The 539,745-nt window shown below is 44.7% G+C and overlaps 5 protein-coding genes across 7 annotated transcripts; 3 read left to right on the forward strand and 2 right to left on the reverse strand.

Moving 5' to 3' along the window:
* The first annotated feature begins 29,974 nt into the window (after positions 1 to 29,974).
* PARP14 (poly(ADP-ribose) polymerase family member 14) lies at positions 29,975 to 78,921 on the forward strand. Its single transcript, XM_081235128.1, has 17 exons — positions 29,975 to 30,173; positions 34,547 to 34,671; positions 35,420 to 35,453; positions 38,565 to 38,807; positions 41,601 to 41,837; positions 46,279 to 48,524; positions 50,558 to 50,794; positions 51,332 to 51,553; positions 57,525 to 57,603; positions 59,772 to 59,921; positions 60,238 to 60,300; positions 61,613 to 61,780; positions 65,637 to 65,843; positions 68,724 to 69,323; positions 70,595 to 70,728; positions 75,298 to 75,472; positions 76,137 to 78,921. The coding sequence occupies exons 1-17, from the start codon at positions 29,987 to 29,989 to the stop codon at positions 76,424 to 76,426; spliced, it is 5,397 nt and encodes a 1,798-aa protein (XP_081091254.1). The 5' UTR covers positions 29,975 to 29,986; the 3' UTR covers positions 76,427 to 78,921.
* A 2,723-nt stretch (positions 78,922 to 81,644) lies between these two features.
* HSPBAP1 (HSPB1 associated protein 1) lies at positions 81,645 to 134,528 on the reverse strand. 3 transcript variants are annotated; one of them, XM_081235132.1, is made up of 9 exons: positions 134,012 to 134,082; positions 128,281 to 128,636; positions 121,249 to 121,434; positions 111,222 to 111,403; positions 99,171 to 99,307; positions 95,486 to 95,657; positions 92,386 to 92,469; positions 82,417 to 82,527; positions 81,645 to 82,289 (listed from the first exon to the last, which is right to left on the reverse strand). In XM_081235132.1, the coding sequence occupies exons 2-9, from the start codon at positions 128,291 to 128,293 to the stop codon at positions 81,750 to 81,752; spliced, it is 1,425 nt and encodes a 474-aa protein (XP_081091258.1). In that variant the 5' UTR covers positions 128,294 to 128,636; positions 134,012 to 134,082; the 3' UTR covers positions 81,645 to 81,749. The 3 variants fall into 3 exon arrangements, with proteins under 3 accessions (XP_081091258.1, XP_081091257.1, XP_081091259.1); XM_081235131.1 differs by lacking the exon at positions 128,281 to 128,636 and having other exon boundaries at positions 134,012 to 134,526; XM_081235133.1 differs by lacking the exons at positions 121,249 to 121,434; positions 128,281 to 128,636 and having other exon boundaries at positions 134,012 to 134,528.
* Positions 134,529 to 135,306: 778 nt separating this feature from the next.
* Positions 135,307 to 243,251, forward strand: SLC49A4 (solute carrier family 49 member 4). The gene is made up of 9 exons (XM_081235542.1): positions 135,307 to 135,966; positions 144,728 to 144,821; positions 164,721 to 164,986; positions 176,602 to 176,731; positions 184,180 to 184,288; positions 193,040 to 193,107; positions 196,227 to 196,354; positions 223,761 to 223,943; positions 230,971 to 243,251. Exons 1-9 carry the CDS (start codon positions 135,615 to 135,617, stop codon positions 231,084 to 231,086), a joined length of 1,446 nt encoding a protein of 481 aa, XP_081091668.1. The 5' UTR covers positions 135,307 to 135,614; the 3' UTR covers positions 231,087 to 243,251.
* Positions 243,252 to 254,117: 10,866 nt separating this feature from the next.
* On the reverse strand, positions 254,118 to 375,621 carry SEMA5B (semaphorin 5B). Its single transcript, XM_081234866.1, has 22 exons — positions 375,579 to 375,621; positions 295,802 to 296,004; positions 290,539 to 290,638; positions 285,229 to 285,274; positions 272,917 to 272,979; positions 272,453 to 272,551; positions 271,792 to 272,005; positions 270,839 to 271,124; positions 268,361 to 268,496; positions 266,979 to 267,186; positions 266,662 to 266,869; positions 259,361 to 259,478; positions 259,037 to 259,218; positions 257,771 to 257,914; positions 257,423 to 257,570; positions 257,060 to 257,285; positions 256,654 to 256,872; positions 256,014 to 256,184; positions 255,762 to 255,911; positions 255,386 to 255,430; positions 254,736 to 254,941; positions 254,118 to 254,498 (listed from the first exon to the last, which is right to left on the reverse strand). The coding sequence occupies exons 2-22, from the start codon at positions 295,953 to 295,955 to the stop codon at positions 254,340 to 254,342; spliced, it is 3,282 nt and encodes a 1,093-aa protein (XP_081090992.1). The 5' UTR covers positions 295,956 to 296,004; positions 375,579 to 375,621; the 3' UTR covers positions 254,118 to 254,339.
* Positions 375,622 to 422,721: 47,100 nt separating this feature from the next.
* PDIA5 (protein disulfide isomerase family A member 5) lies at positions 422,722 to 517,141 on the forward strand. The gene is made up of 17 exons (XM_081235640.1): positions 422,722 to 422,901; positions 444,442 to 444,568; positions 447,476 to 447,563; positions 457,887 to 457,970; positions 458,224 to 458,269; positions 462,171 to 462,263; positions 465,446 to 465,506; positions 470,303 to 470,370; positions 477,131 to 477,222; positions 477,316 to 477,387; positions 484,266 to 484,402; positions 501,110 to 501,180; positions 501,716 to 501,876; positions 505,659 to 505,789; positions 510,077 to 510,147; positions 516,240 to 516,374; positions 516,912 to 517,141. The coding sequence occupies exons 1-17, from the start codon at positions 422,854 to 422,856 to the stop codon at positions 516,990 to 516,992; spliced, it is 1,566 nt and encodes a 521-aa protein (XP_081091766.1). The 5' UTR covers positions 422,722 to 422,853; the 3' UTR covers positions 516,993 to 517,141.
* Positions 517,142 to 539,745: the final 22,604 nt, after the last annotated feature.

The raw sequence follows: 539,745 nt of genomic DNA on the forward strand, positions 1-539,745 counted from the left end.
TTTCTTGTTTGTAGGAAAAAGGTTTCAGCCTCCTAGACCTTCCCTGAGTTCCAAAGGGCAGATTCAAACAGTTACTAATTAGAGGAGTGAGGGAATGCAGAAACAAAGGAAAGGCAGTCAAGAAGCAATAATGCAGCAATGGGCAGGCTCCTGGTTCCTCCTCAAGGGGCATACATAACAATCTGATACATATCTCTGTCCACAAAAATAATCAGTAAACAATTTTAATAGGAATAGAAAAGAGTTTTATCTGAGCCAAACTGAGGACTATAGCCCAGAAGACAGCCTCTCAGATAACTCTTGAGACCTGCTCTGGAGAAGCATGGTTTTCAGCACAGTTAGTTGTATGTCTTGTCAGAACAAAGAACATCAAACAAATCAGGGATACATTCCTTCAAGGTTTCAAAAGCAAAAACAAAAAAACCCCACAAAAAACAGATCAGGACGTACACAGCAAGTAGTATGGCCTTCGCACCTGGGAAGGTATTCTCATCATCAAAGGAGTACCAGCATTGGCATCCCAGGAAGGGAGGCATTTAATCTTTATTTTTAACATGGACATTCTTTACTTCTGGTCAATGCACCCTTTTCTTTAATAATTAAAGCAGATGTACAATGTATGTTTGATAGGCCACAAACTGGCTATTCTAGTTAGCATAAAATTCAAGTTAACTCATGTTTACCTCAACATGTGAAAATTTCTTTTATCATCTCTGAGTTCTTCTACAGGAACTAAGCTCCCCACCCAGGTGGAGGATGGTAACTTCAGGCTGAAAACAAGCATGTGGACTTCAGACTGGTTGGAACCAGACAGCTGATGATTGAGATTCCAGGAACACCACCCAGTTACCTCCCCACCAAACCATCAGAGGGAGGTCACACACCCTGCAGCTCTCTCCCCAACCCAATTTTGCCTATAAAAACTCTTCCCCAAAAACCATCAGGGAGTTTGGGTCTTTTGAGCATGAGCTGTCCATTCTCCTTTCTTGGCCCTGCAATAAACCTTTCTCCATTCCAAACTCCAACATTTCAGTTTGTTTGGCCTCACTGTGCATCTGGCACATGAACTTCAGTTGGACAACAGCCACTCTCCCCAAATCTCCAAGTGTATTGAAACCCAGAAGCTCTTCAAACCCCGTCCTTTTGGATTTTTATGTAGGCTTAAAAACATAGACATGACTGATTAAGTCGTTGGTCATTGGTGATTGGACTCAATCTCCAGTCCCTCTCCTCTCCCTGGACTGAAAGTTCCAACCCTCTAATCACGGTTGGTTTCTCTGGCAACCAGCCCCCAACCTTAGGTGCTTCCCAAAAGTCACCTCATTAACATAACAAAAGAACCCTTTTCACTCTCAGCACTATGGAAATTTCAAGGGTTTTAGGAGCTCAGTGCCAGAAATGGGGATGAAGACCAAACATATATTCTTATTATAAATCACAACATCACAGATAGCATCAAAGCAGACATTAGGAGAAAAAACCAAACTTTTGTTGGACTTCCTTACACTTATCTTTTGGTTTAGTACTGTTTCTGCCTTGATTTCCATATGGGAGTTGGGCACTATTTCCTTTTCTATTAATTGGGACTTGCAGCCTCTAAAACAGAGCCCTAGGCAGAGAGTAAGACGCTAACAATCTGTTGGAGAGGTGCACATCAGGTCAGTGAAGGTGAGAACAAACAAACAGGGAAATGAGGCAAACTAAGATAAAATGCTATGCAATACCTTGGGGTCTCACCCCTTACCCCATCCTGTGCCACTGCTTTGCAAGTTAAGATGCATATCAAAGGAATAATTTCAATAAGCCATATACATAGAAAAGCACTAAACTATGCATCTTCACTATCTAGAGCCAGTATCCTGTTTTTCTCCATCCTAAATTCCCCTTGGGGTGCACTGTGGGGGTCAGGGGTGGGGGAAGACAGCTGCAGTGGTTGATGGCTTCAGAGCCAAAACATCCTTTCTTCACTGAAATGGCAGGTGACATTCTTTGTCCACACCCATATCCCACAAATCTATTGTCACCAGTCCTGCCTCTCCCTCATTTCAAAGCTCACTGTCCAGTTGGCATCTTCCTCGTTCCCTCACCAGAATCACTGGAATACCCCCTAAAGACTCTGTCCCCTTCCCCCTTCTTCCTCCCACCTCAAACTATCTTTTGAAAAAACAGCTCCAATTGCATCACTCCTCTGATGAAGTGCCTTTAGTGACTCCCTGATGCCTAGAACAGTGCTTCTCACACTTGATCTTGTGTCAGATCACCTGGAGGGCTCAGTAAAACACAGATTGCTAAGACCCACCCCCAGAGTTTCTGACCCAGTAGATGTGAGGTTGTGCCCCCAAATCTTCATTCCTAACAAGGTCCCAGATGATGCTGATACTGCTGGTCTGGGAACCATATTTTGAGGACACTGACCTAGAAAATAAAGTTCAAACTCCACAGCATGGCCGTCAAGTATTTTTCATTCTACTTTGCTTGCCTCATGTCCCTTCCTCCCCGCCAAGCCACTGATGGTCCACTCACACCAGACTACCAACTCTTCCAAACCACAGTCTATACTTTTATTCTTCTGGCCTTTGCTCTGCGCACAAGGGTGCGCTCTCACTCTCTCTTGCTCTCTCTCCCTCTCATGGCCTAGCACCTCATTCTCCTCTTACAAATCTCTTCCTCATCTCTCAAGTTCTTACTCAAATGCTACTAGTATAGAAACTTTCTTTTTAATTTGTCTCCAAATTATGAACCACCTTTTCTCTGGTTTCCTAATATATTATACATATCTCTATTAATGCAGATGGGATATCAAAATCCACTTACCCATTTTGAGTATACCATCTATATCCTGCCAGGACCTTTCAAGATACAGCAAGTAAATGTGTATTCTTTCTCTTTGCTTTTCTTTCCCCTTACTAATACACTTACCCCAGAGAGGAGGGATCCATGTCTAAATCATCTTTATAATCTGAACACGATGCCAGGGCCTTCACTACATGTTGGCTGAATGACATTAAATAATGTCAGGCCGGAGGGACACCTGATTCTATCCCTGTCTTAGGGGGCATGAAAAGGACCCAGTGTATTTTTCTGAGGATGAGTGTGTAGGGAAAGTAGGGTGGGGTAGAAATGGGTTGCCCAGCAGAAATGGGAACTAATATTGTTTTTTTTTAAATAAAATATGCCAGGCACTCTACAGACATTATCTCATTTAAGCCTCATGACAACAACATCATGAAGTAGTTACAGCTCTGCCCATTGTACAGATGCAGTTGACTGAGTCTACACAACTAATGAATTATAGAGTCCAGGATTTTGACCCCAGAATTTGTCTAACAGCAACGTCTGTCCCAAAAGGGTGACATAATCCTAAAACAGCTATAAGCGATTTTCATAGAAAAGAAACCGAAAGAGGATCAAGGCACAGCCTGCTGGGTGGGGCAGGGCCCGACAGTGGGGGCAGATGAGCAGAGCTGAGGAGGGCTGTGCCTGCGCCCCCACCGCTGCTGGTCTAAGCGTCCTGGGGTGCTGGGGCCCCCGACCCTTTGAAGAACTGACCTCCAAGTTGTACTTCCTCAGCCCAAAGAGACTGAAGGCCATGAGCCAGAGTTCCGCCAGGAGCCGGGGAGCCCGTCCTCTTCCTGGCTCTTTTCCTCAGGTTGGATGGTGAGGGGCGCCGGGGGGGTGGGGGTGGCGGGGCGGCGGGCGGGGAGGAAGGGGAGATCCAGCTGTCCCACCAGGCGTCCTGCGCACGCGCGACGCTCTGCCTCTCAGGGCGCAAAGCGGTGCAGAGACCTCGGTCCTTCTACACCTGTCCTGGCGTAGGTGCTCACCACCCTGGCTTGTCCTGGGAGAGGAGAGTTGTGCGTAGTCTCTTCCATAGTAGTTTTGGTCTCTTTCCCCCCAAATTTTAAACTTCCCTTATAAGTTAGGGATATTAGTCATTTATTGTGATGGATCCTATGAATATTTCCTCTCATTTTGTCATTTGACTTTTGAATTTGCTTATTGTGGCTTTTTTTTTTTTTTTTTTGCCATGCAAACGTTTTTTATTTTTATATAGTAAAATTTACCAATCTTTCATTTTACTGCATCTGGACTTTTAGTCACATTTTAAAAGCTTTCCCCTACATCACATGTAGGTTATAGTCTCCCCATGCTTTTTTTTCTATTCGTAATGCTTTATTTCTTACATTTAGATCTCTGATCCATTTGAAGTTTATTCCTTAATAAACTTCCTGTGTATGTTTCCTGTGTATTCCTGTGTATGTTTTGAGAAATGGATCTAATTGTATCTTTTTTTCTGAATGGGTATCCATATTTTTATCTCTGATAATACTTAAATCCAAACAGCATTTATTAAAAAGATTATCACTGCCTCAGTAACTTGAGATACCACCTTTATTTATCATATACTAGATTTTTAGGTGTAGTTTGGCTATTCTGGAACTTCTGTTTCATTGACTGCTCCATTGACCTGTTTATTCATCCGTTTTAGAGACGCTTTGTATATACGTTAAAGTCAGGGCTAGTCCCCCTACAGAGCTCTTCCATCTCAATGTTTTCTTCCATATTCTTGTGTACTTTTCTTTCCTTATGAACTTTAGGATAGGCTTCTGAGTTATGACCAATGTCAAAAAAAAGCTCGCTGGGATTTTTATTTGAATTGCATTAAACTTGTAAATTAAATTGCAGAGAGCTGACATCTTGAGATGGTGTTGAGGTGTTCTCACCATTTCGTTTGTTCAGATCTACTTTTGTGTCTTTAAAGAGTGTTCATGCTTTTTTACATAGAAATCTCTTAAGTTTGTTTCTATATATTTTATCTTTTTTCTTGCTATTGTAAATGAGCTTTTCTCATTCACTATATCTTTTAACTAATTATTTGTGTATATGAATGCTATTGACTTTTCCTGTATTTCTAAAAATTAAGGTATAATTTACATACAGCAGATTCATACTGTTTAGTATATAGTTCTGTGACTTTTGAGAAGTGTATACAATTGTGTAACAACCACAAGATACAAAGATATAAAAGAACTTCAACACTCCCCCAAATTCCCACCAGTCCCTTTGTAATCAACCTCTTCACTCCAGGTGAGCCCCTGGCAAACACTGGTCAGATTTTGGTCCCTATAGTTTCAGAGTGTCATATAGGTAGAACCACAGTGATCAAATAAGGTTCATTCATGTTGTAGAATGTATCAACTTTGTTACTTTTTATTGCCAAATAATACTCTATTGTATGGATATACCACATTTTATTTATCCATTCATTTATGATGGACATTTGGATTGTTTAATTTTTTTAATTGTTGGGGTATAGTTGTTTTACAATGTTGTGTTAGTTTCTACTGTACAGTGAAGTGGAGTTCCCTGTGCTATACAACAGGTTCTCATTAGTTATCTATTTTATACATATATGTATCTATTTTATACATATATACATATATATGTCAATCCCAATCTCCCAGTTCATCCCACCTCCCCTTTCCCCCCTTGGTGTCCATATGTTTGTTCGCTATGTCTGTGTCTCTACTTCCGCCTTGTAAACAGGTTCATCTGTACCATTTTTCTAGACTCCACATATATGCATTAATATACAATATTTGTTTTTCTCTTTCTGACTTACTTCACTCTGTTTGACACTCTCTAGGCCCATCCATGTCTCTACAAATGACCCAGTTTTGTTCCTTTTTATGTGGAGTAATATTCCATTGTATATATGTACCACATCTTCTTTACCCATTCATTTGTCGATGGGCATTTAGGTTGCTTCTATGACTTGGCTATTGTAAATAGTGCTGCAGTGAACATTGGGGTACATGTGTCTTTTTGAATTATGGTTTTCTCTGGGTATATGCCCAGTAGTGGGATTGCTGGGTCATATAGTAATTCTATTTTTAGTTTTTTAAGGAACCTCCATACTGTTCTCCATAGTGGCTGTATCAATTTACATTCCCACCAACAGTGCAAGAGGGTTCCCTTTTCTCCACACCCTGTCCAGCATTTGTTGTTTGTAGATTTTTTTTTTTTTTTTTTTTTTTGCGGTACGCGGGCCTCTCACTGTTGTGGCCTCTCCCGTTGCAGAGCACAGGCTCCGGACGCGCAGGCCCAGTGGCCATGGCTCACGGGCCCAGCCGCTCTGTGGCATGTGGGATCTTCCCGGACCGGGGCATGAACCCATGTCCCCTGCATCGGCAGGCGGATTCTCAACCACTGCGCCACCAGGGAAGCCCCTGTAGATTTTTTTGATGATGTCCATTCTCACTGGTGTGAGGTGATACCTCATTGTAGTTTTGATTTGCATTTCTCTAATAACCAGTGATGTTGAGCATCATTTCATATGCCTCTTGGCCATCTATATGTCTTCTTTGGAGAAATGTCTATTTAGGTCTTCTGCCCATTTTTTGATTGGGTTGGTTTTTTTTTGATATTAAGCTGCATGAGCTATTTGTATATTTTGGAGATTATGGATTGTTTAATTTTTGACTGTTGTGAATAAAGCTTCTATGAATATTTGTTGTCTCAGTCAGCTTGGGCTGCTAGGACAAATACCATGGACTGAGTGGTTTAAAAAACAAACATTAATTTCTTACAGTTCTGGAGCCTGGAAATCTGAGGTCAGGATGCCAGCATGATTGGGTTCTTCCTGAGGGCCCTTTCCCTGATTTGTAGATGACCCCTTCTTGCTATTTCCTCACATAGTGGAGAGAGAGAAAGAGAGAGACAGAGAGATCTATTCTCTTCATCTTCATATAAGGGCACTAATCCCATCGGGGGCTCTATCCTCATCATGTCATCTAAACCTAATTACCTCCCATCTGACCCCAACTTCAGATACCATCACATTGAAGACTAGGGCTTTATGAATTTTGGAGGGACACAAAGATTTTGTCTATAGCATATGTGTACAAGCTTTTGTGTGGACATATGTTTCACTCTTGAATACGTACCTACTTGGGAGTGAAATTTGTGGATCATGTAGTAAACTCTAACTTTCTGAGGGACTGCAAAACTGTTTTACTAAGTGGTTGTATCATTTAATATCTCATCAGCAAGGTATGAGTGTTGCACTTTCTCCACATCCTAGATAACACTTATTATTGTCTGCCTTTTTTGATTTAATTATCCTGGTAGGTGTGAAGTGGCATGGTGTTTTTTTTTATATATATACCTCAATTAAAAACATTTTTGGTTTTAAAATATAAGAAGATACAGTGAAAATGTTTAAGATGAAATGAACTTATTTCTAACTGAGTTGGATTAGACTGTGACAGACCAGCCCTCATACCTAAAACAGCCAGAAAATTGAAACAAAATAGAGAAATCATCTATTTTCAGGCAGAGGAGAGCTGCTGAGTCAACAGAGAGAGAACCGGAGGGGCTGAGACTCCAGAAAGGGAGAACCTTGGAGAGGGAGGGCTGACTTCTGCAGCCACTTCACCCAGGTGTTAGTTGCTGATTCTGGGTATGGGCCCGAGGCTGATGATCCCAGGGCTTGCACCCAGGGAAGACCAGATCAGCAGAGCGGGGAAACAGATCAACAGAGCTATGGCAGGAGATTTGGGAGGTCCCTTTAGAACATCTGTTAAATTCTGGGGATGCACGAGTCTAGAGTTCTAAAAACAGAAGCAGAAAACTTCTGCAAGCAGAACAGAGCCTTCCAAAATCTTGTGAGACAAGGATTAAAATTCTGGACTCATCAGGGGGATTTCTGCTGAAAATCCTGAAGAGACAGGAGTAAAACTGAGGTAGACTGAGCCTTACCAGGGCTGCAACTCAGCCTCAACCCAGAACAGGACATGACATTATTGGATTCAGGTGACTAGCCACTGATAAGAAATAAAATGCTTCATAGAATTCACGTAATTTTTATTTTATGTGGAAAAATAAATGGGCAAGAACATCAAAGAGTATTCTAGATTCAAAAGGAGTCATGAGAAGAACTTGTCCTAGCAGACACTCTGGCCTGAGTGAGCCAGAGTCCCCAAAGCGGCTGCTCCTTTAACCCTGTCCTGTCTGAGCGAAGAACAGACGCCCTCCGGCGACCTACACGCAGAGGCGGGGCCAAATCCAAAGCTGAGACCCGGGAGCTATGGGAACAAAGAAGAGAAAGGGAAATCTCTCCCAGCAGCCTCAGAAGCAGCGGATTAAAGCTCCACAATCAACTACATGTACCCTGCATCTGTGGAATACATGAATGGACAACAAATCATCCCAAATTGAGGAGCCAGGAGTCAGTGCTGTGCCTCTGAGGTGGGAGAGCCAACTTCAGGACACTGGTCCACAAGAGACCTCCCAGCTCCACATAATATCAAACGGCGAGAATCTTCCAGAGATCTCCATCTCAACACCAGCACCCAGCTTCACTCAACGACCAGCAAGCTACAGTGCTGGACACCCTAGGCCAAACAACTAGCAAGGCAGGAACACAACGCCGCCCATTAGCAGAGAGTCTGCCTAAAATCATAAAAAGTCCACAGACACCCCAAAACACACCACCAGACGTGGACCTGCCCACCTGAAAGACAAGATCCAGCCTCATCCACCAGAACACAGGCACTAGTCCCCTCCACCAGGAAGCCTACACAACCCACTAAACCAACCTTAGCCACTGGGGACAGACACCAAAAACAACGGGAACTACGAACCTGCAGCCTGCAAAAAGGAGACCCCAAACGCAGTAAGATAAGCAAAATGAGAAGACAGAAAAACACACAGCAGGAGAAGGAGCAAGATAAAAACCCACCAGACCTAACAAATGAAGAGGTAATAGGCAGTCTACCTGAAAAAGAATTCAGAATAATGATAGTAAAGATGATCCAAGATTCTATTTCCAAGATCCAAAATCTTGGAAATAGAATAGACAAAATGCAAGAAACAGTTAACAAGGACCTAGAAGCATTAAAGATGAATCAAGCATTGATTAAAAACACAATAAATGAAATGAAAAATACTCTAGATGGGATCAATAGCAGAATAACTGAGGCAGAAGAACGGATAAGTGAGGTGGAAGATAAAATAGTGGAAATAACTGATGCAGAGCAAAATAAAGAAAAAAGAATGAAAAGAACAGAGGACAGTCTCAGAGGCCTCTGGGACAACATTAAACGCACCAACATTCAAATTATAGGGGTTCCAGAAGAAGAAGAGAAAAAGAAAGGGACTGAGAAAATATTTGAAGAGATTATAGTTGAAAACTTCCCTAATATGGGAAAGGAAATAGTTAATCAAGTCCCGGAGGCACAGAGAGTCCCATACAGAATAAATCCAAGGAGAAATACGCCAAGACACATATTAATCAAACTGTCAAAAATTAAAGAAATCATATAAAAAGCAGCAAGGGAAAAACAACAAATAACACACAAGGGAATCCCCATCAGGATAACAGCTGATCTCTCAGCAGAAACTCTACAAGCCAGAAGGGAGTGGCAGGACATAATTAAAGTGATGAAGGAGAAAAACCTGCAAACAAGATTACTCTACCCAGCAAGGATCTCATTCAGATTTGATGGAGAAATTAAAACGTTTACAGACAAGCAAAAGCTGAGAGAGTTCAGCACCACCAAACCAGCTTTACAACAATTGCTAAAGGAACTTCTCTAGGCAAGAAACACAAGAGAAGGAAAAGACCTACAATAACGAACCCAAAACAATTAAGAAAATGGGAATAGGAACATACATATCGATAATTACCTTAAATGTAAATGGACTAAATGCTCCCACCAAAAGACACAGATTGGCTGAATGGATACAAAAACAAGACCCATATATAATGCTGTCTACAAGAGACCCACTTCAGACCTAGAGACACATACAGACTGAAAGTAAGGGGATGGAAAAAGATATTCCATGCAAATGGAAACCAAAAGAAAGCTGGAGTAGCAATTCTCATATCAGACAAAATAGACTTTAAAATAAAGACTATTAGAAGAGACAAAGAAGGACACTACATAATGATCAAGGGATTGATCCAAGAAGAAGATATAACAATTGTAAATATTTATGCACCCAACATAGGAGCACCTCAATACATAAGGCAAATACTAACAGCCATAAAAGGAGACATCGACAGTAACACACTCATAGTAGGGGACTTTAACACCCCACTTTCACCAATGGACAGATCATCCAAAATGAAAATAAATAAGGAAACACAAGCTTTAAATGATACATTAAACAAGATGGACTTAATTGACATTAATAGGACATTCCATCCAAAAACAACTGAATACACATTTTTCTCAAGTGCTCATGGAACATTCTCCAGGATAGATCATATCTTGGGTCACAAATCAAGCCTTGGTAAATTTAAGAAAATTGAAATTGTATCAAGTATCTTTTCCGACCACAATGCTATGAGACTAGATATCAATTACAGGAAAAGAGCTGTAAAAAATACAAACACATGGAGGCTAAACAATACACTACTTAATAACGAAGTGATCACTGAAGAAATCAAAAAGGAAATTAAAAAATACCTAGAAACAAATGACAATTTAGACACGATGACCCAAAACCTATGGGATGCAGCAAAAGCAGTTCTAAGAGGGAAGTTTATAGCAATACAATCCCACCTTAAGAAGCAGGAAACATCTCGAATAAAAAACCTAACCTTGCACCTAAAGAAATTAGAGAAAGAAGAACAAAAACATCCCAAAGTTAGCAGAAGGAAAGAAATCATAAAAATCAGATCAGAAATAAATGAAAAAGAAATGAAGGAAACGATAGCAAATATCAATAAAACTAAAAGTTGGTTCTTTGAGAAGATAAACAAAATTGATAAACCATTAGCCAGACTCATCAAGAAAAGAAGAATTAGAAATGAAAAAGGAGAAGTAACAACTGACACTGCAGAAATACAAAAGATCATGAGAGATTACTACAAGCAACTCTATGCCAATAAAATGGACAACCTGGAAGAAATGGACAGATTCTTAGAAAAGCACAACCTGCCAAGACTGAATCAGGAAGAAATAGAAAATATGAACAGACCAATCACAAGCACAGAAGTTGAAACTGTGATAAAAAATCTTCCAACAAACAAAAGCCCAGGACCAGATGGCTTCACAGGCGAATTCTATCAAGCATTTAGAGAAGAGTTAACACCTATCCTTCTCAAACTCTTCCAAATATAGCAGAGGGAGGAGCACTCCCAAACTCATTCTACGAGGCCACCATCACCTTGATACCAAAACCAGACAAGGATGTCACAAAGAAAGAAAACTACAGGCCAATATCACTGATGAACATAGATGCAAAAATCCTCAACAAAATACTAGCAAACAGAATCCAACAGCACATTAAAAGGATCATACACCATGATCAAGTGGGGTTTATTCCAGGAATGCAAGGATTCTTCAATATACGCAAATCAATCAACGTGATACACCATATTAACAAACTGAAGGAGAAAAACCATATGATCATCTCAATAGATGCAGAGAAAGCTTTTGACAAAATTCAACACCCATTTATGATAAAAATCCTGCAGAAAGTAGGCATAGAGGGAACTTTCCTCAACATAATAAAGGCCATATATGACAAACCCACAGCCAGCATCGTCCTCAATGGTGAAAAACTGAAACCATTTCCACTAAGATCAGGAACAAGACAAGGCTGCCCACTCTCACCACTCTTATTCAACATAGTTTTGGAAGTTTTAGCCACAGCAATCAGAGAAGAAAAGGAAATAAAAGGAATCCAAATCGGAAAAGAAGCAGTAAAGCTGTCACTGTTTACAGATGACATGATACTATATATAGAGAATCCTAAAGATGCTACCAGAAAACTACTAGAGCTAATCAATGAATTTGGTAAAGTAGCAGGATACAAAATTAATGCACAGAAATCTCTGACATTTCTATATACTAATGATGAAAAATCTGAAAGTGAAATCAAGGAAACACTCCCATTTACCACTGCAACAAAAAGAATAAAATACCTAGGAATAAACCTACCTAAGGAGACAAAAGACCTGTATGCAGAAAATTATAAGACACTGATGAAAGAAATTAAAGATGATATAAATAGATGGAGAGATGTACCATGTTCTGGATTGGAAGAATCAACATTGTGAAAATGACTCTACTACCCAAAGCAATCTACAGATTCAATGCAATCCCTATCAAACTACCACTGGCATTTTTCACAGAACTAGAACAAAAAATTTCAAAATTTGTATGGAGACACAAAAGACCCCGAATAGCCAAAGCAATCTTGAGAACGAAAAATGGAGCTGGAGGAATCAGGCTCCCTGACTTCAGACTATACTACAAAGCCACAGTAATCAAGACAGTGTGGTACTGGCACAAAAACAGAAAGATAGATCAATGGAACAGGATAGAAAGCCCAGAGATAAACCCACGCACATATGGTCAACTTATCTTTGATAAAGGAGGCAGGAATGTACAGTGGAGAAAGGACAGTCTCTTCAATAAGTGGTGCTGGGAAAACTGGACAGGGACATGTAAAAGTATGAGATTAGATCACTCCCTAACACCATACACAAAAATAAGCTCAAAATGGATTAAAGACCTCAATGTAAGGCCAGACACTATCAAACTCTTAGAGGAAAACATAGGCAGAACACTCTATGACATAAATCACAGCAAGATCCTTTTTGACCCACCTCCTAGAAAAATGGAAATAAAGACAAAAATAAACACATGGGACCTAATGAAACTTAAAAGCTTTTGCACAGCAAGGAAACCATGAACAAGACCAAAAGACAACCCAACCCTCAGAATGGGAGAAAATATTTGCAAATGAAGCAACTGACAAAGGATTAATCTCCAAAATTTATAAGCAGCTCATGAAGCTCAATAACAAAAAAACAAACAACCCAATCCAAAAATGGGCAGAAGACCTAAATAGACATTTCTCCACAGAAGATATACAGACTGCCAACAAACACATGAAAGGATGCTCAACATCTTTACTCATTAGAGAAATGCAAATCAAAACTACAATGAGATATCATCTCACAGCAGTCAGAATGGCCATCATCAAGAAATCTAGAAACAATAAATGCTGGAGAGGGTGTAGAGAAAAGGAAACACTCTTGCACTGCTGGTGGGAATGTGAATTGGTACAGCTGCTATGGAGAACAGTATGGAGGTTCCTTAAGAAACTACAAATAGAACTATCATATGACCCAGCAATCCCACTACTGGGCATATACCCTGAGAAAACCATAATTCAAAAAGAGTCATGTACCAAAATGTTCATAGCAGCCCTATTTACAATAGCCTGGAGATGGAAGCAAGCTAAGTGTCCATCATTGGATGAATGGATAAAGAAGATGTGGCACATATATACAATGGAATATTACTCAGCCATAAAAAGAAACGAAATTGAGCTATTTGTAATGAGGTGGATGGACCTAGAGTCTGTCATACAGAGTGAAGTAAGTCAGAAAGAGAAAGACAAATACTGTATGCTGACACATATATATGGAATTTAAGAAAAAAAATGTCATGAAGAACATAGGGGTAAGACAGGAATAAAGACACAGACCTACTAGAGAATGGACTTGAGGATATGGGGAGGGGGAAGGGTAAGCTGTGACAAAGCGAAAGAGCGGCATGGACATATATACACTACCAAACGTAAGGTAGATAGCTAGTGGGAAGCAGCCGCATAGCACAGGGAGATCAGCTCGGTGCTTTGTGACTGCCTGGAGGCGTGGGATAGGGAGTGTGGGAGGGAGACGCAAAAGGGAGGGGATATGAGAGCATATGTATATGTATAACTGATTAAATTTGTTATAAAGCAGAAAAATAAAAAATAAATAAAAATAAATAAAAATTAAAAAAATAAATAAATAGAAAAAAAAAAAGAATCACCTGGATCAATGATAGCCAGTGTGTATACTCTGTAGTATTTTCCACACACTCTGCCCAGTTCACTATTATTGCCACTGTAGTGATGGACACCAGTTTTGGCCAGTTTTTGGCATAATGCTCTATTTCAGATTTCTTCAAGGCTGGGCAGTTGGCGAGGATGACCAGTTTCGCTTTGCCTAGTCTGATCATTTTCAAAGTCAGATTGTACCCCAGCACATACTTTCCACTTTTCATAACGAGTTGGAGCCCAGAGTTGATGGACTCCAGTGACTTTTCTTCTTCTTTGCAGCCACCATCATCTCCCTGCCTTAGGTGCGGGACACCCCCAACCAAGAGCAGCCGCCAAGATGGCCGGGGGTCGAGAAAGGTGACATTGAAATATGCTGGTAACGAATTTGAGACCCTTGGTGTATAAGAATATCAATAATGAGAATATGAAAGAGACCCACACCCTCCACCATACTCTCCAAAAAATTCCAGGTGGATTGAAAGTTAAATGCTTAAAAATCAAAACAAATACACTCTCATGTATGTGAACAGACTAGCACTAGAGGAAATCACTTTTTGACTTTTGATGGAATAGAAATGAAAAAAGTTGGACAGGTTCATTACTTAGATAGTTTTAGCTTTGATGGAAAGAACATCAGTAAAGCTAAGATTTTAAAAATTCAGAAGAATGGAGAAATTGCACATAAACACAAAAGTTTAATAACTGAAAAGTATAAAGAGCTTATATAAATGGGCAAAAATACCAACTGTCCCTTAAACAAATGATTAAAAGATAGTCCCACGAGAGAAACATGATTTTAAATCATGATTTTTAAAACATTCAGTCAACCTTGTTGGTAATACTTCACCTATGGTGAAGTTTCATTTTGTACCTAAAAATACAATTAGAAAAACTTTTGAAAAGTGATAAAACACAAAGCCTGCAAGTCTTGAGGAAAGCAGATATCATGCATTAATGATAGCAATGCAAATGGAGCCAGTCTTTCTGAAGGGCAAAATGGTACTTTATTGAAGGAATCATAAATATGCCTAACCCCCCACTAAGTAATAGAATTTATCCTGAGGAAATAATGTTTAATAAAAACCAAAAGTCTACATAAACAATGTTTATTTTATGATACTGAAACACTGAAAGAAAGCTAAGATCCTAACAACGCCAAACTATAGAAGCTAACTGTGATATATAGTTATAAAATATAGGTATAAAATGATATACTCTAGTGATATACTAAAAATATAAATATAAATATGATGCAGAAAATAGAAAACATTTGGTTAAATCACATTACATAAGAAGAAGAATACCAAATTGTGTATACACACCCATTATAATGGTAAAAGAACAATGACTATGTAGAGGTAAAGGAGGCAAAAGGACAGATAGAGGGAATGTTTCTAGTCAGGTTAAGATCAACAGACTTGGAGTGAATCATTCTGTAAAGTTGCTAACATTACATTTCAGAAGAATTTAATATTGCTCTAATGAGAGCAAGATTTTCTTTGCAGGACACTGAACTGGATTTTAGAAGTACAGTTATTTGCTGCCTTCTTGATTGGATAGATGGAAAGATGGTGTTGTTTCCATTTGGTTATGTGAACTTTACTGCAGCTAAAGGTCATAGGTAAATGATGATCGAGTGGCTCACCTTAGTCCAGGGGAAGAGAAATAACTTTCCTTCTACCCTTCTGAGTTCTTGGCTGAGACCCATGTAATAAAAGACAGATTAACAACAGACAGACAAACAGAAGTTTATTGTATGTATACCTCATGTATATGTGGGAGATACCCAGGGAGAATGAATAGCTACCCGAGGTGGTTTAGAATCCAGACTTAAATACCATCTTAATAGGGAAAGAGGAGGGGGATGTAGATCTCTTAGGGGAGAGTAAATGAATTTTAGGAAAAATGAAGGGCCCTTAAAAGGATAGATGAATGGTATCATAGTTTGTGACAAAGTGTGTCTAGGTGAGGTGTTAACTTCCAGTACCCTCTCCTGCAAAAAGAGTTGATCACCCCTGGCTGATGAAACTTCTGGGGGGGAGTGGGGTTGGGTGCGGGCGGATTTATGACAACCGAGTTCCTTTTGGAGGATCTGTCTTTAGGCAGATAAGGGGAATCAGAGAAAGCCTCTCCCTGCATTCGCTGTTTTATATGTGCCTACAGCTCAAAATAATCAAGATACCAAAGCAGGATATTTTAGGGGTGGCACACCTTGAACTCCTACAGTCATATTTTGGGGTGGCATATTCTGCTGCCCTTTAGTTCGACTAAGACTGTTAGCAAAAAAGAAAGTTTTCTAGTAAATGAGCAGAAAGGAACTGTTAGGTCCTAGCCACATGCCACAAAGTAATCTGAGAAGTGGGATGGCAGTGGGTAGAATTTTGTCTCCAAAAGGTATGTTGAAGTCCTAACCCCAACCCCATAATTGTTTTGGACACAGGCAGATGCCAGGAAGGCACTATGTGACAATGGAGCCAGAGAATGGAGTGGTGAGGCTGCCAGCCAGAGAATGCCAAGGACTGGGGGCAACCATGAGAAGCTAGGGGAGAGTCATGAGAAGCCTTCTTCCTCAGAGCCTGCAGTAGGAACCAACCCTGCTGACACTTTTTTTTTTTTTTTTTTTTTGCGGTTCGCGGGCCTCTCACCACTGTGGCCTCTCCCGTTGCGGAGCACAGGCTCCAGATGCATAGGCTCAGCGGCTATGGCTCACGGGCCCAGCCGCTCCAGGGCATGTGGGATCCTCCAGGACCGGGGCACGAACCCGTATCCTCTGCATCAGCAGGCGGGCTCTCAACCACTGCGCCACCAGGGAAGCCCCCTGCTGACACTTTGATTTCAGACTTCTGGCCCTAGAACTGTGAGAGAATAAATTTCTTTCCTTTTAAGCTACCCAGTTTGTGATACTTTGTTACAGTGGCCCTAGAAAATTAATACAGGGACTAAATGTGTACAGTCTAGTAGAAATACTAATTAAAACAGAAAACTGACAGCAGCTGACTACTGGTTTCCAAGGCAGTGGCAAATCCGTGGTTCACTGTTTTTAGGAAAGCACCTTATGTGTAATCCCCATCACTGTCAGAGTCTAGGTCAGGGGTTGGTAAACTATGGTCTGCAGAACAAATCCACCCCACGGCTTGCAAGCCAAGTGTGGTTTTTACATTGTTAAATAGTTTCAGAAAAAAAAAATCAAAAGAGGAGTAATATTTCATGGCATGTGAAAATTAAATGAAATTCAAGTTTCTGTGTCCACAGTAGTTTCATTGAAACACAACCATACTCCTTTGTTTACATACATTCTATGGCTGCATAAGAGCAAAGATGAATTTAAAAATTAAAAATTAACTTGCTCAGGTGTTAAAAAGGGAAGAAATCTCTCCTCCACTTTCCATTTCAGCTTCAGAAAACTTGCAATTGTTAATGCTTTCTCTGTCCCTTTGAGATGTACATAAAACTTTTTGAAAGCTAAAAAAGCCTCTGGTCAGTTTTACAACCTAAGAGTGTTTTCTCAAAGCTATGGGAACCATCTCTTTGAAATGCAGTCATCAAGGAATGTGGAACTCCATCTCCCAATTTCCCTGGGAGGCTGGGATCCTAACTTCACCAGCAACTGGCTCCAAGTTGTAACTACCTACCGGTCATAGAGATGTGAGAAGTTGTATTGTTCTTTTGGATAAAGGCAATTAGCTAACACAGATGGACACCCCCATTACCAGGTGAATTTAGGATGAATTGTGTGTAACAAATGGTGTTGTCAAGGCCTCTTACTTGAGGACTAGTTATTTTTCTTGAGGCCATGCGTGTTAACGGGCTGTATCTGCCTGGCTATATATAAAGGTGAGATTTCTGTCTGTCTTCTAAATTCCTTTAGTGGATTGCCTGTGGTGAGTATCACACTCTGGTTTAATAAACCAGAAAAAAATAAAACTATTTTCTTTCTCTTCTACTTTGTGGAGAGGTCTTCTGGGTTGGCAGAAGATATGTCTTTTAATGATATTTCCCCAACGGTTGCTTTAGGTCCATGACAGAAGAACTGTATAGTTGTAGCAGAGACCACGTGGCCTGCAAAGCCTAAAATATTTACTATCTGGCTCTTAACAGAAAAAGGTTGTTGACCTCTGGTCTAATTGACCAGGTGTATGAGCAAGATAATGAAAAAGCTGAGTTATTTAGTATCATAAATTGAGTGGAATTTTGGGTTTGTGTGGGTTCTAAAGAGGAGCGGTAGGGGCCTGGGAACATGGGGAAGGGGTGGAGGAGGAAGTGGATCTTAGGGCAAGGGGTTGCAAACCCAAAGGTCTAGAGGAGCTGGAGGTTACTGTAATGACTGAAGTGGGCCAAAGGAACTTTCAAGGAACAGAAGCCACGGATCGGACGATACTGGCTACACTTACTTGATTGCTGACATGCGAGGAGGTAAACTTTGGTAACCTGTCCTGCCTTTTCCCGAGAGAAACTGGAAATCTGAGGTTTAATGGAAACTCACACTGTTAACAATGTTAGCATCTAATTCAAATTTCGAAAGCAGGTCTCAGGGCAGGCTTCAGTTGGGTGGCTACCAACATTTAACTGCTGATCTAGAGAGTGGGAGAGGACCTCTCGATGTTAACACTGAGCGAGGAGATGGTTAGATAGGAAATGGCTGATGAATTCCTGGAAATATTTATGAGTGACGTTGACCTGGAAGCTGATTCCTGCACTAAGATGTAATTAGTCCAAACCTTCAGTGAATGTGCTAGTGATGATTTGGGGGAAAAAGAGGGGATGGTGTCTCTAGCACAGGAGCAGTGTGGAAACAGGAGCCAAGAAGCAGATTTCAATGTGGACTTTCTCTGGAAAATGTAGTCCCCTGAAAAGAGCTATACTGGGGAGGGACTGTCCCGCAGTGCAGTGGATGGGGACTTGAGATATTTTATTTGGATACTAAATGAAGAATAATTCAAAACAGGATCGAGAACTTGGGAACTTAGATTACCAGCACAAAATAAGCTCTAAATAAATGTTGGCTCTTGTCATTTTTCTTGTAAGTTTTCTGGAATGTACACTGAAACAGGATCACTTGGCCAGAATGCAACACCAGCTGAGAAAGAAACAAAGGAGCCTCAACTGCTTTTCTGCTCAAAAGGAGAAGGTTTGGCATATGTGGTGGCTTTAAAACATGTCAGCAGGGCTTCCCTGGTGGTGCAGTGGTTGAGAGTCTGCCTGCCGATGCAGGGGACACGGGTTCATGCCCTGGTCCGGGAGGATCCCACATGCTGCGGAGCGGCTGGGCCCGTGAGCCATGGCCGCTGAGCCTGCGCGTCCGGAGCCTGTGCTCCGCAACGGGAGAGGCCACGGAAGTGAGAGGCCCACGTACCCCACACACAAAAAAAATGTCAGCAAATTCTTATAAATACTCCTCCTGTGAGGAAGTGGAGTCTATTTCTCTCTCCTTGAATATGAGCTGGCCTTAGTGACTCACTTCTAATGAACAGAATGCTGAGAAGTGACACTGCATAACTTTTGAGGGCTAAGTCATAAAAAATGATACAGCACTGGTCTCTCTCTTCTCTCTTTCTCTTTCCCTCCCTGTCCCTCTCGACAGGCCTTAGGAGCTGAGCTGCCGTGTTAGAAGTCCAGCTACCCTGAAGCTGCCATGCTGGAGAGGCCATGTGATGAGCCCACATATATATATATTTTTAAATACGTTTTTTTTTTAAGGCTATTTATTCTTTTTTTTTAAGACCATACTTCATTCAGATTTCTTTTGCTTTTTTTAAAAATTTTATTTATTTATTTATGGCTGTGTTGGGCCCTCGTTTCTGTGCGAGGGCTTTCTCTAGTTGTGGCAAGCGGGGGCCACTCCTCATCGCGGTGCGCGAGCCTCTCATTATCGTGGCCTCTCCTGTTGCGGAGCACAGGCTCCAGACGCGCAGGCTCAGTAATTGTGGCTCACGGGGCCAGCTGCTCCGCGGCATGTGGGATCCTCCCAGACCAGGGCTCGAACCCATGTCCCCTGCATTGGCAGGCAGACTCTCAACCACTGCACCACCAGGGAAGCCCGAGCCCACATATTGATGGTGGTACCAGAGGAGCCCCAGCTGCTCCAGCCCCCAGCTGTCTGAGTTGTCCCAGTCTTGGCACCAGACACGTGTGAAGCTAAAACAGCCTTTGAGACGACTCAAGCCTCATGCACAGATTGACCACAGGCACACGAGAGACCTTGAGGGAGATTGCCTATGTGAGCCCAGTATCTGGAGGGATAATAGTAACAAGTGATTGTCATTGTTTTATATCACTATATTTGGGAGAGGGTTGTTAAACAGCAAAAGATAACTGGAATAATGTACTCAGCTCCTGCTGTGTGCCAAGAATTTTTAAAAGTTAGGTTCATTGCCGGATATAGAAAGAGAGTAATTTATACTGAAATTTCTTTACGTTCATGTCTTGATTTCACTGACGGATTATGGCAATTAGGGAAGAAGTTGATATGTAGGATAGATATTTTATTTCTTTTAATTCAGGCATAAGACTGGCCTATGGAAACAGAAAAAATTACCAAACCTCTTCCATAGAACAAAGACCTCTAGAATGTAAGGGCTGTATCCTTCTTGTATGTAGACTAACTCACAAGATTGTACTTTCAGACTGATGATAATATAACATCCAAATACCTTGAATTTGAGACTGCGAGGAGGAAGGACATTGCTGATTTCTTCAGAAGGTGCTCTGACTGGGCTGGGAAAGACACATGGATTGAGCAGATGGCCCTTGTTCCCAGTTGCTGATCTGCCTTCATTCAATGGAATGAAAAGATGCTTTAAAATGTCCTACCTGGCTTCCCTGGTGGCGCAGTGGTTGAGAGTCCGCCTGCTGATGCAGGGGACATGGGTTCGTGCCCCGGTCCGGGAAGATCCCACGTGCCGCGGAGCGGCTGGGCCCGTGAGCCATGGCCGCTGAGCCTGCGCTCCGCAACGGGAGAGGCCACAACAGTGAGAGGCCCGCGTACCAAAAAAAAAAAAAGAAAAATGTCCTACCCGATTATGTCATGGGCTGGCTTCGCCAGGGGTCAGCTGCTGACATGAAATGTAACATACAGGATGTTTACTAGGGAATGCCCTTGGGGTCAGCACCTGTAGAAGGGAGACAGAGAAAGCTGGATTGGGCAAAGAGGTCAAGCTGCAATGCGGGCCTGAAGACAGGCTCAGTTGACCCCAAGGGGTGCTTGAGCATTAAAATGGCCCATCAGAGTTGTCCCAGGTTTGGCTGGGAAGGCTGGGTCATTATACTCCCACTTGAATCAGTCATTGGATGGGGGCTGCCCCAGGAAGGGCATGACCCTGGGCAAGGTAGCTCTGCCGCTGCTGTAATCCCTAATGGGACGAAAGCTGAAGGCTGTTGGCTGAGAGCACTTCCTGCAGCTGAGTCAACAAGTCCCTCCTTAAAGTGGACCCTGGGTGGTGCATCACTGTGACCACCTCAAAAGAGACTAAAACTGTGGCTCAGTATGGATCATCCATTCTGTTTCTGAGTGACTTTGGACTGCAAACCTCAGGGTTCCCACCAAAGCAGTGAGTTTCAAGTGGAACTGACTGAGCTATAAGAGAGGAGACTCAAGAACATGACATAGTCTCCCTGGAGTTTGGGGAATGATTTTTATGAACCTCTGAATTATTCTGAAATTTCTGGCTATGTGACCAAATTGTGGGCAAAGTTGTGTCAACTCAAGTCTGTGAATTGAATATTTTAGTTTCTGGCTGTGAACTGCATTTTTATGACTCTCTTTTTGGCTGAGTTTGGATTTGACCACTGCTCACTGGACTTGTGGAAAATTTTTAAAGTAAAATTAGTAAAGACACTGGATTTAATAAAAACAGATTTGGATAGTGCATTGTTAAAAGTCACTTTTCCTGTGCCCTATGGCTTATTTAGTTATAAAAAGCTTGTAATTCCAGGTGACCACATTATATTTCAAGTTATTGCTTTGAAGAATGTGGTTTAATCCAATTGATTTGACAGGAACATGCTTGTGCAGAAAAGAGTTAATTAACACAGTTATCCTTAGAAAGGCCTGCTTGTAAGGTTGGTCCTGGCTGGCATCTGATCTTTGATTTGGGGAGGGGTCTCCCAATTTCCTAACTGATAAAAAGAGTGGCTCACAGAGTGCCTGTCTATACAAACAGCGGGATTTGTGCTGAATACCTGCTTTCCTTTAAGGAGTCGGGAATTTTGGTATGTGCTAGGTAGAGGCTGCCTGCATGATCAACCCCAAATAAAAACCTTGGGCACTGAGTCTGTAATAGGCCCCCTAGTAGACATTTCACATGCGTGGTCACAGTTCAGTGCTTGAGGAATTCAGTGCATCTTATGTGACCTCACTGGGAGAAGACCATCTCTCCTCCAGAGTCTCCTCATGCTCTGTTCCCCACTGCTAACTTTGCTTTGTACCTTTCAATATAATGAATCGCAACTGTTGAGTGTTTCTGTACTCTGAATCTTTTGAGTCCTCCTAGAGAATTACTGAACCCAAGGGGTGGTATAGGGACCCCCAACACAATGTTATTATCGTACATGTAATTAAATCATATTTTTCTCTCTGATGGTCTACACCTGTAAATTGTAGTTCTCAATTACAATTTTTCCTTAATTAAAGCCAGAAGTAGTCATATTTACTCATAAAGTTAAGTGACTGAAAACTTTGTGGTTTATATAGAAGGCAAAGGATAGATTTTAAGGTCTAAAATCCACTATTAGCCATTTCCATAGAACTGATATGATCTGGGAGCAAGAGCTGGTAACCAAGATTTCCAGTGCAGCATCTTCTTCTTCTTTTCTTTCTTTCTTTTGGTCATGTCTTGCGGCTTGCGGGATCTTAATTCCCTGACCAGGGATCGAACATGGGCCCCTGCGGCCAAAGCGCCGACTCCCAACCACTGGACCACCAGGGGATTCCCGCCTGTGCATTTTCTAAGGAGCCCCAGAAGGAAGCCTTCACCTCATCACTCCTCATCACCCTCTCCCTACCTTCCCCCTCAAACAAAGGATGGGATGCTGCTCAAGAAGTACTTAGTGGAAAAATTATAACATTATAACATTAATGTTTACAAAAAAAAGAGAAAGTTCCCAAGTCAATGGTACAAACTTCTATCTTAAGAAACTAGAAAAAGAAGAGCAAGTTAAACCCAAAACAAACCAAAGAAAGACAACAGTAGAGATAAAAGCAGAAATCAATGCAATCAAAAATAGAGAAAGAGTAGAGGAAAAAAACAGCATAATTGAAACACGTGAAGTCTAACAGTATATGATACTCTTCATATACTTATCTTTTTGTCTTATATAATCCTGAAATAAACTTTTCCTGGTGAGTACTATTAAACTTATTTTTTAAAGTTGAGAAAACCAAGATTTATAGATTTTGGTTAATTTGCCCAAGGTCACATAGCTGGTAAAATCCAGAATAACTCTTGAACCCAGGTCTGTCTGACCCAGACCTTAACCATCTTAATACCTTGAAGAGGATACAAGGGTGTCTATCAGATCCCCATTTTAAGAATGACTAGCGTTTCTCTCAGTTGCTAGAAACATCTGCTGCTGACAGGTCACAGCTTCATCCCTCACTGGAAGTTCATCTGAGCCTGCAGAGAACTGCCTCCCCCAAGACGGGCTGATGTTTTCAGCTGTAGGCAACTGAATATAAAACTAAAGGGGGCTTCAACAACAGGGACGTTTACTGACTCAATAAGAAATCTGGAGGTAGGTGGTTTTAGAGCTGGTTCTGTACCTCAATTATGCCCTCAAAGACCTGGGCTCTTTCTCTCTCTTCAATTTGCCATTCTCAGTGTTTCTGACTGCAGTATCTCTCATCAGCATATCCCACCTGATAACATCCCCCAAAAAGGAGGGAACGGAGATATCTCGTTAAGTGTCTCTATATAAGGAATGGATGGCAGGCTCCCTTTGTATCTCTTTGCCTAGAACTGGATCACAGGTCGTACCTAAACCAATTCCATGAGAAGGGAACCGTGAGTCAAGTGTGTGTCTGAAGGGGCATTTCCTTTACCTCAGCACTTTGCTCCTAACAAGGAAGGAGAGACTGCCTTTGAGTAAGTGGCCAACCTACTCAAGATATCTGTAACACTTAGCAAGGACTAACCAAATTAAAGTGGTTTTAATATAAGACAAAATGGACTTTAAGACAATGAGAATTAATAAAGGAGAAAGAACAGCACTCACTAATGACAAAAAGAAACAATTCGCTTGGATGACATAAAAATCTTGAACCGGGCTTCCCTGGTGGCGCAGTGGTTGAGAGTCCACCTGCCGATGCAGGGGACATGGGTTCGTGCCCCGGTCCGGGAAGATCCCACATGCCACGGAACGGCTGGGCCCGTGAGCCATGGCTGCTGAGCCTGCGCGTCCGGAGCCTGTGCTCTGCAACGGGAGAGGCCACAACAGTGAGAGGCCCGCGTACCGCAAAAAAAAAAAAAAAAAAAAAAAAAAAATCTTGAACCAATATAGCCTTAAATTAAGCAAAAGCAGATAAGCAAAAAGTGGCAAAATTACAAGGGGAAATTAACAAATCACCCACCACATGAGAGACCCCATTTCCCTACACCCTCACTACCACAGCTTTGCTATTTGGGCCACATAAGTATGATATGGTTAACCTAGCCTGCGGGTAAAACTGGACTCAAATGTAGGAGATATAAATATTCTCTGCCATGAGGAAATTGTTGATGGGAGAGATGAAGCAAAGGTAAGGCCAGTGAGAGATCCTGTTGTGAACTGTCAACAGCTGATATGACCAGCAGCTGGAGAGTGGGTTTATTACCCTGTAGAAGGGATCTGAGCAGAATATCACTGTGCAAGGATATCGTAATGTTGAGCTCTAGGGTGAGGTTGCCTGGGTTTGTATCTCAGCTTAACCTTTAACTAGTTGTGTGACATTGGGGCAAGATATTTAACCTTTTTTGTGCCTCTTAGTAAAATGGAGGTATATTAATTTTCTCATAAGTTTGTTTTATTAATTATTACACTTTAATATTTTAAACTACATTTGTCCTTGTTTTGTGATTTTCATTACGCTTTTATTTCTTCCAGGGTAGAATTCTCAAAAGTAATGAACAGATTAATGAATGTCTTGGTGACTAATTGTCCATAGGAATGAAAGGAAGCAATCAGCTTTAAAGCCTATTTGACTAGGAGAATATTAGTATAACAATTGTACTAAGGTGTGTGTGGGAGGAGTTGGGAGGGGGGAGAGCATACCAACTGCTCTATCTGATCATATTACCTCTGATGTGAAAAGAGTAGTATGGGGCTTCCCTGGTGGCGCAGTGGTTGGGAGTCCGCCTGCCGATGCAGGGGACGTGGGTTCGTGCCCCGGTCCTGGGGGATCCCACATGCCGCATAGCGGCTGGGCCCGTGAGCCATGGCCTCTGAGCCTGCGCTCCACGGCGGGAGAGGCCACAGCAGTGAGGGGCCCACGTAACGCAAAAAAAAAAAAAAAAAAAAGAGTAGTACGGTTTTGTGCTGGAGGTAGGTCATACTGGCTCACCAGAACTGATTGTTCAATTTTCAAAAATTTTGTGAGCCAGTTATTAAAAACCATTATTTAGAATTACATTGTATAAACTTATAATAAAATGGATTATATTTTAAAAAGATTCATCACTTTCTAATTATTTCACTACACTTTACTATTATCTGTACTCTTGTGTTATTTATGTCTACTGTATGGTAGAAGTATTATACAATGGTATGCTACTGTTCATCTCTTCCCAACTCTGCATTCAGTGCTATCACACTGGGAGCTTAAAATCAGCCATGGTGAGAATATTTACACCATGGAATTGAAAAACACTACAAATCAGGGCTTAATTTATTGTTTTGTTGATTAAGACTTAAGAAAGTAATGGAGAATATGTTAATAAGGCAGACTAAATTTAAAAGTATGTCATGTCTGTAGCCATAACCTTGTAAAGGAATTATTCTTCTGGTAGCTGAAAACTATTATCCCATTCAGCAAAGAAGGAGCCCATGTCATTGACAAATAACAGAAATTCTGACACATGTCTTCATTGTTTCATCTTCATCTCCCTTTTTAGTGTCAACAAAAGTATCGACCAATGACCAACATTTATATCAGAACTACCCTCGTTCATCAATTGCAACCATAGATTGGCTACAAATATGAGAGTTGGGCAAACATCTTTGAAACGTTCAGTGAGAATCAACTGGCTATTTGAAATTTACAATAAAGAATATTATACATTTTATTATTATTTGTAAACTATGTGCTATACAACCTTTATGTCAGTAAAATTTATAATAACATACACATACATGTAAACTTTTTTTTTTTCCCAGACAGCAAGTTGTTCATTCAATATTTAACAGCGTATCACTGGTGATCATGCATGGTATGGTGTAGGAATAAAATATTGTATGCTTTTCTTTTTTAGTATGATCTAGGTTGTACTCTCTCTGATAGTTAATGCCTGTTTTAAGACACGTGCATGTATGTCTGATTCAGTACCTACTGAATGGCCAAGAAGGATCTTTACTCTGCTTTACTCCTCCTATCACATGAACTTGGAAAGATCAAGTCGGCTCTGGACTCTTCTGCAGAAGTCTCCCTCCACTTCCCAGCCAACTATAGTATTAATGAACCTAAATGACCTTTTTTCACTTGGAAACACCCCTATTTTTTAAAAAATAAATTCATTCATTTATTTGTTTTTATTTTTGGCTCTGTTGGGTCTTTGTTGCTGCGCATGAGCTTTCTCTAGTTGAGGCGAACGGAGGCTACTCTTCATTGCGGTGTGTGGGCTTCTCATTGTCGTGGCTTCTCTTGTTGCACAGCATGGGCTTTAGGCACACGGGCTTCAGTAGTTGTGGCATGCGGGCTCAGTAGTTGTGGCTCACGGGCTTAGTTGCTCTGCAGCATGTGGGATCTTCCCGGGCCAGGGGTCAAACCCGTGTTCCCTGCATTGGCAGGCGGATTCTTAACCACTGCGCCACCAGGGAAGCCCCTAAATGACTCTTATTTGGGAAAATATACCATTAGGGATTACCATACTAGAGAGTGGGGGCATCAGAGACATTCCCTGTGGAAGAGTGAAGAAGATGAAATTCCTAAAAGGGATTGGAGCACAGAGAAGAAGTCCACAAACTGGTGCGTGTCCATCAGGTGACTCCATCTGAGGACTGAACTTGGACTGGTAACGGGCAGGGGAGCTTGCCTCACTTCTGAGGTCACATCCTGTTTTGGGGGACCAGGCCAGCAGTTGCAGGAGCAAAGTGAGGCAGAGAGTCCGGCATGAGGTGCTCACAACTCACTGATTCAGGACAGATGGGAAAGCCAAGCCTTTCCCCAATATATACTTCAGCGGGAGAAATGGGGGTCCTGATGCTGGCTTGTGGAGAACTTGAAAGGAGCCTGATGTTAGGTTATAGAAGTTTGTAGAGAAGCTGAAAGGGCAAATTTAGATGAAGCAGAGAAAGGGAAGTTCAGCACCAAAATGCGGATGTGGGTTGTTCTATTAAGATCAGCCGTGACTTTTTGGTGGAAAGAGAAACAGGGAACAGCCATGTAAACATGGCCACCTCTCTGCTGGAATCTGCTCTCCCCCAGGCCCTGAGAGGATGCTTGCTTCCTTGGAAGGAAATGAGTTTCAGGAGGCAAACGCCCTATGGAGACAGAGAATTGAGAGAGGATAAGCACACTGGGGGAGGGGGAAGGGTATGGGTTCAACAGATGAAAAGGGTCAAAACAACTGAGGAGAGAAGACAAAGTACTTTAGGGGCTAATGATGGTTAACAATTTGCTCCTTCTAGAATTTTTTTTTTCCCTTGGGTTTCAAGACCTGACATCCTGATTCTCTGATAGATTCTGCCCAGTCAACCCAGGAATAATGAGCAGACCATGTGTGACAAAATACACCGTTAATAATTAAATAAATCCTTGAAAGAAATCCAGAAATGGCCTGCCACAACTTCTACTATAGTTTATTTCTCTCTGATTTTATTTTTTGTAAAACGATGGTGTGAGGAAAAAGATAAACTGTTTGTCCAGTTCTGGACTCCCAAACCGGTTAAAGGAGAGTGCCGATTTTAGTTGTGGTTTGAAGGGAAAGGGTGACAATGCCCTGAAGAGAAACAGTCACCACGGTGCCTGAGAGCCCTGGCTGGCCGTTCTGTATCTTCCCCACTTCCCCCTGCAGGGGCCCCGGGTGGTTTGGACTGGATGATGAGCGCCACCTGCAGGAAGAAAGCTGGAGGTAGGAGAAAATACCTGAATATTGTTTAGCATTATTATGTATCAGGAATTAAAGCCCTGTAACCTCTCTTTGGCCCATCTCTGGTTCTCTTCTTCCTGAAATTTTGTTTCATTGTGATTAAGAGACAATACATAAGGTCCAGCCCTGCAGGGGGAAGGAGCTCTAATTCTGGCAGTGTCTAAGAGGCCTCATCACCTTCTTCACAGAGAAAACAGAATCTATCAGGAGAGAATTTACAGATCTTCCCATCGGCAGTCATTCAAAATCACCTACTTCTGTACTCCAGCTCCTCCTTCCCGGTGCAGTGGGAAAAGTGTCCCTTCCTTGGGCCAATGCCCCCAGGATCCCCTCCCACCTTCTCCCACAACCTGTGTCCTCAACCTTCCTTTTACTTTTTAACACTATTTAAACATTTCTAAGCTTCTTCCAGCTTAAACATATTTTAAAAGCCAAAAAACAAAAATAACAACACCTCCCCGATCCTATAACCCCAGAAGCTGCTACCTAACTTCTTCCCTTTCACAGTCACGCTTCTGGAAAGAGCTGACAGCGCTTGCTGCCTCCCTTCCCTTCCTTTCGGATCTCTGTCCACCGCCCTCTACTCCCTCCTCACCAGAAGACAGCGCTTGCCACGTCCTCCGAGTCCAAGAGACATTTCTCTCACCTGATGTATTGGTTGTATTTGAATGATGATCCCTCCTTCTCACTTGAAACACTCCCTTACTATGGTCAAGGATACACACATTCCTAGCCTCTCTCCCACTTTAGTGCTCCCATCGGGTAGATGCCACTTTTATCTAGCCAGCTGCTCAGGCCATGCACGGATGACCATGGAATCACGCTTGAGATGACCATGGAATCACGCTCGAGTGTCTGCTCTCGCTTTCCACATCCTTCCGCAAGTCCAGTGTCAGTTCGGAACCCCACCCCTTCTCTGTCCTCCTAGGCCAGCACCCTGGTCTCAGTCACCCTCATCTCTCCCCTGCGACACTACAGTAGCCACTTGGCTGGCCTCCTGCCTCTATTCTGGCTACTGCCCAGCAGCTCAAGGGATCCCATACAAGTAAATCACACGGAACTCCCCTCTTCCCCACCCGCCAAGGTTATCCCCAATCACCCTTGGCTTCAGGTTCCATGTTGCCTCCCCATAAACCCTCCCTGAGCTCCCACACCTGGGCTAGGAGCCCCTCCTAATTTGTTCCAGGAACACCTGCATATTCCTTCCAAAAGCACTTATTCCACTGTGTCCTAACTGCTCTGCATCCCCACAGCTTCATGAGCGCAGGGAGGGCACAGACGGTGTCTGTTTGTTGAATCCATTCAGCGTGCGTGGCTCCTAGCCAATATTCCATTAAAAGACAGCTGTGAATGTACTGTTTCCCCCACATCTCTAGACACAGAATATTAACAGGTCAGGAGGGAAGCAAGGTAAAATTCTGATAATTAGGTGACTGTTGAAAGAAGTCTGAAAATGGGTCCCAGACATTTTAAAGAATCAGAGTTTGTAAAACGGCGGCCTGCGGCCAAAATTAAGCTTTCTTCGTGTTTCCGCAAGGTCTAGTGACCAGAGCTGCTGATTTCACCTGTGGCTTGGGTGAGTGGCAGATAGTGCCCTGAGCTTAGGGTCCCGCGTATACAGATGCAGGGAGGCCACGAAGGCGATACCACCTTCTGCCGTGGTCCAGAGATGAAGGTGAAGAATTGGGGAGGGGGCGTCGGGAGGACGGTGGTTTCTAGTCCCAGCTTGGGTCAGCTGTTTAAAGCCAAAGGCAGGAACTAAGGGTGGGAGGAGTGTTCTGGGAAACGAAAGCGAAAGAGGCTTAACCACCGGGATTTGGGCGGGACCTGCAGTCGGAGCTGGACCAGCGCAGGGGAGGATGGCTGCGCCCGGCTCCTTCCCGCTGCTGGTCGAAGGGTCCTGGGGTCCCCACCCCCCGAAGAACTTGAGAACCAAGTTGCAGTTGTACTTCCAGAGCCAGAAGAGATCAGGAGGCGGGGAGTGTGAGGTCCGCCAGGCGCCGGGGAGCCCGCCTCGTTTCCTTGTGCTCTTCTACCTCGACGACGGTGAGGGGGGCAAGGGGTGCGGGGGAGAGGGGACAGCGGGGCTCTCCTTCCAGGGCAACCTGGGGCTGGGGCGCGCGGCGGGAGAATTCGTCCGGCTACTGCCGCAGGTGTAGGAAAGAGCGTGGGGGGCGCAGAATAGACAAGGCGCGTCGGGGGCGCTGCGGTTCCCCCTGCGCGGCGCTTCCAGGCGCTCCCGGAGCTGGTGGCAGACAGCCCAGGTGGGTTAAATAAACATTTAGCACCGTGTGACTGAAGGGAGCTGCCTGAGTGCTGGTGCACCCACCTCATTTTACGAGGCAACATCGTGTAGTGGCATCGTGTGTTAGGGGCAGAGTTGCAATGCCATTGCAATTTTTGTCTTCTTCCTATGAAAGCCGCAGTTCTGGAACTCCAGAGGTTTATGGGAACACAATTTGAAGGGAAGAGAAGGTTTCCAGGAAAGTCACATCTGAACTGACTCCTGAGGGTGAATTCAGTTCTTGATAGACGAGATACTGGGGAGGGCTCTTCAGATGGGAGCTGGCTGCAGTGCTGGGGATGGGAGAGCAAAGGCGTCTCCAGGGAAGTGCTGGGCGCCCTTGGGCAGCTTTGGTTTGAGGAATGAGCCCTTTCCTTATCTCTGCTCACAAGCGAGGTCTGGAGACTGGCACTAAAAAGAACAGGTGGGATCTGGGAAATGTTATAAGATTACAAAGGGGGTGCTTGTATTTTAAAAAGTCTTAGGCCTTCTTTTATTAAACTTCCTTTTTAAAAAGAAGTGGGGTGGAAATTAAGGCTAATAGAATATTGGGTTGAGATAAAAGAGGACCTTGCATGACATGCGAAGGAGTACGAACTTTCCCCCACAGGTCGACAGGGGTGAGCCACGTCCAAATATACTTTTGGGAGATAAATTTGGTTGCAGATAAGTACAGTGATTTCTGTTGGGAGAGACCATGGACATCAGACCTTTGAAGAGTGTCATGCAATGTCCAAGTGAGGACCAGTGAGCCCTTGAACAAGGAAAGTCAGCATGGGGATGGAAGATGCATGTTTGCGTACCGTCTGGATTTGGTAACTGATTCTACAGGATGCTCCACTTGAGAGAGAGGGAGAGGGAGAGCCCCTGTGCTTTCTCTTATTTTTTAGATGGGGAAGGATGGAGCTAAGCAATGTGAGGAGTCACAGGGATTTCCCCGTGGGTCATGGAGGTTCCCAGTGATTCTGGGATCACTTGGGAGAGGGGCAGAAGCACTGCCCAGAATCTCATTGTCTGCATGTAAATATAGAGGCTTATTGGAGGGGGAAGGCAGGTACTGTTGATCAGTGCACAGTATCTTTGTCGAGGGTCTGCTGGAACCTCTCCAGTCGGTTTCAGGGTGGTCCTCAGGCTGGGAGCAGGGTTGGCATTCTGAGTTGATTTTGAGGGTTAGGAGTTTTGAGCTGTGAGGGGGAAGTTCCCTCCCCATAGGCAATTGAGCAGCTGAGTTAACCTCTCCTCATGCTGTTGCTATTAGGGAAGCGGGAGGACAAGTACCCACCGGTTATCTGCTTGCTTGAGACACCTACCAGGTCTGCACTGGGAAGCACATGACCTGCTGTTCTCCCAGTGCACAGTTTTTTCCATCAGAATCTCAAAGGCAAGGATGTGGACAGCCACTGACCCTGCCTCCTGTTGCTGGATTTGGAGAAGCATTTGGGTCAGAGGAGAAGCAAGGAGGCTTACGAGGCCATCAGAGCAATTGGAATGCTCTAGGCCAGGGATGCAAAAAGGAAAGAATGAAACCCAGAGAAGAGAGGGGTGCACAGACCAGTGTGAAGGAAGCGAGGTGGGCAGGGGTCAGGAGACCTCCCTGGCTCAGAGCCCTTAGAACAATGTCAAAAAGTTTTCCAAGGGTTAATTTCACCAAGCAATGCTCAAAAGGGCATCTGTGCAATGTAAGCCATTTCCCCTGGGCTTCACTTTTCCTCAAAGGATTTTACCATTTTGATTCCGATTGTCAACATCACCATGGGCCTGGCCCTTGGGGACACTTCTTTCTTCTTTAAAATCCCATTATCCTCAAGAGTAGTCCTCACATTGTGGCAACAGACCCCCTGCGTCCAAATCACAACAGGTTAAACAGGCACATTCCCAGCTCTGTCCTAGAGATTCAGGTACCCTGAGTGTGGGGTGGGTGGGAATCTGCATGTTTAACTACACCCCAGGTGACGCTGATTCGCTAAAGTCTGAGAATCCCTGTTGTTTGTTGATGACCCTGAATGAACAAAAAGGGAAATAATTGTAGAAAATACAAACCTCGTAAAAATACAAACAGCAAAAATATAATTGTGTGATGATAATGTCATTCTGTTCTAGTCCTCGAAGCAGAAGTGATTTCAGTCTCCCTGCCATGTTTCTTCCTTCCCATCTCCCAGCCCACTTCCTCCCTTCACCCACCTCTAGACTGCTCTAATGCCCTTCTTGCAGTAGTACCTGCCCAGCATACGCACTCAAAGCTTAGTGCAGCTCTTTGTATGGTCAAAGTTCTTAGGGATGGAAAGTCCCTGTTCAGTTTTGGTTTCCTCCCAGAGTAATGGCTTTCTCAGAAGCAAGTGGTTAGGGGTTTGCTAACATCAAATTACCTACCCCAGCACTGCCCCTCGGGCAAAGTTCTTCTCCCACAGGAACGCCCTCTGCCCTCCAGGGAAGCAAGTGGCTCCAACAGGTGCAGGCCCATAGTGTAACGCAACTTGATTCTTATTCACATAATAAGAATGAGCCTCAAAGCACTCCTCTGTAGAAATGAGTGGATAGCAAACAGAAACTATATGGAAGCTGTGTACTTCTATATGATCGGCTGAATTTCCGAAAAGTCGAGTGTAAATTGCCTTGTAGATTTTAAATCCTGGGCTTCCCTGGTGGCGCAGTGGTTAAGAATCCGCCTGCCAATGCAGGAGACACGGGTTCAAGCTCTGGTCCGGGAAGATCCCACATGCTGCGAAGCAACTAAGCCCGTGCGCCACAACTACGGAGCCTGAGCTCTGGAGCCTGCGATCCACAACTACTGAAGCCCGCGTGCCACTACTGAAGCCCGCGCACCTAGAGCCCGTGCTCTGCAACAAGAGAAGCCACCGCAATGAGAAACCTGCTCACCGCAATGAAGAGTAGACCCCGCTCGCTGCAACGAAGAGTAGCCCCCACTCGCTGCAACTAGAGAAAGCCCGCACGCAGCAACGAAGACCCAACTCAGCCAAAAATAAATAAAATTAAAAAATAAATAAATTTATAAAAAAAGATTTCTTTTAAAGGGCTTCAAATGCTTGGCTTTTTAAAAATTTATTTGTTTTTATTTATTTATTTATTTATTTATTTTTGGCTGTGTTGGGTCTTCATTTCTGTGCGAGGGCTTTCTCTAGTTGTGGCAAGCGGGGGCCACTCTTCATCGCGGTGCGCGGGCCTCTCACTGTCGCGGCCTCTCTTGTTGCGGAGCACAGGCTCCATACGCACAGGCTCAGTAGTTGTGGCTCACGGGCCTAGTTGCTCTGCGGCACGTGGGATCCTCCCAGACCAGGGCTCGAACCTGTGTCCCTTGCATTAGCAGACAGATTCTCAACCACTGCGCCGCCAGGGAAGCCCTAAAAAAAAGATTTTAAATCCTGTTTCAGATGTGTACATTTATCATCTTTTCTGGTCATAATTTTGCTCTTGATTATTGTCAGCTTCTCCTTAAATAAAATTAAATATGGATGGTCTGAGATTGGTGCAGACTCATGCAGACTCATGTGGACTCATGTCTACTGTTCATTTTTTTCTTTCACTACAGCCTACCTGCCAAATGTGTTAATTTTTTTTTTTTTTGGTAAGAATCTCTCCCATCTTATCATCACAGGTTAAAGAATTGATTGAAATACCTTTTTAATGAAGCTCCTCGCTATTCTGCTCATGTTCACCTGAGTCACTTTCCTAAAACATGACTTTCATGATGTCATGTCCTAGCATCCCTGGCTCACAGTGAGGGATGATTTAATTATTTCCTTTCACTGTAGAATAAATGTTGTTACCTTTCTGAGTGCCTACTGGGCATCACGTACTGTACTAAGTTCTTTATAATGTTTCTTGAATCTAATCCATGTAACACCCACACAAGACAGTCTTCATTAATTAATAGACACGAAGACTGAGATTTTGTAAATAAGGCTTATTAAGGAACATGCTCAGGGTTAAAAAAGTAAGTTTAAAGATAGAATTCAAATCTGTGTCTGCTTGCTAAACTTTCCCCCTTTTCACCACACATAGCCTCTCTTGAGAAACTGACCAAGCTGTTGACTGATGATGATGAAGCCTATGGAAATCATAGAATAATTTTGTGAATAAAGATTGCTTAACAGTTAGCTTTTTAAAAATATTTCAGTTCGGCAGCAAGTTCTGGCGAGAGAGAACCATGAGTTAGTATGGCCAGGAAAAGGAACATTAAAGTTAACTGTCCAGTTGCCCAGAGCCACGGATGAAGTCCAGGAGGGGAAAATTCCAACAGTGGTAAGTAAAGGGGTGATTACAAGGGAAGTAGGGTGTTCTCCCAAGGTGTGTGGGATGGGAGCCACGATGAGGAAATATAGTGGAATGAGAAGTACACCTCAAACTGGGGTGAGGAAAGCAACTTACAGCTGTGGAGGGAGTGAGAGTGGTGATAAGGTAGGTATGAAAGAATGGAAGAAGAAGCACTTTTTGTTTGATTTTTGACACTTTTGAAAATTCAAGATTGGGGGGTTACCATAATGGTGGTTTGAGATGTAAAATCTTGGGTCTGTTTGTCCCAGGTACTTGATATATTTGTTTCATTTTCACATGGTTTAGAGGGGCCAGCGATCTATACTGCATGTACTAAGTATTTCCTCAAGTGTAAAATGGGATAGTAATAGTATTGACCTCTTTGGATTATAGGATTGTTGTGAGGATTAAATGAGACAGCCTTAGTGAAGCACGTGGCCTAGTGCTTGTTAATAGTACACACTCAATAAATGTTAAATGGGACAAAGAACATGAGCTAAATTATTTCTCTGATTTAGGTCTTACCTCAAACACTTGGTGCTCCTTTGGGGTTTCTTTTATTTGTGACTCGTTTTTACCGGTGATTTATGTGCTGTATATTCAACAGCATCATTGCCTGAGCTTTTAGTTATAATTTCTGTAGACCCTACATCTCCAGTCTGGTCCTAGGGACACTTTCTTAATGTAAAGAGATTCTTAGTAATTTATTAATGCTACTTTATTGTTTGGGTTTCAGGAATCCAAGACCAAAGAACGTGTCAAAGAATCAGGTAAGTTCTCATTCACCAGGCAGTTTTGCTTTCAATATTAAACACTTTGTGTTGCGGAGGTCATCCTTCTCTTCTTGACTTCACAAGGCAGGGTTTGTTAGCTGAGAGATGCTTTGGGCTGCATCAGCTCCATCCTCCTAGCCAGCTGTGCAAGGGTTGCCTGTTGAGCCCTAAGGGTTCAGGTCAGAAGGATGGGAACAGCTCTCTCTGTGGGGGCTGGGAGACACCTTGCAGTTGATGGGAGGATAAAGAGGTACCCGGGAGGTGGATGAACTGACCTTTAGAGTCTACCTGTGCCCATCCGGCCATTGTGAAGCAAGGACATGATGTGACAGTGGGTGCTGTGTGTGGCTAAGTCAGTTAGTGCTGCTTTCTGAGCGCTGGGTGCAGGATGTGGGTGTAGCTCTCCAGACCATCGGCAGCTCTTCTCATCCCATCTGCTGTAGAAAACATCCAGCAACCTAGTAGCTATACAGTAGGACCTTGTTGTTCATCCTATATATAATAGTTTGCATCTGCTAATCCCAAACTCCCAATCCTTCCTTCCCTTACCCCTCCTCCCCCTTGCCAACCACCAGTCTGTTCTCTATGTCTGTGAGTCTGTTTCTGTTTTGTAGATATGTTCATTTGTGTTGTATTTTAGATTCCACATAGAAAGACAAATACCATATGATATCACTTATATGTGACCTCATTTCTTACACCTCTGCACAAGTGCTCCTTAAGCTTCATTTGTCAAATTGCCATTTCCTAAATGGTTTTGGTGCAATCTCGGCACTCTGTCTATACTTCTGTTGCTCACAATACATTCTACTCCACTTTTCTCTACCTAAATTCTAGGATAGCCTTCAAGATCTACTCAGGTTCTTCCTCTTCTCTGAAGCCATTCCAAGCCCGCCCAATTCCTTCATCTCTCTTGTTTGGATTCCTGGCTTGATTGTTGACACTCTTTATTTGGCAGTCAACCAAGCCACTCTTGTGATGAAGCTTCCAATAGTCATGGGGTTATAAACTATATTGGTGGAAAGGCTCTTTCCATTCACTTAAGTCCAGTAATCTCATTTTATAATTAAGAGATGTGCCCAAGGTCACATGGCTAAAGAGTGGCAGAGTCAAGGGTCGAACTCATATAGCTCACCCCGACTCCGGTAGTCGTTCCAGTTTGTCATGCCTGTCTCACTGAATGCTAATTTATGTTGTTATTGAATCCTTAAGCTATTTTTTATTTGACATGAGTGTGTTTGTGTGGTGGTGTGTGTTTGTGTGGTGTCACATCCAGCACATAACAGGAGTTTTTGTCAGGGTCATCTAACTGCTATAACAAACAACTCCCCAAATCACAGTTCAGTGTAGTCGGCAGCTAGGGTGGTGGGGGGAGTCTAGACTGCTTCACACAATTATTCAGGAATGCAGGCTCCTTCCATCTTTTTGACATTGTTATCTGTGATATGTGGCCTTCAAGGTCACTGTAAGGGAGAAGGAGATTCACATAAAGGAGATTTGATTGGCCAGGTCTGGAAATGGAATTCGCCAGGTCCACCCATATTCCATTAGCCACATGAAGTCTACTGTAGGAACTCAACTGTAGGAAGTCTGGGAAATGTTGCCTAGGAAGAAAACGATGGATTTGGTGAGCACATAGCGTTTTACTCTGCCATGATAAATATTTACAAATGTCAGTTCCATTTCTTATTTATTTATTTATTTTTGTATACATCCATTAGAAAACTGGTAATTTCCTTTTCTAACATTTTTTGTACGCACCCATCTCCACACAACCAGTGCCTTGAACATAAGGGTGCTAATTGAATAGTTGCTCACAGAATGTCTAAAGATCGTAACATACTCATTATGCTTCATTGCACAATCATAGAGTGAGACTGACCTTCTGTATACAGTTAACCCTTGAACAACACGGGTTTGAACTGTGTGGCTCCACTTATAGGTGGATTTTTTTCAATAAATATATTTGAAAATTTTCTGGAAATTTGTGACAATTTGAAAAAACTCACAGATGAACTGCATAGCTTAGAAATATTGAACAAATTAAGAAAAAATTAGCTATGTCATGAATGCATAAAATATATGTAGATGTACATATAACATACAAAATATGTGTTAATCGACTGTTCATGTTATCAGTAAGCCTTCCGGTCAACAGTGGGTTATTAGTAGTTAAGATTTTGAGAAGTCAAAGTTACACGCAGTTACCTGGCTGTGCAGGGGGTTGATGCTCCTATTCCCTGTGTTGTTCAAGGGTCAACTGTATATGTAACTCACTTACGGCCAATGATGAAGCGGAACAAGCTGGCTTGGGTGGTTGCTATTCTATAAGTTTGAGGTATACCCATAATTCTCTGGGCCATTTTATCTTCCATGTGCATTCCTTAGTCATTCACTGTAAGTATCCTTTCTCTCCCAGTGATAGGAAATTATTGCTTTTCAGAGCATAATGTGTTAGGTGATGCCCAAATATGGGCATGGGATAGTCTTGCTTTTCTCCAGTGACCTGATCAGTAATTCTCCAATTCAGCAAACATTTATTGAACCTCAACTATATACCATATGCCATCAATACAAAGATGAATAAATATGTCCCTTGCTTTGGAGTAGCTTGGTTCAATAACTGTAATTTGGTGCTGTGATAGAAATATATGTCAAGTGCTATGAAAAACAAGGCAGGTTCCTTAGAGAAACAAGGCAGAAAAGAGTGTAATAAAATTGAACATAATCATCATCAACATCGTATTAATAGACAATTAAATACTATTTTTTATTTTAATTAAATTAAGCTAAAAGTCCTCTAAGATCTGTTTTTTAAAAAAAATATTTATTTATTTGGCTGCATTGGGTCTTCACTCTAGTTGCGGCCCCTGCGGCATGTGGGATCTTATTTCCCTGCCCAGGGATCGAACTCACGTCCCCTGCATTGGAAGGGGGATTCTTAATCACTGGATCACCAGGGAAGTCCCCTAAGATCTGTGTTATTTGAGTTAGCCAAGAGACCAGGAAGGGAAGAGGGCAGTGTGATTAGCTTATGATAATTTACTTTGCTAAGAACATGGTAGATAAATATAACATCTTGTACCCTTTTTGTCTCCCTAAAATCAGATGCATCAGAAGAACTAGATGCAAATATCTCTCTCAATAGAAGATCAGAAAAAAAGGAAGACGCCCTAAAAGAATGTGAAAATATTTCCTCTTTGGTTGCATTTGAAAATCTGAAGCCAAATGTGACTGATGTGATGCTAATCTTGTTAGTGGAGAACATAAGTGGCCTGACCAATGATGACTTTAAAGTGGAATTAATACAAGATTTTAATGTTGCTGTAGTTACCTTTCAAAAATATACTGGTAAGATCAAAGGATGCTCCATTTGTCAGCCTACTTTGCACTACACTTTGGGATTTGGGACACCTAGATTATGGAACGTTTCTGAAAGCTTCACTCTTTCTAATAGCTAGTAAGAGAGGACTCCAAGTTAATACAGATGCTTTCTTATTTTGAAAGAGAAGCAAATTCATTCTGAAACCAAATTCTGATTTTTTTAAATAAGTTTATTTATTTTATTTATTTATTTTTGGCTGTGTTGGGTCTTCGTTGCTGTGTGCAGGCTTTCTCTAGTTCTGGTGAGTGGGGGCTACTATTTATTGCCATGCACGGTCTTCTCATTGTGGTGGCTTCTCGTTGCAGAGCATGGGCTGTAGGCGCAGGCTTCAGTAGTTGTGGCACAAGGGCTCGGTAGTTGTGGCTCACAGGCTCTAGAGTGCAGGCTCAGTAGTTGTGGTGCACGGGCTTAGTTGCTCTGTGGCATGTGGGATCTTCCCGGACCAGGGCTCAAACCCGTGTCCCCTGCATTGGCAGGCAGACTCTTAACCACTGCACCACCAGGGAAGTCCCTCTGATATGTTTAATAAATCAAACTTTATTATATGAGTTTGTGTGTGTGTGAGAGACAGACAGACAGAGAGACAGAAATAACACACCGAAACAGAAATCTAAAGTCAGGTTATTAAAGAGATTCCAAGCAAAGGACTCAATGTTTTCCCGTGTGTTATTTCATTGGGAGGAGTAAATATTGATCTGTGTTACTAAACTGGACTTACTGGAGAGTAATAATAACAGAAAATACTCATATAGTGTTACTATAAGTCAGGTACTATGCTAAGTTTGTTCCACGTATTAATTTATTTGTTCCTTTCAACAACCTTTTTTTTTTTTTTTTTTTTTTGTGGTATGCGGGCCTCTCACTGTTGTGGAGCACAGGCTCCGGATGCGCAGGCTCAGCGGCCATGGCTCACGGGCCCAGCCGCTCCGCGGCATGTGGGACCTTCCCGGACCAGGGCACGAACCCGTGTCCCCTGCATCGGCAGGCGGATTCTCAACCACTGCGCCACCAGGGAAGCCCTCAACAACCTTTTGAGATTATTATTATTCCTCATCTTACAGTTGAGGAGACAGAGACACAGATGCTAATCAGAGACACAGAGATGCCAATAACTGGAAGAACTGGATTTGAACTGAAGCAGCCCACCTCTATAGAGCCTGTTCTCTTATCCCTTTACCATATATTTCCTTAGTGGGGTTGGCTAAAAAGTTCGTTTGGGTTTTTTGTAACATTTTATGGAAATACTTTCATGGTTGTCACATATGCAGGGATGAGTAAGTGCATGTGACGCAGAAAATGAGTGCTCTTTAAGGTCTGTGTGAGGAGTCTGTGGACAGTTTCTGAGATTGGAAGAGCCATCTCTGGAAGTCAAGGAAATTCTCCAATTCCAAGCCCTCACTATTCCACGGCCATGGCAGTGGAATGGTTGATCTTAATCAACCAGCACAGGTCATGAAGTCAAAATTCTAGTTCCACCATTTAACTAATTATCTGAGGTTGACCACGTTACTACCCTCTGTGTGCTTTACTTTCCTCATCTATAAAATGGGGACAATAATACTTACCTAATACAGTTTCTGTGAGGATCAAATAAGATGGTGTTTGAAAAGCTCTTAACATAGTACCTGAGACATGATAAGGACTCAATAAAGGGAGTTATTATTACTTCAAATTTATGATTATTTCTTATAAAGGTAAAACTAAGTTGACTTGCTTTTGTTCATTGATCAGAAATCTTGATACCTACTATGTGCCAGGTACTTGTCTTGCTGTAGGTACACAGATGAATAATTTTTGGTTCCTGCTCTTGAGGAACTCGTGTGGAGCAGGGAGGAAATTCATTCATAAGTGAACAATGAAGATGCAAGAGGAGAAGCTGCTTCCCTCTGCTGTGAACAGCAGGCTGTGGGGAATGGGAGGAAAGAGGACACAAGCATGGTGGCTTGGTTTTTCTTTGAAGTTTATACTCCAGCACCAGGCTATCAGGTCTCAGATATGCTGTGTTGCTACACGCCCCTGCTGGTCCCTCTGCCTGAAATGTTTCCTCCCCTTAAATACCTGGTAAACTCTTCTTCTTCCTTCAAAACTCAGATCAGTGACTACTTACTCTGGGAATCCTTGTCTGATTCTCAGTATTAATCTTCCCACCTCATTTGATCCCCAAATAGGCTGAGTCTGGAAGGAGGAACAGGACCAGGGTAAAAAAATTGGAGAAGGGCGCTTTAGACAGAGGAAATTGTATATACAAAGGCAAAAGAGAATGTAGTTTTCCAAATAATCACTGGGTTTTGTGGCAGTGTGGAAAATAAAATGAATGGTCGGTAATAACAAGAGGTGACATTTAGAAATTAGTTTGAAGTCAGATAGCCAAGGGCATTGTAAGCCTAGCCAAGGAGCTTGAACTCATGCCTGCAGGTAATGGGGAGCCATTGCAGGACTTGAGGAAGGAGTGAAATGAGATTTGTACTGTGGAGAGTGCATTCAGGTGGTGATGTCAAGGAGGGGTGGAAGGGGCTGTGACTAGAGGCAGGCACACGACTCAGTGTCAGCAATCCAAGTAAGACATTCCTATGTGCATTGCTGTTCAGAGACTGGAAGCTTTAGGCATGTAGATTCTCATGTGGGAATTAAAATCTTGCATTTAAAAATTGAGTGCTTAGCCTCCCGCCTTTATCTCAATTAATATTCAGTTTCTTCTATATAATATAAAGATATAATCATAATGTTTGATTGATTGATTAATTGATTATGGTTTGTAGATGCCCTGAAATTTGTTGATGAATGTGTCAAGCACCATTCAGTGAAAGCACTTCAGCTTTCTGCAAGACTTCTGGAAGTGACAAAAACAGTCCGAGTTGAAAACCTGCCACCTGGTGTTGATGACCGTGATTTGAAATGTTTATTTGAAAATCCTCTTAATGGAGGGGGAAGAGTGGCCAGCATTGAATGTTTTCCTGACGAGAGTTCAGCACTGATTGAATTTTTTGACAGAAAAGGTAATACCTATTAGCCTAATTTTGTAAACCTTACCTGACATAATTAAAGCCATTTTAATAGATCTTAACAGTTAACAGTTGCATTCTGATATATTTTATTTTTATCTGTATATATTTTTGTTTTTTGTTTTTTAAAATTTATTTATTCATTTATTTATTTTATTTTGGGCTGCATCGGGTCTTAGTTGCAGCACGCGGGACCTTTGTTGCGGTGCGCTGGCTCAGTAGTTGAGGCGTGCAGGCTTCTCTCTGGTTGTGGTGAGTGGGCTCCAGAATGTGTGGGCTCTGTAGTTGCGGCACACAGGCTCTCTAGTTGTGGCTCGTGTGCTCAGTAGTTGCAGTGCCTGGGCTTAGTTGCCCTGTGGCATGTGGGATCTTAGTTCCCCAACCAGGGACCGAACCCATGTCTCCTGCACTGGAAGGCAGATTCTTTTTTTTTTTTTTTTTTTTTAATTTATTTATTTTTGGCTGTGTTGGATCTTCGTTGCTGCGCACGGGCTTTCTCTAGTTGCAGCGAGCAAGGGCTACTCTTTGCTGAGGTGTGTGGGCTTCTCACTGCGGTGGCTTCTCCCGTTGAGAAGCATGGGTTCTAGGCATGCAGGCTTCAGTAGTTGAGGCACACGGGCTTAGTTGCTCCGTGGCACGTGGGATCTTCCCGGGCCAGGGCTCGAACTCAGGTCCCCTGCATTGGCAGGCAGACTCCCAACCACTGCGCCACCAGGGAAGCCCAGGAAGGCAGATTCTTAATCACTGGACCACCAGGGAGGTCCCTCCATATATATTTTTGGAAATCCAAGTAGCAATCCTGTACATCTGGTATATCATGCTAAGTGAATCCAGTGATTCAAACTTTAGAGAAGTAATGTCAAGTTTTTGAAAGATATGAGGAGGTTCTCTCATGGGTCTCTACTTATGACAGACTGAAAAATATATAATTCTTAGAGTCTTTGAGATACCGTATTTAAAGGGGTGATCTGTGTTTTAGCTATACATTTGGTAGAAATTCTCAAGTTAACTTCAACAAGATTAGGTAAAGAAATACTCAGAAACACACAGTTCCTATAAAGTATCTTAACTTCCTACTTCACTTGTCAGTGTCATCATTCAGGAATTAATAAGGGTGGTTTCACATGATCAGTGGATGCCTGCTGGATTGTTCTTTGCAGTGACCCTGTGAAAACCTTGCCCAGCTGAACCTTAGGGAAATGTTTCTAAGGGATTCGTAGACATAGATTGCCAGTTCTCTGAGGCATGTGCAAGGTCAGCTTGGAGATTCCACTGATGTTCAGAGGTCAAGGCTGAGGAGTAGGAATTAGGGAGCCAGACTTCTTAGGGAAAGAAGGAACGTTGTGCTTGGGATCAAGTGAGGGACCATGAGACAGGATCATATGGAATGCCACTCACTTAAAGTAAACTGTTTCATGGGGGTACTTGGAGGAACCTCCTTTCAGCTGTTATGAGTTGGGGAAATTGTGGTGAAGGTATGGTTTGGATTAAAATGGAATGAAAGACCTAGCGTTCCTTGGGCAAAGGGATGAAAGATGAGCATCTGTTGCATGTTCTTTAAATCTCTCTCAGCCTGACCTTGGGCCCAGGGAGAGAGCTACATAGAACTGTTACTCTAGAAGTTAACCTCTCAGCTTATGATGGGAGTTGACAACTATGGGGCTTTTGAACATCTTGAGGGCATGGGGCAGTTGGGTGTGTCCTCAGAATGTCTATGTTACATGTGTACGAATAATAATGGGCACTACTTTATTCAGGTTTATTTTATGCTAGAGCCACACTCATAAGGGCACTCTCAAAAGTTGCTCTTTGCCCTGACCTCTTTGCACCATCTGACTATGTTGACCACACCTTCTCCTCAAAACTCGCTCATTCCCTGTTCTCTGTGTCTGAGATACACTGATTTTCCCTTTCTCTCTCTGGCTGTGTCTTCCTATGAATATGACTTACATTTGCACAGCTCTGCAGGGTGCTACCAAGTGCATTCACAGACACTGCTTTATGGGCGTTGCTATTATTGTAATCCCTATTTTACAAATGAAGAAACTGAGGCACAGGAAGGTCAAATAACTTGACCAAGGTTACACAGCTAGTAAGTGGCAGAGCCAGGATTTGAACCTGGGTAGTCTGGCCCCATAATCTGTGGTCTTAACTTCTCCACTTTCCCCCAATCTCCTGTACATCTATAACATTAATTTTTCTTGTAGGATATTTCACCACTTACAATGAGTTAATAAGGAGGCAAACTGTAGATAAAGCTGAATTAAAAACAGAATTTATTTAGCAATATTGTATTTTATATAAATCATTTGAGAGGAATAAGTTAGGCAATTTACTCTGAAATTATTTTGTTCAACTTCACAGAATCCAATTCACAAAATCTTAAGGAAGGGAACTCATTGAATGCTTGTTGTACATGAGATCTTTTTTAAAAAAAATATTTTATTTATTAATTTGGCTATGCTGGGTCTTAGTTGCGTCATGCGGGATCTTGAGTTGCGGCCTGCGAACTCTTAGTTGCGGCACGCATGTGGGATGTAGTTCCCTGACCAGGGAGCATTGGGAGTGCAGTGTCCTATCCACTAGACCACCAGGGAAGTCCCTATATGAGATCTTTTGCTGTGTTTTCTGCCATGGTATCTCATCACTGAGTCCTCATAAGAACCTGCACAGTTATATAGTTTTGTTTTGTTTTTTTACAGAGGAGGAAAACAGGATGGAGAGCTTAAGCCACTTTAAGGTGATATCTGTGATGGTTCTTGGGTCAGACAGACCTGAGTTCAAATGCCTGGCTTTGGTGCTTACTAGCTTTGTGATCTTGGGGAAGTTACTTTAACCCACCAAAGCCTCTGTTTTCCATCTGTAATAGAGGGCTCACATTACTACTTACCTCAGAGGAATGTTGTGAGGATCAAATTAAATTGTACCTGGAGAGTGCTTGGCACCTGGTGGTACTCACTGGTACTCAGAATCTGTTCCAGGCCATGGTGGGAAGTTGAAGCCATGAGTCTGGGCCTCTGAAGGCCACTTTTTTTTCATTAGGTCTGGCTCCAGGCCTAGGAGCCAATCGTGCACAAGGTGAAGTTATTTTTAACATCTTTTCACAAGATGCTATTTTAATCCAAGTTGTTACTGGAGTTCATTCTAATTCCCTTCTTGCTTAGACCCCTTGTACCTGTCTAATAACTAACACAAAGTGAGGAGGGGTTTGGGGGAGAAGAGTACCCCTACACACACACATACACACAGGGACTGTCTCAGTAAACGTGGCAGGAAGGGGATTAGAGCAGGGACGAGGGGTGTGCAGGACTTACTGAATCAGAGTCTCTGGGGCTGGGCTCTCTGATGACTGTGAGGATGCTCTTTGTTTGGAACCCTTGGAAGAGGGGCAAGAGCATGGGCTTTGGGGTTAGACAGACACTGGCTTGAATCTTAGCTCAGATCTTTACAGTCTGTGTGACCCTATTCGAGTTACCTAACATTTCCTAGCTTCAGTTTTATCAATTGTAAATAGGGATGATAATAATCATGTCTCTACCTCAAAGGTTTGTTTTCACATTCCCACCAGCAGTGCAAAAGTGTTCCCTTTTCTCCACACCCTCTCCAGCATTTATTGTTTGTAGATTTTTTGATGATGGCCATTCTGACTGGTGTGAGATGATATCTCATTGTGGTTTTGATTTGCATTTCTCTAATGATTAATGATGTTGAGCATTCTTTCATGTGTTTGTTGGCAATCTGTATATCTTCTTTGGAGAAATGTCTAAATAAATTTATTTATTTATTTATATTTGGCTGCATTAGGTCTTTGTTGCTGCACGTGGGCTTTCTCTAGTTGCAGCAAGCAGGGGCTACTCTTCGTTGCCGTGTGAGGTCTTCTCATTGCGGTGGCTTCTCTTGTCGTGGAGCGTGGGCTCTAGGCATGTGGGCTTCAGTAGCTGTGGCACAAGGGCTCAGTAGTTGTGGCTCGTGGGCTGTAGAGCGCAGGCTCAGTAGTTGTGGTTCACGGGCTTAGTTGCTCCGCCGCACGTGGGATCTTCCTGGACCAGGGCTCGAACCCGTGTCCCCTGCATTGGCAGGCGGATTCTTAACCACTGCGCAACCAGAGAAGTCCCTCTTCTGTCTTTCTTAACCTGGTGGTGATATATCAGTGTTATCAGAAAAACAGAAAAATAGAATTTACTTAACAGAATTTCAACATAGAGTGTTCTTGGCTGGAAAATAATTATTCCATGAAATAAGGAATACCTGTGCAGTGTTAATACATATCAGTTTATATTTGAGCACTCTGGGAGTAGTGCTGCTTTTTAATAGCATGTAACATCAAAGTTCTACAAACATTAGGATTTTTTTTCTCTAGAATAGGAAAGCTTGTTTGCTTGTTTTTTCATCTGAAACATATTACACTGAGATTACTTAATTTCTTTCCTTTAAGTGTTAGACACCATCATGACCAAGAAACTTGACCTCAATAATATGCCGCTCTCTGTGTTCCCGTACTATACTTCTTTGGGCACAGCCCTGTATGGACAGGAGAAGCCTCTGATCAAGCTTCCAGCACCATTCAGAGAATCACTGGATATTTCCTTATGGAAGTTCTTGCAGAAAAAGAATCACCTGATTGACAAGATAAATGATGAAATGAGACGTTGTCACTGTGAGCTAACATTGTGCCAACCCAGCAGTGAAGTGATCATCAGACCTGCAGCCACCTTATTCAGTCAAGGAAGACCAAGAATCAAGACCTGGCAAAAAGATGCTTCTACAGTATTCTCTGGTATCAGGTCTAAGTATACAGTGACCTCATTTCAAGTGGATTCAATAGTATGGGACATCGTAAAAGACAATTTAGAAGATGATAGGATTTTGATTGAGTTTGATGCACTAACAGGGATTGCAACCTTAGTGGGGAAATCAGAGGATGTACAAAACATTAAGCCACAGATCAAGGACTTAATAGAAGGCACCATTCAAGAAATTAGAAGAGAAAGGCAAAGTCTGAAGCAAAAACTGGCCATTTCTCCAGGAAAGTATTCACTTCTGTTGCACAGTGGTGTACAGGAGCATCTCCACACGGAGTGCCCAGAGGTGGAGATTTTTTATGATGAAGCCTCTCAACACATGTGCTTCAAAGGACTCCCTACAGATGTGTATAAAGTAAAGTGTGAAATCCAGGAAAAGGTATATACCATGGCTCAGAGAAACATTCAGGTTCCCCCAGAGGTTTTTCAGTTTCTGCAACAGGTTGACTGTGCAGAATTCTCTAAGTCTCTTTTTATAGCACAGAACATTCTTGCAGTTTATGAGCTAGAGGGCACAACTGTTCTCTTAACTGGTGCTTTTTCTGAAGTCCTTTTAGAAGCTGAAAAGCAAATGGTCAGTGCCTTAAATTATAAGTGCATTGACATTGAAGACAGGGAAGTTCTTAACAGTAAGAAATGGAAAGGGCTTACTTGCAATTTGCATAAAAAACACAATTCCTCCTCAAAGACTGTAATAATCCATGAAGTAACTTCAGAAACCACAGCCCAGGTCATCATCACAGGCTGTGTGAGAGAAGTAAATGAAATCTATGACTTGCTTTTTGACTTCCTGGAAAAACACACAAAAATAGAGAAATTGATTGAAGTAAAGCCTTCCTTAGTTATTGATTACTTAAGGGCAGAAAAGCTACTGTGGCAAAAGATAAAGAAGATGAATGTTCAGGTAATTTTTAATCCTGAGAACAAGCAAAAAGGCATTTTACTAACTGGCCCAAAGACCAAAGTCCTGGAGGGAATGAACATTGTCACGCAAGCCTGGGATTTGGTCTGTGTTAAAAGCTTCCATATTGATAAGCCAGGAGCCAGTCAGTTCTTCCAGGATAAAGCACGGTATTATAAAAGTGAGGTCAGAAGGTTATTTGGTTGTTTTATTGAACTACAGAAGGATGAAGAAAAGGAGGGAGGCAGCACTGGTGGGCAGAGGTGCTTGTTTCAGACAGATTTAGCCCCTGGAGTCTCGCTGATTGTGCAGCAAGGAGACTTGACACAGTTTCCTGTCGACGTGGTGGTGAATGTGGCCAATGAGGAACTCAAGCTCAAGGGGGGCTTGGCTGCTGCTCTTTTAAAAGCAGCTGGCCCTGAGCTCCAAGAAGACTGTGACCAGATAATGAAGACAAGAAAGTTCAGGCCCTTACCTGCCTGTGCCATCATCTCGAAAGCAGGAAAGCTCCCATATCACCATGTGATCCACACAGTAGGGCCCCAGTGGAAGAGGGATGAGGCCCAGAAATGTGTGTGGCAGTTAAAGACTGCTGTGAAAGGAAGTCTCCATTTGGCTGTAAGACACAAGTACCGATCCATAGCCATCCCTGCTATTGGTTCCAGAGCCTTTGGCTTTCCCCTACCCCAGTGTGTGCAGACCATTATTTTGGCGATCAAGGAATGGTTCCAGTATCAACAGAATGGATGCAGCTTGAAAGAGATTTACCTTGTGGATATAGCTGAGAAGACTGTTGAGGCCTTTGCTGAAAGTGCAAAAATTATATTTAAAGACACCCTGCCTGATGTTGCTTCCCTGCCCAGTTTACCAGCAGCAGTCCAGCCCAACCTGAGAAAGGATCATGGAAAAGGAGCAAGTCTGTTGTCCCCAGAAGGCCTGAGGATCCTGTTGGTGGAAGGAGATGTGCAGAGTGCTACAGTGAGTGCCCCTGTTTTCAGAACACCCACCAGGGTGCTGGGACTCCAGTTAGCCTGTTGCTAAAGGGAGATTAGGATCAAGGGGAGAATCCCATGCCCTCCATCCCTGCCTTGAAACAGGTTTCCTTAGAAAATTGGGCTACTTCACCAAGGCGTTCACTAATTGAGATTGGCTAATTACCTGGGGGAGCTCATAGCATATTCCGATCACTAGTTTCCAGTAAATGTGAAAATCCACAATAATATCTAACATTTACGAGGCTCTCTATACTGTTTCAGTGCTCTTACACCTGTCATATTTTGGCAAATCTAAGGTTAATTTCCTGTCAACTTCACTGATAGCAGATTCAGAAAAATTAGAGCATAATCTAGGGACAGAAGACAGGAATCTTATCAGTGGAACTGAACCAGAGGGTTCTGAGTCTGAGGGACCATCAGCTCCCAACACCAGTAAGAAAACGTAGGGAGGAAGGTAGAAAGTGACCTGCGGAAGGTCTGGGTATTATGTGGGGACAATTCTTATAACTCTGCCAGGGGGTGACATGTTTTTTAAAAATGTACTTAGCAACCTTTTCAACACAGGCTCTAACTAATCCAAACAGTCCTGGAAGCCCCCTGCTGTGCCAGGTGTTAACTTCCTGAGCTGGGCGAATGTGGGCAGTCCTGGGGCAGGGATGCTTAGGGAAGGCCATTTGCATATCTTATTCGGAGAAAAGCCTATTCACATCCTTTCCTCACTTTTAAATTGAGTTACCTTTTTATTATTGAATTTTAAGAGTTTTTTATATATTCTGGATACAGGTCCTTTAACAGATACATGATTTGCAAATATTTTCTCCCATCCTGTGGGTCATCTTCCTGTTTTGTTCAAGTTGTTACTTGGTTTAAAATATTTTTCGTTCAGTTTAAAATATGGAAAGAGGTTGTAAAAAATTAGATCTCTACTTACAGTAAGCTTAAATCATAATTACAAAAATAATAGCTAACACTGACTATTTACTATGAGCCAGGCACTCTACTAAGTGCTTGGCATGCATCTTCTCATTCAGTGCCATGAGGCAGATTCCAGGATTATTATTATTCTCATTTCACAGATGAAGGAATGAGATTTAGAGGGGTTAAATAATTTGCCCAAATCCCACATTTAACAAATGATGGAGCTAGGGTTGGAATATGCATTGCTCTATTTCAAAATATTAAAAATAATTTTGTTTCTCATTGAAAAGAATAAGCAAATAAACAAAAATCTCTTTTGGCCAAGGGTCAGTAATGGGAGTGAGTTCCAATCCTCATTCACCTTGAACGCTGAGTAGTAAGACATTCCTTCCATGCCTTTCCCATAGGTGTGTGCCCTCTGAAGTCAAGACCTGCTCTGCATTACTCCTCAGTGACCCACGTGGGGCAGCTTTGACAATCACTTGGTCACATTCCCTCTCCCGTCTTCTCTTGGTGTCTTAGTCAAGCCTGATTAATCTGCTCACATTAACTGTCCTGCTGAAAAAGCTCCCATGGCTCTTCACTGCTGCTGGGAAGTCCAGTTGGCTTGGCACTCGAGGCCTTTCTGTGGTCTGTGCTCAGCATAACGTTTCTAGCCTGGCTGGCACCATTTTGCTGCAGAAGCTCTCTATCAGGTCAAACTAATCTACTTGCCGCTCACAACCTGCCATGCTTCTGTCCACGCTGTTGCCCCTCCCGAATGACTTCCCCGTCTCTCTCTGCCTGCTGCAACTATTTCCATTTCTCAGACGCCACATCGCTCATAGTGTCTTCACTCGCCTCTGAAGACACTTCCTCTGGACTCCTTTGGTGATCCCATACCATTTATGTATTGCTCTTTGACAGCTCTCTTTTGTCCTAGAGTGTTATTTAAATAAGTGTCTAATAACACTCTCTTTTGGGGTGGTATTTCAATCTCTGAAAACTAAATCATCTTAGTTGTCCCCCATTGTGCCAAGCCTGGGGGCTCAAATACAGTAATCCTTGATGAATGCATTTTCTTACAATTTGAAACAAATTGTTGGTTTTGTCTTTAAGACCGATGTGGTTGTCAACTCCATTTCATCGGATCTTGAGCTCAATAGAGGGCCCCTTTCTAAGGCCCTCTTGGAAAAAGCGGGACAAAAGCTCCAGGAGGAGCTGAAGACAGCTGGACAAGGGGTGGCTGTTGAGGTCGGCACAGTTATCCAAACCAGTGGTTGCAATCTGCACTGCCACCGTGTGCTTCACGTGGTGGCTCCAGACTGGAGAAGTGACAGAACATCTTCACGCAAGGTGGGACCTTGTTTTAAATTCTCCAGGAAATTAAGTAGCCCTTTGGACTCTCCTTTCAGTGGAATGTAGCTTGAACCCTGGCTGTGTCCATTCTGTAATAACAGCACATTCTCATCGCCATTTCATTCAGCTGTAGATGACTTCTCCCGAGGACCAGTTAATAATAGAAATTGATTACAGTTCTCAACCATTGTTGGGACTCGGGGAAGAATTATTGAAGATAGCACTCTTCGGTGAGGAAGGAAAAGTGAGGGCATGAAGAGTGGAAGAGACTGAAGGAACAGAACAGTAGCTGCTTTGCTTCTTTCCTTCATTGCTGAGTGAGTTTGAATCTTTTTGGAGGGTCTCACACATTCTTCTTTCCTTTTCCTTGTTTACTCCTCTGTTTTCCTTTCCCCTTCTGACTGCCCTTAACCTGCCTTTTGTTGAAAGCAAAAAGGAGTAGACAGAGATCACAGAGTTGCTAAATTCTTGTTCTTTTTGTTCGAACTCCAATTTCCAGGCAAAATGTATAAGAATGTGCTTTGTGCTTTTCAGATCATGGAAAACATAATCAGAGAATGTTTGGAAACCACTGAGAGTTTGTCCTTAAACTCAATTGCATTTCCAGCAATAGGAACAGGAAATCTGGGGTTTCCTAAAAACATTTTTGCTGAATTAATTACCTCAGAAGTGTTCAAATTCAGTAGCAAGAATCAACCCACAACTTTACAAGAGGTTTGCTTTCTGTTGCACCCAAGTGATCATGGAAATATTCAGGTACAGTCTTACTCATTACTCGTTATTTTGGCAACTGAGCCCTAACATGTTCAAGTGTCTCCTTGGTCTGATAGGTTGTTACTTTCACGTATTTTCGTACAGGAAAGTAAAAGAGTAGTGTGGACTAGTTGCAGCATGGCAAATTTCAAGCACATTTATGGATATAGAAAAAAATTTGACTTCTTATTAAGAAAAATTTGAAACATATGCAAAAGTAAACCAAATAGTATAATGAAATCCCTTGTACCCATTGTTCATCTTCATAGTTATCAACCTATGCCCAGTATGTTTCATCTCTATCTCCATTTATTTCCCTTCCTCCCATATTGTTTTTGAAGCAGATCCCATATATACCTTTTACCCATAAGCAATTCAGTATTTGTTTTAGATATTAGGATTCTTTTTCAAAAGTAATCTAAGTACAATACTATTTCACACCTAAAAGAAATTGGCAGTCATTCCTTTATTTCATCAGTTATCATGTCAATGTTCACATTTCCAACTGTTTCATAAGTATTTTATTTTGTTTTTATAGCTTGGTGGTTTGAATCAGAATCCAAATAAGGCCCAAATATTGCAATGGAGTTGACATATCCCTTAAGCCTCTTCTAATCTATAGAATTTCCTTCCATATGAACATAGAAATTTTAATACATAATATAAAAGCACAGTTGTGGTCCTACAAATAGGAGAATGTCAGAATAAGATACAACTGAAGGCTCAGCACATCCCCATAGGAGTAAGACGGTTGGGACCAGAAATACCAGAACCATCTTTGGTCATAGAGAGTCCATCAACCAGCTCACATTTGCTGAACACCAGCTGTGAGTAAGCCTCTGGACTCAGCATTATGGGGGAACAAGAGGCATTTAATAAGAGGCCATTATTCCTGCCCTGCAAGTCCTTAGAGTCCAGGAGAGTAGATGATATTAATTGTTTGAAAAGTTCCATGATAATGCAAGAATTAAACAGATTAAGGCTAGCAACCCAAGAGATGTCCATAGCCCATTGGACTAACTGAATTTTTAGGTCATACTTAATTTTTTTTCTGGATCTAGACACTACCTTTAAATACTTTGGAAGCAAACAAATCTAAATTCTAATCAGACAGCTAAACCACCTGGGCAAAATATGTGGTCCACTTAGTTGGCCTGCATAACTACAGTCATTTCTAGTCAATAAATGCTTTGTGAACAACCTCCCTATGACTTGCATTGTACAAAGTGATGTGGATTACAGAATGGGTATGTTGCATGTACTCTCCCTCCTATAAATCATAATTAATTTGGGAGCTAAGATTTATACACATAAAATGAACTAGAGACATGAAGTGCTGAGAGTTTTTGAATGAATGGCTGAGTTCATTGTAGGGAAGTGAGTCCTGTGACATGGATCTGAACCCTCGAATCTCACTCTTTCTGTGCATCCTCAGCCTGTGTTATCTTTTCTAAAGATTCAAATTCTGCAAGTATTTTGTAAAGGGATTAGTCTATACAGACACCTTTATTGCCATTGGAAATAGTATTGATTCTCCATACATGGCTGTGACAATTTTTCTCTTAAGACTTTTTTTTTTCCTTCTATGTCTTTGAATAATATGAGTTAACATATTAATTAACTTGTTTTACTTCTCTTTGGAAGAAAACCTGTATTTTGACACTTGATCTGTCAGTCCACGCACTCTTTTCATTCTTTTATATTGAGAGTTTATTTTTTTATCTTATTTTTTTATTAGTCTCTGCTTTACAACAAAGTGAATCAGTCATACATCTACATCTGTTCCCACATCCCCTCCCTCCTGCGTCTCCCTCCCTCCCACCCTCCCCATCCCACCCCTCCAGGCGGCCACAAAGCACCCAGCCGATCCCCCCGCGCCACGCGGTCACCCCCCACCATCCATCCATCCCACGCCCGGCAGTGTATACACGTCCATGCCTCTCCCCCGCCCCGTCACAGCCCACCCCCCCATATCCCCAAGCCCACCCCCAGTAGGTCTGTGCCTCTATTCCTGTTTTACCCCTAGGTTCTTCATGACCTTTTTTTTCTTAAATTCCATATATATGTGTTAGCATACGGTATTTGTCTTTCTCTTTCTGACTAACTTCACTCTGTATGACAGACTCTAGGTCTATCCACCTCATTACAAATAGCTCAGTTTCATTTCTTTTTATGGCTGAGTAATATTCCATTGTATATATGTGCCACATCTTCTTTATCCATTCATCCGATGATGGACACTTAGGTTGTTTCCATCTCTGGGCTATTGTGAATAGAGCTGCAATGAACATTTTGGTACATGTCTCCTTTTGAATTATGGTTTTCTCAGGGTATATGCCCAGTAGTGGGATTGCTGGGTCATATGGTAGTTCTATTTGTAGTTTTTAAAGGAACCTCCATACTGTTCTCCATAGCGGCTGTACCAATTCACATTCCCACCAGCAGTGCAAGAGTGTTCCCTTTTCTCCACACCCTCTCCAGCATTTATGGTTTCTAGATTTCTTGATGATGGCCATTCTGACTGGTGTGAGATGATATCTCATTGTAGTTTTGATTTGCATTTCTCTAATGATTAATGATGTTGAGCATTCTTTCATGTGTTTGTTGGCAGTCTGTGTATCTTCTTTGGAGAATTGTCTATTTAAGTCTTCTGCCCATTTTTGGATTGGGTTGTTTGGTTTTTTGCTATTGAGCTGCATGAGCTGCTTATAAATTTTGGAGATTAATCCTTTGTCAGTTGCTTCATTTGCAAATATTTTCTCCCATTCTGAGGGTTGTCTTTTGGTCTTGTTTATGGTTTCCTTTGCTGTGCAAAAGCTTTGAAGTTTCATTAGGTCCCATTTGTTTATCTTTGTTTTTATTTCCATTTCTCTAGGAGGTGGGTCCAAAAGGATCTTGCTGTGATTTATGTCATAGAGTGTTCTGCCTATGTTTTCCTCTAAGAGTTTGATAGTGTCTGGCCTTACATTTAGGTCTTTAATCCATTTTGAGCTTATTTTTGTGTATGGTGTTAGGGAGTGATCTAATCTCATACTTTTACATGTCCCTGTCCAGTTTTCCCAGCACCACTTATTGAAGAGGCTGTCCTTTCTCCACTGTACATTCCTGCCTCCTTTATCAAAGATAAGTTGACCATATGGGCGTGGGTTTATCTCTGGGCTTTCTATCCTGTTCCATTGATCTGTCTTTCTGTTTTTGTGCCAGTACCACACTGTCTTGATTACTGTAGCTTTGTAGTATAGTCTGAAGTCAGGGAGCCTGATTCCTCCAGCTCCATTTTTCGTTCTCAAGATTGCTTTGGCTATTGGGGGTCTTTTGTTTTTCCAAACAAATTTTGAAATTTTTTGTTCTAGTTCTGTGAAAAATGCCAGTGGTAGTTTGATAGGGATTGCATTGAATCTGTAGATTGCTTTGGGTAGTAGAGTCATTTTCACAATATTGATTCTTCCAATCCAGGATCATGGTATATCTCTCCATCTATTTGTATCATCTTTAATTTCTTTCATCAGTGTCATAATTTTCTGCATACAGGTCTTTTGTCTCCTTAGGTAGGTTTATTCCTAGATATTTTATTCTTTTTGTTGCAGTGGTAAATGGGAGTGTTTTCTTGATTTCACTTTCAGATTTTTCATCATTAGTGTACAGGAATGCCAGAGATTTCTGTGCATTAATTTTGTATCCTGCTACTTTACCAAATTCATTGATTAGCTCTAGTAGTTTTCTGGTAGCATCTTTAGGGTTCTCTATATATAGTATCATGTCATCTGCAAGCAGTGACAGCTTTACTTCTTCTTTTCTGATTTGGATTCCTTTTATTTCCTTTTCTTCTCTGATTGCTGTGGCTAAAACTTCCAAAACTATGTTGAATAAGAGTGGTGAGAGTGGGCAACCTTGTCTTGTTCCTGATCTTAGTGGAAATGGTTTCAGTTTTTCACCGTTGAGGATGATGTTGGCTGTGGGTTTGTCATATATGGCCTTTATTATGTTGAGGAAAGTTCCCTCTATGCCTACTTTCTGCAGGGTTTTTATCATAAATGGGTGTTGAATTTTGTCAAAAGCTTTCTCTGCATCTATTGAGATGATCATATGGTTTTTCTTCTTCAGTTTGTTAATATGGTGTATCATATTGATTTGTGCATATTGAAGAATCCTTGCATTCCTGGAATAAACCCCACTTGATCATGGTGTATGATCCTTTTAATGTGCTGTTGGATTCTGTTTGCTAGTATTTTTTGAGGATGTTTGCATCTATGTTCATCAGTGATATTGGCCTGTAGTTTTCTTTCTTTGTGACATCCTTGTCTGGTTTTGGTATCAAGGTGATGATGGCCTCATAGAATGAGTTTGGGAGTGCTCCTCCCTCTGCTATATTTTGGAAGAGTTTGAGAAGGATAGGTGTTAGCTCTTCTCTAAGTGTTTGATAGAATTCGCCTGTGAAGCCATCTGGTCCTGGGCTTTTGTTTGTTGGAAGATTTTTAATCACAGTTTCAGTTTCAGTGCTTGTGATTGGTCTATTCATATTTTCTATTTCTTCCTGATTCAGTCTTGGCAGGTTGTGCATTTCTAAGAATCTGTCCATTTCTTCCAGGTTGTCCATTTTATTGGCATAGAGTTTCTTGTAGTAATCTCTCATGATCTTTTGTATTTCTGCAGTGTCAGTTGTTACTTCTCCTTTTTCATTTCTAATTCTATTGATTTGAGTCTTCTCCCTTTTTTTCTTGATGAGTCTGGTCTTAAGACTTTTAAAGACAGTTAAGCTTTGGTCATATTTTCACAAAAATCAGCAAAGCTTATTGAAATATTTATAGGTGGAGACTGTAACAGAGGTTGCACTCAGCAGCCTATGGTCGGAACATAGCCTTTAGATGTGCTTTATTTGGGCTATTTTTAAAAAATTTGAATCAGTTGCTGGCATTTAAGAACCAAACTTGTCACATAAAACTCCAGATGTCCACTGTGACCTAAAAATTCAAAAGTTCTGGCACCTTGGACATGGATTTCTGCCTGAACAGTTCGCTGTGGCCGAATGGCACCTCCTCTCTAGTTCTCCAGAGTCAAACCAGTCCACCTTTACACCTGTCCACCTTCACACCTGTAGATCACGTGCCTGGTGCCTGGAGAACCCTGGCTCTGTAGTCTCTCCTGGTCCTTCTCCCATTATTGTATCAGCCTTTTAGCCAAGATGTTACTTGTTTTTTTTTCCAACAAAATTTCCTGTTGCTTGTTTACAAGGAGGAAGAAAGTGATGATTTTGGGGTGTCACTAACCAGGCAAAGAAATGGAATTCCAGCCTCTTGTTCCCAAAACACTACTCCCCTAGCTGTTTCTCTCCTGGTACAAATAAGAAGTTAAAAACTGAAGTGTTTGGGTCCTTGAGATTGTTTTTATCTTAACACTGTAGTTTTAACAACAACAAAGTATTTGCTTTTACTGATTATGAAAGTAATACATGTTCATTGTAGAACTTTGAACAATAAAAAATGCATAAATTCTTTTAGTTGTATTTCATCTTAGTCTTCTTTTATATTTGTGGACTTTTAAACGTGGTATTATATAATGTAGTTTAGTATCATTCTTTTTTCATTTAATAGTATGAAATAAGCATTTCCCTATTCCATTAACTATTCTTTGAAAACATAATTTTTAATGGCTGATAAATACTCCAACATATGGACATACTAAAATTTATTTAACCATTTTCCTGTTGGATTTTTAAACTGTTTCATTTTTTCTCAATTACAAATAGTATTATAGTTATATTTTTGTTCACATCTTTGATAGTTTTCATAGTTTGTATTTACAGAAATAGAATTTATGAATTTTTCATAACTTAAACATCTATAATGAAAATAAGTGATACTCTGAGAATTGTTCTCTCCTAAATATTTGTGCACGTAGAATCAAAAAGTCTGATGAATCAAATTCATTCATCTATAGAGAATTGTAGTGATTAAAACTGTCTTTGTATTTCTAGGCATTCTCAGATGAATTTGCCAGAAGGGCTAATGGAAATTTCATCAGTGACAAAATTCCCAAGGCTGAAGATACACAAGGTTCAATAAAGCTTTTAAATGAGAAATTATTTTTAGTTGCTAAATAAGTATTCAGTGTTAAGTGAAAAATGATAGGATAATTTTTATGAAAAAAACAATTTGTGATAAAGAAGATAATAAATTATACTCTGTACACCTGAGCATGCAAGACATTGGCCATGTTTATGTGATCTGGGGTGAAAGAGTAGGCAGGCCAGTTTATATAATCTGTACAATGGGTTTTTAAGTGGTGATGAGGCAACTATTTTCTAAGGATGATGTGATAAGTGTTTTCAGAAATAGACACATTTAAAGAGATGATACCAACCAAATGCTTCTCCTCTGTCAAAGTTACTTATATTTGAGTTTATCCTATTTGGAGTTTGCTGAAGCTTCTTAAATCTGAATATGTATGTCTTCAGATCTGGGGATTTTTCAGTCATCTCTTCAGATATGTTTTTCTGTACTGGTCTCTCTCGCCTCTCCTTCTGGTGCTCCAGTAACATGAATGGTAAGCCTTCTGATAATGTCTCTGAGGGTCTGTTCTTTTTTCGGTCTTTTTTCTCTCTGTTCTTCAGATTGGATAATATTTATTAATCTACCTCCAAATTCACTGATTCTTTGTTTACTATACTATTGAGCTAATCCAGTGAATTTTTGATTTCAAATATTGTATTTTTAACTTCCAAAATGTCCATTTGATTCTTATTTTATAGTTTATATTTCTCTGCAGAGACCCCTATTTTTCTATTTATTCCAAATCATTTCCATGCATTCAAGTGTGTTTACTTCGACCTCAGGGAGCGTAGTTATAGTAGATGCTTTGAGTCTTTGTCTGATCATTCCAACATCTGAATCATCTTGGGATTAGCATCTATATTCAGTGTCTTTATCCTTGAGAATTGGTCAAATTTTCCTCGTTCTTTGTATGACAAGCAATTTTGGATTATAGAATGGGCATTTTAAACATTGTGTTGTAAGACTTGGGTCCTGTTAAAATCCTCTGGAAAATGATGATTGTTTTGTTTGTTTGTTTGTTTGAGCAGGTAGCCAATCAGTTAACGTCATTCTACAAGTTCTGCCTCACTTTCTGTGTGGGCAGTGGTTCCAAGGTCAATTCCATTCTCAAGGCCTTTGCTGTGCAGCTTGGGTCTGCCCCACGTGCACAGCTCTGGGGTGAGCTCAGGGTTGACTCCAGTCATACACAGAACAGGGGGTCACCACTCCAGCGTTCCCCTTACATTCTCTGACTTGCAAGAGCCCATTTTCCAGGTCTCCTGGCCAGAAGCACAAGGTTCTCTCAGAGTTGAAGCTGCCTGTTCTGTTGCCTCATTATTCTGTGTGATCAGGGGTGCCCTTGGGCAAAGCAGAGGGGGTGAGGGTGGGGGGAGGGGACCAAATAAACAAAAACACAGGGATTTCCCATACACCACATATACACCTTTCAGACCACAAGGCCCTTTTTCCTGATTCTTCTGGACAGAAATACAGAATGTCTCTCAGAGTTTTAGCTCCCTGCGGTGCCACTGTGGAGTTCTGCAACTGGGGCACCTTGGTACAGGGCCTGGATTTAAAAAGGAAAAATATGGAAAATAATGATGCTCCTCTGCCATACTCTTCAACTCACAGGGACCCATATTCCCAATCCTCTGGCCGCAAAGACAGAGATTCTCTGGGAGTTTTGCTGCCTGTTCTCATTGTGTAGTTCTGTAACTAGGGCCATGCTTGGGTCAAAGCTGGGAGAGAAAAGAGGAAAAATTTCAAAACAAAACAAAATGGGAAGCAGCACAGGCTGCTCCTTCAAGTTTTGACTCCTTTCCCCAGTCTGCCTGCTGTTTTGCGTGTCTCAGTTCTCAGAGTGGCTTTTTGTATTTGTCCCATGTTTTTACTTGTAGTCAGTGGGAAAGAAAGGCTCAGGTGGGCTAATTCACCTCAGCCAGCAGCAGAAGGCCATGTTTGATATGTATTATATTTTATAATCCTTTTCCAGAAACAGACCATCAGGGGCTCAAGGCCAGGGCCAGGTTAAATGCCAGAGATCACAGAAAGAGAGACAGAGAGAGAGAGAGAGAGAGAGAGAGAGAGAGAGAGAGAGAGAGAGATGAGAGGGGCTCAGGTGAGAACCATGAGACCTAAGTCATTCTTGCTGTTGTTGACTTGTTACTGAGTCTATTTTTTTTTCTTGTCAGGTTTATATGGGACTATTTCTAACCCTGATTCAGGAGTGCATGAAATGAAGATTGGGCCCATCATTTTCCAGGTAGCCTCTGGAGATATCACCAAAGAAGAGGCAGATGTGATTGTAAATTCAACATCAAAGACATTTAATCTCAAAGCAGGTACTTGACTTATAGAATTTTGACTAGTGTAATAGTCACAGTAGAGCCTGTGAAGGAGAGTTCCTATAGCCAAACTGGTTTCTACAACTTTGGCTTATTGCTATTAATTAATAATTTAAAAATTATTTTGACATTGTTTCTCATAATTGGGAACAGCTCTTTTATGAGTTCTTCTTCTTTGTTATCAGATATACCCAAGTTATAGGATTCCTTTGATGATGGGGAAAGCATTTAGATAATTAGGCAATCATTCTGATCCAAATGTCCTGTAATTTTTTTTATTCATGTGTGTAAACATCTTGCTTTTCTCATGCAGGAGTCTCCAAAGCAATTTTAGAACATGCCGGGAAAAGTGTGGAAATGGAATGTTCTGATCAAGGTGAGGCACAATGCTATCTTTTTGGTTCTAAGTTTTAAGTGGAAGACTGAATATGGGAAGCTGTGGAGGATGAGGAAAGTCCTGGGATTGGGGAGACAACATATTGATCTTAAAATCATGCCTTTTACTAAAGAATTCCAGTTGTAGAGAATTAGAAGTGAAAAGTAATCTCACAGTTAAAAAGAGAAGCGAGAAAGATTCATCAAAGGTAGTACTTCAGGAGTTTCTTATTCACATAAAATGCTTTATCTGCCAATTCAGACATTTTGTTTTTTAAACAATCAAAGAGTGGGTTCAAAGACTAAATAGACATTTCACCAAAGAATACATGCAGATGGCCAAGAGGCACATGAAAAGATGCTGAACATCACTAATTATTAGTGAAATGCAAATCAAAACTACAATGAGGTATCACCTCACACCGGTCAGAATGGCCATCGTCCCCAAATCTACAAACAATAAATGCTGGAGAGGGTGTGGAAAAAAGGGAACCCTCTTGCACTGTTGGTGGGAATGTAAATTGATACAGCCACTATGGAGAACAGTATGGAGGTTCCTTAAAAAACTAAAAATAGAACTACATACGACCCAGCAATCCCACTACTGGGCATAGACCCTGAGAAAAACATAATTTAAAAAGAGACATGGACCAAAATGTTCATTGCAGCACTATTTACAATAGCCAGGACGTGGAAGCAGTCTAAATGTCCCTTGATAGATGAATGGATAAAGAAGATGTGGCACATATATACAATGGAATATTACTCAGCCATAAAAAGAAACGTAATTGAGTTATTTGTAATGAGGTGGATGGACCTAGAGTCTGTCATACAGAGTGAAGTAAGTCAGAAGGAGAAAAACAAATACCATATGCTAATGCATATATATGGAAGCTAAAAAGAAAAGAAAAGGTACTGATGAACCTAGTGGCAGGGCAGGAATAAAGACACAGACATAGAGAATGGACTTGAGGACACGGGGAGGGGGAGAGGGAAGCTGGGACGAAGTGAGAGAGTGGCATGGACATATATACACTACCAAATGTAAACTAGATAGCTAGTGGGAAGCAGCCGCATAGCACAGGGAGATCAGCTCGGTGCTTTGTGACCACCTAGAGGGGTGGGATAGGGAGGGTGGGAGGGAGTCTCAAGAGGGAGGGGATATGGGGATATATGTATGTATATGGCTGATTCACTTTGTTGTACAACAGAAACTAACACAGCATTGTGAAGCAATTATAGTCCAATAAAGATGTATTAAAAAGAGTGGGTTCAGCATCTAATTTTGCATCTTTTTGTCTTGTGTTTCCCAGCTCAAGGGGGCCACAGAGGTTATATAATTACCAAAGGTGGATTATTGAAGTGCAAGAATATTATTCACGTCATTGGTGGAAATGATGTCAAGAGATCCGTTTCCTGTGTTTTGCAAGAGTGTGAAAAGCGAAATTACTCATCCGTTTGCCTCCCAGCCATCGGGACAGGTTTGTAGCCTCTGGCTGTCAAGGCTAAATCCCAAGGTGACCAGTTTCCCTTGGAATTGGTGCTGATGGCTAATGTACTTACTGCTGAGTCTACATCAGGGCAGCTTCCTCAAGCCAGGGCAGCCCCCGAGGGAAGGAGCAAAGTCTGTGGGTAGTTTAAGTAAAAAAGGGAAAACTGAAGAAAACTGAAGAGAGTATTGGGATAGTAGACATTTGCTTTCTAATATGGAAGGGAAGGGAGAGGAAGGGAGGGGAAAGGGAAGAAAGTCTATCTCTCATATGCTTTCATCAGCTCCTTTCTCTTTTCCATCCTCTACACATCCCCCATTATTTAGTCTTTGACTTCCCCTCCATCCCCTCTCCATGGAAACATCAGTGCATGGACTTCTGCCTCCCCATGGCCGACTCTCAGACAACATGGCTGTCCGTCTTCTCTTGCCTCCTTGACAGTGGGCTGGCCGTGGGGCATTGCGACCTCTCAGTTGCCAGAATCCAGTGGGTTCTAATGGGTCAGAAACTCTCCACCTTCCTCCTTTCAGCTTGCCTGCCTCTTTGAAGTTTCTTGTTTTCCATAAACTACATAATGATTGCATGAGTCTTCATTTATAAGGATGGTGCTTTGGGCTTATCATTTGTAAGGTGATGATGCTCTTTGAGCTCTTTCCCCAGCAATCTGAGTCATGTGCATTAATCAGGGATTCCTGCTTGGTCTCCTTTAAGAGAGCTGCTCAGGGGAGGCAAATACTCTCAGGCTTGGAGTGGAATGGAGCTGACTGGTCCCAGAAAGAGAAGGCTCAGCACTGGATTAATCATTCCACTGCTCAGGAATCTAAGTTTGAGTGTCTCACACTGGCATTCTAGGCCCTCCAAAAGTTTAGCCTTAATAAACCTAACCATCTTTGTCACTTTCTGGGCCTTCTTCTAGTTCTCTTTCCCATACTTTGATTTCTCTAATTTTCCATTCCTCTTAATGTTCCCACATAGAATGTAATGTCTCCTTAGTTCTCTGTTTTCGAAAGTATAATTTATATTCCCTTTATGCTTTCATTCCCCTTGTGGTATCATTCAATCCTAGCAGATTAGCCAATGTATTATCTGCCTGTCTATCATCTATGTATCATCTATCTATCATCTATCATTTTCTATGGACACCCACTAATGATTCCCCAGTCTCTATCTCCATCTGCTTTTTCCTCTGAGCTCTTGTGTTTCCATCTTAACTTTATTTGTGCCAAGAAAGCAGGCAGCCTAAGGGTGGCACAGACCTTCCCAAGGGAGTCCCTGGGTGGAGTCAAAGAAGAAATAAGGAAATGAGGCAGTTTTAGTTTTGTATAATTATTTCTGGGTTACTGCAAACCTGTTGTTTTTTCCACTGACCTGGTTGCATTGCTGGTCTGCACAAATAAATCAAGGTTAGCAAATTCTCCTTCCTCATCTTCTTCACCTGTCTCTATCACCACCTGAGTAGGCCCTTAGACTAACAGATGGGGAGCTTTCTCCCTTAGTGGTGATTATGAGTTGAATTGAGACTGTGATTGAGACAGTTGCTGGCAGTAAAGGAAGCCCTCTCCCTGTTCCTCGCAGGCTTGAGGGGAGAGAATGGGTACTCACTGGTACCTGCAAGTACCACAAGCTCAAAGCAAACTCCAAACTCTAGTTCATTGTCTTCTCCCCCACACCTGCCCTTCCTCTTATATCCCTGAGCATGTTAAAAACATCACTTTCTATCTAGAATCCTTGACTCTACCTTCTTCATCACTCCTAGGTGCATTAGTTTATTAATTAGTTTGATTAAATATTTACTGAGTGTCTGCTATGTGCCAGGCACTGAGCTGAGGCAGCGGGGATAGAAAGATGACTAAGAAAAGGGTCCAGTCCACAAGGGGCACCTGGCCTTCTGTGAGACACAGACATGTCAACAAACAACTGCAGTGCAACGGGACTTACGAAATACACGTGAAGGTTGTGGGTGGCAAAAGACGGGGAACAAAGGGGCAAGTATAAAGCCAGTTGGCCACTTGGTCCTGCTGACTTTACTTTCTAAATATCTCCTCAATCCCTACACCCAGCTCTTCATTCTGGCCTCCTCTCTTTGTTCAGCTCTTGTCCTTTGCCTAAACCTTTATTTAAATTCTCCTGTTTAGACCTGGTTCCCTGCTCCAGTGCCTCCTCCACCTACCCCGCTACCTCCCCCGTTTATCTTTCTCAAAAACAAACCTGTTCCCCTGAACACACCAGGTTCAACATATCACACTTCTTACACAGTTCTGTCTGGTGTAGCCTTTCCCTCAGGTTTCCATACTTCACCTGTTGAACACCTGTTCATCCCCATGTATCACATCCTCTGTGTCCCAAGTGCTTAGATTATTGAGAGTGAATGAATATATCTGAACATTCCCATTTAAATTCTTCCAAATAGCATGGAATAACTATAGCACTGCAATGGAGAAATCCCCTCTTTCCCTGATCATCTAATTAAAAAAAAAACCTGCACAAACCCTCTAGGTTAGTTTTATATGGGGATTGTCTACATTCCTACAGTTGTCTCCACAGCCAAGCCAAAGAGGTCTGCTCTCCTTTCTGCAGTAATAGTGGGCACTGTCAACAGGGATAACCCAAGTAGGCCCTTCGTCTATCACACCAAGTTGGCCAGAGGACTTTCACATTGCCCACTCCCCACCCCCCAATGTGACAGCTGCTATTCATATGGAACTGCTTCCATGGCTTTTCGTGAGCCTTTTCAAGGAACTTTTCATGATCTTACCTAGCCAGTAGGCTTGAGAAACAAGATATGGAGCATGCTTAAAATAGGAAAAGACCTTGCTCAGGTGGCAACCTTGAACCCTGCAAGTCAGCTAAAATCACAGTGACCGTGGGACGAAAAACTTTTGGAGGCTCATGGATAACTTGTATACAAAGAATTATAGATTATAACAAATAGTTTATGGCTCTAGGTATCTTATGAAATTAGCTCAGTTTAAATCAGGTCCCCAAAGACATCTGAGAGAATAAGGATATATACGTAATAGTCAAGAAATGACTGAACAAAAAATAATGCTGTTCTCTTTATTTTTTAAATTAATTAATTAATTAATAATTAGTTCTCTTTTATTTATTTATTTTTTGCCTGCGTTGTGTCGTTGTTGCTGTGTATGGGCTTTCTCTAGTTACGGCAAGTGGGGGCTACTCTTTGTTGCGGTGCGTAGGCTTCTCTTTGTGGTGGCTTCTCTTGTTATGGAGCACGGGCTCTAAGGCACGGGCTTCAATAGTTGTGGCACGCGAGCTCTAGAGCGCATGCTCAGCAGTTGTGGCACATGGGCTTAGTTGCTCCGCAGCATGTGGGATCTTCCTGGACCAGGGCTCGAACCTGTGTCCCCTGCATTGGCAGGCGGATTCTTAACCAACTGTACCGCCAGGGAAGACCTGTTCTCTTTAAAGAGCATGATATTTCAACATACATAAGCATCTTTTGCTTTTTGTGGATCTTTTGAGGACACCAGTGAGCCAGGAAAGGTTAACTGTGCTCTGTAACACAGAGGAACATAGTGAGCTGGGATCAGCTGAATAGAGCAAATAACAGATATCAGACACCAAGTTATGTTTCTGGGTCCTTTGTTCATTGTTGCACTGTTCCTGACATCCTGGAACAAAAACTCTCCATTACATCTAGGACTTCAAGGGTGTCTGCTGATGCATTTTAGAAAAGTCCATGGTGATGAAAGAGTTGAGGAGTGGGAATTTATTCTGAGAATCAGAATCCCTAATTTATTCCTCAGCCTTTTCCAGTTGGGTCTTCTTTTTCAAATCCAGTTGGATCTTTTTTTGTCCCAATCATTTTTATTAATTGCCTTTCTAGGAAGTGCCAAACAAGACCCACATAAGGTTGCAGCAGCCATAATTGATGCCATTGAAGACTTTATTCAGAAAGGATTGGTCCAGTCTATGAAAAAAGTTAAAGTTGTTATCTTTCTGCCTCAAGTACTGGACGTGTTTTATGCCATCATGAAAAAAAGAGAAGGATCTCAGCCTTCTCCCCAGCAGTCTGTGATGTCTAAAATTGCATGTGAGTTGTTCATTTTTATGAAATACATGTTTCTAATATTGATGTCACATGAGAAATAGCTATTTTTTTCCAGCTTTATGGAGATAGAGTTGACATACATCACTGTATAAGTTTGAGGTATACAGCATAATGGCTTGACTTACATATATTGTGAAACGAATACCACAATAAGTTTAGTTAGCATCCATCCTCTCACACAGACACAATAAAAAGAGAAAGTAAAAAAAGAAAAGAAGAATTTTTTTCCTTGTGACAAGAACTCTCTTAACAACTTTCATATCTATCAAATAGTAGTGTTAACTACAGTCATTAAAGAAGGTTTCTGGACCCAGTTCCAATGTGTATGGAGGCTTCCCTGTGCCTACAAGCAATTCTCAGACGCTAGCTGGGTGTCTGAGGATTCAACTCAATTCTGACATCATCTACCCAGAGATGGAATCAGATTCCACAGGTAAAGGGCTCAGTGCCACGAGACTGCCCTCTGCTTCAGATACCAATCACAAGCCAAATACTGTATATATGAGAAAAATATTTGGTCATTCTGACCAAATATATTTTTTCATATATATATATATATATATATATATATTTTTTTTTTTTTTTTTTTTTTTTTTTTTTTGCGGTACGCGGGCCCCTCCCGTTGCAGAGCACAGGCTCCGGACGTGCAGGCTCAGCAGCCATGGCTCACTGGTTCAGCCGCTCTGCGGCATGTGGGATCTTCCCTGGCCGGGGCACGAACCCGTGTCCCCTGCATCGGCAGGCGGACTCTCAACCACTGCGCCACCAGGGAAGCCCTATTTTTTCTTATAAATCACAATATTACAGTCATCATTCTGTACATTACATCCCTAGTGCTTATTTATCTTGTAATTGGAAGTTGTATCTTTTGACCGCCTTTCTCCAATCTCCTCCCACCCTCACCCTGCGACCTCCTAGTAACCATAAATCTGATCTCTTTTTCTATGAGTTTTTTTTTTCAGATTCTGCATATCAGTGAGGTCATACAGTATTTGTCTTTGTCTGACTTGAAATAGCTAATCTTTAATGAACTATCACAGAGAAATTAAGAAAACAATCCCATTTATAATTGCATCAAAAAGAATAAAATACCCAGGAATAAATTTAACCACGGAGGTGAAAGACCTGTATCATGAAAATACACAACATTGATGAAAGAAACTGAAGAAGATACAAATAAATGGAAATATAGTTCATGCTCATGGATTGGAAGGATTAATATTGTTAAAATATCCATACTACTTAAAGCAATCTACAGATTCAATGCGATCCCTATCAGAATTCCAGTGGCACTTCTCACTGAAGTAGAACAGACTTGAAACCATAAAACTCCTATAAGAAAACATATGGGTAAACTCCTCAGCACTGGTCTTAGCAATGATTTTTTAGATTTGACACTAAAATTACAAAAGCAAAATGAATAAGTGGGACTACATCAAACTGAAAAGCTTCTACACAGCAAAGGAAATCATAAACAAAATGAAAAGGGAACCCACTGAATGGGAGAAAATATTTGTAAATCGTATATCTGATAAGGGGTTAAATCCAAAATATATAAAGAACTCATACAACAATAGAAAAAACCCCAAACAATTTGATTTTAAAATAGAGTATCTGAATAGACATTTTTCCAAAAAAAGACATGCAACTGGCCAATAGGTACATGAAAAGGTGCTCAACATCATTAATCATCAGGGAAATGGAAATCAAATCATAATGAGTGATCACCTCACATGATAGAACAGCTATTATCAAAAAGACAAGTGAGGGACTTCCCTGGTGGCACAGTGGTTAAGACTCCGTGCTCCCAATGCAGGGGGCCCAGGTTCGATCCCTGGTCAGGGAACTAGATCCCACATGTGTGCCGCAACTAAGAGCTCACTTTGCCACAACTAAGGAGCAGGTGAGCTGCAGTTAAGGAGCCCGCCTGCTGCAACTAAGACCCAGTGCAACCAAATAAATAAATAAATAAATAAATAAATTAAATATTAAAAAAAAAAAAGACAGGGACTTCCCTGGTGGTCCAGTGGTTAAGACTCCATGCTTCCACTGCAGGGGGCATGGGTTTGATCCCTGGTCAGGGAACTAAAATCCCACATGCCACGTGTCACAGCAAAAAAAAAAAAAAAAAAGTATTAAAGACTGAAATGTTAAGACCTGACCATAAAACTCCTAGAAGAAAAAATAGGGAAAAATAAATGATTAAAAAAAAAAAAGAAATAACAAGTGTTGGTGAGGATGTGGAGAAAAGGGAACCCTCATGCACTGTTGGTGGGAATGTAAACTGGTGCAGCTACTGTGGAAAACAGCATGGAGGTTCCTCAAAAGTCTAGAAATAGAACTACCATAGAATCCAGAAATTCCACTTCTGGGTATTTATCTGAAGGAAATGAAATCACTCTCTGGAATCCACGTTCACTGCAGCATTATTTTCAATAGCCACAACATGGAAACATTGAAAGATGAATTATAAAGAAGATGTGGTGTATATGGAATATTACTCAGGCATAAAAAAGAAGGAAATCCTGCTACATGCACGTGCAAGAACATGTGTGGACCTTGAGGGCATTATGCTCAATGAAATAAGACAGAGAAAGACAAATACTGTATAATAGCACTTATACAGAGGACGGATTGGTGATTGCCGGTGGGTACAAGGCGGGTGGGGGTTGGGTGAAATGCGTGAAGTTGGTCAAAAGGGTAAAAGCATCCAGTTATAAGATAAACAAGTCCTAGGGTTGTAACGTACAGCATGGTGACAAAGAAAGAAAGAGAGGAAGAGAGGAAGGAGGGAGGGAGGGAAGAAGGAGGGAGGAAGGAAGAAGAAAGAAAGAGCTGATCTTCCTTTCTTTTCTTTTTTAGCATTCTTGGGCTTCTCAAGTAAATCTCCCCCAAAACAGACTCCTTTGGTTTTAGAAAAGAAAACAGAATCAGCAATTTTTCAGGTGTGTGGTGAAAATGTAAGAAGTGTAGAAAACGTCCTCTTCTGGATACAGGATCTCATTCAAAAGGAACAGTGTCCCTACACCAGTGAAGATGAATGTATCAAAAACTTTGATGTAAAGGAATATCAGGAATTGAATGAGCTTCAGAAGAAGTTAAATATTTCCATTTCCTTGGACCGTGAAAAACCTTTGATTGAGGTTTCTGGAATTACCAAAGATGTGATACAGGTTAGAAATGCAATTGAGGACATGATCAAGAGAGTTAGATTGTCCAAAGAACAGGAATTCCTGGCAGATCGTACCAGTGATTTTGTGGAATGGCAATATAAGGACGATAACAAGTTTCATAGTTTTGACAAAATTACCAATATGCAACTGGAGGATGCAAAGAAACAAAAGAGAAAGACAATTGATGTTAAAATTAATCATCAGAGCTACACAGTGGACTTGGAAACATACACTGCTACAGATGCAAAGGGAAAGAGTTTACCTGTTTGTCGCCATACAAAATATGAAGGTGAATCAAACTATCATGCTTGTTGTCCATTACTTTATGCCTGTGATGTGTGTTGTACGTACATCAAAATGTTGTTCAAGTAGATAAAATCCAAGTACCCTTATGGAAGAAAATAGAAAACTTGGTCTCAGCTGAAGGAGCTTACACTTCGGCCATGAAAATACAGTACAGGTGCACCCAACAGCTGATCATTATTATCTTAATGGTAACAATAGTCAAATATTGCATTTGTTCTCATCTCTACAGTTTACAAGCTTCCCGGAGCCAGTTTTGCTGGGGAGGTAATGGTTGCTTCTGTCAGGAAAGGGAAAGCCATGGGCTGTAAGTAGCCCAAGGCTTTCTAGAACAAAAGACTGAAGACAGCCTAGTCAGAGAGTGGGCACTCTGTGTCTGTGACTGATGACCCAGAGTGGATGGGGAGCCTGAAGGATCTTCTCCCAGAAGTCACTGCCCTGAGGATAAGATTCTTTGACACACACATCAGGAAGCAGTCTTCAAGATTCCTGAGAAGGGAATGCTTGTCTTGTGTTGTCAGCTATTCCTGCCTTTGAACCACATAAATCCCCCACTGCAAACTACTGAATTAGCTTTCAGTACATTGAGAGATCAATGTGAACGAATTCCTCAGACTCTGAGCAACCCTGGGGAAATGACAAGTCAAATACAGTATTCTGTTTAGCAGACGGGGAGACAGAGCTGCCACCACAACCTGCCATGTAGCAAAACCTCCCACCCACCCAACTCTTAAGGATGCTGTGAAGAATACTGAAAGAATAGATGTGGAGGGCCTGGTGGTTGTGGTGAGTTCTGGCAAAAAGCCATGCATTTGTAAGCAAAACATTAATGACTATTTATTGAAAACATTGTAGGGAAATCATTGATATTATATGTAAAATTATTAAATTATGACAAATTAGAGACTGAACAGAATATGCAGCTGAGTTACACTACACCAACAGTTCTTAAATCTGAGCATGATCAAACTTGTTAAGATGCAGGTACCCAGGTTCCACCCTTAGAGATTTTGATTCGGTAGATCTGTGAGGTTTTTTTAAAGCAGGCGTTATAGTTGGTTCTGAGGCGGGTTATCTGTGGTCCACATTTTGAAAACATTCTTCTAGAAATATAAGGGGCTTCTTGAACACCTTGATTTGGGAGATTGTAAAACAAGAGCACAAATGATACTCAGTTTTTCAAAGCATACCAGGAATGTGGACAACGCGGATGAGCCTTTCTAGGTGCGAGGGAGTTTTCAAATGTCTACTTTGCAGTTGAGATCCCCTTATACTGGAGTGATATGAAGCAGCAGAAAGTCTGTGTGGTTGAGCTACAGCCTGATGATTCAGAATACAAAACTGTGGCAAGCAAGTTTAATGAGACCTGTGCAAACTTCATCATAGAGAAGGTAAGCCTTCCGCTGACATGGAGTTTCTACACGGTGTTAATAGAGGTATCATCGTCCTGGATAAATACATTTTCATTCACTTCCTATCACATTTTTTACCCAGAATTAGAATATTTTAAGGCAATTAGGTTTTAAATTCTAGATTCTACTCATGTCACTATGATTACTGAGACATTGAAATTCTTGTGTTATTACAATATATTAGATTGTAATATATTAGAATAATAAAGATATATATTTACTTTGTGAAGCAAGCTAATAATAACTCCTAGATATGGCTCCAAAGTTGGAGTTGATAACTAGCAAATCAGATCAGGATTATGTGCTTCTGCCCCACTATTCACAGATCAACAGTCCTTGCTTCCTTGATAATCCAGCAGTCCTTTCCCTGTTCATTTCCCTTATTTTGGCATCTTCTGCTTTTAAACATTAGTTTAGAAAGTTTCCTTTTTGAAATTATTTTTCTCCCTTGACTTCTAGGACAGTATTATTTTGATGCTTCTTTAACTAATGTTCCTTTCATTTTCACTGGCATCTTTTCTTCCTCTAAACCCCTAATCCTAGGCAACCCACAGGATTTATAGTTTGGTATTCTGTCTCTGCAGTTCACCAGGGAATGTTTTTACTCTTCTTGGCTGCAGCTATTATTTCAGTGTTGATAGCTCTCAAATCAACATCACCGACCTGGATCTTTAACTCAAGCTCTAGAACTTGAGTTCCCAAGTGGCCTAAAAAAGTCTCCACTTGAAAATCTGTCTGCTAAATCAATTTCCCTAAAATCTAACTCATCTCATCATTTCCCCTTCTTCCTGCTTTCTGTCCTTGGTTCCACCACTTTCTGAGTAAAGCTGGAGATCTTTGAGTACCTTCCCTTCATCTGTAATAACAAGTCTGCCAGTAAGGCCTGCATTGTCTTTCTTTGCAAATTTTCTCTTATTCTCTATTTGCACTGCCACCACACTGTTTATTCATGTACTTAATAATACATATTATTATTACATAATAATTCAAAAAAGATTTGAAGTGTCCTACAAAGATATACCTTCAGATAGCATAAATATGGACAAAAAGAAAAGTAGGGCAGGGAAATTAAGATAATTACAGAGGTATTGTTAGTTCACAAAAATACATAACATGAGGTCCTAGATAGTTACTAGAGGAGGCCTTCAAATTTGTCCTTGATCTTCCTAGTAGACAAAGTAAAGAAGTAAACACTCAGCTATAAGATTCATAATGTCCATAAATCAAAGAGCAAAGCATTTGATCAGGAGACTCAACAGTTTTTCACAGTACTGAGACTGACTCCTGAAAGAGTTCTCCTGTGAATAAGTACTAGAGAATATCTTCAAAATCATCCTCACAGTAAATTCAATATCAAATTTTATACCATTTTTAAAAATCCCTCAATGTAGGAAGGAGAGGAATACGTTAGAGAGATTAAGAGGTACAAACTTACAGTTGCACAGTAGCTGAGTCACAGGTATGAAATGTGCAGTGTGGGTAATACAGCCAATAATTATATCATATCTTTGTATGGTGACTGATCATGGCTGGACTTATCTTGGTGATCATTTTGAAATATATGGAAGTATCGATGGTGATCATTTTGAAATATATGGAAGTATCGAATCGCTATTCTGTGTAACAGGAACTAGCAGTGTTGTAGGTCAGTTATACTTCAAAAATAAACAAACAAACTCATAGAAAAAGAGATCAGATTTGTGGTTACCAGAGACAGGGGGTATAGGGAGAGGGAACTGGATGAAAGATAGGCAAAAGGTACAAACTTGCAGTTATAAGATAAATGAGTACTGGGGATGTAATGTACAACATGATAAATATAATCAGCAGTGCTTTCATACACTATATTATGTGTGAAAGTTGTTGGGAGAGTGGATCCTGGGAGTTATCACAAGGAAAAAATTTTTTTTCTATTTCATTAATTTTGTATCTATATGAGATGATGGATGTTCACTGGACTTATGATGATCTTTTCATAATATATGTAAGTCAAACCACTATGCTGTACATCTTAAACTTATACAGTGCTATATGAATGTAAACTATATCTTAATAAAACTGGAAGAATAAATAACCTTGCCAAATAGACAGATCCCTGTATGTTGAGCAGAACAATTATATGTGGTACCAAGAAAATGTAATTCAAGTACGCAGCTCTTTCACGGTCTGGTTCTGAGACAATACGTTTCATTAAAGGTACCAATTACAGTCCTCTGGGAGTGGCTGACTGGCACATTGTGATGAGATGCCAAGTCCAAATCGAGCAGGACCACCCAGTTGACCAGAAATGTCTGCACTGGGCCTTGGAGTTTTACTATGTGTTGGCAGACCTTCACCAGAGAAATGACTTCACTACCCTTTTGTAGTGGAACCCTTTTTTCAATCTTATGTGAAATCCCAGTCTATGACGCCAGTAAAAGCAGAGCTAGGTTGTACTTAAGGCACCTCTGTGGAGGTGTCTAGTAGTGCAAAAGCGCTAACATGAAAAATGGGTGGTCTGTCATCCTCCATGACTGTCATGTCTTGTGACTAAGATTTTTTAACACACATGAACTTCCACCTAGATTCAACAATTTTGTAACATTTGCTTTTTTTCCTTCACTCTCTGTTTTTCCTGAAACAATTGAAAGTTGCAGATATCATGATACTCCTAAATATTATAGCATATGTATCCTAAGAATAAAAACATTCTCTTAAATAACACAAATATCATTATCCCTTATAATAATATCCAATAGATGGTCAATATTCAAATCACCCCTGTTGCTCAAAACAGCTTTCTTATAACTTCCTCGAAATCCCTGCCCCCCAATCTGGACTCACACATTGCATTTTGTCATTGTGTCTCCTTCATCTCTTCTGATATAGAACAGTACTCCTGCATTTTTAAACATTATTTTTCATGATATTGAAATTTTAGAAGAGTTTAAGCTAGTTGTGTTGTAGAATGTTCCACATTCTGGCTCTCTCTCACCTAGATTTTTTAAGAATCCAAGCAGCTTTCTTATAGATTCTAGATTTGTCTGATTGCCCATGGTGTCATTTAGTTTATTCCTCTATCCGCTTTATTTGTGGTAAACTTGGAGTTAGGTTGAAAGGCTTGGGTAAATTCAGATGAATATTTTTTGCAAGAATATATTTTGTAGGTGAGGCATCAAAGAAGCTTCTATTTATTTATTTACTTTTATTGAAATATTGTTGATTTACAATACTGTGTTAGTTTCTGGTATACAGCAGAGTGACTCAGATGTGTGTGTGTATATATATATAATATGTATATAATTTTATATACATATTTACCCTTTCATCCCACTGCTTTTCAGTCCTTCTTGTATTTCTGTGCCTCATCTGGGGTCACTTTCCTCTGGCTTTAGTATTTCTTCTAGTGCAGGTCTGGTAGTGATGGATTCTCTCAGTTTCTCTGAAAATTCATTTCACCCTCATTCTTTGAAGGATATTTTTGCTGGATACAAAATTCTGAATTGGTAGTTATTTTCTTTTAGCACTTTGAAGAAGTTATTCTGTTATCTTCTGACTTTCACTCTGCACTTCCCTTCTCTCCAGGAACTTGGCTCAGATCCTTGTTGCCTTCAAACACTTTTTTTCCCACTAGCTCTTCTAGTAGTTGTTGGCAAGAAGTTTGGTCTGATACAAGTAGTCTATCATAGCCAGAAGTCTGCTGCTAAAATAAGCCTACTAAGTAAAGCTTAGAATTTATCCTACTAGGAATACAGACTCAGATTACTGTGTTCAAAATTACTTGAAATAATTTTCTTTGTGTGGTTATTAAATTTTAAAAGGATTTGTGCTCACTTCTGCAGCATATATACTAAAAAAGGGTGAGAAACAAGAATAAAAGGACTAAGAAATTAAGAATGGTTTCAAAACTTGGTGTGAATAAAATTTTAAGGCTTTTAAAAATGAGTAAAATAAATAAGATTTAGTAAACAGAAATAAATTGGAAGTAGTTTGAAGATCAGAAACTTAGTTGTAGGTAAAAGGAAAAATAAAATTTAAGATTATAAATTGGATCAACAAAATACATGATAATGCTGAGACCTGGAACTAGACGGCAAACTGTATCTTTTTAAAATTAATTAATTAATTTCATTTTTTATTTTTGGCTGCATTGGGTCTTCATTGCTGCACGTGGGCTTTCTCTAGTTGTGGCAAGCGGGGGCTACTCTTTGTTGCGGAGCATGGGCTTCTCATTGTGGTGGCTTCTCCTGTTGCGGAGCATGGGCTCTAGGTGCCTGGGCTTCAGTAGTTGTGGCACAAGGGCTCGGTAGTTGTGGCTCGCGGGCTCTAGAGCGCAGGCTCAGTAGTTGTGGTGCATGCGGCATGTGGGATCTTCCCTGACCAGGGCTTGAACCCACATCCCCTGAATTGGCAGGTGGATTCTTGACCACTGTGCCACCAGAGAAGCCCGCAAACTGTATCTTAATTAAAAACGGGAAACCCCAAACTGAAAAATGGTCGTGTTTCATCTGTTGTATCTTGCCAAGGGCTCTTGGCACTGACAGCAAATTTTTCCTTATTGATTTGCAGATTGAGAGGATCCAGAATCCAGAGCTCTGGAAACACTACCAGACAAAGAAAAACAACATGGACACCAAAAATGGCCAATTAATAAATGAGAAGCTGCTCTTCCATGGGACAGATGCCGACTCAGTGACACTTGTCAACGGAAAAGGCTTTAACCGCAGTTATGCTGGAAAGAATGGTAAGGACGCAAGTAATCTGGCTGCTTCAAATGGGATGTCAGCCATGAGAACCCAAGCTGGCTGGGGACAGTATGAATGGTGCTGTGTTCTCTCATTGTTGGGGGCCATGTTACAGCCAAAGTTTTAGGTTAGACTCACTATATTTCATCCCGAAGGGACTGACTGGCCCTCCAGGGTGGGGGAATGATTTTTAAGAATAAAAAACCAGAGACTTCCCTGGTGGCACAGTGGTTAAGAATCCGCCTGCCAATGCAGGGGACACGGGTTCGAGCCCTGGTCCAGGAAGATCCCACATGCCGCAGAGCAACTAAGCCCGTGTGCCACAACTACTGAGCCTGCGCTCTAGAGCCCACGTGCCACAACTACTGAAGCCTGTGTGCCTAGAGCCCATGCTCCGCAACAAGAGAAGCCACTGCAATGAGAAGCCCACACACCACAACGAAGAGTAGCCCCCGCTCGCCTCAACTAGAGAAAGCCCGCACACAGCAACGAAGACCCAACGTAACCAAAAGAAAAAAAGAATAAAAAACGCACAAAAATATTTAAAAGAAGCTTTAGAGAGAACTGAACATTATTTTAACATTATTTGACATATTGGGTCAACATTGTCAAATTATAGACTAAACTGAAATCCTTAAAGATGTTTTGTTTTTCTCTTCACAGCTACGGCATATGGAAAGGGAACCTATTTTGCTGTCAGTGCCCTTTATTCTGCCAGTGATGTATACTCCAGACCGGACGTAAATGGGAAGAAGCATATGTATTATGTGCGAGTACTCACTGGATCCTACACAGCTGGAAACAGTACATTAATTGTGCCTCCTCTAAAGGACCCCCAAAATCCTACTGACTCGTATGACACTGTCACAGATTGTGTGCAAAATCCAAATTTATTTGTGGTATTTTATGACTACCAGGCTTACCCAGAGTACCTCATTACTTTTAGACGTTAACATTTTGGTATCCTTTGCAGAAGATATTATTCATCTATACATAGCTAACTGTAAAGCAAGCTGTAGTTTTTTTTTCTCTTAACAGCTTTTTCTAAGATCAGAGGACCCTTGTCACTGAAATCAGACATTCTCCAGCCTCTCTTTCAAAACTGGAATGAACCTATCTTGAGAGCAGTAAATTCGAGAATTTAATTGGATAACTTAGAGTTACAACTGTGTGTCCTCAACCATGGATATCAAATCTGTAGACGTACATGTGTTTATTTCCAGGAAGGAGAGTATAACATTAATCTGTCTTTTTTTAAAAAATTGGGGTATAGTTGCTTTACAATGTTGTGTTCATTTCTGCTGTACAACCAAGTGAATCAGCTATGTGTATACATATATCCCCTCCCTCTTGGATCTCCCCCCGCCCCCCGCCGCCATCCCACCCACCCATCTAGGTCACCACAGAGCGCTGAGCTGAGCTCCCTGTGCTACACAGCAGGTTCCCACTAGCCATCTCTTTTACACTGGTAATGTATACATGTCAGTCTCAATCTTCCAGTTCATCCCCCTCCACGTCCACACGTCCGTTCTTTACATCTTCATCTCTATTCTTGCCCTGCAAATAGGTTCATCTGTACCATTTTTCTAGATTCCACATATAAGAATAACATTAATCTTAAAGGCAGAGGACACAGTGATATAACTTCAGCTGCCACTGAGAGACAGCTGGTATCATGTCAGGACTCCATACTGCTGTGGGGAGCACAGTATTACTAAGTGGGTGGGGCTGCTGTCTTCCCTGGGTGCAGGGATGGTGTCTAATTTTCTTTATCTCTGGGCTGAGGTCTGTGCCTGATGTACAACAGATGCTCCATAAATGTTTCATAAACCACTTAAGAATGAAGAAGCCCTGTCAGACTCCTAACCAAAGTGGGAACCATCTCCTCAACACCCTTGACCTATTGTCACTTTGCCTCAAATCGATGAGATCCCATGGCAGGGAGCTTTTTCACAAAGCAGCCTATGGACATGTGGGACAACTCCGGTCAGGGCTCTGGGACTGCAGTGCAGCTATGTCCTGCACAGTCCAGGGGGCTGTGGTCTAGCTTGAGGACTAGGTGAGCTGTATCCCATGGAGTTGTGTAGTGCAGCAGCCCTGTTTCCAATTGGTCCTTTCTAAAGTTGAACCCAAATCTGCCTTTTTATAACTTTTATTCATGGTCTTAGTTCCGCCCAGTGGAAAAAAGGGATAATGCCTGCTATATTTTCAGTATGAACCCCTTCTACTATGTTAAGATTAAATGAATCTAAGGGTATTAAATAGCACATTTTCCTTGGCAGCCTACCTTTTGATGATTTTAAAGCCATATGCATAAATAAACCAAAGGAATTAAGCAGTCATATTACTAATTTGCTAACTCAGTAGCTATAGGATAGTAATGGAAAGTTTCTTTTTTAACTTCCTCAGGTAAATTTCAGATTCTAACACTGTTTATTGAGTGCCTACATTAACCAGGTACTATAATAGGTGCTTTCACATAACAGTATTTATTTTCTTCCCCCAAACACTCTTGTGAGGTAAGAATTATACCCCCTTTTCAAAGCTGAGGAAACTGATGCTCAGAACACCAGAAGCTTCCTTGCCTTAAGTCACCTGGGTAACAGGCCTCAGAGCCAGCAACTGAATCTGGGTCTCTGTGTCATCAAGCCCCTTGCTCTTCCCACTACAGAACATGGCTTCTAGATTAATGTTACTGATTCAGAAATATCTCAGACAATCTGTGAACTATCCTCATATTTCCTTGGCCTTGTCCCTTCTGGCTTTGGTTTTCATTGTAGATTCTCTTCATCTGAAGCTCTGTAGGCCAAGAGGCCAGAGCTATGCCCATGGGGAGCCAGGACAGATGATGAACTTGATGCTAGGGGTCACCAGGAGGATAAAGGCACTCTTTCTTGGCCCCAGGGAACAATGCCTGCACTTCAAGTAAAGGAGGTTGAGGGGGCCATAGTTGCTGCTTCATTAAACACAGACGTCTTGAAATTTTTCTTGCTGTTGCTGTTTTTTAAGTGGATTGGCAAAGACTTCTTATTGCTTAGGAGTAGCTTCCCAGCCACTGGCATCTGAACTTGGGCTTGACAATGAATGTACGAAATAAAAAAGGAGAGACCTGCTCTCTAATTTGTTCTTGTTCTCCAGTGGTTTGGTTAACTTAGGCAAGGCTGAATATCAGGGTGTATTGCACCAAGTATGATGATTCAGTCTGTAAATGTTATAGTTACCCTCAATCTAAAGAAATATGTCGTACAACACAGGGAACATGGCCAATATTTTATAATAACTATAAATGGAGTATAACCGTTAAAAATTATGAATCACTGTATTGTACACATGCAACACATAATATTGTACATCAACTATACTTCAATAAAAATTTTTTAAAATAAATATTTCCTCCTTTTTGAATAAAATGCTTGGAAGATGTTATTTGGTGGTTAAACATCTTTATCCTTTAGGGCAAGTACAGGAGAGCTTGATGATAAACACAGGCCACTGCTGATAAAAGACCACAACTAAACACGACATGAAAATTACAGAGGGCACAGTACAGCTTTAGTTCAGTAAACCTGAAGGGCGGATTGACCCCAACAAGCAGCCCCTGCTAAAACAAGCCCACTTTGAACCTGTGTTAGGTCTTGGTGGTCTACTCCAGGGCCAGAGATTCTTAAACTTTTTTGCTATGTGAAGCACCTCAGGTGCTTGCTGAGACTGCAAAATCTGGCCCATCCCAAAGGAGGCAAATTCTATAGCTCTAGAGTGGTGCCCAGACATCTGCATCTTCAGCAAGCCCCTCAAATGATGCTGATATCCCTGATACCCAGAGCTGCTTAGGACTTTCATGGGCCCCAGGCAATTTTGCCTTTGTAGGCCCGTTACTCCATGAAAAGTATTAAACATGATACTTCGCTACTGCATTGGTATAAACATGAATGTAATCGAAACTAGATTATATTCTTTTTTTTTATTTTTAAAGAAACAAACACTTCTGTAGACCCTAAAAGCTCAGGGGCCCTAGCTACTTAGCCTACCGGATAGATCATCCTGCTTATACATGGATACTGTAACTTTAGATGTAACACTTCAACCCCTCTAACCTCTGGAGGGTCAAAGTATTAATATTTATTTAATAATTGAGTTCACTCATTTGGGCATGCTCTTCTGAGAAATGCAGGATGAAATGGGACCCTACTTGGTGGCTGACCATCTCCCCCTTTGACTGTCTTTTCTCCTTCCCACACTCCCCAGTTGCAGATAGCCAGGATCTCTTGCCGTGTCATAATCTCTCTCTCTCTAAAATTAGGAAATTATCTCCCAACACCCATTTACATTTCGAATGCATTCATATCAATGTCTTAACTCTCTACCCAGGTCTCTGCATGCCAGAAACTATTACCTCTAACTGAAATCAATACTTTGCCCTCAGAACAGCTTTCAAACCTTTCTGACCCCAACATACACTAAGAAATACATTTTATATCAGGCCCAGTACACACACGGATATAACTGAAAAGATTTATGAAGTATATTTACCCTGAAAAAAATTTTTCTTGGACAGTTTCACAAAATAATACTTATATTTACTATTGAATTCACTGAAATTACATATTCTGCTCCATTAAAAAAAATGCTGGTCTCACCCACTAAATTGATTTTATGACTTGTTAATGGGTCACAATCTACAACTTGAAAAACACTGGTCCAAGTAGTAGCAAATATAATAAAATATCTGGGAGGGAGGGGGGGAGGGAGCCCTGTGGGAGGGAGGGGGGAGGGAATTTTGTGTGAAGGAGGGTATGGGGGAGCTCTCAGTGAGGGCAGGTGTAAAAAAATATATATAGCTGAAGACAAATGTCTATTTCTGCGATAGGGATATACCTACTACAGGTAACAGACATCTCACCCTTAGCCACAACATCCTCTGCCCCAGTGTTTCTGAAGGAGTATCGGCCAACAAGGTCTCCTTTTTAAAAAATCCTCTCAAATATTTAAGGAGCACCTACCATGTGCTGGGCACTGATCAAGACTCTGCAAATATACAATAATCAAAGTCCAAACCTTCATGCAGTGACATTCTCGTTGGGGGAGATAGTAATCAAATAAATAGGCAAATATATAGTGGTCAGATGGTGGTAAGTGCTACAGAAGGGTCCTTTTTCAGACCCTTCTTTTCCTGGGCATGTTCACCTCCCTTCCTCCTTTCTCCCAGAAAGTATGTACTCTCTTGGGATTTACTGATACCGTCAGTTTGACCTGAGAAGGATGGGGCCAGTAGTCAATTCTTCTTAAAAGGTGACTTTGTGTATCTTTTCTGTTTTGAATGGTTACTGAGTTCAATGTTTTTGTAATTTTTAAATTCTTACTTGGACGGTAATGATAATAATTACCCCACATATTGCAAATGTAATGAGAGTGGGATCAAGTTCACTAAGCCAAGCTTTTAGTTAGTTTCAAGAGTTAGTAGCATTTGGTCCTTTTTATTCCAGGGCTGGTGTTCCTGGATGTCCCAGTTCCTTACACAAGGAGGCCTCTTATTGGGCCCCAACCTACTTTTCTCCTGATTGGTATTCTGCTCTGGATTACAGGGGTTAACCAGTGAGAATTCTACAGATGTGAGAAATGTGATCACTTCGCATCAAGGCTAGACTTCAACCTGCATTTGAATTAAGAGATCAAGAACTTAAAACAATCATAAATCTTCCCACACCATCTTATGACAAAGAGTCCACGATATCTACTGAAATTAACAACCACACCCCTACCCCCCAAAAAGCTAGAATTCACCCAATGGATGCATTAGATCAGGAGTTAGCAAACTTTTAAAATATTTTCAGCTTTTCGAGCCATACTGCCTCTGTCACTACTCAACTCTGCCATCGTAACCCTAAAGCCACCACAGACAATATGTAAATGAATGGCTTGGCTGTGTTCCAATACAACCTTATTTACAAAAACAAGCAGCAGGTGACCCCTGCTGATGGAGAGACTATTTCTTGGTGAGAACACTAGGGGCTTACATTTGAGATAAGCTGATGAGATAGGAAAGGAAAGGCAAAGGCACTGAAGAAAGAGGCCTACCAATAACAAAGAGCCAAGTTGTCTAAAGAGCAATGTGTATGCAAGAAGGTGGCAAGAGACTAAAATGTTAATTAGAACATTTTAATTAACAGGACATTTATAAGAACAGGACATTTATAAGCATATGCAAATTGACCTTTCGCCATTTCATCTTTTATTTTAAAAATATTCTTAAAATATTATTGAAAAAGTCATTTTCTATTAGAGTCGCAAACTTCTTCCTTGAATCAAAAGTTGTGCCACTATCTTGGTTACCTGTGGATTCACCAAGCAATCCAGCAAGTCATCTGTAGAAATGAATGTTTGGGAAGGGGCCACAGTACTATTTGAAGCAATTTGTTCCACAACTGCATTCTCACTTTCACTCATCATTCGTTGTCTCTTGGTATAATGCAATTTTCCAAAGCGTTTTCCATTTTTGTCAACAAAGTCTTCACCATCACTTTCAAACATGCCTCCTGTTTCTGAGGGTGGTTCTTGGGAACATGGTATCACAGGAACCAGATCAGGACCAAAGGGACTTGCTGCCTCCTGTTTTACTGTTCCCAAGGTTAAGTTGTGGTTACTAGTTTGTTCTACCTCCACGTGGTTGTGCATACTTAATTCTTCCTTTATCACGTACTCTCCGTTTGTGCTCTGCGCTTGGGTTTCTACTACCTTAGATGTTCCATAATGATCAAAAAAGGCAGAAACGGCTCCATTTAAGTAGCGACAATTGACTTCATGGGATGTTTCCTCAACCTAAGGAAAAAGAAAAACTCTTTAAAATGGTTACATGCACTTATATAAACTGGAAAACAAATGTTCCAGCCGGGATTGGTTTATCACAGGATACTAACTGCCATGATGAAAACCAGAAGGGACCTACCTCAGTTGGGTTTAACCAAGCTCTGGTATCATGTGGATTCTCTGCAGTTTTCAGGGCACACACAAGCATGCGGGTGATTGCCTCTTCTACCCGGGCTTGGTGGTCCTCTTCCTAAATCAAGGTTAAAAAAAGACACATTTTTTCACTTGTCTCTGTGTCTCATTGCTTAAAACAGAGTAGAGTCTCTTAATTGTGTGTTCTGTTCTCTCATTAACATAAGCTTTGTTACTGAAGGAATATGTTGTTGGCAGACCACAATTTTTATGTATTCACTCTCCTCTGCCATCTAGAAGAGTTTTAGAATATTTTACCAACCAAATTTAAGTGTGTATCCTGTCTATAAAACATAGACCTTAAGTATAAACCACCTTATGATTTTTTTCCCAATATTTTCCATTCTCTGACATGTTTAAAGTTAAAAAAACAGAGTATTACATACAAAGGAATAATCCCTGTAGAGCAGTGGTCCCCAACCATTTTGGCACAAGGACCGGTTTCATGGAAGACAGTTTTTCCATGGGCTGTGGGGGGTGGATTGGTTCAGGCAGTACATGAGCAATGGTTCAGGCGGTAATGCAAGCGATGGGGATCAATGGGGAGCGGCAGATGAAGTTTTGCTCGCTTGCCCGCTGCTCACCTTCTGCTGTGTGGCCCGGTTCCTAACAGGCCGTGGACCAGTATCGGTCTGCGGCCTGGGGGTTGGGGACCCCTGCTATAGAGGATCATTTTGATAAGCTATTTTCTTGAGGAACGGGAAATAATTATAATAAACATTCTTGGCCACAAGAATGAGATGACCAAATATCTAAATACGTCTTTTTAAAGAGACAATAATTATAAACTATGGTATTAATGATAAATTACATTATATATATGTGTATATATATGTAAAATTTTCTTTTTTTTGGCAATCTTTTTTTTTTCTTGGCCACGCTGTGTGGCTTGTGGGATATTAGTTCCCCAACCAGGGACTGAACCCAGGCCCTCGGCAATGAAAGCGAAGAGTCCTAACCACTGGACTGCCAGGGAACTTCTAGTGATAAATTACATTAAAATCAATAATTTTGTTCATCAAAAGATACCATAAAGGAAAAGACAAGCCAGATGTCTGTAACATATATAAGTGATAGGAGATGAACAGAATATATAAAGAATCTGCACACATTAATAAGACAAATGACCTAATTTTTTTTAAATGGGCAAAAGACATGAAGACAAACATGTCAAAAAAAGACCAATTATAAGCTTAAAAACACAAGAAAATAGGTTTAGCTTCATTCATAATCAGGGAAATGCAAATCAAGAAACCCATGAAACTGGCAAAAGAGGGTCTGATAATTCCAAATGGTGGAGAAATGTGCTTGACAGAAATCTTGTTGATGGTGGGAAAACATGTAGACATTATTTTATAAACCTGAGTATTGTGTACCCTATAGACCAGCAACTCCACTCCTAGATATAGACATATATACATATTCTCTAGAGAAACTCTTGCACATGTGTACAAGAATATTCTATTTATAAAAGCAAATGGAAACAACCCAATTATCCATCAACAGAAAAATGAATCAAATTGTAGTACATTAACACAAGAGGATATTATATCATGGTGAAAATGAATGACCAGCTATGTGTGACAACACAGATGAATCTTAGAAACATAATATTAAATTAAAAAAAAAAAAAGCAAATCCCCAGGATGAGATACCACTTCACACTAGGAAGACTATAATAAGCCAGATAACGACAAGTGTTGGTGAGGATATGGAGAAATCAGAATCTTCACAAATTGCTGGTGGGAATGTAAATAGTACAGCTGCTTTGGAAAACAGCCTGGCAATTCCCCAAAGGTTAAATGTAGAGTTACAAGACGGTTAATTTTATAAGTCAACTTGGCTAGGCTATGGTGACCAACTGTCTAGTCAAACACTAGTCTAGATGTCGCTGTGAAGATATTTCATAGATGTGATTAACATTTATAATCAGCTGACTTTAGGTAAAAGATCAACCTCAATAACGAGGGTGGACCTCATCCAATCAGTTGAAGGCCATAGGAGTAAAATTTAAGGTTTTCTGGAGAAGAGATTCTGCCTCAAGATTGCAACAGAAATCCTGAGTGAGTTTCCAGCCTGCCAGCCTGTTCTACAGATTTTGGACTCCAGACTGCAACTTTAACTCTTGTCTGAATTACCAGCCTGTTGGCCTGCCTTGGCTGATGTACCATATGACCCAGCAACTCCACTCCTAGGTACATACCAAGAGAAATGAAAGCATACATCCACACAAAAACTTGTACACGAATGTTAACAGTAGCATTATTCATAATAACCAAAAGTAGACACAACCCAAAAGTCCATCAATTGACTAGTGGATAAACAAAATGTGGTATATCTGTACAATAAAAAAATTTTTAGCCATAAAAAAAAGGAATGAAGTACTGATACATGCTACTACATGGATGATTCTTGAAAACATTATGCTGAATGAAAGATGCCAGCCATAAAAGGTGCCCCCTTCAAATAGTTAAAACAGAAAAAAAAAAATTCTGTATAGTTTTATAAGTAATGGGTATGGTTACAAGCAGGCAGATGACATCTCCACGATGGAATGAGCTATCTTGGGAGGCAAAGCATCTGTAAGGCTATTGTAGACGAGACTTTAGCACTGGGAGTGGAAGTGAACTCCTGGGGGTGGAAGTGAACTCCATGCACTCTACCATGATATTTGCTCTGATTCCAATACAGCATGCTGCAAGCAGAATTTCTTTCTTTTTTTTTTTCATGTATGGTATTTTTAAAGGTTTATTTTATACAGCAGTTTCTTATTAGTTATCTATTTGAAACATATTAGTGTATATATGTCAATCCCAATCTCCCAATTCATCCCCCCACTCCCCACCCACCTGCTTTCCCCCCTTGGTGTCCATACGTTTGTTCTCTATATCTGTGTGTCTATTTCTGCCTTGCAAACCGGTTCATCTGTACCAGGTTTCTAGATTTCACATATATGCATTAATATACAATATTTGTTTTTCTCTTTCTGACTTACTTCACTCTGTATGACAGTCTCTAGGTCCATCCACGTCTCTACAAGTGACCCAATTTCATTCTGTTTTATGGCTGAGTAATATTCTATTGTATATATGTACCACATCTTCTTTATCCATTTGTCAGTTGATGGGCATTTAAGTTGCTTCCATGATGTGGCTATTGTAAATAGTGCTGCGATGAACATTGGGATGCATGTGTCTTTTTGAATTATGTTTTTCTCTGGGTATATGCCCTGTAGTGGGATTGCTGGGTCATATGGTAGTTCTATTTTTAGTTTTTTAAGGAACCTCCATACTGTTCTCCATAGTGGCTGTATCAATTTACATTCCCACCAACAGTGCAAGAGGGTTTGCTTTTCTCCACACCCTCTCCAGCATTTGTTGTTTGTAGATTTTCTGATGATGCCCATTCTAACTGGTGTGAGGTGATACCTCACTGTAGTTTTGATTTGCATTTCTCTAATAATTAGTGATGTTGAGCAGCTTTCCATGTGCCTCTTGGCCATCTGTATGTCTTCTTTGGAGAAAAGTCTATTTAGGTCTTCTGCCCATTTTTTTTTTTTTTTTTTTTTTTTTGCGGTACGCGGGCCTCTCACTGTTGTGGCCTCTCCCGTTGCGGAGCACAGGCTCTGAACGCACAGGCTCAGCGGCCATGGCTCACGGGCCCAGCCGCTCCGTGTCATGTGGGATCTTCCCCGACCGGGGCATGAACCCGTGTCCCCTGCATCGGCAGGCGGACTCTCAACCACTGCGCCACCAGGGAAGCCCTGCCCATTTTTTGATTGGGTTGTTTCTTTTTTTACTATTGAGCTGCATGAGCTGTTATATATTTTGGAGATTAATCCTTTGTCTGTTGATTTGTTTGCAAATATTTTCTCCCATCCTGAGGGTTGTCTTTTTGTCTGGTTTATAGTTTCCTTTGCTGTGCAAAGCTTTTAAGTTTCATTAGTTCCCATTTGTTTATTTTTGTTTTTATTTCCATTACTCTAGGAGGTGGGTCAAAAAAGATCTTGCTGTGATTTATGTCAAAGAGTGTTCTGCCTATGTTCTCCTCTAAGAGTTTTATAGTGTCTGGTCTTAAATTAGGTCTTTAATCCATTTGGAGTTTATTTCTGTGTATGGTGTTAGGGAGTATTCTAATTTCATTCTTTTACATGTAGCTGTCCAGTTTTCCCAGTATTACTTATTGAAGAGACTGTCTTTTCTCCATTGTATATCCTTGCCTCCTTTGTCATAGATTAGTTGACCATAGATATGTGGGTTTATCTCTGGGCTTTCTATCTTGTTCCATTGATCTATATTTCTGTTTTTGTGCCAGTACCATATTGTCTTGATTACTGTAGCTTTGTAGTATAGTCTGAAGTCAGGGAGTCTGATTCCTCTGGCTCCACTTTTTTCCCTCAAGACTGCTTTGGCTATTTGGGGTCTTTTGTGTCTCCATACAAATTTTAAGATTTGTTGTTCTAGTTCTATAAAAAATGCCAGTGGTAATTTGATAGGGATTGCATTGAATCTGTAGATTGCTTTGGGTAGTATAGTCATTTTCACAATATTGATTCTTCCAATCCAAGAACATGGTGTATCTCTCCATCTGTTTGTGTCATCTTTGATTTCTTTCATCAGTGTCTTACAGTTTTCTGAGTACAGGTCTTTTACCTCCTTAGGTAGGTTTATTCCTAGGTATTTTATTCTTTTTGTTGCAATGGTGAATGGGATTGTTTCCTTAATTTCTCTTTCTGATCTTTCACTGTTAGTGTATAGGAATGCAAGAGATTTCTGTGCATTAATTTTGCATCCTGCAACTTTACCAAATTCACTGATTAGCTCTAGTAGTTTCCTGGTGGCATCTTTCGGATTCTCTATGTATAGTATAATGTCATCTGCAAACAGTGACAGTTTGACTTCTTCTTTTCCAATTTGTATTCCTTTTATTTCTTTTTCTTCTCTGATTGCCGTGGCTAGGACTTCCAAAACTATGTTGAATAATAGTGGTGAGAGTGGACATCCTTGTCTTGTTCCTGATCTTAGAAGAAATGCTTTCAGTTTTTCACCATTGAGAATGATGTTTGCTGTGGGTTTGTCATATAGGGCCTTTATTATGTTGAGGTAGGTTCCCTCTATGCCCACTTTCTGGAGAGTTTTTATCATAAATGGGTGTTGAATTTTGTCAAAAGCTTTTTTTGCATCTGTTGAGATGATCATATGGTTTTTATTCTTCAGTCTGTTAATATGGTGTATCACATTGATTGATTTGTGTATATTGAAGAATCCTTGCATCCCTGGGATAAATCCCACTTGATCATGGTGTATGATCCTTTTAATGTGCTGTTGGATTCTGTTTGCTAGTATTGTTTTTTCTTTTCTTTTTCTTTTTCTTTTTTTTTTTTTTTTGCGGTATGTGGGCCTCTCACTGTTGTGGCCTCTCCCGTTGCAGAGCACAGGCTCCAGACACGCAGGCTCAGCGTCCATGGCTCACAGGCCTAACCACTCCATGGCATGTGGGATCTTCCTGGACCGGGGCACGAACCCGTGTCCCCTGCATTGGCAGGCAGACTCTCAACCACTGCGCCACCAGGGAAGCCCTGTTTGCTAGTATTTTGTTGAGGATTTTTGCATCTATATTCATCAGTGATACTGGTCTGTAATTTTCTTTTTTTGTAGTATCTTTGTCTGGTTTTGGTATCAGGGTGATGGTGGCCTCATAGAATGAGTTTGGGAGAGCTCCTTCCTCTGCAATTTTTTGGAAGAGTTTGAGAAGGATGGGTGTTAGCTCTTCTCTAAATGTTTGATATAATTCACCTGTGAAGCCGTCTGGTCCTGGACTTTTGTTTGTTGGAAGATTTTTTTTTTTACAATTTTTTAAAATTAATTAATTTTTTTTTGTGGTACACAGGCCTCTCACTGTTGTGGCCTCTCCCGTTGTGGAGCACAGGCTCCGGATGCGCAGGCTCAGCGGCCATGGCTCACGGGCCTAGCTGCTCCGTGGTATGTGGGATCTTCCCAGACCGGGGCACGAACCTGTGTCCCCTGCATTGGCAGGCGGACTCTCAACCACTGCGCCACCAGGGAAGCCCTGTTGGAAGATTTTTAATCACAGTTTCAATTGCATTACTTGTGATTGGTATGTTAATACTTTCTATTTCTTCCTGGTTCATTCCTGGAACGTTACACCTTTCTACGAATTTGTCCGTTTCTTCCAGGTTGTCCATATTATTGGCATAGAGTTGCTGTAGTAGTCTCTTAGGATGCTCTGTATTTCTGCAGTGTCCGTTGTAACTTCCCCTTTCTCATTTCTAATTTTATTGATTTGAGTCCTCTCCCTCTTTCTTGATGAGTCTGGCTAAAGGTTTGTCAATTTTGTTTTTCTTCTCAAAGAACCAGCTTTTAGTTTTATTGATCTTTGCTATTGTTTTCTTTGTTTCTATTTCATTTATTTCTGCTCTGATCTTTATGATTTCTTCCCTTGTACTAACTTTGGGTTTTGTTTGTAGTTCTTTCTCTAGTTCTTTAAGGTGTAAGGTTAGATTGTTTGAGATTTTTCTTGCTTCTTGAGGTAGGATTGTATTGCTATAAACTTCCCTCTTAGAGCTGCTTTTGCTGCATCCCATAGGTTTTGGATTGTCGTGTTTTTATTGTCATTTGTCTCTAGGTATTTTTTGATTTCTTCGGTGATCTCTTGGTTCTTTAGTAATGTATTGTTTAGCCTCCATGTGTTTCTGTTTTTTACATATTTTTCTCTGTAATTTATTTCTAATCTCATAGCGCTGTGATCAGAAAAGATGCTTGATACGATTTCAATTTTCTTAAATTTACTGAGGTTTGATTTGTGACCCAAGATGTGATCTATCTTGGAGAATGTTCCGTGCACACTTGAGAAGAAAGTGTAATCTGCTGTTTTTGGATGGAATGTCCTATAAATATCAATTAAATCTATGTGGTCTATTGTGTCATTTAAAGCTTGTGTTTCCTTATTAATTTTCTGTCTGGATGATCTGTCCATCGCTGTAAGTGAGGTGTTAAAGTCCTCCACTATTATTGTGTTACTGTCGATTTCCTCTTTTATAGCTGTTAGCATTTGCCTTATGTATTGAGGCGCTCCTACGTTGGCTGCATATATATTTATAATTGTTATGTCTTCTTCTTGGACTGACCCCTTGATCATTATGGAGTGTGCTTCCTTGTCTCTTGTAACATTCTTTATTTTAAAGTCTATTTTATCTGATATGAGTATTACTACTCCAGCTTTGTTTTGATTTCCATTTGAATGGAATATCTTTTTCCATCCCCTCACTTTCAGTCTGTATGTGTCCCTAGATCCGAAGTGGGTCTCTTGTAGACAGCATATACACGGGTCTTGCTTTTGTATCCATTCAGCCAGCCTGTGTCTTTTGGTTGGAGCATTTAATCCATTCACATTTAAGGTAATTATCAATATGTATGTTCCTATTACCATTTTCTTAATTGTTTTGGGTTTGTTTTTATAGATTCTTTTCTTCTCTTGTGTTTCCCACTTAGAGAAGTTCCTTTAGCATTCGTTGTAGAGCTGGTTTGGTGGTGCTGAATTCTCTTAGCTTTTGCTTGTCTGCAAAGCTTTTGCTTTCTCTGAGGATCTCTGAATGAGATCCTTGCTGAGTAGAATAATCTACAATATGGTTGTAGCTCCTTTCCTTTCATCACTTTAAATATATCGTGCCACTCCCTTCTGGCTTGTAGAGTTTCTGCTGGGAAATCAGCTGTTAACCTTATGGGAGTTCCCTTATGTGTTGTTAATTTTCCCTTGCTTCTTTCAGTAATTTTTCTATGTCTTTAATTTTTGCCAATTTGATTACTATGTGTCTCGGTGTGTTTCTCCTTTGGTTTATCCTGCCTGGGACTCTCTGCACTTCCTGGATTTGGGTGGCTATTTCCTTTCCCATGTTAGATAAGTTTTTGACTATAATCTCTTCAAATATTTTCTCGGGTCCTTTCTCTCTCTCTTTGCCTTCTGGGACCCCTATAATGCGAATGTTGTTGCGTTTAATGTTGTCCCAGAGGTCTCTTAGACTGTCTTCATTTCTTTTCATTCTTTTTTTCTTTATTCTGTTCCCTGCTGTGAATTCCACCATTCTGTCTTCCAGGTCATTTATCTGTTCTTCTGCCTCAGTTATTCTGCTATTGATCCCTTCTAGTGTATTTTTCATTTCAGTTATTGTATTTTTCATCTGTTTGTTTGTTCTTTAATTCTTCTAGGTCTTTGTTAAACATTTCTTGCATCATCTCAATCTTTGCCTCCATTCTTTTTCCAAGGTACTGGATCATCTTCACTATCATTATTCTGAATTCTTTTTCTGGAAGATTGCCTATCTCCACTTCATTTAGTTGTTTTCCTGGGGTTTTATCTTGTTCCTTCATCTGGTACACAGCCCTCTGCCTTTTCATATTGTCTTTCTGTGAATGTGGTTTTCATTCCACAGGCTGCAGGATTGTAGCTCTTCTTGCTTCTCTATATATGTATTTAACTTTAATTTTGATTCAGTGTTCTGTGGATAATTTCAATTAACACTTGAAGATGATCTTAGGTGTAGCAAATTAAGCCATTCACTTTGATGCTTGGATTTCATGGTTTCCAATCCCTGGAGTGCCTTCAGAGTTGGAGAAGCTGGCCTGCAGTGGCTCTCCTTCTGCGCTGCACCTAGTATTTTTTTATTTAATATGTATAAGACCATGCGCTAAAGAATAGTATGTTGACTACCCTTAGAGACAAAGAAATCTTATCTTAAAAAAAATGTAAACAGTAATAACGTATTTCAGATAATGGGCATAAAAATGATTCAACTGAGATGTCCACTTCTGGCTGTGATAGAGTAACAGTAACTTAATTACTTTCCTACCGTAAACAACTGGAAAACTAGACAAATACATATTATTAAAGGATTTCAGACATTGGACTACAGGCAACATAAAAATGTGATCTCTGAGTAAAAGAAAATAAATGACTTAAGTCCTATAATTGACCAACTTCTTTTCAGAGGGACATTCTGAACACTGGAGCAGAAAGGGGGATACCAAGCAAGGCAATCAGTTAAGCAGAATTTCTAACTGTAAGTCTATTGATCTCCCATTATACTTCTCACCCAAGGGTTACGACTCTTCTAAGCCACACAATAGAGCTTGCTGTTATAGTATTCCTTATGCTCCCCCTGTGCCAAAGCCCTTCCCATTATCTAAGGGTAAGAATAGTCTGAGTGAGGGGACGGTGCGGTGCCAAAGATGCAATCAAGGTTTTGGGTACAGGAGAGCAGAGATGCATTCAAGGCCTCAGGTTAACGAGGGCACAGGCGCAGTCAAAGCCTCTGGTTAAAGCATACAAAGATAAAATGACACCTCAGGTGGAAGAGACAGACTTGAGCCATAAGAGTAGCCATTCTAATTGTCAAGTAGAGCAGGCAACCAGGATTAAGCACAGCATATTGGAGGGGAAAAGCCTTTGGGAGAAATAAAATGATAACACCTAGCACTGAAAGACTGCTCTGAGAAAATGTGTAAGTCAGGACTGAGAATTCTGCAATTATTAATGAGGACCCTGAACCAAGAAGCAAGTATTTCCAGCCCAGATGGTGGGGGATGGGACTGGCAATGTGGGACACACGTGGCAGATCCAGCCAGGCCCAACATGATTCTCCTAACAACACCGGTCAAGGGAGAAGACCCGGCACACCAACATCAGGGCCCATTTTGTGCCCTTAAAAGAAAGAGAATGGTGTGTCACAAAAATCCTCTTTCCAACCTCACTATCCATCAACAGAGAGCAGAATACATAAATTACGGGAGAGCAAAACAAAGTAACACTGGAGTTGGTGAAAATTAATCACCAAGTTCTATAGACAGGCACTGTATATCTTAAAAGCAGGAAGATTACATTTGTTAGAAAAAAAAAATACCAGCTCAATCCATGAGTTTATACTGACAGTGACAGGATCAATGGATTCCACATAATGCCACCAGTGTCTGGGGACAAACAGAACCTGAAAACCAAACAAAAAACGGTTAGCACAAGAACAGAACATTTTATTTTTATGTCAGAATCAGATCTTAAATGAAGCTAAGGAAAAAAAACAAACTCAAATGAATTTATAATAATATTTTAATAGGAAAGGGAAACAAGAAAAAAAACCCCACAATCCTTTTATTCCTTTTCTTAAATTAACAAGTTTGCATGTTCTACAAAGGATATTACTAGCTTCTCCAGTCTCTACTCTCCCTTATCCTGGACCTTCTCTGTCTGCATCCAAATCTTAGTAAAGGATTCTGAGATTGTAACTTTTCCTCCTTTCCATCACATAATAGTTGTATGAGTTCTGAGAAAGGGCAGAGGTAAACACATAGGACATATTTTCTGCCTTCTCACAGTCCAAAATCTAGCCAATGAAAAAATAATATATAGAAAAGTGGTAAATCACTTTTTAACACTTATAACCACTTACATAATTTATAAATTATATAAGTGGTAAATCAGAGGAGTGGACACTGGTGCTAGAGATCTTCAGAGGTGGGAGAAGCAGGCATGCTTCTAGGGACGTTAGGGGCAACCTGGATGGAGGAAGTGTGATTTGAACCAGGATTAAGAGAGAATGAGGACATGCCAGGAGGGAGAAGTGGGCAAGGGAGGTGGGACTGTCGAGGGACAGCAAGTAGGTTAGTCTTACTACTGCAAAGGAGTAAAGGGGAATAAAGTGGTGAATCAGGTTAGGGCCAGTGGAGGGCCCTGAGTTCAGAATAAAGAATCTGGATTTTATCCTGTAGGCATTTTAAGTTGCTGAGAAGTTCTGAGTAGGGGGATGGTTAAGACAGTGACATTGTGGGAGCGTCTGGGAAGGACAGGAGATTCTTGCAATGGTCCAATTATTAAATTAAATGTTAACATTTAAATAGGAAGATATAGCAAACAAAAGCAATGGGCAGAATCAAGAAGGACTGCATTTATCCAGAGTCATTACAAGAGTTTGTGGAAGGCTGAGTACAGCAGATGGAGATGATCTGAAGCTTCGGGGCTTCGGATTTAGGAAAATGGTGGTACTTGCTATGGACAAGATGGAGATGGGAAGAGACCTCCTTTTAAGAGAACTGGGCACTAAAAACGTCCACTTCAGCCACTGGATTTAGTCATTAGGAGGTCATTAATGTCCTATCATAGAGTATACTTTCAAGTAAAGTGGTAAGAGAGAGAGCCAGTTTATGGTGGATTCAGGAAACAGCATGATATAAGGAAAACTGATACAACAGACAGAAATACTCATTCGAATTTGGCATTAAAATAGAAGAAAAAAAGAATTAGCAGCCACTTCACATCCACTAGAATGGCTATAGTTGTAGTAATATAATAATAATAAAGGAAAATAACAAGTGTTGGTGAGGATGTGAAGAAATTAGAACCCTCATAGATTGCTGGTGGGAATGTAAAATGGTGCAGCTGCTGTGGAAAACAGTTTGGCAATTCCCCCAAAAGTTAAAAAACACAGAGTTATCATATGACTCGGCAATTCCACCCTTACGTATATACCTAAGAGAACTGAAAATATATGCTCATACAAAAACTTGTACTCAAATGTTTATAGCAGCATTATTCGTAATAACCAAAAAGTGGAAACAATCCAAATATCTATCAGCTGTTTAATGGATAAATAAAATGTATATCCACACAATGGAATATATTCAGCCATAAAAAAGAATGAAGTGCTAATAACATTCTACAGCCTGGATGAACCTTGAGGATATTATGCGACGTGAAAAACGCCGGACACAGAAGTCCACAGACTGCACAACTGCACTTATGTGAAATGTCCAGAATAGGTAAATCTATACAGAAAGAAAAGAGAGAAGTGGTTGTCAAGGGCTGGGGGGAATAGGTGAATGGGGAATGACTGCTGATGGGTTGAGGAAACTTAGTGAAATCGTTCAAGCTGGAGCACTCGAGTGTAAAGGAAGCAGGAAGAGCCAGTGAGAAGGGAGCAAAAGAAGGAACACAGGCAGGTCAGAGGGATAATCAAGGGAATAAAATCTCCTTAAGAGACTAAGAAAAACTTGCAAATGTTAATAAAATATCAGACAGCAAATGCCAGTGTTGTAAAGGTGATATTCCCCACTGGGTAGCAGCACTAAGTACTAAACCTTTGGAAATGTTTCAGAGACAGTCAGTTACAAAAGTAACATCCATTCTTGCTTAAAAGCAAATCATTCTCAACAAATATTATATGGTATCACTTATATGTGGAATCTAAAAAATGATACAAATGAATCTATATACAGAACAGAAACAGACTCACGGACATAGAAAACAAACTTATAATTATCATGTTTGGTTATGCGGAAAGGGGTAACTTAGGAGTGGGGGATTAACAGACACAAAGTACTATACATAAAATAGATAAGCAACAAGGATTTACGATATAGCACAGGGAACTATATTCAATATCTTGCAATAAATTATAATGGAAAATAATCTGAAAAAAAATATATAATTGAATCACTTTGCTGTACACCAAAAACTAACACAATATTGTAAATCAACTATACTTCAATTAAAACAAACAAAAAACCCTATATCGTTCTTAGTTCATTCTGCCTTTGTTGGCCCACTAACTGGATGCGTTCGAACCTGTGTTTGTGCGTCTGGATTTTATCTTGGTTGAACAGATATTAATTGTGAATAAATGTTCCAGAAATGTTCAAGTACTCATGCCTTGACACCTTCTCTTAACCTGAATAAAAATAACCGAGTTTTTGGATCTTCCTCCACAGGCCATTCTCCTCTTCACCAGCAGGAGGAGCTGTGTTACCTCCTCCCATCTCCCTCCCATGACCTGTGAAGCAGGGATTGTGCGTGAAGCCTACAGCTCGGGTAGCTATGTTCCAATAGCAGGGCAGCAGGGAAGGAACCATTGTCATTTGTATTGATAGGGAGGCACGTGGCATAAAGACTTGAAAGAAGCTATAGCTGGGGTGTCCACTGACAGGTCACCAATGTTTCAAAGCTCCCATTACCTGTCCGGGGCTCAGGGTAACCATATGTCTTCGAGCCTTCCAAAATTGAGGAAAACGTTTTAAATCAGGATTGACAACATTGATTTTACTGAACACGCTAGATTCTTCATAAGGGATTCTAGTTGGATAAAGGAAAGGAGTATCTTCAGGAGGAAAGAGATGCCATCTTTTCCTAGTTAAAAAAATAACATACAAGTTAGTACTCTAAACTTGAGACAAAACATGTAAGAAGGCAGTAGCTAAGTGCTCATTTTCACTCATTTTCATTCAATCCATAAAGGAATACAGGAACCGCAGGGGTCACCTGGCCCATCTCTCATTCAGGGCTGGAATCTCCTCTGCAGACACCTAGTAAAGGAAGGGCAGCAACTAGTGGGTATCTCATGATGCCCTGAGCAGCCTCTTTGCAGGGACAGGAGCTCCTTTGTAAGATCATTCTTTCTTATCCCAAATCAAAGTCAGCCTCCTCATAAACGGTTTCCATCCCTGAGTCTAGAGCTCCCCAGAATAATCTCTACCCTTTGAAATCTCTGGATTCCTCTCTTATGCAGAGTAACCATTCATCCAGAGTAACTACCCACCCAACAGTTTCCAGACTTCTCCCTATTGGGGCTGTAAACTCCTTAACCTAAACATTTGTTAAGTTGATCCATTAAGGAAGAGAAATGCACGAATGATGCCACACAACTAAAAAGTAGTATCATATAGGCATTTTCAAAAAGAAAACTGTAAAATGTTTGTCACTTTAAAATTTTTTGAAAAATGGAAGTGATAAACCTTAACTCACAAAACACTAGACACACCAATACTTTGAGCCAACAGAGGGAGGAAGTCTGAAGCAAAGGAGGGAGAAGTGTGAAAAAGGAAGAGACACAGACAGACAGAAATACACAGATGGGGAAGCAAAGAGAGAGGGAAAAGAACCTAGTTCTGAGACAAGCCCTAAAGCCCTCTAGTGACCCCTGACAGTTACAGAGGGGCTATCATGTCCTTTCAAAACATGGCCTTTCAAAAGAGCTGACTGCTCTTCTCAAACTGGGAAATATAAAGTCTTAGTTTGCCTTAGAGATGATAAAGCTGCTTCTTCCCACTGGACCTATGACTAGTTTGGGAGAATTTTTGGCATTTAGGATGTTTAGAATGTTAGAGCTGGAAGGACCCTTAAGAGATCATCAGTCTAATCTTACATTCAAAGAAGTGGAAGAGGGAGCCAAGGTTTGCTCAGTGTCATTCACTGGGCTTGTTAGTGGTGGACCCAGTACTAGGTCACAGATCTCCAGACCCCTGCACTATAGCTGTGTTTCCCAAAGGAACAGCCATGATGATAACCATCCCATACAATTTGCTTTGCTAAGTTTAAAATGTAATATGTTTCCATCCTTGTGTTCTTAATCAGAAAAGGTAGTCAATCATCATGTCATCCCTGGCTCAAAAACCTCTTGGTTCTGATGCTGAAAGAACAGAGAATAAGCAGTATTTGCCTGGGCATTAAGACCCTCAGGCTCCACCCTGCCTTTCCTACTAATCCCTCTGTCTCTAATGCACAACTTACACGGACAACTCACTGGGCCCTCTATATACCCCACGCTTTCCTGGGACTCTGCTCATGCTGGTCCCTTTGCTCCTCCCACCTGTGTCTTTTGAACATTCACCCACCCTTTGAAACCCATCTCAAATGGCAACTCCCCTCTGAAATCTTCCCTAATCTTTCCAACAGGAACATTTTCTCTTCTACTTTTTAGTTGCATGGCTCTACGAAACCTTTCTCAAGGGCATGTTCATTCTGCCTAGATATATCACAGCAATCCGTGGGCTTCCCTGCACTCTAACCGTACATACACTCTCTTAGGGCAGAGAGGTGTCTTACTTGTTCACCTCTGTTCCTACTGTAACACATGGTATCTGCACGGCAGGATACTCAATAAATATTTACTGAATAGTTAGTTATTTTATTACTCCAGAGCTATATGAGGCCAGAAAATATGGTCTATGACAAAATTAAAGTAAAGCTATATTAATTTTATATCACAGAAAGAACCCAGGTATTTTTCGGTAATGTTTTTCCAACTGAATTTCTTTGGCTTATTTTCCACTCAGAACACACGGAAAGCAGCCACTTAAAATGATGCCTTCTCTAACAAAATTTAAGGTTCAGACTATTAACTCCATAAGGGCAGGGACCAGGCACACTTGATTCACTGCTGTAACCATAGTGCATTAATAATGCACCTAGACGTTCTAGGCTGCTTAATAAAGACCTGAGGAATCCAGGAGGAACTATTTCATACAGTTTTATAGTTTTCAGAGTACTTCACACGTGGGGGGAGCAGTTCAAAGATGGTAGCAGAGGAAGACCCTGAACTTACCTCCTCCCACAGGCACAAAAAATACACATGTACATATAGACCAGTTCCCTCTGAAAAGAACCTGAGAACTAGCTGAACACGTGCTCCACAATAAAGAATAAAAAGGACTAACTACATCAAGATGAGCAGGAGAGGCAGAGAGACGCTCCCGCCAAAACCCCCAGCCCCTGCGTGGTGGCACACAACAGGAAGGGACCTCACCAGAAAAGGGCTTCTCCCGGGAAGTTAGGGGCTGGCACCCCACATTAGGAGCCCCGGCCCCTGGGATCTATACCACAGAGATGAGCCCCTGTAACAGCTGGCTTAGGAAACCAACGGGACAGGTGTCTAAGGGTCCCCGAGTGCTACACGAAACTGAGACGCCCCTCGTAAAGGGTTCACGTACATCTCACTTGTCCCAAAACCTAGCAAAATAACAGCAGTTTGAAAAGTGTTGAGACTACACGTGAAGGAAAGTCATTTAGAATCTGAGAGTATCCACCGAAGGGGTGGGAAATGATGGAAATGCTCCCCCAGGATGGAAGCACTGGCAGACGCCATTGTTGTGTTCCCCACCTAACCTGCGGGCACAGGTGGGCAAGCTCGGATGCAGGGGTGAGCAACTGTGGCTCTACCCTGCCGCAATGCTGAAGCCGAATAGCTCCAGTGACCAGAGCACTTCCCCAGCCCTGGTGCAGGCAGGTGGGCACAAACGGTCCCGGCATTCTCCTGCTCCCTAGCTGAAGTCTGTGAGTGTGGGAGGCTGCAACACAGCCCTGCCCCGTGGCTGGGGCTGGTGCGCATGAGCAGTCACAGCGTTCTCCTGCTCCTGAAAAGCCAACACGCGTGCACGGACGAGGCAATCTCATGCCACACTGCTGAAGCCTGTGGGCACGAGCAGTCATCGTTTTCCCACTGCCCTCCCAAAACAAGAGAGCAAGTCCCACCCCCTATGCTCTACAGCTACTAATGCAGACTCTTACATTATAGAGGTAAGCAGACATCTGTCTAGCTGAACTGGGAGTGTACTCCTAGAGTTCTAGGATCAGCTTTCTGACAGTAATAATCAGCTTTGATTATTACTTGATTGATCAGCTTTCTGACCAATAAACACAGACACCACCATCTATACTGTTCCCCTTATTTCACAAAGGAGGAGACTGAACCAGAGGTTAAGAGATCTGCCCTGGTCATGAGGCAGGCTGATAGGATGGAGCAGGGAGTCCTGCCCCCTACCCGACACTCATTCCTCTTCCTGTGCAACACACAAAAGACACACACACACACTCTCTCTCTCTCTTTCTCTCTCCCTCATGCATGTGCATGCACATGTGCATTACCTTCCTTGTACCTGGAATACTAGGTTGCAACCATAGGAGTCCAGATGACAGGGTGTATGGGCCCCCATGGAGCCGATCCACAATGTACTTTCCTGTCCATTTCTTCCAGGAAACCCAAAGTCAGACCATATCACATCCTGTTTTGAAAATAAAGTCACAGTCCATCAAGAGCCAACTAACTCTGTTGTATAAGAGTGTTACACATTTTCACTAACACATCTGGTTTTGGGCACTTGGAACACTCTCTTACAGAAATCGCTATAGATGGAAGAGGTTAGGTTTCCAGAGCAATTCAAGAAGTCTTTTTAACCAATAACATATCTGAATAACCCCACTAATAGTAGTTATTCAACAAATATTTACTGTCTGCCTAGAACATGCCTGGCAGTCTTCTAGAGCATGTGATGAATCGATGCACAAAATAGACAAAAACGCCCACCCAAATGAAGCTTACATTTCAGAGGTTGGAGACCGACAATAAACACTAGACACAGTTATGCAGATATATGGGGGAAGTGGCTCAGGCAGCAGGAACAGTGACTGCAATGGAAATAGAAGTATTTTTTTAAATCTCTGAAGCTTAACCCAGGAATCCAAAAAGGCACATTCCCTCTAAGCAGTGCAGATATTTTGAGGCATAAGTAATGTACTAACTTTTTGCACTTTCAAAGACCACATGAAAGAAGCCTTCTCCTAGGTTAGTGGAGTTATTTAAAATTATAGATGCTGGAGCATCTATAGTAGTTCATACCTACTAAACTAGAGTCTTCAGGTGGGGGAGACACAGCATATCCTTTGAAATACTTTTGCTGTGCTCCTCAAGGTCATTAACTCTTTAAGTGTAAAGAACTTGAAAAAGAGACAGCACAGTGCTTTCAACTTGGCACTCCTTATGTCTAGTTCTGTGGACAGATCCTGCCCAAGTCAACTACTGATCCATAAATACCATCTGGTCCAGTAGTTCTCAAACCAGGCTCCCTGGCACCCCCTTAGGGCACTGGGGATAGCAGCAAAGGCTCTTTCTTTCAGCAAACTGCTCTGCTTGATTTTATTTAGGTTTGAAGAAAGGGTGTTCCTGCTTTTAAATAAAAGTTAGAAAACTACGAACGTAGTCTGACATAAACTCAAATCCATGCCATTTAAGATATGTATAAGCTGAAAAAGAAAAAGAACACACTAGTGAACCAGGTAGGAAAGTTTTGCTTTATTTTTTATTTTATTTTTTTTGAATCATGAATTTTTCCTTTTGAATTTTAAAAAACAAAACAAAAAACACTTCTATGTGCAGAACATGGTCCTAAATACTGACACTACTTTATCAGTATCTTCAAACTTTTCTCTTTTTGGAAGCAAAGCATTAACACTACTCAAAGAGAAAAAGGATTTTGGAGAGACATTTTTAATGGATGGTTTTAAGGAAGACTAGAAAAAGCTTTTTTATTTTTGTTTTGAGTGATAAAAATAGAATATGTGCATATAACTAATATCTGTTATAAAAAGGGGAGTTTTTGCAAGGTCAGCACTATTGTAAATGCATATGGCTCAAATGCAGCAGCTCCAGGGGGTGGCAAAAATCATGTCCCCTCTGGATATAGCCCATATGCTCCATGAAGGGAGCCTACCTCTGTTTTCCCAATGCCTAACATAATACCTGGCTCAGGTTAAGCGCTTAAAACTTTGGCTGCTTGGGAAGGAAAGAAGAATCTGTTGGCTTATTATGGGTAAATGGTTCAGGTCAAGAACATTTTTGAGCATCTGTTACATACCTGGTATGATGCTGAATGTCTGGAATATGAAAATTAATACAACACAGGCCCTCCCTTCAAATCTCATAATGGAAGATAGTCCTATAAATGGACCCTTCCGATATAATGCAGAAAGTGCTCTCACAGCAGTGAGCAGAGAGTGCTCTAAGATCACAGAAGAAGGGCTCCCAGTCCAAGCAGGGAGCTTAGGGAGGCTTCCAACGAACCTGGTCCTTGTTGAACAATTCACCACACCTCAGTTTGGAATTTAACTAAAGGTAGATGAAAGACACGCAATATAAAAATAAAAAACGGGGATCTGTCTTACCTAAGAGGCTGGTTTAAGTGACTCTTAATCTTCTTACAGATACACGCCTTTGGGAGTCGAATGAATGCTGATATCCCTCTCCTCAGAGAAATGAATGCACACGCACATGTGAGCGTGCGCGCATGTGCGCGCACACACACACACACACACACTTTCACATACACTTTGAGGGAGTCGGTGGACCAAACACAGGTGAGAAACTGTTCTAGAGCACTACTTCAGAAAGAATCACAGAAGGAAAGTTTTTCTACCAGGTCGGGGGTGACTATATGAAAAACTGACGTGAGGCTTCCCTGACCTCTTATCTAACACAGTAATGACTAAAAAAGGAAAAATTATTTTGGAATGATTAGATCAGGGTGACCTAAACTTCAGCTGCAAACTGGCTGGGAAAACTAGAGGGTGAAGGGTTTGGGGGCAAGTGGCAGAGAGAGAGTAAGTCCAAGTAAATTTGTCAGAAAATAGATAGCATTGAGTGTTACCTATTTTGGCTTTCTTTCCCCACAGGCTCTTGAGAGTTGGGACTTTCTTGCCAATTGAATTCAGCTACTTACAGGTAGTCAAATCTCTGAAATGAGTGCAGGCCCAGGAGGAATCTGCGTTGGGTCTTGCTAGAAACAAGTGACCCTGTTAGGCAGCCACATCAGTGAAACTAACACAGGTGACTGGTGGGGTGATCCATCCTGGAGTCTATTCCCACATCCACTTCAAAAGTTGAAAAAGTCTTTAGAAATCATCTCTATCCATGAAATTCTATTCTACATCATCCCTGAAAAGAGCAAGCATCTGGTTGATTGCTTACTACAAAATAAATATTTGCTTTCTTGTAACTTCCAGAAGGTCCTAGATTTGTTTTCCACAAACAACAGGTTTATTTTCTCTTCTGCCAAAAACTGTTGTCTTTAAATTATCTGAAAAATGGTCATGTCTTCTCCTTTATCATTTTTTTCAAATATCTAGACTCAGTAGCATTAAATTTTCCTTCCAGTTTCTCTCCTCTTGACTACCTTTGTCAACAGCCCTCTTAAAGCCTGGCTCCCAAAATGAACCCCAGACAGAGCCTATGTAGTACCTTGCATATGGGTCTCAATATTCCATGATCTGGACATTACACTATTAATACACTGTCAGACGGTGCTTTTTTTTTTTTTTTTTTTTAAGAAAAAGCAGCTGGGACTTCCCTGGTGGCGCAGTGGTTGAGAGTCCGCCTGCCGATGCAGGGGACACGGGTTCGTGTCCCGGTCCGGGAGGATCCCACATGCCATGGAGCGGCTGGGCCTGTGAGCCATGGCCGCCAGGCCTGCGCATCTGCAGCCTGTACTCCGCAACGGGAGAGACCACAACAGTGAGAGGCCCGCATACCGCAAAAAAAAAAAAAAAAAAAAAAAAAAAAGCAGCTGAATTATACCATGGCTAATCTAGGCTTGACTGCCTTTTTCTTATGAACTGTTGCCTAGCCATATCTCTTCATCCTTGACGTTATAGAGTTTAGGAGAAGGCCATGGGACCCTACTTTTATCCCTCTTAAATTGAATGTTAAGTTTCTGCCTGGTGCTTTGTAATGTTTACATGAACCTACATACATGACTCCTAAACCTTCATTTCCAGTCCTAACTTCTCTTCTATTTACGACTAAATCTATATTTTCAACTGCTAAACCTATATTTTCAGCTGCTAACTATCAGGTTATTGAATCCATATGGTGGGACAGGCCCTGATACTAACATTTTCTATGTATCATCTCATTTAATCCTTATGAGATTGAAGGTAGTTATATCTACTGTACAGATGTGGAAACTGAGGGACAGTTCTGTCCTTTTATTAAAAAACATGGAGACATTTTTGGTTGTCATAATAAATAGGAGGGGGGTGCCTTGGTATTCAGTGGATGGGGGTCAGGGATCCAGCTCAACAACAGAAGTTTTGTATCTTGCACAATTTTCATAGCACTGAAAAATTTGATCTTAGTGTTACCTGAGATTAGAGCTCTGACTCTTTTTTTTTTTTTTTTTTGCGGTACGCGGGCTTCTCATTGTTGTGGCCTCTCCCGTTGCAGAGCACAGGCTCCGGACACGCAGGCTCAGCGGCCACGGGATCTTCCCGGACCGGGGCACGAACCCGTGTCCCCTGCATCGGCAGGCGGACTCTCAACCACTGCGCCACCAGGGAAGCGCCAGAGCTCTCTTAATTTCATATATTCTCAAAGGACTTTTGCACGGTTTTAACACATACTGAATTTTCTAGAAACACAATTACTAAGTAAGTCGAGGGAGGACTGTACTTTGTGTTCCCGCAGCTTCATCAAGAGTTGTTCACCATTTTGAAAAACAGTCACCAGCAGCATTGAAGCTCATGATATTTGGTTTAGCAATGTGTACACCAATATCAATCTGTGCTTGTACTCTCTCATCATGGTGACTCTGTGTATAGATACAAACATACTCATTTAGCCTCACTTCAAAATGTTAAATATAATATATTGGAAATATTCTATGGAATTTTATCTTAACTCTTCAAAACTGAACCTTTGGGCTTCGCTGGTGGCGCAGTGGTTGAGAGTCTGCCTGCCGATGCAGGGGACACGGGTTCGTGCCCCAGTTCGGGAAGATCCCACATGCCGCGGAGCGGCTGGGCCCGTGAGCCATGGCCATGGAGCCTGTGCGTCCGGAGCCTGTGCTCCGCAACGGGAGAGGCCACAACAGTGACAGGCCCGTGTACCACAAAAACAAAACAAAACAAAAAACCAAAAACTGAACCTTTTCCTTGTAGGTAGGTACAAGCATCTGATTAATTCATTATGTCTTCTAGTATAGTGACGCTTGAATATTTACACATTAAATCACATACTTCTGCTTAAATTCTCCTGTATTTTATAGCTGGGGTAGTTTAATAGTTAAAAAAAATTATTTGTGGAAGTAATTATATCACCTGCAAACTGCATTTCAGAACAGTAAAGGGGATGCAGGTTCTGGTATGAGACCATTGCTACACTACCTCTCTACTGCTCTCCCATCATGGGCTACACACCTCCCTGCCTTTGCTTCTGCTGCTCCCTCTGCCTGGCTGGTCTCCTTGCTGCCCTTCCCACACCCCAATTCACATTTCTCTTTCAAGACCCAGTATAAATGTCATGTCCTTGAACCCTTCCACACTCCCCACCGCAACCCCTCCCTCCCCTACCGCGTGCAACCCGGTCATTCTCTCTTTTGGTCTGTCTCTCCCAAAGAACTTTGATTCTTTGCCTGTCCGACCCATTCTCCTCAAAGCAGCAAAGAGTGATCTTAAAATATTAAGTCCTGGGGCTTCCCTGGTGGTGCAGTGGTTGAGAATCTGCCTGCTAATGCAGGGGACACGGGTTCGAGCCCTGGGCTGGGAGGATCCCACATGCCGCGGAGCAACTAGGCCCGTGAGCCACAACGACTGAGCCTGCGCGTCTGGAGCCTGTGCTCCGCAACAAGAGAGGCCGCGATAGTGAGAGGCCCGCGCACTGCGATGAAGAGTGGCCCCCGCTTGCCACAACTAGAGAAAGCCCTAGCACAGAAACGAAGACCCAACACAGCAAAAATAAATAAATAAATAAATAAATTAAAAAAAAAAAAAAAAAAAAAAGGCCCCATCCTTGGAAAAAAATTAAAAAAAAAAAAAATATTAAGTCCTGTCTCCCCTTTGCTCTGCACTTAGAATTAGATCCAAATGCCCTCTATCATGGGCCTGCATGACCAGGCCCCTCTCACCTCTCTGACACCTCTAACCCTCTCAGTCTCACTGGCCAGGCTTCAATCACAATGGCTTTCTTTCTTTTTTTCCAAAAAGGCAAACTCTTGTCACATTCAAGGGCTTTGAACTCTGCTTAGAAAGCTCTTGACCCTCCATTCACTTGGCTAGCTTCTCATTTTTTAGCAATCAGCTTAAATATCACCTCCTCAGAGAAAGCTTCCCAACTTACCCTTTTAGAAGTCCCTCTGCGTACTAATTTTGGCCCATTTTTGCTTACTTCATAACAGTTATGACAATCGGTTAGACTCACTTGTCTGATTTCACTATAGAATATGAGCTCCCTGAGGAGAGGAGACCAAGGCTGTCTGTGACTCTCTAGCCCTAGTACAGTAGTTGAAAAACAGGTGTTTGTAGAGTGAATATACAATCATGCACAATTTACAGTTATTTTCTGTCTTTTGAACACATATTCACCTCACAGACCCCAGCAACTGGCAGAGTCCACAGCACACAACAGAGCTTGAATCTAGTTTCTGCATTCATCTACTCTCAGCTTTGGCTTCATGTTTTTTAATCAGCTGGAAGACTTATTACTCTGCTTCGCCTCTGGAATTTTTTTCTTGGGAAAATACAGGTCTGGTGGGTATGGTCCTGGAGCTCCTTGGTCATCCCAGGCCAGTGCCCAAGTCTAAACAATTCTCCCAACACACAGTGGCTGACAACAGCCACCTGCCACAACCTCACAGAGAACTCAGCGAGCTCCCCCAGGGTCTGCAACATCAGAGGAGGCGCATCCCAGACCACAGCGTGCATCAAGGTTGGGCCTGGTTTCTGGAATAAATGGACTATCCATTCAAAATCATTATATGTTGGCTTTGGAGGTCCACTTAATCACACATCTGGACTTGACTATGTTGTTATATCTGCTAGCGTAGTTATTGAGCATTAACACATCAAAATATATGTTGTTTATTATAAAATACTTCCTCGAAAATTCTCCTTTATATTATGGGTAAGGTATTTTAACAATTTAAAAGAATTACATGTGTAGGTAATCGTATTATCTACAAACTGTATAAAGGGAGTGCAAGATCTGGGAGAGTTGAGAATCACTGCTATAGCACAACTATTAGAATCAAAAACTACTGACCGATAATATATGTGATATGCTAATAGGGGATGGAGACTCAAAAAGTGTAAGGCATAAACATCTCTATTATCAAGAACTCTAAAATCTAGTTGAAGACACCAACATGAAATAACAACATAAACAAATCAATTACCCCCTCCCCAATATGCCAGAAGGCAATTCTATCATGATCACACAGCTGTACAATAAATTAAGAGGTCAAGAATGCTTGATATTTGCTTTTGTCTCTCTCTGTCTTGATCCCTCAATAAGTACTAATGCATTAGTACTTAATCGAGAGATATGAACTTTGTTCTTTTCCCTTCCTCTCTTCAGTGAGACGTATAGCAGATTGCTAACCTATCAACTTAACCATTAAATAAAATGACCATCAATCATCCTGCCCCAGGGATCTGGCCATAGGGGCCCCCCCTTGAAACTGCCAGCCCTATGGCTGCCTAAGAAATCCCTCTGGCTTCAAAATCCTCTCTCCCTAGCTGACAAGGGCATTCTTAGCTATGCACTAAGGATGGCTGTACAGACTCATTCTTGGATTCGTCCCTTTAATGCTGCAATTCTCTCTGGTCCCTATACTTGCTGCCTGCAGAGGCCCGGAATAACTGTACTTTTTGTAGAAATTGTAAATCTTGCTTCAATTTTTCATGTCCTTCCATGAACAGAGTGTGCCATAAACTGCCTATTTTTCTTAATATCTCATTCTCAATTTTATTCAGACAGATAACGTGCCCAGCTAAGAGACATCCGTTTTCCAGCCTGCCTTGCAGTTCAGTGGGGCCAGGAAACTAAATTCTAACCATTAAGCAAAAGTTGTTGGATGGGACTTCTGGGAGAGCTCCTTAAAAGAGAGGCAGAGAGCTGGGAGTATACGTTTGTCCTTCCTTCCTCCTTTCTGAAATACAGTGTGATGGCTCTCTTGGAATACAAGATGGCTTTGAGGATGAAAGCCACATGCTAAAGACAGAGTAGAAAGACAGGAAGAAGCTGGGCTCTTTGGGATGACAAAGCCTCCATCCCAGCCCCGGCCAGCGTACCTCCAAACTTTCCTTAGGTGAGGAAAAAATTCACCGTTATGCGTTTAGTTAGGCAACTTCCATTCTGGGATTTCTGTTACAAGCAACTAAGCCTAACCCAAATTGATTCAGGAGGTTAACCCACGGAACCTCGTCTTTCCCCAGTAATCTCATTCTGTCAGAGCCTTTATCTTGGGTTTGCAGTTATGCCAGTCCTAAACCCTATATCAGAGAAACATATCCTTGAAGAAATACGCCTGTAGACACTTCGGGGAGGAAGTAGGGAGAGTTTCATGGTACTATTCTTTGAGTATATTATAAATATAGTAGGCTTCCCCAGGCTAGCCTGGAGAACTAACCGCCAAGATCTGCATTGTTCCTCCAGGAAAAAAAAAAAGTTCTGAGTCCAAACAATTGATATACAAATAAAATGTGTAGAACACAAGCAATGAAAAATACAAAAGACAGCAAAAGAATAAAAAGAACCAAAAGGTCTTGATAATTAACTCTTTAATTAAAAAATAAGACCACAGTTATTATGGAAGTGCTAATGTAGGGCTGCAGTACTATAATTTAGTAGTCCATTAGATACTCTAGTGGTTAGGGGTAATTCTAGAAGACAATATCACATGTTACTCCAGTACTTAAAGGAATTAACCAGGAATTCAGTCCTGCTTTTTCATCCTCCCCCACATCCAACCGCAATGGTTTCCTATCAGCCCCAATTGCTGGCCTCTTCCCAGACATATTCTGGGAAATTTATCTGCAGTTTAAAGACACCTAAGAGAGGGACTTCCTTAGTGGCACAGTGATTAAGACTCCACGCTCTCAATGCAGGGGGCCCGGGTTAAATACCTGGTCAGGGAACTAGATCCCACACGCATGCCACAACTAAGAGTTTGCATGCTACAACTAAGGAGGCAGCGAGCCACAACTAAGGAGCCCTCGAGCTGCAACTAAGGAGATAGCCTGCCACAATTAAGGAGCTTGCCTGCTGCAACTAAGACCCAGCTCAACCAAACTAATTTTTTTAAAACTATTAAAAAAAAAAAGAGAGACACCTAAGAGGGATGGAAATAACGCACTACAGTGTTTCAAGACCAAATATGGCACAGCTTCTGTACAGAATGAGGGTTATAAGCAAAATTCATCATTTACTCATAGTTGAAAACTGGCTGGCCAAAAAAAATGAACTTGGTTTATAACACAAAAGTAGTACAGATACTTTATTCTCCTCTTTCCTTTGGATGGTTCTGCCTTGTCATGATGTCATGAACATAATATGTAATTTATAAATAATAATGGTTTTATTTCTTGTGTACATAGAGTGATCATATTTCCCAATTAAAAAACCAGGACATAAAGGATGACAACGCACTTCTGTGCTACCTGTGAAGATAAGAGTTAGTTGGGGAGAAACTGCTTAAATACCAACATAAGGAAATATTTAGAAACACTATTTTTTCCACTGCCTAGTTTTCCTTTTAAATTAATTTCATTGAGGTAAAATTTATATATAATAAAACGTACCCATTTTAGACTACAGTTCAGCAAGTTTTGACAAATGTATATACTGGAATAATCACCACCATGATCAAAATATAGAATACTTCTACTACCCCAAAAAGTTCCCTCTTACTCCTGTGCTTTCAATCTGCCTGCCTCTACTCTCAGCCCCAAGCAACCACCGATCTACTTTCTGTTATTCCAATATTTTGAAACTGGATTCCTTTAAGTACACATAACAGCAATGAGGATGAGTTTTAAAAATTGCTTAATAAAATTGTCTCCAACATTTTAAATAAGAGAATCTAAAAATCTGGTTGTAATTTTAAAAGTTCAAGAAAATGTATATGCTTCAATCTTCTTGATTATATATAATATTCTAAAACTATTACAATCATTTAAATGATAAAATAGTGTCAGAAAAAGTACTGAAGTCTAATAGCACATTTTACACTTTTGTGTCTTAAGGCTTGGCTCCACATTCAACTTTAAACTCCCACGGGAGCCAAGTCTTTTATTCAAGTTGGCATCCCCGGTACCTAACACAGTACAACAAATGTTCAAAAATTGCTGAGTTACTGATCTAGGTGACTAGATCTAATTTTATGTTGAAACTGAGTCGCTCCTAAACCTGTTCCAATTAACAAGTTAAATAATTGTTGCAGACTCAAACATCATTTAAAAAATGCTGTACAAGCAACCAAATCTTCCATAATTTTACAGGTTTTAAAAAAAATTTATTTTTGGCTGCATTGGATCTTCGTTGCTACATGCAGGCTTTCTCTAGTTGCGGCGAGTGGGGGCTGCTCTTCCTTGAGGTGCACGGGCTTCTCATTGCGGGGGCTTCTCATTTCAGAGCATGGGCTCTAGGCATGTGGGCTTCAGTAGTTGTGGCACATGGGCTCAGTAGTTGTGGCTTGCGGGCTCTAAAGCACAGGCTCAGCAGGTGTAGCGCACGGGCTTAGTTGCTCCATGGCATGTGGGATCTTCCCAGACCAGGGCTCAAACCCATGTCCCATGCATTGGCAGGCAGATTCTTAACCACTGTGCCACCAGGGAAGCCCTCATTTTTCTTAAAATAGGGATAATTATTAAATCATAGTGTTACTGTGGGGATTATAAAGGTAAAGCACTTAGAAAAGCACCAAGTATGAGTACTTGATAAATATTACTATTACAGTGTTTTACCTGAAATATGGAGTAATAAAGTACTAGTCTAATATACAGGGTGGGTTAAGGTATGAGAAATATTAATAAGATACTCCAGAAGTTAACTATGATATCTAAAAGGTCTAGGATTAAAGATCCATAGAGTAATCACAATTAAGGTTATTAAAAAAATTACCTCAAAATTATCATTTAAAAATGAGTAAATAATAGATTTGGTATAGATTTTGGATTCAGAAAACATCTACTGAATGTTTTCAAAACCAATGCATTTCTTTTATTGTTGTGAGAAAAAAAAAGTATCCTCAACTAACAATTATGGGGTAAGTGATGTGTTTTTCCTTTTTTTTTGTTTTTACAAAAACCAAAATTTAAGTAAAACATTAAAAAACTTTAATAAAGATACAAAGTATTGATAGCTGTATGATAATATTATAACTATGAAAGCACCAGCAACTAAACCTTCACTCAAAGTGAAAAAGAAAAAATATAAGCTGAATGGAAAATGACTCAAGAATCCAAGGACAATCAGCCTGTATGAGAGGAAAGTCCAGAGGGAGAGTGGTGGTGACCGGCAGGAGAAGAGCAGGTGGGTGAACAGCCTGCTGTGATGGCAAAATATATCCTGTAGGGGCAGGATGAAGGACTCTAGAACCTTGACCTGATGCTGGGCAAGACAGAGTCATTCAAACAGCTTTCTGGGACTACTCCCATTCCTGGCCGATGCCTAAGACACACAGAAACCAGAGCAGGGAGTTTGCAAAATCACCCCACAAACTGAACTGGTAGTTTGAGGTAGAAAACACTTTGAAAAGAGGATACGGTAGTCTGCAAACCGCCTTCAGTTATGTCAACGTGTGGCAAAGAACTTCCACATTCTTACTTCTGCGAGCACCCCCATCCTTCTGCAGGACTTCTACAGCCAAACACTGGGAGCCCAGTACTCTCTGCTTCAGGCTATAAACCTGTACTAAACACCCCAGAGCAGAGATGGCAGCAGCAGCCGGAAGGCTTCCAGGATTCTAGGAATGCTTGAATGCTTCTTCATGTAATCAGCTTTGTACCTCCATCTGCCTCACTGACAGAACAAGGACTTAGATGTAGGTCAGGAGGAAAGGAAGTTGTACACACAGTCTATGCTTCTGATATACTCCAAATCAGCTCAGGTGCTGTTTAAAGGCAAAGGAGAGAGTGTGCAGGAAGTCTGGTGACTAGGAAAATAATAAGAAGGCTGCTCATCTTTGTAGGCCAAACATTATACTTCCTTTGAACAAATCTTTGGGCTTGAGTAAATAGGATAGTCAAGACTCACGGTGACTACTTTTCAGAGAAAAAGACAGTGAGTAAAAAAGTACCAAGGAGATTCTAATTTGTGATCTTTTCTCAAGAACAAGTTATACTATGATTAAAAGAAATGTACTGACTTACCTGGAAAATATCTGTCTTGTCTTCAAATAAACTGACAAAATATTTATAGTCAGCATAAGCCCAGAATTTGGAATGATCATAGTCTCTAAATGGTCCAGAAACACTAGATCGGTCACAGTTCCAGGTCAGAAACTCTTCAAGTGTAGCTTCTACGTAACTGCATGTGGTTTCAAACTGAGGAGCTGCAATGTAAGAGAACCCAACTTTAAATGTACATTGAATACAGTTTCCAAATATTGTTGTTTTCTTAAATGAGGATAATTTCAACCAGGAAAGATTAACTATTATTTAACATTAATTAGAAATTAATTATGTACTTGCTAAATAATTAGAACCATTTACAACACTTAACAATACTCTTGATTAAATTTAAAAGTAAAAAACACAATTTTAACCTTAAGATTAAAGACTACCGTTTCTATAGCCTGATGCAGTAATCCAGTGGAATACTTTAGTTTATCACTTCTCCAAGACCTTTTCAGGGGTGTGTGAGGTCTAAACTATTTTCATGATAATACTACGACAGTATTTGCCCTTTTCACACTTATTCTCTCACAAGAGTATGGTGTTTTCCAGGGGCTACACAACTTGTGTTGACGTCACTGCTCCGACAGCTAGTGGACTATGTGCTTATGTTCTTATAGTTTTAAATGTCTGTAAACAAAGAAGAACAAGGAGCGTTGCTCACCAAACAGTTCTACAAGGATTAAGTCGTAACCCACTGCAGTCACTGACCAACCAGTGCACTCTCAGAGGAAATTAAGACATAATAGGATGAAGCACTCTGTGCTTCAGATAGAGGAAATTAAGACCATAACAGCATGCTCTGTGCTTTGGACAAGCAAGCCTCTCAGTGAGATGTATATCTCGGGAAGAACTTCAATGACCCCAGATTCTTGCATCTTCCTAAAGAAAAGCACTAAAATCATTAACTGTAGATATTTGTTATTTGTGACTAGCAGTAATCTTTTACCAAGATGTCTGCTTGACTGCACACATTCCCTAGCCAAAAATCATATGTATACAGGCTTCTTCCCTACCCTTCGGAGAAGTTTTCTCAGAGCTCCTGAGAGGCTATCTCCTGTGCTATAGTCCTTTAAGACCCTGAATAAAACTTAAACTCGCAGCTCTTACATTGAGCATTTTTCTTTAAGTAGACATGTCTCGGTTTTAATTTCTAATAATGCTAAGTATCACTAGATATAACCCACATTGACAAAAAAGCTCACTCACTGGGGTACTCAATCGTTTTTAAGTCTAAAGGAATACTGAGACCAAAAAGTTTGAGAACTACTTCTTCAAATAAAAAAAAGGCAACAACAAAAAACTGTCTTTTGAAAATTTTCAACTTTATACTGCACATTTATCACACAGAGCTCCTCAATCATTAAGTAGACAACAGCAATTTAAAGTCTGTTCGGGTTTCCCTGGTGGCGCAGTGGTTGAGAGTCCGCCTGCCGATGCAGGGGACACGGGCTCGTGCCCCGGTCCGGGAAGATCCCACATGCTGTGGAGCGGCTGGGCCGTGAGCCATGGCCGCCGAGCCTGCGCGTCCGGAGCCTGTGCTCCGCGACAGGAGAGGCCACAACAGTGAGAGGCCCGCGAACCCAAAAAAAAAAAAAAAAAAAAGAGTCCTAAAGTCTGTTCAATTATTCATTAATCCATTTATTTCAGAATCATTTATTAAGTACCTAATTTGTAACTAGCATTGTACTCAGGCTTGCAGGAACATAAAAGAAATAGATAATACTCTTGAGTTTAGACTATATTTAGATAAAAAGAGAACTTCAACCAGAATAATAGGGAATTTGAGGCATCATATAACTAGATGCCAAATTTTGTGCCCTAGACACCTAGGAAAAGGCAAAGACCACCGGAGATGAGGGCTGATCAGGAAAGCTTGAAGAAAAGTCTACTGTCTGTCCATAGTGGTTTGTTATTACGGGTAGAACTCATTTATACAAGAATTATTCTTTAAATAGTGATGAAATGAGGGTTTTTTTGCAATTAGCTGAATACTTTAAATGTACATTGGGATGTTAATATTCAAGAAACCTGATTATGATCTATTTTGGAAAACATGAAATCCTTTCAAGAGGAGATGTAGATCTAACACATGTAAATCAGTCAGCACAATGCTAGACACATAGCAGATGCTCAGTAAAAGTTAGACACTATTATTAATATTTTTTATTATTCATTCATATATTTACTTGGGGCACTTTAAAAGTTAGCTGAATTGGTAGTAGGAAGAAAAGGATATTCAAACATCTTTTATCTTTTCCATCCATTTCTGCTCAAACTGTTTAGGATTATCCCAATCACGTTTCTCCCTCCTCTCTTTATCCTAAAACCTTATAATGGCAGAGAAATAATGGAGGGGAGGGTGTGTGTCACCCTTAATTCATTTATTTCATCAACTTGTCACCTGACTTTAAGAAGCAGGAAAACTTTACTAGGTTACATTTATCTAAAAGATAAAACCCTGCAGATTTAAGAACTATTTAAATTTGATAATTTTTGAGAAGCATTTAGCATAGTGGCTGGCACACACTGACCCATCAATATACAAAAGCTCTTAATATTATCAACATCATCATCAAGAATTTACCATAACAGCATTGGAATACACGTTTTTTTTAACAAACAAAAACCCATGTAGCAAGAAAGCTGCTTGGTGCTGGAATCATTTCTAAATCATTTCAGTAAGCTCCAATGTGAGCCTGACCACATTCTACTGTCCTGTAAGTTTTCACTTCACAGAATTCAATCCAACTGATCCAACGGAATACTAAAGCCATTGCTTGAGCCACCTGCCCCTAGGGTAGACTGAGGACTTTTCAGTTCTGACCAGTTTTCACAGGCACATCCGTACTGCACCCTCATCAGCAGACTTCATTTTCTGTCACAGCAAGTTCTGTACTTAAAAGAATGAAAATCTAAAAATGCAAAAAACTATATGTGAGAACTGTTACTGTCAGGGGAAAATTACAATGAATGGAATGAATGAAAATGACAGACTTTTTCATTTACATAGTGATTTCAAAATAGAATCTTTTCACCCGTTCCTGGTAATAATAGCACCAAAGGCACTGTTTTCATTCTGTTATAATGACAATTTCTTTCTGGGTAGTACAGTTGTTTTTCTTAGTTTATTCTATGCAATGGAATTATTCCTTTCTAACTTGATTATTATTGTTCTTTCGTTTAACATTAAAGTAGCCTAGGCAGCTGCAACTTTCATCCTCCTTACTGTCAAAATGTTAGGTAAGAGGAAGCTCAACTGAGTTTAGGATTTGGAAATAGTGTATAAATGGAGTTTGCTTTTGACTCTCATAAAAGGGAGTCCTAAAATATTTTTTGCACAGCAGTGAAACAAATATTTCTCCATTTTGTTAGACTTCATCACTTCACAAGCAAGAAACACTTGGAATGTGGGTACTGAGTATGACTTTTGATTGTTACTCCACTTCCTATCAACAAATGTTTAGGATTATTTCTACATCTGCCAGCTGAGGTATAGTATTGTCACTGAGAATATATGTTGGCAAATGAATCTGATCCAAAATGTTTCAAAGAGCTACTGTGATGTCATTATCTGCTTCCTAAAATAAACTAAGAGACACATTACAGTCAAATATGCTAGTTATTAATACTATTATTTCAAGCATTCTAGAAAAACTCTAACCAAGACCTAAAACAGAAATAAATATGTTCAAAAGAAAGGAAACAAAGTTATCATTGCTTGTAAGATCATATGCCTGTCTTACTAAAAAGCCCACAAGAATAAACTAAAAAACTATGTACATTATTAACTGGATGGATAAAAAATAAACATGCAAAAAACACATGGCTTTTATTTGTATATCAATCACAGTTTGAAAAACAAGAGGCAAAAATATTTCCTAACAGCTATAAAAATTTTATAATATTTTAAGAAATTTGTAGACTTATATGAAAAATCCAAATATTTTTCCCCCTAATCTTTTTACTGAGGTAAAACAAACTAGGTAAGTGAAGATTACACATTCTTGTGTAGTAAGATACAGTATCGTCACAAGGTAGATTCTTTCCAAATTATGTAATTTATAGCACTTCATGAATTTTCATTTAAAATCCTGTTGACTGAAAGAAAAAAAGAAAAACACATGACCTAAAAGTTGCAGGTTATGTTTTATTCGGGTATCTTACTGAGGACTATAATCTGGGAGACGGCCTCTCAGGTGCTCTGAGGAACTGTTCTAAAGAGGTAAGGGAGGGCTTCCCTGGTGGCGCAGTGGTTGAGAGTCCGCCTGCCGATGCAGGGGACGCGGGTTCGTGCCCCGGTCCGGGAAGATCCCACTATGCTGCAGAGCGGCTAGGCCCGTGAACCACGGCCGCTGAGCCTGCGCGTCCGGAGCCTGTTCTCTGCAACGGGAGAGGCCACAACAGTGAGAGGCCCGCGTACCAGAAAAAAAAAAAAAAAAAGGTAAGGGAGGAGCCAGTATATACAGGAGTTTTTGTGGAAAAAAAAAATGTAGCTTTTACAAAAAACCCCAGACATCTCAAGTTAATGATTTTAGTGCTTATCTATGGATGGGAAGGTGCAAAAGTCTCAGCTCATTGATATTATTGCTTTGATATGCATCTTAACTATCTAGGGCCAGGATCCTGTTTTTCTCCATTCCAAAGGCCCCTCAGGGAGCACCATTATGGGGCGGGGGAGGCAGCTGCAGTGGCTGATGGCTTGAGGGCATGCAACATTCATTGTTTGATGTGAGCGCACTGTTTAATTCTAAAATTCATTTAGAGGAATAAAATTCAATTGTATCTAATAAAATACTGAGAAAGAAGAGTGATTAGGGAGGATGAACTGTTCTTTCAAATATTAAAATATACACCAGTTGCTAAAATAGTTTTTAAAAAGTGTTTTACTTGGGGGCTTCCCTGGTGGCGAAGTGGTTGAGGGTCCGCCTGCCGGTGCAGGGGACACGGGTTCATGCCCCGATCCGGGAGGATCCCATATGCCGCAGAGCGGCTGGGCCCGTGAGCCATGGCTGCTGAGCCTGCGCGTCCGGAGCCTGTGCTCCGCAGCGGGAGAGGCCACAACAGTGAGTGCGAGGACCGTGTACCGCAAAAAAAAAAAAAAAGTGTTTTACTGGCCCCAAAACTGATAGCTCAATAAAATGTCCAAAAACAGATGCTGGAATATACAAGAATATAATAATATAATAAAGATGGTTTCAAAGTCAATAGGGGAAAAAAGGATTATTCAGTAAATGGTACTACAATAAAGATGTTATTTCCAATTTAACTATTTGGGAAAAAGTCAGTGAACGCCACATACTAAAATAAATATGGAATGGATAGAGATTAAAATGTAAAAAAGAAATCATTAAGCTATTAGAAGAAAATATTAGAACACTTATCTTGTCAGGATACAGAAGGAATTTCTAAATAAAATAAATAAGAATAAAAATATTAATGAAATATTATTTGACTTTACTATAAAAAATATGAAGCAAAAATCAAAAAGCAAACAATAAACTGGGAAACATTTGTTTAGTACATTAGTACATTAGTAAACAAACACAGTATTCTTAATATTAACATAAGGAATTTATTTAAAAAACGCCCTGAAACCCTTATAAGGATAAGTGAAAGAACAATTACCAGACAAAAATACCAATTATTCACAAACATGAACATATGTTCAACATCACCAGCAAAGAAATGTTAATTAAAGTCATGAGACACCCATCTCTCACCTATCAAGAAGATGGTTTTTTAAAAACATAAATTTCAGTTTGGGCAAAGGAGTGGCCAAACAGGTACCCTTCATGTTCTGAAAGGAAGTAAATGTAAACCAGCCTTCTGCAAAGCACTTGGCCTCATGTATCAAAGGTCTTCCATTCTTTCACTCCATAGACGTCTGACTATCCAGATATTAAGTGCTCAGCCAATAATGAGACATGGCCCTGGCCCTTACAAGGTGGCCCCTCTTGAGGGGAAGAGAGACTTTAAACAGATAATTACTTACACAACTAACCACGTGATTACAGCTGTGCTAAGTGTTACTCAGAAATACAAGGTGTTCTGAGATAAGTTAATAGTAACACCTGATTTGGGGGGTGAGGGAGGGAGATGTGGTCAGAAAGACTACCATGAGGAAATGACTTTTGAGCTAAGATCTGAAGGAAGCAGAGCAATTAACTAGGTAAAGCTGGGGTAAGGGGAAGTGGGAAAAGAGAAGAACGGCTAGACTGTATATGCAAAGGCCCTGAAGTAAGAAAAAGCAAATACAAAAATTGGAAAAAATGCTTTTTTGCCCCAAGTTCAGAAAGAGGAATTAAGCTGAGGAGGCCAACAGAGCTTTCTATACCATAACAAAAATGCTGGTCTTTAGCCTAAGGGTAATGGGAAGCCATCTAAGGGTTTTAAATGGGGAAAGATGAGATTTTTCTTTTTTTTAAACTGTCTCTGGTTTCAGTATGAAGAATGGCTGAGGCGGGAGGGCAGGGAGTGCACAGGGACTAGGGACGAGGCTACTGCAACCACGGAGGTGAGAGAGCAGGGTAACCCCAACTGGTGGATGGCCTCGGACAGAGAAGCAGGTGGATGCTGGATACTTCAGGTGTAAGTCACCAAGTCACCAGACACCACTTAGAGAGGCCATCAGAATGACTCAGAGGTTTCTGGCATAAGAAGCTTCTTGGATAGTGCTGCTCCTGGTGATAATGTTCACACCCTTTGACCCAGTTAGTCTCCTAGGCATCTATCCTAGGGAAACAATCAGAAACTTGGACAAGATTTATTTTCAAACATGTTCAGTATAGTCTTATTTATAAATTTAAAACTGCTAAGCAATCTAAGCAAAATAGGAGAATTTTAAAAATAAATTATGGTACTACCATACAATGGAATATTAGGTAGCCATTTAAAAGTCATATTTAATGTCAAGAGAAGCTGCTCAGAATATGTTAAGTAAAAAAAAAGAGAAAATGCAGGCTGTTTAAATTAACACAATTTTATTTTTAAAATACAGAAAGGCTTGCATGGACATATATCAAAATGTAATTAGTGATTGCCTCTTGGTAATAGGACTGAGTGTTTTTAAATTTCTTTGGGTCTTCCCAGTTTTCCAGTGTTCTCTAAAATGAGAAGGTATATTTTAATTTTTGAAATTATTTCTATTTTTAAATAATATTTTTTGAGCATTTACTATGTGCTAGGCACTGTTCTAAATGTTTAATGAATATGAACCCATTTAATCTTGAAAACATTTCTAAGATACAGAAAAGTTAAGTAACTTGCTCAAAGTCACAGAGTAAGCCAAAATTTGAACCCACTCAAGCTGACTTGAGTCAGCTCTCTTACATCACTACGCTACACTGCTTGTGGAAGTACTGTATTTATACTCAAAGAAATAACTTTAAAAAGAACAAATTATTAAGACAACCCACATAATGGGAGAAAATATTTGCACATCATATATCTGATAAGAGTTAGTATCCAGAATATATGAAGATCTCTTTTACCACTGAACAACAAAAAGACAAAAAAAAAAAAAAAAACCACACATAAAAACAAAAAAATCTCAATTAGAAAACAGGCAAAGGATTTGAATAGACATTTCTCCAAATTAGATATACTAATGGTCAATAAGCCCATAAAAAGATGCTTGACAACATTAGTCATTAGGGAAATGCATCAAAACTATAATGAGATAATACTGCACACCCACTAGGATGGCTAGAATAAAAAATGGAATAAGTATCGGCAAAGATGCAGAGAAACTGGATCCCTCACACGTTGGGGTGGGAATGTGAAATGGTTCAGCTGTTTCGGGCAACAGTTTGGCAGTTCCTCTAAAGGTTAAACATGGTTGCTGCATGACTCGGCAATTACACTTCTAGGTTTAACCCAAGAGAAGTGAAAACATATGTCCATACAAAAACGTGTACCTAAATGTTCATAGTAGCATTATTCATAATAGCCAAAATGTGGAAATAACCCAAACGTCCATCAGCTGATGAATGGATAAACATTTTGTTTATCCATATGATGGAATATTATTCAGCAATAAAAAGAGAATACAGATACATGCTAAAACATGGGTAAATCTTGAAAACATGATACGTGAAAAAAGCTAGACACAAAAGGCCACAACTGTATGATTCCATTTATATATATCCAGAATAGGTAAATCTATAAAAACAGAAGGTAGATTAGTGATTGCCAGGGGCTGGAGAAGGGGGTGAATGGGGAGTGACTGCTAATGGGAACCAGATTTTTCAGTGTGACGAAAATGTTCTGGAATTAGATAGTGGTCATGGTTGCACAACATTGTGAAGATGCTAAAACCACTGAACTGTATACTTTCAAATGGTGAATTCTATGTGAATTTCACCTGAATTTTTAAAAAGAACAAATTATCTTTAGTAAAAACTCAGAGCAGTTTCTCGCAATTGCAGAGACTTTCTACTTCCCTTTTTCTTCTATGCTGGAGTCCTAACTTTAAAATGTCAAATTACTGTATCTCCGCTATAAAACAGGATAATAATAGTACCACTCCAAGTGGGTCTGAAGATTAAGAGAGTTAATATGTATAAAGCCCTGAGAATAGTGCCTGACACAATAGTTCTCAATAGCTCTTAGTAGTAGTATTGTATTTGGAGTCTAACCAGGAGGTGAAAAAAAATTACAATTTTTATTTTTCTTCAAATTACTGTTTAACAGACACTTCAATGAGTGGAAAATTTATCTGACTAAAATCAAGAAGAAAAGAGCACAGGCTGATTTTTACATAGCTGCTGCTGGTCTAGCATTTAATTTAAAAGTACAATAAACATTTTGGTCTGTGACCAGAATGAGATGCCAAAGAGTTTCGGGTCTATTAATCCTGCTCTACCTGTCACTGGAGTACAAAGGGGTTCCAGACACCAAAAACCCAATAATTATATGAGATACACTAGAAGATCAACATGAGAAAACAAAGCTTGGAGAAGCTGGAAGAGAAACTGGGTAATTTTCTAGTTCCTTCTGAGTTATTAATAGATATTCTTAGAGCCACTTCACAGCAATGCTTAAAACACTATGAATTTCTAGACTACCGAATTTACCCATATTTAAAGAGAAGTTAAACACATATTCTGAAGCCAGACAGTGGTCATGGACTTCTTTAGATTAGAAACAGTTTCTAATGTAAACTGTTTCTTTCCTATAAACTAACTGTTTATAGAGTAACAGTAATTGCTTTATCTGGCTTAAGGCAAAAAATCAAACTGTTACAAGTCTTCAGGGAAGAAGAGGGAGCTGGCAAAATCAAATTGCTTAAGAGGATGAAAAAAACAGCTTCGGGCTTCCCTGGTGGCACAGTGGTTGAGAGTCCGCCTGCCGATGCAGGGGACACGGGTTCGTGCTCCGGTCCGGGAAGATCCCACATGCCGCGGAGCAGCTGGGCCCGTGAGCCATGGCCGCTGAGCCTGCGCGTCCGGAGCCTGTGCTCCGCAACGGGAGAGGCCACAACAGTGAGAGGCCCGCGTACCGCACACACACAAAAAAAACAGCTTCACATATGTTTCACATTTATGTAATGCAATAGAGGTCAGGCAGCTGATAAAGCGGAGAGATAAAATTACACCCAGACTGAGCACTATAAATAGTGAGTGAGGTGAGTGAGGCGACAAATAAAAGGACACGCTGTACATGAGTCAAAAGTAGAAGGGACTGTTAGGTTAGTATTGGTCTCTTTCAATCACATAAATAATAGCACATTAACAAATATTTATTAAGTGTCTACTATGATCAATGAACCATGATACATGAACAAATACATTTTATGTGGGGTTATAAATCATAGGTTGTTTAGTCTAAAAAAATTATCTTAAACTGTCCTTTTAAAATTTCTAATGAAGTTTTCCTATCTGAAAATGGTCCAAAGAGGATTCAAATAAAGGATTCTCTAGAGATAAAGAAACCACGGTTGAGAATGTGGGAATGCTATTGAAGAGACATTATGATGATGATTCCTTGTAGTCAGTCCTACCTGTATCTGTGCGTTTCGTTCCCATCCTGAATCGTATCTGCTTGCCCTGAAGGACCTCAGAAAGATGTTTTGCAGTCCAGTGTTGGGCTGGCCAATCAAAAACCATGTTACAGAAGATTGCAGGTTGTTGTAAAGACATTATAATTTCTTTCGCTTTCTCTGGTGTAAAAGGTTTGACATGTTTACCTAGGGAGAGAAATAAATAACTAAAAAGTTATTTCATATAATATGAAGAATAAATAGCTAATATCATTTCTATTATGGCAAATCTGTCTGTGTAATTGCACTTCATTTACTCTTCATTTATTACTGTTTACATAAATATTTGGCCTCAAAGAGCCATAATTCTTCAATGATTTTTCTCAAATATTAAATTGTAAATGTTGGAAAATATTTACAATCTTCAATGTCAAAAGTGTTTTTTTTTAAAAAGGCTTTCCAAGTATTTATGTACATTTAAAAGATGCAATTTTTTGACAATATTATTTCCTAAATAGAGAATAGAGAATTATGTAAGAAATGCTGATGGAACCTACTCTTGAACAACTAGAGTTGCTGGACTCAGCAACAATTCTACTTGATATAGCACATGTTCATGCCAAAAAGACTACTGCATTCACACAGCAGTGGATGGGGAGCGGGAGAGGGGATTATTTTATTGCAAGATTTAAAAAGATAAAATATGTGCTAGCGTGGATATCAGTGTTAATCCTTGATTCTGACTGCATCTATAAACTGTACAAGGGAATATGCACAAACTAACACTGTGACTCACTGAGGATTTCAATAAATTTCTATCATAGAATGTTAATCCCAGATAGGAGGGTAAAGATTAATATTTGTTAAATAAAAGAACAAGTGGGGACTTCCCTGGTGGTACAGTCGTTAAGAATCTGCCTGCCAATGCAGAGGGTACAGGTTCGAGCCCTGGCCTGGGAAGATCCCACATGCCACGGAGCAACTAAGCCCACAACTTAGGGCGCCACAACTACTGAGCCTGTGCGCCTAAAGCCCGAGCTCTGAAACAAGAGAAGCCACCGCAGTGAGAAGCCCGTGCACCAGAACGATGACTAACCCCCTCTAGCCGCAACGAGAGAAAGCCTGCGCGCAGCAACAAAGACCCAACGCAGCCAAAAATAAATAAATACATTTATAAAAATATATATTAAAAAAAATTAAAGAACAAGTAAGTTTCTCTTTAAAGACATCTCAAGATGAAAGTTTGCGGGGAAAGCTGAAAAATGCTTCATACTCTGATCCCCAACACATGAATTTATGATTCTCTAGTATGATCAGCTAAACCCTCTATTTCAGTTACCTAATCTGTAATTACACTTACTCAAAAAATTACGAAAAGCTCATGAATAATCCAAATTCCCCCTTCAACCAACCTTCTTCTAAACTTTCTGACAAAAGGAGGAGGGACGGAGAAGGACTCATCGAAGAACCTGAGTAATTTGTACTTGTCTGAATGTGAGGCTTGTTTTTAAAGAAAATGAAAATTTAGGTCAGTTTGGCCTTCCTTTCTCAGACAAGGGCAAAACCTGGAAACCTCTCTTAAACCAGTGGTGAAAGCAAGCAGGCTCTAAGCCCTCAGCAGCTGACATCTGAGAACACTCTGGCCCCTTTTGGGTAGTCAGGGCTCTCATGTGAGGACATCAGTGAGGGTGCTTCAGGGGACGGGCAGGTGGCAGAGGTGGGGGCTACGTGGAGTAGGGAAGACAGAAGGCACTCTTAGGTCTCTGTGTAAAAGAAGGCCCAAGTTTATCTTTAAGTGACCTTTACCTACTGAAGAGCCCTGTTAAGGAAAACAGGCTGTAACCAGGAATTGTTTAAAAAAGGTCTTAAACCATACCAGCCTATAAATGTAAGCACAGGGTTACCTAGATTGCAATGTACCAAGTCTTCCTGGACTTGGAGTGCCTGGATTCCCTGTGTATGAAAATGGACAAGCCACATTTTTTATTATATATTTTTAAAGTTTTGCTAGACCATGAAAAGCTACAATACATTCATGATAATACCTGTTACTTGTGACATATAAATTAGTACTACCCTTTGGGAAACAACTGGGAAAATGAAGCAAAAGTCTCAAAGAACCACCCATTAACCTAATAACTCATGTTAGAGGAATCTGCTTTTAACAAAATAATCATAAGCCACATACATATTCATTTATACTATATATATGTACACACATATGCATAAAATATCTATTACTATAATAAAAAACCTGAAAATATAAACAACCAAATGTCTCAAAAGTAGAAAAATAATTTACTAAATATTTCTCCCATAGTACAGTCCCCTGGTACATTCAATTCATTAACAATAAAAATGAGGGCTCTGTAGAAATGTGTGGAGCTGTAGGGACTGGAACTGATTCAGAGAGTTATTGCAACAGCCAAGTGAGAAGAGTGGTAATAAGGCCCTGAACAACAAAGGGTGGCAGTGGGAAGGCAGAGATGGTAGAGATGGAGAAATACTAGGAGAACAATGTCAAAGACTATTACGACTGAAGAGATGTAGTGTAGGAGGCAGCTGCAGCTGTAAGGAAGACTGAGGTCTCCAGACTTTGTGACTTGCCACGAGAGAAAGGTTAGGAGTGACATCTCCTTCTGTCGGGAAGATGAGAGCTTGGTTTTGATCATCATCATCATAACAATACCATATATTTACTTGTATAAGGCTCTACTATTTGCCACACACTTTTATATACATTAAAATAAAAGTGCTCATTGGATCCTCTAAGAAGCCTGTAAAACACAGGTACAGAAGTTATTTTATTTCCATTATCCAAATGAAGAAATGGAAGTTCAGATGTCAAAGGTCAAAACACCAGTGATGATAGGACTATAGGTCAGGTTCCCTGATTCCAAGTCCAATGCTCTTTCTACTGCATAATCCTGCTTCCAGAGAATTAAAACTGTAGGACTTACACGAGCACTAAAAACAGAGAGACAGTATAACCCGAAAAGATAAGCTGGTGCAGGGAAGCTTTAGATGTATCTATAGATAATAAATCCACATGTGCTGGTGCACGGAAGCTTTAGATGGATCCACAGATAATAAATCCACATGTGCTGTTGGGGAGAGAGGAATGTTCTGGTTTGTGCACGTTTGTATGTGTGGTGGGGGGAGTAGTTAATACCTATAGTAGAGATTGCTAGTTGCCTACCTTACCCACTACTGCTTCCTTCTTCCTCACTAACAGAACTTTGGGCAATGGGAGCGGCTGAAAAATTACATTTCCCAGACTCCTTTGCAGATAGGGTGGCCAGAGATATATCTGGAAGTTGCTGAGTCAGCCTTTCCCCGTTATCCTCCTCTCCTATATCCTGCCTGGAAAACAGACATCATGTTTAACCATCTCGACAGATAAAAGAGAGGCCCAGGAAATTGCAAACACCGGCTGAAAGAATGCAAAGATGTCCATCTTTGTGCCCCTGAACCAAAGCCAGCAAAATTCTATCCCCTGAACCCTTTCATATAAATACACTAACTCATAGTCAGGACTCTGTTATTAGTTCATAACTGGTATAGCACCTTGCCTTCTGAGGCTATGGTTTTCAAGGACAACCATATTCTCCCTAGCGAGTGCTCTGTGGCTTAGGCTGGATGAATCATGGCTGGTGTGACTCACTGTTACATTCTTTCAGTTCTACGGCTGTAAAATGTTCAAGCTTTGACCATTTTGCTTCTAGAATTTTAAAGGGCAGAGAAAAACAGAAGCACCAGTCCTTTGGGGGTGACGATTTATTTATGCTGCTTATCTTAAATCAGAGCCAATAGATCACATGGCTTTGAATGTCTTCAAAACAGTTCTCATATTTGTACACCTAAGTACATGGGCATTAGTAACACATGAGTAGTGTTTTGACAGAGGAGCTTCAAAGAAGTAAATAAATATTTTTTCCTCTAACATAACATTAAATTTTCTTAAAAAGTATTTAATGATCTGATAAAAAAATGCCAAACATCCCAAAGGTTATTTAATAGGAGACCCTAAAAACTAAAGTTTGCTGAGAAAGTACCAGGCCCAGTGATTGGAATATATTAAATGCTCAAACATTTGCTAAATGAATGAAAAGTGCTATAAAGCGTATGCAGAGTAGATCAGTACGATGCTCACCATAACAGGAAATCAGCATATTTGCAGAATTTCAGGCCTATCAGTGAAATAAAACAATCAGCTGGTTGTGAGATAAAAGTAATTTGGGTTCTGATCGTTTAATCAACAATGAACTGGGCTATTAAATTAACAAATTTAAGTGTTACAATTTTCTTTAAAGAAGAATACAATCTACACTGTATTAATTAAATAGCCTAGGGATGCACCCAGTCATTCCATGCCAGGGATATTTGCAAAGAGCTATAAAAATTCTGAAGCAACCTCACAAGCCTTTAAACAATAAATGTATTTAGGTCTAAACTTGCAGCAAGTAGCAATTTCTAATAAGGTGACTTAGAAACTGCTGGAAAAAATGATTAGTGATCTAGGTGTTGCACAACAGTCTCTTCTCCCTCTAAATTTAGCATGTTATTCAGATGATTTATTACAGCTTTGGTAACAATTCTTTGGAGATGCTGAAACACCATCAAAAAGCAATTTATTTTTTTCTCAGTTAATTTTTCCTTTAATTAATGCAAAGGACAAGATAATTTGAAACCTAATTTCTCTGAATTTGCTAGCAATCTGGCTTCAGTCAATTAATATCTGGCTTGGATTTGTATCTGAGATTTAGAATTTAAGACAAGAAATACCAAGTTTTCAGAATACACTCCTAATATTGATAGAATACAACAAAGATCCTGAAATTGAATTTAACTCGCTTCTCATATCAGGTATAATTTTAATAACTATTAATTTTAAATTTAATAGTTTTATATTTTATTAAAAAATTTTCAGAAGGTGACATCAGAGTACGCCTCAAATTACAATGCAGAGACTCACCACAGTGACACAGTATGAACAAAAAATTGGCTCCTAGCATTGGGAGCTAATTTATTTCTAAATATATACAGGTGAGCCTATGATGGCCTTCATCAATCTGATGACAACTGTATATACACACAAGGGTCATCTACCATCTGGAATGGTAGATATCAGCGTAAAAAATAATGAACATTTTAGACCAGGTCAGAAAAACGCTGATGGAATTATACAAGTACTACTTAACAAAATGACTGTGTTCAGACTGAAGACTGAATGGTAAAACTTACACCAAAGATGATTTTAATTTTATAGTCACTATTTTTTTTTTTTTTTTTTTTTTTTTTTGCGGTATGTGGGCCTCTCACTGTTGTGGCCTCTCCCGTTGCGGAGCACAGGCTCCGGACGCGCAGGCTCAACGGCCATGGCTCACGGGCCCAGCTGCTCCGCGGCATGTGGGATCTTCCCAGACCGGGGCACGAACCTGTGTCCCCTGCATCGGCAGGCGGACTCTCAACCACTGCGCCACCAGGGAAGCCCAATAGTCACTATTTTAAAATGTCAATACGAACTAAGAAAATTCTGCTGCTGATGAACTGTCATAAACCCTTTGAATTTCAAGATCTAGAAGGTGGTGCCGACGAAGAAACCACAAAGTGTTGAGGCTGTGTTGACATGACCTTGCCAATACCAATGCTTGGCGTGGTAGTGAACACCCAACCAGGTTCAGGCTGGGGACCGGAGACAGTTACATGCTGGACATTTACCATCCTCTTCCCATTTTCTTACACTTGTAACTCTTGCCCAGTTAACCCAGAAAATTGTCTTCTCCTCCTCACTTTAATCCATTTATGAACCAGAAAATGACGCATAGTGCTTGTAAGTTCCTAAACCTAAAGCAAGAAAAGTAAATCTATATTTTAAGTGGAGTTAATACTCGAAAGATTCGTGCCTCAAAGACTGGAGCTCTTTAAAATGCTTCGAGGTACCTTCAAAATTTCTACCAAAATGTTTCCATTTCTTCAGCTTCCACTAAGTAAACTTTCTATAATTCAGAATAAACTGGTTATTTCATCTCTTTTCATCAAAAATATTCAACAGAAGAGTCTTGAAGAGGTATGTGGACACTCACATTCATAGTAGCACTATTTATAATAGCTAAAAGGTGGAAGCAACCCAAACATCCATTGACAGATGAAGGGATAAACAAAATGTTTATACATGCAGTGGAATATTATTCAGCCTTTAAATGGATGGAAATACTGTCACATGCTACAACATGGATGAACCTTGAGAACATTTTGCTACGTGTAAAAAGCCAGTTGCAGAAAGACAAATATGGTATTATTCTATTTACATGAGATACTAAAATAGTCAAATTCAAACAGAAAGTAGAATGGCAATTACCTGGGGCTGAGGAGAGAGAGAAAAGGGGAGTTATTTCCTGGGTACAGAGTTTCAGATTTGCAAGACAATAAAGGATCTGGATATCTGTTTCACATTAATATGAATACACTTACTACTGAACAGTACTCTTAAAAATGGTTAGATGATAAATTTTATGTTGTTTTTTTGTCACAATTTAAAAAATACTGAACAGTTCTGTTTTTCTAATATTATTGTTATCAAATATGAAGTACCTTAGCTACATGTGAATTACACATGTGTTCTAGCATGAGAATTTTTTAATTTTTAAGATCACACAGGCTTGTGTTTTTCTTCAAACTTCCCTGCCTCCTCCTGCCCTTTTAAAAAATGAGAACAAGAATGACATGGAGAGTATGGCACCTCTAACTGAAAAGGAATAAATCCAGTTATGAAGGGTCAGCTGTATAGGAAACTCAAGTCCATATAACTCTGGAATCAGATATTTCCTTGGGCAGGACTGGAAGAACAGTTAGAAAGGATGCATCCTTCTCTTCACCAAGACATAAACTTGGCTATAATTGAAACTATGAGATTAGGGGTAGGGGATTAAGAGATACAACTGCTATGTATAAAATAGATAAGCAACAAGGATATACTGTACAGCACAGAGAATTATAGCCATTTTTTGTAATAACTTTTTTAAAAATTAATTTATTTTATTTATTTTTTACTTTTTGGCTGCATTGTGTCTTCATTGCTGCGCGCAGGCTTTCTCTAGTTGTGGTGAGTGGGAACTACTCTTCATTGGGGTGCACGGGCTTCTCACTGCGGTGGCTTCTCTTGTTGCGGAGCACGGCTCTAGGGGCGTGGGCTTCAGTAGTTGTGGCACGTGGGCTCAGTAGTTCTGGCTTGCGGGCTCTAGAACGCAGGCTCAGTAGTTGCAGCGCACGGGCTTAGTCGCTCCGCAGAATGTGGGATCTTCCTGGACCAGGGTTCAAACCCCTATCCTCTGCATTGGCAGGTGGATTCTTAACCACTGCGCCACCAGGGAACCTCTATCTTGTAATAACTTTTAATGGAGTATAATCTGTTAAAATGATGAATCATGTTGTATACCTAAAACTAATATAATATATATCAACTATACTTCAATTTAAAAAATTAATCAGAAAAAAATTTTAAACTATCAGAGCCCAATGGAAACAAATACTGTCTCAGTCTGAAAGACAGATTCAAAGTATTGATTTTTAATTTCACTGAAATGCTTCGACCAATGTATGATCCTAGAGGTAACATCTCACATTCAGAATTCGAGTTGATTCTTAACAGTAAGTAGTTTCATGTTTGTTTAAGTCCATTTTTTTAAGAGTAGTTTTGGGTTTAAAACAAAATTAGGAGGAAGTACAGAAAGTTCCCATACACCTCCTCCCCTCATACATGCATGGCCTCCGCATTATCACCAGAATGGTACATTTTTCACCAAAGATGAACCTAAATTGGCCCATCATAATCACCCAATGTCCACAGTGTATCTTAGGGTCTACTCTTGGTGTTGTGCAGTCTATGGATTTGAAAAGTTTAATGACATATATCCACCACTGCAATATCCTACGAAGTATTTTCACTGTCCCCCAAATCCTCTGTGCTCTGCTTATTCATGTCTGTTTTTAATAATTTCCAAGCTGTTACTTCAGACCAAAAAAATAACACATCCTTGTGGTACACATACATACAATGGAATTTTATTAGGCCATAAAATAAAGGGAAATTTTGCTATTTGCCACAACATGGATGGATCTATTGGGTATTATGCCAAGTCAGACAGAGGAAGATAAATACCATATGATTTTACTTAATGTGGAATCAAAACAAACAAACAAGCAAACAAAACAAAAACAGACTCATAAACACAGAGCACAAACAGGTGGTTTTGCCAGAGGGGAGGAAGGTGTGAGTGGGGGAAAAAAGGTGAAGGAGAGATTAAGAGGTACAAACCTCCAGTTATGAATAAATAAGCCATGACAACGATATAATATACAGCATAAGGAACCTGGTCCATAATATTGTAATAACTTTGTATGGGGCAGATGGTTACTAGTCTTATTGTGCTGATCATTTCATAATGCATGCAAATGTCAAATCACTATGTAATATACACGAAAATAATATATTGTATGTCAACTATACTTCAGTTAAAAAAAAAATCACATCCTTGAAAGCAAACCCGTTACTTTGCTATCCCTAGAGCTTAGCATAGGGCTTGGCATAAACTAACACCAAATAAATGTTTTCTGAATTCACAGCTCATTTTTAACAATGCATAAAACTTTACCAAGATTAACCATTTGTTTTCTCCACCTTTGTAAAATGAACTACTGAGCATGATCACAGCAGTCTCAAAACAAAGGGATCAGTTCCACGATTTCATGCTCACCTCCACTGGTTCCCTCTCCAGCTCCCGATCAAACTATTCACCACTAATTGACTCCTAATCACCCCTGTCCCAACAGCAACTTGACAAAGCTTCTTCACTCTCAAATCCCCAATACCTCTCTCCACTCCCTCACTCAGGGTGGTGCCTTACCCTGTTCTTCTGAGAAAAGTGAAACCCACAACTTCCTTCTTCTTCACTTCAACGTTCTGGTCCACCCTGCTCCTCTCTGGTCTCCAAAGACATAATCTTCCTCCTTTCAGCTGTGTACCCTGCACATTCCACTCCAGTAGCACCAGTCTGTCTCCTCGCTTTTTTCCCCACCCTCTGCCCCCTATGTGCCTTGGGCTTTTCTCCACTCACTTCCACTCCTGGCCTCTCCTCGCCAGAAACAACTTCTTCCATTCATTTCCATATTCAAACTACAGTTGTCCCTCAGCATCCGAGGGGGACCGGTTCCAGGACCCCCGAGGATACCAGAACTCTTGAGCGCTCAAGTCCTTTAGAGTGGGCCTGTGGGACCTGAGGCTGCGTGCAGAGTGAGGACTGTACACCAAACCTTCAAATTACTCGCAGAAGCACAGACCAATCCAATTTGTATTCATTCTTTCTCCTCTCACACCCAAAGCATGTAATGTGTGTAATATTTACAGCCCATCTAACTGCCTCCTGCCGTGCGAATATGTATTATACTACAAGTCTTTTAATCTGTGTTCTTTTCCCCCAAAGTATATTTATAGGCTATTTTACAGCAAGAACTGTCTTCAACCTCACTGTACAAAAGAGTCTCCTGTTCATAGTGTACATTCAAATATTTTTTGATAATGGAGTGGTAATAATTTGCTCAAAAATTAACTTTTCTATGACACCCACAATATTCGTTACTATACTAAACATAGTGAAACTTTCACATGCATTTATTTAATGTATGTATTTTTCTTACCCTTTATTCACATAAGCCTTATCTAATTTAAAGCAAAGTCTTCTCTTCCAGTAGGATTTTGCCCATTTAACTTACTTTGTAATGGTAATAAGCAGTCACCCCAAAGTGGTTTTTCTGGGGAGGATGACAGTTTAAAATAGGGTTGAAAGTTCCACAGATAGGATTTGGAGAATCCTTTAATTCAAAAATTCGAAGTCACCTGCAAAAATGTGTACGCATGCTATATTGTTCAGGGGAGCAAATCCATACTTTCATCAGTCCTCCTTAGGACTTCAAGATTAAGAATCACCAGTTTCCTCAAAAAGTTAAATATGGAATTACCACATAGCCCAACAATTCCACTCTTAGATATATGCCCAAGAGAAGCTGAATACATATGTTCCTACAGAAACTTGTAAACAAATGTCCTTAGCAGCATTATTCACAGCAGCCCCAAAGTGGAAACCCAATGCCCGCTGATGAATAGATAAACAAAATATGGCATATCCGTACTACAGAATATTATTCAGCCACAGAAAGTAGTGAAGCACTGGTACATGTTACAACATAGATGAACCTTGAAAACATTATGCTGTGTGAAAGAAGCCAGACACAAAAAGCCACATATTGTATGATTCCATTCACATGAAATGCCCAGAACAGGCAAATTCATAGAGACAGTAGATCAGTGATGGCCCGGGGATGGAGAGAGGGTGAATGGGGAGTGACTGCTAATGGGAACCAGGTTTCTTTTTGGTGTGATGAAAATGTTCTGGAATTATAGTAGTGATGGCTGCACAACTTTGTGAACATACTAAAAAACATTTTAAAAGGGTGAATTTATGGTATTTGAATAAAGAATAAAAACCTCCTCTTCCCCGGCTACATGCGTAACATCTTCTTTTGCATCATCCTCCCAAAACTAAATGCAATGCATTCACATTAAAACTCAACAGTGCTCCCAACGACCTCCTTCTTTTTCAGGTTCCTAATTTACATGTAGTTTCTCAGGCTGAAAAATTTCAGAGATATTTCCAATTTCTTTTCTCTCAGTTTCAACATCAGTCAGTCACCAATGCCAGCACTTTTTATTAACAATAAAGATGGTTACCATTATTGAATATGTAATTCCTGCCAGACATTTATGCTAGATGATCTACAAGTATCTTTAATTTTCACAATAGTTATGCACTTTAGAGAGGAGGATGCTGTGGCTAAGGGGGTTTAAGTACCTTGTCCTTCAGTCTTTCTCCCTCCAAGCTATCCTCCACCCTTCAGCCGCAGTGATCTTCCTAAAACCAAATCTTATTGTGTTACTCCCCCATTACTCCCCCACCTAAAGCTCCTCAAAGGCTTCACACTGTCAGACTCCTTAACTTGGTATAAGATGCCCTTCAGGATTCCTGTCTCTTACATTCCTTACACCAACTTCTTTCAGTTCCTGGACTATGCCATGCTCTTTCTCCTCCTGCCTCTGGACTTGGCACGGGGTTCTCTTATTCATTCACTCAACAAATATGTATTAAGTGCCCCCTAGGAGCTTGACATTGTATTTGCTGCTTGGGCAAACATTGTGAATAACACAGATATATGTTCTGCCCTCAAGGTACTTAAGGTCTAAGGGAAGAAACGATAATAAACAAGTAATTACAGATTGTGGTAAGTGAAATGAAGGAAGCAGGATGCTGTATTATAAAACATCTAGGGTTAAGGGTCAGGGGAAAACTACGATGACTGTTTTAGATAGGTTAATCTGGTAAGGTCTCAGGTGGTGACATACCTTAAAATCTGAAGACTAAGAAGCCAGTTATGTGAAAAGCAGGTAAGAGCAGAGGGGGTGATGAGTGACAAGAGATGCTCCTGGAGACATCAGCAGAACCCAGACCAAGGATTGTTGTAGGCCGTGGTTAGGAGTTTGGATTTTAACCTAAGTTCTTAGTGCAATGGATTTCACTGAAGAATTTTGAGTAAGAAAGTGTCACTTTTTGCCACTGAATGGAGAAGGGATTGGAGGAGCACAAGAAAGGACACGGGGACACATGGTCTGAAGATACAGTAGTGGTTTAGGTGAGAAATGTGGATGATTTAGACAAAGGTGTGATAAAGAAGGAGGAAAAAAGTAGACAGATTAGATGCAGAGTTGACCTGACGTGCAAAGTCATCAGCTGGAAGTGAGGAAGAGACGAAGAGAGGATGTAAAGAGTTTGGGGAATTGTCATTGGGGAAAGAAAGTAAGGTTACTATAGAAACGGAGGATCAGAAGGATCTCGGGCCCATACTGAGTGAATACTCAAGAGGTTGACCATTTTCATTTTATAATGTCATCAATTTGCCCAGGACTTTTTCAGTGTGCACTACTAATAGTATTCACGTTACCAGGCATTAGTCATTCTTTTTCCTTTCTAGGCCCCTCTATTCAACCGGGAAAAGGCATTGTTATATACAATCAAAAGTCTCTGGATCCCATGGCAGTACCCAGAACAGTGCCAGGCACGGAGCAATCATTCAATAAATGCTAACAGGGATCTCAGGCTCACCGGCCTTCAAACTTCATCCGTTCTCTAAAGAAGAATTCCACTGAAATCATACTCCTGTTCACAAAAGTCCCAGATATCTCCACTTATCTCAAGAGTGGTTCAATCCACTGTAACAGTCACAACACCCTCATGTGTGAAACAGCACTGGCAGAATGGAGGGATACTGGACATATACGATGATCAAAAATCTGGGTGCTAGGGCTTCCCTGGTGGCGCAGTGGTTCAGAGTCCGCCTGCCGATGCAGGGGACACGGGTTCGTGCCCTGGTCCGGGAAGATCCCACATGCCGCGGAGCGGCTGGGCCCGTGAGCCATGGCCGCTGAGCCTGCGCGTCCGGAGCCTGTGCTCCGCAACGGGAGAGGTCACAACAGTGAGAGGCCCGCGTACCGCAAAAAAAAAAAAAAAAAAAAAATCTGGGTGCTACTATTTGAAAAAATCCACGTTCACTAGAAAGCAAATAGTTTTCCTCATAGCTTACTGCAGGGCCGAAGAGCCAAACGGCCACATGAGAAGTGCCAAGAGTCAGTTGGCACAGGGTTGTACTCACGGTCTGAGTTCTGCCTAGCACCTACCTTCTTCCTCTCCAGATTCAGAGTCCTCATTAGTGATCGCACCGGAGTCTGCTGCCATGGAGATCACTACACGGGCCCCACCCGAACCTAAAAGTGAAGTGGAGCGGGAGCCGGGTCAGAGAAAGGCCAAAACCCGGGGTCTGAAACCGCAGCACAGGAAAGAGTCGCAGCGCTTACTACCGGGCTCTTCCGGAAGCGGCACGCGCCTGAAAGTCACGTGACGGGCACTGGGCGGGGCCATGCGGTTTATTTTGATTCTTGAGTGGTGGAAATGTAAGCACGTGGTCGCGGTTGTGGTGCTTTTTACTTTCCTCAGACCGTAATCGTCTTCCGGTGTGGACTTTTCTTGGCTTCTTTTCTGGTTTTCCTCAAGTCCTTTCTTTTCGCCGTGGCGCTTTCTTCCTCCCAACAGTACTGGAGTTTTAGGGAATGGTTTGCTTTTCTGTGGGGCTCGGAGCAGTGGAAAGTGGCTCTGCGTTTGCTTACTCGACAGTCGCTCTTAGCCTTGGACATCAGGAGAGCTCACGCTTCTCTTCCCCTTCTGTTCCCGACTCTCTTGCCCTTCTGGCAGCAAAATGATCCACCTGGTTTTCGTGCCTACCGGGCAATGTGAACCTCAGGCACATGTTCTTTAAATGAGTTGCCTGTGACTCATTTCCCGACCAAAACAAACCAAATCGCTTGACTTAGGTTTTCAAGGACACTAACCGACAGCTGTCAGGCTTTTGGATTTGTATATCAAAATAACCGGTTGCTTGGTCAAGAGATCGACAACTCCACTCTTCTCATTTACTCTTCATGTAGTCAAAATCATAATAACTGGAGATGAATCTAGGTCATTTGGGGGCAAAAATCTTCCAGCTTTAATCAAAATATCTTTATTGCTCTTCTGTTAATAACAGGCAAAAGAGTAGAAAGAGATCTATATCGTATATATACATGAATGAAATTGACTCTTTTAAAATTTCCTCATTGGGTATGTAAAGCACACAAAAAATGGCTGATTAAACAAGGCTGTACTTACTGTACATAAAAAACAAATGATTTTCATGCGGCAATCCTCTGGGTTCCCTACTACGCCTAAATTTTATCCTATCTCCCTCTCTAATTTATGAAGTTATAAAACCAACAGAAATGAGAATAAACCCAATATAGAAGCAAGCAATATATGGCTTAAGTGACTGGAGATCTCCGAGTTGTTTATTAGGCACAGGACGTAAACTTGGACACTTCCCCCAGCAATCCCGGGTTCCTAGCCCAGCCTCCAGTACTACAGCCCCTCCGGGAGTTTCCTTTTCCTGGGGCTCAGCGGCGCTCCTCCCTGCCTTCCCAATTCCTCCCGGTCCCCGCTCTGGGACACCGGCTCCACTCCCTCTTTCGCCGAGGTTTCCTCTCCACCACCCGGCGAGAGGCTAGCCCGGCTCCCTCACCCCAGCCCCCTCCTCGCCCATCGCACCTGCCCCGCCTCTCGGACCGGAGCCGGCTCGCGCGGCGCAGGCGCAGCAACGCGGCCGCGAGGCCGAGGGCGACCAAAGCAACATCGGCCTCCACGTTCTCTGACAGTATCCGCGCTGGGCAGCGGCCCCGCGGGCCGCGCGTCGTAATGGGCTCGGGCTGGAGCAGCGAGGAGGAGCGGCAACCGCTGCTGGGACCCGGGCTCGGGCCTGCGCCGGGGGCTGCTTGGAGAAGCAGGGAGGAGGCGGCGGCGGCGGCGGCGGCGCTGCCCGCGGCAGCCCCGAGTCCCGGGAGGGTGTACGGGCGCCGCTGGCTCGTGCTGCTGCTCTTTTCGCTGCTGGGGTTCGTGCAGGGCCTGGTCTGGAACACCTGGGGCCCCATCCAAAACTCGGCGCGCCAGGCCTACGGCTTCTCTAGCTGGGACATCGCGCTCCTCGTGCTCTGGGGGCCCATCGGCTTCATGCCCTGCTTCGCGTTCATGTGGCTCCTGGACAAGAGAGGTGAGGGGGTCCCGGGAGCGCCGGCCGGCGATGTTACTCCTGGGGAGCCGCCTCCCTCGGCTTCGTTTTAGGGGTTGTGTGAGGTGACCGAATGTTGCTGGCATCCCATTCCTGACTAGGAACACTCTGTCCCCAAAGCGACAAATGAGGGAAGGCTTTTTTGTAGATACTGTGTTTTCATCAAGGCCAATTATGCAACAGCAGGGATTAAGCGATCTCTAAATGTTCAAGTTTTTGCATATTTGGACATCAGAGCATCCCCGTGCACGTGCTATGTGTGTTTTTTACACCTGACAAAAATGACTGATGCTTTGACTTCAAAGGGATTTGGGGATTTTGAGGGTGAAAGGTCAGAAAATACACTGATGATGCTCAGATACAAGGAAGTAATGAGCTGGCTTTGCATAATAGATGACTCAAGCCCAGGGAAGAGCTGTTGGGGAACTCGGATCTGACGCTTTGGTTTCTGGAAAATGGTTCTGGAAAATGGTGCACAGCAGCTTTAAAGTGTGTGTATGTGACTAGGTGCAAGTGTCAGTTGAGATTTTTAACTCTCAGATGAAGCTTGCATATGAATGAAGACTCTCTTTTCACAGAGAATACTCTGGACAGACATCTCACTTTACCACTTGCCAGTATGATTCTGTGAGGAGAAAAAAAGGTCATAGGATTGAATGATTAGGCATTGAATTACACCACACAAGTATGGGTAAATGATTCATGATCAATGTGATGTAGCTGCTAAAAAGTGCAGGACAGTTTTGGGCACAGAAGTGTAGTATCTAAAACAAGAGAAATAGTTTGAAATGCTCTATTCTAGTGTTCAGTTCTGAGCGTTAATTTTTAGAAGGCCATGGGCAAACTGGAGAGCTTTAAAAGTTGTGTGACAAGAATGTAAAGGATGTAAAAATCTTAATGTGTCAGATGAAAGGAATTGGGTGTGCCAAGCTTCAAAAAGAAACTTGAGGCAGAATATAAATATGTGAAGACCAAGTAAATGAGGAATTAGGCTTAATGTGCATAGTTCTAGAAGGAAGAACTAAACTGAGTCAAGTTACAAAGGGCTGTAACTCAAAGGGATACAGGGAAGAACCTTCTAACAATGAAAGTGTCCAGCCCTGGAAGGTGTGGAACTTCCAGGTAGAGCAAGTACTTAGGCAGAGATATGTGCTAGATGCTGAGGAAGGGTTTCTTGTACTGAATGGAAGTTTTCTTTGTTTGGATTTGTTTGTTTTTAAACTAAATTTAGACTTTACTTGGATTTCACCAGTTTTTCCACTAGTGTCTTTTTTTTTTTTCCTGTTCCAAGATTCAGTCGAGGGTCCCAAATTGCATTTAGTTGTTATTTCTTGTTAATCTCCTTCAATCTGTGACAGTTCCTCTGTCATTCCTTACAAGGTTGGATAACTTAAGGGGAAATGCTATTTTACTGTTTCTTTTTATTAACTTTTTATCAGGAGCATTTTTCAATATTATTCCCTAAATTTAGCCAACCTTGTTTTTATGGTACAAAAATGTTAATTTTATCCTTTTTATTATAATTATATCTACTATCCATGGCCAGATAAATTAGGGACTACCTATTCTCTTTATAAAATAAGTTACTTTAGGAGTTCTTTCAGAGTTTCTGTGACTATATGGTGAATTCTATTTTATGTTTTCTGTTGGTTAGAGCAACAAAAAATAAATTTAAAATTCTCTCACTTAGGAAGTGGTTTCCTTTTCAGTAGGAGAAAGCCAGTTTCCTTCCATATGTTGGCTGTCCTGCTGCATATGTCCTGTTTGCATACATAAAAGTAAGTTCCTGGTATCCCTGGGTACTAAAGTATCTTTCTCCCTAGAGGATAGGTCTGGTCTTCCTGCTGCCATGGGTCCACCCAACTTAGTAGAAGACCAGTTATCTTTCTGAAATTGGTTTTGTACCCTCTCAGTCCTTTTCATTTTCCAGCAAGGAGATAAAAGGGGACTACCTAGTGAGATAATAGGAGACCAAAAGTGAGTGTGCCCTAGAAGCTTAGTGAAGAAAATTTCAACAAGGAGATAACACCTAAATTTGTGCCAAGCTCTAGGGAGATAGCCCTCATGGAGCCTACATTCTAGTGAGGAGATCCAGGCAAAAACAACAATAAAATTAAATAGTGTGTCAGATGGTGATAAATGTTTTAGAGAAAAATGAAGCAAGGCAAGGGAGAAAGGGGATGTGATTGGGTGATACTCTTTCTAGACTGTTAGGGAAGGACTTCCTGATAATGTGTGTTTGAGCAGAGACCTGAGGGAAAAAGGAAACCTACCTTGTCAATTCTGGACAGGACTGTTTTGGACAAAGACAAAGGTCTTAAACTTGTTTGGCATATTCGAGAAAGAGCAATGAGGCTTCTGTGGCTGAGTTGAGCCATAAGGGAAACCACAGTAGAAGGTGAGGCCAGAGAGGTGGTGAGAGGCTGAAATCATGCAGGGCCTCCTAGGTCACTGTAAGGATGCTGGCCTGAAGGAGTGAGGAGGGCTCACTCCACTGGAAGGTTTGAGCAGAAGTGTAAAATGATGACTCTGCTATTGTCTTGAGAACAAGAGCCAGAGCAGGGAGACCGGTTGGGAGGCTGTTGGAACAGCTCAGATGGGGCTGATGCTGACTTCCAACTGGGGTGATAGTAGTGAAGGATTTGAGTGTTGTTGATGGATAGGCAGAGGTGGAGTGTGAGAAAAGGGGAAGATTTAAGATGTTTCTCAACTGTTTTAGCATTAGTAATTGGGAGAACCAAGCTGCAGTTTACTGAGATGTAGAAGATTGTGGAAGGAGCATTTGGGGGTAGATGGCATGCAGATCAGGAATTTGAAATGCCTATTAGATGTAGGACAAGCTAAACTGTCAGTTTATTCCCTGAGCAATAAATTTGGGATTTGTCAACCTATAATGGTATTTAGAGTCTTGGAGCTGAGTGAGATCACCTGTGGAGAGGGATCTTGCTTCAGAAGAAGACTGAGCCCAGGGGCACTCCAACATTCAGAGCTTGGGAAGATAAGGAAGAACCAGCTAGTGAGGACTGAGAGTAGAGCCTTGGGTTTAGCAACATGGAAATCTTTGGTATCCTTTAAAAGAATGGTCTCACTGGAGTGGTGGGGGTGAGTTCACGAGTGTAGACATTATGTCAAACACACTGTAAAGGGCAGCAGAGAAATGAGGGAGTAACCAGGGGGAATCTGGCTACTGAGAAAGTATTTTTAAAGATAAGAGAGAAAGAAAAAAAAAAGAGAGAAAAAAAAGATAAGAGATACTAAAGCATATCTCTGGAATGCAGTATCCTAATGGATCCAATAGAAAGGGAGAAATTGACAATGCTGGAGGGAAGGGGAAGAACTGCTGTAGCCATGCCCTTGACTAAGCAAAATGGGATGCAGTCCTCCAGAGTACAAGTAGACAGGTTGGCCTTAGATAGAAGTGTCGACAGCTACTTCTTCAGTAGCAACAGAAGAAAAGGTAGAGTGTATAGACATGGATGCACATGGTGGGTGGTAGGAGCTTGTGGGAGTTATCTTTGTTTACAGTTCACAGAAAATAGAAAGCAAAATTACCACCTGACAGCGAGGATAGGAAAACAATTCTTGGAAGATTGAGGAGACACGATAAGTTGTAGTACTAGTTCCTAGGAAAGGAGAGAACACACAGACAAGAAAATTGTAGTGGGATTGTTGGGCAGCTCAGAGGGCCTCCTTTAAGTGACTGGGCATTAATTTCAAGTGAGACCAATCAGCATGGCCGTTTGTTTTCCTCCAGCCTGTTCTGTTGGGCAAGCACAGGCATGGGCAGAGTTGGCAGAGAGAGAGATCACCAGAGTTGCGGTTTGCCAGGTGTGTAGGACTAAGAAAGTGCAGGCCATGAGTAGAGGATTATGTAGAGAGTGATATAACAATGGATCACGGAATCTAAACTGGGTAAAGAAGAAAAGGAAACACCTGAGGTAGATGAGAAAAAGTAGTAGGCTCCAAAATTGGCAATGGATGAAGAATTTAGAGTACTAGAAGGAATGAGTGGAAGGAGAGGAGGTCATGGTTGAAGAATGGGACGCTTGAAATTGGGATTATGTCGTGGATGCAATTACGGTAAAGATAAGGTCAGAGTATAACAAAGAGAGTGGACAACCGAGGTAGGGTAGAGGGCATGATTGTGGAATAAGAAGTCAGGGGAATGAGAGAGCAGGATATTGAAAGGATCATATCTGGTATTGAAATCACCAGATTCATGAAAGAAGTAGCGTCCCCAGGAGTAATAACGAGCCAAAACAGTTTCAAGCCATGAGGGCGAATGACGTGGAGGCAAGTATGTGGTTGTCTGCAGACAACTGCAGCAGGGAGTGGTGAGTATGACAGTCAGATAGAATTGGATCAAAGGCTGTTCTGGCCATGATGGATTAACAGGAACTGGATTTATCCTTCCATCTTAAACAACTAAAAACAGAAAACAAAATCAAAGTATATGAAACAGTGGTTTTCAGACATTGGACAAAAGGTAGAGCAGGGTCAGTGATCCTTACAGTTACTTCACACAGAGATCTGTAGTTCAAACAGAGCCCCACAGTTTTCCCAAGTCGAGGAGACAGTTGAGAAGTCTTAAGAGGCCACCATAGCTAGAATTCTTAGGATAGAGTACCAGAGAGGAAAAGTGTTCACAGAGAGAGAGTTCTAGATCTGCAGGGAGTTCCTCTTGAGTTTTCAGCTGAGCACTGATTAGCAGTTACACATGAAGAAACTACTTAAGTCTGAGAAAAGGACTATGAAAAAGGAACAGGCAGAAAAATTCTCGAAGTTCACATAGGCTGGGAATTGTTCACATTCCCAATAGCCAGAATGGGAAAACCTCATAATACACAGGAGGTTTGGTTGAATACTCAGAAGGATGTTGCCTCGGCAGTAAAGACAAACAGAGCTCTAAACTAAAGGCTGCTCTGGTTCCACCTAATAAGGCTTAAAAGTACTGCTTGAACAGATTAAAAATAACTGTATCCCAGAATATTGTTCAAAAATATTTAAAGGAGTTGAAAAAAAAACTCCATTACCCAACAAAATTCAGAATTCCTGAAATCTAAATCAGAAATACCAAGCGTGCAAAGGAGGAAAATACAACACATAAAGAGGAGAAAAAGCAATCAGTAGAACAGACCAAGAAATGGCACAGATGATAGAATTAATAGACAGGGACATCAAAGCAGCTACTGTGAAAAATATACTGCATATATTCAAGAAGACAGAACAAAGCATGTTAAGGAGAGACATGGAAGACATAAAAAGTCCAACATTAAATTTCTGGAGATGAAGATGTAATCTGTGTCTGAGACCAAAAAAATACACTGGACAGGATTTAAGAGCAGATTAGACATTGTAGAAGAAAAGATTAGCAAACTTTAACATGTAGTAATAAATACTATCCAAAGTGGAACACAGGAAAGAAAACCAAAAAACCACAGGTATCAGGGAGCTGGACAGTTTTAAGTGGCCTAATACACATATTAGAGTCCCAGTTGAGAAGAGATTGGTAAAGGGAGAGGGCATGGATTGAGATAAAATGGGGAGGAAAAATTGAAGAAATAATGGCAGAAAAATTTCCACATTTGATGATATCCATAAACCCAGAAATCTAAGAAATTCAGGAATCCAGTTTGAGGAAACAGCATGAAGAAAAAAACCACACCAAGCAAATCTCAGCATGTATAACACTAAAACAAGGCACATCATAATCATAGTGCTTAAACCAGAGGAAGTCAAAGCATTGAGAGAAGCCTGGGAGCTTTAGGGGGGAGGGAGTAACAGTGATCTGGAAGGGGCTGGGGAAGCACTGCCCTCAGGGAAGAGGTTTCAGAGTAGTAAAAAGGTGAAGACAGTGAAGAGCTTGAAAATATAGGGATTCTACTGATCCGCTGATTCTGAGTGCTCCAGGAGTCACAGTGGAAAGATCTGGGAAGTTGAGGTGCTGGCAGAGATGAGGTTGGATTTGGGTATGCATGAAGTCCTGTTGGGACGTGGATGACCTGTGAATCTTGGGTCTCTTGTGACCAGTGTGAACAGGAAAAGCAGGCATGATGTGGTTAGTCCTCCTGGTGTCCAAGGCAGATCGGGGTGGCGAGGCCAGGCTGTAGCTGTTGGGGTAGGGACTGGTGGTCTTGCCAGGCACAAGCAGAGCTTCACTCCAGCTGGTGAAAGTGTGGGGCCTGGGCAGGGTGGTTTTACCAGATCAACCTCATTTCCGTGCATCTACTACACATGGTTTGTGTCGTGGGGTGTTTTTTTGCTTTTGGGTTTTTTTTTTTTTTGCCATCGTGTTTTTAGGCACCGATTGTGGAGACTCTCTTCCTGTACCCAGTAGGTTCCTGGCATAAGGAGTTATCTCATCCATTGGAAGGGGGCTTCCTGCAGAGTCTGGATGCCATATTTGAGTAGAATTTATTTTTATTTTCAATCATGTTTGGTTTTCTGAAATTATTCCTGCACCTTTCATCAGATGGTTTTTGCACTCACATCCTAGTACTGTAATCACTTGGGATCTATTTATATGAAGGTCCTAGATGTCTCATAAGCATATTTTCCTGGGGTCCTCATACCTCTCCTTCCCAAAGTCAGTTGTTATCTTTTTGATTACATGGAACTGCAGAGTCCTGCCTTGTCAAGATCCAAATGAGATCAAGGAAGCATTCTATTCAAAACTGAGCAGCAGCTGAGGTGGATTAAGTAATACTTGGCAACAATTAAAAGTAAGCAAGCCACAAGTTGTACCTGCAAGGTTGCTTTATAATAATCAGCTTTTCACAACTTCTTTATTCTTAAAAGTTTATATTAGCTGTTATATTGTCATATGTTTGATAAAAGTCATAATTGAGTAGAAAAGTGTGCTAGCTTTCAGCAGTTGTAATAGGAAACCTAGTTATTTGGACCGTAGGGCCATAAACAGTCCCACTGCCCACTTGGTGGCTGTTTACCTTAATTACAAACCAAATATTAGAAAAAAATAAACATCATGTAGAATGTAAGCCTTATAATCCCAAATCTATAAAATTTTATCTCATAGGGCACCCAGTATAACCTTATAAGAGCAACGTTTTGCAAGTTTAGGATATTTATGACCACGAATGTTCTTTTTATTAATTACACTCTATTTCCTGTGGCTATAATGTGGTTTTAAAATCTGTGTTCTGTTAGTAGACACAGTAAATGAGCAGTATGTATGCATTACTTGTTCCTCAGAAGCACAGTTTTCTACCAGATTACTTCTGCCAAATTATATTAATCATATTCAGATCATATAAAGCTCAGTTCATATCACAAATTACCCTCAGTGTAGCGTGTGTGTGCCTGATCTGAATCTCAAGTTTATTTTCCTTGCTGTGTTTAATCTGCATAATTATAGTTTTGTTGACTTCCAATTTCCTTCAAGCAGAGAAGCCCTTTGAAAACCAAACATTTAACCGTCTCCCCCTGCCAAAAAAAAGAAAGATCTGAAAAACAAAAAAGAGAAAATTTGCATTAAATAGTCTATTCACTGTGAAATGGTTTCAAGGAGGTGCTGAGTTTGGAAAAAATTGTAAGAAATGTTGCCACCTTTGCCACATACTCAGTGTAAGCCACCTCTGTGACTGCTACTAGCAGTAAGGCAGCATTGATTTAGTAATAGAAAAGTGTAGCATTCCAACAGTAGGAAGATGTAGTCCTGTTATATTATTCTGCCATAGATAGACTATTGTGTCTATTTTTGGTTACCTGAGTTTTTTTTCACATTCTATTTTTAATTTTTTAATTTTTTTAAACATCTTTATTGGAGTATAATTGCTTTACAATGGTGTGTTAGTTTCTGCTTTATAACAAAGTGAATCAGCTATACATATATATACATCCCCATATCCCCTCTCTCTTGCGTTCCCTCCCACCCTCCCTGTCCCACCCCGCTAGGTGGACACAAAGCACAGAGCTGATCTCCCTGTGCTATGTGGCTACTTCCCACTAGCTATCTATTTTACATGTGGTTACCTTGTTTTTATATTTTATACTCTCTTTTGCCCTGTTATCCATGTAACCGACCATTGGTGCACATTTTCAAAATAATTGATTGTATTTGGAATACAAAGGGAAAAGCTATCTGATCCGCATTATCTAAAACCCTAAACCATGCTTTTTTTTTAACAGCATCATTCTATAAGTTGAAACCCATCCAATAAATCAAGAAAAATTAAGAGACTATTATTGTATTAATAATCAGAGGGTTCTAATGGACCATCTCCTAAGACCCTATAACAAACTTGTTCTCATTATAAGATAAAAGAAGTAATTGGCCACTTCTCATTTTTTGAGAAAATTTAAAGCATTCTATCCTCTTAAAAAACTTTTTAGGGGCAGTTTAGAATTTTTTTATTAACAGGTTACATTTGAAAATTAGAAATTTTATATTTGAGATATAAAACTAAAATGCCTTGTCTTTTAAAATTATTTTCTATATTTTTTATTGTTATATCTGAACAAAGCATTCTAGCCATTCATTTTGAAAAACCGGAGCTAATTGAACTTTTTCCTCTATCCTCGATGTGATCATTCAAGTTTTCTATTAAAGTTAGAATCATTTCATTTTCAGCATGAGAGTTTTTTCCCCCCATAATGGGAATTATAGAGAAAAGCTGTATTAGAATATAATACCAGTATGACTGAGTAAAAAATCTTTGTTCTTAACATTGACTTACTTGAAAAGAAAATAGAAAATAATCCAGATATTTTTGTTTCCTTTTAGGTCTTCGGATAACTGTGCTTCTGACATCCTTCCTTATGGTTTTGGGAACTGGTCTAAGATGCATACCTATATCAGACTTAATGCTTAAAAGAAGGTAAATCATATAAATAACTTAAAATTTTGTCTCCACATTTTTCTCTTTTGTTATGAGTATATTATATATGTTTGGTTATAAGCTGTTAGTAAACAGTTCCATTATTAAGATCAGTAGAGGGTCATATTTATAGTAGCATTTTTTTTCTGACATGATTAATTTAGTGGGCATTTATTAGTTGGAAGACACTATACTAGTTGTTGTGTAAATAAATAGAGAACAAGTTAATCTTCATGCTATCTGGGAACTATAACCATGGGAAAATAATAGTATAACATAAGGAAGAATAATGTAGTTAATGCCATAGAAGATTTATAAAATTGCCCCAAGAGACTAAGGTAAGTTTTGGCTGAGGATCTCAAAAGGAAGGGCTCATGAAGAATTTGATAATTAAAGTAAGCATTGAAGGATAAGTAGAATTTTGATAACTATAGTTAGGGGAATGATATTCCAGGGTAGAGGAACAACAGAAACAAAGGCACAAAGGCAGGTAAGCACAGGCCTCTTCCAGGATGGGTAGGTAGCTTCATTTCTGTACAGCAGCATTTCTGTACCTGGGGTCCATGGATTTATTGTCAGCGGCTGCAGGGTATATGAAGATATAAAAATTTTTGTTTTCCTTTTGATTATAATATTAAAAGATTTTTTAACCAATAATGATCTGTAATTAAAAGACATTTTTATTAACCAGGATGTCAGTTTCCTAGTGTTTATCAAACTGGGATCCTTGGATTTGACCTTAAGAGCCATTGAGAAAATTTTTCCCCTTAAAAAGGAGCATAAATTACTCAAGTTTGGGAGACACTGGTGTACAGAATAAGACATAAGAATGGAACATAAAGAGATGAGTTTAGAAAAGGGTATCCTGAATGTGAAGGATATTGATGCCATCCTGTAGAACTGCAGTTTCTCACTGGACAGTTGGGAGCCACTTAGGTCCTTAATCTGAGCAGCAATAGGATCAGACATATATAAGGTAAACTATTGATTTGAAGTCTGTAGGATTGATTATAGAGGGTTGAGAGTGCCAGCAGGAGGCCTGGAAAGATGCAGTGAGAGCCCAAGCTGGAGTCATTGTTTTTTTTTATTTCTTTATTCATTTATTAGTTCATTTATTCGACAAAATTCACTGAGCTCCTCCTGTGTGCCAAGCTCTCTTCTGCACAGATGCGAGAGAGAACATGAGAGAAAGATATCAGAGGTGATATGATTGAGGTTGCACTCTGGAGACTCTGAAATTGTTGATTCCATTAACAGAGACATGGGGCACAGGAGGAGGAAGGAATGGATTTTAGGTATAAGATGTTGACTTTCATTTGGAACAGAATTTTTCACTTCAAAATAAAGGCTGTTCCTTTTCAAGCGGCTGGGCTCATGAGCCATGGCCGCTGAGCCTGCGTGTCCGGAGCCTGTGAGAGGTCCGCGTACCGGAAAAAAAAAAAAAAAAAAAACTTAAAAAAAAAAATAAATGCAGTTCCTTTTCAAATTTTCAAAATACGTTATCTTTCCAGAAAATTTAGAGTACATGTGTTTCATATTTTAAAAGGCAGATAGCAAAATCATTTGGGTTCCTGTGGAACATTGGTCTTCATCTCCTATCCTTCTGAGAGAGGTTTTAACAGATGAGTTTCATTGTGTTTGAGATGTTCTTAATTTTTCAAATATCCAGTTTTTTTTAAGCATCTACAGTCTTTAAGTACAGATTTCAGTGTAAGCTTAAATTCAACAATGCATTCTTTAAAAATGCCTACTGGTATTTTTGTTAGCTTTTCTTCTGTTTGGGCCATCCATTCTATTGCTTCTCTCTAATCTTATAACCCTTCATATCCTTTTCAGATATAAAATTATAGGAATAATAAAGAGTTGACTCTGTTGGTAGAGAAAATGGTATGAAAAATAGAGCTCATAAAGAAATGTAAACAAAGATAGGAAAGGAAAGAAAGAGAAATAAAATAAAGAGTTATGAGAGGGCTTCCCTGGTGGCGCAGTGGTTGGGGGTCCGCCTGCCAATGCAGGGGACGCGGGTTCGTGCCCCGGTCTGGGGGATCCCGCATGCCGCGGAGCGGCTGGACCCGTGAGCCATGGCCGCTGAGCCTGCGCGTCCAGAGCCTGTGCCCCGCAACGGGAGAGGCCACAGCAGTGAGAGACCCGCGTACCGCAAAAAAAAAAAAAAGTTACGAGAGATTGAACCTTTCATGAAAAGAAAGTAAAAGTTGAATTTTCCGTCTTTGTGCCTTCACCTGTAAGGAATGTTAGGATATTATCCCCTTGAAATGAGATTTCACTTTATGTCCATACATTATTTCTTTAGAGCAGTATTATTAACAATGCATATGCAGCTATTAAAATGAAAATGCTGCAATTAGAATGCGTATTTTGACTAGTAGGTTCAATAGATCACCACTTTTAAGCTTCAGTCTCCATCTGACACTGAAGAGGAAGGGATAGAGACCTTTAATATGCATTTGGCTAGCACTGAAACAAGTATTTAGCAATCTTTTTCTGTGCCCTGTTCCACTTGGAGCTTTTTGAGCTTCTGAACAGTGTCCCTGCACCCTTTACCTCCTGTATTTTATCTTCTATGAATCTTAAAGACATGAGAGTAGCAGCTTTCTGACAAGCCTTTTCCTCAATACAACTATTATTACCACCTTCCTAACGGTGGTCTACCTTTTCATAGTATCAATATTTCTTTCAACTGCAGAGTACCAATGAAAATTCAAGAAAAATTATTTTGCTACTTTTATTAACATCACAAATAAATAAAGAACTTAGAATAATGAACTATAAAGCATGTTTTCTATGATTGGGAAGCAAATCATACCAAAAAAATTACAGGTGGCATTGCTCTATCGCACCAGATGGCATTACTTTATAGTGTGAAATATGATATAGCATGCCCAGTAAACAATTTACAAACTTCTAGAAGGTGAACTTATAGTAGGTCATATCTGCTTTTAATCATAGGGTGTATCCAGTGATTCTCATAACATACTATCTTTCAATTCTGTGTAATTTTCATAAATATTAACAATAGATTACTAACATGTGTTAGATAGTTAAATAGTATGGTTCTAGTAAACACAGATTTTCTAGAAATACGCCCCATTGTGAAATGCTTTGTAGCTGGCAATATTACATTTAAAATGACCATACCAGAAAAGACTAATTCTTTAGTAAATGGTTTTATGATAGTTGCTCAGCTATCTGAAAAAAAAAATGAAGAGTCCTAAATCTCTGCCTTACCACTTAAGTAAATTCCAATTGGATCAAGCATTTAAATATAAAAAATGAACCATAGAAGTATTAGAAAATGAGACTCATTTTTAATAATCTTAAAATGGGGAAGACCTTCCAACTAAGACACAAATCCCAGAAGCCATAGAAAAGCTTAATACTTTTGACTACATAAAAATATAGAATATCTGCATGATTAAATACACTGTAAAACAAAGTCAAAAGGCAAGTTAAAAACTGTGAAATGTTTGCAACAATAAGACAAATGGATAATGTCCTTAGTTGAAAAGAACTCTGTCAAATCAATAAGAAAAATAGCAAGTCAGTAGGAAAATGGATAATAGATATGAGCAAGTCATTACAGAAATTGAAATACAAATCTTAAGATGCTCAACAACTTCATCATAATTAAAGAAATGAGGGCTTCCCTGGTGGCACAGTGGTTAAGAATCCGCCTGCCAATGCAGGGAACACGGGTTCGAGCCCTGGTCCAGGAAGATCCCCCATGCCGCCAAGCAACTAAGCCCATGCGCCACAACTACTGAGCCTGCGCTCTAGAGCCCGCAAGCTGCAACTACTGAAGCCCGCGCACCTAGAGCCAGTGCTCTGCAACAAGAGAAGCCACCACAGCGCCGCAACTAGAGAAAAGCCCGCGCACAGCAACGAAGACCCAACGCAGCCCATAATAAATAAATTAATTTTTTTAAAAGAAGAGGCAAACCATTTGAAAAAATAATTAAAGAAATGAAGATTAAAAGAGGGATTATATGTCTGCTTATTGGCAAAGATGAAAAAGTATGATAATGTACTGTGTTGCCCGGGGTATAGGGAAAAATAGGCATTGCTGATGTGCAACCAATTTGGGGCATCCTATTTAGAGGGCATTTTTGCAGTATTTATCAAATTCAAAATGCACATGTCCTTTAACCCAATACTTGTCATTCTAGAAAATTAGCCCACATATAAAGCTCTACCAGTTTGTAAGGAAAATCACATTTGTGTGGCTTTGCCTGTAATAGCAAAAGGCTGGGTGCAACCCAAATGTCTTCCACAAAGGACTAGTGATGGTGAAGTATATAGTGGAATAGTATGTAGCTGTGAAAAGGAGGTGAAAGTTCTGTAAGTGCTGATTTGGAAATATCTCCAAGATACATCATTGAGTTTTATAAAAGACAAAGTTTTTAATGTTATGTTTAATATATTCCTACTTAGAAAAAAGTGGGAGGGATGTATTTGGTAAGGACTGTTTCTGAAAGAAACCATTACCATTGGTTGTTTCTGAGGAGGAAGCCTGGGAACCTGGAAGTCTGGGGTGGAAAGGAGGTTTACTTTTTGTTTTATACTCTTTTCTCTGCTTGAGAATATTTTTACCATGTGAATATATCACCTTTTGGACTGAAAACACTAGTTAAGAGAAACTAAAATGAACACATCAGATCTTCAATAATGAGAATAAGAGAAGGAAAGGCAAGGAAGGGTTATATGTAAATTTCCCCAGTATAGAAATATAAACCCTTTGATATAAAAATGAACAATTGGTAGATTTAAGAACAAAGACTTGAGCTTCCCTGGTGGCTCAGTGGTTGAGAGTCTGCCTGCCAATGCAGGGGACACGGGTTCGTGCCCCAGTCCGGGAGGATCCCACATGCCGCAGAGCGGCTGAGCCCGTGAGCCATGGCTGCTGATCCTGCGTGTCCGGAGCCTGTGCTCGCAACGGGAGAGGCCACAGCAGTGAGAGGCCCGCGTACCACAAAAACAAACAAACAAACAAACAAAAAAACCCCAAGAACAAAGACTGTTCTCTGTAAAACACATAGGATTCTGATCAGTGTGTTCTAAAAGTATGGTCCACAGATAAGCTGCTTATTAAAAATACAGATCCCTGGGCCCCACCCCAGTCCTACTCTTTTAGTCTTAACAAGCTCCTTTAGTTAATTTTATACTCATTTTAAGTTTGACAACCTGACTGCCCTAGGTACGTAGCATCCTCACTTTAAATAGTAACTGCATTGTGCCTGCCCATCCTACAGTATAATCACATAATATTTTTAATGTCTTATTTTAAAGCAGATTAAGATTTATCTTCTATGTAATAGTTTTATTTGCAATTTGACTCTTAAAACTCCAGAGGTCAGATTTCATGAATATATTTCTCCATGATGGTCAGATGGGATTCAGCTAAGAAAGATTGGTAGGAGATTAACTCCTCATAATAAGCATTTAACAGGGGAAAAAGCCAATAGAAGATATGTAAAGTGATCTTTAGATTTTTGGAAGATACTTTTTTTCCCCTTTGATTGTCTTTGGAATGTGATTATTTCTGAGACATTTCTTCTAAGGACCTATAATATCATATATGAATTTTTAAATTTACTTTTTTTGTTGTTAAATATAGTATACATATAGAAGAGTACATAAAACATTTATGTACAGTTTAGTGAAATAATCATGAAAAAGACAGCTGTGTACCCATCCCCAGGTTAGAAATCCAGAAATCCCCTGAGACCCCCTCCCTGATTTATAACCCTGTCTCTCCTTACTGTACATAATCATAATCACAAATGTTGATAGGATTTTCAGAGTAAACTGAGTTGAAAGTTATGGAGAATATATTCAAAATCTGTTGCAAATGTCTGTTTATTCCTTTCTTCTGAATAAAGATTTGCCACAGGTTTTTTTTCCTATTAATACGGAAAGGCACAAACAAGTAAAAGATTATTTTATCTGCCACAGAATGATTATAGGAACAAAATAGGCCAGAAGTAGACATTGGTAATAATTTAACATATAATAATAAACACATAAATCAGTAGGGTTACTAAATAAAGCATATTTTATTAAATAGATTTATCTATTATGTGTTTGGGCAAATTGGTTACGTATTAGAAAAAGAAATGTGGATACTTAACCATACAGCGTGCATTAAAATATATTCCTGATGGATTGATTAGCTTCATATTTAAAATGAAACGGTGTAAGGGAAAATTAATCTTATCCCTAAAGAGATTGCTTTTCCAAGTATAAAAACAGTGAAAGAAATCATAAGGGAAGGATTTGTAGATTTGACTACATAAACATTTGAACCCTCATGCTTCCAAAAAAAATTATAAAATTAAAATATAAACTAGGAAAAATATGTGTTGCAAATATGATATCTAACGTATAAAATAATATAAAAATATAAGCACTTTTGAAAAGAGAATGGGAAAATGAACATAATAGACATTCTTAACAAATGTTAAGTTTGCAGATTTCAGATTTCATTATTTAAATTCATAACTCGGCAGTCAACACTTATTGACAGTCTGTGTATTTGTAAAGCATAGGCTAAGCTGTGTAAAGAGATAAAAAATACACAAGCTCAATAAATAGAAGTTTATTTTCCTACCAAGAAACAGTCTAAAAGATAGTGGGCTGCTCCAGGCATGTAGGCAGCTCTGTTCCAGGGACCCAAGTTCCTTTTCTGTTGTTCTGACATCCCCTGGGGTGATATCCTTGTCCAAGTGGTCAAAGCTGGCTCATCATCAGTGCTTTCATTCTAGCCCACAGGAAGGGGAAATAGGACATCCAGGGCAAGTGACTACCTCTTTAGGTGAAGACTAGGAAGCTGTATGTATCAATTCTACTCACATCCCATTGGTACAGACTTAGTACATGGCCACACGTATCTACAAGAGGAGCTGAAAACGTAGCTCAGCAGCCATGTCCCTGGTTAAAATGCAAGGATGCTTAAAAAAAAAAAAGATATAGCTATCACAGCATAAACAGAAATAATGGTACAATGCACTAAATTAAGCAGTACTCCTCTGGGTAGGAAATCTCAGCTAGAAACAAGTACTTCCTGTTAGGAAGATTGTGGAAGTCTCATTTTTGCCATGGAATGTCATATTTGATTTCTTTTTGTAGAAGTGGGAGGATTTGTTCTCTGTCCCAGGTAACAAAGTTGGTTTGAAAATAAATTTAAGAAATGACAACAAAAAATGCATGGATGCTATAACAAAAGAAAGGGAGAATGGATGTAAGGAGACAGTAGTCGCTGCTATCAAATGTCTCCATGTATCCATGTACCCCCTCTTCCCACGCAAAGAACATATTCATCTTCCCTCAAAGGAGAAGACCCACAGTCCTGTCCAGTTATTGCATCCAACTCAAAATCCAGAGTCTCTGGCTTCTATCAGGTCTTTGTGGTTCTCTGGGAGTAACCCCTTTGATTGTTCTTTGTGATTTTGGCTTTGTCCTTGGGAAGGCTCTTTTTTGGTCCATTCTTCTTAGTGAATACACCTGAAGTTGGAGGCTATGTCATTCTTAGGGGCTACACAGCTGTTGTGTTTCACTTTCTGCCTGATACTGATTTGGGGACCTCAGGATTACTTTAGGAATCAAGCAATCTTAAAGCTTCATAGAACCGTTTTGTAGTGTCTTTGGTGATACACTTCCCTCAAATATTTAGTAGGCCTCTCTATATACATCCAGTGGGTTCATGTAAATGTAACCACATCCAAAGATTTTTACTTATGGCTGTGTTTCTTACACCTGCTGAATCTCCTTTCCTTTACTCCTTCTGTGCTCAGCTCATCCCTTTTCCCTCAATTTCGTGGTGGCTACCGGGATGCCATCTGAAAAAAGGCCTGGGTAGGAAAATAACACCTTTAATTTGATCTTTGCTTCTAGACAGGCTCTGAAGGATGTTATTTCCTGCCATTTTAGGATACAGAAGCAACCTGAGGCTTCAAATTCCTGGATTCTCATTAAATTTGCATAGTAGGCCTCGGGCAGAGAGAAACCCTCTTAGCAGAGCTCTTGTCCCTTCCATCTGTGCTTGCAAACCAGAGCTACAACTTGCCTGGCTCCATCTCTCTTGTAGTGCCATCCTAAAAGCAGCAAGGGACAGGAAACAGAGTAGTGTTCTGATTTTTTTCCAGCCAGTTCCAGGTAATCACAAGCAGTGGTTTTGCTGCATCTCACAAGTCACCTGCCTTTTCAGCCTGCAGCCTAACCACTAAGTCAGTGCCAAATATGTTATGCCTTTCTGAATGCAGAATCCTAATTCTGGAGCTAATTTCTCAATCAGGGAACAGTTAAGCTGTTATAGTGAGGAGTCTCAAAATATAATGGATGAAACAATATAGTATTTCTTTCTTATGTGATAGTCCAGAGTTGGCAGGTGGGCCAGGGCCTAGGCAGTTCTGTTCTACAAAGGAACCTAAGTTCCCTCTATCTTGTTGCTTCCCTAGGGAGATGCCTTGGCAGGACAGTCCAGAGTGGATTTATCTACACTGTAGTCACATTTCATCCCACAGGAAGAGGGAGAGGGAGACCAGGAAGAGCATTTTATCCTCAAGGAGGTGACCTTGAAATCCTCCCACTCTCATCATATTGACTCAGACTTGGTAACAAGGCCCCACCTCACTGCAGGGGGAGCTTGGAAATGCAGACTGTAGTTCACCCCAGCACGGACTTAGGGTGCTCTGTAATTAAAAGGAAAATAAAGAGAATGGACACTGGGGGATAGTTTATTGTCTCTACCACAGGCAAACTGGCTATTTAGGAGGAAAAGATCAGTTTAGATCCTTGTTTTATACCATGCATCAAAATAAATTCACATGAATTAAATGGTTAAATATTTAGTTGGAAAACAATATATGGGAATATTTATCTGATCTCTACATAGGAATTTTTTCTAAAGCATGAAAAACAGGAAAATTATAAAGAGAAAAATTGATCTGACCACTTACAAACTGTTGAGTGTACAAATTGTTAAGCTTAAAACAAAATTGACCAACAGGAGAAAATATTTGTCAAAATAAGGGCAAGAACAGGTAAATAATACAAATAAATATATTAAGCACTCATTCAAAATAAGAAAAATTGTAATATACCAATGGGAAAAAAGACCAGTAGTCAAAAAAAGAAATGCAGATTAAAACAAGGAGATGCCTTTTGGCCTTACCAAGTGTGACAGACAGAATAACACCCCCATCCCCCAAAGATGTCCATGTTCTAATATCCAGAACCCGTGAATGTGTTCTGTTACATGGCAAAAGAGAACTACGATTGTAGGTGGAATTAAGTTTGCTAATCATCTGACCCTAAAATAGGGAGATTATCCTGGGTTATCCAGGTGGGCCCAATGTAGTCACAAAAGTCCTAAAAGGAGAGATAGAAGAGGAAGTCAGAGAGATGCAGTGTAAGAAGGACTCAAACCACTGTTGCTGGCTTTGAAGACAGAAGAGGGGGGCCAGGAGCCAAGGACTGCAGGTGGCTGCTAGAAGCTGGGAAAGACGAGGAAGCATATCCTTCTCTAGAGCCTCCAGAAAGGAACATAGCCATTCCACACCTTAATTTTAGCTCAGTGAGACCCATGTTGCACTTTTGATTTACAGAAATTTAAGAGAATAAATGAGTGTTGTCTTAAAGCCACTAAGTTTGTGGTAATTTGTTATAACAGCAATAGAAAACTAACACACCAAATTTGTGTGTAATTTTTATTTTTCTATTAAAAACTTTTTTATTATTTTTTTCTTTATTTTTAGGTGAGTATTTTTATTATTTTTTTTTTTTTTTGATACGCGGGCCTCTCACTGTTGTGGCCTCTCCCGTTGCGGAGCACAGGCTCCGGACGCGCAGGCTCAGCAGCCATGGCTCACGGGCCCAGCCGCTCCGCGGCACGTGGGATCTTCCCAGACCAGGGCACGAACCCGTGTGCCCTGCATTGGCAGGCGGACTCTCAACCACTGCACCACCAGGGAAGCCCTAGGTGAGTATTTTTTAAATAGTGGTATTCAATGCTGGTGAGGCAGGCACTGTTGACCCCTACTGATGGGACTGTAAATTGCTACAGGCTCTTCTGAAATACAACTTTGGAGTATATTTCATAAGATCTAAAATGTTCATACCCTTTGACTTATTGACCCTAAGGAAATAATTTGGAAATGGCAAATATTTTCATACAAAGGTTATCACAACACCATTATTATTATTATTATTTTCAAACTGGTGAAAGCATTTTTAATTAATTAATTTATTTTTGGTCTGTGTTGGGTCTTCGTTTCTGTGCGAGGGCTTCTCTAGTTGCAGCGAGCGGGGGCCACTCTTCGTCGCGGTGCGCGGGCCTCTCACTGTTGCGGCCTCTCTTGTTGCGGAGCACAGGCTCCAGACGCACAGGCTCAGTAGTTGTGGCTCACGGGCCTAGTTGCTTCGCGGCATGTGGGGATCCTCCCAGACCAGAGCTCGAACCTGTGTCCCCTGCATTAGCAGGCAGATTCTCAACCACTGCGCCACCAGGGAAGCCCCAACAACACCATTATTAATATTAACAAATAAGTAACAAACATTAGGAAAATGTTAAATGAGTTTTTGTACATCTGTATGATAGACTATCGGTGGAGCCATTAACAATTATGATATAAAGAATGAAATGAGAAATGCTTATTATAAAGTTAAAATGATTTAGTGCATAAAACTGTATATTCAATTTGATATCTATAATTACCTGTGCCTGTCTTGATTGAGAGATGCATTGAAAAAAAAAACTGAAAGAAAAAAAGACTGAAAAATCAAAATATTAGGAATGGTTATATGAGTTGCTGAATCATTGAATTTATGGATTTTTTCTTCTCTATGCACTTCTTTTCTACTATGAGTATATATATAAAATACTTTTAAACTAAGAGGACAAAATAAAAGTTATGAGACAAAAAAACCATTATGAGACAAAATGGGGGGAGGTAGGTCTCTCTCAGACCAGGACTAAGTCCATTTTTCTCTGTGCTTTGCTGAGAGATTATCGTATTTGGCCTTAATAAAAATCCTGTGAGATAAAGTACCTTTGGGGAAATTGAAATGAAAGAGAATAAGCGATTCACCAAAGATTATACAGTTAATAAATTTAGATAAGTCTAGAAGCTGAGTCTTTTGATATCTAACCCAATATTCTTTTCACTGTATTTTTAATGAACTTTCTGTAACTGTACTTGATATGTTATTATTATAAGCTTCTTTAGGCCAAGACTATAGTTCTCATCTTTATATTCCCTCTAGTGTCTGCTGTAGGTGCCTTGACCATAGTAGATATGCAGTAGATATTTTTAATTGGATCATAATTGGCCAAAATTATTAAAGGGTACAAAAGGGAAATAGATTTTCATAAAAGAAAACTGAGGCTATGGTAAAAATCTTTAGAAAGCTCATTCCTTTTCACCATTTCACTCTGTTTCTCCCTTCCTAACTCCCTTTTTCCTGTAATTAATTCATAGCATCTCTGACCCTTTTTATTGCCTTCTTAGGCTAAATAAAGGAAAACTACTTCTAGCACTTTAGACCATTTTCAATATCCAGGAAATCCTGTAACACATGAGTTTATTCTCATGCAGGATGATTAGGAATGGGGAGTTGGGAGAAAGCTTGTGAACCATTGGCATATTGAGTGTTAGAGGTAAGTATTCTTATGGATTCTAAATCATTTCTCATTAAAAATACATAGAATTTAAGTTAAGAATGCTGGATTTACACTGAGGAAACACCTGCTCAGTTTCTAAAAAGCCAACTCTCTAATGTTATCCCCAGTGCTAGTCATAATAAAGGTTTATAAAGTACATCTCTGCATAGAATAAAAATATGCCAGCTACTGCATGCCTTTGGATCTGAGAACCTTGGGTTATCTCAATAATCAATGATCTTTACCATTAATGTTAGTTACAGAGAACCTTCAGAATGGAGGCCATGTGGAAGAGTAGAAAGATTTGTGGACTGATGTAGAGAACAAATGTATGGACACCAAGGGAGGAAAGCGGGGAGCGGGGGTGGTGGTGGGATGAATTGGGAGATTGGGATTGACATATATACACTAATATGTATGAAATAGATAGCTAGGGCTTCCCTGGTGGTGCAGTGGTTAAGAATCCGCCTGCCAGTGCAGGGGATACGGATTTGAGCCCTGGTCCAGCAAGATCCCACATGCCGCTGAGAAACTAAGCCCATGTGCCACAACTACTGAAGCCCGCCTGCCTAGAGCCTGTGCACTGCCACAAAGAGTAACCCCCGCTCACCACAACTAGAGAAAACCCGCGCGCAGCAACAAAGACCCAATGCAGCCATAAATAAATAAATAAACAAATAAATAAATACATAAATAAATAGCTAATAAGAACCTGCTGTATTAAAAAATTTTTAATTTAATTAAAAAAAAAGATTTGTGGACTGGTGAAATCAGATTTAATTTTGATTTCTAGTCCTGGCTTAGCCATTAGCTAGTTATATGACTTTGGAACTCCCCCCACAAATACTTCTTGAAGAAAAAAAAGTTATAAATAAGTTATAAAATAAGTGTGATTTTAAATGTATTATTAGCTTTTCTGGAACTCAGTTTTTCTATAAAATCAAGAGGGTGGGTTATCTAGCTGAGGTTTGAAGTCTCTTCCAACTATAAAAATTCAAATTCTAAAACATCATATTATTCTAAGTAGAAAATAATTTAAGAATCATGGGTATTTGTTCTAGAATATCAGGAAGCAAAAGGTTGGGATACCAGAATATCATTAAATACAAGCTAAACTGTCAAGTACATGAGAACACATGAACTTACAGGTCTTCAGTTTGAACTTTAGCTATTGGCATTTGTTTGAAAAGCTATAGTATATTGAATAATAAGAAAAGGAATGCAGCTGTGCAGAAATTCCACACTACGTGCCCCTGAGCCCTGGCCTCTCCATGGGCGGGGGCAGCAATTGAGGGCTGAGGTGCCCAGGGCCGGGGCAGATGTGGCCAGGCCATGCTAGGTGTCCTCATGCCTGCTGTGGGCCAGCCAGCCTCAGCAGTACCCACACTGGTGGGCCGCTCCCACTTCCTAGTCTCTACCGTCTGGTTCTGCTGATGCTGGAGAAACTCCCAAAGCTCTGATCTAATCTTCTTCTCAGCCCACAAGGGAAGTTCCCCTATTTTCCACCTGGCCTGTGGGGACAGTGTAAACTAGGCCTCAAAAGTAGGCAGAAGCTACATAAGGAGAAAAAAATGGGACAAAGAAGAAAGACCCAAGGGAGAAGGGAAGAAAAGGAAATTGGGTGGGGAGGGGGAGACAAGGAGAGGGAGTCAATTAAGGGACCAGTGAGAGGAGACTGGGATGAAGGAGAGCAGCACACACCCCTGCGCCTTGGCACGTCTGTCAGGGCTTGACCTGCAAAGGTCAGGACACCTGCAGTCTCCTAACTGTGAATATATGAGTATACCCATCTTCATCAGGCATGAAGTTTCAGGCAAGGAAGCAAGAGTTAGACCCCTTGAATTAACTAGTCAGCTTCCAGAGAGCTCCCTTTCTGCTACAGAGCTTATTGCCCAGGAGACAAAACTACGTCCTCATGCTGCTAACTTCTGCCTGCCCTCCCCGGGTGCACTGTGCTGGAGACAGTGCTAAAGCCTTGGCCTCACTCTAACCACTCTCATTTTCTTTTTCTAAAAGTTTTGTTTCCCAAATATTAATCACCTTGTTTTTTTGTATTGCTGAATATAAGCTTTTTAAAATTTACAAGTGGAACTGATGTGATGTATGTGGTGGAACCTTGTGAGGTTTGTACAACACAGGTGAGTTGTATATTTCGGTGACCCCACTTCCCTATACTTGGATCCTGGAGAGCATCCACTCTGCCTTCGCACCATGGGAGGCACTCTGGGGAGTTTAGAAACCGTGGTCCTTACCCACAAGGAACTTAACTGCTCCTTGCAAAACAAAACTGAAGCATGTAATCATGACACAGAAAAATTAACTTTAAGTTATGTGATCTACTTCACTTAACGGAAGGCTGTGAATCACACCCCTTTTGTTGTTCTGTATTGTTTTTAACAGTCAGCCCAGATCATTTGGTGTGAGTTTCTGAAAGCCAGCTTCTTTCAGGAGTGCTTCGAAAGCATTAGGACGGTCACAACAAGTTGCATTTATCTTTCAGCATGTGAAGTCAGAGAGACTTTTCAGACTGTTCATTTAAGCTGGGTGTTTTTCCTTTTCATACTATCAAGTTCACATACCTAATTTTTGTTCTGGCATCTGTTTTTAACAATTAGAATGAATAGTCTAATTGTAAATTTCCATTTTCTCACATATCCGACTTCCATCCTCAAGTCTCCTGAAACTGCTTCTGCTCAGATCATGCAAGACCTCCTTGTTGCCGAATCCAGTGGTTACATTTCAGTTAAACCCTCTTTCTATTTGATCTGAAATTATTGGTACCTCACTTTCATCTTCTCTAAACCCTTCTCTCCTTAGTTACTATAACACCAGTCTTTCCTGTTTTATTTTTTTTTCTGCCTCTATAATTGCTCCTTCTCAATTGTCTTTCTAGACTCCTCTTCCTCTGTTTAAAAGATGATGGTATTCTCCAGAGTTTGTTCCCCAAACCCAATATATCTCTCTCATCTCAGACCTCTTTCCTTAGCTTGCAACCTGTAGTCAACCACTTATTGGACATTTTTACAGTTATGGGTACCCCCCCTTATATCCAGTCATTCACTTAACTATATCTATTATACCACCTTAACAGCCCTCCAAACCATCCCTCCTCTGTACCTCACTGTTGTTACCAGTAGTGCCACCGGGTCCTTGTCCTGGACTCCATGCCTAAGAGTGTTCCACTCTGGTTTTCCTTCAGTTTTGCCATTCCTTATGGGGTGAGGAGTCTGTAGAGCCAAAGAGATGTGTCTGCCCTGCCCATCACCACTTTCAAGCTACACAAGACCCCAGGAATCCCTGCAACATACCTCTTTCCCAGGTCTGTTCTTCCAAGAATGAACTGCATCCCTGGGGTGTGCTCCCTAGGCCCAAGGGGTAGCTAAGGGGCAGGTGTTTGGAACGGGATAGATGGAGCTTGGATGGAGTTGGACCTTAAGGTTCATGTGCATGTATGCAAAGCCCCTGATGTTGTAGATCAGAACCAGAGGTCAGAGGAGAAAGAGGGTGTGCAGAGACGTCCTCCCGGTACTCTTGTCCCAGGCCCCACAAGCTTAGACCTAATTATTGCCTTGTTTTCCTTTATATTCCTGATACAGTACTGGTAGGTGACTCTTCAACTACTCTACTTAAAGAGCTTTAGCTTTTTAATTTTATATTCCCATGTACCCATTGCTATCACAGTGCCTACCCAATACACAGTGAATACTCAGTACATCTTTGTTAAATGAATTAAATAATACAACTTGTATTGAACCATTTATAATTATTTCCTCTCCTTAACTGTTATTTTAAAGAATTTACGGTAATGTTTATATGATTTTATTATGTCTTAGGGCCAGCACTTTTCCAGAAAAAGAAAAAAACCTCTATGCATTACTATTAAATGGGAAAACAAGACTTCATATATATAACTGAATTATTTTTAAATATATTTTTACAAACAAGTTAATTTCATAAAATAAGGTAAGGTTTTTTTCCCAAGGCTTTTAATTTTTTTAACATCTTTATTGGAGTATAATTGCTTTACAATGGTATGTTAGTTTCTGCTTTATAACAAAGTGAATCAGCTATACATATACACATATCCCCATATCTCCTCCCTCTTGCGTCTCCCTCCCATCCTCCCTATCCCACCCCTCTAGGTGGTCACAAAGCACTGAGCTGATCTCCCTGTGCTATGCGGCTGCTTCCCACTAGCTATCTATTTTACATTTGGTGGTGTATATATGTCCATGCCACTCTCTCACTTCGTCCCAGCTTACCCTTCCCCCTCCCCATGTCCTCAAGTCCATTCTCTACGTCTGCATCTTTATTCCTGTCCTGCCCCTCGGTTCTTCAGAACCATTTTTTTTTTTTTTTAGATTCCATATATATGTGTTAGCATACGGTATTTGTTTTTCTCTTTCTGACTTACTTCACTCTGTATGACAGACTCTAGGTCCATCCACCTCACTACAGATAACTCAATTTCATTTCTTTTTATGGCTGAGTAATATTCCATTGTATATATGTGCCACATCTTCTTTATCCATTCATCTATTGATGGACACTTAGGTTGCTTCCATGTCCTGGCTATTGTCAGTAGAGCTGCAATAAACACTGTGGTACATGACTCTTTTTGAATTATGGTTTTCTCAGGGTATATGCCCAGTAGTGAGATTGCTGGGTCGTATGGTAGTTCTACTTTTAGGGTTTTTTTGTTTTTTGGGTTTTTTTTTTTGCGGTACGCAGACCTCTCATTGCTGTGGCCTCTCCCGTTGCGGAGCACAGGCTCCGGACGCACAGGCTCAGCAGCCATGGCTCACGGGCCTAGTCGCTCCACGGCATGTGGGATCTTCCCAGACCGGGGCACGAACCCGTGTCCCCTGCATCGGCAGGCGGACTCTCAACCACTGCGCCACCATGGAAGCCCTACTTTTAGTTTTTTAAGGAACCTCCATACTGTTCTCCATAGTGGCTGTATCAATTTACATTCCCACCAACAGTGCAAGAGGGTTCCCTTTTCTCCACACCCTCTCCAGCATTTATTGTTTGTAGATTTTTTGATGATGGCCATTCTGACTGGTGTGAGGGGATACCTCACTGTAGTTTTGATTTGCATTTCTCTAATGATTAGTGATGTTGAGCATCCTTTCATGTGTTTGTTGGCAATCTGTATATCTTCTTTGGAGAAATGTCTATTTAGGTCTTCTGCCCATTTTTGCATTGGGTTTTTTTTTTTTTTTGATATTGAGCTGCATGAGCTGCTTGTAAATTTTGGAGATTAATCCTTTGTCAGTTGCTTCACTTGCAAATATTTTCTCCCATTCAGACTATACTACAAAGCTACAGTAATCAAGACAGTATGGTACTGGCACAAAAACAGATATATAGATCAATGGAACAGGATAGAAAGCCCAGAGATAAACCCACACACATATGGTCACCTTATTTTTGATAAAGGAGACAAGAATATACAGTGGAGAAAAGACAGCCTCTTCAATAAGTGGTGCTGTGAAAACTGGACAGCTACATGTAAAAGAATGAAATTAGAACACTCCTTAACACTGTACACAAAAGTAAACTCAAAATGGATTAAAGACCTAAATGTAAGGCCAGACACTATCAAACTCTTAGAGGAAAACATAGGCAGAATACTCTATGACATAAATCACAGCAAGATCCTTTATGACCCACCTCCTAGAGAAATGGAAATAAAAACAAAAATAAATAAATGGGACCTAATGAAACTTAAAAGCTTTTGTACAGCAAAGGAAAATATAAACAAGATGAAAAATAGGGTAAGTTAATGGTAGGTGACGGAAACCAGTGTCAGGCAAACATGAAAATCTTTATATTACAGATTGGTGTTATGCCATGGTTACCAGACGGCAGTGCTTATAACCACCTAGTAAGTGCCAGACCCTGAGGGACTCTAGGATATAGGTGCAAGAAGGAGCAGAACTAAGTTCTGGAAAATTTAAAGATGCTGGGAAAAGCAGGCACTGGATTTCCTGCTAGGTTTCCCATGAATTCAGAGGGTAACCCAAAATCCTGTAGGTCCCAGTTCTCCCACTGAGCTCATTTATGAGGAGTGCATTTATTTATGATGACTGTAATGCAAAAAAGCACTTACTTATTTAAATTAGAATAATTTTTAAACACCAAAACAGTTTTTTTTTCACTATGATTTTTCACTTTGATAATTCATGTTTTAGGTTGGCCTTCCAAGTTCGGTGACCTTTTAGACTTAGTAGCCATCTGAAATGTCCCTAGTGCTATACGTGCTCTGGATACTTACTTTAGCAGGTATACGTGTTATAGTGAGAAATGTTCTGATCTGAGAATTGAGTAAACTGGACTTGGATGATGCTTACATTATCTCAAGCTCACATGTTCTATGACTCTTATGTTTGCTGCTTGGAAAATAGTCTATTCATGATTTCACTGAGAAGTAGCAAAGAGTTAAGCCATGGCAATGATTTGAGTTTTATACCTTAACTTTCAGGATTCATACTGTTTTATCAAGTTTTTTTTTTAATATGTCATTTCTTCCATGTCCTCCTTATACTCAACATTTTTAGGCATAGTAAAACTTACTCATTACAACCCTTCTCCTTCTAGATGAGATGAGTCTTTCAGGAACACCTCATTAAAGGTGTTAAATGTCAAAGCAGTTACCTTTATGAGCCATCATGTGTCGTTTGATTATTGTACCATCACGAGTCATGATTAAAACCACTTAATGACAGTGTTTCAAGAATATTTCTGTGATGAAATTTCTGTGTGACAGCTGGGGACCCTCTGGCATTTGGAGGAGGTATTTGGTTTATAAGCAGCTTAATTGTGTCTGTCATCTAGAAAATAGTTCCCCTTACACAAGCAAAACTTTAAATGTCTTTGGTTTTCTTAATTTAGTAACATTAACGATGCTTGAAGCCATTTTGCCTTCGAATAACTTTTCCAACATATACAAAGATTTGAGCAGATGTAATTCACATATTTCACTTCCCACTCACTTATGCTTCTACATTAGGGCCCTACCTCTCCTCACATGCCTGTTTATTATTTCCTTGTACATTCAAAAAACTTTTTCTAAGTAGCTTAAGGTGGTACTTGTTAAAAAGAGGATCTGGCACCCACATGGTTACTGAAAAGCAAAAGGAACAGAAAGAAAAAGTAGTTAGTATCATGTGTATGACACATACACTGTTCCTTCCCTTTCCTCTACCTCCAAAGCAGAAGAGGTTGACTCACTTCCCATTCTTGTCTGTGCTTTTTGGACTTCTGGCTTCTTTTCTCCTTCAAGGCTACTCTTGAATGTGAATGTATGTTTTGGGGGTGGAGGAAGAAATGTGGGAAAAGGGTTTTCACATTCCGTGTTCAGCAGGGAACAGGATAGAGCACTGAATAGAATAGTGAGGAAGGATGAGAAAGAGAACAACTGGAATGGAAGCAAGAAACTACTTTTCACTAACCCTTACAATTAAAGTCATGGTCAGAGAATTGGGACTGGAAGGGACCTAGTAATCTGTGATTATAGTACCTTAACCTAACAAATGCTCAAGGCATGAGTATTCAATTTAAACTAATCTCATCATTTTAGAGGAGAAGGAATGGAATCGTACAAAGATATTACCCAGGGCCATTCAACTAGTTAGGTGCAGGCTAGATCCTCTGATTCCTCTTCCATTAGAAGATTCTATAATGATTACTTTCTTTTTTGTATTTCCATCACCTGGCACAGAGTAGGTGTGAAATGTTGAGCTCAACTGACTGTGTTATTTGTAGGACTGGTGGCACATACTAGGTCTCTGTGAGTGGCCGTCTAATAGAGTATGGATTTGGGAGTCAGACCTGGGTCTAAATCTTAGCTTGCCTGTTAGCACTTGGGCAAGTTTCTTTATTTTTCCAAGCCAAAGCTTTCACATCTCAATAAATGGGGATAATAATAGCTTCCACATAGTGTTGTGATAACAAATGAAACAAGTTATTGGAAGTATTTAGTTTGGAATGTGACACAAATCAGAGGCTTTGGTAAATATTTGTGAAATGAATAAGGGGTGACTATTGCTGTATTTTATTTCCCTCACAGAGAGTCACCATACTTTACGTTTCAGGTGTGTCATAGTCTTTACAGATATGTATTCTTATTGCCATAGGTAACTGCAGTGTGGCTAACTTCTTTTTGTCTAGAAGATTCCTGTCTCAGCTACCTCACAGCCTTTTAATTTGTTTGATTGCAGACTAATCCATGCAGGACAGCTGTTAAATGGATTGGCAGGTCCGACTGTAATGAACGCAGCTCCATTCCTCTCCACAACGTGGTTCTCTGCAGATGAGCGGGCCACTGCCACAGCTATTGCATCAATGCTCAGTTATCTTGGGGGAGCATGTGCATTTTTAGTTGGACCACTTGTTGTTCCAGCTCCCAATGGGACGGCGCCTCTTCTTGCTTCAGAGAATAGCAGGGCCCACATTAAAGATCGCATAGAGACAGTATTATATGCAGGTATTTTGAAGTTTATTTTCTTCCTGTTATATTTTGTCTTTGATCCCCATCATCTTCACTCTACTTTTTGTATACCAGATCACTTATGAAATGGAGGACTAATCCATACATATTCATATATGTGCTTTCCTTTCATGTAATATGGAGATGCCTATTTAAAACTAACCCTTTCTTGGAAGTTATTAAGTTTAAAATGTATTATTGCTACAGGTAAGGTTATTTCTTAACTTTGCTCTTCTCGTCCATTTACAGTTAAGCACTGTATAACGCATTGTCTGGTGTCTTTTCTAGATATCAGTATAAAAAACTGAACATCATGATCCACGATAAATATTTGTTAAGCATCTGTTAGTAGGTGTTAAGCCCATTTTCTCCCTTGCAGTTTCCCTGTTATTGGCCATGTTCTCTGACCTTATAAACCTATATCACCCATGATTTATCCTTTTCATTTCCTACTCTCTGTATGTTTAGTCTGTTAATAAGGGATGTTGATCTTTTCAAAGTATTCTCCTGGGTCCTTTTTCTTTATTTCTAGAGTCAAGCCCTAGTCCACTCTTAGATCTCCTTAAATATATCCCCTCTCCCCATGTGCCTGCTTATTATTTCCTTCTGCATTCAGAAAACTTTTTATAAGTGTTTACTGTATATCAAGGACCTTGCTAAGCACTGGGATTTGGTAAGATCACTGATGAGATCATTATAATACAAATAAGGATATACAGAGCTTAGAAGGCCTAATTGACCTGGCTTTGGGGAGAAGTTGAGGAGTCAGGGAAGGCTTCACTAGGAATGTGATAATTAAAACTAAGAATTTCATAGGAGTTCACTGAATGTTCAAGCGGGTTAAGGTTCCTTATAGAAGGAACAGCAACTGAGAAGGCAGAGAAGGTATGAGACAGCTCAGTATGTCGAGGGAACTGCACGTAATTTGCTGTGACTAGAGTAGTGTAAATATGTGTTTGGGTGTAGGTAGCAAGTGGCAGAAAATGAGACTGGAAAGATAAAGGACCAGATTATTATGCACTTCATATTAGTTCATGTATTTACTTATTAATTTAACAAATATATTTTGAACTCCTCTGTATCTCAGCGTGCTAGGCACTGAAGTAACATGGTTCCTGACCAGACAGAACTTACAGTGTCCCAAAGGATACAGACAAACAGTTGTAAAACAGGGTTATAAGGGCTATAACCAAAGACCTACAGTTGCTTTGAGAGCTCAGAGGAGAAGCACCTAACCAGATTTTGGTGGTCAAGTAGAGCTTCCTGGAGTTGCAGCATCTAATTTGGAACCTGACGGATGAGAGTTAGCTAACTATAATGGGCAGAAGGAAGAATACATTAGAAAGACAGAGAGAACCATGGAGGAGAAGCCTAGTAACGGCAGGGAGAGCCTGCTGCATTCAAGCAACTGAAAACCCAGAGTAGCTTAGATCTGGTGAGAGTGGTGATAGATGAAGCCAGAGAGGTAAGCCATACCACGCAAGCCTTCTAAGCAGAAGTAAAGGGTTTGAAGTTCATCGTGTTGTAGGCAAAGGCCACATTCTGGAGAATTTTACACTAGAGAGTTCTATAATGGAATTTACATTTCAAAACATTGGCCTGGCCAAAATGTTCGTTCCGGTTTTTCTGGAACATGGAGAAACCCAAATGAACATTTTGGCCAACCCAGTAGGATTTGGAGGGAATAAAAGTGAAATTAGAGGTGGTGGCAGTAAATAAAGCATTTACCCCCCTGTAGACAGCTCACTCCTTTTCTTTTTTTTTTGGGGGGGGGACCCAATGTTATTGATGCACAGGAAATTTGGTATTTTCTGCTTACATTACTCTTCAGTCTCCCACTTTATTATATAGGAAAAGGCATGACCATTTTTTAAAATTTAATTTTATTTATTTTTTTATACAGCAAGTTCTTATTAGTCATCCATTTTATACACATCAGTGTATACATGTCAATCCCAATCTCCCAATTCATCACACCACCACCACCCCCAGTGCTTCCCCCCTTGGTGTCCATACATTTGTTCTCTACTTCTCTATTTCTGCCCTGCAAACCGGTTCATCTGTACCATTTTTCTAGGTTCCACATATATGCATTAATATATGATATTTGTTCTTCTATTTCTGACTTACTTCACTCTGTATGACAGTCTCTAGATCTATCCATGTCTCTACAAATGACCCAATTTCGTTCCTTTTTATGGCTAAGTAATATTCCATTGTATATGTGTACCACATCTTCTTTATCCATTTGTCTGTCAGTGGGCATTTAGGTTGCTTCCATGACCTGGCTATTGTAACTAGTGCTGCAGTGAACATTGGGGTGCATGTGTCTTTTTGAATTATGGTTTTCTTTGGGTATATGCCCAGTAGTGGGATTGCTGGGTCATATGATTTAAAAACTATTTTTAGTTTCTAAGGAACCTCCATCCTGTTCTCCATAGTGGCTGTATCAATTCACATTCCCACCAACAGTGCAAGAGGGTTCCCTTTACCCCACACCCACTCCAGAATTTGTTGTTTGTAGATTTTCTGATGATGCCCATTCTAATCCGTGTGAGGTGATACCTCATTGTAGTTTTGATTTGCATTTCTCTAATAATTAGGATGTTGAGCAGCTTTTCATGTGCTTCTTGGCCATCTGTATGTCTTCTTTGGAGAAATGTCTATTTAGGTCTTCTGCCCATTTTTGGATTGGGTTGTTTGTTTTTCTAATATTGAGCTGCATGAGCTGTTTATAAATTTTGGAGATTAATCCTTTGTCCATTGATTCATTTGCAAATATTTTCTCCCATTCTGAGGGTTGTCTTTTTGTCTTGTTTATGGTTTCCTTTGCTGTGCAAAAGCTTTTAAGTTTCATTAGGTCCCATTTGTTTATTTTTGTTTTTATTTCCATTACTCTAGGAGTTGGATCAAAAAAAATCTTGCTGTGATTTATGTCAAAGAGTGTTCTTCCTCCGTTTTCCTCTAAGAGTTTTATAGTTTCCACTCTTACATTTAGGTCTCTAATCCATTTTGAGTTTATTTTTGTGTATGGTTAGGGAGGGTTCTAATTTCATTCTTTTACATGTAGCTGTCCAGTTTTCCCAGCACCACTTATTGAAGAAGGTGTCTTTTCTCCATTGTATATCATTGCCTCCTTTGTCATAGATTAGGTGACCCTAGGTGCGTGGGTTTATCTCTGGGCTTTCTATCTTGTTCCATTGATCTATATTTCTGTTTTTGTGCCAGTGCCATATTGTCTTGATTACTGTAGCTTTGTAGTATAGTCTGAAGTCAGGGAGTCTGATTCCTCCAGCTCCATTTCTTTCCCTCAAGACTGTTTTGGCTATTCGGGGTCTTTTGTGTCTCCATACACATTTTAAGATTTGTGTTCTAGTTCTGTAAAAAAATGCCATTGGTAATTTGATAGGGATTGCACTGAATATGTAGATTGCTTTGGGTAGTATAGTCATTTTCACAATATTGATTCTTCCAATCCAAGAACATGGTTTATCTCTCCATCTGTTTGTATCACCTTTAATTTCTTTCATCAGTGTCTTACAGTTTTCTGCATATAGGTCTCTTGTCTCCCTAGGTAGGTTTATTCCTAGGTATTTTATTCTTTCTGTTGCAATGGTGAATGGGATTGTTTCCTTAATTTCTCTTTCAGATTTTTCATTATTAGTGTATAGGAATGCAAGAGATTTCTGTGCATTTATTTTGTATCCTGCAACTTTACCAAATTCATTGATTAGCCCTAGTAGTTTTCTGGTGACATCTTGAGGATTCTCTGTGTATAGTATCATGTCATCTGCAAACAGTGACAGTTTGACTTCTCCTTTCCAATTTATATTCCTTTTATTTCTTTTTCATCTCTGATGCTGTGGCTAGGACTTCCAAAACTAAGTTGAATAATAGTGGTGAGAGTGGACATCCTTGTCTTGTTCCTGATCCTAGAGGAAATGCTTTCACTTTTTCACCATTGAGAATGATGTTTGCTGTGGGTTTGTCATATATGGCCTTTACTATGTTGAAGTAGTTACCTCTGTGCCCACTTTCTGGAGAGTTTTTATCATAAATGGGTGTTGAATTTTGTCAGAAGTTTTTTCTGCATCTATTGAGATGATCATATGGTTCTTATTCTTCAATTTGTTAATATGGTGTATCGTATTGATTTGCTTATATTGAAGAATCCTTGCATCGCTGGGATAAATCCCACTTGATCATGGTGTATGATCCTTTTAATGTGTTGTTGAGGATTTTTATTTTATTTTATTTTTTTTGAGGTACGCGGGCCTCTCACTCTTGTGGCCTCTCCCATTGCAGAGCACAGCCTCCGGACACACAGCCTCAGCGGCCATGGCTCACGGGCCTAGCTGCTCTGTGGCATATGGGATCTTCCCAGACTGGGGCATGAACCCATGTCCCCTGCATCGGCAGGCAGACTCTCAACCACTGTGCCACCAGGGAAGCCCCTTGTTGAGAATTTTTGCATCTATATTCATCAGTGATATTGGTCTGTTATTTTCTTTTTTTGTAGTATCTTTGTCTGGTTTTGGTATCAGGGTGATGGTGGCCTCATAGAATGAGTTTGGGAGAGTTCCTTGCTCTGCAATTTTTTGGAAGAATTTGAGAAGGATGGGTGTTAGCTCTTCTCTAAATGTTTGAGAGAATTCACCTGTGCAGCCATCTGGTCCTGGACTTTTGTTTGTTGGAAGATTTTTAATCACAGTTGCAATTTCATTACTTGTGATTGTTCTGTTCATAGTTTCTATTCCTTGTTCAGTCTCGGAAGGTTATACCATTCTAAGAATTTGTCCATTTCATCCAGGTTGTCCATTTTATTGGCATAGAGTTACTTGTAGTAGTCTCTTAGGATGCTTTGTATTTCTGTGGTGTCTGTTGTAACTTCTCCTTCTTCATTTCTAATTTTATTGATTTGAGTCCTCTCCCTCTTTTTCTTGACGAGTCTGGCTAAAGGTTTATCAATTTTGTTTATCTTCTCAAAGAACCAGCTTTTAGTTTTATTGATCTTTGCTATTGTTTTCTTTGTTTCTATTTCATTTATTTCTGCTCTGATCTTTATGATTTCTTTCCTTCTGCTAACTTTGGGTTTTGTTTGTTCTTCTTCCTCTAGTTCCTTTAGGTGTAAGGTTAGATTGTTTATTTGAGATTTTTCTTGTTTCTTGAGGTAAGCTTGTACAGCTATAAACTTCTCTCTTAGAACTGCTTTTGCTGCATCCCATAGGTTTTGGATCTTCGTGTTTTCATTGTCATTTGTCTCTAGGTATTTTTTGATTTCCTCTTTGATTTCTTCAGTGATCTCTTGGTTATTTAGTAACGTATTGTTTAGCCTCCATGTGTTTTGTGTTTTTTACGTTTTTTTCCCTGTAATTCATTTCTAATATCATAGCGTTTTGGTCAGAAAAGATGCTTGATATGATTTCAGTTTTCTTAAATTTACTGAGATTTGATTTGTGACCCAAGATGTGATCTATCCTGGAGAATGTTCCATGCGCACTTGAGAAGAACATGTAATCTGATGTTTTTGGATGGAATGTCGTATAAATGTCAATTAAATCTATGTGGTCTATTGTGTCATTTAAAGCTTGTGTTTCCTTATTAATTTTCTGTTTGGATGATCTGTCCATTGGTGAAAGTGAGGTGTTCAAGTCCCCCACTATTATTGTGTTTCTGTCGATTTCCTCTTTTATAGCTGTTAGCAGTTGCCTTATGTATTGAGGTGCTCCTATGTTGGTTGCACATATATTTATAATAGTTATATCTTCTTCTTGGATTGATCTCTTGATCATTATGGAGCGTCCTTCCTTGTCTCTTGTAACATTCTTTATTTTAAAGTCTATTTTATCTGATATGAGTATTGCTACTCCAGCTTTCTTTTGATTTCCATTTGCATGGAATATCTTTTTCCATCCCCTCACTTTCAGTCTGTATGTGTCCCTAGGTCTGAAGTGGGTCTCTTGTAGACAGCATATACATGGGTCTTGCTTTTGTATCCATTCAGCCAGCCTGTGTCTTTTGGTTGGAGCATTTAATCCTTTTACATTTAAGGTAATTATCTATATGTATGTTCCTGTTACAATTTTCTAAATTGTTTTGGGTTTGTTTTAGTAGGTTCTTTTCTTCTCTTGTGTTTCCCACTTAGAGAAGTTCCTTTAGCATTTGTTGGAGAGCTGGTTTGGTGGTGCTGAAGTCTCTTAGCTTTTGCTTGTCTGTAAAGCTTTTCATTTCTCCATCGAACCTGAATGAGATCCTTGCTGGGTAGAGCAATCTTGGTTGTTGGTTCTTCCCTTTCATCACTTAAAGTATATCATGCCACTCTCTTCTGGTTTGTAGAGTTTCTGCTGAGAAATCAGCTGTTAACCTTATGGGAGTTCCCTAGTCTGTTATTTGTCATTTTTCCCTTGCTGCTTTCAATAATTTTTCTTTAAGTTTTGCCAGTTTGATTACTGTGTGTCTCGGCGTGTATCTCCTTGGGTTTATCCTGTATGGGACTGTCTGCGCTTCCTGGACTTGAGTGGCTATTTCCTTTCCCATGTTAGGGAAGTTTTCAACTATAATCTCTTCAAATATTTTCTCTCTGTCTTCTCCCTCTGGGACCCCTATAAGCTGAATGTTTTTGCGTTTAACGTTGTCCCAGAGGTCTCTTAAGCTGTCTTCATTTCTTTTCATTCTTTTTTCTTTATTCTATTCTGCAGCAGTGAATTCCACCATGCTGTCTTCCAGGTCACTTATCCGTTTTTCTGCCTCAGTTATTCTGCTATTGATTCCTTCTAGTGTAGTTTTCATTTCAGTTATTGTATTGTTCATCTCTGTTTGTTTGTTCTTTAATTCTTCTAAATCTTTGTTAAACATTTCTTGCATCTTCTTGATCTTTGCTTCCATTCTTTTTCCGAGGTCCTGGATCATCTTCACTATTATTATTCTGAATTCTTTTTCTGGAAGGTTGCCTATCTCCGCTTCATTTAGTTGTTTTTCTGAGGTTTTATCTTGTTCCTTCATCTGGTACATGGCCCCTGCCTTTTCATATTGTCTGTCTTTCTGTGAATGTGGTTTTTGTTCCACAGGCTGCAGGATTGTAATTCTTCTTACTTCTACTCGACAGCTCACTCCTTTTAAAGAAAGAAGTTGAAATGTAGAAGTAAATAAGTAAATAAAACTGAAAGTAGGTAAAACATAAATTTTAAAGTTTATTTTTGTTATATCATTCTTTTTATTAAAAGCTTAAGCAATCATTATATCTTTTAAATGACTAGATTTTAGGCATTATTGGGCATGTATTAATGCTCTACATCCTCTGCCTTATGGTTCCCATGCAGTCAAGCAGAAACCCCCACTCGGAGCTTCTAGCTATTGCTTCAGTGCTTTTGTATTTTCCAGTTTGCCTCCCTGAGATAATGTCCCATGACCCTTCATTCCATTAAAAAATATTTTGCTTAGAATCATGATCTTAAGAGATCAATGACTCTTAAACTAAAATTATTTCAGACAAAGACATCATAAGTAAACTTTTGACTAATATATATAGGCCCACAGGTCCTCAAGAAAATACTAGCAAACCAAATCCAGTAACATAATAAGGATTATACACCACCAGCAAATGGGATTTATTCCTGGAATGCAATTTGGTTTAACATTCAAAATTCAGCTAATGTAATATGTTAAATCAATAGAATGAAGGAGACAAACTATGTGATCATCTTAATAGATGAAAAACAAAAGCATTTGGGAAACCCAGCACTCTTTCAACATAAAAACACCCAACAAATTACAAATAGACAGGAACTCCCTCAACCTAATAATATTAGGGCATCTACAAAAAACCCATAGATAAGATCATATTTAATGGTCAAAGACTGAACGCATCCCCTCCTGAGATCTGGAACAAGACAAGGGTGTCCACTCTTGCCGTGTCTACTTAACATGGTGCTGGAGATTCTAACCGGGATGACTGAGTAAGAAAAATAAGTAAAAGGCATCTATATCAGAAAGAAGGAAGTAAAGCTATCTCTTGAAAATGACATGATCTTGAATATAGAAAATCCTCTGTAAGCTTGAAAAAAACTATTAGATCTAAAAAATCAAGTTTTAGGGTGCAAGATTAATATATAAAATTGAACTGTATTTCTACACGTTTGCAATGAACAATCCAAACATGTAATTAGGAAAACAGTGCATTTGCAATAGCCTCAAAAAGAGTAAAATATTTAGGAATAAAATTAACAATATAAGTGTAAAACTTGCACTCTGAAGACTATAGAGCACTATTGAAAGAAACTAAAGAAGACCTAAAGAAATGGAAAGGCATCCTGTTCATGTGTTAGAAGTTTTAATATTGTGAAGGTGATAATACTCCCCACATTTATCTACAAATTCAGTGCAATCTCAATTAATATTCAGCTGCCTTTGTTGCAGAAATTGGCAAGCTGATCTTAAAATCTGTATGGAAATGCAAGGGACTCAGAATAGTCAAAACAACCTTGAAAAGGAACAAAGTTGGAGAACTCACAATTTCCAGTTTCAAAACTTACTACAAAGCTACACTGATCAAGACAGCATGGTACTGGCATAATGATAGACATATAAATCAACAAAAGTGAGATTCCAAAAAATAAACCATTACATTTATAGTCAATTGAATTTTGACAACAGTGACAAGACAATTCAATGGGGAAAGAATAGGCTTTTCAACAAGTGGTATTGTAATAACTGGATATGCACATGCAAAAGAATCAATTTGAATCCCTTCCTTACCCCATACATAAAAATTAATTCAAAATAGGTCATAGGGCTTCCCTGGTGGCACAGTGGTTCAGAGTCCGCCTGCCGATGCAGGGGACACGGGTTCGTGACCCGGTCTGGGAAGATCCCACATGCCGCGGAGCGGCTAGGCCTGTGAGCCATGGCTGCTGAGTCTGCGCGTCCGGAGCTTGTGCTCCGCAACGGGAGAGGCCACAACAGTAAGAGGCCCGTGTACCGCAAAAAAAAAAAAAAAAAAAAAAAATAGGTCATAAACCTAAATGTGAGAACTAAAACTATATCAACTCTTAGAAGAAAACATAGGAGTAAACCTTCATGACCTTGGGTTAGGCAAAGCCTTTTTTTTTTTTTTTTTTTTAATTTATTTATTTTTTTTTATTTTTGGCTGTGTTGGGTCTTCGTTTCTGTGCAAGGACTTTCTCTAGTTGTGGCAAGTGGGGGCTACTCTTCATCATGGTGCGCGGGCCTCTCACTGTCGTGGCCTCTCTTGTTGCGGAGCACAGGCTCCAGACGCGCAGGCTCAGTAGTTGTGGCTCACGGGCCCAGTTGCTCCGTGGCATGTGGGATCTTCCCAGACCAGGGCTCGAACCCGTGCCCCCTGCATTGGCAGGCAGATTCTCAACCACTGCGCCACCAGGGAAGCCCTAGGCAAAGCCTTTTTATAAAGGACACTGAGAGCACAAATGGCAAAAGAAAAAATAGAAAAATAGGATTTCATTAAAATTAAAATCTTGTGCTTCAAAATACACCATCAACAAAATGAAAAGACAACCCACAGAATGGGAGAAAATAATTGAAAATAATGTATCTGGTAAGGAACTTGTATCCAGAATATTTTTTAAAATTCTTACAATTCAACAACGAAAAGACAAACAATTCAATTAAAAGATGGGCAAATGACTCAAATAGAGATTTCTCCAAAGAAGATACACAAATGGCCAAGAAGCACATGAAAAGTTGCTCATTGTCATTAGTCATTAGGGAAATGTAAATCAAAACAATAATGAGTTAAACTTCAACCCAGTAGGGTGACTAGAATCAATAAAATGGAAAATAACAAATGTTGATGAGAAAGTGGAGAAATTGGAACCCTCGTACTTTGCTGGTAGTAATATAAAATGGTACAGCCTCTTTGGAAACAGGTTGGCATTTCCTCAAAATGTTAAACATAGATTACCGTATGACCCACCAATTCCATTTCCAGGTATATGCCTAAGTGAGATGAAAACATACATCCATGCAGAAATTTGCACACAAATATTTGTAGTAGCATTATTCATAATAGCCCCAAAGTAGAAGCAATCTAAGTGTCTATTAACTAAGTGGATTTAAAAATGTGGTGTATCCATTCAGTGGAATATTATTTGGCAGAAAATAAAGTACTGCTCCAACATGGGTGAGTCTTGAAAACAATAAGTGAAAGAAGCCAGTCACAAAAGACTACATATTATATGATTCCATTTATTAGAAATGTCCATAGTACTCAAATCCATAGAGATTGAAAGCAGATTAATGCTTGTCTGGGGCTAGGAAATTTGTGGGGTAATGGATACAGAGTTTCTTTGGGGGATGATGAAAAAGTTTTTTAATTGTGGTGATGGTTGTAAAATTCATTGAATTATGCACTTTAATGTGTGAGTTATATGTCACATGAATTATATCTCAGTGAAGCTGTTTACAAAAATGCCAGTAGTAAGATGGGCAAAGAATACAAACAAGACAATCACAGAAGAAATACAAATGGCCAATAAGCATATGGAAGATGCTCATTCATTGTTACTAATAATTAAAAGGACTATAAGGCAATTCATTTACTACTTGTTCCTCAGATTGTCAAAGAATAAAGACATTATCTGTGGTTAAGTGTCTTATAGAAATATTGTACCTTTTGTTAAGAATATAGCCCTAGAATTAGAATTATCCTACTGAAAGGATCTCTAGAAATCACTTAATCCATTTCCTTTATTGTCCCAGAAAGAGTAAGGGATTCATTCAATTTATAAGTTAATTAATGGCATGGATAGGTCTATACTCCAAGGCTTCCTGACTTTTCTACTAGAGTCATGCTTTTCTACTAAATTGGGCACAGTTAAAAGCTGGAGTTTCCATGTGCCAGAACTCTGGATGGAATGATCAGGACTCCTAGGAACCTTTCCTTCTGTAATGGTGCTAACCTAAGATTGTTCAGATGTTCATTTTACTTCTGATTGTTTAATAGCCTACATTAGCTAGTCTTGCGTTTGTTAAATTTTGCTCTCTGTCTCCTGGTTTCTTTCTTTCTTTTTTTTTTTCTTTTTTGGATGCTTTCCTGTTTTATTCAGATTTCCCATGTAGCCTATAAATTGAGTCTGTCCTACACAGTGCATCAGAATATCCTGTCATTGACCAAACAAACCTTCTCCTATTCTGTTCTTACCAATTTTCTATTATATTCTTTATTTCTTAGGACCATGCTTATTAGACAGTCGTGCTTATTAGACAGTCTTTTGTGGTATGCGGGCCTCTCACTGTTGTGAGAGCACAGGCTCCAGACACGCAGGCTCAGTGGCCATGGCTCACGGGCCTAGCTGCTCTGCAGCATGTGGGATCTTCCTGGACCGGGGCACGAACCCGTGTCCCCTGCATCGGCAGGCGGACTCTCAACCACTGCGCCACCAGGGAAGCCCCTAAAAGTTATATTTTTATGTATCAGTCTTTCTCACAATACTGAGCTATTTTGGCTAGGCAAGTACTATATTTTGCTTATCTTTATATATCTAAAGCTTCATTGATGCGCAATAAATATCTGTTACATAGATACTTGAGATATTGAACTTTTTGTGTTGTTTAACATCTTACTTTTTTTTTTTCAGAGTTTGGAGTTGTCTGCTTACTATTTTCTGCAACTCTAGCTTATTTCCCACCACGACCTCCTCTTCCTCCCAGTGTTGCTGCAGCTAGCCAGAGGCTGAGTTATCGGCGGAGCTTTTGTAGATTATTAAGGTAAATATACTTAAAATCACTTAGTGGTTTTGACTAGCACCTTGAAGATAATTCCACATTTATCTAAGATAATTTAAGATAGTAGTTTTTCAACAACCTACTAATCAGGTTGTAAATAATTGATAAAATATTGGTTAAATATTTTAGAGAGGGCTTCCCTGGTGGCGCAGTAGTTGGGAGTCCACCTGCCGATGCAGGGGACACAGGTTCGTGCCCTGGTCCGGGAGGATCCCACGTGCCGTGGAGAAGCTAGGCCCATGAGTCATGGCCACTGAGCCTGCACGTCCGGAGCCTGTGCTCCGCAACGGGAGAGGCCACAACAGTGAGAGGCCCACGTACCGCAAAAAAAAAAAAAAAAAAAATATATATATATATATATATTTTTTTTTTTTTATTTTTTTTTTTAGAGAGATTTCCCATCAGAAATCTATCTTTAAAAATTGCCCAGGACAGGAATAAAGACGCAGATGTAGAGAATGGACTTGAGCACACGGGGAGGGGGAAGGATAACCTAGGACGAAGTGAGAGAGTGGCACTAACATATATACACTACCAAATGTAAAATAGATAGCTAGTGGGAAGCAGCCGCATAGCACAGGGAGATCAGCTCAGTGCTTTGTGTCCCCCTAGAGGGGTGGGATAGGGAGGGTGGGAGGGAGATGCAAGAAGGAGGAGATATGGGGATATATGTATATGTATAGCTGATTCACTTTGTTATACAGCAGAAACTAACACAGCATTGTAAAGCAATTATACTCCAATAAAGATGTTAAAAAATAAAATAAAATAAAATAAAATAGAAACAAAATTAAATTAAATTAAATTAAAAAATTAAAATTGCCCAAAGCGGGGCTTCCCTAGTAGCACAGTGGTTGAGAGTCCACCTGCCGATTCAGGGGACACGGGTTTGTGCCCTGGTCCTGGAGGATCCCACATGCCGCGGAGCAGCTGGGCCCGTGAGCCATGGCCGCTGAGCCTGCGCATCTGGAGCCTGTGCTCCTCAGCGGGAGGCCACAGCAGTGAGACGCCCGTGTACCGCAAACAAAAAAAGAAAAAAAAATTGCCCAAAGCAAAAACCTCTATAGTTTTTGCCTTCTCTATATACCACCCATATCTTAAAAATCAAACCTTTTGTTTAAATAATTTTCTTTTATAAGGAAACATCATGTAATAGTATCTGTGAAATCACGTGTTTTATGTGTTTATTATATTTTTCCTAATACGCAAATTATTTTTATTCATTATGTATTTCTTGATACAGATTAAAATAGACAATCATCTTGAACCTCCAGTGGGATCATATTTTTAGAAACTTAATTTCTAATTTTACTTTATTTTATTGGTACAACTTAAATGTAATTAGATTAAATTCTACGCTTGAAGGCTTCAAATGCTTGAAGGCCCAGTACTGAATTTGATTCTTTGGATATATAGACCATTTCTGATGATTATGATTTGTAATTGGGCCACTAGAACTTATGTTTTGGATTTTTTTCTCCCGTTAGTTGTGATGAGTTTTTATTGATTCATCAACAACTCTCCCTAGTTAGTTCTTTCTTTTCTAGTCTTCCTCTCCCACCAGATGGTAAGTTCCTTGTGGTCAAGAACTATCTTTGTATCCTATATATTAATAATGTCTGATAGGAATATAATGGGAGCCACATGTGTAATTTTAAATCTTCTAGCAGCCTTATTTAAAAAAAAAGTAGAAAGGGCTTCCCTGGTGGCGCAGTGGTTGAGAGTCCGCCTGCCGTTGCAGGGGACACGGGTTCGTGCCCCTATCCCGGAAGATCCCACATGCCGCGCAGCGGCTGGGCCCGCGAGCCATGGCCGTGGAGCCTGTGTGTCCGGAGCCTGTGCTCCGCAACGGGAGAGGCCACAGCAGTGAGAGGCCCACGTACAGCAAAAAAAAAAAAAAAAAAAAAAAAAAAAAAAAGTAGAAAGAAACAGGTAAAATTAATTTTAATAGCATATTTTATTTAACTCAGTATATCTCAAGTATTATTTCAACATGTAATCAGTATTCAGAATTATTAATGAGATACTTTACATTCTTTTATTCATAGAAAATCTTTGAAATCCAGTGCGTATTTTATACTTACAGCACATCTCAATTTAGATGCTAAATTTGCATTAGAAATACTTGGTCTGCATTTAGATTTCATTAAATTTACAATTAAAACAGTTTTCATTGAGCAGTGTCTCCCATATTGTACTATTTATCTAAAGTTAAAAATAACTACCTGCAATTTTTCAAATTTTGAATCAATACATCTTTGATATTATTTGAAAGGTCTTATATTCTACAGGCAATTGTTTGGGGCTTAATTGAAGATCTTTCACTTCCGTAAAATACATTTTTTTCTCTTCATAATTTTAAACAAAACTTCCATAGCTAAAAGAACAATTTATTTTACCATCTCTCCATCTAAAAATGTTTTTCTTCTTGTGCAGGAATCCAAACCATTTTATAGCTGACCAAAAGTATAAGCTCAGATCTGTTAAAAATTGTTTAAAAATGTTTGTTGAACATTTAATTTAGATTTCAGACAACTAATCTTCTTGATTCTTTTTTGACTTTAAGAAGAAACTTCTTATAAAATTTATTGTGTAATTGTTGAACATGTCCCTTAATATTATCCACTTAATTATCCTAAAAATTTTTTTCCGTAACAGACATCAATTTTACTCTGCTGCAGTAAGTTGCATCTACCATTCATTGTGAAATTTGCGACATACTTCATCTCGTATTTTAATTCCTGCATAAAATATTCATAAGCAAATTACAATATTATATCAGTGTGTAAAAAATAATTAGAACTGAGTTAGTTCATTGACACCAAGAAGATCAGTGACGGGTTATAATACTAGAAACAACATATGCTACCATGTGCACACTACAGTAATATCTTACCCAATGCAGCAGTTAAAGTGAAATGTACTTCTGCCAAAAAAATTAAGTTGTGTTTAATGGAAAAATACTTTTCACTGTTTCTGTTTTTAAACTGGATTTTAATTAATTAAAATGAAGTAAAATTAAAAATTAATTCTTTACTTGCACTAGTCACATTTCAAGTGCTCAGTAGCCACATTTGACTAGTGGCTACCATGTTAGACAGCATAGCTATGTAACATTGTTTTTCAAACTTTGATTCATAGCCAACCAATTTAGAGGGTTGACCACTTTTTTTTGTTTACAAAAGTAGAATGGAATAAAAAAGAATAGAAAATATTATTGCATCTCCTATAGTAATGATACATATTTTTGTGATACTTTTGTATCAGTATTTATGTACTGAATATTGGTAGGTAGGATATTTCTTACTCTGGAGTACAGTAAAAAGTTTTTGAAAACCACATCTCTGTAGCAACTAGTAAATTGCCTTCCACATGATAGGCAAAAAAATAATGTTAGTTCAATTGAATTGTGATCAGTAGAACATATTTGTAAGGTGAGAGTTAAAATGATACTTTTTTTTTACAGATGCTATTTAACTAAATTTTTCTCCATGCAGAGCTAGAGGTTAGAGAGCAATAGGTAAGGCTAGAGAGGTAGGTTAGGGTCAGATTATGCCATACTAATAATTTTGGACTATTCTGTGGGAAATGAGGAGTAACTGTAGGGTTTTAAGGTAAGGAGTTATGTAAAAGATCTGACAAGGAAAAAACAACTTAAAATGATCACTTTGACCACAATATACCCTGTGTTTGCTTCTAATTACCCTAGAGTCAAGATCTTTATTCTCTGTTCAAACTATAGAGTGTAAGATCTTTCTTCTCTATTAAAAACCCTTTACACTAATGCCTAACATTCCTTTGTCTCTTCCCACATTCATTCGTTTACTGTGCAGGATTGCCTGCTTCTACTTTGGGCTTTCCAGGGGAGTTCTTTGGGCCTGCCACGCTCCATTCCCCTAACCTACCTGTGTAATTTTCCCTGGTCCTTCAAAGAACTCCTGATATCATTACTTCCTGGATTAATCAGAAAACTGCTTCTCTAGATTCTAATTCCATTGTCTGGGCAGAAAAAAAAATCAGTGGTTATGCTCCAAAGTTTCCACCACAATTATTTATTTACTGTCCATATGATTCCCATCACTTAATATGCGTTTAACCTGTGTAACCTAATGTAAACATTTTTCTCCCTTTATGTATCAGTTTAATGTTTGAGGATGGTGGTTGTTGTTTTTGCCTTTTAGACTTCAAGAGTGGAGAGTTGAGTTGAACGTGTTCCTTACTTCAGGATACATGAACAGGATACATGAACACATTTATTCATTTATTTATTCATTCATTCTTTTATTTATATTTCTCACTCCCATTCCCTTCTCCCTACCTAGGATACCTCTCAAACGCATTTGATGTGTATCTCTTTGTGCTTTACGACATTTGTATTGTTTTGTATGCCTCTCCGTGTTTAATTTACCTAAATGATGGCACATTATGTATCTCATTCTGTTTGACTTTTTTTCACTAAACACTGCGTGGTTTTTTTAATTACTTTTCATTTTGGAAATACAAAGGTAGAATAGTATAACATCTGTATCCCCGTAACCCAATATCAACAATTACCAATTTATGACCAATATTGTTTCATTTGTACTGTACCCAATTCTCCCCTTCCTGTATCATGAAGCAAATCCCAAATGACAAATCACTTCACCCATAAACATTTCAGTATGTATATGTTAAAAAGATAGGGAGGGCTTCCCTGGTGGCGCAGTGGTTGGGAGTCCGCCTGCCGATGCAGGGGACACAGGATCGTGCCCCGATCCGGGAAGATCCCACATGCCACGGAGCGGCTGGGCACGTGAGCCATGGCCGCTGAGCCTGCGTGTCCGGAGCCTGTGCTCCGCAACGGAAGAGGCCACAACAGTGAGAGGCCCGCGTACCGCAAAAAAAAAAAAAAAAAAAAAAAAAAGATAGGGACACTTTTTAACATAAATATGGTACCATTATTGTCACACTAAAAACGTTTTAGCAGTAGTTTGCTACTGTCAAATCAGTGTTTCAATTTCCAGCTGTCTCATAAATGTCATAAATTTGGTTTTTTTTTAACAATTTGTTTGACTCAGGATCTAGATTAGGTCCACGCATTGCAGTTGGCTCAAATGCCTTATAATTTGTAGGTTTCCTTTCCATCTCTCTCTTTCCCTTGTAATTTATTTGTTGAGGAACCAGCTCTCTTGTCTCCAAGATCTGGATTTTGTTGATTGCCTCTTTGTAGTACTTTGCCAAGTTCCTCTGCCCTTTGTATTTCCTATAAATTGTTAGCTAGAGCTATGTTCTGATTCAGGTTTTGGTTTTGGTTTTGATTTTACAAGACTACTTCATGGGTGATGCTACCTTCTTCCATCAGTAGGCACATGATATCTGGATAGCTCTTATTTTGTGATATTAGTGCTCTGTTTTCAAGATGTATCCCTGTGCTATGTGTACACTTAGTTCTTTGTACTCCATGGTATGAAACCATTGCGTTTTGTATACCCACTTCCATTGTGTACTCAGATTGCCTCCAACTCATTGTCACCACAAATAACACTGCAGTGACATCCTGCACATCACCATAGACCTAAGAATTCTTTGGAAAACAGACCCCACAAGATTGCTGGGTCGTAAGCTATTTTAAGCTTAATTTGCCAAGTATTGCCAAATTGCTCTAAAAAAAATGCCTGCATTTGTCTATACTTCCATCCACAGTGCCCATTTCCCTATATGCTTACCAAACTTGGCATTATCCATCTTTCTAATTTTCACTAGTCTAATGGGTATAAAGAAATATATCTTTTGTTTAATTTGCATTTTCTGGTTATTGATAAATTTGAGACTCATGTGGTTGTTTGCCATTTAGGTTTCCATCTACTGTAAATTCCTCTTCTGCCAATTTCTCAGTGGTAGTTTCTTTTCCTTAATGATTTACATATTCTAGATATAAGTTCCCTGTTGATTTTAAAAAGTCAAATTTCTATTTGCATTCTGTTATCTGTCTACTAATTTTGTCAATTAATTCCTTATTTATCAACTTTCTGGTTTTTTCTTTCACATTTAGGTTTTCATCCCACCTAGAATCCACCTTAGTGTATGGTGTTAACTAATGATACAGGGTTTTCTTTTTTCCCTCCATAAAGTGAACTAGCACCATTCACTAAACAATCCTTAGCCCTTTGATTTTTGTAGTGCTGCCTTTATTGTAGATTGAGTTTCTGTGTCTTAGCTTTCTTTTTTCCTTCATTGCTCTCTCTGTTCTTGGGCTAATACCATACTAATTTTATTACTCTGGATGTGCAGTTTGTCTTCATATCTGTCAGGACAAGGGCTTCCTTCTTCATATTTTTAAAGAATGAGTTCGTTTTCTGAGGACTTTTATTTTCCCATATGAACTTTGGAGCAAATTTCATAAGTTTCTAAAAAAAATTCAACTGGAATTTTAATTGTAATTGCGTTGAATCATGAATTAGTTTGGGGTGAATTGACAGCATAGACTCTGTCTCCATTTATTTAAATCATCTTCTGTGCCCTTATGTGCTTCACCCCCTCCCACCCGTAGAGGTCTTGGGTCTTCCTCGTTTATGCCTAGATACTTTATAGTTCACATTTTTCTAAAAATTGTTAATGGTATCTAATTTTTATTACATTTTTAAATTAAACTTTATTTTGAGACAATTATAGATTCACATGCAGTTGTAAAGAATAATACGAAGAAATAACATGGACCCTTTACCCAGTTTCCTCTAATGATACCATCTTAGAAAACTACAGTGCAATATCACGACCAGAAAATTGACATTGATACAGTAAAGATATAGAACATTTCCATCATCACAAGGCTCCCTCCTGTTACCCTTTTATAGCCACACCTACTTCCCTCCCACTCTACTCCTTAACCCCTGGCAACCACTAATCTCTTTCCAGTTACTATAATGTCACTTCAAGAACTTTATATAAGTTGAGTCATACAGTAAAGAAAATTTTGGAGTTAGCTTTTTTCACCCACCATAATTCTCTGGAGAGTCATCCAGGTTGTTTTGTGTACTGGTAGTTATTCCTTTTTACTGCTCAGTAGTATTCCATGGTATGGATGTACACAGTTTGTTTAACCATTCACCTTTAATCTTTTTTTCCCTCCACCTTGTTCATCAGAAGAAACAGTAATTTATCCTTTCAAATAGGAGCTTTTTTAAAAAAAATTCTGAATCTGCCTACTCATTCTAGGAAATAATGTTAGTAATTCATCTGTATAATAAACATTGAAATTTTTAAACAATATGAACAAAAAGATTATTCTTATAAATATAAAAAATTTAAGGAATTTATTAAGAAACTGACAAATATTTTCTATTTCTGATTCTGGTGTCCCAATTTCAAAATGACTTACTTTTCTATGAGTAAGAGTTTAAACTCTAGATTTTGAATTTGTAATAATGTTTTCTTTTACTCCTCTTTTACAGCAATTTGAGATTTTTGATGATTGCTTTAGCATATGCCATACCACTTGGCGTATTTGCTGGCTGGTCTGGAGTTCTGGACTTAATTTTAACACCAGTGCATGTCAGCCAAGTAAGCATTTTATTTCTTTATATCTTGTAGGTATTTTTAGTTCACTAAAATTATAAATATTGTCTACTTGTTCTTACTTTTAGCTTCAAGGCCTAGGTAAAACGTTATCCTGTGTCATTGCTGCAAAAGGAAGATCCTTACGAAATAGTTATAAATAATATTGATTTTCTTCCTGGATTTTGTTAACCACCATGAATTTCACATTTATTTGGGTATGATGACTGATGCTAATAAACAGAAACATGTAACGGGCAAAGCTACCAGAGACTTATTAGAGAGACTGTTGCGGGGTGGAAAGCAGAACAAATATAGTAGAGGGCAGGCAGTGCAGGACCCTTGGAGTTCTGGCCCAGCCAGAGTGGTTTGACCTCATTAACACCTTGTTAATATCTTAGGCTTCTGCTGAGACACCAGAAAGGACAAACTTTAGAATCAAGGGCCAAACCCTAGGTAGAGTAAGGCCTATTCTACTTAGACCCACCATGAACAAAGCCTAAAACCAAGCCCTGACAAAAATTTGCAGAGGGGATAATTTGGAGATTGAGTCCTGCCAGGTGAAAGGAGCTTGGGAAACAACTTGGTTTCTAATATTCTTCCCTAATAAAGCACAAAATCAAGCTTACACAAGTTCAAGGTAATTGAATGGCCTACTAACACAAAAATGAACTATTTTATAGAAAGATAAAATTATCCAGAATCTCGATATTGTATCACCCACAACGTATAGTATACAGTTTTTAAAAAACTAGACATACAAAGAAACAGGAAAATATGGTTCATATTTTTATTTTATTTATTTATTTATTTATTATTGCCTCTCTTTCGCTTTGTCACAGCTTACCCTTCCCCCTCCCCATATCCTCAAGTCCATTCTCTAGTACGTCTGTGTCTTTATTCCTGTCTTACCCCTATGTTCTTCATGACATTATTTTTCTTAAATTCCATATATATGTGTCAGCATACAGTATTTGTCTTTCTCTTTCTGACTTACTTCACTCTGTATGACAGACTCTAGGTCCCTCCACCTCATTACAAATAGCTCAATTTCGATTCTTTTTATGGCTGAGTAATATTCCATTGTATATATGTGCCACATCTTCTTTATTCATTCATCTGTCAGTGGACATTTAGGTTGCTTCCATGTCCTGGCTATTGTCAGTAGTGCTGCAATGAACATTGTGGTACATGACCCTTTTTGAATTATGGTTTTCTCTGGATATATGCCCAGTAGTGGGATTGCTGGGTCATATGGTAGTTCTACTTTTAGCTTTTTAAGGAACCTCCATACTGTTCTCCATAGTGGCTGTATCAATTTACGTTCCCGCAAACAGTGCAGGAGGTTTCCCTTTTCACCACACCCTTTCCAGCATTTATTGTTTGTAGATTTTTTGATGATGGCCATTCTGACTGGTGTGAGGTGATACCTCATTGTAGTTTTGATTTGCATTTCTCTAATAATTAGTGATGTTGAGCATCTTTACTGCCATTTCAATTTTAGTGTCAAGGTTTTGCTAGTCTCAGAAAGCAACTTCTGAAGTGTTTCCTCTTTTTCTATTATTGGAAGAGTTTATGTAAGTTTAGTGGTTTGGGGCTTTTGTTTTTCCCTAAATATTTGGTAGAATTTGCTGATGAAGCCATCTAGTTTTCTTTGTGATATGAATTCAATTTCTTTAATAGTTATAAAATTATTCAGATTTTCTACTTATTATTGTGTCAGTTTAAGAAATTATACCTTTCTAGAATTTGTCCACTCCAGCTCAGTTTTCAAATTTATGGTAATAAGTTCTTCATTGTATGATTTTATTAGGTCTGCAAGGTAAGTCATTGTATCATTCCAGATATTGATTTTCTGTATCTTCTTTCTCATTTTTTTCCTTGAATAATTTCACCAGTAGCTCTTTAATGAAAGCTTATTTTTTATTTCATCGATTTTTGACTTTATCTTAATTTTTTTCTATTCTGTTTTCTTGAGTGAAGTCACTTTGCTTTCATTTCTCTAACTTTTTAATATGAATGCTTACATCCTTGATTTTTAGCTTTTCTTCCCTAATACATGCATTTTAAGGCTATTTATGTCCTTTTAAACACAGATTTAGCTGCATTCCATACATTCTGTATTTTCATTATTATTGAATTTAAGATATTTTCTAGTTTCCAGAGCTATTTAAAAGGACATTTCTTAATCTACAACCTGTGGAAGATCCTCTAGTTCTTTTTTTTTTAATTCCTAACTAAATTGCATAAATGTGCTCATAAGGATATACTATGATTTAAGTATTTTCAAATTTGTTGACCCAATTTTTGGTGAACTGTTTTCTATAATTCTTGAGTGTAGTGTTTTATATATGTCAACTAGATCAATTCTGTTAATTGTGTGTTTCACATCTTCTATTCCTTACTCATTTTTGTCAGCTTGTTCTGTCAGTTACTGAGAGAGGTGTGTTAAGATCCTACACAATTATTTTAAATTTGTCTATTTCTCCCTTTTATGTCTGTCAATATTTTCTTTATATATTTTAAGACTGTGTAATTAGGTGCACATAAATCTAGAATTGTAGTATCGACTAATGAATTGAACCTTTCATCTGTAGGAAGTTTTTTTTTTTTTTTCTGGTAATGCTTTTTTGCCTTAAAGCCTATTAGTTGCACCAGCTTTTTCTTCATTTGTATTGGCATGGTATATCTTTTTGCATCTTTTTACTTTCAGACTTTCTTTAGGTACACCTCTTATAAGTACCATATCATTTTTTCTTTAATTCAGTCTGATAATCTTTGTGTTTTAATGGGAGTATTTAGTCCATTTGCAGTTAATGTAATTATTGATAAATTTGAGTCTAGATCTACCACCTTACTATTGGTTTTTATTTTTTTCCAGTGCAGTCTATCCTTTTTCTCTTCTTTCTTACCTTCTTCTGGATTAAGGATTTTTTACTACTCTTTTTTCCCCCTTTATTAGCTTGGTAGTTATAGTCTCTTTTACTATTTAGTGGTTACCCTAGAAAGTACAGAATGTACTCTTCACTTATTAACATCTATTATAAATTAGAACTTTTACCTCTTCCAGGACTGTCCAAGGTCCTTAGAACCCTTTCACTCCATTTAAGCCTCTACCATACTTGTGCTATTATTATCATATATTTTAAACTGCCCAAGACACATTTTTATTGTTATTTTACAGTCAATATTCATTTAGATTCACTCTCATATTTCCATTTTGTTGCTATTCATTCTTTCCTTAATCTTCAGTCTTCCATCTGTGATCATTTTTCTTCTGTCTAAAGAGCATCCTTGAGAGAGAGAAAGAGTCAGTGTGTGTGTGGTGTCTGTGTGTGTGTGCGTGTGCGTGTGCGTGTGTGTGTTTTGTGTAGGTTGGCTTACAACAAATTCTCTTGTTTGGGGTTTGTTTTTTTAGCTTGGTCTGAAAATGTCTTCATTTGACCTTTGTTTTTGAAGATTATTTTGTATTGCATATAGAATTCTTGGTTAGCATTTATTTTCTTTTGTTTATTTGAAAATACCATCTTCTTCTGGCCTCCATTGTTTCAACCGAGAAGTCAGCTCTCAAATTTAAAAGCTTGCTGCATTTAAGATTTTCTATCTGTCTCTTTGCCTTTGGTTTCAGCAGCTTAACTAGGTGGCAAGTTTTTAAAATTTTATGCTGAATGGATAAAGAAGATGTGATATATATATATACACTGAGTAATGGGATATTACTCAGCCATAAAAGAAAATGAAATTCTGCCATTTGCAGCAACATGGATAGACCTAGAGAATATTATGCTTAGTGAAATAAGTCAGACAAAGACAAGTACTGTATGATATCACTTATATGTGGAATCTAAAAAATAATACAGGGCTTCCCTGGTGGCGCAGTGGTTGAGAGTCCGCCTGCCGATGCAGGGGACACGGGTTCGTGCCCCTATCCCGGAAGATCCCACATGCCGCGCAGCGGCTGGGCCCGCGAGCCATGGCCGTGGAGCCTGTGTGTCCGGAGCCTGTGCTCCGCAACGGGAGAGGCCACAGCAGTGAGAGGCCCGCGTACAGCAAAAAAAAAAATAATAATAATACAAATGAATGTATATACAAAAGAGAAACAGACTCACAGATATAGAAAACAAACTAGTGGTTACCAGAAGGAAGAGGGAAGTGGAGAGAGGCCAAATTAGGGGTATAGGACTAAGAAATACAAACTACTATGTATAAAATAGATAAGCAACAAGGATATATTTTATAGCACAGGGAATTAGAGCCATTATTTTGTAATAACTTTTAGTGGAATATAATCTGTAAAAATACTGAATCACTATGCTGTATACCTGAAACTCATATAATACTGTAAATCAACTATACTTCAGTTTGAAAAATAAAAATAAATAAAAAGTAATTCAAAATGGAAAAAAAATTTAAAAATGTATTCTGCTTGAGGTTTGTAGGACTTCATGAATCTGTAGCTTGATGTCTCTCATCAGTTTCAGAAAATTCTTAGCCAATATCCCTTCGAAGCTCATTCTCCGTTTTCTCTATTTCTCTCTCCTTCAGTAACTCTAACCGTATATGTTATACTTTCACACTGTCTGTCCTATGTCACTTACTCTCTGTTCTGAATTTTCTATCCTTCTGCCTTTCTCTACTTCAAACTGGATGTTTTACCTAGCCTCTCTTCCAACTCACTATTTCAGTTTTCAGCTCTATCTAATACGCTGTTAAACTCATCTGTGAGTTATTAATTTCAATTACTATATTCTTAAGTTATAAAATTTTTATTTGATGCTTTTTCATAGTTTGCAAATTTCTGTGGAAATGCTTGATCTTGTATTTTATTTTTTTGAACTATTAAAAATAGTTATTTAGGGCTTCCCTGGTGGCGCAGTGGTTGAGAGTCCGCCTGCCGATGCAGGGGACACGGGTTCGTGCCCCGGTCTGGGAAGATCCCACATGCCGCGGAGCGGTTGGGCCTGTGAGCCATGGCCGTTGGGCCTGCGCGTCCGGAGCCTGTGCTCCGCAACGGGAGAGGCCACAACAGTGAGAGGCCCGCATACAGCAAAAAAAAAAAAAAAAAAAAAAAAAAAAAAAAAGTTATTTAAAGTCTGTATCTCCTAACCCCTTTATCTGGATCCCTGTGTCTCTTTATATTTGTGATATTCATTCATGTTTTCTTATTTCCTTATGTGTTCAGTTATTTTTGCCTGACTGCTCAACATAGTATATTAAAAGTTGTAGAGATACTTTAAGCTTCAAATGATGTTCTTTTCCTCCAGAAAGAACTTACGTTTTTTCTTAGGAGTTTAGGGATACTTAATCTAGTTTCAAGAATTGAGATCATTTAAAGCTGGGTTTTAATCCCTCAGAATACAGTTCCATTTCTTCCTTCCTTCCTTCCCTCCTTCCTTCCTTCCTTCCTTCCTTCCTTCCTTCCTTCCTTCCTTCCTCCCTTCCTCCCTCCCTCCCTCCCTCCCTCCCTCCCTTCCTTCCACAGTTCCATTTCTAATTTACACTGCTCTTAGGTATAACTCTCAGAGTTCCCAGCTAAAGTCTGGGGTTTTCTACAAGGCCAACCACCTTAGAGCAGGCCTCGAACTCATATTTTTTTCTTCCTAGATTCATGAGGCTGTCAGTAACTTTTTAGTCCCTTAGCTACCTTTTCTGAAATCAGCAGACATACCCCTAAGGAAAAGTGTCCCCACATATCAGGCTTGCTCCTCTGGGCTTCCTCCTCATCCTATATCATGGTTCCAGAATTCTGGATTACCTTCTTGGCTCTCTGCCGCCTTCAGATAGATTTTCCACCCCAGATTTTCTGCTTTTTCAACCAGAATATTAATCCAAATTACCTAGTGTACCTTTACTATAAGAAGAAAGCCTTCTTTTAGTTTCCTAACCTGTTTTTCTGGATGGCAGGTATTCCAAGCATGCTCAGTTTCAAGAAGGAAAGTGTAGCACCCATTTAGATGATGCTGATTTTGCACATCTTATGATTCACGTTATAAACCCTGAGAAGCCCTTCCAAGTACATCTCTTTGTACAAACTCTGAGAGATACAGAGACCGTGAATTAAATAAATTAATTAAATTAATTAAATAAAATGGAATTTAAAATTAAAAGCAGAGCTTCTGGGTTGGTGGACAAATGAAGGTGCTGCCCCCCAATTAATTAATTAAATTCAAGCAAAGAAAAAATTTAATTAATTATTGGGTAGAATGTTATTAACTAAAGCAAATGTCATGAACAGGGGAAGGAGAAAAGCACAAAATGGCCTGAAAGGACCAGGGCTAGTACAGTCAGATACACAGTGGTTCTTCACCTGATGCAGGACCCCACTGACCTAGGGGATAGATGAGAATGTTTGTGGGGGCCTCATAGTATTAATGGACCTTAATCCATAGTATTAATGGATGCTAAATGCAAGGAGAGGGGCATTCTGAAGAACAGAGAATTCTCTTGCCCTTCATGTCAGTAGTATGAAAAAAATGTAGAGATAATTTAAGTTTCTGGTGTTATCTTTTTCCAGAGAGCATTTATCTTTGCTTCTGCAACCAGACACTGGTAGAGCAAGAAGATTTGTAAAGTTATTGTATTACTTAGAGTAGACTAAGAATCCCAAAATTCTGAGACTTAAGAAGAAATTCGTTTCTCATTGACATTGCAATCTAGGACAATTTGCATAATAATCTAGGACAGTTGTTCACAGTTGGGACTGCTCTTTTCCTCACACTGATTTAAGACCTAGGTTGCTTCCACTTTGCAGGTCTTCTGTCTCCTAGGACCTTTTCATTATATGCATGGGTGAAGCGGGATGACCATCCAGATTCCAGCTGGCAGAAAGGGAAAGAAAGCATGGAGGGGGTATATAGCTGTCTTCCAGGTTCTAGCCTAGAGGTGGCACACCTCACTTTTTCCCCTTCCATTAATGAGAACTTAGTCATATGGTTACATGTAACTGTGAATAGGGGCTAGGACATGTAATCTAGCTAAGTGCCCTGGTAGAATAAGATATAACATATCTTGATGGATAGCTGACAAGCTCTATCACAGCTGTAATGAAAAATATGAGTAGAAAAATAATAAAAGGTAGAATTTAGTTTGGGCAGCTCTCAAGTGCCAGGTCAGGTTTGGACTTTGCCCTATAACTACAAGGAAAGCCAGTAACTGTTTCTGAGCAAGGAAGTGGAATGATTGGGATAATTATTCTGGCAATAGTGGGCAAAAATATTGCTATTACAAGAGTCAAGAAGTAAGAAATAAGATAATAAGCAAGTGTGATGGCTGGGGGAAGGGGAAAGAGGAGACAAAATGCACTGATATTATTAGAGACACACGGAATGTCAGGTATTGACAGCTAACAGGTCTTGAGCACTTTGCATTTATTAACTTATTTAATTCTCAGAAAAATCCTTACTATCCCCATTCTACTAATGAGGAAACTGAGACTTGGGGTGTATTTGAGATAGAAGCCAAGTCATAGTAAGGGTTAAAGAAAAAGACTGACAAGTACAGGTTTCTGGTAACTGACTATACTGCTGAACTGAATGAATAAGCATTTTCAGAACTCTAATGGAAAACTGATGAATTCATAAAAGTGCTAACAAAAGATCAAGATAAAAAAAAATTAATTACATGGGACTGAGTGAACTGATGAGGATGATTATAATTTTTGTGACTTTCTGTTTGAATAAAAAAAAAAGAATTAGAGATACATGAGTGATTAGGAAATATAGGCAGTATTTGTAGATTGCTCTGAATAAGTTTGTCCCTGAAGGTAGGAAAGAGACAAGACATTAGATGATAGAGAAACATCAAGTAACAATAACAGCTCTAACCTTTATTGTGCACTTCCTGTATGTCAACTGCTGATCTAAGTTCTATATACAGATTCTCTCATTTAGTCCATTTTATAGGTAAGACGACATAATTTGCCTAAAGTCACAAAGCTACTAAATGGCAGGGCTGGAAATGTTTTCTTCAAGAGTGGAGCGAGCTATCCATTTGAAATCCAGCTCAAATTCTTTCTCTGTCTAGTTTCACCAGGTGCTCCACCCATACTCTCTCTCTCCCCACCCCAACCCTCTCTTTCCCAATACTCTTCTGTGTTTCTCTTAATACATCTTTACTTGTGCCAGACATTTTAGCACTTAATTATTGCCTAGTAGTTTCCTATATCTTGGCTGTATTTAAGCTTTTTAGGTCAGTGACCATCTTTTCTCCTTTGCCTGTTTTCTTAAGAGTTCGTGGTACAATGCCTGGCATGTAGAACACATTTGAAAAATATCTGTTTGTGACACTGAGTATTTTGTTGATATAAATATTCTAATAAGGGCTTACCTGGTGGCGCAGTGGTTGAGAGTCCGCCTGCCGATGCAGGGGACACGGGCTCGTGCCCCGGTCCGGGAAGATCCCACATGCCGCGGAGCGGCTGGGCCCGTGAGCCATGGCCGCTGAGCCTGCGCATCCGGAGCCTGTGCTCCGCAACCGGAGAGGCCACAACAGTGAGATGCCCGCGTACCGCAAAATAAATAAATAAATAAATAATAAAATAAAATTCCAATAAAAAGTTAATCAATGATGTATTTATTTAGGTAAGTTTGTATTAATTAGTCACACATGAATCCTTTTATTTGATTCATTTTCTTAGTGTTTCCTAGATTTGCTGCCATTTAGCTATTAACATACTGATTATAGAGGATTTTTTTTCCATGCCTTCTAAACTTCAATATGATAATCTTGTATTAAATATGTCTTCCACTTTCTTAACAGGTAGATGCTGGCTGGATTGGATTTTGGTCCATAGTTGGAGGCTGTGTTGTTGGAATAGCTATGGCAAGGTGAGAATATTTTATGTTAAACATGTGAGTGGGCAGAACCAAAAAAAGCCGAAGGGGAGACTCCACTCCCCTAGATAAACATTAAAATCGAAGGAAAAGTAAAACAGGTAAAAGTCAGATAAGGGCACTTGTTCAGGCTATAAGAAAATTCACATGCAGTAGGTAGAATTTGCTGCTACAAGAAACCTTCAGAGGAGTAGTCCATCCTAAAATGTTTTTGGAGGCTAGAGATGTATTTCCAGTATAATTAAGCTGACTTTCTCCATATTATTAGAGAACAACATCTACAAATGGGACCCAAGGAAAGAGTATACAATAATAAAGGCAAATTGATAGTTTTTGAGATTAGAAAAGAATTGAAAGGAATCATTCATAAGAGCATCTCTAGAACTTTCCGTGAAAAGTCAGTATCCTGATTAGCAGATATTTATTTCTGGTCACTTTTGGCAGGTGTGACGCTATAGTTACCACATTTTGACGAAAAATGTCCATAAAGACTTAGAGTTTCATCAAACTCCCTCTGATCTTAACCATTATGACAACACATTTTTAGAATGAGACAGAAGAAGGAAAAAGCCTCATTTATTCTGAAGAAAGAAAAGAATGAAAATGTCATTCATGTAGGTAACTACCTATAAAACTACTCTTGGTGTTTCCAGTGAGATAATATTCTTTCACTTTCCAAATCATTTTACCCTGTTTAATCAAAAACAAAATTGGACAGTCAACTTTAGCAGGAATGGGAGAATCTAATTACATATTTGAGGAGATCAAATAAGATATGTGAAGCACCTTGCTATCTAAATATTTAAACACAATTAACACAGGATAATATTATATCTAAACCTTACAGTTTGCCTAGTGTTTCTGGACTAATGAAAGAATAAATTGTCACTGTAATTTCTAAATCACTTTATCTGAGGTTTTTATAAGTTAGAAAAATATGAGGATAAAATCGAAAAGCTAAAGAAGAATAGGAGCATAGCTGTTTGTAGGAAATCACTACACTGATACTAGAATACATTGACCTATCACATTTGATAAGAATCATATCTAATTTTTCTAATTAAATCTCCAAGCCAACGATAGCGAGTCATCATTTACCAAATCCTTTTCTGAGCACCACATACGTCAAAGAGGGACACATTATGTATCAGAAATGACATCTCATATGCTCCTTTCTCTTCATTTTGTTCTACAAACCCTTAATTTTAACTATATGGAAGAGTTAGAATGAGGACGCTTCTGTTTTTAAATTGTTGAAATGGAAGTTCTAAAAAGTACTGCCCTTACTCTGGGATCCAAAATCAATTGTAGGTATCTCCTAAGCCTAAAATCAATTTTTAGATTATATTCAAAACAGCCTTTTTGGGATCCCTAGAACAGAATCTCCTTATAGATAAGAGTGCTTTGGGCGTTTTTTTTGTGATTATATTACTAAAGGTTACTACTAAATGTAATACTTTGGTCCTAACAGTACACTTTGATGGTATAAGCCCATTTGAAAGGACTAGGTATCTAAAACTGGTAGACCAGAGTAGTCAGTTTATTCTTGTGTGATCAGGCCCTGGAAAACTTACTCACTGTTCAACTTCACTCAATTCTGATTGTACCAGAAAACTGTTTTATTCTCTCATACCTGGCCATCTGCCCATCTGACAAGTTCATGCAGCATAGCAAAATATAAATCAGAAAAGTGGTGAGCATGGAATTATAACAAAGCATTTGGATTTTCTTGAGGGGCATTTCCATCAAGCTGTGGAACCTTTTTCAGAGTACATAAGAATTTTCTGTTTGTGAACTTTCATCGTAGAGAACTAACCAAAGTCACTAGGCAAAGGTGCATCCATTTTTCCCACCAAAAGATGGCATCAGCTCTCATAGGAAGTCATTTTAGTCTAGATAACACTTTACAAACATGATTAACCACATCACATCAAATAAGTGCAAAATGAAAGATAGTATTGCAAGTCATATAATTACAGTAGAAACTAAAATCAATTTAAAAAACAGAAAACATGGTAAATGTTATATTTGGGATGGGATCAGTTTTTCTACAATAGGAACAGTTCTGAATGACAGAGTAAGCTGTGTACAGGCACAGCAAGAGGATTGTGCTTATATAATCAATGGTTCATCAGTAGATGAGGAAAAACAGTTGGCAAATGGAAAACTTTTTGGTCATGACTAAACGATAAGCATCTCAACCAGGAGTTTCATGTTAATTCAAGACAAAGCAGGATTTTTGAGAACTTAAAATGCTGTGAAACATTATACACAAATTTTGTAGAATAAATTCACTATTCTAGAGCTACGTTCTTGCTCTTACAAAGCTTATAGTCTGATAGGGAAGACAAACAATAAATGCAAAAACAAGAGAAATTCCAATAGAGTTAAATGCTATAGAGAAAATAGAGTGTGGAGTTGGGATGGGGAGGGCTTCCTCCACAAGCATGGAGAGCCTTCCTGAACTGAGACCCAAATGACCTGAAGGATAAGTAAGTCATATGACGATCTGGGGGTACCAGCATTCCAGGACAGGTGCAGAAGCTACCGTTGCTGTGGGAAACAACCTTAACATGTAGGAGAAACAGAAACAGGGCTGTGCAGCTGGAGAATAATAAGGCAAAGGGAAAGTGGAGGCAGAGACCAGATCATACAGGACTCCAAAGGCTCTGTTGTAACCATTTATATTTGTTCTCTAAGTGAGTTTGAATTTTGGGAGAGCCATCTTTGCAAGTTTACATCAACAAGTTAGCCTATTTTCTAAAACTAGGTCAATATGTGCTCATTATACGATGTTTGGAAATTATAGAAAAATATATAAAGAAAGTAAAGTGGCAATTAAAAACTCAGAATCCATCCTGTAACTTACAGATCCAGAACAGAGATCCCATTTTATGTGTTTTGTAAGAGAAAAAAGAACGCATTTATCACGAAGCAACATTTATCACACACACACAAACCCATAAAATGTATCGGTTTAAAAACATCAAAAAACTTGCTTTTAAAAGCATTGAAATTTTTTCAAGAAATTATTGTTTAATGAAAATGTGTCATTGATGTAAATGTTATTTTAAAAATCCAGCTAGCATTAATAGAACATTGTTTCTTTTCAGGTTTGCAGATTTTATCAGGGGTATGCTGAAACTAATTCTTCTCCTCCTGTTTTCTGGGGCTACACTATCATCCACGTGGTTCACCCTGACCTGTTTGAACAGCATCACACACCTGCCTTTAACCACAGGTGAACACAGACTGTTTTGAACTTTCAATAAATAGTTTCAGTTTATAGAAGTGTATACACAATGACAGTAGGACTTTTTCCATGAGTAATTATTAAATATACAAAAAGGTCTCCCTTGTCTAGCCATCAGACCATCATCCCATCTAAAAAGAGCTCAAGAAATAACTAAAAACATTTCCATTGGATTTTGCATATGGAAATGTATAATCTTTAGCCTAAGCTTATATAGCATGGAAAAGCTCATATTCTTTTAAAAATCATATTAGAGCATAATACAAGTATTTTTTATCTGGTTTATAGCCATTACATGACTGTTAAACAGGAAGGAAAATGAACATGAACAAAGGCAAAAAGCTATGATGTTTCAAATACACACCAGTAAAATTCTTTGAATGAGCACCTATAGGTTTATTTTATATTTAGCCTTTTAAAAAAATTTTTATTCAGTTTATTTAAACTAAAAACAAAAACCAAACAGTCCACCATTTCTCCTACCGCCCCCCACCTCTTGCAACCACCAGTCTGTTCTCTGTTTCTGTCAGCTTGGTTTGTTGGGTTTTTTTGTTTGTTTGTTTTTGATTCCATATATAAGAGAGATCATACAATATTTGTCTTTCTCTGTCTGACTTACTTCACTTAGCATAATATCCTCAAGATCTAAACATGTCACAAATAGCAAGATTTCATTCTTTATGGCTGAGTAATATTCTATTGCATATATATTCCACAATTTCTTTATCCATTCATCAATTGATGGACACTTAGGTTGTTTCCATATCTTGGCTATTGTAAATAATGCTGCAGTGAACAAGGGGGGTGTATAGATACCTTTTTGAGATAGTGATTTCAATGCCTTCAGATAAGAAATGGAATTGCTGGATCATATGGTAGTTCTATTTTTAGTTTTTTGAGGAACCTTCATACTGTTTTCCATAGTGGGCTGTATCAATTTACATTCCCACCAACAGTGTAGGAGGGTTCCCTTTTCTCCACATCCGTGCCAACACTTGTTATTTCTTGTCTTATTGATAATAGCCATTCTGACAGGTGTGAGGTAATATCTCGTTGTGATTTTGATTTGTGTTTCCCTGATGATTAATGATATTGAACTTCTTTTATGTGTCTGTTGGCCATCTGTATGTCTTCTTTGGAAAAATGAGTATTCAGATCTTCTGCCCATTTTTTAATTGCATTGTTTGCTTTTTGGTACTGAATTGTATGAATTCTTTGTATATTTTGGATATTAACCCCTTATCAGATATATGGTTTGCAATTTTCTCCCATTCAGTATGTTGCATTTTCATTTGTTGATGGTTTCCTTTGCTGTGCAGAAGCTCTTTAGTTTGATGTAGTCCCAGTTGTTCATTTTCACTTTTGTTCTTTCGCTTTTGGTGTCAGAGTCAAAAAATTATTGCCAAGACCTATGTCAAGGAACTTACTGCCTATATTTTATTCTAGGAGTTTTATGGTTTCAGGTCTTACATTCAAGTCTCTGATCAATTTTGTGTTAATTTTTGCATATGGTGTAAGATAGTGGTCCAAGTTCATTCTTTTGCATGTGGTTGTCCAGTTTTCCTAGTATCATATATTGAAGAGTCTGTCCTTTCCCCATTGCATAGTCCTGGCTTTTTTGTTGTAAATTAATTGACCATAAGTGTGTAGGTTTATTTCTGGGCTCTCTGTTCTGTTCCATTGATCTATGTCTCAGTTTTTATGCCAATACTATACTGTGTTAATTACTATAGCTTTGTAATATTGTTTGAAATCAGGGCATGTGATGCCTCCGCCTTTGTTCTTCTTTCTCAAGGTTGCTTTAGCTATCCAGGGTCTTTTGTGGTTCCACACAAATTTGGGGATTGTTTGTTCTATTTCTGTGAAAAATGCCATTGGAATTTTGATAGGAATTGCTTTGAATCTGTAGATTGCTTTGGGTAGTATGGACATTTTAACAATAGTAATTCTTCCAATCTATGAGCACAGAATATCTTTCCATTTATTTTTGTCTTCTTCAGTTTCTTTAATTAATGTCTTTAAGTTTTCAATATACAGATCTTTCACCTCTTTGGTTAATTTTATTCCTAGGTATTTTATTATTTTGATATAATTGTAAATGGGATTTTTTCCTTCATTTCTCTTTCAGATAGTTCATTACTAGTGTAGAGAAATGCAAGATTTTTCTGTTGATTTTGTAGCCTACAATTTTACTGAATTTATTAGTTCCAACATTTTTTTAAAGGATAACAAATGGCCTTTAAACGTTTTTTTTTTTTAAAGACTAGTCCTTTGTTTCATTAATTAATTTATTTTTTTTTGCTGTGTTGGGTCTTCGTTTCTGTGCGAGGGCTTTCTCTAGTTCTGGCAAGCGGGGGCCATTCTTCATCGCGGTGTGCGGGCCTCTCACTATCGTGGCCTCTCTTGTTGCGGAGCACAGGCTCCAGACACGCAGGCTCAGTAGTTGTGGCTCACGGGCCTAGTTGCTCCACGGCATGTGGAATCCTCCCAGACCAGGGCTCGAACCTGTGTCCCCTGCATTAGCAGGCAGATTCTCAACCACTGTGCCACCAGGGAAGCCCCCAACAGTTTTTTGATGGAGTCTTTAGGATTTTCTGTATATAATATGTCATCTGCAAATAGTGTCAGTTTTGCTTCTTCCTTCCCAGTTTGGATACCTTTTCTTTTCTTGCCGAATTGCTGTGACTAGGACTTCCGAATATCACGTTGAATAAAAGTGGGGAGAGTGGTTATCCTTGTCTTGTTCCTGATCTTAAAGGAAAAGCTTTCAGCTTTTTACCATTGAGTATAATGTTAACTGTGATCTTGTCATATATGTCCTTTATTACCTTGAGATACATTCCCTTTATACCTGCTGTGTTGAGCATTTTTATCATAAATGGGTGTTGAATTTTGTCAAATGCTTTTTCTCTATTGGGATGATCACATGATTTTTATCCCTTCACTTTGTTAATGTGGTGTATCACATTGACTGATTTGCAGATGTTGAACCAACCTTGCATCCCTGGAATGCACTTGATCATGGTGTATGATCCTTTTAATGTATTGTTGAATTTGGTTTGCTATTTTGTTAAGGATTTTTGCATCTGTATTCATCAGGGATATTGGCCTGTAATTTTCTTTTTTTGTGGCATCCTTATCTGGTTTTGGTATCAGCTTAATGCTGGCCTTATAAAATGTATTTGGAAGTTTCCCCCTCTTCTGTTTTCTGGAAGAGTTTGAAAAGGACTGGTATTAGTTCACCTCTGAAAGTTTGATAGAATTCACCAGTGGAGGCTTTTGATCACGGACCTTTGTTTGTTGAGAGGTTTTTGATTACTCATCCAATCTCCTCCTAGTAACTGATCTGTTCAAGTTTTCTATTTCATTGCAATTCAGGCTTTGTAGGTTGTATATTTCTAGAAATTTATACATTTCTTCTAGGTTGTCTGTTTTGTTGGAATATAATTATATCATAGTCGTCTCTTGTCCTTTGTGTTTCTGTGGTTATCAGTTGTAACATCTGTTTCATTTCTGATTTTATTTATTTGAGTCTGCTCTCTTTTTTTCTTGGTGAGTCTAGCCAAGGAGTACAATATAGGCAGTTTACTTATTATTAGCTCATCTAATTGACCTGAAACATTTATAGCTGCAGTTGTTTTTAATTGTTATTAGTATCATTTGGGGGTCTATATTAGTCTTTCTATGGCTGCTGTTAATAAGTTACCACAAACATAGTGGCTTAAAAAAACACCAATTTATTATCATATATTTCTGTAAGTTAGAAGTCCAACTCGAGTCTCCCAAAGCTAAAATCAAAATGTGGGCAGACACTAGGGAAGAATTTGTTTCCTTGCCTTCTCTAACTTCTAGAGGCCGTCCACATCCCTTGGCTCATGGCTCCCTTCATCCATCTGTAAAGCTGGCAACAGCAGGTCAAGTCCTTCTCATATTGCATCTCATATTGCATTGTTCCTTCCTTCCAAGATAACATCTTCCTCTGAACTTCATATTCTGCCTCCTTCTTCTACTTTTAAGGATCCTTGTGATTACATTGGGTCTACCCAGGTAATCCAGGATAGTCTCCCAATTTTAAAATCAGCTGATTAGCAACCTTAATTCCATCTGCAGCCTTAATCCTTTTTGCCATGTATGGAAACATATTCACAGTTTCCAGGAATTCACACATGAATATCTTTTGGGGGAAGGAGGAGACATCATTCTGCACAGTAATAAGTGTGGAACAGGAAATGAGGGTGGCAGTGTCATTCTGATTACAAGATTTGAGAAGTTGTGTAGTGCCTGTCAGATGTATACATCCCATTAGTAAGTAAATGTGGTTGTTTAAGTAAAAATCTATTTCTTTCAATATATGAGTATTTTTTAATGGCCACTAAATTATTAGGACATATATATATTTATTAAACTGTTTGGACCTAACCATGTAATTGACAGAATTGTTAGCTATTTCCTTTGGCCTCGAGGCACCACTAAAAAATTACTGAGATACAAAGGGTGCTGAGAAGGAAGGTTTGGAAACCTCTGCTCTGTACCATCCTGCTGGGATTCCCTCTTTTCAGTGTTTATTGCTTTGCCTATAAATCCCAGTTGTCCAGAGTAATCTTTCTTTGGATACTTCACACTTTTAATATACTAACATTCCTTCATTAGGGTTCTGAGCAATTTTGGCGAGTGTACTGAGCCAGAATTTTTTATTACTCTGGTATAGTTTCAACTTTAGCAGCTGTACAACATTCTGGTGGAACAGTTTTAGTTTACAACTCTTCTTGTTCATAGCATTACACTGAAATTTTTTTTTGTGATACTGTATGTCATGTACGCATCTGTTAGATTTCACAAGAATATAGTCGTGAGTACCTGATGAACAGATTTGTTCCCTTGAATTAAGTGCAGAATATTCATTATAAGATACTACGTTCATTAAATTTCATGTATTTTCCATGTATTTTCTATTTAACCTGATAAAATTAACAGTTTTGTCTCTGGATGGAGGAGATTTAGTTTTTTACCGCCTTTTTTGTCTGGATTTGTAACACTGAATTTGTTTTACTTTTATAATCAGAAAACATATATATATATATATTTGAAAACTATGCATCTTTTTTAAAATTTTTTTAACATCTTTATTGGAATATAATTGCTTTACAATGGTGTGTTAGGGGCTTCCCTGGTGGCGCAGTGGTTGAGAGTCCGCCTGCCGATGCAGGGGACATGGGTTCGTGCCCCGGTCTGGGAAGATCCCACATGCCGCGGAGCGGCTGGGCCCGTGAGCCATGGCTGGTGAGCCTGCGCGTCCGGAGCCTGTGCTTCGCAACGGGAGAGGCCACAACAATGAGAGGCCCACATACCGCAAAAAAAAAAAAAAAACCAAACAATGGTGTGTTAGTTTCTGCTTTATAACAAAGTGAATCAGCTATACATATACACATATCCCCATATCTCCTCCCTCTTGCGTCTCCCTCCCACCCTCCCTATCCCACCCCTGTAGGTGGTCACAAAGCACTGAGCTGATCTCCCTGTGCTATGCGGCTGCTTCCCACTAGCTATCTATTTTACATTTGGTGGTGTATATATGTCCATGCCACTCTCTCACTTCGTCCCAGCTTACCCTTCCCCCTCCCCGTGTCCTCAAGTCCATTCTCTACATCTGCGTCTTTATTCCTATCCTGCCCCTCGGTTCTTCAGAACCTTTTTTTTTTTTTTAGATTCCATATATATGTGTTAGCATATGGTATTTGTTTTTCTCTTTCTGACTTACTTCACTCTGTATGACAGTCTCTAGGTCCATCCACGTCTCTACAAATGACCCAATTTCATTTCTTTTTATGGCTGAGTAATATTCCATTGTATATATGTACCACATCTTCTTTATCCATTTGTCTGTCGATGGGCATTTAGGTTGCTTCCATGTCCTGGCTATTGTAAGTAGTGCTGCAGTGAACACTGGGGTGCATGTGTCTTTTTGAAATATGATTTTCTCTGGGTATATGCCCAGTAGTGGGATTGCTGGGTCATATGGTAATTCTGTTTTTAGTATTTTAAGGACCCTCCATGCTGTTCTCCATAGTGGCTGTATCAATTTACATTCCCACCAACAGTGCAAGAGGGTTCCCTTTTCTCCACACCCTCTCCAGCATTTATTGTGAAAACTATGCATCTTTTAAAATCTTTAAAGAAAATTGATGTAATTGACCCCAGTCAAGACTGTTTTCCCATTCTGTCCTTAAAAATAATTATGTTGGACAGAAAGGAAAGCAGAATTCTAAATTAAATCAAGGCTAGAATTGAGAGGGTGAGTTTGAGGTAGACATCTTAACCATTGAATTTATAAATTCTACTGTTTTTGAATGTAAGTCTGTTTATTAATGTCACTTAGAAACTCCTGAAAGAAGCATTTTTTAATACCTTTATTGGAGTATAATTGCTTTACATTGTTGTATTAGTTTCTGCTCTACAAAGATGCATTTTTAACTTACAAATACACTGGGTTAAGGACTAAATTTGTTCTCATACCTTCTCTGAATTATCATAGTATTTTTTTTCTCTTTCCTGATACCACTTAATAGTTACTTGAGTATATGTCTTATCTCCCTACCAGTCTGAAAATCTGGAGCATGGACTTTTGCCTTTTAAATTCTGGCCCCCAACTCCCACCCCAGTACCTAGCATAAGCCCTGAATAATGAATGAATGAGTGATTGAATGAAGTATATTTTGTCTCCATTTTGAACCTCAGTAGATATGACTTATTGCCAATAATAGTCAGGAAGCTTAGCCGCTCTGTTATTCAGCACTAGCTGTAAGAAGGCAAAAGGGCATATTTTAATGGAACAATGGAGAATTTGAATAAATCTGTCATAGATACTCTTACTGCCTTTGTAAAAATCTGACCTAATTCCTTTTAAGTAAAAAAAGGTTTCATGAAAGGGAACTTACTACAAAATCTAATTATAGACACATCTAGACCTTTAGGCTGATATTTAAAGTCAGTAATGGAAAATTCATGTTTCTTTTTCTACCAGAGTCATTCTTTTTTTAATCAGGAAAATGTCTAGTCTTTTTCCAGTTTCTAGCAAACTTAGTGTTTCTATTATTACTTTTTATAAATCAGAAGAATTTACATGAATAGTGTTTGAAAATATACACATTAATTATAACTGTTGACATAATAAATTAAAAGCTATTAATTTTGTTCAACTCTTGTGTTATAAGTGCTACTACTGCTAGAACCTTATAATGCAATCTTTCTTTAGTCCACTGATCTTGATATTACTGTTGCCATCTCTATAGAAGAAAAACTGGATCATTCCATTCTATCTAAAGGTGTACTATTTTGGTATATGTACTTGCTTACATACCTCCTCTTGGAGGCTCTCAGTGGTATGCTTTTATTATTTCTTTAGGGAAACTCAATATTTAATATTGTATTATATTTTCATTAATTGAATTAGCTATAATAGGGCAATAAATAAACTCATGACTAGATAATATGAGTTTCAAAATCTTGAAGCTTATGCTGTAAACAAAATTATGAAAATACATTATTCACCTTATCTGAGAACTAGATGTCTAGCCATGCTAGCCACAATTCACATGTCATTTTTCACCGAATAGATGAATACTTTGAAAATGGCATTTTGAAAAATGTTAGCACTTTGGTGTTGAGTTTGCTGAAACAGTGTAATTTGACTGTTTAACAGAAGATGCTTTGGGAGAGGTTCTTCATCGAATGCAAGTTACTAAGATGCCATGATGGTGATGTCGGAAACAGATAATGGGTAGGGAGAATAAGGGGAGGTGATTAGCTAGATAGAAGCCCCTTGAGGATGATAGCCGACTACAAGCTGGCTTTAAGTGATAATTGAAGAAAGGAAATATATTTGGTTGTATTGAAAGGCATGTGACATGTATAGGCTAGAGAGTAATCCTCTTAATATATTTTCATGCATTTTGCCTTTGTTAAGATAATTATGTCCCATTTTAATAGCATGCAAAGAAATAAAAACATATACTTGCCCAAAAATGGGGAGAAGTGAGAAAATTCAGAAAAGGATGAGCATGATTAAAGAAATGTACATTATTAAGGAAATTAGGGATTTTAAGCTTTAAAGAAAGAAGGCTAAGGAGTGAATTATTATTTTCAGTTTTATGAACTAAAAGTGAATAACTCATGTTCATGACTGATTAAGAGGCAGAAATAGAATATGGATTAAAAGACGAGAATGGATTTGTGAAATGCTCAGATAAACGCTTCTTACTGAGGTCATGTAATGTTTATCCATGGAGATTTTCAAGAAGAGAAATAAGTCTTCAAGTAGAATTTGTGTTTCTTGAAGGTAGAGGGTTTGACCAGGTGATCAGTCAGTGTTCCATGATTTAATAGTACATTGCCTTCTGTAGAACCATATGTCATTCTTTAGGAGCTTAAAGGTTACTGATAAACCTATACTACTTAGGATATCTGATTTCCCAACCAATCTCTGCTCTGGGCCCACTGTTTCAAAGAATTATTAGTTGTGCTTCATTTCTGTAAGATAATAACTCTGCCTTCCAGCCATAAGGGACTCTAAACATAACTGTCAGTCTTTATAGGACTAAACTTTGCCACCAAAGGGGCTAGACAAGGGACACCCACAAAGTAATAACACGTGGAAAGAAAACCATCACCGTTAATGAATATTGCAGCAAAATATGCCCCCTCCTCTTTTGGAACCCCAGTTTCATTACTGCATATTTTATTTTACTTTTTATTTTATTTATTTATTTATTTATTTTTATGGCTGCGTCAGGTCTTAGTTGGGCACGCAGGATCTTTCATTGCGGTGCGCAGACTTCTCTCCAGTTGTGGCACGCGGGTTTTCTCTTCTCTAGTTGAGGCACACGAGCTCAGTAGTTGTGGCGTGCGGGATTAGTTTACCTGCATCATGTGGGATCCCAGTTCCCCAATCAGGGATTGAACCCACGTCCCCTGCACTGGAAGGCAGACTCTTCACCACTGTGAAGAGTTCACATCAGTGAACTCCCGTACTGCGTATTTTAATTAGTGATAGACCATGAAGGCCACAGTAATCATTTTTAGGAAGAAAATGTGAGGCTGAGAAGAAAAGCACAGCTCAGAGATATAGAAATGTATATCAGTGTATGTGTGTATACATACTTATGTATTCTATATATTCAACATGCCCAAAACATATGAAAAACTCTGTAGTAGGCAAACTTTTGAATGTTTACCGTTTGCCTTTACGTGTATATCTTTATTTCCAAAAGGAGTATTTTCACTTGCATTATCAAGTTTAATTTAGTTTTTATAAATATTTTTAATAAATGTCTAATCTAATAATCCCCAGTTAACTTTCCTAACTTTTATCATGAAATAAAAATTCAGTCAGTGTACACAATAATAAAAATTTATCTAATAAAGTGTATTAATGTTATAAACCTACTATTTAGGGAAATTTCTTGATTCTAATCATTAAAATAATTTATGATAAAAATGTATTGTTATTTTATAATCCTTATTTCATATTTATAATGCTTCTTAATAAAACTAAAAAAATTTGCTATTATTCTTACCCACTAAGAAGCACCTTTGGGGCTTCCCTGGTGGCGCGGTGGTTGAGAGTGCGCCTGCCGGTGCAGGGGACACGGGTTCGTGCCCCGGTCCGGGAAGATCCCACATGCCGCGGAGCAGCTGGGCCCGTGAGCCATGGCTGCTGAGCCTGCGCAAAAAAAAGTAAATAAATAATAATAAAAAAAAATAACCTTAAGAAGCACCTTTTAGGTTTTTGTTTTTAATATCCTAGTTAAGCTCTTTACTTACATGTATCTAAATTTGTTATTGATCTACTTAAATGAACCTTAGTCATCATCTGATATAACTTACTCAATAAATGAGTCTCTTCCATTACAATCCAGATATATGTTCATATGACCACAACTTGATTAATCAGCTCTGGGTCCTGGGAAATTCTTCCTCCTATCAAGCTATTACTTTTTGGAGCAACACAACTCCCACAGAGCAAGTCGGCCACCTCCCTCTTCTGTTGACAGCCCTCAGAACATTTAAATATGTCAGTCATGTCTGGACTTAGCCATTAATCTAAACATCCCCCAATTCTCATAACCTTTCCTCATCAGACATAGATTCCACACCACTGACAAGCATAGTCACTGTCTTCTAAACCTACCATAGCTTGGTCAGGCTCCTCCTTAAACAGTATTACTAGAATTTGGCACACTTTCCCTGCTGCACTTGGCACCTAATGCTAGGAGGCTATGGCTTCTCATAGCTTTTTTTGGTTTCTTTTAAAGAGAATGAAGTATAATTATCTTAACACTGTGCATATAAATGGCTGCTGAGCCCATTGGTGTCCATCATATTCCTTTAGATTAGGAATGATTTGAGGATAAAGTATCCTATTTACTGTTACAGTGTAGCTGCTTTCATATAAGAGGCACTTGATAAATGTTTTTGTGTTTTTTTAATGGTTTTGAAGAAAGGCTTAAGCTAACTTTTCCCTATTATATACCTAAGCAATAATTTTTGGACCCATTTTACATTTATCATGATTAAATTTCATCTTTTTTGTCTGTAACCTTTTGGTGCTCTGTTTTTTATTTTGTCATCTGTCTTATGAGCAGTCACTTCCAGCTTCTGTGTGGAATACAGATTTGAGAAGCATTCCTTTTGTGTCAATACCACTGAATAAAAGAATTTTTTTTTCAATCTGATACAGTGGCTTGGTGGAAAGCACGCTAGATTCTGTAGCCTTAATTATACTATTGTTATTAGCACTGGTAATTTACATTGTTTCTATATAAGTCATTTTGACTTTCAGAATTTCAGGCACTTCATCTTACGTTACCTGCCTCAAAGAGTTGATAGGATAGTCAAATATGATAATATTTTTAAAGCAGTTTTAAAAATTGTTTAAAAAATTATATAAATTTAAGATTTGAAGTTGTGATTGTTTTTGATATCTTGAGAATCTCATTCAGTGCTGAGTGGAAATACATCTTCACTGAAATTTTGTGATTTGTTTTATAACTACCGATCACCTAAGGTTTGAGTGACTTGATTAATAAAAATGTAGTCATACATAGTTTTACTTCCCTAAAGTTTAGTAATTTGGTTTGTCACTGGAAGCAGGGGTGGAGAGAAGAGTTCTTTCAGGGTTATGATCCAAGTCATATTCTTGAAATACAGCCTTTCTTACTATATTTTGTGGTACAGAGGACTTTTTTTTTGCAATTGAAATTATGAGCCTATGAAATTTTATCAGCTTCTTTGAAAAAAAAATCTGTGTCAGCATTGTGTTTGTTCTGCTAAATTACCTTGACTTTTTAATTGAAAGGCAGTTTATTTTAATTTTAGTATCAGTACTATAGAAAGTCATGGAAACATTTAATGATCATGTATTGAACCTTCTCTGATGAGCAGGAAATTATTTTGTCTGCCTGACTTTTAATAGATGACATTCCCCCACTGGATCTGCCAAACCAGTGTATAAAGATACTGTATCAGACTCTTAACTGAAAATTCAAATGGAAGTCAAATTCAGGCTCATAATAATCAGGTTTTACTTTATGCATGTCCCAGAACACTGGGGAATATATTAAATCAATCCTGACACAGCTACCTTTCCCCCATTCTGATTATGAAGATCTTAATTTAACCCTTTCCTGTGTAAATTTTTTTAAAATGTTATTTATTTTTTTATACAGCAGGTCCTTATTAGTCATCCGTTTTATACACATCAGTGTATACATGTCAATCCCAATCTCCCAATTCATCACACCACCACCCCCACCCCACCCCTGCCGCTTTCCCCCCTTGGTGTCCGTACGTTTGTTCTCTACATCTGTGTCTCAATTTCTGCCCTGCAAACTGGTTCATCTCTACCATTTTTCTAGGTTCCATATATAAGCGTTAATATATGATATTTGTTTTTCTTTTTCTGGCTTACTTCACTCTGTATGACAGTCTGTAGATCCATCCACGTCTCTACAAATGACCCAGTTTCGTTCCTTTTTATGGCTGAGTAATATTCCATTGTATATATGTATCACATCGTCTTTATCCATTCGTCTGTCGATGGGCATTTAGGTTGCTTCCATGACCTGGCTATTGTAAATAGTGCTGCAATGAACATTGGGGTGCATGTGTCTTTTTTTTTTTTTTTTTGGCAGTATGTGGGCCTGTCACTGTTGTGGCCTCTCCCATTGCGGAGCACAGGCTCTGGATGCATAGGTTCAGTGGCCATGGCTCACGGGCCTAGCCACTCCGCAGCACGTGGGATCTTCCCGGACCGGGGCACGAACCCGTGTCCCCTCCATCGGCAGGCGGACTCTCAACCACTGCGCCACCAGGGCAGCCCTGCATGTGTCTTTTTGAATTATGGTTTTCTTTGGGTATATGCCCAGTAGTGGGATTGCTGGGTCAAATGGTAATTCTATTCTTAGTTTTTTAAGGAACCTCCATCCTGTTCTCCATAGCAGCTGTATCAATTTACCTTTCCACCACAGTGCAAGAGGGTTCCCTTTTCTCCACACACTCTCCAGCATTTGTTGTTTGTAGTTTTCTGATGATGCCCCTTCTAACTGGTGTGAGGTGATACCTCATTGTAGTTTTGATTTGCATTTCTCTAATAATTAGCAATATTGAGAAGCTTTTCATGTGCTTCTTGGCCATCTGTATGTCTTCTTTGGAGAAATGTCTATTTAGGTCTTCTGCCCGTTTTTGGATTGGGTTGTTTGTTTTTTTAATATTGAGCTGCATGAGCTGTTTATAAATTTTGGAGATCAATCCTTTGTCCATTGATTCATTTGCAAATATTTTCTCCCATTCCGAGGGTTGTCTTTTCGTCTTTTTTATGGTTTCCTTTGCTGTGTAAAAGCTTTTAAGTTTCATTAGGTCCCATTTGTTTATTTTTGTTTTTATTTCCATTACTCTAGGAGGTAGATCAAAAAAGATGTTGCTGTGATTTATGTCAAAGAGTGTTCTTCCTATGTTTTTCTCTAAGAGTTTTTTTTTTTTTTTTTTTTGCAGTACGCCTCTCACTGTTGTGGCCTCTCACTGTTGTGGCCTCTCCTGCTGCGGAGCACAGGCTCCGGACGCGCAGGCTCAGCAGCCATGGCTCACGGGCCTAGCCGCTCCGCGGCATGTTGGATCTTCCCAGACCGGGGCACAAACCTGTGTCCCCTGCATCGGCAGGTAGACTCTCAACCACTGCGCCACCAGGGAAGCCCAAGAATTTTATTCTTTTACATGTAGCTGTCCAGTTTTCCCAGCACCACTTATTGAAGAGACTGTCTTTCCTCCATTGTATATCCTTGCCTCCTTTGTCATAGATTAGTTGACCATAGGTGTGTGGGTTTATCTCTGGGCTTTCTATCTTGTTCCATTGATCTATATTTCTGTTTTTGTGCCAGTACCATATTTTCTTGATTACTGAAGCTTTGTAGTATAGTCTGAAGTCAGGGAGACTGATTCCTCCAGCTCTGCTTTTTTCCCTCAAGACTGTTTTGGCTATTTGGGGCCTTTTGTGTCTCCATACAAATTTTAAGATTTTTTGTTCTAGTTCTATAAAAAATGCCATTGCTAATTTGATAGGGATTGCATTGAATCTGTAGATTGCTTTGGGTAGTATAGTCATTTTCACATATATTGATTCTTCCAATCCAAGAACATGATATATCTCTCCATCTGTTGGTATCATCTTTAATATCTCTCATCAGTGTCTTATGGTTTCCTGTATACAGGTCTTTTGTCTCCCTAGATAGGTTTATTCCTAGGTATTTTATTCTTGTTGTTGTTATGGTAAATGGGAGTGTTTTCTTAATTTCTCTTTCAGATTTTTCATCATTAGTGTATAGGAATGCAAGAGATTTCTGTGCGTTAATTTTGTATCCTGCAACTTTACCACATTCATTGATTAGCCCTAGTAGTTTTCTGGTGGCATCTTTCGGACTCTCTATGTATAGTATCATGTCATCTGCAAACAGTGACAGTTTGACTTCTTCTTTTCCAATTTGTATCCCTTTTATTTCCTTTTCTTCTCTGATTGCCGTGGCTAGGACTTCCAAAACTATGTTGAATAATAGTGGTGGGAGTGGACATCCTTGTCTTGTTCCTGATCTTAGAGGAAATGCTTTCAGGTTTTCACCATTGAGAATGCTGTTTGCTGTGGGTTTGTCATATATGGCCTTTATTAAGTTGAGGTAGGTTCCCGCTATGCCCACTTTCTGGAGAGTTTTTATCATAAATGGGTGTTGAATTTTGTCAAAAGCTTTTTCTGCATCTATTGCGATGATCATATGGTTTTTATCCTTCAGTTTGTTAATATGGTGTATCACGTTGATTGATTTGCATATATTGAAGAATCTTTGCATCCCTGGGATAAATCCCACTTGATCATAGTGTATGATCCTTTTAATGTATTGTTGGATTCTGTTTGCTAGTATTTTGTTGAGGATTTTTGCATCTGTATTCATCAGTGATATTGGTCTGTCATTTTCTTTTTTTGTAGTATCTTTTTTTTTTTTTTTTTTTGCGGTATGCGGGCCTCTCACTGTTGTGGCCTCTCCCGTTGCAGAGCACAGGCTCCAGACGCGCAGGCTCCGCGGCATGTGGGATCTTCCTGGACCGGGGCACAAACCCGTGTCCCCTGCATCGGCAGGCGGACTCTCAACCACTGCGCCACCAGGGAAGCCCTTTTTTTTGTAGTATCTTTGTCTGGTTTTGGTATCAGGGTGATGGTGGCCTCATAGAATGAGTTTGGAAGTGTTTCTTCCTCTGCAATTGTTTGGAAGAATTTGAGAAGGATGGATGTTAGCTCTTATCTAAATGTTTGAGAGAATTCACCTGTGAAGCCATCTGGTCCTGGACTTTTGTTTGTTGGAAGATTTTTAATCACAGTTGCAATTTCATTACTAATGATTGGTCCGTTCATAGTTTCTGTTTCTTCCTTGTTCAGTCTTGTAAGGTTATACCTTTCTAAGAATTTGTCCAGGGCTTCCCTGGTGGCGCAGTGGTTGAGAGTCTGCCTGCCGATGCAGGGGACATGGGTTCATGCCCCGGGCCGGGAAGATCCCACATGCTGCGGAGTGGCTAGGCCCATGAGCCATGGCCTCTGAGCCTGCATGTCCGGAGCCTGTGCTCCGCAACGGGAGAGGCCACAACAGTGAGTGGCCCGTGTACCACAAAAAAAAAAAAAAAGAATTTGTCCATTTCTTCCAGGTTGTCCATTTTATTGGCATAGAGTTGCGTGTAGTAGTCTCTTAGGATGCTTTGTATTTCTGTGGTGTCTGTTGTAACTTCTCCTTTTTCATTTCTAATTTTATTGATTTGAGTCCTCTCCCTCTTCTTGATGAGTCTGGCTAATGGTTTATCAATTTTGTTTTTCTACTCAAAGAACCAGCTTTTAGTTTTATTGATCTTTGCTATTGTTTTCTTTGTTTCTGTTTCATTTATTTCTGCTCTGATCTTTATGATTTCTTTCCTTCTGCTAACTTTGGGTTTTGTTTGATCTTCTTTCTCTAGTTCCTTTAGGTGTAAGGTTAGATTGTTTATTTGAGATTTTACTTGTTTCTTGTTTCTTGAGTATAGCTATAAACTTCCCTCTTAGAACTGCTTTTGCTGCATCCCATAGGTTTTGGATCTTCGTGTTTTCATTGTCATTTGTCTCTAGGTATTTTTTGATTTCCTCTGATTTCTTCAGTGATCTCTTGGTTATTTAGTAACATTGTTTAGCCTCCATGTGTTTGTGTTTTTTATGCTTTTTTTCCCTGTAATTCATTTCTAATATCATAGCGTTGTGGTCAGAAAACATGCTTGATATGATTTCAATTTTCTTAAATTTACTGAGGTTTGACTTGTGACCCAAGATGTGATCTATCCTGGAGAATGTTCCGTGTGCACTTGAGAAGGAAGTGTAATCTGCTGTTTTTGGATGGAATGTCCTGTAAATATCAATTAAATCTATGTGGCCTATTGTGTCATTTAAAGCTTGTGTTTCCTTATTAATTTTCTGTTTGGATGATCTGTCCATTGGTGTAAGTGAGGTGTTAAAGTCCCCCACTATTATTGTGTTATTGTTGATTTCCTCTTTTATAGCTGTTAGCAGTTGCCTTCTATATTGAGATACTCCTATGTTGGGTGCATATATATTTATAATAGTTATATCTTCTTCTTGGATTGATCTCTTGATCATTATGGAGCGTCCTTCCTTGTCTCTTGTAACATTCTTTATTTTAAAGTCTATTTTATCTGATATGAGTATTGCTACTCCAGCTTTCTTTTGATTTCCATTTGCATGGAATATCTTTTTCCATCCCCTCACTTTCAGTCTGTATGTGTCCCTAGGTCTGAAGTGGGTCTCTTGTAGGCAGCATATACATGGGTCTTGTTTTTGTATCCATTCAGCCAGCCTGTGTCTTTTGGTTGGAGCATTTAATCCTTTCACGTTTAAGGTAATTATCAATATGTATGTTCCTATTACCATTTTCTTAGTTGTTTTGGGTTTGTTTTAGTAGGTCCTTTTCTTCTCTTGTGTTTCCCACTTAGAGAAGTTCCTTTAGCATTTGTTGTAGAGCTGGTTTGGTGGTGCTGAAGTTTCTTAGCTTTTGCTTGTCTGTAAAGCTTTTCATTTCTCCATCAAATCAGAATGAGATCCTTGCTGGGTAGAGTAATCTTGGTTGTAGGTTCTTCCCTTTCATCACTTTAAGTATATCATGCCACCCCCTTCTGGTTTGTAGAGTTTCTGCTGAGAAATCAGCTGTTAACCTTATGGGAGTTCCCTTGTATGTTATTTGTCATTTTTCCCTTGCTGCTTTCAATAATTTTTCTTTGTCTTTAATTTTTGCCAGTTTGCTTACTTTGTGTCTCAGCATGTTTCTCCTTGGGTTTATCCTGTATGGGACTCTCTGTGCTTCCTGGACTTGGGTGGCTATTTTCTTTCCCATGTTAGGGAAGTTTTTGACTATAATCTCTTCAAATATTTTCTTGGGTCCGTTCCCTCTCTCTTCTCCTTCTGGGACCCCTATAATGCAAATGTTGTTGCATTTATGTTGTCCCAGAGGTCTCTTAGGCTGTCTTCATTTCGTTTCATTCTTTTTTCTTTATTCTGTTCCACAGCAGTGAATTCCACCATGCTGTATTCCAGGTCACTTATCCGTTCTTCTGCCTTAGTTATTCTGTTGATTCCTTCTAGTGTAATTTTCATTTCAGTGATTGTATTGTTCATCTCTGTTTGTTTGTTCTTTAATTCTTCTCGGTCTTTTTTAAACATTTCTTGCATCTTCTTGATCTTTGCCTCCATTCTTTTTCCGAGGTCCTGGATCATCTTCACTATCATTATTCTGAATTCTTTTTCTGGAAGTTTACCTATCTCCACTTCATTTAGTTGTTTTTCTGGGGTTTTATCTTGTTCCTTCATCTGGTACATAGCCCTCTGCCTTTTCATCTTGTCTATCTTTCTTTGAATGTGGTTTTTGTTCCACAGGCTGCAGGACTGTTCTTTTTGCTTCTGCTGTCTGCCCTCTAGTGGATGAGGCTATCTAAGAGGCTTGTGCAAGTTTCCTGATGGGAGGGACTGGTGGTGGGTAGAGCTGGGTGTTGCTCTGGTGGGCAGAACTCAGTAAAACTTTAATCCGCTTGACTGCTGATGGGTGGGGCTGGGTTCCCTCCCTGTTGGTTGTTTGGCCTGAGGCGACCCAACACTGGAGCCTCCCCGGGCTCTTTGTTGGGGCCAATGGAGGACTCTGGGAGGGCTCACGCCAAGGAGTAGTTCCCAGAACTTCTGCTGCCAGTGTCCTTGTCTTCACAGTGAGGCAGAGCCACCCCCCGCCTCTGCAGGAGACCCTCCAACACTAGCAGGTAGATCTGGTTCAGTCTCCCCCGGGGTCACTGCTCCTTCCCCTGGGTCCCGATGCGCACACTACTTTGTGTGTGCCCTCCAAGAGTGAAGTCTCTGTTTTCCCCAGTCCTGTTGAAGTCCTGCAGTCAAATCTCGCTAGCCTTCAAAGTCTGATTCTCCAGGAATTCCTCCTCCCATTGCCGGACCCCCAGGTTCAGAAGCCTGACGTGAGGCTCAGAACCTTCACTCCAGTGGGTGGACTTCTGTGGTATAAGTGTTCTCCAGTCTGTGAGTCACCCACCCACCAGTTATGGGATTTGATTTTATTGTGATTGCGCCCCTCGTCCCATCTCATTGTGACTTCTCCTTTGCCTTTGGATGTGTGTTATCTTTTTTGGTGAGTTGCAGTGTCTTCCTGTCGATGACTGTTCAGCAGTTAGTGTGATTCTGGTGCTCTCTCAAGAGGGAGTGAGAGCACGTCCTTCTACTCCACCATCTTGAACCAATCCCCTATGTGTAAATTATTTTGATTCTTTAGTTTCTACAGTAACAAGTGATTTCAGCATATATATCCAGCCAGTGTGAAACAACCTTGTGGTCATCATTTTTATAGTAATACAAGAAACAAATACTGAGAATGAGAGAATTGAATGAAAATGCTTGGTTTTTACATTTCTGGCCTCTGAAGTTATATCAGCAGTCTCAGCCTACTTATCTTACATATAATAGGAATTCTAATAAATAAGGTGGGAATATTTATGTCGAGGATCCTGGACCAAGGCTGGGTTATATGGCTTCTGGGTGTAGATATCTGGTGTGTGGGGCAGCTCACCCAGTGATAACCATTTCTGAGTCAGGGAGCTAACAAACCTGCATGAAGTAGAGTTGGATTAGCTGCCAATTCATTAGTTTACAGTGACATTTCTCTTTTCTTATTTTGTTAAGTAGGTAAGATATGCACATAGTAAAAACTAAATTCAAAAAGTAGGAAAAGGGTATACAATGAAAAATGTCTACCGTCCCATGGCCCCCAATTTCCCTCTCTAGAGGCAACCTTGAATGTCAGTTTCTTGAGTTTTCCCAGAGAACTCTATACATTTATAAACAAGTGTATATGTGCGTGTGTGTGTGTTTGTATCCCTTAACACACTTTTCTGTACCTTTTTCACTTATATATCTTTTATTTCAAAGTGTTTCTCTTTATTTTATTAACATTAAAAACCTAGTGTGGGGCTTCCCTGGTGGCGCAGTGGTTGAGGGTCCACCTGCCGATGCAGGGGACACGGGTTCGTGCCCCGGTCCGGGAGGATCCCACATGCCGTGGAGTGGCTGGGCCCGTGAGCCATGGCCACTGAGCCTGCGCGTCCGGAGCCTGTGCTCCGCAACGGGAGAGGCCACAACAGTGAGAGGCCCGCATACTGCAAAAAACAAACAAACAAACAAACAAAAACCTAGTGTGTTTTGTGTTTTGGGATAAATGCTGGGTGTATAATGACTAATAAGTTCTTAAAATTAATTAATAACTTTTATTAATTAATAATAATTTTAATTGGAGTATAGTTGGTTTACATTGTGTTAATTTCTGCTGTACAGCAAAGTGATTCAGTTACATATATATATATTCTTTTTTTTAATCTTCTTTTCCATTATGGCTTATCATAGGACACTGAATATAGTTCTCTGTGCTATATTCAGTGTTTTATCATCTTAAACTTCTAGGCTCATCTGTTTTGGAGTCAGTAGTGGTCTCTGCTCTGGTTACCATGACTGACCGTAAATTAGTATAAAGTGTTTTGTAGATAGACTACTCTATAAAGCTACCAGTGATATTCCATCCCTAGATTTCCTAATGTACCACTAATGAGTCATGTGTAAGAAGTGTTGATTGATTGGCATGATCTATGTCCAGCAAATGTACAGTGAGCATGAGGTGTGGGGTTTTTAAGAAACTCTTGAAAAGTGCTTCATGTTTTACATGTGTTTATATCCATCAGATGCTTCTCATTTAATCCTGTGAATAGCCTGGTCACTGCTTTAGCCAGCAATGCGTTCTTTATTCACCATCATCCTTTTGTTCTCTATTTCCATGTATCTTCTAATCAAAGAAACTCAAAGTAATCACCAGCTACTTGTGGTACTAGAATGTGTTAAATATTTTGTAATCCTGAAAGGCTAGTGTAATTGGAGGAGGAAGTGTGAGTTGAGATTAATTAGAGAAATGCTGTTAGAAAACAGTAGATACAGTTTTTGTTTTTACCTCTTCAACAATGTTAGGGATTGTTAATGATTACAATCGGCTGTGGTAAATTCTGGTAATTTCATATGTTCTATGAATAATACATAACAGATTTAGGGTAATTCCCTCACTTTCTGCAGTTCCTGCACAGAAATTTTTTTACTTAACAAATATGTTTATTAAAAATATTTTCCTGGGCTTCCCTGGTGGCGCAGTGGTTGAGAGTCTGCCTGCCGATGCGGGGGACACGGGTTCGTGCCCCGGTCCGGGAAGATCCCACATGCCGCGGAGCGGCTAGGCCCGTGGGCCATGGCTGCTGGGCCTGTGCGTCCAGAGCCTGTGCTCCGCAACGGGAGAGGCCACGGCAGTGAGAAGCCCACGTAATGCAAAAATATATATATATATTTTTTTTTTCCTGGTAACTTTGAGGTTAGAATAATTGCTACTCATTATCATCAGTGGGCATGATATACTTATTAGTCTAAGGGGAGATGTTTTAGGTTTCTAAATAGGAGATCATTTTTTCCTCATTGATTCTGTTTTCACCTTCAAATTAAAATTATTGAAGGTTTGTATACAAACAGCATTAATAAAATTATTTGGAGTGGGGTGCATTTCTCTAAACATTCTTCTAAGAATAAGAATAGTGTCCTTATTCAAAGATTTCACTATAGATTGGGTTAATAGGCTATTTATTGGCTAATCTGGGATCCTAGCCAGTATTAACGATACACTTCTTTTTTTTCTGCTTTATAACAAATTTAAACAGTTATACATATACATATGTTCCCATATCCCCTCCCTCTTGCGTCTCCCTCCCACCCTCCCTATCCCACCCCTCCAGGCAGTCACAAAGCACCGAGCTGATCTCCCTGTGCTATGCGGCTGCTTCGCACTAGCTATCTACCTTACGTTTGGTAGTGGATATATGTCCATGCCTCTCTTTCACTTTGTCACAGCTTACCCTTCCCCCTCCCCATATCCTCAAGTCCATTCTCTAGTAGGTCTGTGTCTTTATTCCTGTCTTACCCCTATGTTCTTCATGACATTATTTTCTTAAATTCCATATATATGTGTCAGCATACAGTATTTGTCTTTCTCTTTCTGACTTACTTCACTCTGTATGACAGACTCTAGGTCCATCCACCTCATTACAAATAGCTCAATTTCGATTCTTTTTATGGCTGAGTAATATTCCATTGTATATATGTGCCACATCTTCTTTATCCATTCATTTGATGATGGACACTTAGGTTCTTTCCATCTCCGGGCTATTGTAAATAGGGCTGCTGTGAACATTTTGGTACATGACTCTTTTTGAATTATGGTTTTCTCAGGGTATATGCCCAGTAGTGGGATTGCTGGGTCATATGGTAGTTCTATTTGTAGTTTTTTAAGGAACCTCCATACTGTTCTCCATAGCGGCTGTACCAATTCACATTCCCACCAGCAGTGCAAGAGTGTTCGCTTTTTACCACACCTTCTCCAGCATTTATTATTTCTAGATTTTTTGATGATGGCCATTCTGAGTGGTGTGAGATGGTATCTCACTGTAGTTTTGATTTGCATTTCTCTAATGAGTAAAGATGTTGAGCATCCTTTCATATGTTTGTTGGCAGTCTGTATATCTTCTGTGGAGAAATGTCTGTTTAGGTCTTTTGCCCATTTTTGGATTGGGTTGTTTGTTTTTTTGTTATTGAGCTTCATGAGCTGCTTATAAATTTTGGAGATTAATCCTTTGTCAGTTGCTTCATTTGCAAATATTTTCTCCCATTCTGAGGGTTGTCTTTTGGTCTTGTTTATGGTTTCCTTTGCTGTGCAAAAGCTTTGAAGTTTCATTAGGTCCCATGTGTTTATTTTTGTCTTTATTTCCATTTCTCTAGGAGGTGGGTCAGAAAGGATCTTGCTGTGATTTATGTCATAGAGTGTTCTGCCTATGTTTTCCTCTAAGAGTTTGATAGTGTTTGGCCTTATATTTAGGTCTTTAATCCACTTTGGGCTTATTTTTGTGTATGGTGTTAGGAGTGATCTAATCTCATACTTTTACATGTCCCTGTCCAGTTTTCCCAGCACCACTTATTGAAGAGACTGTCCTTTCTCCACTGTACATTCCTGCCTCCTTTATCAAAGATAAGGTGACCATATGTGTGTGGGTTTATCTCTGGGCTTTCTATCCTGTTCCATTGATCTATCTTTCTGTTTTTGTGCCAGCACCATACTGTCTTGATTACTGTAGCTTTGTAGTATAGTCTGAAGTCAGGGAGCTTGATTCCTCCAGCTCCGTTTTTCGTTCTCAAGATTGCTTTGGCTATTCGGGGTCTTTTGTGTTTCCATACAAATTGTGAAATTTTTTGTTCTAGCTCTGTGAAAAATGCCACTGGTAGTTTGATAGGGATTGCATTGAATCTGTAGATTGCTTTGGGTAGTAGAGTCATTTTCACAGTGTTGATTCTTCCAATCCAAGAACATGATATATCTCTCCATCTATTTGTATCATCTTTAATTTCTTTCATCAGTGTCTTATAATTTTCTGCATACAGGTCTTTTGTCTCCTTAGGTAGGTTTATTCCTAGATATTTTATTCTTTTTGTTGCAATGGTAAATGGGAGTGTTTCCTTGATTTCACTTTCAGATTTTTCATCATTAGTATATAGGAATGCCAGAGACTTCTGTGCATTAATTTTGTATCCTGCTACTTTACCAAATTCATTGATTAGCTCTAGTAGTTTTCTGGTAGCATCTTTAGGATTCTCTATGTATAGTATCGTGTCATCTGCAAACAGTGACAGCTTTACTTCTTCTTTTCCGATTTGGATTCCTTTTACTTCCTTTTCTTCTCTGATTGCTGTGGCTAAAACTTCCAAAATTATGTTGAATAAGAGTGGTGAGAGTGGGCAACCTTGTCTTGTTCCTGATCTTAGTGGAAATGGTTTCAGTTTTTCACCATTGAGGACGATGCTGGCTGTGGGTTTGTCATATATGGCCTTTATTATGTTGAGGAAAGTTCCCTCTATGCCTACTTTCTGCAGGGTTTTTATCATAAATGGGTGTTGAATTTTGTCGAAAGCGTTCTCTGCATCTACTGAGATTATCATATGGTTTTTCTCCTTCAATTTGTTAATATGGTGTATCACACTGATTGATTTGCGTATATTGAAGAATCCTTGCATTCCTGGAATAAACCTCACTTGATCATGGTGTATGATCCTTTTTTTATTATTATTTTTTTAAATTTTTATTTATTTATTTATTTTTGTGGTACGCGGGCCTCTCACTGCTGTGGCCGCTCCCGTTGCGGAGCACAGGCTCCGGACGCGCATGCTCAGCGGCCATGGCTCACGGGCCCAGCTGCTCCACGGCATGTGGGATCCTTCCGGACCGGGGCATGAACCCCTGTCCCCTGCATCGGCAGGCGGACTCTCAGCCACTGCGCCACCAGGGAAGCCCCTGTATGATCCTTTTAATGTGCTGTTGAATTCTGTTTGCTAGTATTTTTTGAGGATTTTTGCATCTATGTTCATCAGTGATATTGGCCTGTAGTTTTCTTTCTTTGTGACAAGTTTTCTGGTTTTGGTATCAAGGTGATGGTGGCCTCGTAGAATGAGTTTGGGAGTGTTCCTCCCTCTGCTATATTTTGGAAGAGTTTGAGAAGGATAGGTGTTAGCTCTTCTCTAAATGTTTGATAGAATTCGCCTGTGAAGCCATCTGGTCCTGGGCTTTTGTTTGTTGGAAGATTTTTTATCACAGTTTCAATTTCAGTGCTTGTGTTTGGTCTGTTCATATTTTCTATTTCTTCCTGATTCAGTCTTGGCAGGTTGTGCATTTCTAAGAATCTGTCCATTTCTTCCAGGTTGTCCATTTTATTGGCATAGAGTTGCTTGTAGTAATCTCTCATGATCTTTTGTATTTCTGCAATGTCAGCTGTTACTTCTCCTTTTTCATTTCTAATTCTATTGATTTGAGTCATCTCCCTTTTTTTCTTGATGAGTCTGGCTAATGGTTTATCAATTTTGTTTATCTTCTCAAAGAACCAACTTTTAGTTTTATTGATCTTTGCTATCGTTTCCTTCATTTCTTTTTCATTTATTTCTGATCTGATTTTAATGATTTCTTTCCTTCTGCTAACTTTGGGATGTTTTTGTTCTTCTTTCTCTAATTGCTTTAGGTGCAAGGTTAGGTTGTTTATTCGAGATGTTTCCTGTTTCTTAAGGTGGGATTGTATTGCTATAAACTTCCCTCTTAGAACTGCTTTTGCTGCATCCCATAGGTTTTGGGTCGTCGTGTCTCCATTGTCATTTGTTTCTAGGTATTTTTTAATTTCCTCTTTGATTTCTTCAGTGATCACTTCGTTATTAAGTAGTGTATTGTTTAGCCTCCATGTGTTTGTATTTTTTACAGATCTTTTCCTGTAATTGGTATCTAGTCTCATAGCATTGTGGTTGGAAAAGATACTTGATACAATTTCAATTTTCTTAAATTTACCAAGGCTTGATTTGTGACCCAGGATATGATCTATCCTGGAGAATGTTCCATGAGCACTTGAGAAAAATGTGTATTCGGTTGTTTTTGGATGGAATGTCCTATAAATGTCAATTAAGTCCATCTTGTTTAATGTATCATTTAAAGCTTGTGTTTCCTTATTTATTTTCATTTTGCATGATCTGTCCATTGGTGAAAGTGGGGTGTTAAAGTCCCCTACTATGAATGTGTTACTGTCAATTTTCCCATTTAGGGCTGTTAGTATTTGCCTTATGTATTGAGGTGCTCCTATGTTGGGTGCATAAATATTTACAATTGTTATATCTTCTTCTTGGATCGATCCCTTGATCATTATGTAGTGTCCTTCTTTGTCTCTTCTAGTAGTCTTTATTTTAAAGTCTATTTTGTCTGATATGAGAAGTGCTACTCCAGCTTTCTTTTGGTTTCCATTTGCATGGAATATCTTTTTCCATCCCCTTACTTTCAGTCTGTATGTGTCTCTAGGTCTGAAGTGGGTCTCTTGTAGACAGCATATATATGGGTCTTGTTTTTGTATCCATTCAGCCAATCTGTGTCTTTTGGTGGGAGCATTTAGTCCATTTACATTTAAGGTAATTATCGATATGTATGTTCCTATTCCCATTTTCTTAATTGTTTTGGGTTCGTTATTGTAGGTCTTTTCCTTCTCTTGTGTTTCTTGCCTAGAGAAGTTCCTGTAGCATTTGTTGTAAAGCTGGTTTGGTGGTGCTGAACTCTCTCAGCTTTTGCTTGTCTGTAAACGTTTTAATTTCTCCATCATATCTGAATGAGATCCTTGCTGGGTAGAGTAATCTTGGTTGCAGGTTTTTCTCCTTCATCACTTTAAATATGTCCTGCCAGTCCCTTCTGGCTTGCAGAGTTTCTGCTGAAAGATCAGCTGTTAACCTTATGGGGATTCCCTTGTGTGTTATTTGTTGTTTTTCCCTTGCTGCTTTTAATATGTTTTCTTTGTATTTAATTTTTGACAGTTGGATTAATATGTGTCTTGGTGTATTTCTCCTTGGATTTGTCCTGTATGGGGCTGTCTGTGCCTCCTGGACTTGACTGACTATTTCCTTTCCCATATTAGGGAAGTTTTCAAGTATAATCTCTTCAAATATTTTCTTAGTTCCTTTCTTTTTCTCTTCTTCTTCTGGAACCCCTATAATTCGAATGTTGTTGTGTTTAATGTTGTCCCAGAGGTCTCTGAGACTGTCCTCAGTTCTTTTCATTCTTTTTTCTTTCTTTTGCTCTGCAGTAGTTATTTCCACTATTTTATCTTCCACATCACTTATCCGTTCTTCTGCCTCAGTTATTCTGCTATTGATCCCATCTAGAGTATTTTTCACTTCACTTATTGTGTTTTTAATCATTGCTTGATTCATCTTTAGTTCTTCTAGTTCCTTGTTAACTGTTTCTTGCATTTTGTCTATTCTATTTCCAAGATTTTGGATCATCTTTACTATCATTATTCTGAATTCTTTTTCAGGTAGACTGCCTATTTCGTCTTCATTTGTTAGGTCTGGTGGGTTTTTATCTTGCTCCTTCATCTGCTGTGTGTTTTTCTCTCTTCTCATTTTGCTTATGTTACTGTGTTTGGGGTCTCCTTTTCACAGGCTGCAGGTTCGTAGTTCCCGTTGTTTTTGGTGTCTGTCCCCAGTGGCTAAGGTTGGTTCAGTGGGTTGTGTAGGCTTCCTGGTGGAGGGGACTAGTGCCTGTGTTCTGGTGGATGAGGCTGGATCTTGTCTTTCTGGTGGGCAGGTCCACGTCTGGTGGTGTGTTTTGGGGTGTCTGTGGACTTATTATGATTTTAGGCAGCCTCTCTGCTAATGGGTGGGGTTGTGTTCCTGTCTTGCTAGTTGTTTGGCCTAGGGTGTCCAGCACTGTAGCTTGCTGGTCGTTGAATGAAGCTGGGTGCTGGTGTTGAGATGGAGATCTCTGGAAGATTTTCACCGTTTGATATAACTTGGACCTGGGAGGTCTCTTGTGGACCAGTGTCCTGAAGTTGGCTCTCCCACCTCAGAGGCACAGCACTGACTCCTGGCTCCTCAATTTGGGATGATTTGTTGTCTATTCAGGTATTCCACAGATGCAGGGTACATCAAGTTGATTGTGGAGCTTTAATCCGCTGCTTCCGAGGCTGCTGGGAGAGATTTCCCTTTCTCTTCTTTGTTCTCAAACGATATACTTCTAGGTGAAATTTTTTTTTCTGTTCCAAAAAAGTCATGTATTTTTTAAAAAAAACTCTTGACATGAAACTCATTCTAAAATTGCGGACTATTTCTATTTTATGTGTTTCTCCAGGAATTACATAGCAGATAATTTTTATTTTATGCTTGAGGGCTGTCATTAACCAGTCTTAAAATATGTAATTTTTAGTTACACTTAATGTTTCTTACATTTTTTTCTTAGATTTTAACTTCTCTTTAAAATTATAGAATGAGTCTAGATTTTGTGTTAATTTGCTATATTTTACCTATCCCTCAATATGCCAGGAGTGTGACTCAGGCGAAAGAATCCTTTAAATTATAGTGGTAAAAATTGTTTCTGTGCTTTGGAGTAATCCACCAAAAAGATACAGCAAATAAACTTGTAATCATCCAGCAAGAGAACCTTTTCCTATCTACTCCACAAAACCTGTGTGAAGAGCTGACAGATGTGTGAAGCTTTACTGAAGTTCATCAACTACCACTGAGAAGAGATGAAATTCCAGAGTTGATACTCATGAAAGAGAACACCCAGAATATCCATTTGATATGACTCACTGCTGCTGTTATGAAACTAAAATGTTTGTGTTTTTATTTCAGTGACATTGTATGCCTCCTGTATTCTCCTGGGAGTGTTCCTGAATAGCAGTATACCTATATTTTTTGAGCTTTTTGTGGAAACTGTCTACCCAGTTCCAGAAGGAATTACTTGTGGAGTTGTCACTTTTTTAAGTAATATGTTCATGGGAGTACTTTTGTTTTTTCTCACATTTTATCACACAGGTAAGAAATTTGACTTTTTATTTACTATCTAAATGTGTTAGGAGAGAGGTCTGTGGCACTGATGTATAGGGAATTTATATGGAGAATTTCCACTAAGGCAAATTACTTTATTTGAGCTTTCACATGAGAAGAAAAAGAAAATATCTTCTGTTGCTTTTCTTGAAAGGCATCCAGCCTGATGGAATGCATCCTCACTGCCCCCCCGACCAAAGTTTCTGATTTAAATAACTTGGAGGGGGTGGCAGCATTTCTACTTTTAAAAGCCCACCAGCTTATTCTAATATGCTGGTTCTCCTTGAGAACCACTGATATCTTGCTTTTTAAAAAAAATACTTCAACTCTACTGTCTTAACATTAGGTAGAAGTTAAGGTCAGGGGTATATATGTAGTTTAAAGCTTTGCAGATGAATGAGAGATCACCCAAAGAGTGGATCACCTGTATAGGACAGCTCTGTCCAAGGGAACATTTTATGATAACAGAGGTGCTCTTTATCTGTGCTGTCCAGCACAGTAGCCACTAACCCATGCAGCTAATGCAGCTAGGGAACTGGATTTTTCATTTTATTTCATTTTGATTCATTTGTTTACATTTAAATTGGTACATGTGGCTACCAAATTGGTCAGTGCAGGTATAGAGTGAAAAGAAGGTTGCAGTTAGAACCCAGGGGTACACCTTTAAAGAAGGGAGACGTCCTTACAAAGGAAGAAGGGGTTGGGTTCCTGAACCCAAGTAGAGGAGTTAGCCTTGGTCGGAAGGAGGTGGAGAGAAGGCAGTGTGTGTGGCATAGAAGCAGAGGCCTGTGCTGAGCACATTGTTGAGGGAGCTCCTTCTTGATGGCACCAACTTTCGGCTTAGAAGCCAGTTCATCTATGAAGAGTTGGTGGGAAGGTAGTGGAGAAGGGGCTTAAGGAGGGAATGAAACTTTAAAATAGCTTTTGAGGGTGGGGGAGGAGATGCTGCAGGGACAGCTGGAAAGCTTGCTGGGCATATTGAAGGCAGGCCCCACTGGTGTTGAGGTCTGTGGGTTTGTAGTGGCTCTGTTTTGCAGTTGTTTGGTTTTCTCTGATATTCTCTTTTCCATGGTCCAAATTCTGTCTCACTATTTTAGAAAATTGGGGCACAATTATCTAGACTTCTTTTTTGCATGTTAAAATAAGGATTTATACTTATTTTATACATCTAGACTTTTTAAATTTTATACTTGTGAGTCTTAAATATAAATCTTTTATTAATTTCTACTAGGTTTATATCCCATTTTGTTTCCTTGTCTTAAATAATTGAATATTACTACTTTTTTTTCTGGTTGCTGTTTTCTTAACTACTCATCAGATACAGTAAATTTGGATAATTTGTACATGGAAGAATCTAATCTATAAGACTTAAATGTAAGAAATGCTCTAAAATGTGACACTCCAAGAGACCTAATTGTCTCTAGGAATTCTGACAGGCTTATAATTGAAATAGTAGCCATGATAACCTCCTTGACTGGAAAAAAAATTTTTGAAACATTCAAAGCTGATGAAACAGAATCTCCCTGGGTTTTGGACAGCTTTTGACATAGCACTTTCACCTAACAGCAAAGAGCATCCAAATGATATATTAATTTCGTAATATAATTAACAACAAACTAGATCATTTCTGTCCATCAGTAATACAGGTAAAGAAGGTTTCATCTTTGCTAAACCTGATATACGTTTGGTTTATCCTATGAAAGAGAGTGACATTTTCGAAGGCAAGTGATATTAATAAAGTCAGACCACTCTTCACTGTTCTTCTGGAAACGTGTTTCCATTAGGGAAAATGCCATCACCAGGTATAGGGTCTTTGCCTTCAATTAGTTTTCTAAACAGAATCACCTAACAGTTATTACATTATCAGCTTTAACCCACTTCAGCTGTGTCATAGTTGAAACTAGGAGGCTCAGTGCCTCTCTTTTTTTGTCTGGTAAAGTATCAGAGATGGCTGTTGCCCTTAGAGTGGTAGAAACGGTTTTCCAGCTCATGGACACAGGTGGGCTGAATGGTCCTTGCAGCCCGGCTGAGCATGGTTTCTCCTCTTGGATGGAAATTGTTTTGTCTTCCCAGCATTTAAAAACAACAACAGTAGATGCCAGATCATGTTATCCCCTAGTAGACCTCTTGCACGTGGTCTATAGAATATAAGAAACATGTATTTATTGGTCAGTTTAAAGCAGGAACTACCCCTGTGCTGTCTGACTGTGGAGGAGCCCAGTGCACTCCTACCATTGTGCTTGGCAACTAGAGCGTCTCTATCACTCTCCTGGGTCTTGAGTGTGCAGCTTCCAATTTGTTCAACAGAGACTGGTGTCTGTACATCAGTCAGTGCTCACTCCTCATTTTGCAGATTTATAGTGACCAGATACAAGCAGACATGTTTGGTTCTTTGGCACAGGCAGTGGAAGAAACAACACCATTTCTGCTAATTTCTATCTCACTGATACAATCAAGGATTTATCTATCTGGGGGGAAAAAGCTTCCCTCTTCTGGGTTGGTTTCTGATCATATGTTCTTATACATATCTATGTAGATGTTAAAGGTTTCTGCCTAAACTCCGTGAGTATTGTGAAAAATAAAACTTTAAATAAAAATTAATCTTAATCGAACAGGATGGTTTTCAGGACAAAAAAAAAAACCTCAGTGTGTTTTGACATTTTAGAGTTAATGAGAAGATGAATGTGAAAGAGCTTAGACCAGGGCACAGCTGGCACTCACCAAATGTTTTGTTTCCTTCTGGATAATTAGCTGGTGATGATAGGAATTTAAACATCTAGTCTTCTATTTTAAAGAAATGCTTTTATGTGCTTATTTGTCAGTGCGTATAATGAATACACACAAACATACCCCACAACTCTCTAAGGCTAAAAAGTTCCTAGAACTATGAAAACTCCGTTGAGATTCTTTCACTTATAATTAGTTGATCTCGCCCCAAAAGTCCCACAGCAAAAGTCCACATGCCTTATAGCTGAGGTGTGATGATACATAAATTACAAATCTGAAAACTGTATAAAATTATTTCCTAAATTTTTAGTTCCGCAGCCCGGTCTGCTAAACATTTTATATAATGAATTCCCTTCCATTAGAGCCAGTGTTTGAATGTCATAATTCAGTCACTTTAAACTTGAAAAACTCACCCAGAAGTTAGTTATATGTCAGAATTCAACTATTAGTTACATGATTGGAGGGCTTGATTTTTAATCATCATAAAGATCAGTGGTTTTTTAGGTCACTTCTCAAGGAAGTACTAAACTTCCTGACTAGAGTTTTTGGTTTCCCACCATGTGCTATCTGGTAGATGACTACATCAGATGTGGCTTTTCAGGGTTGTACAGACTAACCCCAAAATGACCACATTAGAGTGCCTTGCCTGGCAAGATAGGCTCCACTGGTGATTTGCTTGTTGATTATGGCCATTGCCATCATTGATGGCGAATGTCACACAGGCTTCTATACCAACGCCACTGGCCTATTTAGAGCCCTGGGTCACAGAGTTTCTCATGTCCTGTGTTGACTCTGCTTTGGGAACCTGGACCATGTCAAAGATTTCTTGGAGTTTTTCTGACTTGGGTTTTTTAAGGTCACTTTCAAGAAAAGTTACTTGCTCCTTAATATAAGCATATTTGCAAAACTGAGTTGCTTCCTATAATGTTTGCTTTGTGAATCTCAGCGAGTATTTCAGACAGCACAGTGATGTTTTATTCTAATAACTTCACATACAAAATCAATTTGGAAATGCCGTTGTATGCTTTATATGCTCTGAAATGTATTCTAATGTTCTATTTTACAGTTTGTAGCTTGTTTTGTAGTTTGTATTGTCTGTTATTTTTTTTGTTGTTGTTTTTCTAGAAGGTTTGCAGCAAGTTTTGGCTAAAAATATTAAAGGTTTTACCTCAGTCCTTTCATTTTGAAGTAGCCAGCCATGAATTTGAGGCTGCACTGTGTGCAGAGGAGGGAGGTATTGTCTAGTGGTTACCAGGAGAACAGGTTCAACAGATGTGGACTAGTGAGAAGTAATTTTGTATCTAAGAAGTAAAATAATGCAATGTGCTGCTCAAAGCTATCGGATAATTAACCTGGAGTGAAGGGAGCAGGGCATCACACTGTGAAATTGTGGTGTCAGCTGGCTTCTCTTGAGAGAGAATGGAGACAGTTTTGTTAATTACCATAATTTTGGTTAAATCACCAAAGAAACTAGAAGGTTGGTTCTGGAAGATAGTGTCTGGAACCAGACAAGTACTTGAAGCCAAAAGTGTGGCATCACTGCAGGGAAAGATGAGGTGAAAAGTAGAATGGTACCTCATCCTAATTAGTTCAGCCCCAGCAGAGCCTCACCATTTGGTGCAGAGCCCTGAGTAAACTATAGCACCTGCCTCACTGTAAATTGGCAGAGTCCTTAGGCTGCAGCACAGGAGATGACAGAGAGCCAGCAGAAATGTAGAGGCAAGTCATGGGGGCTTGCAGTATGGATTTATAGTTCCTCTAGTGAAAGGCAAAGGGAAGGAATGTTGGAAAACTGTGCTCACTTTAAAAGATACAAAAGAAATTTTTGATGGGTAAGGACTTTGTTGGTTTGATTATGTCATGGCACTGGGCTCCAAAGGACCACAGCCAACTTTGCTCTGACAAGTCAGACTGAACTTTTTTTTTTTTTTTTTTTTTTTCGGTACGCGGGCCTCTCACTGTTGTGGCTTCTCCCGTTGCGGAGCACAAGCTCCGGACGTGCAGGCTTAGAGGCCGTGGCTCACAGGCTCAGCCGTTCCGTGGCATGTGGGATCTTCCTGGACCGGGGCACGAACCCCTGTCCCCTGCATCGGCAGGCGGACTCTCAACCACTGCGCCACCAGGGAAGCCCCCAGACTGAACTTTTAAGCAAGCCATTTCCTGCACATTAGAGCCCCTTAGATGTGGTTTATGTGAATGGTTTTCAGTGGGGACATGCAGAGATTTCCATCCCTGACCTTTTTCTCTGTAAAAAGGCAAAAATTTCAAAGAACACTGGTAGTTGGTTAAGCCAGGTGAACTTAGTGAAGGGTGGATTTGACTTCTCAGAGAGAGGCACAATAGTGAAAAACAACCAACCAACAAACCATGACACTAAAGAGCAATTTTGAGTTATTTTTAGAGATTTCATCTGAACCCAGGTAGAAGGAATCGTTTTACAATTCTGATGAGATATAAAGGTCTGCTTTGGCAATATTTGACTAATTTCTAGGTTTAAGGAGAACTAGGACAAGTTGATTGTTGCTGCATGTGTGTTGCTCTAGCTCCCTGTGAAATAGTCTCTAAAGTTTAGGAAACATCTTTGTTGTAGACTTCAAGTGCCATACTTTCTTTTAGCTATTGCTTAAAATGCGACCTTAAAGTAAAAAACTCTCACTTTTAGTATAAACAGTATGCTGTTATCTCTTTTCGTATTTTTTTCTTTTCGTATTTTTTCACTGCTTCTTTTTGCTTGTTAAAATTATCATCAGAAATCCAGAGGCTATATGGTTAATATAAAAGCAGAAAATGCTTGGTGCGTCATTTCAGGGAATATTAGAATAAAGACAAGATCCCAGAGATCACAGCGTTTCTGAGTGTTTAGATTCTAGTCAATCCAAGTAAAGGACAGAAAACAGCTTTGCATGAAAATACCATTGAAATATACATCTTTGTTCTGTGCTATAGAATAGCATGTCTGACTTTGAAAATGTAGAAATTGAGAGGTTAGGGAGGCTGCTTTTGTGAACATCTTATAGGAAAAAAAGGTACGTCAGCACCTTTTCTTACTGGTTGGTTTTCTGATTTCCATTCCTGAGCATAAATTGCTCTTTTAGCCATATGAATTATGGATTAATCTAAAGCAGCAGCATAGGAATCTTTAGGATGATTTTTGAAGATTAAGGCAGTATTAGGATTCTGTAGAAGCACAGAGGGAAAATATAAACTTACAGCAGTGCCCAAAGGAAAAAATGTACCAGGGAATGTGTTTCCTTCATTTTTTGTTGTGTTTTTATTTTTTCATTGAAATTGCTAAATGGATATTAAACTAGAGAAGTTATCCCCCCCGCCAGCCCCTTTATGCCAAGAAGCTGCCCGCTTCTGCCCGGAAGCCTCAAGCCTGACTGACAGAGGGGGTTGGGATAGAAGGAAGCTGAACAGATTCCCGGCTCCAAGGCCCCCGGAGCCAGAGGAAGCGGCTAGAGATAGCACAGTCGGCAGGGCAAGCACGTGTGTTTGGGTAGCAAGAGGCCCAGGATTGGCCTGTTGGAGAGTCCTGAATTTGTGAGTGAGCATTTTTGAAGAAGCACGTTCTCAATTCCATTAAATCAAAAAACAACATTATTTGAATTGCCTGTTTAGATGATTCCTGTAAATCTTCTGGTAATTGGCATCATACATAACCATTATGTTAGTAGGAAAAAAAGACTAGAAAGAAACCAAAGTATTCACAGTAGTTTCTCAGAGTAGAATTTAGGATTCATTTTTTACATTTTACTTATTTTATATATATATATATGTATTTTCTACTCTGTTTTACAGTGATTACTACTTGATTTTTTGCCGAGAATTAGGTATTTCTTTCCAAAAAAATTTAAAAGTGTTATCTCAAAATTCAGGTGATTTTCTTGTTTGTCTTTCTAATCCATCAGATATTTCTAAACAAGGACAAGAGTGATGGTGATAGGGGGCACTTTAAAAACAATTAAACTAACATTTAAAGGTGATTGATTGATTTTTCTTTCTTTGAAGTAATAGTGTTTTTTTTGGCCACCAAAGTCAAGTTGGGCTAAATTGATGAAAAGTCATTAATACTGATTAAAAATATTCCACAGGAAAGCCCTGTAACATATTACATGCATCACTTAGACTCCACATTTGTCACTGTTTATTGAAAGCCGGTTTTCAGGCCTCCCAGGGCGCATTTATTGTAAGTGCTTTTGAATGCAAAGCAGGTTGCTCCCAGCATACAGGTGGTGTTCTGCTGGTGACACATGAATGCTTACAACTGCATGTTTTTGTCTTACAGAGTTGTCTTGGTTCAACTGGTGCCTTCCCGGGTCGTGTTTGCTCAGTCTCCTCCTTATTCTGTGCTTCAGGGAATCCTATGACAGACTCTATCTTGATGTGGTTGTCTCAGTTTAATAGCACAGACTTGAAGGAGTTTTTAAAAAGAGACTGGAAATCAATACTGCATACTGCACATTTGCTTGGAATTGCACATCTAACAGGAAAAAAAAAGGAGAAGAGAGAAACTTCATTCAGAGGTTTTGTTAGGTTACAGATGATCACATTAATTTAATTACTGCTAGGTAATAATAATGTGGAACTTGAGTGATAATAGTGTATTTAAAAACTGTATCAATGGCATATGTGTGCCTGAGTCTGGGGTTAGAAGTGTGATGTCTTACACAGAAAGCACTACCTAGGTAATTCCCTCTATGTTTTGTGCCAGTGCTCAACTACTGATTAATCGTAACTATGAAAAAAAATAAAGGGTGTCTATTACATGAAGATAACTCCTTCCCTAAGCCACATATCAGAATAGGAAGAGATGCCACTAACTTCTAAAGAAGTTTAAACCCTATATCAGATTTTAATTATAAAATAGCCAAGAGGTGTATCAATGATAGATATTAGCCACCTGTACACTACATTTTTTTCTAATAAAGCCATTTCTTATATGACTCCTTATTTTTAATTAGATCGGAAACCTTTGGCCACCTTAATTATGGTGATCAAGTGCTTTCCAGTGACCGCAGAGCACATCCTTTGTGTCTCGATCTTAACTAATCCTTGTTTCAGTGAAATACAATTTCATCTGCTAGGCTCTTAAATGATTATATTAAATGTGACTAAATGTTTAATATAGTCTCATTAAATGCTGTATGAAAAATGTAATTTTGTTCCGATTTAGCACTTTGTTAAAAGTGAAATGACAAATCCCATAGAACATCCTGTGTCTTCTGGCAGATATATATGTGGTGGCATGGGATGGAAAATCCAGCACCAGCTGTTATTTACCAGGGTTGCATTTTATTAAATGCCCCTTGTTTGAAAATAACAATTTATAGCATTGAAACTTTCAGATCTGTTGAGTGATTTCTGAATTACTTTCTTGTATCTCAATTCAGGTTATAAAATATTCAGTTCTATATAGAGTGTATATTTGAGAGGGCAGTATTTTGCCGGTACCTGCCTTCCTTCTGTGGATGACAGCTTTTACAAAAATAATACCCAGTGGACAGCTCTCAGACGTGTATTTCACTATGACATAAAATATGCTCTGGTGGGGTTATGATATTACCACTATTCAGATTTACATAATTCCCCTCATGCTGGAAAATCAAACACTTTCTCAAAAAGTCAAGAATGATGTTTTGTCTTCATTGTTCTCAGCTTCCTCCAACCCCCTCTCCTTTTTTACTCACTTGAAATTGTATCTTCATTGTCAGCTAAATATATGTTTTATTTGTCTTCTTCCGAACAGCAGAGTGTAAGGCAGCTCCTTCTATTAGCCAAGGTGGTGAAGTATAGTTAAGGGGACCTGGTCAGCACGTAATTGACTCATCTCCACACATTTGCACACACCGTCACACATAGTCCCAGATACCCCTCCTTTCCCCCTTGGTAAGTTGAAGGCTATGCTTTTACTAACCTCGGTCCTAGAGGAGGATGCTATTACCGTCAGGCCTTCTAAGATCCGAAATTGTGCAACCTGGAAAGTAAGAAAACCCTCAAATTTAACATCTGTCTTCAGTCACCTTTAGACCATCCCCCTTTATAACCACCCTGCTAATAACTTAGCAGCCAGAACTGAAAGAACTGAGGAACTTGCTAAAGAGATGTGAAAGCTAGGCTTAGTTCCTGTTAACTCTGTTATTCTTCTCAAATAAAAATAAAAGGAAAGCAAAGCAGAATTCTTAAGGATAATTGAAAGCCAGCCAGTCCAGGTGTCAATAGTCCATGATCCCGGTGCTAAAATAACCACCACCCCTTCCTGTTTTAGAATGAATCTAGAAAGGTGAGGGAAGAATTATGATGCATTTGGTTTTAGTTAGAACTGTTGTGTTTGAGGACACTCCTATATAAAACTTTGCTATAAGACTTCTCATACAGAGCATTTTAATTATGGTTAATTCTACTTTTAACACATAGTGAAAAATAACATTAAAAAATATTACCTAAATGACTGATTAGTTCAAAGATAGACCAAATGGGTAGTGATTTTAAATTCTTGCATTGTACCAGGCACCAACCACTGTTTTTAGCATACGTGAGATGAGATGTGTCCCTTTGTCTCATTTACATCCGCTTAACCCCTCCAGCAGATAATTGTTCTAGTCACAAGCTACAGCTGTTTTAAATGATCAAGATTTCATATACCAAACCTGATAGAAAGAGAACCAAAATCTTCTAGGGGTAGGGGGAGGATTACACATTTATTTACCTGTATATTTCACAATTTTTTTTTTTACTTTTGTATTTCTCACACCTATCAAAAGACCAGCCATAATCTTTGCACTTTATAAACAAACATTAAAGAGTCCTAATGAATTTTATAATTGAAAAAAATCTTAGCCCTCTACTAATCCAAGCAGTCATTTTAGAATTTATAGGAACAGCCCCAGAGAGGTAAAAGGTCACAATCCTAGTTAAAGACAAAAGTAAAACTAACTAAAGCCCACATCTTCTGACTCCCAAAGCAGTCTTTTTTTCTCTACCTCAGAGAATTGCAGCTTAATTTGGACATTTTGGGGGGTTCGTGAATACTCCTTCATGTTCAAAAACGATGGGGCTTAAGAGTAAGATACTGTTAAAATTAGGTGATTGCTTGATTTCTAAGTAAAATCCGTCTTTTTTTCTTCATTGCTATCCCGTTGGTCTAACATCTCTAAGTCGTAGCTTGCAGAGAGTGACGCGATCTGAAAAGTTTCTGATGAATAATTCAATCCTCATAAACCAAGTCAACAGCATTAGTAATTGGTAAGGACATGTTATAGTGTAAGTTCCCTGTGGCTTATCAGTGAATATTTCACAGTTTATGGGAAGAAGCATTTTTTAACATGGTCCCTGGTGGAGATATAGAACAGATAATTACATACACAAATGCATTTCGCTGGAGGGTAAAGCTAATAAAATAGCAAGAGGGAGTCAAGAACCATTTTGTATATTTAAGCATATATGGCCTAAGGGCCACGTTTTATCATAGATCAGACATTCATGTTTAATTATTGAGAATGTTTACAGCTTGCCTTTCTAATGAGGGATTCAAGCGAAGAGATTTTAAATTGAGGAGATTAAATTCTCATCTACTCATCTTTTAATTCTTTTTTTTTTTTTTACTATTTTTACTAAAATCTAGGCATTCATCTTGCTGTTTGCATAAGTACAAGCTTCACTTTAAACTCAAGATCAAATGCAAGTGCATAGTAGATGTTTTAACTTAATGTTAAAAATCACATTAATTCCACATTTGTCCCAGAAACAATAAGTACAGGAATTACTGTGATTATACCATATTATCAAGCAAGTGCAAAAGCTGTGACATGAAGAAAGTGTCCTATTAAAAAATAAATATATAGAAAACTATGAGGAAATTTCATCAGACCTATTTCATAAATGTAGGAAAAATAGAATTCCACTTTAATTTGTATGATTATAATCATATAGAATAGAACGAGATAAAGCTTATTTCCATACTGTCAACAGTTTGCTAATCTGTTGGGAAATAAAAACAATACTGATGGGGGAGAGTGTTGGACCATCCCAGAAGAACAAAACTTGACAGGGAAAGTTTTAGGTGCTCTTTTAACAGCATCCATTGGGTAGTTTGTGCTCAACAGTGGTGAGTGTCTGCTCAGTAAGCAGACATCTTGGCCATCCTGAGCACTCATGTCCTTTCAGGTGTCTTCCCGGTTCAGTTGGAACCTCAAACTTAGGAGATGACCTCTAGGAACTAATACCAAGGCCCTTAAGAGACTCTTGAGGGTGTCACCTCTGGCCAGGGGATGGGAATGATAGAGGCTGTGGGCAGAGAGTACAGGCAATGACATGCCCTAAATCTCTCCCCTGAACCACTTCTCTTTTTATAAATAATTTTAGTTTGCTCTTGGTCAGGACTGAAACATCAGCCCCTTGTTTCACCTGACAGTTTCCTGAGGCTCTTCGCTTGTCCTTACTGCCCTGTACCTCAGCTTTCTGAACACTGGCATGAATCTGCCCTCTGTTCCATCCTGGTCTCCGCTTCCTTGAGCTGACTTCCTGGCATAGGCTTCTTTACCCTCAACCCCTCCCTAAGCTCCAGGGCCGAAAACACAGTCTCCTTCCTGCCTAGTAGTAAAGCCATACACCCAGGCTGCCCTCTCATGAACAGGTTGCTAGCATGAGCAGAACATAAACAAATCCAGGCACTCCAGAAAGATTTAACAGTTATTCTCACAGCCAAGTCGTATAAGTTAGAATATTCCCCTGAAATGGGAAGGGAATTACAAAAGTCTCTAACAAGTGTCTCGTGTTATTATTTCTTGTACTTTTATTTTTTATTTTTTTAAATTCCTTTTGTTTGTTTGTTTGTTTATTTACTTATTTTTTTTTGGCCAGGTGGCATACGGGATCTTAGTTCCCCGACCAGGGATCAAACCCGTGCCCCGTGCACGTTGGAAGTGCGGAATCTTAAACACTGGACCACCGGGGAAGTCCCTATTTGTTGTACTTTTAGAATGTGGACTAACTTGCCTTGTGTAGTCTTTCTCTTGTGTCTTGGAACCTGGTAGGCTTCAGACAATAGCCTTCCATCTCAGCCAACACTCAAAAAGAGAGCCAAAAGCTGCCCCACCCTAGCTGTTCTGTTCATTCAACAAGGGAGAATTAATTTTTTAAAAACAGCTAAAAAATGAAACAAAACATGAAATTCATTTCAGCAACCTTGGAAAAATGATAAAAACACATCAAACCATTTTAGCTCTAAACATGCTACATTTGGTACATTGCGAGGCTTGGGGCTCCAGAAGGGATGCCAGAAGATCAGCCCTACAGCACAGTGCTCTTGGGGTTCCACCAGGCTCTTCTAGTTTACAAGCGAGGCTTCTGCAGTCTTGATCAAAATGGCAAGAATGACTTGGAGGCACTTTTGATTTACCTTAATGTCAGAAAATGATACTTTTTTAAACTACAATTTAATTTAGACTTCCTCTAGTTCAGATTGGCTTTCTTCCCATTTACCTGAAAGAACTGTAGAATCAGAGATGAGGATTTAGTCCAACACCCCATTTTACAAATAAGTAAATAGAGACGATTTCGGGTTAAATGACAGCTCAGTTTTAGCAGATCACTCGACTCCTACACCAGCATTCCTTCCATGAGTGATCAGTGGGTTAACCAGAAATAATTTAAGCAAAATTTCTTTCAGATTTTTGAAAATTAAAACACGTGAGTATATACCCATTATAAAATACCAGTACAGAAATATAAAGTTAAGTCTACCTCCAAACATATGCTGGTTGATCCATTCTCGTTTTCAGAGATAATCCCTATGCATCCTTTCAGAAAATTTTCTATGCATTTACATACATCAAGTATAAAAACATAGAGAGGATTTAAAATCAAGTCATCTCAGGAACTATTTCTTAAGACCGTGTTGGCATTAACACTTGGGCAGGAGTTTCTGAGCACCTTGTTTTTCTCCAAGACAAATCTGTATCAAACGTAGCAGTGGTTAATGGAGACATTTTACAGACCTGGTTATGTGCCATCAAGCTCTATCATATTCTGAAGTTTAAAGGTGAACTTCAATATGCAATATTGGTTTTCTTATTGGAAATATAGTCAGTTTTTAATGCTGCCAACTAAAGTCTGTGCCCCGTGAGAGAAGAAAATGAATGATCCACACCCAAAATCCAAACGGATTTTCTTGACAGGGTGTTCTTGGCTGTCCATCTCAGCAGAGGCACGCCATACTGTAGAAAGCAGAAAGTCGAGAAGACAGCTTATGCCATCCCATTTAAAAAAACAAAAAAGCTAATGAAGATTCTGGTAATCCTTAACTATTTTCCTGGTCACCTTCTTTAGCTCTTCTAACTTTCAAGCCACCAGTAAAATTGATGAACTGTAGTAGGACAAGAACTTGGCTTTGTTTGGTCACTTCTTTCTTTCCTGCCATCTTTCCCATCAGGCTTTCCCCTTTCTGGTTGTATCTTCCTATTTATTTCTGACTATGCTTGGAAGCAAGCTTTGTGTGAAACCCACATTGTCTGAGTTGCCCATATTATTGAAGAGAGCTGGCCAATTTCTTCATGAACTAGACTAGAGAAGACAGAAAAAGCCCTAGCCTAGGAGCCCCAGGGCCCAGCGCATGGCCAGGCCTGGTGTCTTCAGCTGTTTGACACTGACCAAGTCCCTTCATTCCTCATTGACCCACATTCTAAGATGAAGGAGTGAACAAAGATGTTCCCTAAGGTCTCTTCCAGTTCAGAAATTCAGGTCCATTCTATTTAAATATTAGGAAATGACTGACGTACATGCACCTGTTTGTGCAGTAGCCCTCCTCCTGTGAGTCCCTACACGTGAACACAGACTCTTCCACCACACACACATTCAGCAACAGGAAGAACTGGCTTCTTCATTGCCTGTGCTAGAAGATAAGCTATAGGTACTGTTTATTTCCCCAAAGGACCTTATATATGAAATACAGCATTTATTAAATTTATCAAATGTGATACGAGAAAATCTGTCATCTGCTGTTGAGATAGCATCCTGGGAGCCAGGTCAGAGTACTGCATTTGCTCACTGGAATCAGGACAAACCAGAAACCCATCCTTCGGTTTGGTTTGATTCATTGTGAGTCAGCAGTGACTTGGCACCTGTAGAAATCAAACTGTTGGATCAGATGGTAAAGCTGATCCTTGAACTGATATTTCTAGAGTTACAGCACGGAACTGATATTTCTAGAGTTACAGCACCGAAGAATTGTAAGTTGCTCTGCAACAATGTCGTCTCTAATGGCCAGATTCTGCCAGTAGAGCTGTGCATATATCTTTTATAGAGTGAGAACAGAGGTTTAGTAGGTCATATCTGATCTGTACCCAGGTGTTAGGAAACAAGGCTTCACTGAAATTGTAACATGGGCACAAAAGCTGTCAGAGAAATGAACCAAAAGTCCAGCCTGAGAGTCAGGAGGCCTGGGTTTCAGTTTCTCTCTCCGGGGCAGCTGCTGAGCACCTTGGGGCTTTGGAAAAGTCACCTGTTCTCTCTGGACCCTGGCTTCCTCTAAAATACAAGGGTCAAGTGAATGTTCCTTTTTGCTGAAGAGTTTTATAGCATCTGATATACACTTATTTGGTCACACACACACCAGACAGAAAGTAGAAAACAACATAAGTGCAACACCTTTCCACTGGTCCTTCCAGTTACACATTATCTTTTCAAACAAGCAAGGAGCTTCTACAAGGAAGGCCCCATTAGTCATGCACTATAGGTGCCAGGCAGTTATGGAAACTCTCAGGCCATCGACATATCCATTATTCCTTCATTCATGCTTTTATTCATTCTATATACAGACTAATTACATGTGTGCCGTGTGTGCCTGTGAAGGAGAATCAGAAAAACAAAAGATGTTTCTACCCTTCAGGACATTTTAGACAGATTTTTTAAAAAACAAATACTCTCCTGAACTAGCTATAAAAAGGAATAATGAGAGTTTCCCAAATAATTATGCATAGCAGGAACCCAATTTTTTTTTCTTGTACCATCATTAACCATAACTGATTTCAAGGGAAGGTATTCTGTTCCATTGGAATTTCCACCATAGGCAGAACCTGTGTCTGTCTGGGAGCACTGAATCAATTTTCACATGAGGAATCCCAAGCCTTCCCATCGTCCCATGGCTGGGGAGTGGGTTACTATTCCTTTAGGAAGCTGGGAAGATTGTTGGCACCTCCAGCTTCCTCTGAAGACAAGACTTAATTACAAACACACCAAGATACACATAAGGCCTTGTGCGTTTCCTTTCTAAAAGGAATTTGAATTTTAACAGAGAACAAAGACTAAACACCAAAAGAAAGGGTTTCTAGTGATAGAACTTGGGACATCAGCCCATCCGAGAGAGAAGGGCTGCTTTGGGGGCAGGAGACTCTATGGGAGCCCTTCAGGTGTGTCCACCTGCGAGTAAATCTAAGCCACACTTGAGGCATCGCTATTGCAGTCCTGGCCTTCTAAGCCTTTGCAGAAACCCAAAGATGCTCAAAAGGGCAGGTTTTAGTTCTGCAGATGGGTTTATTTACTGCCAATGTCCCCACCTCCAAATTTACTTCCCTCTTCACCGGAAATAAATCTTTTGGAGGCTTATGAAAATTACGTATTAGGAAAATTCTGCCCCCATCCTACTAGATTGTATCTACAAGTCCCAAACAAAATTTCTTCCTTGACTTACATGCATATAAGGTCAAGGAAGGTCTGTGACTCCGAGGAGCGGCCTGGAAGAAGTCAGGGCAGGTGCCTGATCCCACCCCTCCTGCTATAGGCAGAACGGGGCTGCCCACTGGAATCCTGCTAAAATGGAGGGCTGTGCTGGGGTGGTCCTTTTCCTCTCAGTCCTTCCCTGAACTCACTAATTCACATTGCACTGCTCTTCCTGATCAATAACTTATTGCGGAGAAAATCAGTAAATGACGTAAATGTCTCCAGTGGAGCCGTCCCCCTCCATGACCCCACTGTCCTTTTAGTCTGCGCCCCAGAACCCTTGTTCTGTGTCCCATAGAAACACAGTTACCCTTGTCCTTTTCAGCGAAAAAGACATTGAGTGAGAGCTTAGCCCTGACATCTCACCCTCTTTTATCTCAGAACGCAGAAGCCCCTTCACGTTTGTTGTCTTTTTTACGCAATATAGATCCCCAAGGCACTGGCAACTCCATGCTGCATTCTGTTGCCTATAATTGTCCTTCCATCTAATTGGGCGAAAGCCTACTCTAATGAACCAGCTACTGATTCCCTTACCTATTCACTCTTTTATTAGTATTCCTTTGCTAGTAAATTCTTTGTTATCTAGGTCCTGAAATTTATTTCATGTTTTTTCAAACTTTAAATTTTTTCTTACAAAATTGCTTCTTTTATCTTAGCAGACTGTGATCTTTTTGCTTCTGAGTACTTTATAATACAATTCGAATATAATAGAACATTCTAAAATGAAGCCAGGCAGGGACTTCATCCTAACCACTATTAAATGCTGGGAGAGGCAGATCATTTTTTTTTTTTTTTTTTTTTTTTGCGGTACACGGGCGTCTCCCTGTTGTGGCGTCTCCCGTGGCGGAGCACAGGCTCCGGACACGCAGGCTCAGCGGCCATGGTTCACGGGCCCAGCCGCTCCGCGGCATGTGGGATCCTCCCAGACTGGGGCACGAACCCGTGTCCCCTGCATCGGCAGGCGGACTCTCAACCACTGCGCCACCAGGGAAGCCCCGGCAGATCATATTTTTTTAAAAAGAGAGGAGAGCTGGGATGGAGGAAGCTGGATCTCATAATTCAACCAGTATATTTCGGGCTCCTGCTGCATGCTGAGCACAGGGCTAGGCTCTGAAGATGCAGAAACAAATAAGACAGCATCCTGGCCCTCAGAGAGATTCATATTCTGATGAGTCCATTCATAACAACTGTAATTCAAACCTAGCAACACCCCCAAAAGCTGTTGGAAGCTTTGTAGCCTATTTCTATGACTGTCTATGGGATCGTACTCTGTTTGGAAAAATACGCTCTAAATCCTGCTTTCTTGGGCTGTTAGAAATCCATGCTTGTCCCTAATCAGTTTTTATAGTTACATGTAACCTTCATAGAGTAAAAAATGCGTCTGGACAGCTTTTGAAGTGTCAGGAAGAGAAATCTGTTTTGATGGCTTGAAAAGAAGTGGAAAAGTTTTAGGGAAAGCTGACAAGCTTCCAAAGAGTTCGGATCTGCTAGTGTTCAGACATGGGATTAGGCAGAGGGAAAAGCCTTCTAGCAAGAGGGAGCTGGGGCCATGTAAGCATGGAGACCCCACTGAAGGAGTCAGCGAGATAGAAGCCAGGCTACAGGCGTTTGTTGATATGTCTGCTGAGTGAAAGTGGAGAAGGAGGTTTGGAGGCGGGGAGTTGTGGTGGAAGCAGATTCTGGAAAACAGAACCCCAAAACTGGCTTGTTCTCGGAGTCATCTGGCCCAGCCTCCCGCCTCCAAGCACATCCTGCCTGCGCTGTGTCTGGCCAACTGCTTTTTCAGCTCTCGAGGGATGGAGATTCTACAACCTACCCTGTCATCTGTTCCAGAGCCACCCCCGCTCTGCACTTAGAAGTTCCTGCTTTTAAAGAATGGAGGCAGGAGAGAGGTGGTCCAAAAATGGGGAGACAGCAAATCAGGGCAGAGGAACTGTCATGGAGCTTGGAGATGGGGACCTCACACCCCAGGGCGGGTGGGGACTAGAAGGGGAGCCAGCCATCTGGGAACCGCCCTCGCGGAAGCCCTGTCTGGCAGAGCAGAGGTTCCCGTTCTGCTCCACGAAAGCAGTGGGAATCTAGACATCCGCCGCCTCTTATGCCTTCAGTACCCTATTGCATTTCATACACTCTGCTTGAGTAATTTCTTTTCATACCAATTCTTGGATGCAAAGAAATCTTGGGTAGTCCAAGTGGATTTTAGAGCCAAGTAAAGTCACCATGTCTTACTCCATTCAGACTTTTCCATCTGCCTTCACCCTCTCAGTCACACTCCTAGAAGAAAAACTGGAAACTCCTTGCAACCAAGATCACTATCTGAAAGCCCAAGAGCTTTTCTGTTCTCCCTCTGTTCTCAAGCCACAGTGTGTTGGTCTGATTTTACTCCATTTATAGTTCTCTGGCTTTCATGGCTCTGCACCACATGACAGAGCAGGAAAGCAAGCAGAGGCCGGGGGATCAGGTGGAAGGAAGTAGAGGCAGGATGGCTGCAGAAGCAGAGCAGAGGTGGGAGCCTGCAACAGTCCCGTGGCTGCCGTGATCCACGCTGGGGCCCTAGTGTGCCATACAGGCTCTCGCATTCCCTGGGTTTCCTGGAGGCGGCCCTTCCCTCAGCCTTGGGCCTCCCCTTGGCGGTGAGTCTCATTGCAATTCATGCCCTCCCTGTCCCCTCCTCCCAGTCCCAGGCTACACTGAAGCCCCTGACTCCTTTTCAGTCTGCAGAAGAACAGAGTCCCTGCCTGTTGGGATCTGGTCCACTCTGGGGATGGTTTTTAGCTGAAACTGCTGCAGTTGAGCACAAGAAGTTCTGACTGCCAGAGTGAAAGAGTACTCCAGCAGGCTGCAGCAGGTTCCCTGCCTCTGGGGCTGTAAATAAGAGAACGTTCCAGGACCGTCCCAGAGGACTAAGGATAGACCAGATGATCTCTTGAGATTCCTCCCAGCTCCAGAACCTGACTTTTAAATAGCAACACTAAGATCCAGGTGACATACAGGCTCACTGACAGCAGGTGCTCCTCCTCCCATGACACCCCATGTACCTGGGCAGACATTCTTCTCCCAGCTGGAGACATGGTGCAAAAATAGGTGCAGGGAGGGGGCTTAAAATCTGCCCACACTGAGCCTTGATGCCGGGGGATGTGCATATCTGCTGGCCCAGCTCTGTGACCTGGTGGGTCTATGCAACTGTCAAAACATGAGTGTGTGTGATAAATTCCCCTCCGATGCTCATGACAACTTCTGAGTGTTCTGTGCATTTTTAAATAATTCTTACCATGTAAATATTATATTACATTTTAATAAAAAGATTTTTTTTTGCATTTTACTTTTGTAATATTTGGGGTTTTATAGATTTTTATTTTATGGCCAAGCATACTTTTGTAAGGAAATGTTGAAGTCTTGAGTATTTTTATTCTTTTCAAACTACAGTTAATGTCAACTGTAAGCACTGATAAATATTATTCATATGCAGTTTTCCTTCCTTTCCATCGGGTCTTTTTAAGGAAATGTGTTTTGGCATAGCATTTTATTTAAAACTCTGCTTCATTTTACACGTTGTGAATACTGAAGATTCTGAAAAATTAAGATGCATTTAAAATCTCTGTGCTGTTACATTTTAGAAATGGTAATGTGCATTGCTTTGCCAAAGTGGTAATTAAATGTTTAATGGTTTAGAACTCCTAGTTCAGAATGGGGCTTCTAGTCATTATTCACAGTATGGAGCCTCCATGTCAGCCCCCGCTTCTTGGGAGACTGCACATGAGAATGGTGATTTCCTGCTCAGTTTGGAAATATGGTTATGTTGACATTATAGTTACTGTGCTGTGGTTTTGCAATAAATGTGTATCGAAAGCACTTGTGATGACGTGGTCCACATTTTGTTTTTAATCAAACTCCAAATGGCAGTGGGAGTGGAGCCAAAGCTCCTTGAGCATTTGGGCAGCGAGATGTGGTGGGAAAAAAAACATGAGTTTGGGAGCAGGACAGGCTGGGCCAAATCTTGCTCCTCCACCGACAAGCCCTGAGACTTGGGAATTCTTTCAGCACTTCTGGAGATCCTGTGTTCTCATCCATTAAAAAATAGAGCTACTAGAGAATGGACTTGAGGATATGGGGAGGGGGAAGTGTAAGCTGTGACAAAGCGAGAGAGTGGCATGGACATATATACATTACCAAACGTAAAATAGATAGCTAGTGGGAAGCAGCCGCATAGCACAGGGAGATCAGCTCGGTGCTTTGTGACCACCTAGAGGGGTGCGATAGGGAGGGTGGGAGGGAGGGAGACGCAAGAGATATGGGAACATATGTATATGTATAACTGATTCACTTCGTTATAAAGCAGAAACCATCGTAAAGCAATTATACTCCAATAAAGATGTAAAAAAAAAAAAGCTAAAATAAAGGAGGGGGATACTTATACATTTTGTGATGATGGGATAAAGTTATGAACCTAACAGAACTGGCATATTTTGGTTGCCTGATAAGTGTTATTGGCCTTCTTCCTTTTCTTCCCTTTTCTTCCTTTTCATCCCTCCCAAAGTCTTCATTTAAAAACAATTAATATTCAAGTTAAAAACGTATTGACCTTCTGAGTAAGGCGATAGTATTAAATATGTAAGGATTAATAACTGTTTCTAATTTATCTTAGAAGTTAGTTCCCAAAAATGTTGATCACAGCTGGATTGAGACAGTATTTGGGAAACATGGCAATGTTTATATAAGCACACCACATTGTAAGTCTACTGGCGATCCAAAGGGATTTGCCTTTGTGGCATTTAAAACAAAAGAACAAGCAGCAAAAGCTCTGAAGGTAGGCCCAAAGTCATCACAAAAATGTGAAAGCACTTATTTTTGTAGTTTCAAAGGAAGCGCATCCCAGGTTAAGTAGTGGGGAGCCCGTTCTTGGAAAAACTTGGAATCATGAACATCCGTTAACCTTTTGGAGGAAAGTTTTTCTTAACCTTCCTGGACTAGTTATCAAATAGTCCTGTTCTCTTCTTGAAGTTTCCAAAAGTCTTCATTTTTGAAATACAGAAAACTATAATGCTTTCTTTACGTCTTGCTATAAGTGTTTTTAGTATAGAACAGATCAAAACTGTATTTTTGTTTTATATCCTTAACATATCACAGACATTTCCCCATGACAAGGGAAACTTTTATAATTTGAAGTATTTAATTTTATTGTTGGACATTAAGGCTGTTTCTATGGAATACATTGTTGTATATTTATCCTCCTTCTACTCTCTGATTATTTTCTTAGAAAAGATACCTAGAAGGAGAATTACTCGGCTCAGGTATGAAGACTTTTAGCTCCTAACAAGTATCCCCATATTAATTTAATTATTTATCCAGCCTCAATGGAAAAACCTGTTTCTTCTCTACACTCAGTACTCACTTCTGACCCCAAATATGTGGGTTTCTCCACACCAAGCAATTCTCCAATTCTCAGCAGACACCAACAGTTGAACTCAGCGCTGATACTAACTGCTTGGAACAGGGTAGACCCCACAGGTTAAGGGCTCAGTCCCACAGGAGTACCCCTCACCTCCCTCCTCTTTAGACTCCAATTGCAAGTCCAAGTTGTCACCTCTGCTGCTTCTGACCAGTGAAAGGCTATAAATCATGGTTCCTTCATCAAAAAATGGGCAGAAGACCTAAATAGACATTTCTCCAAAGAAGACATACAGATGGCCAACAGGCACATGAAAAGATGCTCAATATCGCTAATTATTAGAGAAACACAAATCAAAACTGCCATGAGGTATCAACTCACACGGGTCAGAATGGCCATCATCAAAACGTCTACAAATGATAAATGCTGGAAAAGATGTAGAGATATGGGAACCCTCCTACACTGTTGGTAGAAATCAGTGCAGCCACTATGGAAAACAGTATGGAGTTTCCTTTAAAAAAACTACAAATAGAGTTACCATAAGATTCAGCAATCCCACTCCTGGGCGTATATCTGGAAAAGATTAAAACTCTTATTTGAAAAGATACATGCACCCCAATGTTCATAGCAGCACTATTTACAATAACCAAGACATGGAAACAACCTTAATGTCCGTCAACAAATGATTGGTTTAAGATGTGGGGTGTGTGTGTGTGTGTGTGTGTGTGTGTGTGTGTGTACACACGCACATACATAATGGAATATTATTGAGCCGTAAAAAAGAATGAAATATTGCCATTTGCAGCAACGTGGATGGACGTAAAGATTATCATCCTAAGTGAAGTAATCAGAGAAAGATAAATATTATATGATAACACTTATATGTGGAATCTAAAAAATAATACAATGAACTTATCTACAAAACAGAAACAGACTCACAGACGTAAAAAACAAACTGGTTACCAAAGGGGAAGGGGGGGCAGGGATAAATTAGGAGTTTGGGATTGACAGATACACACTATCTATAAAATAGCTAAACAACAAGGATTTCCTGTATAGCACAAGGAACTATATTCAATATCTTGTAATAACCTATAATGGAAAATAATCTGAAAAAGATTATATATAGATAATATAAAATATTATATATAATATATATATAAATAAAACTGAATCGCTTTGCTGTACACCTGAAACTAACACAATATTGTAAATCAACTATAGTTCAATAAAAAGAGAAAGTGAGGGGTTCCCATGACGCCCTCCTTGAGGTTGATAATTTGCTAGAACGGCTCACAGAACTCAGGAACACAGTTTCTATACTAGATTACTACTTTGTTATAAAAGGATACAACTCAGGAACAGCCAATGGAAGAGATGAATGGGCCAGGGTATGGGGGAAAGGGGCATAGAGCTTCCATGACCTCTCCAGGCACGCCATCCTCCCAGCACCTCCGCGTGTTCACCAACCCGGAAGCATGGCTCCTCAAAGCCCTTCAGTTAGAGTTGTTTATGGAGGCTTCACTACAGGCACAACCGATTATATCATTAGCCCTTACTGATTAACTCAACCTCCAGTCCCTCTACCCTCCCAGGAGGTTGGAGGTTGGGGCTGGAGTGCCAACCCTCTAATCACCTGGTTGGTTCCCCTGGCAACCAGCCCCCATCCAGAGGCTATCCAAGAGCCCCCAGCCCCTAGCCACCATTACCATACAAAAGACATGTCCTTCAGAGATCCCAAGGGTTTTGGGACCTGTGTGCCAGGAAGTGGGGGCAGAGACCAAAAGTCTATTTCTCATTGTGTCACAAGTTCCATTAGTTTCCACCAGCAAATGAGTTATTGATAATTTCAGGGATTCTGCTCAGGTGGAAAAAATAACAAGGAGAGGTGACAGAAGGGCGGATCATACTGGCCGCTCCTCCTTCCTGTTCTTTTCTTCACTTCTTATAAACCACACACCTTGGCATGGGCCCTGATACAACCTATTAGTTTTTTCTTCCATTAAAACACTGGACCTGGCTTCCCTGGTGGCACAGTGGTTAAGAATCCGCCTACCAATGCAGGGGACACGGGTTCGAGCCCTGGTCCGGGAAGATCCCACATGCAGTGGAGCAACTAAGCCCGTGCACCATAGCTACTGAGCCTGTGCTCTGGAGCCTGTGAGCCACAGCTACTGAAGCCCGTGCTCCGCAACAAAAGAAGCCACCGCAATAAGAAGCCCCCGCTCGCCTCAACTAGAAAAAGCCTGTGTGCAGCAACAAAGACCCAACGCAGCCAATAAATTAATTAAAAAAAAAACAAAACACTGGACCCGATGATCTTTAAAAGCCTGATCAATTCTGAATTCCAGCAAGTAAGAGGCAGAAAGGAGGCAATGCAGGAAGATGGGCTGTACCCCGCTGGCTTACAAACCCAAGCTGTACTTGCCCAGCTTCAAGACCAAAGAAAGAGCCCAGAGTCAGCAACAGAGACGTTAGTGGTTTAATGGATGGGGGAGCTTACATGTCTGAAGCAAGGTCCTGGAGCAACACCCCACGGTGCGTGGCAGACAGCAGGCAGGACCTGGAGGCAGGCTTTCTTCCTGGGGCAGTGGGAGATTACTAGTTGAAGGGGAATTGACGTCAGGTGGGCTCATTGGTTACCTGGGAAACCAGCAGAGGAGCATGCTCCCTCACTGACCCTTTGATAAGCTATCAGGTGGAGACATTCTGATCTAAAGATTAGAACAGCCAGTTAGCTGGGCCCAGGGGGCAAGTATGTAGGAAGGTCAGTCATGTGAGTAGGGTGTAGGTGAAGTAGGTGCTGGTCGAGCAGGGAATGTATGGAGAGCAAGAGAACAGCCATCTTGGGTGTCCTGATCGTACAGAAGGGATGAAGGGAAGGAGGGAAATTCTCAAGTTCAGATAAATGAAAATGGAAAGGGGCTTCCCTGGTGGTGCAGTGGTTAAGGGTCCGCCTGCCGATGCAGGGGACATGGGTTCGTGCCCTGGTCCGGGAGGATCCCGCATGCTGTGGAGCGGCTGGGCCTGTGGGCCGTGGCCGCTGAGCCTGCATATCCGGAGCCTGTGTTCCGCAGCGGGAGGGACCGCGGTGGTGAGAGGCCCGCGTACCGCCAAAAAAAAAAAAAAAGAAGAAGAAGAAATGCAAATGGCCAGTATGTATATGGTCACTCAGTAAATATTTTAAAAAGTTAAACAATTATGCTTTAAAAAATTATCAAGTTGATAACAGCAGTTGGGTTGAGGCGTCACTGACTAGCTGTGTGACTTTAGGCAAGTTATTTAAATTTATTAAACCTCAGTTTCCTCATCTGTAAAGTGGGCATGGCAATACTACTTTCCTCTTAGGATTGTTGTGAGAACTGAATAAGATAAATGACCAGCACTTGCTATGGTGCTTGGAGGTGACTGCACTTATCAGAGTTAGCTACTAGGCTTAGAAATACTGCAGTGAGAATGTGCTGCTGGTGGGTGTGTACTCCCGTCAGCAAGAGATTTGGCCACAGAGGTTAAGGGCAATCGCTTCTGGGAATTTATCCTAAGGACATAGAGATACGGATAAGAAGGTCCATAATAGCATTCTTTGGTAAAGAAAAATTTGAAACAAATCATAGTGGTTTAAATAAATTATGATTAATTCATGTAACGGACTGATTGACACATTTATGTAATAGAGTAGAATAAATTATGTAATAGAAGAGATACATCTGTGTAATAGAAAGAGAGTTTAAATAATGGATGTTTTAGGTCAGGATTTGTCAACCATTGTTCAAACATTTTCAAAGTAAATCTTCCTCAGTGGTATAAACAATGAAATACATAAAAATTGAACTTTCTCTTATTGAAGGGGTGGGGGTGGGAATGTTGTTACCTGTGGAGCTCTGCAAACAAGGCCCTTCTCCCAGCCCTGCCCCACTCTTGGACAGGAGCTGAAAGAGGTCCTATGGCTCACAGAACAATTTTTAACAATACAGGGAAATAGTGATAGAATATTGTGTTAAAATCAGAATAAAAAACACACACATAGTATGTCTTAATTTTGCATTTTACAAAGCCATATAAAAATGCCTGGAAGAGAACACACTAAAAGAATGATGGCCATCTCCTGGTTGGATTTTAGAGCATTTGTATTTTTTTTTATTAATTAATTAATTAATTATACTTTTGGCTGCGTTGGGTCTTCGTTGCTGCACGTGGGCTTTCTCTAGTTGCAGCGATCAGGGGCTACTCTTCATTGCAGTACACAGGCTTCTCATTGCAGTGGCTTCTCTTGTTGTGGAGCACAGGCTCTAGGCACGTGGGCTTCAGTAGTTGTGGCTCGTGGGCTCAGTAGTTGTGGCTCGCAGGCTCTAGAGCGCAGGCTCCATAGTTGTGGCGCACGGGCTTAGTTGCTCCAGGGCACGTGGGATCTTCCTGGACCAGGGCTCGAACCCATGTCCCCTGCACTGGCATGGGGATTCCTAACCACTGTGCCACCAGGGAAGTCCTATATTTTCTTTTTATAACTTTTTGGGTTTTATTTTCCAAAATTTCTTTAATTAATATATACCATAGTTATAATCAGGAAATATATCGTTTAAAAAAAGCTTTTATTCCTTTCTTTCCCACTTTTCACCCCAACATTCAGTTGGCACCAAAAGCTCAAAGCCCTGTCCCTCTGATGTTGTCTCTCCCATGATAAAAAGTTGTAATATATCTGTATTGGAAGTAATGCTTAAGTCTACACACAGTGTTTTAATTATTATGATTATACAAATATCATGGTTGCACACTTTCCTTTCTTGTATGTTCTTTTGCTTTTCTTAGTGTTAATCATTATCTCATTTTTGGAGGGTGGAGAGGTGGTTGTGACAGGGATGGGACAGAAGATAGGGATTCAGAGTGTTTGTCAAAGTTCTATTTTGTCACCTGGGTGGTCATTGCAGAGGTGTTTGCTCTTTATTCATTAAGCTATACTTTTGTGTGGTTTTTCTGTTCCTGTGTTATATTAAGAAAGAAAAAGTTAAAAAAAGAAAAAAAGAAAGAAAAAGTTTAAATAAATCATGCAATAAGAACGAAAGTAGCTTTTTTTTTTTTTGTCTTATTTTTCTTTGAACACAAATTTAAGTCTTTCCCCACGGCTCCAACAGTTTTCTAAAATAAAATTTCATATAATTTTCCATACCAAGGTTGGTATGGAAACCAACCAACAGGTAGCCAGATAATCTACCTGTTTCAGTCAGTCTTCCCTGGGTCACTCTGGGTGCATGCTCTCCTCCTAGGGTAATCTGGACTGTTGCTCTCCAGGCCTGTTGCACTGCTGTCAGCCTGATATCTCTCCTCACGCCCTTCCTCTGTTAGATCCCCTTTTTCTTGGATCCATGTTTTTGTTCTTTGTTTACTCTCTTGTTTTAGTGAAAGAATAGCATGTGTGAGATATATTTTTTGAGACCCTGCATGTTTGAAAATGTCTTTATTCTATTCTCAAATGATAATAGTTTGGCTGGGTATAAAATTCACAACCAAACATTTTTACTTCAGAATTTTGAGGATAATTTCCACTGCATTCTAGCTTTAAATCTTGTACGAGGTTTTATACCATGCATATTCCTAATCGTTTTGTCTGTTGTTGGAGTCTTCTCTTCAAGGCTGAAATTTTAAAATGTCATGTTTATGTGCCTCAGGGTAAATCTTTTTCATCAAGGTGCTAGTTACTGTGTGGGTCCTTTGATCTGGAGACCTCGTTCTTTGCTTCTGTCAAAATTTCCTGTATTCCTTCTTAGGTAAGGTCCTCCTCTGAATTTTTTTTTATTGGCTGTTAGAACTCCTGGATTGATTCTCTAATTCTTTTAACTTTTCTCTCCTATTTTCCATCTCTTTGTATTTTTGTTCAACTTTCTGGGAAATTTCCATTATCTTTAAACCCTTTTACTGTTTTTGCTTTCTGCTGTCATACTCTTTAATTTCTAAGAGCTTTAATTTATCGTTTTTATTGCATCTTGTTCTTGTTTCCTGAATGCAATACCTTCACTTATTTCTGAAGAATTGTCATTTCTTTGAAATGTTCTTCTTTCTGTTTTGAGTTTTCTCTGATTTCATTGGGTTTCTCTGTATCTGTGTACTTGTTTTGGTCTTTCTTTTAGCATTGGGGCTTTTTCTCTTATGTCTGTGCTCCTATTATGCCCCTTCTTTTTTTTTTTGCCACACCACGCAGCATGTGGGATCTTAGTTTCCTGACCAGGGATGGAACCTGTGGCCCCTGCAGTGGAAGCACAGAGTCTTAACTGCTGGACTGCCAGGGAAGTCCCTGCCCCCTTCTTATTTAAGAGCGAGCTACTAGAAACTGACTGCAAGCTCTGTGTACTTGGGCACTGCTTGCTAATGAGTGTATTTCGCTGTAGGACCTGCTACACAAATGACCAGCTGACTTATTCTTTTAGAATCTTTGGTTTGATTTGTTCCTTCAAAGAATCCTCTTCTAATTTTCTGTCTGGGAGAAGAGGAGGGGGAGAAACCTGGGTACCAGATTCTTGGATTAGCTGGAAAAGGCAACTGCTGAATTCCATTGATAATCATAGTCTGTTTCTTAACCCCCCAGTTGTCCAAAGAGCCCCTCACAACACACCCACCTCTGTGCCTGGTATTCTCACGTTCAGGGCCTCTCTGGTTCAGTATCTCAAGGGAACGTATTGTTCTTAGCATCCTCTGTGGAGAGGGAGGAGTGGTGACCTAGCTTAAGAGTGAAGACAACTTGAGGTCTAGCTGAAGCTTACACACAGATTTTCAACCAACCCTTCTCTTTTTAGGCTCCTACCTTAACCCCACCTTCCCCAATACTTTGTTCCTCCAATTTCTGATTCTTTCTGAAATTGTTTGGGTGCTCAGGTTTGACCCACATCCACTCTTTTAGATGATTGCTATTCCTTCATCTACTTTCTGTCTTCATGTATTATGACTTGGGATTACAGATACATCCTAGTGTTATTGAAAATAGTGACAGAGCTTTTATTGTTCTCTTTGCTTTTGGAGTGATGCTGAGACACCACCATTTAAAATCCCCAAGTCTCTGCCTTGGTTTTCAGTATAACTGTTATTGTATTTTTTGGCTTCCTGAATTCTCTAAATTTTCTGCAAGGAACACGTAATATTTTAAGAAGAAAATGCACTACCTCCACACACAGGTATTTCAAGACAAGAGGGCTCAAGAAGGCCTGGAGCAACAATCTGGCATTTTCCTGCCTCTTGCTGAAGGTTCTTGCTGAGACGGCAGGGCCTATGAAGCCCCTTTATCTTTCACACTTCAGCTTCCTGACACCATGCAGCCATCCATGTGGCCTCAAGCACCTGCCAGAGAGCATCACACCCTCCTTGTCAGGGAGCACATTCCTGGCTTATTCACCTCTGGGCCAGGACTGGCTATGAAGTAGCCTTTGCCAACCATGCAAGCTAATCTGCATGCAGTGTGGATCCTTTCCTGAGTTATGGTCATGCCTCCAAAAACACAACAATTTTTATAAACAGAGAATTCAGGGTGTGTGTGTGCGCATGCACACACGTGCGGTGTGTATTTTGCCATGACACACATGGGTTTCCACTCCACTGTTGCCATTCCAGTCAATAGTGGCTGGGCATGACCCGGGAATTCTCCATGACTGCTTGCTACAGACCTGACCAGTGCCTGACATATATGAGTGGCCCCTGTGAAGCAGGCACCCTGGGCCCCGGAACACTCTTGAACTTCATTGGCTCTACCAGGTTCAAGGGAATCCAAAACCCCAAGATCTAACACAGGCCCCTACAGGCTCTGGATTCATGGGGTGAATAGAAACTCAGTGAGGAATCCCCAAACTGCAGAAATAGTCATTATGTCCCCTGAGCTCTCACTGACTGGGCTCCACCTTGGCCTGAGGACATGGCTATTGCAGTTGAGCCAGTAAGCACAAGGGAGTCCAAGACGAGGTCCAGGAGTGCTCTTTTCTTCCTCCTCCTCCCCTCCCCAAGATCCTCTACTTCCTCTACCACCGGAATCTCACACTTTACAGCCTGACCTACAAACAGACTTTGCTGCAAATCCTGTAAGAATTGATCCAGCCAATTAAGTCAGGAAATTCCTCTCTAAATTTAACATGTCCATCAATCTCATCCAAAATGGTAGCACTGATTTGGTGGGCTGAGGCTTTGAGGCTATTTTGATTTAATCCAGCAAAAACAACAGAGGGCTTCCCCCACCTCACAGATTTACTCATTTCTCAGTCAATTCTGGTTTTATTAAACTCAGCAATGTACGCACCTCATAAAATAATCTTCATCAATACTCCCCTGCTGGACTCACACATTTCCACTGCGGAAGGTTGCTGATTAGAGCTGCTAAGGCAATGGGCAGAAATCTCCTGTTGTATTGCCTTTGGTGTACTTGTGTCCCTACTTGTGAATCTGTGATTATCGCTTTTCCAACAAGGGTTTAGGGCAACGTGTGTATGTGGAGATTTACTCACAAATGGAAAGTTATCCTCTATTAAAGTCAAACGCTACTGGGGTCATCTCCCCCACCCTGAGAAGACCATCTGTCACCCCAGTGCATTGCTCTAATTGACCAGACCAGGCCAAGAGGAGCCCACACACATATGCACGAAGACAACGTTACATTTGGAGACTGGATATCACCTTTAATTAATAATGCCACAGTCCAACATCCTTTTTGTTGCTGTGGCAGATTGTGATTGTGTGTGTACATGTGTGCGTTCCTGAACAGATGGGCCAGCAGAGACTCCCACGCAGGTCTCAGCCAACAGCTCTGTTGAGCAGCAACTGGAAAGCAGTCTCCAGAGCAGCATGGAGACTGGACTCCTGCCTCCCGTCCTCCTGGGTCACCTTTCGTGCACTCTGAGGGAAAGGCTGAGGAATGTGCCAGCGCAGATGAAAGGACTTCTCAGCAAAGATCAGTCTCCAGCCCCCAGTCCTCACTGCCTCTGACCAGAGGGATGTCGCTGGGTAAAGCACAGACTGCTAGGCAAAGGTGGACAACCTGGGCCAGCCTTGGTCCCCATGTCACACTGGGGCAGCACCACAATGACCCAGCCCTGGGCAGAGAATCCATAACTACTGGGGCCATTTGACTAGTTTCTTTCAGAGATAATCAGGATGTAGCCCAGGCCCTTCCTGGGGCCAGCCAAAGAGGGGCAGACTCAGCCCGATAGCTACACGGGCCGTCATTTCCAACCCAAACCTAAAAGCCTGCCCTCCTGCCATCTCCACTCTCCAATTCCCTCACACGCCTAGTAGGTCCACAGCCCAGACATGGCAGGGGAGATCAGCATGACGGTGGGTTCCAAGGAGGCCATGAGAGACCCGGGCTGAGCTGGAACTGCAGCCGTGTGCCAGCCTGAAGCCAGCCCTCTCCCCCATGGTCACAGCCAGCCAGAGCTCTTTGAAGCCAGATGGGACCCCACAAGGCAAGGCAGCAAGTTCTTGGCCTAGTGCAGAGGGAGAAAACCAAACTGGCTCCACCGTCCCACCTCCACCTGCTCTGTGCCTTAGGAAGGCAAGGAGCCCAAGTCCCCAGGACAGTGGTATCAGCTGTTGGGGAAGCACCGTTGTCCAGGTGAGGCCTCAGGCCGGAAGCTGTGTTTGTTCAGTGGACTCGGGTAGTAGGTGGTTGTGTACACATTGGTCTGCTGCAATGGGTAGAAGTTGGCTCTGTCATCGGGGATCAGGTTATTCTTATTCAGGGTCTGTGGGAGAAGGAAAAAACAAGAGAGGAAGAGGTGAAGGGAGAGACGGGGAAAGAGGACAGGCCAGAGCAAGGAAATCAGGAGCCAGTCAATGAGAGACCGTTCTGGCTGCTGACACAGTGTTCTGTTCACCACACCACTGCTCTCTCCCAAGTGCCCAGCCTAGTTATGTCCAGCCTAGGGCCAGGACCACTGCACCCTTCACCCTGCCCTCTGCTTCTCCGAGAGGACTCCCACCTTGAATTCCATGGGTGTGTACTTCTCATTCTTGGGGGCACCCCCGCCCTTGTAATGCAGGTGGTTGGGGGTGGCGGGATGGACGAGCGTGGACTCCTGGGACTGGTGCCGGCAGTGCTGGCAGGACAGGTACACCGCCAAGGTCAGCAGCCCAGAGCCCAGGAAGCAGGAGATGCCTGTGGCCACCAAGTGGAGGAGACTGAACCCTGGGAGAGGGAAGAGACAAGAGGTAAGGAAAGGGCCGCTGTGAAGACCCCCAACTGCCTCCCAATAGGAGGCCCTGAGACATAAAGGGAAGGGCTTTGTAGCCAGAGTCATGAGAAACAGGAAGGCTGCGTGGCCTGTCACCAGGGGCCTGTCTCACAGGACCACCTGTGGCTTGGGTCAGAGGAGGCAGCCAGTGGTGTGGAGTTGGGTGACTCTTCTTGAATACAGACTTGACCACCACTTCTTAGCTGAGGGGCATGGATGGAATTGCCCAGACTCTCCTACACATGGTCTAAAGCAGTGCGGGACCTCAACAACGTTTGTGGGTCTGGAGTGAGAAGTGGAGAGACTCCAGGTTTCGGAGTAGGTGGGTCTCCTCCTTGGGGAGGGTGGGGGGCGTGGATCGACAGGCAGCATCATGAGGTGGGGCAGGTTCCTTTTACCTCCACAGCCAGTGGCCTCGTCCACACTGGAGGCAGGCAGGATCACTGCAGGAAGACAAGCAGAGGGGGTGTAAGAGGCAGGGAGGAGAGGACATGGGTCCCACCAGGGCTTGGTGTGTGTCTTGGAGGACCCCTGGGTCAGCGCTGACCTGTGGGACTGAACCTGGGGACCTTCATTTCCCTTGGTCTCCCCCCAGGCCCCACCTCTAAGAAAGGTCGGCCCGTCCATTAAATGAGGAAGCACAAAGGCCCAAAGTGTGTGAACCTCCCGCCCCGGCATTTCATCCTGCACCCCCCAGGATACTTCAGAAGGGGACGGAAGCTGGGGGCTCAGGGCAGGAAGGGTTGGTGTGAAGGTGCTGGCTCGAAGACCTACCGGGCATCTCTTTGTAGGGGCAGGGGCGGCTCTGGCTGCCGTTTCCAGCACAAGTGCTGGGCCCGGGGACCAGCTCCTCGCAGTGGCGGCCACGGCTTTGGACTCCATCCTCCGTGCATGCACTCCACTCAGACCATGGCGACCAGCCTTCTGTGGGTTGTGGGTTGGGATGAGGTTAACCACCCAGACTCCCTTAGTGGGGACGCGCAGGCTCCGCATTGCTCCCCAGGCCCTGCCAGATGCACTCAGTACCTGGGCAGGCCTGTGTGGCGCACAGCGCCTCCTCCGTGTGCAGCCCGAGACAGATGTCCTCGCCTGGGGAGGGGGCGGGGCTGCTGCAGGAACGGGTGCGTTGATAGTGGCCGCCACCGCAGGAGGCTGAGCATGGGGACCAAGAGGTCCAGCAGGACCAGGTACCCCGCACTGCAAGGTGATGGGGTGGGTGAAAAGGGGCTGCAGGTGCAGGCATGGCGCAAGACAGTCTTCTACCCCGTCCCAGGCTAGGCCTCTCAGGGCCACACGGCCCTCAACATCCGCCCCGCCCCAGCCCTACAGTCCACTGCTAGGGAGTCCCCCTCCCCTCAGGGGTGGCAGGGGAAATGCAGGCTGCAGACAGGACACCAAAAACCAACTCCGCCTCAAATCAAGCTCCTTGTCTAGCTAACCCATTAAAGGAGAGAAAACAGCGACACGGAGGGTGAGGAAATGCCCTGGTCCCTGCCGTGTCCATGTTCAGGGCAGAAACTTGCTCTGGGGCCCCTGTACAGAGTTGGCAGGGAAGAGAGGTCTCCAGGCAGGAGTTAGTTGTAGCCTGGGGAGGCCTGAGAGTTTCCCCGTGGGGGTTCCCTGGGCGAGGGTTTCCCTGGGCCGAGATTCCTTAGTGGAGGGTTACCTGGACAAGCTTGGGGGTTGCAGTCCTGGTACTCGTTAGCGTCACCCACACACGGCAGGCCCCCATTGCGGGGCTCCGGGTTCGTGCATGTCCTCTTGCGGACGCGGAAGCCCAGCTCACAGTCCCGGGAGCAGGAGGACCAGGGGCCCCAGGCGGCCCAGCCCCCGCTCACCGTGTGCGGGGAGGTGCCCCCGCTGCGCAGGAGCTCCTCCACCAAGGCTGGGGGGATACAGAGGGGCTGGCCTCAGCCACAGAGGGCTCCCACGGCAGCCCAAAGGCCTCCCGCCTGCTTCCAAACCGCACGTCCCCTCCCCGCCCCCTCCCCCGCCAGCTCTCACTCCCGGCCCCGCCCCATCGCTCTGGGCCTGGGAGGGAGGGTGGCGGGTGGGGAGGCGCAGGGCTGTACCGTCCGTGTCGCAGGCTCCAGAGCCGTCCGCGGGGCAGGTTCGGGTCTCCGTCCTCCTCCTGCCAAACTGCAGCCCGTGGGGGTCGGCCAGCGGCGCGCGGCACGTGAAGCGGAAGCGCTGCTCCTGCCGCGCCCCGCCCTGGGTCACGTTCACCGGTAGCCAGGGCGTCCAAGGCGTGTTGCGCCGCACTTCGGGGCAGCCTTCATGGTTGCAAGTCTTGAACTCCTTCGGCGTGAGGACTGGTGCTGTTGCACAGCCTCGCAGCCCCAGGCCTGCCCCGCGCTCCGCCCCCCGCCCCGTCTCTGCCCTCCCCTTGGCTCGAGGTCCAGGCATCCCGCGCCCGCCCCCGGCCCGGCCCTCACCACGCCGCAGCCCGGGCAGGAGTTGCCGTTCTCACAGGCCCGACGCCGCGATTGCACACCGCTCCCACAGTGGCTGCTGCACTTGCTCCAGGAGCCCCAGGATGCCCAGAAGATGGGCACCGGGCAAGGCGTGTTTTCATTACAGAACCTGACGGGGAGAGGGGGAGGAGTCGTACTCTAAGGAACGGGCACCCCTTTCCCTATGAGAGGTCACTGGGATTGCGAGACTGGGAAAACGAGGGTCCACTGGACCACCTGGAGAATCCAGGCCACCTTCTAGGGGGCCCGGGAAGTCGGGGACCTCGGGGCTGGCTTGTCGCAGAAACCAATAGCCACGCCCTAGCTCACCGTTCCTCCCGGCTCTTGCCCACGCAGATGCGGCCCCCGTGGCGCGGAGCAGGGTTGCTGCAACTTCGCTGACGGACCTGGAATCCAATCCCACAGGAGGTGCTGCATAGGGCCCACGATGACCACGGTGTCCACGCCCCGTTCCTGGTGGGGCCGGAGGGGATAGAGACAAATGACCCTCTGAGCTCTAGCTTCTCAGATCTAATCACATCTGCATAGATGGATTTTGTATTGTTGTCAGGAAGTGCCATTGACAGGAGATAGCTCCTAACCAGGCCTTCTCAGGAATGACTTATTCATTCATTTGTTCACTCCTCGAACATGCATTGAGAGCCTTCTTCCATATATCAGGCTGTGCTTAGGGTTAGAGCACAAAGATATACCCACATGGCCCCTACTCGCAGGGGAAAAGGACATATTCTCTAGAGAAGGCCTTTGCCATCTGCAGCCTTTGTTTCAGCCTTGTTGGTTGGCAGACCCTGGTATTCAAACCCATGCTCTCTCCCCCATTCTACTACTGCACATGCTTTGCTCCAACCTCAAGACACCACCCACTCTTGTCTCCTTTGCCCCTAATTTTCAAATTTTGGCTCTACCACTTAACGGGCTGTTTAAGGCTGGGCAAGTTACCGAAACCTTCTGTGCCTCATCATACTCTTATCTTTAAAGTAAGGATAATGATTGTATGCCTACCCCATGAGGTTGTTGTGATGGTTAAATTAATAAATGTAGTGTATATAAAATTATTTTAAGAGTGTCAAGAATTATGGGTTATTTATTTTAACCACTTTAGGGAGTCCTCAGGTAGTAGGCAGTGTGCAAGCTCTCTCTCTCTCTCTCTCTCTCTCTCTGCCTCTCTCTCTATATATAATATGATCTCATTTAACCCTCCCAACAACCTTCAGGCTGGGCACTGTAACCCTCATTTAGAGAAGCTCAGAGTGGTTAGGTAGCTACCACCATCCCATGCTGTCCCTCCTGTTTGGGACTGCAAGGCTTATTGAGGATATGATCTGGCTAGGGATAACTCCCATGCCTCTTTGTATTAAGAGCACTGCAAGGCAGAAAGTTCTCTCCCACTGGAGTGGAAACTCTCCCAGGGCTCATGTTTCCTGCCTCAGACATCAGCCACCTGTCCAGTGCCCTGCACAGCCCTGAAGTGTTTTCTGTCCTTTAGTGCAAACAGCTGGCTGGCGATGCCCCGTTCCCTCCATCCCCCTCTCCCATTCCAAGGCCACCGCCAGCAAGCCCTGCGTCCTCACATACCTGGAGCAGTTGGCAACGTGGATGGCTGGCCCCAGGCAGTCATAGCCCCCACAGCGGGGTCGAGGGGAGTCACAGGCCCGGGCCCGACACAGGCAAGAACCTGAGTTGTCCCCATCTAAGTGCTCACACGGTTGCCATGGTGACCATGGGCCGAAGCCCCCATCCCGGGTCACATTTTGCACCTGCAGACACACACCAGGAGCAGGACCCTGTCACACAAGGCAGGGACAGGGAAGGTCCCAGGGCTGTGGGGACACTGATGGAGAGTCATGGCCTGAATTCGGGGGAAGAGGTCCCTGGTGGGGGGCACAAAAGGGTTCTCACAGGACATGCTGTGATGTTCTGGGTCCAGAGGCTCATGTTGGAGCTGTCCTCGAGTGTGCTGCAACGTTGCTGCTTCCCGTCCCAGCCGCAGTACGGGTCCCGTGCCCCCAGGCATGCCCTGCCAGACAGAGGTCCAGAGACTCAAGCCCACTGGACTCCCACCATCACCTGCATCCCAAGAATACACATGGACACTCTCCCCTGGGCACTTCTTTTTTTTTTTTTGCGGTACGCAGGCCTCTCACTGTTGTGGCCTCTCCCGTTGCGGACCACAGGCTTCGGACACAGGCTCAGCGGCCATGGCTCACGGGCCCAGCCGCTCCGTGGCATGTGGGATCTTCCTGGACCGGGGCACGAACCCCTGTGCCCTGCATCGGCAGGCGGACTCTCAACCACTGCGCCACCAGGGAAGCCCTGGGCACTTCTTTCATTCAGTTGTCCTCCACAATAATAACGAAGTTCATTGAGTACTTACTGTGTGCCAGGCATCGTTTTAAGCACTTTAGAAGCATGAATTAACTCAATACAACAACTCAATGAGGAAGGTACTGTTATTATCTTCATGTTACATGGAGGAAACCCAGAGCCGACCATGGACTCACACTATGGTGCTCCAGAACCCACACACTTAGCCAAGAGATTACTGCCTTCCCTGAGTCTGGGTGCCCCACAGTCCTCATCTAGGGCCACAGGTGAAGATGTGGTGAACAGAAATCCAAAGAGGTAGTTAGACACCTGCTAGACACTATGATTATAGTGATGGAAAGGACCTTACAGATGACCTGGCCCAGTGGTTCTCAACCCTGGCTGCACGTTAGAATCACTAAAGGAGCTTTTAACAAACAATTTCCTTCATTAAAAAAAAATAGTAGTTATTTATTTGGCTGAACCGGGTCTTAGTTGCGGCCTGCAGGATCTTTGTTATTGCGTGAGAGATCTCTGTTGCGGAATGCGGGCTCTTAGTTGAGGCATGTGGGATCTAGTTCCCTGTCCAGGGATTGAACCCAGGCCCCCTGCATTGGGAGTGCAGAGTCTTAACCACTGGACCACCAGGGAGATCCCTAAAGGATTTTTTTTAAAAATACTGATACCTGGGCCCAACCCAGACAAGAATTTCTGGGTGGGTGGGCTGGGGATTTAAAAGCTTGAGGGTGGGGCTTCCCTGGTGGCGCAGTGGTTGAGAATCCGCCTGCCGATGCAGGGGATGCGGGTTCGTGCCCCTATCTGGGAAGATCCCACATGCCGCGGAGCGGCTGGGCCTGTGGGCCATGGCCACTGAGCCTGAGCGTCCAGAGCCTGTGCTCCGTGACAGGAGGGGCCACAGCAGTGAGAGGCCCGCATACCGCAAAAAAAAAAAAAAAAAAGCTTGAGGGTGATTCTAATGGGAGCGAGACTGAGAATCACTGGGATCCATAAAACAACCTTTTCATTGTACAAAGGAAGAAACAGTCACAGAGAAGGGAACAGGCGTTTCCTCAAGATCACGCAAACTGTACTTGGCAGAGCTGGGGCTAGAACCTAGACTTCCCCTCATGCACTCCCCACTCTTCCCCTCATGCACCTGCCTCCCAGCTGGAGGCTGTGTCTTACTTCACACACTGAGTGAACGTGAGCCAATGCCTCAAAACACAGGTGCAGGGTCAGGGGACACCTGGGCATAGTCCAGGGTCACCTGGGCATCCACGTTTGTGCTGCTCAGTGGCAGGACCCAGAGTCCAATGCATTGGCATCATAAGAATGAGCTCAGGCTGGGATGAGCCAGGGGTCACATCCCAGGTCCCCATTATTCCTAGGCAGGTCTATCTCAAATGAGCCAGGAGAGGTAACAGTTCACATGCTGATGCATGTCCCAAAGCCCCCACTTCTCATAACCTAGGCTCCTCTCTTCCCTTTTTACTTCTGACTCAGTCATTGTATCCTCTACAATTTTCAACAACAACAAAAGTTAAATCTCTACTGGTAAGACTCCAAGGAGGGGAAAAACAATATGGGAGTTGTGGAATCAGGATTTGCTGTCCATTGCTAAGTAAACAGAATATCAGATTCTGGAGCCAGAAGGAAGTTCCCTCCAATACCCAGAGAGCCCACTGCCAACCTCAGGGGATTCGCTGGGCCCCTTCTGCCTCCTTTCGCCAACTTCCACCCTCTCTGGCCAGGCCTGGCTGCTCCACAGCAGTGGGCCTGCTGCAGAGGGTCTAGGAGAGCACTGAGAGTGAGGGTGAGGAAGTATTTGGAGGTTAGAAAGCAGAAGAGGTTTGGGGTTAAGGAGGTGCTGGATGACAAAGAGGGTGGGGGAGCCCATGCGATGACATGAGTCTGCAAAGGGATTTTCCTTTGGCCAAAGGGGCCAAGGCTGCCCAGGGCTAAAGGGGTACACAAAGGAGTCAAGGGGCTGCCCATTTTGGTGTCTTCAGGATAGAATCTTTCTTTTCTCTTGAAACTTCAGGGAAAGTCACCTGTCAGGTGAGTTCTTTATTTTCAGTGAGTTCAACAGACCAAAGAGAAAAGAGTTTATACAGAGAGCTTATAAAGAAGAAGGTGGGGCTTCCCTGGTGGCGCAGTGGTTGAGAGTCTGCCTGCCGATGCAGGGGACGTGGGTTCGAGCCCTGGTCCGGGAAGATCCCACATGCTGCAGAGCAACTAAGCCCGTGCGCTACAACTACTGAGCCTGCACTCTACAGCCCGTGAGCCACAACTACTGAGCCCACGTGCCACAACTACTGAAGCCTGTGTGCGTACAGCCCATGCTCCGCAACAAGAGAAGCCACCACAATGAGAAGCCTGTGCACTGCAGTGAAGAGTAGCCCCCGCTCATGACCTCCGATAAAGGAGGTGATGCGTGGGGTTTCAGTGAGTGACAGCTTTGCTGGACCCCAGTAAACATACCCCAGCCCACCTGGGAATCCAGAACACTCATCTGTTTCTCAAGACTATGTTTCCATTTTATTCTCTCAAGGACAATTTGTGTGAATTATACAATGTACGGGTGCTCATATTTTCATTTGGGATCAATGGTTTGATTTAGGTGTGTTTCGCCAGCAAATACATCAAACTAGACATCATAGGACTGAATACAATACATGTGCAAAAGTAGTCTCAGCATCCTGTGGTTTTGAGGTTTTGCTTACTGGCTGACATTTGGGTCAAATTTGCTGCTAGCAGATTCAGCCAATCAGAACTCAGTAAAGCCCACTCCTGAGTGTATTTCCCTCAGTTCTCAGAAATGGGCATCAAACTCTAGAAGCACTGATATGGCACTTTATAAGCAACATAGATTAAATAGTTTTAAAAAAACTAGCCATGACGAGTGATTAATAATAATAATACATACATACATACATACATATATACGATTCTATCCATCAAAAACAAATGTCTGCCAGTAGAGAGAATGGATGAGAGCAGGTAATTTGAATTGATTTACACAAGATAAAAACAGAAGATTCTGGAGGAATGCAATTTTTTTTTTTTTTTCTTTTTTTCTTTTTGCGGTATGCGGGCCTCTCACTGTTGCGGCCTCTCCCATTGCGGAGCACAGGCTCCGGATGCGCAGGCCCAGCGGCTATGGCTCACGGGCCCAGCTGCTCCGCGGCATATGGGATCCTCCCAGACCGGGGCACGAACCCGCATCCCCTGCATCGGCAGGCGGACTTTCAACCACTGCGCCACCAGGGAGGCCCTGGAGGAATGCAATTTGCCTCATGCTACTTCTTTCATCTAGGGCCTAACCAGTTCTAGAACAGTTGTTCCCAGTCTTGACAACAAATTAGAATCTCCTGGGGATCTTTTAAAAAGCTTAAGCAAACAAAACAAAAACCCCTCCTATTTCTGGGCCTGCTGGACTGGAGTAAGCCCAGGCACGAGAGTCTTTGAAACACTCCTCAGGTGATTGCAATGAACAGCGTTAGAACTGCTGTTCTAGGGCCACTTTTGTCAGGGTTCTCAAGCCAAGAGATGAAGTGCCTCGTCTTTCCAATCCATGACAGGATAAGAAAAGAGTGAAGAAAAACACAGAGTGGATGCTGGCCCCAGCCCCTCACTCAGGATCCCTTGCCCTCAGCCTCTCCTGCTCTCAATTCTCGCAGAGAAGAAAGAGGAGACCAGATTCTCCATGGACACGCCTGCCCTGCCCTGCCCCAGTCCTGGCCGCCTGAGGGGACTGGCGAGACTCCCCTGGCACCAGCGCCTGAGCTCTTTTCTTGTCCACATTTGCTGCTTTTGGCCAAAGACCACTCCAGAGCTTCCAGAGCAGAGAATGTTCTTAAGAAAATTAAAGCTCCAAGCAGAGGAGAGTGAAAGTGTGTCTCTGACTATAGGAGTGGGTGGCAGCTTAGAGGTCCTTTCATAAAAGCAGCCAATAGACCAATAATATATCATCATGTCTTTTTTACTGCAGTGTCTCAAGCAGCCATTACAAAAGGCAACAGGTTCATTTCATGGGCTCCAAAGCAGGACAGAGATGGATGGTGGAATGTGCAAGCAGGCGGATTCCAGCACCGCGTAGCAAGAGTTTCACAATGGGAGCTGTCCAGGGTGGAGCTTGGGAGCAAGTGACCATTACTTAAGATGGTAGTGGAACAGGGCAAAGACCCCCTGCCAGGGAGGGAGGTTGGGATAAGCTGGCAATAAGGGGCCCCTCCCTCCAGGACAGCATGAAAGGCGTGCTGGAAGGAGGAAGGGGGCAGTTCTTCATGCATAAAACACCTGCTTTGTAGAGCCAGTCAGCCATTCACTCACTCTGCTCGTCCTCCTATGAGCACCAGTCTCTCTGGCCAGGCCGGGGTCCTGGTCGTGCCCCATGGGGCTGAGGTTTGCCTGAGTGAAAGGTGGGTGCTGGAGACAAGCCCCTGGATTCTGGACAGAGGAGGGCTTACCCACCCTCAGCTTCCTGCCAGCTTTGGAAGGAATGAGGAAAGAAGCAGGAAATGTCTCTCATGGGACACAGTAAAACCCCGTGACAAACTGCCTCACAACAGCATAAATTCTGATATAGTGTGATGGGCAGTTGGCTCCCAGACTCCTGGAGCGCACAGCTTGCTGGCAGCATGGGCTTACTCTGGTCATTTTATAACTTTGCAGTAATGAGACTGCACGTTTTAGATCCACCTATAGCTTTATGGCAGGGTTTCCACTGTACATATCAAGGTCTCTTTTCCCAAACTCAGGAAACCAAAAGTATCAGAAGCCGAACTGACCTCTGTCTACCTTGCTGTTCCACCTGGCTCTCGTTCCACTGCAGACCCCTTCACGTCATGTCTGGCCTAGAGCCACAGCAGCTCACGCTGGCCAACCATCTGCCCCGAGACAATGCTGCTCGCCACTGTCTGATAGATCTTTGTAAGACACCTATTCACACTGCCCATCACACCACTCCCCCCTTCAAAGACCACTTCAGTGCCCCCAGTCACAGGATTCAAGTCAAAATGCTCCCTTGGCATTCTCAGCTGGCCTCAATCCACTTTCCAGTCCCATTCCCCACTCCTCTCCTGCACCAGCCTGCTCTCAGGCCAAGCAATCAATCAACTGCAGGATCAGTCATGTGTAGAAGGCCACTTTGTGCCTGGGGCTGGGCATGGCCCCCTGGTGGAGTATAAAAAACACTGGGACACTGGACTTGCCTTCAAGGATTTACAACCTCTTAAAGAACATGGTACGTGTGAAAAGCTTAATAATGACACAGCAGTTAAAGAAGAACATAAGAGGGAAATGCCATGATTCATTGCCAAGCAGCGCTGTCTGTATTCAGCGTCACAAATTCTGAGACTCCAGAGAGCCCAGGAGACTGGAGGGCCCCTAAATGCATTTGCGGAGATAAAAAAGGAATAAGGACACTAGCTACCAATGATGACTCGCTGGACTAGGCACTTCGTGAGCATTATTCCCAATCCTTACAACTCCTCTGCCAAAAGTAAATACCATCTGCTTCATCACATTCCCCCTATCTTACCCAGGAGAAAGCCAAAGCTCAAAAGGTTAAGTAAGTAACTTGCTCAAGATCATGTAGCTGGCAGATGATGAAGCTGAGATGGAGTCCCAGGTATATCCAATTCCACCATGCATGTCTCTCCCATTATACCCCATTCTCTCCCCACATGTCAGATTCAGGCCAAGGGCTCTCTCCCCAACCAGACATCTAGAGCCCTGAGGGAAATGAGAGTGTTCCAGACCTACTTCATCTTGCCTCCCTCTTCTCACACCGACAGCCCCGTGAAGTGCTCTGAGCATGGCGGGGCTTCGCAAATGTTTGGTGCTTTGCTGATGGAGCCCTGTGCTGGGGCTGAGGGAAGCTTGGGTATCTGCCCACTGCACTCGCCTCCCCCTCCAAACTCCCTGCTGTCACACCATGACCTTCTAGCCTCCTCCCTGGCCCTCCAGGCCTCTGCTCAGATCCCAGCACACTCCACCGGGGCTGGAAAACAACCCTTGGCAACCTGGATGCCATTTGTCTCCCAAATCTTGAGGACAGATGGGCACAGCCAGGAGGTCCCTGTGTTGCAAAGGCCACAGAAGCCCACATGGCTGTGGCTATGCCAGCTAAAGGCAATTTTTGAATTATCTCCAAAATGAACGGGTGCAGCTCAGGGTAGCCTCACATGCTTAGGAGTCTGAGATACATTTGCATTTGGCTTTGGAATAGGCTTTTGTTTCCCCCTTAAACGTCAATGTCATTATTGCCAAATTTGTGAATCCACCTGAAGCTAAGGTATGGAAACTGATTGCAGAAGCTGTTGGGAAGCCAAAGTCCTATCTCCCCATGTTTCCTCACCTCCAACCCACCCATGCCAGGCCTTTCTGCCTCTTCTAAGTGGGGAAGTTAGGAACAAACGTGGGGCTGACTCAAAGTATCATCTCCTATCTGCCCTCACATCTGCATAGCAAGTGCTGTGGTTTCAAAGATAAAGACCACTCTCTGAACTGAAGGGACTGAGAGTAAATCAAGTGGTCTAGAGATGGCCACCAGGCCCTAACTGTGGGCTTGACAACAGGGATAACGACAGCCACCACCGTTTGCTCAACACATATATCCCCCAGGTGAGTGATAAGTGGTTTCGGCAGATTATCCCACTTATCCTTCACAAAAACCCTGCAGAGATTTTATGAGGAGGAAACCAAGGTTCAGAGAGGTTAAATGACTTGTCCAAAGGCACACAACTGGAGATTGCACCAGGATGCCACACCAGGACGGCCTGACTCCGAAGCTCCACCTCTTAAGCCCCAGCTCCCAGCGCGATCGGCAGGGATCTGCGTCTGGAGGTGCACCCGCCCGGCCGCCCGGCCGCCTTCCCGCAGCGCCCGCTTACCCCTGGCTGCGGTAGGCGGCGCACCTCTCCAGCGGCACCCGCAGCACGCCGTCGCTCAAGCCCACGAAGAGCGCGCGGGCGCTGTGCAGGATGCGCAGGCTGCGCAGCGGCTCCTGGCGCCCGGGGGGCAGCACGTGCAGCTCCTCCAGGTAGCAGCCGCGGAGGCTGCGGCTCGTCGTGGACAGCGCCTTCAGGATGGTGCCGGACTCTGGAGGGGCCAGATCAGGGTGGCCTTAAAGGCCCCGGAACCTCGCGGCCCAGCCCCTGCCGTTCAACCTCCTCCCACCCCGAGCGCCGGCGGGGCGGGGCGGCCTCACCCGTGCCGATGTAGAGCACGTGGTAGAGCGTATCCTTGGCCTGCACAAGGTCCACCACGAGGTGTGAGAAGCGCACGCTGTCCTGGGTGACACAGGGCTCGGGTGTCACCGGCTGCACGGCCTCGCTCATCAGGAACAGGCGCTGTGCATCCTGCAGGCTTCGCTCCGTCAGGTTCTCGTTGGGGCCCACCTCGGGCAGGGTGCCGCACTGCGGCAGGGAACCGGGTCACGCATGCCCAGCCGCCGGCCTGCCGCGATCCCGTATCCCTCCTTCCTCGCAACCCAGACTCTGATTCTCCAATCCCTTCTCCCCGCCCCCCAAAATCCCCCGCTAAGTGCCCTGCACCCTCTTCCAGGAAGATGCCTCATCTTTGGGAACTGAGGGAAAATGAGGCTGGGAAGACAGAGGATGAGGGACCTACCAGGGATGGAGAAGAGGACAAGCAAGATGAAAGGGGGGCTGGATTATCTAGAAACTGATCATATGACTGTGGATAACAAGTGTCCTGTTATTTCATGCTGTCGCTGTAGGTGCCCCTCCCCCATGTTGGGCCAAGCCCTGCCTTCCTTCTCCCGTGTCCCTATCAGCTCAAGGTTCTTACGCCTTCTAAACCAAAGCTGGAAGGCAACTACCATTTATTGAGCACCTACTACATTCTACAGACCACCTCAGGTGCATATCAACCCTCCAACGTATCTATGAGGTCGATGGTATTATCCCCATGTGCCAGATAAGGGTAAAGAGGCTCAAGGAGGTTGAGTGACTTGCCCAAGGTGACACAGAGAGGGCTAGATCTGGGTCAGGATTGTACTACTGAAAAGCCTGAGGTCTTTCCCTGCTCCATTCTGCCTCCTGGTCAGGAAGTTGGATGGATATGCAAATCAACCATCTGCAGTTTTCTCTGTCCCATGGCTACTTCCCCTTCTCCACACTGGGGATGCTCACACCACCCATGGCTGGGCTCTGACCACTCCTGGCACTCAGAGATCCTCCAGGCATTAGTACCCATACTGGGTAGACTGCAAGCAAACTCCAGCTAAAAATCCCTGAATTCTGGCCAGATAGCTTGTGACTGCTCTCCTGGTTCCCTACACTGAGTAGAGCTGAGGTGCCCCCTCCCTGCCTCTCTGGAGGTGAGGGATCACATTTAGAGATGGCTCAGAGCAGGCTCCCTTGCTCTGCATCCCACCCACTCTCCCCTTCTTGCTCCACAGTCTTGAGGTTACCACCCTCTTAGGGAACCTTCGCAGACCCCACAGATGGGCATAGATCGGCAGGGACACATTTGGTGGTTGCACTAAGTAGTTGGGAATCAGCTTGCGGCTGGTAGTCTGGGGGAGGGTGGTATGTGAGGAGAGGGAAAGGGGAGGAGAAGCTGTACCTGGAAATTGGGGATGGGGTTGGCGATGGGGAGCCAGGCAGCCCTGGGGTTCTCCTGGTAGCGAAACGGGCCATTGAAAGCCTGAGAGATGGCACTGAGGTTGAAGGCGCAGACAGCAGAGGCGGCAATGCTGTTTCTGAAAGGCAAGAGATGGAGGCGTGCTGCCTTCCCCGGAGGCCTCGGCACCTTCCCCTTAAATCCCATGGCCAGCTGTCAAATCACAGCATGGCACAGCTCCAAGGCTTCCTAGGCACCTGTGATGACTCTGGTGCCTTCCGCACCACAGGGGTATCACAGAAGGAGGAAACATGGTTTTCACACCGTGGAAAGCCTCCGGGAAAGAAAGACCCACTGATGAGAAGCACCGGTGGATCCTTCTGTGCTACCTCCTCATCCCCTTCGTTTATTCAGTGGGAGGGTCAAATAAAGTCAATGGTTTTCAAACATTTTAGTCCCTGGCCCACTGTAAGAAATATATTTGATATTACAGCTCAGTAGGACACACACATACATGCACATATACACATTTGCAATGAATTTTCATGAAGCAATATGTACCCTTACTAAATACATTATACTCTGATATTTTTATTCCAATCGATTCTGCTTTATTTATTTTATTTAAAAAAAAAAAGAAAAACCAACAACAACTTTGTTGCCAAACCAGTAATCTATGCTGCAGCCCACCACCCGCAGCCAGATGACCTCTCAGATCCCTTTCAGTCATGGATTCAGACGTTTCTATGAGTCTGATGTGGGCAGTTCGGAGAGAGGATACCACTAGACCAAGTGTTTCCAGGGCTGTTCTCTGCACTCAGTCCCTCTCCCAAATGTGTGCATTTCGCTCCCCTCCGCCTGGTCGCAGTCCCCACTGTCTCCTCCAGGATGCTGCACTGTCCCTGCAGCCCATCCGGTCTCCTCTGATCCATTATCCACACAGCAGCCAGAGTGAGTGTTACAAAATGCACATCTGAGCTAGTCCCTGTCCTCCTTCAAACCCTCCAATAACGTCTCCTTACTCTTAGGATAAAGATCAAAACCCTTAAAGGCCCTTCTGGGCATAATCCTCCCACGCCCATCCCTCGGCTGACTCTCCCGTCTTTCGCCTCCTCACCCTCCAGGTTCCTGCCACACGGGTCACCCCTCAGTTCCTCAAACATTTTTTCCCACCCCGAGCTTTGTACATGTTGTTCCCTCGGGCTGCAATGCTCCTCTCCCCTATCTAAAGGATGATTCCCAGTCATCCTGTAGATGTCACTTTCTACAGGAAGCCTTCCCTGATCATCGACCCTCCACCCTGATCACAGCTTCTCTGCACACTGCCCTTTCCCTCTGTAGAATCTATTACAGTTAAAACTGGCCATTCTCGAGAATGTAAGGTCCTTATGGGCAGAGTCAGGTCTGCTCTTGCTCACTGGTGTGTCCCCCATCCCCCTGACCTCCACCATGACAAGAATCTGGGGCATGGTGAAGGTGCACAATACATAAACAATTTGCAGTCTACACTAATGCTGCTATTTTCCCTTGATGCCTCTGCAGTGACTCCTGCCCTTTGCTCACGGCTGTCCCCACCTTCTGCTGCTGATAGCGGGCTGGTCACTAAGTCCCCGCTGTCAGCTCATGGCCTGTGTGGGCTGTGCTGCATGTCTGTCCCCTGGCTTGGATGGCTTCTCTGCTCCAGCTTCCCTGCTATACTCTCCTCCCTGTCCATCCCCTTAGACTTTCCTTCCTGTAGCTAACCTGGCCCTCATCCAATGCCTGCTATCTGGGGCCCTAGGTAAGCAAACTCCACTCTATGCTTCATATGTTTCTGTCCTTACAAAGAACCCAGCACAGCATGCTGTACAACAAATGTGTTTCTTGGTCTGTGCCGCCCATTCAGCATTCTCTATAAAAAAAATCACCTGAATGGGTCAGCCTTTACACAGAAGAGGCTGTGGAAGGAGGGTCTCATGATCTCCATGGGGGTTACCCTTCCTCACACCTAGGAAACAAAAAGGGTTCTAATCCCCAGCCTGGGTTTTCCAGGGCAGTCGGGATTGCCAGAAGACTCTGATAGTTAGATTTAGCAGGATCATGGAGTCCTGAGGTTGGGAGGGTAAAGAGTCCCCTCTGAGCCTCCCCGAGGGGCAGCTGCTGGACCCTCCTGAGGCTGCCATCCCCTCATTGAAGGCAGCCTATTTCACTTTCATCACCAGCAAGTTGTTCCTTCCTGGAGCCACAATCCAGCTCCTTTTACTTTCTTCATATCTGGCCTAGGCCTGCCCGTCACAGCAACCCAGAACAAGGGCTCACCTCTCAGGAGGCAGCGAGTCACAAAATCCTCAGAGGACCCAGTGCAGAAGGCACAGCAATCCCCATTTTACAGAAAGAGAAACAAGGGCTCAGAGAGGGACTTGCCCAAAGCCATCAGGCTTCGAAGCAGTTCAGAGCGCATTCCTGACATCCAGGGGAGGGTGGGGGAGGGCAGGGACTCACACATTGGTGGTGAAGACCCCGTAGATGAGGTCCTGCTCCGGCAGGTGGAAGGCACTCTGCAGCTCGTTGTAGTAGAAGGGGACCTCACCCGGGCGGGAGCAGTTGAGCCGGGCCTTCATGAACGTGGTCCAAGTGTCCTCCAGCAGGAACCGGCCCCCCATGTCATTCTTGCACACGCGGGCCACCCGAGAGTACACGGTGCGTCCACAGTCATGCTCCACCGCGTTCTCCCGCAGCAAGAAGTATGCGAACAGCCCGATATCATAGGCTGCTACAAAGTTTGGCTCTGGGGGCAGAAGAGGAACAAGGGGTGGGTCAGGCCAGGAGGGAGGAAGGGGGCAGAGTTGGGAGTACTCGACTACTTCCATTGCCTCAGATGGGCATCCTGACAACCCCCCACCAGCTTGGTGACCTGGGGGCCCTAACCCTGTTCCCACCTCCAACGCAAAGTGCAGTTACAATAATAGTTAACACGGATGACTGAGCACTCACTCTGTACCAGACACTGTTATAAGTACTTTATATGGATTAACCCGTTTGATCCTCTTAACAAGCTATGAGGTATATACTATGATCATCCCCATATTACAGATGAGACCATTGTGGCACAGAGAGGTCAAGTACTTGCTCAAGGCCACACAGCTCGTTAGTGGAGAAGCAGGGATTCAACTCCAAGGGGCAAGAAACTCAAATCACCCTCCTCCAATCTCTTCTTTCCCATAACCTTTCCTCCTCATCAATTCCTAACTCTTTCTTTCCCTTCGTAGCCTGCCCTCTACCTGCTCTGGGTCCTCAGGACATCTGCGGTTTCATCCACAGTCCCTCTCCAACATGCTGTGGTCCTTGGGTGACCATCTGCCCTACTCTGGTTGGGCAGGAAGGAAACTGATGGGGGTCAGGGTGGGCTGGCTGGCTTAGGACCAGGGGAGCCCCCCGGGGCTGGATCTCCTTACCATTGAGCCACTTGGAGTTATACTGGGCGGTACGAAGCGGTGGCCTGCTGCCCAGGCTGCGGTAGATGGCAGGGTCCCGACCTGAGAAGTCGATGACCGTGGCTGCGTAGAGCTCCCCCTGGGAGGAGATGACGGCTGTGGAGTTGTGGCGCGGGTCGTAGGGGCAGCGGGCCACACCGTTGATCTTCTCCACGGTCCGGCTGAGGTTCCCCACCTGGGGATAATGGGGAGATGGGGCGCTTTTCCCCAAGACCCTGGGGCTGCCTGTTCTTTCCACCCCAGAGTTTTGTTTCCTGCTGGGTCCCTGGTCTCTCTAGGCCTCTGCTTCCCTCCCCCTCCTCCTCAATGCCCACCCCACAGTCCCTCTGAGGGAGCAGCCGTCATGGAGGGGAAGGTGTGCCAAGAGTCAGGGCCCTCCAAGGTGAGGTTGAATTTTGATAAACAACGAATAATTTTTTAGTGTAAGGATTCCCCCAATCTTGCCTGGGACATACTGATACTAACATACTGTCTGTTTTTTACCTGAAATTCAAATCTAACTGGGCATCCTTTTCGTTTTGGTCTTTGTGTTGAACTGACAGCCCCATCCCAAGGCTGTGTGCCTGAGTGAGAGAACCTCTTGGTGTCCCCCTCTGTCTGCCTGATGCTGCACAGCCCTCACCTGTCTGCTGGAGCACACTGGGGAAAAGGCATTGGTCCCACACATGAACACTTTCCGGCCAGTGACAATCAGGACTCGCACGTAGTTCTGACACTCCTCCTGAAGCAAGAAAGGGGAAGCAATAGAGGGACAAGCTCTCCAGCTGCAGAGCTGGGTGTCTTTCCCTCACTCCACTGCACCGCAAATATTCGAAAGCACTCTGCTCTAGATCCACCGCACTCTGAAGCTGAGGTTGCACCTGTGGATGTCTCCCCTCCCCACCACCTCCCTCCCAGGCCGGCTCCCTGCCTCACCGCCCACTCAGATGCTCAGGCTGCATCCTCACCTGCACCAGGAGCCCCTGGTTCCTCCAGGCTGGGCCTCTCATGCAGGTGGCCTCGTGCCCACACGGTGCCCCTCCATCCCTACAACCACAAGCCTCCCGCCGGCTCTAAGCCAGGCCCCTGGCTGCCAAGGCCACGTACCTCGGTCTTCCCTTTGCTTTGGCAGGAGCGACGCGTGTCCTCGTTGGAGGCCCACTCTGTGGCCTGTGGGAGGAGCACACAGACATCACACGGCTGTGCCACTCACAGCCAGAGCAGGCAGCAGCCGTGGCTGGAGACGACAGAGAGCTGGGAAAGGGCCAGCCACGACCTGCAGGGTAAGGTTCCTCTCACAGTATCCACGTGGACCCGGCAGGGCTGCCAGACTCCTTACCCCTAGACACCCCCTCAGCCCAAAACCCTCCACACCTGCTCGGGTCGGGGAAGCCTGGAGTAAAAACCGCCTTATCCCACATCGTCCCCACGCGGCTCCAGCCTGGGACCTCCCCAGCCCTTCCTTCCCCAGGTTAGCCAAGGAACTTTGAGTGGCCAAGGACCTTCATTCCCACCCCAGGCCCTGAGTGGGAGATCGGAATTGTGCCTCCAGTATGTGCCAGATGTCCCTCGAGGGAGGAAAGTCTAGATCGGCCAATCTTAGATACGGGAGATCGATTTCACCTGCCCACTACAACCCTGCAAAGTTCTGCATGACTTGCCGCTGGTATGTGGTAGAGCAGAGATTGGAACCCACGTCCCTGGTTCAAAGGCTACGTGTTTTTCTCCTCTTCATCCCACTGTCTCAAGGACCTAGGACTTCCCCTTTCTTACTTGCTACCCTCGCCCCACCTTTGTACAGGCTGCTTCCTTGTTTCCCTGTAGTATCACTCATGCTCTATCGTGGGGTCATGTTTTGGGGACACATCTTCCACTCAGGGACTCAGAGGACATTGCATGTTCTCCAGTGCCCAGGGCTTTAGGAGAGGGCTGTCCCCACCCAGAAAACCCCGTTCCCCTTCATCTGTTCTGCATATACTCTCTGAGAGCCCTCCCAGTCACTGAAGAGCAGCTGGAGGGAGGAGTGATACCCTTCATGTCCAGGCAGTGTCAGCCCTGGAGTGTGGCTCATTATATACTTCTGGGTCACATGTATAAACATGAACTGCCTACCTGTCCTGGGAGAGGGAGCCCTGAGCAAGCAGCTCCTCTATCCAAATGGGCGAACAAAAAAAAACAAAAAAAAAAACAAAAAGAAAGAAAGAAAAACAATCCACCTGCTTTTAATTTCTAACAAAGCTCCTTCTAGGCGTGCAGTCACTGGCTGCCGAGGTCCAGGACCCAGGATATGGGAGGTGCTGGGAGCCAGAGCGGCTGGGCTGTTCTCTGCAGTCCAGGCTGCAGCTCACCCACAGCCCCAGGGCGCCTGCCTGGTGGGGCAGTGGGAAGGCTGACTTCTGCAGATCCTGGATTCGGGAGCTGGGTGGTGAGTTTGGTCATGCCTCCATCAGACCAATGACCAGGCTGGGCTCATCCTGCCATGCCAGGCCTGGAGCTCAGGTCTCTGCTCCCAGACCTTGGAGAAGGGCAAATGACCCCTGGGATCTGGCCACAGAGCCATGAGCTTCTGGCCAGGAACAATGGAGCCACTGTCATACTCAGTACCACATCAGCTCCAAGACTGAGCCTGATGCGAGAAGAAAGAGGGACACGAACAAGCAAACTCAGGGCCTCTGGGGGCAGAAAAGGGTAATGACCCACATATACTGCAGATGTCCAGGCCTAAAGCTCTGGACAGTGGGTGGCTGCAGGGGGACTGTGTGGACAAAAGGGCCTTGCTGGGGCCTTGGGGTCCCTGAGCACCGGGGCACTTTAAAGGGGTCAGCCTTATTTCTAAGGGGTGGGAATCCCATTGTGAGGGTTGGGGGCTCATGGGGGACAGCTGTGTACAATCAAAAGGTGTTAGACAGAGTCACATGGAGCTGAGCACCAGGACAGGCACTTGACACACCCCTCTCTTCATTTTACAGGTGAGGAAAATGAAGCTCAGAGAAGTTGAGCAATTTTCCCAAGGTCACAAAGCTAGTAAGCAACAAACCCAAGATGCAAACCCAGACAGCTGACACTAGAGCTAAGCTCTCTCTGTTACATCCTGCAGCCTCTCACAGTGAGTAGATTTCTCAAATCAAAAGTTAGAACATATGGCCTGAAAAGAATATGTATATTTATAATGATAACAGCACAGAACAGGCTTGAGTCATTTTATTTATTTTTGTTTTAAAAATTATTTTTATCAAAATAATGATGAGCAGAGTTGAAAAAGTTAAATAGTATGAAAAAGTAATTTAAGAAGCCCCCAGCAACCGACTCTTCTCACACCCCAACTCCATTTCCCAAGGAAACTACTTTAGACTCCTTTAGCTATTTTTCTGTATGTGTTTTTTTTAAATCCAATTTCTCAAAAACATGTGTCATGGGCTTCCCTGGTGGCGCAGTGGTTGAGAGTCCGCCTGCCGATGCAGGGGACATAGGTTTGTGCCCCGGTCCGGGAAGATCCCACATGCCGCAGAGAGGCTGGGCCCGTGAGCCATGGCCGCTGAGCCTGCGTGTCCAGAGCCTGTGCTCTGCAACGGGAGAGGCCGCAACAGTGAGAGGCCCGCGTACCGCAAAAAAAAAAAAAAAAAAAAAAAAAGTGTCAATCTCAGACTTCATCTTCTGACTTCCTGTTACGGAGGTGAAGATTTTTTTCCACTTACCCATCCCCATTCTCCCCCACCCCAAAGCACACATACATTTCCCCTCTCCCTGTCCTCCCATTATAATTATGTAATATTAATTATTTAATATTTTAATATAATCATTTAATACTTTAAAATCAACACCGGTATTTACTTTATTGTGAATGTGTGAAAATTGTTCACTGCTACCAGCTAGAACCCCAGATTTCACTGAATGTAAGACACCATCTATCATAATAGGAACCATGAAGAAAGAAAACATACTGCCGAACTCCTTTATTACTTAAATTTTTAAAGTAAGCTTATTGGAAGTGCTCTTATTTAGATATATATTTAATCATATATTAATCTTGTGCACACAAAAAAGAAAAATGTAAGCAAAATTAATTAAATATTCTTAAACTTTCTCTGAATTCAGAGTTCATCACTTCTGAATCACTTTTCTATTGTCATCAGTGCTCATTTTCTGTTGTTTTGTTTGTTTGCTTATTTTAGACTATCATTTTTTGAACCACCCAGGAAGCCAGTGATGCAGCAATTCTTCAAGAGTATTCCCTCTGGTTTCCAGAATTTTCTTCCAAGTCATTGCCCCCATTCTGCAGGTTGGATGCTGGCACCTTCTTGATCTTACCAGCAGGTGTCCACAGAAGGTTTTCTGACAAACCAGGACTCCTAGTCCCTCCTCATATGATCCTAAAATGGTTTGTGGGCTGAGATATCAATGGGTGGCTGTTGCTGGGTGGGAACACCAGGAATAATGACCAAGTTCACACCTTCACAGGTAGAGACATCTCCATCAGGACTGTGGTCTGGCCAATGGTGACTGTAAGATGCCTTCGACAGAAAGACATGGCCTGACTTCAGACTCAGTAAAATGTGAAAACATATGCCTCTGAGAATCAATGAAATATGCCTATTCTGATGAGGTATCCTTTCTTGACCAACTTTTTGTTTTTCCTGGACTGAATAATTGTCTTGATTTTCTTCATTGGCTTGTTTTACAACATACCTATCACTGATTTTTCCCTAATGCCCAACAGTCCCTCTCATATCATCTGCTAACTGTATACACAAATGGTTCAGATAACCTATTAATTCCCATTCTCTTCCTCCTGCCAGCCTCCTGCCAGTATGACCTGGTTGCTCTTGAGGTCTCCTGTTTGGCTGTTAACCTGGGACTTACCTCCACTCCTCTCCTGTTTGCTGAATCCTGTGTTTCCCCTTTCTTGAATTACTTGCTTATTTTGGTAGAACACATCTCCAGTATCTTCCTATGAAAAGGAACATGGTAGATCAATTTTTTAAAATTCTTGCATGTCTGATTCATTCTATCTTCATACTTGATTGATCATTTTGGTATAGAATTCTAAGTTGAAAATAATTTTCACTCAGAATTGTAAAGGCATTTATTCCTCCATTGTCTTCTAGATTCCAGTGTTGCTACTGAGAAGTCTGGTGTAATTCTTATTCCCAATCTTTTGTAGTGATCGTTTTCTTTTTCTTTCTCTCTTTAGGAAAAAAAGCTAGAAGCTTTTAGAATCACCTTTGATAACAGTATCCTGAAATTCACACTGATGTGCCTTAGTGCAGGGTCTCTTTTGGGAACTCAGTCAGCCCTTTCAATGTGAAGACTCATCCTCTATTTTGGCAAATTTTCTTATGTTATTTCATCCATAATTTCTTCCTCATTTTTTTCTCTGTTCTCTTTTTTGTAACTCTTATTAATCCAATCCACTGTTGGCCCTTGTGTATTGATCCTCTAGTTTTCTGTTATTTCTCTCCTGTTTTTCATTTCTTTTTTTTGCCGTTGTTCTAATTTCTGAGAGATATTTCTTCAACTTTATCTTCTAATCCTTCCATTCAATATTTATTTCCCCAATCACTTTTTAAATCTTCATTTTTAATTTAATGTTTTATAAACAAAATATATTCTTATATCTCAGAAGATTCTAATTAGTTTTTAAAATTAATTTACAAAGTGTTTTCTTGTATGTCTTGCATTGTCCCTGTTTCTTACAGCTTCCTTCATTCTGTTTGCTTGTTTGTTTTGATCTTTCTCTTTCACTGTAGAGGCTTTCCTCAAATGTCTGGTGATTTTGGGCTATTTATATTTAAAAATAAATCACTAACCATTTCCCACTGAAAGGAGCCAAGGTTTCTTGGAGAAACGACTAATTCTAGGTCTGGGGCAGGAAATGTACAAGGTGAGCCTAGAATATCTCCTCACACCAAATAGTAAGGAAGCAAAGACCACTAGGGTCATAGTGTCACAGGCCCAGGAGCCAATTTGAAGAGGCCCCTTACTGGAGAAAGATGGGATAGTCGTGAGAGATAACTGCAATGGGTTGCAACACCCACGATGTTTAAAGCCATGAGTCTGTAATAATAATAATAATAATAATAATAATAAAATAAAATTAAATGATCATCATTGACAGATACATCCAAGCCAGTTCATTATTTGAAAACTGGTGAATAAAGACAGAGTATCAAATATTTATCCTGCCTTTTCTATATGACTGTATCATTGGGTAATCAAATAGGAGATGAGGAGAAGTTTCTCCTTGTAGAAGTAGTCCGGCTAATATACTGTAACACCTAAAGAATTAATGGATGTGGGAAACAATCATCAATGGCTGCTAACATTAAAAAAAAAAAAACAGAGAAAATCAGATACTATGTACCACCTAAAAAAGTACACAATAACACCTCTGAAGTAATCTTGTCAGAATCTAAACTAAATAAAGTTTTTAAATCTAACAATCAGTTCACAGATGATACAGGGAACAGAGGAATACATTAAATTGTACCATTTGGATTACAATCAGCAAAGTCAGGATTGTGGGAAACACTATAGGACAAATGACCAGTTTTCTTCAATAAATAAATTGCACAAAGAGAGAAAAAGAAATATTGTTCTAGCCCCGTACCCCATCAGTGCGATTTCACCTTTCATGGAGTCTCCAAATTTGGAGGCTCACCAGTTGGGTCTTTAATGAAAGGGTCTTAAAGCAGGAGGCATAACCCTCCCAGACTTCAGACAATACTACAAAGCTACAGTAATCAAAACAATGTGGTATTGGCACAAAAACAGACAGATGGATAAGTGGAACAGAATAGAGAGGCCAGAAAAAAACCCACACCATAAGGTCAACTAATCTTTGACAAAGGAGGCAAGAATATAAAATGGGAAAAAAGTCTCTTCAGCAAGTCGTGCTGGGGAAGTTGGACAGCTGCATGCAAATCAATGAAGTTAGAAGACACCCTTACACCATGCACAAAAATAAACTCAAAACAGCTTAAAGACTTAAACATAAGATATGACACCATAAAATTCCTAGAAGAGAGCATAGGCAAAACATTCTCTGACATAAACTGTACCAATGTTTTCTTAGGTCAGTCTCCAAAGGCAATAGAAGTAAAAACAAAAATAAACAAATGGGACCTACTCTAACTTACAAGCTCTTGCACAGCAAAGGAAACCACAAACAAAATGAAAAGACAACCTACGGGGCTTCCCTGGTGGCGCAGTGGTTGAGAATCTGCCTGCCAATGCAGGGGACACGGGTTCGAGCCCTGGTCTGGGAAGATCCCACATGCCGCGGAGCAAGTAGGCCCGTGAGCCACAACTACTGAGCCTGCGCGTCTGGAGCCTGTGCTCCGCAACAAGAGAGGCCGCGATGGTGAGAGGCCCGCGCACCGTGATGAAGAGTGGCCCCCGCTTGCCACAACTAGAGAAAGCCCTCACACAGAAACGAAGACCCAACACAGCCCTAAATAAATAAATAAATAAATAAATTTAAAAGACAACCTACGGACTGGGAGAAAATATTTGCAAATGATGTGACCAACGAGGGCTTAATTTCCAAAATATACAAACAGCTCATGCAACTCAACAACAAAAAAACCCCAAACAACCCAATCAAAAAATGGGCAGAAGACCTAAATAGACATTTCTCCAAAGAAGACATACAGATGGCCAATAGGCACATCAAAAGATGCTCAGTATTGCTAATTATTAGAGAAATGCAAATCAAAACTACAACAAGGTACCAGCTCACACCTGTCAGAATGGCCATCATTAAAAAGTTTATAAATAACAAACGCTGGAGAGGGTGTGGAGAATAGGGAATACTCTTACACTGTTGGTGGGAATGTAAACTGGTGCAACAGCTATGGAAAATGTATGGAGGTTCCTCAGAAAACTAAAACTAGAGTTGCCATATGATCCAGCAATTCCACTCCTGGGTGTATACCCAGACAAAAGTATAATTCAAGAAGATACATGCACCCCTATGTTCACAGCAGCACTATTTACAATAGCCAAGACATGGAAACAACCTAAATGTCCAACAACAGACGAATGAATAAAGAAGATGTGGCATATGTAGACGATGGAACGTTACTCAGCCATCAAAAAGAATGAAATAATGCCATTTGCAGCAACATGGATGAACCTAGAGATTAGCATAATGAGCAAAGTAAGTCAGAAAGAGAAAGACAAATACCATATGATATCACTTATATGTGGAATCTAAAATACGGCACAAATGAACATATCTACAATACAGAACGACTCACAGACATAAGAGAATAGAGTTGTGGTTGCCAAGGGGGAGGGGGGGGAGGGGAGGGAAGGAATGGGAGTTTGGGATTAGCAGAGGCAAACTATTATATACAGGATGGATAAACAACAAGGTCCTACTGTATAGCACAGGGAACTGTATTCAATATCCTGTGACAAAACAAAATGGAAAGGAATATGAAAAAGTATGTATATATGTATAACTGAGTCACTTTGCTGCACAGAAGAAATTAGCACAACTTTGCAAATCAACTACACTTCAATAAAAATTTTTTTAAATGAAAAAAAGGGTCTTAATCTCCCTTTATTGGGGGAGGGGTAAATGGAGGAAGGGATTACTGTGTGGGATGGGACAGGAGATCTGGGTTCTGACCTCTCAATTTAGATAATTTCAACCATTTCCCCCTTTTAGCCTTGTACCTCATCCTCACATTCCACAATATCCAACACCCCAATTTCTGAGGCCTTCTGGGGAGTCATCATGCTTCTCTGCCATATCTCCCTCTGTAAACTGTTCTGCTCTACTAAATTGGTTATGATTTGCTCCCTCCATTTTCCACCTTCCTAGAATACATTTAATCTCTTCTCTACTGACATCTCTTTTGTTCTCTCTGTCATTGCAGATGTGTACCTTTTAAAATTTCTCACTGTCCTTTTAGTGAATTTTGTGAAGGAGTGGAGATAAGATGTGTACGATCAATCGGCCATGCAGAATGCCTTAAACTAGGACTGTCCCAGAAATTCCAGGATGGCAATCTCTAGTAAAGAGAAACTGCATGGTTTTCTGGTATGGGGAAAGCAGTTGAGACAGCCAGGAATTGGATAATCTCCTTATAGACTCAGCAGCTCCCCTGGACACCAGAGACGATGGCTGAACATTAAAACAGCCGAGCATTAAGTCCACCACTCATCAGAGTTTAGATTTCAAAAAACTATGGAGCTGCCAGCTTAGTTTGGACAATGTGGAGACAACTAGAAAAGTGCTCAGGATCAGCCTCACCATCTGCCCAGGCGCAAACAAAGCCCCATGTGCATCCTGATGCATATGTGCAGAACAGTCCCCATGTCTGCACATGCAGGACATGTGGCAGCCCAAGATCATAAATCCATTGCAATTAGGCCTCCAGCCATGTCATCCTCTGGAACTGCTGTGGCACAGGTGGCTCATGAGCTCCTGATTGACTAATCCAAGTAAGCTTATCATTCAGCAGCCCCCTGACACTGTCAACCACTCGCCACCTTTTCTTTCCCACACCAGTTTATTAAGTTACAGTGATAAATAACAATCACTGGTGAGCTGATTTGGTTTCCCCTTCCCTTCCGCAAGCACGGGCGTGTGCACACACACGCAGGCACGCACGCACTCTGCCCCCTCTGCTGCTACTTGCATCTCTCCTCCCTTGTTGTTTAGAGACTTGAGAAGGAAGCTGGGTTTTTCTATTTTCCTTAAGGAAGAGTAGTTTACACAAATTGTTTAACAGGGGTTAGGTACTTAGAAGTCCTTTTAATGGACACTGGTTTGCATAAACTGTTTGCATTTAGATTTTTCTTTAAGGGATGTTAATTATTTAAACTATCAATAAAGCACTGAGGTTTAAGTTTGGTTAAATCATACCCTGGGGCCACATGGGAGGATGAGTTGTCTGTAATGGAGATTTATAACTGCGTGTGTGCACCAGGCAAGACGGAGAGTAAAGGAAGCTGGGCTGGGGAGCGGGGAGGCCTTGACCCTGTCTCCTCTTTTCAGCAAAGGGGTGCAGTTCATTTTTAGCACTTAGTTGCTGTGAGCCAATTGTGATAGCAGATGCTGTGGACTGCAAACTTATAAACAGGAACCCAAAGCCCCAGACAGGGCAATGGAGGAGCGCTAAATGAAGTCCAGCTTTCATGGTCAAAAGGCAGGGCTTTCTCATCAGAGGACAAACCAGGAGACCAGAGGCTGAGGTCGGCCTCCTGCCTGGTCGAGGGGATGCTGGACAGCCCGCTCTAACTTCTCTGTCGTTCCCTCCTCTTTGTGGCTAGGTGGTTCCCCCTATGGTGGAGAGGTGGGGATGTGAACATGAATTGTATTTATTTAGCTCCTTAGTTCTGTTACAAAGAATCCAATCTGAACTCCTGGAGTCAGGCCCTAAGAGACACCATGGGAAGGTGGTAAAACCAATTCCTGGTGCAGTTGTGGCTGGTCTGCAAGCCTTCAGAAAAGCCCCAGAGGCCCATCCCCTGCCTCAATCATGAGTGATAGGGCTGGCAGAAGATACCTTCCCATGGCTGAGACCAGATCCACACAGAGCAGAATGAACCAAACGCCAGGCCTCAGCATCAAGCCGGAGGGTCCTAACATCTGGTAAGGTACGGGACCCAGGACCTTGCAGATCAACTGTCAAGGACACCTGGGGAAGCCGAACCAGTTGGGCAGCATTTACAAAAAAGGCCTTAACATCCTAGAGCAGTGGTTCCTATATCTGGTTGCACAAAGGAATCACCTGGGAGCCTTTAAAAATCCCAGTGCCCGGCTGTACCCTAGAAGAGAACCTCTTAGGCATCAGTGCTTTTTTTTTTTTTTTTTTTTTGCGGTACGCGGGCCTCTCACTGATGTGGCCTCTCCCATCGCGGAGCACAGGCTCCGGACGCGCAGGCTCAGCGGCCATGGCTCACAGGCCCAGCCGCTCCGCAGCATGTGGGATCTTCCCGGACCGGGGCACGAACCCGTATCCCCCTGCATCGGCAGGCGGACTCTCAACCACTGCGCCACCAGAGAAGCCCCCATCAGTGCTTTTTAAAGCTCCTCTGGTGATTCTAGTGGGCAACCAAGGGAGAACCAGTGTCTAGTGTCAGGCTAGCTCCAGTCCCATCTTGATTTATGCTACCCAGCTCTGCAAGCCAGAAACCTAGATGGCACCACTGTAGTCCAAGCCTTCGCTAAGCCCTCCAGGGCTGTCACCTTCCCAACTCTAGGGGTCACCTTCACACAGAAGACAATGTGCTTGGTGCTCTGTGGAGCCATGTGATGCTGTGACGCTGTATGATTCTGCCACCTGAAGATCATTTCCCTTCTTCTCTCCATCCCCACTCTGCTGCCTTAGTTCAATTCTCCCCATCAATCATCTGGATTATTGCCGTTTCTCCTAACCAGTTCCTCTGTTAATCCATTCTCTGCATTGGGCTAGGTGATCTGAACACCAAATCTGTTCATGCCACTTCTTGGCTTATACCTCTTTGCCTTCAAAATAAAATATGGACCCCTCTGCTCAGCCATGAAGACCCTCTGTGATGTAGCCTCTTTCTCTTCCTGGGCCTCATCTCCTACCTTTATCCCACTACCACCCCATGATCCTGCCACACTGCCCCACTCAGTGCTCCATGCTATTTCACACCTTGTCTCCTCCTTAGTTGCCTGGCCAACCCCCATCCTTCAAACTGCTGCCCAAGGGCAGCTCTCTGGGAAGACTTTTCAGATGCTGGGGGTTCCTCATGCCTCTGGGCACCTGGCACAGGGCATGCACCCCTTCTTACATGCTTCCCACAGCACTGCCATTATTTCTGTGCATCTGTCTCTCTTTCCCCACTTTGGCCACTTTACTGTTCCCAGAAGACTTTTATTTGCAGACCATGGGAACTTAATAAAAAGCCAACTGCCTCCTGAGCATAAGGCAGGACCCTTGGATCCACTTCCTCCCACCCACTTTGGACCATCTTTGCACTGGCTGCCCCCAGGCCCTGACCTGCAGGGTTTGGCATCTTGGTTTCATTTCCCATGGAAGTCACTTGGAAACTAGGCTCTGGCTGGGCTGCTTGTGACCGACCAAGCTGGCAGGACATGAGATGCTGCCTCTGGGAATTTACTCCACCTTGCTGCAGCCTAGGCCCCAGGAACATGTCCCATCCAGGAAAGGGAATCATTTATGATCTCTTATGTGCTTGCTCCTTCAGGCAAGGGACAGAGCCCGATTCACCTTGGGATCTCAAATGCCTAGTACCATGCCTGGGACTGGACCCAGCATATAGTAGGTATTCCATAAATGTTTGTTAATGTTTATTAATGTTTATTAAAAATGGATGAATGGAATTTCTTTTCAATTTCCCTTAGTTCTTCCTGGCTCCTCCTTTCGGATGGTCACACCTTTTCTGCTCCCTGTGGAGCACCTCCTCTGTGGCCACCAGCTGCAATGGCCCCTGGGGGTCTAGACCCAGGTGCAGCTAGAAGAAACTAGACCAGAGGGTCACACTAGCTCACCAAGGAGGTCTCCCCTTTCCCAAATGCCCTTTGTAGTGAAACACTATACCAAATAGCCCAGGCCCTGACTAACTCCTTGTACCATTCTCTAATTAGGTTCTGTGTATCACTCATCATCTTTTCCTGGCTGTGCTGTGAGCCCTAGCGGCCAGAGACTCTGCTTGTCTTATAGCTCCTCCTCCCCCAGCTCACTTTTGATACACAGCAAGTGCTCAAGGAACACTTGAACACTGGAGACCAGCAAGCCTCCCCTGGACACGGGAACTGAGGCCCTCCCCTCATTGACAAAGAGATGGCCTTTCTTTCTCTAGAATGTCCAGCCTCTGCAGAGATGATATGGCATCTGTTTCTCAATCTGGGATAAATGTTCTGGATCAAGGAGTCCCATCAAAGTGCCTCCCAAAGCACTTAGGGAATTATGCTGGGGGAGTCCTTCTTGGCAGCAGATAACAAATCAGTCGCAGCTCAGTGAAAATGCTGAGCTACAATGGGATCACTCAGGCCAGGCTAAGAAAGGAACCGGGGTCAGCCTTTCCCTTGAGGCCCAAACCCAGAGACCCTCCTGTGGATTTAGCAGCTGGACTTAGCATGACCAGCCGTTCCAGTTTGCCCAGTACTGTACTGGTTCTAGTGAAAATCCTGCGTCCTGGGACCCCTCAGTCCAGGCAAACAGGAGCACCTAGCTCCTGTCCTCACAACACAGGAGCCCTGCGTGTGCCCCCATGTTTCTGTGGCCACGCCCCCACTTCCAAATATCTTCCCAGCCATTACCCCGACCGCCGGTGTGAGTCCACAGCCAGTGAAAAGAACACAGGGCTCCTGTTTTCAACGCTGGGGGTTGAATTCTGAATCTCACTCCTTGTGCTGCCCTGGCCCCAGCCCCCAAATACCAGGGAAATTACAGGGAAGGGAAGCAAATGTACCTGAAGGAGGGAGACATTGGCAAGGCTGAGTCTGAAGAGGTAGTTCCTGTGAAAACAGAAACAGAGATGGTAAGTCAGGCTGGTTCTGCAGGTAGGTCTCCAGGGACAGTCAGGCTGGTTCTGCAGGTAGGTCTCCCTCATGGGGAGCCAGGACTGGGTGCCGACTGCAGACGGCTGACGGTGGGCCGACCCCAGGGAGAGCTTCACCTCCATTTGCTCATTTAATCTGCACTGCCACGCAGGGAGTAGAGAGAAAACTCCATTTTATAGATGAGGAAGCAGTTTGGGTAAATGGCCCAAATCACAGAGATAGTAAGTGCAGGAGGTGGGATTGAAACCCAGATGCATCTGCTCCCAAAGCCCACGCTGTCTCTGTTCCCCGCCATCCCAGCAGGCCCAGGGCAGAGCCTCCCACACCCCTTTCCCAACCATGGAAACTGTTTCTGTTCAACATAAAGCCTCATGGAGCTCTTGTGGGGACTCAGGCAGGTCATCTTCCTCCTTCCCTCGACTACCTCCCTGACCCACTTCCCCTCCTCAGACAGGCCAGCCATCTGTCCTGGCTCCACGCCCTGGGCCCCTGGAGTCCTGTCTGCTTCCTCATCTCCCGCACTCCCTCCTGCGGTCAGTGCCTCTGGGCCTGACCTTTCCACGGCCAGCTCCCTGGCCCAGCCTCTCTCCTCTTGCCCAAACGGCCCCTCTGCCACCTCGTGCTTCCTCTCCTCCACATCGCCACCTGCACGGGGCTGCCAGATTCCTCCTCCTCAAACACTGCTTTCATCATATCAGCCGGCTGCTCGAAAACCTTAAATAAGGAAACTTATATCCACACAAAAACCTGCACACGGATGTTTATAACAGCTTTATTCATAATTGCCAGAACTTGGAAGCAACCAAAATGTCCTTCAGTAGCTGCGTGGGTAAACTGTGGTGCATCCAGACAATGGAATATTATTCAGTGTTAAAAAGAGATGAGCTATCAAGCCATGGAAAGACGTAGGGGAAGCTTAAATACATATTACTAAGTGAAAAAAGCCAATTTGGAAAGGTTATATGCTGTATGATTTCATTATATGATATTCTGGGAAAAGGCAGAACTATGGAGACATTAAAACGATCAGCGGTTGCCAGGGGGTGGGGTGGCGGCGGGGATGAACAGGCAGAGCACAGGGGATTTTTAGGGCAGTGAAACTACTAGGTATGTTACCCTAATGATGCATACATGATATTGTACATTTGTCCAGACCCACAGAATGTACACCACCAAGAGTGAACCTTAAGGTCAACTCTGGGCTTTGGGTGATGATGATGCATCAGTGTAGGTTCATCAATGGTAACAAATGCACCTGAGGTGGAGGCTACTGGTGGTGAGGGAAGCTGGACCTGTGTGGGGCGGGGGTGTCTATGGGAACTCTCTGTACCTTTCTGTCAAGTTTGCTGCCAACCTAAAACTGCTCTAAAAAAATAAAGTCCTGGGCTTCCCTGGTGGCGCAGTGGTTGAGAGTCCACCTGCCGATGCAGGGGAGGGGACACGGGTTCGTGCCCCAGTCCGGGAAGATCCCACATGCCGCGGAGTGGCTGGACCCGTGAGCCATGGCCACTGAGCCTGCGCGTCCGGAGCCTGTGCTCCGCAATGGGAGAAGCCACAGCAGTGAGAGGCCCGCGTACCGCAAAAAATATATATATAATAAATAAAATCTTAATTAAAAAAAAAAAACCTTAAATAATAATAATGATGATACCATAACTACTATGACTATCGCCCACTTACTGAGCGCTTATGGTGTCAGGCGCTGCTGAAACTGCTTTGCACGGACTCTGGAGCCACAAGGCCCTATGCATGGACTCAGAGCGTGGCAGGACCCCCAGGTCAGAGAGCCACATGAAAGTGATTGCAGGTTCAGAGTAGCCCCTGTGGCAGAGGCAGGGAGAATTCCAGCTCAGCCACTTGCTGGGGGCCTTCTGAGGGGCTCACTGTCCGCATCTGTAAAATGGAGAAACTAATGCCTGTCATTCTTATTTCATAGGGCCGTGGAGACAGAGGAATGGTGTGACGCATGTTGAAAGGCTTTAGTAATGTCAAACAGATGTAAAGTTTGGGTTTTCCCTAAGAATTTTCTTTCCTTCTTACATCTTCTTCTGGCCATTCCTCTTGGTTCCTGAAGTTTTCAGGAATGATTGCTTTAGAAAGTTCTGGCCTACCTTAGCTGTGCTGAGAAATGAGGGGAAAGGTTGTAGAGTGGGCCAGAAAGAGAGGGAGAGGCCCTGCTGAATGAATCCAGGGGCCTGAGGAGACACCTCTGGCTCTGGGTCCAGGACCCACTCGGCTGCTTTTCTGTCCTGGGGGGCCTCACTAGGGGACTTTGGCTCCAGGCCTCTGAGGTCCCTCCCCAGGCCCCTCCTCTGCCCCCACCCTCCCAGCCTGGGGACGGATGGGCTCCAGCTTAAGGCTCTGCCCCAGCTGTCTGCCCAGGTAACACAGGTATCTGCTCACAGCTTTAAAAAATTAGGGGAAACATTGCATCACTTTATTCATTTTTATCTCACCAAAAATCATTCATCACAACATCGAAGTCTGCTTCTCTGGGAGATAAGAACAGAGAGAAATCTCTGAAGCCTGACCCATCCTAAACCCCTTACGCAACAAGGCGGGGTATAAATGAATAAAAAATTTCCCTAGCCTGAATTTCAGAGGCCCAGGGGGTCACAGAGAAGGGGGAACATGTCAGGGAGAAGAGAAGGAGGAAGGAAAGAAGCTCCAAGAGAAAGGGGGAGAAGGAAGAAGCTGAGGACCCACTTCATTTTCTGTAAGGAGTACAAGGGACCCAGTCCAGGTTTTCCCCTGGTTCTCTGTGGGCTCAGCCAGGCTCAAGGACCCAGGCAAAGGTATGGCTCCCCTCACCCCATGTGGGGGAAGAAGAGTATCAGGAAGAGCAGTGTGCATGCAGGCAGGTGACTTAACCCTCCTGCTTTCAGTTTCCTGGTCCATACAATGGGGATAATCATAGAACCTGCTGCCTGGGGTTACTGTGAAGATTACACAACTTATTGCGTGCCTGATTTACTACACGTTTTAGATGTTTTACTACACATTTGGTACATAAAATAGTGCCTGGCACATGGCAGGTGCAGAATGAATGGCAGCTTTCAAAATGCTTCCATAAGGTTCAGAGCAAAGGCACCAGGAGCTTTGTTTTTTTAATTATTTATTTATTTATTTATTTATTTATTGTCTAGTTGATTTACAATATTACAGTAGTTTCAGGTGTACAACATAGTGATTCAGTATTTTTATAGCTTATACTCCATTTAAAGTTATTATAAAATATTGGCTTTATTTCCCTGTGCTGCACAGTTTATTCTTGTGGCCTATTTATTCTATAGATAATAGTTTCTCTTAATCCCCTACTCCTATCTCACCCCCCTCCTTTGCTCTCCCCACTGGTAACCAGTAGTTTGTTCTCTTTATCTGTGAGTATGTTTCTGTTTTGCTCTATTAATTCGTTTGTTTTATTTTTTAGATTCCACATATAAATGATAACATTCGGTGTTTGTCTTTCTCTGTCTTACTTATTTCAAAGGCATCAGGAGTCTAAAAACTACATATGTAAAGCTGGTGGACTCTGAATCAGGCGGAAGGATGGCATTAATGTCAGCTTCCTGACTGCAGTGTTGTGTTATGGTTATGCAAGATGTTACCACTGTGTGGGGGGAATGGGGTGAAGGATATAAGGATGAGAGCTCTGTATTGTTTCTTACAACTGCACGTAAATCTACCATTATCTCAACATAAAAAGTAAAACAATGATTCTCTTTGCTTGGAAATAAGGTCCACACTCTTGTATACTTGCATATGTAGAGGTTACTCTTGAGAGGACATGCAAACTCACCACAGGGCACGCCTCCAGTGAGGGGTCCTGCTTGGTGTATAGCGGGCTGGCCCTGCATTTCACTTTTGTACCTTCTGAATGTTATCCCATAACACATATCACTGATGCAAAGTAATAAGTTAATTTCAAAATTAAAAAAATAAAATGCATTCAGCCCCAGCTTCTTAATAGTCCTGTGATGTTGGCGGCATCACATAACCCGGACTTTACAGATGAGGAAACTGAGGCTCACAGGTCAAGATCACCCAGGACAAGAATGCAGCTCATCTGGTCCAGAGCTCTGTCCTCCACTTGCCTCCTTTTCACGTGGCAAATGAAGGGGTGGGGCCACTCAGGAAAGCCCAGAAGTCAAGGATGGTCAGCTACACAGTGGAGCCTGGAGGCGTCCAACCCAGTGGCCATCCTCCCTCACCCCAGACCTGCTGAATCAGAACCCCTGGGGCGGAGAGCTTCTGAAAAACAGCAGTGCAGTTGGAGGTGGTAACGTGGGTTGGCAGAAAAAACTCTAGCCCTGAAGTTAGGGGACCTGGGTTCTCGTCCCCAGACTCTGTTGTCATCTTGCTTACATGGTCTTGGGAAGGTCAACTTCCCCACTCCAGCCTCTGCTTCCTCATGTTTAAATCGAGGACAGTTGGATTAGGCCAGTGATTCTGAAACTCCAGTGTGCATCAGGCTTACCTGGAGCGCTTGTTAAAACACAGGTTGCTGGGCCCCACCTCCAGAGTTTCTGACTCATCAGGTCTGGGGTAGGGCCCAAGAATTTGATTTCTAACAAGTTTCCCAATGCTGCTGATGCTTCTGGTCCCACTGGAACAGACCATCTCTAAGCTCCCTTCCCTACCAGAGCTGACGGTCTATGATTTTGTGAGGACTCTCTCCTCCTACTCCGCTCTGTAAAGTCTCTACAAGTCCTCCCTAGAGTGTATTACCCCTTGAATACCAGACCTAGGCAGTGGGGCTAACTGATATCAGGCAACAGGGAGGTGAGGTCCTTCATAAAAGAAGCACATGGCCTGTGTCCCATGTCCCAGGTGCAGGCAGCCAGCCAGCCAGCAGGGGGCTCCTGGGCACCTTCTCTGCATGGGGAGGACACCAGTTAGGTAGGTCCTGGCAGGATGGCAGGGACAGGGGCTAGGAGGTTGCCAGCGGGCATTCCTGCCCTTAATAACTGCCAGACCCTGAGGAATGTGGCTTGCTGAGATCTGAAGGTCACTTCCTTCCCATCTCCCCCCACCCACCCATCCACTGCTTCCTTTTCTGGGGGGCTGATATTCAGACACAGAGAGGGCCTGGTAGGGTGGAACAGGAGCCCAGGGTGAGGGTCTGCCCACAGAGGGTCATGCCAAATAATATTCCCTCCACTCAATTCGCTTAGAATTGATCCCCCAGTCCTGGCCCCAACCCTCCTGTACCTCATTACCTGGCTCCCACGATGAGCTGGTTTCTGGAAGGATCCAGAGCGAGCTGGGAGAAATCTTGGGCTCCAGGGTAGGTGAAGTTAGAGACCCATGGCTTCAGATCTGGGGGAGGGAGAAGCAGCCATTCGGTTACTGTTGGCTCAGGGGCTCCCAGCTGTACCAGCATCGGACCCAAGAACGGAAGGGCTGCAGTGAGGCAGGGGCACCCCGGAGACCTGGGTTCTGCCTGCCCACCTCTGTGAGCAGCCGGCTGGGGAACAGGGAGTGGGGGTGGTGTCACTGCTCCTGCTTTGTTCCCTAGCTCAGAGAAGGGCTCCACCCACCCCCTAGCTGCGCAAAGGGACACCTGTAATCATCCTTGACCCCCCGAGACCCTCACCAGCCACACCAAACACACTGGCAAATCCTGTCCGTTCTCTGAAATCCATCCATCTCGCCCTCTGCACCCTATCCCCCAGCCAAGCCACCATCATCTCTTGCCTGGACTGGTGCCAACAGCATCCTAACTGGCATGGCTTCCACTCTTGCCCCTCCAGCCCATTTCCCACAAGGCAACAAAGTGATCTCTCTAAAATGCAAATCTGGTTATGTCACTCTCTGGCTTAGAACTCTTTAATAGCTCCCAGTTTCCTCCAGGAAAAGTCCCAACTCCTTTGGGTCCTGGCCCCACTGTCCTCCCAAGTAGAATGAATGCCTGGCACATTAGTGATATAGTGATCCACTGATCCACTGAAAGAATGATGCTTCTGCTTATACATTCCCCCTTAAACCCTCCACTGCAGCCACACTCAACCAGAACACAGTGCACATCTCCAGATCTATCCCACAAGAGCCTGCAAACCTTTGCAATTCTATTCTTCCTTAATGGAACAGTTCCTGTTTGTCCCTGTCCCCACCCCACCTCCTCCAAGAAGCCTTCCCTGACTCCCCCACGCAAGGTAACGGGCTCCCATAGACCTCTTCTTGACTGCCATCAAAGCTCCTATCTCACTGGGTGTCTAATCTGGTAGTTTGCCCTGGGGGACAAGGAAAATATTGCTTCTGGGATCTCTAGCCTCCGCCCAGCACCTGGAAGTATTTGAATGAATGTATGAATAATTGTCAACTCCCTTTTGTACAAGAAGCCTCAGGTTTTCAGACAAGACTCCACAGAGGTGGAAGGAATGGAGGGTGGGTGGGCAGTGCCCATCTCTGTCTCCAAGAAGGATCTTCCCAGCCAAGGCCAAAGTCTTTCATGGGGACCAGGTGGGCAGAGGAGACCTCGAAGCCCTCTGGATGGATGGGGCAGTGGTCTGGAGAGGGTACACCTGGGGAAGCGTGCCCAGCTGACTTTCCCTCCAAATGGAGAACCACTTGCCCCATCTTGGCTCACAGCCCCTTAATAGCTCTCCTTCAGCCCCTTCCTCATGGATGTGAGGGAACTGACCAGTAAAGAGAGAAAGCTGTGAGGCAGAGGAACTTTCACGCCGATAGGGTAAAGATGAGGGGAATGTGAGGAGGCCCTGACATTTCTTCCTCACAGTGTATTAGTAACTGGCTCCCAGAAGGCCCAGAGTAGTGTGTGTGTGTGTGTGTGTGTGTGTGTGTGTGATCCAAGGGAAATAAATCAGTGCTCATTATCCCTCCACTACAGAGTAAAAGCAGCGCTTCATTTCTGCATGGCAGGCAAACACTTAATCGCTCCCTGGAGAACTGAAGGTTTTGCGAGTTGGATGTTTTTCAGAAAACCGTGATATGCACGATTAAAAAAAAGAAGAAAGAAAAACTGCAGCAAAATGAAGCAAATCCTTTGTGTCTGCCTCTGCCCTCAGCAGGTGACTATAGGTTGGCAAGAACCATCACGAAGTTGCAATGGCATTTGGGTGATCACAGTATAAGGAGTGGATCTGGAGTCGGGTAGGCTGGGTTTTTAGCTGACCTCAGGGCTGCTCTCAGAAATCCTGATAGGATATCATGGTACCTTAGAGACTAAACCAAGGGTCCTCCTTCTCCAGGAAGCCTTCCTGGATTATAACCTCTCCATCCTGATCTTATTTTGTTCCATATTCTCTCCACCCTTCGTGTTCCATTCATACTGCACGTTTTTGTCACTCTGAATGTGCTCATCTGTTTTCCGGGTGGGGTGTGTTTGTGTGTGTGTGTGAGGGGTTGCCATCCCCAGCATACTGGGTGCTCTCCAATAGTAGCAACTGGCTTGCACTTTAATCCCCTTCTTCCATTCTGACAGGGGTATTCCAGATGTGGGCAGCTGAACAGGGGAAGACGTGGCATGACCGGTCTGCGGCAAACCAGGAGAAACTCCATCTGGAGATAGCTCAGTTCAGCCTTCATTCCAGCCCTTTCTTGGGGTGAAGGGAGAGGAAGAGGAAACAGGGCAGGAGCCAGGATGACAGTGGGAGGTGGGGGTGGAGGGGGGGAGGTCCCTTCCAGTTTCTGTCCCTCTTCCTTACCCCGAAGTGACTGACAAGGGCAAGGGGGAAGGGGCAAGGGGGGAGATGCAGCGGGCACAGCACGGTGATCCTGGGGGAGCTGTCTTTGGAAGGGAGCCAGCTTCCTCTTATTACACAGGCAAAGAGGACCAGAGGGGAAGGCTGTTGTTAAAACACCGAGCACGTTCTGAGCTCCGTGTGCAGTGAACGCTTTGGACAGTGACTTTAAGAGAAAAATGACATTCTCCATGACGTGCCTGTGATTTTAATTATAGTCAATTCAATTACCCACTTTGTGGATTAACCACTGCCAGTGTTAACTCCATACTGGCTTCTCCCCGCCACCTAGAAAGACCAAGCTGTGGCAAAAGGAATAACATGCAGGCCGGAGAGAAACACAGGTGGATCCCCTTAAAAGAAACCCATAGGAGAAAATTTAACCTTACAAAACAGAAAAATGTCTGTCAGATTCTGCAATTGGCAGCTCCTCTGGGGTATTTAGGGGTTATTCACAGATCAGCCAGGTGTCAGGGGAGAGGGAAACTCACAGCTACAGGGTTAGAAGCCTACTCAACTGTCAGAAGTAAAATGTAACATCTGGAAGCTGGGGGTTGGTGCAGGGCTGGATTATGGCAGCTTCTCTGGAACACGGCATCACCCAGAACACAGTCACCCAACATGAATGGAGTCCCTAGTCTGTGCCCAGCAGAACTAAAGGATGTGAGGAGACAAGAGGACCAGCCCTCATCCAGGACTAACTGCATTGGGGGACCAAAGGGAGCGACATTTAAGGAACAACAGGGACATGAGTACTCAAAGGAAACTTCTTCACCTCTGAGGCCCCGCAGCGTCCAGCTCCGTGCCTGGGGTCAGGTATTAGGTCAGGGGCCCAAGAAAAATTTGGCCAATAGACAGGAAAACCCAAAGCCAACAGAAAGAGGGAACGGGGGAATTTGGGGGAGGCCAGGAGGCCTGAGGAGGAAAAACAGAGATGACGCCCGTCTCCAGGGCTGTCAGTCTATGACGGACCATCTCTGCTCACCTGGGGCTCAGGGGATTTCTTAGTCACTCTGTGTCAACTGCCTATGTCACTCTGAGCCTCATTCCTTCCTTCTGAAAGGGGGCGGGGTGGGAAGTCAGTTTCATTCAAGTAATTTACAGCTGAAGATCAGAAATGGTGTCAAGGAAGCCAGGCTTTCAAGGAACACATCTTCCACCTCTCCACCCTCCTCCCATCACCAGCCAGTTTGTTCCAGTACAGATCAGCCTGGCTGCGTGACAGGGATTTCCCTGCTCTCCTTCCATTGTCCATGGCCCCAGGATCAGCCAGGCCAACCGTGCCCCAGCAAAGCCCCTGAGAAGAAAGGGCTCATTAGGAACTGCCACAGGTGGCCCCGGCATGAGGAGGACACCCTCAGAATTCTGCTCCTTGGTCCCTCCCTTCAGTGACAGCCTCCGGGAGCCATCAGAAGTTGGGTGCGTTTTGTAGATTTAAGGACATTACTAATTTGCTTTAATCCACTTAAGCCTTCGAAGACAGATCCCGGCTCAAACAAGAGCACGGAGAAGACAGCTGGAAACCCTCCTCCCCGAGACAGGAGCCAGCCCACAGCTGGAAATCCCACACATCTGAAACGCCTCCAGCCTCCCCACCTCGCTGCCCCAACTCCTATCCATACTGCCTTCCCCACCCCCCGAATACCATGCCCACTTCGGTCTTATGGATTCATTTCTCCACTCTGGTTTCCATCTTGCCCCTCTCAGCTGGCTGTGTGGAATCACAGAGGATGGGCTGCCGCGCATCTGACGGTGGAGCACCCGGTCCCTTTGCGGCGGGGAATGGGGAGAGCCCGGGACGGAGTCAGGAGGCAGACATGGAAACCTGGCTCTGACAAGTCGCTCCAACCGTCTACACCTCAGCCCTCCCCACTTGTAAACAGACGTGACAGCCCTTGCCCTGCCTCGCTGCCAGCGTTATTGTGAAGAGGAAATAGGATGGGTGTTTATCACTTAAGAACCTGGGGACCCCTGAGACCACATCTGCAGATCCCAGTGTGAGCTCCATCATGGAGGTGATGGATCCTGAGGTATCGATGTGGTCCTAACACCCCCAGTGACCACCAAACTGGCTAACAGGTTGAGGGAGAATGTGCAGGGTGCTCCAGGATTTGTGTTTTGTTATGTTTTTAGATTATCAGCAAATGTATATACTAATTTTAGAAACTTATTGAGAACTTATGGACCCCTCAGAATATGTCCAGCGATTCACAAACTCCAGTCTGGGAAAGACTATGATAAGACACTCTCATGCCCTCCCTTGACGGAAGGAGTTATTTGTCATCAAGGCCCCTTTCCCTGGGGGCTCCCAAGGCGCCAAATACGGGCATCCCTGCAGCCATCTTAGAGCACAGGGAAACTATCCAGAGATCTTCAGGCACTTCCTAATGTGTGAGTCAGCTTCATTCTTTCCCAGGGTAGCCAAGAAATAGAGCTTGTGCTTCCAGAAGAGCTGGAAGCACAAGATGACCAACCAACCCTTGGCTACAGCACCCCGGGCGTCCATAACCTCATTCTCCAGCAAAGGAATTCCAGACAAAGACCACCTCCTCCCCCGGGGAAAAATGGATGAAGGGCCTGAACAAATTGTCTGGAGACTAAAATCAGATCCCTCCAGCCCATGGCTGCCCATCCTTCTTACATCTATCCCCAGAGGAAGAGTCTCCCGTACCCTACAGGAGATGACTTTCAACAGCCAAAGAGACCCTGCGGAGGTTCCACCTAAGTCCTTCAGGACACAGTCATTGCAAAAAAGGACCGAGAGGGAAGTGGCTCTCACCTGCAAAGGCCACGATGGGGTGTTCCCTCAGGGAGCACAGCTGCTGCTCACTGCTGGGTTCACTGGCGACATCCTGGGAGCTGGCGAGGTGCACCACCAGCAGTGTGAGGCTGGGCGGCAGCAGGGTGATAGCCAGGGGTCCCGGGAACACCATGGTGGGCCCCTCTGTACTCCCAGCTCCTGGAGGCGGGCTGGGGGGAGACCTGAAATGCAAACACTCACTCTCACCACACGCTCCCTTGGCAGTGCCCACCTCTCCCGATCTCCTCCGTGCCTGTCGGTAGCCCCACGGGATCTGTTTGTTTGTCTGTTTAAATAGATTTAAATTTTTTTACAATACATAAGAGTTTGCTCTGCTCTAGTAATGTAAAGTTATAGATCATATCTTGAAAGCTAATTTCCCTTGTAATGGTATTCTGGACAAAACTGACAAATTATAGAGTTTTTCTATTATGATCCCAAATGGTTTAAAATTTATTTTAATGATAAAGGTGGTATCTTAGGGATTTTAATAAATGGAGTTAGGACAAGTGGGTAGTCATTTGTAAAAAGATAAAGTTAGATCCGTAACTCACACCAACTAGGAAAAATTCCACTGGATGAAAGATTTAAATGTTAAGGATAAAACCAGAAAAACACTAGAAGAAAATGTGGGCAGAATTCTTTATAACCTTGGAGTGGAGAACCATGACTCCAAATCCAGAAGCTATTAAAGAAAAGATTGACAAATTTAACTACATAAAAACAACAAACTTCTGCATGCTCCCTCTCTCCCCAAAACAAACATCAAACAAAATCAAAAGGCAAATGACAAGAAAGGGAAAAAGATTTGCTGTTCATGTCAGAGACAAGGGGCTAATATTCCTAATATACAAAGAATTCCTGAGAATTAAGAGGAGAAAGACCAACAATCCAAGAAAAATGGCAAAGAATATAAATACAAACAGGACTTAAAAACATGAATGACGCTATTCTCACTCATAATAAGAGCAACACAAATGAAAACTTGGACTGAGATATCGTTGTTCACTTGTCAGTTTAGCACGTACCCAAGTAAGATGACAGCTCTTGGTGAGGCAGTGGAAAAAGGGGCGCTCTTATATACTGCTGGTGGGTGGGCAAAATTGTACAAGCTGATGGAGAGGGATTTGGCAACATCTGGCAAAACAACAGAGGCATTTACCCTTTGACCTAATTCCTGGGAGTAAAGCGGTCGCCTGATCCACAAGCTGTGACCAGTCTGAGATAAGATAAATGAATTTGGAGAGTGGTTTTTAAAACCTTTATAGTAATTTGACAGAGCAATATTTTTATTTTTTGCCGTACGTGGGCCTCTCACTGTTGTGGCCTCTCCCGTTGCAGAGCACAGGCTCCGGAGGAACTGGCTCAGCGGCCATGGCTCACGGGCCCAGCCGCTCCGCGGCACGTGGGATCTTCCTGGACCGGGGCACGAACCCATGTCCCCTGCATTGGCAGGCGGACTCTCAACCACTGTGCCACCAGGGAAGCCCGACAGAGCAATTTTTATGTCTATTGGATGTAATAACAAAACATGTGGACTTGTATTTTGCCTAGATTTTTTTTTTCAATTCACTCCTCAAGGAATTCGCTTTTATTGAATTTTACATAAGTATCCATCAGTGACAGATTGTAAATTGAAAGGTAAAATCTGCTCCTTCACCAGTTAGTTAAGAAACCAGAAATAGACTATAAGGGCACCTGCACAAAGGCAAAGTGACTTATGCACAAGATTTTTCCTTGTGGTATTTTTTGAAATAACAAAAGACAGGAAACAACCAAATATCCAGCAACTGGAGACTGCTTAAATAAGCCACGCTATGTCTTTGGAAGGGAATATGATGCAGCTCCAGAAAAGAATGGGGGTTTGCTCCAGATTTTGCTATGGAGGAATCTCCAGGTATATTAAGTGAAAAAAGAAAGGTGCAAAACAGTGTAATAGCACCTTTTGTGTAAAAAAAGAGGGTAGAGGTCTTCCCTGGTGGTGCAGTGGTTAAGAATCCACCTGCCAATGCAGGGGACACGGGTTCGAGCCCTGGTCCGGAAAGACCCCACATGCTGCAGAGCAACTAAGCCTGTAGGCCACAACTACTGAGCCGGTGCTCTAGAGCCCATGAGCCACAACTGCTGAGCCCGCATGCCCAGAGCCCGTGCTCCGCAATAAGAGCAGCCCCCGCTCGCCGCAACTAGAGAAAAACCCGTGCGCAGCAACGAAGACCCAACGCAGCCAAGAATAAAAATAAATTAATAATAAATTAATTTTTAAAAAAGAGGGTAGAAATAAGAATATATATTTATATTTGCTGTATTAGCATTACGATACAGTGGAAAAATACACCAAAACTAATTCTTTAAAAAAAAGTTACTTAAAAGTAGCAAAATGGTGATCCAGTCTTCTCAATATATACCTTTTTATTTTATTTTCATTTTTGAATATTAAATATGTTTAATAATACCTATTCAATAAAAAATTTAAAAACCTTTTAAAAATTAGTGTTGGTTCCCTGAAACTTCTAATATGGAGCTGCCCAACGGTTCCTCTGGAGCCTGACTCAGACCCTCTGAATCAGTTCCCACCTCTTTCCTTCCCCGGCCCATCCAATGTGTCACCAAGCCCTGTTGATCCCACATCCCTCACATGTCCTTAACCCACTCAGTGACCTCTTTGATGTCACTTTCATAATTTGTGAAGTGAAAGGTTGAACTAGATCAGGGATTCCCCGTTGGGATAGGAGCAAATCAGAATCACTTCCACTGGAGGCGGAGTCCTGGGGCCAGCAGGTAAGTGATCCCAAAGGTAATTGTGATGAGCCTCCCCAAGCCCTAGAGGCCCCTGGGTTTCCTTCATGCTCTTTTTGCTCCTAACCCCTCCTCTCTCTTCCCTCCCTACTGCCACTACTTACTCAAGGTCTGGAAAGCTACAGCAGGATGATTTTCTTCTTAAGTTTCCTCACCTGTGTGTGAAATTGTATTAAAACCTATCACTGCATTGCTGCAAGGCTTCCAGAAGTACCCCAGTGACTACACCGTCCATGCACCCTTACCCTACCCCATCCTGCACCCCACAGGTCATTAGTCCCCAGAGCACCTCTTTCATTCCTTCATTCTCAGGCTCAACTCTGTCCCTCCCCAGGAGAGCCTGGCCATCTCTCTGAGCAGAGACCCTCTGCTCAGGGAGGGAGGTTTGGCTCAAACTTACTCCCTGAAGCGATGTTTCACACACTTGCTCACTAGAACTTATTCCTCAGCGCTAAGCTGGGTCCTTCCTGCTGCAAAGGGCTTGGCACTGCTGTCCTGTCCTGGGTGCCCATCATCTCCTTTCCTTGACTCTGATTCCTGGCCTTGGGGGAGTGAGGAATCAACAGGCAAGGCCAACCCTCTGGAGCCAGTCAACCTGAGTTTAAATCCCAGCCTTCTCCTTACCAGTTATGCGACTCTAGGAAAAAATACTTAACCTCTCCCTGCCTTAGTTTCCCCGAATTGGGAGTGAGCATAACAATATCAACTCCCTCAGCAGTTGTAAAAGTTAAGGGAGTTACAGGTGGCTGTATCTGTGGGTTCTGCCTCTAATCAACCATGGATCGAAAATATTTGGGGAAAAAAGTTCCAGAAAGTTCCAAAAAGCAAAACTTGAACTTGCCATGCTCCCAGCAACTATTTACATAGCATTTGCATTGCGTTAGGTATTATAAGTAATCTAGAGATGATTTAAAGTATATGAGAGGATGTGCATAGGTTATATGCAAATACTACACCATTTTATATAAGGTAGTTGAGCATCTGAGGGTTTTGGTATGGGGGTGCTGTTTTTGGAACCAATCCCCCATGGATACTGGAGTGTATTACCTTTTTTTTTTTTTTTAAACATCTTTATTGGAGTATAATTGCTTTACAATGGTGTGTTAATTTCTGATGTATAACAAAGTGAATCAGCTATACATATACATATATCCCCATATCTCCTCCCTCTTGCGTCTCCCTCCCTACCTTTTAAAGGCCTAGAACAGTGCCTGGCAGAGAGTGAGCATCAATTAGAGCTATTCTGGTGCCCTGAAAGAAGAGGAGCTGGGAGGACTGGGGAAATCCCCTTGTGCCCTTGCGGTGGATGCCTTCTATTCTTTCCTCCACTCTCCCTCCCCCTCCCTGTTCTGTGTCTGGACTGCATGGGGCCTCCTTCCCTCTGGTCAATGGGGGGAACTGGCAGAAGATGGGGAGGGGGAGGGAGGGAGGAAGGAGGCAGCAGAGTGGGCCGCTGCATCTCTCCACAGAAGGTCAGAGCTCATTCCTGCAGCTTCTCGGCCTCCAGGTTTCCACAATCGCTCCCCACTTCCTCCCTTCAGGCCTGGGGGTGTACTGCCCCCTGGTTATCAGCCCCAGGGTATTGCACAGTGAGCCTTCCCATATGGTTCCCCAAACCCTTCCCACACCTCTGTCAACAGTTCCTTTATTAAACTGCCCTCACATTTCCCAATTTGCGTGTGCCATCTTTTTCCTGTGGGGACCCTGACTGATATTAACACCTAATTGTCAATGTTCAATGCATATGCAAGCATACTCTTTTTAGACCTTAGCTGGGGCTTTTCTTCCTTTGGCCTCTCAGGACATGGAAGGTGGTAAGGCAACTGCCCTCGCCCCATTATTCCCAACCCTCCCCCTGCCCTACGCTTCTTTCCCAGGCCTCCCTGCCAACCCCAGAGTCCGCAGGCCTGGCCCTCTGCGTGGCCAGATTCTGAGTCCCCCCAGCCTGAATTAGGAGCACATCCTAGGCCTCTTCCTCTCCCCCAGACCCCAGGCCTAAAAATACCTAATTTCCACAGCAGAAGTTCTGCTCACATTATGGTTTTCATGTAAATATGTCCTCCAAGTCCCTCCTGAATCAATAATTGCTAGATTAATATCACTCTGCCCACCTGGCCCCAGCACAGCACATCTGCTGCTTGAGGAGAAGGGAAGGGTACACGGCACAGGAATGAGGGCGGGAAGGACTGAGGGCAGAATCTGGATTCCGATCTCCTCTGCTCAGGCAAGGGAGGAGAAAAGAGGGAGAGAGAGCCCGAGCAGTCGATGGACACGTAAGCGGCACGCAGACCAGAGTCACCCAGAGACAGGCAGACTCTGATTAGGGAGCAGACAGGAAGAGCCTTTGTTCTGGTGAGGGTTCTGGTCCTGAGGATGCGGGGTGGCGGAGGTGCTGACTTCAGCAATGCCACAGGGGCCCTGCCCAGCCTATGTGACCACCACCTTCAAGGGCCTCCTCTGCCCTTGGCAAGGAAGCCAGGAGACCCTAAGAGGGGTACAGAGGAGGGACAGAAGGAACAGGGTGGCAAGGGATGGGGCCAGAGCATGGGGTGCAGATGGCCAGGGATCCGTGAACCAGGGCCTGCAGATGCCAGCAGAGCAGGGGCTGCCATAGTGAAAAAAGGAGGCAGTAAACCTCCACATCACTGAGAGGGTTACAGGGTCTGACTTCTTGAACCCTTTCTAGATTCTTGGGGTGGGGCCTGACTTCCCAACTCCCAAGAATTCCCCATCTTTGGAAATGATCTCCGCCCCATCCACGCGTTAAAGGGGTGGACCCTCAGCAGCCTTACACACCTTATCCCCCACCCACCATAGCTGCCTGCACCCAGGGAAGTCATGTGGTCAAAACAGACCAATCAGATGCTCTCCCTGGCCATTTGGGTGTATGCTTCCCACCTCCAACCCCAGGGTCAAGTCAGTCTTTTCAGAGAAACCTGGAACACTAATGGCCCCATGGGGGCGCTGTCTTCCACCTCTCCTGTGGGCTGAGGAGAGGAGCAGAAGTCAGAGACCAGTGGCAGGAGAGAGCAGTCTCCCTGGGACGCTGCCAGCCTTCCAGTTCCCAGTTCTAGCCCTTTCCTGAGGTCTGACTACGTTCTACTTCCGTGAGCCACCCGCTCCCAGATCCTTGTAATCAAAGAAGTCCCTGTTTTTGCCTAAGCTTGTTGGAGTTGTGTCAGACCAGGAGTCGCCTACACGCTATTGCCTCTTGGGTGTCCATTCTTGCCCTCTTTCTTCCTAGAGGCACCTGTGCATCACTGGGGGTGAGGTGGGGGCAGCTTGCCCTGCTCAGGGCCTGTCCTGGCCTTCAGACCAGTGGCCAGTGAGACGCGCAAGGAAGTTGCTTGGGGCCTGCGGGGACGTATCTGAGAAGGCTCCTTTCCCGTCTGGCCTGCAGATAGGATAGCCTTGCATCTTTAGGTGACCTCTAGCCACATGATAAGGATCGTGGTGCAGAAAGACGGGTGAAACCTGGGCTGTTGATGACAGAATCAGCTCTGCTCTGCCTACCACCAGGCGTCTTTCTCATGTTTGACCATCACGCTTCTGTGTCTGTTCCTTGTTTGTAAAATGGGGAGAATAATAATACCTCCCTCACAGAGCTGCTGCAAACATTGAATGAGTTATTTTGTCTAATAGGCTTAGATCAACACCTGCCACAAAGCAGACGCTATATAAGGGTTGGCTATTATTATTATTGTTATTATTATTGAATAATTCACTCCTAATTTAAGCCCTTTTTTCAGGCCTCAGATATCATTAGCCAAGCACGATTCCTATTCCACACAGTTTGGTTTCTCATACCTACAACCAACACGCCTAAGACAAACAGAAATTTCTAATTCTAATATGTTTGTCTAGTCTGACATGAAAATAATCACAGAATTTCTCCACTAGCAGTGCATAGCAGAGGTCATCCCACCTTCTTGAGGCTTGTAGAGTACCACGGAAAGTCTGGAGCTTGGGAGGCTGCCGGACCTGAGTGCAAATCTTAGTTTTGTCACCTGTAAAATACGGCTAATATGTCCTTGTCTTGGATAGAATGCTTGTCACACTCCCAGAACTAAGTCTAGCACAGAGTAGGTCTTTTATGAAATGCATGTGTATGGAAGTTTCATGTACATAAAACATTCAACTAGTCACCTAAATGCCTTCCCAGGTTCACCCATGCATTTGTTAATACAATACTTTACTGAGCATTTGCTAATACCTACTATGTGCAGGTTTCTATATAGATAAAGGATATGAGGGAGGTGGAACGTCACAGGATAAAAGTTTGGCCCCTACCTTCAAGGAGCTTATGGTTCACTAGAGGAGCAGAGACCGTCGCCCATGGCATGAGAAGTCACTAGGCAGAGACAGTGACCTGGGCCTGGGGTCTGGATGGTAAGGGGTCACTGAAAGCCTGTGCTTCGCCTTGTCTCCAAGCGCTTGTCACTGGCACTGGGGCGGGGTGCTCTAGGAGAGGGGGAGGGAGAGCAGCACGAGCTGACTCTTGCTATTTTGGGAAACCCTCAGTGACAAGGAAAGCATTTTCCCAAAGCCTTGGCCAGAGCTTCTGTTGCCTTCTCTCCCGCTGCTGCCCCAATTCCCTGTGGTCCTCAATATGGGGTCACTGTAATGGTGCCTGGAGCCGTGTGAATGTGTGTGTGTGTGTGTGTGTGAGAGAGAGAGAGAGAGAGACAGAGAGAGAGAGAATGCACACCCACGCGGACCGCCCCTTGAGACTCCTCGCCTTCTATGGGACTTGTCCAGGGCTCATTTTCCCAGCTCAGATAGTGGGAGGAGGATTAGCTGCAACCGTGGGAGGGGATGAAATTGCTGACAGAGAGTGAAGGAGAGAGAAAGAAGGGCAGAGGGCCAGGTCTGGGGCTGTTGGAAGGCCCGCAGTCCTAGAGCAACCTTTGCTCCTGTCTGGCTCTCTGGGGCGAAGGATGAGGGAGACAGGGGTGGAGAGTATGTGTGTGTGTGTGTGAGCCGAACCCCACAGAGCCCACGCTGGCCTCCCAGCACGTTCCCTGCACAACTGGGCCCTCCCTGCTTGCCAGAGCCCACTGCCCACACCTGCCTCTGGCAGGAGACGCTGAAAGGCCGCACTGAGGACCATCGGGTCATCCGCCATTCCATTCAGTATAAGGATGAACGAAGGGGTGTCCCATTTTCTCCTGCAGGTTATGGTCCCACAAGAGATTGAAGCATGAGGAGAGGATGGGCAGGAAGCAGATTCCAAGGTGCCCTGGGAAAGGGAAGTGAGAGGATGCCAGTGGGATGGAGGCCTAGATCCTCATGTAGAAGGTAGAACTCGAATAGGGCCTTGAGGAAAGAAGAGGCGCTCGACCAGCCGTCAGGGCAAAGCGCATTCCAGACTGTTGGAATGGTGAGGGCACAGGCAGAGACTTGGCCCTTGTCCATCCTCGCATAATCTAGTGAGGCTGGAGAAATGGGCAGCAGGAGATGAGTCTGGAAAGGAAGACCAAGGCCAAATCATGGAGACTTTAGCATGAACCTGAAGCATCAGGAGGTTTTCTTCTGCTGAAAAGGAGGACATGTCGATGGTTTGGGGCAGGGGAAGGATGTGGCTGGATCTGTGCTTTGGAAAGTTAGGTGGCAGCGGGCAGAGGGTGGGATGGGTTACGGCAGGCCACCTGTCTGCAGGACAACTCTGAGAAGTTGAATTAGGTGCACCCAGAGCGCAGGTGGATCTCAGCCCCCACTGGCACCCAGTGGAGAACACAACAGCCCAACTGCAGTGGGTGGCCCTGCATAGAAGCCGGGAGGGTCTGGAGGACCAGATAGGAGGGGCATGGGTCACAGAGCTGAACCAAGGCAGCAGTGGAGACCACTCAAATTACTGCTGCAAGGGGGTTGTCTCCAGAGCAGCCAGGGATCTCTTTTCATTTGACTGATAAAAAAAGGTATAATGAGAAAGGAAAAGACAACCTATGACCTCGAATAAACGTGGCTGCTGTCTGTTGAGATTGTGCCAGGCACTGTGCTAAGCTCTTTCCCTGCAAGATCTCATAGCAGTTTGGCAAGAAAGCTGAAAGCTGCCAAGAGATCACCATTCTCAGCTGATGAGAGGAAACAGAGGTGAGCAAAACTGAGGAGCATGCCCAAGCTCCCAGCACCAGTTGATAACAGAGTGGGGATTTGAACCCGGGACTGTGTGCTGCAGAAGCCCACTTCTGGGCCACTCCACACACCGCCCTCCCACGAGGAGGACTGGCCCCAGCCCTCCTGGCACCTGCCGAGCCCTGGCTGCGTACACTCTCTAAGCAGCCTTTGGAGTTTCATTTGGTTTCCTGAGTCGGCTTCCAGATCAGGGAGAGTGCTTTCCGGCGATTAAGCTGACTTCCTGCCGCAAATCAGTCTCCTGTGGGTTTGGCTGTGGAGGCCAGTTTTTCCAGGTCCTGAGGGGCTCTGGAGAAAGACATTCCAGAGGTTGGACGGTCAGGGCAGGGTCCAGAGCCCCACACCCAGGACACTGACAGTCGCTTGGCAGCCCTGGGCTCCAGCCTAGACTGGACAGCCAGGGGCCAAGGTGGGTGGGAGAGAGTGAGATGCTCCTTTCTGTCCCCACCTCAGCTCAGCCCTCGAGCCCTTGGGGACCCTCAGGGAAGGGGGCTCAGCTGGTCCTCCTTCCCGGGCCCCTCCCTCCTTGCTTCGATTCAAAGTCTCCACTTGGCTGCCTGCCTGGGAAAGGAGAAAAAGAGAAGGAAAAGAAAAGAAAAGGAAATAGGGGGAACGAAGAGCAGGAAAGAATGCAATCTGCCTGCGGTCTGGTGGGGAGGGGAAGGTGTGGGGAGGGGGGCGCTCCTCCCTCCCCCTCCTCCTGCCCCTGCCCAGGACCAGGAATGCCATCTTCCCACCCACCCATCACTCACCACATGGGGGGCAAAGCTTAGCCAAGCTCAGCACAAAGATAAAATTGAGATGCAGATTCCTTCCCATTGCTCTGAATAGAGCAGATTGGATACGGATTTCTCTCTTTTCTTCCCATTTAGACCATCTGGTCGACGGGGGCCCCAGAGAAGGTTGGGACCAGGTGGGGGAGGGGCAGAGGCTCGGAAAGACTTCCCAGCACTTTTCAGCTCTGGAACCTGAGGGTGAGGGTATGGGATGCCACTCCCACCCCGACCCCCTTTCCCAGGGGCAAGTTCATTCCCTGTCTTTGCACTCTGCTGTCTGGGCTGGGCCGGGCTAGGCTGGCGTCTCCTCTCCTCTGTCTATTCCTAGCAAACTCCAAGTCATGCATTTGTCCCATCAGTGTTTGACATGCTTCCTGCAGTCCCACCCGCATCCCCCTAACTGCAAGTAAACCTATGGGGAAGATAAAAGGAAAAGTGTGATCACAGAAAGTTTAATAGGAAGGGCTCTTAAAGATCATTTGGTTCAACCCTGTATTTTATAGATGAGGAAAGTGAAGCTTGAGATTGGGCAGGGAGCTGGTGGGAAAACCAAGACTAAATAATAACAACAAAGACCATGTTATTATGTATCAGGCAGTGCTCTGTGCTCTTTATATTATGCCATTTAATCCACACAATAATCTTATGGAGCAGGTACTATTCTCATCCCCATTTCATTGGGAAACTGAGGCATAGACCAGCTAAGTAACTCACATAAGGTCAAACAGGTAGAAGTCAGACCCAAACCCAGGCAGCCGAGCTCCAGAGCCTGCGCCTTGCACCGTCTCAGTGTACCGCACAGGAAAATGGCATTATTGGACAAAGCCTTGTGAGCAGAGTCCAGGCCTGGAGGGCTTCTTCCCGGAGCTCAGGCTGCTCCGGCAAACATTTGCAGATGGGAAAAGCTTAAAAGTGCAGTCCACAGCCATTCTGCATTTATCATCAGTCTGGACTTGCTCCTATGCACAGAGTATGTCAACACAAGGTCAGGACTGAAAACAAGAGTAGAAAGGGAATATTTACGTCACTTTGCACAACAAGCAAGTGTGAACCTCGTGAGGGCAACTCTGTAGGGGACGGTATGTGGGTGGAGGCGGGCGGACCAGACACAGGAGGAGAGAACCTGGCATTCAGGGACACGCCATGGATTGGAACCAGGGCCGTGCCTCACGGTTGCAGCGCAGCTTAAATGAAATAAGGTGAGCAGCATATTTGGTTCATACCTTGTCGGACAAATACTGTGAATGGTGGTGGCGGTGCTCACCCTAAGGTGGTATGTCCATGAGTAGGAATTTTTTTCTGTTTTCCAAACATTCTGTAATATTTAATTGTTTTGGCAAGGAGAAGGAAACAAAGGAGACTTGCCTACTTTAATTGCTGGAATTAAATCCTAAGGATGTTGCCAAACGCAAATCAAGCTTATCTATTCATTAGAGCAGCCTCCTTTTTCTCTTCCCCGTGGGCAAGCTCTCCATGGAAATATTTTGCTATCAGATATTCAGTTGCTGTATAAAATGAAAACTGCATTTGAAAACATGCCTACAGCTCAAAAACAGCCCACGAATCCAGCTAAAGGCCTGGGCTTCCTTGGAGTTTCAATGACAGATCCACTTGCTCAAAAGAAACCTTTGTGGGGAGGGTCCATTTCTATTCACTCACCAGAGCATGGTTCTCAACACCTGGAGAGGCAGTTCTATAACCCAAAGAACCCCTACAGGAAGGTATGGTGCTGCTGGTTACCCACAGTGTGAATGTTCCTAATCCCACTGACTTTAAAATGGTTAAAATAGGTTGGTGGGACTGTAAAACAGTGCAGCTGCCATGGAAAAGAGCATGGCAGTGCCTCAAAAAATATATAAATAGAATTACCATGTGATCCAGCAATTTCACTTCTGGGTACAGGCATACCTCATTGTATAGTGCTTTGCTTTATTGTGCCTAGCAGATACTGTTTTGTTTTTGCTTGTTTGTTTGTTTGTTTGAACAAATTGAAGGTTTGTGGCAACCCTACCTTGAACGAATCTATCGGTGCCATTTTCCAACAGCATTTGCTCACTTCATTTCCTCTGCTCTCTGTCACATTTTGGTAATTCTTGCAATATTTCAAACTTTTGCAGCATTATTATTATATTTGTTATGGTGATCTGTGATCAGTGCCCTTTGATGTTACTACTGTCATTGTTTTGGCTTTTTTTTTTTTTACAACTTTATTGGAGTATAATTGCTTCACATGGTGTATTAGTTTCTGCTTTATAACAAAGTGAATCAGTTATACATATACATCTGTTCCCATATTCCTTCCCTCTTGCGTCTCCCTCCCTCCCACCCTCCCAATCCCACCCCTCCAGGCGGTCACAAAGCACCGAGCTGATCTCCCTGTGCTATGTGGCTGCTTCCCACTAGCTATCTACCTTACATATGGTAGTGCATATATGCGGCTTGTGGGCTGTTAGTTTCCCACCAGGGATTGAACCCGGGCCCTGGCAGTGAAAGCACTGAGTCCTAACCACTGGATCACCAGGGAACTTCCTGTTTTGGCATTTTTTAGCAATAAAGTATTTTAAATCAAGGTATGTACAATTTTTTAGACATAATGCTGTTGCACACAATAGACTACAGTATAGTGTAAGCATAACTCTCATACCCACTGGGAAACCAAAAAATTCATGTGACTTGCTTTATTGAGATATTCACCTTATTCCTGTGATCTGGAACTGAACCCACAACATCTCCAAGCTATGCCTGTATATACCCCCAAAAATTGAAAGCAGGGACTCGAAAAGATATTTGTACACCCATGTTCATAACAGCATTATTCTCAATAGCCAAAAGGGGAAGCAACCCAAGCGTCTATCAAAAGATGAATGAATAAACAAAATGTGGTATAAACATACAATGGAATATTATTCAGCCTTATAAAGGAAGAAACTTTTATACACGCTACAACATGACAAACCTTGAAGACATTGAGGCGAATGAAATAAGCCAGACACAAAAGGACAAATATTGTATGATTCTACTCATATGAAGGGTAGTCAGATTCACAGAGACAGAAAATAGAATGGTGGTTGCCAGGGGCTGGGGAGAGGGGAGAATGGAGAGATGCTATTTACTGGGTACAGGGTTTCAGTTTGCAGGATGAAAAGAGTTCTGCAGATGGGTGATGGTGATGGTTGCACAGCAATGTAAATGTTCATAATACTACTGAACTGTACCCAAAAATGGTTAAGATGGTAAGGTTTTTTTTTTTTTTTTTTTTTTTTGTGGTACGCGGGCCTCTCACTGTTGTGGCCTCTCCCGTTGTGGAGCACAGGCTCCGGACGCTCAGGCTCAGCAGCCATGGCTCACGGGCCCAGCCGCTCTGCAGCATGTGGGATCTTCCCGGACCGGGGCACGAACCCGTGTCCCCTGCATCGGCAGGCGGACTCTCAACCACTGCGCCACCAGGGAAGCCCAAGGTGGTAAGTTTTATGTTGTGTGTATGCTACCACAATTTTTTTTAAAAGAGCTCCTGAAATCCACAGGATTGAGGAGGACCAGGAGATCCCAGGGGGTGTGCGGCTGACCCCCCAGCCCCACCCCACAGGATCGGGCCTTCTCCCACTCTCCCCGCAGTGTGGCACCCACTGCCAGACCCTCGCTCCCCCCCAGGGCGTGCTTGCTACTGATCAGTGAGTGAAGTGAGCCCCCTACTGTCCATCGCACCTTGGCTACCTGGCTGGGGCATCACGCAGCCCAGGCCGAGGTGTGGGAAACAGGAGTTAGATGCAGACCCAGGACTAGCTGAAACCACAGGGGGCAATCCTGGGTGAGTCCCTGGATATCCAGTGAACAAGGCAAAAGAGACAGGTTAGGTGTGAGGCCTGACGTCCAGGCGAACCGTGTGCTGGCCGCTGTCTTCGTTTCCTGTTCCTGCTGTGACCAATTACCATGGACCTGGTGGCTTCAAAGAACACACATTTATTCTCTTCCAGTCTGTAGGTTAGAAGTCTGCCATGGGTCTCACTGGACTGAAATCACGGTGTAGGCAGAGCTGCATTCCTTTCTGGAGGCTCTAGGGGAGGATCCATTTCCTTGCTTTTTCCAGCTTCTAGAGGCCGCCCACATTCCACCTTCAGAACCAGCAAAACTGCCTCTCTCTAACCCTTCTTTGGTAGTTACATGGCCCTCTATCACAGCTGGGAAAGCTTCTCTACTTGTAAGGACCCTTGTGATCACAATGGGACAACCTGGATAGTCCAGGATGCTCTCCCATCTCAAGATCCTTAACTGAATCGCAGCTGCAAAGCCCTTTTGCTACATAAGGTAACACATTCACAGGTTCCAGGGATAAGGACAGGGATGTCTTGGGTGGGCCATTATTCTGCCTACTACACCCACCATACGTACTCCCACCCGGTCATTCACACGCAGCAAACATTTCTGGCATCTGGAGACTCGTCTGTGCCTGAATTTCTTTTTTTTTTTTTTTTTTTTTTTTTGTGGTACGCGGGCCTCTCACTGCTGTGGCCTCTCCCGTTGCGGAGCACAGGCTCCGGACGCGCAGGCTCAGCGGCCACGGCTCACGGGCTCAGCCGCTCCGCGGCACGTGAGATCTTCCCAGACCGGGGCATGAACCCATGTCCCCTGCATCGGCAGGCGGACTCTCAACCACTGCGCCACCAGGGAAGCCCTGTGCCTGAATTTCTAAAGAAGGAAGAGCAGTAGCAGGTAAAAGATCACCATCAAGTCATGGCCACAGTCTTGGGGAGGAAGAAAGAAGCTACTGCTGAGGGGACGGTCAGGGAGCTCAGAGCCTGAGGGGGTGGGGAGAGAGGACCAGAGATGGGAAATGACAACGCAGGGAAGGGGAGCAGTGTGTCCCGTGGGAAAGAAGGAGGTCACAAAATGCAAAGGGAAGACCGCGGGAAAGACCTTACAGGTGAACTGCACTCCAGACAAAGAAATTCATGAACATTGGCACAAAAGTTTTACCAAAGGGTGATTATTATTCACTTCCCAAAAGCATTTTCTAAAGCATTCTTCAAGTAATGAGTTCCACTGTGTTCTTAAAATAGGATTTACACCCAATTTTTCAGTAACACATAAAGGGATGCTTGTAAATCTATGGAAATGAAGTGAGACCAGTAACATCTGCTGCCTTCTGTGCCGGTGGTGTCTGAGGGAGCGGGAAGGAACTGCCGGTGGGAGGGACGGGCTCAGACTCCAGTCTCCACTTAATCCTCAGGCAACCTTCCCTCATTTCACACATGCACGACCCAAGGGTAGAGGTGAGGGAAGGAAAGCCACAGGTCAGGCTCTCTGACTCCAGAGCCTGGTTCCTTCTGCCTTTCCTTAGAGAGATTTTTTTGGAGCAGTGGAGCTGTGTGTCTGTGTCAGCAGCAGAAGCTACATCCTTCCTATGTGCACACAACCTGCTTCCCCATTTCTGGGATGATACTGAAATTTCCAGTTAGGGACAAAGCCTTTCATTCTAAAGTTATTAGACAGAAGGCTCCAAATGGCCTGAAAGGGGTAAAACTGCCATGATGTAAATGGCTGATTTCCTGTCTCTTTGGGGAGTCAGCAAACAGGCCACACCAGCAGGAACAAGGGCTTTGGCCATAGAGCCTGCTGGAAACACTCCTTGGGCTGCAGAGCGGATAATATAGATGACAGTGCCATAAAAATCTTGGACCCTGGGCTTCCCTGGTGGCGCAGTGGTTGAGAGTCCGCCTGCCGATGCAGGGGACACTGGTTCGTGCCCCAGTCCAGGAAGATCCCACATGCCGCGGAGCGGCTGGGCCCGTGAACCATGGCCGCTGAGCCTGCGCGTCCAGAGCCTGTGCTCCGCAACGGGAGAGGCCACAGTAGTGAGAGGCCCGCGTACCGCAAAAAAAAAAAAAAAAAAATCTTGGACCCTGTACCTACTTTTCTGTCACGACACTGTCCAGGTTTCCCGCAACCTCTCACTTGGCCCTAACTCTCATTTCTAGTTCTTTCTCCCAGATCTGTGATTCTCCAAGGTTCTCCTCTCAATCCCCTCTTCTCTCACTCTGACTGCTCTGGGAGGTCCCTGCTCCTTCCTCTCCAGGGTTTCCATTTCCACCCCAGCTCCATCACCTCCCCAGGTCGCCAGCCCTACTCTTCTGGACTCCAGACCACAAGGCCATCTTCATCTCAGTGGCACCCAGACATTTCTACTGCAGCCTGCCCGAAATGAAACCGTCACCTTTCTCCCTTAACCTGCTCCTCCCACATCCCCCATTTCTGTCAATGGGACCACCCCCAGCCCCACCCCCTGCCCCTCAGGTATCCTGACTCACATCTCAGCATTCCCAGATCCCCTCTCCCTCATCTCCCATGTCCAATCCATTATCAAGTCCTGGCACTTGTACTTCAACACTGGATCCCAAACCCAGGGATGGCGGGCAACACATGAGCTAAGTGCACGGGGCGGGGGGTGGGGAGGGACAGGGGCAGGGGAGATGGGACAGGACATCCCCATCTGGACAGGACAGCTGGGACTCAGCTCTCCTCTTCTCCAGACTGTTGCCTTCCCAGGACAGGGGCCCAGATCCACCCATTTGTAAAGAAAGTCTGTGCTTCTGGATTTATGTGAAATTCCTTTATTTTTAAGTGCAAGCAATTACTTGCATTTTCGGAAATCCCAATGTGTGCCAAACAAAACTTGTCTGCCTGTGACCTCAGGGCTCTTTCCCCTTCAGTCTCTCCCCCACTCTTCCTTCTGTCCGTCCGCAGTGCCAGCATGCCAATATGTCCTCACTCCCTCCTGGCCAAGGGGACCACCTCCTCAAGGTCTCCCTGGGCCATTTTCTCCATCTTCCCTCTGCTGATCTCAGGCCCCACTGAACCAACGTTGGGCTTTTCAGCCTTAGGGTCAGGCCCTCCAGAGGCAGGGAGAATGGTGAGGGTGAAAGAGACAGAGAAGAGAAGGCTGATGCCACTCAGGGTGACAGAGCCATTAGTTAGCAAAGTTAAACATCTGGTGTTTAATTAACACCTTCCCTCCTCTTTCATCCTCCCTCCCGTCTTCCTTTCCCAGGGACTCCCTGGTGGGTGAAACTGAAGCAGAAACCTGGAGGGCAGACTTGGGAAATGGGATGGGAGGTCCTGGCTGGAGGCAGGGCAGGGGAGGGGAGGGGAGGGGAGTGATGGTCCCCGTGTGCTGAAGGGGAAGAGGACAGGCTGGGAAGAAGCAGGTTTGTGCTTCATCAGGAGTCACTCCGATTCATCCAGAAGTTTCTTTCTTTCTTTTCTTAAATTTATTTATTTATTTTTGGCTGTTTTCGGTCTTTGTTGCTGCGTGTGGGCTTTCTCTAGCTGCATTGAGCGGGGGCTACTCTTCGTTGCAGTGCGTGGGCTTCTCATTGCGGTGGCTTCTCCTGTTGCGGAGCGCGGGCTCTATCTAGGTGCGTGGGCTTCAGTAGTTGTGGCATGTGGGCTCTAGAGCGCAGGCTCAGTAGTTGTGGTGCACGGGCTTACTTGCTCCGCAGCATGTGGGATCTTCCTGGACCAGGGCTAGAACCCGTGTCCCCTGCGTTAGCAGGCGGATTCTTAACCACTGTGCCACCAGGGAAGCCCCATCCAGAAGTTCCTTGAGCAGAAGCTCAGTGCCTAGGATTGCACAAGGAAGTCCACAGCTCTCCTGCAGCAACGCTGCTGGTTGCCTCCCTGCTATTCATTCCCCCATCGTCCTCGGTAACGAACCCCATGTTGCACAGAGTGGCAACGTTCCCAGTGCCAGGTGAGATGCTTCCCAACCTCTCCTGCAGTTAGGGGTGGCCATGTGCATAGTTCTGGCCAATGAGAACTAAGCAGGCAACTACGGATTCTGGAAAAGTGCTGCTTTCTTTACAAGAGAATAGACTCAGCTGTCTCTAACCCCTTCTTTCCTGCCATGCAGAAAACTGTGATGTCCTGAGCTATAGCAGCCATTTTGATACTATGAGAGACAGACCAGGAGGACAAAAGGCTCTCCTGATGCTGCTGAGTCAGTGAGCAAAGACCAGCAGCTGCTGCCCCCTCCAAACCTCTTGTTAAGTGATTAAATAAGTCCTTATGTCTAAAGTTATTTTAAGCAGTGTTTTCTGTTTCTTGCAGCCAAAAACATTCCTAAGTGATACACTCCCTCCTGTAGAACCTCTGCTTTCCAGGGAGATATCAAACCGACCCCTTGTTTAATTAGAGTTGAGTGAAGTCAAGAGCAGACACTGGTGCTCAGAGCATTTGCCAGCCTGAACTGCCCAGGACCTGGGACGAGGGACTGGACAATTGACAGCAGTGTGGGCCATGTCTGCATTAGACTGTGAGCTCTGAGGGGAGCCCTCTCATCACTGCCTCCCCAGAGCCAAGCACAGAGCTTGCCAGGTAGTGGGAGCTCAGCTGACATGTGTTTGTGAATGAATACATAAATGGATGGATGTGCCACTTCCTGGCACAGGTGTCCCAGTGACAACCAGCTGGCAGGAAGGCACTGTCTAGCAGCTAGCTTGAATCTAACTGATTCAAGACCCATTCTTCTCCGAAAGCCAGCCTGGAATCCCTCTCCCCTTCAGAAGCTCCCCCATACCCTGTTCCTACTATGCCCACCTACCGTCTTATTTGGCCATAGATCAAACCTCCCCATTTGTTACATATCTGGCTCTTGATTAGACTGAAAGCCTCTTATGCAGACGCCGCAACCCTTTTAAAGCTCCCACAAAATACCAGTGTCTTGAACACAGAAGATTGTTGATAAATATTTTCATTTGAGGTTGATGCTTTGGAAGGGTGCTAAGACGTTGATGATTTAAAGAGTTGCTCAGAAGAGTTCCCCTAAGAGGAATAGTTCCCTGATATCTGTAGTACACCTGAAATTTTACTATTAGAAATGGACTACTTTGACTAGCTAAGTCACCATAAAGTAAAACCCTTAACCACCTTAGCAGCAGTTTGTATAATGGGAATAATAATAACAAAATGGGTTCTTAGTGCCCTCGTGAGAATCCAATTAACATGAAAATTCATTTTAAGAATGCTTATTAAAATAAGCATTTAATAGTCAAGGAAGAATTATCCCAGCAATGAATCACTTTTATTAAAATAAATTTATTTATTTATTTATTTTTGGCCGTGTTGGGTCTTCGTTGCTGCACGTGGCTTTTTCTAGTTGCGGCGAGCGGGGGCTACTCTTTGTTGTGGTGTGTGGGCTTCTCATTGCGGTGGCTTCTCTTTGTTACAGAGAACGGGCTCTAGGTACTCGGGCTTCAGTAGTTGTGGCACATGGGCTCAGTAGTTGTGGCGTATGGGCTTTGTTGCTCTGCTGCATGTGGGATCTTCCTGGACCAGGGCTCGAAACCATATCCCCTGCATTGGCAGGTGGATTCTTAACTGCTGCGCCACCAGGGAAGTCCCTATGAGGAACTTCTTGAGTTTAATTAATGTGATGTTTCATGGAGAGAAAGAGGAGAGGAAAAATGTGGGAGTGGAAGAGCTCTGTAGCAGGTGCTGTTGGTGCCCTGCCAGACCCCCATTTCTGGGCCAGCATACCCATTCTCTATCTCCTAGCAAACTTCTCCAGAGCCCAGCCCTTAGCCTAGGACAGTCTCCTCACGGAGACAAGCCTGGGAGACAAGTGGGCAATCACTGACTGATGTAGGAGTATAAAAGCCCAGCCCCAGGGCTTTCCTGGTGGTGCAGTGGTTGAGAGTCCGCCTGCCGATGCAGGGGACACGGGTTCGTGCTCCGGTCCAGGAAGATCCCACTTGCCGCGGAGCGGCTGGGCCCGTGGGCCATGGCCGCTGAGCCTGCGTTCCGCAACGGGAGAGGCCACAACAGTGAGAGGCCCGCGTACCGCAAAAAAAAAAAAAAAAAGGCCCAGCTCATCTCAGTGTAGCAACTTCTGTGGTGCAGCTCTCACTTCAGGGCTCCCAGTCGGATCAGGCAGTCTTCCTTGATAGCGCGTTTTCCCCTGGCTTTGTCCTCTGCTCTGTACTGCTTCCCTCACGCCCTCTCAGATGCTTCACAAACACACTCCTAGCCAACCACTTACATGAGAATCTCACTCAGGCTCTGCTTCTAGGGAACCTGCCCGAAGACAAGCCCTTAGGAGGCCTTCGCAGAGCAAGGCCGACAAGGAGGTAGGGGAAGAGGTGAACCAGGGTCAGGACCGAACTGCACACTTGTTTGGCCCAGGGCTCTGCCCCTTCACCATGAATGCAAAGCACAGTGTGGGCCGGGCCAGCCCTCAACAGCCCCCCCCGCCAGGGCTGGAGCCTTGAGCAGAGCTGCCGTCTGCACCTTCATTGCCCCACACTCTCCTGATCTCCAAGGCCCCACGAAGTTTTCCTGGAAAGCTGTAAATCCAAAAATCAACTGGTCTCCACATCACCAGATTATCAGGATGGGTCCCCAGGCACGTTTAGCCGCATAGACCCACACAGGATTAGCACAAAAAGGGCCTTGGGAGACAGTGTAACTCCTCTTCATACTTTAATCTGGATTATACGTCTGCATCCGTGTTCTCCCCTCTCATTATAATTGTGATAATTATGGTCTGCTTTATCCTGCTCTAAACCGTTTACACAGCTGGACAGATTTAGAAATGCACGGATGCTAATCCCCCTCCCTTGGCCCTTTTCTCAGGGCTGATCTCCCCAGAAGCAATGAACCTGAGTTAGAAGGGATGGTGGTCCTGGGGGTGACTTGCAGTACAGTGGGGTGCGGGTTGAAAGGGCCCAGGTGCTCTGCCTCTTAGCTTGGAGCCAGGGAAGGTGGCTGTCTGCATCCCAACCTCCCCTCCAACACAACTGGAAATACCAAGTTTTGTAAGAGAGGGCAGAGGGAAATCAGGTAAATTTGGAGCTTCCTGAGGTTCGTAATGCCTCGTGAAGACCTCTGAGGTCATCCTGTCCATTCCCCCAGGCTCCAGGTAGGACAGCTCCTGCCCACCACGGGGCAGCTGGATTTGGGGATGGGAGGGGTCACTTCACATCAACCATACCTCTTACTGACCACATCAGTGTCTGGCACTCATCAGTGTCAGGACATTCTTGTGTCTTTTCTGCACCAGGAACCAACGCTTATCAAGGGCCCTATTAAATGCCAAGGGCCTCAAGAATTGGTGGAGGACACTCTCTGTCTCTTTGGGGACAGATAATTCCATGGTCTTCTGCTCACTGGTTAATACTTACATCTGAATCCATTTTCCTCACCAATGACCCGCAACCTGCCAAATCCCAGATATCAGGTCTTCTGGGGATAATACCTGATTTCTGCTCTCTAATAATTATAATTATATCTAAGCTTTATTGTTTTCTTTATTCTATGACAGTGTGCTAATTGTTTTACAAATGTTATCTTATTTGATCCTCACCATATGCCTATAAAATAGGCTTTATTAAATAGACCTTTCTCCAAAGAAGACATACAGATTGCCAACAGACACATGAAAGAATGCTCAACATCATTAATCATTAGAGAAATGCAAATCAAAACTACAGTGAGATATCATCTCACACCGGTCAGAATGGCCATCATCAAAAAATCTACAAACAATAAATGCTGGAGAGGGTGTGGAGAAAAGGGAACCCTCTTGCAGTGTTGGTGGGAATGTAAATTGATACAACCACTATGGAGAATAGTACAGAGGTTCCTTAAAAAACTAAAAATAGAACTACCATACGACCCAGCAATCTCACTACTGGGCATATACCCTGAGAAAACCATAATTCAAAAAGAGTCATGTACCAGAATGTTCATTGCAGCTCTATTTACAATAGCCAGGAGATGGAAACAACCTAAGTGTCCATCATCGGATGAATGGATAAAGAAGATGTGGCACATATATACAATGGAATATTACTCAGCCATAAAAAGGAACGAAACTGAGTTATTTGTAGTGAGGTGGATGGACCTAGAGTGTGTCATACAGCGTGAAGTAAGTCAGAAAGAGAAAAAGGTCATGAAGAACCTAGGGGCAAGACAGGAATAAAGATACAGACCTACTAGAGAATGGACTTGAGGATACGGGGAGGGGGAAGGGTAAGCTGTGACAAAGCGAGAGAGAGGCATGGACATATATGCACTACCAAACGTAAAATAGATAACTAGTGGGAAGCAGCCGCATAGCACAGGGAGATCAGCTCGGTGCTTTGTGACCACCTAGAGGGGTGGGATAGGAAGGGTGGGAGGGAGGGAGACGCAAGAGGGAAGGGATATGGGAACAGATGTATATGTATAACTGATTCACTTTGTTATAAAGCAGAAACTAACACACCATTGTGAAGCAATTATACTCCAGTAAAGAAGTAAAAAAAAAAAAAAAAAAAAAAGACTTTATTGTCTTTTGACAAGTGAGAAAGCTGAGAGAGTTGCTTGCCCAGAGTCACACAGTAAGTGACCCAGCCAGGATCTGGCCTCAGGTCCATTCAAGGCTAAAGCCCATGTGCATAGCCAGCCTGTTTCCCATCTCCTTACAGGGCTACTGGAGAGACAATTCCCCCAGGAAGGAAGGAGGGGGGCTTGGTGCTCTGTCCAGCTGTGGAGGTGCAGAGCTGGGAAGCTTCCCGGGCCTCCTGCTCACCTCTGTCCCCAAGGCTGCACCCAGCTCAGCTTCTCTCCCACTGCCCAGGGCTTCTTCCCTACATCCCATCCCTGCTGGGCTCTGGATCCATTTTCTTTAGCTCTCCTGGCTGGGAATGCCTGCTGCTGTCAGGGCAATTGATCATTATTTTCTGTTCCAACCTCTGCAGTGAGAGCTCCCAGCTGCACTCCCATCTTGCTCCACCCCCAGACATCACAGCCCCTGGGTCCTCCCAGCCCTCCCGGAGCCCACCCGTATTTATACTTGTGGGGTAAGTACAGTCCTCCATGGCCTCCTGAGCTGCTTACTGCTGCAGGACCTGATGCCACCGACCGCTTCTGCTCCTCCACGTAAGCCATCCCTTTCCAGTCCCTGCTCATCAGCCAGGCCAACAGCGGGGGTGGCAGAGAGCAGCGAGGCAGATAATCCAAGGTAGCAGGGAATGTAAAAAATCATCTCTATTTGGCTGTGGAGGGTATTTTTGGACCTACAGTTAAATGTGGGTGTGTGTGATGTGCTGGGAATTCACAACACTTCAAACCAAATCCTGAAGTGAAACCAGCAGGACCTGACTGCTGGTGTTAGGAATTAGAAAATCATCTACCCTGTTCCTATTTCCTGCTGGGCTGGGTAGCTCAGTGTCTCAGCTGACCTTCAGGATCAGCTGAAGCAGAGCTGCTGACTCTCTGGAAGACAGACCCACACCGTCCCCTGACCTGGAGCCACGCCGCAAACTTGGATGCCGATAGGGGCTGGGCAGCCACGTGAGTGAGGCCAGCTGGGGTAACACAGGAGGGCGTGGCCAAGTGAGAACTGGAGCCCCTCAGAAGGGCACGGCCACTCCTCAGGGACCTGCTACTCATCTCCAGCTGATGACAGGAGCCCAACAAAACACATCTGTGAAAGCATTTGGCCCACTGACAACCGGTTTGCAATCTCTAGTCCCATGGTTCTCACACTTTAGCATGCATCAGAATCTCCTGGGGGGCTCGTTAAAGTCGATTGCTGGGCCTTGTCCCCAGTTTCTGATCTGGTAGTTCTGAGGTGGAGCCCAAGAATTTGCATTTCTAACAAGTTCCCAGGTGATGCTGAGTCCAGGACCACACTGTGGGAATAACTGTTCTAGCCTAGTAGTTATACAACAGGGGAATCTTACACTTCCTTACCTTTAATATTTAATATCCCTCCTGTGTGAACTCAACAGGTGACCATGTCCTTAAGAAGTTGAAAGTCAGATGTACACTGAGGAAGGATGGGCATATCTTTATGAAATGTCAGCTATGCCTCAGAAGCGTTCTTGAACAATATCTTATTTAATCACTGCAGCATTCCTGCAAGGGAAGTGTTACTGCCCCAATTCCCTGCTGAGGATCTAAGGCGTAGAGACATTCATGACTTACCCAAGTCACACAGTTAGTAAGTGACAGTTCTGGGACTAGAATCCACATAAGCCTAACTCCAGTGCCCATGCTTTTGCCAAGCCATCAAACAGAGAAACAAGTCCCCTCTTCAGAACATGCCTTCTTTCTGGGGATGGAGCAGAATAGCCTCCTCTTTAGGGGTCTTCTAAGTCTGTCCACTGGGGCAACTCTCACAGGAAGGGCTGGAACAAGAGGCAGAAGACACTATAGGTATCCTCTGCCTCCTTCTAAAGGGAAGGATCAACCAAGACCTGCTCCTTGGGCACAGCCCAGTGGCTATGATTCCCAGAAGACAGAATGGGCCAACTCTGGGGCAGCAATGGCCCTAGGAATGCCGTGCCTGAGGAAGCCACTCTTCAACAAAGCACCTTAGTCCTTGGCAATACAGCAGAGCAAGATGGGGGAAGTGTCTGGTTAACGTCTGTAAACTCATAAGGAAAGGAACTTTGTTTTGCTCAGCCTATATCCCTAGCTTCTAACACATCACCTGATGTGTAGTTGACACTGAATTATTTGTTGAATGAGAGAATGACTGAATGGTGGAACAAAGGGTAGGAAATCTTTGCTCTTAGCCAAAGGGACTTTGGATAATGTGCCCACTCATGGCTGAAAGTCTAGACACTCATAAAGCAGCCAGCCTTGAGAAAGAAGATGTGGCAGGTGATAATTCTGTTCCAAGTAATGGACTGGAAATATTTTCCAAATCCAGTGCAGGCTGAGAAGCAAAGACATTAACAGGTCCGCCAAGAGCTGACAAGAATAATGTCATGTTCACCTTTGGATCCCCAGCCCCTATGCGTGTTAAATGAATGAGTGAGAGTCTCCCATCCTGAATGCCCCAATGGGGAAAGTTCATGCAGTGCTGCAAGAAGGCGGCATGCCTCTGCGGAGGAAGCTTCCCCGAGGCTTTCGGGAAGGCAAATAGGGTGGGGTGAGAAGGGCGTGGACTTGAGTGGAAAGCCCTGGCTCTCCCTGAACTAGTCAACAGTCACCTCCAGCGGGAGCAGTGCCTGGCACTGTGCTCTTAATCACCGGGAGGTTGCCTCCCTTCTCTTTAAAAGAGGGATAATAGGGACTTCCCTGGCGGCGCAGTGGTTAAGAATCCGCCTGCCAATGCAGGGGACACAGGTTCAAGCCCTGGTCCGGGAAGATCCCACATGCCGCAGAGCAACTAAGCCTGTGCGCCACAACTACTGAGACTGTGCTCTAGAGCCCACAAACCACAACTACTGAGCCCACGTGCTACAACTACTGAAGCCTGCGCACCTAGAGCCTCTGATCCGCAACAAGAGAAGCCATCCAGTGAGAAGCCCACGCACCTCAAAGAAGAGTAGCCCCTGCTCACCACAACTAGAGAAAGCCTGTGCACAGCAACGAAGACCCAACGCAGGCAAATAAATAAATAAATATTTTTTAAAAGAGGGATAATAATAACAGTGACAACGACAACAATAGCACCAATAACAACTACTTCATAGACTTGTGGTAAAGATGAAAAGCTTGTTGATTGCATGAATTCACTGAGGGTCAGGCCATGTCTGGGTCACTTCCCAGTCTGCGTAGGTTTGAGAAGAGTCCCTACCCACTCCAGGCAGAAAGTTCTTCCACTATCTATCTTGCCTTCCTCTTACAGCAACTTCAACCCTTTTACTCCTCTGTCCATGGTGACAGGGGCTGGGATGGCAGTTGGTGGGACCTTTCTACAATGCTGGCTCTCCAGCACTTCCAGAAAACCAGCAGTAACAGCCTGGTTGGAGTCATGCATTAATATTGTGTGTGCGCTGACTTAACGTATGATTTGTGCAAATCAATGCAACTCTAAACTACATGGTAACATATGGGTTCGTTGCCCAGTGTGCAGCATGCCAGCCCTTTTCCATGCCATCCAGCACACTCCTGATCAATCCCCTCATTGTGTGCACACAACTCAGCCTGGACCAGTCATCCCCAGAACTGGAATCAAAGAAAAGTTGTTCTTGGACTATACACTATTTGGCATGATCTGTGCTATGGTTTGACTTTATTCAGCTCTTCGTTTAATCCACTAGTTCCAAATGATCCCATTGAAGCTCTTGGGCAAAGAGGTCCAGCACTGGGGAGAGAGGAGTCAGTGAGAGTGGTTGGGATGCTGGGTTGGGTGCAGTTGAAATGTCTCAGCAGAAAGGAGAGCGTTAGGGATCACGCATATTCCCTTCCCTTGATGGGCTCTGGCCGGTCTTCACAACAATGACCCCATCAGGTCCCCTGTAAATTCTGCAGGCAGGTTGCCATCGCTTCCATTTAACAGATGAGAATTTGGAGGCCCTGAGAGGGGCCACAGATCCAAAGGTTCAGAGTGGGAAGTTGACCCAGATGTGCCCTCCCCACTGCATCCAGCTCCTGGATGCAGCAGCCTTTTCCCCAAGTCAAGCACTGATGGCTCACGCTGGCTTCGAGCAACTTGGGGCTCGAGCAACTTGGGGCTGGGAGCCTGAAATTAAGAGAGCCCCTACTGACCGATGACAGGTAATTCAGAGTGTCTAGATACACTGTTTCAGAAATCTGAGAGCTAGAAGGGACTGAATCCCAAGGTCCCCAGAAAAACCACTCTTAATACCCTCTTTGGGGAGTGAGCAGCATTGAGACTAGGGCAGGAACAAGAAGCGAAGGCTACTCACTCCAGTCTGGGTCCCTGGCCTCCCTGACTCCAGCCTGTGTTCAGGTTACATTTTGTCCTTCTCTCCCCTCCCACCCCCGGCTTCCCAGTCAGGGGTGCCAAGCGGGCCTGGGCCTCCAGACCCCTGAGAGAGCCAGCCAATGAGCTTCCAAGTCCAGGGTGCATGAGCTGGTCCAGCTCAGCTTCTGAGATGCAGCCAGCTGAGGACAGGACCCCAAACCTCTGTGCTGCAGGTGTGTCTCCTCCCCTATCCCAAGGTGAGGAGGGCAGAGAAGGCTGGCTATAGAAGGTGCTGGAGTCTGCCCCTTTCTTCTTGCAGAGAGGAAGAATGAAAAGGAGTGGGAGCGGTGGAGGGGGAAGGAGGGAGGGGTGAATAAGGACAGGGACTAGAAGAGAACAAGGAAAGCTGAACTGTTCATCTGTTAAGGAGCTTTTTTTCCTTTTGGTTTATGTTATTGTTCTTATTATGGTGTTTGGGCAACAAATGAAACAGTGAAGCGATAAGAGGCTAGAGTCTGTGTTGGAATTGTGTGATGCTGCAGACCTGGTGGGCTGCAGACCTGGTGGGCTGCAGATTCCCAGGGTGGGCAGACAGCTTGGAGTCCCGTGTGGGGATGAAGGCAAGGAGGCAGGGAGTGATCTCAGGATTCCTCAGGTCCCTCTAGGGTGTCCTACTGGTAGCCTGAGAGTTTTCATCACCAGGCTCAGTGTCTGGTGATCTGGGTCCTGCCAGCTCAGATTCCTGAATTTCCAAAACATAGTTGTGTCCCATCTCCTCGGGATAAGGTCAGGGGCTATCTGAGAGACAACTGCCATTCCCCGAGCGCACTACATCAGCGCCCAGATCCACCTGGCAGCAAACGCTGGCTGAGGGAAGCCGGGAGAAAGGGCTCGGGCACACCATCTCCCTTCTGTTCGCCACACATGGCTCCTGCTGCAGCCCAGGGAGGGAGAAGGCTCACAGGTGGTTGAGTGATGGGGCGGGGCAGCTGCCACAGAGACCAGGGTCCCACAGCCCCACTGTCCAGCTCCAGCAAGAAGCCTTTCTGGGAACTAGCCCCCCTTTGCCAGCCGAGCCTCATCTCTCCTGCACAGACCCGTGAAAGATGGGTCTGAATAAAGACCAGACGTGAGGCTGCATCCCCACCACTGCCCCAAACACACCCTCAACCTGCAAGTGTGTATGTGCTGACCTGTGCCCATGCACACCCGCTTAGAGGCCTGAGGTTCAGCTTCATTCCCACGCGGCTTCTCCTGCAGGTGCAATAACAGAGCCTCACTGCTGCCTCAGCCCTTGGCACCTACGAAGCAGGTGACTGGTCCTTCTAGTTTGGGGTGGGGGGGGTAGGGTATGTGCTCGGGGACCTTTTAGGTGGACAGACCGTGGGGCCTGGTGAGGGGCAGAACAGAGCTTTCGCCTTGGGCCAGTGGATGAGAGGAGAGGAGGGGGTTCTTTAAGAGAAGTACAGTGAGCTCTTTCTGACCCAGTATGAAAGCAGCCCTTCTTAGAGACAGAAAGATGGTCAAGCTCTGACAAAGCCCTTCTGGTGCTTAATGAATGTCTCTCTTTAAACCTGGTCATTGGTGCCAAAACCCCTTAAGCTCCACATTCATGGAGCCCAGTTATAATAAGAATAACAGCTCACAGGCTTACTATTTGCAGGCATTTTTCTATAAGGACTTCATTACTCACCCTACAGGTCTTGCCCCTCCCAAACCCCCATCTCCCTTTCCATAATGGAACTGCCTGGGCATAGACTGGCCATGGTCGGGGCCAGTTGGAGGAGCATCTGAAATGCAGGAATTTGGGGGAGGTGCCTGGAAGTATCCTCTGCTCAGGCCCAAGGACAGCAGGGACATAGAAGGGAGCAGGAAGCAATGCCATTTTTCTCCTGGAAGCTTTAGTCAAGTGCCTGCAGGTGTGGTCTGCAGGCAGCTGTGGCGAGCAGAGCACTGGACGGGGAGGGACAGAGAGTGGGCGCTGGGAGGGGGCAGGGGTAGGTGGTGTGGAGGGAGGCACAGCTGAGGCCCTGCCTGCCAGGAAAGCAGCCTCTGCCGGCTGGTGGGGAAGGAAAGTGGTGAATGCTCCCTCGTCCAGCTGCTCCTCTCCTGGCTCAGGCCTCGGCCCGGCAGGGGAAGTGCCGGGAACACTGATGCCTACCCAAAGAGGTGGGGACCAAGGCAAGGACCTGCTGGCCTCCTCCTCCAGGCCACCCTCCCTGCCTTTGTGTGCGCGCTCACACAAAACGCACAGCCCTGCGTTCACATCCCAACCTGGGCACTCCTTAACCTCTCCAGTCAGTTTCCTCATCTGTAAGACCACGCAGGGCAGTGTGAAGATTAAAAAGATAATGTTTGCAAAAGCACACGGCACCGGCTGGCACCTAGAAAGCACTCGATAAATGTCTGCCATTACTTTATCATCATTATTAGTGCTGTGATTATGTGGACCCTCAACACTGCTCACTCCAGGCGCTCACAATAGCCTCCCAAGTACGCTCTCTATCTTTCATCTCTCCTCTCCAATCCATCCCACACAGAGCTGTCAGAACAACAGTCAACAGCGATGATTTGGTCCCATTATTCTGCTGCTAACAAGCCTCCACCAGCTCCCCACTGCCTACATGATCCAAACCAAATGCTCTTTCCATCTGGCACGAACTACCCTTCCTGGCTCCTCTCTGGCCATTTCCTCTCTATCCCCACCTCCTCAGCTCATCCCCAAACTAGCTATCCCTCATGCACCTGCCCACCCCTGTGCCTGTGCTTCTACGATTCCCTCCACACAGAATGCCTTCTCCTCCAATGAAAACCTCCCATCCTTCAAGGCTCACACAAATACACACTCTCCTGCGAAGCCTATTCTGACCCTGGCACAGCTAACCAACGGCTTCCTCTGCTGACAGACGTGGCACATGGTTTATACTACTCTCAGCACTTACCCACCCTGTGTTTGGCTGTGTATGCGAGGGCAGTGCTTCTAAAAGTGTGGTCCCTGGACCAGCTACATCTGCATCCCCTGGAAACTTGTCAGAAATGCAAATTCTCATGCCCCACCCTAGACCTACTGGATTAGAAAGTCTGGGGGGAGGCCCAGTAACCCAGACTCTGATGAACTCAGTTGGGGAACCATTGGTGTAGGGTACCCATACCCCACAGGTGGTGGCTGGTACACAGAGAGAAGTGATGGGTTAGATCAGATCACCTGCGTAGCTTTGAAAAGATACTGCTGCCTGCAGAGATCCTGATTTAATTGGTCTGTGGTGGGACCTATGTATCCACGGTTTTTGCCTCCCAAACTTTTATAAGTATTTTCAAATATATAAAGCGGTTAAAAGATTGTACAGTGAACACCTGTATACCCACCACCTAGATTCTATCATTAACATTTTGCTGTATTTGCTTTCTCACATATCTATCCATCAACCCTCTACCCATTTTATTTTTTGATACATTTCAAAGTTGGAGACATCATACACATCATCCAAATACATGTAAGTGATTTAAAAGCCCTCCAGGTGTTTCCACTGTGCAGCCAGGGCTGCTCTGACCTTGGCTGGCAACATCTGCCAGCCTCCTAGCCTCAGCTGCCACTGTGAGATGAAGATGATGATGGGTCATGATGATGCCTGCTCTGCCTTCCCATCGTTCCAAGGATAGAAAGAGATCACACCTGAGAAAGCCCTTTGCAAAGGGCTTTGTAATTAACAGGAAACAACTGCTGACTCCAGGCTGGAAAGAGCTGTCATGGGTTGTCAAATAAAATACAGGATGTCCAGTGAAATTTGAATTGCAGATAAATGACAAAGAACTTTTTTTTAGTATAAGTATATCCCAAATATTGCATGAGAGATACTTATGCTAACACATGTTTCATTGCTTATCTGAATTTTAAATTTTACTGGGCATCCTGTATTTTTACTTGCTAAGTCTGGCAACAGGAGCTAAACCCTGTCCTGTGGGGGGCAGTAGGGTTGGGACCCTCCACCCAGAGCAGAGTCAGGTCTAGGCAATGGCACCTACTGGTCTGCCCAGTCAGCCTCTCTGGGCCTTGGAGCATGTGACTGCAGAGCCAGGGCTGGTGGGCAGGGCCAGGCAGGGGTCTGCTCTAAGCTGTCATCTGCCCACATGTGACTGTGGTAGCCAGAGCCTTGCGTACAGCAAACCAGTGTATTAGCCAGGATTCTCTAGACAAACAAAAGTAGTAGGATCTATACAGTTGGCTATCTATATCTATAAAGAGGGAGGAAGAGAGAGAGGTTGATTGATTGATTTTAAGGAATCGGCTTTTGTGATTATAGAGGCTGGCAAGTCCAAAATCTGCAGGGTGGGCTGGCAGGCTAAAGGCTCAGGGAAAAGCAGATGTTGCAGTTCAGATCTGAAGGCCGTCTCCTGGTGGAATTCCCTCTTGCTCGAGGGGAGGTCAGTCTTTGTTCTATTCAGGCCTTCAACTGATTGGATGAGGCCCACTCACGTGATAGAGGGCAATTTGCTTTATTCAAAGTCCACCAATTTAACAGTTTTAAATTAAAACTGGATGTTTTAGTTTCATCCAAAAACATCCTCACAGAAACATCCAGAATAATGTCTGACCAAATATCTGGGCACTGTGGCCCAGTCAAGTTGACACAAAATTAACCATCATAGTCAGCAAGTCTCAAACATTAGGGCACCAAAGTATCACTTGGGGGGAACTCATTAAAATGCAGATCCCCAGGCTCCACCCAGAGATTCTGACGCATTAGGTCTGGCACAGTGCCCAGGAGGCAGCATTTTAACCATCATTCCAGATGGTTCCAATCCAAAAGCTCCATGGGCCCACCTTGGGAAGTACTGCAGTTGGACTCAATAAGTATTTGCCAAATACAGGAATGCTGAAGGCGATAGTGTGGGTGGGAAGGTGTCCAAGCCCGGGCTGGGCCACCCCTGCAAGACTGTCCTGGGGGACAGTGCAGGTGCAGTGATGGCAGATGGGGAGTCTGTCAGCTAGTGCTGCCCCTGAAGGGGATCCACAGCAGGGTCTGCAGACAGACACGGCAGAAGTAGGGCAACACTTGTGCCTACACCAGCCCTGGCGCTGACCCAAGAGGCAAACCCCTGAACCTCTCCTGAGCCCACTCGGACCCTGAAGTGCCCCTCTCTCTCCCATGTGAGTGGACTTAGTGGACGTGCTCAGCCTCTCACAAGCCGATGAGGTCATGGCTCAGGAATCTGTGTGCAGTCGGTTGCCCCTGAAAAGAACCGCTCACTCAGCTGGGGAAAGAAGCAGCTGAATGTTCACAGGCCCACGGGGGAGGCAAGGCACGGGCTGCGGGGGACCCACAGCATCCCAGACACCAGCGAGTTAGCACCCTTCCTTTCCTGCAGAAAGAGGAAAATCGATCCGGGACAGAAATTTATATGACATAGCGTATTTGTTAATGGACTCCCATAGACCATGGGTCAAAATTATGTCCTTGAAAACCTTAAGAGCTAAATGGTACCAGGCTGGGAGTGGAGGGAGTTAGGCAGAAAGAGAAACTCAGTAGTTGATTTGGCTTATTTCCCAGCCCTGGCATCTCCCCATAACACAGGGTTAGCAGGATGGAGGCCTCCGCCAGGTGGCCCAGAGTGAAGCTCTGCAGGGGTAGAGAGGAAGGACAGGGCTTCATGCTGGAGGACTTATTCATCCTCAGCACTGTGCACGTGCCTGATGCAGAGAATGTATGTGTTCCACAAATGCATGTTTAGCTCAACTGGGCACAGGGCAGGAGAGGAGGCTGATGGCTATTCCTGCTTCCAGACCCTTGCCCCCTGATACTGTGTCCTGCAGCTTGGGCTGCTCTGTTTCAGCCACATCAGTGTGATCACAAGGCTACCATGCTCCCTTCACGCCCGTCATCCTGACCAGGTCCTGCTGACCTTCTTCAGCCAGCCCTGCAATTGATTGCACAGTGGCTGGATGGGGGTTCAGAGGGAGATGTGGGATGTAAAGAACATCTTGAAAAGAAAGGATGAAGGACGGGGACCCTGCAGCCTGGGAAAAGAACAAGAATATCAGTGGGATGGGGGAGGCGGGGCGTGGGGTGGGGACTGGTGTCAAAATCCTCAAGACTCTGAAGGTCAGTCACCTAGAGGGGATGACCAGAGATGCCCATCACTCTACAGACAAAGCAAGCAGAGAGCGTGAGACAAATCAGAACCGAAGTCAAGGGCAGGCCCGGGTCCTCCATCTCTTTTCTCCATCGGGCTGCCTCCAGGAGAAAACAGAAGCCTGCCCACAGCCCAGCATCCCCTGAACACCCATTGTGGCTTGTCATCCATGAACATTTCCACACTCTCCCTGAGTCTACTCCTCTATTTAGCTTATGCCACCTCCGGGGGTTATGAGTTCCATATAAGTTTACTACCTGCTGTGTAAATAGCACTTACTTTCATTTGTGCTAAAGCTGCCTTTTGCCAGCTTCAAGGGCTGCCTGCCACCTCGTTCAGATTTCAGGGACTTTGGAGATCAAGTCCATATGTCACTTCAGCCACAGCCTTAATAGGCAGAGGAGATTCACAATCGGGATGGCCCCCACCTCACACTTCCTTCCTGCTGGAGTCCTGGTAGACTTTCAATCTCACCTCAGACAGACGATCTCTTAAAGAAGGAATACGGACCACATGTCCCATTTTGCTCAGGTCAGAACCAAATGCCAGGCTGTTTCCAACACCCTCAACCATAACCCTGGCTGTTTGGCTGGTCTTTCTGTCCAAACCAGCACACGGGGACAGAGCCGTTAGGGGAGGGTTTCTAAAAGCTCCTGAGATCTGCTGGGCTGTGTCACAGCATTGGTAACTCCCAACTTGTGGACATGACTTCATGTATTTTCCCTGAAATGTGCAGCCTTACACACAAGGGTAAAGCGAAAGTGACCCTTTGTTGGGCCCTACGCACCAGCTGACCTGATACTGCATCAGTTGGAAGTTTTTGATGTCATCTACCTTTTCTAGTGGATTCTGCCATCAACTCTCCCACCCCAACCCCCAAGCAAAAAAGTATCATTTCCTTTCTGTTTTGTTCTTAAGCCAGCCTCTGACTCACGACACAAACCCCTGTGGTCCCAGGATGAGTTACTGAGGCACGGATCCAAGGGGCCCCGGAAGGTCTCCCTGTCCTGGGCGGGGACGCTGGCAGGGCAGCGGTGAGTGCACGCTCACCTTCCCTGGAGCTCCGAGGCCAGGACAAGACGAGCCTTCTGGCTAACAAGGCTCCTCCTGGAGGAGGGGCAGTGGCTCAGATTATTATAATTTTTAAATTGTGATGAAATGTACATAACATGAATTTACTATTTAAACCATTTTTAAGTGTACAGTGGCATTAAGTACATTCACACTGCTACCATCACCACCAGCCATCACCAGAACTTTCATCTTCAACTGAAACTCTATACACGTTCCACACGAACTCCCCGTTCCCCCTCCCCCCGGCCCCTGGTGACTACTATTCTACTTTCCATCTCTACGAATCTGGCTACTCTAGGTACCTCGTATAAGTGGAATCACTCATTTCTTTGTCCTTTTGTGACTGACTTACTTCACTTAGCATAATGTCCTCAAGGTTCATCCATGCTGTAGCATGTGTCACCAAATTATTTTTTAAGGCATGCCACCAGGTAGCATTTTGGGGGCCTGGTGAATTAGGAATGGACACAGTTTCAGGAGTGGCCCCATAAATGTGGGCACATGCACACACTTGGCTCCTGCAAGTCCAGGCATGTAAATGCCCACGTGCTTGCACACTCCCCTCCACATGACCTCCACGAAGCTCAGAGGGCTGCCCTCCCACCCTTTAGGAGCAGATCTCAGACCTCCTTGTGCAGTAGAGACACCTGAAGATCTGGTCACACTGTGGAGACTCCCATTGGGCAGGGCACAGCAGGCGATGCTGGGCCAGGGGATGGGGCACCTCACAGGGCTGCTGCATGTGCAGCAAGGGAAGGACCTGATGCCAGCCCGAGCTCCTGTGCAGCCAGCCTGCCTTGGACCACTTCTTGTGGAAACCAACAGGGGAAGGCTCTGTGGGGAAATTGGGTCACCATGACCCCGAGGGTACACCTGTCCTGTGAGAGTCAACTCTAATCCCTACCCCCTGCCCATCCTCTCCACCTGACTGACCCCTGGACAGTATACGCCAAGGGCAAGACAGTGTGCTGGGGGTCTGCTTGGAGGAGAGGCAGCCAAGCAAGGAGTTCTGGGGAACAAAGACAAGAACTCCAAGACTGTCACACAGGCAGAGCCTAACATCGGCCACTGGGTTTCTGAGCAGAGACAGAGAGCACTTCTGGAGCAGGGAAGGCTCCTCAGAGGAGGTGGCACTTGATCTCAACAGAATTCTGACAGTAGATACAGAAGAGGAAGGAAAGAGAGGTGTGACTTTGCAAGTCAGCCAAGATGCAGTGTGACATGCAGGGATGGAGAGACTCTGAGTCAGGATTCTGGGTACGATGCCAAGTGCTTTGCATTTAGCCATGTGACTGGCAAGTCACCAGGCCCTGCAGGCGGTTGTTCCTCATGTCAGGAGCAGGGCTGGAGTGATGGGAGAGGAGGTTGGGACTATGCTATGGAAGGCCTTGAATGCATTTAATTCAGGGACAAGCTGGGAGTCATGCATGGCTCTGTAGAGACTTGTACTCCTTTTAGCCACAGGCTTGTGGGGGGCAGGGGTCTCTCTTGACCTGTGCCTCTCCCATGAGTCTGGCCTGGTTAGCCTGACACCTCCAAGCTCCTCCTCATTTCACACTTTGGGAATTCCCTCCAATGAGTATATAACCCCCAGAAGAGTGTTTCCTCTGGCTCCTGGAAGGACTTATAGCACCCTCCCAGCACCGATTCACAAAATCAGGAACTGTGAACTCTAAATAATTTATGAACATGTTAAATAAGACCAGTTGTAGCTTTGATCCCTGGGGGGCTCACTGTTAATACTTCCCTCATTTACCATCAGCCTGAGCCAGACATCATTAGGAAGGGAAATCTCCGTCTCTCTCTTTTAAAAAATCATGTAGCTTAAATGGTTCGGGATTATTTGTGGCTTTGAATCATTCCTGCCACTGCTCCTTCCCATCACGGGGATAATTAAGAATTGACTATGGTCGGCAAAAAGCATTCGACAGCCAACTTTTTATTTGGTTTTTCAAGTGCCCCAGCCCTCCCTGCCCACCCGCTGCCCCCCCCCCAGTCTTCCCTTTCTTGTCCCTGCAGCCTTGCAGCCCAGGTCCCCAGGGGCTACCCCCATGCAGACCTGCTGCCTGTAAACACACTGGGGGCCCCATGGAAACCACACACTGAATGGAGGGAAAGCAGGGACACCATTCACTTTCCTCTTATTCCACTGCCCCATTTCCTCCAGGCACCTTGCCTGGTGTCCCTTGGGCCCAGGGCCAGAGTGTGTTTGTTCGGCTGCCCTGGTCACCCGGGAATGGGGTGGGCTCACAGCCCAGGCCTGTCCCCCAGCTGGTCATTCTTTCTTTCGAGAGTCACTCTCTCTGACCGGCTCAGGCAGGATTAGAGGCTTCAGGAAGAAGAGTGTGCCTCTGATGGCAGAAGGAGGGGTCCCCGACACTGGGTGACCTCCAAGGCTGGCCAGTCAGGGCGCTGTAGGATGAGGGGTCACCTGTCTCCATCCCCCCAACCACAGAGGCCCCTCAATCTCCTGCTGATCAGAGAAGGTCAGGGGCATCCCGCCAGCCTAATTCTTTGAAGGCAGCGCTAGGACTGGGGTCATCTTCATTTCCCTGCCTCCAGTCAGAACTGCGTCTAAGTAGAGAATCCTAGAAATGCTTTCTGCAGCCTGACTTAAACCTCTTCTGCTGCAGGTTCCATGATTCATAGTTTGTTTTGGGTTCAGAAAGCTGAGGCCCCACCTCTTTTGTACAATAAATCACCATGGAGGGACTTCCCTGGTGGCGCAGTAGTTAAGAATCCGCCTGCCAAGGCAGGGGACACGGGTTCGAGCCCTGGTCCGGGAAGATCCCACAGGCTGCGGAACAACTAAGCCTGTGCGCCACAACTACTGAGCCTGCGCTCTAGAGCCTGCAAGCCACAACTACTGAGCCCGTGTGCCACAATTACTGAAGCCCGCATGCCTAGAGCCCGTGCTCTGCAACAAGAGAAGCCACCACAATGAGAAGCCTACGCACCACAACGAAGAGTAGCTCCCATTCCGTGCAACTAGAGAAAGCCCGCGCGCAGCAACGAAGACCCAACGTGGCCAAAAAATAAATAAAGTTATAAAATCAATCAATCAATCAATCAATCATGGAAACAAATGCACACCATAAAGATGCACAGGAAGTCAAGCTACCTTTAGGGGGAGATTGAGATTAGAACACAAAGAAGCTTCTAGAGCAGCTGCCAAAGTTCTCTTTCCCGACCTGGGTGGTGGTATAAGGCACTAACCTTAATATAACCCATTACTAAAACATCTATTTTGTGGTTTTTCTATATTAGTTTTATAATATCTCAATTAAAATTAGAAGGAAAAAATACATCAACAGAGTGTCAAAACCTGTCAGCTGTGACATCATTCAGGGTCCCCTCCCCTGAGCCCATCTTTGGGGTGAACAACCCCACCTCCTTCGACATCTCCTTCAAGGTTCAGGATGCCTGTACCAGATGGTTAGTCAAATCCTGTGACATTTGTCTCAAGGGAACCTTTCAGGCCAGGTGCTGCTGGGCCACTTAAAAGGGCAGAGGGCTGGGACTGCCTTGAGCTTCCAGAACAGGCTGCACAACTGTTTTCTGCTGGCTTACTAATAAAGTCTATACAGAGAGAGAATTTGGCCTGAGACTGCCTTTCATGGTAACCTGTAGTGAGGTGGGAGAAGGCCCATAGCCCTTACCTACCCCTGATGGTTGCAGGTACTGACGTTTACCAAAAAGAACCTAAGAATCTGGTAGGACCTGGTTGGCCAGGGTCAGATCATCTCAGCCAGGCACCAAGTAACTGCTCAATAAATGTTAGCTTCTGTGATTCCCTTTATTACCACTGCTGTGAAGGGGAGACAGGGGTGGTAGGGAACATGGTGTATGAAGGGAACAGAGGAAGGAGGAGAGAGAGACAAGGGTGGGTCACCCTCTGGTTTGGTCTTTAGTGAGACATTCATTCATCAGCCTCACAACTGGTCCTGCTGTGAAGAGGGATATAAATTAACAGCTGGCAAGGCTGATAGAAGCCACCCTTACCATCCTACAGTGTTTTGCTATAGAGGGGTTGCCCATAATTCTCCAATAACTCCCCCCCCTTCTCATTGGCTGCCTCCCCCATGGGGCCCCCATAGGTTCTTTCAACACAGGGCCACCCCCAGGTATCGAAAGCTGCAGAGATGGGCCCAAAGCCTCAGAGTGGGCCCTCCCCTTGGGTCTGCTTGTCCAACTGCCCCACGCCCACAGTTAGTGAGATGCCTGACAAAGTGCTTGGACATCCCCTAACAACTCCATTATGGCCAGGGGACGGACTCATTATTAGGAGGGTGTCTGGGTTTGCCATTAAAGTCCTCTTTCTTTGTCACTTGTCAGTTGGGGACTGCCAATCTGTCCCTGTCTCTTTATGTCCATCTGTAGTCTTCAGTTTGGACCCATGTCTTTATTGCTTTGTTCTCTCTCTCTCTGACGCTCTTGGGCTCCCCTGATCCAACCAAAAGCCATGGTGGAATTCTGGGCACATCATACATGTTTTTCTTTGAGAATAATGACAAGGGAAGCTACATAGGAGAAAAGAGAAAGGTAGATTTTATTCTAGATTTGTTCAGTACAGGGACAAGACTGAAAACGTGAAGGCCCTAAAAACACATATAAGGGAAAAGAATAATTTTCTCCTCTGTTTGGTCCCAAGGACTTCTTTGAAATATATTATTTCAAATATATCTCTATATTCTGAAACTTTTTCAGAATGAATAACGTGTTTAGGATGGGGTGTTTGTACGTTCCCAAACTGTTTCTAAAAATTATGCAATAAGATTTTATGTTAAAGTGACATCAATCTTCTTGTCTGCATATAATGATGCATCTTGTTTGACAGTCCTTTCTAAATGACCTACAGAAAAATCAATTGTTCCTAGGAATCCAAGTACATTTCCACTTATAAGTGCAGAGGAAAGTAAAATAAATCACTTCAGTCAAATATGGGAAAAATTTTGTCCTCAGCAACTCAAGTTGTTAAAGTATTGGGTCCAGGATTCGGAGGCAGATGTGTGGAGCGGTGAGAGCGTCACAGCATTTAACAGAGCTACTAAAACACACACAAAACATGGCCCAGAGGCTCAATGCTGCAGACAGCAGGCATCTTTGGGGTTTGGGTCTAGAGGATGTGGGGGGGTCTCCCAAGCAAATCCCCCCCGCCATAATGGCCATGCCATTGTATGGCTCCAATCTGTTCCCTAAGTCTCCTCCTGCATATGAAAGAAACAGACCGTATTTGGGAAAACAGGGTGCAAATCAAGAGACAAATTAACATGTGAAAAAGGAGAGAAGCTTGTCTCAATCTAGGCAAATCTTCAGTTTTTAGGTCTCTGGAAAGACGATAAAAATGAAGTGTTAGAAGAATCAAAAATGGCTCAAGGTGATGGCTCAGAGAATGGAGCTGATTAGATAAAGTTCTTCAGAGCAAATTGTGTTCAATGAGATTTAAAGATCTCCCTCTCCTTTCTTTCCAGGATTCCTTTTCTGAAAATAAGTGCTTTTCTGTTTCTCGCCAACACCAAGTCCAGAAAACATAATACTGTCCTTTGTCTTACTCTAAGTGTATTGTAGATGGATTCTGTTGTTCAAGGTTCTGCCTACTTCTTAAAAACTGTCTGAAGAGAAGAGATGCTAGACTTCTGAAAGAGCGGGCACTTTTATAAGGGGAAACTTGGAATTATTAGCAGAATACACTGTAACATACACTTTGATATACTCAACAAGCTACTTTCTTTTTTTTTTAAATCAATTACTTACAACTATTTTGATGTTTCGAAACAAAGGGACATCAGGCCTTGTGAAAATCACCAAAAAGAGAAAAAGTTTTATACCTACGTTCATTTTCTTTCTAATATTTGAAAAATCAATCTCTTTTCGCCGTGCCTCTAAGTTTCTGAGAATGTTTAAATCCAAGATAAGACACTCCTGGTGTTCTGCAGAAGGCAGGAGGGGTAGGATGGGGCAGGCTTCAGACACGTGTGCATGTATGGATCCAGCTGTGTGTCTGTGTGTGTTGGCCCTCCCCCTCCGTCCTGCAGTGCAAATGGTGGGTAGAAGGGAAACAAGGAACACACACACACGCACACACACACACACACACACGAAGGGGCATCCACTCAACCAAGAAAAAAACACTCAGCTGAGGTTAACCCCATAACCCTGCATTTACTCCACCCTCTTCAAAAGAGATTTGAAATACTTTCCCAAACTTTGCTGCGCTTTCCATGAGAATGGGGATGTTCCTGCATAAAACATGAGTTTGGGAGGGCACGGAGCAAGCAGGCTTGGGAGAGCCTTGGGGAGTTGGGGGGAGCGGGCAAGGAGAACAGAGCAGTGGGGGAAGGGAAGGCAGGCTGTTTTCTCAGGCTGCATTTCTTGCAGGCTCCTTGGAGACCAGAGAAAGGCCGGGAAAGGTCTCAGCTGGGGCCGGGCCACTCACAGAACCAGTGGAAAGCGGGATGCTGAACCTGACCCGATGGAGCTGGAGCGGAGATTTGAGGACCTCCAGGAAACTGATGCAACCATCTGCACCAAGGAAGGAGAGAGGGTTTGGGTGAGGGGAAGGCCTAGAGGGGAGAAAAGCAGGAGAAAGGAGGAAGGGAGGTCCTCTTTGCTTAATAAAGCTTTCTTAATAAGGGAGAATGCCCTTATTAAGCACTGAGCATCGTGGCACTCTCCCCCACTCTGGACCGCTGGTTCACGGAGGGCAGGGACAAAGGTTCTGTTTCTTTTGGTGTCATCACACAATCCAATCCAGCGCTGGGCCTTTGCCATGCTGTTTTGTGAATGACTGCAGGTGGCCAGACAGGATTCTTAGTCTGTTATCAGCACCCCAGCGAGCAGGATTTAGGGGTCTGCAAGAGGTCTTCTCACTGGCAAACCAGTTATTAGTATTGCTTGAATTAACTCAGCGATGGGCTAAATGCCAGCAGCGGGAGCGAGATGTTAGGGCATTCTGCTCCTCTGGGGGGAGAGGCGTTGTTAAAGGCACTGGGCAGTGCTCTCTCCAGAGGCTCTGAAAGGGCAGGCCCGTTCACGCTGCTGAGGGAGCACGTGGGGAGGATCAGAGCAGGCATTCTGTGAGGCGGCTCATTCTCAGGTCCGTGGTGATGCCCTGTACAGGTCACTAGATTGCCGGCCCACCTCTGCGGGCTCCTCCCTACGGGGACTGGGGTGGAAGCCACCTTGAGTCCCTTTCCGGAAAAAGCCAGGGTATACATAGTACATTTGTTTTTATTTTGTATTGTTTTTGTAATTTTGAGAATTTAATGATGCCTTCAAGGTAACTCGGCTGTGCTCCAGAATGTGGCTACTACATCTTGGCAAGTCACTAGTTAGTGCAAGGTAGGTAAGGATGAAATCAGCCATAAAGCTGCAGTTGGAAGGGGGCCTCCTTGAGATATTCTAGAGCCGTGGTCCTCAAACCTGAGCTGCATCGGCATCACCCAGATGATATGGTAAACACAGGTTGCCAGGCCCCAACCCCGGAGTTTTTGATTTTGTGGTCTGGCGGGAGGTCTGAGGATCTGCATTTCTAACAGGTTCTCAGGTGATGCTACTGCTGCTGGCCTGAGGACCACACTGTGGTTCCCCTGTTCTAGAACACCCCCTCATTTTATATATGTGGAACAGGCATCGGGGCTTTAATCGTAGAGCCAAGTACAGTCGTCCTTCAGGTTGTATATAAGTCAAACACACCTCTCTCCATCCCCCATCTGTCCAGGTAGGGTCTACAGAAACACCAGCCACCTGGGTCCCACTGGATCATCCAAATCGGCAACTGGGAGGAAGTGACCAGTCCCACAGAAGGACAGGCAGACTGCAGAGGAGGAGGAGAAGTAGGGAGCAAACGGACTGTGGAAACAACCCAGAGCAGAGACTTGGGGCACTGGGGAGCCTCCTGCCAGCCCTGGGGGACAGAGATTAACGAGACCCTCCAGGACTTGGCAGTTTGGGAGCAGCCCTGCTGCTTCCAGCTGTGACTTGACCCCCCCACATCTCAGTCATCTCCTGAAGCCTTGGGGTGAGGCCTGGAAAGCTCTGCTGGGAGAACAGCCAGAAAGCCAATTAATGTGGACCTGGACTGCGCTCCCACAGCTGTGTGAGGGCCACCGCGTCTCAATCAGCCTCCCCTAGACTGGAGCTCCTCGGAGTCGGAGGTGGTGTCATCTAGCGCAGGGCTCGCAAGAACTCGGTAAAAGGTGGATAAAGAACTGAATGCAGCCCTCCTGCTCCTGCAAAAGTGGGCTCTGCCTTCAGTATACACCTCTACAGAAGTAACATCTGCTTACACTTTCAGCATGAGTCTCCCAGGCTGGGAATGGCCTGTTACTAATTGGCACAGTATGGGCAGGGGTCCCCTTCTCCAAATGCCCTCTCCACCTCTCTCTCCTCGCCCCACTAGGGAAAAAGTCTTTTCTGACCAGCACATGTTCTGACAAACTCAATACCCCTACTTGGGGGCCTGGGCTGGGAGCCCCCAGCCCTATCAGAAGTTCTCTTGCCCACCCATCCGGTTCCCAGGCTCAGAGCCCCCCGTTTCCCGGCAGCCACACAGGCTGCTGGCGGGCCAGAGAGAGCTGTGAGTTAGCCTTGCTGCCTGATGCTGCCCAGGTTCAGGTGGTGGGGAGAAAGGCCCCTGGTGCAGAGCTGCACTTGGCTTCTCCCTGTAAGCTGACCTTGAACCGGCCCAACAAGGCCCCTCAAGGGCTTCCTGGTCTGTGCCTGGTCTCACGTACACAGATTTGCACCCTCTGTGGGAACACACGAGGGCCTCTGGCCCACTGAGTGACCTCTCTGTCCCTGTTCCACGCTAGGTGAGTCTCATGTCAGTCCCGGAATTTATATAAACCCAGGCCTGGCTCTGTGGGCCCTGTGCTTCTATATGACCAGCCAGCGCAGAACAGAATAGACATATAGTAGGTGGGGACCCAGCTCTGTCCGGGGACCATGAAACTGCAAACCTCAGAGCATTATCACAACACTCTAGGTTCAAAAGCTGCAAATCACAGAGCTGTTTATTGCCCCAAAGCTGCCCGGATCATGAGATTTCTCTCCCCTTCTCGAATGCCCTTCCAGCTTTTCAGAGAAAACTGGCTGCTTGAGGGAGACAGAACGAGGAAAAGTGGGGAAGGTCAAAGGTTCCTAAACATTTGCTGGGGGAAGCAGATTCTATGTAGTTAGATGAGACCATAGAGACTCAGGGCCTAAAGACAATATCCTGGGGCTTCCTGGGGGCGACTCTAGATCCTGGAAGCACTATGCAGCCACCTCCCCATCCCTGCTCTTTAGAGGCCATTCATTTGGGATTGTAAATTGACTCACCGGAATCAAGCATCATTAGGAGATAAAAATTGCTGCAAATGGATCCCAGAAGGCATTTCAAAGCCCAGCAGGCTGATTAGGAGATGATTTGCTGCTTTGTGCCACCTGAAGCACCTCTCCGCTCTATTCCACAAATCAGAATTTGGCCATAATTTCTCTGCATCATGAGGCTTCCTGTAAGTCCCTCCTCTGTGCTGGGGAGGGGGGGCAGGGGAGCCTGACTTCTAGCTCTGAAGACAAGCTTCTGCCGAGTAGAGGGGAGGCATGGGGGTGGAGGGCTGGCCCTGCCTACTCAAGGAGAAAGGAAGGGCACTCCTTAGCCAACTTCTTCACCTGCCCCCGAGACTCACTGTCAGACAAAGGGATCCGAGGGTCTTTCTCTCTCTCCTCACTCTGGCTCCCATCTACACATATCAGGTCCTGAAACATCTCTCTGTGAAGCTCTCCTGGATCGGTGACGAACAAAGTCACCACCCCCACACAGAGATTCTGGTAAATAAGAAACTCAAGAGGCTGCTTCTTCTCTTGTTTGCTCTTCCTCATTGCGTTGGCCAAAAAGTTCATTCGGTTAGTGAGTACATTGTTCAATAAAATTCTTGGTGAAAATGAAAAAATGTCATTTATTTTTGCTGAAAACCGAACGAACTTTTTGGCCAACCCAATATTTTTGCCTAAAAGGATGAGACTTAATCCAAGCGAGGTACAGAATCCTCCTGATTGGCTTATTTCTTTACTGGTGCCTAACAGCATGTCTGTCTCACTCTGCATGCTCCCCAAGTCCAGGCTCATCTCATTCACTTGGTATGGGATCCAGAAAGCTACAAGCAAGTGCACGTGCATCACACACACCTGTGGGTGCTGAACCCGCCCTGGCCTTGGGGGCAAACGTCAGGAGGGAAGAGCAGTTCCCTGCAGTGGGATTTTCCTTCCCAGACCTCATCCCCCACAGGTGGAGGCCTAATCCAGCACCCTTGAGCTTCACCACCACATGTGAACCTGGAAGAGCTGGAAGTTGGTGGAGGCTGGAGAGGACTAGACCTGATCCTCAGCCTAAATTGGATGGGAACATGAGTGAGAGCACGGAACCCAGAGCTCAGGTGTCTGCACTCCCAGGCCAAGGATGGGTACACTTCAGTTGGCCATGATGAGATCCAGTCCCAGGAGGCCAAAGGAGAGATGGCAGCAGCAGCAGCATTAATGGGAACTAACATTCTCAACCTGGGGAATTTTGCCCCCGTCTAAAGTTTTTTTTTTTTTTTTTTTTTTTTTTTTGCGGTACGCGGGCCTCTCACTGCTGTGGCCTCTCCCGTTGTGGAGCACAGGCTCTGGACGCGCAGGCTCAGCGGCCATGGCTCACGGGCCCAGCCGCTCCGCGGCATGTGGGATCCCCCCCAGACCGGGGCACGAACCCGTGTCCCCTGCATCGGCAGGCGGACTCCCAGCCACTGCGCCACCAGGGAAGCCCTAAAGATATTTTTGGTTGTCGCAAATGAAGGTGCTACTGGTAGGTAGAGGCCAGGGATCCTGATAAACATCCTACAAGGTACGGGACAGCCCCCCCAGTAATTATCCAGCTCCAAATGTCAGTGGTGCCACTGTTGAGAAACCCTGACCTAAACCCTGCTGCTCCCCAGCCCCCCATGCCATAATTTCAGAATAATAAGATCAGAATCTCAAATGAGTCAAAATCACCGTCCTCCATTCCTGCCTTAGACTTTGGCAAGCTCCAAAGGATCAGGATATATTGGAAAAGTGGGGTGCACAGTTGTCCCCTATACGAACCTCTGTAAAGTTGGAGATATTCCCCAAAGGGAACTCAGAAGTCATCATGTTGAAACATACTCATTGTATGAAACGTATGGAGATTAAGCAAAGACTGTACAATCACAAGGGAGCAGAAAACATCCCAGACACGTTTGGGATGCTACAAAGATGGGCATCCCTGTGAGTCAGAGGGAGAGTTAAGGGCCCCGACGGGAATACAGGAAGCATGACTTCAGCTCAGCGTGCAGCAGCCTCACAGCCCTCCTTATTTCCACAGGAGCCCAAACTGAAAACATAGCCCTAACCACTGAGGAGGACGGCTTAGATGGGGACACAGGGGACAAAGCTATGAGAGTGTCCCTGAGTCCCACGGACTGCATCTCCCCAGCCTCATCGTGTTTCATTTTGCACATTCGAGGTGGGGACCTGCCACTGTTCCAGTGCCCTTTCCTGGCAGTGCTGGCAGCAACCTGACCCTCAGGAGCCCAGCAGCCCATGGGTCCAAGTAGAAGGACTGAAGGGCCCTTTTCAGTGGCCCCAGGATGGTGATGTCAGAGTGGGAGGAGGTGACAAGCCACATGGAGGGGAAAGAAAACCAGTAGGGCTTTGGCAGCAAGAGTGCAGGTTGGCCCCAAAGCCGGAAACACCTGTGCGTAGCGGGCATGTTGGAGCCACCACCCCACCACATGCTCTAAGGCACATCTCCCAACCAGGAGAGGGGAGCCATGAAGAAGCTTCTCCTTCCAGGGTGTGCTTACTCCTGAGAAAAACACCTGTGGTGCCAGTTCCCTGATGCCCCACCTCCTCCTCCAGGCAGGCCCTGCTCCCGAGATCTTCCACCCCACTCAGCCGGCATGGGGTGGGGCAAATTAATGTCTAGTCTCTGAAAATAAAGCCGAAGAGCTGGTCCACTCTGGCTCATGTGGGCACGGCCAGCGAACACGTAAAGGGACATCTGTCCAAGTACTCACCACTACCAGCTCCGCCACAGGCTCCCGGAGCCCCAGACGTGGTATGGGGAAATCAGACAGCGGCAGGAGAAGCAATCCTGGGGAAGCCAGCACCGGCAGCCCAGCAGTCCGGCAGAGCCCAGGGGAGCAGCGGGCTCTCCCACACCTCACCCCCAGCGCCAGCCTGAGGACCCAGCCCCTGCCTGGGATCAAGACTAGGGCTACAGGCACACCCGGCTCCCAGGTCTCAGAAAGGGGCTGGGGGCTTCCTTGGGCTGATGAGTCCCCGTTAGTGTTTCTCAGTCCAGGGGACCAGGACTGCTGTTACTGCGTTCAGAGAGAAAGCACTTCCCTGTAAAATCAACCCAGGCTGCTGCGTTCAGTTTAGCAAGAAAACATCTCTGTCCTGCCTGGCGGCTGCAGCGGCTTGATCCGACTGCAGGGAAAGCAGGACACAGCACAGCAGCCCACCCAAACGGCTCTGACCGTCTCTCGCACTGCCAAGCCTCACTCCCAGCACCAGACAAAAGCACTGGAAACAGCTCGTAGCCCCAGCCGTGACACACCAATCAGCAGCGCCCAGGCTGTCCTCCGGCCAAGCCCCGGTCACCCCACTGAAGGCTGGCTTCCTCTCCCCAGTTTCCTCAAAGGCACCTGAGGATGCTTTAGGAGGCTATATCCTCATGGAATGGATTGCCCATTCCAGAAATACTCCAACTTTGGCTGGACCAGAGAGCAGTGGTGTAACGCTAAAGCCTGGCTTAGGGAGACAGAGAGACCTTCCAGAGTTTGTGTGTGTGGGTGAGCAAGAGGGGGAATGTAAGAGGATTGTGTGTGTGTCAGAGTGTGAGAAGCTGTGTGTGCATGCATGCATGTGAGTGAGAGAGGAGCATGAGAGGTCTGGAGAGAGAGAGAGAGAGAGAGAGAGAGAGAGAGAGAGAGAGAGAGTGTGTGTGTGTGTGTGTGCAGGAGGCGGGTATGTGCATCTTCCCAGGGTGTCTGTCCCTCTCTCTCCTCCTGGGTTTTGAGACGGAAGGGGTGGGGGGATGGGTGGTGAGAGACTCAGATTCCAGAACAGGCAGGAGGCACCATCCCTTCCTCCCACCCTGAGGGTGATAATGCCACCCCTCGCTCCTGCCGCCTCCACAGCTGCTGCTGTCAGCAGTCGGCTTCCTCTGTCGAACAGTCTCGGGTAACAACTTTGGAAGAAGCAGCATTTCACAAGAGTCGGCGGCACGATCCCTCCTTTTTCCAGTCCAGGTCCTTTCCTGTCCCCATTTTGGTCATTGTCCTCCCTGCCATGCTGTCCCAAGGCACATTCTCCAGAACGTGGACAGCCCAGAAGCCTCCCCTACCTGCTCCCCTCTGAGCCACCTTCCTGGAAGTCCTAGCTATGGGAGGAGAAGGAGGAAGACAGGAACCAGGGCGAAGGATCAGGTAGAGGGATGAGTGTTTTGGAGAAAGATCACCACCAGGCTCTGCCATCCCAGACCAAAAAGTCATCAGCTTGACCACACAAGGTAACCACCTGGGCAGCTCAGTGTTGTGGGTAACGCCCAGGCTCAGGGTTTAGGCAGAACCAAGACTTTAAAACCTATTAATTGTGTGATCTTGAGCAAACTGCTAAACCTCTGAGATTGTGTCCTCAAATGAAAACTGGGAATATTAATGTCTACTTCATAGGATGGCTGAGGGGATCAAATGAGGAATGAGCAGAGAAAGCAGAACATAAAACAGGGAGAGCCAGGCTGGAGAACAGGACCCCAGCAGGGGCTGCAGGAATCATAGGGGAGAACAGGGCACAGAGCCTTGCTGGTGGACAGAGCTCAGAACCCCAGAATGTCAGTCTGGGGTTTTCTGAAATGGAATTCAGGCACCACTGCAGAATGGCTGGATCAGCACCAACAATCAGAAGCCAAAGTGAGGCCTAAATAGAAGAGAGCCGAGTTTCTCCAGAGACCAAGAGGGAAGTAAAGTCATGGCCACACTCCACCAGAAAATCCTACACAACCACCAATGCCCATGGAGATGATGGGTGGTGGGCAGGGTGGAGGGCACAGCCCAAGGATCTGGGCCTGGAGTCAGCCCTGGGGCAGGAGAGGCTTAATCACAGGTTGCCCTGAAATGGGCTTGCCTGGGGTGCACACAGTTTACATCCTGAAGCCCCCTCTGGCAGAGGAAAAGCTAAGAGGGCGTGGCACCCAAGCTTAAGAGGTAGGCCTGGCTCTGCTGGACAGCAAGGGGGAAGGGGGAGCACTGGAGGGGTAGAGAAGAGGTGATGGTCATGAATGCTCAGGCCAGAACCTCAAAAGAGGCAGCCCAGTACCATGGAGAGATCCTGGCTGCGGGAGCAAGGAGGCTTGCGTTCTAATCCCCATTCTGCCCACAACTGGCTGGGCTGCTGGCCCTCTGTGTCTTCCTCTTTGTGGAAGAGCATATTTGTGGTCTTCAAACTTTTTTTTTTCAGCAGCAGAACCCATTTTTCAAATGAAATCTATCCAGAACATCTACAACTAGATCGGATAGAAGCAGAAGTACACGGGTGGGCAGGGAACTGGACCCTGGATGCTCAGCCTCTCTCAGCAGCTCTCATGGTAGCTGGGAGGAAACCCAGTGCTCCCCCAGAGCACAGCAGGAAACCATAGTACTAGCCGTCTCTGAGGGCCTTTCACCTCTCTAATGTCAAGGCTTTTTATCCTCAGGGGAAGTTAAATAGACACCAGCTTGGATGGGCACCAGCTGGAGGGCAGAGCACAAGAGGGTCCCAAGGGAAGGAGCAAGCTACTTCCCCCCACTTAGCGCACCTGTTGGGCCTGCAGGCCCTGCAGCAGAGGCTGCGGCTACAGATGGCAGAAGGGAGGCCAGCCGGGGCCCGGGCTCCAGGGTGACAAATGTATAACACGGCAAGGCCAGATGGATGCCCCTGGCTTTGGCACTGTGGCTCTTCGAGGAAACACTGGGCTGCTTTTCATAACGTGTATCGTTGCAGGCTCCCTCTCTCCCCAGCTCAGCCAAATCATAAATCTAGCCTGCCAGGGGCACTGACTGCCCTGACCCCGGCCCTGTGCATCCTCCGTCTTGGCCTCGCCTCATGCCAAGCTGGAGATCCAGGCACGAGCAGCAGAAGGAGGGGCCGTATGTGGAGCTGGGCCCATGTGGGTTGAGGGTCCTGTCTTGGTTTGGTTTTCCAGAATGTTCTCCATCCAGATTTTTCTTTTTCCCTCTGAATCCTTTCCTCCTGTCCAGGATTCTGCCAGGGGCTTTGCTCACGCCGCCCCCCACCCCAACTCCAGCTCCTCAGCCCTTCAAGAGTTTTAAGTCTGACAGAAATTGGGAAGCTCTGTGAGAACTTGAAGTCCGAGACTGCCTTCTCCCTGCGCCCAGCCTCCTGAAAGGAAGCGGGTGGGGCAGTCCGCCTGCACCAGCCCCCATGCGCTGTTCTCACCAAGGCAAAGGCTCCTCAGCTAGAGATGCAGACACAGCCGGCCATGGGCAGCCCCCGGATTCTATCTCCCATCTCCCAGAGGGAACGCAAGCAGCCTCACGGCGGGAGGGCTTTATTTCTTCCTTGGTCCATCTTCAGTCATTTCTTTCCCACTGCCACCCACTGTTCTCTATCCACATCCCCAGGAGAGGGAAGGCTCAGAAAAGGCGCTCGCTGGCTCCCCACCCCCAGACTTCCCTGCTGCCTTCCCCGCTTCTTCTCCGTGCTTTTCTTATGAATTCAGCACATTACTGTGTGTGGTCCTTTATGGCTTGTAACCCGCTTGTTTACCCTTCACACCCGGGGGGTGGGGGTGGGTGTCCCCAGCTCCCTTTTTCAGGGGTGGAGGCCAAGGCTCAGAGGGTCTGACTTGTTGGCGGTGGGTGGAGACTAGACCTCCAAGCTCCGTTTCTCACTTTATCATGGCTCTCTTCTCGCTTCTCTTCCACTCTCTCAATTTTCTCTCTTCTCTATCTCTACCCTCCTCTCTTCTCCCCTTTATTTCTGGCATCTCTTCTCAACCACTTCTCTGCACCCCCAAAAGATCTCCTCCAGACCTACCTGAGGTCGGAGCAGAGGGGACCTCAAGACCACCTCGCCCCATCACCTGGTTTACAGGTGAGGAGACTGAGGCCACATTATTTGGCTGGGTCCCCAGGCCTCTCCCCCATCTCCATCAGGGCACAGGGGCAGCTGTGGGAGGCCAAGAGAGGTAATGGATTTCTTAAGTCATCCTGATTTTATTACTTGGAGCATTTCTAGGGCAGAACCCAGACAAATGCTCGCTGGCGTGCTCCCTCCCTTCCTCTGCAGCAAAGATGCTGCATCTCTGCATAATGCTTGTGCCCTATTTCTTAGAAGGAAAGGTCAAGGTCGTGTGTCTCTGCAGCCAAAGTTACCAGCAGGCAGAGTCTCTGAGAAGTTCATCTGCTCCCGGCTTTCACTCCCAGGCCGGGAGGCCCTGTTTCTCTCCTTGCTGGGTCTCATTGTCACCTGGGGACAGAGATCCCCCAGGCTCGACGATCACTCTTTCTCATCCTCACACTCCCGCTTTAGGGCATCCCCCCCTTAGATGCAACCCTAAGCGGTCAGCACACACTGTCTGGGCGCCGCCGTGCTGGGCACAGTGACAAGCTTGGCTGTGCCCAGCTGTCAGAAGCAGGGCCATGATCTGTCAGGAAGGCTCCTCACAGGAGCCCTCCTGGGGCCCTTCATCCCTGACCACACAGCTGCCTGATCTCTCTCTCTCCCAGGGCCCGGCCCCACAAAGCCACGCGCCAGGGTGGCTTTGCAAACCCTCTTGGAGTGCTCTGAACTGAGAGTCCCGTTTCACCTCAGGGTCACTCAGAGCAGCCAGCAGAGGGGGCCCGCGAGGCAGGGGGCCTAGCCGGGGAACGCGGAAAGGACACGGGCTTTGGCATCAAAAGGCATGGGCTGAGTCCTGATCTATCGCTCCTGGACCTCAGCTCAAGCGAGTCATTCCTCTGAGCCTCCATTTCTCATCTGTTGAATGGGGGAGAGAAAAGTTCCGGGCTTATCTATTTCACCAGGTATGAGAGGATTAAACAAGAGCGTGCAGGTGAACATGCTCTGGAAATGGATGTTAAGTCAGGAGTACGATTCCCCAGGTCTGCAGAGCTGCCAACATTCCACCCCATCCACAGGGCACCAAGCCTACCCCGCAAGGTGACTCATTTTGTTTTAGGACAGTGCCGCCCAGCTTCCTCTATGTGTAGCTTTGTTCTTGACTCCTGGCCTCCTTGGGTCCCCAGGTAGGAGCCTGTGGGTGTATGCTCCCTCTTCCCAGGGGCTCCAATAGGTGAGAACACACTCCAACTCTCATCCGCTCAACTCACTGCAAAGAAGTGGAGAGATTTACTCCCGAGGCCTTCATTATCACCTAATTGTGTTCCCACTGAAAACTCATTAATTAGCCATTCTAAAGCTGTCAGCACATTTAAATAGGTTCATAGTATTAGAGATGTTTAGGGCTGGAAGAGAACTTTGGCAAGTCCAACCTGTTTAACCCTCTCGTGTTAGAAGTAAGGAGAGTAAGGTCCAGAGAGGTTAACTGACTCAACCAAGGTCACACAGCAGGCTAGTAACGAAACTGAGGCTAGAAATCCATGTCACTGAGTTCCAGCCCAGAGACCCTCCTTCCCACTACAGCACTTTCTGAAAAGAAAGCAATGCCACCCTTCACCTTTCATCATCTATCCTTCTCCCAAAGGAGCAATTCTAGATTGAGGTATGACCCCAGTTGGAAGAAAATATAAATGTGGAATTTCAAGTAGACTTAAAAAAATAATGATACATGTACCCGAGCCAGATGATAATCAGCTGTAACATGGGCACTGTGCCTCCTGGGGGTGAGGACAGCAATGACCCTCCCCTTCCTGGGGAGAAGCAGGCATATGAACTGGACCAGGAGAGCTAGAGGCTGGCTCTGTGGAGACCAGCAGCATCAGGTTAATGCAGGTTCTTGGCCCCCACCTGGACATCCTGGCCCAGAATCTCTGGAGTGGGACACAAAAATCTGCATTTTGAGTACCACAGGCTAAAAGAGCTTCTAAAAAAAGAAACAACAACAAACATATACAACTATGGAAACTTGGAGAGGAAAGGAGAAAGTGTGGTCGAAGTAGACTGCTGATAGAAGGAGCAGGGGAGCAGCCCTCCGGAAGGACCTGACGGAGCAAGGGCAGGAGCTGGGCTGAGAGCAGCGTGAAGGAAGCGCAGGCACCCAGGGAGGCTCAGGCCGGGGAACAGGGTGAGTGCCTACCCTGGGGCCAAGGTTCTCAGGCACGGTGGCCGCCGGCCCAGTGGTCATGAGATAAGTATTTTCCAGGACAACGGTTTCAACCTGAGGCCCAGGCAGGAATGGCGAATGGCTCCACAGCCCTCAGTGTGCAGCGGGCACTGTCCCGAGTCCTCGTGTATGTTAACAAATCCAATCCTCTTTAAACTCTGTGAAGTGGGGGCACTGTTACTACCCCATGCCACAGTGAGGAAACAGGCTAGGAAACTGGTCCCAGGGCCAGTAAGTGGCAGAGCAGGGACTCGGCCCTCCTCTGACTCCCCCATGCTGCCTCCTGCCTCCGGAAAAGATCAGAAGCTCGCCGTGTGGCCTGAGGTGCACAAAATTTCCCGACAGGGAGTTTATGGCATGTTTTGAGGGATGCACTTTCTCTGTGCACTGCATCCCTGGCCTCTGCCACCAAATGACAATAGGGTTCCCAAGTCACCTGTGTGTGTGGCAGTGGGTCTGACCCAGGAGCACCACCTGGGTGGGAGTCAAGGATGGCGTGGGAAGATGCCCTGAATCTCACAGGCTTGCTCTGCGAGGGACTGCGCTGAGAAAGGAGCCGGCTGGACCACAGAAGGGAGTGCCTGGGAGAAACAGGGTGGATTTTTGTATCCAAGACCCCCTCAAAGCTTAGGCAACTGGGCTGCTGCCGGAGGGGTGAGGAAGGGTGATGTTGAAGCAAGAAGGAAAGGAGTGAGAAGAAGCCATAAACTCAGACACCCAGGGTGTGAAAGGGAAAGCCCAGGTGAGTCTGAGTGTGGGATTCACCTCACTGCCTTCAGCTGCCCTCACCGTCTCCGCATTCTCTCGCATGGTGGCAAAGACTGGCCATGACTCTCAGAATTTTGGAGGGTGAGTTTTTCTGCAGAGGCCTGGGTAGCAGTAGGAGTATCATGGAGAAACAAAAGAAATGAGTCTGAGAACCAAGCCACAGACTTTGGACAAGAAACAAGAAAGTATCTGACCTCTCCCCATCACCATTTCTTTAAAGCCCTGGATGGTGACAGCAGAGAACTCACAAAGAGCTGCAGCCGTCCTGAATGGGCTGGGAGAGCCCTCTGTCCCATTTCGTAGGGACCCCCCCACCCCACCTCCTCATCAGACGTGGCGTCAGGGCGGTGTGGGGAATCTTCAACCCTCTCTCTCATAATATTCAATACACCACTGCAGCCAACTCTTCTTTTCCCACCTCTCTCTCCTGCAAAATTCCCAAGGACCAAAAATCCAGAATGTATTTGTAATGTACTGAAGAAAGTGTTCACACAATATAAGTTAAGTTCCCACCCACTCATCCCCTTAGGAGCCCAGGCCTGACACTCCTGCTTTCAGCCACACAGTGAGTGTCCAGGAAACGTACTGAAGAGGCAGGAGTGAGCACAGATAATCCATAGAGCAGAACACTAAGAGGTGATGACATTCCTCAGGTATTTATTGGGTAACACACTCCTTTGAAAAGTCTGAAATTCTACCCCGTGAGGTAAATGCTAGATGTTGTGCCTCATACAAGAACAATGTAAAACATACTCCTTGCCCTCCGGAAACGAGATATACACACAATGTCATTTTCAAAACAACATCAAAGTAAGTGTCCTACACAATAATTTCTATTGATGTTTGGAAGTGAAGGAGAGATCAGCTCAGGAACAGAAGGCAGAGGAGAGGGAACGGGCTGTGCATCCCAGCGTGTCAGGTGTCGTTAGCGAGGCTCTGGTGGGAGAAATCCAAGTGCAGAAAACGAAACGCACAAAAATGGGTTAGGTCCATGGGGCAATGGGGAGCGAGAAGGGAAGAGCAATTAGAGAGCATCATTCTGGGGCTCTGCACTGGGTTCAGGCAGACGGGCTTCACAGATGGGGGCATCTGGTGGAGCTAACTTTTTAACTATTCTATGAAACCAGTGCTTTGTATACTGAAGGAGTCCTTCACATTTTTGATATGCGTGTTTTTTTAATATTTACGAGGGGAACGCATTCGCTCGGAAGCAGACCTCCCAAATGCCTGTATGTGGATAACCATCGTGTGGCAGGTCCCAGGCAAGGAACACCCAAGTTTCACACTCCATTTTTAGCTGCAAAACTGGCAAGGCCAGGCAGACAGAGGCAAATGCCTGCTGCTCCTCCACTGGAAGCTCAAGCTGTGAATCCTGAAGAGCTTTAACCTGATGGCAAATCATAAACCTTGGGGCAGCAGTGGGAGGTAAAGGCAGTCCCATCCTGAGACCTGACCCCCAGGCTCTGATCGTTATGTTACTTATGGCTCTGAGTGACCATCAGAACACCCGTTTAGAAGTCTTATAAGAGAGGTTCCTTTCTGAGCACTTATTTCAAAAGAAAGTGCTTTGGATGCCATCTCAAAATTAAATTCGTTAAGAATTAATTATAAACTTCAGCTTCATGTAAATTCACTGACTTTGGCTTTATTATCTGTACAATGATGATGATCCTGGCCCCACTTATTTCCTGAGGTTAGGATGAGGTGACGTTTTATAAACTGGGGGGAAGCACCCCTAAAAAATGACTCGTGTTGAGAGCGTGTGGTAAGTCTTTAACAGCCCAACAAACCTGATAGGCACGTATACTTGCCAACAGGAAGGAGAAAGCACCTGCCGATGCGTACAGACTGCTGAGCTTTAGTCGTTTTAACAATTTTTTGAATGTCCAGTAAGGCACTGTGAAAAGTACTGGGGACACAAAGGTAAATGAGAAGCAGTCACTATCCACCTGGAAACTCTCAGGAAGAAATAAGGCCCCACATCAAAATCACAACCAAACTTCTGAGAAACCGAAACAGGGTAACAGAGTACGAGTACCAAAACCTTCAGGCTTCAGCCAGAACCCACTCACTGCGATTTCCTACATTCGATATTTATCCCCTGGTATGCTTTTATTTCCAAGTATCCCAGAACCCAACTCAATTCAAAGGGGCTTAAACCCAAAAAAATATAATAATTCATGAGAGGAAGTTTAGAGGTTCAAAGAAACCATCCAGTTCACGGTTCCTTCCATCTCTCCACTCTGCTAGCCTCTGTAATTCTACATCTCTCTCTGCCATCCCCAGTAGGCTTTTTCCCAAAGAAAGTTCTGGAAGTTATAATTCAGCTGCCGAGCAATCAGCTGTGTGTCTTCTCATTTATACCCAGGAGGAGAATGGCTTCTTGTGAGGCTCTGTTGCTCGTGAGGAAGAACTTTCCCAGAAATCAGCTGAGAACCTCTCTTCAAATCCCATTAGTCAAAATTCGGTTGTTTCCATTTATGACTCAACCACTGACAAGGGAAGAGAGCGTCGCCTTAAACATACCAGGCTACTTCCTTGGGCTGAGGTCAATCCCAAACTTCATTGCTGCTACTGAGGGAGGGTTAACCACGAATTAACCACAAGGTGCCCTACTTGGTTATAAGGACTTTAGTTTTCATTTTCCGTTTTCCAAGCCTATATAATGAATGCAAATTAAAAGTGAAATTTGCTTTAGGCAGGTACCTTTTGTCTAGCAAAATTGGGTATCAGTCAGCAAGAAGCACAGCTGGAAAAACTAAAAAGCAGGCACAAAACCACAAAACCTCAGGGGGCCATTTGGTATAAGCAAATCGTCCCGTAAGCCTCACTGAATTATAGCCCAGTACATTAATTAAGGTTCCTAACATACCCCTGGGACATCAAGAAAAGGTTACATTTATGCTTGCGTGACTCTATTTAAAAAGGCAGAGACGCACATAATACATTTTATAGAGAATCGCGAACCCAGTGGCTGACCATTTTTAAGTGCTGCTGCTTAAAGGGACAAACCTTACACTAACTCTGAAATTTGGAATGACCCACCCCAGCTTCTCTGAAGAGCAGAAACTGAGCATGTAGATTGCAAATATGACACACCGCATGCAGCGAGGTGTCACGGCTGGCCTCCCCGCCATCCCCCCCAGGCTCCTACACGCTGATGGAAATTGATTGCCCCTCATCTCGGGACTGAGTGGCTGATTGCCAGTGCCACACAAATGCCGTAGCAGGTATTTGCGTTAGGATGGTGCTCTCCTAGAACAAATATTCAGATTCCCAGCCCCACCTAGACCTATCAAATCAGAATCTCACAGGCGTGGCCCAAATTCTTTCCATAATGTTCCCCTAGAAAATCTGATGATCAGTCAGACCAAACCTCTCACTCCCTCTCTGAGAATCCAGCCATGTCCTGCAAGAAAAGCCCTCCGAATGCGAGAGCCAGGCCTCTTGCACCTTTCAGAGGGCGTTTCTTGTACATTTGCCTGCCTTCAGGAAGACCAGCATGGAACACCAGAAACAGCGGAAGCTCTGGGCGCTCACCCCTGCCGGGGACAAGCACCATCCTGCCTGCCACCTCCCCAGCAACAAAGAACAGGTCACGTGCCGCCCAGCAAGACCATAACCAATCCGCCTCTCAGACCCAACTGCTCGCTACTCAACCTCTTCCTGCCCAGAGCCTTCTACCCCTACCCCAGACGACAGCATCAGGGTCGGGGTTGCGGAGGGGGCAATAATGGCTTGACAGACACAGACCCTCCCCAGCCAGGAAGGACTTTCTCTGTCACCTATTAAACGACACCACTGCCAGCTTCTACTTCACACGTTCTTTTTGTGATTGACTCCCCATTCCATCCTGTCTCTCTCCTAGACGTTCTTCATGTTACGTCTGACCCCAGACTGTCTCACTGCAACTGGCTGAAGGTGGAGGATGGGAGGCAGAATAGAGACTCAGGACTCCTTGGTCACTGGAATTGACGCTTCTCACCTTCTTCCGGACAAGGGAGAGAGCAGTGTCCTGACTTGAAACACTCCAGCCAGGGAGACCTTGGTCCCGGGAGCCTGCCCTGCCCCGCAGAGGTCACCACCTCCTGTAAGCTGGCCTTAGCTTCTTTGACACTCTGTCTCCACCTCCTCAACTCTGTGACCCTCAGTTACCAGCCCCTGTGTGGCCAGAGGTGATGGGCTTGACCATTTCCCAAAAGGCTCTTCCGGTCCTGGCTCCACCCAGCACCGTCTGTGTGACCTTGGAGATGGCCTGCAACCTCTCTGAGCCTCAGCTCCCTCTTCTGGGATGGAAAAGGCTTGTCTCGGCTCAGTCTCCCCAGTTCTTGTAAGGCTTTTTTCTTTCTCTTTTTTTTTTTTTGCGGTACGCGGGCCTCTCACTGTTGTGGCCTCTCCCGTTGTGGAGCACAGGATCCGGACACGAAGGCTCAGTGGCTATGGCTCACGGGCCCAGCTGCTCCACGGCATGTGGGATCTTCCCGGACCGGGGCACGAACCCGCGTCCCCTGCATTGGCAGGCGAACTCTCAACCACTGCACCACCAGGGAAGCCCTCTTGTGGGGCTTTGAACATAGAACAAAATGTGAATGTGCTCCGTCGATCAGAACGCACCATTCACTCATGAAGGATCCACTTCTTGGATCCACAGTTCACAGTCCACTGGGCTCGGAGCATCTCCAGCTGGGAAAAGTGTCCCATTCATCTTTGTGTCCCCAGTGTCTGGTGCTGGCAAATGTCTCCTGAGGAATGGCAGGGGGTGCTACACAAACTGAATGAGGAGGGGGAAACAAAGGAGGATGGGAAAATGAAGAAAGTCAGGGATAGAAGAAATGCCCCCCTTTCCTGCCACCCTCCGGTCTCCAGGGACTAACGATGCCCCTCCACCCCTGATTAGACAGGTCACTCTTAAACATTACTCTGGCTCCAAATAGAAAAGGATGTTATTAAAGCTTTTCTGCACCAGTTTAAATAAAATATTGAACACATCCAACCTTTAAACTGAACCGAAAATCCCTTTTTGTTAACAACCCTCTAAGGTGCTCCCTTGTCCTGGCTGGTGCCACACTGAATGCTGAGACTGGGAGATTTGGAAGATTGGAGTAGGGCCTTGGAGGGCAAGGCCTTCCTCTAACTCCTCGTTGCTTTGGTTTCCTGGAGGAACAGGCACTTAGGAGGCTGAGAGAGCCAGGATGGCAACTGAGTATTTTTAATTGAAGCAAGGACTTGTTCTTCCACACTGAGCAGCCATCCTGGGAACCCACAGAACAATCCTACCCTCCCACCCATCAGCTCTGTTCCATGCACAAATCCTACCACCACCACCCCCGTTCTCAGACAGAAACACAGCCTCTCAGAAGATGAAAACGGAGCTGCTTTTCCCCACACAAGAGCCCTGCCACTACAGTCCCAGCTGCATTTTCAGGTATTCCTCCCTTTGCATCCCAAGCCTAAACTGTTATAGAATAATTCGGATGAGATATAAAGGAGAACTCCCCACCCAGAAGAGCATGAAGAATCAGAGGGTGGTAATTTTTAGACATAAAAGAACACTCCCACAATGTTACCCTTGCCCTCTGAGCATGGGGGCAAGTTGGCAAGCCAGCATACCCTCTTGGGCACATACATCCCCAGCACGCACGCACACGCACACACACACACACACACACAGAGGTCTTGCTCTCGCCCCTTCCTTCCTTCCCACTCAGTGTTAGGGCTGGAGCGGGGCTTTGCTCCCAGGAGCAGAGGGCAGACAGGTGCTCTCTGGATGGTCCCACATCCACAGACTCTGACCCTCGCCTTACTCTCCAGGGGCACCAGCCTTGAGCACCTTCACCCTCACTCCAGAACTCCGTGATATCTGCTAAGCACTTCTCAACTTAAAACCTTGATTCTTCCCCTTATAACAAGATACCAAGTCAAGTGTCGATCTAATTTCACAAACGTCTAGTCTGTGCCAGGCAGTGGACTAAACTAAGGAAAGATAAAGAAAATGTACAGGCTACTGTCAAAGTGTAGTTTTCAAAATGCTCCCATTACATAACTTAATTCATTAATGAGGTATGGTAAACCTAGCTCCAAAAAGATTTTGAAGAACAGGGGTTTATATAATCAGTAAGAAAGGCATGCAGAAATGAGTTTGTGAAGTAGAAACAAAACTGGCTAATGTCCTACGGGGCAAGAAACCATAACTTTTGCAGTCATCTGCTCTACTGGACAGAAATCATTTGCATCTCTTCAACTGGTTAAAGATCTGTGTTATCAATCTATATGTTAACATCTAACATCATAAAATCTGGCCCCTAATCAATAATAAACTGAAAGTCAAGCAAAAGTACATCCCCCCTAGAGAGTTAAATAACCTCTGGGGGGACCTGTTAGGCTGCAGTAGGAGGTCACCAGGACATGTGGTCATCATTTTGCCTTGTTCCCAAGCTTTGGGTGCTTTTTCTTATCATCATGATCCTTGCACCTGGTGAGGCAAGACTGCCCCACACAATAGAGTTAAACAGTCCCAGAAGAATTACTGTTCATTTGCTTAGGCTTGACAATAGCACTGTGTTTATATACAATGTAAATACATCTTAATCAGCTGAGATGCACGCTGAAGTATCTATAGATAAAATTGCATGATGTCTGGGATTTATTTAAAAATATGCCAGGATAAACAAAAGTTGGGGGGAGAACAGATGAAACAAGACGGGCAAAATATTGATGACTGTTGAAGTGAAGTAAGGGATACGTGGGAATTCGGGTACTGTTCTCTCTGTTTGGGGATATATTCAAATTGCTGTCCTGCTAATAGTAAAACAACAACCTACCACATGTTTATTAGCTTCTCACACATTATAAGATCTACTCTGTTCACTGTTTTTCCTCTGTCTCCCCTGCTTAGAAAATAAACTCCATGGGGGCAGGTCTTGCCAGTTCGTCCCCAAGCACTGGAAGAGCATTCAGCCCCTGTAGGCACACAGTAGGTATCTGTTAAAGCAGCGGTCCCCAACCTTTTTGGCACCAGAGGACCGGTATCGTGGAAGACAATTTTTCTACGGATGGGGCGTGGGGCAGAGGTGGGGGATGCTTCAGGCGGTAATGCGAGCGATGGGGAGCCGCAGGTGAAGCTTCGCTCGATGGCCCGCCACTCGCCTCCTGCTGTGCGGCCCAGATCCTGACAGGCCATGGACTGGTACCCGTTAAAAGATTGTTTGAGGTCTTCCTCAAGGATTGTTAAAGGATTGTTTGAGGTCTTGCACCGCTCAGGGCCCAGGAGAAGGGGCCGCGTGCATCAGGCGGGCTCGTCCTGGCCCTGATGGCGGAATGGGATCAGAATGGGAGGGGACAGGGTTGAGGGAGAGCAGAGCACGAGGAGGAGGGGGAGGCGGCAGGATGGAAGCCAGGGAAGGGCAGAGTGTGAGAAATGGCCACTGGACTGAGTCGCCAGAAGCCCGCAGAGAAAGCCACTCGGGAAAAGTGATGGGGGCAACCAGAGTGTAAGAGACTACGGTGGGAACTGGGCAGGGAGGTTACACAGAGGCCCCAGGCAGAGACCACACATTCGAAAACCCAGCAAATGAGAGAAAAAGCAGAGAGTAGCCAACCTGGTTGCAGTATTTTGGAGAAGGGCCAAACTGGGCCTGTTTAGAGACTGGGGAAGAGAGGTGTGGCCATCGCAGCGGCAGGTGGGATGTAGACCCACTGGGCGGGGGTCTCCCTGGGCCCTGGGTTCAGGAGTCGTGGTACGGGCTGAGACCTCCAGCTGGAGCGGGCGGCCTGCCACCGCCCAGGATTTCGGGTGGGGACAGCCTGTGGGGAAGCTCTCTGCCCCCAACCGCAGGAGTGACTTTGATGTGGCTCAAGCCTCAGGGCAGAGGACACCTGAGCTTCCCACAGCTGCCCACTGCATCACTGCCACCCAGTTTTCAAGGAGGCTGCAGGAGATGTGGGCCGGTGGCCGGGCAATCACTCTATGGACAGAGTGGCTGGCAGGAAATCAAGGTGCAGCATTTCAGCCCTAGATGAAATGGAGTTTTCACCTGGACGCCTATCAACGCGCCCACACTCCGTTCTCCACTCTCTGGGAGGGGCTCCCAGTGTGGGGAGCAGGCTTACAGACTTCTCTGACTTTCTTTCCCATTTCCTCACTTCCCCAAGGTAAAGAACACACAGCGGGGATGTCTGTAAGAGCGGGACTGTGGGCTAAGGGAAGGGTCCATGTTATCTCTGCAGGTTCCAATTATCCAAGCTTCTTCTGCAGGACCAGGGTCCTGTGAACAGATGAGGTATGAACACAGAGCCCAACATTTGTTCCCTCAACCCTTATACATCACACCCCACCCCACCCCTGTATCTAGAGATTTACCACCTCCATTCACACTTAAAATCATATGTGAGAGAGAGAGAGAGAAAATAAGAGAGAATGCAGGGGCTTCCCTGGTGGCGCAGTGGTTGAGAGTCCACCTGCCGATGCAGGGGACGCAGGTTCATGCCCCGGTCCGGGAAGATCCCACGTGCCACGGAGTGGCTGGGCCTGTGAGCTATGGCCGCTGAGCCTGTGTGTCCGGAGCCTGTGCTCTGCAACGGGAGAGGCCGCAAGAGAGAGGCCCACGTACCACCAAAAAAAAAAAAAAAAAAAAAAAGAGAGAGGGGCTTCCCTGGTGGCACGGTGGTTGAGAGTCTGCCTGCCGATGCAGGGGACACGGGTTCATGCCCCGGTCCGGGAGGATCCCACATGCCGCGGAGCGGCTGGGCCCATGAGCCATGGCCACTGAGCCTGCGCGTCTGGAGCCTGTGCTCCGCAACGGGAGAGGCCGCAACAGTGAGAGGCCCGCGTACCGCAAAATAAAAAGAGAGAGAATGCAGACCCACAAAGACTCTGCCCACGTCCCCTGCTCCATTTCCAGCCACTGAGACTCACCAGTGACCTTGAACTCCTGCAGGGGGTCAGGACCCTGCTCCTAGCCCCACACTGGGAATAGAAAATCAAGGACCCTTTTTTGAGAACATGCAGCATCCATGCTTTGAAAGAGAAATCACAGGAGGGGGAAACCAGGATGTTTTCCGACTTCAGTTCCCTTATTAACAACTGAACACACGTGGACTGAGGCCTGGGTGTCAGGCACTGGGCTGGGCAAAGGACACAAAGACTAACTGGGCTCTCTCCCCACCCTGGGAGTGGAGCTCACAGCAGGGAGGCATCATGGGACTGAAGAGACACAGGCAGCACCAAGTGCTGAAGGTCAAGGCAGAGAGGTGCCCCTGGGCTCTCTCCCTGCTGTCCCCGAGAGTCACCTTGGGTGTCCTAAAATACATGTATTCCCAGGCCCCACCTGGACAGATGGAACTGCTCTTTGATGGTGGGGTCTGGGCTTCAGGAGTTTTAAAAGTATCCCCAGGTGTTTCTAATGTGCTGCCAGGGAGGAGAACCGTTAAACCATACATCCCCTTTCAAAATGGGCACAACGAAGGAAAATAGGGGTCAGGGCCCCAGGGGAGTGCTACCCGCTCCAATTTGTGCCTTCCCACAAAAGCGCGGCACAGCAGGTATTCGGGCAGTAATAGCCTCCCCCAGTGGCCACCCCGGCCAGTGCCAGGACAACCCAGAGCGAGAAGGGAATGGCTTGGGCTCCTTTCCCTGTAACCTTGACCTCAAGGCTGGAGAGGACCAAGAAGTTTTGCTGACATGGAGCCCTGGAGCACCCTGTCCCTCTCTTTCTGAAACTCCTTCTGAGTTCTATTCTTGCCTTTTTTTTTTTTTTTTTTTTTTTTTTTTTGCGGTACGTGGGCCTCTTACTGTTGTAGCCTCTCCTGCTGTGGAACACAGGCTCCGGACGTGCAGGCCCAGCGGCCATGGCTCACGGGCCCAGCCACTCCGTGGCATGGGGGATCTTCCCGGACCGGGGCACGAACCCACGTCCCCTGCATCGGCAGGTGGACTCTCAACCACTGCGCCACCAGGGAAGCCCTATTCTTGCCTTTTTAAAAACACCCCAGTATGTTGGAGGAATGGGAAGGGACAGCACCCCCACTGAGTGCCCAAATATCCAGGGAAGGGAGAGGCCACAGCTGCTGATGGTGGGCACTCTGGGTGGGCATCTTCAAGCGCAACCCCAAAGAGGTCTGGAGAGGAAAGTCAGAGCTCACCCTGGAGGAATGAGGGAAGTGCCCAAGGTGGCTAGCTCTGCTGGATGTGGGGCAGGGAGCACTCAGCAAGTCCAGAATTCCAGGGCTCAAGGCCAAGGTATGACGGCCAGAGTCTCCCAGGACACCCACACTGATAGCAGGTGCTGTGCAGTGTGATGGGACAGAGCACAGACTTTGGAACTGGACACAAGGGTTTGAAACTGCCTCTTAGTAGATGTGTGGCCTTGGACATCTTCTTTTTGGAGAATTTCTTCATCTCTAAAATGGGTATAACAGTACCAAATTCCGAAGTTTTATTGGTGTAAGAATTAAATATGATAATGTACAAAAAGCAAGTAGAACAGCATCTGGCATAGAGTTCAGTAAAAAAAAGTCACAGTGGGCTTCCCTGGTGGCACAGTGGTTGAGAGTCCACTTGCCGATGCAGGGGACACGGGTTCGTGCCCCGGTCCGGGAAGATCCCACATGCCGCGGAGCGGCTGGGCCCATGAGCCATGGCTGCTGAGCCTGCGCATCCGGAGCCTGTGCTCCGCAACGGGAGAGGCCACAACAGTGAGAGGCCCGCGTATCGCAAAAAAAAAAAAAAAGTCACAGTTGCTGGGGTAAGAAAATAAAGATGTGAATGTTCTTTAATAACAGTGAAGGACTCCATTAAAAAATGGGTTTTGTCAGTATTATCATCATCATTTAGCCCAGAGCAGGTGAAGATGAATCACCGAGACTATAAAGAGCTGGTGAGCGGCCCAGCCTGTTCCTAGGGAATGGCCCCTGCAGGCATGGCAGGCAGAGCTGTGGGCAATGCTGGGAGCTCCTAGACTACGCGGGACTAACCAGCATCTTGCCTCCCCCAGGGTCTGTTACCTCCTTGAAGGCAAGGGCTGTGCGTTATACACCCCTATCTCTCCAGCATCCAGCACAGTCCTGGTACATGGAGGGTGCTCAAGTCAATATTTGTCCTTACTGGACAGTCAGTCAGTCCAAGGAAGAATTAGAGAGGCTGATAGGGCAGGTCAAGGGGTCGAGTCTGTGAACTCGAAGAAGGTCCCTGTGTCCCACTACGGTGAGAGCTGTTAGAGCCCAGAGGACCGAGCAGGCAATACTGCAGACCAGCTCGATCTTGGGCACCACCGCCAGCCTCTGCTCTCTCGTTTCCACCCAGGCTCTTCCCTGTTGCACATGGACACACACGTGGGGTGGATCGTAACACAGAGATGCTGCCATTTCCTCACCTCTCAGCATCCCCACCTGATCAAGGCCGGGTATCCCTGGTTTCTCACCTCTCACTTGGAAGTGTAAATACTATCACCAGATAATGAGAATACTAGAAGCCTGTCTCTTCAAAATCCTGAGAATGACTGTGACCTCCCCACACCCAGAGGAGTCCATCTTCCATCAATGTCCATTGTCACTCAATGAGGAGGACCAGCTTGGCCATGAAGCCAAATTCACAGTCTGGCACGGCTGAAACTTCAGAACTGCTGCAGCTCCCGCTGCCTGCACTAAATGCCAGGTCCTTCTAAGCCCTGTGAGTCTCCAGTTCACTGCAAACATCTCCACTCACAACGTAAAAAAGGTTTTAAATTTAGGACCAGGAAGAATTCTGGCACAGTCCTATCAGAGCAAGCCCAACAGGAGAAAAGTTGGTCTCTCTGATGCTTCGAAGGATGGACCATCCACACATGCAGGTCACCCTGCAGTCTAAAGTCCAGCCTCCCTCCCATCGACCTTCACACCTTCATGAAGGGTGCCCGGTTGTGTCAGAACCATGAAATGGGTCTCCTGAACACAGATAAAATAATCTGAGACCTGCGGTGAGTAGAGCTTGATTTCTATCAGAGCTTCTGAGATGCGAGCCTCTCCAAATCCCCTCACCAGCCTCACTACTCCAAACCTCTAAGACAAATAAGGGGTGTGACTTGGGCTGAACATCTGGGCTGTGCAGCCATGGGGCTGTCACTGAGGGGACTCCCTTGAAGATCGGGGGCAGGGGCACCATTCACACGGACAACCTGTCCTGGGAGCCTACCCTCAAGTGCACAGGCCCAAGGGCCATTGTTGAAAGCACAGAAGTGGGGTGAGGGGGCAGTTAGTAAGCCCCTTGACTGAGCTGCTGAGCCCCTTCCTCCTGAAAGCCCTCACCTGTCAGGGCTGCAAGGGAACTGAGAGAGCCAGTGAGATAGAGTGTGACCTGGGGCCAGTTACTTAACTACCAGAGCCTCAGTTTCCCCAGCCATAACATGAGGGAACAAGTCTTGGGCTGGTCCTCTGGGGATTAGGCAACATGTGTTTAGACAGCAGAATGCCAGGCACACTGAGCATCCAAGATGTGGTTGCCCCAGTCCAGCCTCCTTGCCACACATGAGCAAGCACAGTGTTGTATGGGTCCAACATGGGGGACTGTGGGACATCTGGGGCTCACCCTGGGCATTGATTTACCCAGATGCCCTGTGCACATGGGAAGATAGGAGATGAAGTCTGGAGTTTGGGCAAGAACAGTGAGACTCTGATTTCACACTGGCATGGGAGGTGGGGCCTCCATAGCGTGGCAGACTCCGCCTCAGGCCTCTGTGAAATGAACCCTTCCCCACCACCAATACACACATGCACACACAGCCTGTGACCGAAAGTTCCATCCTGGAGTCTCAGAAAGTACCCAGGACACAGGCTTCTGACAGAAGTGCAGGCCAGGGAGCAGTCACTAGAGGGCTCAGGAAGACATCGAGGCTGCTGCCCTACGGAGGTCACAGGAGAGGGCCAGCCTGGGAAGGAAGGGAGGGAGGAAAGGAGGGAGGGAGGGACAGAGAGAGAGAGAGAGAAAGAGAGAGAGAGAAAGCACTGGGGAGGAGGGGAGAGAGACCACGGCCATGCTATGGAAGGGTAGGACGGCTTCCCATAAAAGCTTCACCATCACCTCCGCAGGATGCAGAATGACCCAAAGAAACCCAGAGCCCTGGGCCTCCCAGGGGTGATAGCACTTATGGACAACGTTCTAGTAGAAGAACACTGCATACCCCAAACGCTTGAACCCCCTAGTTTCCAACCTCCCCTCTACCACCAAACGCATTTCCCTGGTTCTGTCTGGCACTCCTAATACACAGGAGCCAGTAGGCAGGTACCAAGCTACTGGGAGAAGGCCATGATCAGGTGGAAAGAGAATGTGATTTGGGTTCACTGTGGCCTGGTTACCTCACCTCTATGAGTTGTGCGGTATTAGGTAAGCTTCGTAACCTCTCTGAGGTCTTTTCCTCGTGTGTAAATTGTGCGCTAACCTCTCCCTTATAGGCCTCCAGGAGTACTGAAATGAGAGACTCGTTCATGGTGGGGCGTCACACGTGGTAGTTGCATTTGAGAACACAAAGCAGATCCCCCCAGAATTAATCCCTGGGGCTGGAGGCATTTATCCACCCCTAGGGCTACCTGTGCTTTCTCCCCTGTGTGCCTTTCTGCCCCCCCCACCTCCTTTTCCCTCTATCAGAGCCCCTGCATGAGGCCACAGCACCAGACTGCCAGCAGAAGACTTAATTCACAGTCACGAAGGTTTCCCCAGACAAGTGACCAGGGCAGAAAAGAGCAGGGGACAGTCACAGGCATGCCCGTCCCCCCAGTTCCTATCCCACCCAGGTCCCAGACCTGGGCGGAGCCTCCCTGGCCCTGCCCTCTCAAGGAGAGGAGTTTCTGAAGCGGAAAGCGCTTCAGACATTTAGCCCAGTAGGACAATCTCAGAGCAATCCTCTCTCCCAGCAGGACCAGGCTGTGAAGTGTAATTAAAGCCATGGGTTACTGAGGAGGGTCAGCCATCTTGCCAGGAGGAGCACCCCATCGCCGCTCATCCTGCATCTGGAGCCGTGGGTCTCAGAGGTCCAGGACACAGCAGCCACACCACCTCCCTGCATCCTCTTCCTCCTCCATCCCTCCACCCTAGCCCTGAAGATCTCCAGCTAAGTCATGCCACAGTCACCTTCAATCAGCTGTTGTAACCTCTCCTGCAGTTCATATTTGAGCAGCTTTCCCTGTATCTAATGTAAATCCTTCCTTCTACAGATTGATGGTGGGAATGGGGAGAACGGACATGGATGTGTGTTAGAACCTCATGGAAGGTGCCCTGAGAAGTGTCCTTAGAGAAGGGCAGAGGCTTGAGCCCCACCCCCTCAATCGTGAGGAGGAGATGCTGTGAGCATCCTGCAGGATAGAACCGGGGATGGGGTCATCATGATGGATGAAAGGAAAGGGGGAATAGCAAAGCATGTGCATCAGACGGAGGAGAGTACGGGCTGGGAGACAGCAGCCTGCCTGGGTTGGAAGCCTGGGGATTGGCTTACTAGTTACCTAATATTGCCGTGTCTCAGTCACCCCATCTGTAAACGGGGGTGATAAAGTCATAAATACTCTTAGGGCTTTCATGAGCTAAGATACATACCAGAACATTTTAAACGGCCTGGCACAACGTAAGCTCTCAGTAAACTCTAGGAAATCCTCACAACCCTCCATCCTCTCTGCAAATTGCTCAGTCCTGGGGCTTCTTCCTCCCCCATTTCTCTCAGGCTCACTCCTTCTTCTCCATTCCAATGGCCTCTCTGCATCCTGGCCCCCATCCCCACGTGCAGGGCCCAGGCTGTGACCCCACCTCCCTCCCAGCCTCCACATCAGGCTCCAGCTGGCCAGTCTGCTCTGCAAAAGGACCGGTTTGTTTGGTACTCTCAGGCCCAAGATACTATACCAGGTGACCTGCTTTAGTAAAAGGAACTCATTTAATTCAATCCCCACGACCGCACTCTGAAGTAGGTATGATAGCCATTTCACAGATGAGGAAACTGAGCCTCAGAGAGGAGAAATACTTTGCCCACAGTCACCCTACGAGTAAATGGGAGAGCCAGCACCTAGCACCCCTCCCCTGCCCCCAGCCAGTCAGCCCCTTGGTCACACACCTCACCTTCGCCCATGCACTCACCCCCACGGAGTCACAGAGCAACAGAGAGGAGAGGAGCTGGAAGGGGGAAGAACGCTGCAAGGGAACTAACGTGGTGTCCAGACTGGGGGACTTCTCTGGCAGGCCCTGCACTTCTGTCTTCAGCTCATGTCTTCTCCATCTTCACCATCAGGCTGGGGGGTTCCACGGAAGGGCGCCTCAGGCACAGGAGGCTCCCAAGCCTCAGGCTGGTGAAAGGCCTGTGAAAGCTCCAGCTGCTCCGAATGAGTTCAGGCCACTTGGCCCAGCCTCGCATCCCAGGGAACATGCAGATGAGGCTCGGAGCAGCTGTGGATCTTGCGGGCATCTTGCCAGGATCCTGGCAGGCACTAGAGGGGTTCACTTCCAGAAAGGGGTCTGAGGTGGCTTTTGCAAACCTCAGAGAGGGGAAGTCCAGGTGCCGCCTGAGAAAATTCCTGAAGAGATGATAAAGGCAGGGTGGTGGACACTGGGGAAAGGCAGCTGAGACCACGGGCAGACAATGCGTGTTCAGAAAAGAAGTCCTGTCAGGCAGAGCTCAGCTCCTCCGCTGACAGGGCCACCAAGCTGGCAGGCGAGGGAAACGGGGTTCACCTGTGTAGCTGATCTTGAAAACATGTGATAAGCTCTCTGTGAAATTGTTGCAAGCAAGCAGAAGGTGGCAGAACTAGTGAGACATGTAGCTGGTTGCACAATCGTAAGTACTCAAGGGTACTTACCAATGGTTCAAGACCTCTTGGAGGGAAGGGTCCAGGTGCATGCTGTAGGGCTCTGACCTATCCCACCCCATTCCACATCTCATCAAGTCCTTGGATCAATATACAAAAAGCATTTGAAGCTGGGAGCAACAGCAGATATACTGGATGTCAGAATTCAAAACGTCTTTATCAGCTGGAGCAGTGGACTGAATTCAGACATAAAATAAATTAGGGGGAAATGTAGAGTCCCAAACATAAGAGCAAAAAAGCTACAGCACTGTCGTGGGTTGAACCATGCCCCCCACCCGCCCAGAAAACCTCGTATCTTCAACCCCCAGTACCTCATGTTACCTTATTTGGAAACAGGGTTGTTGCAGATGTAATTAGTTAAGATGCAGTCATATTGCAGTAGAGTGGGCCCCTAATCCAGTATGACTGGTGTCCTTACAAAAGGGGAAAGTTTGAGACGGACAGGCACACAGGGACAAGGCCATGTGAAGATGAAGGCAGAGATTAAAATGATGCTTCTATAAACCAAGGAATACCAAAGACTACCGGGAAACCACCAGAAGCTAGGAGAGGGGTATGGAACAGATTCTCCCTCATAGCCCTCAGAAGGAATCAATACTGCCAACACCTTGATCTCGGACTTCCAGTCTCCAGGACTATGAGACAATTCACTTCTGTTGCTTAAGCCACCCAGTTTTAGTACTTTGTTATGGCAGCCGTTGCTAATGAATGCAAGTGCAAAGACAAAATTGGGAGATGGGGCTGAGTCACAGACTATGGTATAGAAACCTGGGGGTATTGACTGGCTGTAAAGTTTAACAAAAGTCAGCAGGGCCATGTGGCTTCTAAAAGCAGCCAGGGCAGATATGAGGCTGCGTTAATGGAAGGTATGGTATCTCGACCCATGAGGGTGTGCTCACCCAGAGGACCAGACTTGGTTCTGGTGACCTCAACTTAAGACAAGTCAGAGGATGTTCAGAGTCCCATGCCCAGAGATGAAGAGACAAGTCAGAGGAGGACTAATGGAAGCAAGGGAGAGGTAGAAGGCAACTGGTCTCCAGTGTTTGAAAAGCTGTGCAATGGGAGTGACTGGGTTTGCCTGGAATAGCCACATGTGGAAGAGATGGAGCCCATGGGGAGAGACACAGACTGCAGAGAAATAGAAGAACTTTCTATCAGACTTGTTGACCAAAAGTCAACTAGGCCACCCTGTGGGGAGATGAGCTTTGTCTTTGAGGAACTGAAGACTCCACCAGCTGGTCACCGGAAAGGGACTTGTAGAGGTGACGCCAGCATCTCCCAGCTCCAAGAAGGGCCCCCACTCATGTTCCCTGCCTGTCTGACACCAGCAACTCAGGCTTCTTACCTCCTTAAAGTTAGAGGCTGCCATGAGATGTTTTGGCCCAAAGACCTTTCATTGATGGCTTTAGTAGATAAAGTTGCATGCTGAAGGCAGAGAGTCTAGACTAGCAGACCTCATAAGATCAAGTATGGTAACACCTAGGTCCACTGGAAGGATGCACCCACACATGCTCTCAAGCATAGGGGTCTCGCAAAAAAAAAGGGGGGCTTCCCTGGTGGCGCAGTGGTTGAGAGACCGCCTGCCGATTCAGGGGACACGGGTTCGTGCCCTGGTCCGGGAAGATTCCACATGCCGCGAGCGGCTGGGCCCGTGAGCCATGGCCGCTGAGCCTGCGCGTCTGGAGCCTGTGCTCCACAACGGGAGAGGCCACAGCAGTGAGAGGCCCGCGTACTGCAAAAAAAAAAAAAAAAAAGCATAGGGGTCTTGGATAGGGGTGGGAAGGAGAGTGGCCCTGGCTCTCCATTGTCCAGGAGGGACGGAACTGGCAGCCCAAGAGTTAACTGACCCCTCACTTGAGGGAGACCCATGCTGGTGGGCGTTGTGAGGGGATACAGAGGAGCCCACACACAGGCTTCTCTTTGAGGGGCTCAAGGTAAGCTGACTGGGAAGACGGACTTCTGTAAGAAAGGCAACTGATGCTGATGAGACCTTTCCGAAGATGACCTGGCACTAATAGCCAGCATCTACATGAGCTATGCCACTTCCTTTAATCCTTTTTTTTTTTTTTTTTTTTTTGCGGTATGCGGGCCTCTCACTGTTGCGGTCTCTCCCGTTGCGGAGCACAGGCTCCGGACGCGCAGGCTCAGTGGCCATGGCTCACGGGTCCAGCCGCTCCGCGGCATGTGGGATCTTCGCGGACCGGGGCACGAACCCATGTCCCCTGCATCGGCAGGCAGACTCTCAACCACTGCGCCACCAGGGAAGCCCTCCTTTAATCCTTTTTTAAACTAGCCTTCCCTCGTTTTCCAGCACAAAAAGGAGGCTCAGAGAGGGAAAGGAACTTATGTAAAACCCACAACACAAAACCAGTCAAGATGGGTTTGAACCCTAGTCTGTCTCATCCCCAAGCCCACACTCCTTCCAAGGTTCCACACTGCTTCCCCAGCTGAGGACTGCAGGCTGTAGTGCCACAAGCCTCCAGCGACAGAAAGAACCACCCAGGGTGATCTAAAGCAGTGTCCCAAACTTCAGCACGCATCAGAACAGCCTGGAGGGCTTGTTGAAGGGCAGGCTGTTGGGCCCTACCGGGGAGTTGCCACATTAGTAGGTTGGCCCCAGAACTGTTGCATCCCTAACAGGGTCCGGGTGCTGTGGATGCTGCTGGCCAGGGACTTCACATTGGGAACCACTGCTCTGCAGTATTCAGGAAAGGAAGTGGGTATCCTCCAGCCGCAGAGCCGCAGGGAGACGGAGGTATGCTGCCAGTCGATCATCTGTCTCTGGGCCAGAAGTTCCCCAACAGCGTTCGAAGCAGGACTGCCAGCTGGTGCTGCTTCACTAGAACCCATCTGGTTGGGAAGATGCAGACTGTGAACAAATGCAGCTTCCTGTACTTTCCACTCTGGAGTCTTCTGGTTCTTCCAGGCTGATGAACTGTGTTCTCTTCTACAGGAAGTCCTATTATTCTGCAGTCAGCCACCATGACCCCCAGGATTTTCACCCTCTCTAAACAGACAGGGTCCCTTCACTGAGCCTTTTGTGGCTAGGTTTCCCAATCCCCTCCTGACCCTGGATGCCCTCCACCGATCACGCCTGAGTTGGCCAGGGTCCTCTCTAAAACCCATGTGCAGAAATGAGGGCATAATGACCAGGGAGAAGACAATTTGGACCCTGCCCGTCTCTTAGTGTCAATTAAGATGGTACTGTTTTGAGCAATCCCATCACCCTGTCAGCTCCTATGCAGCCTGTGTACAGTTAAACCCCTCAGATGTTTTTCTCAGGATCTGCAGCCAAATCAAGTTGGCCCCTACCACCCCCCATCATGAACTTGAGTAATTAATTTCTGCTATCTAAATGCAACTTTCCATCTGCCCCTGTTAAATTTCGTCCTGTTGGTTTAAACCCAGCATTCCAGTCTGTCAGGATCATTTTGAATATTTATTCCGTCTTTTATAGGAGGTGCCCATCACAGCCTTGTCATCAACAAATCTGATAAGCTCGCTTACTCCAGTTTCACCCAAGTCATGGATAAACATGTGAAGCTTCATTTTTCAGAATCTCACCTGTCACAAACCGTCATCCCTTTTGGAATCCCTAACCATGCAATCATACTCCCCAAACCAGATTTCTTACAGACTAGGGAAGGTCTGTGGGCACATGTCGTTTCTTTCCTTGGGCATCATTAACGCCAGAATGATGTGGTGCCTGTCATCTAGGCACTGTCACATCACCACCTACTTCTTGGTCATGGTCCGAATCAAATCAGAAGGACAGTTTTGGCTGCTATTTCTCTACCTTCGGGGCAATGACAAGGTTACAGAGGCAAGAATGCTAAAGTGAATCCAATCCTCCACGTTAAGCAGTACTTGACATCCAACAGAAGTCAGGCTGCCTCTCCCCCTCTCATTACTATAGCATGCCTGCCTCCCTGACAGCTTTGTAAGTCATACTGCGAAAGTAGCATCCAAATTCTTCCAAATGGGTGGGGAAGCTGTAACAGGGGTATGGTATAACTTGGCCCTGCTCAGCTGTAAGACACGCTGGGATATCGGCAACTGGTCGGTGAGGAGACAAGAAATGTTTTCTGGAGTGGGGTACTTGGAGAGAGGGGCGAGGACAGAATCAAGGAGGTCAAAAGGAAAAGGGAGACTTGATGAATAGCAACCCCACTCTTCTGCGATTTGTATGTGAGAACTGCCCTTCTTCTTCTGGAGAAAGTCACAGTATATGTACACAGGACGCTGATGGAGCATTTGTGAACAACTTGTTGACACCATAAGCCAAGAATGGAGAAAAGTATATGTAGCAGTTAAGTCTGTAGGGTCTGAAGTCGGACAGTCTAGGTTTAAATCCTAGTTCTACTACTTATTAGCTGTGTGACCTTGGGCAAATTGTTTTCTCTCCCAAGTTTTTTGTTTCCTCAGGTGGAAAGTGGAGACAAAAATAATATGTGCCCATAAGACACATGAGGATTAATAGAGATAAAGCATATACAAAGTTGAGCAGACTGTCTGGTACATAATAATAGCTCAGTGATAATAGCCGTTATGGAACAGTAGCTTGAAGGCAGTGCTGAGTGCTGATAGTTCCTGGGCTGGAGGTGTGAAGAAGAAAAGGCTAAGAGGGTTTAAGAAGAAACTAAAGACGCTGTGGGTTAGGGGCAGGAGAGACTTGGAGCTCACCTGAATTGTGAGGCAGCCATCTGTGGAACTGACCTGGAGGTGGAGCCCAGGCACAAGGCTAGGTCAAGGATTCTGACCTTCAGCCCAGATAAGGGTGAATAAGCCAGGCTGATGCTTCAGAAAAGTTCAGTAAAAATAGTTTGTTTTTCCAGCTCTGAATATGAATATTTTTTATTGCTCTAGGAAGTCAGTCAAAAGTTTTCTAAATGGTCCATGTTAAAAAGGAGCATAAATATTCCACTTCTAGAAATCTGCTCTGAGGAAATAATCATCAATAGGCACAAAGATTTATAGACAAGGATGTTCACTGCAGCATTATTTATAACAGTAAAAAGTGGTTTACAATCTAGATGTCCAACCCACACAGGTTTCGTTAAATAAATTATGGCACATCCATGAGATGAAATACCGGGCAGCCAGTAAAAAGCCCATTTAAGAAGAATACTTAAGACATGGGGAAATTATCACAACATGTGATTAAATGAAAAGGGTTGGCTACAAAACAACACAGTACAATCACAATTTTGTTACATATCTAGAAGGAAATACCCCAAAATGCTGAATGCATTACTTTTATAAATGCTTTTTAGGAAAAAAATGATCGCAAAGGAGTTACACTAGAAGGAAGCTCCCACAATCAGCTTATAATAAAAAGTCATTAAATTCAGAACACAGGAACACAAACAGTAGCTATGATCTGAATGTCAGGAGCTCTAGCTGGTACCTGGCTGTTGTGAAGGGCTGAGGGCAAAGAGGATCTCCATGCCATTGGCGTGAGGCCAGGTAGAACCTAGGAAAGATTTAGGTCAGTGGCTCTCAACCATGGTTGCATTTTAGGAGCTCAAAAAAAAAAAAAAAAAAATCAATGCCCAGGCTCCAATCTCAGGGATTCTGACTTAATTACGGGCTGGTCGTCTATATTTTTTCAAAGCGTTCCAGGTGATTCTGAAGGAGCCAGTGAATTAGAGCTGAGTGGGACCAAGCTATTGTTACCTGTATACAGAGTTCACTTGAGCCTTGCTCTCTAGACTGAGCCCAGCATGTGAAGAGAGACCCACTCTGGAAGCTAGAGAGATGCTAAAAGGGAGCAGACGGCCCCAAGGCACCTGGTCTATGCAGGAAAATGACCCTCAGCCTTGGGGGACATTCACAGAAGTGTTCCTTTGAGCTGACCTGTTTGGGAGCTTTTACCACAAGGACACTGCTCTTGGCTAAGACTCCTCTTCGCTCAGACTCTTGATGGGGCCCAGGTTACTAGCTGACTCCATAAAATCAAGTGCAGGTGGCTCTACAAAAGGGAGAGGGAAGAAAATCAAGATGCTGGGAAATCTACAAGGGATCTGACTCTGCAGAAGCCGGAGCTAGTGGTATTTTCCTCTCTCCTGCTTTTGGGCAGAAACACAGCCCAGCCAACAGAGCAAGGTGTGAACCTTAAAGGCAGTCTGCTTTGGGTGGATGAGGTCTCTCGGAGGGCTCCTAGTTTCCCTCAGGTGCCTTGAGGGAAGAGGAGCAGAGGGAAGAGGCTGCTAGAAACAAAAGTTTGTATTAAATGATAAGATCTCCCCAGCTTCTCACTACAGGTATAAAGTTACTCAAGCCACCAAAAGAAGGGAAATAAGAATCCTGGGTCAGGTGCTTTACCCACTGGATCCACCTATCCCTGAATAATTAAGAGCCAACTGAGGCTCTTTTGTACTCCTTAAAGCAGGGCTCCTTGGGGGGCCTTCAGGACAATGACTAGGGCAGTAAGGAGGGAGTTTTGGCTCAGGTGGACCAGTGGGGATGGCAAGTAGGGATGGATCTAAATTGCTACCCTACCGGACATTTCCCTGAAGCTGCCTCCCTAGAGGCAGCCTCCTGTCAATTCTGGCAGAACAGAGCCGCAGGTAACTCAAAATACTGGATGATCAAACTGTAACATAGCTTTGCAATGCACTGTATCTGTGTTTATATGTGAATGTATATGAGTATATTTACATACACACATATACCTGATATATGGCGGATTTACCTTTCTAATGATGTTTGGCTCAGGTGGAGGCTAAAAGGACAATGCACTTTCTGAAGATACTGGCAATCGGGTGGGTTTCCAACAGTGGGGCTGGCTGTAACTAGAAACTGGCCTGAGACTAAATATTCCCCACAAATAATTCACAAAAAAAGAAATGAAGCACTCCTGGAAAATCAAGAAGTGACGGTAATCTCCATTCAAGATGGAGAAGCCTCCCTTGTTTCTAACCCAGCTTCCTCCTTGGGGAATTTAAACCTATCTCCTCTAATTTGATCCTCAGGGGATAGCAGAACAGATGGTCACCAGTCATCCTCCAGTACCAGCCCTTCCTATCACAGAACAGGCCAGAGGCGTTCTTGGTTCAAATGCAAAGACATTTTGATGATACAGACAAGGCTTCAAATTCAAACGAGTTCCAGGTGCAAGTCTGATTAAGTCATCCGTATTAATCGCAGATCAATGAGGGAAGTGTCACGGTGGGACTCAGCACACAGCATTGCCTTTAAAGCTCAGGGAAAGCCTAACGGAATCCTTGTTCTCCTGTTTCAAGTCAGAGTGGAGGAGGATGCGAAGCCCAACTGTTGGGAAGTGTGCTCAAGGTCAAACTCTCCCATGCCCAGTCACCATCCCTCCCAAGTCCCTCATCCTGCTTTCCCCACTGTTCCCAGCTGCAAACTGGATAGGAAGCCATCTTTTTTTCCTTTTCCCACTCTGGAGGTACCAAGTGTAGTCATTGCTCATTGGTGAGTCCCTGACTAATGTCAGGATTAAAGAGTGAATTCTGCAAGGTTTGGTTTTCATCCCTCATGCTCACTAAAGCAGAGGGAGGGAAGCAGACATGGCAGAACCACAGAATGTTTGGCACCCTCCTTCCCTTTCAGAACTCTGCTCCCAGCTGGTACTTTCTAGCATTTAAGCAGGTTACAGGGGAATTTTTTTCAGAAAGAAAATCTTGGAGGAGATTCCTCCATCTGAGATAGAAAGTGACATACACAAAGATCCCCTTCCAGACTATCCATCAGAGAGCCATCTCCTCAGCTGAGGCAGATGTCATCAAACCAAAAGTCAGAGAGAGGGAGGTCCACAAAAATACAGCAGTATGCCAGTGAAATCCACGTGTTGCCCACATAAGCTCTAAAAGAAGAGCTCAGTTCAGTCAATTCAATGAAACTCCATTAGTCAAGACACTTGCTTTGGCTTCTAGTCATACACTTAAGACAAGTTAGTTAAGCTTTGTCATAAATTTAAGACCAACTTAGTGATGGCTAAACTCAAATGCAAAGATCTGAATGTGAAGAAAACTCATTCATTATTTCCAACACACACATACATACACACACACACACACACACAAACACACAGAGTCACCAGGTGATGAAGACAGGCTAGTGATCAAGGTGACTGGATGAGGCAAAGGATGATCCCAAGACTCACTGGCGTTCAGACAATGATGTATAAATAACCAAATACTCCCCTCCCACTAGTTCTCTTCCTCAGATCTTCAGGTACCTGGCTTTGCCTCTGTCCACACCACAGGTACAAGGTAGGTGTTCAGCCCCACTTGATGAGTGAGGAATCTGAGGCACGGAGAGGGGACCTTGGTGCTGAGGGAAGAGCTAAGGTAGTGGAATCCTAGCCCTCTCAGCCTTCCCCCAAACCCTAGACCCCAAGTCCTTTGGACAACTCCATATTAGCTGTCAGGTCACCTGAACAAACCCACAGGGAAAAAAAACCCCACAATAAATTCTATCACAGCAGTGGAGGCAATGCTAGCAATTGTGTTTTCCTAGTCATGCTGATTCACCTCCAACCTGGAGATCAGAGACATGTCTTATCTACTGCTGCATCCATAGCTTCTAGTACCTGGCACATAATAGGTGCTCAATAAATAGTGAACATGTGAGTTTAGTCCCACTGTTGGTCTTATTTATCTTGTATCCACTCAGTAACAGAGCCAACACTTGAGGACCATGGGGAACATCTAGCTGCTGGGGGTGTGGGTGGTGGGGCACTGAAGCTCAGCCCTGGGTCCTTTAAGGTTATATAACAAGGATACATGCACTTCTAATCAGGGATCTTGTCCTTCGCCTTCTGTGTCCATTCTACCACCTGAATCCTCAATGAAAGTAGTGAATTTGTTGACTGTACGGTATTGACCTGAATTGATATCTTCTTGGCTTTCCCTGTGGGATAGAGGAGGGTGGCCAAGATTAAGAACAGGAGTATCATGATCAATGTTCAAAAGAATTGGACCCGAGAGTATCTTCTTCCCAAGTGTACTCACTCCATCCACCAATCTACAGCCTTGCCAGGCTGATCCTCCCTAAATGTCTGCTAGTCCTCTGCCCCCTTGCTGGGGCTCCCCTTCCCCTTTTCAGACCCACACTCAGGGATCAGGGCTTTCTGGATATTCCTTGGGATTCCTGAACATCCTATGTGAGCTTCCAGTTTTTTCTCATCCAATCCCTGCATAAGGCTTTACTACATCTGGGGAAGCAAAAAGTCATGGTTGGATTTTTTCCCTTTTTTTGTAAAGAATAAAACTAGTTTATACCCACTGGGCTGGGTGGGGAGGGGCAGGAGATCTGAGTTCCAGTCCTGCCTCTGAGTCTGGCACCTTGTACCAATGTAAAGTGCTAGATTTGTATAAGATAAGATTGCCCCCTGACCTCAAGGAACTCATCATCTCACAGTAGAATCCTAGTGGGCCCTGAGAGTCAGGGTGAGTAGGGGGCCAGCAGGTGACAGGTAGGACCAGGCTGTGGGATGTTCCAATCAATCCCCAAAGTACAGGATAACATGCACACATAGAGATAGATCACTTAAAACTGTAATTTCTAGATGTGTAGTCTGTAGAGTGATCAAGTGGCAAACTCCCTCTCTCTCTTTGATATTTTATTCCCCTTCCTCCTCGGTTGGTAATCTAGATTTGGGGCAGGACTGGCGGGTTTTTCCAAGCTGCTTCTTAATCTGCTCCCCTTTTCCTAGTTGTGAGGTCCAGTTCTCAGGCTTAAGTTCCCCTCTTCCCCTTCCTCAAGGTCATCTATCCTGGTTCAGAAAAGGTGACAGCCCACTTTTGAAGGTCAGGAAGAACTGGGGTGGGGGGGGCGGTGCGGTAAATGAGAAGGAATGGAAGAGAACAGGCTAAAAGATGAGGGAAAGTAGAGGCGGGGAGGAGAGAGAGGCGGGCCAGAATGGCCTGGAGGGAGACGCAGCTGACGCTGCCGAAGGAGCCGAATGAGGCCGAAGTGGTGGGGATGGGAGGGGGAGTGGAGGTGCCTGAAAAATGTGGAAGGAGATTGGACTCAGAGAAGGTAGGATCGTGGTGGGGTCTAGACACAGGCGAGCTTCCAACCTCCCAATCCCAGTTCCGCTCAGTCAAGGGGACGGGAAAGAGCGTATCCCGAGGGTGCGCAGCCCTTCCCCGCTCCGGCTGCTCTCATCACCACCGCGGAATACCTGGAGAGGATCGCAGGGGTGAGGGCAGAGCAAGGCAGTTACCTTTCCTCCTCCCAACTCGGGGCCCACTGCAGCCCGGCGCGGCGGGGCAGGCGGAATAACCCGAGGACTGGGCACCGAGGGAAGGGGAGGAGGCAAGGAGGGCGCTTCAGGTGGCTCCTCCTGGTTGTTTAAACTTTGCGCTGGAGAAGGGACCGGCTCTGTCCTCCCTCCGCCGCCCGCCCGCGGCTCTGCTCGTCCGGGTGTCCTCAGCCTCGCCTCCATCCTCTGCGGGTCCTACGCCCACTTCCCTCTCGGCTCCCGCCCGGCTCGGATCCCCATCCCCTCTCCGGTCTCCATCTCTCCCTGTGCCGGAGCGCCCCCCGCTCCCTCCCTCCTCGCTGGATCTCCCGCAAGACGTGAGCGGAAAGTGAATGGGCAGCCCAACCACAAAGGCAAATTACCATGAGAAAAATAAATCAGGAAAGCGCCGTTCGCATCCCGCGTTCCCGCCGCCGCGCCCCTCTCCGCCCGCCGAGGCGGGAGCGCCGGGCTCCGGGACGGCTGCATCTGGGGCCTGGCGGGGCAGAGTTTGGGCTCCGCAGGGCCCTGCCAGGGCAGGGGGTCTGGGAAGAATCCGGTGGGGACCCCCGCAGGAGGCGGCGGAGCAGGGACGTCCCCGAGCGCGAGATTTCACACTCCGGGCGGGCCACGCGTTCCCACGCGCCTCGCCGCCTGCGCTCTGCCTCCACCGGGTTTACTCGTCCGCCCTCTCGGAGCCTCCGTCTCGGCGCTACCCTCGGCGCCTCATCTCTCCCAGCCTTTCAACCGTCCGTCCCCTCCTCCAGGCCCAGCCCTGGGTCCCCTTCGCGGCGTGCAGCCCAGACGCACCGACAGCGGCCGGGCCAGGGCCCCGTGCAGCCCGGACCCGGAGCCGGCTGACGGCAGGAACGCGGCAGCACGGAGGGAGCCCAAGCTGAGGTGGCAGAGGGCGGCGTGGAAGCCCGGGGACTCCCTCCTCTCTGCCCGCAGCCTCCACCACCTGGTTCCAACTTGCCAGCGGCCCCGGGCCCCTACCCCTCTACCCACCCGAGTTGCTGAAGTTTGCAACTTGCAGCCCAGCCCGCGCAGGGGAAGCGTACTGGGCTCCCGGGACTCACCTCCGGGCTGCGGGCGCAGGTGCCCGGTTCCGGGCGGCTCCCGGCTCTCAGCTCCCGGCGGCGGGGAGCGACGAAGGCGAACCAGGAGGGCTGGCGGCCGGTCTGGGAATAGGGCGGCCGCGCAAGAACGGCCCCCGGCCCTCACTCGCCGCTCCAGTGCAGCCGCGACCCGGGCCCGCGCCCGCCACCCTCGAGTTCCGCCAGCAGCCGCCGGACGCGCCGCCGACCCGCCCGGCTCAGCGGAGCTGGGCTCAGGCTGCAGCCCTCGCGCTCCAACTAGCTCCCGACCAGGCGCGCGGCTGAGAGCGGAGAGGAGGAGACGAGGGGGCTGAAGGAGGGAGGGAGAAGAGGTGGGGGAGGAGTTGGGAGCGAGCGGAGAAGGGAGCGGGAGAGCAAAGGAGGAGGGTGCTGGAGAGGACTTGCCGCGGCTGACGCGCCACCCGCCAACTCGTGGCGCGCGGAGGAGCGCGAGGGGGCGCCCTGCACCTCCGCGTCCCCGGGCTCGGTCCGAATCCCGCCCTTGGCTTGCCAAGAGTGTTTACACTGAGGGACAGAAGTCCCGCCCCGCAGCCGGCGTTCGAGCGGCGAGACCCAGGTCCCTCGAGCACTTGCTGCCTTTTTGCCACGTCCTGCCTTACCGTCCTCGGCAAGCCCCGTCTCGAACCCGGCTTTCTGCCGGGGCGTCAGCGCACCAGAACCCTGCCCACCCAACCGCTGGGGCCCGAGGAAATTCTCCCTTCCCCTCGGCTCCCCAGTGCCCCAGCCCTATCAGCTAGGGACGATCTTCCTGCCTGTGGATTTGAAGGGGGAAAGAATTGCGTACAAAACAAGGGAAATCTGATATAAATTGCAGTCGAAGGGAATGAGATGAGGCTGCTGGGCTGGACTGGAAGACCAGAATCGGCCGGATAAGGGTTAACTTTACAAGCTGCACGACCTTGAGTGAACCTCTCCAAGCCTCAGTTTCTTCAGCCGTAAACTAGGGTTGGTGATAACCTACCCTACTGAGCGATTGGAGTAGGGGCTACAGTAAATAACGTCAGGAACATTGGGAGGGCATCCAATAGATTAGCGAGCGGGGGAGCCGGTGGAGGGCTCTCCGCTGAGGAGGGAAGGTTTAGCGCGACCACACCGAACAAGGCTGAATTGTTTACAAGTTTAAGTATCTAATGTTTCTGATGGCTAGAAAACCTGAGGGAAAGACAACGGGGCAAGCTGCTTCAAATCCTATCTGCCCGGCTGCAAGAGGGATGGGAAGAGAGCCCTCTGCTGAACAAAGAATGGTATTTAAAAAAAATTTTTTAAGGTGACCTAGGAAAAGAAAACGAAAGAATGAAGGATACAGACAAAGGATCTGAAATATTAAACCAGGAGAAGTGTGATTATAAGAGACAGCTAAAGAGAACTGTGAAATAAAAATAGGTAAGTTGGAAGAAGGAAAACATTAAACGACTTTCTAGACTATGCCAGAAATTGAAGAATTAGAGTGAATCATTTTATGTAACAAAATTCTGGATAAAGGAAATCCTAGATAAAACAGAGGAATGGGGCTTCCCTGGTGGCGCAGTGGTTGAGAGTCCGCCTGCCAATGCAGGGGACACGGGTTCGTGCCCCGGTCCGGGAAGATCCCACATGCCGTGGAGCGGCTGGGCCCGTGGGCCATGGCTGCTGAGCCTGCACGTCTGGAGCCTGTGCTCCGCAATGGGAGAGGCCACAACAGTGAGAGGCCCGCATACCGCAAAAAAAACAAAACAAAACAAAACAAAAAAAAAAAACAGAGGAATGGAGACGGTAAGAAACCTAGAGCAGCACCCTCCTACACACACACACACACACACACACACACACACACCTCTGAACCAAGGTGAGAAGTAGTTTGGCCAGAATAATGGGAAAGAAAAAAAAGAAAGAATCCAAGAAAGGAGTTTATGAGATGCTGTAAAAAGGGCAACAGTGCACAATCTCAGAAGTAATGCCTTTCTAGGGCAACAGGAATGCTGAGATTCATAATGTGCAGAATGGAGAGGAACTTGCAAAGGGAAAACACTCTGAACAAGAGGAGAGAGTTGCAGACAAGAGGGAAAAAGGAAGGAAATGGGTATGTCGGGCATACCAGTCTGGTAGACCATCCATTTAATAAGGGGGTAGAAATCAAGTTGGAAGAGGTAGTGCAGGGCATCGAGTCCAAACCTATCATTTTACAGATGAGGACAATGAGATCCAGAGGGGAAGCATTTGTCTCAGAGTTGCAGGCTGGGGTGGGAGCAGGTCTCCCGATCCCCAGTCTGGGACCCTTCCACTGCTGTGAGTGTTGCCCTCCCCCCTCCCCCATTCCCATTCCCTACAGAACCGTGGGGACTGTTTTGTTATTGCAAAAATAAAATGTGTATGAAATATAGACACCTTTTAGTTAATACAAAAATATGAAAATATTCTATATATATAGCAGGGAAAGGTATGAGTGGGAGAGTTTCCCATTTGTTTGGTTGGGACAGTAGACAAAGTGCCTCTGAGTGGTTGTCGGCAGCAGCTCTCTCTTGAAAGGCTATAAAAATCTTTTCCGTCCTTCACCATATTCTCTCACCCTCCCTCTCTTTTCCACTATGTTTTGATTGTTTTTTCCTTCTCTTTCCACCATCACTTCATGCCCCTTCCTGGCTCTCCCCCTCCACATTATGAATGAGTGTGGGAGAGAGCTCAGTGCAGGAAGAGAAGAGGGGAGACCCCAGTCTGGGGACACAGCCCAGGAATGCTTCCTTTTCAGGGGAAGCAGGAGCCAAGAAGGAGAGACACCCAAAGAGACACAGACAGAGGAGCAGGCATGCTTGGATGCTAGACTAATTCAACCTAATTGCATCCTACAGTATTCTATTGACTAACAGTGATTACTCAAGAGCTCTCAATACAAGAGAGCTTCAGAAGTCCAAACCTCAGGAAGGGACAGTTATTGTACTAGCCTGGCTTATCACCTGCTTCAGGCGTCCCCAGAGTTTGGCAAACCCTGAATCGTTTACTAGGAACAAAACCTGGAGCGTTGACCCCATCACCACAGTGTCACCACCACCTTCTGTCACTTTCCTTAAACCTCTGCAATAACCTGTGCAATAATTACTTCTATTAGGAGCAATTCTTCACCTACCAGAACAGTGTTAATTAAGCAGAATGTAAATACAGTAATTAATACAGAATTATCCAAAACAAACATGCTAAAGAGCAGCAAACCAAGAGGATGGGAAGAAGTTCTTGGAATTTACTCTTGATCTAGAAATTCCAAACTTACCTTCAGCTAAGGTACCAAGAGATTAAGAAGTCCAAATTCTCATGCTCAAAGGTGACAAACCTGGGAGCCCACCTGAGGGCATTTTCTGGGAGATCTAGCTGCCTCTGAAAAACAAGAGTGCAGCCTCTCCCAGGAGTTTATGTAGGGGTGTGTGTGTGTGTGTGTGTGTGTGTGTATACCCACCTGTGCATAGCCCAGGCACAAACACAAATCCAGCCTTGCAGCAAAAGGCAAACAAGCCACAGCCACTCATATATCAACAAGAGAGAGAGAATTGAAAAAATGAAGGCAGCAATCACTTATAATGTCCAAATAGTTTTCTATTTGGTCCCGGAATCACCTGCTCATTGTGCCTGGGGATGGAAAAGAAAAAGGAAAATTCCCACCCTAGAAGTCATTGTCAGTTTGTGAACCAAAAGCGCACTTAGGTTAGAGGAACTGAAGTGTCACTAAATGACAGCTTTGCCATTGTCCTGAGCTGATGTGAGAGAAGAGGCCTTCCTTCCTTCCTTCCTTCCTCCCCAAACACTTAAGTGCCACTCAGTGCGCTCGTTGGAGAGGTCATAAGAGGAGAGAGCCAGAGCCTCACAGTCAGCCAGAGAGGCAGCCCTAGTCACAGCAAATACAGGACCAGAGCTCTGCGGGCAAGTGGAAAGCCAACAACCAGCTCCACCCAGCAGGGCAAGGAGGGATTCACAGCAAAGGGCCCTTCTAGCTGGGAATGGAGACGGGGCAGGAACTTGCCAGACAGAGAAGCGGGAGGAAGCAGAGTATTCCAGGCAGAGGGAATAGCATGTATGAAAGCATAAGGCGATATAATTAGATTTCTGTTTTGGAAGAATTACTTGGCCCTGCTTAACAGATTCAGAGAGAGCTGAAGCAGTAAATGTGAGCAGGTGCACTGTTGGAGGAAAGAGCACCGCACCCGCAGTTAGGGCTCCTCAGTTCTGAGAACTGCTGGCCACTAATGAGCTGGGTGTCCTTGCACAAGCCTCTTAAGTTCTCCAACCTCAGTTCCGCGTGGCTAAAATGAGAGGGGTCGATTGGCTGCTTTCTAAGGTCCTCCTGGTCCAACATTCTATGATTCTAACTCTCCCTGCAGACACTTCTTTAAACTATGTCCTTTACTATGTTGATGCACTGAGTCTTTTCCATGTGTTTAGCACTTCACAGTTTACAAAAGTCTTTTCCATGCAATAGCTTTTGGCCTTCACGCCATGTGAAGGAGATAGTCACACTGCCGCCTGCGATGGTCTTGTCCAGCCCCGGGGCTGTAAACACCATCTCTCTGCTGATGACATCTAAGTTCCCATTAGCAGCTCTGACCTTTCTCCTGAAACCCAGATGCAGAGAACCAACTGCCTGCTGCCCTCCTCCGCGTGAACATCTAATAGGCATCTCGGACTTAACTTCTGATTTTCTTTCCCCAAACCAGCTCCTCCCTTAGACCCTTCCAACCTAGTAAATTAAACCTCCAGTCTTTGAATTCCTCAAGGCCAAAATCTTGAGTTCATCCCACACTCCACCTGTAAACCGTCAATAAATCCCATTGAAATATTTTCAGAATCTGGCTACTTCTCACCACTTCCTCCTCTAGTACCCCAATTCAAACCACTCTCTTCTCTCACCTGGATGTCTGCTCTGCCTGCTTCCACCTTTGTGCCTACAGTCTGTTCTCCACGCAGTAACCATCCGCAGTCAGATCCTCGCCCTCCTCTGCCAAAAAAAACCCCTTCCATGGCTCACCAGCTCCCTAGAGGAAAAGCCACATCCTCTCCAAGCCCACGAGGCCCTTTCTGACGTCATCTCCTACTGCTCTCCCCTCCTTCACTTCTCGTCAGCCTCCCCAGCCTCTCCACTGTTTCTGGAACACCCGAAGCTCCCACCTCCAGGCCTTCTCACTTGTTGTTCTCTCCGCCTGGAAAGCTCTTCTGTCAATGTCCACATGGTCGTTCCCTCTCTTCCTTCAGAGTCTGCTCAAATATCAGTTCATTAGCAATGCATTACTATCCTTTCAAAAATGACAAACTCCTATCACCCTTTATCATCACCTGACATTGTACATATTTATTATCCATCTGCCCTAACCAGAACATAAATTCCACGACAGCGGAGGCATTGCCCACTTTGTTCATTGCTGCAATCCTAGCCCACAGAATGGTACTAGGTAAAAACAAGTGCACAATAATGATTTAAGAGTGAATCATTATTATTATCCCCATTTTACAGATAAGGAAACTGAGGCGCAATGTTACAGTTTTCAGAGCCGAGGTTTGAACTTAGATTTCTCCGTATCAGTGTTCTCTCCAATTGATTATCAGTTAACATCTGTATTTGCACTTAAAAACTTGCAGTAGGGGCTTCCCTGGTGGCGCAGTGGTTGAGAGTCCGCTTGCCGATGCAGGGGACACGGGTTCGTGCCCCGGTCTGGGAGGATCCCACATGCCGCTCCGCGGCTGGGCCCGTGAGCCATGGCCGCTGAGCCTGCGCGTCCGGAGCCTGTGCTCCGCAACTGGAGAGGCCGCAACATTGAGAGGCCCGCGTACCGCAAAAAAAAAAAAAAAAAAAAAACTTACAATAGAAGATGCATATTAGAGTAAAACATATACTAATTGTTTTCCACCCAGTTCACCACATGTGTCCATTGACCCACACAGCAGCTCTCCAAGTCACAACACAGTGGAGCGTGAACTCTGAAAACCCAAACCTCTAAACGGTCACCAACCTGACATGAGCACATTCATTCTGGCGTCATTTTTGTTTCTTGTGTTATAGTGCTAATTTTTCTTCTCATTTCCTGAGAAAATAAATTCCCTTCCAGGCCTTCACATATTTACTCTCACACATTCTCTCAGGCAGCATGAAGATCAGTGTGTACATGCACACACACGCACACATACACCATTTTCACATCTCCTAAGTCAGGGGTGTGGTGAGAGAAAGCAGGCTGACTTTGTAGTTTGCCCTTGGGATGACACCCAGGGGTGATCACATCTGGCTCCCCAGGTGGTCAAGAGCACCTCTTCACCTTCCTCTTTCCTGCTTTTCTGACAAACATGTCAGACTGGGGCTGAGGATGAGTCAGGAGGAAGTGAGGTATGGGAGTGGTGTGAAGATCAGAAGGAAGGACAGAGGCGCGGCTGGTCCCCCGGATGACACCAGGCTTCCTGGTAGATGCTCCAGATAAAGGGCTAAGTCAAGTGCTCAACCCCAGGCAGGGGGCAGGGGTCACTCTCCGGACATTTGGACACAAGGAAGAACACAAGGTGTGGCCACCCTTCTTGAAGACATTTGAAACAAGAGATCTGTGTCTGTGATTATGTCTGAGGACCATGGTGAGGTCACAAAAGTCCCAGATGGATCAGAAAGGATGGGTGTTGGCCAAGAAAACCTACACCAATGTCCCCAGAAGGGGATCTGAATCTTGTTAAGAAGAGAATCCCAGGTTGTAACCAAGAAGAGGCCCAAGCCTGGCACTTAGAGGACCCCAGCAGGGCCAGACCTCTAGACAGGATGTAGGGAGGCATCTGAAGGAGGACCTGCTGCCTGAGTTGGGGTAGAAAACCACTAACATGGTTGAGAGGTCCAAAAAGACTCCTTTACTCTGGCCAAAATGTCTCTCCTCTGGGGTTCCACGGCCTGTGAAATCCATGGTGGGGAAAAACTAGGTTGGCATAATGCCGTAAGCTGACCTATAAATTAACAACCCCTTAGCAGGAATGGGCGGTAAACAGTAATTCCCTCCAAATTACCTACCAAGCATACCACCGTGCTGGCACCATACAATGCATCCAGAATCCTGGCCCATGGAGAGCAGTCATTCAATACTTTATTATTGATTGAAAGTATGGAGGGATAATGGGAGATGATGCTGAACTGTGAGCAGAGCCAGATTAGGGAGGCCTTGAATGCCATGGAAGGGGTTTGGATTTAATCCTACAGGCCAGGGACTTCCCTGGTGGTCCAGTGGGTAAGACTCTGCGCTTCCAATGCAGGGGGCCCGGGTTCGATCCCTGGTCGGGGATCTAGATCCCGCATGCATGCCACATCTGAAGATCCCGCATGCTGCAACGAAGATCCCGCATACTGCAGCTAAGACCTAGCGCAGCCAAAAAAAAAAAAAAAAAATCCTACAGGCCAGGCAAAGAGAATCATCTGAGGTTTGGAGCAGGAGCCTGACATGGTGAGATGGGAGACAGTGGGTGGGCTTGAGTGAGGGAGGCCAGTAAGAGACCATTACAACAGTCCCTGCAACTCCCTGAGACCTTCATTAGGGCAGACATGACAAAAATAATGAAAACCCTTAGGTAGGAATCTAAGGGATTGGAATACAGAATAGGGGGCTGAGATGGAGAGAAGTAAAAAAAATAATAATAAGAGCAGGGATATGGATGCCCAGAAAAGTTGGGGCTGTGAGCCAAGTGAATAATAAGGGAAGACATGATGAAGAGAACTTTGTCCCTGTCAATACGGCTTAGTGCTGGCTCTGCCCCAAGTCTGAGAAATGAAGGGTGTTGGGATGTGTCCTTAACACATCCTGGTGATGCTTCAGGCAGCTCAGATCTCAGATGTTAGGTGAGAAGCACCACCAATTCCCAGGAAGAGGCAGTATGCTCCTTCATTTCAATTAAATACTAATTTTCCCACCTCTGGTATTGGCTCTGTTCTGCCCTGAAGCTGGAGAGGACACAGAGGATGAGCAATGCTTAAGGGATGGTCATCATATTAGGAATGCGAGGTGCATGTAAGAAGTAAATATCAGGTAAATGCCAGATTGGCCGCTTCAGGCAATAAACACCAGAAAAGTTCTGGGGAAAGAGAGAGCCCACTGGAGCTGGGTCCAGGAAGGTTTCTCGCAGGAGGTGGGAATTGCCCTGGACCACACAGAAAAGGTAGGTGTGGAAAGGCACAGGGGAAGGAAGAGACCCACAGTGGAGTTCTTTGTGAAAGTAAAAAAGTAGATAAGGGAGAAACAGCTATAATCCACCTAGGCTTTTTAAGTCTTTTGACAAATTTCTTTAAGGAGCGCTTTTTTAAAAGGTTAAGTCACCATGGGGCTAAAGGAGGGAATGATGTCTCTTTTATCAAGATTAACAAATGGTTTAGATACAGAATAAGAAAGGTAGGAGCAAATTTTGACTTCCCTAGATGGTGCACATTTAAAACTCCCTCCTAAAGAATCTGTGCAAGGAGTGGGTAAACAAAATGTGGTGTAGACATACAGCAGAATATTATTCAACCTTAAAAAGGAAGGAAATTCCGACACATGCTACAATATGGATGAACCTCGAAGACATTATGCGAAGTGAAATAAATCAGACACAAAAGGACAAATACTGTATGATTCCACTTACATGAGGTGCCTGGAATGGTCAAATTCATAGAGATAGAGAGGAGAATGGTAGTTGTCAGGGACTAGGGTGATGAGGAAATGGGGAGTTAGTGTTTAATACGTATAGAGTTTCAGTTTGGAATGATGGAAAGTTCTGGAGTTGGGTGGTGGTGATGGCTGCACACAATGTGAATGTAATCAATGCCACTGTACACTTAAAAAGATCGTGAAGATGGAAAATGTTATGTATATGTATTTCACCACAAAGAAAAAAAACCAATATATGTAGAAAGATCCATTTTATATATTAAAAAGTAATATTAAAAATAGTTAACATGCAAAATGTTCTATTATGTATACTTTACCACCACCACAACAAAAGGATCTACTTCAAGAACTGATCAGATTTAACATCTTTTGAAATGTTCTGGAGGGGAAAATCCCCTGACAAGCCTCCACATTGCAGATGACCAAATGTATTCCGGGTTACAGTAGAAATAAACTGACAGGCTTTGACAGTAGGAGACATCAGAGCTGTGGTCCTCAATCCTGGGTGGATAATAGACTTGCCTGGGGGAGCTTTGAAAGCTATCTGTATCTGGACCCCAGCCCCCAGAGCATCATATTTAGCTGCCCTGGGGTGGAGTCTGGGGAACTGGTGTTTTTCCCAAGCTCCCAGGTGATTCTAATCGACAGCCAGGGTTAACTGCAGAGAACAGTAAGGTTGAAAATCTCAGCCTCCCTGGGCTTGAGTCTAGGGTCTGCCATCTGTGTGATGATCAAGTGACTTAGTCTCCCTATTTCTTAATATTCTTGTCTTCAAAACTGGGTAATAGTAGCCCCAACCTCAGAGGGTTGCAGAGAGGATTAAGAAAGACACTGCACACTTAGCACAGTGCCTGGGGCCTTTTAAGAGCTCACTAAATGTTAATTATCATTGTTATCAACTGAGTTTGTTTAAATTGGCAGAAAAGGAGCAGATGGGTTTAACGTGACGTATGCAGATATGCTTAAAAATAAACAAATCCAAACTCTGGCCTCTCTGTCAAAAACCAGGAAAGGGCCTGTATCTTTGGAGGCATTTTTGACTTCCAGTGCATGAGTTTGTAGTACTGCTTCGCTCCAGAGGCCAAGAAAACACATACCGGGCATCAGCAAGGGGTGGGGAGAGACTGAAAATAACTGAACCCATGCCTTTGCATTTCTCTCAACACCGTACATCCTCCCCTCCTTGATTTGTGGAGAGTTCTAGTCCCTGAACCTCTGAAGGACTGTTCTGACTGACAGTGAAGAAGGAACGGAGACAGAAAAATCAAGGGCTACAGAGGGAAGACAGGCCATAGAGGTTGGGATTCTCCAGCCTGGAAAAGGACACGATGGAAAGCAGTAAACTCATCAATAACCAGGAGAAGGTGAACAAGGACTCATTCAACCCAAACACTTGCTGGAGGGGGAGATGAGTGAGGAACACTTAGAACAAATAAAAGAAATGGGTAATAAACTCACGAAACACATTATGCCAAGATGTAGTACATGAAGGAAATATAAATGAATCCACAGAAGGTCTGGACAAATTAATGTCAGAAATGTAAATGGATGCCCAGGGGAGCTGATATATACCCACCTTGAAGGTCGGCCTCAGAGAAGGCAGTGGGCGTGTCCTTTCCAACAGCCGACTGGAGAGATCATGGTCTGACCAGCATGTGCATTCATTCCAATTTTCTTAGTGCCGTTAGGGAGGGATTTGGCAGAGGGTCAGGAATGAATATGAGTGTGCTGTGTTCAGGGACATTAAAAAAAAAAAAAAAACTGGCTTGGCTGAAGTAAATGAGCCGTGTTAGGAAGTGAGAGAGCTTTGTCTGGATATGTAAGGCTGGGTTAGATTGTCAAGGGTACCCAGAACCAGTGCTGAGGGGCTGAAACTAGTCCAAAAATCACAGAATGGGGACTTCCCTGGTGGCACAGTGGTTAAGAATCTACCTGCCAATGCAGGGGACATGGCTTCGAGCCCTGGTCCGGGAAGATCCCACATGCCGCGGAGCAACTAAGCCCGTGCGCCACAACTACTGAGCCCATGTGCGTGCAGCCCGTGCTCCGCAACAAGAGAAGCCACCGCAATGAGAAGCTCACGCACCGTGGTGAAGAGTAGCCCCTGCTCGCCGCAACTAGAGAAAGCCCGTGCGCAGCAACAAAGACCCAACGCAGCCAATGAATAAATAAATAAATAAATAAATTTATAAAAAAGGCAAAATCACAGAATGTTGTAGCTTTTCTAGTCCAAGCCCTTCTTTTAAAAGATGATAAACTCCCACTCAGGGAAGTAAGTTAACTCTTCCAATATCCTATAATGAATACATTAACAACAGAGCCGAGGTGGAATCCTGAGGTTTTCCACTAACCATGTGGGGGACTAGGTCTGGGAAGGACTTTGCAGAAAGACCATTCCTAAATCAATAACCTTGAGCAAGTGTCTTAACTCATTGGAGCTGCTGTGGAACAACTCCTCTCCAGGCCACATTAGCCTGGGTGTAGAAGTAGAGACTTGGCAGAAGTCAAGCTGTAATTCTCGAGCTCCACGTCCATTAGTTCTGTGGGAATTTAGTTTTCTCCAAATTCCTCCCAGTTAATCCTTACAAGCCCCAGCATAGATCTCAGTCGAGTCCTAGACCCAAGTTCTGTCGGCTGCCCTTGCTTCATCCTTCCTCCTTGCTTCAATTGTTTGGGGATAATGTTCCCCGCCTCTCCTGTTGTCCCATTTGAGTGCCCTTCTGGTGTCCAACAATGTCTCCAAGTCAAGTGTTCTGGTGTTTGTGTAGAAGGCATGGGCTCCCATGGTGCAGAAACCACGGGCCTTGGTTTTCCTCTCACTGTTCTTTTCTATCGTTCCTTGAACACGGAACTGAAGCAACATTTGGTGTTTGCTTTGTACTGCAGCCATCATGCCTTAGGACCGAGGTGAGGGACAGAGGATGGTCTGAGTGGCACACTTGCTGTTGCCCTGAGAGCTGGCCCTCACTCCTAAAACTGGTTCATTGCCCTTGGGTTTTTCATAGCTGTATCCCTGGCGCCTAGCACAGTGTTGGATACATTGCAGGTGCTTGATAAAGGTTTGTTGAATGAAGAGTGGACAGATTTCTCTCTTCCAGTGGATGCTTTCTTCAGACTTAGAAGATTATTTTTTTCCCAGGAGGCTCAAACCAGTCCTTGCATCCTTGTCCGTCTCATTCTCCCGGAAGCTTCTGGATGGTTTTGTCTGAATGATAGGGTAAACATGGCTTAGGCTCCAGCTAGGATCCTATAAATCTAGGATGCATGCAATGAGACAATGTAGATAAACGTGTCCAGCATAGAGCCTGTGATATCATAGATTACTCAACACCATTTTGTCTTTTCTTTCTTTTGCTTAACTAGGATCACTGGCTCAGAAGGAGGGAAAACATCAAAGGCTTCACACAAAGAAACTGATTCAAAATGAAAGTAATTTGGAGTCAGGAAGATTACGGTGTAACCACATCTGGCATGATGTGGGTTGTTCTACTCACTGAACATTAAAAGGACTACGAGGATTTTATTTATTACAGTTTTACTTTAAACCTCATCTATTTCCAAAGAGGATTGAAGGCAGGTAAAAAAGAGTTAGAAAACAAACACATATAAGAAAAAGAAAGATTAGAAAAATCAATATATCAACCAGCTGCTCGGGTACCTGTGATAAAAGAATGGACAGTGAAAAGTGAAGATGGGTGGAGGCTGCAACTGTCCATATGAGCAGAGTGACAGGTCCCAGGGGCAGGAACCAGTGGCTGGGGAGGGCAGAGATGGTTGTCAGTGGATCAACGTGCACAGGTTTGTGTGTTTGGGTTGGAAACCAAAGAGGTACATCTGTGGGAGTTTCTGGGTGAGGGGGAAGTGATTGGTGTTTCTTTAATCATTCAAAGAAGTAGAAACCTGATTAAAAGAGATATATTGGTAGATTTTAACCTGGAAATGAAAAATAGTAGTGCTTTGAAGGAGGCAGCTTGTACAGATGCGACAGAATGATATTTGACATGTTAACGACTCTTCTTTTCTTCTCCTCTTTTTCCTCCATCTCATTCTGGCCCAAGGCAAAGGAAGAGAAAGGCTCCTGTATTTTCTAGACCTTGGGAATGGCATGAGAGGGCACGTCTAGGTCCTATGAGTGGGGCAAGTTAGCTGAGAAAGAGCACCAGACCTAGCCTCAGCACTGGAAGTGGTGTCTCTGTAGGCTGAGGGGACATACATCAAAGGGATGTGGCCTGCACTGTTCCCAAAGCAAATCTGATGGGCATGTGACCACAACTCAGGGAGCCCCAGCACCTGCACCATGCAGTCTCCATTCAGAGGAGAACTAAACATTACCCTAGCCAACCCAACTCTGAGGCCTGTAGAAGATGCAGACACTGACTTCCACCTCACCACCCCACTGTCGGGGGAACATTTGCAGGATCCCATCTTCCTCCAGGAACTCAACACCATCCCCAAATGGAAAGGAAAAATCATGTTGAATTAACTAAGTATTAAATAAAAAATGGCTAAGAAATACTGAGTCTTATTGAATTTACTTGAAAGTGACTAGAATACATTTCTTGTATCGAGCAGAATAGGGGCCTGAGGTCAGAAATGAACTTGAGTTATAAGAAAATGTAGTTACATGTTTGCACACCCTAATCTGTGGATGTGAAATTTGTACCTGCTATTCTGGTTTTTATTGGCACTGTTGCTATAGTAACATATCAATTAACCAGAGAGCATCGTTCCAGGAGATGTAAGCTTCAGGAATAACCTCTACATGGAGATGAACGCTATTTCTAATGACAAATGGTCCCTGGACATGGAATGACAATGACAACCTTAAAAGTAGAAAAGGTCTACAGAGCTCACACAGAGACTGGTTGATTTGTATGCCAGAAACCCTTATATTTTCTTCTCTCTTCCATCACTTCTGAGTTGTATGAGCTTGGGCAAGTCATTTAACCTCTTTGAGACCAAGAACTGTGGAGAGAGAGTGGTGAATGTGCTTGGAAACCATGATGAGCTGCACATATACAACACGTGATTCCCTTATTAGATGATTACTTCTGGTCATGCTGGGTTGTATTTGCCTCTCAGTCCCTAAGACAGTGTTCAGCATGTGCTAACTGTTCGTTCTATGTGTGTTGATCTGAACTGAATGGGTTGACAACAGCTGGAAAGGTCAAAATGCTCCCTAGAAAAATGACTGGAAGAAGAGGGACAAGGAGAGAAAGGAGAATAGAAAGGTCAGGATCCAGAGCAGAACAAACAGAGCAGGGAAAAGGGGGAAAGCCAGGCAGAAGCACTCCAGAGCCAGACCCACTGGCTGTGTGACCTTGGGAAAGTTAACCCTTCGTTCTGGACCTCATCTGCCAAGTGGGGATAATAATAGCACCTACTGCATAGGGTCCATGTGAGGATTAAATGAGTTAGCATAAGTGATGTAGCTGGTGCATGGGAAGAGCTTCATGTTAATTATTTCTATTATTCAATGTGTCATAGGGAATAAGAAAAATGGGTACTCTCACTAATGCAAATGAAGACAAGGTACCATTATCACCTGTTGGCAAAGCATTTTTTTAAAAATTATTTGCAGGGCTTCCCTGGTGGTGCAGTGGTTGAGAGTCCACCTGCCGATGCGGGGGACACGGGTTCGTGCCCCGGTCCGGGAAGATCCCACATGCCGCGCAGCGGCTAGGCCCGTGAGCCATGGCCGCTGGGCCTGTGCATCTGGAGCCTGTGGTCCACAACGGGAGACGCCACAACAGTGAGAGGCCCGCGTACCGCAAAAAACAAACAAACAAACAAACAAAAAAATTATTTGCAGTTCTTGAACTCTTCACATTCTATGAAGATATAAAAGAAATTGGGGGATGGCGACTGGGGAGGAAAGATTAAGAGGATTTCTTGGGAGAGAACTGTGCTGAGAATCACACACACACACACACACACGCACGTGCACACTCACACACATCATCAAGGGTAGAATGCCAGTGCCTATTCCTCAACTCAAGCCTGGTGAAGGGGCATACCACAGGACTGATCTCAGGGGGCCTTGACCTGCAGCAGCTTAAAGCAGGATTTTAGTTCCCAGCCAGAGATTGAAGTCAGGTCGTGGCAGTGAGAGCGCTGAATCCTAGCCACCAGACCAGTGGCCAGTGACAAGGCCCTGGCCCATCAGCTGTGTAGAAATGAATTTCCACAGAGAGGTGGAAAGTAATGAAACAAGTAAAGTGTTTATTTGGAGGAAAAGTGTACGTGTGGATAGACACACGGGTGAGCTCAGAGAGAGAGTCTTGCCCTCGTGGTAGTTTGAATCGCTATTATATGGGACATTTCTTCTGGGTTTCTTTTGGCCAATCATCTTGCTTCGCCTGGTTCTGAGTTCATATTTGGTTTATCTCAGGGTCCTCTTGTGTGTGCACGTGCATCTCTTAGCCAAGGTGGATTCTAGTGAGAAGGCCTGTGGGTAGGTTCACATCACTCCCTTTCTGACCTCCTAGGAGTCTTTCTGCACATGTGTAGTCAGGAAGGTCTCCTTGACTTCGAGAATGAGGACTATGTGGTCTTTTTTCTCTTATCTGGGCAGAGCTCAGCTCCTCCTCTTCTTCATCTTGGAGTATCTGTCCACAGGGGACAAACTCCAGCTGTTCAGCCAAGGGCCCATCTGTCTCCTGCCTCAGGACCACACAGAAAACTAAATATGGGACCCCTACAGTTGGAGGAGGGGAGCACGGGAGACTGGTATCTGCTCCCATGAACCTAGAGGGCAAGAGATGGGGGTTGGCTGCTTGGGAGGCTGAGAGCAGGAGAGTTGCAAAGCGACCCAGCAGGGAAGTCTCAAAGAGTACATGGAAGTGCCCACAAGAGAGTCAGTTTTAAATACGTGCTGTGCTATGAGAGCACAAAGCCATCTTATGACAGTACCCGTTAAAGAAAAACTTTCTTTTCCTCCTTCGCACTCCTTGCTCTGCTGCGACCACGAAAGGATGAGAAGCAGCAGGTAGTGAGAAGAGAAAATAGGCTGACCACTCTCATTGCCAAAGACAGGCAGCTTGCTTGCAACTGATCCCAGCTGGGGGAATGGGGGGAAGTCTTATCTTTGAATGAAGATGAAAGTGCTAAGAGAATTAACATTCCATTACTGACTTTAAGGTTGTGTTTGCATCTTAAAGTGATCAGAGGCTGTTTTATTATTTAAAAGTGAGTAGAGTTTGTACATTCAGACATGGGGAATAGATTTCCTCTACTAAGCAAGTTTAATGAGACATGCAGAGCAGGAAAAAAAATTGTTTTCTCATTACATCCAATGAGTCCTGTTTACTGATTGTGCATTGTTTTCCGGCAGCGCTCAGGTGGTGCTGTGGATGGCTGCACTGGCCTGCCCACTATCCAGCTCCCTCTGGTAGCAGCACCCTGATTTCCCTGTAGGGAGTGACTTTGCTCCCTTGCTGCAGTTTTGGTAGACATGTTAATCAAGGTGCCCACTCCCCCCGGCTAAGAGAAGGGCATGTATCCGAGCTAAGCCAAGTAGACTTTCTCTCCAGACTCATGGACCTTGAGGACAGAACTGGCATGATGGAGTTAATTCATCCCAGCAGCTGTGATTAGTTCCTCTACCCAGATCTCTGGAACTTCCCTTGACTGTTTGAGCTTCCCCATGTCTGTCAGATAAATTCCTTTCCGCATAAATTAGCCATTGCCAGCTTCTGCTGCTTGCAATGGAAAAATCCTAAGTGTCAAACTGGAGGGAAACCACATGTGCCAGAACAGAGCTGGCGATGTGACAAGTGTCATCCTATGAAGGATTCCCAAGTTCCTCTAATGAAAATGTCACAGAGCACATCTCAGCTTTTGTGGAATGTGGAGAGTTTAAAAGGTGGCAGGTAGGTAGATAGCCAGGCATACAGGTAGATATGGATAAACTTTTTATTTTATGTATCATATAGTCATCCTGTCTCTGGCCCAGTGCTAACTGAAACAGCAAATGGATTTGAATGAGCTAGTGTTGTTGATGGAGTCATGTATTTTTTGAGAGGCTGCTTTAGCATTTCAAAATGAGACACAGAATTAGAAGGTTATACCACGTTAGTGAAAAGTAACCACTGTCCTGAAGCTATAGACCAATTTTGTGGCTTTTTCAAGGAACTCTTTTCTGAATACTGTCTCTCTTGAGCAGTTTTATAGTGTTTCTGAAACCAGTTTATTGTGTGAGGCTTAATGATCTCCCTCCCAGTACATGACAGTGAATCAAATGTCCTGGGGTTTAAGAGAATAAAATAGATTAAAATCAAGAAACATGTATTGAGCCCTGTAGTAGACACTGTTGGTGCCCTCCCCAATAGCCATCCCCCCACCCCCACTTCAGTTTGGATATCAGGCAGTCATGTATTTTTAGGGATAGGTCACCCCAACCCCAATCCAACAAGCAGCTTTAGTCATTCAAAATGATTCTATTTATTTTGTTAGTGATTGGTCTTGTAAAGGACATGTGATTGAATTTCTGTCCAGTGAGATATTAGTATCCATTTGCTGAGGAGAATATTCCAAGAGAAGTTTCTTAGTCTTAAACAGAGGCACAAGAAAGAGATTTCCCCTTTTCTACCTCTAAATGATGATATGTGAGGATGTGATGCCTGGAGAGAGTGGAGCTATCTTGTGACCATGAGGAAAGCTCATGGCAAAAAGGAAAGATAGAAGTTGGATCATTGATAATTTAAGCTAATTAACTGACCAACCCTAAAACTGCCTTACCTCTAGCCTTCTTGTTAAATCTCTTTATTGTTTCAATCATTTTGAGTTGTTTTCTGTTATTTGAAAGCCTATTACCTTGGGGAGTTTGCAATCTCTTTTAAAAATGTCACAGACTGGATCTTTAAAATATATGGCAACAGTTGCTCTCAAAGATATTTTTCCTAACTGGTACTGTTAAAAAACTAAATTCAACTAAGTAAATTTTTTCTAATTGGCTTTATTCAATGATTCATGAAGCAGGCAGCATCCCATCTAGCAAATAGAAAGCTCTGAAGAGTTGCAGAAAAGGAAAAGTTTTTAACATCAGAGAGGGGGTGGGATAAGGAAGTCATAAATGAAAAAAGGATTATTTTGCGCAAGGTCACCTTCCTTGGGGGTACAAAAGGATCTATTAAGCAGAGTACCTCACTCACTGGTGCTGACTGGGAAATTTCTGACTGACGGGTTAAGATTACATTCCCGGGGAAAGTAGGGACTGCAGTTAGGTTAGGTATTAAGCTTTGGTGTAGTGACATGAGCTTAGCACAAGGGATTCCATTTTGGGACCTGTTGTTTCTTTCTTTCTTTCTTTCTTTCTTTTAACAATTCCCCCTTTGCAATCAAACTCTCACCTTAAGTGAGAGATGTGAACAAAATTTAAGCTATTGGCATCACTCCCAGCTACTAGTCACAGCTTTTGTTGATCCTTTGTGTGTTATCTATAGGTCATGACGTCTTTGCTTAATCTCTGTGACATTCACAGGTCATGGCTCTGGGTTTACAATCCTTAAGTAGGTCATTCTCTTGGCTTCTTTTCTAAAGTTCTAGTCTTAGGGAGATCATTTCCTGGGTGGTCAGTGGTTGCAAACATGCATTCAAAGCCTTTGAGAGAATACAAAGCGCCAGAGAGAATCCTATGATTATTTATTATAAGCAGGATAATAACCAATGTTTAGAGTGTTCTTTGGAGACAAAATCCCCATCACCCAAACCAATCAAAATTAAATAAGTCAAAGAAAGTCCCCACTGAAGGAGTCACCTTTTACAGCCAAGTGGCTTGGTCAGTGCTTTTATGTATCTGAGCCTTAACTTCCCCAGAAGAGTTAACCCAGGTACAGCAGGTGGTGGTGGCCACAGCACAGATACCTCCTTGCTCAGCTCAAAGATAATCAAGGGCTATTCTATTATCAGGAACAGCTTGGCCACAGAGTCTAAGGATTTGGGATGGTGGGGAGGCAGCTATTGCTTTAACAGTGGATTCTGCAATATCTTTAAGAATTAAGGAGATGTTTCCGATCACAGCCTCATGTGTAGTCATTCCTAAACAGGGAAGTAGGGACCTGTCAAAGGAAGTGAATTCTGAATTATAGAAGTCTCCTAGTAGGTCCTTTCTAATCTGATGATGTAAATTCAGGGGAGTTGACCAATGATGTGTCTCTGTGTAAACAGGGGCATAATTAGATAACCTAAGAGGCATTGCCTGGTTATGCACCAGCCATTGAGGCATTCATAGACCCAAGGAGAATGATAACCACCACAGACAAGGATAAATCCTGTCAGGGTACAAACCACTTTCACTAAGATGGCACTGTTAATAGATTCATTTGCAGAGACTGTTATATTTGCCTATTCAAACCAAAGGTCAGTTAGGTTTTTCCTAACCTGAAATAAAAAGTTGTTCTAAATTCCATAGGTTATCCCCCATTATTGTTATTATTATTATTATTGCTAAAGTGGGTAACCTATGGAATTTAGAGCAACTTTTTATTTCAGGTTAGGAAAAACCTAACTGACCCATATCCCCTTAGATATGGATGATGGCATTATTTTTCCAGGCCAATACCAGAGTAAAGGAAAGAAAGGGAAGAAAAAATGATTTCATGTTTAGTTTAGGTATGAAGTCTTGATCTGGCATCTTGGGAGGAAGCAGTCTACCTCGGTTATTTCTCTTCCTAGTTGATTTGATATGGATGTCTCTTAACATTTGTGCAGGACGAGATGACAGGGAGAGCCTTCTTCAGCTGTGAGATGTACATCCAAGGTTCAAGTCCCTGAAGTCTAGCTGCCATCTGAGAAGTGAGGATAATCTGGCTTAGACCCTTCCAAGAAAATTCAAGGGCAGTCTTTGTTTTTACTGATTACAAATCAGAAGGGTGGGAGAAAATTGGAATCATTAGTTTGGAGAGTCATAGCCTGATATTTGAGGAAACTGGATGTCAGAATCCAGTCCAATTTATAGATATATAACAAAACCTCAAAGACAATTAACAGGACTAAAATCTAATATAGACAAAGATGCAAACACAATTTTTCTCTCTACAATTATCCCCATTTCTTTTTTCCAAGGACAATAATAATAAAACAATTTGTATGCATTAAATTCGACTTGATTATTTACATAAATACAGCAAGAATATTTATTGACCATATAGGTTATTTTTAAGACGGCTTTGCTGGAACCTTGTAAGCAAGGTACCAGGTTGGTTTTCCAAGAGACTTTATTGGCGCCAAAAAGTCAACTTTAATTCCTTAAAGCTGAATTGACCATATCTGAGTCTATGCATGTCTCTGTCAAATATCACAATCCAGTCAAAGCCTTGGTAATATAGCCAATGTTTCAAATTGTGTTCTGTTACAAGGAGAATAGATTTTTATTGAACTTATGCAAATGACTGTTTTGCCATGAAAAAAAATATGTAAGAGTTTCCAAATTTTGGCAAGATCAGGTAGGGGAAAATAGTAAATGTTTCATCATTGTTCACAGAGGTATGTCTTATCAAATTGTTGCTAAGCTTTAAGAGAAAATAGAAAAAGGTTTTGTTAAACCTGGAAAAATAAAATGTAAAAGAATCAGCAATGTTTCAAACAAAAAGTCATTAAAGGGCTTCCCTGGTGGCGCAGTGGTTTAGAGTCCGCCTGCCGGTGAAGGGGACACGGGTTCGTGCCCCGGTTTGGGAAGATCCCACATGCCACGGAGCGGCTGGGCCCGTGAGCCATGGCCGCCGAGCCTGCGCGTCCGGAGCCTGTGCTCCGCAGGGGGAGGGGCCCCAACAGTGAGAGGCCCGCGTACCGCAAAAAAAAAAAAAAAAAAAAGTCTTAAAAAATTATGATAATCCTCCTCAGTTTATTCAGTCCATGCTATTAATTCTAGTTCTGCTTGAATCCATTTTTCCCATTAGTTCTGGAAATTTTTACCCAGCTCTGTTTTATGATCTTAAATTTATCATAAACTTGTACTTGTCAAAAATCCTTTCCTTAAATTTCCATGAAGATGAAGTATTTTTGTAGGAATACTTTTGTAAAGGCATCAGAGTAAAACAATAAATGTCTGTAATTGACAAAAGATTTTTTTAAAATGCCCATTGTTAAAGATCTGATGAGAGTTAATTATAATGGAATTGATGAGGAAATTTGTTGTTTCTGTGACACACAACACTTTAAAATGATAACTGGAATTATGTTGATAACATCATACCAGGTCATATCAGACTTTTGGAGTTTTACACAATGTCTGGAACACTCATAGCATATACCTATACAAATACAACATAAAGAAAGCTTAGTATTACATCTTATTTGGCAATGCTTCCCATGTAATTTTAGATAACAAATAAGCTGAATTCAAATTATCAAGTAAGTTTAACATCTCCTTTCCTATAAGGAGAGAACAAATCTTTTGAGATGTTCTGGAACCCTCTGGAAAATCCCAAAGTCAGTTCAAGGTCAAAAAGATTTCACCTGGAATTTGATTTTGGGAAGTTTGTCAAAAATATCAAAAGTTTTAAAATACTTGCCCAGGACTTCCGTGGTGGCGCAGTGGTTAAGAATCCGCCTGCCAATGCAAGGGACATGGGTTTGAGCCCTGGTCTGGGAAGATCCCACATGCCACAGAGCAACTAAGCCCATGCTCCACAACTACTGAGCCTGCACTCTAGAGCCTGTGAGCCACAACTACTGAAGCCCGTGCGCCTAGAGCCCATGCTCCACAACAAGAGAAGCCATCGCAATGAGAAGCCCGCGCCCTGCAACGAAGAGTAGCCTGCGCGCTGCGACGAAGACCCAACGCAGCCAAAAATAAATAAATAAATTTATATTAAAAAAAGGATAAATAGGGGAGGTTTGGGGACTGGTAAAAATGAACTTTGAATTGCTTCTAGAGTTGCATTTCTATTTTTGTAAAGATTTGTAAGGTAAGGACAGTTGCTTTTAATTCCTCAAGGAATTAGGTTGTAACTTAAATGAGATCATAGGGGATTCCATTCATAAATCCTTTTACAAGGGCTTTAAAATTTTTTGGTTTCCCTACAGGTACATAGTTTCATTTTACCTTAGTGGAGGAGGCCTTAAAAAAATAATCTTATCAGACTCAATATCAGCTTCCAATATCCAGCTAATTTCTGACTGCAGAGCTACTTAAAAATCCTTTTAAGTATAATCTTGTCAGTTTTCAACCAGGATAAACAGTAAATATTTCTGGCAGTATTGAATAACCCCTTGGATTAAAGAGGGGTCCCCAAAGAGGGTGCAAAAGAGATTTTATTTTTCTCTTTATCGGGTACTACAGACAGTGTTTCAGGAGAGCTGACTCTGCTAAGAATTCTTATCCTTAGCCAGCTTCTGCCAGTTCTTGCAGGATCCCATCTACACATTCTGAGTGGGGTTTAAGTGGAGTGTGCAACTCTGATGTTTACCAGAATTTGGAAAGGTTTTTTATTAATTTTAATTTTAGTTTCCCCTTGGCTGTTTAAAGGGAATATCATAGTAATTTATCAGCAAAATCCCTCAGAGTCTTGTGAACTCTGGGAGAGGCCGATACAAGGGCCCTCCATTAAAGGAAGATATGAGGATATCTGTAAGACCATTAACTTGGCTGACTTTTGTTTATGGTCTTGTAGTCTCTTCAGCGAGGAAAGACAATCCGGACAGAGATTGCTAGAATGAATACTCAAGTAAAAGATGATAGAGGGGAGCAGTAGGAGTTGCAACAATCTTATAGTCTTTTACTTTAGGTACTTCTTGTATCTTTAATTTTGTATTAGCCTTTTGCAACAAATCTTTCAATGAAGCTATTTTGAAATTTTGAAGCCTTTTGGAGCCTTCTGTATACAAATTAAAACATGGATCTCATTCTGTTAGTTTGATTTGTAGGCCCTTGCTTTAAAATGTACTTCTTAAATGATCTTACCTACTTGGAACATTCCTCATAATAGTCACTGTAGTTCTAGGTTGTAATTCCCCTGAGGGCTGGCAGCAATTTGGTAGGACCCTTAGCCACAAATGAAGGTCAACCCACATTTCTGTCAGCCATATCTAGCTGCAAATGGGGTGCAGCCCACATTTCTTTTTTTTTTTTTAATATTTATTTATTTGGTCGTGCTGGGTCTTAGTTGCAGCAGGCGGGCTCCTTAGTTGTGGCATGCAAACTCTTAGTTGCGGCATGCATGTGGGATCTAGTTCCCTGACCAAGGATCGAACCCAGGTCCCCTGCATTGGGAGTGCAGAGTCTTATCCACTGCGCTACCAGGAAAGTCCCCACAGCCCACATTTCTGCCAGCCATATTTTGGGGCCCCCAACCTGATGGTTACCAAGCCAAGTTCTTAGGACACAAAATTCTAGCTTGTCTTTAGTAAGATTTTAGCCATTTTCTGTAGTTATTTATAGATTCCAGGACTGCAGCTCTTAGACATAAAATAAGCAGGTGTGCTGAAAGGTGGCTCACTTAGCTCTTTGGATTTAAAGGTTCCATTTCTTAAATTTATTTATTTATTTATTTATTTATTTATTTATTTATTTAAGCTAAGCCTTTGCATCTCTTGATCCAAACTTATACCTAAGAGGGGTGTGCTGAGGGGTTGGGGATTATGTTGTGTTTTACAGTGTACTTCTTGCAGGGACATTTTTTTGAGATTGGCAGGTGACTTAGTGTCAATCTAACCTGTTCCATGACCACTTATCCTAACACAGGAGTCTTTGGGCAAGGTGGCAAGTGCCCTAACAGCTCTTAAATGCTTGACCTGTGCCCATGAGTTTTTGCAGCTTCTTTGACTTCTGAGATTCCCATTAGCAATTAGCCTTTACCTACGTAAAACGACAAACAAACGTGTGCACCTTAATATACTGGCAGTAACCGAGAGATGTTACTACATCCTGGTCAAGAAAAGGACCTGCGGGTACCACTACCAATTCCCCCCCTTGGAACCTTGGACTGGGGAAAGGACTGAACCAGCGGATTTCAACAAATGGGAACTGCAGACTAGAAGCGCCGCATAAATGGGGAGCTGTGCACTGTCATTAACAGTTCTTATGTGGATCTTGGGGCAGAATTAAGGGCTGGGGTTTCTACTCAGAAACCTGGGAACTGTGGTCCGAAATAAAGGGTAGGGTCTGAGCTCCAGGTAGAACTGTCTACCAGCTCAAGCTGACATGCTCTACAAAGGAAAACCAGTTAGTTAGATCAGGAGCTCAGTGCAAAGACAGTGGAGCTCAGAACCGAGAGGAACTTACCCCTGGCTCTCAGAAATGTCAAGAAAGACAGGGACCTCAAAAAGAGGTTTGAGGGTATCACACCTGTGTTTCTCAGTATCTCTGAACACCGTGAGATGTTCACTTTGCTGCCACCAAATTTTTGCTAAAAAACAAAATTCAACAGAGTACATTTTAAAAATCTAATTGTCTTTATTCAGTGATTCATGGATCAGGCAGCAACCCATCTAGCAACAAAAAGGAGCTCCAAAGAGCTACAGAAAAGGAAAAGCTTTTAAAGGCAGAGAGGGGGTGGGACAAGGAAGTCACAAAGAAAAAAAAAGAATTATTTCAGGCAATGTCACCCCTCTTTGGGGGACAAAAGGATCTATTAGGTGCATTGCCTCACTGGTGCTGACAGGGAAATTCCAGGCTGAGCAGTTAAGATTACATTCCTGGAAAAGGTTGAAACTGTGATTAGATTAAGTATTGTCCTGATCTGGTGACATGGGCTTAGCACAGGTGCCTCCATTTTTGACCTGTTTCTTTTTTTTTTTTAAACAGTACTAATATCCTTCTGAACCTTATATGAAAGATTACTTGAGAACCACAGAGCTCTCTAGGTAAGCAAAACTATCTTATTACTAGATAATTATAAAATGCTCTCTGAGGTTATTGTCTGATGATATTTTTACCAGCTTCCTGCCCTCTCTGTCACCCCCTCCATGTTACTTCCCTGATCTAACCTATGGACCAGGGGAATATTCTGAATATGAAGTATTATTACAAAACAAATGTCATGAGCAAGCTGTTCTAACAAGTAGACACTATAGAGGATTTCTTCAGCCTTGTGACAATATTAAAGTTATGGCTTTCATATTGCTTGTGCCTAAGAGTCTGTTGAAAGTCAAACATTAAAAAGAACTTGAGGAGGGCTTCCCTGGTAGTGCAGTGGTTAAGAATCCTCCTGCCAATGCAGGGAACATGGTTCGATCCCTGGTCCGAGAAGAGCCCACCTGCTGTGGAGCAACTAAGCCCATGCGCCACAACTACTGAGCCTACGCTCTAGACCCCGAGAGCCACAACTACTGAGGCTGCGTGCCACAAATACTGAAGCCTGTGTGCCTAGAGCCTGTGCTCCGCAACAAGAGAAGCTGCCGCAATGAGAAGCCCGCGCACCACAATGAAGAGTAGCCCCCGCTCACAACTGGAGAAAGCCCGCGTGCAGCAATGAAGACCCAACGTAACCAAAAATAAATAAATAAAAATAAATAAATAAAGGTACTTTAGCAAAAATAGTATATTAAAAAAAGTACTTTAGCAGTATTTAAAAGAAAAAAGAACTTGAGGAAATTGTGAGCAATGGCATATCTGGAGAAAAGTGACATCCGATGAAGAGGAGGATGATAATAGTGATGTTTTGAATAAATTTGTGTCAAAACACTTCTGCACATTTCTTGGCAATGGTGAAAGATAATCTTCCTTCACATCCAAACACAAACCTCCTACACGTGAAGGCACAGTGGGTCCCAATCTAGTTCACGATGGTAGAGATGCAGAAATAACTGATATGGTTTCCACAGCTGCTGAAGGGTTAAAAGACATGGATGGCCACAGTAAAGAGGAAAAAGCTATCCTGGAGGCCAGAGCAACCACTGGGGAGAAGGCAGCTCTGACCTTTGATTTGTTAATTAATTTTGCAGAAAGGCAACTTGCAGTACATTGCCCCCAAGAGCAGGCAGGATACAACCTTCACCTAGCTTTATGAGAGAGAAACAAATAGTCAAAAAGCAAGCTGACACTGGGGCTTTTCCAAGAGAGCAATTTACAGGGCGTTTCCTGGGGTCAGTGATCATTCACCCCTATGGGCCATCCCGTCTGCCACATTTACCGCAGTGCAGGGTGATGGCCACAGTTTGGGTGGCTGACCAGAGACTGCACGGCATGGAGAGACGCCCAGGCTTTGAAGGCACCTAGCTCCTACCACCCTGCCTCCAGTCTCCTCCACCTTTACCTAGTTGTGTGACCTTGGGCAAATATTGTATCTTTTTTCAACCTTAGGTTTTTCACTTAAAAAGTGCAGATAGGGCTTCCCCTGGTGGCACAGTGGTTAAGAATCCACCTGCCAATGCAGAGGACACGGGTTCAAGCCCTGGTCTGGGAAGATTCCACATGCCACAGATCAACAAAGCCCGTGCGCCACAACTACTGAGTCTGTGCTCTAGAGCCCGTGCTCCGCAACAAGAGAAGCCACCTCAATGAGAAGCCTGCACATCACAACAAAAAGTAGCTCCCGCTCGCCCCAACTAAAGAAAGCCCACGCACAGCAATGGAGACCCAACGCAGCCAAAAATAAATAAAAGTAAAAATAAATAAATTTATTTTTTTAAAAAGTGCAGGGCTTCCCTGGTGGCGCAGTGGTTGAGAGTCCGCCTGCCAATGCAGGGGACACGGGTTCGTGCCCCGGTCTGGGAAGATCCCACATGCCGCAGAGCGGCTGGGCCTGTGAGCCATGGCCGCTGAGCCTGCGCGTCTGGAGCCTGTGCTCCACAACGGGAGAGGCCCGCGTACCGGAAAAAAAAAAAAAAAAAAAAAAGAACCTCTATAGAAAAAAAAAAAAAAGTGCAGATAACAGGCTCACCCACGTTAAAGGTTATTGTAAAGATCAATGGAGATAATGTGAATGTTGTCAGTGCCTACTGTTTTGTGAATCCATACTCCTTTATCTGGGAATCCCTCCAACTCCACCTATAAAGTTTCCAGGGTGGTCATCCTATTGTTCTGAGATACACACCAACCAAACTGGGCCAAATGGAGTCCTATCTCCGGAAGTTTAGGAACTGAAACAACCGAAAAGAAGGGCTAGTCTCTTTCTGAAACTGAGGACCTATAAACTTGAAGATGAAAGTAGCTCTGTTCTGCAGAGCAGAAAAAGATGGTCAACAATGAGAGAGGATATGAAAGGAGGAGCCCAAAGATAAGCAAAGAGAAGAAGGAACTTTCCTTGGGTACCCCCCAGCCCCCAGGACTCCAGCCTAGTCCCAGTGAATGCTTAGTGCTCAGACTCCAGTTAGAGACCCCATAAATCCCTGTGACTATCTCCATTTTTGCCTAGCTTAGCATGAGTCCTTTTCTGATACTTATGACCAACAGAGTTCTTCGTAATACAGCGTATTATACAACAAGGGTTCTCTCTCATTCAACAAGTATGTCTTGAGTGCCTGCTCTGGGCCAGACATGTCCTAGACAGTCCAGTGGGGGAATACAGGCATTCACAAATAATCACCCCCCAAATATATAACTCCTGGTTCCATTCCCTGTGTTATTAGAAAAAGTCTAAATTATGTTCCATACAGACACTTAAGAAGATCGAGAAGCATTCTAATGGGGTTAAGGGTCAAGTCCCGGCACTTGGACAGTTAAACTTCAGTCATGTGGAAAATGTACTAATCCCAGCAGCATATTCCTTCCTACCAGATGAGTCAAGCCTCACTGTGTATTCCTGGGCCTCACATTTCCCATCATCACCTTTATTGCTCTCTTTAAATCCTAGGATTTCAATTTCTCTTCCCCTCAGAACTATTCTGCTTTTAACAACTCCAGACCTTTCTCCCTGTTATTCTGTAGCCCCAGGCTGGTGCATCCGCATCATATAAGAGAGACACCTCTCCCGAGCAGAGGGCTGCGCAGCCCCAGTGAGCTGTGTTGTCACTGATTTATGGCTCCCCGTCCTCTGCTTGTTGAGGAAAATCACTTTATCAGGATGAAAAGTCCCGGGGCGGGTGTGGAACAGGGCTTCCTGTTTGGCTTCATGCACTCTCCTGCATATTCCAGAGGCACTTACATTTACAAGTCATCAGGACTACATGTGAGTGATGTGGAGAGAAATTACCAAATATTGAAGAGAGGTGTGTGATTTGCCTTACATTTATTCAGTTATGCTTTTCAGGATTTAAATGTGGGGCAGGGAAGGGGAGTGATTCTGAATGTGGAAATAAGGAACAGAGGTAGCCTGCCTGCAGACGTTTTAGGGGAGATACTTTTCTGCCTCTTAGTCTGCCATTTAATGCTGCTGAATGCACTTAGGATTCATTAACATCGTCTTCATTGTCATCAATATCATGCTCACCATGTTTCAGAACTGGAAGGTTCTGAGCATCCTTCTAGTTGAATCTGTTGTTTCACAGATAAAGGAACGGAGGTAAAGAAAGGAGGAATGATTTGCTCAAGATCAAACTGTGAAACTGGGGCAGGGGCTAAAAATCAGATCTTCTGACTTCTTATCCACTACTATCAGGCTTTTGTGTTGGGTGAAGTGCTGGGTGAAGCCTGAAGCACTAAATTTTGGCCTCAGGATGGTAGGTGAAGACCTGAACATTAGGATGCCCCAAGTCTCAGACAGACATGAACAAATACACAAGGCAGAATTTTCTTACAATTTGTTTCCATCTAAGTAGCAATGTAAAAACTTCGAAAGTAGGGAAGTTGTCACCCTAACACAATCTATGCTAGCATTTTGTTCTTTTCCTTTATAATTTTTTCCTTTACATTCAGTTTTCTCTTCATGCAGTTATGATCAAAGTGTATCCACAAACTTGTATCTTCTGTTTTCATTTAACCTTATGGCACAAGCAGTTTCCATATTATTTCTTTGTCTTCATAGCAATAATTTTAATGATTACTTAATATTCTAGCAAATAGTTGTACCACAGTTTACTCACCCATACCTGTATCACTGGACATTTAGGTTTTTCCAGTTTTCCATTAATATAAATAAAGCTTCAATGAACATCTTATGCATATAGCCTTTCCCCCATATTTATGTTACTTCTCTAGGATGGATTCTGAAAGTGGAATAAGTAGGCCAAGGATTTTGAACAGCTTTATGGCTCTTGATACATATTACCAAATTGCCTGCTAAAAGATTCTTACCAGTTTACATAAATAATTTTGAATGAGTCAAAACAGTGACCAAATAAATACTTAGCAAGGAATGAATAAGAACCACTTCCTGTATGCATCATGCATGCATGCTGGGTAAATGAATTCTAGGTTGTTTGCTGTGGGATAATCCTACCTCTCTCATAGGGTTAAAACAAGAGGAAGAAAGTAAAGGCCCTCAGGTTTGTCATGCCATTCTTATCTCCAGGCTTCTGGGCTGTAGTTTTTGTGACTGCACAGTGGAATCACTTGAAATAATTATCATGCTGGATGTCCTGGGCCAGATCGCAGAGATTTTGGTTTAATTGACCTGGGGTGTGGTCCAGCTCTGAGATTGTAAAGTTACCTAGGTGATTCTAATAGGAGAGTGAGCTTCCCCGCATAGACCCAGAGACAGGCAGGGAGGCTGAGGAGGTCAACAGAGGCAATGACCCTGAGAGATGTCCCCAGACCTACTTCCTTCTCTGCTTCCTGTGCCCTAGGGAGACCTCAACCCAAGCCACTGCTCCTCCCATCCTGAGGGCGGATGTGCCTGGCTGCATTCAGCTCCCACAAGCTCTGGCTTTGGAGGCCCAGGAATTCCGGTGAGGAGGGAACTCAGAAGAACACAATGTTAGGGACAATTGTAGAGTCTCCAATCTGCCAGCCTGAAGGGCCTTAAATGGATGGGAATCTCGAATGTCTAACTTTAAGGGATTGGTAAACGTGTCATAGTACATTCACAGCGTGGAGTATCACACAGCCATTAAAGAGTAGATTTGTGCTAAATGCAAAGATCTTCAAAATACTAAAGGAAAAAAGCCAGGTACAGAAGAGATGTACAGTATGTTCTGATTTGGAGATAAAAAGAAACTATTGCATGCATATTCACTTGCATGAACACAGAAGGTGTCTAAGATAGATAAGAAATGAACAGGAGTGGTGGTCTTAGGAGGATGGGATTGGGGCATTGGGAGAGGGAGAATGAAGGGGAATTGAACTGTTCACCTTAGGCCCTTCTCTACTGCTTGGATTGTGTGCTTCAAGCATGTATCACTTTTAATTTTATATTTTAAAAATATTACAAGGCTTTTGAATAGCAAGGTGACAAGAAAGAGAGACAATAGTAAAGAATAATAATCTCATACATTCCTCATAGCAAAGCACACCTTTAAAAGTGCTACCACTAACCCTTTTGAGATGAGTTGGGTCAGTATTATTCCCATTTTATAGACAAGGAAACTAAAGCTCAAAGAAGTAAAGAAATAGCAAAATCATCAGGGCCTGTCAAGAAGTGGACTGATGTCCAGGGCTCTGGACTTCCAGTCTCTGAACCCCCAGCATCCTTTTTACATTTCCATACTTCAGAAATAAATCCCAGAGGAGCAGGATTCTGCTGTCCCAGAAACCATTAATTTCCATTGGCCATGGTTTTTCCTGCTCCCACCCTATACATAGTGAAGCCCAGAGTAGGTATCTAAGTGTGCCTGAGGACCCATCTCCCAGAGGAGATGGGAAGTCAAGAAGAGCTGGGGAGCTCACCTTCCAGGAGGCCAATGGCAGAGATGAGGTCAAGAGGCAAGCAGGGCTCTGCCCTGGAGGTTTTATCGTGACAGCTCCTCTACTTCCAAGGGTGTGGGTTGAACAGAGGAGAGAGGCAGTCTGAAGGTGAACTGGCTGGAAGTGCACGCGGGGAAAGGAGGAAATACAATCATTGAGAACTGAAACACGAACCATGAAGCTTACTGGTAGCACTTCAGGGAACCACGACCCAGCTTCCAGCACAACCCCATCCAAGAACCACCTGAGTCTGGGCCTGGATTCCCTTAGGCCAGGGGTAGAGCCCTTCAGAGCAGGGGAGAGAGACAGAGATACAGAGAGAGAAAATAGGTCACAAATTCCATCAGAGTCCCATAAAACACCACACCTAAGAGAGAATCTTCTAAGGATCATCTGTGTACCTGGCTTCCACACTGTACCTTCTTCACCTCTCCCCACTATATCTGGAGTGCTTGGGGAGGTGGGAGAGATGCATCTTCCTAACCTCTGTGTCCTCTGCGGCACCTTGTCAGCTGGTTGTATAAAACTCCTCTATAGGGACTTTCCTGGTGGTGCAGTGGTTAAGAATCCGCCTGCCAATGCAGGGGACACTGGTTCGAGCCCTGGTTCAGGAAGATCCCACATGCCGTGGAGCAACTAAGCCCGTGCGCCACAACTACTGAGCCTGCACTCTAGAGCCTGCGAGCCACAACTACTGAGCCCACATGCCACAACTACGGAAGCCCGCATGCCCTAGAGCCTGTGCTCTGCAACAAGAGAAGCCACCACAATGAGAAGCCTGTGTACCAAAATGAAGAGTAGCCCCTGCTCACCGCAACTAGAGAAAGCCCGCGTGCAGCAACAAAGACCCAACGCAGCCAAAAAAATAAATAAATAAAATATAAATAAATATAAAAAATAATAAAACTCCTCTAAAAATGTATATCAAAGTAAAATGGAATGGACACCAACAAAGATGGTGATGGCCAATATTTACTCCATTTTATTAATCAATTTATTAATTTTATACATTGTATAAATTAGATATATATAATAATGTTATATTGTACAATTTTATAAATTTCTATAAATTATAGAAGTTCTAGAAATTATGAAAGAAGCTAACCATTATTGACTCCATTTTACAGATGAAGACTCTCAGCCCAACAGAGGTAAGGGAACTTGCCTGAAGCCACACCAAGAGTAAGGGGAGCCAGGCCCAGGTGGACAGGGTGACTCAGAGTCCTCCAGCTCTGCCACTGCCCATACCACTTTCCAAGAGCAGCACAATTCTTAGAGATTTCCTACTGCAGGATGGGGTAGTTAGAGTGATGGTTTCAGAGGTGGCTTTGATAGGGAAGGATGCAGGCTCATTATGTGAAGAATGAACCTAAGGGGTGTGTTCATCTGATGAAAAATCAATCAAGCCACACTTATGAGTTGTGCACTTTTTTGTATGTAGGTTATGCTTCGATAAAAATTAAATTGAAACGAATGAGCCAGCAAACAGTCCCTGGTGCTCCTGGTGCTGTCTTATACAGAAGGATGACTGGTTAATTCTTCTCCCCCGTGGGGTGGGAGATGGCAGGTGTTGGCTTTTCTGGAACCTCTCCCTGCTTCTCAGCATCCTCCACACTGTCATCGAGCTGTCATCCTGAAATAAAGGTCCAATCAGGTCCTCCTCTGCCTACAGTTCCTCATTAGCTTCTTGTGTCCTCCAGAATAAACCTCAGATTCCTTGGCAAAACTGGCCGTGTTCTGTGCCTAACCAACTTTCCAATCTAATCTTTCAGAGGAGACAAGGCATAAGACCCTGGGTTTTACCATCTCCTGGCTATGTGACTTGGGCAAGTCACTGAACCTTATCTGTAAAACAAGAGTTATGGTAGTGTACAGAGATCATGGTGAAGATAGCAGAGATTATGCACGTGGAATGCATAAAACAGTGTCGGGCTCCCAATTACTACTCGGTGAACGTTTGCTATCGCTTCTCATTTTTCACTGGACTACCCAGACACAGTAGGTTATTTCCCCACTATTCTCTGATTCCTTATTCCTCTCTCACCACCCCTAAATTTTCTTTACTTATCCCAGTTCTCCTCTCTGAAGAATAGCTCAGCTGTCACTCCTCCAGTGGGGCTCCTTCTGGCCCCCTCCATCCTACTTCCAATGGGGGACTTCTCAATCCTCTCTCACACTCTCATGATGCTTTGTCTGTGCTTCCACTAGAGCACTAATTCTGTGGCACCTGCCATCAGTGTTTTCATAGGGGACCTTCTCCCTTGCTCTAGTGCAAACATCTTCTTGCTCATCTCCAGGAACCTCCCAGCGACTGGCACTCTGAGTGCTGGAGTGGACAATGTCTGAGATGTTTGTCCAGCAGGTGAGCCAACATCCCAGCCCTTTCTCTGAGGCATGCCCACTGTCCCCAGCAGTTATTTTGGGCAGTGTGACTCCTTGTCCCCACTGTCCCCTCCAGCAGCTGTTGATAGGACCAGGGATGAGCAACTGACCCAAGCTGGGCTGATCAGAATGTTTGGTCCTAGGAGTTAGAAATGGAGGGGACATTTACTGTTGGTCTGCCCCAGTACTGCCCCAAATCTGTTATGAGTTGAATTGTGTGTTCCCACCCCACCCCTACTAAAAAGTAATGTCGAAGACCCAATCCCCAGTACCTGTGAAAGTGACCTTATTTGAAAGTAGAGTCTATGCAGATGATTAAGATGAGGTCATTGGTGTGGACCCTAATCTAAAACACTGGTGTCCTGGGACTTTGCTGGCAGTCCAGTGGTTAAGACTGCACGCTTCCAGTGCAGGGGGTGCGGGTTCAATCCCTGGTCAGGGAACTAAGATCCCACATGCTGCGTGGCCAATAAAATAACTAACTAAATAAAGGGAAATTGAATAAAAAAACAACTGCTGGCCTTATAAGAAGAGGAAATCAAGACACAGAGACAGATACATACAAAGGAAAGATGTGAAGACACAGGAGAACCTGCATCTACAAGCCAAGGAATGCCTAAGGCTACCAAAAGTGAGGAGGGAAGCGTGGAACAGATTCTCCCTTGCAGCCCACAGGAGAAGCCACCCTGCCTACATCTTGACTTCAGACTTCTACACTCCAGAGCTGAGACAATTAACTTCTGTTCGAAGTCACCCAGTCTGCGGGACTTCGTTAAGGCAGCCCTAGAAAACTAACATACACTCCTTTGGTTGAACTTCTGCTCCTGTCTCAAGCATATGGTTCAAGAAGAGTGAATCTCCTCTCATCCTCCCTTGCTGTGGTTGTCATCATCATCATCATCATCATCATCATCATCATCATCATTACTGCTGACACAAGCCTACTTTGCGTCGGCACTATTCTAAGCACACTAAATTTAATCTTAATAACAATCTCTGAGATGGGTCCTATTGTTATCCTTATTTTACAGACAAAGAAACTGAGGCACAGAGAGGTTAAGTGCCAAGAGTCACACAGCTAATATGTAACAGAGCCAGGATTTAAGCCCAGGCAGTCTTTTTTTTTTTTTACAACTTTATTGGAGTATAATTGCTTCACAATAGTGTGTTAGTTTCTGCTTTATAACAAAGTGAATCAGTTATACATATACATCTGTTCCCATATCCCTTCCCTCTTGCGTCTCCCTCCCTCCCACCCTCCCTATCCCACCCCTCCAGTTGGTCACAAAGCACCGAGCTGATCTTCCTGTGCTATGTGGCTGCTTCCCACTAGCTATCTACCTTACGTTTGGTAGTGTATATATATCCATGCCACTCTCTCAGTTTGTCACAGCTTACCCTTCTCCCTCCCCATATCCTCAAGTCCATTCTCAAGTAGGTCTGTGTCTTTATTCCTGTTTTACCCCTAGGTTCTTCATGACATTTTTTTAAAATTCCATATATATGTGTTAGCATACGGTATGTCTATGCTTTCTCCTCTATCCTTATCTAGTGCCCCTCCCACCGAACCCACGGATGGAGACATGCCCCAAGCTGGATCAGTTAGAGCCCACTCTAAGAACTTTTCTTAAATTAGAATTTGTGGAGAAGAGCCAACCTTCTCAGGTGGCAAGATTAATCAGGTGTCGTTAGTGTCCTTTAACATGTGGAAGGAGTGGGTCTACCTTAAGCAAAGAACACTCACAGGCAGACATGGGAAATGGAGAGATAAATGACATTCAGTCCCTGTAACCTTCTGTCCAGAAGGCCTTGCCCCAGCCTGCCCTTTCCAAGGCTTGTTTATCAGAGCCCATAAATTACACTTTTGCCCAAGCTAGTTGTGTTGGGTGTCCATTATCTGCAAGCAGACGATTCCTGACTGGCACACCGGCAAACTGGAAACCGGGACTGAAAGACTCCATTTCCACTGGGGAGTGGTCTCTTTAGTGCCTTGGCTCCTGTGAGGCAGGCATCTTCTGCAAGGGGCTGAGTACCCGGGAGAGCTGGGGTCTGCAGGGGAGATGGAGGAGCAGATGCTGAGAAAGGCAGAGTGGGGATGGAGAGAGAGCACCATGGAGTCCTAAGAGTTTTTCAGGTCTGAGGCTTGGCTGCATTCCTGCCTGTGGGTTCTGTGAGATCTCCCCGTAGTCCTGTCATCAGCTCCCATTTTCAGTTTAAACCGACACATGTTGGTTTCAGTAGGTTGTATGCAAAGACTCATAAATAATTCACATGCAGCTGGTACTTAATACTGTTGAATATAATAGAAGGTTTCTAAGTGAGATGATAGATAGGATAAGGACTATTCCTTAGGAATATTGCTCTGCAGGCTGTATGTAGGAACAATTCCTTTTGGGGAACATGGATGGGAAGCAGAGATAATAATAGAGAGGTGCCCACAGAGGCCAGTCTGAGAGGTGAGTAGAGCCTGAGTGACTGGAGAGAGATGTGGGGAATACCAAGGGAAGGGATGTGGTGGACTCAGCCTCTGAGGGGATGGGGCAGTAAAGGAGAAGGACCTGTCAAAGAGGATGGGAGTTTAAGCCTGGTTTCCAGAAGGAAGGATGGTACCATTAATAGAAGGAGGGCAGTCAGGAGAGAAGATGAGTGGATCTCAAACATTGACATTGAGCTGAGGTGCCAGTGACAGAAATAATAATTAGGTTTAGGAGAGGAGCCAGCTGTAGAAGCAGAGACTGGGGGTGGATCACTCTCAGCTGAAGGCTGGAGCCGCCAGAGATGCCAAAGCAGCTGAAGGAGAGCACAGAGGAAGAAAAGGTAGCAGGCTCCTTACTCAGGAAGTGAGAGAATGAAAACCAGAGAAAGAGCAGTCAGGAGGTAGGGCAGAAACACAGCACGGGCAAAGTTGAGGAAACTGAGGAAGGAGATGGTTTCCAGAAAGGAGGACGAGATCACAGGAAACCTGTAAGGGAGCAGGGAGTGGATGATGAGGGGAGAAGGCGGACGGCAAGGCTTTCAGGAGAGGTGGACTGGAAGTAATTTAGTGCCACTGCAGTCTGCAGCTGCGTTCGCCTTCTCAGGGATTGGTGAGGCTGATTTTGCAGCTAGGAAGATGTTTGGACAGCCTGCTTGAGTGAGGAAGGTGGAAGCTCCAGGAAATAACCTGGGTAGGCTGGTGAGATCATGAGAAACCCAAATCTGAACTACCCTGCCTGATAAAGGGGGAGGGTGAGAGGCTGGGGCTGTGGATTGGGGTTGAGGGCGAAGATGTGAAGAAGTGGTTCCAGTCATGGCTCTTGGTTGTAAACAACAGAAACTGGCTAATTTATGTAGAAATAGAAATTGCTGGAAGGCTTTTCGGTGGCTCACAGAATCTGGAAGTATAATAGCTATTTATGCTCCATAACAAATTATGCCCCCAGAAATCAATGCATATTTATTATCTCCTAGTTTCTATGGATCAGGCATTTGGGAGCAGCTCAGGTGGGGCTTCCATTAGCTGAAGTTTGACTGGGGCTGGGGAGCTGCTTTCAAGATGGCCCACTTGCTTGGATGTTGGCAGGAAAACTCAGTACTTCATTGGCTATTAGTAGGAAGCTTTTTTTCCTTATATATGGGCTTTTCCATGAGACTGCCTGAATGACCTTATGGCATTGGAGCTGGCCTCCCCCAGAGTGAGGGATCCAAGCAAGAGTGTAAGGAGGAAGCTGCGATGCCTTTCATGACCTAGTCTTGCAAATCACACATTGTCACTTCTACCATATTCTATTCATGAGAAGAGAGTCACTAAGTCTAGCCCATCCTCAGGGGAAGGGGAATTAAGTCCCAGCTCTTGAAGAGCGGAGTATCCAAAAATTTGTGGACGTATTTTTTTTTTTTTTTTGGTACATGGACCTCTCACTGTTGTGGCCTCTCCCGTTGTGGAGCACAGGCTCCGGACACGCAGGCTCAGTGGCCATGGCTCATGGGCCCAGCTGCTCCGCATGTGGGATCCTCCCGGATTGGGGCACGAACCCGTGTCCCCTGCATCGGCAGGCAGACTCTCAACCACTGTGCCACCAGGGAAGCCCTGTGGACAGTTGGAGGATTAGACTTGAAAAACAGGCTGGAAGCTGGATATCCAGGACCCCAGCCAAGGTCACACCAAGGAACAACTGGTTAGGGGTGGATACTGTGGGACCTGCTGCCCAAGCACGGGTCCTCCTCTTATAAATATTCCTTGCTTTTTTGTAGCACTTGCTCCAAAGACAAAGTCACTGGCTTAAGCAGCTGGTTGGCTGATTTGGATCACAGAGACCACACCCTGCCTGCAATACAGCCTTTGGGGCTTCTGTAATATGATGCAGGACCTGACTCTCACCAAGACCTACGTAGTTGCAGATCCCCCAAACACACACACCCCATAAGAGCAATGCCCATCACAGAAAGACTCCTGTCTGATTCTCTGATAGGGGTCTAATAATTCAATTCTGACACCAGCTCTCAGAGTTAGCATAAACCCCATAGGTTAAGGGTTCAGTCTCATAAGACTGCCCCCATTTCAGATGCCAGCCAAAATTGGAGTCCCCAGGAGACCCACAATTCTGCCTGGCTGACTAAAAATTTGGGGGTTCCCACAATCACCCCCAGGTTTGCTAATTCACTGGAATGCAGGAAAACACTGTACTTACATTTACTAGCTTATTATAAAGGATACCACTCTGGCACAGCCTAATGGGCAAGGTATTTATGGGGAGGGCACAGAGCTTCCATGTCCTCTCCAGGTACACCAACCTCCCAGCACATCCATGTGTTTGCCAATTCGGAAATCTCATTGTTCAAGAGTTTTTATATCTCAGTCTCCATCTCGCTACCCCTCCCTGGAGCTAATCAGGTGTTTGGTCTTTCTAGGGACAGGTCCTATTCAGAAGCTTTCTAAGGGCTCCACCCTGAGTCACTCATTAGCATAAACTCAGGTGTAGTCCAAAGAGGCTCTTTGGGAATAACAAAATGCACTCCTGTCACCACTTAGGAAATTCCAAGAGTTTCAGGAGCTCTGTGCCAGAAACCCAAGACAGGTGATGCAACAGATTGGTGAGGTGGTGGGATGGGGGTGGGGTGGGGGTGGGTGGGCAGGGACTCTGAGGGGAAGCCTTAGCCAGAGGAGTTCCCTGGGAAGGAGTGCTGCGGGCTTTTAGCATTTATTCCATGTAGGTCATTTGCCATCTGTGGTGTTGCCTAGTAGTTGCGTGGTGATGTAACTCTCCTCTGTAATCAATAAACCCTTCAATAAAACTCTGCTATGTCCTTGTGTTTGTGCTTGCCTTGGAGAATCAAAGGTAAGGGGGCTGCATCATGCTCGTGTCAGCACAGCGTGGAAAGAAACCAAAGTGCCAGTGAGATTCAGATGCTTCAGTGGAAACCAGATATTGGAGCTCTTATCCCTGACACTTCCCAGAATCCCATCCTGGATTGTTCCAGGGGCTCTTCAGAGGTATTTGGAGGAGGAAGGTGTTGGGTTTCCCATCACATGTGGGACAAGGTTTTGAGTCATTTACGTGTGACTATCAACAGAAGGGTGAGCCCACAAGGTAGAGGATGAGAGGGCATCCTGGCTTTTGACACTTGGCTTTAAATACAAACTTGAAGTCGTTAGTAATGTGAATACTATTGTTAAGGGAGAAAATGGTATTATCTAAGGTCAACTCTGGATTTAGTTTTAGCAAGCCAAAATTTTTTTTAATGAGCTTGAGCCTGGGGCCCTGTAGTTGAAGCCATTTAGAGAGCTAAATCCTGAGAAAAAAAGAGAAGATGAAAAACATACAGAGACATCAGGGATATGGCCCTCTAGGAGACCTGACCAGAACAAAGAAATGAAAAGCACAACTTCAGGCTGCCATGGTCTCACCCCAGGGGTCCAGGCCAGGGGGACATGGCTAAGTAGAGTGCAGGAGGCTTAGGGGGAACACAGTCACATGGGGAAGATGACTGTTCTAAGTGAGGGCCAAGGGGTTGGCTTGGGGGGCCTCAGGTTTAAGCATCCTGCTAGCTGGAGCCAGGACAGACAGGTGGAAAGGGGGGGGTGTGAGACAGGTGGAAGAGCTAAGGATCAATGCCTGAGAGGATAAGCAGGAAGTGCTCTTACTGAGTTGAGGACTGGGCTTTTTAACGTGATGTTTTCTTAATGAAATGTCAGAGGGAGGCCCTGAAATGAGTCTATGATGAATGTTCAATAAATGCTCAATAATGAGTTATTAATTATTATTCAATAACCAAGCATACTCTTTCCAGGCCTGCCATAGAAACAAGGGGTGGACAGAGACACCCTTAAGCTGTCTATTCTATACCCCTGTTTTTATTTTCATTTATTTGTTTATTTTTAATAAATTTTATTTATTTATTTATTTTTGGCTGCGTTGGATCTTCGTTGCTGTGCGCGGGCTTTCACTAGTTGCTGCGAGCAGGGGCTACTCTTGGTTGTGGTGCGCAGGCTTCTCATTGCAGTGACTTCTCTTGTTGCGGGGCACAGGCTCTAGGCGCGCGGGCTTCAGTAGCTGTGGCATGTGTACTCAGTAGTTGTGGTGCACGGGCTTAGTTGCTCTGTGGCATGTGGGATCTTCCCAGACCAGGGCTCGAACCCATGTCCCCTGCATTGGCAGGTGGATTCTTAACCACTGCGCCACCAGGGAAGCCCTATACCCCTGTTTTTAGAAGGATGTACTCTAACCCAGGTCTCTGAGGATTCTTTCTTTGGTCTTAAAATGACTTGGCCTGTTCTGCTGTTTGTCCATACTAATGTTGAGAAGGTTTCCCTTCTGCCTTGTCAAGCCCTCTTGTTAAAGTTTATTTTAAACATTTAAGGAGCTCCTACTATGTGCTGGGCACTGGCCTGACCACTGGGGGACACAAAGACAAACAAGGTAAACCAGATGCAGTCTTTGTTCTTAAGAGTTCATATCTAGGAATCTAAAAAAATGGTACAAATGAACTTATTTACAGAACAGAAATAGAGTCACATGTAGAAAACAAACTTACAGTTACCAGAGGGGGAAGGGAGGGGGATAAACTGGGAGATTCGGACTGACATATACACACTACTATATATAAAATAGATAACTAATAAGGACCTACTGTATAGCACAGGGAACTCTACTCAGTACTGTATATGGGAAAAGAATCTAAAGAAAGAGTGGATATATGTGTAACTGATTCACTTTGTTGTACAGCAGAAAATAACACAACATTGTAAATCAACTATACTCCAGTAAAAATTAATTAAAAATTAAAAAGAGTTCACATCTAGTGTGTGTGTGTTGAGATGCAGGGGTTAGGGTGGTTGAGGAACTAGACACTAGAGGAAATTATATTATGAACAGGGCTATCAAAGAAGAGAGACATATTTATCCAGTACAAATGCTAGCTAGATATTTTGCATATATAATCTCATTTAATCCTCAATATAGCCGAATGGGGAAAGTACTATTATTATCCCCATTTTACAGAATGGGGATCTGAAGTCATGTGACTTCTCTAAGGCCACACAGCTAGTAAGTGGCAGAGACAGGACTCAAACCCACACCTTCCTAAGGTCACAGCTCATATTCTTTTGTGTGTGTGTGTGTGTGTGTGTGGTAAAATATATACAACATAAAATTTACCATTTTAACCATCTTTTTTTTAAACTGAAGTCTTTTTTTTACTTTATTTTGAAATTTTCATTTTCTTTTTGATAATTTAAAATTTTTAAAAATTGTGGTAAAATATACATAACAAAATTTACCATCTTAACTATTTTTAAATGTACATTCTAGAGTGTTAAGTACATTTTCAACCAATTGATTGATTGTTGTGCAATCAATCTCTACAACTCTTTTCATCTTTTAAAACTGAAACTCTGTATCCATTAAATAACAACTCCCCATCCCCGCCCTGCAGCCGGACTCCTGGCAACTATCACTCTGCTTTCTGTTTCCATGAATTTGACTACTCTAGGTATCTCATATAAGAGGTCTCATACAGTATTTGTCATCTTGGAGACTGGTTTATTTCACTTATTATAATGTTCTCAAGATTCATCTATATTGTAGCACGTGTCAGAATTTCCTTATTGTTTAAGGTCGAATGTATGTATATACTGCATTTTATTTATCCATTCATCTGTTGAGAGACACTTGGGTGGCTTCCACCTTTGGCTACTGTGCTGCTCTGAACATGAGCATACAAATATCTCTTTGAGACCCTACTTTCAATTCTTTCGGGTATATACCCAGAAGTGGTATTGCTGGTTCATATGGTAGTTTTATTTTTAATTTTTTGAGGAATCATTATACTGTTTTCCACAGCTGATGAACCATTTTGCATTCCCACCAAGTGTGCGTAAGTGTTCAAGCTTCTCCACATCCTCGCCAACACTTGATTTTTTCTGGGTTTGTTTGTTTGTTTTTTTATAGTAGCCACCCTAATGGGTGTGAGGCAGTAACTCATTGTGGTTTTGATTTGCATTTCCCTGATGATTAGTAATGTTGAACATCTTTTCATATGCCTTTTGGCCATTTGCATATCTTCTTTGGAGAAATGTGTATCGAAGTTCTTTGCCCATTTTTAAAAAAGATTGGTTTTTGTTGTTGCTGAGTTGTAGGAGTTCTTTTTATATTCTGGATATTTACCCCTGTCAAAAAAATCCAGAAAGCTTTACTTGATATGAATATTTTTTTGAGGGAGAAATAAACTGATCAGGAACAGGGAGACTTTAGAAGCTTGCTTTCAGCAGTTATGGCTCAGTTTGTAAAGCATGAATGAGGGATACGTTGTTTTCTGTTTTTGACTGGTTCCTAGAAACTCATGTTCCTTTTCATTGCATTAGCTTTTTATTTGCAACTAATTGGCTAGGAAGCCATAAGATCACACTGACATGAAGAAAGTTTAAGCTTTGTTTTGGGGAAAATCAGGACAGTCTTAAGTTTTGGTTATGTGACTATGAGTGTTGTGTCTCTGAGTATATTCAAACTGTGGTCTCTGTTTTGGTTTTCTTCAGTGCCTCTTATTGGATATATGATTTGCAAATACTTTCTCCTATTGTGTGGGCTGCCTTTTCACTCTGTTAATTGTGTCCTTTGATGCATAAAAGTTTTTAATTTTGATATAGTCCAGTTAATCTATTTTTACTTTTGTTGCCTGTGCTTTTGGTTTCATATCCAAGACATCATTGCCAAATCCAATGTCATGAAGCTTTCCCTCTATGTTTTCTTCTAAGAGTTTTATAGTTTGGGCTCTTACATTTAGGTCTGTGACCGATTTGAGTTAATTTTTGTGTATGGTGTGAGGTAAGGGTCCAACTTCAATCTTTTGTGTGTGGATATCTGATTTTCTCAGCACCATTTGTTGAGAAGATTATCCTCCATCTTAAAACATTTTAAAGTCCGCAGTTCAGTGGTACTAAGTACATTCATATGGTAGGGCAACTACCCCACTATCCATCTCCAGAACTTTTTCATCATCCTACTGAAATTCTATAACTATTAAACACAAACTCCTCATTTCCCTCTCCCCTCAAGCCCTGGAAACCACTGTTTTACTTTCTGTCTCTATGAATTTGTCACGGTCCATGATCTTAAGGACCACATTCCACACAGGAAAATGTGGGAGCACAGAGAAGGTACACTTAGCCCTGGACTGCTGGGGGTGTTGGTGGGAAAATGATGAGTATCAGAAGAAGCTTTTGGAGGAGGGGGTGCCCAAGCCGGGTGGGTATCAGCCAAGTGGGAGTACAGGTGTAGCGGCATGCCAGCAGACTTGATGAACAGAGGCAGAGGCTTGTGAGCAGCATGGGGTGTTCTGGTGGGACTAGTTGCTCGCCCAGGTGTAGGGATTACTAATGATTTCCCAGCTGTCTCTTCTTTAGAATTCCCCTCTCCTTCCACCTTCCCTACTCAGAGCTGACTTCTCTTTCTTTCCATCTCATTCCTCCTATTTTTTTTAAAAAACTGTGAACTTCTTATTCAAATATAAGTTACAGACAGCATAACCCATGAATGTGTGTGATGAATTTTTACAGAGTTAACATACCCAGGTACCCTGTACTCAGGTGGAGGAGAAGAACCTCAGCACCACAAGAGACCCCTTCCTGTGAGTACCTACACCCTTCCCTCAGAGGTAACCACGATCCTGACTTCTAACAAAACAGAGACTTTTTGCCCTTTTTGTAGCTTATATAAGTGGAATTATACAGAATATATTCTTTTGTGTTTGGACATAACATTCCTTCCATTTTGTTCTGGCCAATTCTCCTCCATGCTTGAATGTCAGAAAACGGTCATTGTGCTAGTCCTCATCTCAGCTCAGATGATGGAGAGGAACTGGCTACACAAATCTAAGGTGGCGTCACAATTCACAATAAACCGCAGGACGAGAAGTTTCTCTGACTGGGCCCCGTGGGGCTGCTGCTGGAGAATGGATGGTTCCCATTGAGGGCTGTAATGGAGGAGGGACAGCACTTGCCCTGTGCTATTCTCCTAATATTTCAAAGAGAGTAAAGCTTAGAATTGTTAAACATTCCCAGAAGGGCCATAAATCTCATTTTAGCTAGTTTCAATTGCAGGATGAAATGGCTTGTTTTCTTGGCAATTTTTATTTTTCCCTCTCAGTCCCCTGCCCTCTGGTTCTCTGGCTCATAGACGCATGGCTTCCTTCCTTCCTTCCTCTCCTGGACTCCTTCCCTTTTGGCAGTTAATTTCTGCAGAGCTCAGCCCTCGTCTGGACCCAGGAGCTTTTAGCCAGTCTTGGACTCAGGAGATACATACAAGAGTTACAAGTGATCCTGAAGATTAGCTGATTCACTCTACCCTTCATTTTTTGAACTTTTAAAAAATCAAGATATGATTTACATACAGTAAAGTGTACAAATCTTAGCATACAGCTCAACTAATTCAGCTCAATTAATAAATTAATTTTCATACATGTAGACTCATGTAACCATCATTTAATCAAGATCTAGAACATTTCTCGTACCCAGAGGTTTGCTCATATTTTTTTCCCAGTTGATCTCTCCTCCTCCCCGCCCCCAACATGGGAACCCCTATTTTCCTTCTATCACCATAGATTACGCTTACCTGTTCTTGAACTTCAGGTAAATGGAATCATACAGTATGTGCTTTTTTGTGTCTGGCTACTTTTGTTCAACATCAGGGTTTTGAGATTCATCCATGTTCTTGTATATATCTGTAGTTTGTTCTTTTTTGTTGCAGAATAGGATATCATTTACTTATCTACTTTTTCAAGGACATTTGGATTGTTTTCAGTTTAGCCACTGTATTAGTTTGCTAGGACTGTCATCACAAAGTACCATAGAAGGAGTGGTTTAGACAACAGAAATTTACTTTCTCACAATTCTGGAGGCTAGAAGTCCAAGATCAAAGTATCAGCAGTGTAGAAGGGTAACTGAGGACATGGGAAAAGACGTGACCCAAGAATCGGCTCACCTAACAAGCTGGGTGCGTGAGAATGTTTCAGGACTGCAAGCAGTACTGATTGCTCTGGGCACTGATCCACGCATGTCCTTGGTATAATTGGGAACATAAGAAAGTAAGGAGGTGCATTGCTTAGATGTTCAAGGACGACACAGCCTGTGCTAAAAAGAACCTTTTTGTATTAGATAAAGCTTAAATAAATATGCCATAGGACTGAGGGCTTTGCTGTTTTGCCTGAGCGAGCAACAGCCCTCTACCACTGTGCTTTAACACATACATCTCGTGTGTTGGACTCATTTTTGTCCCTGACTGAACAACTGCAACAAGCAGGGTTGATTTCTTCTGAGGACCTCTCTCCTTGACTTGTAGCTGGCCATCTTCTCTTTGTGTCTTCACACAGTCTTTCCTTTTCTTTGTGTGTCCTAATGTCCTCTTTTTATAAGGACACTAGTCATATTGGATTAGGGCTCATCCCAACGGCTTCATTCAACTTAATTACTTCTTAAGGCCTTATCTCCAAATATAGTCACATTCTAAGGTACTGGGGGTTAGGACATCAATATATGAACTTGTGGGGGAGTAGGCACAATTCAGCCCTACTATGAATAAAGCTGCTATGAACATTTTGGTACATATTTTATACATATACTGTTGTCCAAAGTGGACGAACCAATTTACACTCCCATCGTCAATGCATGGGAGTACAGGTGCTCTATATCCTCACCAGCCACTTCATTTTACAGATGAGAAACAGAGACCAGGAATTCCCTGGCGGTCCAATGGTTGGGACTCTGCGCTTTCACTGCCGAGGGCTGGGGTTCCATTCCTGGCCTGGCGCAGTCACCAAAAAAAACAGAGGAGGAGCTGAAAGGCCCACTTTCCCATATGCAGATCATGAGCTTGAGGATGCAGAGCATGCAGAGGAAGCCCTGTCTCCCGCCTGATTCAGGAATTTCTGAAACTCTCCAACACATTACTTCATTCAATCAGTTATTTATCAAAAAGAGCTCTGAGAACCACCTGAGGCTCAGGTCCTATGCTAGGCTCTGCAGTTAGGTGGCTAACAAGAGAGACATTAACCTATGTTCCACTTGTAGCAAGAGACCATGAACACACCAACTAAATGAGTAGTGGCAGACTGTGGCAAGTGCTGGCAAGGAATGAGCAGAACCTGAGCTAGAGGATAAGGGGCTTGGGGGTGGAGATCCTTTAGATGGGTTGCTCCAAGGGCGTTTCTGAGGATGTACATGTAGGAGAGTCCTGAAGGGATTAGAAGGTGGTAGTCAGACCAAGGACCAGGGAGAGTGTTAAGGCAGAGAGAATAGGAAAAGTACTAGCCCTGAAGTAGGAACAGCTCTGATGGTGGGGGATGGGCAGGAAATGATGGTTTGTGTAACTGGAGCCAAGTGGACAGCATAGGGGAGAGGCAGGAGATGAAGTCTAGAGGCCAGGCCCAGACCATGCATGGCTCACAGGTCATGGGGAAGTGTTTGGATTTCATTTTATGGGCAATGGGAAACCATTGGAGGGTTTCAAGGAAATGGCTAACAAAATCCGACTGACATTAACAACTGCATTGTAGGGGGTACAAGGAGGAAGCACCAGGCAAATGGAAGGAGCAGTCTTGCCCTTGAGTGGGTGAGACATGTCAGTGACTTAGACTTGGGAGGTGGCAGAAGAGTTATATTTTGGAGGTAGAACTGACAGGATGTGGTAATGGGTTGGATGGGCCTGTTGAGAAGTGAGGATGAATCAAGGATGACTTCTAGGTTTTGAGCTTGGAACCTCCAGACAGTGAGCAAAGATCTTTCAGCTATAACCTATCAATCCTAGACTGTGCACTTCCTTGTCCATCTCACTACTATATATCTTGAGCCTCAGGATATAGTAGGTATTTAATAAAAATTCTTGAATGAATAACTGATTCCACACATGAATGTTTAGCACAAGGAATGGATTCAATGAAGGTTTTTTTTTCTTTAAAAATTTTTTTATTGCGATAAAATTCACATAACATAAAAGTAACCATTTTAAAGTGTACAATTCAGTGGCACTTGGTATATTCACAATGTTGTGCAATCATCGTTTCTGTCTTTTTCCAAAATATTTGCATCCTCCCCAAGGAGATCTTGTACCCACTAAGCAGTCACTCCCCAATTCCTCCTCCCCCCAGCCCCAGGCAATCACTAATCTGCTTTCTGTCACTATGAATTTTCCTATTTCTGGATGGTTCATATAAATGTAATCATACAATATGCATACTTTTGTGTCTGGCTCCGTTCTTAGCATAATATTTTCGAGTTTCATCCACATTGTTGCATATATCAGTAGTTCATTCCTTTTAATGACTGAATAATATCTCACTGTATGAATATATCACATTTTGTTTATCCATTTATCCCTCAATAGACACTTGGGTTGTTTCTACCTCTTGGCTATTGTGAATAATGCTGCTATGAACATTTGTGTACAAGTATTTGTTTGAATACCTGTTTTCAAGTCTTTTGGGTACATGCCCAGGAATGGAATTGTTGGGTTATAAGGTAATCTCTGTTCAACTTTTTGAGGAAATGTCAAACTGTTTTCCAATAGCTCAATAAAGTTTTCTGAATGAAAAAAAGAAACAGTAGGAGGGAGGCAGGGACGACGGCTTTTCCTATCCTCTACAAGCAGCACTGGACTCTGCCATTTCCAGGCTGTGTGATCTGGGTCATATTAAGTTCTCTGGGCCGCCACCTCATCCTCAAAGTGGGGAAAATAAAACTTACCTGAGCTGAAGGAGATCTTGTTTCTAAAGCTCTAGGCACAGAGCAAGCCCCCCACATTAACTGCTTTCCCTTACTCTTTGACCCTGACCATGTCGCACTCCACTCAGGCTTCTACCTGGCCTGGGGGACAAGTTCACACCCGCGGACCCCTGCTCAGCCATGCTGCAAACTACAACTCCCAGCACGCACTTCTCCCCTGCAGGCTCTGCCAGCGCGGTGCGCATGCTTTGGCAGACGTGGCACCGGGAACTCGGAGGCGGGGAGCGGCTGGAAAGTGGCGGCGGTGGCTGCCCCCGGCGGAGCTGCGGTCGCGGGAGCCCGAGTGGGGACCAGAGCCGGCCGTGGGCAGCTGCGGCGGGGATGGCGCGGGTCGTGCCGGCGTGGCTGCTGCTGCTGCTGGCGGTCTGGGTGAGGCTGTGGCGCCGGGGTCCGGGCCAGGACGGCACGTGCGCCCGGCGAGGGTCCGAGTTCCCTGCTCCCGGCCCTCCCGGGATGTGCGGGGAGATAGATGCCTCCGGGCGCCTGGGTGGGGGGCGTGCGTGCCGAGCAGGCGGGGACTCGGTGGCTGCGGGGGAGGCAGCGGGGCGGTCGCCGTGCACTCCCAGCAGGGTGCTCCGGGGCTCAAAGGTCGAAAGGAGCCCGGGGTGGGGGACCCCGGGGGCGCTGAGCGATCCCTCGCGGGGGTGGGGGGCTTGCGCCGCGGACACAACTTTGCAGGGGCGCAGGTCAGGGGGCGGCCGCGGGCTAGGGCCGGACGCCGGCGGCTTGCGGGGGTGCTGCACCCCAGACTCCGGGCCCTGCACCTGTGTGAGTACGGGGTAAGAAGCGGGTGCTTGCCACCAGCACTGCCGGAAACCTTGTTTTAGAGCCAGCCACCTAGTTCTTGGTTTCGGCTCTGAGCAGCCGCGAACCTCCAGTCACCACGTGGATCTCCGCCCGCCGGCCAGGCTTGGCGGGGCCGGGTGGGGGTCACCGCGGGGGAGTTCAGCTCCTTCACCCAACTGAGGCTGGCTGGAACCTCAGCCACTTTCTGGCTTGTGATGCGGCCTATCATTTAATGCACCTGACTTAATCTCCTCATCCGTGAAATGGGGACACTTTAAATACCACTCTAACAAGGTTGCCAGGAGGGTCGGATGAGAAATCAGAGGACATAGCTCTAAACTGCAAAACCGTACAGGAGTGGAGAAGGGGTGGGCCAAGGTGATGGGAGTGCAGGCTCTCTGGAGGAGTTTGCTACCCTTGTGGGATGGGGGAGGAATGCCGCAGGGCATCCCTGAGAGGGGTTGGAATGGGTGTTTCCACAGCACCCAGGGCCCCTGGTTTGGCCTTGGTGTTGCTGTGGGTGTGTGATAGGATAATACGGCCTCCTTCCACACCTCTAGTATAACTTCTGGTATGCCTTATTTTAGGACAATTTGGCTCCTTTTTTTCCTGAAGTTCCTGAAGGGAACCTCCTGCTGCTGGTACTCTCTCCAACCCAGATTTTCCAGTTTTTTTCTTTTGGGTGTGGCAAGGATGCCGGACGAAACGTGAGGAGAAAAAATGGAGTGTGGCTTGAGTTGCTTTAAATACTTCCATCTCTCAATACCCTGCCCTTCTGGGTTCACCAGTGAGGAGTGGCCCTGTATTTTCTAGTTGTATGAAAATGGGTGGGAAAGGAAGGTCCTTGCCCCTCTAGATCTGACCATTTTCTTGGAGAGAAACGAGGCTGGAGTGGGGCAGTGTCACTTCCCCAAATCTAGGTGTCTTTGATCTGTTTGTATTCTGTTCCTGCTGCCGGTTGGTCTGGGCTGGTTTCTAGGCCAGGCAGGACTGCTGGACTGTGTCGAGGGGGCCATCTCCAGTGCCACCCCCTATCAGGTCTTTGCACTTGGGCTGTTTTAGGAGGTCCTACTTTCCTCTCTTCTTCCCCTTTCCTCTCCCTCCTGTGAAAATAAAAGGCTTGAGACTCAGACCAGAAAGAAGTTTCATTCAGCAAACATTTATTTATCAACCCCATTGTTTGGCTGGCACTGGGTTGGATTTTGGGCAGGGAGCAAAACACACATTGTTCCTGCCCTCTGGTGTTGCCCTGTCGGGCAGGGGAGTCAGTCCTGTGAGCAGATAAAGACAGAACAGTGAGTGCTGATACTTGAAGTTCTGGGAGCACCCCTGAAGGGGAGCCATACATTAATTTAGAGGGAGGTCAGCCATGACTTTCCTGAGGGGTGGGTTGAGCCCTCAGGAGGGGGCGCGGGAGTCCTCTAGACAATTGAGGTCTGCTGATGCCTTCCACCTGGAAGTGTGGAGAGTGGGTAGGTTTGCTGAGAGCCCTAGAACCTGGGAGGCCTCAACAAGGAATTGACATTTTCTCCTTTCCCCAAGCCCAAGATTGACTTAGCAGGTGTGAACCTGAGGTGTAGGGTCAGTGATGAGTGGCGGGTGGACACCAGGGTGGGCCTCTGTAAATATAAACTCTACGTCCATCTGATAAGGGTTCTGCAGCTCCTGGGAATGGATTGGGTTTCTTTGTCCACTCAGTATTTACTGGGGGCAGATATGCACAGAGCACTGGGCTGTGACCCAGGAGATACAGAGAAGTGTAAAGGGGTCTACAGAGATTCATGGACAGGGGTGTACACCCACCACGTTTTTTACAATAGCAAAAATATGGAAGTGGCTTAAATGCTTAACAATAGCAGCATGTTTAAATGATTTCTGGCCCTATCCATGCCATGGAAAGTAATGTTTATAAAGAATATTGGTATTTACTAGAATGCTGGGTTTATTATCAAAATATGTTATGATGCTTATGAAGAATATCTAAGGACATGGAAAAGTATTTGAGTGTGATAATTAGGGGAAAAGCAGGATACAAAACTGAATCCCAGGGTGGCTGAAGATAGCTACAAAAGTGTTTGAGGGATTAGCAGTGCATCAACATGTTTACAGTGATTGTTCTGGAAGGTGGAGTTGTGGGTGACTTTTGCTTACTTCTTATGCTTTTTTGGTACTTCCCAAGTTTTCTATATCAATGTGCATTAGTTTTGGATCAGAAAAAGTTAGTAAAGGAACTTTTAAAAAAGTTTCTTTGGGGACTCCCAGCCTTCCACACACTGGGGTGGAGAGAGCGGCAGTCAACACTTGGGACAGGTTAGTTCCAGCCCTCCCAGGCTGGTGTCTCGAACCTGGGCCTGCAGCTGGGGAGGCCAGGCTGTCCTGTCCCTACCCCTGCAGCCGGCTGCCCTTTCCTGCTTTCCCACTCAGCTCCTTCCTGCAGCTGACCCTTCTCCAGGGCCATCCATGCTGATTGTTGTATAGTCTCCATCCAGAGCTCGCTCAGAGTGGAGTAATGTCAGAGCTGGAGAGGACTCAGCCTCACCCAGCTCAAGGGTTCCATCATCAGGCTGAGGCCTGGAGCTGGGCTGTGATGAAGTTTCCACTGGTTCACAGACAAATTGGAAAAATAACAATGGTGAACGGCTTTTTTTTTTTCACGATTCCAAATATTTCCGGTTTAAAAACTTCATTTCTCTGACACGGTGTCCATATTGAGGGAGTGCATGTTGGCGGGGTGGAGGGGTGGTTTATAGTGTCCTTTTGAAAAAAATGAAAGCAGTGATAGTATATTGTGATTTTTTAAAAAAGCCTTTAATTTATAAAATTTATTTTAAAATATATATGTAATACACACTATATATTTTTAAACATATACTTTAAATACATGTTTAAAAATATATCCTGCCAATCTGTGAGCTTCAGAGGTCTGAGAGCTACTGACCTAACTCAGCTCCCTGATTTTAAAAGAGAAAAGTGAGGCTTTGAGAGGGAAGGGACTCACCCACTTGAGGACGCCAGTTTGTAAAGACAGAGTGGAGATGGGAGCCAGGCCCCTGAATTACACATCAGCGTTCTTCCCCCTCCATCTCTGTCGTGCCAGCTCCCACCTGCTTCCCTCCTCCCAAGCCACTGCTCAGGCCTCTGCCCCAGAGGGTGGCGTGAAGCTCAGAACTTGAGGGCATAGTGGGTAGGGGTGCAGGAAGCAGCAAACGTTTGCCCTGGTCTCTCCTGCAGAGCTTTTAATGTACATGTATTTAGGTTCTACACCTCTATACATTTAATAGGCTTTTGTGGGCTGGCCTGAGAGCCTAATTGCCATTGATAATGCTGCTTGGAACCTGGAGTGCACTTTTCCCACAGAAGTAAACACATTACAGAGGAAGTTTTAAAACAGAACTGGCACACGAGTTGGGGGAATGGCTGAGTGCCGTAGGAGTGGCAAACAAACAGTGTTGTGGATTCGGACCAGGGTCACGCTCTGGGGCATCAAGGGACCAGAGAAGGGCTGCAGCTCATGCCTCACAAGGAAGGCAGACTCTGAGCTCTGTGACAGCAGGGATCCTCCCTCTCCCAGCACCTCGCCCAGACCTGGCATGCAGTCACCCGCAGTCTGTGTTTGGTTGAAGGAATTAGTGTTGCAGGCAGGGAATCCAAGACAGAAACGTGGGCAATGAGGAGTGATGGGCCGGGCTGGATGGAAGCGAGGATTTGAGTGTGGGGTTGGGGAAATGAGGCTGGAAAAGTGAATTGGAAAGAATCTTAAATGCCTGACAAAGCTTTTGGGACTTGATTCTTTAGGCAATGGAGAGACATGATGAAACCGGCCCTTTTAATAACAAGAGCAGTTATGCCACAGTGGAGGGTTGGGTTGGAGCGGGAGAGACTGGATTAGTTTTCCCAAAACAACACTTTCTTCCTCTTACTTTCTTCTCTGTTATCTACAAGATGTAGTCCAGTGTGATGTTATAGAAAGAACATGGGCTTTTAGCCAGCTAGACACTCAGGAGCTATGTGACCTTGGGCCCTGCCTATTTTCTTGTTGTCAGTGGTGGTAATGATATCCATCTTGCAAAGCTGAAAGGATCAGAAATAATACAGGAAGCACCCAGCACACTGTGTGGCACGTGGACGTGCCCAATAAATAGGAGCCACAGCAGTCACCTCAGATCGTTGGAGAAGGGGCGCCCGGAAGCCAGTGGAGGGCCAGAGCGGGTGTGAGCGGAGGCTGCGAGACATGGCTGGGGGGCCTGTACAGCCAGGACTCTCCCCGTCACAGTCCCCTGGAGCTGAGCTCCTGATGGCTCCTTGCCCCTCTGCACTGGGCCGCTGCAGAGCCTCTGGATGGGGGGAGGGGGTGTGTGTGCGCACGCGGGCACGCGTGCACGTGGACAGAAGAACTGAGGATTTCAGTGCTCTGTGTTTCCCCTTTCTTCTGAAAGTGGATCCTCTCTTGAGAATGGAGATACCAACCACACCGCCTCCCTGGAAGGTACGCCTAACTTTGTGGTTTTGTTCTTTGGGGCTCTTGTGTCTCCCTTGGTGATTGTGGTAGGTTTTGGAGGCTAAATGACAGTGGACCACAGAGTGCGCATGGGGTGTAGGAGAGCCTAAGTTCTCCTACGTTGCCAGACTTCCATGGTTTACTTGCCCCCCACTTCCTTTTCCCCCACACCTGGTGTCCTAGGTCTCAGTGGGAGAGGGAAGAAGCACTGTCCTCACTGGGCTGCTCTGTTCCTCCTGCCTGGCCCATCCTGCGTCCCTGACCCAGGCCTCTGGCTACCACCCATTTGACCTGGCAACGAGAATTAGAAGACACCTGGTACATTTGTAGAGGGCTTTAGAGTTTGCAAAGCATTTCCACATATTTCACACCTGTGTAGTTTTGAGTCCCCCATGAGCTGGGTGAGGCAAGCTGGTTGACTACTGTTACCCCGAAAGAGGGATGAGTAGGTTGACAGAGCAGGAAGAGAGAGACCATTGATGGTCATGGCCTGGAAGGGGAGGACATACACAGATGAGTGGGTCATCTGAATGTTTGAGCAGCCTCCTTGGCAGGTGCTATTTTCTGAAATCGCAGCACCAGCCATTTACCTGGGGAGTCCGTGAACCTTGCTCTTTAGCTCCCTGATGGCCTGAGTAGGGGCCATAGCCAGGCCCTCACTGACCATCCTTCCTGCCCTTCTCATCACCCTCCTGCATGGCTCTAGATAGCTGTCCCCTCTGACCACCTACGTCCAACAGGGCCTCTTTCCACACACCAGTTTATGACCACTTCTAAATAATTAGCTTTGCAGTCATGCAGTGTGTGTGGGGGGGGAGTCGGGGTTAAACACTCAGAAGGAGTATGGGATTAGAATAGCCTTTTTGCGCCTTTTTATCCCCCAGGGTCATACTGAGCCCCCAGGTGGATGTGCGCTCTGTTCCCAGATGGCCTGATGGTGAGCCTGTGCCCCGCTTCAGAGTTCCCCACTCCTCACAGCTGGCTGGGGCAGGGGTAGAGAATCCATCGCCCCAAAGAATCCCACCATTTCTCTAACCCCTTGGCTTGAGCAGATGTCTTTAATTCGTGAGCAGATCCTTTAATCCTTGCAGTGGAAGGTATTAATGGAGATCTAGGTCGAGGGCCTTACATTGGGGCTTAAAACATTAGGGTGATCCAGCTTCTGAGCCAAGATGTGGGCTTGGCTGGAAAGCTCTGTTATAGGGCCAAGTAGGGCAGGCTCCCGAGGAACAAGCAGGTTTGCTGTCATCAAAGGGTCTGACCAGCTGGGTCCTGGGTAGAGTGTTGTACACGCTCCTCATTTCAAAGAAACATGGACCACCGTCTGCATGTTACACATGTCACAGATGTTCATTTATTCAACAGGTCTTTCTTTTTTGTTGGTGTTTTGTTTGTAATTAATTAATTAATTAATTAATTTATTTTTGGCTGCGTTGGGTCCTTGTTGCTACGTGCGGGCTTTCTCTAGTTGTGGCGAGCGGGGGCTACTCTTCCTTGTGGTGCGCAGGCTTCTCATTGCACTGGCTTTTCTTATCGCAGAGCACGGGTTCTAGGTGTGCTGGCTTCAGTACTTGTGGCATGTGGGCTCAGTAGTTGTGGCTCACGGGCTCAAGAGCGCAGGCTCAGTAGCTGTGGTGCACGGGCTTAGTTGCTCCACTGCATGTGGGATCCTCCCGGACCAGGGCTCCAACCTGTGTCCCCTGCATTGGCAGACGGATTCTTAACCACTGTGCCAACAGGGACCCCCCCTTTTTTTTTTTTTAACAGATACTTCTTGAGAGTATTTTATGAGCCAGACATACTATGCCAAGGCATTGGGGACAAAATATAACTAAGATGGACACCATCCCTTCCTCCCATTGCCTAGTGAGAGAGCCCCTAATTTATTATTTAATTCAGGTAGTAAGTGCTAGAAGGAGGAAGATAAGGTGGTAAGAGAATGTGTAACAGGGGTCCCTATCCTACTGCAGGGAGTCAGGAAAGGCCTCTCTGAAGACTTATGGACCCTTTCTTAGAAAAATGTTTTTAAATGTATAAAACAGAATGCATAGGATTACAAAAGAAACCAGTGATATTGAAATATAGTTATTAAAATATAATAAATTGTGACAAAATAGTATGTATTTTTTTAATGCGTCATATAAGAAGATCTAGTGGCAAGTTTGATAATTTCTGTAATTTTAAGTGGTGATAAGCATAGACAGTGTTTCAGGATATCTGCAGCAATCCTCTTGTGATGAGAAAATGTGATTTCTGTTGGTGGCAAAGTCACAAAGTCACAGACACTGTAAGTGCTACTGTAATTAGTTGCCTACATTCATAATAAAGGGAAGGCTAAATTTCAGTGAAATTAGTGAAAATAAAGATGTGATATTTCCCCATCCAAATTCATAGACCCCAGTGTAAGAAAAATTATCGCCAAACTTGGAAATAAAAGATGATCTAGTGACTTTCTAATGTCACATTGGAGCATTGTCTAGGAAGCCCACCTAGCGGCATCCAGTACTTTAGGGAATGTCACTTTGTTTATTATTCCTTAGGACCCATACTCTGTAAAGTTAGAAAGGATGCAAATGATTTCTGTTTGGTAGAGAAGAGAGATCCTTCAGGACATTAACCGGCTTGGTATCTCATTTAGCAATCATATCATACCTTTTTTTCATCGACCACTTGTAAGTTTCTTATAACTACTTTTTTTTTTTTGGCCGTGCTGCACGGCTTGCGGGATCTTAGTTTCCCAACTAGGGATTGAACCCAGGCCCCCCGGCAGTGGAAGCATGGAGTCTTAACCACTGGACCGCCAGGGAATTCCCTATAACCTCTTTTAAAAATCTTTTTATTAACCTTTTTTTCTTATATCCCCTTTTGACCAAGCTTTGTCATTTTAGTGGGTCCCTTATTAATGAGTTAATAACCCTTTGAAATATGCTCAGTCTTTGTTTGTATGAGAATTGGGTTTTTAACATTTGAGAATTATACTCGACCCCGGTTTAAGAGCCGCTGAGTGAGCAGGATGTGAGGGTGTGGTGCTCAGAAAGGAGGTCTGGGCTGAGGATGTTAATTTAGGGGTGCTGCTCAGGTGGGGGACCCCAGGGGAGGGTGTGGGACAGGAAGAGAAGATGGGCTGAGTGCGCCCCGAGGAACTCCCGCATTTGCAGGATGGTGGAGGTGGATTTACAAAGAAGATAAGAAGGGTGGCTGGAGAGGTAGAAGGGAGACCAAGCGAGTTCTGCCTGGGTTCAAGAGGCTGAGCAAAATGAGGAATGGAGGTGCCCGTTGGGTTATCCATGTGGAGGTCATTGCTGAACCTCCACCAAGAGCCTCTTTGATGGTGGGAGGACAGCTCTGACAATGCTGAGGAGTGGGTAGAAGGCGGGGAGGGAGATGGAACCTTCTGGCTGTGAGGGAGAGGGGAGTGGTATGGGGTCCAGGGAGGGGGTTTTTAAAAGATGGAATAATGGCCTTCCAACCTGGCTGTGAATCCAACCACCTTAGGGAGGTATGCGTAAAAATGGATTCCTGGGCTCTCCAGATCCACGAGATGATTTTCTTCAAGGGGAAGGCCCAGGAATCTGTATTTCCAAAAAGCTTATACTTATTGCTGTTGTGCAACTACAAACCGGAGGCCTTTACAAGTTAACATTAATTTTTTTTTTTTTTTTTTTTTTTTTTTTTTTTTTTTTGCTGTATGCGGGCCTCTCACTGTTGTGGCCTCTCCCGTTGCGGAGCACAGGCTCCGGACGCGCAGGCCCAACGGCCATGGCTCACGGGCCCAACCGCTCCGCGGCATGTGGGATCTTCCCAGACCGGGGCACGAACCCGTGTCCCCTGCATCGGCAGGCGGACTCTCAACCACTGCGCCACCAGGGAAGCCCAGTTAACATTAATTTTACGTGGTGGACAGTATTTTGCCAGCCAAGGTTGCAGCTTTGGGCCGAGTAACTTCTGCCCATGTTACAAGCCACATACACTAGTGACACTGTGAGGCGTCACTTGGCTGGAGCATGTGCCGTTTTTGCGTTTCTCTGCAGGCGTTTAGGGAAGTGTGCACAAGCAGGTAGCAGAGAAGATGGCTCAGGCAGTCATCGAAGCTCTTTCTCGTTGGTTGTGCTCAGTAGCTAGATTGGAAGGGAAAGCAGACTTGCTGGGCTTTTGGGTCTTGTTCTGGGTGGAGCTCTGGGGAGTGGAGAGACCTCGAGGGATACCAGTGGGAAGTGTGCACATTGATGGGCAAAGAGAAGAGCTTCTAATCTGTGCCCAGAAGACCTCTGAGTCCCGGCTCTGCCGTTTTAGGCTTCACCCAAGTTGAATTCCTTAAGTTCTTTGAACGTCAGTTTTCACATCTCTTAAGTGGGGATGGTACCACCTCCCACACAGATTGTTTATAGCAGTTTTTCAAACATTTTTACTGCAACTCCTGGAAGAACAATTTTGCATTTTACATTATAACCAAGTACATGTATGTCTATATGAACATAACAGATGCAGATTTTTCACCAAAAACAGTCTTGCTGCTTATGGTACAGACTGATGTTTCCTTTTTTCTTTAATTTAAAAAAATTAGTTAATTAATTTTTGGCTGCGTTGGGTCTTCATTGCTGCACGCGGGCTTTCTCTAGTTGCGGCGAGCAGGGGCTACTCTTCGTTGTGGTGCGTGGGCTTCTCATTGCGGTGGCTTCTCTTGTTGCGGAGCATGGGCTCTAGGCACGCGGGCTTCAGTAGTTGTGGCTCGCGGGCTCTAGAGCGCAGGCTCAGTATTTGTGGCGCCCGGGCTTAGTTGCTCCGTGGCATGTGGGATCTTCCCAGGCCAGGGCTCAAACCCATGTCCCTTGCATTCTTAGCTACTGTGCCACCAGGGAAGCATGGATGTTTCCTTTTTAATGTTATTTTAGAAAATGCTGGTGGTAACCCACTGAAGTGATTTTATGACTTGGCTCTTGGGTTAAGGCCAGAGGGGTAGAAAATGCCGGTTTAGACCCTCAGCTTTAGGGGATTGAATGAGATACGGTATGTCAAAGCACAGATGTGCCTCATGAGTCATGAGCACTTGAATTGTTATTTTCTTTTCAATTAATGGAGCTTTGAGGCAGGGCTGGGTTTCCGGAGTGGGAATTCACCTGCTCTTCTGTCGTCCCTGCTACCTCATTCTCTGCCCCCTTCACCAGCTCTTCCTTGTTAGCAGGCCTGGCACACCAGGCTGGCAGCAACCCAGAGCCCTCTTGGCTCTAGAAGAGGTTTTCCACAACATTAATAGCTTTAGGACTTAAGTCCTGGTTAAATGCACTGCAGTTGCAATTTCAGGATAAGAAAACCTGTTTTCATAAGCTCTCAGATCAGTTGTCCTGCCTTGAACTGTCCCTTGTTGACAGCCACGTTTGTGCTGTGGAAACAGGTGGGAAAACCGTGTAGCCCATGTGTAAGGTGTGGCTTTTAAAGGAAGCAAAATATAAGACGTGCAGCTGGCTGTGCATTTAGAGGAGCAAGCGGTGAGACGTGTGTGGCTCTAGGAATCGGTCTCTCCACTTTGTCTTGAGTCTGAGTCACAGCTCTCTTACCTACTTGCCAGTGACGTTGAGCAAGTTTCTAACTGTTCTTTGTCTCGGCTTCTTTATCTATAGAATAGGTATAATGAAAGTACCTACTTAATTCACTTGCCAAGATGATGAACTAGATAGTCATATGAGCAGCTTAGTTGGCTCCTGGTCACGCAGGAAGCACTCTGTACTTGCAGCTCTTATCATTATCATGGCCGCATCCCTAGGCCCTCGATGTAGGGATTAAAGAATCCTCTCTTGGGTTCTGTGCCAGCCAGGCGCTTTTCCTACTTCTCTCTCTTTCTTAAGCACATTTAGCTCCTCAGCTGTAGCTAGTCAGGGGTCCACATCCCAGGGCCAGGCTTCTGTCTTTCTCTCTCTCTCTCTCTCTCTCTCTCTCTCTCTCTCTCTCACACACACACACACACACACACACACACACACACAGGGCCAGGCTTCTGTCTTTCTCTCTCTCTCTCTCTCTCTCTCTCTCTCTCTCTCTCTCTCTCACACACACACACACACACACACACACACACACACACACACACACACACACACACACACACACACACACACACACACACACACACACACACACACACACACACACACACACACACACACACTTGCCATCCAGGCGGTACTCGTTTTTATTTCAAAGCCTGCTGGGTGGTGGACATTTATTTGAACATTGGGAAATATCAGTGGTGAAATCTTCAAACTAGGTTTGAGGTTAGGCCTTAGCTCCTTGTGAAGAGGGTATTTAGCCGTAGTGCTCGGTGACAGACGCTTAAAATTTGCCCATTTAAGGGGCATAAATTACCTATATTTAAAAATTAGCATTTCTCCCACACACACACACACATCAAAGCCATTCTAGGTATGTGTTGCATGCAAAGTTCTTTGCAGATTCTGTATAATAGTTCTTATTAAAAAACTACACAACGTCAGGTGAGCAGAGGAGGGAGCAGTCAGCTGGAAGTGAAGAAGGGCAGGTAAGCACTGCTCTTGCGTGGGAAAGTGCCAGTGACACTGGATAGATGGCCGAGGATTTCAGGCAGCCTGTGGAAGAGGTGGGGGCAGTATTTGGTTGTATTCTAGGCATCTCTTTTTTTTCTGACTTATTTTAGGTGTTTTCCCCCTAACTCTAAGTTTGAAATAGCCTTAGAGAAGAGCTGCAAGAATATAAAAGATTTACATCTGCCCTTCGGCCAGATTCCACAAATATTAACATTTTATCACACTTGTTTTATCATATTCTCCCTCTGCGTATATAAACTTTACAGACATGACTCTCCTTTGCCCCATAAACACTTCAGTGTTCCCATTCTCTTACATAACCAGAGTACAATGATCAAAGTCAGGAATGTAGCGCTTGGCTCGGGACTTAATCCAGAATCACATGTTGAATTTAATTGCCATATCTCTTTAGTCTCCTTTAATCTGGGCCAGTTTCTCAGTCTTTGTCTTTCGGGACCTTGACATTTTTGAAGAATGTCCCTCAATTTGGTTTTGGATGATGTTTCCCTTCAGTGCATTGTATCAGGAGACATAAGTTGATTTGACCCATTACTGATGGTGTTATTGTTGGTCCCTTAGTTGAGGAGGTTTCTGCCAGGTTTCTCAACTGTAAAGTTATACTTTCTTGTGGTGGGGAAATACTTTGAGATTGTTAATTATTTCCATGATGGTAGTCAAATGATGGTAAATTTTTTTCTTTAAATATTTCTATTGGACATGCCTATTACGGTAAGTTAGAAAGATACGTACAAGGACGAAGCCTTACTTTGGTGCATTTTTTCTTCCAGTTATTTTCTGAGCATAATTTTGTGTATAGTTGTAATCATACCATGTACATTTTGAATTCTTTTTTTAAAAACTTAACATTAAAAAAATATCTTTTCATTGCACAATCTTTGAAAACATCGTTTAAATGCACGTTTTATTCTGTTGAGTGGTTTACTCTAAGTAACCATTCCCCCGTTGTTGAATATTTAGGTTGTTTACAATTTTTGACTCTTATGAGTAGGACCGAGCAAATCATGTATGTGTCAGAATCTCTGCTAATTTCCTCGGGACACATTCCCAGAAGTGGAGTTACCAAGTCGAGGAGCGTAAATACTTTTAAGATACTTGATTAATTGTGCCAAATAGCTTTCCAAAAGAATTGTACTGGTTTAGGCTTTTGCCAGCACTGTATGACAGTTGGGTGCCATATTTTAAGAGATTCACTAATGGTGTTTCTCAATTTTTTAAAAAAAACCATGATCCAAAAATCAAGATTTGTGTTGAGATTAATTTCCTGTATTTTGAATTATGAAAGCATAGGTATTTATTTCCAAAAGTAAATTATAGTGTGATATGGCACGTTACCCTCTTCAGGCTCTGCCACCGTGCTCCCAGCCTTGGGGTCGGTCACTCTGGGAACCAGGAACATGGCGGTGTCTAGGGCAGATCATTCAGGACAGTGAGGGGCTTGGGGGCACATGAGGAATCGGGGAATTTCACCTACAGAATCCTAAGAGGGAATGTGTTTGCTGTCTTCAGAGTGTGATAGGCTGGCAGAATGGCTTGGGAGGGGGAGGGATTTGACTTTGTAATGACTGGAGCCATCCAAAATGAAATGGTAGGACATGGATTTCTATGTATTAACATGTTTAGTTTCCACAGCCTTCCGGGCTCCTCTGTACTGTGCAGCCTCAGGAGATTTTGAGGCCTTGGCTCTGGAGGGCTACCTGGAGGCTGGAGATGGCACGTGAGGAATGTTGAGAGGAGTCTTGTATCTGGGAAACCAACCAGCCCAGCTCAAGCCTGTGAACTACAAGGAATGTCCTGGCCTTCTGGTGGCCTGCAGTGGTCCCCTTACTAGTAAAGGGCTGAGGTTGTGGGGAAACTGGAGAGTTACTAGCTAATTTTCCTTTCATTTGTGGGTAGCTGTCACCAGGTGACCAAGATACTGTTAGGAACAGGCATAGTGCAACTCGGGTAATTAGGAGGAACACAGTAAATCAGATCTTTGATAGTCTCGCTGTCTCCTTCTTTGTAACAGTTTATCTGAAGTATAATGCATGATTCAATGATTTGAAATATCCCAACTGGAGCAGATGTTAGCATTTCTTTCTAGTTAAAGCTTTTGTTTCAATAGGCACACAAGATCTATTTGCATGTGTGCCAGAAAACCCAGAATGATAGTGCTTTAAAGCAACTGTTTATTTCACTCACATAGAAGCTGGAAAGGGGTGTTCTAGGGCCAGTATATCCCTCTGTGTTATCAGGGTCCCAGGTACCTTCTATCTTGATGACTCCACATTTTTAGCAAGTCCTTCTACCTCATTGTCTCAAGGTGGCTGCTTGAGTTCCAGCCATCTTTCCAAATTCTAGCAAGCAGGAAGGGGGAAGAGGCTAAGAAGACTCATACCAGGTGTCTATGAGGGACAGTTCCTAAAAGTTGCCACATAACACTTCTGTTTACATGCCAGGGGCACTTGCTGCAAGGAAGACTGAGAGGTTTGACTTTTAATGTGGGTGGCCACATGCCCAGGGCAACTCAGCAGTTCCTTCATGAGGTGTAATTACCTCACCGTACTTCTCTGCTAGTGGTCATGAAGCTAGGTCTGCAGAATATCACAATTGGAAGGGACTTTGGAAATCACTTTCAACCCCTTCATTTTACAGAAAAAGGAGCAGAGAAGGAGACATGGCTTGTCCAAGGTCACATAGTCAGTAAATATCAAAGCCAGCACAAAACTTGGGTCTCTGACTCTTTCTACCAAACCTCTAGCTCTCAAATACTTAGCCAGCTGGAGTTCTCTGACCTTGGGTTCAAGTCATCTGTTTTTAACCTTATTCCTGGATCCCTTTACCACTAGCTTCCTAAGAGTCTAGACTTAGATTCTGACATTTCAAAACTATTTTGAGCAAAATGTGGGCTACACTAAATTAAACCGGTTTCTTCACAGCTCCCAACGTAAGGGTATCTTTTTTCAGGTGACAGAGCAAAAAAGGTCAAGTCCCACCTCCACCCTTTTTCCTTAATGTTAACTTTCTGTCTTCAGCTCTTCTTCCTTTAGCAAGTTGCTTTTACATAATAGAATACCTCTGGCTTCATGATCTGCATTGAATAGTGAATCTATAACGACAGACAGCCTCCCGGGCTATAGAGAATGTGAGGGTGCTGGCATGCGCCCCAGAGATCTGGAGCTTTTTAAAGCTGAGGGTGTAATGTGGCAAGGACTGTTCTCCCTGTTATTTTCCAGAATTGTATGACTCTTTTTTTTTTTTTTTTTTTTTTTTTTTTTTGCGGTACGCGGGCTTCTCACTGTTGTGGCCTCTCCCATCGCGGAGCACAGGCTCCGGATGCGCAGGCCCAGCGGCCATGGCTCACAGGCCCAGCCGCTCCGCGGCACATGGGATCCTCCCGGACCAGGGCACGAACCCACGTCCCCTGCATCGGCAGGCAGACTCTCAACCACTGCGCCACCAGGGAAGCCCTGTATGACTCTTTATGTCTAGGCTGCTGGTGATGCTGGGTGAGGTTAAGTGAAGAGAGGAGCTTGTGAGTGTGGTGTGTTAGAGGGACAGCGAGGCAGAAGGGAGCCCGGACCCCTGTACACACCTCTGATTAATGGTAGATCTGGGCTGACTGCCCCAGGGTCCCGAGAAGGGTGGTCAACAACCGGGTGCTCTAGGCTTGCGGGAAGCAGAGGGTTAGTGTAAATCCCTGCTGGGACTCTCCTTGCCAGGGGATTCTGGAAGATTTGGGCTTTTCCTGGCTGCTTTGATGGGCCTGGCTGGGGAAGGAGGTGCTCCTGGGAAGGAGGTACTTGTGGGAAGGTGGTCCACTTGGGTCGCTGCGAGTCCAGGGAGCTTGTGGGGTGGAGGGAAGCAAACACCTCTGGCCAGGACCTGAGAGGCCCGAGCTCTAGTCCGAGCTCTGCAACTTGACCTACTGTGTGTGACCTTGGTAAGTAAGGTAACTTCTCTGAGCCTCAGTTTCCTCATCTGTAGGATGAGGCTAGTGCCCACTCATCAGGTTATTGTGAGGGGCAAATGGGCACAAAACCCGGAAGGACCGTCCTCCGTGTGCTGTGTGGCCCGTTGGTTGCTGTGCTGATGGGTGATCATTCGAGGTTTTGATGCTGGATGTGTGTACGTGTACATTTCTTCCTGCCTGCATGTGCTGTTTTGCCTGATTGCCGGCAGGGCACTGGAGAGGAAGAGGTGGTGCCGTTTCTTCTGTTGCCCTTGCTCTGCGATTTGTCTCACTAATGGTGCTAATACAGATAATTATCATGATTGTGTACTGTGTGCCAAGCATTATGTTAGGTTCTCTATGTACTTTTCTCCCCCTCCTTTAATCCTCAGCCAGCCCCGCAAGGCGGATATCAGTATTATCTTCTCCACTTTATAGGCAGGGAAATGACACTCGTAACATCTGAGATCATTTAGCTATAAGTGATAGTGCCTGGCTTTGACCCCAGGTCTGTCTGACTCCAGAAGCAGTGCTCTTTCTGTGGTGTCAGAGGGGTGTGGGGAAACCACAAAGGGAGGAGAGGAGCACGAGCCTCCAGGCTGCAGGGCCATTTATCTGGTGGGCCCTGAACAGGGCAGACACCTGTTAGGAGAGCACTGCAGGGAGTCTGGCAGGTGAGGGGGAGAAACCAGTGCCCTCGACCTCATTGCCCGCAACCGTGGTGGAGGGTGGAGGTGAGGACTTCCGTGCCAGGCACCCTGAGTGGGCTCTGCAGAGCGCCTTGCACTCTGATGGGGGAAGGGGCTCGGGGTGGAGGGGGCTGCTTCTCTGATGGAGGGCCCAGTGTTCTGAGGCGGGTGTAGTACTATGACAGGGGCTGGAGGCTGGGGGGACCGGTACTTTGATGGCAGAGGGGGGCACTGACTCTGACGCAGGCAGGACCTGGCTTTGGGGGCCTGTATTCCCCAGCAGTAGAGGAAGGGAGCCGTCCTTCCTGGCAGTGTTCTGCCCTGCACCCAGGCAAAGGTTTTATGGATCTCAGCCCAGCCCATGGGGTAGCTCAGCCCTGATGTAAATGCTGTTAAGGCTGGGGCAGAAGGAAAACAATTATTGGGGGAAAGTCAGAAGGAGTTTGCATAGGGCACAAAGGGGATTTTTTTTCTCTCCTCTACCTCCAAAGGGAAAGCCTTAGAATATAAAGAGCCTGCGGAACCCGGGAACAGTTCCATGGCTGGCTCCGAAGGTGGCTGGCTTCCTTCTCAAACATTGCCCTATCCCCCTTGAGGGCTTGACAAAGCAGAGAGTTTGTGCATTATTAACGTTGTTATAGTTGCCTTAGTTATTGTTGTTATCAACGTTTGTGGGTTGTGCCTTATGAAGTCTGCAGGAAGGCTCTTGGCAAGGAGACCCAAGGCTTACTGGAGCTGTATCTTAAGGAAAGGAAGGGAGCGCGCACACTGGAAAGGTTAAAATCGACTGAAGTGGAGGAGAAAGGAGAATGTTAAGTGGCTGGAGGAGAGTCCCCTTGGGGTTAGGGGAGGGAGGAAAGGGCCTCGCTCCCTTTGCCCCTGTGGTTGCTTGCTAAGGTGAGGGTCTGTCTAAGGCCAGACACAAGGGCCTTTCCCCCTCCTCTCTCAGGGATCTTACACTGAGCATTGTAGCTCTTTGCACACCAAAGTCCCCTGGTTCCCCCTGGATCTACCTATCCTATTTTCCTCTTGTTCCCAAAGTTTCAAATCCTCTCCCTGCAAATCCTGCCTCTCCAGTGCCCACAAATATCCATGCAGCTCCCCATCTTAGGTGGAGACAGCCCATCCTTCTCCCGACCCTGTGGCCGCCTGTGCTGCCCCCTGCGTGGGGTGTGCTTCTTTCTGCAGCCTGGCTTCCGGCCGCCCTCCCATCACCAGAATGCTCTCGGAACATCCCTGGGGACTTGGCCCTGACCTTTGCCTGCAAATCACACCTGATTTCCTGTGTGTCTCCTCCCTGGTCTGTGTTGACCAGGTACCAGGTCTGTGGTACCTCCTACCTTCTTCCCACTGTTCTCCTGGTCCTTCCTCCTCCTCCTCAGCTGAGGGGTTTCCTGCCTTCTCCCTCTGGACCCCGACCCCTGAGACTTCATTGACATCGAGGCTCACTCTCCAGCCTGGAGGACACCTGCATTGGGGCGTCTTGTCCACATGTCTGCACCTAAGCTTATCACCTTCCTCAACATAAGACAGAAGCCTCTTCTGCTGCTGCTGCTTCCCAGTTCTTCCAGTTTTGGTTCTTGTTCCATTTCTGAGCACAGAATCCTTGGGTCACTTTAGCCTCTACTCTCTTCCTTCCTTGCTTACATATGAATAGTCATTGAGTTCTGTTGTTTTTCCCTTGAGGCTCTTGGATTGACCCATTTCTCTCCACTTGGGCAGCCACCCAGCAGGTCCCTTCACCTCCAGCCTTCTGATGACTGTCCAGTCTGAGATGGGGCCAGAAGGGGCTCTTGAGCCAGGCTTTCAAGACCCCACCCTCCACCCCAGCCTGGCCCCATCTGCCCTCTCCCACCACTCTCCAGCCCAGACCCTCTCTGCCTGCCCTGGGTCTGTCTGGTTTCTGTGGTCCCTCTGGGTCTCCTGAGAGCTGTCATGGACTCACCTTGTAACATGCTCCCAGCAGGGTACCTCTGCAAAGCTCAAGAGTGTGGCAGCCAGTGTGTTTGTCATGTTTATTATGCTGGACAGACATCTCCTAAGGGCTTTCAAGGGGCCAGGTGCTCCTAGTCTAGGGGGTGGAATAGGGATGAGACGAGATGAGGAGGAGATGGACCCTCCATAAAGGGTTCTTAACCAGGCCGGCTGCAGACCGTGAGTTTAAGCCCCAGCATCATTGTATTTCTGAGAGCTGAAGTTCTCTGCTGTGTGAGGGTAAACACTGGCTCAGAGGCTTTGGTGGCTGGCTGAAAAGTGGTTTGTTTACTCTGAGAGTGGCTGTTGGTTAGATGACCTGAGGGATTTGCCGGGCTTTCTAGGAAGGAAGCTGTGGATAAGCCTTGAAACTTGGTGCTCTTGTGGTTTTTGCTGTAGACACTTTGCTGTCTTTGTCGCTTGGCCCAGCTGCACCCTGCTGTGCTACCCAGGCAGGTGGGCACTGGGCCTGCCCTCCCTTTCCCTTTCCCGCTCCCCAGTCCAGAAGTGCAGGTGCCGGCCAGTCTCAGGAGAGCTGGTTTTCGGGTCAGAGTCCTGAGGCACTGGGCAAGGGTAATTGTTTTTCTTGACTGGCCAGGCTATTTGAGGATTTAAAACAGCAGTGTCAACATGTTTTTCCAACAGATTCTTTTGTTTTTTTCCTTTAACCATGTGCACTGTGTTATGGACCTTTTAGTCTGAAGTGCATTAGCTCCCTGGGAGCAATGGAATAACGTGATAATAAGGTGGAATGAACTTTTTGGTGAGCTCTCAAGGTCGCCGCATGAGGGCAGGGGGTCCTCAGGCATCGTGCGCTGCCCTGCTGGGGCAGAATAAGGGAGAAATCATTCCTGGACAACTCCTCCTGATGGTTTTACCCTGGGGAGAAGAGTAAAGTTGCATCCAATGGCAGATTATATTTAGAAACACTAAAATATGGCCACATTTCCATCTTCTACTCTGCTGAGATGGAAATTTGTATTATATATTATGGTAACTGATCCTATTAGAGTGCTTTATGATTTATAAAGCATTTTCGATAAGTTACCCCATTTCATCCTCACAGCTGTCCCATGAGGGAGGTATCATTTTCTCCACGTCAGATGCGAAGCACTAAGCGTCTAAAAGATTGAGTGATGTTGCCTGGGCATCTTAGCTATTGAGTGGTAGAGCTCAGACTCAATGCGAGACTTCTGGCTACAAAGAGGCAGTGGCATGAGAGGGCCTGGGGTCAAACAGAGAGACTGGGGTTCAGATGCTGGACCTGCTTCTTATTAGCTGTGTGACTTCCGTCAGATTATTTAACTGATCTATAAGATCAAGCATATAGGATAATCTGTAGTTGCCTCTTCTTATTGACCATGTTCCTCTGTCCTCTGTCCTTGTTCCATTCTGGGCTGGTTGCTCCGTGGGGTCAGGACATTTGTTCTGGGACCTCTCTTCACCATCAACATGGTACTTCTTGCCTCTCTCCTCTGTTGGATCCTTTGTTTCCTAGGTTCCATGTCTTTCTCATTTTTTATTTATTTCTTGTTTTGGTAGAGCATGAGTTCCAGTCACTTCCTGAGAATAGGGAATTTGGTGGTAAATTTTTCACGTCTGAGACCTTAAGTCTGTCTGAGTCAATCTCTACTCACAATTGACAGGTAGTTTGGCTGGTTATAGAATTCCAGTTGGAAATCATGTTACTTGGGAATTGTGGAGGCAATGCTTCATTGTCTTTTGGTGTGCTGATGAAATGTCCTATGCCAGTTCTGACCCCTGATCTTTTGTGTGTGGTGGTTTTCTTGTTTTGTTTTTTTTGTTTCCCTTTGGAACTTTCAGAATCTCCTCTTTGTCAGCAGAGTTCTGAAAATTTTCAGTGATGTACTTGGTGAGAGTCTTTTTTTTATTGGTGATGTTGGGCTCTCTCCCCTGGAAACTCAACATCCTTCAGTTCTGGGATATTTTCTTGAATTATTTTCCATGATAATTTCTTTTCCTCTGTTTTCTTCTTTTTCTTTAGTTCCTTTAATTTGGCTCTTGCATGTAGTGAATACCTATTATTTGTCTTATCTTGTTCTTCTGCTTTTTATTTCTTGATCTTTTTGTTTTATTTCATAGGAGTTTTTTCAGTTCTACCTTCAGCCCTATTGAACTTTTTTATTTCTGAGAGGATTTTATTTTCTAAGAGGTTTTCATCATTCTCTTTGACTATTCCTTTTTCATAACATTCTATTCTTGTCTTATGGATGCACCATTTTATTTCTCTGAGAATAACAATTTTAGTTGTTTTCTTCTGTTCTTTTTAGGTTTCATCTTTCCATTGTTTTGTTCTCATCTCTGTCTTTGTGTTGAGGGCCTCCCTCAGACGTCTGGTGAATCTTGGTTATCTGTGTGTAATGAAGATCAAGATATAGGCTGTGGGTTGCAGACTCTTGAGTGTGGGGAGGGGGTGGAGGGCACTTGTTTACTGGGAGGGCCTCACAGTGGGTATTTGAATGGGAATTCAGCTGTTTCATTGGAAGAGTCTCCAAATCACTATCTTTTGGTTGTTTTTCTTATGCTCCTCAGTTAACCTAGAGAAAAATTCTCTAACCTGCTTGGGGGGATCAGATTGGCAACATTCTGGAAAAGGGAAGGGAGATGCTGGTGGGTAGGGGCTTAGGGGAGATGGGTGATCTCAAGTTTCAGTTTGTCCATACTCCCTCCCACCTTTGCCTGGTGTCTCCTGGCAGAGCTTTTCCTATTCAATCTTTGTTTTCTGCTGGCTAGGCAGGGGGCTGTTTGGTCTGGGTGAGGGGATCTGCTGTGTGACAGCTCTTTGTTCAAACATGTAACAACCTCCCCTTCCCCTGCTTTCAGCCCACCTCTCTTCATGCCTGCGGAGGTGCCTGGTACTTCTAGGGCCCAAGGTTTTTAGGGTTTTCTCTGGGAGAATTGGCTTGTTTCTTGTTGGCTGATCTCCTGAGATCATTGGCTAAGTGGGGAAAGTGGAAAACCCCTCACCCATCCATTCCCATCCTAAATGGGATCACATTAAGAGGTGATCGTACTTCTCTGTGGACTTGGGGCTTTGGTGCTTCTAGGTGGGATGGAGTTTTCACATTGCTCCAGTGTGTGGTGTTTGGGTGCAGTGTAGGGTACAGACATTGACCTCCCAGAGAGGTCTTGATTGAAAGGGTGGCAAGAATGTCCATGCAGCATGCTTATGTACCTGTGCAGTCCATATGGCTTCATAAAAAAGATGAAGGGTGAGCTGGCGACTGGGAGTGGTCCGGAAGAGTCCCTGTGGGAGGGGGGCAATTTGGAGAGGGGATGAGGCAAAAGGCAGGTGTAGAGTTGAGAGAAGGAGGGGTGAGCCTTATCCCTCCCAAGGCAACTGTGCCTAGAGGCAGCACATCTGGGGCACCCCTTCTTGCTCAGGCCCAGCCGGGACCTGAGACTCACGGTCCTTGGCTCCTTGATCCCCAGGTGGTCCTGCCGACGTGGCTGTCCTCTACAAAGTTCTCCTCACTCGTCGAGAGAATCTCTGACCCCAAGGACTTGAAAAAACTTCTCAGGACCCGGAATAACGTACTGGTGCTTTACTCCAAATCTGGTGAGTGCCCCTCCTGGCCTTGGGGCCATCGTCAGGGATGCGGCGGGATAGAAAGGAAGGAGTGGGGACAGAAGTGGAAGGCAGAGACCCCGGGACTAAAAACCGCTCAGGGAAGGTCCGTCAGAAGATTCAGGGGTGTTAGTTCTGCTGCTTTTGGATCCCTAAGAGGGCGTTTCAGTTCCCTTTTACCAGTGTTTCTTAGGAAAAGCCCTCTGGAGTCCCTCAGTACCTCAGGAGGGAGAGGACGTGTGTGTGAAGGAGACAGAGGACAGTGACCACCCGGCATGGACGCTCTGGCTCTCTGGACAGCACGGCCAGCCCTGCCAGGGCGTGCTTCTCCAGAGCTGTTGATTAATTGACTGGGCCAACCTGTCGCCAGCTGAATTGGTCCCAGGCTTGGGGGCACACACCCAGGCTGGCAACCCTGGCCCTGCCTGGCCCCAGTCTGTCCCGCTCTGGGGTCAGAACGAGAGACTGAGTTTGGAGTGGGCTCCACGCTCCGGACAGGGTGGCTTCAGTGGGGGTAGGACTAGTGGTTTGCCTCTTCTGACCTTGAAGCTGGCGAGGGCATCACAGATGGAGAGAGGTTTGCTCAGTTCTTGGCCGCGACTTTGAATGTCTGACTGTTGATGCTGTTCCAGCAGAGTTAAGTGTTTTCGCTGCTCCTAAGGATGCCAAGTATTCTGTGCCCTGAAGAAATAGTAGCCAGTGGCTGGGCTGGTTCCGGGCAGAGCTCTCCCTGGCAGCTCATCCTCGACTCCCATTGGCATGGGGGACTGATGGATGTTTTGGACATGTCCCTCCTGAAGCCTGCATCCTCCAAGCACCCGGGCACATGCTGCTCTTTGCCCTTCTGAGGGCCTGGCACACACTCCCTGGGGTGGTTGTTGGGAGCCCAGCGTGTGACTAGCATTCCTTCTGAGGCAGGGGAAAAGCAGAGTTGCTCCTGAGGCCTGGGGTCTAGGGCCCTGGACAAGCATGGCTCAGCCCCCTTGGCTGCTCCCGAGCTGGGGGGTCGTCAGTGCCCTCCAGGGACTCACTCACTTCCTTCCCTGGGTAGGTCCTCTCACATAAGCTCATCTTCTTAGAAGGACTGACAGGAACTTGTGTGACACGCTCTCATTTGCTGCTTTGCTGTGAGGTTGCGGGTAATGTCCAGTCGAGGGAGGAATTGGAGTTGAGGGAGAATAGCTGCCTGATCTGAGGTCTACCAGCCAGTGGGCGGTAGAGCTGGTCCCGCTGCTGCCTCCGCCTCGCTTCCTATGCTGGAGCGCGTGGAGAAATGTTCTGAGTCTGCAGCGACAGGAGGCTCGCCACCAGGAAAGGATTCGGAAAGGAGAGAGTGGGAAGGCGAGGGGTCCAGACCAGGGCTTGCAGGGGCCGGAGGCAGGGCTGGGGGCACTCTTGTTTTCTCCTGGGCCCTCACCCAGCCTCTGTCTCTGCCTCTTGGTGGTGGAACTCTCAGTGCTGCCCGTGTGCCCGGCTCCTCCCTGCTTTGGACCGCTGGTCGCAGGCCGGGTGATTTTGCCTCCCTCTGGTCGCAGGCCGGGTGATTTTGCCTCCCTGCCTCTTGCCCAGCCCTGCCCCTGAGACTGGGGACCTCCAGGGGCTTTGGGAGCAGCGCCAGTAACTGGCTTCTCTCCCCCCGCCACCCCTTCCAACCAGTGCCTCCCCTTCCAAGGCTGAAAGGCAGGGTTGGGAGGGCCTTCACATGGCTCTACATTCCCTCCCCTGCCTCCCAGAGCCCAGCTGGAAGGGTGGGGGGCGGCTTTTCCCACCTCGGCTGTGCCCCCTCCTCCTGTGGGCCTGGGGGGGTTCCTGGGAGGGCCTCCTGCAGGTGGCTCCGTGCACGGCTCTTGCAGCATGCTTTCTGTTGGCTGCATGAAAGGCTCAGCATGCTTTGTGTTCACAAACAGCTTCCGTTAGCCACACTAGAAAAGGAGATCTGAGGAAGCAGATAGTTCACATATCATTTCTGCTTGGCTTTGGAACGTCTCCTGTGGTTTCTGGGGGAAGGCGGCAGGCAGCCTGCGCTCTCCATAGTGTCTGCGTGGAGGACCTTTCCAGGGAGCTCACAGGGGTGATGGGGCAAGGGGACAGCCTGGCCACAGCCACCCAGCAGTGGACCACTGCAGGCTGGCAGCATGGAAATCCTGGCCACAGAGGCTCCGTTTCTAAGCGCCCGCCCTCCTAGTTTCCAGGGGCTTTGCCCAAAGCCTCTTCCTTTCTCATGTTCATCCGCCCGGCCCCAAGGCATAGTCCACGGTCCTGCAGTTGTCCCCCAAGGTACTGCCAGTGCTGGGAAAGAGGGCCGTGAAAGTGACTTGGGTACATTTAGTATCGGTCCATCAGAGACTAGTGTCACACGTAAACCTCATTAAATCACCACGTTGTACCAAGTCCCTAGGTGAGTGTGTGACGCACAAGTGAAGGAAGGGTCTGGTCCCTCCCTTGTCAGCTCCCAGGTTGGGCACCAGGGCAGACCAGCGTGGAATCAGCAGACTCAGTCCCCGCTTAGTTATAGAATTGTAATTGTTCAGTTATAGAATTTTTAAAATGTGTCCCAGAATGGTAATGAGTCAGAGATTCTACTGGAAGTTGAGGGCCGAGAGATTCTTGGAAGAGTGAGATGTGAGGTGTGGCTAGAAGGCGGGTTAGGGTTAGGGTTAGGGTTAGAGTTAGAGTTAGAGTTAGAGTTCTGCATCTGTGAGGATTCCGGGAGCAGAACTTTCTGAGAAGAGCTGGGCTGTTCTTACAGAACCGTTGCCACAGGGACAGCGTTCTAACTGGTGCTCAGGACCTCACCTCTAGGACTGGTCTCCGTCCTTCCCTGCCCCTGAGGGGAAGATGGCAGGGGAGGCCATGGTGCACTTGGGTACAGATGTTTAATTTTTTGTTTTTTCACAGAGGCTGCAGCTGAAAGTCATCTCAGGTTATTGTCTACTGTGGCCCAGGCAGTGAAAGGACAAGGCACCATCTGCTGGGTGGACTGTGGGTATGTCCTGGGGACGTGGGGTATGGTGGCTGGAGGGCCGAGTGTGGGCTTTGGTGGGTGGGGTGGGAACTGTTCCTGATTGATACTCTGGGAGAGGGGATGTGATGGAGAGATGGCTGCAGAAGGACCCCCACTGGCCCAGCAATGCTGCAGGACCGCTGTGGGCTGGAGGAGGGGCAGGTGTGGCTCCCGCTTCTGTCTTTCCATCCCCACCCCTCTTCTTCCCTCTTCCGTAGTGCTTTTACCTTTTACTTTGTTGTCATGTGTCACTTGATTTTGCCTTCTCAGTGGGTGGCAGAGGGGGCCTTGGTGCCCAAAGAGCCAAGATGATTTTCAGGGCCACTCGGGGGGCTTGCTTATTGGGTGGGGGGTCTGCAGCAAGAACTGCGGGCTTTGCCTGTAGCCCAGGTCTTAATAGAGGTCTCCAGTGCCCACGGTGCAAAAGCGGTGGAGCCAGCTGATGACCTGTCTGTTGCCTTGGCTCCCAAGGTGGCTCCATTAGATGTGTCAGTCCTGGACAGGTGGCTCAGTCCTTCCGGCTCTCTCCTCTGGCCTGCGTCCCTACCCCCACGTGTCCTGATGATGATGCTGTGAGCTACTTCTCCTCCTGCCTCGCCTGCCCCTCCCAGAGACTTCCTTGTCGGTGTTGCGGTGGCAGAATCAAGCGCCGGCCCGCAGGAGGGAGAGCTGCTTCTGAGTGTGGCGAAGGGGGCTCTTGCTCGAATTCCTCTGATGCTTTTGAGTTTGGGAGTTTTGAGTCCACGGTGTGCTCAGCTTCCCTTTCCTTTCAGTCATTAGGAGTAATTGCTACATCTCCCTGTGTTCAGTGCTTTTGCTGCTGGGATTTCTATACACACACCTTTTGTCACATAATTAGCTCCCAGTTGGGCATAGATCGGCAAAAACAGAGCAAAGACACATAGACAGTGAAACATACGGAAAAGGTCGAGAAGAACAGGTTTATTCTTTGCGCGTTTGTTGAGCACTGGCTGCACGCGAGGCACTGTGCGGCACTTGGTGGATGCCAGTATTTACATGTCCTTTTGACCAAGGACAGGAGGTGTTTCCAGAGCTGCTGAGTGCAGCCACTCCTCACCTGGACTTGGGGTTTATCGGGAGTTTGGGCTTGGGAAGAGGAGAGGAGAGGAGCATAGGCGGTATTTCAGTCTTGTTAGTACGGGGATGAGGTGGGCTCTCCTGGGAAAAGAGGCAGTTCTTTTCCTGCATGGCCCATAAAGGTCTTTGTAACCTTTACTGTCTCTGTCCTTGCCCGAGTCACAAGCCCTGCTACTACCCTGTGGGTTCAGTGAGCTTTTATGGGCTCCACTCCAGTGCAGTCTTCTTCCTCTTCATTCTGAGTTCTAAGTGGCTATTTTGCAAATGAACTTCTGGGACACACAGTTTTATAAGTTGATAGCCTCAAGCTGGTCCTGCCCATCGTTGGAGAGAATTGAAGGAGATTCATATTTTGACAAAGCACTGAATGAGACCAGGAGAAGAAGTCTTAGCCAGTCGGTGTTTGCTGTAGGGTGTGTGTGTGTGTGTGTGTGTTTGTGTTTGTGTATGTGCACGCATGTACACACACACGTGCCTGTCTGGCCTCACGCCTCCCAACTGATTCAAACACCAGCGAAATGGAACAGACGGCTCACTAGACAGTTGGCGAGATTGTGGCTGTTGGTTACTTCTAGTTCATAGTTGGTCTAGAAGTGTTCTTATCTTCCAGCTGTGTCTCTGTCTCCCGTATTTTACCAGGCGTGATCTGTGTGACTGGCAAAGTACTAAAGCCTATCAGAGGGGACAGGGTGCTTTGGAATCTCCATACCCGAAGACGACATCAGTCCTGCCAAGCTGACAGAGCCTCATCACAGGGAGTTCTCATCAGGCTTGTAGGTGGCAGAAGTGGGCAGAAGAGCTTCGTTTAGCTGCGCCATCCATCTGGGTCCGTTCAGCAGACATTCCCGAGCACTCACTCTGTGCTTTATAAATTTATTTATTTTATTTATTTTTGGCTGTTGCAGCACACGGGCTCAGTAGTTGTGGCTCGCCAGCTCTAGAGCACAAGCTCAGCAGTTGTGGCACACGGGCTTAGCTGCTCCGTGGCATGTGGGATCTTCCGGGACCAGGGCTCGAACCCCTGTCCCCTGCATTGGCAGGCAGACTCTCAACCACTGCGCCACCAGGGAAGCCCCTCACTCTGTGCTTTGAGGTACACACATGGCTAAGTGTCCTCGAGGAGCGCAGTGTGCAAGGAGGAGAGGAAGCAGACACCTAGCCAGGTGATTACAGTCACTTCGTTCTGCCTGGAAAGGTTGAGGAAAACTTCACAGAGGAGGTCGAATTCAAATCTGGGGCAAAGACCTCAGAGTAGCAGGTCTTTAAAGTGCCCTGGCTTTCCCTGCAGGCAGTTCCCTGTGGTGTGGGCCCCTCGGGTCATCTGGCCGATGGGTATGGAGATGATAGTCCCGTTCTGCTCCCTGGACAGGCAGGACTTTATGGGGCCGGGGTTAGTATGTGAAGACAGACCAAGAAGAATAGAATTCAGGACTCACTTGGAGACATGCTATCTGGAATCAATAAAAGTGCAAATGGGAGAAATAACCCTGTGACTTTTTTTTTTTTTTTTTTTTGCGGTACGCTGGCTTCTCATTGTTGTTGCCTCTCCCGCCGTGGAGCACAGGCTCCGGACGCTCAGGCTCAGCGGCCATGGCTCACAGGCCCAGCCGCTCCGTGGCATGTGGGATCTTCCCGGACCGGGGCATGAACCCGTGTCCCCTGCATCGGCAGGCGGACTCTAAACCACTGCACCACCAGGGAAGCCCCAATCCTGTGACTTTTGATGTTCTAAAATGAAAATCTAGGGGGGCACCTTAGAGCTTAAAAGCGGCAATCTTAAGACAAAAGGATTGACTGTTCACATAATTGCTACTCAATTTATGCCTCTAAGAGGAAGTATAAACTGCAATATTAAATAGCTTTTAAAAGTTTAGATGGGTAGGTGGATTATGGAGCTATCATGGATGATGTTGGAAGCAGGAATACCTGGGTTCAAGTTTGAAGTCAGAGGCAGGATACAGCTAAATCTTCCCAGAACAGCCAAAGGGATAGAACTTGGAGCTCTGGTCCATGCAGGCCACCCTGGGTGGCAGTTCACGGATCACCGTTGCACAGAGAGATCCCCAAGGACGTGAGCTGGTTCTGCCCGTCTGCTCAGCCACTCCTGCTCTGAGACTTCTGAATGTGCCCCGTTAATTAAGGGAACCCACCGTGTGCACTCCGGGCCCTGTGATGACAGCCCTCAGCTGTTGTCCTAAACGCGCTCAGTCTGTGTTTATGAGTCTGAATGAGACGCCCTGGGATGGGCAGAAGTGCTCTGGTGGGTGCTCTCTGCGGGAGAGTGAGCAGGGAAACGGCAGGTGGGCGGCCAGAGCACAGCTGCCCTCGAGTAGGCCCTGCTGTGTATGGTTCCCCACTTCTGCTTCCTGCCCTGCCAGTGAAGGGTCAGAGGTGGGAATGGGCATGCCAGGGCTTGGGGTGGGTGATGGCCCCTCTGCTTTCCCCCCTTAAAAGGCAGGTGAAGGGGGCAGAGGGCATCCTAGGGGGAGAGAAGACCGTGCTCCGGGGTGAGGCGTCTGTAGAGGTGTGTGCAGTAAACACAGGCCCCAGTTGAGGGGTCAGCTCCACTACTTACTAGCCCCATGACCCTGGACAGGTCGGTTACCCTGAGTCTGTTTCCTCATCTGTGAAATGGAACAATAATACATATTCTGCCTTCTTACCAGGTCTGTGTTGAAGATCTTTGTAGAATAGAATTTAATGTGAGATCCCATTCTACTCTTGTTGTTTTTCATCTGGGCCAGATTGTCAGGACATTCCAAGAAGCTGGAGGGAGGGAAATGGTGTGTTTGTCTTCAAGAGCTTTTCCTTGTGTGAGGACCCCTTGGTCATTGTGAGGATGCTCCTGAAGAAACTTCTGGGTGTGAGAGTCAGCCCCAGTGCACAGGGTGTTTTGCTTTGGCCCTTAAGAACTATGCAGTGCTGTGGAACTTGTAGGACTGCAGGTCAGGAGGCCTGGCTCTGAGTCCAGGCTCTGACAGCAAATAGCTGTGGGGCCTTTGGCAAGTCACTGCCCCTCTCTGGGCTTCAGTTTGCTGTTGTGTGAAATATGGAGTTGAATCTTCCAAGTTGCTCTCACCCCTGCGTAGCCTGGTTCAGAGTGTTCCAGAAGCTGCCAGGCTCATACGTGTGTACACATACGTGCTCGTGTGTATGCATGTGTATACAGACCCATGTATTCATGTAAATGTGTGGGAGGGGTGTGTCTTCCAGTCTTTGTGTCTCTCCCCACCCTGGGTGTCTGCCTCATACGTCTCTCCGGTCCCTCCCTCTCAGCATCTCTCCTCTCTCCCCCTTTGCTCCCTCTCCCTTAATAGTTTCTGTTGCTCCTTCCCTTCTCGGGTCCCTGCCTCCCCCATTCTTTTGGTCTTTTTCCTCCTCTCTTCTGTGTGTAGATATTTCTTCTCTTTTTCTTGCTTTTCTGGCGCTTTCCTCCCAGCTCCTGCCTGCGTGCCGGCAGGCACACACACCCCTCTCTGTTGGGCCCCAGGCCTCCGTAACCTGTTGCTCTGAAGTGTCCGTAGGGTTTTTGGCTTCTGTCCCGGGATTTGTCAGCTCTCCCTTCCCCTCACTCCACCTCCTGGCTCAGATCTCAGCAGCCATGCTTGGGTTGGCTGGTGGTAGTTGTCCAGCTCTTAAGTGGGTTGAGTGTGAGGGAGTTGGTATTCCCCACGTGCCCTGCAGCCTGGCATCGGGGCTCGGCCTTGGCATGGAGGGCTGCTTTCTGGGCGGCGGAGCTGGAGCCAGCAGGCGGGAGCCGTGCCCGGGGTGCTAATTCCTGGGGCTGGTTCTCACGGGGCTGAGGCTGCCTGATGGGGCGCCTGCTGCCTTCTTTCCCTGAGGGTTTAAGGTCATTACCTTACCACCTGCTCTCATTCTCCCATCTGCTTTCTTTCCCCTGGAGCAGTGCTGGCTTCCCAGATCCAAGATGTGGGGCCTGCCAGGGCAGGCATAACATATTTTGAAGCCCATGTTTTTTTTTTTTTTTTTTTTTGCGGTATGTGGGGCTTGCGCTGTTGTGGCCTCTCCTGTTGCAGAGCACAGGCTCTGGACGCGCAGGCTCAACGGCCATGGCTCACGGGCCCAGCCGCTCCGCGGCATGTGGGATCTTCCCGGACCGGGGCACGAACCCGTGTCCCCTGCATCGGCAGGCGGGCTCTCAACCACTGCGCCACCAGGGAAGCCCGAAGCCCATGTTTTTTTCCAAAAATTATTCGAACTTAGCATTTGCTCCTTTACATGTAAGCGTGTTGAAATTACCATGGGATAAAGCAGGCTTCCAGAAGAGGCGCCATGTTTTGTGTCGTGGCTTCAGACACCTTGTGGCACACTGCTGTGCCCTCGTGGGGGTGACGTGTCCCCCTAGAATTGCTGGGCTGGAGAGGCAGGTGGAGGATGAGAAGGCACGCTCTTCTTTCTCGTATTCCCATCACTTTCATGAACTCTGCTACATAATTCATGATTGATCATGTGCCTTCTTGAGGTTGGCACCAAGAAGACAGCCAGACTCCTGTTGTGGGAGTCCCTTCATCATCAGGGCTGTGACCAGCCATCCAGGTCTGGGCAAGTTGAAGGCCCAGCTGTTCTAGGCTGTTCTCTGTCTCCTGCCTTTGTCCTCCAGCTACCTCCTTCCACATTGTCCTCTGCATGGGGCACCTTGCAGGCATGCTGACGGTGTTGTTTTGCTCACTCGCTCCTTATCTTGCATTTCCTTCATGTCTCTGAAGTGGGGGCACGTCCCAACTCTCCTCTGCTACCCACCCTCTGGGGTCACAGGTCATCTACTCAGAATCCTGTATTAGACCCGAGCAGATGGAAGAAAGGGATTTACCCCTTCTTTGATGGGGAAAGGGACCCCAGGAAGGCTGAGTTGGCCAAGGCACACAGTGTCCAAGACAGGCTGGGGGCCTTGCCTCTGGTCCTCAGTGTAGTCTGCTTTTTACCCGCTGCCGGAGGCGGCCCAGTCTCCACCATCTGTCCTGGCTTCTGGCTCCTGGTCCATCCGTCAGGATACAGGCAGCCTGCCTTGATATTTTAGAAAGACTTGACCCTGTAGGGGAATAGAAAGCTCCATCCAGCTCATACGGACAACTCCCGCATTTTGCAGCTCGGGGAACCAAGGGCCCTGCCAGAGGTCACAGGTTGGCTAGCGGCAGAGCCAGATCTAGAAGCCATCAGTCACTCCAGTTGACAGCGACTCCAGGGAGGGTTTGATACTTAGGCTGCGACTTCTCAAAGTCGAGTACCTCCCCTTCCCGAGCCTCTAGCACCTTATTTCTTCTCTTCTTCCTACTCTCACCCCCCACCTTCCATCCCTGGGTCTGACTTCCAGGAGCGTGAGTTGCCAGTCTCTTGAATGCACGTGTACATATAGTAAACACAGCACCACGTACCTGCAGCCACTCTGCACTGCTGGCCAGCAACCCACAACGAAGTCAAACGAAAACGCCCATGTGTATGTGTCTGTCTGGGCCAGGGATGGGGAGGGAAGTGTGAAAAGGCCTCAGTGACCTTTCACATTCTCTGTAGAGGAGAGCCCAGGGAGGTGGGGGAGGAGGGGATGTAGCAGGTCATGGGTGAGTAAACGGGCAGAGGGTGTTGAGGCTCCAGCCTCCCCAGCAGAGAAGGCTGGTTCCTGCAGGACAGTCGGGGGTGGCAGACGAGGGCCTCTGCATGGCCAGTCCACTCTCTGTGGTTGTCCCCTCCCTCCATCCCCGGCAGAGCAGCTCATTTTCCTGCCCACTGCCTTTGTCTTCTCCCCCCAGAGCCTCGGTCACTGGCTAGGGAAGGGCGGCAGCACAATTAATTGTGCAGAATCTATCAACCCAAATCCTTTTAAGTCCCTGAGCTTGGGTAATTTCTCCCCTTCCTGAACTCATGACTTTTATTGTCCTGTGCAATTAGTGCGCTCTCTCGCCCTCCCCTCCCCCTCCCCTCCCCCTCCCCCTCCCTCCCTCCCTCCCTCTCTCTCTCTCTGACAGAATCGTAGGAGGGAGAGCCAATCTGAGAGCGCACTGTCAGGAATTTTCACCTGGCAGGACTCCTGGAGCTCAATAGGCAGAGCCCAGAGAGCCAGCAGTGAGCGCCTCATCCCAGCGCAACAGCCGGCATCATTCACTCACTCACTCAGGCTATTTATAGAGCGCCTGCTATGTGCCGGCAGCTGTTGTAACCCTGGGGAACTAGCTATGAACAAAACAAAGCCCTCGGCTTGGTGGAGCAAACCTTTCTGATGGGGGATGACAGTGGACATGCTGGTCAGGTGTGGAGACAGCGGGGAAGGGCGTGTGACTGTGCTGGATGAGGGGGGCTGAGGCTCTGGGGTCTGTGCCAGAGATGCTCGGAGAGGACGGGAAGCTGGCTCCCCACCTACCCCTCTGAGGGTGTGTGCGTGTGCGTGTGCATGTGTGTGCGTGTGTGTGTGTGTGTAGGGGGCAGGGAAGAGGAGAGAATCCTCGGAGAGTGTCCTATAACTTAAGGAGGGGAGAGGGTTGCACAGAGTCTGCCACAAGGAATCCTGTGGCAGAGACAAGAGATGTGGTCACTGGACAGCCGTGGGGGCCGTAGGCTGCGGGCTGGATGTGCTCTCGGGGAGCCTCCGTGCCCCTCCAGCTTCACCCAGTCTCTTTGGAATGTTGCTCCTAATCCTGGCCTGGGCTCACCGGGATAGTGAGACTTTTCCATGGAGTGGGTTCCCGCACAGCCGGCAGGGATTGGGGTTGCAATGATGGGCCCCATCGCTCCTCTCTCTGCTTTGTAAAGTCATAGGCAGAGGCTGCCAGCCAGGCTCAACGGAGGAGAGAGCTGGCATGGGGCTGCCTTGCAGTCTGGGTGCCCCTGCTGGATGCTAGCATGGGGCGAGGGGGACCGTGGGCACCTGGACCTGGTTCCTGCTGCAGCCACTATTTGTTTTCACATTTGGGTGGATGGTGGGTGGTCACAGAAACAGTTGCACGCAGCAGAACAAAGCCGGACAGGGAAAGTGCCAAGGGAACAGTTATAAACATCCAAGTCGAGCCCTCCTGTCTCCCCTGGGGCAGGGAAACGGCGCCTCAGATGCAGTTGTCACACACAGACCCTCTGCCTGTCAGTGTGGCTTCTCCACAGAGTGCCCTCAGGACAGGGCAGACCGAACTGTAATCGCCACCGTCAGTGGAGGTGAGCCCGGCAACCTCACAGGGCTCTAGGGTAAGAGTTCAGCCACTGGCTGCGTGGGCTGCCCTTATAGGGCCTCCTGATGCACGCTCTCAGCCCTTCTGGGTCCCCTCCGCAGCCCAGCTTATCCCTTCTCTCTGGACTCCCTATCTCAGAAGGCCCTTTCCAGCCTGAGGGAGAGGTCACAGCCTTTCCTTTCTAAGTTCTTCGTGTGTTTCTTTTTCTTTTTCTTTTTTTTTTTTTGTGGTATGCGGGCCTCTCACTGCTACGGCCTCTCCCGTTGCGGAGCACAGGCTCTGGACGCGCAGGCCCAGTGGCCATGGCTCAAGGGCCCAGCCGCTCCGCGGCATGTGGGATCTTCCCGGACCGGGGCACGAACCTGCGCCCCCTGCATTGGCAGGCGGACTCTCAACCACTGCGCCACCAAGGAAGCCCTTTTGTGTGTTTCTTTAGTCCCCTGTTTGCTGGGGGTGCCGATGGGGGTGCTGGAAGCTGCAGCGGCTGCAGTGATGGCCACCACAGGTAGGGCTACGCAGGGAGGGAAGGCTCTGGGCCTGGGCTGGGCTGGGGGGCCCCTGGGAGTGGCTGACACTCTCCCTCTCCGACCCACACACCTGTCCCGCAAGACATGCTTCTTGAACTGCAAATTGCACATTTACACTTAAAATGAGGTCCCATCATTTTGCTTGTCCATCGATGAGTGTGGCTTTTAGAATTGAGCTGAATGGTGTAATTAGTCCATCTGCTGTGGGGCTGGTGCTCAGCTGTGTGAAGCTGGTGGCTGTCGAAGGTGCTGAGGTAGGTAAACAGGTGGGAGCCGACAGGACTTCCCTCAGGTGGCTGTCATCCCTGGCAGAACAAGGTTTCTCATGTGGTGTAGTCACCGGGGACCAGTGGGGGTGGGTGTGGGCTGAGATGCCCTCGCTGAGTCCATTGAGATGTGGGGAAGGCTCCTGCAGTGAGGAGCAGGGCCCTGCGGGCACGGTAGCTGCTGCCTCTGGCTGGCTGTTGGGCAGACCTGGCTGAATGTGGTGAGGTGTGGTGGGGAGGCCGTGAGAGCAGGTGAGGTCTCTGGGGCGCCAGCATAGGGCACAGGGGAAGCCGAACCTCGTGGAGGGTGCAGAGATGTCGGGGAGAGGAGGAGGGCGGGGCAGGGGCAGATGTCAGAATCACCTGGGAGGCTCCTTAAAACACAGTCGCTCGAGGACCCGCCGGGAGTTTGGACTGAGCAGGTGTGGGATGGGGCTGAGAATTTGCACTTCTGACAGGTTCCTGGGTGGTGGTGATGCTGCTGGTCTAGGGACCACACCTTGAGATCCATGGTCTAACGGAAAGGGAGCCAAGATTAGAGGAAGTCGTGATTGAGCACTCGGTAAATGGTGAATGGCGCCCGGCAGACTCTTCTTACGAGAAGAGTTGCAGGAGTGTGATATTGCAGACGTTAGCACTTCACCAAACCTTTGCCCTTTCTCTTTTCGGCTTTTGTCATACCTGGTCAGATTTCATAACTCCTTCAACATCGTAGAACATTTCCCTCCTACTCTGGTTTGATGGTATATAGAAGGTGGCATATGGCACACATCAGAGGTTTAAAAACAAAAACTTGCTGGGGCTGCAGGTAGAGCTTCTGAAGTCGTGATCTGCGGGAGGGTCAGGGAATCAGTATGCTGAAAAACTTCCCCAGGTGATTCTAATGAGCATCCAGGACTGGGAACCACTATCCTGAGCTTATTTTCCTTCTTAGAATGGGCCATCTGCCTTCTAAGCTTTTGGGGCACTTCCTTTATCTGGATCCATCACGTTGCCTCTTACAAGTAGTGATGTGTCCTCCCCATCTGCTTGCCCCTGTCTTTCCAAATCAGTCCAGATCCTGTTGGTTTCTCTATTTCTTCCTGTTCTCTGAGAACCCGTGGGTAGTGAGGGCCTCACTTGCTACTGAGAATTCCAAGCTACCTGCCTTATTCTTGGGCCACCAGCAAATTTTACTCCGTTAGCACCTTCGTGAGGGCTTCAGGTAACAAGTGTCTTTTTCCTGACATTTGTGTCTTTCAGTGACGCAGAGAGTAGAAAATTGTGCAAGAAGATGAAAGTTGACCTAAGCTCAAAGGACAAAAAGGTCGAATTATTCCATTACCAGTAAGTACATGTGGGCATTTCCAATTTCCAAGTAAATGCTGAAAGCTTCCATTGGTATTCTCAGCAAACTGCGATTTTTAGTGAGATTAATTTTATTTCAGAATGATTTTTTTTCTGTGTTTACAATTATTTCTTAAAAAAAAAATTGACCTGTGTTCAATAACTGAATCTTATTAAGATGCTGCAGGAAACCAGAGGTAAGTGTCTTCACAACCATTCCTAAAGTTAACACGTTTTTCTCCTTATTTGACAGGGATGGTGCATTTCATACTGAATATAACCGAGCTGTGACATTTAAGGTAAATTTCCCTCCCTCATTCTCAGCAGAGGAGGAAGGGCAGAGTGTACAAATACCCTTCTGAATGATCTGAGGGATTCTCATCTCTAGAACATAGATCAGCAGAATGCCTGGAAAAGTTTGTAACTGTTAAACGAGTGGGGATAACCGACCTTGTAGACAGTTTGTGACTCTATCAGCAGTTGTCCAGTGATACGTATGACATCATGCCCTCCCCTGCAAAGGCCTGAGTCTCCCTTCGCTGTGGCTTCAGAGCCCTCTCTCACCTCTGCAGTGGTGTCCATGGGGGCCGCCCACAGGCTGGAGGGGGCCAGCTGTGCCCAGGTGAGCACAGTGTTGTAGACTCGGGCAAAGCAGCACCTTTGGGGCTGCTGCAGCTCATTGCAGATGAGATGCCCATGTCAGTGAGATCGTTCCCTGCTACAAATGCAATTCAGAAGGAGATGGAAATGCATCAGTGAAAATAAATATGGAGATCCTCTGACCTGCAGGTGCTGTCCTGTTAGTCACAAAGTAGCTCCCCCAGCCCTGAGTCCTTCCACTGCCCTTAGAGTCTCCTCCTTCAACATGTGCATTCCCTTCCTCAAATCAGTCTTCTTTTGCCTCTGGTCCAGGCAGCATCCCCGTGCCCTGGCTGGGGCCATGTGTTTCTTCTGTTCCAGCATATGCTATATCCACCCTCTCTGACTCTCCTGCTTCTCAGACTGTGTTAGACCCTGGGCTCCTCTCTCATTGTCTCTCTCTTTCCATCTGTTTCCTTCCATTCTTTTCTGTCTGTCCATCTGTCTGTGCAGCTGTGCCCCTCTCCCTCTCTCCCCCCTACCTCCCTGGTCATTTCTTGTTTATCCACTAATGCTTGTTCTTTTTTAAGTTGCTGCAGCTTTTACCTTACACAGGCTCAGCCTGATTACTCATCATCTTAACACCCACTTAGCCACTTAGAGAAAATTCTCCCAACTAGAGTTACTTAACCCCTCTTATTCTGTGTTAAGACGTCAGCTGAAGTCCTTGGAGGGAACACGTACTCCGCAGGAATCAGACTTCGCTGGGTGGGGTGAGGGAGGTGCTGATGGAGAGAGGGGGCGGAGGCTTTTCGTTTTGTTTTTGGAGGTTGTGTTCAGTTTATATTTAGCTGTCTGTCTGTCCTGGGCTTGTGGAGCAGAGAACGGCAGCTGCTCAGAACTGCAGTAGCAGGAGAGGAGCCCGGGTGGTCTGGACTTGCCTGGGTGAGGGAGGCCAAGCCCTGGCCTCTGTCTACCTCCTTACAAAGACCAGGTGTGTGGGACCTGCTTGCTCCCATCCTTCCTGTGATTTCAGCATCAAGAAGCTGGAGAAGTGGGCTGAGCATTGTATGGGGTCAGGGTCTTGGGCAGAGAGAGGGCATCCTTGGTCCCAGGGTCCCCTAAGCGCGTGGGACCATCAAGGACTGGAGTAGAGTCCCTGGGGTTCTCCAGGGTGGGGGGCAATGGCGGAGCTCCCCGTGACTGCCTGATGGCTCCTGCTTCTTACAGGGAGCAGCCACGAACAAAGCCCTCCTTGGTTACGGATCAGTTTTCCTTTCAGGGTTTCTCCTGAGCCTCTAACTCCGGAAAGATGAAGGAGACCCCCAGCAGGGTGGGTGCACAGGCTCAGGCTCATGGTCTGGCTGTTGTTGCTGTCACCCTGTATGGTTCTGCGGGGGCCAGGTCACAGGGACTAGGCCAGGGTCCCTAGAGTCCAGAGGCCAGATAAGTGAGAGTGTAAAGAGCGGGGAACTCAAAGAGGGGGCCTTCCTGTATAAGCGGCCTTTTGCTTGTCAGCTGACTGTCCAGCAAGATCCTTACTGTATATGAGTGGTGAGGAGCAGAGGTGCCTGGAAGGTGAAATTCGGGGGGCCCTCGGGTGACCTTCTCCCAAGGCCTGTGGCCGTGGGTGTGGTTTCCCAGCCATGCAGACCAAGATGCAGGGTGTTGGGCAATTTCCCTGGGATTCAGAGCACCCAGAATAGGACAGCTGACGGCAGTGTCCCAGGCGCCCCTCCCTGCAGACCTTTCTACCCAAGGTCTTGTTGGTTAGACTGATTTGGAGACTAAGAACCTATGGATGGAATTATTCAACTTCAATTAAAGAAGAATAATCACCTGAAAAGCAAAAGATTGGTAGTATGAATGTTTCAATTATTACATTAAAAGAAGTGATTTTTTTTCCTTTTTCCATCCACATTCGTCTTTTTTCCTTGATGCTGAGGCAGGGGTGGGGGTGGTAGCCCTTTAACTTAGCTCGTGCTGGAATGGGACAGGAGCCTCCCAGAGCAGTAGGTCCTACCTGTTTGGGGTTCCTAATCCCACTGAGAATATCCTGAAAGCCGTGGGCCTTCTCCCTAGAAACAGTGTGTGTGCATACATTGAAGGAAGTGTTTTCCTGTGAGTCTGGGGCTTCACAGACTCCTAAAGTCCACTGTGTACCCCAAATTGAGACACCAGCACTGGATCTTCTGGAACAGCAGGCGGGTGGGCACTTACAAGCATCTTTCTCACATGGCTCGTGGCTGTGAGTATGGGTTTCGGGACGGCCCTGCTGCTTCCACTTTGGCTTGTATTGTCACGGAGAAGCTCTCACTAGGGACTGAGAGAAGGCCGATCTGCCTCTGCCTAGTGGAAATGGCCCACTTCTCTTGCCAGCAGGCATTTCACAGCTCTGTTTGGACAGACAGACAGCATTACCTGAATGAAATTCTGCGAAGTCCTGGCTGTCTCCCACTCTCCCATAGTGCTCTTTCCAAATAGGAATTTCCAGAAATAACAAGCCTCCCAGGTCCTCTGTGTGTGACCGGTGGGTGGGCTGCATGCACAGGCTCACTACGGGGGTGTTTCCTTTCTCACCGCAGACCTCCCTCCCTCCTCCACCCCAGCATACCCGGTTCCTCATCTGCTCCCTGGAGCTTGGTCAGAGTGGGCAGAAGTAGCAGAATCTTGCATCAAACTGGGGGACACTGAGGGCTCATCTGTTGACATGGACGGCCAGCAATCCCTTCCAGGGTTGGAGGGATGGAGCCTCGGCTGGTTTCTGTTACCCGTTTCTGGCTCTCACAGGCTTTGAGCAGCATTTCCCACATGACTGTCTGAGAGGGAAGGGAATGCAGCTTCTGTCCTGGATCAGTGAACTGTGGCAAGTGGGGAGGGGAGCAGAGGGATGTGCCCCCTGTTCCTGCTGCAAGTGTGTCCTGCCCGAGGGGAGCAGAGATTTGAATTTGCTCACTTGTCCACATGACAAAGGCTAAGTAAGCCCTTTATCCTGAAGGTCTTGGTCCATCTAGAAGGGGGTCCTTAAGGAGAGAAATCCGGCAACCAGGGGGCCACAGCGATGAGCACCCTGCCCTGGGGGCTTCCCACCTGAGCCTCACAGGATGATCAGGATTTAACACACTCCCAAACCAGTTTAGATCATGGAATACCAAGCCGGTTACAAGCAGCTGTGATTACTTGCTTATGCGATTGACAGTTTTAGTGGCTGCCTGATGTGTAAGTATCTTACTTTGCACAGGATTGAAGACCTTTATTCAAATTGATCAGGGAGACTTTCTGGAGGAGGTGAGATTTATTAGAAGCATGTGCCTTTGTTTTGAATAAGCCAACTAATTGTCTCAAATTTCCTCTCTTGTCCATGAAGAAGCATCATAGGTGTCAGTGGACCAGAGTTAGGTGTTATGTTGCTGAAGAATCCTGGTGGGGTGCATTTTTAGGGCCCTTAGTAAGCTGTCAGTGGGTGATAGTATGGCACACCCCCAGTCGTTTGCCCATAGGGCACAAGGCATCCCGTTCCAGGCACTTGGGTCTCCAGGTAGGGAATAGGGCAGGTTCCTGATTCCCCCACCTCCCTCTTTTCCTGGCTAAAACGAGTTTTCCCTTCTCTCTTTTCGTCAGTCCGTAGTGGCATTTCTGAAGGATCCAAAAGGGCCCCCACTGTGGGAAGAAGATCCTGGAGCGAAGGATGTTGTCCACATTGACAATGAAAAGGTAATTTTTCCGTATCAGTTCTGATGGGCTCTGGAAGCTTCCCCCCTAACCAGGGTCTCCCAGGAGAGATGCCCAAGGAACTGAGAAGTGGGAGTATTTTGAGACCTCCAAGGGAGCTGGGCCAGGGCCCTAACATTTGGTTCCCCTTCCCAGCTCTGTGACAGAACTAACAGGAGATTACAGGCTGACTGCCTGAGCCCTTCCCCTGTTCTTTGCTGCCTTATATAATGTATTTTAACGTGTTTAGATTTTCCTTATAGGAATATTGTTTAAATGTTTTCTCCTCATTAGGTTATTCAGTTGTTGGGTCTGCCTTTGTGTTTTTTGGGTTTTATTTTAAAGTGGGTTTTGCTTTTTTGTTTGTTTTAAGAATAATCTGTGAGGTTTGGGTTGGATTGCCAGAGATTTGGGTCAGGTCTTCATAATTCTGGGTCACTGTGTTAACTCTGAACAAGTTATTTACTTCAGTTTCTGGATTTGGCTGGTGTGGGGGGCTGGGGTCAGAAGGGTGGTTCTGATGTAAAGTCTCCATACAACCCTGACCCTTCTCCTTTCAAAGCCTGCCCCGGGGCTTCCCTGGTGGCGCAGTGGTTGAGAGTCCGCCTGCGGATGCAGGGGACACGGGTTCATGCCCCGGTCCGGGAAGATCCCACATGCCGCGGAGCGGCTGCGCCCTTGAGCCATGGCCGCTGAGCCTGCGCGTCCGGAGCCTGTGCTCCGCAATGGGAGAGGCCACAACAGTGAGAGGCCCGCGTACCACCAAAAAAAAAAAAAAAAAAAGCCTGCCCCGCCTGACCTGCATGTGCCTCTTTATCCATGTGTACCTGTGTTTGTATCATGCACACATGTGTGCCTTACTTGCTTGGCTGTGCCTTTACACTAGGATGGGCAAGAACTTCTTTGTCACATTTCAAATGGCCTGTGAGACAAGCAGTGCTTTTCTGTAGATGGAAGGAGAATGTTCGTTTTTCTCTTGATAACATAAAATGTGCCTTTTATCTTCCTCTGCCTCCCCTTTTCATTTAAAATTACTGACTCTTGACGCTTGTTAGCTCAGAAGAAAATGATGCCATTTGTACTTTCTGCAGGAGAGATCATGTGTGATCATCGTGGGCTAACCAAGTGGGCCTTTCATTTGAGGGGTGATTCGATTTAGGGGATGGGCATCAACGTTGCTGGGATAGAAAGTGCCAGTGTCCTCAGCTTGAAGATAAAGCCTTTTTAATAGGCATGTTGGGGGAAAGGAGGAGGGGCAGGTGTCAGGAGGTGGCGGCACCTGTGCCTATAGCCAAGAAAAGACAAACAGCCTAAACTGATGGTTTCTCCCGGGTAGATTTTGTGGTAATACGTGTTTTTCAACCTCTCTGGAAAGTGATTGCCTCCCTCCCACAAAATGTTCATGTCCTGAAACTCCTGAAATTGTTCTTCTGTAACTAGAAATATTAAGCAGAAATATTTTTTCCACACCTGTAGGCAATCCTGTTGTTACACTGCATGCTGCTGCTTTTCTGCTAATAGAATCCCCACATAAAATAACAAGTTCCAAATTCAAGTTTGAATTGCCGATTTCTCTTTGTAAGCTTAGAGTTCCACACTTAATTTGAAGGTAATTAAGGATCTATGAATGTAATGTGATATTGTTACCGTTCAGGGTGTGAAACCAAATTGCTACAGGCTCAGAAAAACCTTTTCTTCTGGGATCTTTTACCGGTTTTAGCTCCAGGGATTTCAGAAGATCATTTTCAAAGCATCCTCCACCCCTAGTCAGGGTCACAGATCTTTGTTACTAATTCTGTCTTAAAATGAGTGCCTTAACCCTCTAGTTATGTAAATAAGAGTAAACATTTTCAGAATTTGTTATACAGTGTTATAAATTCCCACAAAATATTTGTAACCTTTTTTATCTAACTGAAAAATTATAAGTACTATATGTTCATTGTTGAAAATTTAGAAAATTCAGCTTAAGCATAGAAGAAAAGCAAAGAAATCATCCCATCCCTCCCCACTGAGAGATACCCACTGCCAGTATTTTCTGTAGCCTTCCAGGCTTTCTGCTTAATGCATACATAAATACTGTTACTCACAAAAGTGTCATCACATTTTATATGCTGTTTTGTAACTTGCTTTTCACCCTTACTTAATGTAACATGCACATCTTATTATGACATTAAATATTCCTCTTCATCATTTATAATAATGCAGTCGTATTCCATTGTGCGGGATGTACCATCATCTATTTACCTAATGCCTTGTTGCTGCCAGAAAGCTGCATTTTGAAATTTCCTCTTATTTTCCTTATTATTCAAGAGAGAAAAACCTCTAATTTTCTTCCATGGAAACTGGTTAGAGGAGCTTATTTTAATCAAAATATGCTCTGTCATGGTGCTACTCTGCAGTCCTTGACAGATTTGCTTTTTCCCAACCATCATTGACTCTGGTTGGAAGAAAAGTCTCCTGCCCTGCTTTACACTGAAGTATCTCCATTAGCACTGTTGTGACCATTTGTCTTTTTACATTTATTATATTCATTTAACAAATGGTTATATATTGGTCTGATAACGAGCCAGGTGCTGTTCTAAGGGTTTTACAAACACAAATGATCCATTTAGCTTGTAGCCTCCTGGGGATGGGGGCGCATCTCATCCTTACGCTCCTGTGTGCACCATGGTCTCCTCGGGCCGTGGATGGTGGCTGTAGGGCTGGGCTGGGGAAGATTCATAGCGGTGGGTTAACCCCGTGTTATGTGATGAGCAGACCCGCACCTGGCCAAGTTGGGCCTCCATGAGTACAAGCACCACCACAACAGAGCCACTTCATAGATCGCATAAGAAGAGACAGCCTCATGGGACCCAGTTAGCTCCTTGCCGTCTTCATTGTTCAGTGGGAGCTGAAAGTAACGCTGGTAACCTGGTATCGACTACTTCGTCCCACCAGGTGGCCTTTGGAAAGCCATCTGTCCCCTCGGGCGCTCAGTTTCCCCATCCGTAACATGGCTAGAATAGATGGTCTCTGAGGGTCTTTCAGCCCCTCACGTGCCAGGACTCTGCACTGCACCCCCAGCTCCCAAGTCAGACCATGGGATTTCCAAACCCCCGCCGCACTCCACCCGCCGCTGTGGTTCCCCGGGAATGTCGTCTCCATTCCTGCGTTGTCTGTAACCTGCAGTGTTCTCTGTGCCTCAGGACTTCCGACGGCTCCTGAAGAAGGAAGAGAAGCCGATCTTGATGATGTTTTATGCTTCCTGTGAGTGACTTTCTCCTTCGGGTTCAAGTCAGACATTCAGACTCTGGGTGGGGCCGCTGGGGGCGCGAGGGGGACCGGGAACTAGCCCCGGGCCTCCACTTAGAACGCCCAGTCACGGTGCTCACACCGTCTCTGCCTGCACCTCTTTTCCTTTGTCTTTGCCTTTTCGTCTGGCTCCGCCTCTCCTGTGGTCCACATCAGTTTTTCTCTCACTAGCTTCCGCATCCTTCTGCCCTCTTCCCCCAGCAGCAACATGGGTCTCTGCTCCAGGTCCCTCCGCCTTCCCTGCCCTTTGCCTCCTGTGGGCCTGTAGCCCTTTGCTGGCAGCCGTGTGCCCGGTGGAGCCGTACCTCGGCTCTGGCTCGCTCTCCTTGGCTGCTGCTGCTGACCGCCCGGAGCCTGGCCGGCCTCGGGGCGGCTGCACGTCCAACTCTGGCTCCTGCAGAGCCACCTGGGAGGACCGAGGGATCAGGACCAGGGAGAAAGGGGCCCACTATTGGGGTTCAGTCTCTATATGAGGCAAGAGGTGGGAACAGCAGTAGGATCATTGAGATGACGACCAGAAGACCTGAGTTCTAATTCCAGCTGTGCGTGCCACCAGCAGGCTGGGTGACCTTGGTCGAGTCCTTCACCACTCTGTGCCTCAGTTCCCATTTCTGTAAGGGAAGGAAGGGGTTGGATCAGTGCAAGTTGACTGTACTTGTAGTATTAAACATATTTTACATTGCAGCCCAGTACTATAGGTACATAAAGTGTATATAAGTAAGCTGAAAAGTTTCACTAAACCATATTACCCTTACTACTTGCCATCCACTCCACCAGATGTAGAGCACGTTGATATTTTCTTTTTCATTGTTTTATTTAAACATTAATTGGTTTTTCCTACTACTTCGTAACCCTCTAATAAACGGTCAGCAAATCATGGCCTGTGGGCCAGCTGCCTTTTCTGTAAATTAATTTTTGTTGGAACACAACCACCTCTGTTCATTTGCATGTTATCTGTGGCTGCTTTCAAGCTACAACTGTGGAGTAGAGTAGTTGACAGTATGTCCTCAAAGCCACAGGTGTTCCCCCATCTGGGCCACCTCTGAAGTCTAACTGGTCCCCCCCGACAGACTGAAAAACCTCGGTTTAGAGCCTGTGTGCAGCCTTAGAGCTCTATCTCTGTGAGCTACACGTGCCTTCAGGAAGCCAAAGGACTAAAGGCCGGAGCGAGGGGGGGTTGTGTGTGATGAGAGGTGGGTGTGCCCAGGCATGTCTGTGGCTCGAGTGGGTACCACAGGCTGTGGCACAGGGTTCTGTTTCCTCTTAAAAGCCTGCCTCCAGTCCCCCTTCCTGAGAAGTTCTCCCAGCACAGGTTCCTCCCACCTCAACCCTGCTGACCATGCCTCCCCAGGCTGGATGCCCTTCTGTGGGTTCTGCCTGACTTGGGCCTGTGGCTTGTTCACTATGACAGCAGCCTCTCCCCAGCCCATGTTGATGGCTGGGTGACCCCCATCCAGCCTCCCCCACCACTCCCTGCCCCAGGGGTGTGCCTGCCCATGGAAAGAGGCCCTGGAGTCCCACTTCCTATTAGAGCCGGCTCTGCCCAGGCGGTCTGCTCTGTAACCCCGGGTCAGTCTCTCTATTAATATTCACTTGTCGGTTTCACCCCTTTTTGTTTCTCCTTGGAGGGATCTTACTACCTGCCCAGCTGTGAATTGCTTCAGGAATTATCCTGCCTGCGTAGTCCCTTAAGGACGGGCCTCCCTTCGTTTATCTTAGAACCCTTCAGGTCTCAACACATTGGTTAAATGAGACTAAAACAGTGATGTCAGTATACAGTACGTGTCACAAGGCAGGGTCATGGTATAACCGTGCAGGTTTCAGCGTAATGTCAGTAGGTAATCACAGGGAGAGGTCCACTAGCAATGTGTACCGAAGTGTGTGTGCCTTTCCCCCTGCCTCACCCCGACTCCCCAGGCTGTCTGGAAGGGCAACCATCCTCCTCATCACAGCAGGCAGAGCTGCGAGCAGGATCCTTGTAGGTGTCAATGAGTAGTGGAGAGGGAGGGAGAAAACTCGGGGCTGTTAAGTTTACACTTGTGTGGGATCAGATTGGTTGGCCTCCTGGGTCCCAGGTGTCCCCAGATTGTGTTGTTGCTGTTGTTTTTAATGAAACAAGCTTGTGCTTTTATTATACTAGTCCAACCAAGCAGTCATGGCCTCGTAATTCAGCTTATTCCTGGGAAACACCAATTCCCTAACTGGGAAGTCCTTTAGGATTCTTTGATCTTAAAGGATCAAAGATTGGGATGAAGGAACCTAAAGGCAGTGGAAGCCTTTAGTTGTGACAAGTCTGGGTCCCGAGGACCTACTGATTATTCAGTGAATGTTTGTTGACTGAATTAATGAGAAAATAAAAGGGCTGGTGCTCTAACTTTTGGGGTTTGAGAGTGATAATTAGTCTTCTCTCTTCCCCTTCCTCCCGAATGAATCAGTTGAAAGATAAACTCAAATAGGGATCACAGTACCAGCTCTATTTTTGGTAAAGCTCAAGTGGCAACTGGCTTGGCCCAGAGCTTCCTGTTACTCTTCCATCTCTTCTTCGCCTCAATAACTTCTTCAACCGGTACTCCACCCATGGGGACAGCTGGCTGACTGACACTTGTTTAGGAGTCACGGGGGATAATGTTGTTGCAGGCTGTAGACCGGCAGAGCTGGGGGAGAGAGGCCACACCTGTGAGGACAGGCAGTAAACTCCTGAGTGTGACCCAGTGGGTGTCCAACTTCCCCCATCTCATGAAGTCACTGACTAAAGCGGGGGTGGTGAAGGGCTTCATGTGTGCCCCCTTCATCCTCTCTCCTGGGGAGTGGAGTGACATCCCCATTCCCGGTGGAAGTGTCACCCCACCATGGACGGGGAGGCAGGCTCTCAGGCCTTGTGCTGGTAGAGGCCCCCCTGCTGGTGCCTAGTTCTGCCTGCCCTCCCAGGTGTTGGCTCTACCCTCAGCCTGCAGGGCAGGTGTTGTCTCCACCTTACAGATGGGGAGGCTGAGGCTCAGACCGCTTACATTGCTAGCCCGGGGTCACACAGGCAGCAGTGGTCAAGGGGTGATGCACACCTGGGTCTCATTCTCCCCAGAGCTGAGCTCCCTCCTCTGCCTCTGCCGTGCGGCCTCCCACCCCTACCCCGTGGCATCCACCTGGCGGAGCTTGGGCACCCCCAGGGAGTTGGCATTGCTGTCTCTGTTTCCATTCTCCTCTCCGAATCCCCACAGAGGGAACAAGGCCCCCTGACAAGTGTCATATTCCTCCCTTCCAGTGCTTGTGGGGACCAGGCTGTGGTGGCAGCTGCTGGGGAGAGGTGCCTCTTGTCTTCTGAGGGCAGATGCTATGGGATTGCGCTGCAGGCTGACCTCACAGCAGCTCCTGTGTCTCCTTGAGTCTGAGCCTGAACTAATGGCATGTACTTAAGCCCAGGCGTAATGCGCTGATGTGTGTGTGTGTGTGTCCATCTGTTTGCCAGGCAGGAACGTCAAGGAGGGGGCTGTGGGCATTTTGAGAGTTTTATGTCAAAATATCCTACATTGCATCTTGTCTAGTAGACTTGGTGCTGGGGAGGTTCAGGTGGTCTCCGGGGAGTTTTGACCTGCTCACGGTTCTCCAGTGTCTATATCTGGCCCAGTGGCTGAGAGCAGCTCTCTACCTGCGTTACTCTGCCCACGGCCTGCCAAGGCATTAGCTAAACGTGGATTAGAGCTTGTTCGTCTGCCACTGCATGGCCCTGTCCCCACTGTGCCCTGTCAAGATGACATCCAGACTGACGTGGGTTCCAGGCAGCTTTGGTGTCTGTGCCCTTCAGAAGCATCTCAGAGCCTGTTTTGAGCAGAGCGGTTGTCAGAAAGAGTAACAGCCTTGTGTGTCAGAATTCCTCCTGTCTGAGGAAACTGGGGCTCGTGTCCTGCGGGGTCAATGCCTATGTGTGGCTTGTTCTGGTTGAAGGGAAGGGGTGGGTTTAAATCAAGAGTCTCTCTGAAGTAGTAGTGGGTGTTTGGGGCCTGGCTGTCTGGGCCCTGAGCCCCCCAGATTTGGAGGTTTCACCACCCAGGAGAGGAGTGTGACCGTGGTGGACCAGAGAGGGTTGAGTCAAAGACATCACAGAGTTCCCCAGTGTCAGTGCTGGAAGGGGCCTGAGGCCATCTGGTCCAACACCCCTCATTTGCTGGAAGGGGCAGCAGCCCAAAGAGGTGACCTGTCGGGGCCATCCAGCAGGTCGAGGGAAGATAAGAACTTGAGTGTCTGATCCTGGCCAGCGCTTGGCTGCCTCTAGCCATGGTGTGATTCATTGTTAATGAAGGAAAAGAGGCAGAAAATCCTCAAAGCCATTATATGTATGGTTGCACAGTTTTCCTCCTAATAGCATTTGATTCAGGTTCATCTGCAGCCCCTGGCTGGGCAGCGAGGGGAGGCTTTTAGTTGCGCACACAGTGGGTGCTTTCCTGGCACCTGCTCTGGCTCCCTGAATTCCCGTTGAACTCATCCTCAGCTCTAAGTTATTCAGTGCTTTGCCCTCCCCCAGCTGCGTCACACTTGCTTGTCAGTCCCGCGTTTATTGAGTGACTGCTGGGCTGGGGTTTGTCAGCTCTTGGGGTTCTGGGGCCTCTGCCTCTGTCCCCATGTGCTCCCAGAGCCTGGGGCAGTCCTGGCTTCTGGAGGTGGGATAAATGCTCGTTGGTGGAGGTTGGCCTGAGGGGAGAGAGGGCGGAGCATGGGGCCAATTGTAACCGTTTGGTTTTTCTCCTGCCGGTGACTAGGGTGCAGCGTTTGCAAGAGGATAATGCCGCATTTCCAGAAGGCTGCGACCCAGCTGCGGGGCCAGTTCGTAAGTGAGGCGCCATGGGCCAGGCGGGGCTGCCTGCCAGCTCCCTACTTCTCCCTCTCTCCCTGGGAGATGGCGGAGGATGGGTACAGGGCGAGGGGAGAGGGCAGGTTTTGAAATCACGGGAAGGACTTATTCTATTACTGCACCCCTGCCGCCCCAGGCGTGTGGTTCAGAGACCTGTTCTCAGTGGATGCTGAGAACTCACCAGAATTGCTGGGACCAGGAGAATTTGGCGCCTGTCAAAGACCAGTAACGACAGAGCCAGGAAACCAGCGAAACACCCAGGGGCCAACAACAGACCGTCAGGGGTCTAGAAGGATGGGGGCTGGGCTCCAAAGCAGGCCGAGGCTCTCTCGGTGCCGGGGAGCCCAGTGGCAAAGAAAGGGGGTCACGGTGACACCAAGGGTGGGCCCAAAGCACGAGAGGGTCCATGAGGCAGCCTCCTGCCCGGGCTTGCAGGGCTCTGTGGTTCCTGTGGGGCAGGAAGAACGTTGGAACCACAGCAGGGAGAGGCAGTGGGGAGCTGGAAACCTGAGCCCACGGGTTCTCGGAAGGAGAGTGTGCCGGGGAGCAGGCGGAAGACAGGGTTGTCTCAGGGATGCCTGCCTTTAGGAACAGGAGGGGAAGGGGAGCCACTGAGGAAACGGGCCTTCAGAGAAGTAGGAGCAACCAGGATGGTCAGTGAGGCAGGAGGGGAGGCCGGGGCAGTCAGACCTCACCCAGGGCGGAGCATCAGTCACTGACGGGCCTGGTCGTCTCTGTGTGTCCTTCGCCTTGCCAGGCTTGTCTCTTCTGTGCCATAGGTCTGTCCATTTTTGCACTTACCCCGAGCCACAGAGGTTTGGGGGTTTTTGTTTTGTTAGTTTTGGGTGTTTGTTCTTTTTTTTTTTCTTTTTGGTAGCAACAGAAAAATAACTGCTAGCTCCTCTGAGAGCATGGCAAAATCCATATTCCTTTCATGAAAGGTCATCAGGTGCCATCTCAGTGGGGTGGGCCAGAGTCCCACCAAGGGAGTCCTGAGATCTTAAAACTGCATCATGATTTTTATGGATCAAATTAAGTTGCTGATTAGTTCAGAGTCAATTAAAAAAAGTTTAAATGGCAGCCCCTGAGCATGGTGACAGCCCTGCTAGCTGGCCCCAGGATTGAGTTGCAAAGAACCAGGTGCTTTCTCTTTTGACTTCATTTCTGGGGAGACACCAATGTCCTGCTTGTTTCTCACTAATAAACTTTTAGCAACTTGCCTAGAGACATTTGGCCCTGGGGCACACATATATCACTCTGGGGAAGTTCCACTTCACATTTTGGGGCCTCAGTAGATACCATATTTTAAGATTTTTTTGCCTGGAGAAGAGACTTAATTACCCACAGAGTTCTTTCTGCTGCACCCATATACACTTAGACAACCGTTCAGCTCACCCTCCAAGCTCTGTAGTGCAGTGGAGGGTAAAGAACTCCAGCCCCAATCAGATGACAAATAAGCTGGCCAGCTCCGTCAAAGCAGGTGAGGTCTTGGTGCCAGTCTCGTGCACTTTCTGGAAGATTCTCAGCCAGTGCTGCCTCTACCTGCCAAACTCAGCATTCCTCCAGGCCCCTCCTGTGCTCCCCCAGAGCCTGTCCCTGCCTTGCATGGTTGTGTCTGCTCATCTTTGCTTTTGTTCTGGATCGCTTTGTCCACCAGTTGATACTAATTATAATAAGGTTTTCTCACTGAGATGTGAGTTCTTGAGTATATCTTCAGCACAGAGCACAGGCTAAGCTCAGAGTAGGTGCCCAACACATGCTGATGAATGAATGAATGAGCATGTGGCTTACTGGGTACATTTTATTTTAAGCTCTATATTTACATTAAAAGCGATTTCTCCTTTTTGAAAGGAATTCAGAGCATCAGTTCCTAAGGACAAAGGCAAAGTGGGAGGACGTTTGTGGGACAAGGGCCCTGGGTTCTTTTCTGGCCCTGGGTTCACAATAGGTTCACTTGCAAGGTTAGCCCTGAAGATTACTTGTTAAGGGTACCTGCTTCCAAAAATGGAAAAAGAAAACAAAACAAAACCCAGTGCCTGCTTCTCCTGCTTGGGCCAAGGTCAAGAAATAGAAAAAGGTGACCCTCCCAGTTCCCTAGACAACGTTATAGAAAAGTCAGTGGGATTGTTCAGGTACCCAATGAGGCTGGCCAGTCAAGCCCAGCTTTGGCCAGGTGTTAGTTACCTCTGTGTTATGTGAACTCATCCATTACTTTGCTTCTGTATTTTCTTACTTGGGGTTTGTTTTTTTCTGCTTTCCCCTTAGTTTCTTAGGAAAGCACCTTTTGAAAAGTTCTCACCCTTTCCCAGCTCCATAAAGGAGGAAGGGTCCGAGCCACCGGGGACATCACCTACTTCAGGAGGCCTCTAGAGGCCAGGGCTCATGGTGCAGCCACAGCTTCCCAGGAACGGGGCAGCCAGAGGTGTGGATTCCTTTTCGTCCTTGCACACGGGGCAGAGATGGGCTGCTGGTCCCCTGAAATCAAAAGCTTGCTCCCCACCGCGCTGCTGAAATCCAGCTGGGTTAGCACCTCCTGTTTCCTCTTCATCTCTGTCATCTTTGGGCCCTTTTTGGCTGGCCGTGTCTGTGGCAGGGGTTAGAAACCTTCCTCCTCTACAGGTTTCTTGGGAGGTGTCCAACCTAATGATGTCATTAAGTTGGAAGCGAGGCTGGGTCAGGGATGCACAGCCTTTGCCATTTTCCAGACTCAGATCTGCCTCTTTTTTTTGCTGTCACTGACATCTGGTGAGTCATCGGCATCTGTCCCACCTACTCCTACTAACTGACATCCTCATCAGCAGCCACTCCCCGTCTCAGAGCAGAGCCCATCCTCCTCTGTCTCCTCTTCCCAGCCTTGCCAGTTATTGACGTTCACACTGAGTCTTTTGTTAACCTTGGCCATGATGGGCCATCTGGGTGTAAACAGTGAAATGTGTCGGTCTTGGTGCCAGATTTGTGCAGATCTGACTGTGGTGCTGGCTGTTACTAACCGACCGGGAGATCTTGGGCAAGTTGCCTTGGAGCCTTCACTTCCCCCATCCGTAAAATGGGGATGATAACACCAACCCTGCCCACTTCACTGGGCTGTTGGAAGAGCGAATGGGCTGGTGCGTGGAGACTGCTCTATAACCTGCAGACACTTCACAGGTACAGATGACTGACACCTCCACGCGGCTCCCACTGCTCTGTGCTTACTGTTCCTTCCACTCACCGAACGGGGTGCTGCCAAGGGTCTGCTTTTCACCCTCTTTGCTTTCTTATTAACACACTGGAAGAAGGGCCTGGCACTGTACTCTCCTTGTCTCTTATGGACTGTCCCTCAGTGATTTTTTTTTTTTTTTTTGCGGTATGTGGGCCTCTCACTGTGTGGCCTCTCCCATTGCGGAGCACAGGCTCCGGACGCGCAGGCTCAGCGGCCATGGCTCACGGGCCCAGCCGCTCCGTGGCATGTGGGATCCTCCCGGACCGGGGCATAAACCCGCGTCCCCTGCATTGGCAGGCGGATTCTCAACCACTGCACCACCAGGGAAGCCCTCCCTCAGTGATTTTTATCTACATCTATAGCTCAACAAAATGTAGCTCCATGGAGCCTGAGTCTCTAAGCTCCAGTACCACATGTCAGACTGCTTGCTTCCCATCTTGGTCTGGATTCTTCTCCCTGGGTCCCAGACGCAGGATGTCTAAAATAAAATTCAGTGTCTTTCCATCTGGCAGGTGGCCAGCTTTCCTTCACGACTCCTCCCGAGCACCGCAGGCTCTTCTGTCAGTGTGCCCTTTTGCCAAGCCATTGTCATCCATCTCTCCCCCTCACATCCTGCATCCTCTCCCTGCCCACCAGCCCAGGTCAGACCCTGGTTAGCCCATACAGGGTGGTTGCCAAAGACTGCTGACTTGTTTCCCTGACCTGTGACTTTCCCCTCACAACAGCCGATAGCTCTCTGGCACCTCCTGAATAAAGTCCTGGTTTCTTAGACATTAAAGCCTGGTCCACAGCGACCTCGGTGAACTCGCCCAGCCTTCTCTCCCTACTCCCTTCTGTGTGTCCTACAGTTAAACCAACATGGTCTCGGTTCTTGGGCCACACCTTGTTTTGTCTTGTCTCCATTTTCTCTTCCTGGAATGTCTGTGGAAATCTTACCCTCCTTGACCACTAGCTCACACGCTCCTGCTCTGTGGAGTTTCCTTGATGGTTCCTGTCACAATATGGGCTGGACATGGGAAGATCATGTTGTGTCAGCCGACTGGCCCCCCAAGCACACGTGGCTCGGTGTCAGGCACGGTGACCCTAACTTCTCCTTAGGTTGAGACCAGTTTTGCCTCATTTGGATTCACAAACCCCAAAAAGTGTGTGTAAGTAGTTGTTCAAAAAGCAGTTATCTCATTAACTAATAAATGACCCCAAAGTAGTCAGGAGTGCTATAGAAACTCAGAGAATTAAGAGTTCATCACAAGCAAAGGTGGTTTAGAAAGGCCACCTAGGGGAGTGGGATTTGATTTGCCTTAAAAGATGGATGAGTCTTCGGTGGTAGCCGAGAGAGGGGGAGTGGGCAACATGAGCAAAGGGGGTAGAATACTCGAAGTCAGGGCCAGGAGAATACAGCATGGGTTCTGGGAGTGTGAGCAGATCTGCAGAGCTTCTTAGTGGTATTAGTGAAGACGGCTAACAGATTTTGAGTGTTGTAGATACTTTACTTGTACCATCTCATTTAGTCTTCACAGCAGCCAGAGGAGGGGGCTGCAGATGAGGAGACTGAGGCACAGAGGTAACTGTGACTTGCTCAAGGAAAACATCTACTGAGAGAGGAGTTAGGATTTAGACCTAGCATCCTAACTCCTGAGCCCAGGCTCGTAGCCACTGTGGTATATTCCCATCTGCAAGGGGCCCCAGACGGCAAACAGTCCAACTTCCTCCCTGTGCAGAAATCTCAGACTGTCTCATTCCTGGGAGAATTAAAAACCTAGACCCTAGCAGGTGCACAATTAAGGGTTTTGTAGGAAAGAAGAATTAAAAAACGAGACAGGGACCACATGGTCTTTGAGTGTGGAGTTAGACTTTAGCCTGCATTCAGTGGAATTGAAAGGTTTTGCACCGGGAAGTGATGTAATGAAAGAGGAGGATGTGGAAGATTAATCTTGTGGTGAATGTGCACTGACACTGGGGAGATCAATTAGACATTAAAAAAGAACTCTAAAGTAGACAATTATTACTGGAACAGGCTGCTGAATCAGTCTGGGGAAGTGAGCAGACGGGCTTTTAGAGTGTTCCAGGGCTTCTAGTAAGTTCTGTCTCAGGCTTATTTTCCCTGTATTCCTTGTAGCATCCCACAAGGGGGTGGGAGAAAAAAAAACAGATTTAACAAGCATTTGTTGTGTGTCCGCTGTATGCCAGGCACTGTGCTAGGTACTTAAAATGGTTCATAAGATATGTTTAGACGCCTCTAGGGATGGAGCTGCCAGAGGCACAGGTAGCTCCCATCACCCAGGATTTGGTAGGAAATAAAAGAACTTGAGTACCAGTTTTGTGCTAAAACCTCTGACTTGGGTCATCCCATTCAGTTCTCTTAAGAGCCCTGTGATAGTCTCCTCACCCACATCTTCCAAACAGGGAACCTCAGGGAAGGTGAGTGACTTGTCCAAGGTCACGCAACTGCCAAGTAGAAACAGTCCTCTGGATCAAGTTCATTGTCCACTGAGACTGCTCTTTCCCGTTTTCTCTCCCTATGCCTCCTTACATATTATTCAGCAAAATTCCGCTTCCTGGTTTCTTCTTTCTGCTTCTGTAACTGCTGCTGGCTTTTTTGAACTTCCTCTCCCTGTCCCTCTATGCCACCCGGCGTTGTGGAACAGTCTTCTTGCATCTGGCCACACTGTTCTCTCGTGAGAACAGATTCAAAGTCCTTTTTCCGGGCACCTGATCCTGCCATATAGAAAAAAGTTCCTGCTTCAGGAAAGGAGTTCTAGGGGACCCATTCTGGGTTGTTCTTAGTACATAGGCTTGTCATCAGTAATACAGCTACTACAGTTTTCCTTTCCCATTCAGCGGTGTTGGATATGTGGACCCCTGCAACCAGAACATGTTCAGACTCCAGAGATGATGGTCAAATGATGCTGTAGGTGATGGTCACCCACAGGAGGCCTAACAGGGTTTGGAGGGAGGAGAGTTAGGCAGGCGGATGGTCATGAGAACCATGCAACCTCCTTGGCCACATTAACTGAGATCTGAGAATGTTGCACATGAAGCTGGGGCGGACAGACTGAGGTATCCAGGAAGGTGTCCAGGGGTGCCTTAGAGTGGTAGAGTGGCTCAGTGGTGATTCCATAACTTGGGAGAAGAGTACAACTTTAGTTGACATGGGCAGAGAAAAGGCATAATATGTACTTGGGTGGCAGTGAACCCACTCTAGGACCTGGTTGACCTTGGTAACAAGGCCAGGTTTCTTCTTCAACCCTCAGAACTTTGTTTTGCTCTGGGATGGTTTTTCCCACAGGGCAGGCAGGAGGGAATGCCTGTATGGGGGGCAGCCCTTGGGCCCAGATGACTGCTTCTTCCAGAGCACTCGGGCATCGTTCCCAGCTGGCTTGGCTAGCCTTGCTCCCCCGCTGCCCTGGGCTGTGCGTCAGACTGTGAGCCTTCGTCCCCATCATCTGTTTCTGGTGGGACAGCTGGGCAGGCATGGACAAGGTGAGGGCGTCTGTGGGCGGAGAGTGTACAGGTCTGTTCTCCCTTTGCTCCCAGGTGCTGGCCGGGATGAACGTCTACTCCTCGGAATTTGAAAACATCAAGGAGGAGTACAGCGTGCGCGGCTACCCCACCATCTGCTATTTCGAGTAAGTCCCCTGCTTCTCTGCTGACGCTCGCTCCCCTCCATGACGGTGTTTGCCTCCCTGGCTGAGCCCACGTTGTCTCCTCATGTTTCACAGGAAAGGACGGTTTCTGTTCCAGTACGACAGCTATGGGTCCACAGCTGATGACATTGTGGAGTGGCTGAAGAAGTAAGTTGGCATTTGCCTTGGTGGAGGGGGGGTGGGGGGGAGGGTACCCAGAGGGGGAGGGGCATCTGCCGGGCCTCAGGGTGTCCCTGGTCACAGGGCTCCGGCTGGTGGTTGGGAAGAGAATGAGGAAAGAAAGGACCATTTTGTGCTGCCCACGCAACTGTCTGTGGGCTGCATCTAGGTGAGGGTGGGGATCTGTGCGTGCAGAACGTGCAAGTCGGGAGGATTTCGTGTGACTGGCCGTGATGACTGCATTTCAGATAGGTTTTTTCCCCTCAGTCTACCCGATGGCTAGAAGTATTTCTCACCCAGGACGGCAGGTGTGAGAGAGGTTCCGCTGCAAGTCTCTCTGAAAATAGAGTTGTCACTCGAACACTCATTTCAAACGTAACACTTTGTATTATGTGCCATGAAGCTAAGAAGTGTCCTCATGCCTTAGATTTGCAGACTGCTTTGTCGTTCACCGTGCAGCCCCGCGGAGCTGCTTCATAGCAATCTGTGGTCCTGTTTATAATGTGATTAGATCCTTATAACCCAAACCGCCCATGCACCTGGAGTCCCCCGCCCCCCATGCTAGGTGTGTGACTTTTGCATGATGCTTGGACCCTTACTGGTGTGTTGGATGGGGAGTCTGTCTCCCCAACACCTTCTCCGTGGCCGGAGCTCTCCTGAAGCCCGCCCCGGAACACTCGCCTGCTCTGGGCTCTGCCTGTCACCGGCCTGGCACTTGCCAGTCACTGCCAGTGTGTGGTTATTTGTACACAGTGCTTAGAATAAGAACAGCATTTTGGAGCATTTTGGGAGCTCCACTTTGTGGCTGACCCTGTTCTAAGCACTTCATGTCTCATGGAATCCTCAGGACAGCCCCGTAAGGAAGATATTATTATTACCCTTATTTCGTGAAGGAGGTAACTAAGCAGAGTGATGAAGTAGCTCATCCAAGCTCCTGCAGCTGACAAACAGAAGGGCTAGGGTTGGCCCCTGGCAGCAGCTCCCCCGAGTTCTGGCTGGAGCCTCTGCCCTTTCCCCAGCTGCCAGCACGGTGGATATTTATTGACATCATTACCGCAGGGGCACAGGGTTAAAGAATTAGTTATCCAAAGCAATGAGGTTGAAAATGTGTATTTTCAGAATGGGAAAGGAAGATAAATTTTGTACCAAAAAAAAAAAAAAAAAACCCCAAAACCCACAACAAACTATTTGATTCTAAAGGTTGAAACTCTCAATCTTCCGTTCCATGGGTTCCCGGGGGCCCAGGAGATAAAACACCGTGGCAGAACCATGTTTGCATGGTGTCCTTTATTTCTTGGAAGCATTTTCACATCTCTGTCTCCATCTATTACCTTATTTCCAGCCCCTGCCCAGGAAGGCAGCTCCCCATTATCCTGTCCTCATTGTCTTAACTTGGGCCTTCGCACCCCTGTTTTCATTTTTCACTTGATAATAAGCATGTCCTCTCCTCCAGCCAGACATATCTCGCTCTGCTTTGGGAGAAGGTTTCAACAAATGGCAGTCTCATTTGTCACCAGAGCATAAAATCTGTTTCCCTCCCCCTTCTCTAACCTTTTCTGGCTTCAAAATACACTCGTATCTTCTTGGAAGGATAAGGTTTATTATTTTTTTTAGAAAGTGTTCAGAATTGCTTGCTAGCCCTGGACCAGGGGAACACGTCAGGGGCTTTTCTGAGACGGGTTATTATCTCCCCGCTGGACTCCGCCACTCCGTCCCCCACCCCACCCAGGCCCACCGCAGCTCCTCCACCAGACCCTGTCCCGGGCCCCACTCCTACCCCCAGGGCTGCCTCCTGATCCCTGTCCTGGGCTGGCCCTCCCCACTTCCCACCTCCGCCTTCCTCCCTCTCCTCACCCCCATGGTCAGGAGACCTTGTTAGCAGCTTTTGGTTCACCCTGGGTCTCCAGTCTCCAGGCAGCTGAGGTTGGTGGGGTAACGCCGGGGAAGGGAAGACAGCATCTGGGTCCCCCTGGGCAGCACCTCCGGAGCCACCCAACCACCTGTGGTCCCTATGCTGGAGGTGCACACATGGGGGCAGCTCCTCCAAAGGCATGACCATAACCCACTCCCCCAGCACAGCCGGGGGCAGGGAGGCGACTTCCTTAAGGACCCCCAGTGAGCTGCCTCATCTCATGCCTCAGCAAGATCTAGCAATGTGGGCTTCCCTGGTGGCGCAGTGGTTGAGAGTCTGCCTGCCAATGCAGGGGACGCGGGTTTGTGCCCCGGGCCGGGAGGATCCCACATGCCGCGGAGCGGCTGGGCCCGTGAGCCAAGGCCGCTGAGCCTGCGCGTCTGGAGCCTGTGCTCCGCTAAGGGAGAGGCCACAACAGTGAGAGGCCCGCGTACCGCAAAAAAAAAAAAAAAGATCTAGCAATGTTACTGTGCGAAGTTTTTAAAAAGTCTTTTCTGATTTTAAGGCTATTCAGTGAGCTATATCATTATTGAAAAACCTAAATATTTAGTTAAACAAGGGGAGAAGTGGCCCCCTTACTCCACTACCCAAAGATAATGTGTGGTGATATTTGGCAAATTTCCTTCTAGGTTCCCCCCAACATATACCCAGGTGTGTGTGTGTGTGTGTGTGTGTGTGTGTGTGTGTGTGTGTGTGTGTGTGTGTGTGTGTGTGTGTGTGTGTGTGTGTGTGTGTGTGTGTGTGTGTGTGTGTGTGTGTGTGTGTGTGTGTGTGTGTGTGTGTGTGTGTGTGTGTGTGTGTGTGTGTGTGTGTGTGTTCCTGGTGCCAGGTGTTTTAAGTCTTCACCAGGTTTACACCAAATCCTGGTGGGTGGGTAGCAGTGATCCTACCTTTCCTGCTGCCCTGCACCTCTTCCTTGGGCCTCTCCATTGGCTGCTCATGGCTTATGGTCACCAAATGTAGAAGGATGAGGGTGGATCCAGCCTTGCTAATTCTCTAGATCAGGGGTCCCCAATCCCCGGGCCATGGATCGGTAGTGGTCCATGGCCTGTTAGGAACCGGGCCGCACAGCAGGAGGTGAGTGGCGGGCCAGCGAGCGAAGCTTCATCTGCGGCTCCCCATCGCTTGCGTTACTGCCTGAACCATCCCCCACCCCCACCCCCATCGTGGAAAAATTGTCTTCCACAAAACCACTCCCTGGTGCCAAAAAGGTTGGGGCCGATGCTCTAGATGACTTTCAGAAGCCCAGGAGAGAAGAGCCAAATCCTGCCCTCTGACATGTGACTGACGAGTGGGCCAGGCAGGGCATCCCTGGTGTCGGAGTGCCCCAGGGCTCTGGGGTAGATGCGATGATCCTGGCAGTGTGCCCTTTTGTGCTTCTGGCAGCTGCGTTTCTCATTCCACTCTCTGCAGATTTCCTGCTACTCACTTGGGCTTGGCTGGTAGAGGGTGCAGAAGTGGCAATCCATTTTGACCTAGCTACCCATTTCTGCCTGTGTATTTTTATACTAACCAGAAGTGGACTGAAAACAAAAACAAAGCGTTCTTGACTTGTCATGTTTTGAGTTGCATCTTCTTATCAATGGCATGTGCACCTGCCTCAGGCAAGGACGTGCTTTGTATGAACTTCCCAGTCCTGGAGAACCTGGGAAGTCAGAGTTCCAGGATTGGAAGGGAATGTGAAAGTCAGTGAATCTGCCCCCAGCAATTCCCTTTCAGTGTTGTGTTACCTCTAGGACAGATGTAGTTACTCCATCCCGCTTAAACACCTCAGAGGACAGGGCCTCGACTCGTTTTGAGGGTGTCCACTTATGTTTGAATGATTCTTATTGAGGTTATGAATGATATCTAGAAACATTTGGGTAGTACTTCATACATTCACGTCCATTATCTGTCTAGATGTACCTGCAAGGCAGATGAAGAAGGGCCTACAAATATACTGCCTTGTAGATGTTTTAAGTCAGGCTGGTTGCCTAAGCCCCTAGAGCTGGAAAGTGGAGGAAACAGGACGCAAAGCCAGGTCTTCTGACTCCCAGTCCAGCTTTGTCTCTCTTTTCTGTTGTAGATAGAACATTCTTAGTTCTGTTGAGCTAAAGTTTCTTTCTCTGGAGCTTCCACTTGGTGTTCGTTCTCCTTTATGGAGCCATAGAAAATAAATCTTAGTTTCTCTTCCCAGCGCAGTCTGAAATGTTTGAAGACAACTGTTGTGTTCCCCATGTCTCCTCTTCTCCTGGTTAGACACCTCCAGTTCCTTCAACTATTCTTGTCTCATTCCCTTGTTGATTCAGAAAGAGTTTATTGGGTATCTGCTTTGTGTTAGGCGTAGGAGGTAGAGAGATAATCTAGAGGGAGCCCCATTCTTTAAGGAGAGAGACAGTAAAAAGCATAGTTCATAGTGCCGTCTTACTGCTGTGCCCAGCTCTGCAGGCCTCTCCAGAAAGCAAACTTCCTGCTGTCCACTGAGTGGGAGAGGGGCACCCACCTGGCTGCTGGGGAGATGGACAGGATCTGAGGGCCTCCCATTCAGCCCCAGGCCACAGCCCTGCTTTAAGGGCGTCCTTCTGGTCCTTCAGAGCCTTTGCATATTGGGGTGGTTCTTGGGCCCCTGCCCCCTCTGAACACCCAGCACCTCAAGTTTCCACCCTCTAAGAAAGGCAGAAGTTTTTTGCTAAGTCGGTTTTCTAGCTTCTAAATTTGCACTGACCTCTTTTTCTCTCTTTGCTGTTGTCTTCCCTGTTCTTTTTGCTCTGGTGGGTTCATCCTTTTTTTTTTAAAACTCTTGTACTGTTATTTTAGTGGTTTTGGAGTATGTCCTCCGTGTTTAACTAGAAATTTCTCAGGCACTTTCATATGCTTGTACTGCTGCTGAGGCATGGCTTCTCCATTCTGTGTGTATAGTCTTGCTGGATTTTTAAAAATTATTTTAATTTTAGAATAGATTCCCTTCACATAATTAAAATAATTTTTTAAAAGATACTTAAAAATTATACATTGAAGTTTTCCTTTTATCTGGTTCCTCCATCCTATTCTCCCTCCTACCCCTTAGAGGTAACAACTTTAATCAGTCCTTATGCAGATAACACGCAAACATGAATAAGTATTTTTTATCTCTCTCTATTTTATGCAGAAGTTAGCACATTATGGCCTGTTGTGTATATCCCAGCAGTCCACCCACATCAGAGTGTAGGGGAGCTTCCTTGTCCTTCTTTACCACGCTCAGCCCTCCATCGTGCAGAAGGACTGCAGTTTACCTACCAAGGGACACTGGGTTCTTCTAGTCTTTGCTATGACAAGTCATCTACAATGAATACCTTGGAATGTACGTAATTTTGCATGTGTCCGGGTGTACTGGAAAGATAGATTCCCCGAAGTGGAGTTGGTGATGTTTTCAGGGATTGGTGTTTTGAGTCCAGGTTTTGGAACCTAGGTTTCTTGGTGTTTGTCTGGGACCGTTGTCTGGCTGGTGACTCATTCTAAAGCTTGATTTTGCCATCAGCGCTACCTGACATTGGATGTGCATGGGCTCAGAGTGGTTTGCCCTCTCCCTGCCACTTCCCATTGCTTCAGACCAGGGTGGCTGAAGCCGCCAGTGGGGCCTTGTCCAAAGCACCAGAGAGGGCTGCTTCTTTTTTTAATTAATTAATTAATTAATTAATTAATTAATTTTTTTTGCTTTATAACAAATTTAATCAGTTATATATATACATATGTTCCCATATCCCCTCCCTTTTGCGTCTCCCTCCCACCCTCCCTATCCCACCCCTCCAGGCGGTCACAAAGCACCGAGCCAAAGCACCAGAGAGGGCTTCTGAAGGTGCCGTCAGACCCAGGCTCTGCCGTAGGGTGGGGCTGGCAAGTTCCACTGTGTCAGCTGCATGGGAGGGCTGCAGATTCCATTGCGTGGGCAACATTGGTCTCATGAATTCTCAGCCCTGGCTGCTGGAACTTTACACTTTTTTTCTACTGTAAGCTCTCAAAGGCAGGAAACAATGGTTGTCTTTTCACATTTGTCATCCTAAAGCGTTTTTCCAAAGTAGCGATTAAGGTGCTCTGGCAAAGGTATTCATAAAGCATCAGGGAGTTTTTGTCACTAGCAGCCTTATTATCCTCAACTTTGGAGCAAGAGAGGGCAGCTATGAGCCTCCCCCATCACAACAGCTGGTGACATAGATGTCAGCACATGGCTGTCCCAGGTGGAGGCAGGCTCCAGGGAGGTTAAGCACCAGCCTGAGGTTTTGCAGCTCGTGGTGGCAGAGCGCGGATTTGGACTGACCTCTGAGCCTGGCCCTTTCTTCTCCAGCATACTGCCTCTGGAGAACCAGATAGCTTTGTTCCAGTCTCTAGGAAGGGTTTGTGATGTAGCCTGGATGCTGTCATAGTTAGGGTGCCTTGTTCCCCTGGGCCCCACTCTTTCTCATTACGACCTTCCTCCCACCCTGGTTGGTGAACGCCCTGCACCCGCCTCCCCAGCCCCCAGCCCTTCCCAGGTATTTGGTCTTTCTCAGACACTCTGCCTTTCCTCCTCTGCCTTTCCTCCTCACCACCCCACCTCCCCTCTAACTCCCTCTCCCCGCTCCCCGCCCTGTGGGCACCACGCAGCACAACAGTTAACTTTGCCAAAGGTCACTCTTTGCTGTTGCTGTTTATTCTTGCCAGTTGGCTGAAAGTTTGAAAGACCTTGAGATGCTAACAAACGCCCCCGGTTCTAGGGAGGAAGTGAGGTTTCTTGATCTGCCCAGAGGGCTGCAGCTGAAGCGACTGTTTGCCACAGGCTATCAGCTGAGCACCTCTGGGCTCTGAGGGGACGGTGGAGGTGGGCAGGGCCGAGGAGTCCTGCTCCGCTCCTCCGGGGGGTCGCGGTGCGCCCCTGAAGCAGGCCGTGCGAGCCTCTGGGGGTAAGGGCTGTGTGGGCCCCGGCGCGTGCTCTGAGCTCTGCCTGTTTTTGGTCTTCCAGTCCACAGCCGCCACAGCCCCAGGTCCCCGAGACTCCCTGGGCAGATGAGGGCGGCTCCGTTTATCACCTGACCGATGAAGACTTTGACCAGTTTGTGAAGGAACACTCCTCTGTGCTCGTCCTGTTCCACGCCCCATGTGAGTGGAACCTTGCTCCTCTCTGCCACCGCCTCCCTCCCTCGGGCGCTGCAGGGCGGGCGCCGCTCTGAGCCTTTAGTTATTACCTAGGACGGCAGTCATCCCTCAGCTTACAGGTGGGGAAACTGAGGCCCCAAGAGGGCCCGAATCTTGCCCAGTAGTTGCAAGGGCACAGTGAGGCCAGGGCTGGAGCCTCAGACCCCACAGCATCTAGAACAGCTTCTTTCTGCTTCAGCTGACATCCGTCACAGCCTGAAGCAGCCTTTGTGGATCAAGGAAGGAAAACATGTGAATGCTGTAAAATGTGTTTGCCGTATTGGCTGAAAAGCCCTGTGGCTCAGGAGTTTTCTAGGCCAGTGTCCTCCCCATTCCCGTGGAGAATGGAAAATTGATTGTAATCCGTTTCTGAGAGGGAGAAGGCTGCTTCTGGAAAGGTGAGCAAGGGAGTGACAGCCCCTGGGCGCAGAGTTCCAGGGAGCAGCTCCTGGGAGAGGTGGGCCCATCCTGATGGGTGAAGAAGGTGGGTCCCCAGCACCCTGGGACAGAGTGCATGTGTGTGGGGTGCTCCTCTCATAGCTTCTTGCCAGCTCTTGGACCCAGTGATGGTGGGTAAGAGGAAAAAAAAGCAAAAAGAACTACTTCATGGATCAGTGTCATAATTGCCCAGTCCACAGAGGCATCTTTAGTGAGAGAATACTTCATTAATCATCTTTGTCATAGAGATCCTTACGCTATTCATTGTGTATTTCCTTAAGGTGGCCAAGTGGCTGCCTGCAGGGTCATCTCCTTTTATCTTACCCACAGTGCTGCAAAGCGAATATGATTAACCCCACTTTACAGACAAGGAGACTATTGCGCGGAGAAATGGCACTGCTCTGTGAGTCCTGTACTGCTGAGCCCTGGACTTCCTGTCTTCCGCTTCCCCTGTAGTATCACATGGGTTTGGTTAATCAGGAATTGTTCATATACAGACAACTACTGGGGATTTCCCCAAGTCCTCCTTTCTTATAAGTGCCAAATTCTTAAGAGAATCCAAAGGAAAATTATTTTTGGCCTTTCTTCTTCTGAATTTCTAGAAAAATGACCACAAAAAACCTTAAAAAAACCCCAAAACACGAAGTTTCAAAGGGCCTCCTAATTAGGGGCAATGACAGAGAGGGCCTTAGGAGCACTTCACGCCCAGCCCTGCAAGGGCTCAGTGCGGGCATCCCTGTGGTTGAAGGTACCTGATGAATGCCCGCCAGGCAGCACTGCAGTGCTCTCCCTGCTGAGGTGTGCTGGCCAGTCTCAGAGTTGCTGATAGAAGCAAGTCTCGCAGGGAGTCATGCTGCATCCAGAGCTGAACTCACCCTGCCTGCGTCCCTGTCCCAGCAGTAGAAGCAGATACCAGCTCACTGTTTTCAGTTCCCCCCTGGGAACTTCCCCCCGTGTGTCAGTGCTTCCAGTCTGTGTTGAGAGAGCCGTCTGGCTCCTGGAAGAGCGCAGAGTGGTTTGAGCAGTGCTTTGTGGTTTATGCATCACAGCATGAAGAGTACGTATCCCCTTTGATGAATCCTAACAACATGTACCTGATAGATTGGAATTGTTTAATAATTGTTTATTAAGCCCTTTCTTTATAGAACCCTGGTTGCAGACCCGCAAAAATTTTGGTCTGTGTTCTTTCTTGTGCTCTTAGGTTGTTAGCAATCCATTGTAGTACCTGATGCTTGCAGGGTCTGGGCCCCAGAGCCTGGCTATAGAGTTCTTCCCCGCCCCCTCCCCTTATAATGCACCCTCCTCGTTCTCTGAACCGGAATGATCGTCACTCCCCCAATCCAAGTCACCTATGGGTATAGAGTAAGGGCTTAATGAATGAGAAAACGAACAAATGAGGTTGTTGAGAGTTAAATTAGAGAATGAGAACTAGAAACCAGATGGCAGCTTTTGTTTTCCCCATTAGTCATTATTAGTGAGTACACTACCCTTGTTGAGAGGGTTCCGATTCAAATTTAGGAAATGGAAATATCTGAGGCTTCTATTGGTGGGTGTCTGCCTGTTAGGGACCCTACATTCTCTGATGAGGTGTCTGTCAGCCCCCTGGCTGTGTGTGTGTGTGTGTGTGTGTGTGTGTGTGTGTGTGTGTGTGTATTTCTGCTGGACTGGCAGAGTGAGAGGGATCAGGGCAAAAGCCCGAGGTGTCTGTCAGCCGTGTGTGTGTGTGTGTGTGTGTGTGTGTGTGTTTCTGCTGGACTGGCAGAGTGAGAGGGATCAGGGCAAAAGCCCGAGGTGAAGCTCCCTGAAGAACTGCCTGTTTAAATTCCCACCCGATGGGAGTGGCTTTGCATTAAATAATCTCTCGACACAGTCCTCCTCCTTTATCTAGGAGTGTGGGCTTTAGAAGGGATGGACTGTACGTGGTTTAGAGAGGAGTCTGAGCCCAGGAGGGGTGAACTGACAACAGGGCCCTCTTAGCTGCCTAGCCGGGCATCTCGTGCCGGAGTGTCCCCAGAGCCCACAGTGATCAGAAAACCACTTTTGTGGTGTTTGAGGGACCTAGAGAAAAGGACAAATGTCAGGAGGCCAGAGATCGGCAGTGCTGGCTCATGTTTCCCAAGCTAATCAAATGTGAATTCCGGAAATTACAGTGTTACAGGTGCCCATCCCAGACCAAATAGGGAGTGGTTAAGAAACAGACCATTTTGGAGACCTAGGAAAACAAGTTGGGATCTATCAACATAGAAGACCATAGATTCTACTAAGGATTGCCAATTATGTCTTATTCCCGTGGATTCTACTAAGGATGTGCTTGGTTTGTTTCTTGGGATGGGATTGCTAAGTTGATGAATTAGTGTGCCTTTCTTTTATCAAAAATGAGTTGTTGTTTTCCTAAGTGCAGTAGGGAGAACCGGGCAGTATGAGGCCACCATGAAGGGACCATCCCCTTGGTGCTCTGTGACTGTCAGTCTGGCCTGGTTCTGTCTAGAGGGTGGTACTTGTTTTTTTATAAGCAGTTTTGTTGAAACTGTAAAAAGCAAGGCAAGCTTTCAAATCTGCAAGGGTTAGAGTTGGGAAAAGGGAGCTAGTTAAAATATCGAACAATTGTATTAAGATTTTAAAAGATCCCCACAGACTGAAATAGTGGAGCTCAAACTAAAAAGCTGAATTTATCTTGATGACTTCTGATAATTAAAAAGGAGTGTGTGTATGTTTTATAAAGGGATAATATAGGAAAATATAGAGAAGAGGATTAACATTATTCCTGATACAGACTCCCAGAAAGAGCCATGGTCTCTCTTTGCAGTGTTATTTCTGTACAGAGGAAGTGCTCAGTGTTCATTTCTTTCCGGGTCCCACTTGCCTGGAACCTTCTTTGGGTGCCTTCGGAGGAGCCGTACTCCTCGGTTCTTGGCAGGAAAGGCACCTGGGCCGCTGGTTGTTGCATATTAGTAAACATCTCCATTGGCTCCCTGCTTCTTTACCCTCTTTTCCAGCTTTCCTGCCACTTTAATTCCCATCTCAGCCTTTCCTCCCTTCCCCTCCCAGCTGGAGTCCCTTAGAAACCCCACACAGATTCTTCTGCAGCCTGTACTCCTGGTGCCTGAGTTGTCATTGAACAGATAAGCTCAGCCCCCCAGCACAGTGCGGGGCCCTCCACGTACGTGAGCTCCAGTCCCGGCCCCGCTCACACCAAGGGAGCAGGGAGAGCCAAGATTCGCAGGCAGGTGTGCCCTCCAGAGCCCACTGTCCAGGATCCTGGGCCTCCTGGGAAGGACAGTGTGATGTGAGCAGTGACCTCCTAGAGGGGTGTGGGCACCATGCGGTGCGAGGACAGAGCCCGGGCCCCTCTGCCGTCCATCTGGCCCTTGGCGCGGGGCCCTGAGTGGATGGGGGAGGCCGCGGCACCAGGCCTGGCCCCCTGACCCCACAGAGCACTAAGTGGTGTCCGAAGAGGGCGAGGCAGCAGGACACCAGCAGCCACCGCCCCGCGGTGACTTTTGGTTCTTTCCGCAGCGTTCTGAACGAGAAGAGTCACCGTACATTGTTACTCGTCTTCTCTTGTCACTGTACATTTTGCTGCAGTAATGTCTACCTGCTTCTCCCTCTCCGTGTACCTGCAGCCCTGCATTAGGCCCGGAAGGACATAGTGCTGTAATGACCCCCCCCGCCCCACCGAGTGAGTGTCAACTCACATGGGGAGGTAGAAGGGACACAGTGGGGCTCCCAGGAAGGGGTGCCCTGAGGAGCAGCCTGTCTCTCCCATGCGGGTGCTGACGGGGCAGACAGGGGCCTGAGAAGAGGCTGCTGGGGCACCAGGGCACCCCTGCTGCCCCTTCCCCAGCGCTACGGCGACCCGTCCACAGCTCTGCCCCTTTCCTTGGCAATGGGCCGCCTGGGATGAGATGTTTCCTTTGCCATAACTCCCAGCAGCAGGTGTGTGCTGGAGGCCACAGGGCCTGGCCTGCCTTCCAGGGCTGGGCTGCCTCTCTGGATTCAGCAGCAGGTCCCTGTCAGACTCCAGAATTTCTGCTTCTTACTTCATTTATGTCTTATTCCCAAGTAATATGTGATCTCTGTAGAAAATGTAGACAGTACAGAGAAATATAAATGATTAAGGAAAAAAACTACCTATAATCCCATAGGTAGGAACCACTTTCCATTTTTTGTCATCATTCTTCCTAGTTGCATTTTCTTTTATTATTCCCTCGTTTTTAACTTTTATTTTTTTAAATTACCATAAAGTTAAATTGATTTGTTTTCCTAACACATGTAGATCTGTGTAACCATCTTGCTATAGAACTCCTTTGTGCTACCACTTTTATTTTTTAATTACGCAAATAATTTAAGAACAATATTAACAACATTCCTGTTATTGGCAGTGCAAGGTTCAAGGGATGCATAAGAATATGGTGTAAACAGTGAAAGGCCCCTCCGCACCCGGTCTCCCTTCCCAGGTTTGACCGGTGCTGACAGTTGGTTATCCTTCTCCTCATGTGCTTCTACCTAAACAACAGGGATCATTTCTTATCCATTTTTCTGTGATTTGCATTTTTTTTGCACTTACCAGTAAGTCTTAAAGATAATTTTGTGTAAATATAGATGTTAGCATATAAATCTACCTCAATCTTTTAAACTAACAAATAGTATTTTATAATTTACATATGCCATAGATTTTAAACCATCCTCATCATAGACATCTATTTCCAGCCTTTGTTCAAACAATGCAGTGAACATTTGTAAACATATGTATTTGGGAGCGTGTCTAAACGTTTAGGCATGTTAGCCTCCCAGAAGGGAAGGTGCTGGGCCCTGGGGCAAGTGTGCTTGAGCCTCGATAGATACCTGCCGACTTCCCTCCAGAAAGGGCTCACCACACCTGGCAGTGCATGGCAGAGCCTGCATCCCCGCCAGTCGTGGATGCTATCAGCTGTCTACATTCCTGCTAAAAAGGGCAAAGGGGCAACTTGTGCACAGCTCCCTGGCTTCCAGGGGAGGTGAGCATCTCTTCGTGTGGTAATCAACCTTCCATGTTTCTTCTGTGAACCACCTGTTCATTCCCTTTGCCCATTTTTCTACTGGGTTGTCTTTTTCTTCTTGACCTAGAGCTCCATACTTATGGATATTAATCTTTTTCTATTTTCTGTGTTCCAGATGTTCTCTGTTAGTCTGTTGCTTACTTTAACTTTCTTTATGCTGCCTTTCAGTGTACAAAAGCATTACATTTTTGGGACTTCCCTGGCGGTCCAGTGGTTGAGACCTCACCTTCCAACGCAGGGGTGTGTGGGTTTGAGCCCTAGTCAGGGAGCTAAGATCCCGTGTGCCTCATGGCCAAAACACCAAAAACATAAAACCGAAACAATATTGTAACAAATTCAATAAAGACTTTAAAAATGGTCACATCAAAAAAAAAAAACTTAAAAAAAAGCACTACATTTTGGCAGTCAAATAAAAGCTAGAATGTTTAATGAGCACTTACTGTGGATCAGGCATTGTTTGAAGCACTTTCCATATATTAACTCGTTTAATCTTCAGAACAAATCCTGTGAAGTGGATATCGTGATTATCCCCATTTTACAGGTTAGGAAAGGGAGGCACCAAGAGGTTGAGAAGGTTGCAAAAGGTCACATAGCCAAAAAAATAGAGCCAGGATTAAAACCCAAGTTCTAGAGGCCACAGCCTCATCATCAAGCCCTCTGCGAGCCTGCCTTTTCCCATCCTGACATCCGGGATTTAAAAATAGTGCCCTGCATTTTGTGATAATATTTTTGTTTTTCTCGTTTTGTTTAATTCGTCTGGATTTTTCTTTTTTTTTTTTTTGCGGTACGCAGGCCTCTCACTGTTGTGGCCTCTCCCGTTGCGGAGCACAGGCTCCGGATGCGCAGGCTCAGCGGCCACAGCTCATGGGCCCAGCCGCTCTGTGGCATGTGGGATCTTCCCGGACCGGGGCACGAACCCGTGTCCCCTGCATCAGCAGGTGGACTCTCAACCACTGTGCCACCAGGGAAGCACCAATTCATCTGGATTTTTCATTTGTTTGTTGTGCCACGTGGGAGGAAGGGATTTCATTTCATTCGTTAAGTTCTTTTTTCCTTGTTTTTTCCTTTACATTTTTCTTAACATTATTTTGTAAGTATTTTCTTATGTTATTAAAAATGCTTATTTGTACATACTTTTTGTGGTCACATAATATTCCATTATATAATGGCACCATAAATTACCTAACCAGCACCATAACGTTGAAGGTTTGAGTTGTTTACTGTATTTCCCCACTATAAATCAGGCTGCAGAGAGCATTTTCATGCATAAATATTTGTCCACATGTCAGATTACTTCCTTAGGGTAGAAGCCTGGAAGAAAAAATTTCAAAGCTTGTTATCTACATTTTACACTAATGTAAAGGAAGAAAAAAAATCCCAACTTTCTCTTTGTGCTAGAAGAGGGCTGCGTGGTAGATGAGGCATTCATCAGTGTGTGTCTGCCCCAGAGTGTCTGAGTGTCTACAAGTCAGCTTTGGTGCGTATACAGTGGGAAACCTCGAAAGAGCCCAGAGGTTTCTGGGGGGCCATCACAATGTTACAGCATCATTGTTTCTGCTAGCATCTGTAGGAGCCCCACCTCCCTGGCACGCCCAAGCCAAGGTCCAGGCAAGGCAGTAGGAATGTGGGTAGGAAAATCCAGGCTCCTCTTGAGAACCAGGTACTAGGGAGCTTTCCAAAATAATCTGGTCTCTGGGCTTCCCTGGTGGCGCAGTGGTTGAGAGTCCGCCTGCCGATGCAGGGGACACGGGTTCGTGCCCCGGTAGGGGAAGATCCCACATGCCGTGGAGCAGCTGGGCCCGTGAGCCATGACCGCTGAGCCTGCGCGTCCGGAGCCTGTGCTCCGCAACGGGAGAGGCCACAATGGTGAGAGGCCCGCGTACCACACACACACACAAAAAAAGTAATCTGGTCTCCTGGAAAATTCTGGTTCCAGGAGCCAGGAGAGTCTCCATAGCTGACCTGCAATAAAATCATAGGTGTAACTGAAGTTAACGGAATCCAGAGGGATCTGGAGGTTTGGGATTGACGGGAAGCCAACATTCCCACAGCCAGAAAAGAGTGTGGTCAAGGAACTGACGGGCAGCCTCTCTGCCAGGTCATGAAAGTCAGTGTAAGTGTACTTACACAGCTGATAAAAACCCAACAAGGAAGTTTGGCAGTAAAACTTAATGGCCCATCAAATCGCAATCAGGACAGTAAAACGCAGTGGGCTGGAGTCCTGCTCCTGCTTCTGACCATCCTCCTCTGGCTCTCCTGAAGCCCACACTGCCAGGACAGCCTGAAGGCCAGGCCCGGAGGCTGGGGTCAAGGCAGTCACTGCTCATGACCCACAGTTCCCCAGGCCAGGCAGGTGCCAGCGAGGGGGACGTTTGCTCTGCCAGACCTCTCTCCTCCTTGGGGCCTGGCTGGTCTCCTCGTCACAAACTCTGTTTACAGAGGTTTATTGCTTAGCCTTAGTATCTTGTCTAGGGAGCAGAGGGAATTGATGTTAGTAGTGAAAACCATAACGCTATCAAGAGAACTCTTGGGAATGTATGGTAACTTCAGGACAACATCCAGAGATGTTGGAGATTTCCAAAGATGTTTTCCAGACCTAGTAAGGATCAGGGGAAGTGTATAAATGGTGGTGTGGAGAGGAGGGTATGCACATAGTAACTGGCTTGGCTGCTAGTTTCACTAAGTAGAGGTGTTTAGTTAAACTAGCAACTTTTGTTGCTAGTGTGTGACTTTTGCCCCAAAAGGATTTAGTTCAGTTAAACCTTGTGTGCACAGGTATAACCTGAACAACACAGCCATGAGGTTCATTCATTCACAAAGTGTGTGGGATGCCATCCTCAGTGGTGAGTGAGACGGACATCCAAGCCTTTAGAGAGCTTACATCCACTTGGGGGATTGGAAGTTTCAAGTAAGCAGATTACTCCAGCTGTTTTGAGTACAGTCAAGAAAATAAGCAGGCTATTGGAAGTGAGTGTGATGGGTTGAGGCTTCTTGGGGTTAGGTGGTCAGGTGGTCAGGGAATTTCTCTGAAGAAGTGAAATTTGAACTAAAGCCTGTGTGATGTGAAGTGATCAGCCACACAGAGACCTGAGGGGAGATCGTGTTCCAGGCGAACAGCCCGATAAGAGCCATGGGGGTAGAAATGAGCTTGGTGAGATAGGAAAGCAGAAAGAGGCCACAGGCTGCAGAGTAGAGGACAGGAGGAAGATGGCCTGAGTTGAGGTTGGAGGGTAGGAAAGTCCGATGGTGTGAGACTTGTGGCTGTGAGAATGAGTTTGGATTTCGATCCACTTGTGATGGGAGCCATTGGAAAGGTTTTTTTTTTTTAATTTTTATTTATTTATTTATTTTTGGCTGTGTTGGGTCTTTGTTGCTGCACGCCGGCTTTCTCTAGTTGCGGCGAGCGGGAGCTACTCTTCGTTGCGGTGGCTTCTCTCATTGTGGAGCACGGGCTCTAGGCGTGCGGGCTTCAGTAGTTGCGGCATGCGGGCTCAATAGTTGTGGCTCACGGGCTCTAGAGCACAGGCTCAGTAGTTGTGGCACGCGAGCTTAGTTGCTCCGCGGCATGTGGGATCTTCCCGGGCCAGGGATCGAACCCGTGTCCCCTGCATTGGCAGGCAGATTCTCAACCACTGCGCCACCGGGGAAGCCCCATTGGAAAGTTTTGACCAAGGGAATTTGATATGATTTATGATTTGAAAAGATGCCCTGGCCGCCCCTAAATACCAAGAGACAGCAATATAGTCACAGGGCCCTACAAAATGAAATGCCATAGGAGGATATGAATAAGATGTGTTTTGTGAGTAGAAGAGAAATAGGTGGTTCGGTGGGGCTTGAGTGAACTGGAGACTCAAAGTAGGGGGCAGAGCCCAGGTGGACACTCTGCATGGAGAGGTCTCATCCATCAGGGCAGGGGCTGTGATGAAGTGAGCTGGGTGCTGGGGGACAGAACTTCAGGGAAAAGGTCAGCTCATGTGGTCACAGCTCCAGCCAGAAGATCCACCTTCTAATCCCATCTTGTTTAATGGTGGCCCTGGGATCCCCAGTTTATCACTATCTCCCAGAGCCGTCATTTCTGATGATCCCTGCCCTGTGTCTCGTGGGGCTGCTGAGATAGTGTGTGGAAGGCCAGTGCAGAGAGCGAGCGCTTTTATTACTTGGCAGAGTCCTGGGAGATGGGGCCAGAGGTTCAGGAGAGAGCTGTGAGTACAAGCCAAAGAATCTGGCGCCTCCTGGCATGTCCTCCAGCCACCCCTCCTGTGTCCAGTGCAGAGATCATGGGTCAGTCACAGCTCTTCTTCCCAGTGAGCCAATTCTCTGTCTTAAGAGTCCCTCTCCGGCCCGCCACTGATAGAAGCTGGCAGGCGATGTGGAGTCTATTTGCTTCCCCAGTGGCCAGTGGCATCAAAGGGCTGAGCCTGGCAGAGGTATGAAGGTGAACTCTCTCATCTTCAGGGGTCCTGCCTCATTGACTGGGACATTTTGGAAAGAAACAGTGGTTTTCTATGCGTGGGTTTGTCTTTTTTTGTCTTCTTTCCCCCCACTCCCACCCAGTCCCACCACCCACCTTGACCGTGGGGCCTGCTAGCACTGGCCTGACAGCACCAATCATAACGTGGTAGAGGGGAGGGTGGTCAGGGGAGCATCCCCTTCCTGCCCCTCCCGCCTGCCATGGACACCACTTGGAGCCTGAAGCCCGGGTCTCCTGAGGCCTGCCCCGGTGTCCTCCCTTGTGCTCTGCTGGGCTGAGTGGCTCTCACTCAGGCCGCTCACTTCCTACTCTCCAGGGGAGACCGAACTCTTGGGTGACAGACCCTCCATCAGCAGGAGAGCCTCTGAGCTTCCTTTTCTCCGTGTCTCTTCATGCAGGGTGAGCTCCTTCTGCCCCTGTCAGGGGAGGTCACCTCGGGGCAGGGTGCAGCAAGCGGTCAGCCTGGAGGCAGGCCTGGGGGTTCCTTTGAGAGTTGTAGAGCCTCCTGACTGTAAGCCCCAAAGAGTGATTTATTCTTTTTATTTTAGTGAGAATCAAAAAAAACCCAAAGTTTAAGTCTTAATATATGTCATGTTAAGTCAGTAGAATCCTCCTTAGGATATCTGATTTACTCCAGACATGCGGATCTTTGTGGAAGGATACCTGAGCCTGGACACCTGTGGGGACAACTCGTTGTTCTTCTACGGCCCCCACGCCGGGAAAATGACTGTCTTGTAGTCAGCCCTTCGTTGCCTTGGCCTCTTAACCTGGGGACTATGAGCCGGTCAGGGCATTCGGAGCCCTCTGAAGTTATTCATAAGTATGGAACATATATGCATCAGTACGGGAGAAGTTGGGGAGAAGCTTAAATTCTCAACAATGTCAGTGACCCAGAAAAGCCCAGAGTCTGCCCTGAGCTGAGGAGGATGCTCTCCCTTTTGCTGTTGTGGGCGGCTGCTGCCTGCAGGGAGAGAGGCCCGCTGGGAGTCCCGAGCTGGACCATGGTCTGTGTGCTTTCCATCTGGGGCACGGCTCAGTGAAATAAAAATAGCACTGTGTGCTCTACATGCTTCAGGTACATCCTGTTAAATGGGCTTTTGTGGTCACTCTCGAGACTCTGCATAGAATCTGTGTATAAGGTTGGTTCTGTGGGGAAATCACATTTTCAGTTCCAAACAAACAATTTACCAAAACAAAACAAAAAATGCTTTTGTAACTCAGTTGTTTAGAAAGTGCAAATGGGTTGTGATAACACTAAGTGTTCATTTCTGGAAAATAATGTTCTTACATTTTAATATCATGATGACTTTGATACCTGTATGGTTCATGGGGGTCCCAAGTGGGCTCTAGTCAGACCATGAGCCCACAGGTGTCCCTCCCCCTTGCTTGGGCCCATTTGAGAAGAACCAACATGTTGGTACGGCTGAGAATTGTAGCCACTCCCTGGGCTGGATTCCATCAGTGAGTTTCCTCCACCGAGTCATCTCATGGCTCCCCCAGAGCACTCTGTCCAGAGGAGGGCTTGATAACACTGGCCTGGGTTTTCTGTTATCAGCGTGTGTGTGTGTGTTGAGCGGGGCAGTTAGGGTAGCCACTGTGGGGCCCCCTGTCCCTGGGAGGAACAAGTTGAGAATGGACTAAGGAAGTTGGAACAGGCAGGAATGGAACGGACCTGTTTGTGTCTCAGTACCATGTGGAGCTGAGCTCTGCAGGAATGACCTTGGAGGAGAGAGGAACTTTTGTCCCAGCCAAGTGCTCAGATGGAGGCAGGAAAGCTGTTCACGTGGCTCAGTGGCTCCTGGAGGGTGTGGGAGGTGTTCTCTGATAATACTGGTATGTGTCTGTCTGCCTTCCTTTGTTTCTTTCTCTTTTTGGTCCAGATTCTTTTTTTTAAAAGTAAAGTAGAGTTGATTTACAATATTATATTAGTTTCAGGTATACAACATAGTGATTCAATATTTTTATAGATTGTACTCCATTTAAAGCTATTACAAAACAATGGCTATATTTCCCTGTGCTGTATCCTTTTTGTTTATTTATTATATACATAGTAGTTTGTATCTCTTCATCCCATACCCCTGTCTGGCTCCTTCCCCCTTCACTCTCCCCACTGGTAACCACCAGTTTGTGCTCTATATCTGTGAGTCTGTTACTGTTTTGTTATATACATTTGCTTGTTTTACTCTTTTAGATTCCATATGTAAGTGATAATGTAGAGTATTTGTCTGTCTCTGTCTGACTTATTTCACTAAGCTTAATACCCTCTAGGTCCATCCACATTGTTACAAATGGCAGAATTTTATTATTTTTTATGGCGGGGTAATATACCATTGTATATGTGTATCTGTCTTCTTTATCCATTCATCTGTTCATGGACACTTAGGTTGCTTCTGTATCTTGGCAATTGTAAATAATGCTTCTGTGAACATTGGGGTGCATGTATCCTTTCAAATTAGTGGTTTTGTTTCTTTCAAATATATACCCAGGAGTGGAATTTCTGGGTCATATGGTAATTCTATTTTTAGTTTTTTGAGGAACCTCCATACTGTTTTCCATAGTGGCTGCACCAATTTACATTCCCACCAACAGTGTACCAGGTTTCCCTTTTCTCCACATCCTTGTCAACATTTGTTATTTGCAGACTTTGATGAGAGCCATTCTGAAAGGTGTGAGGTGATAACTCATTGTGGTTTTGATTTGCATTTCTCTGATGATTAGCGATGTCTTTGGGAAAATGTCTGTTCAGGTCTTTTGCCCATTTTTTAATCAGGTTGTTTTTTTGTTAGGGTTTTTTTTATGGGTTTTTTGTTTTTGTTTTTGTTTTTTTGGGGGGGTTGATATTGAGTTTTATGAACTGTTTATATATTTTTTATATTAACCCCTTACCAGTCATATCATTTGCAAATATTTTCTCCCATTCAGTAGGATGTCTTTTCATTTTGTCAGTGGTTTCCTTTACTGTACAAAAGCTTTTAAGTTCACTTAGGTCCCATTTGATTATTTTTGCTTTTGTTTCTTTTGCCTTAGGAGACAGATCCAAACAAATTTTGCTACAATTTGTCAGTGTTCTGCTTGTGTTCACTTCTAGGAGTTTTACAGTTTCAGGTTTTACATTTAGGTCTTGAATCTGTTTTGAGTTTATTTTCATATATGGTGTCAGAAAATGTAATTTAATTTCATTCTTTTACATTTAGCTGTTCAGTTTTCCCTGCACCACTGCTTGAAGAGACTATCTTTTCTTCTTTGTATATTTTGCCTCCTTTGTCATAGATTAATTGACCATAAGTGTGTGGGTTTATTTCTGGGATCTCTATTCTGTTCCATTGATCCATTGTGTCTGTTTTTGTGCCAGTACCATGCTGTTTTGATTACTGTAGCTTTGTAGTATAGTCTGAAGTCAGAGAGGGTGATACCTCCAGCTGCTTTGTTCTTTTTTCTCAAGATTACTTTGGCAATTCAGGGTCTTTTGTGGTTCCATATAAATTTTATGATTATTTATTCTAGCTCTGTGAAAAATGTCATGGGTATTTTGATAGGGATTGTATTAAATCTGTGTAGATTGCTTTGGGTAGTATGGACTTTTTAAAAATTTTTATTTATTTATTTATCTTTGGCTGTGTTGGGTCTTCGTTGTTACATGCAGGCTTTCTCTAGTTGCGGTGAGTGGGGGCTACTCTTCATTGCGGTGAGGAGGGCTTCTCATTGCGGTGGCTTCTCTTGTTCTGAAGCACGGGCTCTAGGTGCACAGGCTTCAGTAGTTGTGGCACGCAGGCTCAGTAGTTGTGGCTCGCAGGCTCTAGAGTGTAGGCTCAGTAGTTGTGGCGCATGGGCTTAGTTGCTCCACGGCATGTGGGATCTTCCCGGACCAGGGCTCGAACCCTTGTCCCCTGCATTGGCAGGCAGATTCTTAACCTCTGCACCACCAGGGAAGTCCCAGTATGGACATTTTAACAATATTAATTCTTCTAATCCATGAGCACAGGTTATCTTTCCATTTCTCTGTATCATCTTCAGTTTCCTTTATCATTGTTTTATAGTTTTCAGAATATAGGTCTTTAACCTCCTTTGTTAAGTTTATTCCTAGGTATTTTTTCCTTTTTGATGCAGTTTTTAAACAGGATTGTTTTCTTGCTTTCTTTTTCTAAGAGTTCATTATTAGTGTAAAGAAAACAACAGATTTCTGTATATTAAGCTTCTATCCTGCAACTTTACTGAATTCATTTATTCTAATAGTTTTTTGATGGAGGTGTTAGTGTTTTCTATATATAGTATCATGTCATCTGAAAATAGTGACAATTTTATTTCCTTTCCAATTTAGATGTGATGCCTTTTATTTCTTGTCTGATTGCTGTGGATAGGACTATCAATACTATGTTGAATGAAAAGGGCAAGAGTGGGCATCCTTGTCTTGTTCCTGATTTTAGAAGAAAGGCTTTCAGGGCTTCCCTGGTGGTGCAGTGGTTAAGAATCCGCCTGCCAATGCAGGGGACACGGGTTCAAGCCCTGGCCCAGGAAGATCCCACATACCGTGGAGCAGCTAAGCCCGTGCGCCACAACTACTGAGCCTGAGCTCTAGAGCCCTCAATCCACAACTACTGAGCCCGCGTGCCACAACTACTAAGCACCTAGAGCCCATGTTCCACAACAAGAGAATCCGCCACAATGAGAAGCCCGTGTACCGCAACGAAGAGTAGCCCCTGCTCACCACAACTAGAGAAAGCCCGCGCACAGCAACGAAGACCCAACACAGCCAAAAATAAATAAAAAAATAAATAAATTTATAAAAGAAAGGCTTTCAGCATTTCACCATTGAGTATGATGTTAGCTGTGAGTTTGTCATGAATGGCCTTTATTATGTTGAGCTGTGTTCCCTCTATACCAACTTTGATGAGAGTTTTTGTCATGAATATATGTTGAATTTTGTCAAATGCTTTTTCTACATCTATTGAGATGATCATGTGATTTTTATCCTTCCTTCTGTTAATGTGTTATATCATGTTGATTGATTGGCAGATACTGAACCATCCTTGCATCCCTGGAATAAATTCCACTTGATCATGGTGTATAATTCTATTACAAATTCAACTTCACTACTAGTGATCAGTCTGTTCAGATTGCCTATGTCTTCCTGATTCAGTCTTGGAAGGTTGTATGTTTCTAGAAATTTGTCCATTTCTTGTAGGTTGTCCAATTTGTTGGTATATGACTATAGTATTCTCTTATGATTTTTTGTATCTCTGATATCGGTTGTTATTTCTCCTCTTTCATTTATTTGGGTCCTCTTTTTTCCTGATGAGCCTGGCTAAAGGTTTATCAATTCTGTTTATCTTTGCAAAAAACCAGCTCTTGGTTTCATTGATCTTTTGTATTGTTTTCTTGGTCTCTGTTTTATTTATTTCCTCTCTGATCTTTATTATTTCCTTCATTCTGCTGATCTTGGGGTTTGCTTGTTCTTCTTTTTCTCACTCCTTTAGATGGTAGATTAGGTTGTTCATTTGAGATTTTTCTTATTTCTTGAAGAAGACCTGTATCACTATAAACCTACCTCTTAGCTGCATCCCATAGATTTTGGAAAGTTGTGTTTCCATTGTCATTTGTCTCGAGGTATTTTCTGACATCCTTTTTGATTTCTTCATTGACCTGTTGGTTTTTTAGTAGCATGTTGCTTTGGTCTCCACGTGTCTTCCTTTCTTGTCTTTCTTTTCCCCAATAATCAGTAGTAAAACTGTGATGCTCTAAGCTCCCAAGCAGTAGCACACCCCATGAGAAGGCCAAGTCACATGTCTGCCATCCATTTAACCTTGTCTGTGCCCCCCTACCCCACACTCCCAGCCAGGTTTCCCTTTAGAGTCATCTCCAGCCTGAGCCAGTCTGGTCCTACTCGCCTCACAGCCCCTTCAGCGTAGATGCCAGAGAGTACTCTTTCTACTAAAATGAAAGCAATTTACAAATGTCCTGTCATCACTGACACAAAGTGCTTGCTTCCTTTTTAATGTATCAAATGTCATTATTCATAACATACTACTGCATTCAAGTGTTGTAAGGAGAGGAGGGCAAAGCAGTCTTTATCCCAAGAAAATACCATTTATTTGGGAAAGACAAGTCAGATCACTGTGCCTGTCATGTCATACCTCTTCCCTTATTGGGACAATTGGAACTTGATGTTTTCCCATACTCTTGCTTATGCGAATTCTTATTCCCAGTTCAAGGCCCTGAATCCCTTCTGCCCTGGAGAAGACGATAGTGGTGACAGTAGCATGGTGCCGGGAAGCACACGCTGCCGGTGGCTGTGGCCTCCAACCAGATTGCTTGGGTTTTCAGCCCAGCTCTGTGACCTGTGGCTGTGTATGTAGCCTTGGGCAGTCATCCACCCTCTCAGTGCCTCAGTTTTCTCATCTGTAAAATGGAGATAATGTAGTTCATACCTTGTAGGGCTGTCGTGAGGGTATAAAGCACTTAGAGCCATGCCTGGCACACAGGACCTGTATGCATATCACCAGTGTTGTTGATGTAATTATTTCATTTTTGCCTCTTGTGCCCCTCCCACACCCCCACCCCCAGTGGATCAGGCAAAAGATTTCTTTTTTCTGAGCTGGTGCTGTTCTTCTTTTCTCCTGGGTACCCCTGGTATCTGGGACTAGGACCCAGCTCTCTTACGGAGGCAGGGGACATCCCTGGAGCCTCTATGCCATGGACATGGTTTCTCTTGATTTCTTCCTGCAGGGTGTGGACACTGTAAGAAAATGAAACCAGAGTTTGAGAATGCAGCAGAAGTCCTCCACGGAGAAGCAGACGTAAGCTTCCTTTCCTTAACTCCTGCACCACTCTCTCCTAAAGAGTCAGTGATAAGAATCATTACAGTGACTTTCCCCTGCAAGCTCTGTAGCGGCTCTCCTGGTCCTGGAGGCCTGCGGGACTTCTGTGTCCCTGAGTAGATGTGTCTTAGTCAGATAGGTGAGGTGTCTACCAGGGATGGAGGGGTGCAGAGAGATTAGGGTCACATTCCCATACCCTTGCAGGTGACCTCTGCCAGGTCATGGCTCTGGGGTGAAGCCCCAAGTTTCTCCCTCTTTTCTGTGGGAGCCTGCCAATTGGGCACAGCCACAGTCTACACAGCCTGGTTGGTGGGGGAGATTAAAAGGCTTCATCTCAGCCCACAAATGAGAATGATGGACATGCCCGTGTCCAGTTGTTCCCGTGATGTATGAAGTTCCCGCCCTGTGAGGTTTCGGCAGGCCCTCGGTGGGTTGGCGGCTGGCGTCCGGGCTCCTCTTCCGCCAGCACCACATCTGAGGCTGTCATGCATGGTTGGCCTCTCCCCCGTCCCAGAGCTCTGGTGTCCTTGCAGCTGTTGATGCCACAGTCAACAAGGCCCTGGCAGAAAGATTCCACATCTCCGAGTTTCCTACACTCAAGTATTTTAAGAATGGAGAGAAGTATGCAGTGCCCGCGCTCAGAACAAAGAAGAGCTTTATTGAGTGGATGCAAAAGTAAGTCTGCTGGTCTTGATAGCACATCTTGGTCCCTGGCTGTCGGCCACTGGGGAAGGCCTTGAGGAGATGAAGTAAACCTTAGGAGCCGCTGACCTTGGCTCAGGGCCTAAGAGCCAAGACAGCTATGACTTCCCAATCCTGACGCCACCTCTGGTGTGCTGATCACGTGTACTCGTCCAGCAGGTCATGGGTAGCCTTTCTGGGTGTGGTTTCATCAGCTCCAGTAAACCATGTATTTCTATTTTTAGGACTCCTTCCCCAGTGTCCTGGCCCCAGATTTCATCATCTACATTTTATTCCATTCCCTTTGAGTGAACGAAGGAAACACACAGCTCTTCACATCCAGAGCTGGACTCACAGTTGCCCAAGTCTGGGCCTTCAGTAGTGTCCACAGTGCAGCCTGTGGTGGTTTGGGGTTGAAAATAAAGGTTTGAAGAGCTCCCTCAGCCTAGGTATTAGTTTGCTAGGGCTGCCACAAATGGGAACACAGAGCCGGTGGCTTAACAGCAGAAGTTTATTTTTTTTCACAATTCTGGAGACCAGAAGTCCAAGATAAGATGTCAGGAGGGTTGCTTTCTCTGAGGCCTCTCCATGTCCATCTTCTCCCTGTGTTTTCACACGGTCTTCCCTCAGTGTCTGTGTCCTAATCTCCTCTTCTAAAAAGGACACCAGTGTGAGGTTGGGTTAGAGTCTACCCTAATGACCTAATTTTAACTTAATTACCTCTCTAAAGACCCTATCTCCAAATACAGTCACATTCTAGGGTAGTTGGCATTGGAACTTCAACATATGAATTTGGGGCGGGGGACACAGTTCAGCCCACGACAGCCTACAAGTCCAGAGAACACAAGGAGCCTTGCAATTGCTCATCCAAGGACCGTGGAACCCGCAGTTCTTAGCATTTCCCCCTCCTGTGAGGGGACTAACTGGGCCACCACATAGGTCCTTTCTCCTGTCCACACCCCTCCCCCGAGACACACACACACACACACGCATCCACACATAACTTGAATATTTGAGAATACTACCTTACTTCAGCACTGGGGGTAACATGAAGTAAAAGAAGACATACTCCAGCCTTTGCAGAGGCCCCTGGTACATGGCATAATGATGTCCACGTGAGAACCAAGACTTTAGGGTCACAAAGTGACGCGAGAACTGTGCAAAATAGCAGCATCCAGAAGGAGTTACTTTGTTAGGACATCGGTCCTCAAACCTGGGTGGACGTAAGCATTACAGGTGTTGAGGTGCTTCTTAAAGTGCACATGCTAGGGCTGCTGTCCCTGAAGCTTTGATTCAGGAGGTGTGAATGAAACCCTCAGCCATGGGGTTTTGAGAAACGCCAGCTTATGGAATGGGATGAACCGCTAGGTTCAGGAGAGGCCCTGGCAGGAGGTGAGCGGGCTGGCCAGGTCCAGGTCTCAGCTTCCTACTGATCACTGGGGGTAGATTCTAAGAGTAGCCAGGCCTTGTCTTAGGGACCAGAATGGAGCAGTGGTTCATCTCCAAGAGGGACGAGGTGTTCTCTCCTCCGGGCCTTTGGTGCAGGAGGCAGGTTGCTCTTCACACCCGCCTCTCTGGCCTCGCTCTGGTGCCAGTGCTGGTTTACTGGGAAGGACTGAGCAGGGTGGGGCCTCAGGTGAGGTCCCTAGTGCTTGCACTGTGGTTAGAGAGCTGGGGAACCAGAGCATTAATCGTTGCTAATCCCCGCTCCAGAAGCCTGGACACAAATAGCGAGCATGGAGGGTCTCTGTCCTTCCTGTCCATAGTCACCACTGCTGAGTGCCTGAAAAGCACTAGGGTAAGAGCATGGACTTTGGAGTCTAAGAGCCCTGCACTCAGATCATGACCCCAAGCCATTTACTTGACCCTGCTAAGCCCCAGTTTCCCATTTGTGAAGTGGAGACAATATTTTTCCCATAGACTTGTCCAGAGAATTACATTGGATTATTGTGCTTTAGCACAGTGCATGGTGTGTGGAAATACTCAAAGGAAGCTGTGTTTATTATTGACTGCAGCTCTCATGCAGCACTGTAACTGACAGCACCACCCCCTAAGTGCTAGAACCTTCCCAGCCTTTGCAGAGGCTTTGATAGCTGTTGTCCCATTGCATACTCAGATCCTACTGAGGCCAGAGTTTTTATTCCTATTTCCTTGGTGAAGAAACTTAGGTTCAGAGAGGCGAAGGGCCTTGCCTAGGGACAAATAGTGGTTCTTTGGGGAGCTTGGAAGGAATCCTCCAGGCAGAGCATAAACAGCAGATGCTCTGAGATGAAGGGTTGAGGTCACCAGCAGGAGGGCAAGCAGACAGTGTCGGGGGAGGCTGATGGCACTTCCAGGCTTGTGCACAAGTGGCCGCGCTTGGGTGACTGAGATGTGCCCACCAGCAGGCCAGCCCGGGGAGGCAGGATGCAGGGACAGGGCAGAGCAGAAGGTTGGTGTCAGCCGAAGAGTCCAGGGTGTTTGACAGGGCACCTGGAGGGCAAAGAAGTGGGGAAGACGGGAAGGGTGGGAGGGGCTGGTCTTGGTCACGAGAGCAGGGGTGCCATTAACCAAAACGAAGAAGTTGGGGAAGAAAGCTGTTTGGGGAAGTGTGGACGAGAGGGAAGAGTTCTAAGTCTTGTTGGGATTGGGGTGACAGTGGGACCTCCAGGTGGAAATACCTGAAGAACACCTGGAAATAGGGGGCTTGGGTGAGAGGCCAGGGCTCGAGTCATCCTCAGCCTAGGGGATTATGGAAGCCACGCAGATGGATGAGATCTGATGAGAATTGCAGGGGCACGGAGATAGAACCAGAAGAAGAGAGAAGGCTGTCGGGAAGGTAGGGAAGGGGTCTCTGGTAGGAGGGCTTCTGAAAGGTGAGAGAGGCCGTGGGGTGCCTGGTGCTGCACTCATGCTGCCCTCGCTGGGTACAAGGCCTGGTGGTCAGAAGCCAGGTGGTGCTGGCGGGAAGGAGGGAGTGCAGGGGGTGCGTGTGGCAGCACGGGGTCTGGACCACTCCCCAGAGACACTTCTCAGAGAAGGGAGAGAGAAGTGTGGTTGTAGGGAGGGGGACAAGGGCAGCAAAGGCTTTAAAAGACCCTGGAGATCTATACTTTTGTGAGGCAGAGTAGAGGGAACCAGTGAACAGAAGGAGACTGAAAAATTATAAACCCTTATCGAATGCCTGTCATTTATGAGAGCATATAAGCTCTTAGCAACTGTTAGTTGCTTGACCGACTAGGTGCTTTATATACACTGTCTCTGCTCTTCATAAGGAGCCCAGGAAGTAGGTCTCAATTGTACTCATTTAGCAGAAAAGAAAATGGAAGCCCAGAGGGGTTTGGTAACCTAAGGTCACACAGGTGGTCAGTAATCTGGATTTGAACCCAGACCCACCTCACTCCGTGACGCATGCTCTGTCCACCAGAACAAAGGCTCAGGAGCAGAAGATAATGGAGGGTGCTTCAGGGTCCCAGAAGAGGCAGGAGGGAGGGGAAGGGAACCCAGGTGCAGGGGCTTCTCCCCATGGCAAGGAGACGACTGGAGAGGTCCTAAAAGCGACTCAGGTCTTCCACACCTTCACAAAATGGCTTCTTAATAGGCTCCTTAGAGGGAATCTTTGTGGATGGTTCACACTTCTTCATGTTTAAACTGAGGTTTTAAATTCAGTTTTAGAAAGGATGCAAAGTGATTTTTTTCCTCATGTGCTCCCCTGAGCAGTTGGGGGCGGCGGAAGCGCTTGCCTGTACACGAGCTTCTCCTAATGACTGTCTCCCCTCCACCCCCGGTTCTTGCAGTCCTGAGTCCCCTCCACCCCCGGAGCCTGCCTGGGCAGAGCAGCAGACCAGCGTGGTGCATCTGGCTGGGGACAACTTCCGGGAGACCCTGAAGAGGAAGAAGCACGCCTTGGTCATGTTCTACGCCCCTTGTAAGTAGCTGGGGTGCTCGCTGAGGGGCGAGGGAGAGGGGTGGGCCTGACGGAACTGAGATTTCCCCAGGGACCAGGGCAGCTGCAGGCCGACTCTGGGCTGTCTGCTGTGAGCAGGTTTCATTCCAGGCTGAGGTCCTTCAGAATCCAGGTCCAGCTCTGTCAGGTTCTGTCCTCACATCAGTCCTGAAGCCCTCTGCTTCGGTCTGTGCCAGGGGCTTGCCTTGTGATTATTAAGTCCCCTCAACTGCCTGGAAACTCCCACCCGGCCGCTTCCTCCCTCCATCCCTGCAGGCACTGACTTCACCTTTGAACCCTGGAACTTAGCAGCTGGGCATTCAGCCAGCCCGGTTAGGCCTCTGCTTCCCTCATCTTGCTGAGCACTCCCAGCCCAGCCTCCTTTCCCTGACCTTCCCAAGTGGCTCTGAAGCCATGGATTTGAAACTGTGGTAAAAGTACCGTCATAGTCACTCCGAGCTCCTCACCGTGATCCCCACTTTAATCCAAGCCTAAGTGGAGGGAACGACACGTCTGCTAATGTTGGTGTTTGTGATCTCATGTTTTGTGTATTCCCATTTTAAAGTTGTTCATTGATACATAAAGGAAAGGCTCTTGAATTTCTCACTCTTCTGTTGCCCTCTCTCTCCCCCAGGTTACAGCTTCGTGTAATGGAATGGGGATAATAAAGCTGGGCTCCACAGAGAAGCAGGCAGCTCAGTCGAGTCCTAACCTCCTGCCCCTACCTCTCCAGTGTCAATAATCTGTAAAGTCTCTCCTCAGTTCTCACTGTCTGGGCAGGTCGCCTCCTGGCCCAGCCTCAGACCCCGCCCTCAGGCCGCTGACACTTCCTCTGTTTTTGCCTTTTCTTCCGCAAGTGGGCCTTGTGCCCTGTCGGTTCCTTATAGAGCTTCTTGCTGTCCTCCTTTGTCCTTAGAGTAAGCCTGGAAGACTGAGTGGATTTTAAGAAGTTGTCTTCCTTCTGGGCAGAGTTGGGGGTGCAGGACTGAGACTCAGGGGATGCCTGACTTGCCCAAGGCATGGCAGCAAGTCAGTGACAGAGCCCTTCCTGCAGCCTGGGCTGGTGCTCTCTTTTAGTGACAGTTCCGATTCAGAGGGTGATTACTTTCCCTGCGGGAACCTGGCCAGAGAAGTAGGAGTCCTTGACCAGCCGCTGGGTGGATTTGAGAAAGTCCAGACTAAATACTTTCCCTAGAAATGCTCCCCCCTCCCCGCCAGACCTCAGGGGATGCCTACCCTGCTGGGGTGCTAATGACCTGCCTCAAGTAACCACTGTGTGCTGGATGTTTTCAGGGACCCAGGATACAAGGGAAGGAGGCCTGGTCCCTGCTTCAAGGGCCTCACAGACTGCCCTGACAAAAATAACTAAACACAGTCCACATGGGGCCCCGTCACTGAGCGACTCAGCTGTTAGCAGAGGGCTTGGTGCCTGGAGCCTCCCATCTCCCCTGCTGCACTTTCCTGTCCTGAGCTCTGCTCCAGGCTCCTGAGACGTGTGTGTTCATCAGTGGACAGAGGCAGGGAAAGAGGGAACTAGCTAAAGACAGAAAAAATCTTTAAAATGTTTTCAATGATAAAAATAATATATCCTGATTTATAATTTATGTAGTATATAACATATACTTATATATAAAGAACCTAAATCCTACAGAAAGGTCACACACCAGATAAAGGTAGGTATAAAGTAAAAAAGCAAACACCAACCCCCATTTCTCCTCTCCCCCCACTTCCTACCTGCCCCGTTTCTACACAGCTCTTCCTCCTGCTGTTTCACTGTTCTCTTCTGTTCCAGCACCCCCCCCCGCCCCCCCATTGCTCTGAATCATGGTCTGGTCATGGTGACTGCCCTTCTTAGGCCAGCTTGGCTGAGTCTCTAGAATTGGAATTTTCTGTCCTGTCCTTGGTCTTTGTTCCTCTTTCCCCACTCTGGGAGGCTGCTTTCGTTTCCAGTTACACAGAGGTGGTACTTTTTTAAAGAGCCCAAATTAACAAATCATGCCTCTTCTGGCCCAACTGACACGTCTGGGAAACATCTTCATGCCCTTTCTAAAACAGCCTCCCCTCTAGTTATTCATCTGCCATGCTCTTTCTTTTGGATAATGAGAAAATGAGATGTACCAGAAGGCCATTAGTCTGAGACCTAGGTGCTTTAAATTGATGGCAGCAGGAATTTGCACTAGGCTGACAGTGACCTTTATACTTTCAGTAAGCAGAGAGGTTAGAAAGGAGAAATGAGTAGTGACACCAGATTTGGGGGAAGGGAGTAGCTTATTTCCCGCCAGCCTGATGTCTTAATGAGAGTCCATGTGCCGCTCACAGGGGACCTCTAGGTGCCACAGGGCACACTTTGACACGCTCTTAACCAGCACGTTGTGCTCTTTACACGTTTTTTTTTTTTTTTTTTGCGGTACGCGGGCTTCTCACTGTTGTGGCCTCTCCCGTTGCGGCGCACAGGCTCCGGACGCGCAGGCTCAGCGGCCATGGCTCACGGGCGCAGCTGCTCCGCGGCATGTGGGATCCTCCCAAACTGGGGCACGAACCCGTGTCCCCTGCATCGGCAGGCAGACTCTCAACCACTTGCGCCACCAGGGAGGCCCTCTTTACACGTTTTGAAAGCTATATACCATCATTCCTTTGTAGTATGATGTTTTCGTGAATTTGAGCCGTTCTTCCCTCTGTTGGGTCAAATTAATACAGTGTTCTTGTAATTGCCATTAGCACCTGCCATGAGTTCGGCTCTGCTAGGTACTTTATCTCAGTTCTGGTGTAACACGTAACCAGCCTAGCTTTCTTCTCTACTCCTGTGATGGGTGCTGGGAAAATCCCCTTAAGCCACCTCCCCATCACCATCCACACTGCTCTGGGGCCAGCTGGCCACTCTGCCAGCCAGGCCACATGGGTGGTCCCACCCATCTCAGGAACCGGCTCAAGTGCTAAATTCACATGTGGCTCAGCCTTAATTTGGATTCACCAAGCCCTTTGAAATGCCAGTCATTATTATCTTACTTTAGAAAGGGAAAGAGCAGATGAGCCAAGGTGTCTCAGTCCCCTCCCCGCCGTGGGAGGGCTGTTTGTCTGGAAGCTGGCTGGAGCCAGGTCTGCGCATGGGGCATCTGGCCTCTCCCACCTGTGTTTTGATCAGAATTAATCACCACAGTCAGGAAACTCCTTCCCTCAAAGCGGTTCTGTTCTCTTGGCAGTTGCGTTCAGTGTCTGGAGAGTGGTTGGGAGGGGTGGGCTTGGGTTTTAATTGGCGAACACTGAGGGAAGGGCCAGGAAAGCGGGTCTGGGACAGAGTGGCCTGCAGCTTCCTGGGCTTTCTGCTCAGTGGATGCTGCCCCAGGCTTGCTGAAACAGGAGGAGAAAGTGGTCCCACACAGGTCCCAGCCCCGGGCCTGAGACCTGTCACTGGAGCTGGAGGGGCTCAGGGCACCACATACACCACTGTCCCATCCAGGGCCTCCAAAACTACGGATCCTCATCCCTGGGTTGGGAACCCAGGCCCTGAGAAACGGCAGGGACTCCTGGCAGCTTATCCTCCTCTTAGCCTGACCTTGAGTCTCCCTTTCCTGGATCTGGGGTTCGGGTGGATTGTGGAGCAGGGAGGAAGGACAGCCTGAGGACCAGGGACCTGGTTTGGCTGCTCAGTCTCGGGTGAGGGCTGCTGGAATGTGGGAATCAGTGGCAAAGCATGAGCTACCGGGGTCAGGCAGAGGGGCTGCTCCCAGCCCCCTACTTCCCCAGCCCCACTTTCTCAGTCATGACGTGGAGAGATTTGCTACTGTCACTGGGGCGAGAGAAGGGACCTTGTGACAGGCTCAGAGAATCTCGAGCATGCGTCCTCCTTTCTAAGCCCAAAGCTCCCGCTGCACCCTGGATCAGGCTCTTCTGGACCCTGAGGGCAGCACTGTGTGGAAGGAGCTTGCGGAGAAAGACCACAGTGTCTGTCTCCCCGACCCCCAGCTTCGTGGGTGGGTGTGTGATGGGAGAGTGTGGGGTGGGAGGTCCTGGGCAGGAATGGACCTGACGCTGGCACAGGCCTTCTGCAGAGCCCTCTTGCCAATGGCAGACGCGCAGTGGAGGGTCTGAGTGGTGGGGTTGATACGTGAACCCTCACAGTGGGGTGTGCAGGGGGTGGGAATCAGATGAACCCCAAAGTCTGTTGGGTGGAGAGAAACTCCTGGAAAGGCTTCTCTGGAGGTTCCAGGCAGGGCCCCTGGCTCTGCAGCCTCCCTCACATGTGTAACTCTCTCCTCCCCTCTAACGCAGGGTGCCCGCACTGTAAGAAGGTCATTCCACACTTTACTGCCACTGCTGATGCCTTCAAAGATGACCGAAAGGTAAGGACCCCTTTCCTCTTCACCTCTCGCCCTGCCTCCAGCTTCCCCCTGCCACCAGTGCCCACACCTTCCTCCCTTCTGTTCAGGTGCCCTCCCTCCCCAGACAGGTTCTGCTGAGACCCGGGGATTCCTGGCAACCAGGACATCCTTTTCACAAGGCAGGATAGAGCAGGCTGCATTTACGCTGCAAAATCAACTAAAAGGGATACACTGAACTGTTACAGCCCTTCCTTGGAGGAGGGGGTGGTAAAGGGGTCATTTTGTTTATTCTTCTTTAGTGTTCAGATCTTTTTACGGTAGGGTTTGTAGTCATGCATTACTTGTATAATTAAAAGTACAAATTTAAAAAATCCAACAAAAGTCAACTGGAGGCGGCCATGGTGGAGGAGAGCACGGCCGCGTGTGCAGAGCCTCATCCCGCCTAAGTGAAAGGCTCCTGCAGCTGCTGACTGATGAAGCATAAAATTAACAAGCTAGAGCTGCAGATTGGATTAGAGAGCGGGGAGGGGGCCCCAGGCACATTCCCCCAGGCCACTCCAGCAGCCAGGGCAGCCTCCAAGGCTGAGGGAGTGTATGGCAGGGAGAAGACCCCGGAACTCAGACTGGTGCATCTGGGCTGCTGCTAAACTACGTGAGCTGGAAGACTCTCCAGGCCTCGAGTTCCCCTCTTCTAAAGTCAGGGTGCTGGTCTAGATGGTCTCAAAGGCTCTTCTCAGCCTGGGGCTCCATCATAGGAACCTGTCCCCTGAAAGGCCCCCAAAATGCGCTCAAGCACACCCAAGGCCAAAGTCCGATGCATCTCTGCCTGCTGCCTTATTTTCCCGGGTGGAATTGTCAGGTGCAGCCAGGGCAGGTGGGATAGAGATGCTGAGATCACCTTGCATCAGCCCTACGGTGGTGGAGATGGGATGATGAGAGCTGTACAGGGACAGCGAGTCAGAGGAAGCCAGGATAGGCCACAGGCACGTATGTGAAGACTTAGACTCCAAGCCCCTTCCCTGAACTCGGGGAGTCCCGTTGTCACCCAGAAGTCCTGCCTGTGCCCTTGAGGCACCCTTCACCATCAGGAGGGAATACAAGGACCAGAAAAATTTTTCTCCTCTCCCTGCCACTTGGCCTGCATTGAGAGGGGCACACAAGAAGGGACTTCCTGTCTTCTGTCTCCCTCACCATTCCACCCGACTCTGCCACCTGGGGCCTGAGTAGAGTGGCTGCCTCCGGTCTGGGAGCTCCGGCACAGCCCAGGCTGCTCGTCCCTGCGGGGCTGGGTGTTGGTTGGTGTGGGGAGGCCTTTACTCCCCGGGGCCAGGACTAGACTGGCAGTCTCTCCATATCAACTCCCATCATTCTTTACCCAGAACACTTGGTGCTCTGGACACACAGGAGAGTGACAGGTGTGGGGGCTCCCTGCCCCACCAGATGCTCAGGTCTCTGCGCTTCAGGGTCTGTGAAGGGATCACATCAGTCCCAACGAGGCCAGGCTGGCCATGCCCACGGTAGGCAGCTGCGGGCCATTCCTCCTCTTCCCTGTCCCCTCTGCTGATGCAGAGGGGTCCCATTTCCATGGTGACCCCCTCCTTCTCTGAGATACTGATATGCCTTTGCTTAATTGTCTTAACTTGGGCCAGTAATGTTGCTGACCTTTTCCTGGAGTCGTTCCCCCTGTTATTCCCTCTGTCCCTCCTTCCAACTTCCTTTATTCCAAGCCAGGCATCAGTCGCACTCATTTTCAGAAACACACTTAACTTCTCGGTCCCAGGCAGCAGGCAGGCCTGGGGTTCCTAGAGGCGGCTCTCAGTAATAGCAGGGAAGCATTCTGTCTCTGGTCTGGGGTACTGGTGCCATGACGGCTGGGTGCTATCCTAGAACTATCAGCTCGGAGCTTCTGGGGGATGGTTCCAGGAATGTGTGATTTTTAAGAGCTGGCTCTTCTGCTGGCCACAGGCTGCTGTTTGGGGACCACTGGCCTGTCCAGCCCTCTCCTCCTCCTCAAGCAGATCAAGGCCCAGAGAGGAGCTGCGTCTCTTGCCCAGGGACGCGCAGTGGGTCACTGACAGCCAGAACTGGGTCTCCTGACTCCTTCCTGACACCCCATGCTGCTGCCTCTGAGCCAGAACTGCATTTTTTTTTTCCCACCCAGAAGCTGGTCCCTGTTCCTTCCCCAATCAATATGCGGTTGGTTATTCACTTCCATTTTCATAGCCAAAGTCAATATTAGCTCCTGCAGAGATTTATTTTACTGAATCAATAAAGCCGCATGAGGCAGCTCATATTTTAACTGGGGAGCCTCCCCCTCCCAGGAGGTTACTGGGGACTTTAGCAGTTGACATGCTCGGGGGGAGAAAGGGCTGCACACTGTTAGTGTTGGAACAGAAGCTTTCTGGACGTGGCCATGGAGGACAAGGGTCTCAGGTGGAAGGCTGGTGGGTGCAGGTGGGGGTCAGGGGATCACCGGGCTGGCAAAGTGGGGCCTGTCTCTCCCTGTACCTCAGGGAGTCCCAGCCTGGGGGTAGGGGCTGAGGGAACAGCAGTGCAGCACAGCTCCCGGCCAGGTGCAAGGTCGTCCCAGGAGTGGGCTCTGGGGCAGCAGGAGCCCCTCTGTGATTGGCTGATGAGGCTCTGGCCGTGTTGCGTGTGCTGTGTATGGTCCCCCGAGTGCCATCAGAAGGGAAAGCTCCCTGAGGGCAGGGACCTCGTTTGTCCCCCCCCAGTCTTGACGCCTGAAACCTCTGTAAACGTTGACTGGATGAAGGAACCAGATGACATGTTTGATGTTTCCTGCGAGCGCCTCTTCTGCTAGTACTCTTAAAGCCTTCTGTTGTGTTGTCCTCACAGTCATTTAGTCAGCTAGGTATTATTACTCATTTTACAGATGAGGAGATTGACTCTCAGAGAGGTTAAATGATTAGCCCAAAGTTACCCAGCTGGAAAGGGGCAGCATCAGAACTGAAAGAATAGGCATCGTCAGAGGTCTCCCAGATGTGGACTCAGGGCCTGGGACTCTCATGCAGGGGATTTTGAGGGAGGTGGTCTCAGGAAGCAGTTGAGGGGATGGAGGAAGGGAAGCCAGAGCAGGTGCGTTAATGAGCAAATTACCGCATGGGTAACTAGGCTCAGTCCCTGGAGACCTCAGCAGGGACAGAGCCATCCCCCTCAGAGGCGAGAAAGCCAGGGGACGTGTCCGCAAGCCCCATCCATTGTGGGCCTTCTAGCTCCCTTCAGCCAAGAGTTGCAGGTGCCAGTGGCAAGTGCTGGGCGGAGGGCACATTGCAGGGCACAACAGCCACCTACCATGGAACAAATCTAGAAGTCAGTGTACGTTTGGTGCTGTAGGTGAGTCATTGCAGATCTTGAGTGGGTCTAAGGGGGGCAGGCGCTTAGACAGGTGAAATTGGGATAGATGCGAAGAGGTTTTTTTGCTGCCTTCTTTCCAAAGAGTCTCAGTCACTTCCTGTAGAGGGGCCTGTGCTTGTCTCCCCTCTTCCTACAGAGACTGAGAGCAAAGGAGCCTTTGCAGCCAGAAGTAGCATTTTGTATATGTGGCTGGCAGCTATTTGAGGGGATTCAGAATAAGGACCCATTTTTATTTTAGTCGATTTGTAAAACTATACACGACATTTCCCACTGCTCCGGGGCATGTATACAAATTAAATTCATAATTTAAACTGGATGCAGGGAGAGCAGCGGCCTGGAGCAGTGCTCATCAAACACTTCCACAGCCTAGCAGGGGAGTGACAGCCCCTAGCCGAGGGCCGGACACAGAGGCTGCCCCATGTGCATGGTCCCCCCGGGCCGGCCACTCAGCACCTGCCCCGAGAAATGGAACCCTGAGGACGGCCAGGGGAGGCTCTGCCTCACATTTCTGAATAATTCAGGAGGGGCTTTGGAGGGCAAGCTGGGGTTCTCAGAAGCCTGCAGGGGCTAGCCTGCTGGTGTGCATGGACACAGGCACACAGCAAGTGGACCCTGCCTGAAGGAGACAGCCGCCCTTCTTTCCCAGCCACATGTTGCCTATGGGAAGGCAGGGTAAGTGCCCTCAGATTTGGCTTTTAAAGAGAAGCTGGAGAGCCAAACTTTACATAAAATCTTCTGGCTCTTTTTCTAGGTTGGCAGCTAATTCAGATTTATGTTTTTAAAATATTCTGCGTGGGCTAAATAGAACAGGACTGAGAGCCAGATAGGGACTGTGTGCAGAGTTTGCAGACTCTGCTCTAAGAAGTCTCATCATGTAGAACGTAACGTAGCCGAAGCGGTAGAAGCGGGGGCGTGAGGGCGGGTGAGGGAGGACGAGTGACTGGTAACCAGAGGGCAGGCCACAACTCACTCCTCACTGCCTGTCAGCGCTGCTGCCTGTGGAACGGTAGCCCCGCTCACCTGGGCACAGGTAAGAGACCGGTAAGCGTTGACTGTTGGCGGCCTGCAGGGCTCTCCTACCTGGAAAGGGGGCCTCCATCCAAATGGAAATAACCAGCAGCCAGAGAACTCTGTGAGACACGGCTGTTCAGTAGTTTTAAACCTCCAGCATGGCAGTAGTTCTGCCAGGGCTCCTGCATGGGTTCCAGCCCTCGGAGGCACCGCGCCCATTCCTCTCCCAGGCAGGTCCCAGCATGGGCTGGTCCTAGCTGGGTGCTCTTCCCTCGGGCCTTCACGCAGCTGGCTGCCTCCTCATCACTCAGGTCTCAGATCAAATGTTATCTCCTTGGAAAGGCCTCCTTGGCCATAGTGGCGAAAGCAACCCCTCTGGCCATGGTCTTATCCAAGCACCCTCTTTTGATTTCTTCAGAGCGTCCCTTGGACTTTGCAGTGATCTCGCTTGTTATGTGTCTGTTAACTGCCTTCCTGCAGTAAGAATGTCAGTCGCTTGAGGATGGACTTTGTCAAGGTCACCACTGTCCTCGTAGCATCTAGAACAGGCTTGGCCCATAGCAGGACTTCCATCAAAGCCTCTTCTCATGAGAAGCTGCCGGCCCCTCTTCTGTAATGCCTGTGGATTGCTGTTGCCATTAATTGACCCTCTCCCCTCCTTCCCTGCTCTGTGACCCTCAACAGGAGAAAAGTTTCCCATGTCTGCTTTTTACCCTCTTATTGGGAAAGAACAATAAATAAGGAAAAACTACCCTGCATGTGGAATTTGTTCAATGGGCAAGAATAGGCCAACGGCCAGTTAACCTCCTTCTGACCAAAAACTTTGCTTTAGTCATGCTGAACTCTGTCCCGGTTTCTGGAATGTGTTCCCCTGGCTGGAACCTGCTTCTCCTCCGCCATCAGGCCTTGGCCCAGGTGGCAAACTTTGCAGAGCGCCTCTGTGCCACTCCCTGGGCCGTCTTGGCACCCTGGACCACCTCCACACACCTCCTGTCATGCCTTGGATTCACCTCTTTATCCAACTCCCTGACCAGCTGCTGAGCTCCTACTGGGGACAGAGCTTGTGTCCGGGGCCAGTAGGAGCCATTATAACAGCAGCTCACATGTACTGACCATTAACCATGTGCCAGGGCCTGTGCCCTTTCACCTCACCTGACTTCTCTCACTTAGTCTCCATAATGTCCTGATAGTCTAGGTACTGTTATCTCCATTTTATAGACGAGACATTGAGGCACCAAGAGGCTAGGTAATTTTCCTTAAGTCTTAATATGCAGCCAAGCCAAGAGTTGCACATGGGAAACTTGACTTTAAAGCTCTTATTCTTAACCTTGGTACTACCCCGTCTCCCCCAAAAGATGTTCAGGAAATATTAGTTGATGAACGAATGAGTCCCACAGTGCCTCACAGAAAGCATCACAAAACTTGTGTTTACAGATGCTTTCAAGTCATAATTTCCTTTACAGTCATTATACTCTTGATTTTAAAGGGTAGTCTGAGGGCATTCCAAGCTAAGTCCCCTAACCTTACCTGTCTGCCTGGGGAATTGAAAACAGGCACTCTCAGTCTCAGTGGAGCTCTGGGCTGGGGATGCTTTGCTTCAGCGTATCCCTGCTTTTGGGGAGGAGATCAAAAAGCAAATGATGTGGGCCTCAAGTACAGCCTGGTCCAGGCCTCAGCTCTCAGACTGGAGACCCCAGGGCTGACCCTCCCTTTCTTCGGCCCCGCAGATTGCCTGTGCCGCTGTTGACTGCATCAAAGAGAAGAACCAGGACCTGTGTCAGCAGGAGGCCATCAAGGCCTACCCCACTTTCCACTACTACCACTACGGGAAGTTTGCAGAAAAGTACGACACCAATCCGACGGTGAGTTGCAGGGAGGCACCTGCCCCAAGCTCTGTCTGCTGACGGGCGGGGAAACAGCCGCTGAGGAGGCTTCCCGGACAGCACAGAGGTCAGCTGCAATGCTCAGAGCTGAGAAGGCAAGGCTCTGGCCGGGCTGAAAGAAAATCCCAATGGATTTTCACACAAGTCCTGGCCCCAGAACCAGGGGGTGCGGGGCTGCTGTGCGTATTCCAGGGTGCGGGACAGTTTCCTCACCCACTTTTCAGGGCTTCTCTGTAGCCAAGCAGACCCTCCCCACATGGCCAGCCGCCGCCAACCCCCCACCGGCTCCCCCCCGACCCCACCTCCACCCGCTCCCCCGCCGCCCCCCTACCCGCTCCCCCGTGCCCCCACCTCCGCCCTCTCCCCCCCCGCCCTGCTCCCCCACCCCCTGGCCGCCTCTCTGTGTCCGGAGGAGTGAGCAGGAGGCGGCGGGTCAGGGAAGGGGAGTAAGGAGGCGGGGCGCACACATCCGCATCAGGTTAAAGTTCCTTTTTTTTCTCTTTCCCTCCCCTACAGGAGTTGGGATTTACTAGTTTTATTCGAACACTCCGGGAGGGAGACCATGAGAGACTAGGAAAGAAGAAGGAGGAGTTGTAATTTCTGCCTCAGAGAAAGCTTTTCCATTACACTGTGAAGGACACCTGTTTTGTTGTTGTTTCTGATTTCCACGTGTTCTGAAGATGAAGTTTTTTATAGCCGCTTACGGCCGTTTTGTACAATTTTGAAATAAAACTAAACCAATTGTTCGGTGGTGGGGGTTATTTCCAGGGAGCCTGTTCTAACAGATAGATACCCGTGTTCTCCCTCCTTCCACGTCCTCTCCTGGGAGGTGGAGAGCCCCATGCCATAGTCACGTCTGCCCGGAAGGGACTGGGGGGCAGGTGGGTGAGGAGGGAGGCATGGGATACGGGCCCCTATCAGCCACTGGAGAGCAGAACAGGGGAATCGGACCACAAAATATCCTGTTGGAAAATGACTGATTTTGAGGGGAAATATGTTAAGATGATCAGGGAAAATGGGATTGTGAAGCTGACGGGAACCAAGCATTAGCTTTTTCTGGATCATTGCGGTTTCACTTTTGGTGTGTTTTCCTGGAATGCATTTACATATTTCTCTTTCTCCGGCTATTTCTGTCTTCTCTTGCTCTCTCCATTCCCTCCCAGCTCTCCCTTTAAAGAAAAGTAAGTCTCCACTTAGGGATGAGTGCAGCTGTCAAGCCCAGGCTGGAAGGAGCAGCTCAGGTGGACTTGGGGAGGGGCCTCTGTGCAGCTGCTTGCTCGGCACACTGGCTGGAAGGGACGGTGTGTGGGACGTGGTGGCCTGTTCTCTGTGTGCAGATGCCGGTCTGTAAACCAGCTCCCCTCGCCCCACCACAGGAACCTCCACATCTTCGCACTGCGTTCTCATGGATGGGCGCCACCCAGGCCTCACTCTATCTCTGTCACGTCTCTCTCCTGACTGTCTTTCCCACTAGGTCTGCTTTCTGCATCCCTGCATGACTAACACCAGGCCTGTGCCCAGTGCTGCTGCCAGAGCCGTGGTCCTTCTTCATGGGGAGAAGAAGGGAATAGAACAGCTTCACTCCCCTGTCTTGACTTCATGGTAAGCGGCAGTCCTAGCCTTGGGCTCCTCGGGGTAGTTCAGAGGTAACATTGCCAGAGCTGCAGCACTGGGCAGCACACTTTGGTGGCCTTACAGGGGAGTTGGCCTGTGGGCACAGCCCTATTTCCTGGACCAGCCCGTCCCTTGCAGCCCCTGCCTTCTTTCTGATGTGTCCCCCAGAGGGGGTGCGAGCCGCAGAGTTTCCCATAGCGCCCCTGATGAAGTGCCACTGCACACAGCTCTGTTAAGTGAGATCAAAGGTTTTGAAAGCCCTTGTTCTGGTGCCCTGTCCCAGCTTCCCTAAGGTCAGCCTTTTCTTTTCCCTAAGCACCCACTTTTTTAAGTGGCCCCTGGTCTCCCCCCAGGTGCATGGGTTTGAAAGAATCACGCGTTTAAATGTCTCATTTACTGAGCTCAGCTGGTGCCGTACGCTGTCAGACAGAGCCATTTAATCCTGACACTGAATATCATGTATCCTCTCCTGCAAGGGGCTCATGAGGGAGTGTGTGTGCACATGGGCACACTTAATGGACACTTGGAGTATTTGTGGAGGAACATATTTATTTGTGCCTCCAAAAACGTTGCTGTTTTTTAACTGCATCTTTATTTAATACCTGACAAAATCCACTTCCTGGCAGAGGACCATGGGCGCTCACATTCAAGGCACAGGGCTTTCTTTCCATCTGTTCCATAGCCTGGGTTGGCTTCTGTGTGAGGACTTCAAAGCATCAGGAAATGGCATCCTTTTCACTGTTTATATGCAGGATTTGTTAATTATGGGGCCTTTGTCAGAAGGTCTAGTGTTTACCATGACTTTGGGCATGACCTGAGCAAGTTCATCCCAGCTCTGGGCAGCTGCCTCTGCAGACAGAGCTCCACTCCCCCCGACCCCCACCCCTCAACCCCGTGCCCCAATTCTGGAGCTCTGCAGATTGGTTAGATCATGGCCCTTGGTTAGTTCCATTCCCAGTGGCCTCGCTTGTTTCATTTGGGGTTCACTGATCTTCAGTGCAGACCCCTCCCTAGCCCTCACTCGAGGACCTGCCAATATCCTCTCGGTTCCCCTAGGTCTTACCTCTGCAGGCTGATTTCTCTGTAAGAAGCAAGTGTAAAGTTAGGAGAGAACTGATTCCCAGTCTTCGTTCTGGTGGCTTTGGCATAACCTCAATTTCCCCGCTTTGGGTCATTGATTCTGTTTCCATTCCCCATGGGTCTGCCTTACTCTGCGTCCCGCATGCCTCTCGCCCACCAGTGATTCCCCATCACCGCTAACCAGAGCTGGCCCCCCAACCCTTCTCCTCTTCCCCACATGGTGCCCTCCCTTTTTAGAGATGTTCGGCTTCCAGAAACTGTTCTGTGCCAGGCACAGAAAGGTGATGCTCTGGGTTCAGGAACTGATTTGCTCCACCAATGTAAAAAGATGTGGAATCTCATCTGGAAAGCACTGGGCCCTCTTATGTATCAGAGGTGGAGCCTGTGGCTCACGTGACTTGCCCAAATCACACAGAATGGAGGAGGGGCCAGTCCTGTTCCCAAGAGGCTCCCAGTTAGAGTGACTGGGCATTGCTGGTCAGAACTGAGCTCCCTGCCGGTATGCTCTTACTGTTTACCATTATTTTATTATGTTAAGGCTGGAAAGATGAAACTGATATCCTTGAGCTACATGTGAAAATCAAATTACTGTTATGAGCCCACCAAATATATGCCTCCCCCCAAATCCTTTATTTTAGGCCTAGAATATCCAGCACAGTGGCCATTAGCCACATGTGGCTATTAAGTATTTGAAATGTAACTACTACAACTGAAGAGTGTGTGTGTGTGTGTGTGCACACCTTTTTGTGTTGTAAAATACACATAACATAAAATTTACCATTTTCAAGTATACAGTTCAGTGGCACTAAGTACATTCATATTGTTATACAACCATCATTAATATCCACCTCCAGGACTTTTTCATCATCCCAAATTGAAACTCTGTATGCATTAAACAACAACTCCCCATACCCCCTTCCTCCCTGCCTCTGGTAACCACCATTCTACTTTCTGTCTCTATAAATGTGCCTATTCTAGGTACCTCATATAAGTGAAAGCATGTATTTACCCTTTTGTGTCTGGTTTATTTCACTTAGCATGATGAACAAGGTTCATCATGTTATAGAATGTGTCAGAATTTCCTTCCTTTTAAGACTGAATAATATTCCATTGTTTGGATACACCACATTTTGTTTATCCTTTCATCTGTCAATGGACATTTGGGCTGTTTGTGCCTTTTGGCTATTGTGAATAATGCAGCTGTGAACAAAATTGTGCAAATCATCTGTTCAAGTCCCTGCTTTCAATTCTTTTGAAAGTGGAATTGCTGGATCATATAATAATTCTATGTCTAGTTTTTTTTTTTTTTGGCGGTATGTGGGCCTCTCACTGTTGTGGCCTCTCCCGCTGCGGAGCACAGGCTCTGGACGCACAGACTCAGCGGCCATGGCTCACGGGCCCAGCCGCTCCACGGCATGTGGGATCTTCCCGGACCGGGGCACGAATCCGTGTCCCCTGCATCGGCAGGCGGACTCTCAACCACTGCGCCACCAGGGAAGCCCTATGTCTAGTTTTTTGAGGAATCATAATACTATTTTCAATAGTGGCTGCACCATTTTACATTCCTACCAGTAATGTACATGATTTCTGATTTCTCTACATCCTTGCCAAAAGTTGTTTTCTGGGTTTGTGTGTGTGTGTGTGTGTGTGTGTGTGTTTTAATAATAGCCATCCTAATGGATGTGAAGTGGTATCTCATTGTGGTCTTGATTTACATTTCCTTAATGATTAATGATGTTGAGCATATTTTCATGAGCTTTTTAGCCATATGTATATCTCCTTTGGAGAAATGTGTATTCAAGTCCTTTGTCCATTTTTGAAATGGATTGTCTGTGTGGTTCTTTTGTTGTTGTTATTGGTCCCATGTAGGAGTTCTTTATGCATTCTGGATATCAATCCCTTATCAGATATATGATATGCAAATATTTCCTTCCATTCTGTGGGTTGTCTTTTCACTTCCTTGATAGTGTCTTTTGATGCACAAAAAAGTTTTTAATTTTGATGAACTCTGATATTTCTATTTTTTTCTTTTGGCTCCTGTGCTTTTGGTATGATTTCTAACAAATCATTGCTAAATCCAATGTTGGAAGTTTTTCTCCTATGTTTTCTTCTAAGAGTTTTATAGTTTTAGGTCTTACATTTAGGACTGTGATCCAGTTTGAGTTAAGTATAAGGTAAGGGTCCAGCTTCATTGTTTTGCATGTGGATATCCAGTTTCCCCAACACCAGTTGTAGAAAAGACTATCTTTTCTTCATTGAACAGTCTTGGCATGCTAGTCAAAAATCATAAAGCTCCAGTTCCCAAAGATTTTCTTCTGTTTTTTTTTTTTTTTTTTTTTTTTTTTTTTTTTTCTGTATGCGGGCCTCTCACTGTTGTGGCCTCTCCCGTTGCGGAGCACAGGCTCCGGACGCGCAGGCCCAACGGCCATGGCTCACGGGCCCAACCGCTCCGCGGCATGTGGGATCTTCCCAGACCGGGGCACGAACCCGTGTCCCCTGCATCGGCAGGCGGACTCTCAACCACTGCGCCACCAGGGAAGCCCTCTTCTGTTTTTTTCCTAAAGTTTTACATTTAAATATATGATCCATTTTGAATTAATTTTTATATAAGATGTGAGACTCAAGTCAGGGTTAATATTTTGACCTGTCAATGTCCAATAGCTCCTAAACCATTTGTTGAAGACTGTCTTTCCTCCACTGCATTGCTTTTACATTTCTGTCAAAAATCAGTTGGCTGTACTTACAGAGGTCTATTTTGGGGTTCTCTGTTCTATTCCATTGATCTATATCTGTCCCTCCACCAACACCATACAATCTTAATTACTTGTATCTGTATAGTAAGCCTTGAAATCAAGTAGACTGATTTCTCCCACTACCTTTCTTTTTCAGAATTGTTTTAGCTATTGGAGTTCCTTTGCCTTTCCATATAAATTTTAGAATAATCTTATCTATATAATAATTTTTTCTGGGATTCTAATATCCTTTCAAATGATTCAGAAAAATATATATATATGTGCAAACACACACATAGATAAGGCTAAAGAGACAAAATGTAAATAACTGGTGAATCTAGGTAAAGGGCATATGTGACTTTTTACATGTGAAATTACATCAAAATAAAAAGTGCTTCTCCCCAAACCCCCACACCCCCCCAAAAAATTACACATGCCCTAAAAAGAGCATGCCCTAAATATATAAACTAAGTGACCCAATTTAGCAAAGAGGGCCTGAGTTTTAACTCTCTCTAGGCAGCCCTGCTTCTCTGGCCAGGACCCAGAGTTCGTCTGTGCCCGCACAGAGGGGTGCAGAAATGGGCTGATAATCTAGGTAATGTGCTTACCAGAAGCTGTCACCTCAGTGAGATCACAGGCCAACCTCGGGGGTCCACAGCACCAGCGGGAATGAGGTGGTGCCCCAGCCAGGTCTAGAGAAGGAAGGAAGTGCATGAGCTCAAGCTTTAGGAGCAGACGGCGGCGACAGAATACCCCAGAAGCAGGAGGACCCTGTGACCCTCAGCAGCCACCACGCCAGGTCAGCCTTGACCAGCAGGGGGCGCTAGGATCTGCAGAGCCTGGTGTGAATCTAGGTCCCTCTCTGACTGTCAGTTTCACTTTGTCCACACCTCGTGGAGAAGAGGGGCTTTGAAAGACTAAGACTGGACCTTTACCTAGGGAGCCATCCTAGAGTTACCTAAAGAGAACTTTCAGTTTATTGGATCAGACTGAGGTAACCACTTCTACTAAATCAATTAATAGGAAAATACACACACACACACTCTTCTCTGTATAAATGGCAGAGTGTAAACATACATCTTCTACCTTCCTGATAAAATGTGATGGCCAGTCCTGAACATAAGAGTCCAGGTGAGACCTGGCCAGCACAAGGGGGAGAGGACCATGAATCCCTCATTCCAGATCTTATAGGATATATCTCCATTAGTCTAGTCTAAGATTACAGGCTCACTGTCAGCAAAAACCATCAAAACTTTTTCACACTGCTCACAGAAAAGACCAATCCTTGATAATTAATTTTCATGGAATATTTTTCTTTACTTATTTTCAAGGTAATACATGTATTATAAGAAACTTTGAAAAATGCAGAAAAGCATGCAAAAGAAAATTTAAATCATTCATAGCCCTGCTACTCATCAATTACTATTGATTAGCGTATCATCTTCCAATTTTTAAAAATCACACACAATAAAATCTCTTAGTACTTTTTTTTTTTTTTTTTTTGCGGTACGCGTGCCTCTCACTGTTGTGGCCTCTCCCGTTGCGGAGCACAGGCTCCGGACACGCAGGCCCAGTGGCCATGGCCCACGGGCCCAGCCATTCCACGGCATGTGGGATCTTCCCAGACCGGGGCATGAACCCGTGTCCCCTGCATCGTCAGGCAGACTCTCAACCACCGCGCCACCAGGGAAGCCCTCTTAGTATTTTATAACTTAAAAAATTAACAAAATGTTTAAACACTCTCCTGTATCATTTCCTGTCATTATTCTTTCTCCACATAATTTTTAAGACGATACAGCAGAGTTTCTCAACACTATTTCTGGGCACTATTGACATTTTGGAACAGATAATTCTTTGTTGTGGGGAACTTTTCTACACACTGTAGAATTTTTAGTGTCTCTGGTCTCTACCCCCTAAATGTCAGCAGCATCTCCCCTTCCCCACAGGTTGTGACAACCAAAAATATCTCCAGACTTTGCGAAATGTCCCATGGGAGCAAAATTATCCCCAGCTGAGACTCACTGCTTTATAGTACTTTATCCTATGTAAATACTATCCTTTACTTATAAATTCATACCATTAGATATATATATATTATATATAGTTATTCTCTATCATAAATAATGCTGGGAGGGCCAGCTCTGGTTTTGTTATTTTATGCATCTTACACATTTTCAAAAGTGGCTTTCTGGGTCAAAGAATATACTTGTTTTTAAGGCCTGTTTTTTTAAGGCCAGTGATATATATTGTCAATTTTCCTTCAGCAGTGTACCTATTTATACTCTTACCAAGAGTTTATGAAGTAACCTGTTTTCCTAGCCCTTGCTAGCTCTGGGATTTATATTTTTGTTAAGATCTTTGCATATTTTATTTTTGATATACAGTTGACCCTTTGACAACACGGATTTGAACTTTGCAGGTCCACTTATATCTGGATTTTTTTCAGTATTAAATACTATAATACCACACAGTTGATCCACGGTTCCTTGAATCCATGGCTACAGAACCATGGATACAGAGGATTGGAGGATGTGGTGGGCCAATTCTACGTTACAGGCTATTTTTGACCACGCAAAAGATCGGTGCCCCTAATGCCCAAGTTGTTTAAAGGTCAACTGTAATTGTAAAACACAGTTATTCTAGTTACCTTTTATCTTGAAAATTCTTTGTTTTAGCCTGCCAGGATGTTTTAGATTTGGTTTCTGTCTCTGACAAGTTTTCTGTCTTTAACTTCATGTCCCTTGCAAATTTGATGAGAATTAAAACATTGCAAAAGATAGAGTGTAACCTAGACTCCTGTATATGACCAATAGAAATTTCCTGTCAGTCTACTAGTTCAGCTTCCCTAGGCACAGTCATTCCACAAGTTCCTCACTTGTCCCAGCATCTAACTCATATTTTCCAAACTTTCCTAAAAGATACAGTGGAAGATATTGTCAGATGTTTTGTTGAGGTCTGGATATACTGTGTTTACCACATTCCTCTGATGAACCAATCTAATAACCCTGTGAAAAAATAATAATCCTTTACCTGTGCACAGCCCCTTACAGTTGGGAACCATTTTTAGGACCCTTTCATACAACGCTCACACAACTCCATGATGTTGCCATGAGGAGGCCAAGGCTCCGGCGTTTAGGTAACTCACAAAAGTTGACAGAGGTGGTAAGTAGCAGAGCTCAGATGCAATGCAGGTTTCTTTCCTTACTGCCATGACCAACAAAACTTTCTGTTGGTGATGCTTGCTTCTAGTAATTACTGCTTCCTTTCCAAGCCCCACTAGTCAGTATTGAGCTACCCAGCATAACGCCAGCTCAGTAAGTCTTCCCTTTCCTGGACTATGACTTAGCCATGTCTCACATTCTTTCAGGACCCTGAGGGGAGATTTGTCTGGGTCAAAAAAATCTGAAATTATTTAGAGCATGCAAGTGCTTTTCTTCAAACTCTTAACCAGTGTTGATTTTTTACAGTTTTTAAAATTCTATGTATCTTCTCTATAAAACTAAATAAACTAATACCTAAATACATATTAAATATATATTATATATAAAATATGTATTTAGTTATTAACTTAGTGTATATATATCTACATCTACATGTGTATCTTTATATATATAGAGAGAGAATATAAATGGAGAGAGAGGAAAGAGAAACTGTCTCATTTTATTGCCCTCCAGTTTCATGCCCCAGAAATAACTTCTGTTAAGTGTGGTGTGTATCCTGCCAAGCATTTTGTCTGGGGCTTTTTTTTTTTTTTGGTTCATAAACAAACATGTAGTGTGCTTTTTCTTTTATATATTTTATTTATTTATTTATTTATTTATTTATTTATTTATTTATTTATTTGGCTGCACCGGGTCTTAGTTGCAGCACGTGGGATTTTCGTTGCCGAATACGGGATTTTTAGTTGCAGCATGAGGGATCTAGTTCCCTGACCAAGGATTGAACCCTGGCCCCCTGCCTTGGGAGTGCAGAGTCTTAACCACTGGACACCGGGAAAGTCCCTGTAGTGTGCTTTTTATGTGTGTGTATATATGTGCGTACATGTATATGTGTATGTGTATATAGATATATAGATTCAGAAAATTCTTTTCTGCTCCAAGATCATATATATATATATATTTACTGGTGCTTTTCTGGTATCTAAAAATATACCTCAAATTTATTTTGATATAAGGAGTGAGGTAGGAATCCAGCTGTTTGTTTTTCAAAATGGCTAGCCACTTGCCCATCATCATTTTGATTAATTTACCTTTTCCCCACTGAAATGCCACTTTTATCATATGGTAAATTTCAAAATGTGTTCAGATGCCTTACTTTTCTGCCCTGTTCCACTAATCTATCTATTCCTATTTTAGTTTATTTTTAAACCCCATTTTAATTACTTTCTTTTTATATAGAATTTTCTTAGCTGTTTTGGCTTTTTTTTTTTTTTTTTCAGTTAAAATTTCTATCTTGGATCTCAGTTCTTTCTAACCAAAGACCATCCTATCTTTTTCAGTACAGTGATCATGTTCTTTGACAGAGTAAACAGAAATAAAAGTTGTGGAGTTTCACTTTCTTTTCTCATCCATCAAAATTATGCAGTTAGCTCCAAATAGTGAGCCCAGATGTCCCTCCCTGAACCTCTTACTCTAGACTTAATTAAAACAGCCCTTTCTGTTGTCATAGCTTTTTGTTGCGAGCCTCAGTAGCTAGGCTTTCCAGGAACGCTCCTCAAGGCCTCTTACGTGTGCCCTCCTTGCTCCCTGTGCTTTGTGATCTGTGCTCCTCCCAAGTGCAACCGCCACTGGATTCTTTTATGTAGATCCTCCTTTTCTTTTCACTGAACCACTTCCAGCAATAAAGTCTCAGTCACTTTGAGAATGTCCTCATCCTCTTGGCCCACATCTCCGACTCTGAGTATTTAGCTGAGAGGGAGGGCATCCTTTCTATGACAGTTACCTTCACAGCCTGAGCTGAGAGTTGTGCCCCACAGACCCCAGGTACCCTCCTATTTCAAGCCCTAAGTACCTCATGATGAGGAAGAGGAAGGAAGAGGTGACATCAGCATGTTGTCACTGGAAACTGGTAACCCCAGGGGCTGAGTTCCCTGCAGTCACCAGTATAGTCTGCTTCTTTGCTCTTTGGGAACAGGGTAGATCACATTCCTGCCCATCTTTTCCCAGGTGCAACGGTTCTCAATCCTGGCTGCATGATTAACCACCTGGGGAGCTTGAAAAGCTATCAGAGCCAGGGCCCCACCCCAAAAACAACTGAACCTGAGTCTCTGGGGATGGGATCCGGCACTGATATGTTTCAAAAGATCTCCAGGTTGTTCTGAAGTGCAGCTGGAGTTCAGAAACGGTGGGCTGAGTACAGCAGGCTTCACCAGAGTGCAGTGCTTACTTGTATATATGAAACCAAAGCTGAGAAAATGGAAAAATTGAAGGGAAAGACGTTTTTCCAACAACTTTATCCACTGAAAGGTTGGTAATTTTTCATTATGATTAAGTAATTAAATTGCTTTTCATCTAATGCTACCTTTAACTCTCCTGAAAATTGTTTCTAAAAAACATTCACTAGGGAGCTATATATGTAAATCCATCCACATTATCATTGCAATACAGGATCTATGGAGCTGAAATAATCTTGGCTCTAATACTCAAAAGGCAGCAAAGTAAGTGACAGTAATAATACCTCCCTCTACTTTTCCAGACCATAGAATAAGCAGCACGTGTGGAACATGGCATTTCAAACGCTGCCACATGACTGAGTGTTCTGCGTGGCATCGAGGGTGGGAGTGTGCCGAGCAAATGTCTCCTCTCACAGGATGTTAGAACCTCAGCAGACACAGACTTTAATTCCTTCATCATCTGACTGCTTTAAAACCTTCCACTTTCTGCAGCGTGGAAACAAATTGGTCTGGGTTTCAAAATTCTTCTGTCAAGAAATAAACGAACCCGTAAAGGCATAGCGGGGCTTATCTGAGTGCAAGCAGACCCTGGGTTTTCAGAAGAGTTTGACATGTTAAAGAAAAACAGAGGTGTCTGAAGAAGGTAAATTGCTGATAGCAATAGCTTAGAGAATGAATTGGAGTAAACCAAGCTCCATCAGCCAGGGTGATGCATGAGGTGGCGGTGGAATCTGGGCACATAACTTTTTGCTATATATGTATTCAACCCATCCTCTTGTTTCCAGCATCACTTTCAGATGTACTTGGGGCCCCAAATCTTTTTTGCCACGCCCCCGCAGCTAGTGGGATCTTTGTTCCCTGACCAGGGATCAAACCCGGGCCATGGCAGTGAAAGTGCCGTGTCCTAACTACTGGACCTCCAGGGAATTCCTGACCCAAATCTTAAACCTGCCCAGAATTATGTAATGTGAATCTGCTTCTGGGCTTTTCCACTGCCAGATTGGTCTTCTGATCTGCTAAGCCAGTGACCACCCATCAGTATGGTGGAGTCTAAGGACTGACGCCCAACATCATTCTCCCTTTGTCTGCCAGCCCCCATCGCAGAGAGCACTGCCAGCCACAGATTTGCGATTTGTGAGCACTGATGCCTATTCCATTTAGGGGCCCTCTTTAAGAAAAAGAATACAAAATTTGAGATAAAGGCAGATATTTATTTAGAATGAAAAGAGAGGGACTTCCCTGGTGGTCCAGTGGGTGAGACTATGCCTTCCAATGCAGGGGGTGCATGTTCGATCCTTGGTCGGGGAGCTAAGATCCCACATGCCTCATGGGCAAAAAACCAAAACACAAAACAGAAGCAGTATTATAACACATTCAATAAAGACTTTAAAAATGGTCCACATCAAAAAATCTTTTAAAAAAAAGGATAAAATGGAGAAGTTTCAAGTTAAACACTTAAAAAGTGGAAATCCACTACAAATAACACAAAATCCAGGAAAAATATACTGTATTTTTAAAATTTGTTTCTTTAGATGTCTGCTCAGATATCATCTCCTTGGGTGCCCCTCCTTCTCTCACCACCCCATACAAAGGAGCCAGCGCCCTTTACATTGTTCTCCATCCCCTTGCTCTGCTTTCTTTTTCCCTAGCACCTGTCCCTCAGGATGTCATATCTCTTATTTGTTTGCTTATTGTCTTTCTTCCTCACTAGAAAGTAAGCTGTATGAAAGTGAAGGCATTTTCCGTCTCCTTCTCTATATTTCCCAACACCCAGAACATACTGAGTGCTCAATGAATGTTGAGGAAATGTTGAAAATTTTTACACAAAATTCAATATTTTATAAAATATATGTAGAGTATGATCCAGCTTTTGTAACAATATGCATAGGAATAAAGACCAGAAATAAACAGATCAAAATGTTAAAAGTGATTATCTCTGGGTGATTTTCATTTTCTTCATCTTGCTTTTATAGATATTCCAATTTCTTTTCAATGAGGTATTACACGTTTTAGATAAATTAGAGGTGAAATGCTTGTGATGAAATATGAAGTGAGAAAAGTTAGATACAAAATGTATCTAATAAGATCCTGATTTAAGTTTTTGTTGTTTTTTTTTTTAAATGAAAAGAAGACAAAAGACATACAGGGATGAGTTAATAGTAGTTACCTCTTGGAATAACTGGTGGTTTTCAATTCTTCCTACATTTTGTGTTTTGGCAGTCTTTATAATGGGCATGAATTACTGTGATACTCTATGAAAATTAGGACAACAAATATTAATATAACAAAAGAATAGGAGTTATGAAAAATGAGATAACTAGAGACACAGCTAAATATTTGGTGGTGTTCAAAGAAAGGGCAGGGCAAGACAAAAGGAGGGGCACCCAGAAGGAGGGAATAAAGTGGGAATACGGACCTGGATTAGATAAAGTTAAAAGAGTAATAGGGAAAGAAAGAAGGAACCAACCACAGGGAGGGATGAAAATAATAATGGAGGAAGAGAAGTGGAACAGAAAAATGCCCTCGTTTTGATTCAAATAAGTGCCCACCCTCAGAGCTTCCTAAATTTCTAAAAAATCCAAAGTTAAGTGGAGACTAAATGGATATCATTTTGTAAAAATTTTTTTTTTAATTTATTTTTGGCTGCATTTGGGTCTTTGTTGCTGCCCATGGGCTTTCTCTAGTTGCTATGAGCAGGGGCTTCTCATTGATGTGGCTTCTCTTGTTGCGGAGCACAGGCTCTAGGCACGCAGGCTTCAGTAGTTGTGGCATGAGGGCTCAGTAGTTGTGGCTCGCAGGCCCTAGAACGCAGGCTCAGTAGGTGTGGCACACGGGCTTAGTTGCTCAGCTGCATGTGGGATCTTTATGGACCAGGGCTCGAACCCGTGTCCCCTGCATTGGCAGGCGGATTCTTAACCACTGTACCACGAGGGAAGCCCCATTTTGTAAACTTTTGGGGGGCTCTTTTAAAAAGCAGTGAAGAAAAAATGTATTCTGAAATTGCCCAAAATGCCTTCTTAACTTCGTTTTTTCAAGGTAGACATCTGAATTGGGATATTCATGACTTGACTTAATTGTGCATTAATTTCAGGTGGCGATGATTGACCTTAACTGCAAGTAACTGGACCAAATTCTTGTGGTCTCCTGACCAAGGACTACCTGAGTAATGGAATCATAATGATAATTAGGATGTGGTGAATCCACCTTCTCACTAAGAAATAGAATGCCAAATAGAAGTAGTATTCATTGAAAGCAGTGTGTGAATAATCAGATAAAAGAAAAGTACTTAGTGAAGGCACAAAAACACTTAATGAAAGTCCTTTAACGTTTATTCTGTAGCACAATAAAATAAAATGTGGGTTAGTTTTAAAATTCATAGCTTATCTAAAGGAACTCCTTGGGATTTATTGGCTATATTTAAAATTACTTTAAAGAGAGAAATAGAGGCCGTATTACAAAATGGAAAGAATTCAAAGCTCCTTTTTACTAGAATACACATTGATATGTAAAAGTGCTTTTAATTGGAGATAATTAAAATAATAAGCTATATTTAATACATACTAAAAGATGTCTACAAAATGATGGGAACTTGGCTATAAAATTTTAACAGGAGCAATATCAAGACATAATAATACCTTATCTAAATGAATTTTTTTTCTTACTAATTTATCTTTTCACCCCACTTGCCCTTCTGCTTAGGGAAAAAAAGTCTCACTAATATACAGACCCTGATTCAACAAGTACAGAAGAAATTTACTAGAATTATATCTCTATGGCAAAGTTATAAACATAGATTTACCATTGAAATAAAACTTGAAAGTAGTGGATCCCCTGAAATATATATTTGTATTCATATATCTATAAATATAGATAGCTACATATTTAATATATGAGAGGCTTAACTGTGTTCCTCACATTAATAATTAACTTAAAAGGAAATGAAACCAGAACATCCCATCTATGTGGGCTGTTTAAGGAGTAATAAAATGAGATGCAAATTAAAACAAGAAGGTTTTTTAAAAACTTAAATTAACAAAGTATTTTTAAAATGATAGTACCCAAAGCATCATCATCAATCATCATCAATAGCATTTCAGAGTGATTCAAATCTTTTGGAAAGTAATCAGGCAATATAATATTGAGAGACATGAAAAAAATTATAACTTTCAATTTAGCAATTCCAGTTCTAGGAATGTATCTTAAGGAAATAATCCCAAGCATGGAAACAGTTATAAACAATAAAACATTAATCTATGCATTACTCATAATAGGAAAAAAGAAAAAAAGGAAGAGAGAAAGGTTCCAGAAAAAATACCAAATATCTAATAAAAGAATAGTTATGTAAATTATAGTACATTCATTTGATATATTCTACAGCTGGTAAAAATGATAGTTATGAAAACTAGGGAGAAACATGGAAGAAATCTTATGGTGTGTTAAATTTTAACAGCAGAATGCAAACTTGTATATACTGTATGATTGCAATTTTTCAAAGATATGCTTTAAAAAAAAGTACCAGAAGAAAATACATTAAAATGATAATGATGGGGCTGTTATGGTGATGAGATTATGGGTATTTTTGTTTTCTCTTCTTTCTACATTTTTGTAATGTAATTATATTACTTTAAATATGAATGTTATTAAATTTTTGGATTGGAGATTTGATTTGCTAGTTTGGGATTTTTTTTTTTTTTTGGCAATGTTTTCCAGCATCTTCTCCAATCCCACTATATCTCTGAAGCCTTGATAAAACTAAATAGCAGGGCTTCTCTGGTGGCGCAGTGGTTGAGAGTCTGCCTGCCGATGCAGGGGACACCCGTGTCGGGTTCGTGCCCCGGTCCAGGAAGATCTCACATGCCGCGGGGCGGCTGGGCCCGTGAGCCATGACCGCTGAGCCTGCGTGTCCGGAGCCTGTGCTCTGCAACGGAGAAGCCACAACAGTGAGAGGCCAGTGTACCTCAAAAAACAAAACAAAACAAAAAACTAAATAGCATAACCTTAAAGTAAAATTTGGGGGAATTTTTTTAGGTAAATTACAGGTGAAAATGCACATGATGAAATATGATGTGAAAAATCTAGATACAAAATGTTTCATCTAATATGATTCTGGTTTATTTAAAAATATTTTTATTAAAAATAAGGCATGACCTTCTTATATATGACATCAAAAGCACAAGCAACCAAAGAAAAAAAATAAATTGGACTTCATGGAAAGTAAAAACTTCTGTTCTGGGCTTCCCTGGTGGCGCAGTGGTTGAGAATCTGCCTGCTAATGCAGGGGACACGGGTTCGAGCCCTGGTCCGGGAAGATCCCACATGCCGTGGAGCAACTAGGCCCATGAGCCACAACTACTAAGCCTGCGCATCTGGAGCCTGTGCTCCGCAAAAAGAGAGGCCGCGACAGTGAGAGGCCCGCGCACCATGATGAAGAGTGGCCCCCGCTTGCCGCAACAAGAGAAAGCCCTCGCACAGAAACGAAAACCCAACACAGCAAAAATAAGTAAATTAATAAACTCCTACCCCCAACATCTTCTTTAAAAAAAAAAAAAAAACAACTTCTGTTCTTCAAAGGATACCATTAAGAAGGTGAAAAAACTACCACAGAATGGGAGAAAATATTTACAAATCAGATATCTGATAAGAGATTTGTATCCAGAATATTCGAGGAACTCTTATAACTCAACAATAAAAGAAAGAACCCAATTTTAAAAATAGACAAGGGATTTAAATAGACTTCTTCTCCAAAGAAGATATGAAAAGGTGCTCAACCTTACTTATTATTAGGGAAATGCAAATCAAAACCACACTGAGCTACAAAGTCACTCTCAGTAGGTTGGCTATAATCAAAAGACAGACAACAACTAGCGTTGGAGAGGATGTGGAGCAATTAGAACTCTCATTCATTGTGGTGGGAGTGTAAAATGGTGCACCTGCTTTGAAAGATAGTTTGGAAGTTCCTCAAAAGATTAAACATAGAGTTACCTTATAAGCCAAAAATTCCATTCCTAGGAGAAATGAAAATGTATGCCCACACAAAACACCTATACATGGATGTTCAAAGCAGCATTGTTAATAATAGCCAAAAAATACAAACAACCCAAATGTCCACAACAGATGACTAGAGAAACAAAATGTGGTATATGCATACTGTGGAATATTATCCAATGAAATGAGGTTCTGATACATGCTATCCAATGAAATGAGGTTCTGATACATGTTTAGATACATCATGCTAAGCGAAAGAAGCCAGTCACAAAGGACCACATATTGTGTGATTCCATTTATATGAAATGTCCAGAATAGGCAAATCAATAGGGACAGAAAGTAGATTAGTGGTTGCCAGAGCTGGGAGGTAGGAGGGTGGGGGAATGGATGCGGAGCATTTTTTGGAGACAAAAATAATCTAAAATTAGATGGTGGTAACGATTGTACAACTCTGTGCAGGTACTAAAACCACTGAATCCATAGGCTTTAAAGGGGTGAATTATGTGGTATGTCAATTATATTTCAACAAAGCAGTTAAACAGAAAAAAGAATGACACCTTTATTTTGACCCAAAGCTGTTTTAAAAATGGTTGAAGGAGGGCTTCCCTGGTGGTGCAGTGGTTGAGAATCTGCCTGCCAATGCAGGGGACACGGGTTCGAGCCCTGGTCTGGGAAGATCCCACATGCCACGGAGCAACTGGGCCCATGAGCCACAACTACTGAGCCTGCGCGTCCGGACCCTGTGCACCGCAACGGGAGAGACCACCACAGTGAGAGGCCCGCGTACCGAAAAAAAAAAAAAAAAGCACTTAAGCAAGCTCTGGAGCAGACAGACCTGGGTCACAGTCCTTGCTCCAGGCTGCTGATAACTATTTATGCAACTTTGGGCAAGTCACCTGGACCTCTCTGTGCCTTAGTTTCTTCTTCTGCACAAAGGACATTATGATTTCTCCATACTGGGTTGTTTTGAGCATTAACATAGAAGAGTTTCTGTAAGTGCAGAACAGAGCGCATGGAGTATGGCAATCTCAATAAATGTAAGTTAGGGACAGGAGTCGTAATAGTAGTGGTATTAGTACTAGTAGTGGTAGTACTAAGGGATCCACAATGCCAAAAAGTGTTAAGAACCACCACCCTCAGTGGCAAGGCCCTCTGTCTGCCAGTTGGTCATTCATTGTAAGTGAGGAGGGCAAGGAGGGTACCTCCCTGACTCACAGGGCTTTTGCAGATTATGTTGAGAAAAGCATTCTTTTGGTGTCCTGGACATTTTGAATTCCTAATACTGGTTATTTTTTTTTCTGTGAGCTTTGTGGAATCCAAAGGGAGGCCAGGCAATGGTATTTTTTTCACTTTTGCTGCTATGTACAATTAATTTGCTCCTTTTCTTTCTTTTTAAAATTCACATCCAAATAAATGGTTGAATTTTGAATTTTTTCAACTAAATAAAATTACCTTGTTGGGTTCAAGACTACACTTCAAGAGATACAGAGTAATGAACCTTAATGAAATACAGGTGTATTTACGACTATCCGCTCTGTCTCAGTGGGAGCACCATACATTCTACCATTTAACTGAGCTTCTGCACAACTAGGGAAAAATTGGGCTGGATTTTTGCTCTTTTTATTCTGAGACTTGCTGTCCAGATCAACCTGAAAAATTGAGATTAGTTGTTTTAATGACTAGCATATTGTGTCTATAAATAAGTGGTCACATATTGTGTATTGTCACAAGCATCAGAAGGTAGCAATTTCTGATTTCTTCAATAATTTTCCTGATACCAATTGTCTGGCAGAGGCAACACAGGGTGTTCCTCATTCTGTTTGTTTTTGGATGCTGGGGAGCGGGGGGTTCTGCATTTCCCAGCTTTCCTTATAGTTATGCTGTGGGATCTATTACTGGCTTCTCTGCAGTGAAATGCAGGGGGAGCTGTGGAAACAGCCTTCAGTCTGACTCTTTAAAACACCCTGTAGGGGCTTCCCTGGTGGCGCAATGGTTGAGAGTCCGCCTGCCGATGCAGGGGACACGGGTTCGTGCCCCGGTTCGGGAGGATCCCACATGCTGTGGAGCGGCTGGGCCCGTGAGCCATGGCCGCTGAGCCTGGCGTCCGGAGCCTGTGCTCCGCAAGGGGAGGGGCCACAGCAGTGAGAGGCCCACATACAGCCAAAAAAAAAAAAAAAAAAAAAAAAAAAACACCCTGTAATGATCCTCCAGCTCTCTCTTCCCTTGGATGCCATGTGTTCTAGATGAAGGAACCAAGATCCCTGGGTCCCCCTTTGGAGAAGAGCTGCTAAGGGAGTAGCCCAAGACACTGGACCGTGACATGAGTGATACGTAAAATTTTATTGTGTTGAGCCTACCTCGACTTATCTAAAACAAACCTGCATTTTAACACAGAAACTCCCGAATTCTCCCATTAGACGGTTGGTGTCATATCACAGTAACTGTGAATAATTTTGGTTTATATATTCTGCTTTAGTAATGTAGCTAGGATCAGATGTTCACGCAGTCTGCATCCTTACATGTTATGTGTAGCATCACTTGGATATTTGCCTTTACATTCTTTTCACTCCAAAACAAAAGAGGGGCTCCTGTTTACCCATGCCAGGGCTGTAACATCTTTCACCAGGCTCACTGTTCTCCCTACGGCTTCTCTCTAACCTGTGTGCCTTAGTTCTTCACTTGTAGCCAAATTTGACAGTTCAAAGGAGATGAATGCATGAAGAATGGTGTAAACTATGAGATATCTTCCACTGAATGCATTATGATAGTCTTTCCCCCTTTTTGGAAAAAATTTGTTTTGGTAACCAAATTACTAATTCATTAGGGTAACTCATTAAGTGAAAGATTACTGTACTATTTCTTTGGCTAAGAATCCAGAAGTTCTTAGTACCTTACAAGCTATCACATTTATATTACAAAATCTTTTTTCCTCTAATTTATAAGCACCTTAAGGTCAAGGGAAGGTCCAGGTTGTTTTGTTTTTGTTTTTTTGTATTTTGAATTTTTTTGTAATCTCGAGTGCTGAGAGCTGGATTAATCTTATTCTTCAATTCATAGCAAATTATTGTCAGTCCATATAAGGTCCCTTTCTAGTTTTATATAATTTTATTTTTACCCATTCATCTCTACTCTCCCCCAGATAGTCATCCACCAATGCACCTGATATATGTTTTTAAATATGCATGTATCCTTATGAAGTATGTGTTGTGTTGTGTTGTGTGTGTGTGTGTGTGTGTGTGTGTGTGTGTGTAAAATCTTTGTTTCTTCTCCATGGGTATTAAATGACATTGTACAAAGTCTGATACAAAAGTCTAGGCTAGTTTCTAGAATGTCAGATAGGCCACTTTCTCCACAGGCTCTCAGATAATGTGCTGATAATTAGACTGTGCAACTTTATTACATTTATATGCTTTTCAATGCCCTTTGAAATGTGATTAGTTCTTTTAAGGATCAGGGACCCATATGACACTTAGCTTATAAATAATTAAATCCAATTAATATTCCAGACTGAACCAAACCTAATTTATTTCAAGTTCTGGTTCTTAGCAGAGGAGGCCTTGGTTCACTACTTTTGAAATAATTTCATCTTCCCTTCAATTCATATGAGTAGAAATATACAGGTGACAAGAAAGGGGAAGTTATGCATGTAGAGTTTATATTAAAATATGGTATTTTCTAATATGTCTTAAAATAATGGTACATTTCCTTGGATTAAAAAAAAGTGTGGTATTTTGGCCAAAATAAATAAATAAATAAAGCAACACACAGTATAAGACCGAATCGTCTCTGTGTGAGGTTCTATATTAAAAATCAGATGACTAAGATGAAAAGTTCCAAGAAGTTTATTATCCTTTAATCCTGAATTTAATTTCCCAAATTAAATTCATTTTATGTTGCAGTTCTGAGGTATCAAAAGCTTTTCTTTTCTTGATATTATATATTATCATAATAACTCAGTACACCATAGGAATTGGAATAAAACTCCAGCTTTCGTTTCTTAGGAATATACTGATAGTCACTGAAATTCATTTCTTTGTCTCTAAGCTTATTTTATTTTAAAGAGTATATATTTTATCATTAAAAAGAATATTGACAACTGACTTTTTTTGGAAACAAAATGGTATTTTATTAATTTGAAGAAACTTCAAATTCCAGAACAGTAGAGAGAATAATATAATAAACTTCAAGCCTCTAAATTTCTTTTTTGAAAAATAATTTATTTCATATATATATATATATAAAGGCATTAAAAGAATATGAAGAGCATCACTGTGTCCATTCCTTGGTTACATCTTACAAACACAGTTGAAGGCAACTTCCTGACCCCATTCCCCTCCATTCTTCCACTGCCAAAACACCATCATCCTGAATTTCATGCTTATCATTCCCAGGTAAGTCTTTATGCTTTTACAAATCATATATGCATCTAAAACAGAAGTATTATTTTACAGATTTTAAACTTTATATAATTGATATCATACTCTTAGTATCCTTTCGTAACTTTTTAATTTTTTGGAGATTTTTTTCTTGTTAATGTGTGCAGTTCTAATTCATTCAAATACCACTGCCATCTGTTTTATTACACACACGACTGAAGTTTATTTTTGCTATGACGAACAACGCTGAGACGGATATTCTTGAGCATGTCCTCTTGCGTACATGTGAGGGAATTTCTTGAGAATTGATGCTTGGGAGTGAGGGGATTATAGCTTCCGGTGCCCCTCCCTGGCAGGCCTGCCTGGACTTCCTTGCTCATCCTGTTACCAGTGCAGCTTCCTCTTCTGTCTCTTGCAGCCACCTGGGCAAGTACCCTGATGAAGGCAGCATTGTGTTGGTGGCTGAGAATATGGAAGGTGACACTGCCTCTGGTTCCCCTTGGCTGCAACAGTTACTCTGACTGACCGATCTCTAGCCCTGGCACCCAGACTCTCACTGTAGCCTCTAGAAGACCAGTTGGTAACCCTTCTGTGTGAGCCCCCTGGATCACTGCCTATCAGCAGCCTCTCGGCATTGCACCCATCTTGGCTCTGACCTTTATATACTCATTGTCTCACTCCCTCTGGGTGTACCCTAACACCACCTCCATTCACTCCTTTCCCCTGTCACTGTCTTCTCTCTGCCACCACTCTGCCATTGCTCTCCTGTCCTCACTTACCTTTTTTCCACTCCTACCAATGGTCTTATTTCCTCTGTCTCAAAACCCTCCTTGCCACTGGGTTTATCATTTTCTTATCCCATCACCAGCTTTCTCATCTTTACCACCAGAGTCCTTTCTACTCCCCCCAACTTTTTCTTTCTCTCCCACTCAATATAGGCCTTCTCTCTGTCACCAGGAACCTTTTTGCCGCCAGTTCCAATCAACTTTTTTTCTTTCCTTTCTTTCACCCTTCACCACTGGCACATCTCTGCCACTAAATTACTTAATTCCTTTGGATCCTACATTCTTTTTTCTTTTTTATATTGGAGTATAGTTGATTAACAATGTTGTGTTAGTTTCAGGTGTACAGAAAAGTGATTCAGTTATACATATACATGTATCTATTCTTTTTTCAAATTCTTTTCTCATTTAAGTTATTACAGAATATTAAGCAGAGTTCCCTGTGCTATAGAGTAGGTCCTTGTTGGTTATCTATTTTAAATATAGAACTGTGTACATGTCAATCCCAAACTCCCAATCTATCCCTCCCCACAACCCTTCCCCTCTGGTAACCGTAAGTTCATTCTCTAAGTCTGTTTCTGTTTTGTAAATAAGTTTATTTGTATCATTTTTTTAGAGTCCACATATAAGTGATATCATATGATATTTGTCTTTCTCTGTCTGACGTACTTCACTTAGTACGATAATCTCCAGGTCCATCCATGTTGCTGCAAATGGCATTATTTCATTCTTTTTAATGGCTGAGTAATATTCCATTGTATATATATATTCCATTGTATATATATATACCACATCTTTATCCATTCCTCTGTCAATGGACATTTAGGTTGCGTCCATGTCTTGGCTATTGTAAACAGTGAACACTGGGGTGCATGCAACCTTTCGAACCACGTTTTTCTCCGGATATATACCCAGGAGTGGGTGGATCCCACATTCTTTTTTTTTTTTTTTTGCGGTATGTGGGCCTCTCACTGCCGTGGCCTCTCCCGTTGCGGAGCACAGGCTCCGGATGCGCAGGCCCAGCAGCCATGGCTCACGGGCCCAGCCGCTCCATGGCATGTGGGATCCTCCCAGACCAGGGCACGAACCCGCGTCCCCTGCACCGGCAGGCGGACTCTCAACCACTGCGCCACCAGGGAAGCCCTTCATCCCACATTCTTAACAGGTAGTCTTCCACCCCCATCATTTGCCTTTTCTTCTTTCTCCTTGGGGCATGCTCAGACCTGAAATCTTCATCACCAATTAGACCTCACTTTCTGTCACTGGGCCCTTCCCTGTCTTCTGGCCCCCAATACACATCACTTTAACTCTGATTCAATCTGACTCAATACATTGACACATCACTTTAACTCTAATCCAATCCCACTGAATATTGTCCCACAGAGCTCA

The sequence above is a fragment of the Mesoplodon bidens genome, assembly GCF_964165515.1.
Source record: "Mesoplodon bidens genome assembly, chromosome: 5".
Taxonomy (NCBI): domain Eukaryota; kingdom Metazoa; phylum Chordata; class Mammalia; order Artiodactyla; family Ziphiidae; genus Mesoplodon; species Mesoplodon bidens.

Excerpts from the sequence above, each read along its gene's own strand:
- SEMA5B (XM_081234866.1), bottom strand. The coding sequence starts at position 295,955 with ATGGTGTTCCCGGGACCCCTGGCTATCACCCTGCTGCCGCCCAGCCTC. Across the intron at positions 266,870-266,978 it reads CGTGCTCTACATCGGCACGG|AGTCCGGCACCATCCTGAAG; the intron begins GTGAGGCCGCCC and ends TGGCCCCTCCAG. Across the intron at positions 254,499-254,735 it reads ACACACCCATGGAATTCAAG|ACCCTGAATAAGAATAACCT; the intron begins GTGGGAGTCCTC and ends CTTCTCCCACAG.
- PARP14 (XM_081235128.1), top strand. The coding sequence starts at position 29,987 with ATGGCTGCGCCCGGCTCCTTCCCGCTGCTGGTCGAAGGGTCCTGGGGT. Across the intron at positions 38,808-41,600 it reads TACCTTTCAAAAATATACTG|ATGCCCTGAAATTTGTTGAT; the intron begins GTAAGATCAAAG and ends TATGGTTTGTAG. Across the intron at positions 75,473-76,136 it reads CAGTTATGCTGGAAAGAATG|CTACGGCATATGGAAAGGGA; the intron begins GTAAGGACGCAA and ends TTCTCTTCACAG.
- SLC49A4 (XM_081235542.1), top strand. The coding sequence starts at position 135,615 with ATGGGCTCGGGCTGGAGCAGCGAGGAGGAGCGGCAACCGCTGCTGGGA. Across the intron at positions 193,108-196,226 it reads GTTGGAATAGCTATGGCAAG|GTTTGCAGATTTTATCAGGG; the intron begins GTGAGAATATTT and ends GTTTCTTTTCAG. Across the intron at positions 196,355-223,760 it reads ACACCTGCCTTTAACCACAG|TGACATTGTATGCCTCCTGT; the intron begins GTGAACACAGAC and ends TTTTTATTTCAG.
- HSPBAP1 (XM_081235131.1), bottom strand. The coding sequence starts at position 134,069 with ATGGCAGCAGACTCCGGTGCGATCACTAATGAGGACTCTGAATCTGGA. Across the intron at positions 111,404-121,248 it reads AACGAAACGCACAGATACAG|CTCCTCAGTTTGAAACCACA; the intron begins GTAGGACTGACT and ends CTTACATTGCAG. Across the intron at positions 95,658-99,170 it reads GTATTCCAGGTACAAGGAAG|GAAAAGATGGCATCTCTTTC; the intron begins GTAATGCACATG and ends TTTTTTAACTAG.
- PDIA5 (XM_081235640.1), top strand. The coding sequence starts at position 422,854 with ATGGCGCGGGTCGTGCCGGCGTGGCTGCTGCTGCTGCTGGCGGTCTGG. Across the intron at positions 462,264-465,445 it reads TCCACATTGACAATGAAAAG|GACTTCCGACGGCTCCTGAA; the intron begins GTAATTTTTCCG and ends TCTGTGCCTCAG. Across the intron at positions 465,507-470,302 it reads GATGATGTTTTATGCTTCCT|GGTGCAGCGTTTGCAAGAGG; the intron begins GTGAGTGACTTT and ends GCCGGTGACTAG.